The sequence below is a fragment of the Marmota flaviventris genome, chromosome 7 (assembly GCF_047511675.1).
Source record: "Marmota flaviventris isolate mMarFla1 chromosome 7, mMarFla1.hap1, whole genome shotgun sequence".
Taxonomy (NCBI): Eukaryota; Metazoa; Chordata; class Mammalia; order Rodentia; family Sciuridae; genus Marmota; species Marmota flaviventris.
Window position 1 is genome coordinate 94886072 of NC_092504.1, and position 576716 is coordinate 95462787.

The following is a 576716-nucleotide window of genomic DNA, read 5'->3' on the forward strand; positions in this document are numbered from 1 at the left end:
TGCTGGCAGTGTTGGAGTCAAATTATGTGTTTAGATGTATCAATTGATAGTAGGAAGGTTTGCGGCAACGTCTTTACTAGCTGTGGTGATTGTTATTGTTTGCTTGTTTTTTTTGGTGTGTGTAGAAATATAATACTAAATTTTATAACATCATAACCCTTTTATGACCCCCTAAAGTCTGAGAAGCAAGTAAACAGATTGTTGACAGCATCAGAACCTCCTTTCAATTGCTACAAGTTTGTTGAATTTTTGTGCCAATCTAGCAAATCCAGGAGAATTTGGCTACTGAAATCTTAAGATGTGTTACTGAACTTAGCATGTCTTTCTACATAACAAGACCTGAGATGATGGAAGCCTGCCTTCTACAAAGAGGGCTTCCATGTTCATCCTGAGGGTGTGTCTGCATTCAGTGATGCAGAGAGAGAGAGAGAGAGAGAGAGAGAGAGAGAGAGAGAGAAGTGAGGAGGGGCACATGATGGGAAATCCAGTCTGCGTGTCCAGGAAGAGCAATCTGTGAGGCCTCCCCTACTCCATCACCACTATAATTTATATTATGTAATAAATATTCAGTTTCACCATGTTATCTGGAGAAACCAAGAATGGAAAAGAACAAACTTACGAATGCTTCCCTTATCCCCAAATAGAGGTTTATCTTCGGAGGTATCAATACTGGTGTTGTGACTTCTAAATTCCTTTCAGCTCCAATGAAAGGGATTGCAAAATGTTCTTGGAGAGCAAATTAACTATCACAAAAGCTTTGCGTAAAGACAAACAAAAGGGGAAAGAGAGACTACTTGGTCAGGCGGGTTTGTAATATTCCCAGTTTTCAGATGCAGGTGCCCAGTTCATCTTATCTCAATTTTGTTGGAATAGTCATTGCCCCTTTACAATCTCACACATTTAACTATCCTCCCTGTTGGGAAGACAGGCAGCGGGATGGGTTATAGGGAAGAAGACCCGAGGATTTGTGATGGAAAGGAAGAAGGACTAGAGCTATGGGAAAGCAGAAAGCTCAGGCCCTGGTTCTCTGCGGGAATTTCATGGGTCCCCTGTTAGGAAGGGACTTGTCTGATTTCCATGAAATCACTGATGCCAGGCAGCCCCTCTCCTTCCCTGAACCTCTTCCTTAGGTTGAACAGTTTCACTCCCCTCCATGTCCACTGTGTAGGTTTATTTTAATTTTTACATCTGCCATAAAAATGAGCTCCTCATAAAAACTTATTACTTCATTGGTTTCCCCTTTTTGTGACCTTTCTCCCAGGGATGCCCTCTGCTACCTTCTGCAGAATGTCATGTGTATAATTTTCCTTTATTAAGAGACCATAAAATAGAAGACAAATAGTGCCCATCATTGTGGATTTATAACCATAAGCACAAGGAACTTGGTAAAACTTGTAATAAAATATATGTATTTGGAGAAATGTAACAAATTCTTAATAGCAAAATAGGGATGAGAAAATTACATATATTATTCCTTTCACATTTCCAACATTGCTATGAAACAGATATTATTATCCCATTTTTTTAATAGAAATGAAATATGAGGCATTAAGTGTTTAGTCATATTTCCAGGGTCTAATAGCTGCTATTGTAGGAAGGTTTTCAACTCAGTTTTTATTCCAAATCCTGTGAATTCAATCTTTATACCAGGTTACTTCATCCTGGGATTTATACTTTAAAACACTTCTCATTTGCTCTTAGCTACTACTTGAAAGTCTAAAACAGGAAATGGGGGTTGTTAGATCATAATGACTTCTTAAATTCATATCTGTGCATTGTATTGGACAAGGTGTTAGAAAAAATCCTGCCCCTAGCATCTCATGTTTGATCACATCAACACATCTTAGTATTTCTGGTGGCCTGCCTGCGTGTGCCACTTGAGTTTTATTTGGATGTAAGAGCTTGCATTTCACTACTGATGCCTGGCTTATCCTTTAAGATTTACTTTGAATTCCACAACTTCAAAGAGTCTTCTCTAGATTTCCTCAAAAGAAAGTGTCTTCCTTTCCTATACTCATAATATTTTGTCAACATTTTATATGTTCAATGGCGTTTTTTATATGTGACTTTTTTTCTATCATGTAAGGGTTTCTAGAAGGAAGGATCACATATTGGATATATTTTTGCACTTGACAATGCATGCCTGCGTAGAAGAGCCTTTACATGAGTGTGGTATGGACATTTGCTGAAAGGAGGTCAAACGTCTTTCCTTAGCTTGAATATAATACTTTTTAAGCTTTGACATTGAATGGAGAAAATTCTATTATGAATTATTGATTTTACTTCAACCTATCTTTATTTAAGAAATTCTAGAAAAGAAATAATTTTAAATAAAAGTGATAGGTAAGAAAGGAACTTGATTTATTAGGTAGCTTAGTCTTCTCAGACTTTTCCAAATTTGCTCTAAAACTTGTATCATCAACTTTTTTTGCTTTAATAGAGTGGGTGAGATATTTATTAAAATCGCAAATTGTACCATTTATGTTTTACCCATGTAAGAGATATAGGGACACACCACAGGCTTTGCATCCAGTGTTACTAAGAGCAGTGCATGATCACATTTTAAAAACTGAATTGCCTTGTATGAAAAATAAACTCCTGGGTTCAAAAGACATTGTGATAATTCATTTGGTTTATTTATTTGCTTCTTTGAAATCATTTTTAAAAAGTCCAGCTTCATTTCATAGACCTTGAGAAAGAAAGATTTCACATGTTGTAAACAATGATGAAAATATTGATCTTCACAATAATAGTGAGGTAAAAATGTAAAAAAACAACTTCTTTCTCTTGTTCTACAATTGGAATCAGTGTTTACTTGTTCATTAGTTAATTTTTTCCCCTTATGTGTCTTCTGCATTTTTGCTTTAAAGGAGCTTTGATTTTCTATGGTAGCTTGTTATGGTTAGATGTGAGGTGTCCCTGGAAAGCTCATGCATAGGATAATGCAAGAAAGTTGAGAGATGACGTGATTGGTTTATGAGAGCCTTAACCTAATCAGTGCATTCATTCTCTGATAGGGATTAACTGGTAACTGTAGGCAGGCAGGGTGTGGATGGAGTAGGTGCTTCCTTGGTAGTGTGCTTTTGGGTTTATAATTTGTGGTGGTGAGGAGAACTCTCTCTCTCTCTCTCTGCTTCCTGGTGTCATGTTCTGAACTGCTTTCCTCCATCACACTGTTCTGCTGTGATGTTCTATCTCACATCAGTCCCTGAGGAAAGGAATCAGCTGTCTATGGACCGAGACCTCTGAAATTGCCAGCACCAAATAAACTTTTCCTCTTCTAAAATTATTCTTTAAGGTCTTTTGTTCATAGCAATGAAAAAACTGATTAAAACATAGCTGCTCTTGAAATTGGCCAGAATCAGTTCAATGAATTAAGAAACAATTGATTTCTAGTCCACAGATTTTTTTAGTGATCATTTTTCCTTGAAGTAGTTCTTTTCTTTGAAAGGCTAACTGGACATTCTGTTTAAAGAAATCATTCTCATGGTTGTAATTCCAATAAATTATGCTATCTATAAAGCTATGATTATGTGGAACACTTAAGCTATCTTATGTTGTAAGTAGAATGACCATGAATTTGGACAATTACAACCATGCTAATTATCTTATTCTGTGATTAAAACGTGGTCATGTTTCCTAAGAGAAAGAGCTTGTGCTTAACTTACAGGATCTTGAGTCTTTCAGATTCCTACTTTTTCTAAGGTGTCTCTTATATTTCAAATGCAAAGCTTAATTTTGTTGTTATTGGGGCTGCTGACAGAACCATGGAGTTGGTAACCCAGTGTGTTGCATTGCTCTCTGACAAGCATCAAGGAAGTAGGAAGTCTAAAGTAGATAAAAAAATTTGACAGAAACCTTCAGTAGGGCAAATGAGGGTGACACAGGATATCAATTTTCTGGATAAGTATGTATGATATCAAATGATTTGTTGAAAATTACATACCTTCTATCTAAATTCCTTTGATACAGTATGAAGACAGTTTTTTTTTTTAAAAAAAACTATTCAAAGAAAGAAAAAGGACTTTATAGGTCTCATGGGAGAACTAAATGGTAAGGAATAAGAAATAATTAAATTAAAACTTAATCCTCATTTATAATGACACCTAGTCTACCTTATGAGAATGCATGCTCTTGTTTACCTCCCAGAAGTCTGAAAGGGAAACTCATGGGCACTTGGGGAGAATGCACCGAGTGGCCTTCTGTTGGTTTTCCCTCTCTCCTCTTCCCCGCTTACCTCTCCTTCCCCAGGGATGCCCTTTCTTCAGGGTGATGGGAAGGCTGGGGAGAGAAAGCAAGCCCAGCAGTGAGCTTCCAGATTGCTCTGAATCCCTGCTCAAAGCGAGAGGGAAGTTAGCATCTGTCTTCTCTCAGTGTGGGTTTCCTGAGCAGCTGGGAATTCCTTCCAAGCAATATGGACTTGATCAGATATGACATGGAGGATGGATGGATAATGATACAAGTTTTCAGCCACACTGATTCTGATGGCAGCAGGAGAAGCAACAGGGCCAGCAAGTTCTCTCTCAAAGTGATCGACTCAAGTTATCACATGTGAGTATAGTAGCTGTACATTCGGCCAATGTGACTTAGCGTCCAAACAATGAAATAGTTGAGAGTCACTAAACTACTGATGATTAAGCCAGGACAACAGGCTTAAACCAGGGCCATCCCAGGCAAATCAGGACATTATATATTATATAATGTTCTTTCTCATTTTAACACCATTCTATGTCTGGGCACAAATCCTTCCACTTTCTTTCTCAGATTTTTGCATCAGGACAGAACTAACTAGACCACATAATACTTGGGGCTTTTGACCGCCTGCTTTGTTTGGTTATGGCTCTTCTCATTATGCTGCCATTGGAAGATGCTGGATTTTGTACAGTTAGACAAACCAGAAGAGGAGTCTGCAGTGTAGCCTACTGAGACCTCTTACTCCATGGTCAGCTTCCTTCTGCCTTCCTTACTCACTGTTAAAGGAATACAAATTATTTCACAGTTCTTCAAGTTTGCTCTCTTCTTAGTATTTTTCTCCCACTCCAAATTTTGGCTGTCCAGCATAATAAGTTCACCTTAACTGACTAATTTAACTTTCTCTGTTACTTCCAAAGCTGACGCCTCTGCCCTTCCCTGAGAATGAAGATTTCCTTCTTCGATTAACACCCGTCATCCTGATTTTTCAGAGAAATGGTTGCTTAGTTCTTAGTTTTTCTATTTTATACAGAATGAATTTATCTGATTTTTCAGTATTTTAGTATGCTCACTAACAATTCAATAATATTTGAATTCCAAAAGACAGGTACTTAATTAGTATTTAGTGCACTTCTCTTTGGAACCAGAGTAATGTTTTAGGGAAAAAAAATCATACTTTTTAGAATGAAAGTAAAAAGTTCTTTAAAAATGTACTTCTTGTATACCATTTAAATATTTAGAAATTTAAGTATAGGAAATTGGTTGTTGCCTCAAATATGTAATAAGTTTGGATGAAATACAAATAATTTTAAAATCACTGTTGTATACTAGTAAAACAAAAGGTAAATGTTCTAAAGTCACAAAAATCAAAAGTTGGCTATTGCACTCTAGATTATGTATTTATCCATTTATTAATACAGATTTTTTAAAAATATTTTTTTAGTTGTAGTGGGATACAATACCTTTATTTTATTTATTTTTATGTGGTGCTGAGGATTGAACCCAGCATTCCACACGTACTAGGCGAGCGCTCCACCGCTGAGCCACAACCCCAGCCCTCCATATAGATTTTCGTCTTTGCTTTTATGCCTACTATTGAACCTAGGAAAATTATTTTATTTTGTCAATACTTTCAAATCATGAAGCTAATCATCATTGACATGACCATAAATAGAAAAAAAAATGAGAAATAAGAAAGAAGCACATCCAGAAAGATGGAGCAAGATCTCCAAGATCCAATTCCTCCACAACAGCAGCAAGAATACTGACCAGCCTTTTTATATCTCTGAAAATTAATTGAAGGCTGTGGAAGTCTGTGGAGTATTTATTCAAGCATGTATTGAGCTGAAACTTGGTAATAATAGTAAGCTTGGCAGATTTTTAATCTGTCCTATCTGTGCATCTTTTTCTGGCTTTCCGTTTATGAGGGCTGGTTTTTAACAATCCCAGAGAATTGTCACTGGACTTTTCTGCTAGCTTGCTTACCAGCTTGAGGTCCAGTGTTCACAACGTGTATTTGAATGACACGGAGCCTTGCTTTGATAAAGATGCAGACGGTAGTGCAGACAGATCCCACAGCTTCCCCATCGTGAGGCCAAAGGGTTTTACCTGTGGGAAGCTGCTCTTGCAAGGGAACGGTGCCAGTGCAGAAGTACAATTCCTAACTCCAGAGACTTCTACCTTGAAGGTATCTTCCTCCTTCCAAATAGAGTCAAGGCCCTGGTTGCACATTTCTCCCCAGAGGAATTGTCACTAGCTGAACTAACATTCCTTCCTTACCAAAGGAAAGGAAAAGATTTTAAACTTGAAAGCACCACAACATTAAAAACAAACAAGCCAACAATATAGATAAACAGATACATAGACCCGAGAGAGGAGTTAAATGAGCAAACAAAATCTTGTCAGAGAAATGGGGATTGTTCCAAATACTGTAGGTTGGCTCAGTCAGTTTTTGTGTTCAGGCAGATTTTGTCTTGCCTTCCTCTGCCATAGAGTCCAGGAAACTGAAAATCTACCATCAAAACACTGCTTTTTGGAGGTCAATCACCATCTAGCTACTATGAGGAAAAGGCAGTGGGAAGGAAAGACCTTGGCCTGACCATTCTGAACTACTGAACCAATGCCAGCAACCACTTCCAAACCTCTTGTTATTTGTGAAAAGTAAACAGGCTAATTTATTTAAGAAACTACTTAATCTGATTTTCTGTTACTCACAGGATAAGTCATTCCGAACTGATGCAGATAGGAAATTGGACATATGAAGCAGAAAAAGTCATTTATATAATTCAACTGGAAATACTTAGTATGAAAAATATGATGGCTTAACTAAAGATCTAAACAGAACGGTTCAGCAACAATGGATGTGATAAAACACAAATTAGAAAGCTGGAAGATGACATCCAGGATCTTTCCCAGAAGGAACCGGAAAAAGATAAAAATACAGACATTTAACAAAATTAAGAGTTATGAAAAAATGAAGTAGAAGCACCAATATCAGAATAAGAGGTATTTCTGATAGAAAAACAATGAAATAAAGTCATTGAAAAATAATGGCTAAGATTTTCTCAAATTAAGGAAACATATTCATGCATTTAATTGAAAGATTTTATGCAGTATAAAGCAAATAGATAAATGAGCTTACACCAATATATCTATGATGAAATATAAAAAAATCAAATGGCTTTGAGAAATTAAAAGCAGATTACCCCAATCTCTCAAGAGCTGTGTTATCAGATTGCTCAATGGCAATATTGGATAATAGATTACTATTTTTATTTTTGATATTGATGATTAAAGCCAGAGCCTCATACATGCTAAGCAAATGTTCTACCACAGTCACACCCTCTCTCCACCCCAGAAATACTATTTTTAGAGTGTTGAATAAAAGATATTTGATTATCACTTGAATGCATGAAAAACAAATTCTCACATGCATAATGCTTCAGAGGGCTTACCATGCAAAGCTTCTTTTTTTTTTTTTTTTAAAATACTCTAGAACAAAGATCAGAGATACAGACTGTGGGGCAAAGCTTGTCCATTTTGTACACAAAGCCTTACTGGAACACTGTTCTGTTAATTCATTTATATATTGTCCAAGACTCATTTCCTGCTGTAATGGCATAGTTGAGATGTGACAGATTATATATTCGACAAGCCTAAAATATTTACTGTTAGAGAAATGTTATCATTAGAGAAAAAGTTTGTTAACCTCTTAAGCAAGAAAATAAATAAATCTAGGACATTTTGAGATGAGGGAAGTTAGGATGAGTAAATAACTTAGTAAATGATAAAGGACCAACCCAAAATATATCCCAAAGAATCCAGAGCTGAAGTATTTTATATGATGACCACACAAGAGGGAAGACACCGTGAGAATGGAAATTTCTGGTAAAGCATTTGGCTTGTGCATGCAACACTGTGGGTCTTCAGGTTTATGCTGATCAAGAGCATCACATCTAAGGAGGTGCCATTCACATTATCCATAGGCACATCTTCAGGATATAATCGGAGCCTGAGTTCTGCCCACTCACATCATTGCCTTTCCGGGAAGGTGGTAGGGTTGAGGCATGAAACTGCATGTGTTTTCATGTATGATGTTTGAGCTGCTAAGAGGGTAGCAAATGTGGGCCTGTAGCTATGTAGGGCTCTGGAAAACCCTCTGAGATAATTTAAAATTATTTTTTCTTGAGGAAAGTTTCCCTTTTTCTAATTCATACAAAATTTTCCCCAGAGCTAACAGCTGCCATTTTAAAGAGGGGCAATTTTTCTATGATAGGTTTTTAAGTGATAGGGGAAGGTAAGTAGATGTGTGTTTGTCAATAAATTAGTGGCAACCACTGAGAGTATAAAAATAAAACCATCAGAAGAATGGTCTATTTCACCAATGGAAGACAGGAGAAGAGGGGGTGGGGAATAAGAAAACATGTTAAATAGAAATGCAAAATAGTCTGTCAGAAATAAATCCAAATGTAACAGCAATTATAATAAATATAAATGCATAAAACCAATTGATCCAAAAGCAGATGCTCAGATTAGATTTTAAAATGATGACAGTTAAGCAAGAGAATCAAATGACTGTATCTCCATGGAAACATAGACATGACATGGTAGTTGTCAAGTGATAGTTATTACTGTGTTTTTTTCTGTATTGTTAATTATTCAGAAAATAATTGAAATGTCTAATATCATGGAGTCAGAGGTGTGCATCCTAAAGTTTACCTTCCAATTAATGATCTATTCTGGCAGTGACTTTGCTTAGCAACATCTTAATATGGCTTAGTGAACAAAAGAAAGAACTTGCTTAGGATAATTTTCAAGAGGATTTAAAAATTTTCCCCTTTATGAAAAAATTCTGCTTTACTGAAAATAATACTTAAGAAACAATAGGAAATATCAATGATTTTGGAAATGAAAGTTTAACTTGTTTAGGACCAAATTTGTCATAAGGAGCTATCTGATGTGATAAGAAGACATTGAGGCTAGGTGCAGTCACAGAGAAATTCACAATGTCATTTAGTTTGGATATAAGTTGATCAGTTAATAGGATATAAGTTAATTATGATGAAAATAGAAAACATAATCCAATGACTTTCTTAAAAAACTGCTTATATAAAATATTGGTAATGTTCTTCCATAAACTTTATTATTTTCTATTTAACATTTTATCAATAGGTTGCAAACTACTGAATCCAATCTAGTTTTGAACCAGACAGCAAGAATGGAACACTTTCTTAATTTCTATGATTAACTTAGTTAATTTAATATGATTTTTATATTTAAAAAAGAATGAAAAAACACAATAGACATTATCATGGGGAACATACTAATTTCTACCCAATAAATACCTACTTCCAATAATGTATCTTGGTGTTAAAGAGTAAAGTAATAAAGAGCATATATTCTGTTTTATAGAGTTTATGAAACAAAAGCCATTCTATACAATATTTAAACAAATTGAGTACCACTTTGGTCCTTCACAGTGTTGTCTGAAAATGTTTATACTCCAGAATTTCAAAATTTCCTTCAGTTTTCTGTGCCTGTAATTGTAATGAAAGAGAAAAATAACACCTAGAGAATAGTCACATTATAGGAGCAATGGTTTCATTACCACATTCTTCTGTAAATGTTTTCCAAAATTAAATATTTAAACTCTAAATACTCTAATGTCATGAAAATGAATAACTCAGGAAATGGGAAACCTGGCTTTGAGACTTTACAAAGGATGTTTGACTAGAAAACAGGTCATTCTATTCCTATAGTCATTGGGTAACACAATACAAATGGCAAAAGAAAATACATTAGTTGTGAACTTCTTAAAAAAATTTTTGAAGCCAAATCTAGGTTAGAATCAGCTATGGAGTCAACATCTTGTGTCCATTAGTGAATTAGTTGAAGCCTGGGGAAGTGGAGGACAAGAGAGAGAAGTAGAAAGTTTGGCTGGCTAGGGAAAGCAGGGCTGTGTTAGGCCCGTGGAGGAGTGAAGAACAGAAACCATAAAGCCCTCTGCTACATGACTTTGTTTCCACTGATTACCACAGGAAGGGCAGGACGTCTTGGGATTATTAGTTAATACTGCAGAGGCTCATTTGAAAAGGGTAACTTTAAGATAACTTTCAGCTGAGGATAAATAGCTAAGAAATTCCTAATTTAGTGCTGGTTTCTTAGGATAAAGCTTTATGAATACATTGCTCTAGATGACAGTTTGTATCTCTCCCCCAAATTCACACATTAGAACATAACTTCCAATTATTAGGAGGTGAAGGCTTTGGGAAGTAATTAGATCATGAAGGCAGAACCCTCATGAATGAGATTAGGGCCCATATAAGAGAGATCCCAGAAAACTTCCTTGTCCCTCTATCACGTGAGGACACAGGGACAAGACTGCTGTCTATGAATCAGGAAATTGTTCTTCACCAGACATGAAATCTACCTGCACTTCAGTCTTGGACTTCCCAGTCTTTATAACTGTACAAAATAAATTCTGTTGTTTATAAGTCACCTAGGCTATGGCAATTTGTGATAGCAGCCCAAACAGATTGAGATACTCATTCTAGTAAACAATATCAGCATTTATTCTAGTTGAAAATAATTTGTGTGACTTCTGCACTTTTCTTCCTCCTCTTCTTCTTCCTCTTCAGAAATATATGTTACATGTGATATGTGGGTATAGAATAATATGGGAGCCCATAGGAACATTACTTGCCTCAATTTTGAAGATCAAGGAAGATTATCTGGAGAGAGTGCAATTTTTAACTGAGATTGGAAACCTGCATTCAATCTGATCAAGGTCATCACTAACTTTTACATTGCCAAGTACAGTAAAGAGTTCTGTTTTCTGGCTGACTTCTGCACCATACTCATTCTTTACCTGACTTCCAAGTTATCAGCCTTATGGCTTTCCCTCTATCTTACACACTGTGTCTGCTTAGAATCACAGTCTGGGTGTTCCTGTTTTTCTTGAACACTTCATGTTAGAGTGCCCAGGGTTTCAGTGCTTTGGCTTCTTCTTTTCAACATCTCTACTTAATTCCTTGATGACTTCATATACTCTTATGGATCTGAATGTCATTCATATACTGATAACTTTCTAATTTTTAGGCCTAAATATTGCAGATTTAATTATCTCCTCCACATTTCCCCTTAACAGTCTAACAAACATTTAAAAGTCAACATACATAAAATGGAAGTTCTGCTATGCCCATCTAAACCAGTTTATTTTGTGGCTCTCTTTGTTTCAGTTGATGTAAATTCCATCCTTCTAAGTTCTTAGGACAAAATCCTACAGTCACTTTTGAGCCCTTTCTTTTATTCATACCTCATATTTTTTCTTATTCATTTTCTTCTTCTTTTTTTTTTTGGTTCTGAGGGCTGAACCCATGAGAGGCTTCATACGTGTGAGGCAAACACTCTACCCTCAGCTACATGCCAAGCCTACCTCATATTCCTTCAGTCAGGAAATTCCATGGCTTTGTTTTTGACATATATACATAATTCATTTCTTCTCAACACCTCCATTGCTGTCGCCTTGTTCTGTTAACTATATTCAGGACTTCATGATCCAGACAATATTGCTGAAAATTGTTTTGCATTAAGGAACACCAGGCTTAGAAGTGTGGAATATAAAAGATGGAAGAACTGGTTATTCTTCATGGAAGCAAAGTCTTAATGCTTTTTTTGATATGCTTTATACATCTGACAGATTTCTGGACACATGTACTATAAAGTACAAACTTTCTTCAGTTCCAATTTTTGAAATGTTTCATCCTTTAAGAAGAAAGGAATCATTTGATTTTTAAAATGACAGCAGCATCTCATTGCTTTCTGTAACTGGCTAAATCCTGAAATGTTCTGGATATGTTTCTGGTCAAGGTAAATGCTGATATCTGTGGATTTTGATGAAATTCACTTCTCCCTTCACCAAACCAGATTAACACTTACCTTTGAGAGTTAGAATAAGAAACTGAGTAATAAATCTTAACAAATATCAATTCACAGTACTTTTATGCACTCTTGGTATATACCTCCCAGCTATCTGGATAATTCTTGATCAGAGTAATAACTTTAGGTTAAATGTGAGACACTGAAAAAAATTTTAATTACAGAGAAGGCTGCCTTAGATTTCACTATCAATTTGATCTCCTATGAAGATGAAAGTAAAAAGCAAAATTAGTAGACCAGGAAGAGATTATTTCAGGTCAAACTTTCTGCATAGTTGATAACATGATTTTTTGCATTGAACTGTATCTTGAGATTTTCTTTGCTACTGAAACATATGTATTTTCTAGTTATAGGTTTTGATTAAATTCTTTCTCCCAACTCTATTCTTCTGGAGATGCTTGTTTGAAACAAATATTCTAGGAAAAATTATCTTGCTGTTTCTTAACTTTTTTCACCAAGCTTTCTTCATGGTATAGTTTTAAGTAGATGCATTTGCAAATAATTGCTCTAGCATCTTGTACACTGAAACATCCCATACCAACCCTAGTTATCTCTTGGAATATTGATAAATTGGTGATTGCAGTTGTTTCCAATGATGATACTGAACAATTTTTGTCTCTTCTCCAAAGAGATCCATTAAAGGAAAAAAAATGTCTTGGATCTTCTGAAATAAAACACCATTTAGGCATCTTTTAAAAATAAAAATGAGCTCTAAATTTCCTTATTTGTGAAAAAGTGAAGTAGGGAATGTTATAATAATTTGGAAAATGATTTTGAAAGAATAATTAAATGGAGAGAAAAGTGACTCATGCATATCAACTAAGATTGCGAATTTCTAGATCCTATATGCATTAAGCATATACATTGAAGGACTCCCAGAGAAGGCAAGGATTACAATCTTTTTTCCTATGTTTATAAACACAGTGGCTATTCTATTCACTCAGCTTTGAATGCAACACCACAATTTCACTTGGGATCTGCTTCTCCATCTCAAGAACATCTTTGGGGGACCTGCTTGGAATCAGGGACAAAGCAATTGCTCAGCCAGTTTTGGTATTGCTACAAAATAGGTGAAAATAATTCCCCAGATATTCAGGTAAAGAGGAAGTTAGTATTTCTAAAAGAGACTTTCCATAGCTACTCTCAGCCCATATTTTAAAGCATCAAAGGTGCAGGTCCTGATTAAGCCCTGGGATGCATTACTCATGTACATGATGGTGGGGTGGACCTAGGGGCAACTATTTCATAGTGGTAATCGTGGTATTTCTGAAGCTTCATTATCTGAGCCCTAATTGTGCAACCTTGGATACATGAGATAACTTCTTTGTTTCTGAATTTCCTTATTTGTAATATGGAACTAATAATAGTGATAATTGTGATAATACCTGCCTGTAAGATTGTTGAGAGGATTATATTAGTACCCTCAAATAAATGGTGGCCATTATTGAGAGGAGGGGTTCCAATTTTAGTGACAAAAAAATTTAAATAAAGATATAAGCCAGATTATCTATTCCAAAATAAAATGAGACCATTTGAAACAGTCAATTTTAGTTCCCAGAGCTCTGAAGAATACTAGATTGAAGAAATTTTTATCAACACTTAAGAAAGTATATTGTGAGAAGGGACCTTGCTGATAAGAAACAGATGCTAAAGACCTTAGTGGAGAAGGCTCAGTGTTTTCACTGGAAAGGTAGACTCTGAATCATAAAGTACAGCAAAATTAGCTTTGCATAAGCTTATGTAACACCCATGTTTTTTGATCATGTGCTTTATTTGCTTCTGAGTTTCAGTGATGAAATTCTCTGAGAACTAAAGCAGGAAGACTTCTGCTTTCTCTGTTTTAGTTCTTAGAGAATGTCATCACCGAAACACAGAATCAGATAAAGTGGGTGAACAATGTTTTTCATTTCCATGAACCATCAAATAAGTAGATGACATTATGTTGAATTTGTACTCATTAAAAATATGTACCTAAAAGAGACTAGTGTATTTGTTACAAAACGTAACATTGTTCACAGATATAAAATCAACATATTGTTATGTCTTTTTAAAATATCATTCCCAGTAATTAAAAACTCCAAGTCCTTGGCTAAACTCCATGAGTTTCCCTAAATACTCAGTTTCTAGGTTACTCTCACCTCACTATCCTATAAGTATATGCTCAAGGAAAACAAACTGTAGTTCAGTTTGGTTCAATTTAGTTCAGGTCAAAAGATAAGCATCTATTATGTGCAAAGAACAGTACCAGATGGCAGCACTAAGAAGATAGTGTAGGGAAAGAAATAAAGAGGCAAACACAATCATTAGCAAATATTTGGTCAGAACTGACTGTATTCAAGAAACAGTCTATAACATGGCATTCTAGGTATTATAACAATAGATTGTATCTGACAGCCAATGGGATGGGTTATGAAGGATGAGAAAGGAAAATCTCAAAATAAAATGATATTTAAAGAGAGTTCTGAAGGAGATGAAAGAGGGAGCTTGACAGACCTTGCAAAAGAGATTTTCAGGCTGAAGGAAAAGGAAATGCAAGGACCCTTCAGTGAGATCCTGGTTCCTGTGCAAGCTGAGCAGTGATCAGGGGAAAGTGATGATCAGGGATTTGATGGAGGGAGGGTCTTATAGGCCACAGCCTGTAAGAGGTTGGCTTTGGTTCTGAATGAGAGAGTTGCTAGTAGAGGCTTTTACTCCAAGGGACAGAGAAAAGATTGCCCAGGTCAGAGGGCTTAGAGACTAGTTAGGAGGGATGGTGAAATTCCAGGACAATGGCTTGGACCAGGACAGCTATAGTGGAGGTAGCGAAAATTTTAAGACTCTGAGTATATTTTGAAGTATGAGCTAACAGAATTATTTAGGATCAGAAAAAGAAGGGATTAAGAGTGACTCCAAGATTATTGGCTAATAAATGAAAGAATGGAGTTTTGCTATGAAGGGAAAGAAGTAGAGGGTGGAAGCGGGGAGCATGTAGGATCAAGAGAACTTTTTGACAGATGGTATTTAGCATGTTTCTGTATTTATAAGAATGGAGGAGAAAAAATTGAAGATCTGAGAGAAAAAGGAAATAATTGTAGTAAGGATGTCTTGAATAGAACTTAAGGTAATGAATCCAGAAAAAAAGAGGTGTTGATTTAAAATAAGAGCATAGGCAATTCAATTAGAATGACAGAAGGGAAGGCAAAATATGTGTAGGTGAGGTAGAATATAACATATGAAGACAGATACAAGTGCAGGTAGGTTGGTGGATTTCATGGTGGAAACTTGTAGAAGTTTATTTTCTGATGGTTTCTAATTTCTTAATAACGTGAAAAGCAAGCCCATTATCTGAGCAAGAAGAAAATGAAAGTGGTATTAGAGATTTGAATACAAATAAAAAGGATAAAATTGTCACTGAGGACCATAGACAGTGTAATAAAAGGCAATATGATTGGATTGCTAGAAACATCTTTGAATTCACTTGTTATCTGTGGTCGAAAAGTTACAGTTAGACCAGTCACTATACCTGTGTTTTTGTCCAACCACACCAAGGTACAGGGGATGCGGAGAACTTGGATTTTTCCAGTGTTGGGATTTTGCTAGACGTTGACAAGGGAAGGTGAGAGGGATAGGAGAATATGGTATCTGCAGAAGAGTGATTAAGGTCTTGGGCCATGGCACTCTCTAGGTGGACATGGCAATGGGCAGTGAAACCTTGAGGAGGTGAATTTTGGGTTAAAGCTATTCCATGAAGTATCTATCAAAGTGGGCTCAGAGAATTCCTAAAGGATTAGTAGAGATAGTGGTATGCTTGAAATTGACATCATGAAGGGCTGAAGATGATGTTAAGGCCTTTGTATAACCAGGGAAGAGTAACTGAAAAGAGTTGAAGAACAAAGTATTTTGAGGAGGAAGGGAGTCCAAGGTACAGAGGATTGTCTGCCTCAGTCTTCCAATCCTGACTGCACATTCAAATTGTCTGAAGAGCTTTTTAAAAATATACCAAAGGCCAGGTTCCATCTCAGACAAATTAAACTAGACTTTCTAAATGTGGAACCTATGTACTGGTATTTAAAAAACTTCTTATGAGGTTCTATACAGGCAAGTTTGAGACCCATAGATAGACATATATAGACATAATTATAGGAAATAATTATGGAGGAAGAGAAAATGAGCCAGGAGATAAAACCTTTAAAGATTCAGGTGGAGGAAGTGGTGACCAGGATGTCTGCTCTGTACCTTTGTGAAATAGCAACATATAGATATGAAGCATTTTGATTCAGTTTACAAGAAGACTTAAAAAGCGTTTCAATTGCAAGGCCTTTGAAAATACCCAGATTTTGAAATGAAAAAAACCCAGCTAATCTTCTTGGTTCTGTTTTAGAGAATCTTCCTGGTGCTTTTGTACTTTCAGAAGGATAATCCATAACAGTTCTGCATTGTACTGAATTCTGCACTGTGGCATATAGAATAAAACTGGCTTTTAGCACCAAAGTTTTCTATAAAATATTGAATGAAGAAAAGAACAGTAAAAATCAAAGTAAGTACATATTTCTAATGGAGGATTCAAATGTTCTGGAAGGTTCTTGTTTCTAAAAACAAGCAAATAAACATAGAATCTTTTACATCGGAAACAAATCCAACCGTTAATGCACACCCCAAATATCCTAGATATTCTTCTTTAATTATTCAGAAATCTTTGCTTGTGTTATAGTCTGCTGGGGCAGAATCTTCTATAACTTTTATGTTAAAAGATGCAAAAGCCTTTACTGGGTTGAAATTGAAATTATATTTTGCCCTTGCATTCTCTCTTGAATAACTTTTGCAATTCTCAGCAAAGCCTAGTGTTTATTTCAGACCTGTTCATAAATTACCATTGTGGGTACTTTTTCCCAAGGGTGAACTTCCATCATTTGTTGAAAAGATAGAGTATAACCCTATCTCAGTTCTCATTAGGGTTAGGCATTATTATTGCATGTACATTTTTCAAGGTTGTTAATCTAAATCATGAATCTTTTTAAAAGGTCACGGAAGTAAATTTTTGATATATACAGATAAAACTGTGGTTGGCAGAGATTATTTCATTTGAGAAGCCTGAAAAGAATGACATAGTCCTATTTTTAATTCACAGCCTGGGGAAATTGGAAGATGGCCCTGCTGTGGTGTCCCATTCTTCCTGCTAAGGACAATACCGGAAGAGTCAGCTCCATGAACAGACAGGAAGGCAGAACACTATACCAGCAATGTTTCAGTCACATTTCTTGAGAGCTACATTTGGAGGTCTAATAAATTTGGGGTTTGCATTTTTTATTCTTTGAATGCTCCCACTTAAAATGTGGGAATCTATGTCATATAACTTTGAAGTGCTGAGTACTTCATTTAGCTAAGTGGAAAGATGTACAGAAGAAAGATAACAATCTATTTTTGGAAGGAGGTCAGAATGGATGGGTGATGCAGGAGGCAGGAAGATGGAAGAAAATCAAATAGGAGCACAGAAGATGAATATTGTAAGCCCTGTAATTATATTATAGTTTCTTCTTTAGCCAAACCTGCCCATTGGTCTGGTGGAAGTAGGAGGAAAGAGGAGGATGCAGGGGACCATATTTACTTATTAATTTGTGTGTGTGTGTGTTTGAGTGTGGGTGGTGGTATGGGGCCATGAGTTCATATAATAAACAAATTTCTACAAAGGAATATTTGATATAAGGATCTCAGTGAATCATCAAGAATTGAAATTAGTTTCTTTTTAATAAAATGTCAAGTGTAGGTGAAATTACCAAAGATGGAATGTTATAAGAATCTGAAACCTTTTTCAAAATCAATCTTTAATAAAATAGAATGTGGATAATGAATAAGGACTTCTCATTAGAAGCTATTTAACAATGAGACATCACAAAAGGTTGATAATAAAACTTTCCTGATAGTCATACTTCTGGAATTTGACTTTATTTCGTCACACTGTAGTGAGGTAAAAGAAAGAAAAATAAAGAAACAATGAGATCTTTTGACCTTAGTTCTAATTTAGTTGATTCACATTTGCAGAAATGCATCCTTGTGTCTACATTATTGTGATGGAAACACCACTCATTATTTTTATGTGTATTTGAGATTCTGGCATTCGTTTATTTCTTCAGAGTAAAATTTTAATTATGAATTATGAGTATGATATTTCAAAATAAAAAACTAGGACTTGATTTTACACGTGTACATATTCATGTGTATACATGCTACCCATATATATATGTATATATATAATATATTATATATATATATTCATGTGTATACCTACTACATGTACACTTAAACATAATATAAATATATGCCTATATATGCATATATATATGCCTAGTCTACACATACTATATATATATATATATATATAATACATGCATTATATACATATCTATCTATCTATATACACACACACATGCATATACACATATAATAGGGTGACTTGGTTGAGCTTAAAACTTAAGGGGAGATTAACCATGTGAGACCTTATAAATAATTACCCTCAAAGATAGTTATTTGAGTGAGTTGAATGAATAAGGACTTTTACTTGGCAGAGGAAGAGAAAGAATGCTGATGTGAAGGCAAATGAGACAGAGAAAATAGACAGGAAAAAAAAATATTTGTGGGCTAATGTGGTGGTTTCATATAGTACCAGTTTAGCTAAGCTAGATCTGTGGTTCCCAGAATTCCCTTACCATGTGGTTCAGAGTTAGGGTTGGTCAAATGAGGAAATTAAAAGAGATGTGGAAGCTGGTACTAAAGCAGTGGCCATCACATTCCAAAGGTAATGGGAGACCGGAGGTGCTGTTTTCATGTATTCTGTGGCTCATCTGCTGGGTCACCCTGGAGCATCTGCAGAGTCCATCTTTTTCTGACTCTTGAGGTGCCGTACCTTCATTTTCTCAAAGTCTTGAGTCAAATGCCCACGCATCTCAGAGATGAAAGATACCACCTCCTATAGAACACCAAAGCTATCAAGGATTGAGAGTGTCAGACACAGGACCTATTTGATCTTGTGTGTTCTTGTCATTATTCTTCCTCATTTAACATCCACCTCTGCCTACCAACTGCCAGCATGGCTTTCCCTTACAACCTAAGGCTCAACATCAGGTGTGGAAACCACTTTATTCGTGTGCTTAAAGGAAAAATTATTGGGATGAACAAGTGACTGCTCTCACAGATTGTTGAGGAAAAATAAAGAATATTGTTATGATTTATATATGAGGTACCCCCAAAACCTCACGTGTGAGACGATGCAAGAAATTTCAGAGGTGAATTATTGGGTTATAAGAGCCTATACATAATCAGTGCATTAATTCACGAATGGAGATTAACTGGCCAAGGAGCGTAGGCAGGTAGGTTGTGGACAGAGGAGATGGTCACTGGGGGCTTGTCTTTGGGACTTACATTTTGTCCCTGGTGACAGAGAGCTTTCTTTCTGCTTCCTTGGAACCATGTCCCGAGCTGCTTTCCTTGGCAATGATGTTCTGCCTCACTGTGGGTCCAGAACAATGGAGCTGGCTGCCTATGGACTGAGACCTCTGAAACTGAGTACCAGTTATGCTCTTCCTCCTTTAATTGTTCTTGTCAGGTTGTTTGGTCACAGTGATAAAAAAGCTGACTAAAACAAACATGATGAAATTAGTTGGTTGTTTTTAAGAGCACTGGAGATTGTGAAAAGAAAATGATGAGCTTAAGCTTTTAAATTCCCAGCTAAAGGATGGAAAATAGAATAGAAAACTTCAATGACCACTAAAATAAGGAGAAACTTAAAAAGAAATTTGCTGTGACTGTGGTATGTGTATTGAAGTGTGCCTGTCTGTTATGTGTATGGGAGGAGTGCACGACTCTTATAGCTGCATTGCTGAGTTTTCTGAGAACCAAGCCCAGAGTCTAATTTTAGGAGTGGTTTATTATAATGCAAATTGAATTCCCAATCTGGAAGGCTCTTTTTGTAAGAGTTAGGTAATTGTCTGAGAAAGAGTGGGATTCTTAAAATTGGGATAGAGGTGTATGGATAGATTCTGTTGAAATTGAAGACTTGAACCCGCATATATCAACAAGTTCCTTTTGTCCCTAGAGTCAGCCCTTGTTCCTCAGCTCAGCCAGGTTGTCGCCTCTTTCCTGAAGGACCTGTCACAGTCTCCTCTGAGACGGTGGCCTTATAAGATACTGCCAGTCGTCCTCAGGATTTTAGAACTATAACCAGACTTAAGTTACAGAAGAGCCCAGAAGGTGAGGTGCAAAGTGTGAGTCTTGAGCAGTTGTCAACACGTGGTAAAATTTTGCTCACTTGCAATGATAGAAACCTAGAGCACACCGATTCTCAGGAATTAGGACAGGCTGAGTTAATTGATATTAAAGATCTGAGCAGAGATTCTGTATTTAATAAGTTAATCTGAGTAGTTGAAACAAACTCTGACAGTTTTTTTTTTTAAATTAAATTTAGTTCAATGAAACTTGAACCCAAGATCACTAAATGAAATTATAATATCAGAATTTCCATGAAATGCCAGATAAATGTATGGTAAAGCTTTGGAAAAACTGGAATGTTAGAGTGGATTTACAATGTAAGACCTGCTCACTGCAGTCTCATTATGTCCCCATGCTCTAGAGGACACTGACTTCCAAGCTCATGAGGAAAAAAATCCATGAAGGGCACCTCACCACTATCATAGAAGGGCTTTTTGGTGTCTATACTCTGTAGGCCAAGACAGACAATGGTAATGATGCTATCAAAATGAATTCACCTGAACAGTGGGACAATGGGGCTCTCAAAAGTCGGGAACCAAGTGATGGCGCTGGCAGAGGGAATGTGTGTTTATTTGGTTATTATAAAAGAGAAAAGCAGCCAAAGCAGTTATCAGGAGAGTCTGATTTACAGATATTTTTGGCTTTCAGTTGATCATGCAACTGAAATACATAGCATTCTCCTCCACTTTCCTATAAAGTTCCCTTGACTTTTCAATTGACCATGTAAGGGCTTAGTGCAGTTACCAGAAATTTCAAAAAATTGTAATTTTGACTTGTGGCAGAGATTCTGCAGTGGTAAAATAGGTGGCATAGAATGTGAACTGGATCTTCTTCTGTTGCGTTATGATTTCAGTTGAGATCATAAACCTGAGAATTGTAGGTGGTAAGTACGCTCCTATTTTAAATAGAGATACTAAATACATCCATTACCGAATTATTTTTTTTCCATTACCAAATTATTAAAAGCAAAGCCTCTCTATCTATCCATCAATTTCTATATTATTTAAGAGACTTAAAAGAGTTATGAGAGGGTGGGGAGGGAGAAGAGAACTTAAAATAGTGTGTCCTTGAATTAATTAGGAGTACAGTACCATAGTATTTTCTCTTCCCTCTCATGGAAAGGAACAATCAGTTGCTGGCAGTCACCTCAAGGCAACTGATGGATCTCCAAGAGAATAAATCTTTAAAACTGGAGATGCCAGGATGTAGGAGGATTGGAGTATCATTTCCTGACTGGATATTTGTTTAGCTGTAGGAACTTTTAAGTTCACTTAATATTCTTACCAGAATGGATTCTGTTAGGAAAGCCTTTACACTTTATTAAGTCCCATACAGCAGAGATGTAGATGAACAAAAAACTGTTGCTTCCTACCTGTCTGTTTCTAGCCTGGAGAATTCTTAAGCCATGAAGCTGACTGGACCAACTTGTAAAAGCAAACTACTCAGAGAAGACAAGATCCTAACAAATGGTATTCCACCATTTGGTGGGGTATGAGTGTGCAAATATTCCATAGTCCAAGTGGCTGTCAAGAAAAGATAACACTGTCTCATTGAGCCCTTACACAAGAGGGAAATATGGTAAGAGAAGCCCCGAGCGTGAGATAGTAAGAGATACACCAAAGAAGGCAACAGGTCAACTGGAGATGCATAATTCATGTACAGGAAATCTGCAGGCTAGAGGTCCTTGAGGGCAATGACTAGGGAGCACCCAAATGTGTTCCATGAGAGAGACAGCATTTGGGCATCTGCTATTGTGATTAGATACAATATCCATAGTTGCTTAATCTCTTCTGTCTACTACTTTGACCATGGGGCACACTGTGGTGTAGACAGAGTAAGGAAGTTGGGAAACAACAAAGATCCTTTGTCATCACAGTTACTTGATACAAAGGTCAAGTTTGAGTCATGGGAAAGGTGAGTTGGAATAAGTTAGACTAACGTTCTAATTTAGATGGACATTTTTAGTATGTGAGATTGGATCACACTTAATGATAATTGTTCTTGTCTCTGAAAGAGAACAGAAAGACAAGGTATATGTCTTGACAGGAGAGGAAAGTAAGGAAGCTCACTTCTTTGAATAAAATGCAATATACACAAAAATGTGCCAAGAAATAGAGAATAATAATTGCATATGGCAGCAAGATGGTGTATTAGATGCAATACTAAATATATTTTGAAGCTAAGTTAATACTCAACATTAGAACAAAATTACTAGCAGCTGTCCTAAAGAGCAAACCAAAACAAAAACCTGAACCAAGCAACTAATCTGACCAAATGATATTTTTCATAGAAAAATATAAATTGGTTAATTATTTACTGACAATTTATAGCTTTCAGCTTTTCCAAAATTATATGTGCATTTAAAAATTTGATTTTTATTTTTTGCAATTATTTTTCAGATATAGATGGCATTTCTGATTTAAGATAAGTGAAAAAAAATTATATTCCATGCTATTTTTTTCTGACTTCAATTCATGACTCCAATGAAGAGGAGGCATTCATAGATACAAAAGCAAGAACACTGAAAGAATACTATACATGGTATTTTTCTGTTCATTTTATCTAATAGAAATGTTAAAATAAGTCTTTCATGTGACAGATTAGGTAACAGCAAGCTAGAAGATCTTTTTTTCACAGCTTGCTTTTACTGTGCCATTTCCTTTCGTTTCCTATAAATGTGTTTGGCCCACAGACCTCCCATTAGTTTCAAAGGGTTTCAGTGTCTAAATATACACCAGGACATGAAAATGTGTCCTAGTAAGACTTCTATTGTCTCATGCAATAGTACTTCAGGGGGAATCCTTCTAAAAGATTGGCCATTAATTCTACTTCCTGCCCTTGCCAATGATTAGATGAGGAAATAGCGTGACTTTAAAATGAAACAACCGCACAGAGGACATTCATTAAGCTGCCAACAGTAGGAAATAATAACAAAATGTTTTCTTCTTAAATCTGGGTATGGAAATTGAACTGCAGGAGGAGGCTTTGTGGTAATGCCAAGGTAGAGTCGAGTCAGTCTTTGAATAATGGGCAGTTTATATTGGTTAAAAATATGAATGTGCATATAAATTCAGTGAGTGTGTTTTGAGCCCCAGCTATTTGCCAGGAATTGCTGTAGAATTTGGGAATGTAACAATGAACCAAAGTGTTCAAAAATCCTATATTCATATAACTTACATTCTAGAATGCAAAGATAGTAAATACAATTTTTGTGTATGCATTGTGACATGTATGTATTACTCTATGACATGTATGTCATAGAGTAATATGCTTTGTGAAGCCCACAGAACCAAGGAAGTGGAGGGAAGGAAAAAATACAGCTATAAAATATTAAATAGGATGGTTCTGGACATCCTTATCATTTAAGCAACTCAGTAAATGTCTGAGGGAAGTGAGGAAGTTAGCAATTCCTGAAAGAAGTTTCTAGGTACAGGGCAAAACAAGCGCTCATTGTGTTTGGTAGGATAGAAAAGAGACCAGTGTGTCTGGTGGAGGGAAAGAAGGGAGTGGTGATAGATGAGAACAGAGAGGTTGCAGGAACTCAGATTATGTGGGACTTTATAGACTATGGTCAGGAAAGAGGCTTTTATGTGGAGTGGGATGAACATTATTGGAGGGTTTGAGTAGGTTCATAACATTAGCTCGACTATCATTTTGAAAGGATTGCTGTGTTTTCTGAGTTGAAGATAGATTGCCCACAGGATGGAAGAAGACTAGTTGGGTGACTATGGTACCAACCCAGATAAAGGATGAGGATCAGAGCAGCGCAGTAATGGTTGGGGCAGTAAGAAGTGAATATGAATTGAAAATAGATGCAATAAGATTTGCTAGAGCATTGGATATAGAATACGAGAAAAAAAAGACTCAAAGATGACTCCTAGTTTTTTGGTCTGAGGAGCTGGAAGGATGGAAAAAATGCTCTTGAAATGGGGCAGGCTGTGAGAGGGGAGCTTAAAAGGAAGCTCTGTCTAAGATGTGCTAAATTTAAGAAGTCCAGTAGAGCTAAGCATGGTGGCATATGCCGGTAATCCAAGCAGCTTGGGAAGCTGAGGCAGGAGGATGGTGAATTCAAAGCCAGCCTCAATAACTTAGTGAGGTCCTAAGCAACTTAGGGATACCTTGTCTCAAAATAAAAAAAAATACAACGAGCTGGGGAAGAGACTCAGTGTTCAATTGCTGGTACCCTCCCCGCCCCCCACCACCAAATGAAGTCCACTAGACTAGGGAGTTTGGTGTATGAATCTGATGTTCTAGAGAGAGATCTTGGGTACAAACATAAATGTGGGGTGTAGAAACACACTCACACACAAGCACACATACACACAACCTAAAAGGAGTTTTAAGTGGAGTGGTGATGGGCAGTGAAAGTCTTCTTACGTTACAGAGAATTCAAGGAAAAAAATGGGAATAATTTGGAGATAGCAAGTGTAGCAAAATTTTAAAGGAAATTTACAATATGGAGGAGAAGATAGATGCATGGGAGGAAACTGGAATGAGGAGTGAGTTCATCGAGAGGATTTCTTTTTCCCCGCATTTTTTAGATGGTAGAAATTATAGCAGTTTTGTTTGTACACTGATCGAAATGTCACAGCAGCAAGCAGAAAATTGATGATAGAAGAAAGAGAAAGGATTGCTGTGCTGATGTGATTGTGTAGGCGAGAGGCGTTGGTGTCTAGTGCCCGAGAGGGATTGCCTCTAGACAGAAGCAGGGATAATCCATCCGGAGTAATTGGTGGGGAGGGAGACCATGTGGGTGCAGAGGCTGGTATTTGAGTAAATGTGCTGTGGGGGCACCTTTGGAAATTCTTTTGGGGCTTTTCTCAGTGAAATAGCAAGCATGTTCTTCAGCTGAGAGAGAAGATAGGGGAAAAGATATTGGGAACCAAGAGAAGTGGGATGTAATTTTCTGGGAGGCTTCTAGAGAAATACAGGAGGATAATTGCACCCAGGTCTAGCCACTTGATTAATGTTCCTTAATCTATCATGGGGAAGACCTGTGTGTACCATTTCTCTTAGATAATTTAAAGTGAAGCCAATCAGCCTAGTTTTATGTTACATTAAGTACATGGGGGCAGGCACAATATGATAGATATATGTCATCCATCAGGTTTGAGGTTTTTCCCGGGGCGTATAATGAAGTGAGAGAGGAATGAGGGAGAGGGAAGTATAATCAAGGGAGGGCTATAATGATGGGTTATGAAATTTAAGAAAGGCAAGTAGGGAAGCAAGGACACGAAGGTTTTAGGGACATTTAAAATGTGTTTGATTCATGAATTTTAGATCTTGGGGAAGCCAAGAATTGTTGGAGTTGGAGCACTAGAAGAAAAATGGTCAAGAGTGTAACATTTAGCATTGGTCATGACAAAGACGAGACCCTAGGGCAGGAGAGTGGGAGAGAAGGGTGGGCTAGGATGATCTGACTGTAGTAGGAGATGAAGATGGAGGAACTGAGAGGAAGGCGGGCATCAGAAGGATAATGTACACTAATGTTGGAATCTCCAAAAACACAAGCTGAGTTGTTCTGGAGAAAGAAACAGTGAACCAGATGCTAAAATTTTTAAGGTCTTGGCTTCCCCCCCCCCATATTTTTAATTTAAAAAGTTTATTTCAGTTTTGAGGCACTGGGTATTGAATCCAGGGACTTGTGCACGTTAGCAAGCACTCTACCACTGAGCTACATCCCTAGTTCTTTTTATTTTTTGTTTTGAAACAGGATCTTTCTAAGTTGCTTAGGTTGACCTCAAATTTGTATTTGTTCTGACTTAGTTACCCAAGTAGTTGGTATCACAAGCATGTGCCAGTATTCATGTATTTATATATCCCAAAATGCTCAATGAAGTCTTGTCTCAAATAGAAAAGCAAAAGAATCCATTTAAATAACCTTCAATAAAAGGTTGACTTCATTATGGCATGTCTATATAATGGAATAATATAAAATAAGGCGAATTCATACACAGTGACTAGGATATATGTTACATATGTTTTTAAGTGAAGAGATTAGGTCACAAATCAATATAAAGAGTTAAATTTATTTAAAAATACATGATACTTACAGGGATCTGATGCTTCACGCATAAAGGATCATGTATCCAGCAGAAATTCTCAGGGTTTGGAGTTGGCAAAACTCTAAGGTAAAGTGACATTTCATTTCTTTTCATAGCCATATAAGTTTTGTTCTCCACACTTGTGAGACTACTACTTAGATGGAGAAATATGAAATTACCACTATTCCTTCATCCCCCAATGTGCTCTCTCCCACTCACTGTTCCTATACAAAATTAAAAATCATGCTGACTTTCATTGTTCCTACATCCTCGCTTTTTTTAGAGTTTACTACCTAAGCATGCATGTTTACACATTGTAGAACAACTCTGTGTGTACACTTTGGATAAATAGAATAATCCATTATGAATTCTATTATGGGGACTTCTTTTGTTCAATATTATGTGTATAAAATTCATTCATATTGCAAGGTATAGGGGTCTATTTTCATTTTTGTATAATACTCTCTATATATACTATATACCATACTTCATAATTCTGACTATTGATGGATGTTAGACTTATTCACAGTTTGAGGCTCTCATGATCTGCTATGAACATTCTTGTGCAAATATCTTGGTGCATCTGCATGTGTGTTTCTGTTGAGTATTCTAGCAATAAATTGTAAGTTATAGGGTATGTGTCACTTCAAGTTAAGTACTTGATGACAAACTTTTTACTCTCATTAGCAGTGTAGTCCCTTTTGCCTCAGAGTCTTTCCAATACTTGGTCTTGTCATTAATACTTTTAAAGCCATTTTAATGGGCATGTAAGGGCATTTCTTGTGGTTTTAATTTGTATTTCCATCATTATCAGTGAAGTTGTTCATTGGCTATTTGAGTAATCTGTTGGAAATTGTCTGTTCTAATACCAAGAACATTTTCCCCTATTGGATTTTTTGATCTGTGTTTTAGTCAGCTTTTTCAGTGCTGTGACTAAAACATTCAACCAGAACAACTTTAGAGGAGGAAAAGTTTATTTGAGGGCTCAAGGTTTCAGAAGTCTCAGTCCATTGACAGCTGGCTTTATTCCTCAGGTCTCCAGGTAAGGCAGAACAATATGGAGGAAGAATGTGGCAGAGGAAGAAGTTCATATGATGATTGGGAAGCAGAAAGATGCTCCACTTGCCAGATACAAATATGTACCCCAAAGGCATGCTCCCAATGCCACACACCTCCTCCAGCCACATCCTACCTGCCTTCAATCACGACTCAATTAATCCCATCAGGTGATTAATTCACTGATTGGTTAAGGCTCTCACAACCCAATCATTTTCTCTCTGAACCCTCTTGCAATGTCTCACATGTAAGCTTTGGGGGGACTCTTCACATCCAAACCATAACAATCTGGCTTTTTTTTTTTTTTAAAGAAATTTGTTTCTTTTCTTTTTTTTTTTTTTTGAAATTCAAGACATACACCTCTTTTGGCTCTGTATGTTGCAAATGCTTTCTCTCACTCTGTGTCTTGCTTTTTATATCCTGTTAATGGTGGTCTTTGACAAAAACTCCAATACAGTCATATTTATCAATATTTTCTTCGTGGTTCTGTGTGGTTTATGTGTCCTATTTGAGAAATCTTTCCCTATATTAAGGTTTAAAGAAAATACAAAGAAAACAAAGAAAATACAAAATACATCTTATTATAAAAATACATTTATAATAAGAGCTAACATTCAGTGGAACAAATTCTCCCACATATTTATTTTTCTTTAGGTTATAAAGCAATCAAATTTTCCCAATTTGATTGCTTTGTATTTCATATTTAGTTATATAATCTACCTGAAGTTGACTTTTTGTGTTTGGAATGAATAAGTTTCATTCTGTTCCTATCTGTATCCATAAAGATATTAAATTGTTTCAACACCATTTTTGGAAAAAGGCATTTCACCCCCCACTGTTCTGTAATGCCATATTTGCAGTAAATTGCATGCCATATGTGTATGAATTAGTTTCTAAGATTTTTAATATATGCTGTTGAGCTATTTTTTTCTACTCTTATGCTGTTGTTTTATATATTAAAGACTACACCTTTATAATAAGAGCTAACCTTCAGTGGAATAAATTCTCCCACATATTTATTTTTCTTTAAGAAAGTCTTAGCTAGGCATAGCCCTTTACATTTCTACATATATTTTGTAGTAGCTTATCAAGTTCACCTCACACACATTTACAATGTTGGAATTTTTATTAGGATCCTATAAAATTTTGGTATTTTCTCATTTAGTGAGGTCTTCTTTGATATTTTTCAATAATATTTATAGTTTTCTGTATTGAAAGCTTCCATACATTTTGTTAGAATTTTCATGTTAATGCACATTATCATCATAGTGGATGCCATGGCACAACCCCAGTCCTCCCATAGGACTGAAGCACTCACTTCCTAAGTGCTGGAAGGGCAAAGGGTTGGCAGTGCTCAGTTGAGTCTCTCCCTGGAATTTTACTCAGCAGAAGAGAGCCCCCTGGCCTAAAGCTGTGCTCCCTTCCAGGGAACATTCAATGCTTGTTTGATGAGAGGAAATAAATCCTTGTAGGTCTTTGCTAGAGTTTGTATATGGTTTGCATGTGTTGAAATTTAATTCCCACTAAGAGGTATTAAAGAGGATGGAAACTTAACCTAAGTTGTTTAGAGGTGGAGCCTTGGGAGGTGATTAGGATTATATAAAATTATTCAGGTAGAGCCTTCATGATTGAATGCAGGTAGATTTATAAAGAAATACACTAATACAATCCTCTTGTCTTTATTTGGGACAATTTTGAAAAGCCGTTTCAACTTCAAGAGTTCCCTGTGGTTCCACAGTCTAGCTATTGTGAATTGTGCTGCTATGAACATCGATGTAGCAGTGTCCCTGTAGCATGCTCTATTTAGGTCTTTAGGGAATAGACCAAGAAGGGGAATAGCTGGGTCAAATGGTGGCTCCATTCCCAGCTTTCCAAGAAATCTCCATACTGCTTTCCAAATTGGCTGCACCAATTTGCAGTCCCACCAGCAATGTACAAGTGTACCCTTTTCCCCACATCCTCGCCAGCACTTGTTGTTGTTTGACTTCATAATGGCTGCCAATCTAACTGGAGTGAGATGGTATCTTAGGGTGGTTTTGATTTGCATTTCTCTGACTGCTAGAGATGTTGAGCATTTTTTCATGTACTTGTTGATTGATTGTATGTCCTCCTCTGAGAAGTGTCTGTTCAGGTCCTTGGCCCATTTGTTGATTGGGTTGTTTGTTCTCTTATTGTCTAATTTTTTGAGTTCTTTGTATACTCTGGATATTAGGGCTCTATCTGAAGTGTGAGGAGTAAAGATTTGTTCCCAGGATGTAGGCTCTCTATTTACCTCTCTTATTGTATCTTTTGCTGAGAAAAAACTTTTTAGTTTGAGTAAGTCCCATTTGTTGATTCTAGTTATTAACTTTTGTGCTATGGGTGTCCTATTGAGGAATTTGGAGCCCGACCCCACAGTATGTAGATCGTAGCCAACTTTTTCTTCTATCAGACGGCGTGTCTCTGATTTGATATCAAGCTCCTTGATCCATTTTGAATTAACTTTTGTGCATGGCGAGAGAAAGGGATTCAGTTTCATTTTGTTGCATATGGATTTCCAGTTTTCCCAGCACCATTTGTTGAAGATGCTATCCTTCCTCCATTGCATGCTTTTAGACCCTTTATCAAATATAAGATAGTTGTAGTTTTGTGGATTGGTTTCTGTGTCCTCTATTCTGTACCATTGGTCCACCCGCCTGTTTTGGTACCAGTACCATGCTGTTTTTGTTACTATTGCTCTGTAATATAGTTTGAAGTCTGGTATCGCTATACCGCCTGATTCACACTTCCTGCTTAGCATTGTTTTTGCTATTCTGGGTCTTTTATTTTTCCATATGAATTTCATGATTGCTTTCTCTATTTCTACAAGAAATGCCGTTGGGATTTTGATTGGCATTGCATTAAACCTATAGAGAACTTTTGGTAATAGAACCAACCTAGATGCCCTTCAATGGATGAATGGATAAAAAAAATGTGGCATTTATACACAATGGAGTATTACTCTGCATTAAAAAATGACAAAAATCATAGAATTTACAGGGAAATGGATGGCATTAGAGCAGATTATGCTAAGTGAAGCTAGCCAATCCCTAAAAAACAAATGCCAAATGTCTTCTTTGATATAAGGAGAGTAACTAAGAACAGAGTAGGGTCGAAGAGCATGAGAAGAAGATTAACATTAAACAGGGATGAGAGGTGGGAGGGAAAGGGAGAGAGAAGGGAAAATGCATGGAAATGGAAGGAGACCCTCAGAGTTATACAAAAGTACATACAAGAGGAAGTGAGGGGAAGGGGAAAAATAATACAAGGGGGACAAACGAATGTCAGTAGAGGGGGCAGAGAGAGAAGAGGGGAGGGGAGGGGAGGGGAGGGGGGATAGTAGAGGATAGGAAAGGCAGCAGAATACAACAGACACTAGTATGGCAATATGTAAATCAATGGATGTGTAACTGATGTGATTCTGCAATCTGTATATGGGGTAAAAATGGGAGCTCATAACCCACTTGAATCAAATTGTGAAATATGATATATCAAGTACTATGTAATGTTTTGAACAGCCAACAATAAAAAATTAAAAAAAAAAAAAAAAAGAAAATTCTATCAAAAAAAAAAAAAAAGAGTTCCCTGTGGGATTAGCTGCATTGAAACAGTTGCCACAGGATTGAAATTCAGATTTTCCTTCACTCAAATCTTATTTTCCACAAGTATTGAGTTTGAGAATACTTTTCAATAATGTATAGGAATAACTATCTCAAAATCTGCAGTATTTTAATAAATTTTAAATTTTGATTGCTTTTTCCTTCAATGCAAATGAATTTTGTATAATGAGCTTATATTTATCAATGCTACCTAACATGTCTTCAAGTTTTACCTATATACAGTTTTGATTTTCTAGATATGCAAACATACCATGTGATCTTTTTTCTTTTTGAAAAAAATTGACAAATAATTGTATATATTCATAAAATACAATGTGAGTCTTGACAATTTCTTTTCTTCCTTTATAGTCATTATGTTTTATTTATTGATCTTTTCTTACTAGAGTTAGGATCTCTAGTACAATTTGGATAGATCTAACAATTATGGGATTCTTTGTCTCATTTTGAACTACAGGGAAAACTTTCAATAATGTCATCATTAAGTTATATTTAATATGGGTTTTATTTTTCATAATTGATTGTATTAAGTATCCTTAAAGAAAGATTATTTTCTTTTGTTCCTAGATTGTAAGAATGTTTTTTCATGAATAATGTTAAAAATGAAATATTTTTCCTTTTTATTTGAATAGATTACAACACTGCCCCCCCTTTATTTCTTAATGTAGCAAAATACCTGGTTGATTTTCAAATGTTAAAACAAACTTGTATTTCAGGGGAAACCCCCAAATAATGGTTTTTGCATGATCTTTTTTTTTAAATTTTTTATTGTTGGCTGTTCAAAACATTACATAGTTCTTGATATATCATATTTCACACTTTGATTCAAGTGGGTTATGAGCTCCCATTTTTACCCCATATACAGATTGCAGAATCACATCAGTTACACATCCATTGATTTACATAATGCCATACTAGTGTCTGTTGTGTTCTGCTGCCTTTCCTATCCTCTACTATCCCCCCTCCCCTCCCCTCTTCTCTCTCTGCCCCCTCTACTGACATTCATTTGTTCCCCTTGTATTATTTTTCCCTTTCCCCTCACTTGCATGATCTTTTTTTATGTAAGAATGGATTTGTTTTGTTAATTTTTTGCTTAACATTGTTTCATATATGTTCATGAGTGAGCCTGGCTTATAATTTTCTTTCTCATCACATGACTTGACTTTAGTATCAAGTTTATATGTTGGCCCCCAGATAAAATTGCAGATATTATTCTTATTAGTTATGCACTACGTGTAGCAAGTTGCTCCTAAAACTTTGTGTTTTAAAAGAACAAGATTTATTGGCTCGCAGTTTTTGTGGTCCAAGAAAACCTTAGATGGGTCCTCTGGCTGTCAGACTCCCATGAGTGTGCAGTCATCTCAGGCCTCGACTGGGAGAGATCCTTCTCGGGCTCCTTCCTGGGTTGTTGGCAAGACCTGGTTCTTCAGTGGTTGTTGAATTGAGACCTCAGTTTCTCATAAGCTGTTGGCACAGGGCCACCCTCTATTCCTTACCATGTGAGCCTCCCCTTTGGGCATCTCACAAGACAGCTGACTGCATCTAAGAGATTAGGGAGAAAATGCAAGAGAGAGCCTACTAGCAAGAGAGAATTCACTCTCTTTAATAAGCTTATCTTGTTACAAAGTCTCCAATGATATAAATATTTACATTTGATAGGAAAACTGAGGCTCAGCAAGTCTATGTAATTGGCTTAAACCCATAGAGTTGATAAGCAGAAGTGCCAGAATTTAAGTTTGGATTTTGTGATGGTAAAAACTATGCTGAAGCTTACTCTGAAATTTTTGACTGATAAAAATCCTCTAGGGATTGTTTTCTCCAAATTGATAAATATCTCTTTTTAAATTCTTATCCAAGTCTTTGATCAAATTTATAGACTTTCTTGGATCTTCCTGCCCTCCCCTGACCTGTGTAGCTTCTTTTTTCTATACATGGTCTTGAATAAACAAATCCAAATTTCTCCATAGTGACAATTACTGTCCCCATTATGAAAGTGACTCTGGACTTATTAGCTCTGAGTGAATGGAACTTGAGACTGCTGGCTGGGGCTGCAGCAGGCCGTTGTGAGGTGGAGTGAAGCATCCCAAGGGTTCACAACTGGATAAACTGCACTTGAGCCCACCAAACACACTTCATGGCCAGTCTCCTCCAAAAGAGATGCTGAAAATGTTTTAATAATGCACATTCTGTGGCAATTAGAATACAAGCAACAATTAGTGTTGGCAAGGATGTGGGGGAAAAGGCACACTCATCCATTGCTGGTGGGGCTGCAAATTGGTGCAACCACTCTGGAAAGCAGTATGGAGTTTTCTTAGAAAACTTGGAATGGATTCACCATTTGACCCAGTTATCCTACTCCTTGGTTTATAGCCAAAGCATACTACAGTGACACTGCCACATTAATGTTTATAGCAGCTCAATTCACAATAGCTTAACTACAGAATCAGCCTAGGTACTCTTCAACAGATGAATGGATAAAGAAAATGTTGTACATATACATGATGGAATATTACTCAGCCATAAAGAAGAATGATATGGCATTTTCCAGTAAATGGATGGAACTGGAGAATATCATGCTAAGTGAAATAAGCCAATCTCAAAAAACCAAAGGCTGAATGTTTTCTCTGATATGCAGATGCTAATTTCACAATAAGGGTGGGTGGTGGTTAGGGATAAATAGAAGTACTTTGGTTTAAGAAAAGGGGAATGAAGAGAAGGGAAGAGGAATGGGACTAGGAAAGATAGTAGAATGAATCAGACATTACTATCCTATGTGCATATATGACTACATGACAAATGTAATTCTACATCATGTACAGCAAATGTAATACTATAACATATACTCGATATATGTATATCAAATACATTCTACTAACATGTATAACTAATTAGAACAAATAAAAAATGCACATTGTGTAATAATTATACATCGCTGTTTAACCTTCATGTCTAAACAAACATGGTTCAATTTAGATAGTTGTTACATATGGTCAATCCATACTATTGAAAATTAGTACTGATGGTCAATATGCAGGGATGTGTACTGTCCACTGAAATTTATTCTTGAGTTTTGAGTTACATCAATGATTTGGGGATTTGATTTAATATCACAAGCAGTTAGCTTTATTGCTTTTAACAAAAGTTAGTCATATTATATGGTATCTGTTGTTATCTTTTGCTTTTCTTTGATAATTTGTCCAGGATAGGGCACTTCTTATGAAGCTTAATTATATAGACAATCTCTTGGGGGGAAAAAAAAAGCAAGAGGTAAGTTTGGAATATATGCATATTTCAGCACATATTATTGGTAACAGATGAAGTTGCAGTTTATTAAATTTTAAACCAGAGGGCAAGTTATGCAAATGCTAGTAGAACAGAGAAATTTTAACATAATTCTGATATTTGGAAAGCTCTTCAAGTATAGAGAGAAAATCTGGGAATATAAAATCAAAGGAATAATGTTTAAAATTTCTGTGGTTGGGCATGTCGATCAGTAGTAGAGTGCCTGGTTGGCATGCAAGGCCTGGGGTTCACACTAAGGAGAAAACAAAACAAAAACACAAACACAAATACTAACATGCTATTTGATTTTGCTTTTGCCTTCCCAAGACCTCTGTCCTAATTTGCCTTAGGTTTCTAATTACCTGGAGGGGAGGGGTAGATAGGTGGGCAGAGATTATAGGGTGGGAAATATCAAGAGTAAAAAAGGAGAATGTTCAGAGTTTGATAAGGTATCATAAGATCTTGAGAGAGAGTTTTCCTATTTTCTTGATTTCCTCTTGCACACCATAACTAAGTATAGAGGATTTAGGTTTTTTGTTTTGTTTTGTTTTTGTTTTGAGTTTAGCTGTGTCATGGAGAAGAGGTTTAACAACCTGTCATGAAGGATCCGATGGAGACCAGAGGGAACATCAATAAAGGAGGAAATAAAATTATACCACCTTTCTAGCCCCAGAAATAGGTGAGAAGAAAAAGGAGTTAAGAATTAACTTACTGGATACCTTCTCTGTTATGACTTATATATATTCGTCCATATACTCTTACATATAACTCACCCAATCCTTACAATGCTATGAGGTAAATTATTATTTCATTACCATTTTTCATTTGAGGAAATTGCAATACAGAGCCAATAAATAACTTAGATCTAAGATCATACTTTAATAAGTAGCAGAGCTGAATTGTGCTCTTCAGCTCCAGTAGCTCCAAAAGAGCTGGATAGGTGAAGACAATATGGAAGACCAGGTGGGCGCGCAGCTGTTCACCCTGCTACCCATCCAGGACCGAGAATTCACCGCACAGCCTCACCCTGGAACCTCAGGCACGGCCGTGGCCATGCAGCTACCCCGTGTGGTCAGAAGAGGGAGCTCTCACAGAGTGGCCTAAAGTGAAAAGCTAAATCCGGAGCCAGGGCTCAGCAGGGTGGGGATTGGTGGATGACCCGCCCCATGGACTGAAGGGAGGTTGTGGTTGTTTCGCAGAGATCCCAGGAAGTATGGGCAGGGGAGAGACAGGGTTAAATTAACCAGGATTTGGTGCTAACCTGAGCTCTATTGCCAGAATGACAGGAGGGCAAATAACACTAGGAGCCTGGGTTGCCATGGAGACTTGGGGAACCAGAGTACACTGCACCGAAAGCTCTGGATTTTTCCTTTCACACAGCGCTCCCAAGCCTTCCTCTGCACCCCCAACACAAAGCACCATGTGCCATCACAGGAGAGGCGCAAGGCTGGCTCAAGGACTAAATGATCTTTTAGGAGAGGCTGATTATTTCCTCAGATGAAGTCAGCACTATTGAATGAGATTGTTTCAGCTCAATTTAGTTAATTTGTTTTCCTGCTAACTAGTGTGGATGGGAGGAACACAGAAGGCCAGATGAAGTAGGGAATTGAAAAGAACTTTCCTTTTTTTTTGCCTTCAATCTGAGTTATGGTGGGAATTAAAGTTTCTAAACCTGTTTACAAAAAAAAAATGGCTAAGCAGGAAAAATAAAAAAATGAAAGAGGAAAAATTATGCTGTTGTCAACTGTATAGACAATGGAAAAGGTACATGTACAATAACCAGAAAAATAAAAGGGAGGAGAAGAAATTACTAAAAGAGTTCAATGGGATAATAATCTTATTGATGGCATCCAATGATATGAGAACCTCATTTAACAAAGAGGAATTTGCTAGACAGTTAATGTCAGTGCTCTCTAGCTGTTACAGAAATATATGTGGTTATAAAAAAGAAAAACAAAAACCTAAATACTATGTGTAGGATGGAAAAAAATGGAAATTACAGGGAGAGAATAACAATTTCAGTGTCTCAGTAGGTTGTTCCGGGGCCACCCACACCTTGATTTGTTAGTTTGTACCCTTTCCTCCCCAGTGCACTTCTGGGTCTGAGCTGGAGGGTGGTGGGTGGAGGAAGAATAGTCTATGGTTGCAACTTCCTCCACAGCTTTCTGCCCCACTTTGTCCAGGCCATCATTTGCTCTTACTTGGGCCAGAGTGAAAGCTTCCTAATTGATCTTGCCTCCTACAATCTCCCCCTCCTGTGGCCTATCTTATAAATCTTTGCTAGATTCATCATACTGAAACCTGGCTTTCATTGCATTACCCTCCTGCACATCACTTACAAAAATCTTTTCAAAGGGCTCTCATTGTGGGGACTGATTGGATAAAAACGTCTCTCTCTCAGATATGAAAGGTGCTTCAGGATAAGACCACAGCAACTCTTCTACGGAAGGTCCCAGTATGTATTTATTTATCGTGGGAGGAAGTTTTGTAGTTACTCTAGAGCTTTTATAGTTTTTGTAGTGTTGAAGTTCTATAATTTTTATCGTTATTATAGGCCCTAGAGGACCTATGGACTTGATCATTCAGTTATCATAGAGGTATAGATAATCAAATAAATAGGTGGGGGAGGAAAAACACATAAGAATGTAACCATGTGTGGAATCAAGTGGACCCTCAGAAGAAGAATTATATTATTAGAGAAGAGGGGTCTTCTCTAATTAGAGAAGAGAATTATATTATTAAAGAAGAGGCCTCGTCGAGAACTCCAGCTCATCTAGAAGCCCCGGTGTCCCAAGGGGTCTAGTCAAGTGAAGTGTACACCACTTGCATCATGTCTGGCAACACAAATAGAAATATTGGGTTGTGAGTAGAGAAAAGCAGACTCACATCTCCCACATCTCTGATATCCTTGGCCACCATTTTTTTAAAAAAATATATCAGTGAATGGCTGGCCAGCCTGTCTGACTTCCTTCCCTCCTTCCTTCCTTCCTTCCTTCCTTTCTTTTTCTCTGGTATCTCTTGTTAAGAGTTCTTGAAATATAATTTAGACACAATAAAATATATCAATATTAGGTGTACAGTTTGATGAGTATAATAAATGAATTCAACCATTTTATCATGATAGAATACTTCCATCTCCCCTAAACTGCCTCCTGCTTCTCTGCAGCTTAATTTTTGACCCCTCCCCTGCAAGTACTGATCTGCAGTATATCACTCTAGTTTTGCCTTTTCTGGAATTTATATACATAGAATATATATATATATATATATATATATATATATATATACACACACACACACACACACACACATACACACACACATATATACATACACACATATATGTGTATATATATTCTTTTACTTTGAGCTTCTGTAATTTAACATAATGCATTTCAGATGAGAACACATTTTTTACATAAGTTGATAGCAGCTAGGACTGGCGCTGTGAAAAACTAGGGGCTTTCTCTAGACTCAGTAAGCAGTGAATTTATTCTTAGATTTGACTCTGCTCTTTGTGTAGCTGTGGGCAAGTTAAGCAACTTCTTTGAGCATTGTTCACTTAACAATTAAAATAGGGGCAAAAAAATCAACTTCAGAAGGTAAAAGAGGATTAGTAAGTTAGAAACATTTCATTAAATAAGTAAGTAGAAAATAAAGTGATTACTACATACCTAACGCCTTTTTTGGCCTTCAAAAATGGTAAACCAGTATTATTAACAGTGTCAGAGACTACTTGAGGCTCCCCAGTGTCTGATCTCCACAGGGTCACCTTGTGTTACAATTTATAAGTGTTGTGCAATTTTTTTTTTTCAGTTTGAAAATTTTATTTCATTAACTTTAAAGGTGAACAAAATGGGTATTTCAAATCTTATAAAATATTTATCTGACATATACGTTTACATAGCGGACAAACAGGATTTCAAGTAACTTATCAGACAGTCTACTGTGCATTTAAAAATATTCTTTCTTCCACAAAACCTCTTCATTGAAAGACAAAACAAAACTTCCAAAGCAACAAAAATCTTGTCTTTTATACTGCATAAATACTTGATGCAAACTTCTGATTTATTTCTTATTGTCAACTCTGATGATGAAGATGGGAGGCATAAATGTTCCCAATTCAGTCCAATGATGCAAACAAAAAGCTCTTTCCCTCAGATACAAAGTCTCCACTCATGTCTCTTATAGTAGGACCACATACTTGATGCTCATACCAGATCACTTCTTTTTCTCTTTTTTACTTCCCTCTCCTTGCTGAAGACTTAGGTCACTACCTCCTGTTTTTTGTGGCCTTGTTTTTAGTTTAGGTATCATTTCTGCTGCATACATTACTGACTTAGGTGATAGGGACAAGTCAGAGGCTGCCATCTTCCTGTTTGAGTGGACCTGAACTCTGCCTCTGTATTGAACATTACAATTCCACTCTCCAGAGTACATTTTATTTTTCTCAACAAACATGTTAAGTCCAACTGCTGAGAATACATCTTGAATCTCTGTAGCTGTAGGATTGCTTACTAGGATCCCCCTACCCTCCACAATGGCCTTCTTATTATTTAATTAAGTAGAATAGGTACAAATAAGCCTGTCTTGGTCTGCATGGGAGTGTGTGGCAGCACAAGCCATTTCCACTCCACTCCACACAGAGATAGCATGGACCCCCCTGGCCCAAGTGTTGTCCTAATTATTAATGGTACACTCTTGTAATTTAGTAGTGTCTCAATTTGGAAGAAAAATGACAGACCCTAGCTTTCCCCTTCCTCGTCACTAATGGAATTCCCAGATTTCAACTGTGTATGGCCAACCAGAATAAAGAGTATTCTGTAACTTCCTTGTAGCCAGATGGTCATTTGACTAAATTTTTGGTCAATGAGATAGATATTAATGGAACTGATCAATAGGGAACTTTTGGGAAATGTTCTTACATTAAGAATGTCTTTCTCCTTGTTTTTTTACTTTTACTGGCAGGCATGGGGACATGGTAGCCAGCACTGGAGCAGCCATCTTGGACCGTATGATGAATTTGACATGGAATATATACCAGATGGTCCATAGATAGCAGGATTCTATTGAATTTTACTTGAGAAAGAAGCTTTAGTTTATTTAAAGTTAATATTTGCTTTAGTTAGCTAAAAGTCCCCATAAGAACAATTAGAGGAGGAAAAGTTTTCTTGGGCACTCAGAGTTTTAGAGTCCATAGATGACCAATCTGGTGTTCAGGATTTGAGGTGAGGCAGAACATCCTGGCAGAAGAGTGTGGTGGAGGAAAGCAGCTCCAGAGGAAGCATAGAGAGATCTCCACTCAACAAGGACAAAATATATACCCCAAAGGCATGCCCCTAGGAATCCACCTCCTCCAGACACACCCTACCTGCCCACTGTCACCACTCAGTTAATCTCTATCAGGAGATTAACACACTGATTAGGTTAAAACTCTCATAAGCCCAAAATTTAATCTCTAAACTTTCTTGCATTGCAGACATAAGCTTTTGGGGGATACCTCATATCTAAACTATAATAATATTATTTTGAATTATTTTGTCACTCATGGTCACATCTATATCTAACTAACACATTAATCCTTTCTTATATCCCACTCTCAAAATTTGAGGTCCTAACATGTCTTGGGAAAAGTGCTTTAAAATAAGTGCCACTAGAAGATGATTTCCCCTTTTGTTTTTTTGTGAAATTTAGTCAAAGATAAATATCTTATTTCCATTTCTCAAATAAAGGACATGTTTATGTTCTGTCGGAAAGGTAGAAGATTGAATTTTATGAATAGCTAAGGATGTGTCTAGCCTACTGAGTTTGTTATTTGAAGACTTGGGAAACTTGGTCATAAAGTAAGGCAAATTATCTATTATCTGTATAAGTGCTATCAAATCACATAGCTTTTTCCTTAGATCTTCAAACTTATGATTCTCTGTGTACTGTAAGATCCTGAAAGGACCCCATGGAAGCCATGTTTTTTGAAGGAGTATTTTTCAAATTTTTGATCAGCTGCTCTTTCACTGGGATATGGAGGGTCTTACATTTTGTTTGCTTGTTTATTTGTTTTAACTGGGTAGAAGTTTCTTCTTTTGGTAGTATTTGGATCCCCTCTCCAAATTTTTGATGTTCCTCAAGATCAAATAATAGCACAAATATTAAGACAATTAAAAGTGTGATTGATCTGCTTTACTGATTCTTGATTTGAAGTAGCCAATGGAGCTGTTTATGTGGTATTCTGCAAGCTACTTAACTCTGTTGCCTTCACCACTGGCCCTAATGGAAGGTTACCCCTCTGAGCACTACTTTCCTTTGTCTTAGCCCATTCACTGCATGTATCCTCTTTCATCCATAAAAGAGAAGTATGCACACAAATCTATTTAAACAATCACTTAGGAATCCCATAAATTCCTCTTGTTCCTTGAGTGTTTGATTATGTGGTTTGAACCTTAAACTTGTCTTTGGCTTATATGAACTTTGGCTTTTGACTGTCTCCTGATATTTAAACCCTTATTTGCCTTATGTAATTTTATGTGCTCTCAGCTTTACTCAATGCTTCATGTAAGAGATCTTTACAGTAGATTTGTCCTGTGGAGTAAAATCCTGCTCTTGGTGGGACAGGAGGCTATTGTTTTCGAAAAGAGTGAACCACATACAACTTGTAAATTATTGGAAGAATTTATTTGAGATATGTAGGCCCTTTCTTATTTCTAAATATACAGATTTTGCTCAGTTTCACGTCTGTAATACCAATTCAATCAAATCTGTAATATATATTGGTCTCCGTTGTTTTGCAAGTGCTCAATATCTAAATAATATCTTTCAATGTAAAGGGAGATTATGAAACTTTTCTGGAATAATAATGTCTTTGCATTTTTCTACAATAAAAATACAGACCAAATGACTTGTACACAACAGAAATTTATTTTTCACAGTTCTGGAGACAGAGAAGTCTAAGATTCATTGTATGGTCCTGCTTCCTGGTTCATGTCTTCTGGCTGTGTCCTTACTTTCAAGAAAAGGACAGGCAGCTCTCTGAGATCTCCTTTATAGAGATACTAAACCCATTCATTAGGCTCTACCCTCATGATTTACTTCCCAAAGGTCCCTGCAAATACATTAGGGGTTAGGTTTCAACCTATGAATTTGGGCAGGGGACTCTGAAAACTGTGACTTGTGCATTAGTTTTGCTCCCTCAAGCTCTTTTTCTTTGGATTCAGACATTCTTCCTGGAGGAACTTCATTTTATTTTGTATGTTTCCTTTCTGTGTCCATCATCCAAATTTCTACCTCTCTTTGAAGTTCATTGGATCTATTTAAATATTCTATGCTTGTTCTTATCCAGTTTTGTTCTTAGATGGCTTTTAGTACTTTTCAGGCCTTTCCATTTCTTATTTCAATTGAATTTGCATTATTTTTATAATTATCTATCCTTTATACTTTGTATTGCCAAGTAACTTCTTTTTCTGTTTTGGGCAAATTTATTCTTGTCTGTGGAACCCACCTGGCTGAATTAATAGGCACATTCCTCCAAATACCCTTCTGTCTTCTTTACCATGATTTGGAACAGCACAGAGAAATCATCAAAGGAAGAGATTAGGGTTGAATAGTGAGGGTTTTTCACAAAGCAAAGCCCTGAGCCTCTTTGTCATCTTTTATTTGCACATTTGCTGTTTTTTTTTTTTTTAATCTTTTGGCTGACCAGACATTCAGTTTGGTGGCCAAGGTTATTGTTTCTCAAACAAAAGGCAATTTTCCCTCTTCCCTTGGTATTTATGTGGTTATCAAAGGCTGTATTGTAAAGATCAGTATGTTTATTTAGATATTATTGGGCTTTAGACTTTTAGAGCTGGGAGGCATTTGGGCAATCATCTTTTAAAAGACACATTGCATACCTGTTTTAATTGTGTTTCCTACTTTTCCTATTTGTTATAGTGAAAGACTCTTCATCCCTGTAATAACTAGTCAGTTTGGCTCAAGGTGACTACAGGAAAAAACATTTTTTTCATTATAATTAAAGTATAATTCACGAGAAGTACATAGTAAGCAGAAAATATGCTGAAAGTGAAGGCTTAATTCTGAAGACATTTTATCAACATGCTCATCCGAAGTTGAGGATAAGTCAAGTATGCCTTGATAATTGGGGAGGTGCAGTGACTGAACACGGGTTTGTATTTAATTATAGAGGGAACATTAATCTCCATCAAATAAAGTATTTAAGCTTCATAAAAATGCAGAGAAAGAGACTCTTTCTCAATGGCCCATGACTTTTACCTTAAATATGTATGCCTGTATTACTCTATGTAGTCAGGTTCTCACTCTTTATAAAATATAGCAGTATTATTGAAAGATTGAAATAATAGAACAGAGACACAATTGCCTCTTAAGCATTTATATGTACACAAAGAAGTATAGAACTCCCTCACTCATTCATTTGTTCCTTCAATCAAATTTTGTTCATGGGGACATTGAATTTACTGATACTTTCCAGACTCAAAAAAAAAAGATACTCTCCCCACTTTCAAACCTGCCAGAGACTGAGGCTGAGAGTGAATCATGGCTAAAATTGAAAAACCTCTGGGATCTCATACTCAATGAACATGTTTTGAGAGAACTGGTTCAAAGGGGTTGATAAATTGGCAAAGGGGATGATGTAAGAAATCAACATTGTTCTGCATATTAACATGATGCACTGATTCTACTGTGACTGTGAGAATTTGTATTTCCCCTAATTATAGAGCCCTTAGAAATACAAATTAATTTCTAGCATCCTCATAATTTATTTATTCTTTCTCTCATAATTAATGCTTGTCTTTCAGACATGTGTGTGTACCTGTGCATATTTTAAAGGTTCTTGATTGTAAACCAGGAGAATAAGCAATCCTTACAACTCATGCTTCTGGAAGACCTTTCAGCAAAATATATTTAGAAGGCCCATATCAACCATAGACCACCATTTTGCAGGATTTGGAATGTCAAAGTTGTAAGCACATGGCACACAAATAATGAAGCGGGGAGACAGGAAGCAAACCTCAGATCAGCAAGCTTTTTTTATTCTGCAGTGAAGTCAGTCAGTCAGGCATGGGAGGGCTCATTTTCTGGTAGAGAAATGGCCCCACGGTTACAGATGGAGTCTGGGTTTTATAGTTTACAATGAGAGTGAATTAATCACTGGAAACTGCAGTCATGCTGTTTGGACAGCCAGGGATCTAGTTGTGCAGGTTAAAATTTTAACTCAGGAAGGCAGTTATAAAAAGTTTGCAATCATTGTCACTTGGGAAGAGCTCACAACTATCTTTCTCTGAGATCCATTGTTACCTAGAGCTTCTCTATTTGCTTTTCTCCTTTGGGACATCTGCAGTGGGAAAGGGTAAAAGTTCAGGGCTCAATATTTCAGTATTTGCCTCCTCCCTTCAGGACCCATTGTGGTTGGGAAGGAGTAAATGTTTGCTTTTGGTGGAGATGCTGGGGATGAAACCAGGAAGGAATGAAAGTTTGCTTTTTTCCCTTGGGGCCCATTGTTACTGGGAAAGGATGTACTGGGAGAGGTTTAATGTTTGGCTAATTTCCCCTCCCCCTTCCTGAGCTGTATTGTCTCTCCTTTGTTCTTGAGGAGCTGTCTTGTAGGAACATTATTTTCCATAACCTTTCAAAAAGGTCAAATTCTATTCTGATAAAGAATTCGGTTTTTCTACCCCCTTGGGTATTAATCTAGGCTGGGTGGGGGGGGGTGTCTTAAACTGGAGTATATGTGAGAATCACCTGTAAATCTTGTTGTAATGCAGATTGCTTGGATCTCACTCTGGGTAAGTCCCCAGGAAATACAGGTGCTGCTGCTCTGGAGATACAGGTGCACACTTGGAGAAACACTGTATGAATCACTTAAATCTGGAAAAATGACTTGCTGGAAAGAGAAAAAGCTATATTCTAGGAAAGACCCATACTTCTAGAAGGGGAAAACACTCCCTGAAAGATAGCTGGGTACTTTATAAATGTTAGGTTATTTAAGCAACAGGTCAATTGCACAGTTGAGTTTTCAGAGGGATGACAAGACTTTCTAGGTTATCCTAAGTAAATGTACAAAGGAAGTTGTTCTTTCTTGAAGGACAGGTCTTGAAAAGATGACCTTTAAATAATTCCGGATTCATGTGCTTGAATATGACAGAGGTCATGCAATATAAATCTTGTGGTAGTGTCAGAGACTTAAACACTGATTTGATCCGCACTATCAGATACATCCTTGTAAGATTTTATATATATATAAATGTGTGTGTGTGTGTGTGTGTGTGTGTACATAAGAGTTGAACATACTCAGATACTCAGAGGTTAAGGGTTATATACTTTCTCTCATATGCAGAAACAAGAAGAAAGAAAACAAAGGTGGGGGTGGATCTCCTAAAAATAAAAGGCAGTCATAGAGAAAAAGCCCAAAGAGTGGGAGGATGGGATGGTGGGGGAATGCTGGGGAATGATATTGGCCAAATTATATTGTTATATATCGTGTGCATGTACAAATATGTAGCAACAAATGCCATTAATTTGTACAACTATAATGCATCAATAAAACATGTGGGAAAAATAGTTGTACATTTTTGTGGGATACAGTGTGTTTCAATACTTATGTGCTACATTATTTATTGAAATGCCTGAGGCAGGCTATTTTATAAAGTAAAGAGGTTTATTATGGCTCGTGTTTCTGGAGGTCCACCTTTGAGGGGCTGGATTGGTGATGTCCTTCATACTGGCACAGTTGAGAGGTGGTACTGGACACCACATGGCAAGAGACAAAGAGCAGGTGTGTATGCATCTTGCTCCCTCTGTCCATCTGCCCTGCCTGCCTCCCTCCCTTCCTTATTATTATTATTATTTTTTGTGGTGCTGAGGATTATACCCAGGGCCTTCACTTTACCACTGACCAAAACTTCACCTTCTTTCTCTTCTTGTACAGGGTGTCCACCCTGATGACTTTATTTAATCCTGACCACCTCACAAAAGCCCCACCTCTAATCAACATAGTTGGATTAAGTTTCTACCCTCTTTTTTTGGGGGCGGGGGGTTGTGTACTGGGTATTGAACTCAGGGGTACTCAACCACTGAGACACATCCCCAGTCCTTTTTTGCATTTTATTTAGAGACAGGGTCTCAATGAGTTGCTTAGTGCCTTGCTTTTGCTGAGGCTGGCTTTGAACTCATGATCCTCCTGCCTCAGTCTCCTGAGCTGATGGGATTACAGGCATGCACTACCATGTGTGAAAAGTTTCTACCCTCTTAATCCCCACTATACAGATGAAATGTTAACACATTAATCCCTGGGGGACTTACTCAAACCATATCCACACTATAGCACACACAATTTGTAGTGATCAGATATTTGTATTTGGAGTATTCATCACCTCTAACACTTATTATTTGTGTGGGAATATTCAAAGTCTGATCTACTAGCTATCTTGAAATATCCAATTACTTGTTGTCAATCACAATTGTCCAGCTGTGCTACAGGACATCATAAGTTATTTCACTTATTCAGTTGCACCTCTGCACCCATTTAACCACACTTTCTCCATCCTCTTCTTTCCCTACTACCCTCCCAACCTCTATAGTATGGTCCCTACTTCCATGAGGTCAGGTTTGTTTGTTTGCTTGTTTTTTTTTGCCTCCACATGTAAGTTAGAACATGTAGTACTTGTCCTTCTGTTCCTGACTTATTTTGCAAAATTTCTTTCAGACTCACTATGTCGTTGCAAATGGAATTTCATGTTTTTAGTGGCTGAATAATATTCCATTGTGTGTGTATCACATTCCTTTGTCCATTCATCCATCTGTGGATGCCCAGAACTTTTTTTTTTTTTTTCGTTTTAAATAAAGACATTCTTTCTTGGTCCATTTAGGCTGCTATATGAAAATAATAAATACCGGGTAGCATATAAACAACAGAAATTGATGTCTCATAGATGTGGAGACTGAAAAGTCCAAGATTAAGGCACTAGAAGAGTTGGTGTCTAGGGAGGATCCACTTTTTGGTTCACAGATGGCGCCTTTCACCTGTTGCCTTTCACCTGTGACCTCACACAGTGGGAGGGGCAAAGGAGCTCTCTTGGATCTCTATTATAAGGGTACTAATCCCACTCATGGGGACTTTACCTTCACGACTTCATCACCTCCCAAAGCATCACTCCTAATATCATCACCTTGGAGTTAGAGTTTCCTCCTATGAATTTGTACACACACAGGAGGGTGGTAGACAAGTGTTTATTGTAGATAGCCAGGTTTTATTTCCAGATATTCTAAATTATTTTACTTGGAGTGGGGCCAGAAGTATCTATTTTTAAAGAAATCCCAGATGATTCTGATACAACCATAAAATACTATGTAAGTGTAGTCACCCACCCACAGTTTACCCAGGCTTCTCCAAATATCTATATGGGAAAAAATGCATTTTCTCTACAATCACCTGCTTTGTTATTTAAACAGCTGTAATGCACAAAAGTTTGTATTAAACTTTAACCTTAAACCAAATACTCTTAGACCAACTTTGGGTTCTAGTTCTGTTTAGCAAACAAATTCATGAATTAATCCTCATGGCAATTTTGTGCAGATTTTTCTAGATTTTTTTTCTGAAGATTACCTACCAATATTTTAATTAAATGTTCATTTAAAACATGATTTACATACCTTCAATGTTTATATATATTCCAGTTTGTTAAAGTTCCATTTTAGTACTTGGCTATCCGGAATTCAGAGTTGAAAATGGTAGTTCATATAAGTTCAGAAATGAAATATTCAATTGTTGTCAATCACAGTTGTTCAACTTGCTATAGGACATCATTGGGCATTTCTTAATCCCACTTCAGATTAAATTGGCTTTTATTTGTGTGTGTGTGTGTGTGTGTGTGTGTGTGTGGTATTAGAGATTAAACCTAGGGGCACTCTGCCACTGAACTACATTCTCAGCCCATTTTATTTTTATCTTGAGACATGGTCCCACTAAGTTTCCCAGGTTGGCCTTGATCTTGGGATCCTGCTGCTTTAGCCTCCTAAGTAGCTGGACAAAGGCATCTACCAAGGTACCCGTTCTGACTTTTGTATATACAAAATTTAAATTAATTTTTAAACTCGGGTGTGTGTATGTGTGTCTTTGTGTGTGTGTATATATGCATTTAATTTCCAAGCATGAGCACAAGGAAGTGGGTAACTTCAAGGCAGAATCATAATTTCATGTATCTATATAGGACTGGCAGGTCAAAAAATAACTGTGAATTAGGTTGGTTGTAAATAACTAGAAGTAGTAGAGTTATAGCAAGCTGAAGATATATTTTTCTAAGTTCTTTAAAATTAAAGGAATTAAGAGTACTATTTACCAAAATGGAGCACAAATTATGCCAAATAAAGACTCTACCAGTGGCCCAGATTTAGTCAAAATGAAGAAATTTTCAGCTCTTGCTCTTGAGGTAAAAAGTTGAGAGTTTTGGAATGTGATGTTTGCAATGTGGTTCTTAGGTTTTTGCTGATTTTTTTAAAAAGGCATTTATGATGGTGCTACTTTAGGATATCTACTTTGACATACCCAATTTTTCAAGACATGCTAACAGTTTTAGTTTTGCTATCCATAATCAGAATATGTTACAAAAGAATATCACCTGGCACTCATTTTTTCCCTCAATTTTGAAAATAATGTTGCCATATACAAATAAGAGAAGACATCTTCTAATGAGGCAGGATTAATTTAATTCCGGTTTCAATTGCTTTGCCTTCTTTGCCAATGATGGAGTCAAGAAGTTCTCTTGGATGCAAATCTCTTTATTCTGATCTACCTGAAATGACCTCTTTTTTAGTTATTGGCAACAAGCTGCCCCAATTTCCCTGGGAAAGGTGTGACAAGATTTGCTTCTTCTTTAACAAAATGGGGCATTTAGTCCCAAAATTTGGTATGTATAGCTCTGTGGAGAAATTAGAAAAATTTGCATGAAGACCAAGAAGCCACCTGGAGAACAAAAAGACAAAGATCTTAATCCTTTTCTTTTGTTTCTTAAAAATTTTTAAATTACCCAGTTGAAGAAATAGTTCTGACTGAGGTTCATTGATAAAAATAGTTGTTGAGAGTCTATAACGACATAGTAACCAACCTAGTTGCCAAATTCAAAGGTCAGTTCTCAGTACTATTTATGCCGCACTCATTTTACATACCTCCCCTGACTCAACTGGGCTCCCCTGGTCTCTCTGAGTCTTGCTGTTTTCTCAATGGAGAGCCACAGGCACTTGTGCTTCATGTTCTTTTCACTCACCGGATTTGGCATCACCTCCATTATGTCAACCATAGTGTGTGTATTTCCTGTGCACAATGTGGCCTGGATGGAACCAAAGAAGGTCTGCCTGCCTGAAGTGCTACATGTGAGTTCACATGTTAAATGGAACCAGGTAAAAATTAGAAAGTGCAGGGAAATTAATGTCCTTTGGACCAAACTTGACCAATGAGAGAGAGGAGTTAGGAAGACACATTCCTAGCATTTTTTTCTTTTTCTATACCAGAGGACTATTTGAAAGGTCCTGGTTCCATATGTTTTCTTAACAGACATGAAGTTCTGTTAGGCTCAGTAGTGCACCATTTTCCCTTGTTTTCTCTACTCCCCACTTACATTCCTTTCTCATTTCTGATGCCTTGTTATTGCAACTTTCAGTAAAGAATGTACCTCATAGCATGTTTTCTAGGAGCATGAACAAAGGTCAATATCATTTTACCAAGGTGATCCCTACTTTCTGAAACACATTCTGTGCTTGGCTTCCAAGCCCAACTCTCCATGTTTTTCTCCTCTCACTGATTTTCAGTCTCTGGTGCTAGTTCTTCTACATCAACCTGACTTTTCAACGTTAATAGAACCAAGGGTTCAAATCTTTGCCCTTTTCTATCTCTACATACCCCCATTTCATTGTTGTTTTCATCCAAATCAAACCTTAAATATCAACTGTTGGTTGAATTTCTCAAATCTACATCATCATACCAAATTTCATATCTAATTATCTATGTACCCTCTACATTGGTATTTTCTGAATTTAGGATCATCTATCTATCTATCTATCTATCTATCTATCTATCTATCTACCAATCAATCATTTATCTCTATTTTACAAGAGTTGGTTTTTTAAATGAAAAAAAAAAAAACAATGAAAGGAAAATATATCCCTAGGATATGTTTATACACAGAGTACCATGTACTTTACTAGTACCATGTGCTTTACTTAGTACCATGTGCTTTACTAAGGTGCAGTACCTATGGATTGGGCTCTAGAAGAAGGCAAGTCTTCTTGTAACTTGGTTACAATCCTCATCTGTGACCGTGAACTTAGTCAACAGGGAAGAGAATGATAAAGTGATTTTTGAGTGTTTGAAAGAATACTACTTTATATAAAAATAAATTTCATTCAGATTAAAACCTTAGTACTCATGAAGCACTAAGGGAAAATGTGAGGCCTGCTAACACAATAATGGTGGTGGACATTGAGTATGATGTGATGTTTTTTTCCTTCGGTTCTGTACCAAATAGACTCAATGAAGAAAATCTGACTTATTTGCTTGTCAGTATAAATTTGTGGTGTCTTATTCCCATGGGAAAATCTTTCACAAATGGAAATATATGGTGGATTAAAAAAAAAATCACGTACATGGAGTGTAAAAATGATCTGAATGACCATTTTGCCCAGCTTCAGTGTAGGCGGTGGAAGTCCAGGGTGTTGTCCAAGGCCAGAAAGCAGGGTCAAATTACTTGTAATTCTGTTACCAACAAAGTTTACTGAAAATCTTAGTGCCAGTTATCTCAATTATCCTTCATTACATCCTGCATGTTCATTTCCTGTGTTCCTTTCATACATCACTGTAGTTCAATGTGTGTTGTTCTTCTTTTCACATAGCATCACAATGAATTATCTCTTTTAGGGGCTCCTAAAGTAAACAATGACAGGTTATTCATTCTCTGTGTGAGTCACCTATTCTGCCCTTTTGTGGGCCTAATGTAGGTAGGTGGCTTAGAATTAGACAGTGGTATTATGTAAAAACAAGGAATCAAATAAACAAGGAAGGTATACACCATTTAGTCTTGTTAAAATGTTTTGTGCATTAATTTATAGAGGTAGCATTGTATGATGGAAAGAATGATGGTCCTGGAGTCAGAAACTGAGTTTTTTATAGTTTAACTTTGCATTTAATGGCTTGTGATGTTAGACAAGTTTCATTTCTTAGTTGCATTTGTTTTGATGCTTTCATTGTTGTGGAAATTAAATAAGTGAGAGTACTTAAGTGCTTGATATAAGATGGCACAGAATGCTATACAGTTATTGTTAAATTCATGCTACTACATATTTGTAAAGTCTTGCTCCTGTGTGGTTTCCTCAGTAGGCATTGGTCTAGAGTGTAATCTTAAATTAAGAGAATACATATACATAAGAATATACAAGTTTCTAGCCCTTATGTGCTTCTACTCATATGTATAGGTATTTTTCTCTTAATTCTCAACTCAAAATTGAAATTTTTCTTAGGAAAATGACTTTTATGTTCCGTTGCCATCTTCCCACAATATATCACCTAGTGTTGTATTACAGTCCCATTTATTATTTTCTGCTTACTGAATTCTGAAAAGATTTGTGAAATCTATGATGACAGTGATAAGTCTTACCAACTTTACATTAGAATAAAGATATTCCAACTCTGGAATTTTGCTTCAGTCTCTTTTCTGCTCTTGTCTACTCTTTCCTGTACATTTTTTTTTTTTAAATGTGACATTCTTGGGATAGATGACAGAGCATTAAAGAACTTCTTCTATGCTGTTTGTGCATGCTTTCCTAACTATGCCCATCTTCTTGCCTCATGACTTTGGTTCTTACTTTATTGTCTGCTATTTTTGGTGTCAAATTAGTCTTAAAAAGATTTCTGAGTGAAGTGTTAGTAAGGCTCTCAGTATTATTAACTTTTAATCTCTTTTAACCTTAACCTTTAACGTCAGGGTCTAATGGTAATTTCCAAGCTTATTAAACTATTAAATCCTTTACTAGAGCGTAAACCTCGATGGGCTAGTTGTTATAGCAACCATAGCTTTGTAAAATGCTTTTTCTTCTGCAAAGCAATTGTCTGTGGCAAAAGCATCTTTTGAAAGATTTCTTCTCCACACTTCTGATTTACTAATGACCATTCTGTATTTCTGCCTAAAATGTCCTGGGCTGCTCCTATTTGGTTAGAGTTTTACTGTTGGTGAAGTCTACAGTATTATATATGTGACGACAACAACAGCTACTCCAGATCCTTTGCAGAGAAATATGGAGCAACTTTAATTCAGGGGAAAAACAGAAGACTGTTACCAACCAGGAGGCATGGAGTTTAGATTAGCAGAGCTGTTGATGCAGTTTCTATCTCAGTTGTAGCAGTAATTACAGCAAGGCAGTCTTTGATTTAAGGCAAAGCAGTAATTCAAACCTTTCTTTTCTTTAGCTGTGAGTATCTGCAGGAGTTTATTTATTTATGTTGATACCTGCCGCAGAGGATTTGGGACTATATAGAGCTTGATGAGATCTGATTTTAAAACCTTAGAAAAACAAGGTAAAAGCAACCCGATGATTCTGTGTATGAGAAACCAGAAGAATAGCTTCATGCTGGGCTTTTTTTATTCTATTAATCAGTATAGTCATGGGAGCATGATAAGAAGCTTTCAAAACTCCCCACTCCCTAAGCCTCTCTGCACCCTTAAAAAAGGCGTAGTTATCTCAATTACTTGTTTTCATTGCAGTCAAGAAAAAAATTGAAATAATTTGAATCTTTTGGGGAAGTATCTTTTATTCTAGAATATTAGATCATGGAGTGAAAACTAAAGAGAGATGTGTGTAGTGTTTGTTGCCTAAAAATCATTTATAATTTATCCTGATTAAAATTGGAAAAGAGGTACTAGGAAATTCATCCTTCTTCATAATATTTAATCTATATGAAAATCCATGATTAATAACACTTGCAAAAGCTGTAATCATGTTTAACATAAACAAGTATAAAGAGACTCAAAAGGGTGGGAATTTATCTTGCACATTGCCCAGCTATGTGATCTTAGGAAAATTACTTACATCTTTATGTTTCAGGGCTTGGAATTATAAAGGTAATGAGCATTAACTTAGGTCATACCTACTACACTCCTCTGTAGAGATAGCTTTTGTATAAGGATATCATCAAAGGTGGATGCCCTGCTGAAAATAGGAGAGGGAGTAAAGACAGCATTTCAGGAACCCAGAAAGATCACTCAGTCCTCCAAACGTAAAGAGATATACTACACTGGACTGGTGAATAAAAATTGGATTGGTATGAGTAGGATTGCTGTTTATGACTAAAGGAGTGATTAGAAAGGATGTCACTCTCTTTCAGCAATTAATAGCCAAATTTAGCTATGATTTCAGTAGAATGTTATCAATTTGAAAGAAAGCTATGACTTCTCAGCCTGTATTTATGGTTTATTGGGATTGTATTCAGAGGATTAGACTATAGAAATACCACAACATTTAGAGACTATAGGACATTATTTCAACTATAAGTATTTAATTATTGACTGATCTCTTGCTGAGCCTAAATCAACCTATTCATGGATTTATTCAAGAACAGACATTACTGAGCACCTATTAGGGTTTTAGATTTTGAACCAAAGGGAATGTCTTTATTTTGCTGCTTCTCATAACTAGTTATATGCATCATATTTTCATTGGCAGATGTGTTTTTTTTTTTCTCCAAGACTCAATTTCAATTGTTAAACGTTTAATCCCTTCTTCCCACTGAGTTATGGTTTTTTTAATGGGCATCTTTGGAAAATTTTCTGATTCTTCCAGTATTTTTGGTTCCTAAATCTCAGTCCAGCTTCACAAGACCTATCTTGATTCAAACTTCTATACTTCCACTACTTTTAAAATTTGTTCTTATTAGTTATACATGACAGTAGAATGTATTTTGACATTATACATATAAGAAGTATAACTTCCAACTTTTTGGTTGTACATGATGTACAATTACATTGGTTGTGTATTCATATATGACATAGGAAAGTAATATCTGATTCATTCTACTATCTTTCTTATTCCCATTCCCCCTCCCTTCCCTTAACTCCCCTTTGTCTAATCCAAAGTACTTCTAGTCTTCCCTACACCTCCCACCTTATTGTGGTTTAGCACTTGAGTATCAGAGGTATCAGAGAAAACATTTGACTTTTGGTTTTTTGGGAATGGCCTATTTCACTTAGCATGATATTCTCCAGTTCCATCCATTTACCCGCAATGGCCATAATTTCATTTCTCTTTATGGCTGAGTAGTATTCTATTGTGTAAATGTATCTCATTTTCTTTATCCTTTCATCTGTTGAAGGGCACCTAGGCTGATTCCATAGTTTAGCTATTGTGAATTGAGCTGCTATGAACATTGATATGATAGTGTCACTATAGTATGCTGATTTTAAGGAGCGGGATAACTGGGTCAAACGGTGGTTCCATTTCAAGTTTTCTGAGGAACCTCCATATTGCTTTCCAGAGTAGTTGCACCAATTTCCAGTGCCACCACCAATGTATGAATGTACCTTTTCCCCTAAATCCTAGCCAGCTTTTATTGTTGCTTATATTTTGGATAATTGTCATTTTGACTGGAGTGAGAAGGAATCTCAGTGTAGTTTTAATTTGCATTTCTCTAACTGCTAGACTGATCATATTGCTTCTTCTATGATGTACTTCTACTGCTTCTAGACTTCCTTTATCTTGCTGGAGTGGGAAGAAGAGAGGCAACAGAGCAAGCATCTTTCCAGTTGGCAAACATCTCTTGTTTGGTTGATATAATCCTATGATCAGTACTCTTAAGCCTTGAGACCCTTGGTGGGGCACAGATTCAGAGTGACTTACTCAGGGGACAGATGTGGGCTTTTAGAGGATCCTGCAGGATCTTCACTATGTAGAGTTCTGGGCATGGGGGATTCAGTTCTGTCAACCTCTTTCACTTCCTTTTGACTTCTTAATTCAGTGGTGTTTCCACTAACTCTTTCTGATGAGTCTGTTCAATGCACAGGTTGACCTCTTGGGTAAAGCACCAGCTAAGACATCTTAAGCATTGCTATCTTTATAGAGTTGAGGTGCAGGCACGGGCTGCTCTGTTGCTACCTCTCTCCAATCATCTTTTCCTTTGCTTGGGCAGGTTCAGGGTTAGATCAGTGAGTCTTGTTGCCTTTGCAGCAGCCAAAAGAGGAATGAGATGATGGTTTTGCTTGAATGTATGCCTCATAATCTTTGCAACTTTGGCTTCATGAAAAAGATTGGGAGAAAGGAAGGGATTGTTACTTATTAGGCAACAAAACTTGTAGGCCTCTGAGGACCCCATGGTGCCTTCCCCTCTTTCTCAGCCCTCTGATATTACAGACTTGAGCATGGAGAGGTTAGGTGTTGGGTGATCATACTCAGTAGTCTGCTACCTTTGGAAAGCCCTGGGGAGGGATCCTTCACCCCCATTGTTAGTGCTTCTCTTCAGAATGTATACAGCATCCTATTTCCAATTCTAGGACATGGATTGTAATTCAAAGACAAAACAGAAAGTTCCAGTCAAAATGCTGCTACAATGCTTGTATTACAACAATCTGGCTGTATTTGGAGTGGGTGTCTTCACATATTTCATATTTGTAGTACAAAAAGATTATAACTCAGATTGTAATTTTAATTATCAAAAATGTGTGTTAGTATTTAGGAGGTGGAATTATTTGAGCAGATACAGTTAACTGAAAGTCTAAAAATTCTTCAAAAGGTTGGGCCCAATTGGTTTATCCCTTTTGTCATTGATACTCCATACAGCTTCAACAGATTGTTGAGTCTGGGGATCAACTGAGTAAGAAAAACTCTTAATTTTTCAGTAGTCCCATACTGAGCAGTAGGCAACACCTGACTTTCTGCTTAGATACTTTAAGTAAATAACCTTAAAGTTATTTTGCATCTTTGGGCACTATGTTACTTTAAAGATTTCCATAGCATATTCACAGAGCAGGAAAGAATACATGGTCAGTTAGTTAGAAATTTTTGTGTGTGTGAAATGAATATTATACCATAAATTTACATGATTATGAATGTTTAGAGGGAAACATTTAAAAATCACCCCAAACTCCATATCCCTTTCTCTGTTTTATTTTTTCCCTAAAATTATAATGATCAAGACTACTATATTTTTGTTTTTTATTGTTATATTTTTTTTTCTTCCCAACACCAGAATGTAAGCTTCACGAGGTCAGGGAACTTGTCTGTTTTGTCCACTGCTCTTTTTATACTTAAAGTTTGGCATGTAGGAAGAATTATATAAATATTTATAAGTAAATAAATAAATAAATAAATAACATTTAAAAAGTTACCCATACTTTTGAGGGTCAACAAATATACACATTTTTACTGTCAAATCCAAGCAGCACAACAGATCTCTTTAGCTGTGTTTTAGTCAGCTTTTTCGCTGCTGTGACTAAAAGATCTGACCAGAACAACTGTAGAGGAGGAAAAGTGAATTTGAGGGCTCACAGTTTCAGAGGTCTTAGTCTATAGCAGGCCGGCTCCATTGTTTGGGGCTGGAGGTGAGGCTGAACATCATGGCAAGAGAGTGTGGCAGAGGGAAGCAGCTCACATCTGGAAGCAGAGAAAGTGAGACTCCAGCTCCAGATACCAAATGTATACCCCATAGCCACGCCCCCAATTAACCACTTGGTCCAGCCATACCCACCTGCCTCTAGTTACCACTCAGTTACCATCTGGGATTAATTCACTGATCATCTTAAGACTCTCACAATCCAATCATTCTCCTCTGAAACTTCCTGCATTGTCTCAAATGTGAGCTTTTGGCGGACACCATATCCAAACCATAACACGGCATGTTACTACAGTCTGTATTGGGGTACTTTTAACATAAAATGTTATAGTTTGGGAAAATGTTTTTAAGCATGGTGATTTGCCATTTTTGTTTTTTTTTAAATAAACATAATCTGGGTCTTTCTCTTCTTCCTGAACTGAGGCAGAAATGAAATTTCTTGTTTTTCAGTTCTTAATAATGTTAATAGTCAAGAAAGAAAGAATGAGGCTATTCTATTAAAAAGTCTGTCTCCTTGGCATTTCCAGGGCCTGCACACAGAGGCAGCCTACAGAATTGTTGGTGAGGGGTCCAGTCCATTATTTTCTGTCACTTAGGAATCTGAGTTAAGAGACATGGAGAAAGACTCAATGTTAGCAGGGCTGCTCGGTGCAGCCATGACAGAGCAGATTCTGAAATGACCCAGGAGCCAGATAAGCAAGTGGGCACAGGAAGCTGACTACCAGTGAGAGAAGGCCAGGCAGAGGTGCAGCTAGAAGTGTCGGGACCATGGGTCAGGAATAGGTCCAGGTTTTGTGAAACTTGAAGCTGATTGACTCTAGATTATTTTTACACTCTGTATTAACAAAAGTGCTTAAGTAATACATGTTTCCTCTTTGTACTTTCTGATGGAGGAGGTTACCAGGACACCATCCCAGCATAGTGATTATGAGAGTACTTTTGGAGTTATAAATAGTTGCTTGAATTTGGACTGTGTCATTTAGGAGTTTTGTGTACCTGGCTAAACTGTTAATCTCTCTACCTATGATGCTTTATAAAATGGCAACACCATTTTAACCTGCCTTACATGTTTTTCTGAAGAATAATGAATTAATCCATATGGAGAACTGGGAATTGCTTTTGGTCAACAGGAAGCACTAAATATCAACAATTACTATCATCACTGCCTATCTCCTATGTTGCTAATACCATGCGATAGTCTTAGGAAAAAAGAGAGTATGGGTAGGAACAAAATCTTCCTTATATGGACTAGGAGCCATGATGACTTACCAGCATGAAGTACTTTAAACTAAATTTAAATCACCTGAAACTTTGTTCAGAATTATTCTATGTAAACTGAAAATATCTCCCAGTTTCTGTATTTGGATGAGAGAATTCATTTGACTTAATGGCATCTTTATTTTAAAAGATGGGAAGAATGATTGGTCTTAATAAATGATATTGATTGAAGATAATTATTACTACTACTACTACTGCTACTACTACTACTACCTCTTTTCTCCTCCTCCTCCTCCTCCTCCTCCTCTTTCTTCTTCTAAGTAATTGTTTGATCAAGGTAATTCTAAGTCCTGATGGTTAAAATGCTGGTAGCTATCACATGTATTTCTTGACTGGGTGATGTTGCCATTTCTACTTGTATGAATAGTTCTGAACACTGAAAGAATCTTTCTATACTCATAATAGATGATTAAGAAAAAATCTAGAGTAACAATTCAGAATTGACTGCTGGAGGTTATGTTGCATCAGCTTATTAATTGATTACGAAACTAAAATTTTGTAAGAGCTGCAGATTATATAGTCAAGAATGATAGTTGGTGGATGTTAAAATGCACTTGCTTTGTGAGTCATGATGACTCAAACACAGTGAGGAAGGATTTAACTTGGTAGAAGAGTAACTTTCCTCTATATTGCAGCTATTTTGAAAATACTTCTGAAAATTAAACATCAGAACACCAGCACATGTGAAAGAACACACCAATTTACCGACATAATTCCTCTTTCTCCAGTTCTATCACATTTTGCTTGCTTATTTCTCAGTTGTTGTGTTTATTACCTTCACTGATTTTCAGGTTCAAGTTGCTTAATATTTTCTTCCTGACTAAAGTCAGGAAGGTCCTCTCAATGCTGTTTTTCCTCTTCTCTCCTCCTCCTTAAACTTGCCCTCTGGCCAAAGTCACAGAAAAAGCCATTTAGGGCCTGGACTCCAGCTGATAACAGTTTATTGTCTTGTAAAGCAGAAGAGTTTTCTCTACTTGTTTTGTATTTGATTAGTTGTAGAATTAAGCTAAATAAGAAAAAAAATCAAATAAGAAATTCACTTTTATGCACAATACAATTAAATATCAATTAAATACTTTAAAAATCATTTTTTTTCCTGAAGTTTGCAGTGTGATGTGGTATATTGAATATGGATGTTGAGTTTAGGCAGAAGAATTTTTATATTAATTGCACATATTTATAGATGGATATAATGTATATGATCAAATAAGGGTATTTGGCATTTCCATTTCTTTAAATGTTTAAACATTTTTTTTTCGATTGATGTGTAATAATTGTACCTATTTATGAGGTATAGGGTGATATTTTAATACATGATATATACTGATAAAATAATGATAATTAATGTTTCTATGTCATTGTTACTTTGTGTTTGGAGACTTAAGCCCCTTTCTTCTAGTTACTCATAACATGTATAATAAGTTATTGTGAACTCTGGTCACCCCACTCTTCTACTTACTACTTCTATCTAAGTCTGTTTTGGTATCCATTATATGGTGCCCAACTCCTCTTCCACTCATCCTGGGCTCCAATAATCTTTCTTCCACCTTCAGATTGAGTTTTTATCATCCACTTATGAAGGAGAACATGTCTTTCTGTGTCTGACTTATTTCACTTAACGCTATGTCCTCTAGATTCATCCACTTTGCGAGGATATTTTTTTAATTAAATTTTTTGAGTTCCTTATGTATTTTGGATATCAATCCTTTATTAGATGAATAGTGTGCAATTTTTTCCCATTCTTTAATTCGTCTCTTCAGTCTGTTGATTGTTTACTTTGCTGTGCAGAAACTGAGTTTTAGTCTTCAATGCATTTCTTATTAGCTATCTAGGGGAATTCACTGTTCTAAGCCTAAAAGGTTCAGTTTCTTCAATTGAAAAATGAGCACTCTGGTTGGCTTAAAAGTATGAGCCCTAACCTTGGATCACCTCTGTTCACAGCCCAGCTTTGTCATGGGTAAGGAATTTAGTTATTTAGTTTTTCTGTGTCCCAGGTTTATCAGCTGTAAAATGGGATAATAGGACTGTATAGAGTTGTGAAAACTGAATAACCAATAAATGTCTTAATGACCATAAAGCTCTTAGAAAAGCCATATGGCACATAGCAAATTCTCATTAAATATTAGTAATTTGTGTGTGTGCATGTAGTATTGGGAATTGAACTCAGTGCCTAGTGCCTTCTAAGCACACACTCTACCACTGAGCTGCATCCCCAACCCAATCTTAGCTATTTTTACTCATAGACCTGATGCAAGGATTGGGTGGAATAGTTTGTATGAAATTTCTGAAGGTATTCAGCAGCCATCAAAACTGTCAGCATTTGTATTTTGGTGTGTACTCTATTCAGGATTGTTACAGGATGATAATATTCTTGCAGTAGTATTCCAAAGTTGGATGGTTGACTTTTGGTAGAAAATAAATGTTTCTTTTACTGCTCACTACATGGCATATACACTGTACTCTAAAGTATCCCAAGCAGTCTGTGCCCTAGGGAGCTTTCACATTATTTGAGGAGTTACCTGATTGAACAGTATTAACTAATCAAAATTCAGAAAGAAAGAGAAACTAGAAAATGAGTTAATTGGAAGACAGATGGAAAAGGGGGAAGGGAAAGGCTCAGAGAGGTGAAAATTTAGCTTAAGGATGGCCAATATGTGTTCATACTCCTTCTTCCAGGCCTTGGCAATCATTTCTGGTCCTGGATAGCCTTATAGTGCTTTTCACCCCAATTCTCGGTGAATCCACTATCATCACTTGGCATTCCAAGTTTCCATACAGGTGTCTGTTGGAGATAAAATGAGGTGATCAGTTTTGCTTATCCGGATGGGATGAACATCACCTTTGGGAACAATGATTGGCTAAGTGCCCTCAGTTCTTTTTGAACATGGGAACAGATTTATTCTCCTCCACCTCTACCCCCAATTTCAAAGATGGTCTTTTTTGAATTAGTAGCTCCTTTCCCCTAGGAAACTTTCAGAGTTTTTTTTTTTGCATGTGCAAAGGAATGACTTAGGCAAATGATACAATGATAAGAGTCAATAAAACCCATTATACCTGTTTGTTCTTTTGACAAAAAAATAAAAAAAGCTGTCCAACTATCTTATTTTTATTTTATTTAGAAATATATTATTTCATTATTTTCTGGTAATTCTATGTTTTAGAAACTCAAATTATGTAGCTCTAATGGCCTTCATGGAGAAATAAGTTTCTGTTTTATAACCTATCTCATTATTTTACCAAAGATTGGGTGAAAAGTCACATATAATGATTGAACTGTATTTTCAAGAGTTTTATTCTACTTTAATCCTTTTCCTAAGAATTTTTTCTAGGTTTGATGTCACTGCTATGTCAAGACTCCATAGGCAACTTGAAAATAAAAAAAAGGCAGATTGCTCTACTGACCACCAAGTATATACAGGACGTTCCTAGTTCTCGATGTCCCTTTTGCAGGATGCTTTCATCTACCAATTGCTTTTAGACAACAGTTTAGGTGGAACTGGCAGAGGATGAACACAAACAAAAGTAACGGGAGACCCACATCCAAATGCAGGAGCAGATTTGAGTACTGAGAAGCAAGGAATATCATGAGAGAGACTATTTCAGGCAAGTTTCAGAGTTAAGCAATTCATTCTCAGCACAAGTTCTGTCCGTACCCTTCAACCATGGGGCTATCTTGCCTTGCACTTTCTAACAGAAACTACTGATGGTCTAGTGTCAATAAAACTTCACTTTCAGAAGAACTGAGTTAAATTTTTCTTCAGGTTTGTCCTCCTTCTATAATTTACCCCCACCCCTTAACCCCACCACTCCTACCGTAACTACTCCCAACATTTCAGCAGGTGAATTTTTATAAGAGAAACTTGAAGCTGGGTATGGTGGCACATGCCTATAATCCCAGTGACTCTGGGGGATCACAAGTTTGAAGCCAGCTTCAGCATCTTATAGAGACCCTCAGCAACTAAGTGAGACCCTGTTTCAAAATAAAAAATCAAAAGGGCTGGGGATGTGGCTCAGTGATAAAGTGCCCCTGGGTTAGATCCCCAGAATCAAAACCAAAACCAAACAAACAAAAACAGAGAGAAGCTTGAGGAATTACCAAAAATAAAAAGTTAACCCAGCCTTCACAACCTACACCCACCACGTTCAGATTCCTCAGCATGGCTTGCTCTCAACTGCCTTGTACACCCCATGTCCTCTATCTATAGTTCAGTTTTCCTTTTGTTTACATTGCAAACTCTTAATCATCTTTCAAGACTAACTCATGGCACTTTCTTTAAGAAGCTTTCCCTGGGGACTGGGGATGTAGTTCACGGTGGAGAATTGCCTAGTGTATGGGAGGTCCTGGGTTCTATCCCCAGCACTAGGGGAAAAAATATTTCCCTTCATACTCCCTGGGAGAAATTCATTCTATAAAGCACCGTTCACATATTACCACTCTTTTCTGGTAGACAAGTCTACGTTCATTGCTAGGGTGCTAAGTCCCCGTTGCTAAGATGACAGGGTGGCTAGCACACACTTCTTCCTTAATAAATTTTGTTCAGTGGAGATCATGTACTGAACTGTCAACTCCATATGGACATGTGAGTGTGTTTCTTGAGACACAAGTGAGGCAGGGTTGTGCGGTTAAGTGGCAATCACAGATAAACTTGTCTTGGAAAACATCAAGCACTCTGCTTCATTCCAGGAATATCTTCTTCATAATTTGTCCTTTGTTTCCTAGCACAGTGCTCCTGGCATCAACGATGGCATAATGCTGCAGGCAGGTGTGGTTGGAAATGGATGGAATTGGATTTGGAGCTGTCTCAAAGATTTACTTTGGACTTGAGCTGATGTTCCAAGCTCTCGATTTTTGGCAAGCCTGTCATTTGCCACTTGTCAAATGGGTTGAGTCATTAGTCTGGCCTTGTCATCTGGGAGCCTCCACATGATTGATGTGGCCTTGCTACATTCTCCAGTGGGATAATTAAATGTCCACTCAGCTATATTTGCCTGGTTTCATAAAAAGTAAAGTAAAATAAAAACAGTCATACCATGACTGTTTTTACCTGTGAAAACAGAAAACTGGGAAAAATGTATTTGAACAAGTTGTTTTCTAATATTCAGTCCCTAAAGGACAAAATTCTTGTTGGCAAAACCAAATCTTTCAATTCTTGTCAGCCTAACAAAATAATTCCCTCCATTTGTCTACTTTGTGTAGTCATTTTGAATACGTTTTCTTTCCTTCGAACAACAACCCTGTAGAGCAGAAACACAAATATTATCATCCTCATTTTATAGGTAAATATCCTAAAACTCAGGACTTATTTTAAAGTCAGATTTAGCTCATATTCAGTTTCTTTATTAGATATCCTACTATACCAAAGGGTTGAGTGAATATCACATGTTCCTCTGTGATATTGTTCCACCAGAGTCTGATTTTGGGAAAAAAAATTAAAACCCGTAGAGAAGGGTTTGGACAAGTCTGGACCATCCCAACCCAGATATAGAGCTGGTCTCCAAGGTGTAGTACAATCAATAATCAACAATCTAAATCACAGGGTTGTCTAGAAAGTGATATCTCAATGATACAGTTGAGGAGGGATCTGTGAGACATTCCCTACTTGCCTACACAAATGGCTCCTTTCAAAGGCAAGGTGCTTATTGTCTCCAGTATAATGTGGCTCTTGGATGTCAGCCCATCAGTATTTGGCAAGGTGAACCCAGCCACAGTTTCCTGAGGTGCTGAATCAATAGGAAATAGCTTTGGAAAAACACAGCAACAGCAGCAGTAAATGGCTTTGAACTTTTCCATCCTAAAGTTGTATAAAGTGTACTGACAACAACTCCCATGGGGTCTCACTTTTCAAATGATAACATATGACTTTGAACTTTTACCTCTTGTATACAACATGGCCTTCATTCTTCAGACCTGATCAAAACAAAATCCTTTCTGAAAATGAACGTTTTGTTCTTGTAAAGACCTTTAGTTTTCTTGAGTCTTGTGAAACCAGGTCCCTCATCTCTATCATAGTGTTGGATTTTTGGCTTCTGTCCCATCATTACCTCGTCTCAGCCTATATATATATATATATATTTTAATATGTTTCTGTATTGAATATCAAGATAAATCTCAACAACTAGTTACCATGTCATTCTTCACTCATTCGGGCAGCCAGGCAGTCAGCCAGGAGGAGTGGGCAGGGGTGTCAGGAAGCTGAATGATTGATTGGACACACTAGAGTTGCAGAATGTAGGGGCGGTGGAGTGGGTGGTGGGAGCCAGAGAGAAGCACTGTGGACTCTGGGGTATTATTCTGGGAAAATCAATGGTAGGAGGTGGAAGGGGTCAATTATCATTGCTATCGGTTTCCTTTTTCATTTGTTTTGCCATTTCAGTTTTGAGGTGGTAATAGTTTTATCTGTGGCTATTTTATACTTGGGAATAAACTGAATTGGAAATAAAAGAGACAAGTCTTGGCAATGTGCTTGGATTGGCTTTCATGAACATATAAACTGATATGTCAAAATACAAGCTTTCTTCTTGTTTGGTGTGGCTTGGATACTTCTGGAAAATCCCCAAAAAGACTTCTAAGGCACAGAAAAAATTCTGATGACTTTTGGAACATCAAAGTTCTACTTTTGGAACATCAAAGTTGTATTGTCGGACAAATTAAGTAGGATAAACCAAGATCTCAATGCTCTTACACTTTCTTCCCCCTTCTAGTTCTCTTTCTACCAGCTACATGAATATGAGTATTTTAAACTCAGTGTATTCTCAACTAAATGTGAATGACATCAAAGTATCTCACCAGTCAAGGTCCACCCATATTTCCTTGGTGGTGATGGTGATGATAATGATGATGGTGGATATTCATCAAGCACTTACTATCTGGCAGGTGCGAAGGCCAATACATTAAATATATGCATTAACTACCTTATTTCATTTTCTGCTTTCAGTGATTTGGGGGATAATGATAACTCCCAATTTAAAGGTGACAACTTGAAGTTTAGGAAGATTAGTTTATCTAATGGTACACAGCAATGTAGCAGTGGAGATAGATTTGGACAGTAGTCTGTTACTCCAAGGTGTACAGTCTCACTATATATGCTTGATTATATGTGAAGTATTTTTGTTATTAATGTTTTCCTTTTTGTCTGAAGGGTATTGCCAGTAAAATCATATTCCACAAAAAGGAAAGTTATGAATGCATCAGGCAGCTTTATCCAAAGTCCAAGACTGTGAATCAAAAGTGTGCAAAGGAGGCCTTCTGGAGGGGTGGTTATGGTAATTTCCCAGACCAAAACTTAGGAAAGTACTCCAGTTACCCAATATTATGTTGGCTGACCTTTCCTTGTTATCTCAACCCACTACTGTACGTTTCAGCTGATTGGGGTGGGCATAATTGCCTGTATGTGATTGTTAGTATGTTTCCATTGCCCAATTTGATGACTTAGAAAACAAGGCCCAGAGGATCCATCATCACTTCTTGATATCTGAAGAATAAGAACAGACTCAAATATGGAGCATCTATTGTGTCAGACATTGCTCTAACTGCTATAGGTGCCGTCTCATCTTAATCACCACCAAGAAGCAGTACAGTAGGTACTATGATGTTAAGTTTACCCATAAAGAAAACAAGGCTCAGGAAAGTTGAGCAAAATAACATTTGAGCAAGTGGTGAAGTCAGGTTGAGAAGCCGATCACTTCACATAAGTCACTTAAGGTAAGTTCCACACACGTTCGTGAGCATCAGCTCTGTGCCACATGCATGGGTTTCAGTAGGGAACAAGGCAAATGTGGCCTCATAGAGCTAACAAGCCAGGGCAGTTTGAGTCCCATGTGTGCTGGACTCCTAGGGCACTGAGCAAAAATTACTATATATATTCATAGTTCATATTTCCATTTTTATGCCTATCACTTATATGCAGCATAATGGAAAAGGTACACGTAATAGGAAATACTATGTTCATGTAATTGCCGCTGAGCTCAGCATGGATAACTGACATAATTACGGACCCAATATGACAGTCCTTCTGGTAGAATACAACTTACTCTGGGTACGATACAATAGGGATGGGGTAGCTTTCCTTAAGAAAAACCACAAGAAAGCAAGCACAAAGATAAATTAAATCCAAACTCTCCTCAAAAATGCTTTCACGCCAGATGTAGTGGTGCAAGCCTGTGATCCCAGTAATTTGGGACGTTGAGACAGGAGGATTGCAAGTTTGAAGTCTGCCTCAGCAATTTAGTGAGGTTCTAAGCAACTAAATAAAAATAAATAAAAAAAAGGGCTGGGGATGTAGCTCAATGGTGAATCCTAGGAACAAAGAAAAAAAAAGTGCTTTCAAACTGCAAATCCCACCACACAACATTAGAAACAACTGATTGGCTAACTTATTCTTAGAAAGTATATTTCCCTTCGTTGAATGTTAATGGAAAAAGAGATCCTGAGTTTGGTGGTAACTGCTGTAACTTGGTCAGAAAATGCCCTGAGAATTCTACTTTGACCTTGCCTGAGGCTGTCCTTTGAAATTGCTGTCTTTGTTACTTACTTCTCCCATTTCTAAATTTAAGCTTGAATTCTGGGCTAAGAAAACACAGCTTTTATCACAGGAGGAAAAAAAATATGGTCTCTTTAAATCTTGAAAGAGGAGATTGAGAATTTCTGGTACTGTGAACATGGACATAACACTGCAAAATCTGGATTTTTTGTTTTGTTTCTCTCCCTATGGATGATTCTATTTCTCTATTCATCCTCCCTCCATTCTCCATTTTGTATGTTTTTTTTTCCTATAAGGGAGACCCCTATGGTTTGTTGTCATTGACTGAAACCAAAGTACACACAATTGTATGAAATTAAAAGGCGTAGACCTGATGAATGCACTTTCTTAAGGGTAATTTTAAGTAGGTCCCTGTGTTTATGGTAACTTCTGTAATTTAGGCCTTATGTAAATACTGATTATATGGCAGAGAAATACATTTAAATCCAAATTTGGCCATATTTTATGTCAGTATCAAAATAACTGCTATTTGCTATACATTGTCAATCACCCTGAGGAAATGATATGTTTTCTCACCACAACCTGTGCATGGTCTGTATTTGTGCCCGGTTTTACAGAAAAGAGGACTATCTTGACCAAGGTCACACGATTATTGTGTCAAAGTGAGGAGTCAGAGGCCGATCCAATTCTAAAACCTAAACTAGCCTTCTTCTATTAACATTCAGTATTCAGCAGCTACTTATTATTTTTCTTTTCTTTTCTCTTCTTTCTTTCTTTCTCTCTCCCTCCCCCCTCCCCCCTCTCTCTCTTTCCCTCCCTCCCTCCATCCCTCTCTCTCTCTCTCTCTCTCTCTCTCTCTCTCTCTCTCTTTCTTTCTTCTTTCTTTCTTGTACCAGGGATTTAACCCAGGGATGTTTAGCCACTGAGCCCCATCCCCAGCCCTTTTTATTTTTTATTTTGAGATAGGGTCTTGCTAAATTGCTGAGGCTGGCTTTGAACCTGCAATCTTCCTGCCTCAGCCTCCCAAACTGCTGAGATTACAGGTATGCAGTGTGCCACCACACCCAGCCGGCAGTTACTTATTGAGCACTTACTATGGATAAAATGTTGTGGAAGCATTGAGAGCAATAACTGTGGCTCTTAGGGCATACAGAATAGGTATCTGAGCAATGAGCACTATGCAAGGAGCTAGCCGAGGGAGCTATTACTGAGTAACTGAAAAGCTTGGCACATGGGGCATGGACAAGGGTTGGGAAAGACTGCCAGAACAGACTCACGGACACAAGAGAAGGACAGGTAGCTTGTGTGACTGGGGCTGGGCTGGGGAGGAACAACGAAAGCTAGCTCACAAAGGACTTTACCAGCTCTGCTCAAGAGAAGTTAGAACAACCTTGACATTGGGTAGAATTTCTCTGACTATAATGTAGTCTTTGTGTCTGCAATTTGTGGGGTCATTTGCATCATCAGAGCTCCTCACCCTCCCAATTACTAGAACTGCCCAAGCAGAAGGCTAATGCTCCCTCTGCCAGTTAAAAGCATTTACTCTCAGTTGCTGCCCTTTATTTCTGCCTCTTCCTTGCTCTACTCTTTTTAACCATTTACTACTCTTGGCTATTACCTTATTCACAAGGGCACAAATGGAGCAATTGGCCCTGAGAAATTTGAATGCCTAATATTTGTAATTTCTTGAATGTGAAAAGCAAAGTTAATAGAGATGTGAAATTTTGTCCTCCTGCACTTTTCAGGCTTTGCTTCTAGTCCTCTGCCACCACTCACTAATTGCACATTTTATAGAAACCCAGGAAGCATCACAAAATGCAGGCTGTTAAGGAAATCACCAAATAAGATTTAGCTGGGTTATATTGCTTAATTTCCATGCCTGGTGGTTATTCAAATAAGTCCAATTTTCTTCATGATGTTTACTTTTTAGCAGATGGGATCCACTTGTTTTGATACAATTTCTATTTTTAAGGGGCATACTCTATTTTCTCCTGGGGAAAATCTGCAAGAAGGAAAAAGTTAATTACTTAAAGCTTTTGCAGCATGTGGCTATAGGTAGAAATGGTCAAGTTTACCAATGACAGCAGAAAAAAATATTCTTGATCTTTCCATATTGATTACTTGTGGTGGTGTTCTTGCAAAACAGATGATAACTTTTTCATATGCAATCCATTTATCCCCAGAGAGCACTGGGAATTCTGCCAGATTTTTGTTCTACCACCATTTGTCTCATTTTTATAATAAGCATTTACATAGCACTTTATTCAACAATCTATTTAAGAGTTGTTGCCAGGAGGGCACGAACTGTTATTCCCATTTTACAGACAGGGAAATGAACAAAGGAAAATAACTTTTATTACTTTAGCAAGTTATTAGGCCTTAGGGTTTCCGGTTTGCTATTAAGCTCATTGAATTTTCCTATTGACTGAGTTGGGCTTTCTCTTTCTAAATAAACATCAAATTTCAGGAAGAGTAGTTTAGAGTATTGGTGACAATCTTTCTATCCACTTGGGCCATGTTGTGATATGTTTTAGGCTTGGGATGCAGTGAGGCAAGAGTTTTGAAGTGATAAATAAACTACTGTTTGATGAGCATGCTATTTGCTCAGGTAAGAGTGTTCCATTTCCTTTAATAAATCGATTTGTAGGAATTTCATGAAGCAAGCTCTTCACGGAGAAGATGGTATTTGAGCAAAGACCAGAAGAAAATAAAGATACATGGATATTTATTTTACAAAATCACTTCTGGAAAAGGGGAGAGCGGGTGTTAAGGCTTTACGGCAAAATGGATGTGTTATGGAATGGCGGGAGTCCAGTGTGGTCAGTCCGTACCAGAGTAGAATGAATAACTGACCCACAGGGAATATTTTCATATTCCCCGTCATGGATGAGGAAGGAACCTATTGCAAGGCTTTGAGGAAAAGAGCGACATGATCTTATTTAGATTTGAAAAGCATTGTAGTGATTATTGTGAGGAGAACAGATTGCATTTGAGCAGGTTTGGTGCTACTGCAATACATTAGGTGAGAGATGACATGATAGTCTCTGGGTGAGAATGAGAGTCATAAAAGTGGGTAGAATCAGTTTTATGTTGAAGACAAAGCAACTGGATCTTGGTGGTATGTTAAATGTGTGGGGTGAAAGAGGGGTTAAAGAAGCAACAAGAATTTTGGTCTGAGCTAGTGGAAGAGGGTAGTTGACATTTACTGGAAAGGGGAAGGCTCTGGGAGGAGCAGGTGTTTGGGGTGTAGATCAGAAATTTGATTTTAGAAACCTAATGTGGGGTGCGTTTGGATATATAAGTAGAGGGACCTTGTAGGATTCAGATATATGAATACGAAGCTCCAGGAGAGGTGGGAGGTAGAAACAAATTTGAAGTTTTGAACAAATAGGAGATATTTAACATGATGAGACTGGTAGATGGGGGAAATCTTAGGGGCTGAGCTTTAGGTTCTTCAGTGTTTAAATGATAGAAAGAAGAGGGGGAGCCAAGCAAAGAATAGGAAGAACATCCAAGGTAGTGGAAGGAAAGCTAGGAATGAGAATGATGTCTTGGAAATCAAGTGACATAATTGTTTCAAGGAGCAAAAAAAATGATAAACTTTGGCCAAATATGAGAATATGATGGATCTCTGACTTAGCATTGTGGAAGTAATTGGGGACCTTGAAAGGAGCAGTTTTGGTAGAGTATTGGGGGTGAAAATTTGATTGGAAGGAGTTCAAGAGAGGTAGAAAGAAGAGGATGGAAAGCAGGGAGTTTAGATCATGCGCTGGAGTTTTTCTGAAAATTGGTGCAGAGAAAAGGAGGGGTATTTGGAGTAGAAGAGGCATCTAGAAATGTTGTATGCTAATAGAGTGACTCAGTAGAGAGGGAATAAATTATGACGTTAGATGGAAAAAAAAACATTGAGTGATATCAATTCATCTCTTCCTCAGCATAATTCTGTTTGCTTGGGGTTGTGTTTCATGCACAATACACATGCACACACATGCCTGTAACCATTTTATATTTCTCTCTCACTTCTCTCTTAATTTTGAGATTGACTATCTCTTCCTCAGGTACATAACAGTTCTCTGGTGTTATATACTTTTCATATTTCCTTGTCTATTTTTAATATTGCCACCTTAGTTGTCTTTTGGTTCACATTTGCCAGAAATGTCTTCATTCATCTCTTCATTTTAAACTCTACTGTATTCTTTTACTTTTAAATGTCTTATAGACAACATATGGCTGATCTTTTTTTTTTTTTTAATGCAGGTCGAATGTTGCTATTTTCATTTGTGAAGTTTCTTTGCTTACATTAAATTTATTACATTTGTCTCTGATATCTTGTTTGATAATCACGTATTTATCATTTTTTCCCTTACTTTTCATTGAGTATTTGGGTTTTTCTTATACTAGTTGGAAGCCATATATTCTGTTTACTCATTTAGTGATTGTCCCTAAAGTATTAAAGATGATGGTCATGCTTAACTGTTTCCTTAAGGAGAGCAATGTTCTTGGCATCTGCTTCCTGGTATTTTTTCTGTTTTCATAGCCAGATAATGTTCTTAATATTGGTATCATTTAGACTTTGATTTTCTGGGTTTTATGGATATTTTTTCTTCATTTTTGTTTATGTTTTGGTCTTCTTGTTTGGTAATTGTTTACTGACAATCCCTAAAGATTTTAATTTGTTTCTCCACACATATTTTTAATGTCTTATAAAGTGTTTTTAGATTGTTCTCTCTCTCTCTTTTTTTTTTTAAGAGAGCTTCCTTTAAGAATCTTTTAAAAGTGAGTTCGTGTACAATTTTCTGAGGCCTTCTATATCTGAGTATCTTTCAACTTCAATTTCATTTTAAAGTTAATATTCTAACAGAATATATTGTAAGTTCAAACCTACCATCCTTTCACAGTGTGAAAAGCATTACTTCTTGTGCTCTTGTTTCCAACAGCCCGGATGAGGTGTGTGCTATCAATTTTATTATTGCTGTTTTAGGTTGTTTGCTCTTTCTCTCTAGCATTTGGCTCATGGAATTTTGTTATGATTTTGATGTTCTTGTAATTTATGATAATGTGTTTAGATGTGGGTTTTTAAAAAATTATTGATTCTTTTTGGCACTCTTTATTTTAGATATTGGAAAAATACAAGAAGTGGTTTGGCCACATGTACACAATGCTGAATATATTAACCTCCTTGAATGATTTTTCACATCTATTTACCATGCAGGAAATAATAATTACACACACACATACATTTATTTATCAAGGATATCTATCATTTATTGATTCTTCTTTCATTAGCCTCTGTGCAGAGTTTTGTATAAGTTATTTCTTTAGCCATTATTTCAACTTTATGAAATAAATACTATTTTTCTCCAGTTTTAGGAGATGAATCAGTTGAGGTTTAAAACGTGTTCATAACTTGACCAATATCACTGAGATAAGAAACAGTGGGGCTGAGACAGGATCTAACCCCAGGTTGTTCAACTCAAGTTCTTTTTCACATTTGTGCTGCTACCCTGTGTCTGTGCTTATATGTACACACACTGTGACAAATTTACTTAATTGATTATTACTCCAAACATAGATGCTTAGTTTAATAATTTATTATTTAGGAAGGAATTTTATTTCAACTAAAAAGAAATTACATAATTACTTATATTTATATCTGGTGGAGGAGAGAGAATTTTCATTTAAATTGCTTTGAGAATATTTTAATAATTTGGTACAATTGTGGTGATAACTACAGTGTCTGTTAGAGAGGAGAATGGCTGTCAAATGCAGTGATTTAGAAGCATTATTTGCCCATTACTTCTGTCTCTATAAGCTGTCATCATGTGGTTATTGTTGAAATAATCACATTATTAGTAAAACAAATATAAGATCCACATTTGGAAGAATAGTTAACTAGGAGCCACAGGCAGGGTTATAAGCCTCTTTTTCTTTGTCAATGGGAGTATACATTTGTCATCCACACATCTGTTGTTTTCCAGAATTGCTCCACAAGGTCTGGTTCTGAAACCAAGCTAGAAAAGCATGTTGTAGAATAAAAATCAAATGGATAAAAATGGTTAAGATTCTGGTGTGGTGGAGTGAAGCATTTGAGGCTTGATTTGAAAAATCATTGTCTTTTTGGATCCCTTCTCTGAGGCCAGATTCCACTCTCCAGAGATCACATATGATTTGGGCTTCCAACATAAACAAGTGCTGAGTCAAGTTTTTGAACATCCAGCAGTGTTCTGCATCTCTCTCTCATTCCTAATTCTGTAGTAAAATTGAGAGTGTATTAATTCAGGTAATAGGCTAGGGACAGAGTCCAGTCGTACAACTTTCTTCTTCCATGTGTGAGGCACTGAGTTCAATCTCTAGTACAAAGAAGGAGGAGGAGGAGGAGTTGGAGGAGGACAAAAGAAAAGAAGAAAATGTAGGCAAAAGGAATCCTGATCCTAACAAGTGAAACTTGTGGACAAGGGAGTTATTTCTTCTGTATTTCATTTTACTCTTCCATTTGTGAATATCCTAGTGACCTGGGACAAGACTTCAATTTATCAATAGATGTTCACTTATTGCAAAAGAGGTTCTCTCTCTTCTAAATGTAAAGCATGGCTTGATGGCATTCAAATGGTACTGGTATGGTACTATCTGCTGTGACTAATTCTTAGAATCATATGTATCATAATGACCTCAACTACCAATTATTGCTATGCACTAGGAATTTGAAACATGTTATTTATGGCCCTCTCAATAATCTATGTGGTGGATATTATCATTTTGCAGATGGGAAAATTAAAGCAAATTTTGCAAAGTCACTCATCTATCTACATCAGAGCTAGGAGTCCCATGGGCCAGCATTCAATGCACATAGCTCTCACATCACTACCTCTTCACCACCTCACCCTCAAAACAGTCTACTGTGGTTTTATCTTCCCAGTGCTGACTCATTGCCTTTATTGAAGAACCTTTGATCTTTCCTCCTTGGCATCATGTTATCAGTGCTTTGGTTATGAGTAATTTAAATGTTGAAATACTGGGTCCCAAAGCCCTGTTTGTATTTTCAGAGCACATTTAACATTCAAAACTTCTCTAAATAAAACAGTTATTTGTTCAATAACTTTGAACTAATTCAGAGTAGTATAAGTTTATTATTGGATTGGGGGGTGAGATGGCAGGAATTATCTACAGACATAAAGAAAGATTGTATTTACTTTTGAATGATTTAAGTTCTTTTATCTTGACATAGTTTAATCTAACAAAAAGAACTGTGCCCTTGATTTTATATGTCCCCACTGATGGATTGCTACCAGAAGACATATATAGATTTGACTCAGATAGGAGGCTGCCTCTGATCTAGCTGAACCATCAGACGTGCTTTCTCCCCTGACATTACACTGTACCTTGGAATAATTAGTTCCTTGGGATTCTTACAGTTCAAATGATAATTTACAGCAAAATCAAATAGTTACATTTATATCACTAGGGATGTCTATCCATTCCTGCACTGTTCAACATGGTAGTCATTTGCTAGTTACATTGAAATTTAAATTAGTTAATATTAAGAATCATTTCCTCTACCACAGTATCTCCATTTCAAGTGTTGAATAGCCACATATGGCAAGTGGCTACTGTACTGGACAGTAGAGCCAAAGAAAATTTCCATCATTGCAGAAATTCTGTTGGACATAAAGAAGATGTAAATAAATCATTCTTATTTTTAAGAGTGATTACAGCACAGGGCATAGTGGTTAGCATTGCCTGAGTTATGGGATAAAATAGCTCACGTGACAGTGTTACTATTTATTTGTCTTCCCAGGCCTCTTATTGGGATGAGGGGATTCTGTCCTTTTTTTTTCCTATTTGTCACAGAATGTAGTGATTGACTCTGAAAGGCTCAGTAAGTATTTTTTTCAATGTTACATGAACAATAATCAAGAAAATAAGATGAATAAAGGAGAATTCTTGCAGGCAATAGAATATAGTGAGTGTTGAGGTAGTATAAAGAAAACAACTATTTTCCTATGAAACAGTTAATCAAAGTGTTTCAAAAGAGATGACAGCTGTCCAGACTCCAAGGCCTAAAGCTTCCTGTCATCAGGAAAGACAAAAGAAGTCAGAGCTTAATAGCATTCGAGAGTTCTGTTGACACTCATTTGGAATGGGAGGGTCGAGTCATGGTAGAACATTTTGCTGCTTCTGGTTGAATGAGACTTTGGAAAAAAATAGTTCAAAGTATTTATATTTATTTTGCTTCTAGAGATAAGTCAAGAATGAAAGTGGAGAATGATTAGAAAGTCATTTAAAGAAGTTTTCATCTTTGGGTGATAAGAAAGACGAGAGCAGGGAATAACTTATGCCTATAAAACACAAAGACATGGTTTTAGTTACAGAAAAATATGGTATTGCTATATCTTTTCTATCTCAAATATTTAGTAAGCATGTTGGACATAAATAGGGAAGGTGTTGCAATAGTGATTACTGTAGTAAAACAAATTATCTTCTTTTTCTCTCCTTCTTTTCCTCTTTCTCCTTTTGTGGTAGGCAAAACTGGTGAGGTCTAGGGTAAGGAATAACAAGCTTCCTTATTGGTACCAGAGAAGACAGTTGAACTTGGGATTTTGTTGACAGTTCTCTTGCCTAGATTTTAAGACATGTTTATGATAGGCAATAATTCACATGGTCACTTAGAAAAAAGATTACTAAAAACTCTCATAACTAACCTCATAATGTAAGTAATTTTTGTTTTTGTATTGGATTGTATTCTCAGTGGCTAAGTCATTGCATGGTTATTCCAGCCCCTTTTCTCCTTGCCCAGAGGTGTATTTGCTAACCCATGTCTGTGTTCAAGCCCTAGAGTTGTTTTTCCACAGAGAATAGAGGGTTTCTTTGCATCCAATCATCTCCTCTTGTCTTTATTTATCCTGAGAAAGCATTATTTAAAAACTATTACAAAAATTTTAATATGAAAATGAATATGACCTCAATTTTGCATTGTAGTAAAACAGACCCTTTGGAGCTGTGGAATAGCTATTGTTTATACTTGTTCCAAGGCTTTGAATCATCATTCCGGTATTCTGCAGCCCACTAATTGCCATCTTCATGCACTTATCTATCACAAGATTCAAAAAGAATCAAATCCCCACAATATTCCTTGGACATGTCTGCCACCATTTGATTTTTGATTTGACTTCTTGTATACACATTTTTCTAGCTTTGTTCATGGTGTCAACTGGGTCCACTCAGCACTGCTTTAACCTGGACAAGCATCTCTGATTTATCAACCTATAGCTATAGAACAGAACGATAACATCTGCTCTGATCTCAGTATGACTTAGACTGGGTTTCCAATCTTGATTTCATTAACTGGATGCTTTTAACATTTGAGATATGAGAGGAATGGGTATTCAAGTTCATGACCTTAGGCTTTGACAGTGTCATTTTTGCTTGTGAGTGTGACCTGGGAGCATAACCTGAGATGGGAACACAGGTGGTATTGTTTTGGTGTGGTCTCCAACAATCCTGAATTAGATACCAAGTCTGGGAAAGTGTTGGCTCCAGGTTCCCTTAAATTATAGGCAGTTACCCCAAAGAGCACTACAGAAGAAAGAGAGACACAGAACGCTGAGGCAATTAATAATTTATTTTTTAGTTGTCAATGGACCTTTATTTTATTTACTTTATTACATGTGGTGCTGAGAATAGAACCCAGTGCCTGGAACATGCTAGGCAGGCGCTCTACCACTGAGCCACCACCCCAACCCCTGCTAATTACTCTTTTAAAAAACAACTTATGATTGTAATTTTTTTAGAAAAGTATCTAAGTAACTTGTCCTACATTTTCCTCCAATCTATATCTTATGGGATTTGGAGGGAATAAAGCCTTATATATTATAGGAAGAAAGTTTAATATCAAATTGATGGGAAGGAAGTGATTAGCTACTTATGATTAGATATGCTAGAATAGTAATACAGTATATATTGTATAGATTTATTCTTCCTTATTCTTTAATATACTTTTTCTCTTCTTTTATTAAAACAAAGTTTTTTCCTTGCAATTTTGCCTGACCTGCCAGTCATATGAAAAAGACTCCAACCAAATTCAGGTGTGTTGCAGTTAGGAGTAATAAAGAACTAGAATATGACTTGCTCCTCCATTCTACACAAGAAAGGGAATGTTCTGAGTTAGTATTCATAGGAGCCTGGATATAATCAAATGATGTATTATACCTTTACTTCGATAGCAGACAGTAGTAATCTTGAGTTGGAAGGAGTATATCAAGCCATTGAGCTATAAGAAAATTATAAGGGATACCTCTAGATTTCTGAACACAATATTAGAACACATTGGCTCCTTGCCTGACTAGGTATGACAGAGATGGGCAAGAGAGTTGTTTCCCTCCTGAACTTTCTGGCATCCCATAGTACACTCTCTTTCTACAGAGGCTGCATTATTAAGAGATCCAAGCACATCCTGAGGATGTTAGCTGAGATTGACTCTGGCAGATAGCCGCAAAGAACTTAGCTGGAAAACTGTCATTCAGAAGAGACCTTCAAGCACTTGTGACATGGCTAGAATATGTTAAATCCAGCACAGACATGGAGGTCGTGGGTAGTGACTGTTTAAAAACTTCACAGTCACATTTATAAGACACCCTTCTAGATCAATCTTGACAGAATTTAATTCTCCTGACAGGCTTAGGGGTATTGGCCACCCTCCGAGTAGCACTAATATCCTATTTCAGATCAGGGATCATTTAAAGACTCTTCTAAATTCAGCTTTGTGATTAGTTTTCTCCAATATATTTCAACCCATACATTCTGATAGCAAAAGAGTCTAAGATGCATGTGAAAAGAAACGTAGTGTAACAGGTTCATGACTCCAGCTCTGAGGTGCAAAATCAGCTGCTGTAGTTGGAGCCGTTGTAGTTTCAGCCTGCAGTCAACAATAGGAGCGACCTCTTTGGCAAAAGCAAATCACTTCTGCAATCACCAAAAGGATTTTTCAGGTACCTTGGTAAGTTTGGTCTTTTTTCCATATAGTGGCTAAGCTAATTTGGAAAAAAAAAAAACAGTGAATAAAAAATATTTGTTCCTTCCTCAAAATATTCTTCGAGCTCTGTCCACAGCTGAAAGCTTTCTTTAGTGAAGTTCTGAGAAATTTCTTCTAAGAATGCGTGGGAATCTATTCACTTTGAGCCCTCTCTTTAGTCTTGATTGTTGTCTGCATAGGAATGTTTAAATTGTGGTAACTTGGGGTCTGATTACTCATTGTTTATAGAACCAGCCATGTAAATGAGTCACACTCCTCTCTCACCAGGAAGAGATGGATTTTCCAACTCTGAAGGTGGATTTTCCGTATAACATTTAGGTTTCAGCTAAACTGATGCTGACATAATGAAGATTTTGATGATCTTTCTATCCAGTTTATCTTATTTCCCAGCATAGAGGTTGGGGAAAGAATTGGATAATATCTGGAAACATTTTGGGTTATCACAATATGGAGTACTACTGCCATTTAGTAGATAGCGGCTAGGGATGCTGCTAAAAAGGACAGCCCCCACTCAAAGAAATATCTGACAGAAAATGCCAATAGAGTCAAGGTTAGGAAATCTTGAGCGATTTCTCCAATAATGACAGACCATTTGGTCAATTCATTGAAGGCAGGGCCAACACAAGGTCATCAGGCAGCTCAAGAAGATTGTCCACTAGGGGAAGTGAACACTTAAAAAATCTGCTCTCCTGTGAAGACTTTTTGTATGAGTCTTGCTTCATGGTCTGGAGTGTTTCAGCCTTAGGAGAATGTGCCCAAAGATGGTGTGCTGTCTCTCCTACTACCTATGTCACTTATGGATAATACATGAGTGTTATCTATGCCTTAGTTTACTTTAAGAATTATTAACTATGTACTTTCTGTATTGTATTGCTACAAACTACTGACTGTTCAAGTCAGGCACGTGCTAAGTACATTATAGATGTTGGTTTATTTCACACCTACAGAATGAAGGATGCCATCTCAAACTCCATTGTGTATATGAAAAAAAAAAGTATGAAACAGGTCACATTGTCACTAACTGTTGAGGGAAGAATTGAAGTTGGGTCTAGGTTGGCATCAAAATGGTGTTACTGGACACACTGCTAAATTGGTGACTGTTTAACTGGTATTATGAAGAATAGTAAGACAAACACATTTACTTGATGATATTTTCCCATGCTTAACTAATAGTTGATATTTAGGCATAAGCACCATGGGAAAAGAACTAGACTTTTCTATGGTCACCTGGACCAAATGTCAGCAAAAGAACTGCTATGCAGTAATTATAGAACATAAATTCCATGAGAGCAAGAAATTTCTCTTTTAAAATACTTTATATTTTTGGGCTGGGGATGTGGCTCAAGTTGTAACGCGCTTGCCTGGCATGCGTGGTGTGCTGGGTTCGATCCTTAGCACCACATAAAAAATAAATAAATAAATAAAGATGTTGTGTCCACCGAAAACTGAAAAATAAATATTAAAAAATTCTCTCTCTTTCTCTCTCTCTCTCTTTTTGCTCTCTCTCTCTCTCTTTAAAAAAAACTTTATATTTTGTTTAGAATAGTTTTAGGTTTATGGTAATGTTAAATGTACAGAGAATTCCCATTTATACACTGTCCCTGCATATGCATAGCTTCCCCCATTATCAAGATTCTCTACCAGCGTGGTATGTTTGTTCATTAACTATAACAAACATATCATCCTGGTAGAGGATGTTGATAATGGGGGGAGGCTATGCATCCAAAAGTTCATTATTTACATTAGGATTCACTCTTGGTACTGTGAATTATATGGATTTGGATAAATGGATAATGACATCTATCCAGCATTGTAGTATTAAAATAGTTTTTTTTTATTGACATAAAAATCCTCTGTTTCCTCTGTGTTCTGCCTGTTCATTCTCTTTCCCTATGATCCCTGCCAACCTCTGACCCTTTTACTATCTCCCTAGTTTTACCTTTTTCAAGAGTATCCCATATGCTACCTGACCTTTCCAGATTGACTTCTTTCATTGAAAAATATCAAGATTCTTCCAAGTCTTTCATGATTTGAAAGCACTTCATTTTAGCACTAAATAGTCCTTTGTTTGATATACTATAGTTAATTCATTCAGGTACCTACTTAAGAACATTTTGTCTGTTTCCAAGTTTAAGCAGTTATGAATAAGGATGGTATAAACATGATATGCAGAATTTTGTGTGGACCTAGATGTCAAGCTCCTTTGAGTACATACCAAGGAGCACAATTGCTTGTTTTATGAAGAGTGAGTTTTTCAAGAAACTGCCAAGCTGTCTTTTGCAATAATAGTGCCTTTTTACATTCCCTCCAGCAATGAATGAATGAAAGCTCCAGTTGCTCTATATTCTTATGAATATTTTTTATTTTGGCCATTTTCAGTGTGTAGTAATATTTCATTGTTGTTTAATTTGCATTTCTGATTAAATAAAATGAGGAGCATCTCTTTATATATTTATTTACATTTTCCTATCTTCTTTGATGAAGTATCTATTAATGTCCTTGGTACAGATTTTAATTTGGCTGCTTGTTTTCTTATTGTCGAGTTTTAAGATTTCTTCATATACTTTGGATAACAGTGCTATATTAATTACATTAATTAAATGTATTAATTATATGTTTTGCAAATATTTTCTTCAAGAATGTGCTCTCTTATTCTCTCGACATTGTCTTTTGTAGGGCATATATTTTAAATTTTAATTTAGCACAGTTTATTAATTTTTTATTTGTTGATTATTCCTTTGGTGCTAAAACTAAAAAAATCATAGACCTAGCCAAGATCATCAAGATTTTTCTCCCATGTTATGTTCTAGGAGAATTATAGTTTTGTCTTTTACACTTAGGTCTATGATCCGCTTAGAGTTCATTTTTGTGAAGGGCAAAAGATCTGTTTTTTGCATGTGGATGTTCAGTGGTTCTAGTTTTGCATTTGTTGAAAATACTATATTTCCTCAATTGTATTGCCCTTGTTCCTTTGTCAAAGGTAAGTTGAACATATTTATTTATATTTGGGCTCTATTCTGTCTCATTGATCTAGGTGTCTTTTGTTTCACGAACACTAGTCTGTCTTAATTAGTGTAGTTTTATAGTAAGTCTTGTAGTCAGATATTTTCAGTTCAACTACTTTCTTCTGTTTCAATGTTGTTTGACTATTTGATTCTACATATAAAATGTAGAATGAATTTGCTTATATACACAAAATGACTTGCTGTAATTTTGATTGGAAGTACGTTGAACATCTTGACAATATTGAGTCTTCCTCTGATCCATGAACATGGAATTATTGATCTCTCCACTATTTAGCTCTTCTATGATTTCACTTATCAGGGTTTTATAGTTTTCCTCTTATGGATGTTGTAGAGTTATACCTAAGTATTTCATTTTTATGGGTGCTAATGTAAATAATGTTGTGTTTTTAATTTCAAATTCTTCTTGTTTATTGGTTGTATACAAAATTGGCTTTTGTATATTAACTTTGTATAATTGTAATCTTGCTATCATCATTTATTCCATATGTATCCTTGTTGATTATTTTGGATTTTATAACAGATGGCCATATCGTCTGTGGACAAAGATATTTTCTTTCTCTTCTCTCAATTTATATACTTTTTATTCATTTTCTTATTTTACTGAATTGAATAGAGATTCCAGGACAATGTTAAAGAGAAAAGGTGAGAGGGATATCCTTGCTTGGTTCCACATCTTGGTGGGAACACTTTGAGGTCTTCGCCATTGAAATTTTGGTTGTAGAGTTTTTATAGATGTGCTTTATCCAACTGAAGGAGTTCCCCTCTGTTCATATTTTACTGAGGGTTTTTATCATAGATATTCAGGTGCTGGATTTTGTCAAATGCATTTTTTTCATCTGTTGATATGACATGAAGCTTTTTCTTTTTACCTGTGAATGCGATAGACTGCTTTAATTGATATCTGAATGTTGGATCATCCTTCCCTACCTGGGATAATCTTGCCTGGTTATGGCACATAATTTTTACATATGTTGTTGGATAAAATATGCTAATATTTGGCTGGTGAGTTTTGCATCTCTGCTCTTGAAAGATAAATTTATCTGTAGTTTTCTTGTAATGTCATTGTCTATTTTTGATATTAGGATATATTAATTTCATAGAAGTATTTATTCTGTTTCTAACCTGTGAAGAGATTATTAAGAAGTGGTATATTTCTTCATTAAATATTAGCTAAAATTCATCAGTGAACCCACCTGGACCTGTTGCTTTCTGTTTTTATACATAAGAAATTATTAATTCCATTTATTTTGCAGTTAGGCCTATTTAGATTGTTTATTCCTTCTTGTGTAAATTTTGACAAACTTATACATCAAAGAATTGGTTCAAATCTTCTAACCTCTTATTTTGAACATTTTCTAAGAAAATTAGACAATTGATTTTAGATCCTTCTTGTTTTTCTGATATATACTTTCGATGCTTTAAATTATCTCTAAACTTTGCTTTTGCTGCATTCTACAAATTAAAAAAAAAATTGGTAGAATAAAAGACCAAGGTTTGCTGATACAGAAGAATTTTTTAGAACCAGAAAATAGCAAGTTCAGAGCCCCTGAGCTGGGAATATGCTTGTTTTAGTCAGCTTTTTCACTGCTGTGACTAAAGGATCTGACCAGAACAATTTTAGGAAGAAAAGTTTATTCAAGGGCTTACAGTTTCAGGGCTCTTAGTCCATAGAAGGCTGGCTCCATTCCTTGGGGCTGGAGGTGAGGCTGAACATCATGATAGTAGAGTGTGGCAGAGAGAAGCTGCTCACATCATAAGCAGAAAGCAGAGAGAGAGAGAGAGAGAGAGAGAGAGAGAGAGAGAGAGAGAGAGAGAGAGAGACTCCATGCTGTAGATACAGAATATATACCACATAGCCACACCCCAACTGAAATACTTCCTCTGGCCATACCTCACCTGCCTCCAGTTACCACTCAGTTAATCACATCAGGGATTAATTCACTGATTAGGTTGAGGGTATGATCCAATCATTTCTCCTCCGAAACTTCTTGCATTGTCTCACATGTGAGCTTTTTGGGTATAACTCACATCCAAACCATAACAATTGCTTGAGATGTTTGGTGAAATATCACACATACTTGAAATGGAGTAGGTAGGTACAGAGTATTAAAAAATTGTCATAAAATATTAAAAGCACAAGTCATCTTAAAAGCCATTATATAATAATAATAATAATAATAATAATAATAATAATAATAATAGCTATATATTTTAGAAGAAGGCAACACAAAGCAAATATCTGTGAAGACCTTCACCTGCTAGAGTGATAAAAGGTCCTCACACTTTAAAAGCTGGCTCTTAATAATACTGTGATGAGTTATAACAAGAATGAAAGAGAAATAGAGGAGAAAAGTCAGAAAAGGGAACATGTTTGGATTCATGGTAGAACAGACTTATCCGAACGCTGTAAGAAGTGACCTATTTCATTATTAGGAGAAATTCTCTCCTTAAACAGCAAAACTTTACTTAAATGCTAAACTCTAGGTGGAGAGTTAGAATCATGTCTTAAGGTCTTTAGCAAGGGAGGAAAAAATGTGTTTCCTTACTCGACAATGCTTCATAATTCTTCAGTGGGCGACTACAACTCTTCAACCCAATTTAGATTATAAAATCTGATTTTCCTTTTCCTTAGGTAGATCCAGTTTTCTCATCTATATTACTTTTTTTCTCTCTCTAGAAAACTTCTTTTAACATTTCATGGAAGGCAGATCTACTGACAACTTTCCTCAATTTTTGTTTTACTGAAAATTTCTCCATTACTCCATGCTTGAAGGATAATTTCCTAGGTATAGGATTCCAGTTCAGCGGTTTTGTTCTCTCAACACTTAATATTTTACTTCCCTCTCTTCTTGCTTGTATGTTTTCTGATGAAAAGGATATGATTCCATTTTTTTTCCTCAAAAGGTAAGGAATTTCCCTCAACCCCAGGACTTCTTTTATAATTTTTTCTCATGTTAATTTCCTGTGGTTTGACAGGACATGCCTCGGTGTGGTTCTTTGCATTTATTCTGGTTGGTATTCTCTGAGCTTTCTGGATCTGTGGTTTGGTGTCTAACAGTAATTCGGGAAATTTCTTGGTCATAATAATTTCAAGTATTTCTTCTGCTCTTTTCTCGCTTCTTTTTCTTGTATACTCAATACATGGATGCTCTGGCTTTCGTAGTTATCCCACACTTCATGGGTATTTTTGTGTATTTTTTCAGTCTTGGTTCTCTTTACAGTTTTTAATTTTTCTTTTTTTGTATGTTCTTTTTAGATATACATGACAGTTGAATATATTTTGACATATTATACATAAATGGGGTATAACTTATTCTAATTAGAATCTCATTCTTGTGGTTGTACATGATGTGGAGTTTCACTGGTCATGTATTCATGTATGTACATAGGAAATTTATGTATGATTAATTCTACTGTCTTGCTAATCCACCTCCTCCCTTCTAATCATTCCCTTTAGTCTAATCCATTGAATTTGTATTCTTCCTTCCTCCCTTATTGTGTAGTAGCATTCACATATCAGAGAAAACATCTGGCCTTTGGGTTTTGGGGATTGGCTTATTTCACTTAATAATGATAGCCTCCAGTTCCATCCATTTACTGGCAAATACCATAATTTCATTCTTCTTTATGGCTGAGTAATATTTCATTGTGTATATATACCATATTTTCTTTATCCATTCATCTGTTGAAAGGCCCCTAGGTTTGTTCCATAGTTTAGTTATTGTGAATTGAGGTGCCATAAACATTGATGTGGCTGTGTCACTGTAGTATCCTGATTTTAAGTCCTTTGGGTATAAACCAAGAAGTGGCATAACTGGGTCAAATGGTGGTTCCATTCCAAGTTTTCTGAGTTATCTCCATATTGCTTTCCTTAGTGGTTGCAAAAATTTGCAGTCCCATCAGCAATGTATATGTGTGTGCACCTTTTTCCTCACATCCTCACCAACATTTATTGTTGCTTGTTTTCTTGATAATTGCCATTCTGATTGGAATGAGATGGAAGCTCAGTGTAGCTTTAATTTGCATCTCCAGCACAAAACTCAACTTCAAGTGGATCGGGGACCTAGGCATTAGACCACTGACCCTGCATCTACTAGTAGAAAATGTAGGCCCAACTGTTTATCATGTTGTCTTAGGAACCGACTTCCTCAACAAGACTCCTAAAGCCTAAGAAATGAAATCAAGAATCAATAAGTGGGATGGTATCAAACTAAAAAGTTTCTTCACAGCAAAGGAAATGATCAGGAGCCTACAGAATGGGAGAAATCTTTACTACCTTGCACCTTGGATAGAGCATTAATCTCTAAGATATACAAAGACTCAAAAAACTTAATGCCAACCCCCCCAAATAACCCAATCAATAAGTGGGCAAGTGAACTGAACAGGCACTTTACAGAAGAAGAAATATGAATGGTCAACAACTATATGAAAAAATGTTCAACATCTCTAGCAATTAGAGAAATGTAAGTTTTGAAGTTTCTATTAGCATCCTTAAGTTCAGAGATTCTTCCCCCAGCAGTACCCAGTCTACGAATCAGTCTGTCAAAGGCATTCTTTATGTCTATTAAATATTTTTGATTTCTAGCATATCTTTAACCTAAGGATTTCTATCTCTTATATTGTGAATCATTAGCATAATAATTGTGTTTGTTTTAAATTCCTGGTGTGATAATTCCATTATTGTGCTCTCTGATTCTAATCTTCTGTCTCTTCAAATTGTGGTTTTTGTCTTTTGGGATGCCTTTTCTTTTTGCATGATAGTTGTCCATGATGTCCAAGGTAAAAGGATCTGCTTTTGTAGATACCCTTTAATATTGTGGTGGTAAGATGTGGAAGAAGGAGAAGCATCTAGTAGTTCTATGCTGAGTTCTCATCCTTTAGTGACGCATTCCTCTGACTGTGAACATCACACATGTTGCTCAGTTTATTTTCCCTCTTTGGGTGGAACAGGATAACTGGACTGGGCTAGAGTGGGGTATTTCCATTCTCTCATGTAAAAGGCTAGCACTGACAGAAGTTGGGTATTTCCCTTCCCCTAGATCAGTTAAGCTCTGATACTAGCCCTGCAGGTTAGAAAATTCTAAATTAATTTAAAAGGACCGCCTTGTTCAGAATAGTGTGCTCTGGCATATTTAGAAAAGGTTCCTTGTCCTCTTCCTTCAGCAGAAAGCAGGAGGGGAATTTTCTCTAATGTTTACTATGGGAACCTCCTAGAACTCCTGGAGGTAAAACTAACACAAGTTTGGGGACATACTATCATTGTGTTTCCCTGGAGTTTTTGAATCTCTGAGTTGTCCACCCTAACAACTTGTCAATTACAGGACAGGGGGTCTTTCCTCTGCACTGGCCCTCACCAGTCTCCTCTTGAGTCTCTGTTCTGGAGAACAGTTACTTCCTATATTTGCTGTCCCTTTCCAGTCTTGGCAACAGTGGGTTTTCCCTGTGTATTCTGTTTTCTTGGATCCAACAAATGTTTCTTTTTCAGTCTGTTGAGCTTTTTTACTTGTTGGGTTGGGGTGTCAGCTTCCAAGTTCCTTACATGCAGAACTGGAAACTGAAAGTCTCCCTGTCTGGTTTCTTCTATATCCTCAGACCTTGGAATAGTGCTTAATTTACATTGTTGAATCAATGAATGATACTGTGTAGTTAAATAAAGATTTGTGTGGTTTTTTCCATGGTGACACTATCTATTGCAACTTAGTTGCCTTGAATTGCTCCGATTTCTTTCAGAATATCTTAGATAAACACCAGTTCAATTAAAGCAAGGCTCCTATAGGAATTTATGGAAATCAGGAATTATTGAATTAATAAGGTTACAGCAAGAATTCAAGGTAATTCAAGGAGGTTCTTTTGACTCTTGTTCTGTGCTGCTGTCTCTCGGTTGAAGGGTCTAAACAGATCCCAGTGGGCTTCTGATGATCCATCAGTTGTCTTTGCTGGGTCAGGTGATAACTTGGTCCAATAAGATGTGACCATGGATGGGGCAGGGTCAGTATTGAAAGCCTGAATAATTTAAGCATCCATTGTCTGTGACAGAGCAACATTCAAAGGAGAAATGTGTGCAAGGATTGGGAATGCTGACATTGCTGCCTTGTGAATGTAATGATAATTCACCCAGCCTGATATTAATACTTCTCAACTTAGTGTACCCACAACAGGGCAACTGCTTTCATTAACTCTTGCTATCATTTCTGTATTAGGAACATGGTTTAGGGAAATTGTTGTCCAAAAAAGCACATTTTAAAAATAATTAGATATTTATACTGGATAATTGGCAAACATTCATTGTTGGCAGATAAAGTTGTTTTTAACTGATGTGTTTGCTCTCTGAATCAGATGGGCAAATTAGTGGCCTTAGGCTTCTCCTTCAATTTCAGTGAACTGAGTGCGTGATGTATGGAGTAAATTCTTATTTTCCATGTCTAAAGCCTATATTTTAATTAATTTGCAAATGAGAATCCTCAGTCACTGGAGAAGTATGTTATTTTAGTTTGTGTGATTTTAATGTTCTTACTGAAGCTCTCCACAACAGATGAGGCAAAAGGTTGATATGTTTATAGTTATATGCTTAGAAATCATAATCCAATTCTATTATACTAGTTCTATAGTTTGCAGAATTTGAATCAGTGGAAATTGATGATTTGGAAGATCTGAAATGTATTATATCAAGGTGCTCAACTGGGACAGCCCCTTAAATAGTTGTTGAACATAGTAAGGAATTTATCACATTAGTTTTAAAAATTATTTTTATTATGGTTAATATTGAAAGCTTTATATTGTCTTTTTAAGTACAATTGTCAATATGAATAATGACCTAAATTTTATGTACATTTATTTATTAAACTCTCTGCTGTTATTTCTGAAATTGTGCTACTATATATTGTATTCCAAAGGATATGTTTCTGCATGCTGCTTTTGACATAATTAAAAATATCCATAGTGTGTCAGTTATATAACATGATTTGCTGGGCCAAATAAACCCCAAACTTTGGTGTTTCACACAAGAGATATATATATTTTTTTTTGTCTAATTTTGGTTCTAGTTTTCCTCCTATAGAATAGGGCATATAAGTACAGAAATACACACATAAAAAATAAACAATTTTAAAAGGACCATAAATCTATACTAACACATAACTCTGGTTAATATTTTTGATATATATCTCTAGACATTTACATATGTATTTATACAACAAAAATTTTGTGAGCCCCAGATTTGGATATCTTTCCTTGTTTTATTTACCCTTCAATTATATCTTATGCTTCTCTTCTGGTTAAATGTCATCTATCTAATTTCATTTGACATCAACTTCCTGCCAATGTTTTGATATATTTTATTGACATTTTGCCCATTTCCTATTAAATTTAAGAGCAGGTGTTCACATTTTAAAGATCTTAAATCTCTCATTATGTTTCAAATATATTTTTTTGATTTTGTTATTTATAGTTTAATTTTGTTTCTAGAAATTTTTGCTTTTAATTTTTATATAGTTAAATTTATCATCTTTCATTTTCTTTCACTTTCATAAATATAGTCTTTGACAACATGATTTTGAAAAGTCTTTTCTATCTCATTATTGAAAGAAAGCTTATATTATTTTATTTTTTGAACATTGAACTCCAAGCTTTTTATTTGGGGTCAGAAATCAAATTTTCATTTTGAACTTTTTATTTTATGGATGCAAAGTAAATCCTTTCTTTGTGTATTATTTTCTGCCTTGAATTTTTAATTTTCCTGTTATTATCATTATAGTATCTAAAATTTTCTTTTTCATTTTTGTTCATTCTTTAATTTTAGCTTTTAAAGCTTGTTAAAAATGAACTTTTCAGTATAAGATTTATTTTTGTTTTTATTTTGAGCCAATTTAATGTCTTTGATATTAGGCTTTTTCACATTTTGACATTAATAATTATAAATATTCTGTCTTACCATTTTCATGTTGTTTTATGCTTTCTGGTTTTCTTTTTTGTGTTACCAATTTATATTTTGTATTTATCATTTTTTTTCCTGTACTTTATTCTTTATTAGTGTTGGACATGCATCCCTTATTTTTAATTCCATTGATGTAGAGGTTCCCGACTGATGGCCAACAGCTAAATCTGTTATGCAAACACATTTGGTTTGGATTCCACATATTGACTTTCAGAAAGCTTCAAAACATAGTCACCTTGATTGATTTTTGCATATAGAATTCAAATTTCTGGCTTCTCAAAAAGCTGTGATCGTGGAAAAAGTGGTCCTGTATCTTGCACATCAACAACCTGCAGGAGTTGGTCACATGCCCTGAGCCCTTTTTCAGGGACCACTGTCTTTCATGTTGTCTAGGTTTCAACAACTCTCTGTTGCCACTGAGGTTGAGTCAATTGCTAACAGTCATCAGGCTTGAAAGTGATTTTTCTTAGCTTATTTGGATTATTGTCCTTGCCCTTGGAGGAGTTTGAATTTATGATACCTGGGCTAGGGGTTAACTTTAAGTTCTCAATCTTGATTCCTCTGTTTGTCAGAGCCTAAATGAAATAATATCTTCTTCTGTCTAACTTTTGGGGACAAAATGTTTAATAGAAGCTATAATTTTTGGAGGAAGCAATTGTGATGGGAGGCACATACTCATCAGTTTCCCAACAGTTTTCCAGGAGGTTTTTTATTTGTTTTTCATATCAAGCGTTTAGGAATAATGCACACATAATGAAGTTTGTCCTTTTTAATTGTATAATTTGATGAGTACTGGGTTGATTTAGTGAGCTTTTTTGGTGCTGTGACTAAAACACCTGACAAGAACCACTTAGAGGAGGAAAAGTTTATTTTGGCTCAAGATATCAGAGGTCTCAGTTCACGGATGGCTGACTCCATTGCTCTGGGACCAAGGTGAGGCAGCACATCCATCGGGGAAAGGCTCAGCGGGGAAAGGCTCAGCAGAGGAAAGGTACACAGCTCAGGGAGAGGTCAGGAAACAGAGGCGGGGAGAAGAGACTGCAGCACATGGACTTCAGGGCATTCCGCCAGTAACCCACCTCCTCCAGGCATGTCCCACTTGCCCACAGCTACCTCCATATCATTGGAACTAGGATAGACTGATTAGGTCACAGCTCACATAATCTAATCATTTGTCAGAACATAAATACAGGAGCTTTCGTGTGGGGGGGTATCTCCTTATCCAAACCATAACACTGGTAAATCTATATAATCACATAACCATCACCATCAAGACATGGAATAATTCTACACCTAAGTGAACTCTCTCATGCCTCAATGAAGCCAATCTCTTCCTCTTACTCCCAGGAACTGGCAACAACTTGTATGGTTTCTATTCCTTTGTTTTGCTTTTTCTAGAAAGTTACCCAAATTCAATCATACAGCATATATTTTTGTTGCTACCTTTTTTTCAGTTAAGTTAGTACTTTAATGATTCATCTTTGTTTTTACATGTATGTCGACAGTTTCTTTTTATTGCTGAGTACTATTCCATTACACAGGACACCACTCTTAGCTTATCCATTCACCAGTGATGGACATTGGGTTGTTTTGAATTTTTGACAGGTAAGAATTAAACTGCTAGGAACATTCACATACCAATAATCTTTGTGAAGACATATGCCTTCATTTCTTTTGGATACATACATATCTAGAAATAAATTCATGAAGTCATTTTTAAGTATATGTTTAACTCATAAGGAAATTGCCAAACTTTAAAAAAAGGTAGCTTTTATCATTTTACATCCTCATCAGCAATGCACGAGATTTCTAATTGCTCTGGTATGAAATAGTGTTTCATTGCGATTCTCATTTGTATAACCCTGATGACTAATGATAATGAATATCTTTTATGTGTTATTGGTCATATGTATATCTGCTTAGGTGAAGAGTCTATTTAAACCCTTTGATCCTTTATTTAATTAGAATTTTCTTCTTCTTATTGAGTTCTAAGTATTCTTTATGTATTTGAGATAAAAATATATTCTCCCACTCAGCCTAAAGTATATGTTTCTATTTTTTAAGTCTTTTATTTTATTTTTGATTGAGTTTTTATTAGTGCATTATAGTTGTACATATTGATGGGGTTTGTTTTTACATATTGTACATGTACACAATATAAACATTACAATATAATTTGGCCAATGTCATTCCCCAGCACTTCCCCGTCTCTCCCCATCTCCCACCTTCTGGCCCCTTTCCTCTACTGATCTTCCTTTGATTTTCATGAGATCCTCTTTTCCTCTCCAGCTTCTGATAGAAAACATATGACCATTGACCTTCTGAGTTTGGCTTATTTCACTAAACATAATGGTCTCAAGTTCCATCCATTTTCCTGCAAGTGACCTAATTTCATTTTTCTTTGTAGCTGAATAAAACTCGATTGTGTTTTATTCAAAACATACCATGTTTTCTTGATATATTCATTCATTAGTGGACACCTAGACTGATTTCAGAATTTGGTTATTGTGAATTTTACTGTGATACATGGGTATGCATGTATCATTATAGTATGATGAAATTAATTCTTCAGGATAAATACTGAGGAGTAACCTAGATGGGTCATATGATGGTGCCACATCTAGTCTTTTGCAGAACCTTTATACTGATTTCCATAGTGGTTGTAGTAATTTACAATCCCACCAACAGTGTAAAAGTGTTCTTTTTTTCTTCACAACTTCTCCAACTTTTGTTATTGTTTGTATTTTCAACGACTGCCATTCTGACTGGTGTGAGATGAAATCTCCTTGTAATTTTGATTTACATTTCCCTAATTGATAATGATGTTGAACAGATTTTCATATATTTGTTGGCCATTTGCATTTCTTTTGAGAAGTGTCTGTTTAATTCATTTGTCCATTTTTTTGATGTTAAGTTTTTGAGTTGTTTATATATCCTAGATATTAATCCTCTGTCAGAAGAGTAGCTAGCAAAGTTTTTCTTCCATTATGTAACAAAGGTAATAAGATTCAGTGTAATTCCCATCAAAATACCAATGACATTTTTCACAGAGCTAGAGGAAACAATCCTAAAATTTATTTGGAAGAATAGAAGACCCAGAATAGTCAAAGCAATTCAAGCCAAAAAAAACAAAACAAACAACAAACGAACCCCAACAAAACAAAACACAATGTTGGAGGCATAACAATACCTGATTTCAAGTTATACTACAGAGCTATACCAACAAAAACTGCAAGGTATGGGCATAAAGCAGACACATAGACTACAGTACAGAATAGAAGACACAGAAAGAAACCCACACATCTTCAGTCATCTGATCCTTGACAAAGGTGCCAAAAACATATTGGAAAAAAAAACAATCTTTTTAACAAATGGTGCTGGAAAAACTCGTTATCCATATGTAGAAGAATGAAACTAGACCCTTATCTCTCATTCTGCGAAAAAAAAAAAATCAACTCAAAATGGATCAAAGACCTAGGAATTAGACCAGAAACTATGAAACTCCTAGAAGAGAATGCAGGATCAAAACACCATCATATAGATGCAGGCAATGACTTTCTCAATAGAACCCCTAAAGCTCAGGAATTAATAGTGTCTTTTAAAGAGAATTTCTATGAGGCCCTATTTATCACAGCTTTTCTTTTATAGTTTTTGCTTATGATGTCCAGAGAAATCTGAATTGATCAAAAATAATAAGATTTCCTTGTATGTTTTCTTCTAGAAATTTTGTAGTTTTAGCTTTATAAATAGGTCTGTGTTTTATCCTGTTACTGTTTGTGTGAGGTAGAGGTAAGAACTGAAGTGCCTTTTTATATGAATATCCAGTTGTTTTGAATCTTTGTTTAGAGAAAATGTCTTTTCTCTACTAAATGCTTGTTATCATTGTCAAAAACCAATTAACCTTATATGTGTTAGCCTATTTTTGGAATGTTTATTTTGTTTCATTGATTTATATCACTAATTTTAGGTCAATAACTCACTTTTTAAAAAATGTCTGAAGCTTTATAGTAAATCTGAAAATCAGATAGCATAAGGGCTGCCATTTTGTTCTGATTTTAAAATGTTTTGGATAGCCTAGATTCTTCACTTTTCTACATTAATTTTATATCCATTTTTAAATTTTTTTTAAAGCTTTGCTACTTTCTTGATGGGAATTGCTTTGAACCTGGGGAGAACTGACATGTTAACAATATTGAGTCTCTTGGCCATGAACATGGTATATAATTCCATTAAGGCAGGTCTTCCTTAATTTCTCTCAGCAAAAATTTGTAGCCTTCATTATTCTATTGCAGTTTCTTAGAGACTTTATTTTGTGCTTTCTTGAAGAGATCTAGTATTACTCTGTAATTACTGTCAATATTTTTGCAAATGAAACAAACTCTTGTTCTTCTAAATATTGCCATGTTTCATTTTATTTGGGCACAGTGTCAGAGTCTAGGCGGTAAAGAGAGGAAGGATGATTTAGAATATATTTTGAAAATAGTGCTGAGAAGTAAGTGATGAGTAGGCCATGAAATCTATAACATAGCAAATAAACTTTTTGTCCTAAGGAACTATGCAATTGTTGATACTATTGTTTTAGTTAGCTTTTTGATGCTGTGACTGAAAGACCTGACAAGAACAATTTAGGGGGAGAGATGTTTGTTTTGGCTCACAGTTTCAGAGGTCCAGTCCTTGGTCAGCCAACTCCATTGTTCTGGGCACAAGATGAGGAAGAACATCTGGCAGAAGGGTACCCCAGAGGGAGGCTGTTCAGTTCATGACAGCCAGGAAGCAGAAACAGAGCAAGGAACCAGGGATAATGTAATCCCAAAGGGCATACCCTCCCACGGCCCACTTCCTCCAGTCATGCTCCACCTGCCTACAGTTACCATCCATTTATTTATCCATTCAAACTATTAGTCCATCAAATGGAAAAATACACTGATTAGGATATAGCTCTCATAATGTAATTATTTCACCTCTTACATTTCTATATTGCCTCACTCATGAGCTTTTGGGGGTCGCTTTATATCCAAACCGTAAACAACTGTTTACTGAAATGAATGCCTTTCAGATATCTATCATTTTGATTGTGGTTACAGACAAGACTTTTCTAGCTATTTTTAAAAACATAAACTGTTTTGAAACAGGAATGTGGGTACTTGTGGGCTCTAGGCCAAGCTCTGATTGACTCTTCAAAACTCTCATGCCACAGCCAGGGAATCTACTGTCCCCTTTGCTGGTCTTCCTTTAGAATTTCTCTACTGTGGCTTGAAATGGAGGTGAGGAAATTTGCACAAGTATGAACTCCTGGAACATGCTGTGTCTACTAGATGTGCACCAGCAAAATGGTGACCTCTGCCACTGCTTCTTTCCTTGGGTAACGGCTCAATTCAGGAATTGTAGGAGGATATGTGAGTGTCATAACCTAAACACATCTAGAGCCTTATCTCAAGGCATTCTGGGAAAAGCAGCTTTAAACTTGCCAACATTTGCAGTACAGGCTGCCATTACTCCATCTTCAAAGAGGGATTTAGCTGAGCTCCAGGTTGGAGAACAGTCAGTGTGGGTAGAATTTCTTAAACTCCTTCACATCAACTTTGATATCTGCAAATTTCCTCACTGATATTTGAAGATGGAGAAAAGACATATGGGTTTATTTAATAACATTGTTTCTTGAAATTAAAATAAAAAGAAACCCAATTTTTTCTTTGAAGTATAAGTCCGCACTCTAACTACCTGTCATTACAGAAAGCTCTTTCGGATCAAGAAAATGAAGTTAAAATGGAGTCCCAGTTGGGAGTGGTTCATTTACTCAGCTTATGAGGTTTATCTTGCTAAGGGCAAAAGCCAGGGAAATTTCATCTCAGAAGCCTTTTGAAGGGCCTTGCAAGTGGGGGGAATCACATCTTTTCAAATATGAGCTATTTATTAATCTAAAACTGTCAGGACACTGGATTGTACAAATCACCATCAGAACAAACCCATTTCTTATTTATTCCTAAAATCACAAGAATTTTTTGTGCCTCCACCTGTCAAAATTATTGCTTTTCAAATAGACACAGTATTTTTCCCTATTATTTTAATTCTTTTGGATCTGCCATTGTTTATGTGTTTATTTTGGGAAAGTTATTTGATCTTTTTTTCTTTTTTTTTTAATGTTGTTTTGTTTTTCATAGAAGCAGTGCAGTCCATTTCACTGATATACTATATAAGTAACGTGCCCAATCAATTCTGTTTCCCATTCCTTTTTCTTTGCTACCACCATGTTTCTCTTTCTTCCTCTTCACCTTCCTTGTTTCTTTCCCTTTTCCCTCCTCTGTCTTCTATCAGTTTCTTTAGGCTTCCCATTTATCTGTCAGTGACACCTTTCTACTTTAGAATGAGATTTCTTATACAACTTCAGGCAGCACCTTCTCTTCCTTCTTAAAGGATCTGCTTCCTTCTATCTAATTTAAGATGTGGAGTTGCAAGAAACTCAAAAGAAGCAATTTGTATTTCTTATACTGCATTTTAGAGGTTGGAGAACACATCTATTTTTGTTCATTTGTAAAAGTAGGTAGGTCTCTGAAAAGATTGGGAAGTAGAGGTACTGTAGGCCTTAAAAAAGAAAACTCTCTCATTTCTGCTAGAGGAATTAAAATCTGATTTTAAAACTTAAAACAAGCTTCATATTTCTGTTCCTTTGGGGCTCATTCTGCATCTTTTGATGGCTCGAATGTGCAGTCTTAAAGTGAGTGTCACATTTGTCCCAGCTTTCCTGTTCCCTGCTTGCAGCTATCACGGGTACTGTGTGGGCTCATCTGTGGGCTGAAGTATTCCCAAGATGGGCACCGTCTGTGCCCTCAACTGCAGAAATACAAGTGGCACTCATGATGGAGCAGGCACTTGCTTTCTCTCTCTCCTCCTACCCTACCCTCCAATAAAAATTCATCTTCAGGGTTTATGGAATCGTGTGGGAGATTGATCATACTGTGGGTCCTTTCTTGGTGTTTATAAAGAAGAGTTCACATGGAAGTGAAGCAAGTGAATGATTTAGAGCCATGAATCACCCAGAGGAAGAAGGTGAGTGCTGTAGGCAAACCTGGAGTCAATTAAAACTCGATAAACAGCTCATAACCCACTTGAATCAAAGTGTGAAATATGATATATCAAGAACTATGTAATGTTTTGAACAGCCAACAATAAAAAATTAAAAAAAAAAAAAAAAAAAAAAAAACTCGATAAACAATTGCTAAGGATAAAAATGGGACTACCTCCAATGGTCTTTCCAAGAGTAAGTTTACAAGAGTGAGTCATTCTTAATGAAGAATTTATTTAATAATTATTTAGATCAAATTAATTATGAGCATTTGGGCATTACATACTTCTGAAGTCAAGTTATTTAGATTAAATTAACTTCTAAATGTGCACTATTAGATATGGAAAATAACACCCCCCTCCAAATAGTGAGACCTAGGAAAAGGGGAGTGAGAAAGAAAGCCATACACTGAGAGCATTGATCCTTTCCCAATACATTTATTCCTGGTGATAAAACAAACCCTGGGGAGGAGATGTCCATCAAATCTAGAAAAGTCTCTGGGAAAAGGCCAAAGCATTAAGCATTCCATAAGCAAATCCTTTCCAGATACCAACCACTGACTCCAGGCTCTCCATCCAGGCCAGTAAGATAAATCCCAGAAACTGACCACTGACCTCAGACTCCCTCCCATTTTGCCCAGTAAAACAGATCCAAATGCCTGTGTACCCAAGTTGACACACTCAATAATTAAGTCACCTCTCAGTAGAACCTATATAAGTCCAGTTCCCTCCTTTTCTCAGTGGCTCATTTCCACCAGGAGAGTGGGTCCGTCAGAACCATGACTCTATTCCTGAATAAAGGCTTTTGGCTGATCAGTGAAGTTTGCATCCGGCCTGGACTTTTTGTGCTAATATGCAATTTCCTCTCTCTCTAGGTACTGAAAAACACACAATATAGAAGTTTAGAATTATAACTACCCAGTATGAATACCTTTTCTTAAGTGAATACTTATTTTAAGATAATGCCTAAATATATAATAAGAGGCCTATTTGCTCTCTATGTGACTTCTGCATCAATGTCAAGAGAATATATTAAACTTTGAGAGAGACATGAAATAATGGATGCAGTAAGAAAGTTAAAAAAAAGAGGAAGATTCTATTTGAAATGATTTTTGGGAGAAGTAATAATTTTAAAAAATTTAAATTTGGAGATAGTATATGTTTTGGTTGAAGGGAGAGGTGGTGATTATTACTTTTTTGTCTCCATGGTCAACATTAATCTAAAATTTCTACCTATTATTTTGTCTACTGGCAAGATAAGCCAGAACATCATTGATCAAACTGTACTAAAATGCATATTATGTGTGTTAGCTGGCCTCAGTTCAGATCCTCCAGGGAGTGGACACTGAGAGAGGATCAGAGGTGCAGGACACTGGTGGAGGGAACACTTGTGAAAGATAAGGGGAGAGGTTGAGGAGCAGGCCATGAGAGTCTGTAGGTAGCCCTGCATGCCTGGCACCTGTGAAAAGAGAGGGAATGGGGAGGATCATCCAGTTGGAAGAGCTGAAGACTGCAGTGCCTCTCCCAGATAGTCTTAGTGAGGCTCAGAGTCTACCCAAAGCTAAAATTGATCATTGGAGGAATCCTACATTGGGCAGAAATATCCCTGGCGCAGTACCCTGTGGGAAGCTGTGGCCTCAGGGTGAATGCTGAGGTAGATTCCTAAGATGGGCTACCTGGAGCTGCCAGCTCACCCTAGTCTTTGCAAAGGGTGCTTTTTTGAAGGCCAATCTGAACAGTTCACCTCTATGCTACCATACTATTAAATGCTGACTACTATGTTAAGGCTACTGAAAGAAAATTCTATAATCTTGTTAGTTTACACACAACAGAAACTTACTTCTTATAGTTTGAGAGGATGAAAAGTCCAAGAATAAAGCAGATTCAGTGTCTATTGAGTCTTCCCATGGTAGAAGAGGCAAGAGGTGTCCTTGGGCCTCTTTTATAAGGACACCAGTCCCATTCACGAGAGACCCCACCTCCTGGTATGATCATCTTGAGACTTAGAATTTCAATGCTTGGAGATTGGAGGTGAGGGAAGGGCATGGACATTCTGCCCATTGAAAAATTTATTTGAACTCCCAACTTTGTTCTTTCTCATGCATTTTTGCCTCATGTCAGATTTCATGTTCCTATATTGAGGCCTGAGGGTTTTAGCACACATTTCATTAAAGTGCATTCATTCTTTGCTCTGTAATTGTCATGGATGCCCAAATTACTCTGCTCATTTAGGCTGTCTGATTCCATGACATGTGTGATTTAAAGAAAATTTGTCTCAGAATTGCAACTGATCTTTGTCACACAGCTGAGACTGTTCAAAATTCGTACCACTTCTGATATATTTTTTACTAGTGTATTTCTTCAGCCTTTTCCTCAATGTGTGTCATGCATTGTTTACTGAATGAGTCTATCCTCATCTCTAAGGTAAAGGACTGTTGTTAGGAAGTGTACCTACCTCTCTGAGCCCATTTGTAAGGACAGGTGGTGGGCAAGAGAGAGAATGAGAGACTATTGGCTCTCATTGGAATATTGGCTCTCAGTGGAAAGAAGATTGGTGGATTTTCCTACTCACAAGCCCAATTCTCTGCCTCAAGAGGATGACAGAATGTTCCAATTCTAATACAATCCCATTACAAAGTAGCATCTGAGGCTTCAGACTGCTCTAGATCCAAGCACACCCTCAGGCTCACATGCCTGAGGAGAATGCTCAGCCCACACCTACTGCATTTCAAAATGGCCACTCAGTAAACCTGGACAGCAGGGCAGTAACAAGTTGCTCTGACCCCCTGGGCTCTGCTCTCTTCCTCTTAAGACTCATCAGGGCAGAATATTTTCACTCTGAAAGGGGAGTACTGTGAAGAGGCATCAGGAAAATGGTGTTTAACATTGATATGCCACCTTTTCTAAGGATTTAAAAAATCTATAGGTTGTTTGAGAAAAAGGATTAATGAAATGGATTTTGAGATAAATGCTTTGAACAACCCCCCACCCCACTATTTAAAATTTAGTCTCACATCCATGCCCTCCGTTCTTTATCACAAGATCAGATCTGGATAGTCTCACTTGTGTAGACCCTTTCCTAAGGGTTTCCTCCAAATGATTTGGCTATTCCCTTCCACAGAGATAAGGGTACTTTCTGAATATGAGAGTACTTGGGTTAAAAATAAGTTAATGTGAACCTCAGGATAAGTGTGCTTAAAATTGGCATTGTTGGAGAGAGTACTGGTAATTAAAGAAGTAGCTTTGAGACTTGATTGCAAAAGACAAAAATTTTACTTTAAAATGCAGAATTATACAATTAGTTTCTATTACTACTAGTTTGTATCTGCATCATTCCTATATTAGGCTACTGCTAAGTCAATTAGGCAAGAATGGGACCTATTTTTCTCTTCACTACCTGAGAAAAATTGCTCATCAAAGAATTGTGTCAGGTTGGCACCCAGGGCCAATGTTTACTGTTGGAACAATTCTGTCAAAAACAAGTTTGGAGGCTCCTAATAGCACATTCACTGAAAAATTTCTTTTGGATATCTGCTCAACAGTCTGTGAGTATGGGTTTATGTATTAAGGTTAGTCTGACACTTGGCTATTAGAGGAAGAATCTGGACTTAGTGCTATTTGCATAAGGGACATGGAGAGTCCTTCTTCTGATTATGACCTCAGGCAGCCACTTAGCATGCGATTTAGTTGACCATCTGACATTAGAAATACAACATTTCTATTATTTAGCCAGGAAGATTCTGCAGTGGAAAAGTTTGAGGATTCTGGAACTCAATAGCTATGATAACACAAGTCTAATAATTGTGTTACTTGTTCAATGGATCTAGATAAACCTGTTATTTATTGGAAAATGTATTCCCTAACAGATTTAGTAAAATTAAATGGAGAAATTAAGTTGATTCTTTACAACAGGACATGTAAAAGTAGGTCTTCATTTTACTTTCTTACCAAATCTCTAAATCGAGGTCATGTTTTCTCTATTTAGTTTGCTAGTCTCCTTTTGGCACTTTGGTGGAATAGTACATATTTAAAGACTGGTATTTTGGAACTGTAAAAACCACATAAGTGTTTTTTTTTTTTCTAGGAGAAGTTATTTCTGTTAGTTGCCTTCTTTACTTGCAAGTTGACTATAAATTCCATGAAGTTTATGCCCTATATAAATTGCTTTAATTATATTGGGTTTATATAACATCTTCATGTTTCTATGGGATAAGGTGAATTTTTTTCTATGAACTCTAAAAGCTTATTGACTATCATAGTAAATAAATACAACCATATTTAAATGAAAGTGATCATTTTTGCTGGTTTTAGTCAAGTCTAGATCCCCAAGATCATTGTCTTTTTATGATGACACTTCATTTTAGTAATTAAGTGAGAAAGACAGGCCAGTGTCTTCATTAAACCAATGCCAGATGGCAAGTGTAATTCTTAGACTTCCAGTTTACCAACATAAGAATCCTTCCTCTCCTCTCCTCTGTCCTACAGAAACAAACATGGCCCAGATGCCGTGATAAATGTGTGGGATCCATCCTATATTCTTGCAGGAACATTTGTCATGGCCAACTCTAATTTAAGACCAAGAAATGCTTTCAGCTGTTTCTATCCAGTTGCTAAATCAAATGGCAGTACCAGAAAGAAATTCAAGGAATTTAAAAATGACTGAGGAGCTAATATATAATGTAAGTCCCAAGAAGAAAATTAAAATGCCAGCGTGTAAGTACCTATTCCACACCTTTTTGTTTGCCTGATATTCTACCTTCACGTTTGACTTTGTTGAATAAAATGTAGAAACCTGTAGGCAGTTTAAATATCTAAAAATTGCTTACTCTAACTACACTGATTGACATCTGGTCGGCTAGCCAGATAGTTGCACACAGTGTTTGAGCCCTTTCTGGATATTCTTCTCTTAGTTGATATCTCTATATGCTTTCTGTTTTAAATCTTCCCCATATTACCTGTCTAATTAGTTTATAATTCATCAAATATGGATAGAACTGAAAAAATACCATAACCTCATTTCCTTATTTCTATTCATTTCAGGGTTGTAATGTTGTCATAGTGAAAATCTAGATTCCCTAAGAACCTTGTATTATTATGTCCTATCTAATTCTTAGTTTGTCAAGAACTTGATTTGTTTGGGCAAATATAGAATATTCAGAAGATGGTTGATGATTAGAAAAATATCTTTTTCATGAGTAGATAGAAAGATGAAGTAAAGTGTTGAGATGAGAATGAGATAGAAGATATACAATTTCTTAGGCTATTTCCACCATGCACTGTGGCTCCTTTCATTTGTATGCTTATACATACTGACTGGGTTCTTAATTCTTCTGGAGGCTGGAAGGTTGAAGTCGAAGTGTTACCAGGGCATGCTGCCTCTGAACTTCATGGGGGAGAATCCTTCCTGGCTCTTCCCTTCCCCTTGTGGTGGCTTGTGGCAATCCTTGGCACTCCTTGGCTGGCAGCTGCAACTCTTCAGTAGTGTTTTTCACCCACATCTGTGTCCTCACATGAGTTATACTCCTTAAGGACTTGGAGCATATTGGATCACAAGCCCACACTTCTCCAGGATGACCACATTTTATCTCGATTACATCTGCAAAGACCTTATTTGCAAAAGTAAGGTCATGTTCACACGATCTTCGGGGGATCAAGACATCAGTGTATCTTTTGGTGGGGGACACAGTTTAACCCATAGCATACATTTTGATTTCTTCAGCTTAGGGTGTTAGTTACAACCACAGAAATAACCTTGGCTGTCTTAGCAGATGGAAATTTATTGTGAGGATATTTGAGAGTGACACAATAGCTGGGAGGCTGGTGAACCAAACTAGGAGAATGGACAGGAAGCAGGGGATGAGCTCTGGAGATGAGTAGGAAAAATTGCAGGCAAGGTCATGTCTTAGGAATAGTCTGACCTTCATCCTGCTCTTGTACCATCATTAATCTGTTCTCAACTATTGATTGGAAGCATCCCAGGAGTGAGTGTCTGATTGTCTGACTTTAAGAACCTGGCTGTGCTAAGGATGGGTGGAAGAAGAATCTGCCACCCTCAGCTTTTGAAGTGGGAGTGAATCAGCTAGAATTGCTTTCTTGTCAAACTTTATGGTCAATGGAGAGTTCTCTCAAAGGATAATGGCGGAACTGATAGGAAAAGGAAAGGGAGATTCAGAGACTGGATAGCCAGATATGACAAATGTCTGCTCTGGGGAGGTAAAATCCATGACACCAAATTAACAATGACCAATTCTCAGAATTACAAAAAAATCTTCAAGTTCATAAATAAGCTAGTGTTCGATGTTACTCATTGTCCATCAGTTACGGAAGAAAATTCAGTAATAAATTTTCAGAAACTTTTTCTTTATCTATAAAGCCTACAATTTAAGAGTGCTATAAGAATAAGAGGTTTTATATATAAAGTGACTTGCATAGTGCCTAGAAAAAAGACAAACCCACAAGTGATATTACTTAGTCATTGGACATTCCACTCTCCATAGAAGATTTTCATTTGCATAGGTTATTGAAATTCTCCAAAATGAATGGAAGAGAAAACCTGTTCTTAAAATATAAAATACAGGGATTATAATAAATGACCTTAACCAGAAATGAATGGTAGATGATTCCTGTAGAAAATTTCATTTTGAATAGGATTGATGTTTTGGGGTCCACCAGGAAATCTAGGTGTATCAGACAATCAGTTAAAAGAAGAAGTGAGGCAGGAGATATATCCGTAGTTACACAGGAAAATGAAATTCCAGAATTTTAGCCAAATCATCCACATCTGTGCTCTCACATGAGTTATGCTCCTTAAGGACTTGGGGCATATTGGACACAGGCCCATGCTATTCTGTATGCAGCTAGGAGACTCTTCCAGAAGATTGTATGAGCAATGCACTCTGAAAATTCCAGACCTTAAGTCTTCTTGCATCTCTAATAAATCAAGATCACTTTCAAATTTATAAGGAAACCATCAAGCTATCACTGATGAATTCCCAAGGAACAGGAACAAAGAGCTCCTGCTCTACTTTCCATCTTACTTTTTTTCTATTGTCCATCTTACTTCCTTTTTCTAATGGCAAAAATGAAGTAATAATAAAGAATTTTAAAATTAAAAAAATTTCTATAGTTTTACTACCTGAGCTACTACTTAAATTATTTTTTCTTCTTCTTTTTTTTCCCAATTCTTACTACCATGACTATAAATTTCTGTACCGTTGTTAAAGTGTTCAACATATAATGCTGTGTTCTATTTCATATGTATCACTAGCACTTTTCTATAAAGACCTCAGAATAATAAATTTGGGTTGAGTCCCCCATTCTGTCCCTCACCTTTCCAGATTTGTATCTTTTCATAGCATCTATTACTTCCTAGAATTATGGTCTATGCTAATTTTTTCATGACTATTCCTCCTACTAAAACAAATTCCACGTAGCAAGGCAGATAGAAGTGCTTAGCCCAGAATGAGAATTCAAAAAGCTTTTGTTGAACGAAAAACTTAGTACCTAAAACTCTGTTTTTAGATATTTAGATGGATTCTACTCTTCTGCTATGACAGTTAATGCACTAATAAATATCTTATTGCCTGTGAATTTTTACTTCTTTTAAATTTTTTTATGAATACACTGATAAAGGGGATGCTTATTTTTAATTTCCTATTTTTATTTAGCTATTAATTCGTGTAGTCATTTACTTACTGATTAACCAAATATTTAATTCTAGAGACAAAATTGTGAAAAAGATGGATAAAATTCTTGTCCTTGGGACAAGAATTCTCATGAGGAAAGCAAAATAATAAAGAAATAAAACAATAAAGTATACAATAGATAATGAGATAGTGATGTTTGCTGTGGAGAAAAATTAAAACAGGGAGGAAGAAAAGGTAGCTGTTTTAGATAGGGATGTCAGGGAGTGCCATTCTGAGAAGGTGAGTTTTGAGATGATTCTTAAATGAAGAGGTTGAGGCATCTGAATACAGGAAGTATAAAAATCTTGTTGCAGTATTATCTGTATTGCTATGTTATGTTCAAATGGAGTAGTATTGCCTCAATTTTATTTGCTCTTGATTAAAATTTTTATTTTTCTGTTAATTTATTGATTGCAAATTATATCCACATCAGGATAAATATTTGTTTCATGAACTTGTTCACCTCTTGCTTTTCTTCTTTGTTCCTATTCCTTGGAAATTTACCACTAATAATTTGATTTTTTTTATGAATTTGAAAGTTATCCTTATATGTTGAAGATGCAAATATTTCTCCCTGTGTGCCATTACTATTTAAATTTTGGTTCTGCCACTCTTCATTACGTAGGTTTTCTTTGTGATTTTGTATGCGTTTGAATTAGATAAACTGCCACTAAGAAGCTGCTCTGGTAGATTGATTTTGTTACGAGACCTCATTTTCCACCTTTCCCTGCACCCATATCCTTTGCCTTTTTATTCTCTCCCACAATGATGGGTCAACCATATGACTTCCAGTGACATGTAGTAAATGTGGCAATAATTGAACTTAGGAAAGTGTTTGTGCACTTGCTGTCACACTCTTGCTTGCTGCAGTTGTCATGAGACTGTGCCCGGGCTATGTTACTGTTAGATAAAAGATACATCATCATGCAGAAACAACTTGTAAAGTCCCAGTCCAGGTCATCCTCGATCAGCAAAATCAGCAGAGTTACCTTCATAACCCACAGAGAGCGCAGTCATAGCAGAAAACCCAGTCAAATGCTTGTCAGTTAAATAAGCGTTCAGAACACATACCATGAGGGATTTATGGTTGTTTTTAATGCAGCATGTTTGTGGAATAAATAATTTAGAGAGTGCCCATCCTTAAATTATCAGTCAGTATGCATTACTTATGTCTTGTGTAGTGACTCATGAAAATGGAATGAAAACACTTAAAAACATGTTAAAACCTAATGCCAATGTTGGTCAAATACTAAGTTTCCATTATTGCTTGCCCTAGCATGCGCTAGGAGGGTAAATTTGGTTGGGTAAAAGAATAATTCAATAAAGCATCCTATGATGGACTAGTTTAGTTCAGTGAGATGGGTTAACTTAAATAAGGGGAAGATCTATTGGGTTAGTAAATCTGGATGAGAGAAGGGATTGCTATCTGAACATAAAGTAGGCTTTAGATGTGTGTGTGTGTGTGTGTGTGTGTGTGTGTGTCTGTCTCTGTTTCTGGTTCCCAAGGGTGCTTAACCACTGAGCAACATCCCCAGCCCTTTTTAGTTTTTAACTTTGAGAAGGGATCTCACTAAGTGGCTTAGGCCCTTGCTAAGTGGCTGAGACTGGCTTTGAACTTGTGATCCTCCTGCCTCAGCCTCCTAAACTGCTGGCATCATAGGCATGTGCCAATGAGCCTGGTAACTTCAGATGTTATAAAGCAAATATTCAGTATATTTCCAATAAAGAATGATGAACACACTGTCCAATTTGATGTTGTTCCCTTTCTATACTCATAAGAAGTGGAGAAGAAAGATGTGCTCAGTGATTATTGGACGACTACTTCCATTTCAGAAAAAGCTTAATCCCATAGTCTATTGTTTCTTCATCAAACCCATAATAGTCTTTGCCCATAGGAAAAAAAAAACATGGTAAATAAAGTGGATTCAATTATATGTAGTTTCCTTTTTGGAGTGTTGCACTTCAACAGATGAGATTCTGCATGAGGTTCTAGTGGTGGTAGGAATATTCTTCTTCTCAGCCTCACAATCTAGGAAGGAAACTAGATCTGAGCAAATGTTATTAAGCAACTCAATCTGATGGTAGCCAACTGTTAGTATTAAATTCATCAACTTCCCCCCTTTGTATAAGCCCTGTACATTAAAACTGAGAAAGTTACAAGCCAGCAACAGGTCCAATAGATGTTTCACTTAGTGTCAGTTTTACTAAAGTTTATTTTTCTGCAATCTGAACCTCTAAATTATAGTATAAGTCGGGTTATTATGCTATCAACAATGGGGGTCCAAACATATTTAAAGAAGAAATAACAAACTCAACACAAGCTAAAAGTTTGTATGTCAAGAACAGAATGATAACCAAATAATTATCAATGAGTAATCTACTTGATTATAGATATGTGAAGTTATTACTTAATTTATAATTGAGTACATTTAGATTTTGATGAAAAATTAGTTTAATAAAGGTCATTTGATTTAGCTAAATATTCTTGAGAAATAACTTACTTTCACAATTAGGTAGTCAATGAATAAAGTTTTGACTACACCTTTGGTTATGTTGGCGTTTTAATTTCTCATTTAAGCTATAAGCTATCATGTGCTTGATTATGTAAAGTTCAAAATAATTCCAAATTGATTAGAAACATATGAGTAATTTGATGAGTATAGTATTAGATTAACTTGAAAGTTTAACTCATAGGGATAAGTTATTATTTTATAAAATCAGGTAACCGAGAAGATGACCTGATAACATTTATTCATTTAGCAAATATTAAGTAAGCACCTCCTCTGGTGAGAGTACCTGAAATGAGAACTGAGAATTGGAGTAAATAGGTGGAAATTTAGTTAACAAATATGCTACCAGATAAAGTCTAATTAGTGAAGATCTGAGTTAAATTTAGAACCTTGGTGTGACTCAGTGTATCAGTCACATTTTGATTTAGGAAACTGAAACCACTCTACTTTTTAATATAAAAGAGAATTAAATAGAGAGAACTAAGAGCTTATAAAGTCTGTTAGTGATCCTGAGGAATTGGTTCAAGTTAATACTACTGTGGTTAAAATGCAGAGGTCAGAAAGGCCTGAGGCCTAATGCTACCATTGATGCCACCACAGCTGACTCTGATGTATGAAGTTGTCATCAGTCAATTGAGTGTGGGTGCCATTGACCACAGACACCAATGGAGTCCCACCTAGCCAGATCCTGCTGAAAGGAGATTCTCTCCCATCCATCCACCTTCTGTAATTTCTACCATGAGACTGTCTCACTGGTAGAATGGATATCTCGCCCCTGCCTACAGGGAAGCCTGAGAAACGGATGTTTTCACCTTCCAGCCGCTTCAATACAAAGGGTTTCTTAGATGGCGATGAAAATGGACACTGAATTCATATGCTAAGCTTAGTCTATTTTGAAGAGCCATGATAGGCCTCTATCTGCTTTTTGGGGAGATAAATAATAATATCCTGAAACCTTCCTCAAACTATTCTTCATGCATAGGCAATTTCATAAATAGCTAAAATTTAACTTTGTTAGAATCTGATACAGGCTTCCCTGAATTAAAGGATTTTGGACATCCTATATGTCTAAAATTCACACTTAAATACAATTTTAGCTGCTGTATTTAGTACAAAGGGAAATATTAAGCCCAATTATAAAGTCCCTGATAACATTAATCTAGCTTTACTTGCTTGTTGTGTTTCAAAATGAGAACAGACTGACAAAGATGATGATAACTCGGTGTTTATTGGGCATTAACTAAATTTCAAGTGTTTCATAAGCATTGCTTAATTTCATCTTCACAGCTACTGTTATGGTTTGGATATGAGGTATCTCCCCAGAGCTCCTGTGTTAAGTAGGAATGCTCAGAGGTGAAACGATTGCTTTGTGAGAGCTGCAGCCTAATAAGACCATCTGAGCTTGAAGGAAACAATTGGGTGGTAACTGTAGGCAGGTGAGGCAAGGCTAGAGGAGGTGGGTCACTGGTGGTGTGACCTGGAAGGGTTTATCTTCCCGGTGGCTGGTTTCCCTCTCTCTCTCTGCTTCTTGGCTGCAGTGGATGATGGAGCAGCATCCCTCTGCCACATCCTTCTGCCATGATGTTCGACATCATCCTGAGCATGAAGTCAGCCTTCCACTGACTAAACCTTGGAAACTGTAAGCCAAAGTAACTTTTCTTCCTCTAAGAGTTGTCTTAGAGGAAGTTGGTCACAGTGAGGAAAGACTAACATATCCACCTAACAGAGTATCACTATTATTAGTTCATGAGGAAAACAGCCAGGTTGATTGACATGACATACAAACTTCCAAAATGTAATCCCTTGACTTCTCTATGTTAGTAAATAATAGGGTCATCTAAAATTCAGTAAAGTTAAGAAATGCAGGCATTGTCCATATTCATTTTTTCTACTCTTATAACAAAACCATTATAGCAAGTCCTACTGGTTCTATCATCAAAATATACTGAAAATATAGCCTCAAAGTGGCTGCTAATTTTGAGCCCAGAAGAGACCTGGGCCCACCCATTGAATCGCATCTTTTTATTACCTCAAAATCAACTGATTTGAGACCTTGATTACATCTAAAAAATCCTTTTTGACTTTGCCATAGTTTGTCATCTAGATGTAGGTCAAAGGTCCCACCCACACCCCATGCAGAAGAATTCCACACATGACCTGAACTTCCAGGGGCAGGAATTAGGATACCATCTTAGAATTTTGCTTTCCATATGACCAAACACTTAAAATTTTATATCACAGTCTTTTGAAAACAAGTTCCAAGTACCAGTGGGATGTTCCAGAAGAAGTTTACAGTCAACTGTGGAATGATCCTCTGTCTTGGGTATACTGCCTAAGACTGGGGTTAAACAACCTGGTACAGAGACAGAGGTACAGTAAGGCAGGGATGGAAATCAGAACAGATTTATTGCAAGGCAAGGGAAAGGCAAAAGAAAGGGAGATATACCCCAGAGACAGGGTGCCCAGATCCACGGGGGACCAAAATGAATGAAATGATTAGGTTTTTGGCTTTTTTTTCAGGATGCGGAGTTGGAATTTTTCATGGTGTGAAACCTTGGAGTGGCAGCTGGCCACTAGCATAGCTGTTGCCTGTTTGGGGAAAGTCTTTTGCCCACACTGGGTGAAAATTGCCCTTTCTGGTCTAGCACCACCAGTGAAAGGTCCTTTTACAGTCATCTGACCTCAGAGCATCATGTTAATATAGGTACCACTTTGGGAACATATGCGTGCCTGGAAATCTACAGGAGAGAGTCCTGGGTCTCTTTCTGGAATGTGGGAAACACTGGTAGTTCTGTGAAGTTTGGGCAACTTCCTAAGATGGGTTTCTTCCACAGCCTCATCCACATAGGGGTGGGGGAGTTTATGTCCTAATGGCATTGCATGATGGGAATCTAGTCCTCTGGGTCAACTGCTGCTCAGGGGCCTTTTTACAGTGGCCCCCTTCTCTCATTTCCTTCCTGTCCCATTCCTGTTCCTCTTTAGCTAAGCACTTATGCTAACACTTCCTGCATAGATCTTGTTTTTACATGTTAATAAGAACATTGTTAAAAGAAGATTTCCTTTTCTATATCTCCACAATGTAATTCTTCATGCTACTAACCAACAGATTCAATTCCTTATAGTAACCTACCAATAAGTGTGAATATCCTGCAATCCTTTGCTATTTTTCAGTAAATTGGGATATCTCTGGTATTTTCTGGTTCTATTTCCACCTGCATCTGCTTTTCCATTGTGTTTAGCCAAGTGGTTTTCTACAGCACCACAGCTCCTTTAGTATAGATGCACATTTGCCAATGAAAAGAAAGAAATGAGAACCAATAAATAACTGACTTGAATTATAAGCTCTGTATGATTTTCTCAGACTTAGCAAGTTTCTTTACATTTTCCAATTTTAAGTTCTTTTCAGAATTATTCAGATCATCAAGGAATCTCACACTGCTTGCAAAGATACTCAGAAAACAACCCAAATTCCAGCAAACCAGCATTTCAGCTTCTGATTTTTAATTCACTGATTACTTCCCTCATAATCAAAATGGAACTATAAATTCAATTTAATATTTGGATCCTATTTTTGTTAGAGCAGTCTAGTGGTGAAAATCTAAGAGCAAGATGAAACTAGATTAGAAGTTTCTCTTCCCCTCCCCTGTCTCCCTACATACATACATACACACACACACACACACACACACACACACACACACACATCTTCCTTTATTTCTTCTCATATTTCCATAGGTCTCCTTTTCTGTCTCTCTACAATCTATTATCTATTTTGCAATGTGAGGGATTTTTTTTTTCTGTTTAAAACTTTTAAATTGCTTCTCACTGTACTTCAAGTCAAATCCAAAATTTCTTACAGGCTGTTGCTCCTACTTACTACTCCAAATTCATTTATATTAATTGCTTTAGTTTGCTAGTGCCACTTTAATAATAATAAAATAACACAGACTGGGTGGCTCAAATAAGACATTTATTTTCTTATTATTTTGGAGATAAAAATACTTGCTGTTTTAAACCGTTTTTTCATTGGTGTGACTAAAAGACCTGACAAGAACAATTTTAAAGAGAAATAGTCTATTTGGGGACACATGGTTTTACAGGTCTCAGTCCATAGACAGCCAGCTCTATTCCTCAGAGCTCGAGGTGAGGCAGAAGGGTGTAGTGGAGGGAAGCGACTCACACAATAATCAGAAAACAGAGAGAGACCCCACACTCCAGACACAAAATATGTACCCCAAAGGCATGCCACCAATACCTACCTCCTCCAGCCACACCCTACCTGCCTTCAGTTACCACTCAGTTAATCCTCATCAAGGATTAATTCACTGATTGGGTTAAGGCTTTCCCAATCATTTTACCTCTGAATATTCTTGCATTGTCTCACACATGAGTTTTGGGGGCTTATCACATCCAAACCATAACACTGACGATGGTCTGTTCTGGTCTTTTTCCTTGGCTTAGTGATAGTCATCATCTGCCTATGTCTTTATATCACTCTACCTTTGTACACATCCACATCTTTCTAATAAGAATGACAAGTCATATGAAATTAGGTCCCCCCTGAAGGATGTCATCTTATATTACATATCTCTTGAAAGGCCCTATCTCTGAGTAACATCACATTTTGATATACTGGTGGTTATGACTTCAACATAACATTTTTTTGAGTGTGTGGGACACAATTCAGAAAATAAAACTGATCTTTCAGTTTGCCATTTTCCCACACTTGGATAATAAACTTGGCTAGATCATCTGTGACCAAAATCCAAGTGGAAAGGTATATAAATATCTCTGTCAAGGAAACACAGTTTATGGAAACTAGAGTAAAGAGAACAGATGGAGATCATAAATATTTTTTATGTCCTTCAATGTTATTGCTAATGGCAACTCACCTGCTAGAATTCCCCAAGTCAGCTGATGCGGAATATCTGGAGGTACTAAGCATGACTTGTCACATCTGAGTTATACAACACCTCATTTTACATTGTGACAAATGCCAATGTCTTGCAAGGGAGCTCAGGGCTCCTTGCATGACTGCAGATGCTTTCACTTCAGTGTCAGGCTTGCCTGCCAAAACAACATCAGTTGACACTTCCCTGAATCCTTTTTCTTTTGCTTGAACAAAGAAATGGAAAGTTCTAGGGGCAAAACTGTCCACCTTTATCTTCGTTGATATAATGTGTCTATTCCACCTTGAGAAATGAGACAATCCATCAGGAGTTGTTAGTTAATTTGCCAAGGGCTAATTTCTCTCTCTGAAGGTCACTATTGCTATTCCGAGCAAGGAGTAGGGGGGACAAAGCTCTCCCACTTAATCCCACAGACTCAGAAGCAGCTCCTGGTCTCCTGCATTTCAATGCACAGCATCTCTGAATGACTTAACACTAGTTTGAGTAGAACTGAGCTTAATGTTGACTTCAGGATAAACTAAACAGAATCTTAAACAGAAACTATCATGTTTATACAGAGACATGTTTACTAAGTCATTTGAAAACAGGTGATAGCTGTCAGTATAACTTTATTCAGTGAACCTTTTATTATTTTAAAAAATTCAGGACTTAATCTTCAATTTTATGACAAGTAGTTGCAAATCCTGAATGAAAAAATATGTATCACATGTGCCACCAATCCTCCCACACAACACTACAGCCGCGGCAGGCATCATTGCTGATCAGGACACTGTTTCCCACGGGACCAGGTTTCAGACTCCATCTCAACAGGTTCCAGGCATCCTGTAGGCAGTCTTTATTTTCCAATTCCATGGAAAATGAGGCCAAATTATGTATACATAAAATGTAAGCCAGTGTTCTCAAACAGTGAAGATTTCTGTATTGCAGGATTCATTTTCAATATTTTAATATATAGTGTGCTATTCTAAAATGGTATAAAACACAATAACACTTTCCAAACTTACTGGATCATTGAACCTCATTTTAGTCCAGGATACCCCATTCTTAGAACATAACTTAGAAAATGCTGCTATGGTATCTTTTCATTATGGATTTTTTTTCTCTATAGGCTTCTGATATCTATGATGATTGAGGATTATTCAAGCATTTGTAATCATTGTTTTAATTTTTTTATAATGATAAAGATTTGAATCACTTGCTATGAGGCTGTGCATAAGAACCATTCAGGACAATCCAGTCTAAAGGATCATGCAAAGTTCATATTTCATGGAAGACTGGTTTTTGAAAACTATCATGATTGACCATTTATTTACTGAGTGAAAATGTTCCAAGAACTTATATCTCATTTAGGTAAAGTGGTCATTACATACACATAGTTCATGCTCAAGATAGTCCTAGGTTATGCCTTATTTTCCATCTTAATCATTAACAGTATTCTGTTTTACTCATGAGTGTCTTCTTTGGGTGATAAATTAATTCAACAATCTCCCTATATTTAGTTCTCAGCATCTGCTAACATTATTATTGCTACCCTTATTTTATCAATGATGAAGCACACACACTATGGAAAATTGGACTTTATTTATATACCTAGGACATATCTGAGCCAAGGGTCAAACTAGATTGGTCTTACTTCAAAGCTAATGCTCTTAAATGCAGCATTTTGTATTGGCTGTGTAAGTACATGCTGTCATTTAATACCCATAAAATTACCTAAGAAGCTTTGTCATCTGCATTTTGAAGATGAGAGTTATTGAAGAAATGATACATTGTTATTTGTACATTTGAGGTCTGTTGTGTTAAGAGTTGTATGTACCTTTTGCTGTTTTTTGTGGTAGCCCTGCCTTTAAGAGTGGGCCTCACACATTAGGGCAGGTCAACAGTGTGCCTGGTCCACACAGCAACACAAAGGGCTGCAAGTGGGACTTCATACTAGATCTGTGCTAATCAGCTGAGACTCAGTAGGTCAGGCTTATGATGTAGAGCTCTCCCCTAAATATTTACTGATTCAGAAAAGCAATATGAAGTGAAAATGCAAATAAGTCCAAGTTATTAAAATTGGCCTCCTGAATATGGTTAGGTGAGCAAATAGTGTACAAGTAGGATGTAAAAATGACTCAAATTATAAGGATATTCTCATCATAAAATGCTGAGAACAGACTCATTTTCTAAAAATTAGAGGTTCCATTGATATAAAAATATTGATTTATAAAAATGTATGAGGGCTGGGGATGTGGCTCAAGTGGTAGCGCGCTCGCCTGACATGCGTGCGGCCCGGGTTCGATCCTCAGCACCACATACAAACAAAGATGTTGTGTCCGCCGAAAAACTAAAAATAAATATTAAAATTCTCTCTCTCTCTTTAAAAAAAATAAAAATATATGAGATTGATCCAGTGAGTACTTAATGATCCATTTAAGCTTAAGCCATATAAACTTCAAAATAAGGACATTCACTTATACCATCATATAGGTTCTCGCTTTCAACAACTCCATATAAAATTACTGTTTTTATTTTAACAACTGTGTTTCAAGTGTTCATCCTGTTTCACTTTATAGTCTAGATCAAGGTTTCTCAACCTCAGCACCAACTAATATTTTGGGCTGGATAATTCTTTGTGTATTATTGAAATTTTTATCAGCATCCCTGGTCTCCACACCCTAGATGCTAGGAGTACTGACTCTCTACTCATGATAATCAAAAGCGTCTCTAGATATTGTGACTCTTTGCATTTTTCTGTTATTATTGAAAAATAACTGGGTAGAAATGGAATTAATATTAAAACTCTTTTGATAGCATTCAGTACCAGTTCAAACATTTCTAGAAAGCAAGAGTGCTGGCAAATTTTTAAGAACCTTAGTCTAGAAAGCAAGAATGCTGGTAAATTTAAGAACCTGAGAACAGGGGCTTTGGAGATATGCCTTGAGAACAAAGCTGATTTGAAGAAGGGATGATGACAAGGTAAAGATACATTAGCAACTGGCTGCTCAGCTTCCAGGTTTAGTGCAAAGTCTTTAGAAGATCTCCTACAGTCCTTCCTTTTCTGGCAGTGACTTTTAGAAATATTCCAAATCACCAAGGAAAAGTCAAACTTTTCCATTCCACTTCCCTGCCATTTTCCCTGTTTTTTTTTTTTTTTTTTTTTTCCATTAGAAGGAGAAGCTGGTGTTATGTGATGAAATTTAGCAGATAGTATTCTATATGTTCTCTATCTATGAGCTTCATCTATGGGCCTCATCCTAGGAATGAAAAGACATTGCTTCCTTATGGAACATTTCAGTTAGGATTATTTCCACATTTGGATCATCCTTCCTCCCTGTTTGCATTTCTTTATTTCTCATCTCGTTCTTTTATGCAACAGGTGGGATAAAGACTTCTTCTGACTCCCCATTTCCAACCTTCTCTAACCTTCTTCCCAGCTCTGGCAAAGCCTAATGGGTCAGGAATGGGAGCCATGGTGAAAGAAGTATAGGGAGGATCTCCTTATTCCTAGGTTGATCTTTCTGTTTCTTTGTAATGAAAAAGGAGTACAATTCCAAGGGCCAGAATGTCTAGGGAAAGAGGCCATTAGAGAAGCTTTGACCATGGTGTTCATCTATGTTAGTTCAGTTCATAAGGGTAGCAGTTAGAGTTCTGGTTTTAGATTTCTATCTTTGTTAAAGAATTTAATAATCTACAGGTCTTATCTCCCACCTTCACCCCTATTTGAGTCTCAAGAAAGAAGTGCACTATTGTGATAAAAGTTACCAATTTAATCATCATCGAATTTCACATTTTTAAGGAGAATAAAGCCAATAGTGAAACTGCTGGCATTGGTCACAGGCCAATATGGAATTTCTTACTTGAGAAATGATATAATTATTTGAATTTTATGAATCTGGAAATTGTAGAAAAGCTATCAGTTTTCCATTGCTTATCCTAACTCTTGGCCATGACAGTTCACAGAAATTGAAGCTCAGTGCACAGCAGGGTATGCCATTTTAAAAAATCTTGGATGTGAAAATATGGGTTGAATTTCCAGAAGTTATTCAAAAGCAGCTTCTATTAGGGATTGATTAAGTTACTGCATTATTTTAAAAACTTGTGTTTATTTGAGGATGTTAATAGATATGAGAAACCATTGATAAATATCTTACAGAATTACTTTAAATAGATATTTGTTTGTATTCTACTATATGGATGTTATCTAGTGAAATTAGTTGATTTATTTTTTTTTAAAAAAACTGATAGATCTCCTTTAAACTCACAAGTGGAAAATTTTAGTAGTTCTTAATTTATTTTGAGAAATCAGACATATTTTTAAACATTCAATTTACTTGTGGCATTTATCAATTGAGATCACTATATGATAAAAACTACATTTTGCAGGCTTGGTGGTGCAGACATGTAATCCCAGAAACACTAGAGACTGAGGCAGGAGGATCACAAGTTCTAAGCCAGTCACAGCTATTTAGTGAGGCCCTAAGCAACCTAATTTAGCAAGACACCTTCTCAAGGAAAAAAAAGGAGGTGGGTAGGTGCTGGGAATGTAAGTCAGTGGTAGCTCAGTGATAAAGGGCCCCTGAGTTCAATCTCCAGTACCAGCTACAACCACAACCACAACCACAAAAAATTACATTTTATTCTAAGTAGCAAATTGTTTCTAAGAAATAGGTTGATGAAATTATAAAGACTTAATGATAGGTTTTATAAATGTGTATTATTTTGAGATACACAAAATTTTTCAAAAATATAATATTCTCAGGGATATAAGCAAAAAAACAAAAGAACTAACAAAAGGAAGGTTTCTTTAAACAGTGTAACAAAAGCAATTGTCTAGATGTGAGGACTCTCGACTTTAGACACGAAAAGCAAACATGTACTAAGTCGGTTTGTATTTTCACGGGAATAATCTATTATTATTAGTGCCATAAACAGGTTCAATAACTTTCTATGCAGCATTTAACTTCTCTGCTTTTGTTTTTCTTTACTTTTCAAAATGAGAACTAGCTTCTTAAGTGCAAAGTGCATTATAAAATGCAAGAATTTTCGTAATATGTTATTGGCCTATGATATTCTATTTTAACATTGATAACATCCATTTGGAGTAGGTATGACACTGATAAATTGTGGCAATAACAAATTCCCAAATTCAGAGCTTGCTTCCGCTTTCATGGTAAAGACTTGCCCTGAAGAGAGCAGACAATTCAAATGCAAGCTTGCTTCACTCAGAAAGCACAATGTCTGTACATTCTTGAGTTTTATTAACATAACCTGAAAATGAGATCACAGGAAATGTATTAGTGAATAATGGCACATCAAATGAAATTTATTAACTTGCATAAAATCACCCCTATACGTAAATCTTTATGAGGAACAATCACCTTTAGCTGGAAAAATACACGTTTATCCTTTTAGGAGAAGACAATGAAATATTTAAAGATTTCTGTTTCCTAGACAAATGATTCCTTCAGGTCCCTAACAAGTCTGCTTTAGGTTTTCTAAAAACATATAGCTAGTATTTTACCTTTTTTATTGATTTTTCCTGCAACAGACACCGAATTCCTTTTCAACTTGGAGTCGAGGAGGAAGCTGGAAAAACCAAACAACAAACAAACAAACAAAACAGAGCTAGCATCTCTCCATTTTAAGGCTGAATAAAGAAATACAATAAAGTCATGGTTGCCTTTCACAGCCATGGGGAAAACAGCTTTACAGAAGAAACTGGCAAGACAATCTCCATCTTAAAAGAAAATCAAAATCAAAATTACAAATTTCAAGTACATCAAAGCCAAAATTTTATTTTGATTTTGAGGGAAAATAACCTGAGCATTGGGAATTTGCTTTCTCTTTACTTTATCCAAAAATTTATTCTCAAAAAGATATGGCATGATTGTTTAGTACTTCAGATTTTTGTGGAAGAATCTTTGATTGACAAAGATATTCATAAACTCCTGGATTGTGGTACAATCCACAATTCTGCTGTAGATGAATGAGTCTATCTAATGAGTCTCTATAATATAGCTCTATAGTTCGTCGGTGGGCCATAAAATGATCCAAAAACACAAAAGCTTCCAACAGTTCTTCAGGGCAAATGATTTTTATGATTACTTATGATTTATTTGAAACAGAAGAGTGCTTAAAGGGTCACTAAAATTAAGAAAACTAAAATTGTTTCATTATGAGAGCTTACCAAGGACTCTAATTTTGAATTTTAGCAAGAAATCTGTCTGCTATATGACCTTTGGTAACAGTGTAAATTCTCTATATCACATATGTAGATAGTTGGAATAACATGAGTTTTACAAAGGAAAATTTGTGGTCAGGACATTATCAGTGTTGTTTTGAATTGGTCTCTGTTTTCAATTGCTGCTCTCCTTGCTTAGTGTTATTTTTAGCTTCTTGTTAGCAGTTTCTTTCCAATTAAGTTTATGATGTGAAGTAATGCACACTTGTATCAACAATATTTTTGGGCTGTATTTTCCCTATAAGTGGACTTTAAGTACTATCCATTCTGATGCAAATAGAATCATCATAATCCTATTGTTAAAACAGAGGCACTCATAATTCTTCTAAGATTTATTTTGTCTGTACATGTTGAGTTCAGTACACTTTGGCTTAAATGCTTTTTTCCCCTTTGAATTCTTTCTTTTTTTTCTCCAAATAATTTCCTTAAATTATGGCTCATATATTTTTTGTAGTCAAATGTTCACCTAACCTATTTGGTTCATATTTATTTCAAAGTACATATAACATAGAAAATTTTTTCAGGCCATGTTCTTTATCAAAAGAGAAATTCATCCTCCCCCTACATCCCCCTCCCCTTCCATCTTCCTTCTTTTATTTTTGCAGTACTGGAAATTGAATCCAGAGCCTCACACTTGCTACACAAGTGCTTTACCACTGAGCAATATATCCACATGTCTCTCTCTTTTTAAAATATTTTATAAAAATTAAATATAACCTACCTTATTGCTGAAGGGATTATTATACAACATATTTTCATTTGGGGAAGTGTTACCTAGAAATACAAACTCTGTTACTACCTCTATAGTCATTCGCATATATAATGGTTCACTTATTCAATACTTTAAAAACATGACATATACAAAGTCTAGGATATGGGTCAATAGAAAGATAAGTAAACAGATCAAAAGGGTGTATTGGAAAAGTCCCCTTGGCAAGTGTGCTATTACTTTCTCCTACTCACAGGGATTGACTTGGGTCAGATATGGCAGAGTTACTTCTCTTCAGAAATAATCTTTATAATAATACCTTTGAGGAACAATCTCCCTTTTTTCATACCTTCTTCATTTTCTTTTCACCATTCACCAGGATTGGCCAGTTGCAAAACATACTTGCTCCTTCTGTACACCTTTGACCTACACCATTGCTCCTCCTGGTTTCACCACATGGTTCCTATTTTCCATCCCAACTACAGGACTCAGTCTTATTCCTTCTCCATCCCACAGTCAGTGCTTTGGTTCAGGCTGTAGACAGTTGCCTCTGGATCATTCACCAGTTCTGTAACTGGTCGCTAGATCCTCTCTACCTTCCCAGTATTCAGCACACACTCCTGCCTCATCACATTCAAGTGAATTGCTCTCTCAAATGTTACTCAAATTTCATTTGCTCTATCAATAGTTTCATTTATCCACTGGCCTCCATTTCTGTAAATCATTATCAGTCTTTATAGACCATCTCTATGTACAATTCTTCCATTTTACATGTGAGAAAACAAGCCTGGAGAGCTGAAGTCACATGCCACAGGTAACAACTAGTAAGTTGTGAATAGCCAGGTCAGTCAGTCAATGCACATGCTTCTTTCACTCTATTACAATTCCTCTGCCATTGCTATTCTAGAATCACCTAACATTTATGTTGGACGTCAAGTTGTTTTACACATAAACGTAAAATCTATGTGAATGTTTACACTGACTTACCTAGTCATATTGGGTTTTCATTAATATTAAAACTGGTTTTAATGTAACTTCATTTTAGTCTTAGATTCTTCCATTAATAACAGACACTTACCACTGGGATGATGCACAATGGTGAGTTTATCTAGAAGAAAAAAGAAAAAAAAAAAAAAAAAAAAAACAACCACATTCTACTGAGTTTTGTTCAACATTTACCCCAAGGTCTTTTCTTTTTGTTGTCTGACAGTGGTGTGTCTTGGTGGCTATGAATCTCGCAGTCTGATTTAAAAAATTACTTACCCTAAATTTATCTCCCTTTGGTCACTAAGCATGAAACCATACCTTTCATTACTTTAATTTTTTTCTCTTCCAACACTTGTCCCAAGGTGTATATGGTTTTAGTTTTGTTTGACAATTAAAAGCTTGCTATTTAGTCTTGAAATTCCTTTAGCCTGAGCTATTCCATTCTTTTAAAACATCAATATTATTCAGGAATAATTACATATGGTACAATTTAAATATTTCTAAGTGTATACTTTGATGATTTTTGAAAAATCTGAAAATTCACCTACCCACCAAATCAATAGCATAGAGATAATTTCATCTGTAGAGAATATTCCCTCATACTCTCATGTCAATCTTCATTGAAATATTACTCATGATAGCCACCAATTTCTATCTCTGTAGATTAGAATTCCAGATAAATGGAATTATATAGCATGTATCATTTGTTTCTGATGATCTTTTACTTAGTATACTGATTGAGATTCATTTCTGTTATGTATAATAGTAAGTATCCCTTCTTACTTCTTGAGTAGTATCTTATCGTATAAATATAACATGATATAATTACCCATTTTTCCTGTTCAACTTTTGGATTATTTCCAACAGTTTATCTACTGTTCTTTTTTATTTTTAGCCTTAGAACACACTGTTTTCTAATTTATTTATATTCTTTTTCTCCCATCCTCCTTTAGTATGAACATTTTATTTGTAATACTCCTCAGCTAATTTATTTCTGCTTGTATAAAATTTTGCCTCCTTTCCCTACCCCTTTCTTGTTTATTAAATACACAAAATATTTACATAGTTCTGAAAGTCAGAAGTATACACAGAGAAGTATGGATTTTTTTTCTTTTTGAGCCAATTTAGGTAAGTTTTGTTTTTGAAGTAATTTGTTCTTTTTTAGCTAAGTGATAATAAATATGGTGGCAAAAGTTCTTATATTTTCTTAACATGTTTTTAATGCCTATAGGATCTGGTGTGATAACCCACTTTATTTAGTTTCTACTTTGGATAACTTGTTTTCCTTTTTTTTTCCTTGATAATTCCTCCACAACCTTATCAATTTTATTTATCACTTATGACTTATTTTTGGCTTTGTAAATTCTCCCTTTTGTTAATTTCTTTCCTTTTTTAAAATTAATTTCTGATATTATTTCTTTTTTTTAAAGAGAGAGAGAGAGAGAGAGAGAGAGAGAATTTTTTAATATTTATTTTTCAGTTCTCAGCGGACACAACATCTTTGTTTGTATGTGGTGCTGAGGATCGAACCCAGGCCGCATGCATGCCAGGCAAGCGCACTACCGCTTGAGCCACATCCCCAGCCCAGTGATATTATTTCTTTACTCTTGCCTATTTTTGAATTTTCTAAATGTAAACTTAAATCATTGATCTAAAACATTTTTGTTTTTTCTATCATAATTTTTATATTTACAAAATTTCCTCTATTAACCACATAACTATTGGAGTTGCATTCTACACATTTTGATACATTTCTTTCATTATCCTTTGAGTTGAAATATTTTCATTTCTTATTTGACCCATTGATTATTTTGAAATGTTATATTTAATTCCTAAAAAAATTTAGAGAGATTTTCTAGGTAACTAATTTGTTATTTTCTAATTTACTTCTACTGTGGCAAGACAATATGATATCAAAATCTTTCAGAACACATGTGAGGTCTCAATTCTTTTAAGTAAAATAATGTTTGATGGTTCAACAGATGGTCTATCTTGGTGGAAGTCCCATGCACACCTTTAACAAACATGAGTTTTTTGGATGCCTTGTTCTGTAAATGCCAATTTGATCAAGTTAGTTGAAGTATAGTTCTGGACTTTTGTATTTTCATTTATTTTTGTTTGTTTGTCCTATTAATTACTAAGAAAAAAGTAAGAATATCTCTGAGCACTGTCAGTTTGCTTCATGAGTTTTGAATTTTGGATTTAGGATAATTATATCTTCCTAGTTGAACTTCATTTTTGTCATTATGTAATATTATCTTTTATCTCTTGTAGTAATCTTTGAAGTTTATTTTGTCTTCTGCTAATGTGACCCTGCCAGATGTCCTATGCTTACTGTTGGTGTGGCAGATTCTTCACCATCTTTTACTTCCAAATTATCTATGTGTTATAGTTTAAATGTGTATCTTTCAGACAGTGGAAACTTAGGTATTGCTTTTTTACCCAGGCTGAAAATATCTGCCTTTTAAATGAGGTATTTAATCCATTTATATTTAACATAAATATTGAAATGGCTCAGTTTAATGCAACCATCTTATTCTTGGTTTTTCACTTATCTGTTTTGTTTAAGTTCCTCTTCTGTTGCTTTCTATTTTGTGAATCAAACAATTATTTTTTGTTAGAGCTTTATAGTTCTACATATGGTTGGTTCACCCTGAAAAACTCATACATGTGTGAAAACTGACTTCAGTTCAGGATCTCCTCTTTCCTTCAACTTTCCCCTCCTGTCTTTTCCCTCCTTTCCCATTCTCCTTCTTCTACTTCACTGAACTTCCTTTAGCTCATCTATTAATTTTTATTTGATTAGTTATTTTTTATCATATTCTTCCCTCTTTATTTCCTTTAGAGTACTATCTTCATTCCACATATGAGAGAAAACATTTGACATTTGAGTTTGTGAGTTTGGCTAATTTTACTTTGCATGATCTTCTTTATTTCTATCCATTTACTAGCAAATGCCATAATTTTATTCCTTTTTATGGTTGAGTAGAACTCCATTGTGTGTGTATGTGTGTGTATGTATGTACATATATCTCCCACAATTTCTTAATCCATTAATCTACTGGCAGGCATTTGGGTTGATTCATAATTTAGCTATTGGAATTATGCTGCTATGAACATTGAGATGGCTGTGTCAGTGTAGTATGATAATTTTAGGTCTTTTAGAAACACACAAAGGAGTGGAATAGCTAGGTCATATGGTGACTCCATCTCTAATTTTTTGAGGAATATCCATATTGCTTTCCAGAGTGTTTGTACTAGTTTGTAGTCCCACCAACAATGTACAAGTGTACATTTTCCTCAGAACCATGCCAGTATTTATTTTTATTGTTGTTTATATTCTTGATCTTTGCCATTCTGATTGGAGTGATATGAAATCTTAGTTCAGTTTTTATTTGCATTTCCCTGGTTGCTAGAGATGTTAAAACATTTTTTCAAGTGACCAACATTTTCCAACATACTTATTGGAAATTTGTGTTTCTTTTTTTGAGAAGTTTCTGTTTAATTCTTTTGCCCATTTATTGATTGGGATTTTTTTTTTGTGTGTGTATTTGTGTGCTTTGAGTTCTTTGTATATCCTAGAAATTAATGCCCTGAGGTGTAGGTGGCCAAGATTTATCTTATTCCATAAGGCTCTCTCTCTCTTCATGATTTTAATTATTTAATTTGCTGTACAGAGCTTTTAGTTTAATAGCATCCTACTTACTGATTTTATTTCTTATGCTTTGGGGATCTTGTTAAGGAAGATGGCACCAGCACCTATACGATGGAGTGTTGACTCTATGTTTTTTTTGTAGCAGTTAAAAAGTTTCTGGTCTATGATCCTAGGTCTTTGATCCATTGTGATTTAGGTTTTGTGCAGGTTGAGACAGAGAGAGAGGGATCTAGTTGCATTTTTCTACAATACCATTTGTTTAAAAAATGCTGTCTTGTATATTTTTTTTGCATCTTTGTCAAATATCAGACAGCTATAGGCATGTGGATTTATCTCTGTGTCTTCTATTCTGTTTCATTGGTCTTCAAGTCTGTTTTGATGCCAATACCATGCTGTTTTTGTTAGTACAACTCAGAAGCATAATTTCAGATCAGGTATTGTGATGCCTACTGCTTCACTTTTCTTGCCTAGTATTGCTTTGTCTATTCTGGATCAATTTTCTTTCAAATGAATTTAAGAATTTTAAAAATAATTCTGTGAAGAAGGTAATAGGGATTTGATGATGGTTACATTGAATCTGTATATTGCTTTGGTAGTATGGTCATTTTGACAATATTGATTCTCCTTATCCAAGAACATGGGATAACTTTCCATCTTCTAAGATCTTTTTCAATTTTTTTCCTCAGTATTTAAAGGGATAATTGACATGGAAGCAGACGTCTCTGTGATCTCAATAAGACATTGGCCAGAAGGATGGACTATACATATAGCTCCTGCTATTTAAAAGCTATTAGTCAGATTTCTAAGCCTGCTCAGATTACCCAGTTCTTCAGTGGAAAGATGAAGACAGCAAAACAGGACTTTTATAACCTTATGTCCTTCAAAGTTTGCCAGTAAATTTATGGGGTTGTGATATATTAAGCAATATGGGAGTTTTATTAATGAATCCTAATTTAGTGGTAACTTCTCAAATGCTTAATCAAGGATTTATCTCCACTAAAGAACTGGGGAAAGATCAACAGAGAAGGTGTGCACCTATACCACAGTCCCCTCAGCAAGGATGACGTGGGTTGGGATATTTACCTAATCAGCCTTTTTAATGAAGGCATTGATCTCTTCTTGGACCCAGAAAAAAGCAGAAAAATAAATCGGCTATCTGATGATCCTGTCTGAGTTGATCAACAGCCCCTCACAAGGGAAAAACTTTGAGTGGTTCATATATTAATTCAAGAACAGCTTCAAGCTGGTCACATTGAACCTAATTTTAGCCCATGCAATCACCTCAATTTTTGTAATAAAGAAAAAATCTAGTAAATGGAGATTGTTATAAGATCTCAAGCAATCAATTGGAATTAATGGGTGCTTTACAGCCTGTGCTTCCTTTTCCTGCAGTTATTCCTCTTGATCAGCAATTAATAGTAATAAATTTGAAAGATTGTTTTTTCACTATACCTTTGCATTCAACAGAGTATAAAAGATTTGCATTTAGCATCCCAGCTGTGAATTTCAAGGACCCTGTAAAAGGTTACTGCTGGAAAGTTTTGCCCCAAGAAGGTTCTACTCATCAAACATGGAGGACCTGGAGCCAAAGTTCAAATGACTAAAGATTGGACTGGATGTGTTGATCCTGACCCCAGCAGGAACCACAGGCTGAGGAGGAAGAGGAGGACTCTACAGACTCAGAAGGCCAACTTGCCAACATGGGCACAACTAAAGAACCCAACGTATCAGGTTGAGTGGATGATTGAACAAAGGGAGGTGCCCAGTCTCCAATCACAATATTTGTGGTTATGATGGCTTAATTGAGCTGCCAGGTAAGTGGAGTTCATGGGGAAACTTATTGGAACTCTTTTCCAGATCCACATTTAGTACACCTAGCGGTGTGGACTGGAGAATCCATCCTAGTATTTACAGATAAACACATGACACCTATTCATGTAACTGGATTTAGTTATACTGGCTACAGTGGGAATCTACTTATATGTTGGTTCTATGATAAACATGCTGGCTGTTTAAAAGTAAACTTTGAGGAAAAGCTGGCATATGGATGGCATAGATCAGCTAATCATACTGGCCCCTGGGACTTAAGATCATATGTCTGGACACTTATTAAAATGGGACTTTCTCAAAACAAGCCAGTCATTCTCATAGAACATCCACCAATACCTTACCACCCTAATCATTCTGTAATAGAATTTGGCACGTTTCCTAAATGGATGGAATGTGCAAATATCTTGCCAGTGCAACATAAAGTCTCTAGAAATGGTGGATATATTTTGTATTGGTCTCCAAGAATTGATAACAGACAGCTACATCAGGATTCCTTGACTCCTGGAGGATTTGTTGGTGATGTCCTGACTTTCAGTGATGGTGGCAAGCAAATGATCTGTGGCACTTAATAGTTGCCTCAGATTTTCTCCAGCACACAGAAGGCCCCAAGCTTGACTTTATAGACAGGAACTTCAAAGAGGGCTTTGCTATGGCCTGTGGGCCTGTGTTCAATCTCCTTATGCTTTAATTTCTGGAAACGTAAGAGTAAAAAGAAAAGGAGAAAAATATCATGTATGCTGTAATCTAACCAACTGTATCACCAGATATAATAGAAGGAAAGGAATAATCATTCTTTACCAACCCTCCTTTGTTTTACTTCTAGCTAACATTTCAGGGCCTTGTTAGGCTGATGTTGGAGTTCAAGTTTTAAAACAAATGCATGCCCTGCTAGGCAGACCCTGATTATGCTATTGGCTTTAGAGTTCTTAGAATAGTTGTTTTAATATTCTTTATAGCCTCTACTGTGAAAGTTTCTGTGTATTATCTCAAATCATTTAAAATGCTCATTTTCTTAATAATTTGGCTCAAAATGCTTCCAAGGCCCTACATTATCAGGTAAATATTGATGAAAAGATTGAGACTAAATTAAATTCTTTGGAAGCTACTGTCCAAAGAATTGGAAATATTGAAAATGAATGTTCTACTCCCAAATTTAATCAAAGGCTTTGTTGCCATGCTGGCTATAAGTATGTCTGCATTATTGCAGCCAAATATAATGTTTCCAAATGGAGTTGGGAAAAGGTAAAAAATCATTTAATGGGCATTTGGCACAGCAATAATAACAGTTTGGGTTTTTTGGAGTTACATCATCACATTCAGGATATTCAGAATAGCATGATTGATCCCCTGGATCCTGCATTTTTAGCTGAACAAATACTTCATGACTTAAATGGTTTTAATTCTGGAAATATGTTGAAACATTCCATGTGGTATATTTTTGGAATGATATGTTTGCTACTAATTCTCTTTTGTGTCATAATAATAGGTTGCTGTAACTTCAGAGAGGAGATCTGGGAACTTCAAGTTACTGCATTTAAAAAATAAAGAAGGGGGAGATGTTGAAAGCAGTTAATAAATCAATGCTTTGAATTATGCAAAACCTGGACAATGAGGCATTGCTTCTGGGAATCTTGTGGTGTGAAAGTGTCTGGGGGAATGTCCATTTGCAAAAATCATGGCTCCTGTTAATGGGAAGATTCTATGCTTGTCAAGGAATTTGCTAGTTTAAAAAGCCTTGGTTTCAAATCCCAGCTGCCCAGAGGTAAAAGAGATGGGCATAACCTGCTAAGCCTCAACCATATTGTTTTTCTCAAACTTCATCCTTATTGCCTCAAGAATTTTTTCGTAGTGAAGCCCTTTGGTGTTCCTATCTATAAAAATAAAATGCATATTCTAATTTTTTTTTGTTAGAGCCATTGTCCACCAGAGTTGGATCATCCCCCACTTTTCACTAATAATTGAGTCTTGTCTTATTTCTATAATTTTTAAGGAATTTTCTTAATCTAGCTCACTAATTGTGTTGGTTAACTGTTCACCCACTATCCTGGCTGCAGCAGATGACAAGTGTTCTATAATTTTCATTGTAGATCACTTTTATATCCTTAGTTAGATTAATTCCCAGGTATTCTCTTTTTTGAGGTTATTGTGAATGGGATGATTTCTCTGATTTCTTCCTCTGCTGAGTCACTGTTGGAGTATATTAAAGCTATTGATTTATGGACATTAACTTTATACACTTTGCTAAACTCATTTATAAGCTCTAGAAGTCTTCTGTTGGAGTTTTTGAGTCTTCTAAATATAGCATCATATTGTTCTCAAACAGAGATAGTTTGACTTCTTCTTTCCCTATTTGTATCCCTTTGATTCCCTTTTCTTGCTTAATCACTCTGGCTGGTGTTTCAAGGACTACATTGGATTGGAGTGCAAGAGTGAACAGCCTTGTCTCTTTCCTGATTTTAGAGGAAATGCCTCTAAAATAGTCTTTCTCCATTTAGTATGATGTTGGCTTTGAGTTTTTCAGAAATGATCTTTACAATGTTAAGGTAAATTCCTTCAATCCCTACCTTCTCCAGAATTTTTAACATGGGAATTAGATTTTCTAAAAGTCCTTTTCTGCATCTGTTGAGATAATTGTGTGATTTTTTTCCTTAATTCTGTTTAAGTGATCTTGTTGATTTGTTTCTCACACTTTCTTCTGGTTAGTTTGGCTAAAGTTTTGTCAATCTTATTCATTTTTTTCAAAGAATCAACGCTTTGTTGCTCTGATCCTATATATTGTTTTCCTATTCTCAATTTAATTGATTTCAGCTCTGATCTTATTTACTCCTTAGCTTCTACTGGTTTTGGCATTAGGTTGCTCTTTTTTAAGGTCTTGAGGTATAACACAAGTTTATTTATTTGAAATTTCTCTATTTTTTATGTAGGTACTTAGTGCTATAAATTTTCCTCTTAGAACCATTTCATACTCTCCCTCAGGTTTTGATGTTGTGTCTGTTCTCATTCCTTCCTAAGAATTTCTTGATTTTTATTCTCATTTCTTCTTTGATCCATTCTTCCTTTGAGAGAGTATTTTTCAATCTGCATGTGTTTATGTGGTGGTTTCTGTTATTTTTCTTGCTGTTGATTTCTAACTTCATCTCATTATGATCTTCAAACAATTATTTTAGTGCTCCATTAAATTGCCTTTTCTGTTTTCATAGATATACTTCTTTTTTATTTATTTTTAGTGGTTGCTTTCTGACTAAAATCAGTAATTTTAATTTATCAGATAGATAAATATCTATCCATTTATGTTTTATGCCTCATGTTTGACTCCTCATACTTCCTACTTTATCCCTTCCTCTTAACTTCATATTCTACAGCATACTTTATCATGTAAAACTTTTTCAAACACATAGTTTGTCTTATCTGCAACCTCTTTTCTTTTTGTGCTTATTTTAATCTTTTCTCTCTCTCACATGCTTTGATCTCTAAATTAAGTTTTAGTATTTGTTATTGTTTTTGAGATAGTTTATAAAAAGAAATAAAAGGTAATATTTTATATCAATCTGCTTTGTATAATTCTCAGCATTATTTTTCCCTTTAAGCTTCTTTTCTTTAATATGTCTTTCAACCTGTATGGCATTCTTTTGTGTTTATTTTATTGAAGTTTTACTATGAATTCTCTTATTTCATTTCTCTTCAGGTGCTTTGAAAAATTTTCTCTTATCTTGGCTTAAAGTAGTTTAACCACAAGTTGCTTAGTTGTCACTCTTTTAACAATTATGTTATTTGTGGGTTTTTAAAAAATTTCTTAGAAATCCATAAAGTGGTTTACATAAAATTTGAACATTAAGTTTTTGGACATTATTTCTTTCAAAATGTTTTGTCTTATTATGTGGCTCTACCTAATCACATGCATAATAAAGTGTTATATTATCTTAAATGTCCTTGGGAATTTATTCATTTTTGAAGTTCTTTTATCTCCCTGCTCATCATATTGGGTAATTTCTATTGCTTTATATGCATATTCACTAATTATTACTTTGCTATAGTCAATTTGCTGATGAGCTCATCTGATATCTTTTTCATTTTTATATTTATTATAATTTTATTTTCTACAATTTTTTACTTTTTCCTGTATGTAGTTTCAGTTGATATTTCCTATTTATTCACTTCCTCAAACCATTTGTTTTCATTAGTTAAGTATTTTTATAAGAGCTTCTTTAAAGTCTCCATCTGCTAAGGTCAACAATGGTGTCATCTCAGGTTCAGGTTCTGTTGATGGTTTTCTTTTTCTTCACTATAGATGCCTATATCTTTGTATGTCATATTTTTTCTTATTTTGAAAATTGAATCCTGCCAGTTATAATCTGTTGCATATTATGAATTTTATAATATTCCTCAGATGGCCTAGATTCTTTTTTTAGCAGAAGTTTCAAATTTTGACATGTGGTTGTGTAGGTTTGATTTTATTCTGTTGTTGATATTGATTTGTAGAAAGCCCAGGTGTTTTGTGAGCTTGGAAGGACCCAGCACACAAACCCTGTCTCTGATATGCATCTTGTAGGGATGAGCTTTAGGCTTTGTTGGGGTGCATCTAGGGGAGTTGTTACTCTAAGTCATGGTCCTTCCTCTGTACATCTTTTGAATGTCACAATAGGATTCTAGGTGTTTTAAGTAGGCAAGACAGAAACACAGCCTCAACAGGGCTTTTCTGTAGCTCTGCTCAACCTCTAGTGCTTCCGCTTGCTTTCAACGCCCTAGATGTTGCCCTCTTGTATGCCTTGAGTGGTTTAACTTTGCACTTACAGCTCATCTTTCAGCTTTACGCTTGAGGAGCCCCTCACATGGGTCTCTGAGGCCATTCCTCTTCAATGAACCACCACATACAATCCAGTAGCTTCAGCTTACCTGATCTACAATCTCTATAATATTCATCTGCCCATTGTATATTTTCTGAAATCAGAAGCTTCCTATCTTTGACTAATATTAACATTCTGTACAATGAGAGTTTATGTCTGGTAGTACTATTTGTTCCATTGTGGCTGAAAGGAGAACCAATTGATTCTTGGTTAAAATGCCAATGATTAAGAACACTGATTTTGAATTCAAACAGAAATGGGTGGTAGTTTCTTCATGTCCTTGGGTGTTTTTGTTTATTTTTTAGTCTTTCAAAGCCTGTTCCCTTATTTATAGATTAGGAATAAGGCCTCCATAATAGGGTTATTATAAGAAACAACAGTGTGTAGTACGTGCTCTGTAAATATTAGCTGCTGCTACTGCTACTACTACTACTACTACTATTACTACTACTAGTTCATGTTCCTTAGTAAAATTATCTGCAAAAGTTTTGATTTTACCTTATTCTACATTAGAACGAAGGTTTGTGGGGTTCAGATATCTATTAATCTGACCCATGTTTATGACCTTAATTAGTTTAGAAAATATATGTCTGTTTTAGAAAGCATTTCTGAAAGAGCGTAAAGAATTATCTAGGGGAACATAGAGTGCTCAATAATATGAAAAGAAATGAATTTCCACCTGGTGAATTTCAACATGAAGCACTAGCTAAAAGCTACACAATATTATTGAAAATGGAAGAGATGGAAGCTTTCAAGCCTTTTTAGTGGTTGTTAGTTTTTAATTATCTGTGCAAGAGGAGAGATTTGGTAAAAGAATGGTCAGATAGTGACAACATAATTTATTAGCAATTTTAGAGTGTGTTGTTCATCTTTGGAGAAGATTTACCATCTTAATAATGTTTGGTTTGTATTAACATTGAGTGCTGCCCCCCACCAGAACAACTGTTAATTATTAGTGTGGGGAATATGCATTGCCAAGAAATATATGAGTGCTAGGAAAAGTCAATCAGAGATTTATAATTTAAATTATTCACATGTGGATAATTGTGAGAATAGACTACGTTGAGAAAATTCTACCTTATTAAACATGTGACTCCTTAATTATTTGAGTCCCTGGGTAATGGCAAATAAAATAACTGGAGCAGAATTATCTTATTTGTAACTATCAAAAGTAAGAAATGGCATTGATCGAAGGTCCACTGTGGGATACAGAATAGAAATGTTAACTCACACAAGCATTCCCAGATATATATATAAATCACTGTTCTCCAGACAAGGAACCTGAGAACCAGAGTTTAAAACTCTTTCAGGGTCAGGCAGGTGGAAAGTGATGAGGTATAGTTATGAACTTAGGTCTATTTGACTACACAGTCCCTGTGTTTTCTATTCTATTTGTATTTTTGAGTCAAATTTCACTTACCATAGAAATGTTCTTCTTCTGGCCTTTTCCCAATAATGCTATCTCGGAGTTGACGTAGTTTTTCCTGAATGAGAACACAGGACATAGAATATAGAACCAGGACACAGAAGACAATGGTTAAAATTTTTTTCATGGATCAAAATGTAACATTGGCTACCATTATCAACACCATCACAACTCATTGGTATTAATGTGCTACTTAGGATGTCCCAATCACCATTTTTGGTACTTTTCATGTAGTTTCTTACTTAATTCTCAGCCCTTTATGGATTGGATGTAAAATATTCTCATTCCATTTCACAGACATAAAGACTAAGGTACAGAGATGTTAAGTAACTGTCCCAAATCAGACAGTAATAAGTGGTAGAGTCAGGTTTGTAACCATATCCTAATGCCTTCAGGATTTGTTTTCCCACCTTAACACACGTGGGGTCTACCACATTGGCTGCTTGGTGTCCATTATGGTTTGGATATGAGGTATTCCCCTTAAGGTCCTATGTTAATACGGGGATTTTCAGAGGTGAAATGATGGGAGTGTGAGAATTGTAACTTAGTCCATCCAAATTTAAATGGATGGACTCTTGGTGCCTGTAGGCAAGTGGAGCATTTCTGGAGGAGGTGATTCACTGGTGGCATAGCCTGGAATGCTGCATTTCATGTGGCCTGTTCTTTCTCTCTGCTTCCTGGCTGCAATAAGGGGAGCAGAGCTTCTCCACCAGACCCTTCCACCATGTGCTGCCTCATCTTGAGCCCAGAGCAATGGAGTCAGCCATCTATGGACTAGATATCTGAATCTATGAGCCCCAAATCAACTTTTCTCCTCTAACTTGTACTTGTCAGATATTTTGGTTGTAGCATGTGAAGCTGACCAACACAGTGTCCCAAAGCAGAAGAGCTACACAGTGATGGTTTACAATTGCCTGAGCCCATCTTGTCTCTGTAGGGTATTATTATTTCCTTGTGTTTTAGTTCTTAGAATTAGGTACTCAGGAGAAAATGATGTCTACCTAGATTCTCCTTCTTAGCACATTTGTGATCCTTTTTTGTTTTGTTGATATTCTATATTGAACATCTATTTTTTCACCAGAAAGAAAAAAAACAACAACCAGCGTTCATAAACCTATTTTTAGAAGACAACCTGAGATAGAACATTTTCCTTATGTGTTTCCCTAGAGTCGTAGAAACTATTTCCATTGCTTTACAGATCTTCGCCTCTGAGTGGAACCACACTCTTTAGGCCATGATGTGATGAGGAGTGAGAAGAGCAAAAGGCAAGGCATTCACTTTCTCCACTATCTCCTCTCCATTGCCATGGATCTTTATTATTCTGAAAACTCTTCTACCATTAATTCCATTTGTGTCATTTTCAATAAAAAATATAATTTCACAGTTACTGCTGATTAACTCATCCCCAGGAAAAAAAGACTACTTTTGCATCTGTAAGAGAATATTTAAAACTATGTGGAAAGGAATTTGTGTGTGTGAGAGTGTGTGTTGGGCAACAGGGAGAATATTCTTTTTAATTTTTTTTTTTTTTTGCTGTTTGGACCTTTGTTGAGGCCCCTCTATTGAGTACTAATTTCTCTAATAGTACTCAAACAGAGTCACTAAGTGTTGGGCTCTTATGAAAAGTAGTCTTAGTGTCTGGTGGCCTACATTTATAGATTAAACAAAAACCCTACATTTTTTTCATAGGTGCTTATTTATTATCTCATTATCCTTCTATGTCAAATTAGCCAGATCAGTTCCCATGTAGAGAGTATGGTTTACCTTAAATTCTCTCAAAAATAAGACTGGATATAAACATGCAGACAAAATACAAACAACAGGGAGTTTAATAAAACAACTAGTGAAATCATTTCCAAGAAATGAGATTACTCTAAACTGAAATCTTTATTAAAATGTTGAGGAAGATAAAGTATGCTTGACTTACTTCAGCAAAACCTGCAAAATGTAGCACTGCTAGGAAAATGTTTAGTAGGTTTGTATTAATGCAGATTTTGCCTTATTTCAGGACAAGGGGATATGATGGTGATGAGATTGGAAAGGGTGGAGAAGCAATGTTGTAACTCTGATCATGAGCAAAACCAGTTCCAGAATGTTGCGATGGGTGTTGTTTAGCATTTGCTTGGCAAAATAACTCTCTTTACTTAGCATTGCAAAATCTGGACAAGGTCCAGCAATCATTCCACCACCAGAACCGCCCTTAGAGATAGGTGGTTTCTGACAAGGTGCCATTTCAGATATATTTGGAAAGTCCCTTTGTCTATACTGTCTCTTGCCTCTATGCCATATTGTTTGAAATTTCATCACTGTGACTCATTTTTTTTTTATTGTTTAAAAAGTGTTCTCCTAAGCATTACCTTTAAAATAAAAATCATCTCCTGGTGAATGTAGCATATGAAACTATTATTATTTGTATTTTGGCCTAAATTCGCTTATTAAGCATGTTTAATCAAATAGCTACCTTAGAAGTGGCTTCTGAGGCAATAAGTTTTCCTGTGATGAGAAGAAAAAAATATGATAATATTTTTTTAGTGCCAAGGACTGTGTGAGAGAATGTGGTCCTGACACCCTTCACTGAGAGTTATAGTGATATATCTGGTTTTCATTCTTATCTCAATGACTCCTCCTCCAATCCTCTCTTAGTATATAAATTATATTTGCATAAGACATGGTTATCTCAGCTTAATATTTTTGGAAGTTTTCTATAAATTCTGCGTGATATATACATGTTTTTACCCACTCCTTGCAAAGACTAAGGAGAAAGAAAATAAAACATATTACATTTAGGGCAATTCCTTGATGTGACTTCTGTCATTTTCTTGCTTCTGTTAAGCCTGGTTTATATTCACTCTTTGGAATGAAGAGCACGTTTGTGTAAAGAGGCTTCACCTTAATTTCAACAATTAGATTCCAAAAAACATTCGCTGTAGTACAGATGGTTATTATAAGCTCATTTGCCATTCAGTTTGATACATTGGGTTCCAGGACTGAGTTTGAATAAATGAACTAGTAAATATGAAATTTGGATATTATTTTCAAATTTTTAATTGGTTGTTTGAAGCATAATTCAATGGCTAGTTAAAAACAAAAGAAGAGTTACCTGTATTTCTTGTGAAGACTAAACATTTACAAAGAGTTTAGGAGCTCCATAAGTGAGAGGATATTTCAGAAAAGATTGGGGTCAGTATTACCTGCTGAATTATTTCCAAGCCACTCTTTTCCATCTGCCAGTGCTTAAATTTCTCCAGAGCTTCATCCACAGATATTTTCCCTTTCTTGACTTTCTCCTGCAGGAGAATGAGCTCTTCCTGCCCAGAGGCCAGATAGCCGCTCGCAGTAGAAAAGGCTGGACTCTCCATCCGAGCTTTGTCTACAAAATGAGGGGAGGGTGTTTTAAAGGGCAGTCAACATATGGAAAATTGGGACAAAATACACTTTTAAAGGACACTCTTAAAATAAGCCATTGGTGTTTCTCATTCTTAACTGTGTACAAGTAGTTACCAAATAAACCAGTACAAACCAGTGCATTTTTTCCTAAGGATGGTGGGGCTTAGCTGGCATCTAGTGTTACAGGAAAAATAATGCATTTCAGCACTGAAAAATATAAAGGCACAGGAGAGAGAGAAAAGCTGAAACAAAAGTTCTGTGTTATTTGTAGGACATGTCATTTTCTTGTTCTACCCAAATTGAACCATGAAGACCCAGAAAACCTAAACAGATAAAAAAATGAGCAATGATGTTGAATCAATAATAAAAATTCTCCCAACAAAGCAAAGACCTGAATTAGATTGGCTCCCTGCTGAAGTCTACCAAACTTTTAAGGAAGAATTAATATCAATTATTCTTAAATCATTCCAAAAATTTTGAAATATAATGAATTTTTCCAAACTCATTCTTCAAGGTCATCATTATCCTTATTCTGAAACCAACAAGGACACAACAACAACAACAACAAACCTATATACCAATATCCCTGATCAACATAGATATAAAAATTCTTAACAAAATGCTAGCATTTCAGACCTGATTCTTAATGTTTTAATATTATGTCCCCCCCCCCCAAAAAAAAAGCTTATGTGTGAGACAATGCAAGAAACTTTAGAAGTGAAATGATGGAGTTATGATACCTTAACCTTATCAGTGCATTAATCCACTGATAGGGATTAACTATAGGCAGGTAAGGTGTGGCTGGAAAAGGTGGGTCATTAGAGGCATGCCTTTGGGATTTACATTCTGTCTCCAGCAAGAATACTTTCTCTCTCTGCTTCCTACTGCCATGTCCCTACCTGTTTCCTCTCCTACACTCTTCCACCATGATGTTCTGCCTCACCTCACACCCCAAGGAATGGAACCAGCTATCTATGTACTGAGACCTCTGAAACTATGAGCCCTCAAATAAACTTTTGTTCCCTTAAAATTGTTCTTGTTGGGTCTTTTAGTCACAACAGCAAAAAATCTGACTAAAACCCCAACAGTATATCAAAAGGATCATTCAGCATAATCAAATGGGATTTATCCTAGGGATAAATGTGCCATCAACAAAATGCAGGACAAAATCATATAATTTAAACAGATATAAAAAGAGCATCTGGAAAAATTCAACACCGTTTTATGGTAAAAACTGAATAGTTTAGGCATTGAAGGATTGTACCTAAACATAATAAATACTATGTACAATCAACTTATAACCAACATCATACTGAACAGGGAAAAGCTGAATGCATTTCCTCCAATATCTGAAATAAGACAGGAATGTTCAAGGCCACTGCTCTTATTCAACATTGTACCAGAAGTCTTTGACAGAGAAAGTAGGCAAGAAAAACAAATAAAAAGGTATACAGATAGGAAAGAAGGAACAAAGGAAGTCAAATTATCCTCATTTTCAGATGAGATGATTGTATGTATTGAAAAACCTAACAGCTGCACTGAAAACTATTGGAACTGATAAATTCAGCAAAACTGTATGATACTAATCAGCATACAAAAATCAGTAGCTTTTTCATACACAAATAATGAGATTACTAAGAAAGAAATCATGAAAGCAAAATCATAATAGTTATAAAAAGTAAAATACCTAGAAATCAATTTAACCAGGGAAGTTAAATACCTCTACAATGTAAATTACCAAATTCTAATAAAAAATTTAAAGAGGACACACAAAAAAGGGAAAGACTTCCCATGCTACCGGATCAGAGAATGAATATCGTAAAATGTTCAGTCGACCCAGAACAATCCACAGATTCAATGCAATCCCCATTAGAATATCAAAGGCATTCTTCATAAGACTAGAAAACACAGTACTAAAGTTCATATGAAGCACAAAGGATATCAAAGAACCAAGGCCATCTTGACCAAAAAGAACTAAGTTGGTCAGTACCACATTAGCTGACTTCGATGTATACTGAAAGTTATACAAATCAAAACACACAAAGACCAGCGTAACAGAGTAGAGTCAGAAGTAACCTTATATATTTAAAGTCAACTGATTCTTCACAAAGGTGCTAAAAGTGCACACAGGAGAAGGATGGCCTCTACAATGAATGATTCTGGGAAAACTGGATATTCACATGTAGAAGACTGAGACTTGCTCCCTCTCATCCTATAAAAAGGAAACTCAAAATGGATTAAATACCCGAATGAAAGACATGAGACTATGAAATTAGCAGAAGAAAACACAGAGGAAATGCTTTAAGATATTGGTATAGGTAGCAAGGTTTTTGGATAAAATAACAAAAGAAAAACTAACAAGTGGTATTATATCAAACTAAGAAATTTCTATACATCAACAGAACGAAGAAACAATCTACAGTTGGGAAAATTCTTTGCAAAGCATTCATCAAAGAACTAATATGCAGAATATATAAATAATTTAAAAAACCCAATAACAAAAACCAAATAATCCAATTAAAATGGCCACACAATATGAATGGGCACTTTCTCAAAAGAGGAAACACAATGGCAAACAAATGCATGAAAAAATGCCCAACTTCATTACCTTTCAGGAAAATAGCAAGTCAAAACCACAATGAGATAACAGCTCATCCCAGTTAGACTATTGTATAAAAGTTAAAAATAAAAATGCTGGCAAGGATGTGGAGCAGAGGGAACTCATATATACTGTTGGAGTGAATGTCAATGATCACATCCATTATGGTGGTTCTTAAATAATTAAAATAGAACTACCATATCATATAGCTATCCCACTTCTGAGTATACATACAAAGGAAATTATATCAGCACACCAAAGCCTGTTTATGGCTGCACTTTTCACAATAGCTAAGATATGGAATTAGCCTTGATGCACATTAATAATAGGTGAATGGAAAAGAAATGCTGTGTATACTCTCTCTCTCTCTCATACACACACACACACACACGCACACCCTCACACACACACAGAGTATGGAATATTATTCGGGTATTGAAAATGAATTATCTATCAGTTGCAGCAAAATGACTCGAACTGGAGGTTATTATGTTAAGTGAAATAAGCCAGACACAGAAGGTCAATTTCCACATATTCTCTTTCTTATGTGAAATGTTTAAAAAAGTTGACTGGAATATATGATATGGATTATTAGAGGCTGAGGAGGGTGGTGGAAAGTGGGAGAGTGGGAGGTTGGATAATGGATACTAAAACGCAGACAGAAGTAAAAAACTCTAGTGTTCTATAGAACCATGGAGGAACTATAGTCCACAATGAAACTATTATGTATTTTATGAACAAGTAAATGAGAAGAGCCTGAAGGTCCCAAACAAAACAGTGATAAGGAGATGGAAACTTTAATAATAATCTGGATTTTATTAGTGCATATTATATCTAATATCGAAAGTCACCCTGTAACCCATAAATTTGTTCAGTAAAAAAATCATATTGAAAAATAAAAGAAATTATGTGCATACACTTAGTCTAGGCCTGCCACATAGTAAGCTAAATAAATATTAATATTATTAATACTATTTGCTGAATAAATAATATCTTTGACTTTGCAAAAAGGAACCTCAACCAAAATCTAACTGTCATGAGAAACTGAGGATCATCTGAAATTTTATTCCTGAAAGATTTAAAATAAATCATTGGTCATTTTATAGTGAAATCCTTCCTTTTCAAAAGAGTTTATTTTGGAGCCTGCTGTGTTTTACCTGCTCAGTATGGTAAGAATATCAGATGGCCCAGTGTCACATGTGTGGCTGGAACACCAGAGCCTGGTAGGTTCCAGGGTCACAGATTGGCAGACAGTGGACAAAGTCCAGCATTTGTTTCATCAGTCCACAGTGGTATTTAAAGACAGAAGACGGTCTATGTTGCTTTTAGGGATGTTACGTGTTCTTTGTCTGGGCTATCTCAATTGTCACTGGAAAAACACACTGTGCTACCTGCCCAGCTGCAGAACTCACTTGAGTTTGTACCTTTTCATTTACAAATCCATGAAGTCCAACTGCTTGCTGTGGTATCCCAGGGGAGGCAGGGCAATGAAGCAGCAGCACATTTGTTAATATGCTCATGAAGCCAAGAAGGAGAGAATAACTAGTCCTGCCATGTGCCTAGGAAGCTGTCCCTGGAGAAATATGCTTGTTATGGGGAACTCTTCTTCAAGAAAGAAATAAACTGTGCGGCATCTAGACCATATTGACATGGAGTTGGGAGACAGGAAGAACATTCAAATTCTATAAAAATACAGATTTGTTAATAAAATTAGGATTGGTTTTTTCCTTAAGAAAATGTTTCAAGTATTTGACAGCATGTTTTTTTTTTTAAATTTTTTATTGTTGGCTGTTCAAAACATTACATAGTTCTTGATATATCATATTTCACACTTTGATTCAAGTGGGTTATGAGCTCCCATTTTTACCCCATATACAGATTGCAGAATTACATCAGTTACACATCCATTGATTTACATATTGCCATACTAGTGTCTGTTGTGTTCTGCTGCCTTTCCTATCCTCTACTACCCCCCCTCCCCTCCCCTCCCCTCTTCTCTCTCTGCCCCCTCTACTGACATTCATTTGTCCCCCTTGTATTATTTTTCCCTTTCCCCTCACTTCCTCTTGTATGTACTTTTGTATAACTCTGAGGGTCTCCTTCCATTTCCATGCAATTTCCCTTCTCTCTCCCTTTCCCTCCCACCTCTCATCCCTGTTTAATATTAATCTTCTTCTCATGCTCTTCGACCCTACTCTGTTCTTAGTTACTCTCCTTATATCAAAGAAGACATTTGGCATTTGTTTTTTAGGGATTGGCTAGCTTCACTTAGCATAATCTGCTCTAATGCCATCCATTTCCCTGTAAATTCTATGATTTTGTCATTTTTTAATGCAGAGTAATACTCCATTGTGTATAAATGCCACATTTTTTTTTATCCATTCGTCTATTGAAGGGCATCTAGGTTGGTTCCACAGTCTTGCTATTGTGAATTGTGCTGCTATGAACATCGATGTAGCAGTGTCCCTGTAGCATGCTCTTTTTAGGTCTTTAGGGAATAGACCGAGAAGGGGAATAGCTGGGTCAAATGGTGGCTCCATTCCCAGCTTTCCAAGAAATCTCCATACTGCTTTCCACTTTGGCTGCACCAATTTGCAGTCCCACCAGCAATGTACAAGTGTACCCTTTTCCCCACATCCTCGCCAGCACTTGTTGTTGTTTGACTTCATAATGGCTGCCAATCTAACTGGAGTGAGATGGTATCTTAGGGTGGTTTTGATTTGCATTTCTCTGACTGCTAGAGATGGTGAGCATTTTTTCATGTACTTGTTGATTGATTGTATGTCCTCCTCTGAGAAGTGTCTGTTCAGGTCCTTGGCCCATTTGTTGATTGGGTTGTTTGTTCTCTTATTGTCTAATTTTTTGAGTTCTTTGTATACTCTGGATATTAGGGCTCTATCTGAAGTGTGAGGAGTAAAGATTGACAGCATGTTTTAAGCATTTGTAGGGGACTCAAGCATCAGGGGTTTCCTGAAATGACCTTTAATGTCCCTCTCAGTTTTGAGCAGGATGGTAACAACAATTTTTGAAACAGGGTCACGGAGACAATTTCTTTTGGAAAGATTTACGTGCATATAAAACTGCTCTATGACCAGTCATTATGAATCCCATGGGAGATTTCCTGACTTGTCTTTTCTCTTCAGAAGTCTATTCCCCCAGAACTAACAAGATGTCAACAGATTCTATACTCTAGATCTTCCTTCAGGGATGAGGGAGCCTGAAAATCTCAGGGGAAGTAGAGAAGCACAAGTCGGCCAAATGGCTAACTAGTTCAGCGGCAAAAAAGCACAGATAACAATTGAGATCCTGCTTTCTTACACCATTTGCTTTTTATAGTCTTCTACACTCACATGCAATTCGTGAAATGCAGTTTACAGTAGCATTCTCTGTGCCATCACTGCCAGAATGTGTAGGTTTCGCATCGTCATTTAACAGCTATGCCATTTAACTATCACTTCACTTCCATCATCCACTGCTTAAGCATGAAGCCATTTTTATCTCAAGTAGCCTATGCTAGAATTTTCTACTTTTGCACAAGTTATTTCAAGCAAAGTATTCCCAGAAAAGCATACCAATTTCAATTTTGCTTTATGTACAGTTATAGCTGAATTAAAAATTATTGAATCCTTTTAAGAATACTCATTTCAATGACCTCTTCTTATTTCAAATTCTCACTATTCAAGTGTGAATAACATTTTTGGGAGAGTAAGGTGTTCACCTTTTATGACAGTGCAGAAGGAACAGTAGAAAAAAATTAGGAGCAGCAGAAGTCCCAGATATCAAGTCCTAAAAATGAATTGTTTACAAATAGATTATATGTCTATATCTATAGCTATATATATGCTTTTACTTTTTTTCACACTGGAAATATTAAAGCATTTTATCTTGATGAATTACTTATTAGGCATGACAAGTTGCAAGGAAAAATAATTTAGCCATTTTACCACTTTTTCTTTCATGGGGACAGACTAGTTAAACCAAAATGTGCAATCTGCAATTTTTGGTAAGGGTTTCAAGATTGCTATATTGCATTTAGATTACTATTTCGTGGAGGATGGAGGTTGGGGGGGAAAGATTTTCCTTCCTCCCCAATTTTATATATATTTTTAGTTTACTTTCAGAACAGTTAACATGAGCTTAAAAGTCTTTCACAGGCATCATAGCCTGCATTGCTGTTTATTTTGTTGTGATAGCTCTAAAAAGGTAGTTTTTGAGGATGAACAGTTTTCAAGCTTTGTATCCTTGCTGACATTCACCCTTCATGGAAGTGTGCTGACATCTACAGTCTCGTCAGCAGGATAAGTGCCTGCCGTGTGGCACTTTTGAGAATATTTTTCATTGCTTAATTAAAAAAAATAAAGGTTTTAATAATTTTATCATTGAAAACTTGCTATCATCGCTAGTGATTCTTTTGCCGATATAACATTAAGTGCTATAGCTTCAATTATTGCATAAGTACAGATTTTACTATCACACATGGTAAGTGGTTCTTCCTCTGTCCTCTGATTTTCCTAAATGAATGACTTTTTGCTCTTAACTATTCATCTTTTCTATAAATTTAAATGTTCTTCCAAACTGTTGTTTCTCTCCTTAAAGGGAGAAAAAAATCATTTCAAAATGATTGAGATTTCCTTAAATCTGTAAATCACTTTAGGAAGAATTCAGGGTATTTAATCTCTCCATGCAGGAAAACGGTGTTTCTCTCTCCCTCTCTCTCCCTTTTCCTTTTTGCTGTCTGAAAATTGAACCTAGGACCTTACGTGCTAGAAAAATTCTCTACCACTGAGCTACATTCCCAACCCTTTTCATTTTATCTTGAGACAGGTTTTTGCGAAGTTACCCAGGCTGGCCTTGAACTTGCAGTCCTCTTGCCTCAGCCTCCTGGTTAGTTGGGGATACAGGCGAGTCGTCTCCAGGGTTAAAGAAGTAGACGTGTATGTGTGACATGCTTTGTGGTTTTCCAGGCTTGTGCTGTAAGTAAGGGAGTTGCCCAGACAGTTGGAATTACAGTTATCTAGGAGGATAATAGAGGAGAGGATTGTAAACATTGGCCTCAGAGTAAGACTGGATTGGGTTCAAACTTCACCTCTACCACTGTTAGCTCTGCAACCTCAGTTGCAGACAACCAACCCATCTTGGAAAAGAATGCCTACTTCGTAAGTCAGCTGTGAGTTTTAATGAACAATGGTTATGTAAATATTTTACATGGTACCATTTATTCTCAATAAACGTTAGTGCTGTGTGAGGATGTTTTCTTGGGGCCACATCTATTGTCATAACTGCGGTTCTTATACAGGATCTCATTTTGTATAACCTTTTTTTTTTCTTTTTGACTTTACTCCTAGTTTTTGACTTTGGTTATAACAAAAACTACACATATATTTTATGTTTTTAATACATAACTATTATTCTTTATATGTATATTTAAGTGATTTGGAAGCACAGTTTTATTTTTTATAAAAGGACTACTTTTTAAAACTAGAGATTTTTAAAACTTTTTTTGATTAATAAAATGAATAAAAAGGCATTTTTAATTTTATTCTGATCCCTAGACATTTTTATACTATTTGGGCACTTGATCTAGATGATTGCTAAAAAATCATCATTGATTACATATTATTCTTAATTGCTAGTATTACATATTTTATAAACAATTTTACAATGATTACTTAAATTTAATTATTTAAATGGCTTCATTATTTGCTGAAAAATTTTAGTATCATAACTTTGATTCAAACTTTTCATTTTGCTTAATCTCTCATTAACTCAGAAAATATTTTGGGCAACACCTTCATGAGGAGATTGAAGTGTTACCTTATTAAATATCAAGAAATGATTATATTTGACTTTTTGTACATGAACAAAATACCTCATATAAACTTAAGTTGCAATCTTTTCCCAAATAAACCCAACAGTCTATCATCTCAATTTTTGGCTACCCAGATTTTCTGAGTTTTAAAACTGATTTTGATTCATTTTAGTATAAAACATAAAAGTCAAAATATTTCTTAAATACTTTAGGACTAATTCCTCATCCCTACAGTTAATAATAAGATTTGCTGTGCTGCTTTCAAATGTAGGTGATTTCCTTACTCTTTCCTGGAGTGCAGTGAACTCATTCCATCTGTGTTCCATTCTCCCATTCCCCTGCCCTGTAAAGTTTTGCTTAACTAGGTCATGGACTGAATTTTTTATTCTATTTTAAAAACACTTATCACACACGAGTTGGATTTCTGTTTTCTTTATCATCTTATTGTGTCTAGTGTTTCCTTGTACTGTGAACAAACACTTCCCCAATATATTCTCTACTTACTAAATTGATTGTACCCGACATCAGTCTTTCAGTTGTAACAAATGTGGATTTTAGTTTGCTATTGAAATGTTTAATGAAAAGTTTCTAGGTTATTTCTACTATACCTCTTCTTGTCGCTCAGTATCTTTTCTTCATAACACCTGTTTAATCTCGTCCTGTCGACACCCTAAAATGTTGTTCACCTGTTTCATTTTCATTTGTGCCTGATGTCGACCCCTGATGTTCTCCTGCTGTTGCCTTCAAACATTTTCTTAAAAATCAAAATACTTATCCAGAGTTTCAGATTTAAACAATTACAAATCATTAGTTGAAATATTCTTTTCCTGTGTGTGTGTGTGTGTGTATGTGCGCGTGTTTCCTATTATCCCCACATTGGTGCTCTGAAGGAAGATATAACTATCTTGAGTTTTCAGGAGGAAATTTTCTTTTTATACCCCAGAGTAGTTTTCAGAATGATCATAGTTTTTGTTCTCTTCTTCAATTCTTTTCAAAAGCAAAAACATCTACATGATCATTGTTCAGCTAGACATTTGGTGTTTATTTGTCCTTCTGGTTTTATTCTCAGTCTTAGGACTTTGATAAAAATCAGTTCACAATTCAAGATCCCAAGGTTTTGATCTAATAATGCTTTGCCACACAGAGATGGGACATGATTTCCATACACTATGTATATAAGTCCCTTCTTCCTTCTCCACAATGCCATCCCTCTATCACCAAGCTGTTCTTGAGGGTCTCAGGACTAGCAAGTACAACATTGACCTCTACCCTACTCCACTTTCAACAGGGAGGACAACTTTCTGCACTTACCTAGAAAGATCAAGGTTGAGAACCAGAACACTTATAAAAGCTGGTGGGGAAGGGAAGAATGGAATATCTTCCTATCTTCTTTTATGGGTAAAGGACTGCTTTTTTTCAAAAGCAGGGGTAGACTACTGATTTCTTTTTTGTCTCAGTCACCATTTTTTAAATTTAGAATTAATTGGAATTAGTCCCAGATTCTAGCAAGCTTCTTTTCCAGTTTCTGTTTTCACAATTATTAAGAATTTTATCTTATTTTTTTTAATGCTTTGCTTTTACTTTTGAAAGTGGCCACTCAGTGGATTGCTAATACATCACCATTTTAGGAAATAACTCCGCTATTACACAAATTTTTCCAGGTATGGCTTTTAAAAAAATCAAAAAAGGAAGAAAACTTTTGTGAGCAGCATGACAAATGGAAATGTAAGTTATACTGGAAAAGGGAGCTGAGGCCATTATTCTTTTATGGAGTACAAATGACCACATTTTGACAATTTTCCTTCTTTTCTATTTAATATATTTAGTACTGGCAAAAACAAAGCCTGTGAAAATACCTCAGAGATCAGTATTCTTTTTTCCCCATATAAGAGTAATACCTTTCACGTTTCCCCAGGTCTCCTTCTTATAGACAATTTTATTATTTAACATTTTTCAAACTGCCACAGCACTGGACACTTAGAGAACACATAAAAATATGTTCCCTGACTCTATCTTTCCCATGGGCCTGCATGTCCCTCAAAAAGGCTAGCTAATACTGACTTTGTAGTCTGCACCACAGAATTAGTAGGCAGGGATCATACCAGGGTCTGCAAAAGATAAAATTCACCATACAAAGACAGTTTAGTGCTGATTTTTTAACCCCTTAGAATAGTATTTATTATCATGAACAAATGTACTCTTAAATTTTTTTCTTGAAAACATGACTCTTGATATGACTTTTATTTTCCCACATTAGATAGAATCACAGCTTTAGAGAAATGAGTTTTCATTATAAGAAAACAACACAAAAAGAATGATAATAGCAAAAGTCATTGGGGGCAAATGATACATTTACATAATAAGGCCTGGTTGGAAATTTGAATTTTTACAAAAGACATAATCTTACATGCTAGCAAAAGAATTAAATTATATCGTATTGGTTATTTTTAACATGGAGGTAAATTTTATCATAATGTGGTTTCTGCAGCACAATTTCTTTTGGTGGGATTTTGGTTTTTTTATAGATTGTTTTTGAGATTACTGCTGATAAGTATTTTCATCTGTCTATTTTAGTCTGGGTCTAAGGTAGGGGTTCAGGCCACCAAAGTTCAGAAGCTCTACAAGAAATTCTTATTACTCCTCTAGAGTTAGGGGTGACTTGCATTGACAGTGGTTAGGGTGGACCTTCTTCTCCTAACTGCGTAATCCCATCCCCCAGAGAAATGGTTTGCCCCTGAGGGTGATGGCAAAAATGTATTTGATGAACTTCATGATCCAACTGTAGGTCAGAAGAGGTCTGTGCACTTGATCTACCATCACAGGGAGGCAGTTGGTTATGGGGGCTTGAACCTCCTCAGTTGCCACGGAGTCCTATCTGCAGTAAGACTGTGTTAATAAAATGGGGTTGATCTTGATGTGCATAGAAAAGGCCAGTCTTACCCCTAGACTCTGAGGCAGGGAAAATTAGCTACATGTTTTCATGTCTTTGAAGAAGGAACCCTACCTTCCTCTAGTATCCTTTGACTTGAACATGTTCATCTAGGAGTCTTCTGGTTACTAAATTTGTTTTATGCAAATTTTATAAACTTTAAATGAGCTCCTTATTATTTTTTTTTCTCAAAAGCATGACTCTTTGATTTGCCTTTTATTTTCCCACCTCAGATAGAATTGAACCGATACTTAGAAACCCTGGTTCCTTTACCATTCTCTCCTCCCCCTTAATATGATTCAGACTTCAAAACCCTGATCAGCTCCTAACACATAGACAGAATCTAGCAACAGCTTGTAACATTGAGAATATATCCTTGACTGTTAGGATCAATTTTGGAGTGGGGGGTGAAGGTCTGGTGGCACCATGTTCTGTGACTGCCTTCTTGGCATTTTCTCATTTAAAAACCAACTTGGGAAAATTAATTTTTAAAAATTATTTTAATGGAAAATTCTATCTGTGATTTGTAGTCCTTAGCACGTTTCCTTTTTTTTCCCCCCAAAATGTAAGAATTGAGTTGAAGAATTCTGTTAAGTTTCCATGGAAATGGTGCCAATTAATTTTTTTTTTCTGTTCCTCAGGAAAATTCCTTGGCTGAGCCATATTATTGCTTCCTGGCAATCCCTTGGCAATCTTGAACTGAAGGAATTGGAGGTGCTTATTCTTTCCAAGGGAAACTATCTGGCCCTCTTTATCCCTTTTTCTTCAAGCATACAATTGGAGAATTAAATAACCTTTTTGAGAGAACAGTGAGAAAATTTTGACTCTGACAAAATTTCAGAAAATTCCTCACTCCCTTTTTTTCCACTGAATAAAGAGGTTATCGTTGATGAAAGGATCTACTGCCTTTCTTATTATACCACAGAACTCAGGATATCATGAATCCAATAACAAGCAGATTTGATTGCCTAGTATGAACCATGGTCTAGATGATTATAATATCTAAACAGTTTAGGAAATATAGCTGGAATAAGGTACTTAGATAAGTTCATTTATTTCCCAATTATCCTTCTTTTTCTCATGCTAGATGCTGGTTTCCCTGCAGACTGCAGTCATCAGAAAGATTTTTTTTTAATGTTTCATAAGTTTTGATGTTATCTTGGTTCTTGTAAATTACTGATGCCCAAGATTAAAGGAATGTAGTGAAACCATCATACAGTGACAAATCAAAGAAGTTCAGTGGATTAGACAAAGGGGAATGCAGGGAAAGGAAGAAGGATAGGAAAAGGAAAGATGGTGGAATGAATCTAACATAACTTTCCTATGTGTATATATATATGAATATACCACAATGAATCTTACCATCATGTACATCCACAAGACTGGGGTCCTAATTAGAATAAGATATATTCCATGCTTATATAATTATAACAGAATGCATTCTACTGTTATGTATAACTAAAAAGAACCAGTTTTTAAAAAGAAGTGAATTTCTCTTAAAGTTTTAATCAGGCTTCTTATTTTGGTTTCTTATTTTTGAGGATTTTCTTGTTATTTTGGCTAAGTCAATCTTTCTCATATACTTAAAGAGTATATAATTTATTGCATAATAGTTACACATTTAAATTCTGGATGGTAAATTATCTTCAAATTATGAAATTTTCCTTTCTTCACAATTAGCACTTGCATCATATCTACTATGGCACAAATTTAAGGTTTGCATGATCTATAATGTATTTGTGTATATTTATGCATATATTTGTTGTTTTGTTACTTGTAAACTGAATCTTTTAAAAGAGGCTTGTAGTAGGCTTTGCATCTGAAAATTGTATCTGATCATCTTTGCCTTTTTTTAAAAATTTTTTATTGTTGGTTGTTCAAAACATTACATAGTTCTTGATATATCATATTTCACACTTTGATTCAAGTGGGTTATGAACTCCCATTTTTACCCCATATACAGATTGCAGAATTACATCAGTTACACATCCATTGATTTACATATTGCCATACTAGTGTCTGTTGTATTCTGCTGCCTTTCCTATCCTCTACTATCCCCCCTCCCCTCCCCTCCCCTCCCCTCTTCTCTCTCTACCCCCTCTACTGTCATTCATTTCTCCCCCTTGTATTATTTTTCCCTTTCCCCTCACTTCCTCTTGTATGTACTTTTGTATAACCCTGAGGGTCTCCTTCCATTTCCATGCAATTTCCCTTCTCTCTCCCTTTCCCTCCCACCTCTCATCCCTGTTTAATGTTAATCTTCTTCTCATGCTCTTCGTCCCTACTCTGTTCTTAGTTACTCTCCTTATATCAAAGAAGACATTTGGCATTTGTTTTTTAGGGATTGGCTAGCTTCACTTAGCATAATCTGCTCTAATGCCATCCATTTCCCTGCAAATTCTATGATTTTGTCATTTTTTAATGCAGAGTAATACTCCATTGTGTATAAATGCCACATTTTTTTTTATCCATTTGTCTATTGAAGGGCATCTAGGTTGGTTCCACAGTCTTGCTATTGTGAATTGTGCTGCTATGAACATCGATGTAGCAGTGTCCCTGTAGCATGCTCTTTTTAGGTCTTTAGGGAATAGACCGAGAAGGGGAATAGCTGGGTCAAATGGTGGCTCCATTCCCAGCTTTCCAAGAAATCTCCATACTGCTTTCCACTTTGGCTGCACCAATTTGCAGTCCCACCAGCAATGTACAAGTGTACCCTTTTCCCCACATCCTCGCCAGCACTTGTTGTTGTTTGACTTCATAATGGCTGCCAATCTTACTGGAGTGAGATGGTATCTTAGGGTGGTTTTGATTTGCATTTCTCTGACTGCTAGAGATGGTGAGCATTTTTTCATGTACTTGTTGATTGACTGTATGTCCTCCTCTGAGAAGTGTCTGTTCAGGTCCTTGGCCCATTTGTTGATTGGGTTGTTTGTTATCTTATTGTCTAATTTTTTGAGTTCTTTGTATACTCTGGATATTAGGGCTCTATCTGAAGTGTGAGGAGTAAAGATTTGTTCCCAGGATGTAGGCTCCCTATTTACCTCTCTTATTGTTTCTTTTGCTGAGAAAAAACTTTTTAGTTTGAGTAAGTCCCATTTGTTGATTCTAGTTATTAACTTTTGTGCTATGGGTGTCCTATTGAGGAATTTGGAGCCCGACCCCACAGTATGTAGATCGTAGCCAACTTTTTCTTCTATCAGACGGCATGTCTCTGATTTGATATCAAGCTCCTTGATCCATTTTGAATTCACTTTTGTGCATGGCGAGAGAAAGGGATTCAGTTTCATTTTGTTGCATATGGATTTCCAGTTTTCCCAGCACCATTTGTTGAAGATGCTATCCTTCCCCCATTGCATGCTTTTAGCCCCTTTATCAAATATAAGATAGTTGTAGTTTTGTGGATTGGTTTCTGTGTCCTCTATTCTGTACCATTGGTCCACCCGCCTGTTTTGGTACCAGTACCATGCTGTTTTTGTTACTATTGCTCTGTAGTATAGTTTGAAGTCTGGTATCGCTATACCGCCTGATTCACACTTCCTGCTTAGCATTGTTTTTGCTATTCTGGGTCTTTTATTTTTCCATATGAATTTCATGATTGCTTTCTCTATTTCTACAAGAAATGCCATTGGGATTTTGATTGGCATTGCATTAAACCTATAGAGAACTTTTGGTAATATCGCCATTTTGATGATGTTAGTTCTGCCTATCCATGAACAGGGTATATTTTTCCATCTTCTAAGATATTCTTCTATTTCTCTCTTTAGGGTTCTGTAGTTTTCATTGTATAAGTCTTTCACCTCTTTTGTTAGGTTGATTCTCAAGTATTTTATTTTTTTTGAAGATATTGTGAATGGAGTGGTTGTCCTCATTTCCATTTCAGAGGATTTGTCACTGATATACAGGAATGCCTTTGATTTATGCGTGTTGATTTTATATCCTGCCACTTTGCTGAATTCATTTATTAGCTCTAATAGTTTCTTTGTAGACCCTTTTGGGTCTGCTAGGTATAGAATCATGTCACTGCAAATAGTGATAATTTAAGTTCTTCTTTTCCTATTTTTATGCCTTTAATTTCTTTCGTCTTTCTAATTGCTCTGGCCAGTGTTTCGAGAACTATGTTGAACAGAAGTGGTGAGAGAGGGCATCCCTGTCTTGTTCCAGATTTTAGAGGGAATGCCTTCAATTTTTCTCCATTCAGAATGATGCTAGCCTGAGGCTTAGCATAGATTGCTTTTACAATATTGAGGTATGTTCCTGTTATCCCTAGTTTTTCTAGAGTTTTGAACATAAAGGGATGCTGTACTTTGTCGAATGCTTTTTCCGCATCTATCGAGATGATCATATGGTTCTTATTTTTAAGTCTATTGATGTGGTGAATAACATTTATTGATTTCCGTATATTGAACTAGCCTTGCATCCCAGGGATGAATCCTACTTTATCATGGTGCACAATTTTTTTGATATGTTTTTGAATCGGATTCGCCAGAATTTTATTGAGGATTTTTGCATCTAGGTTCATTAGAGATATTGGTCTGTAGTTTTCTTTCTTTGAAGTGTCTTTGTCTGGTTTAGGTATTAGGGTGATGTTGGCCTCGTAGAATGAATTTGGAAGTTCTCCCTCTTTTTCTATTTCCTGAAGTAGCTTGAAAAGTATTGGTATTATTTCCTCTTTAAAGGTTTTGTAAAACTCTGCTGTATACCCATCCGGTCCTGGGCTTTTCTTAGTTGGTAGTCTTTTTATGGTTTCTTCTATTTCCTCAATTGATATTGGTCTGTTTAGGTTGTCTATATCCTCCTGACTCAATCTGGGCAGATCATATGACTTAAGAAATTTATCGATGCCTTCACTATCTTCTAATTTATTGGAGTATAGGATTCAAAATAATTTTTGATTATCTTCTGTGTTTCTGAAGTGTCTGTTGTGATATTGCCTTTTTCATCCCGTATGCTAGTAATTTGAGTTCTCTCTCTTCTTCTCTTCGCTAGCATGGCTAAGGATCTGTCGATTTTGTTTATTTTTTCAAAGAACCAACTTTTAGTTTTGTCAATTTTTTCAATTGTTTCTTTTGTTTCGATTTCATTGATTTCAGCTCTGATTTTAATTATTTCTTGCCTTCTACTTCTTTTGCTGTTGTTTTGCTCCTCTTTTTCTAGGATTTTGAGATGAAGTATGAGATCATTTATTTGTTGGTTTTTTCTTTTTTTAAGGAATGAACTCCAAGCAATGAATTTTCCTCTTAGAACTGCTTTCAGTGTGTCCCATAAATTCCGATATGTTGTGTCTGTGTTTTCATTTATCTCTAAGAATTTTTTAATTTCCTCCTTGATGTCTTCTATAACCCATTGATCATTCAGTAACCTATTGTTCATTCTCCAAGTGATGTATGCTTTTTCCTTCCTTCTTTTATCGTTGATTTTCAGTTTCATTCCATTATGATCAGATAAGATGCATGGTATTATCTCTACTCCTTTATATTGTCTAAGAGTTGCCCTGTGACATAATATATGATCTATTTTTGAGAAGGATCCATGTGCTGCTGAGAAAAAAGTGTAACTGCTTGATGTTGGGTGGTATATTCTATATATGTCAATTAAGTCTAGGTTATTAATTGTGTAATTGAGTTCTATGGTTTTCTTATTCAACTTTTGTTTGGAAGATCTGTCCAGTGGCGAGAGAGGTGTGTTGAAGTCTCCCATGATTATTGTATGGTGGTCTATTAGACTCTTGAACTTGAGAAGAGTTTGTTTGATGAACATAGCTGCACCATTGTTTGGGGCATATATATTTATGATTGTTATGTCTTGTTGGTGTATGGTTCCCTTAAGCAGTATGTAGTGTCCCTCTTTATCCCTTTTGATTAACTTTGGCTTGAAATCTATTTTATTTGATATGAGTATGGACACTCCTGCTTGTTTCCGAAGTCCATATGAATGATATGATTTTTCCCAACCTTTCACCTTCAGCCTATGTATGTCTTTTCCTATCAAATGCGTCTCCTGTAGGCAGCATATTGTTGGGTCTTGTTTTGTGATCCATTCTACTAGCCTGTGTCTCTTAATTGGTGAGTTTAAGCCATTAACATTTAGGGTTATTATTGAGATATGGGTTGTTCTTCCAGCCATATTTGTTTATGTTACTAAACATGGTTTGTTTTCCTCTTTGATTATTTTCCCTCCCTTTACTGTCCTACCTCCCACTGTTGGTTTTCATTGTTATTTTCCATTTCCTCTTCCTGTAATGTTTTGCCGAGGATGTTTTGAAGAGATGGTTTTCTAGCTGCAAATTCTTTAAACTTTTGTTTATCGTGGAAGGTTTTAATTTCATCTTCCATCCTGAAGCTTAATTTCACTGGATATACAATTCTTGGTTGGAACCCATTTTCTTTCAGTGTTTGAAATATGTTATTCCAGGATCTTCTAGCTTTCAGAGTCTGTGTTGAAAGATCAGCTGTTATCCTGATTGGCTTACCCCTAAATGTAATCTGCTTCCTTTCTCTTGTAGCTTTTAAAATTCTCTCCTTATTCTGTATGTTGGGCATCTTCATTATAATGTGTCTAGGTGTGGATCTCTTATGATTTTGCACATTCAGCGTCCTGTAGGCATCTAGGATTTGGGATTCTGTCTCAGTCTTCAAGTCTGAGAAGTTTTCTCGTATTATTTCATTGAATTGATTGCTCATTCCTTTGGTTTGGAGCTCTATACCTTCCTGTATCCCAATGACTCTTAAGTTTGGTCTCTTTATGTTATCCCATATTTCTTGGATGTTCTGCTCATGGTTTCTTAACAGTCTTGCTGAGCTGTCTATGTTCAAGTTGAAATACTTTGTCTTCATTGTCTGATGTTCTATCTTCTAAGTGTTCTACTCTGCTGGTAGTATTCTCCATTGAGTTTTTAAGTTGGTTTATTGCTTCCTGCATTTCTAGGATTTCTGTTTGTTTGTTTTTTATAACCTCTATCTCCCTGTATAGTTGATCCTTTGCTTCCTGGATTTGTTTGTGTAATTCATTGTCGAAGTGATCTTTCATTGTCTGATTTTGCTGTCTAATGTCTTCCTTGATACTCCAGATCATCTGAAGCATGTATATCCTGAATTCTTTATCTGACATTCCATCTGCTGCAGCTGTTAACTCTTCTAAAGTTGACTTGACCTGCATTGCTTGTGGTCCTTTCATTCCTTGTCTTTTCATACTGCTTGCGTTTCTTTCTGCTTGGTGAAACTGTTGTGTTTTTGAAAAATTTTTCCCCCTATATATTTATATTGCTCTTGTATAGTTGAAAAGTCTCCCTTGCAGGGTCTGGTGGCGTTCTGCTTACCTTGCAGGCGCAGGCGGCGGCTCTGCTCTGCCCCTCCTCCAATTGGTGTGAGGTGTCTACCACGCCCGCGGACCCCTGGGCCTGTCTGCCGGTCGGTCGCAGGTCTGCCTATCTTGCAGGCGCGGGCGGCGGCTCTGCTCTGTCCTTACTCCAATTGGGGTGATGTGTCTACCACGCCGGCGGGTCGCTGGGCTTATTCTGGGCGCGGGAGGCGGCTCTGCTCTGCCCCTACTCCAATCGGGGTGACGTGTGTACCACGCCGGCAGGCCACCGGGCCTGATCTGCCGGTTAGTTGCAGGTCTGCCTACCCTGCAGGCGCGGGCGGCGGCTCTGCTCTGCCCCCCCTCCAATTGGTGTGACTTGTCTACCACACCCGCGGACCTCTGTGCCTGTTCCGGGCGCGGGCGAAGGCTCTGCTCTGCTCCTACTCCAATTGGGGTGATGTGCCTACCACCCCGGCGGGCCGCTGGGCCTGTTCCACCGGTCGCTCGCAGGTCTGCCTACCTTGTGGGCACAGGCAGCGGCTCTGCTCTGCCCCTACTCCAAATGGGGTGCCGTGTCTGTCGCACCGGCAGGCCACTGGGCCTGTCCCACTGGTCGGTCGCAGGTCTGCCCACCTTTCGGGCACAGATGGCTGCTCTGCTTTGCCCCCACTCCAATTGGGGTCACGTGACCACCACACTGGCGGGCCGCTGGGCCTGATCCGGGCGCGGGCGAAGGCTCTGCTCTGTCCCTACTCCAGTTGGGGTGACGTGTGTACCACACTGGCAGGCCGTTGGGCCTGATCCGCCGGTCTGTCGCAGGTCTGCTTACCTTGCAGGCGCGGGCAGCGGCTCTGCCCTGCCCCTCCTACCACGCCCGTGGACCACTGGGCCTGTTCTGTCGGTCGTTCGCAGGTCTGCCCACCTTGCGGGCACGGGTGGCGGCTCCGCTCCGCCCACTCTCCAATTGGGGTCACGCGACCACCACGCTGGCGAGCCGCTGGGCCTGCTCCGGGTGCGGGCAGTGGCCCAGCTCCTCCCCTCTGGCTCGATGACAAAGCGAGAGAGACTCGGGTGTCTGTGACTCACCCTCCCTACCAGGAGACCAACTGTTTCTGTCGCCGCTGGTATTGATGAAGTTCTCTCCTCCGCCACTTTCTGATGACATCAGATCTCTGCCATGTTCGTATCCTATGCGAATGGCAGCATTTCGTTCCCTTTGCCGGGTGACCAAAGCAACGGGTGAGTCCTGACCGGCCCTCACAGGCCCCGTCTCAGTCCTGTTGCCACTGCCCACGAAGGCTCGGTTGGTATTTACCTCCACATTACTCAGCAGGACTCGGACCGAGAAGCAGTTTCCACGGGCTCCTTAGCCCTGGGCCAGAGCAGTTCCAGGAGCCGGAACTCGGCCGCTCTGTGCTCGGTGTATGCTCTGATAAGAGCAGGCTCCAAGAAGCAGTTTCCGCGGGTTATTTAGCACTGAGCCTGAGTAATTTGTCTGCAAGCCGCAGGCGAATGGCAGCCTGAAATTACCTGTTCTATGGCTGAATGAGCTGCGATCAGTCGAAAACAGGGATGGTGACGTCAGCTCTCCAAGATGGTGGCCGCTGGCCTCCTCTGTGGTCTGACCAGTGTGGAGAACCGAATTGGACCGCTTCCTTCTCCCATCTCGAACCCAGAATTCAGCACTGAGTATGGTGCTTGTACGGCTGGCAGAAACTGCAGCGCTGTATCCCTGCATCGCTATCTCCTCGTTTCCCAGCGCACGCTGCAGACTCTAGCCGCGAGGCGATTTGCTGAATAAGCAGTGTGACCCTCCATGCGACAAATCTCTCGCATTTGAGCCCCCGTAGCCGATCCTCGTGCGATGGAAATCCTTCCTCCAGGTTCCGGAGCACCCCACTATTGCTGGAAATTCCTAACAAGACAGCCTTTAGCCGTCCTGACTCGTCATTCTCCCACACAGTGACTCGGCACACGGGGGCAATGCACTCCCCTCGCCGCCATATTCCCTCCTCCATCTTTGCCTTTTAATTGATGTTTTTATCTTTTCACATTTCCTGTAACTATTGACATGGTTGGATTTGAGTAAAAATTTGCTGGTAAATTAACAACAATCGTTCCTCCAAAAATTATGTACACACACACACACACACACACACACACACATATATATATATATATATATATATATATATATATACATCTATACTTACATATGTTTATTATTCAATTTACTTGTTTCATATGAACCTGGGAGACCTGATTATTTTACATGGAATATAATTTATAAATATTAAATTATAATAAGTTGTAAAATAAATTCAATATAGTAAATTTTTAAAAAAAATATTACCCATAAGTTGAATTTAAGAATCTAGAAAGAAGAAAGATGTCAGATAAAATATGATCAAAACATTCAGTATTGGGCTGGGGTTATGGCTCAGTGGTAGAGTGCTCGCCTAGCATGCACAAGGCACTGGGTTCGATCCTCAGCACCACATGGAATGTAAAATAAAGGTATTGTGTCCATCTAAAACTTAAGAATACATATTTAAAAAAAATCAGTATCCTAGTCTTTATAGAGTTCTAAAAATCTAGTGATAATTGACCTTGATGAAGCAAATTGGGTAATAAATTATGGACAGATAGACCCATAAAATATCGTATAATTAGAATCCTGTTTCTTTTCACCATTCTCTCCTCCCCTTTTGTCTGGGCACAGATGGAAACTACTTTTCTATCCACGTGGTGGAATAATAATCAGCTCTTCGAGGCTAAGTGGATACTAGACGCCTTCCTTTACATTGTTCTCTGTGGAACACCCAGAAGGATAATTGATAAGATCAAGCTTTTCATGAATCTCTTCATCACACTTGATACTTGTCACCCTTCTTCATCTCCCCTAATTCCAACTGAACTTAATTAAAAACACGATACTAGAATAATTTATAAGAAAAATGCTTTAGGGACATTTTATCCCAAAGAGCTCAAAGCATCTCCTCTCTTTATTCTTTCTAAAGTTCTGTGAGATGTGTGGGGGAGTCCAGATATAAATAATCTTATCTACTTTGTTTAATTCTTTAGGATCTGCTCTGATCTGAGTTGCACAAAAATCTTACATGAAGTTTTGCATTGATTTCTCGAGAGAGCTAAAGGCACGGTGGGAGGATAGCATAAGATTTTAGAAAGACCTCTCTCTCCACCAAATATGAAATTGCTAAAAATGGAAAATTGCCAGATAAAGAGAGTTTGGTACATGTAAATTTGGAAACAATCTCTCCTCGTGATTCATGGGAGAAGAGAAGTTCAGCCTCCTCATGTACTGCATTCAAACACCATGAACTTAATTGCAAGAACTATCTAAGTACAACCTGGTTGCCATGGGAAATGCTACTTGAAATGATGGGTGAAGAACACTCATTTAAAGACACAACTGTGTTTGAAGGACATTCCATAGTACCACAGGAGCAGGACTGTTGGGGTTCTATATTTAATAGTTCAGTGAGTGTTAGAAGTTGGTGCAATCTACACCTCACAATCTCTACAATAGTACAAAAGCTAGTATCCAACCACAGGACTGGTTAGTGACTGCTGTGAAATAATGTTCTGGTTTTGTTTTAATGTTTCTCTCAACAATTTCCTGGTACGAATTTCAAGATAACATGATTTAGGATTTACATTATTTCAAAGGTGGGTCTGCCAATGTTCATATCAGAGCCAGCTATTGTTACTCCCTACCTCTATCCCCTTTTATGTTTTTCATATTTGGACAATAAATCAGTCCTGATTGTCTTAAAAATGGTAATTAATAGTTTGCTAGAGTGTCTCTTTTCAAAAGGAGATAAGTATTTTAAAGGAAACTGGAGGTAGAAAATATTCCTACCCTGTGAGATATTTCTGTGGCTTCAGTTTTCAGCACTTGTCTGCATTACAATTATTCAAAATATGTTGAATCAAGGGCTGAAGGCAAAAGAGTACTGATAAAAGGGCACCACATAGAATTCCCATGCTTTGGGGGATCAAGCATTGGACCCTCCCGCCCTCTGAAGGTCTTGGAAAATGTGACCTCTGATGCACATTATAATTTGTCTTACTTAACCTTCCTGAATCCCTGGTAACAGCATCACCACAGGCATTCTGACAAGGCCATTTCCTGTCTTTGTTAATTAAAATAAATTTCTTGCATTGATTTTATTATGTCAAAATTATGTTTGGGCAAGACACTAACTTGAGAGTGAAATTAATCAAACACACAATCATTTACTTCTACCCTAGGGGGCTTTATTCAGTATTCATAAGATTTCTTTAAATGTTAAAGATTATTAACTAGACTGAAGTTAGTGTCAGTACCTGGTTTCTTAGGAAGACCATGGAACTTCTCATCATCAGATTGTCTTCTTGCTGCCTTTTGTTGGAACACTGTAAAAAATACAGAGCATATTATTTATTGGCTATAAACACTAAGAAAAACAACAACACCCTATCCAGTGCAAGTCCCCAGGAAGCTAGGATGCAATATATCATTTTCATTAGTAATAATTCCTGATTGGATTCTTTTTTGAGTAGGAGGATTATTAAATTTGCAATTTTCTCATTTGTGCAGTTTATCAGTCATTTCAGAAAGCATTTTCTTTGGGCAGAGTAGTATAATGCTGATGGAATGCCTCATTAAGCTAGTTAAATCAAGATATGATTCCATTTTGGTATCAGGTAAAGATAAAAGCTGCATTTTGTTAAAAGTGATAAATGTTAAAATCACATGAAAAATTCCATTTGCACGGAAATTACTCAAGCTGACTTTTCAGTGATAAGCAAGGATAATGACTGTTTTTTCTTAAACAGATGAAAAGACTGTTGTATTTCACAGATGTAATAATAAAAAAGGCACTTTATTCTTGCATCATCCATCCAGACTTCAGACCTATTAAAGCAGCTTATTTGAATTACTTCATTATCTGAAAAGTGCTTTGTTCTCATCTATTATTTCTCACACAAAATTCTGGGAGACAAGTCAGCATTACTCACCCCATTTTGCAGATGAAAGATAAAATTGATTGTTTCATATTTATTGAGCACCCACAAAGTTCCCGATAGCTTCTGGCATTTGTTAATGAAAAAGTCCAGACCATTTACAACTTTACTTTGGAAAATGAATATCCCAGAGTTACGGTCATGTTTTATTGGCAGTCTGAATTATAGGATTTGGGACCTGGAAGAGACCTGGGAGATTTAGTCCAAACTTGCATGTTTATAGATGAGGGAGGTGGAAGTAACTAGCTTGTAAAAGGGCTAAGTAATTTTGCAATGATCCCAGAGCTGTTGTTAGTGGAGAAGTGATTTAGATCCTTGAACTTCTGTGTGTTGCTTGGATCCTTACAGAACTGCTGCCTCTTCCATTCTGTCTTCCCTTTTAGAGGTAAGGCAGGAGGCAGAGGGAGCCGACCAAAATGAACCTGAGAGCATTTCTAACACATTTGGGTCTCAGTTCTACAGTACTTCCTGGCTTAATGGATTCCAGGCACTTTGGAGTGGCTGTGGTCCAGCAGGATGATGCTTGACCACTTTGGGAGAAACATCCCAGTGGTTCTCATGGATCACTGCCTTGGTTTTAACATCCTTTAAACCAATCTATATCAAGGTCATATCTGGGATTAATGCAAAAGACATATTTTGAATTTTTAAAAAGTGCCCCAAATCAAATCAAATTAACATTTATTTATTAAGCTTATAATTTGCTGGATGCCGTAAAGAGAAAGGGTATCTCTCTCTGCTGTCCTCAGGAGATACAAATGTATTTTCAAAGTATGAGGTGTTGAAGAAAAATTGCATGTATGAATCACATTTCTGCTTAAAAAAAATCACTTTTCTTCTTCGAGTTCTGGGTTTGTGGCTTACATTTTTCCTAAAATAAAATGTATTAAGGGATATATGGTTTGTGAGTATATTTTAGGATATGGAAAGAAATTTTTTTTAAGCAGTACTTGATTTTTTTTCTGCATTGGCTAGTTCTAAAAGTCTTGAAAAAATGCAACACTTTTGAAATTTTAATAACATGCAGACTCTTTGTGCTTTCTTGCCAATATTATTAAGATATAACTGAGAATGTCTTAAGACTAAAAAGCTGTAGTCTGGTTTTTTAATATGGGAAATGATTTGAATCCAAAGATAAATTCAGAAAATAAATTCTTCAGCTAAAAAGTACATTAACTGGTAAGTTTTAAGAATTCTGCTGAGGTTTGAATCTACAGACTATTTGGAAGTGGAATTATTTTTCCAGTTTTTTTGGTGTTAATTTGCTAAAAATCACTTTATGCCCTATATTTTATTGGAATATTTTCTGGTTACAACAAACACTTGGCTTGTGGGAAATACAGTAAGTGTGAAACAAATAAATGCTGTCATTGAGTCGCTAAGTTAAGAAGTTACAAGCAGAGCATTTATTTACCATTGAGAGTTCACCATAACCCAGGATGGGGGTGGAATATTGGGACGAAAAAGTCGGATGCTATGAGTGGGGTGATAATGCAAATGTTGATCACAGAATTCTATAAAAGCAGGATGTGAAGTAGGTCACAGCCCACAGTGCAAGGGTCCTTTCCACCTGTCTAACCTTCCTGGAAATTCACTCCTAACTCATTTCCAGCTGTACCCACCCCTCTTGATTACCTTTCTCCCTCCTGATAAGCTTCACTTCCTTATGGAAACCTAGTTATCAACTAACATTGCCAAACAGGTGTTTTTCTCATTGATATAAAGGCTAGGAGGTATTTTTAAAATATGAAGTAACCTTGGGAAGAAGACCCATTTTAACTTGTTTCCTGAAGAAAGATCTAGTCCATCAAAATTATTACTGAAGCAAATATGCATACTCCATCAGTCTTAGGAAAAGAATGGATATAAAATTCTAGAATTTTTTACTCTTTCTTTTTTCACATTTTTATTAGACAAAACATTTTAATGGTATCTCCCAGCAAAGTCTGTATCCTACAAAGCTTTATATACTTTGTGTTTACCAGGTTATCTCTTTTATAAGAGATAAATATATAATCCACAATGGAGTGAGACTTGTGCGCTGGATGATGATGATGTGTGTGTGTGTACATGCACATACAAATACCTAAATACGCAAGATTTGTTATGTGTTGAATCAGAGTCTATTTTCAATATATAGTAATTGAAAAAGTGTATTACAGAATTGTTACCAAATTGGCACAACTTAACATTAACATCATGCATAACATGGGAAAGGGCCTTTATTTTCTTGCCAATAAGATTAGGGCTTAGATGCATGGATTTTGAATGTCTCACTCGGTTCACACTATAAGATGCTGGCAACTCTGATACTCTGATTTCCGTGGCCATTTCAGGTTTAGTGGTGCTGGGGTACATTCTTAATGGAGTATGGATTCAAGTAGAATGCTGTATTTTGAGGAAAAGATCATTTGCAATCTGAGGGCTTAGACTAATACAAACTAGAAAGTTCAATGACAGAGCAACGTTAATTTTTTATAATATATTGAGATGTTTCTGGTCCTATGTGTTTGAATACTTGTAGGATATTATTTCAACTACATTTTACTTCATCGGTGTTCAAAGAATGCTATCAAGGCAATTATGTAATATGTCAACTTCGATGACTTTCTACCGTGTGAATGTTTTTCCTCTTGCCACTTAAAATTGGAATTTGAGAAAAAGGAAACATGAATACATGGTTTGTTCTTGTCACTACCTTTAAACATAAAAAAATTTCATAGAGGAGGAAAAACAAGTTTTGAGATTTAAAATAATCATAAGCAATATGAATGTCTCAAATAACAGCCTCATTTATTTTAAATATTGGTAGAATGACTTCTGTAGAAGTTTCTCTAGAATAGAAATGACATTGAATGGAAAAATTAACATAGTATTAAATATTCAAAATGTTAAGCACAGCAGAACTAGCAGAAAATCAGGAGGAGGAGGAGGTGAAATATAACAGACTCACTTCACTATTTGTCCTTTCAGGCTGCTTCTGCAAGAACATTCTTCATGTCAACCTCGTTTGTGGCCAATTGTAAGCAAAATGACTCTTCCAGAGCTTCCCTCCTTAGAAAATCTGATAAAATTGATTTTGAACTGTGTTCTAATGGCCAAGGTGATAGAAAGTCTGGGTAACAGCCAACAGCATTCATGACGATGTACAGTATAACCACAAACCCTTGATGTTCCATGCCCATCAGAAGTGAAAAGTGAAATATTGTTTAGAGATGTGCATCTGTCACTGATGATTATTCTCATAACTAGAGATTTGATATAAAATAAAATGTGCATATATGTATTGTGTTGTGAGCTCTCAGGGTGGCAGCAGTGGTGTTTATTATTCACTTAAAATCTGTCACCGGGTTACCAATGACATAGCCAAGTGCCATGCTGGGTCCTGAGGGTGCAAAGGCACTGAAGACACAGTCAAAGTTCCCACACTGCCCTCCATGTGTTCACTTGAATAAAGGCCAAATGTGCCCTTCGTGCCTAGAGAGGGGAGAGAACAGAGAGGAGGAACAACCAGAGATGGTCAAGATCAAGTCCTTGCAACCCCACTCTCCCAACCTCATTCTCCCAGTTTGTACATGTAAGAACTAACTGCAAAAAAGCAGAGTGAGGTAAAACAAAGCATTGTAAACAGACATAAGTAATCAGGAGTTGTGGCATTTGTCTTTAAGGACAATCTGTAAAGGATCAGTGACACACAAAGTCACTGATGTGGTGACACCTGACTCTTGAGACTGGCAGGGAGGGAAAGAGGGAAGCACATATCTGCCTGAAGGAAAACAGCATAGAAATCCCAAGTCCATGGCCATATCAAGAGATCCGTGCACTTCCCAAGGAGAAAATGTAATTTTCTTTCCCATTTGGAACAGAAACTAAGTCTGATAGATGTGTTCCCATAAAAATCCTTTCCCCAAACAGGAAATTTCACTATAAAATTTTCTTTTCTACTTCTGAACAGCTTAATTTTTTTGCCAGAATAGAAAACAAACTATTTTTATTTGCATATGTATTCTTTCTCCTACAAATAAGAATATTTCTATTCTAGAATTGTTTCTTATCTGAGAAGCTGGGACTTTCTAAAAGAAGGCAGTTTGCTTTGTGGAATTCTGTATAACGACAGCTTGAGGCCATTTCAATAAGTTTGTTAGCCAAACCTCGACTCACTACTGGGTCCATCTCCTCCTATAAGACTTCATTTGAGCTCATTGATTGAATTCTGATTTTGCCCATTTGTATTCAATAAGCAAACAATAGTATGAATGTAGACATTAGTAACATGCCATGAAATTTTGTTTCAAAAAGAAATTATTTGGGTAGTAAGGAAACTACTGGAAGACTCTTGAAACTGAGTTCACTTTTTAGGTCATGTTTGTGGATTACCCTAAAACTACTACTCTGCCCCTTCCCTCTCTGTGTCAGAAAATATTGCTCTCTTACAACGTGTCAATGGGATCTAGATTAATTTTCATTTTGTTGTATTTCTCAGGATGATAAAACTTGGCCCTTTAATTTTTTTCTCCCCTGAAATCAAGATAAGCTTTCCAATTATGCTCACTTTGAACAACCATTAATTACTCATACTGCTAATAAGATTCCACCTATAGAAATGAAGATTGACAATTTCAAAAGGACAGGGCTGTTCCCAGTCATTGTAGATGGTGTTCAATATTGGTAGTTAAAGAATATTTTGGAAAAGTCATGCAAGATGACATGTTGGCACATGAAACCCTGTGTAAACGGTAAGAAGCAAGAGAAAGACTGCCTGGGGAGATGAGGCAGGTCTTCCTCAGCTCTGTGTGTACAATGTTCCTTTGGTCACAGTGACTGACTGCCATCTTCCTCCCACTGCTCTGTGTTGCACATGGAACACATGTAGTTTCTAGTTCTCCTGAAAGCCCCAGGAAGCAGGTGTTTCCGTTGCTCAAAATAGAAACAAACAAACAAACAAACAAAAAATGAAGCAATGTTGTATAACTTGTACAAAGTTACACAACTTCAAGTGACAAAGTCATAAGTCAAATTCAGTTCCATTTGGTTTCACAGTCTTCATGAATTTACTACGGCATGCTGCTGGTTCCTTTAAGGAGACATCTCTCACCAGAGAATCTTATGTTTCTTTAATTGGTACCGACTTAGAGTTACATAGAGCACACATTAAAAGTCCTGGTGGAAAACATTGTGAATTCACACAATCTAAAGTGAGAAAAAAGAATGTGTGTGTGGATAGCTGTTTGACACAACTGTGATTTCTTCTTCCAGTGACCAGTCTCTAAAGAATTTAAATGTTCACTCGGGCTTTAAAATGGAAATCATTTAAAATCATTTAAGGTCAGAGTTTCTCAACAGGGGTGCTATTGACCTTTCAGACTGGATAATGTTTTTGTTGTAGAGACTGACCTATAAATTTTAAGACATTTAGTAGCATCCCTAGCCTCTACCTAGTAGATGCCACAAGTACTGTCCTAGTTTTGGCAACCAAAATCTCTCTAGATGTTACTAAATGTCTTCTGAAGGCAAATCACCAACAGTTAATAATTACTGGTCTAGGTCAATGAATCTTCATGCTAACCAAGTATTTAACAATGGGTTTAAGAGCATCATCAATTAATGGGAAAAAGAATAATTCACACTGTAACTGCTTGAGCACCTCTGTGCTTGGTAATATTATTTTCTCATGTAATGCAGATTCTTTAATATCAGTCAACACCATGGTTGATAACTGCCTCCTACCTATTTCCATAATATCGAGGAATTGAATGCTTGGAAGAGGAGGCTGAAAAGTTTACCATTACTATCCCAACACTCCAATTGATGGGCTGAAAACCCTTCTCAGATTTCATTCAGTCTATGAAGAAGCCAGGAGAAGTGAGAAGGTCAGAAAGAGCAAATTGACACACTTGTGTCATACAAACAGACTGCTTCCCTTCAAAGGACAGTAGGAGCTGATTTCACCTTTGCAGAGGTGTACCAGCACCTTTTCATGGAAAGAAGAGAGGCAGCAAGTCCCAGGGAAAGGCAGGAACATGGGACTTACAGACAGAATGATAAATATGACACTCTGTTCTGAAAGAGCATCTGTGATATAGATACTATGTCCTGAAGCTAAATAGTTTGGACAAGGTCACCTAGCCAGAGAGAATGACACACAGTACTTGATCTGAGGCCCAATTTAATCCACTTGACTCTGTTTCTTTACTAATGAGGACAGAGATCATTCTACTCTGTCACATTTACAATGATATGGATTAATTTCCCCAAGAGTTTCTACAAGGTCTTTTATTTATTTTTTATTTTTGCATTTCAGTTGCATTGTATGTGATCAATTTCAAGTAAAAGTGAATTGCAAGTGGAAATTTTCTGAGAGCAACTGAGTTGTACTTGACATTTTGGGGTCCCAGTAGCTGAGTAGCTCTCAAAAAGGTCATATACATCTTTGTTGCACTGCTAAATGCCAAGGGTAATGCAGCAGTAACTGAAAATTGAAAGGAAATTATATTCTACCCCAAATCAACCACATGGACTCTGAAGAAGGATCTTTGCCCTATTAATTGTGTGAGGGAGAAATGGAAAATTGTCCATTGATGTAGAAAAATTTTCCCCAATAGGCATTCATCTCTTTGCATGAAATATAGACAGAGTTTTACTACCAATCTATCTACGCTATGCCAAGTACTCATTTTCCTTCCTTGATTTGCCTTAAATCAAGAATAATGTCACTAAAGAAGATTGTAAATCCATGTTAATACTTCTATAGTCTTTCCTTTTAATGAATCAGATCTTTTCCAATATAACAGGTCGAAAAAGGTGGAGAGCATTGGTATCTGGAAACAGGCAGACGTCAAAAACCTTTTAAGAAAAAAGAGTAATTCTTGTTGTGGTTGCTAATGTAAGGTTAGGCTCAGTATGACAAAAATGAGACAAAAATCAGAAACATATCTTTGGATAAAATGAACCAACATGGGTTCAATTGTGCATTAATAAGTTACACTTTTGGAGGGTAGGGCCTGGTAATGGTGGTGGAAATAGAGCTTCTCTCATATATTCAGCTTCATGATAGCAGTTAGAAAGCTTAGCCATATATGAATATCATAGAGCTTTGTTTCATTCTGCATGGGCTCTGTCCTTCACATTAACTGTGCTTCAAATATTGGGTGTTTTAAAACAGGGAAAACTTAGGAATTAGTGAATATATGTATTCTTCAAATCATCTTCCAGTGTGGTAATGGCATCTTTTAGCCATATTGATAGGGATCTTGTCACTTCTATCACTGATGCATTCAGTTAAAATTTATCAAATATTCATATTCTCTACTATGAATTCAGTACTGAACTTGGCACTAGAGATATAATGGTGCACAAAACCAGATAAAGTTGGTCTCTTCCTTTATGAGTCTTATTGGTTATAAAGAAGAAATAAATATTAATAAATACATAGCAATAAATATATCAGTGAAGGAAATTTGTGGTGCCACGTGTACAGGCACGAAAGGCAGATTGATCTGGGTCCAAATCCTACCTTTTTCTAGTTTTATTATTTGGGCAGGACATTGAAACTCACTGTGTATTAGTTCCTGTACCTCTAAAATGAGACTATTAATGCTGACCAAGAAGAATTATTCCATGAATTAGAAATTATCACTAAATTGCCTAATAGTAATCCTAAGGAGCAGACTAAGCCAATTTGTCCCATCAGAGGCCAGGGTTTCTTTCCCCTACTCACTATCTATATTTCTTCACTTTGGACTCCACCAGAATTCAAGAAACATGGAGATACTTTTTCTCTACTAAAGTTAGTTTATCAAAGTCATCTTTTGTCCAGAAATTGAGTAAAGACAAATAAGACTTGTCTGAATTATAATGTATTGAGCATATCAAGCAAATGCTGGATTTTTTGCTAAATTTACTTTACTACAGATTATAAATCTATGAAGTAGATATTATTCTTTTTACCCCAATTTATCTTTGAGGAATTCAAATCTTGGATATCAGGTTATTTGCTTAGGTAGTATCAACTGTATTGGAAAACAGGTTTTTCGGTAAAGAAAACACGGTTTTCCTCTACATTTCTGGTTTTCCTCTGCCCATCTTTTTGCCAGTACTTTCTTGAGGTTCTGAAAGGTAAACTAGGATTCTGCATCCTGTATTGTTCTCCCATCCCCTGTTCCACATCCTTCTCTTTTGGCTATGTAATAGCATGGGTGTGCCAAAATTCGGCTACTGCTTCTATCCTCTGGCAAGAATTGGGGCAAATTAATGTTCTCCTAATTAAATGGATGGCTTTCTGGGAAATAGTGGCAATTCTATTTAATAGATCTGAGCTATGGGAAGAAAAGAAAAAGGAATTACGTGGTAAAAGATGTTTATTGTGTGGAATCCAAAGAACATCAAGAAAAAAAAAATGAATTGATGAGGCAATCTCCTATGCAAGTGCCCACACATAGGGCAACTTGTATCATCACCAGGTAAGGAATTTACATAATTAATATGCAGAAAGACTTTGTCATTAGTACTCAATAAATCTTTATGTAATCAATTAATAAATGAGCATGGAGGAAAACCATTCTAATTGACTTATTTAATGTGGGGATTGGTTGAAAGTCTAAAGCAGTCACAGACTCAAATTTCTTCTCCAATCTGTGAACAGAGCCAGTTAACCATAATGGGAGGTTATTCATTACAGATATTGAAAAGCAGTTGTGATGGGGTGGGAGTTTGAGGATTCAAAAATATGCTGAGTCTCAAAGAGAAGTACCCACAAACCTTTGGAATGCAGGAAAACTCTCAAGGCTGTTCGAATGTGAGACAAGCCACACAAGAGCAACGTAGCTTGTACCCTTGCCAACAAAAGTAACTGTATTCTATAGTAACAACCTATAGTGTATCCCCTTCTGCTGCCCTTCTACAGATACCAATAAACACCAAAGCAAGGGATTGTTACCTCTCATTCTTGAGCTGGACTGTATTCCCCCTTGAATGTATATTCCATGCCTTACCTCCCCAAATTCTCACTCTCTAGATAGCCCACATTCTCCCTCAAATGTCTCTGCTCTCCTATATAAAGCTCTGTCTTTGTCTCTGGTATGTGCAGAAATTCTTTTCTCTCACATATGTCAAGTATGCCACTTGTCCTGAGTCAAGGTACTGCCTCCAGGAGCTCCATAGATATCTTCTGGTGACAGTGGTATATGGGATATAAGGCACTACGAATGACAAGAGTTACACACTGGACTGGAAATAGAACAAATTAAGTTGTTCATTCTGGCTGAAATTTTCCAGTCTTCCTGTGCATTCCAATCTCAGTGTGCTGGCAACAAGATGTACAATTTCAGACTCAAGTTAGTTAGATTTTATTCTAGAAAAACTGAAAAAAAAAATAGGGGAACAGAGCTAGGTAAGTTTATATTTGGAAGTTACTCAGTGAAAAAAGCTGGTTACCTCCCTATCAGCCCATAATGCAGTTAACAATTAGAGATATTCATTCAGGATTTTAGAACTTCCTTCTTAAACAAGCAAGCATAGCCAAGAATAGCCATATTTGGTGGAAGTGTCAAGCATGATAGACAGAATAAATGAACAACAAATAAATACAATGGAGATGACATGAGAATAGAAGAAAAATAAAAATCTGAACAAAAAATTTAAAATCTCAAACGAATAAAACAAAAGCAGTAACAAAGATAGTAAATTATACTTCTCTTCCCTCTCCTACCTCCAAAAAGAAGAAGAAGAAGAAGAAGAAGAAGAAGAAGAAGAAGAAGAAGAAGAAGAAGAAGAAGAAGAAGGCATTAAAAAGAACAGAGAACAAAAAAGTGATTTTGGAAAACAAGAATATGATTGCCAAAAAAGGACAGGAAGGTAAAGACCCAAAAGGACAACAATAAAAAATGGGAGTCATTGTCTTGGGCAACATCCAAAGGACCGGACTACACAGGATAATGCAATTCTTCAAACATTTTGAAAATATGACTCAGTTATTGCATAAACTCATGTCTACTTTCTTTGCTTCATGTACATTTGTTGGAGTTTAGAAACTTTGTGAAAGAGATAGTGACATCCTGAGATTGCTATGATAGATAGTCTGAGAATTTCTAGTTAAATCTTTTTTCTTGTCTTCATCATCTAGATAATCATTCCAATTAACATTTTGTGTTTGTTGAAACACTTAATAATTTCAAAATTTGTTGCAGTTTTTTGATCATTATCACCAGTAGATCACTATTAAATAAGAATCTCTCAATATATTCTGCTTAAGAAGTAGAATGATTTCTTTTGAAAATATTAAACACAGACAACTAATTGTGTTTCTCTGAGGTGGATCTGGGGTATATATTTAAATATTTTTTGTGTTACACAGTTATTTGATTATCTGTAGAAGTTCAGCTTCCCTCTTGTAGAATTGTGAAAAAAAGTCTCAAATAGAATTTATCTATGTATTCTCTTGTTTCACATGCCTGGGGTGGTTTGTCAAAATTATCCTTCTTAATGAAGAATTAGAAAGAAGAACTCACACCATAATTTTTATTTTCTTTATTCATTATTTTTCTAAATTAAAAAAAATGACTCAATATCACTTACCTGTGCCTTTCAATTTTTTGAAGTAATTTTGGAGCACTAATCACATCACCTTGTACCACCCTTCCATGTGCAAAAGGAAGAAAAAAGTCTACAGATTAAAAAACAAACCAAAACATTACCTTGAGCTATGTAAGGTGTTGTTTCCTCCTTCGGAGGTACATTTGTGGGTCGAGGTGTAGGGGCAGGAGGTCTGTTTATAATGAAGGACCGACTTCCGGTTCTCTTCTTTACACTCATATTGGCCAGGATCTGGTCATATTCATTATCATCAATTTCAGCAAAAGTGTAAGGGTCTTCCTCCTCCTGTTTCTTTTCATCTTCTTTCTTTTCTTCTTCTACTTTGGGTTCATCTCTCTTTTCTTGTCTGGCACTAGGATAACTCCAGTTTTGACTCCTTTCTACTTGTCCTTCCGCGGTTCTCCCTGCTTATGAAATATTTAGACTGTGTTTATGCTTCTATTCTATGAAATGTTATTGGTGTCCATCCGACACAATTGGGTTTCCCAAAGTAGCTTAATCAAATGCCATAGGAAACAATATAAAGGAAGAGGTCCTGTTTCTAGAAAAATAATTATAAATAAATTCCAAAAGAAAAATGAACTGTGTAATTTGTGAACAGAACTTTCTGCAGTTTGTAGTTGCTAATTTTGTTAAGAAAACCACTTGGTTTAAGAAATGAATTTTTTGAAAACATAACTTTTTACCACCTTCTTTCTCCACCAGCCATACACTTTCGTGATTCTTGCACTGAATATTTTGCCTAGAGTTCATTTTCTCTGGGAATGATGGGAGAAAATAGCCAAAGGTATCACTACTCTATTTCCTCCTGGTTGGTTTCTGGCTATGACAAAACTGACCTTCAAAAGTGCAAGTCTAGATTTTTATAAGCCATTTAGATAAAGGACTCTGAAAAGAGCATTCAGGATACAAAAAAACAGCATCGACAACCAATGGCTTGAGTATTAATTCATATGAAAAGAATAAAAGTAGACATGTCAGAATCCTGTGGTTCCATATTCAGTAAAATCTATACATACTTTTATAGGAATATACTAAAATATTTTAGTAGCTCTTATTTAGAAGACAGATACATGAAATACTTTGGTGAATAAGTTGAAAAGAATTTGAATGTTATGGCTCTCTACCAGGTCAATGAGAGGTTTGTTTTTTGTTTTTTTGGCTTTTTAACCCCCATTTTTAAAAAACATTGCCAAATTGCCTTTGGAGGATGAGAATCAGATAATAATGTTAGGAAAACTAGGGATATCAGGAACATACCTCAACATTGTAAAGGCTATGTATGCTAAGCCCCAGGCCAACATCATTTGAAATGGAGAAAAATTGAAAGCGTTCCCTCTAAAAACTGGAAAAAGACAGGAATGCCCTCTTTTACCACTTCTATTTAATATAGTTCTCAAAACTCTAGCCAGATCAATAAGACCAGATGAAAGAAATTAAAGGTATATGGATAGGAAAAGAAGAACTCAAATTATCAATATTTGCAGATGATATGATTTAATACCCAGAAGACCCAAAACATTACACAAGAAATCTCCTAAAACTAATAAATGAATTCAGCAAAGTAGCTGGATATAAAATCAACAGCCATAAATAAATCAAAGGCATTTCTGTATATCAGTGACAAATCCTCTGAAAGAGAAATTAGGAAAACTACCCCATTTATAATAGCCTCAAAAACAAAAATAAAGAAATAAAAAACCTTGGGAATAAACTTAACAAAAGAAGCAAAAGACCTCTACAATGAAAACTACAGCACCATAAAGAAGGAAATTAAAGAAGACCTTAGAAGATGAAAAGATCTACCTAGTTCTTGGATAGGCAGAATTAATATTGTCAAAATGACCATACTACCAAAAGCACTATACAGATTCATGCAACCCCAATCAAAATCCCAATGACATTCCTCATAGAAATAGAAAAAGCAACCATTAAATTCATCTGGAAAAATAAGAGACCCAGAATAGCCAAAGCAATCCTTAGCAAGAAGAGTGAAACTGGTGGCATTACTATTCCACACTTAAACTATGCTACAGAGCAATAGTAACAAAAACAGCATCGTATTGGCACCAAAATAGAACTGTAGATCAATGTTACTGAATGGAGGACACAGAGACTAACCCAAATAACTACCATTACCTTATATTAGGCAAAGTTGACAAAAACGTGCATTGGAGAAAAGATAGCCTGTTCAACAAATGGTGCTGGGAAAACTGGAAATCCACATGTAACAAAATTAAATTAACCTCTATCTCTCACCATGCACAAAACTCAACTCAAAGTGGATCAAGGACCTAGGATTAAACCAGACACCTTAGGCCTAATGGAAGAAAAAGAAGACCCAAATCTCCATATGTTTTTCAGCCCCAACTTCCTTAATAAGACTCCTGTAGTGCAAGAATTAAAACCAAGAATCAATAAATGGGATGGATTCAAACTAAAACCCTTCTCAACAAAAGAAACAATCAGAGAGCCTACATAATGGGAGCAGATCTTTATCCCAAGCACATCAGATAGAGCACTATCTCTAGGATATATAAAACACTCAAAAACCTTAACACCAAAAAACTAAATAGCCAAATTAATAAAAGGGCCAAGGAACTGAACCGAAACTTCTCAGAAGAGGATATACAAGCAATCAACAAACATATGAAAAAATGGTGAACATTTCTAGCAATTAGAGAAATCAAATCAAAACTACTCTAATATTTCATCTCACTACAGTCAGAATGGCAGCTATTATGAAGACAAAGTGTTGGCAAGAACGTGGGGGGAAAGGCACACTCATACATTGCTGGTGGGACTGCAAATTGGTGCAGCCAATATGGAAAGCAGTATGGAGATTCCTTGGAAATCTGGGAATGGAACCTCCATTTGACCCAGCTATCCCTCTCCTCGGACTATACCTAAAGGATTTAAAAACAGCATACTACAGGGACACAGCCACATCAATGTTTATAGCAGCACAATTCATAATAGCTGAAGGGCTAAAATGCCCTTCAGTGGATGAATGGATAAAAAAATGTGGTATATATACACAATGGAATTTTACTCAGCAATAAAAGAGAATAAATTCATCATATTTGCAGGTAAATGAATGGAGTTGGAGAATATAATGCTAAGTGAATTAGGCCAATCCCAAAAAACCAAAGGTCAAATGTTTTCTTTGATATGAGAATGCTGACTCATAATGGTGATGGGGGGTGGAGCATGGGAGGAATGGAGGAACTTTAGATAGGGAAAAGAGGAGGGAGGGAAAGGGAAGGGGTTAGGGGGTAGAAATGATGGTGAAATGAGTTAGACATCATTACCCTAAGTACATGTATGCAGACACAAATGGTGTAAATTACTTTGTGTACAATCAGTGACTTGAACAATTGTGCTCTATATATGTAATATAAAATGAATTGCATTCTACCATCATGTATAACAAATTAGAATAAATATATAATTTAATAAAAATATTTTAAAAAATAATGATAATAAAGTAGTTTATTACTTATGTGCATTTTAGTGGAAAAACAGAATCTAAAAGGAAACATAAATAGTACAGAAGACAAGACTATTGTCATAAAAAGATTCAGCAATTGTTTTGGGTAGGTTTTTGTGGAGTGACCAACTTCATCTCACATAGGAGTCTTAAATGTCACTGCTCCCCTTAGTTTAATCCAAGAAGTACTAATTACCTATAAGCTTCACACTGAATTTAAAATCACTGTGACTTGCCTTTTCCTCTGTGAATAATATGGTTTGACTTCATGAGTTCTGTTTTATTGACAGCATCACAGGTGAACCCTGATGAAGTGTGTGGGAAACACTTTTACAGTGCTTCATTTTTAGCAAAATGTGTCAGCCATCTTACTTTTATGAACCGATTTCCTGAGCTGTTAACTTTTTTTGTTTCCCCACCCACCACTCTTCCTAACTTTTTAAAGTTAGATTTGCACTAGAAAGAATGCATTTTACTTTTTATTTTCCCAAGTATCAGATTATACTTCTTGTTAAAGAGTGGCTCATGTTCCACTCAATTCAGGTTATGCACTAACAAATAACTGTTGAAATGTGTCACTTCTGTAATTCCAACTTTTGTAATACTTGGAGTAAGAAGAAAAAAAGAGAAGAAAATAGAAGAACCTTAGAAGTCCAATAAACCTCTTCATGTAAGTATTTGATATATTCTAATCATAGGCTCTATGGTGTTGCATCTGAGTCAAAGAGGGATCATTCTGATAGTTACATTCTGGAATTATTGTGAAGACAAAGATCATATGTTCTTTATAAAGTGAAAAGGGATCCATAATGTTATATTTTAAGATTCTCAAAACAAATATGTCCACAAATCCATAGTGAGGAATTTGAGTCCTCGGCTATAGATGGACTGGTCTCTTTTTGCAATAACTGAAGGCAGATGAAATTTACACCTAAGCAATTCCTGAAATTATCACTAGCTAACGTGAAAGAACTTTGTGCATCTTTGTCTCTGGCAAAAATTAAGTGGAAATTTGTAGGCTTACTTGTAAAAGAACTAAATTAAGGAATTTTAAGAAAAAATGTTGGCTTTTATTTTCCATTTTCTTCCAATATCAACCCTATAAAAAGGCAAGTTGAAAAACATCACCACACATAAAATGTAAAAATAGGGTTTTAAAATAAAAGCAGCAAGTCTTTGTTTTATTTTGCTTTTTATATTTGGTAGTTTTCAGGAGATAAATTAGCCAATATTACTTTTCTAGTCTAGGTATCTGGTAAACACTGGAGTAGAGTAATTTTATACCTCCTATCCAACATATTATATATAGAAATTTACATTAGGAAAAACATAATTTAATATTAGCTCCTGCAAGAGATTTGACCTGACACAAGAAAATCTTTTCTTCTAAAGAATAGAGTATTACATCAAATTATTCGAATACCAAAAGTGAGAAAAACATGCCAGGATTTGGTTATCAGTGAATTAACCACCTATGTTTCCTTGCCCTACCGATTTTCATAATCTACTTCATTGATATAGGTCAATGAAGGGTCTACAAGGGCTTGGCACACAGTAGGTAAGCAATAAATGCCTGCTTATGAGGGACTGATTCAGAGGAGCTCCCATTAGGCTTTGGTACTTTCCACTGAGCAAAATTTTGCATCTATAAATGCAGTGCTTGACCTTAGGATGGCTTATGTTGACAAAATAGAGCTTCACAGGCAGAGCCTTCAAGGACACTAATGCTAAATTTCTTGGCTTCAAAATTCTCCTTTTTGAAATAATATTAATGTACTTAAGAGCTTTCTAGGACAAAACAACTAAAGGGCAGTGACAAATATATTATCTTAATGGGAACTTTTAAATCTTTGTTATTAAATTTGCTTCGTGAATTTGGAAAGCAAATATAAAATAATGTTCAATTTTAGTGGGATATCATTAGTGTCTATAGGAGATAACCTGGAGGTGGAAATTTTTCAGGTTGTTGAACACTGGAGGTAGAAAAGCCCAAGGTGGAAACTCCTCTTCATGCTCACTATAAGGTTTGTCCTCCACAGTATACTCCACACCCCCGCCTTACACACCCCAATTTTACCTCTGAGAACAAATGGCATGACAGCCATGGTGGCTGTTCTACTTTGGAGATATACAGATTATATATATCTTGTATTCTTAGACTTCAGTCTCAATGCATTGTGCAATAAACTCCTTACCACTTCATTCTTCCACAGCTACAAAGTGAGTGATGCCTAAGATCATTTGCAAGTCATCTGTAAATCATCTGTAAAACATTAGCCTTCCCCTCTTGCCAGAATACTAAGAGTATTTTTTAAAAGCAATGTTGTCATTTGCTTTTCCACAGGATACTTGAGGTTCATTTTATGTGCTGAACTACAGATTCCTTCCAAGTTTTATTGCTTTGCTTTCTTAAAGCTTTGTAATAAGATTTTTGTTCCAGAAAAAAGAAAGGATGGAAGGCGGGGGAGGGAAGGAAGGAAAGGGAAAAAGAGGAAGGGAGGGAGGGAGAAAGGGTGGTGGCAGGTATCTCTTGCTTCACTGCCTGGGCCCTACTTGTTAAGAGCAGGAAGAAAAGCTTCAAAAGGTTTCAAAAGCTGATCTTCTCTGTATGGATTTACCACTGCACTCATGCTATGTACGCCTGTCAAGAGCATTTCTTTTCTTTGAACTTTAAACTTACTTTGTAACGTGAAGTGAGGTTTTTCCAGTTGGAAGGCTGCAGACACAGGTCTTGGTGGGGGAAGAGGTGGTCTGCAGCACACGAGTGGCTCTTGTGAATTACTTTCTGGGTCATTTCCGGGAATGAACACATACAAGTCATCATACTGGTCCTCAGGACTTCCGCTGCCAGCCTCTGAGGGGCTGTGCCTCTCCTGGGTGCCTGATTCAGGCTCCTCTTCCTCCCTGGTCCCTTCAATTGCCTCGGCACCATCTGTACTCTGCCTGTAGGTCTTCCGGCTTTCATGATGCCATGCTGGGTACCGCGTGGCTATTTATGAGAAGAAAGATTGTATAATTTTATTTAAATGGACCATCTGGAGGCATTTCATATTTTGTAAATTTGTAGAGAAGTAGTAGTATTGCTAATAAAACTTTCATGGCCTGATATAGTGGAAAGCCATCAACTGCATAACTTTTACTGAATAGTCATTTCTGGGATTTAAAAGTATTTACTCAAAGAAGAGTCAAAGCTCCATTAAATCTTGTTACAACAATACCTGACACCTCCTGTATATAATGACATTCTGGTTCTCTAGAGTTATTGTAGAGTAGATTTATGTATTTAATATTATTATGAATTTTTATTAGAAAACAATGTAATTGACCAAGTGAAATAAGTAAAAAGAGATGGAAAAGTATAGAACAAGGAAAGGAAATAAAGGTTGACTTGCTTGTAAATAATGAATACAAATGAATCTATGACACTTATTTATTTATTATTTTAATACATTTATTATACATTAATTTTTATTATAAACATATAATGACTGGGGCTGGGGTTGAGGCCCAGCGGTTGAGTGCTTGCCTAGCACGTGTGAGGCCCTGGGTTTGATCCTCAGCACCACACACAAATAAAAAAAGATATTGTGTCCAACTACAACTAAAAAACAAATATTTTAAAAAAACATATAATGACTTTTATAATTTATTATACACACTATATTGATTTGTGAAAATATTGTTGAGGAAAACGTTCACATTTTTTGATGGAGAAGATATCCAAATCACTCACAGTGGGTACATCTTTCTGAGGCTTGGTTCGCTTACCTATAAAATGCATTTTATCTTGAAATTTAACCCAATAATCAGGTTAGATTCCCTTCACTCCAGGAACCATGCCATCATTTGTCTGTTTATGATGCATAATAAATGCTCTTTAACCACTCAGGAAGAACACAGAAAAATGTTACAATGTAATAACATATTAAAATACTTTTATTAAATTTTCTTTTTAAAACAATCTCTACAGAAAAGATTCAAAAAATTTAGGATAGACTTTTGGAAATTCCAAATAACTTTGGAATCTTTGTAACAGATTGTGAACATTTGAGTTGTCATTCTTCTCAATGTAATCAATTGTTTTAAAGGATTGCTGAACTTAAATATAACTAAAAAAGTCAGATAGCATAATTTAGAAAAATAAAACAACCTTTATTTTTAAATAAAGAGTTACACTGTATAAGTTCTTTCAGCTTAGTAAGGAAAAATTATATCCATGATGTTACCCCCTATTACTACATGTATTCTCATTTTTCTTTTATTTTATGTGAGAAAGAAGAAAATATAGCTTCCAGTATTAGAACTGAATCAAGATCCTAGTTCAGAGCAGAGGGAGACATTTTCAAATGATCTACCTGTACAGAAATCATTCATCTTTCTACTCCTAACACAAAAACACCAGCCTGAAATAAAGTAGTCCTTGAAAATGTTGATGGAATCGATGATAAAATGACTGGAAAAATTATTGCTCAGGCCAGCAAACATACTTCACTCTTTCTGTATGTGCAAATCAGTCATCAACTTAGAATTACATTCACGCTGTAGCAAATGACTCGGAGCCTCAGTTTTGTTTGTGTATTCAGTGTTTCTTGACACTAACTAAGTAATAGAGCTTCCCTTGTGCTTGTCAAATATGCCCAAACCTGGATTTCAGCCCTGGAGAGCTGGATTTAGTGCACCCGTGGGTTTTGGCATGCTCCAGAGCAATGGTGGTGCCAATGGAAATCTGCTGACTCATACAGTTTCATATATGAGAGAGTTTCTGGTTCCAAACTGTCTCTTTAGAACTGAAATCATGTTTTCTTATTCTAGGCTGTTCTGAGGATTCAGTATTATGATAAATATATGATCCGTATCAATGTTGGTCTTTATCATCACCTTTGCTATCATAAAAATGATAAAATATATAACCTTCAAACTTGGTGCATTAACTTCTTAGCTTAATTAACATTTGTGTATTTGTATTCTGCAATCAAAAAATGTTTGAAGGAGTTTACTGATTTTGCCGAAATAATGCTAAGTGCAATACAAAAAAATAGCAGGTACAGAGAAATAAAGAGTAAAGGAAGAAGACAGGAGTGATGATTTGAAGGAAGAAGTGATGAAGTGAGTTAAGGGGACACACAGAAGAAGAGTAGGTAGTGGGGGCAGATATTACAAATGCCCATCGGTAGAAGAAGCAAGCTTGATGTGTGAGATGTCACTGGCCATGAGCAAGTAAGACAGTGATCAGAGAGAGTTTTAAAAGATTATCTAGGACCCTGTAGGTGATAAGAAGGATTATAGGTAAAATGGGAAGGTTTTGGATGATTTGGGACAGAAACGTGATTAGTTCCTTCATGAAGCCTAAAGTGTGAGAGGTGAAAAATGGGGAAACTGCTTCAGGGTTTCTTGATAGCGGCACATTATTGACATGTTGGACTGATGTGAGGGGCTGTCTGGTACACTGTAGGATTTTTAGTAGCATTCCTGATGTCTCTACCCACTGAATGCCAGTAGCAACCCTTCATTTCCAATTCATGGCAATCAGAAAAATCTCCATTCATTGTCAAGTTGGCAATGTAGGGGACAGTCAATACCCCTCCACTGGGAATCACTGTACAATCTGGGGAAGAACTACTGACAGTGTTAACTTGGACGAATGGCAATGAGAAGAGTGAGAAAAGATTCAGTGTGGGCAATATTTTGAAAGTGGAGTCAATAAGATTATACAGTAGACTGGATACAGGGTAAAAGAGAAAGTAGAAAAGCAAAGGTGACTTCAAGGATGTTGAAGTAGCTTGAACAATGGAAACATGGCATTTCCATTTGCTGAGCTGGGGAAATCAGCAATGTAGACGCTTAGAAGTGGTAGAAATCAGGGTTTTCAGAAGTTGGGATGTAGATGCTGATAAGAAATGCTGAGGAAGATGTTGAACAAGTCATTGTGTGTTAATGACACAGGCCTAAAATGCAGGAACATTTTGAATCTGTCTTCAGACATTAGAACCTAGAACTTCATGTTGTTACTTCAGAGAGGACCTTAGAGAGTGTCCTGGTCCAAACTTCTTATTTCATAGCTGAGAAAAATAAGAACTGCAAAAAACGTGATTATGTTTGGGAAACAACAAACACTTGAAAAAACACAGTTGTCAAATAGAAAAAAAAATGTATACCAGTATAACTTGTGTATTTCTCCTGGGTAGGAAACCTAATATGTGATTATTAGACCTTGACCTTCTTAAATGTATCTACACTAGCAAATGTAGTGGCATTTCTACCATATTATAAAGTAAAAGTCATTCTGTTAATTAAAAACCTTTCTGAATTCTCTTCAGTCATATATTTCCAGCATATGTACTATAATATAAAAGTTACATATATACATAACATGTAAGAAAACTTACAGGGAGAATATGTAGAAAATGAGAAAATATCTTCTTCATAGTCATTTTCTTGATCATTATTTCTGCTCATTTCTTGGATCTGAAAAAAAATGAATGTAAATTTAATAATGTGCATTAATCTTAGTCTTCATTTGGCACCTGGTGAGACAAGAAATAGTTTTTAGATTTTTATTAAATGACTTAACTCTATTACACTATAAATATTGGTCTGGTCTCTGTTTAGACTCTGTGAAGAAGTCATAGAGTCTACAATTATGGAGCACACAAGTGCTCAATAACACAGGGCACTGAAAGTCAAGTGAGAAAATAGAACATTTATACCAAACAATAAGTTCAGTTAAAAGTGAAACTTATTGCAACTATTTTAAGACTTTAAGAAAGCAATAATCATGACATTTAGGTGCAATAAAAACATTCTGAATGAAATTTAACACAAGAATTTCGCTTAAAGATTTCTTCCAATTTCTTCCTTTTAACATTTCTGTATCATTTACCAATTGAAAAGGTGTTCTTTCCCCTTTCTTCCTTCCTACTTTTCTTTTCTTTCAGTGGTACAGTGGATTGAACATTTAACACAGGGGTACTTTACCACTGAGTTACATCCCCAGCCGCTTTTTATTTTTTATTTTTAGACAGGGTCTCACTAAGTTGCCTAGATTGACCTGAACTTTACAATCCTCCTATCTCAGCTTTGCCAGTTGATGGGATTACAGGTATGTGCCACCATGCTCAACATAAAATGATATCTTAATTTCATTAAACATTTCAATACAGCAAAAGAATGATATTTTTTATAAAGGTGTTTTTTTATTCATCTTTATTTTTTAAATTTTTAGTGCATTGTTGTTATACATAATGGGACTCATTTTGACACCTTCATAAATGCATACAGCATAGTTTTCTCCATTTTAATCCCAAGTACTACCTGCTTTCATTTCCTTCTCCCTCCCCTCAAACCTCTTATTCTTCACCCTAAAAAAAAAAAAAGAAAACAGACAAGCGTATTTCTGTTTGTCTTTTGAAATCAGTTCTGCTATATTTTATCCATTTACTTATTTAGTGGTTTTGAGGATTGACTCAGGGCCTCCTGCATGCTAAACTTGTGTTCTAATGCTGAGCAGTGCCTCCGGCTGTGGTTCCACTATACTTAGAGGGCAGAATTACTGAGAAAGAACAGAAACCTATTAGCTCTGGAATTGCTGGTCTTTGTTTACAATGTCTTAAGGAGTCATATTCTATAGTTATGGATCATAGAGGTGCTCACAGAGAAAGCCAAGTAATGCCAATGACAACTTTATTTGTGCAAAAGGATCAAAGAAAGGGATGGAATTTGGCTGCATTTGACATGGGTCACTTTTGTTACATGAACTCTATGTGATTATTATCATGTTTTTATTCAGAATCCAATTGATGAAAAAGATTAGGCCATTTTCTTTACATTAAAAAGTATTCATATCAATGCATTTATAAATTTATAGTAACCTTGGTATGCAAAGGTATAATAACTGAATACTGACTTCATCAGTTTATTATCCACTTTGGCTCATGTGAGCCCAAAAGAATTTATTCATTTTGTTTTGTTTTTGTTTTTAAAAATCTAATGCAATTCAGAGAAACAGCACAGTTCCTAATTTCTTGTGCATTCTTAAAATTCTCTAGGTATTTTTAGTTTTTTTTACTGAGTCTGATGCATCATTTTGTATGTCAATCATCCTTTCCCCCTTGTTTTAGAAATATTTACACTAAATATTTCTTTCTTGAGTTCCTTATACTTTTAATCATATACTAAAAGAAAAACATCCTAGATCTAGTGGTGCATTAACAACTTCAGTAAAACTAATGATGACTTCAGAGACATGTCTCATAGCAATCTGACATCTGACCACTTTCTAGTTGATTGTGTGGCATAGTGGAGAAAGTATGGACTATGAAGTCAATTAAATCACAAATCACATCACAACTTTATAATTTATTAACAGTGTGATATTGGGCAATATCTTTAACTCTAAACCTCAATATTCTATCTTATAAAATGTGGTTAGTAACATCTATGCCCTCAGACTATTGGTACTATTAAATTACAATAACGTAAACAAAACACAGATCTCATCTATCACATAGTAAGTGCTCTTTTTCTTGGGTTAAAGTCTGACTTTATTAATTTATTTGTCAATCGTCTAAGGCAGCCTACTATATGCTAAATACTCTCTTCTTATAAGTAAGTTAAAAACATTAAATAGGAGATATAATTCCCAGTGTCAAAAATATCATATATTTATTGGGAGGAAAGGGAAATAATAAAATTATTAGAACATAATATTTTACATATTTTACTACAACACACTTCTTACAGGCATAATAGAGAATTAAAAAGTGGTCAAACAAATATGGTAAAAGTTGTATTCATTTTCTTTTTGGAGAAGTTGGTTTAAAAATTACCTTGACTCTTGCATTAATTCCCACTTCTTTAGATGAAAGATCAAGTATAAGTGACAAAATCTATTAGCTAAACATATTTAATGTAGTAGTTCAGCCCACAGCCTCTGCAGCACATATTTAATGAATTTAAATATTCATTTATTATCAAAGATAAACTAGAAAGAGAACTTCTTGCTGACTGGGGTATATATGTAAAGCTCCACATGGCTATGGCATCTGGTCCTGTACAAATTGATCACAATATTCTGATTTTTTAGGGGATGAATAATAACAATCTTCACAAGGCAGTTGATTTTCAAAGTAGTTTATGAGACTCTGAAGATACTGTAATTGGCCAACTTGTCCAATTCTCCATGGTTTTGATTATAAATGATTTTTTTCAGCGTTTAAGGCACATATAGCCTGTGGAATGAGTATAAAAAGACAAATATGTATTTAAAGAGGAACAAAATGATCCTGTGATAATTTTATTCCCAATGAATTCACTAGGCTGGAGAATCTGAGCTAATACTGTAATGAAAAAATAAGGATTAATCTTACTGAATGGTAAGAATAATGACCAATGTGATGTAAAGCCTTGATAATAGCAAACATGGAGTCGCAAACATAAAATTTTAACGGCGCAGAATAGGAGTGTAAAATTTTAGCTCGGATTAAGCCTTTGAATGATTTTCCTTGAACCATATAGGAATATGGTCTAAATAAGATGCAGAACTTTCCAGGGATGTTTCCTTTGAGATTGCAGGAAATAGAAAGTTGGAAGAAAAAAAAAGCTAAATAGGAACCCTTTCCACGATTGGGAGAGGAATGAAGAATAATTAAATAGATTCTAAGCTCCTAAATTCAGGGGTAAAAAGTGGACATTTTCCTTAGTATGGGTGAAAATTTCATTAGAATAACCTGAGTGTGTATGTTCTGTTTACCAGAGAGAATATTATCATAGAAAATTAAAGTGATACTTGACCAGGTGAACAAAGTTCCATTCTGCACAATGAGAAGCTTTCTTTTTTTTTTTTAATTTTTAGTTATACTTAATTTTCGGGTGCAATGTGATATTTCAATACCTGCATACAGTGTGCACTCATCAAGTCGGGGTGATGAACAAATCCATCTCCTGTCACAGACCCAGGCACATTTTGCCCTCTGTAGCAGCCACAGACAGACAAGAACTTTTGCTGAAGACAAAGACTTCATTCACAAGGTGGCTGAGTGGTGGCCTGGGAGACCCACCAGGTGGCAAGGGTGGGAAACTTAATTTCCTAATTGGGACAACAAGGACAATTTAGTGAAGTGGGAAGAGCGGTGCTAAGAGGACAGGTGATGGTTTCATTCCCTCATTTGAAGAAAGGGAGAAAGAAACAGAGGCAAACTGAGCCCTGGTCCCTCCCACTCTGGCAAATAGAACTGAACCAGTTTAGCAGATTTGAGGGTGGGTCTTGGGGTGGCAGTCTCTGACTCTGATATATACTCACTTAATACTCCCCTCTCCCTGTGAGGCCACCTCCAGCATACCCACTGCAGTGTGGACCCATTATTCTATGCCCAAGATGCAGTCCCAACTACAGTCGTTAACTTCAGGGGCTTGGGTACCTCCCTTTAAAACTATATATATATAAAATTAATTCTCCAAGTGCGGCTGCCACCTATACTGCTACTGCCAAAGCTGCTGTGGCAGTAGCAGTATACGTTAAATTATTTTAAAAATAATTTTTAATTATCATTTTTTTAAAAAATTTGCCATAGCTTTGACTATATCTGTGAGGTACCAGCAAGTTTTCTGGGCTATACATTTGGTTTGACTTCACCCATTTCTGTCACTAAAATGGAAATGTTAAAATCTATTTCTTTGTTAGGGTTGTAATTGTTAATGTGAAAAAACAGCTAACTGCATTTAAAATGAGGATGTGGGGGAAAAGGCACACTCATACATTGCTGGTGGGGCTGAAATTTGGTGCAACCACTCTGGAAAGCAGTATGGAGAGTTCTTAGAAAACTAGAACTGGAACCATCATTTGACCCAGTTATACCATCCTCAGTATACACCTAAAAGACTTAAAATCAGTATATTACAGTGGGGCAGTCACATTCATGTTTATAATAGCTCAATTCATAATAGTTAAGCTATGGAATCAACCTCAGTGTCCCTCAACGGTGAATGGATAAAGAAAATGTGTTATAGAGCCTACATCCTGGGAACAAATCTTTACTCCTCACACTTCAGATAGAGCCCTAATATCCAGAGTATACAAAGAACTCAAAAAATTAGACAATAAGAGAACAAACAACCCAATCAACAAATGGGCCAAGGACCTGAACAGACACTTCTCAGAGGAGGACATACAATCAATCAACAAGTACATGAAAAAATGCTCACCATCTCTAGCAGTCAGAGAAATGCAAATCAAAACCACCCTAAGATACCATCTCACTCCAGTTAGATTGGCAGCCATTATGAAGTCAAACAACAACAAGTGCTGGCGAGGATGTGGGGAAAAGGGTACACTTGTACATTGCTGGTGGGACTGCAAATTGGTGCAGCCAAAGTGGAAAGCAGTATGGAGATTTCTTGGAAAGCTGGGAATGGAGCCACCATTTGACCCAGCTATTCCCCTTCTCGGTCTATTCCCTAAAGACCTAAAAAGAGCATGCTACAGGGACACTGCGACATCGATGTTCATAGCAGCACAATTCACAATAGCTAGACTGTGGAACCAACCTAGATGCCCTTCAATGGATGAATGGATAAAAAAAATGTGGCATTTATACACAATGGAGTATTACTCTGCATTAAAAAATGACAAAATCATAGAATTTACAGGGAAATGGATGGCATTAGAGCAGATTATGCTAAGTGAAGCTAGCCAATCCCTAAAAAACAAATGCCAAATGTCTTCTTTGATATAAGGAGAGTAACTAAGAACAGAGTAGGGTCGAAGAGCATGAGAAGAAGATTAACATTAAACAGGGATGAGAGGTGGGAGGGAAAGGGAGAGAGAAGGGAAAATGCATGGAAATGGAAGGAGACCCTCAGAGTTATTCAAAAGTACATACAAGAGGAAGTGAGGGGAAGGGGAAAAATAATACAAGGGGGACAAACGAATGTCAGTAGAGGGGGCAGAGAGAGAAGAGGGGAGGGGAGGGGAGGGGAGGGGGGATAGTAGAGGATAGGAAAGGCAGCAGAATACAACAGACACTAGTATGGCAATATGTAAATCAATGGATGTGTAACTGATGTGATTCTGCAATCTGTATATGGGGTAAAAATGGGAGCTCATAACCCACTTGAATCAAATTGTGAAATATGATATATCAAGAACTATGTAATGTTTTGAACAGCCAACAATAAAAAATTAAAAAAAAAAAAAGAAAATGTGTTATATATACACATTGAAATATTACTCAGCCATAAAAAAGAATGACTTTATGACTTTTTCCAGTAAATGAATGGCTCTGGAGACTATTATGTTAAACTAAATAAGCCAATCCCCCCAAACCAAAAGTGGAATGTTCTTTCGGCTACATGGATGCTAACACACAACAAGGGGTGGGGAGGGGAAGAATAGAAGTTCAGTGTATTAGACAAAGGGGAATGAAGGGAAGAGGGGTGGACAAAATAGGAAAGACAGATCCTTAGGAGAAGATGTACTTCATGTTTGTATAAATATGTCAAAATATACTCTATGGTCATGTATAACTAATGAGAACAAATTTTAAAAATGGTGGATTTCCAAGGAATCTATAGATAACTGTTTCTTCTGTTTTTCATATCCTGCTATAATATTAAAACAACATGTAATATTAAAAATGCAATAATTTGGTTCCATAATTTAGCTATTGTGAATTGTGCTCCTATAAACATTAATATGGCTGTGTCCCTGAAGTATGCTGTTTTTAAGTCCTTTGGGTATAGAGCAAGGAGAGAGATAGCTGGGTCAATTCACAGTAGCTAAACTGTGGAACCAACCTAGATGCCCTTCAATAGATGAATGGATAAAAAAAAATGTGGCATATATACACAATGGAATATTACTCAGCAACAAAAGAGAATAAAATCATGGCATTTGCGGGTAAATAGAAGATAATGCTAAGTGAAGTTAGCCAATCCCCCCCAAAACAAATGCCAAATGTTTTCTCTGATATAAGGAGGCTGATTCATAGTGGGGTAGGGAGAGGGATCATGGGAGGAATAGACGAACTCTAGATAGGACAGAGGGGTTGGAGGAGAAGGGAGGGGGCATGGGGGAATTAATGATGGTTGAATGTGATGATCATTATTATCCAAAGTACATGTATGAGGACATGAATTGGTGTGAGTATACTATGTATACAACCAGAGATATGAAAAATTGAGCTCTATATATGTAATAAGAATTGTGATGTATTCTGCTGTTTATATATATAAATTTATATATATATATATAAATTGTTATTACATATATAGAGCTCAATTTTATATAATTATATATATATATATATATATATATATATATATATATATATATATATATATATATATGTTTTTCCAAGCAATGTTTGTTTTTAAATGCAATCTATGGTCTACACAGCTAAATCCTCTTTGTAAATTTATGTTTCCTGTTTTTTTTTTTTTTTTTCCATCCTTGTTGCTCTTTTCTTTTCCCCTCCCAGAATGTATTCTTCCTGGGTGATCTTATCCACTAGATTGCCCTGTTGATTCACATTGGTATAGATAATGACCGACTCCTGGATGCCATTACTTCAAACTTTCCTGAGGTCAAGATTTTAGGATTCAGTAAAGGGTATAGAAGAAACAGTATAGGATCAAAGGGAAAAACCTGGAGAGAGAGAGAGAGAGAGAGAGAGAGAGAGAGAGAGAGAGAGAGAGAGAGAATGAATTAGGAGAGAGGGTTTCAAGTCATTCACAATGTTAGTTGCTTCACTAAGTGTTAAAAAGAATAATCCCCAAAAATAGTTCCAATCAGAGTTGCTGGTGAACCTGGTGAGGAGAATTACTATGGAACTGTGTGAGTTCATACTTAAAACATTAAATGGGGATGAAGAATTGAAGGCATCCTACAGTTTCCTTTCAGGAATGATAATGTGAGGAGGGGATATAGGGCAGCTGTACTCATGACTTATTTTTCAAAAAACTAGTTAAAGATACCAGTTTCAGAAAACTTGCCACACCGCAGGCAGAGTGGGCATCCAGAGCTGCGACACACCCACAAAACGGCACGAGGTAAGGATAATACATAAGTATGGAAGTGTGATGATCTCCAACCTCAAATATTTTATGATTAGTTGGGAAGACAAGTAGTGTAGATAGGCTAAATTAAACATGCTTTTAAAATGTAAATATACTTGCAAAATGCTGTAAGAGAGAAATGTGCAATCATTTCCGCTGAGTGGATGGAACAGAAAATTTCAAAGAGTAGGTGGTGTTCAAGCTGAGTCTAAAAGGATAAGTACAGTTTTAATCTGCAAAGAGAGGGAGGAAGCAAATTATTGGCTAATAGGTGAGCAAGATTGAAACAGTAGGAACACGTGGTGAGTGCTTTCAGGTGGTTTGATTAGGTTGCATGGAAGAATGCATTTGAATGTAAAGATATGGTGGTGCAATAGGTTTTATTTTATAAAGTTTTAAATGCTTTGGAGTATGTAATTATATCCTACAAAGTGATAAATAGTGTGATCCTGTCTGGATTAAAAAAAATAATTCTAATAACAGTGGATAAGATAGAGGAGGCTGTTTTAATAGTCTAAGTGAAGGGTAATGAGAGCTAACAAATTAAAATATTTATTGAAAAAGGGAGCTAAAAAGAAAATGATATGGACAAGAATTTTTAGAACTTTGAGGAAAGAAATAAAATATAACTGTGTAAGTTTCTGTTCACCTCAATATTCTGGTATCTGGTCCTAATGTTTACAATCATCTTTTCAGGACACTCCTCCAAAGAACTTTTCTCATTTTCTAATGTGGATAATAATTAACACATTTTCTATGCAATTTAAGATGAGAGTTTGGGGTCAAGATAGAAAGTTGATATCTTTGCTATTGTTTGAATTGAATCTTGGACACTTGAAAATATATTTGGAATGGGTATGTGACTATGAAATGGTGAGGCTTCCAATTAACTTATGAATTTAAGAAGTTTACTTAGAAAAATAAAAAGCCATTTTATGAAGGCCTGATAAACTAGTAATTTGATCAAAAAGATTTTTAACTATGAAAATAGGCTAATAGAAACATATTGAACAATAACAAAATAAAAATTAAGTTGTAAAGATAACAAGAGTGCTTAGATACAAGCAATTGAATATCAAACTATTAATTACATTTATTCAAATATTACTATATTCCTTTGTAAAAATAAAGAGTGTTAACAAGCTTCTAATAAAATTAAATGGATCAACTTGGTATTATGTACTTCTGAACAATACATGTGAAATAAAAGTCACATTGTTGTATCTATTATAAATGAAATTAATGAGGAGACAGTATAAAGAAGGGGTTTAGTAAAAAAGAGAATAAAAAAGGTAGAAAAATGTCAGAGATAGTCAGGAGGATATAATCACATAAGCCAGAGATCAAAGCTAGCAAGTAGAGAATCCTTCTTAATTAACCTCCCTTGATTTCAGAATGGTATTCAGAACTCAGATAAAACATTCTGAAAAAGAATGAGTTTCTGGTACAAACAATTTTACTAAAAACACACAACAACCAAGACCTGGGAAATCTTAGTATGCTATCTAACATTTTCAAACATGATTGTTGTCACCAACATGATGATAGGTTAATACTGAATCCATTAAACTAGTAGAAGTGAGGCAGGGCTCCTGGGTATGGTTATGCAGACTGTCCACTGCAATTCTCCTGGGGTACCCTTCCCTAAGCAACCTAAGAGCAGGATGTCGACAGCATGGTAGAATATCAAATTATTCTAAAAGGTATTTGATTTCCAAATGACTTGCATTTGATTTTAAGATGTTGATATTACAGGGACTTGTTTAGGTTAATTTTAGAACTAGTTTGCTTTCTTCCAGCATCAAATGATGTGCGGGAAGACAGGTGCTATACAGAAGGGCCTTTCATGCCAGGAATGCTGAAAGCAGGAAAAATGAAATTGGCCATGGCTGAGATAACAAAGTGAACATGTCAACAGTCAAGAATTGATTAAAGAACTTGGCTTAAGACATGCATCTATAATTGCTACATTTAGAAGCTAACTCTAGTTATCTATTCCCACAACAAGAACAAGAGTGCATACCAGAGTAGCATAAAGTCTGCTATGGAATATTCCCAAATCTTGACATTTGCTTTAATTTCAAAACTAAATAATAAATTAACAAAAGTCTGTAGAAAAATGTGAAATGCTACTATGTTAAACAATAAATAGTAATTCTGTTCCTAATATTCCAATCCACTCAGATTTTAAAAACATGCTTTAATTTGGAGGAAAACGAAATAGAAACTAAGTGAGAGATGGATTTGCACGTTTCCAAGTTGGCAGAGTGGAGCTGATGAAGAGAAAGAGCCAGGTTTACATTTGTTGACTCTTACTGGGAGCCAATTCTGTTTTTATTCTTTCTTCTGAGACTCTGATAATTTGAGTAAGGGTTAATCAGAACCAGATTGGAAAAATAAAAGTAGACAAGTAATATAAGGGTAGCATTGTCATCCTCACAGATTTCACACATTTCTTTTACCTAAAATCAGAGGTGCAAGTGATTGCTGAAATCCAAGCCAGAAGCAGACATAAAATACCACTTAGAGACCTAGCAATTTCATATAAAAATTATACTCTTCAGTTGTTAGATAATAAGTGTTATTTGAAAAATGAAACAAAAGACCTTTTAAATTTATATTATCACTAACAATAAGCAAATAAGTGTTATTTGATGAATTAAACAGAAAGATTCTTAAAGCTTATATTGTTGCAGACCTATTGGCCATAATTATTTATGTGGTTGGGATAATCCCCAGCTTCCAAATACAGGATTAGAAGAGTCGATTTTTATTGATCAAAGCATTTAAAACATGAAATATGGACAGGCAGAAAAAGTGAATCATAAATTCAATGAAGGCATGGTAGGAGAATAAATAACAATTCTAGCCTCAAGGCTTCAAATTGAAAACAGGTAACAATTCAGAAGAGGCTTTTCCTATGGGAAAAAGTCACAAGAGAGACAAATACTGCATACCACTATATCCCTGCTCCTACAAATGTACTTTTTAAGCTAGATTGGATGTTACTGTCTAATACAATGCAACACATTATAGTACCATAAATATTTGATCTCCTTTTATACTTTCACATTTAAATTCTGGAATTTGACTAGTAACAATATGAGTATCATTGAAGAGTAAAGAAGCATCTCATTAAAAAAAAAAAAAAGAAAGAAAACTGAGCGGCACACCCTCATACCCTAAATAAATATCTCTCTTATTAAAAAAAACATCATATTCACCCCATCTCAGTTGCCAGATTCCATTCAAATCAGCTGACAGGAGTCAGTTACTATTCCAATGCACTTGCATGACCACACAGGCCGTATACTCACTGACAGACCTTACATAAGTCCAAGGAACAAAACTTCTGGAAAAGATCAGTATTTTATGTACCAAAGCTAATAAGGGATAATAGAATAAATCAGCTAAGAGTAAATTTGCAGTGTGTAATACAGGTAAAATACATGGAAGTAAACATTAAATGTTATAATACAGGTAAAATACAATGGAAAATTTTGGGTAGAAGAGAGAACATTATTCTTAAATAAATACATCTCTCCCACATTTGCATGTAAAATGAAAATAGAAGAGGATCAGTAAAATCAATAAGATGGCTTTGGACGAAAAAAGTTATTATTAGACCAGACATCTGAAGGTTTTTAACTTGTAATATTGAAATAAATTTTATTTTTGGAGGTCTGTACCAAGGACACTAAAAGTATCACTATTTATACTTTATAGATACTGTAAAATGAGCCTCATAGTTCATTCTGTTGCTGAGAATTCCAAATCTACTTCTAAGATGGCAAATAAGCAATTTCAAACTTCAAGTGATTTACTAGACAGATTTTCATCCACTGAAAATTATTCCTAAACTTTATAGTCAGAGTATGATCAGGATTAGTCTAATGGAAATTGGAGTGTGTCTAATATCTATTTTTATCTGCAAGCAACTCCCATGGATGTATCGCCTTATAGAAGGTTCAATGAACTTGTCTAACGTGGTTTACCCTCAACTTAGGTCTGCCTACATTTTGAGAAGGATCGTCTTGGTTTTAAATGTAAACAGCTTCATTTACAGAAGGCAGGGCTATGTATTTGATGGAAGGATGGTTTCACAAAAGAACCAGTTTAAAACAGTCTCTTTAAATTAAAAACAAAATTAATACACAAGCTGAGGATTTAATGTTATTTATTTGTCTGAAAGTGCCTGGAAACTATTTGTATAAAACTATGGAAATTAACCATGGCATAGCACATTTACGACAGCATTGAAACAATGGGCCATCTACTTCCCAGCATTACATACTAACATTTTGTCTAGATATTTGAACAATTTAATATTGTTATGGAATTAAAACCATAACATAAAGATCATGCCTTATCTTTAATTTGCTTTTGTTAACAATTAAGCTAAGCAAATAAATTAAAAATGAAATGTTATGCCCTGTGTTTGAAGACCTTTTGAATTTCTCTAAAAGTTTATACCTTAGTTAAATGCTCCAAGTTCTATGCCTATATTGACTTATGAATTCTCAATACAATTTTATTAGATAGGTTTAATATTGTAATGGGCATCAAATAAATTTTAAGAAACAGGCATAGTGAGGCTAAACAACTTGTCCAAGGTGATAGAGCTACTCCTTATTATTGGAGGCCCCAAACAATAAGAAAAAGAAGTGATAGAGGAGGAATGTGCCAAGTCACTTACAGTACTACACATTTGAGTCATAACGATTCTTAGAGGGAGAGCTCACAAAAATTTGCAAGAAATAAAGCCTTGGTGGTAGCATTTGGCACATCTACAAAAGATGAAAAACATTTAAAAGCAGGAATAGATCCAGGGGCAGGATATCACAGACATTAAATAAAGTGTGAAGGTGCGAGACTACAGGTCATTTTTGGGAAACAATGAATCCTCTAACTTGGCTAGAGGGTAGGGGTGACAGATCTCTGTCCACAGGACATAGGGAAACCAGAGTTGTATAGTTCTTCTCATCTCCTCATCCCTTTCCAGCATTCAGGTGAGGCTGCCAGGACTCAGGCTGTCAATGTTATCTATAGAGCATACTTCAGATAAATACTCTATCAGTTATTGTCTGAGTTATATGGAAATAGAAGACCCACTCTCAATCCCCAAAGAAGAGATGGGCAAAAATAGCAATAATGGAATTTGAAAGCACAAGAAAGACATAATGAAATCATATAATATGGATGCCAATAGAGGCATGCTAATGGAAATGCTAGGGCCAGGGGCCAGAGAAAACAGATGAGCTTTAGCAGTGACAACTCCAGCCTTCCCTGTATGTGTTTTTCTGCTGTATCTGCTTGCATAAGAGCTCCATATTTTTGAGAAGCAAGAGACAGCTATGTTTTTACATTTGGCTCAGATACAAATACAGGAAAGTATCTTATGCTTCTTGTGTTCTGTGAAATAAAAAAAAAAAAACAGGGTGAATGGAGATATATTATAATCAGAGAATGTTGCTTTAGGCCTGGTCTTTTAAAAAATGTTTTATGATGAAAATGTTGCAAGAAAGAACATATGGGGTTCACAGTAATATAGTTTGATAACTTAATGGGTTTTATGTCCTTGGTAGCATTAGAGCTGAAGTATCTCTGGCGATTCCTTCTAAATCTACCTCAAGAAATATACACAATTACCTGACACAATACTCATATCACAAATGGGGTAACAGAGCCATAGAAGCTTTTTAAAATTTTTTTTATTTTTATTTTTGTTATTTATATATGACAGTGGAATGTATTACAAATCTTATTACACATATAGAGCACAATTTTTCCTCTCTGGTTTTATACAAAGTATATTCACACCAATTTGTGTCTTCATACCTGTACTTTGAATAATAATGATCTTCACATTCCACCATCATTAATAACCTCATGCCCTCTCCCCTTCCCCTTCAACTCCTCTGCCCTATCTAGAGTTCGTCTATTCCTCCCAAATCAATAAATGGGCCAAGGAACGACCTGTACAGACACTTTTCAGAAGATGATATACAATCAATCAACAAGTGTATGAGAAAATGTTCATCATCACTAGCAATTAGAGAAATGAAAATCAAAACCACTCTAAGATTTCATCTCACTCTAGTCATAATGGCAGCTATTATGAAGACTAACAACAATAAGTGTTTGCAAGGATGTGGGGAAAAAGGTACACTCATACATTGCTGGTGGGACTGCAAATTGGTGCAACCAATATGGAAAGTAGTATAGAGACTTCTTGGAAAATTGGAAATAGAACCACCATTTGACCCAGCTATCCCTCTCCTTGGTCTACACCCAAAGGACTTAAAAACAGCAAACTACAGGGACACAGCCACATCAATGTTTATAGCAGCACAATTCACAATAGCTAAAGTGTGGAACCAACCTAGATGCCCTTCATTAGAAGAATGGATTAAAAAATTGTGGCATATATACACAATGGAATATTCCTTAGCAATAAAAGAGAATAAAATCATGGCATTTTCTGGTAAATGGATAGAGTTAGAGAAGATAATGCTAAGTGAAGTTAGCCAATCCCCAAAAACCAAATGCCAAATGTTTTCTTTGACATAGAAGCTTTTTTAATGATTTGTTCATGGTCACTAGATGAAGTTTCTTGTAATCAGAACTTGATCCACAAATCCTTTCTGAGATACACATGATATGTAGCTAGAAGCTCTAATCTCTATCTTGCTGTCAAACAATGAGAGATATAGATTCATGAATCAAGAAGCTCTTGATTACATGTCTCTGTACTTAAAAAGCAATGAGTGGTTTTCAAAGCAATTTCACATTTATCATGATCCTCTTTTCAATCCTGCAAGACAGACAGAGGGAGTCCTACAGAAGATGATATTAAGAGGAAGAGTGGCTGGCTTATCAATAGGTCACATTGCGTACAGAGAATCAGATCCAGGATAACTCCAGGCATTGGGTTCATATGTGGTGGTTCCAAGTCCAGCCCTGCTAACACTACAACCTGATGCTTTCTTTCCCTGTCAAAACCCTCTTTACTGTGGAAAATGACTCAGAAAGTGATATAATAAAAGATAATAGATATTGAGAAATGAAACTTCATACTCAATGAAGAAATCATGTTTGACTACAGTGTAAAGTTCTACTCTATAAATGGAAATGAAAGTTTAAAAATTTATGATGCTGGTAAAATGAATCTGAAATTCATATCCTCTATCTTTGACTAATAATGTGATATTCTAAAGAATGTAAAAAAGTGAGAAACGTATGGAATTAATTTAACAAAATTTAGATTCATGTGATACAGTTCAGAATGAAGGGTGACTACTATGATTTTTAAATACATTAAGATTATTATGAATATTAGATTACTCAGTGTTTTTCTATTTGTTTACCAAAAGTTGAATTTTCTAGTAAATGTTTCCTTAGTCACAGGAAAGATTCTCATTAGGTAGGCTTTACCTATCTTTTGATAGATGGGATAAAAAAGAGAAAAGTAAAAGTCTATTCTTCATAGGCACATTTGTCTGAGCGTTGTGACAAGAAAAGTAATATTAATTTTGAATTATGCTTTCAGAACACCCTGTTTTCCTGGCCCTCATTACCAAAGAAAATTGCATTTTCATGTGTTCTTTCTTATTTTCTGAATCTTTAGCCAACATTTCAAAGATAGTCAAAGCACTTACCCATTTTGTACTGATTTGTCTCTGGAACACAATACCCACTACTGTATGATAGCTTCTGTAATCATTCTAAACTCTTCTCACACAAAGCCTATTGATGGCCTATTTATTGATTTAGCCTATTTGCTAAATCAGAGTTTTTGAATGCATGCTTGCTTCTTTTGATTATTTTTATTTGGTCAAATTACAGCTGTCCAGATATGTATTTCTACTTTGCCAAATACCTACACACTATGTTCCAGATGGTAGGCATTCTATCTTAGGGATTATATTTTTTCACCCTTAAGGTAATATTCTTTTTCAGACCTTCCTATTAGTTCAGTGTTTCCTTTTTTTCTTTTTTTCCTGTTTAAAAATTACACATAGAATACAGAGAGATGGATTTTTATATAGTAAGTTAATGAATTGTTATTGCGATCTACACTATAGCTTAGTTAGCTACAAGTGGCATAAGTTGGATGACTCCTGTGTTATAATTTTGTGGATGAGAGATTACTAGCTAAAAAGTGTGGACCAGATAAAACTATAATAAGAGGGCAGAAAATGAAATAGATAATATATTATGGAAAAATCATCTTCCCCAAAGATCAGAAAAACAAATGAACTTAAAATTGTGACATCCTGCCCAGAACCACCTAGTTATCTGTGGATAGGTAAAGGAATCCATTTCACATCTAATGTCCATGTCTTGTGTTTTAAACCCATGTAAGAAAGCACTTAAAGTTTCCAGTCCCTTCCTTTTCCTGCTCATACCTTACCTCATCCCCCAAAGAATAATCTAGACTACTGTGTTTTAGGAGGTTGAGATCAATGAAGACTTTAGGGTGGGAAACAGTACCAGAGAATGTGGTGGTTTTTCATCTAACGATATTAAATTCATGTGCAGAGTTTTTATAAACTACCTGTTTCCAGGCTCCACCAAAGATCAATTAAATAGAGTCTTTCAAGTGGGACACAGCTACTGGCAGTTATTAATGGCACTGTGGGGAATTCTCCTGCACTTAGGAGGCAGAATCACAGTGAGAGTGGTTACAAGATTTGGAATCAGGTGACTTAAATTCAAAGTGGCTATTAACTATCTGTAGGAATAAGTCATTTGGTTTTTCTCAGACTAATTTTCATCTTTAAACCAAGTATTTACTTCTTTGGGTTGTTTCAAGAACTACATAATCTAGTTGCTGATAATAATAATAATAATAGTGGCAGTAATGAACTCCTTTACTGATGTTTCAACTAAAGATATTTGTTTTCTGCGAATGGAAAAGTCTACGCTATGCCAACCTGTCCCTTCTTAGCTATTCTCCCACATCATATCCAGTAGAAATGAGAACAAAGAATAAAATTTTCAAAGACAAAGTTCATATCTCTGTTGTTTATCTGCCAGAATTTTTGGAAGGAATGAGTCAAAGTCATTACTGTTCTTAAAAATAGTCTTAAAGATCATGTCCTATTAATGGTTAACAAGTAGCACTTTTGTCCGTATATCTATTTTATAAATAGTTTTGATCATAGATGATGTGGTTATATGGAATTACAGACTAATATTAGTATTAGAAGAAAAATTAAGAGAATTTATAAATTATTGCTATGTTGCAGTTCTCTTACGAGAACTTCTTTTTTGGTCTTTCATAAAAATACATTTGATGACATCTTGAATATACAGATAGTGTTGAATATCACATTATAGCATTTAATATTCTTCTTCTGGCATCTGTGATCAAGATTTTGGGTTTTAAAAATGCTGTACTACAGAAACATTGTGTAATTCATGAATATTCTAGTTGTTTCTTGCCACTATAGCTGTTAGGGAGTGTTTCATCAGAACCAAATATCTGTGGAGATTACATGATAGTGTCAAGGAGTCGACTGGATATTCCACTTAGCATTTAATATAAGGTGTTTACACTAAAGCTGTGGAGGTGCTTGTCACAAGAGGTTCATTATAATATATCTCATATTGGACAGAAGGCACACAATACTGTTTTATTGCTTTTTATGCTTTGAGGGCTTTAATTTTTCTAAAGCCAAACAAGGTCTTTTTTCATCACTTTTACCTGACCCTTAATGTGCCAAATGATATTTGTGAGAAGCAACTTCCACGCTTTCTGAAATAAATGCCATGACAAGCTACTGACAACACCTCAGGGCAAAGCAGGAGACTTATTAACTATGATTTTATGAGGCGTCACGAATTCCATCTTAAGGAAGGCAAACACAATCCTTACATCTGGCGCTGCCTTTTTCTTAATACTTCACAGCTGCCAGCCGAAAATTACCTCTCCTGAAGCTTCTGGCTTGGCCATTGATGAAAGAGAAATAAAATGCAGACGAAAAGTGGCTATAGAAGTTACATTTTCCATGGATTGGAAATGCAGGTGTTAGGAGCATCGGTGACATTCTCCCTCTGTCATGTGTCAAGTGTGTTATACATGGCAGACAGTGCCACCGAGTATCACTATCACCATGTTTGATGTCTCAGCGTCAGCCTGAGAACCAGCAGAACTATGCTGGTGAATGTAGGGTCCCATAAATTGGAGGTTGTATCAATTCAAACATGCATTCTGGCGTATAACAAATAAATTGAACACCTACTATGTGTCAGGAAATGATCTAGGTAATAAGGATATAGCAGAAACAAAATATCATGAAGTTCCTGCCTCTGTGGAGCTTTGTTCCAGTGAAAGACAGATAATAAACTAATAAATATATAATAAGCCAGTGACTATAACTGTTGTTAAAAAATAGAGATAAGCTGTGCCAGAATAGGGTTACTTATTATATAGGTCAAATAGTTTTTATACATATATATGTATGTGCACATGTGAATATGAATATGAAATACATATTTGTATATAAAATATGCATATATAAATACAAAGTATATATATATATATCTGGTATAAAGTATGTAAATGCTTGCATATTCAAATATATGTGTATGCACACACACACACACACACATTTTCCAAGCCTCTGCATTTCCAATTCCACATGTTCTGCCTGAACCTTGCTACTTAGTACCAACAGAAATTGTTCATGTTCCCTCTTCCTGAAAAGGGGTGGATCTTGACCTGATTGCCTTGACTAAAGAATAAAGCAGAAGTGCCTCTGTGTGGCTTTTACAGCTAGGTCATAGAGTGGATACAACATCTGCCTGTCTCTCATGGGAACCCTGCTGCCATTGCTGTAAAGTATTCCAGGAAACATGGAGAGCCTCATTCCCATGGAGAGGAACACAGGCTCCCAGCTCATAGCCCCAGCTGAGCTCATCCCAGCCCTCCAACTGCCAGTCATGGGAATAATCCAATTTTGAAAGCATAACCTCCAACCTTCCTCTAAGCTGCCCCAAGTGAGGTCATCTGGAGCATAAACAAGCCTCCTCCACTGAGCCCTGCCCCAAACTGCAGATTTATAAAGAAATCAATCACTGTCATGTTTTTAATCCACTGAGTTTTATAATGGTGTTTTCCACAAAGACATGGAATGAGCACAGTGCATATACATATGCAGAACGGATTCGCTCAGAGGTATATGGAGCATGTTCCTTCCAGTTTTCAGGGGGAGATGGCAAATGAAATGTTTTAGTCAACTTTTTCTCTCTGTGATTAAAAGACTTAGCCATAACAATTGCAGAGGAGGAAAAGTTTATTTGGGGGCTCACGGTTTCAGAGATCTCAGTCCTTAGACAGCTGGCTCCATTCCTTAGGGCTCTTTGTGAGGCTGAACATCATGGCAGGAGAGTGTGGTGGAGGAAAGTGGCTCCATGATGATCAGGAAGCAGAGAGAGACTCCATTCACCAGATACAAAGTATATACCACAAAGGCCCCCCCCCCATGCCCACCTCCTCCAGTCATACCCTACCTGCCTTCAGTTACCACTCAGTTAATCCCATCAGGGAATTAATGCATTGATTAACACATTGGGTTAAGGGTCTCATAATCCAGTAATTTCTTCTCTAAACCTTCTTGCATTGTCTCACACATGAGCTTTTGGGGGATACCTCACCTCCAAACCATAACATGAAAAAACTTGAAACCATCTTGTTTAGGTGTGTTGAGAATGGGATCACTGAGTTTCCCCCCTGAGAAAACTCCAGCATGGACCCTGTTTTAGTAGCATCCTATCCTTGCATGGCTCTGTTAGGCTGCATTCTGAGAGAAGGTTTTCCCTGAATTGTTTTGAGTTCTATGTCCAGTTTTGTCCAGCGAGGTCCTGAACATAAGACCTATTGTGGATCGAAGCTCTGCAGGTTAGAGATGACTAACTTTGAACAGATCATTTTATTAAGAGTCTTTTGCATGTGGGTCAGGGTGTATGTGTGGTGTATGTGTGCATGCTTTCATATTACTGTCTATAACATAGGGTTGTGGTAACATGAGTAACATGAGTAAGATTTAGCAACATTAATAATATTAACAATTACTGATTTTTTTAGTACATTCCATGTGGTGGGCATTGTACTGTGTATTTTCTCACATCATCACTTTTTTCTTCAAAACTACTCAATTTGTTTGGTACTACTGTCATCTCTCTTTTTTTTTTCCCCCACAGGGGAAGAAATCGACTTCCAAAGAGATTAAGAAACTTGCCTAAGATCAAGCATCAAACTTTCAAATGGAATTTAAAAACTAAGTCCTTCCGCTGGCTGAACCAGGTCTCTTAACTACTTTGTAACATATCAAATGTGTGATGAATGTAAAGTGCAGAAAATACCCACATGAACAAAGCAGCAGGACAGGACTGCACAGGAACAAGGAACAGAAGGGCTCTAGGAAGTGAAAGGAGGGAGAGCTTTGGAAGGGCTGGAAGCTGCTGGCACTGCCCCTTCTACCCCATCACAGAGAGAAGGCAACAAAAATGGAGGAGCTGGGAGATAGGCAGCCCAGAGACAGTGCTCCTGTTCTGCGGAGCAGGGCTTCAGAGACTGCAGGACAAACATAAATAAAGGAAGCAGAGTCTCCTGTCTTGGCTTTATCACCCCACATAGATTATGCAGTTGACATTGTTGAATTTCTGAATATCTTTGCCAGGGCTTTGGACTGGACTCAGCCTCTGGCATTCTCCCCTTGTCTATCTAATTTCACGATGAATGCTGCCGTATTTTTATCCCTCCTGGCTCCTCCTTCCTGGTTTCTGAGCCCCTCTGGCCATGGATCGTCTGTTAATGGTTGTTACTCCTCATAGTCCAGCCTCACTGGAACCTCACAATGGTCATCAGCGGATGGCTTCCACCCTCGCTCTGATCTTTAATTCTTTCTCATTGCTGCAGTTTTGTGAAGCCTGTCCTCTCATCCTGTGACTCTGTATTACCAGATGCTTTGAGAGAAAAAAGTGACCAAAACCAAGCAAACAAAAACCAACCAAATCATCCCCCTAAAACTACAAACTCCATAAATAAATAAATCATTGTCAACTTAAGGAACTTCACTGCACAACATCCAAGATTTTGCTGAGATCTTGTGAACTCTCCTTTTTCTGTGCCTGGGAAATGGATATGCTGTCCTCATTCACACAGACTTCAGTGTTGTTCCTTTGACATTCAATAAATAGCATATGACCACACTCCTTCGCTCCTACTACATGCCATAATTTTGGCTTTGTGGTCCACAACTGGTGGAATTTTCTATTCTAGCAACTACTGCAGCCATCCTAGATCAGACCATTTAGGGTTCTATCTTACACTTGGAAAGAAAAATCCCAACTACCCTGGCCTTCAGAAACTGAACTTAAAACCCAGTGCTCATCACTTACAAGCAACACCCTCAGTGGCTGATTCATTATCTGTGCCATTCTACGGTTCAAATAATTTGCACAAGACAGAAACATGGACATTGTACATAGTGTTTGCAATTTTCACTACTAAATCCTTCAAAAACTTATTCAGCAAATTCTGCTGCTTACTTACTAAAAATCTTAGATTTCATCAACTTTTTGCCATTGCCATTACAATACTTCTAGTCCAGAGGCAACCTTGTTGTTTACCTAAATTATCACAACCCATGTGTCAATTTCCTTATCTTCATTCTTTTACTTTTGGCATACATTTTCCCCTAAATCACAAGTAACACGCCCCCCCCATACTACAGCAGGAGCAATCTTTATAAAATGAATATATATATATATATATATATATATATATATATATATATATATATATATGTCACCTTCTTACTTCAGATCCTTAGATCTTCAGATTAGAAGATCCCTCAGTGGGTCCTCGATATCTTTGGTTAGATCAAGAGGAGAATATTCACTTAGTTTATCAGTAGGGTGGTTGTAAGTCTTGACTTGCCTAGGAAAGTCCCTATGTATTTGTTGAAATTCCAATTTACTTATATTATTAGTATCATCTTTCACTTTCCAAAGTATACAGTTTTGGAGAGTTGCTTTTTTCTTTTTTGGCTGAGGATTGAACCTGTGGGTGCTCTACCACTGAGCTACATCCCCAGCCCATTTTACTTTTATTTTGCCCACTAAGTTGCTCAGATTGGCCTTGAACTTACCATCCTCCTGCCTCAGCCTCCTAAGTAGCTGGGATTACAGTTGTGTGCCACCATGCTTGGAGTGGTTAGTGCATTCGTTGGTCACCTAATTTATAAAGCTTTCATTATTTTTTACCTCTCTAGGCTCATCTCTATTTCTACTTGCTTAATCCTCAGATTATAAGAGTAATTTCCTTGAAACTGTGATTCCTGTTTCATTTCAGGTCTTTGCAAATGCTATTCCCTTTATCCAGATGGTGTTCCTGCTTTTTTTCTGGCTGTCTCCTGCTTATTTGTCTGGTGTCCCAAGACACTTATAACTCACTTTTCCCAAGACTGAGATATTTGCTCTTCACTGCATTCAGATGAAGCCATGCTCACTAATTGTACCCCAGTGCAGTCCCCAAGACATAGTAGGCTCTTGGAAAATATTTCCTAAATCACTGAGTGAAGAATAAATGAACAATCTAAATTCTAGTAGAGCAGAGATGTTTCTGAGGAGTAGATACACATCCAGAAATGTCGAAAGCTGTCTACTAATTCTTCAATGTTTTATTGACATCTATGCTCTCTGAGAGGGGAAGAGCTCACTCAAATTAGTAAGATTTTTGTTCCTTCTGAATCTTTAATACAATGTATTCACAGTCTTTTGCATTGACTTTATTAGTTTAGGGACATCCACCTGGTCAGGCCACTGCTGTGAATATTCTACATAGGAATCAGAGAGTTACAAGATTCTTTTTAATGAGGTGGTTCTTTTCAGTTGAAAAATGGAGTAGGGCTAGTTATTTTCTGTTTGTCAATGGAAGACAGTTAATCTATTTTGAGTTTCACTTTAGTTAGAATATAGAGAATGATTCAGATAAATTCTTGGAAGACTGTGATTTAAAACAAAATTGTGCAAACATCAAGAGATACATGTTTTAGTAAGACATCAAGAGCCTCTCCTTTTTGTGGAAGGAATTTTCTGCCATCAGATAAATATACTTATCAAAATATGAACAGCTTTGTTTCTATAGCATACATGAATCTCATCTGAAAAAGAGACTTTTGCTTAGCAAACTAGGAATAGAAAGAAATGGTCACAAACTTATAAATATATCAGCACTAACAAAAGTCCTATAGCAAACATTATACTTCTTGTTGAAACACAATGGCACAAAACAAGTTTTACTACAGCTGCTTCAACTCAAGATTATTCTAGTGATCTCAGCAAAAAGGGCAAGAAAAAGAAATAAATACTTAGGATTACTAAAAATGTTTAGAAATATTATTGGATATAAAATTGACATAATAATCAATTGCACATCTATATGATATCAGCAAAACATTAGAGAGTGAAAAAAAGAGTCAATATACTACCTAAATAGTATAAAAAACATTGACTCTTTAAGGACAGACCAAACAAAAGAAGTCCAAGAGCTCTATAGTAAAAATTTTCAATCTTTACTGAATGATATTATAAAAGATCTAAATAAACGTAGATGACATTCATATTTGCCATTACTTAATTACGCTAATGGTCCTGGTTCTTCACCTCATGCTACACTGATGCTCTTTGGTCACTTGATTCTGCAGTTCTTCTCATTATAGAGGTAAATTTGTATAGTTCTCACTGTAGAGGTCATTTCACTGCCAGTTAGTAGTGAGTTCAGGGATGTCATTTGTGTGGCTAGTAGTGTTTGTAAGTAGATTGATGGCTTCCCAATGATCTCCACATCCAATCGTCCAGAACTTTTGAATATGTTACCTTCTATGGCAAAAGGAACATTGTAGACATGGTTAAATTAAGGATCTTATCCTGGGTAATTTGGGTAGGCCTCATACAATCACAAAGATTCTTATGAAAGGAAGAAGGCTAGCCGAAGATAGAAGCAGAGTGAAAATGATAAGCTGCTGGCTTTGAAGATGGAGAAAGGAGCTTTGAACCAAGCAATGCAAAAGGGCAGGCAGCTTCTAAGAGCTGAGAAAGGCAAACGGACAAATTCTCCTCTTGAGCCTCCAGGAAAAATAAGTGAGCCCTGTTGACATCTTTTGGAATATAGCTTTATGGTAGCATCATTGATATTTAGAAATTGTTCATATTTAATATAGACGTCCTGATGAGTTTAAGCATTTCTAGTCAGTCACCTAGATAACCATACCACAACCAAGATACTAAACATATCCATCACCTCTAAACATAGTTTTGTGTTTATGTGTGTGTGTGTGTTTTGGTAAGAATACCTAACATGAGATCTCCCCTCTTAACATATGTTAAAATGCATAATACAGTATCACTAACTATAACAACTATGTTATAAAAAAGAGCTCTATAGACATTTCTCCAAAGAAGACCTATAAATGGCAGCAGAAGCCGGGTGTGATGGCGCACACCTGTAATACCAGCAGCTCTGGAGGCTGAAACAGGAGTATTGCAAGTTCAAAGCCAGCCTCAGCAACCGTGAGGTGCTAAGCAACTCAGTGAGACACTGTCTCTAAATAAAATGCAAAATAGGGTTGGGGATGTGGCTCAGTGGCGGAGTGCCCCTGTGTTCAATCCCTGGTACCCGAAAAAAAAATGGCAGCAGGTATATGTAAAGAGGCTCAACATCACTAACATGGAAATGTAGACCAAAACCACAATAGCCATCACCTCACACCTGTTACAATAGCTAATATAAAAAAGAATTAAGATGATTGCTAGCTAGGATGTAGGGAAATTAGAACCTTTGTACTGGGTTGATGGGAATGTACAATGGTACAGCTACAGTGGCAAACAGTATGAAGGTTCTTCAAAAATTAAAACTTAAACAATCATATGACTCAGCAAACCCACTATTAGGCACATTTCACAAAAGAATTTCAGTAAGTAGGTATCACTACCTTCATGTCCATTGCAACATATTCACAGGCATCAATATATAGAAATAACCCAAATGTCTATTGGCAGATGAATGAATAAAGAAAATGGAAAAGTTGCATTAGAAAAGAGAAAAATTCTATGATTTTTTTTTTTTATAATAGGGATGAATCTTCAGGTTGTTTTGCTAAGTGACGTAGGCCAAAAGGGAAATACTGCAGGATTCCACTTACATGAGGTGTCTAACATCATCAAATGCATAGAAACACAGAATAGAGTGGTAGAAAGAGAAGTAAGTGCGGAACAATTCTCAATATTATTATTTTTCTTATGCAATCTGCTTCTATCTTTACATTAGCCAAATGAATCTGTCTGCAGACTTCTGACATTTAGAACTATGAGAAAATAGATTTGTGTTGGTTCAAACCAGCAGGTTTGTGTTTATATTACAGCAGCCACAGGAAAACAATTCAGTGTATAAGCAGATTGACACATGCAGAGGCTTAAAAAGGACCCTGTGCATATAAACTTCTGCTATTATACTCTACCAGCTCTGTGAGATCAAGATCTGGTTAGCAGCTAGAGGGATTTAAAAAAGAATCAAATTAAAATTAAAAGTTGAAAATTGTTTTAAATATTCAATGAAAAAAAAAAAAAAGAATCATCAAAATGCCACCCCGCCTCACTGGAGTGTCCAGTAAAAGAGATGAATAAAGATCCAAACCACAGCATATCACAAGGGAAGAGAGAACAATGCCAGAAGCTAGAAAACAATGGAGCAATGCCTCAAAATTTCTAGATCAAAATAATTTCCAGGCTAGATTTTTATAACCTGCCAAATTATTGAGGATGAGTCCAGAATAAATGTATCTTCAACTCTATGATTCTTGATATATTTTTTGATCTTTGCATCCTTTATCAGGTTGTTACTGAAGAATGTGCTCTTCCAAATACAGAAGTGAAAGATGAAGCAGGAAGATTTGGGACTCAGGAAACAGAGAATTCAGAAGTGAGCGAGACAATGAGTGGCCAAAGAATAATGAAGCAGAAGATGCTAGCAGTTCCAGAAAGCTGTCATTGTGTAATAGGACAGATTGGCTCCTGGAGAAGACAAAGCTGATAGGTTATCTGAAGATTTTGAATGTGTTGTTGCACTGTGTCAAAGGTCTTGAGCTTGAATTACTGATGCAGGATATTAGTGATGCAGGATACTAATCAAACAACAATAAGAACTAGATTATAGGGTGGGCCTGTAGCCCAGTGGTAAAGTGCTTGCCTAGCATGTGTGAGGCACTGGGTTCGATCCTTAGCACCACATAAAAATAAGTAAAGATATTGTAAAAGAAAAAATAAAAAAGAACTAGATTTTTACTAACTCCATGGGAGGAAAACATTGAGAAAGGCAGGAATGCAATATCGTTCCCAAATGCCTCAGCTGTGCATACTATTTAAATAATTACAAAAAGTGAACACCAATTATTGATATAAATGAAATGACCCTGTCTCTAAATAAAATCTAAAAAAGGGCTGGGGATGTGGCTAAGGGGTTAAGCAGCTCTGGGTTTAATCCCTGATACTAAATAAATAAATAAATAAAACACCCCCAAAACTATTGAGAAATGGGGGGATGAAGTGGGAGAAAAGTTGTATTTGGATGAAGATGAGCATGAAAAGAGTTTAATCCTCATGTTGTATGGTGGGAAATTAATAGCTGATACCTAAAGCTAATGATCAAGAGCAAATAGTAGAAATGTTTATTTAAGAATGTGAAAGAAAATGTCAAAAAGAAGAGGTAAGAATTTGAATGCAGGTGACTCTAGGGCTTCATCATCATTATAAGCGATGGCAAGCAGATGACATCTTTTTTTTTTTTTTTTAATGGATGTAGTTAGAAACCTTGGAGAATACTTTGCTTTTCAATTGTGTCCACAAGAAGCAATCTTTTTTTTTTTTTTTGCAATTTAAAATAATTTTCTAAAGCTTTGCTGCTTCTAGCTTCACTCTCATTTTGAAATCAAAGGAATTTAGAAATATTAGAAGAAATGTAGTATGAATGAAAAAGGTACGATCTGCCTGTGATGTCACATAAACAAAGGAATCAGGGGATACAGGTTCACTGCTGAGTATTTTCCCCTCATCTACAAAATGAGGGAGTTGGACTAGTTGATCTCTCAGGTCTCTGTAGCCTCTAACATTCTGTTTTTCTGATTCCATTGTCACGAACCATGTAAAATTGTATGTAGTTCTCATCCTTTTGAATTTTTAACTGATGTAAAGCATTAAAAATTATAGATTCTATCAATTAGGAAAACAAATAATTGCTAACATTAGACAGATGGCGAAACTCTCACAAAATATAGCAGGCAAGAAAATGTACAACACTGTCTGAGAGCAAAAGCTTCTTTATGAGTGAATGCTGGCTTTTGCTGAAATCCTACAGATGTTTCTTTTCCTTCAGGAATAGTCCATGAACTGAAATAAGAATTTATGTAGCAAACATAGCTCCAGGGCTCTACATATTCTACGTGGCACACCAAAAGCTAAATCAAAACTTATTCTTTCTTTGGAATTTAACAAAACACATTTTTTTTTTCTTTTTGAAATCTTAATAATTTTTTTTCTTTCATTCTTATTTAAAATTTGAAACCAGGGGCATTCAACCATAGAGCCACATCCCTAGCCTGTTTTTTATACATTTTATTTTGAGAACTAAGTTGCTTAGGCCTTGGTAAATTGCTAAGGGTGGCTTTGAACTTGCAATACTCTTGCCTTAGCCTCCCGAGCCGCTGGGATTACAGGAGTGTGCCATATGCCTGGCTGTCCTCAAATTTTGACATGAACATGAACCATAAAATATTAAAGATGGAGGAGACCTACTCTACACTTTCCATCTCACTGATAAGGAACCTTGTGTGATGTGACCTATGCCCATAGTCACAGATGTTGAGATTGGTAGCACTGCCAGACTGACTGAGGGCCAGGCCTATAACTCTCTTACACCATGTTGGTGAAGACAGTAGTGCCTAGTACAGTCACTATGAGCTTGTTTTTAAAGTAATAAATCAGAAGTGACCAAGCAAATACAAAAATGGTAAGAAAAGCTTAAACTGCAGTTTTTGGTAGATCTTTTCGAAAATACAATATGGAAAGCATTTAACCAAAAGCTTTACATCATTCACTGTGTTGTGCCAGCTTTTTAATTAGGCAGAAATGAACAAATGTTCACTGTAATCAAACACCCTTCCTAAGGATTTGGGCTATAATAAATTAATGAAGTGAGTTTCTCCTCTCTGTTAGATTATCAGTGGCTACCATTTTCTAAGACAGAGATAATAAAATACCATAACATAAAATGCTGGATCAGCAGATGTTTCTTTATTGCCAAGTAATTATTAATGCTGGAAAAGAAATAAGCTTGGTCAGCTTTGGCAGTGTATTTAGAAAATGTCAGGCCCTTAAAGCCTGACAACCCCAGGTCCTCCTGTACCACACTTATTTCCTCAACAGTACTTACCTCTTCCTATTGCTTTCTGCAATGAGAGAATAAAGAAATTGCCTAAAAGAAACCATAATTGCAACTGCTGGTGAAAGCCTAACCAAGTGTATAAAAAATACATATTTTTTGCCCCAAGTGACTTAAGGTTCTTATCTATCCTGTTTCGGTTACTTCCTCATTCTTTCAAAACTAGAGCATGCACACATATATACTTATCTGTACTTAACTGGGTAGGTCCTTCACAAAATTAATATTTAGAGTCACAGTTAACAGATTTTATAAAATTGTGATCCAGAAAGATGGAAAATATTCTGCAGACTCTATGAGAACTGTCTGTGCCTTTGTGAGTAGTCCAGATTAGCTGTCTCAGAGTAATAACAGCCCTGAAAGAGGTGGTGAACTTATACCTCCTACAGATTTCAGCTGACTATGGGATGGTGAACCCGAGACTGCAGGTTTTAGAAAGTCCACAATCCTAAACAATTCTTCCGCTTCACGAAAATAGTCGGTTCCCTGTTGTGAAGGTGTTGTTTTCTTAAATACCTTTCTCAGATCTCCAAGTATTTGGGGGAAAATCATAAGATTACATGTTGACATAAAATAAAAACATGTGTTTGGATCTTCACTAATAGGTATTTACTTTCATAATCTGTTGATGTTGAACAGATCATATTGTATAGGTTTTGGACTTTGGAAAGGAAAATGTACCATCTTGCTTCTTATTTATTTGCAATTTAAATGTTTTACCAGAAGCCAGGTGGGAAGAAGTGATGTGCAGAATGAGTCATCCTCAAAAGAGATATGCAAAAAAACAAAACAAATCCTGAATAATGTTGCTATGATCTATTCTAATGCAGTTTCTATGAATTGCTAGGCCCAAGATACTTATGCCTTTAAACTCAAGCTCTATAAAAAGACTGATATGGCATAATAGTGAAATAAAATTTGAATTTAAAATTATGGAGTCTAAGATACTTTTGGCTGAATGAAAAAAATGTTTGTGTGCACATTTTTGATAGGGATGATGATTTATTTTTAAAAATTGGCATCATTTTTTACCCTTCTTTTTCAATTATAGTTGGTTTAGAGAATGCTCTTTGCATAGATAGGGTCACCAATATATGATTCTAAAGCTTCCCTGTTGCCTTGTGGATTTAATTTGCTGTTCTTTGGATATTCCCCATTGAACTAAAATGGCAACATGATTCAGTTTTTAAAAATGTGATTAGAATGATAAAAATCTAAGTTCAATTCTTAGCTTGATCATCTACTAGCCATATAAATTTTAACAAACTCCTATACATCCCTGAGCTTTCAGTATTTTTCATCTGTATATTGAAGGTTTTCAACAACATGGATTGAAACATATTGCTTATATCCTATGCGCCTATTTGAGCCAAAAGCAGTGGAAAAAGAACTTTGTTCATTTGTTCTCAAGCTTGAGAAAGAATTTCTCATGTTCATAGTGATTGTATTTCATGCATCTATTCTCTGCACATCTTTTAAAGGATAGGTCTACTAAAGAAAAAGAGATGACTCACCCAGATATTGCATGTGTGTGAGTGCATTTACACTACACACACACACACACAACAAAACAAACAAACAAATCACAAATGAATGCTCTTTTTTCATCTTTGAAAGGTAATACCTGGTGGTCCCCCTCTTCAGATGTACATGGAATTTGTTTGTGTAAAGCACACATGAAATGCTTGGAAGTGCTCATCCTGCCTTCCTTACAGCAGGCTGAAACTTGTATGAATTACAGTTCTATCTGGTCATTTGTCTGTGGGCCAATGAAGCCATTTACTGGGATCATTTATAACATCACACGATCAAAAATACGATGTTCCTGTGGAGTATATCCAAAGACACTTTCAGTTTCCCGCTGTCTCTTTTTAATCCTGAACCAATTAGATCTACAGAAGAACAATGTGAAAAATGAACAAACAAAACAAAAACAAAAAGCAATTTACCCACCCAGGAAAACAAAAAGTTAACTTGGAATAGTGTGTGGGGGCATGTCTGCTAAGAGTATATATCATGCAAGTCATTTGTATTCTGTCGTAAATCACTGAAGTTGCAAAAATGATTGCAATCACCTCTAGATTCATTTTATTTCAAAAGGTCAGTGAGAAGAGTTCTCAGAGACTCACAGACTAGGGAGTGCAGTCAGCACAGAGGTTAGGAAGATGGGCTTTAGAGTCTCAAGGGACAGGACTTGAATCTCAGCTCAGAACTTCATAGCTATAAGGGCCATACACAAAATGGGGATAACATTGTACACATAATGTTTATACCAATGATGAACAGCCTATTATATGAAAACTCCCAGCATAGTACTTTGTATTCAATGCTCAAATATAGAAATTTTATTAAATATGTACTATATGACCAGCATTGTATACACAGCTTACATGATTTTTTTTTCCTCTTTGTATTTGGTACTGGAAATTGAACCCAGGTATACTTTACAGTGAGCTACATATCCAGTCTTTTTAAAATTTTGAGACGAGGTCTTGCCAAGTTGCTAAGGGTCTCACTAAGTTGCCAAGGCTGATTTGAACTTGCAATCCTTCTTCCTTGGTCTCCCAAGTTTCTAGGATTATACCATACATTGCTCACTTTGCATAGTTATAATTCTATAACCTCACAAAAAATATGAGTTCAATATCACTGTCATCTTAATTTTATGAATGATAAAATGGAGGCAAAGACAAATAACTTATCTCAAACATTCTTCCATAAATGACTTATATTTTGATGATCTTAAGCGTTTCAAAATATGTTGCATTGTGTAGTCTACTACTTTGTGAAAAGTAATAGGGGCATAAGAGAAGCTTAAGAGTCATGACCAGTATTCAAACATGAGATATTGAGATGTTTGGATCTAGATGTTCCTTGTTTTACCTACATGTATACCATTTCTGAAGTTCCTGTATGAGTCTTCTAAGAGTAAGAAGTTTTGTGTGGAAAAAAATGTGTTCCCTCTTTTTCGTGTCAAAATTGAGTTTTCAAGTGATAACCGTTACTCTGGTAAGTTGGCAAACGAAAATGCTTACTCTGAGAGGAATACAGCCCCAGGAAGTTTTAACACAAGTGTGGAGAAAGTTAAGGAAGCAACCTGGGAACTCATGGGGAAACACTACACATTCATCAGTAATTACAGAGCACTCACAGGATGTAATACATTTTGAAGCATTTAAGAACATCAATATAGGAAGTCTTTATGTGAGAAAAATTTACAATATAAATTAATTCATGCTAATTCACTGTTAGAGCCAAAGAACACTGCTTTTGTTTGTTTTCTTTTTCTTTCTTTCTTTTGTTTTTCTTCTTTTTGGTGAGCTGAGCAGGAAAGATAATTAAAATTCCCTTGTAAATTCAAGTAATGCTTAGGATGCTTTGATTGTATGTGAATGTTTTCTAAAAGCATAGACAAACATTTTGCTTCTTGACTAATGCAGTCATTAGTTATTACAGTCTTGGGATGAAGAGTTTCAAAATAAATTGACTCCAGAAGTTTTTCTTAGGATGTAATTAAAAACAAGGATACAACTCTAGGAAAGTGGTAGATAGTGGTACCCTGTGTTTGGATGCTCTGCTGGTTCTGCCACTTTAAGCAATCACTTTGTGGATTGATGGCAGGTTTGGGATTGGCACTTAATCAATAGCCAATTATACTTAAATAATGATAATGACTTGGTTAATCATGTCTTTCTGCCCAGCTCTGCCATCCCTGATCCTCATTTAACAATTTGAAATTCCATCTCAAATAATATTCTCCTATCCTCTTTTAACATTTTTGTCTGTCTTGCCTGTACCTTAGTCTCATTTAAATATATAATTCCTCAATTGCTTTTTCCCTCCACCCATTTTATTGTCTTATGATGTTTAATTTGTAATCATCAAACAATTCAGACTCCACACAGCCAATTACTTCTGCTTGCTTTTTGCAGCACCCTCAAAGCAGATCTCTTTGTCTTTCCCTGTGCCTACTTGACAAACAGCAATTTACTGTCAATCTGATAACTGCCTTTTGCTAGCTTGTATAAGCCTACAGACAAAACTAGTTCTAAACTAGTTCTGGGGAAGTCATATGGTAGGGTTACCTGCCTCAGTTTCCAAAGTTATTCTATCAGAATCAAACTGAGATATATCTTATGCTACTTCTAATGCCTGAACAGATTGGGTTAGACACCTTTCTCTGGATTAGACTTGTGCCCCACCAATCACACGTAATTTTAACTGTGTTTTTCATTTTCTGATTAGATATTTGCATTTATCTGGGGCTCTGAGAAGCTAACTTTAGCTCATCTTTTTGGCTTCTTTGTCATCTTGATTCATGGACTAAAGTAATTTTGTTCCCACTAAATTAAAATAGGTTAGCCTTACACAGAATGACTTGCACTCTAAGGAAAATTACACAATCACGAGGCTTGGTGACTATGTACATGAAGGGGAACTAAGGCAGGCCTGAAGTCTTAATCTGCCAAGGAATGTTATGCTGACCTATGTTCATCCAGTCTCATGATTAAAAACTCAGAAATGTGCTGGGTTGTTTTACTGTAGCTGGTGGAATGCAGAAATGTAGCCAGTCTTCCCAAAGGTCAATCACAATGAGATGGAAGATTGAGCAAGATGTGATTTAAACTCCATGAAAAATATGGAAAAGATGAACTTTTGAACTGGTAGATACTTGGTCTGTGTTGATGGCTTTATCAGTGGTTTTTGTCCTTATGAGAATGTGGGGATTTGGGTACCATCTTATAGTCTTCTGTTTTTATGCAAATTTTGTATTTGTTTCTGTATCCACTTTTTAAAATTATATGGCTTCTAATTATGTATTCTGATATTTTTCTGCCCAGCACATTGCCATGGTATTTTGTGACAAGCACACAACACATTTTTTGGTCTTGAAACTCATAAGCTTCAGAATACTTTTTTTTCGCCTATTAATGTTTCCCTCTTCCACTACCACTACTGGCAGCTCCCCAATGACCCTAGCTCATTAATAGTATGAGTAACTAAAAACTAAACTAATTTTTAAAAATTATTTTGCTAATATAATCTGATGCAAACCACTCATATTTTGTCCAAGACCCAGCATCCTATCTTTAAACTGGACAGGAAGTTGAATTCACATGAGAACAGGGAGCTTGAACAAGATACTAAATATGAGAATATTAGGTAAAGCATCAAGGAGGAAGTAAATAAAATTTATTATTATTTTTTAAATGTTGAAGTCAAAACTCCTTTGTTTCATTGCCTTTTGAGCTTCAAATATTATATTGAAAGATTTTACTTAAATGAAATTATTTATAGGAAGGAGGTAGGCAACTTTTGTGCTCAAACTCTGCTCACCATCTTATTAATCAGGCAGAATGAGCCCCAAGCTCAGCATCTCATGTGGTGTTATTTGATGCAGTTTCTAACTCTTCTCTCTACCTCCCACTTCTTGCTCAGGCTGCTGTGTCCAAGAATGTTGTGGTCCCCATAGGCATTCTTTGTTATCATGCTTCATAGTTGCAAAGCTTGCAGCTTTTCCTCTTGTCACACTGTATTCTGGTTCCAGTCACCCTAAGAGCCATTAATTGCCCATTTTCTGAGAGGTGTGAGATCACTGCTCTGGCCTCTGTGAATCTTGGATGGAGCTCAGTCATACTCAAGTTATCCAAGTATAAAATCTGAATCCTTCATCCTGAACTGCCAAATGTGCATTGGATTCTAAGTGTTTCCGCTTTCAAGGTACTTTCCTTAAATTATTCAAGAACCGAAGACTGTGTTGAGAAAAAGCATGTGATGCTTTAGTAGGAAAAAGCAAAGCAGAGGAAAGGGATGTTTAAGTAAATAGAGGGAATTTATAGTAAATTTTGATGTTGCCCAGTGTAATTTTCTTCATTTAATTTTGATTGTTCATGAAGTAGCTAGAAAGAGATATAATTCCAGTTTTATTCTGAAAGCTTAAAAATTTCAGAACAGAATAGGATACAATCATTTCTTCTTTCTTTGCCATATGGCTGCTTCTGGAGCTGGAGTATATTTAGGACCAGAATTTTTAGAAGGTACTAAATGTGTTGTTAGGCCAAATTACCTAGGACAACTTTTAGACCTTATTCACATAAATCTTTCCTACAAAACCGAGTCTTTTATTCACAATAAATCATTATTCTGCAAAGAATAGAATAAGCAGAGAAAATAATACTGGGAGTCTACCAGCTTACTCAATAGTTCTCAAAATTTCCAGTATCACTATTTCACATTGTATTTGGAGAGAGGAAAATAAAAGAAAGGAGAGGGAGAAAAAGAAGGAGATAGGGAGAGAGAAGGAGAGGGCGCATATATGTACAATCACTAAAAAATATCTGTTAGAAGAAAAACAATTTTACAGTGGAGAAACCATGTTGACACCACATTCTTCATCAGACCAAAGTTAACATCAACAGTAATGATATGTAATGTATCATGTCTTGATACAGCACACAGAGAAAGGCACATCACTTCATTGGCTTCTTACCAGAAATACATAACCTGAATTTAGTCATGAGAAGAAAAATCACATAGACCCAATGGAGAGACTTTACGTAAATTAACTGTATTTTCAACAGTGTCAATCATGAAAGATAAACTGTCTCGTATTAGAGACTCAGGAGACATGACAACTAAATGCCTTCTGCCCAGGTTGAATCCTGGCCCAGAAAAGATGTTTTAATAGGAATAAACAAAATTGGAAAAGGTTACTTAAATAATTAATAGTGCTGCATCAAAAATACTTTCTTGGTTTTGAAATGTATAATGTTGTTTTATAACCCTTTGGGAAGCTAGGTATAAGGGAATTTCTTTGTATGACTTTTTTTTTAACTTTTTATAAGTCTGAAATGATTTCAAATTTAAAAAATTTAAAAAATAAGAAATAGAAACTTAAGACCACAGGGAATTTGACATGTTCTAAATCACACAGTGGTAAGTGGTCCTCCATTCAGGGTTCCACACCAGGCCTTTTCATCCCCAAGACATGTATTAAGAACACAGAAAAAAAGCAATTACATTGGATTTTAAACTTACGTTTTATATTCTATCCTACATAGGAACACCTACTTTATCATTTTATATAGAAGACATTATTAATAAAAAACACTAACCAAATACAGACAGTACTGAACTTACAATGATTTGATTCACAAACTTTTGGACTTTATAATGATGATGCAAAATGACAACATTAAATAGAAGCAGAATTGAATTTTGAACTTTTCCTAGGCTAGCAATAGACTGGATGATACCTTCAGATGATGCTGGACAGTGGTAGCCAGCCACAACTTCCAGGTGGCTGCAGGAATATATTTAGGACCAGAATTTTTAGAAGGTACTAACTGTGTTGTTAGGCCAAATTACCTAGGACAACTTTTAGACCTTATTCACATAAATCATTCCTACAAAACCAAGGGGTGAACAAGTGACACTGTGCCTTGTATGCTGTGGCCAACTACACTGTTGGGTAGGTCAGGTGGATTAAATGCATTTTTGACTTGCTATGTTTTCAGTTTATGTTTGTTTGTTTATTTATTTATTTATGGTACTAGGGATCAAACCCAGGGGCCCTCAACCACTAAGCTACATCTTCAACTCATTTGTTTTATATTTTGAGACAGGGTAACTAAGTTCCTAAGTCTGGTCTGGAACTTGCAATCCTCCTGCCTCAGACTCCTGAGTTGCTGGAATCACAGGCATGAGTCTGGCACTCAAGGTGGTTTATTAAGATGTAATTCTGTTAAAAGTCAGGGAGAATCCATATTTGAACTAACTCCTAAATTCAGGCTATAATTTTTGTGTAAGGGGGTGCGTTATGTGTGTGCACTTGAGAGAAAGAAAGAGAGAGAGGAAGAGAGGAGAGAGAGAGAGAGAGAGAGGAAAGAAAGAAAACATAGCTTTGAATTGTTTCTGCATAAGAAAACAAAAATAAAAAGTGGAAGAAACTTAAAAATAATTACTTAACACAACTTTCCCCCTAAATCATTCTTTTGTGAGGTAGCATAAATTACAAGGAAGACCATTCCCAAGGAGACAAATCCTCTTAACATTTTTCTTGACCTTCATGAGGATTTCAACTGTCAATGTGATGACCTCATAAATAGATTTGTATCAGTGCTCTTGAGTTGGAAATAACAAGGTAACTTGACTTACCTTGCTGAGTTTTATGTTTTTGAGTAAATACTAAAAATATGTTGCTTGATATAAAAAAGAGTAAAAACTGTACTAAACAGATTTTGTGTGACTCATATTTTTATTTCCACCTAGAATATATCATGTTTATTACTACAAATGGCCAAATATTAACTACTCTAGGGAAGCTGGAAAAACATTCTTTTCCTTGTGACTCTTAGGATGTTAAAAAAAAAAATAGTCCTGCAGAAGGGTGGGGGATACTGTGAAACAGCATTACAACTCACAATTTTTGAAAAAGACAAACTACCAAATCAAAACCATGATGACCATCACAAACTACTAAAGCCCATGCTTTTTGAATATCAGTTCATCTGAACATTTATATCCTAAAATAAATCTATACATAATTTCTCACAGACAGACTGGTATGTTCTAAAGGTAATACCACTACCTGTTCCAACACCCTCATCTGTACCTTTTGACCAATCTCTGTCAAGACTGTTCCCAATCCTTAAACATGTTCTTCCCTCACATTCTACCCTTTTGGGATGCTGGCCATACTGTCACTCAGGAGGCACAGTCTCTCTGGCTGCAACAGGTGATAACCCTAACTCTTGTCTGGAGATGTGTTGCTGGAGAGCTTTAGCTGGTGGGATCTGGCCACTGTGACTTTAGAGAGCAATCTTAACTAACAGTTTATTTTGTAATTTCAGGAGCCTGAAGGACTTCATTCCTTTGGTAAACAGTCAAGCACCCAGAGGAAAACAAGCACCTGCATTACACAAGAATTAGTATAAGAAGTTCTAATATTAGTTCTAATAAAAGCTCCCCACAAAATTCAAATATTTTGCCAGAATAGAGAATCACTGCTTTAGGGAGTTCACTTAACATTCTACTATAATGCTAATTGGAATGTTTATTGAATGCGAATCCATTCAACTACCCATCTGTTTAAAAACACCTATTCAGCAATGTAACTTAAAACATCATACTTTCAAAAAAGAGAAGAGAATTGAACATTTAAAATGTTCCCTGACTCAAGATAAATTTGGCAAAACCACAACCAACTCCTGAACTTACAATAGTAAAATCTCAACTTAGAGTGGCTTCTTCCTGGTGCAGAGGAGGTCTCTGAGAACTGGAAAGGCTGATCATTCCAGAAGACATAGCTGTTAAATACATGTGTACACAATAGAGCAGCAGGAAGCAGACACCCACCTAATAGATACATGGACTCTGGAGGCAAAGTGACATGATAAATGTGAGAAGTAGGTGGCCTTTCCCCCTTTCAGGATATTCTGGGACCCACTTCTATGATGACCTGACATATGTCCAGGGAAGGCAAGGAGCTCCAAACTGAGGGAGAGAGAGAGATGCTGCCTTAGAAAACCTCCTATAATGATCTTCAAAGCCAAATATCAATGCCTTTTGGATCAGTTCTGGTTTTTCATTTGTGGATAATGCTCTTTCATTCTGTGAGTTTGAATAATCAAGGCCTTGGCCAATGTAAGAATGAAATTCAAGAAGGATCCAAGAGAGAATGATTCAGACTGATGCAGCCCTTGGAAGAGTTTCCTAAGGTCTTGTCTTCCTATTGCTGTGACGAATATGCATATATTATCTGCCACATCAGTAGTCAACACTAGAATAATAATGGGAAGGATATGCTTCCATTGAATATTTCACCAAGAGTTAAGACATTTTTAAAAAATCTTTTGTTAGTGCACCCTTGGACCAGTAGTAAACAAAGAGAAGAGACAGTGAAAAAAATATTGATAGTGACTCAAAAACAATGATGAAAATAGAATATTGATGGTATTAATATATGTATACTCAGGAACAATTTCGTTTTTCAGGAAATATCTCTGCAAGTGAAGGCATTGGATATTTTAGTGCTAATTAGAACTTTAAGGCTGTTTTAACACCTAGCAAATGTTTTCATGCTTTATATTTATGGAAAACATATGTTGTAAAAACTCACAAGCATAAATTTTGAGTCAAACATCATCATGTAATTTGCTAACTATTCTAAAATTAAATTATTTTAGCTAAACTATAACAAGCTTAACTATATGAAGCTTAAAGTATCTCTAATAATAACTAAACATTAAAAGGGTCAGGATAAACTGGGCTTTGAGGGTAATCACGACACCTCAGGAGCTTAACTCAGGAAGGGTTTATTTCTTGCTCACTCTGTGAGTCATTTTGAGATGCCACAGCCTTTGCTCAACATGGTTAATCTGGGTCTGTGGCTGTATTCTCCATGTACCTCCTTGATCACCTCCACAGTGGGGTGAACCATGCACTGGCTCTTCATGCTTTCTGACAGGGTAAGGCATGACTGCTGTTCACCTTTCAATAATCAAAAGAACGCCAGCATCCATAGCAGTTTTCAGGGAGCAGATATTACAACACTTTCAAAGATCCAGAGAAAGGACTGCAGAAGAGCTTCTTTGCACTGAGCAAGTTGTGATAGCTACTTAGATAAGTGGCATGGACTGATTGTACAGAGGATCCTTCCAAGGTTGTAAAGGGTATAATTCTCAATGAGAGAAACTTCATTGGTATGGGATATTTTAGTATTTGTCCGCTTAAAGGAAAATTTAAGATAATATGAAAAATGAGAGGCAGTATACCAAGTGGTTAAAACCACAGAGGCAGAGTTTAAATTCTGGTTCTGCCACTCATCAGCAGTATGACCATGGGGAAATAACCTCTTTGTGACTCAACTTCCACATTTATAAGTGAGTGCATAATATTAATGCCAATCTCATTTTTGAGGTCTTTTGAGGACTGCAGAAGCACAAGCACACTTTGATACACACACACACACACACTCACACACATCACTTAGTAACTATTAGTAAATGCTATATATATTTGCAATAATCAGTTGGACTGATTATTCGTCTGATTCCTTAAAAAGGTTGGATAAGTGAAGAATTGAGGTTAAATTTTGTCTCTGAAGATAAACAGCCATGTTTCCTAAAGATGATGTCAGTTGAACTGAGCAACAGGGACGTCTGTCCCCAGCCTCGCTCCTGCCTTCACCTAGTGTGTGTCCTCCAGTAAATGACCCAGTTCTTTTCTTGGAATCTCCTTTCTTTCTTCTGTTCTTTCTAGGCTATGTGAGCTTAATTCAATGTAACATATACTTACCAGGAATCCTATGATGTACATAATTAGGAACCTTACAAGGTAGCAGAGAAATAAGCACATTAGAAGAATGGGTAAACTAGAAGTAAATTTGACATAAAGTCAGAGAGAATTTTATCAGGTAGTGTTGGGGATAGGCTATTCTAGTTCATAAAATATAGAATGATGATAACAATGGTAACTAACATTCATTAAATGCTCAATATGTTTCTGTTAGCCTGTTTTCACAGTTAAAAGTTTTTTATCTATATTTAAAAATATGGAAATTGAGACTCAGAGAGATTCATGTAATTTGAATCCTGTTTTGTCTGATTGCAGAAGTCAATGATTTAAAAAAATGATATTCCATGAAGATAAGGGAAACTAACTAGGAAAGTCAGAATAGGAAAGACAGAAGAATCAATCAGACATAACTTTTCTATGTTCATATATGAATACACCACCAGTGAAACTTCATATCATGTACAACCACAAGAATGGGATCTTAATTAGAGTAAGTTATACTCCATGTATACTATGTCAAAATACATTCTACTGACATGCATATCTAAAATGAACAAACAAAAAAGAATAGTGAACAACTGGATTTGCCTGGGCAATTTCATAAATTTAGAGTTAGCAGAGATGTAATTAGAAAGCTCTATATCATGTATTAAAATCATGTGTTCTGTTGTCCAAAATGCAAACTACATTATAACAGAATGTGCATCTCCAGTGCCTGACACATCTGTCTCAGGGGCCCATAGCACTTTACACACACATTTAATTTTGCACATACTTTAGCCTTTACACGTATATGATTGAGACATTTTAAGTCATTTGTTTATGGTTCTATAAGACAAAAAATTTAACTTTTGTAAGAGAAGAACTCTCATATCTCAAAGTTCCTGTCACAGTAATTGATAAACATTAAATATTTGCTGAATGAATGAGTGAATGAAGACATAAGTGGATTAATACCTTCAGATACGCTTTTTTATCCTTAAATGTTCTAAGAGAGAGGAATTGTACTCAGAGGATACATAAAAGCCCAAAGGACTTGATAAATAAAATTCCATAGCCAGTCACAGTATTTCCACTGTGTTAAATGACAGTCATTTAGTTGTGATTAATCAGTGAATGATAAGTGAAAGCACAGATACTTTCAGGTATACTGATATTTAGATATGAACCATCTAATCTAGTTGAACAGAGAATTTTACATGTAAAAAACTAAATTTTTATTAACCATACTTTTACCAAAATACTAGTGGGCTCTCTCAAGTCTTGAAATCTGACAAGATTTAAATCTCCAATTAATATATCAAATATAAACACTCATTTTGCTAGAGATAGACATCATTTATAATTAATGTGAAGACCTTGAAATCTCCTATTATATATTGAATATTATTTTTTACTTTTAAAAATTATGTCATTTTGTTTTCATACTGGAAAATATTTTTCATTGATCATAGATATTAATGGAAACATTATTTAATAGGATACTATGCTGACACCCAACAGTTTCAAAAATGCTTCTGAGGTATAAAATAAAGACAACTAAGATTTCATTGCCAAAACAGTAACATTAGCAAGTAGCACTCATTTCCAGATAACAAGATGAAACTTAACACTCTTAAGAATTTTCGCCATTATTGGGACTTCTTGCCATGAGAATTTAATAAATATTAACCTGTAATATATTTTGAAAAATAGAGAAAATATTGGATTATGTGAGGGTTAATTTGACTGGGCTAATGGGAGCCCAGATATTTGGTTCAATGTTAATTTGGGGTGTGTTTGTGAGGATGCTTCTAGATATGTTTAACATTTAAATTGGTAGACTGAGTAAAGTAGACTGCCCTTCTCAGAATGAGTGGGCCACATCAAATCTGTGGAAGGTTCAAATAAAATAAAAGGCTGAATAAGAAAGAATTTTTCCTCTCTACCTGTCTTTGAGTTAGGGTGTTGGCTTTTCTGAGTCTTTGGGCTTGGACTTAGACTAAAATTTGCCCCACTGTCTCTCCATTGTTTGTCATAGTACTAACCAGTAAGTTGATTCTTAGAAGTAATTGAAAGTCAGTTTCTTAAGAATTATTGTTATTCAATAAAAAAGTTCATGGAAGTAATAATAACTTTTTTTTTAGACTTTTATTTCAAAAATTACTTGGAATTTGAACATCAAATTATATGCTACATGTATGATAATGTTTGCAGGAAAGTATAAACTAAATATAGTCCTTGTTTCAGAGAGAAAATTTATCAAAGCCGGGAGCTTTCTCTGGTAAGAAGGTGGTCTTGAAGCTGAAACTAGTTATCTTCTATGCCCAGAGAACAACTGCTTAGTGTCATTTTCATAAAATCCCAACACAGGTACATGGAGAGGATAATACCTATACTGGCTTCTCCTTTTTAGGATAATTATCTTAAACCTTAATTTTCTTCCTAGGATCTCTTTTCTAAAGATAAAGCTTTTTTCTTCCTCTATTTAAGCTTTCTTAGGTCTTTTGTGTTCTTTTGGAAGTGTGACAACTTAAATCATACACAGTATTTTGGTAAAAGTATGGTTAAAAAATTTAGTTTCTTACAAATAAAATTCTCTGTTCACCTAGGTTAGATGCTTCATATATAAATACCAGGATATCTTGAAGTAGCTATGCTTCCACTTCTCATCCACTAATTAACCACAATTAAATGATTGTCAATTAACATAGTGGAAATATTATGACCAGCCATGGAATTTTATTTCTTAAATTCTTTGGGCTTTCATATTATCCTTGGGGTTTTATTCCTCTCTATTAGGCTTTTGCCAAAACATTAGTGCTGTCTAATATAATATTTGGTTTAGTTTTTGGTAAATGAATTAAAATAATATTGAGAGTGAATAAGCTACTTTGGGGAGGCTTTGAGAAACTGACAAATCTTCAAACTTCAAACGATTTCCTTCTGTATTAAACATCTAGAGATTTTTGTCCCCTTCTTCCAAAAATTCCCTCTGTGGTGGGAAGTCTTTAATCAGATACACTTATTTCCTTTAATCTCACGGTTACCTTTTAAAGATCTGGGAAGACTATGTCAGTCACACTTCAAATAGACCAGTAACTCATAATAGGGTCTTGTGCCAATAGGAAACCCTCTAATCATTGGAAAGGAAGGTCCTGAAATGGTAATAGCTGCCATTCTGTGCCAGGTTTGGTTGCAGGCAATTTATGCATATTAACCCACTTTTATTATCACAAAATTTTTTGAACAAATTGTGAAAGGTAATATTTTATGGATGAGAAAACTAAATAAATTAAAGATTTAAAAACTTGCCTAAAGTCATAATAGCCACTAAGTGTTAAAGAGATTAAATCCATGTAGTATGTCTTTAGGGTGTATTACTTTGCCAATCACTTCTAAGAATTTTCCCTACATTTTATTTAGTTTTCCTCTAACATCTAAGTAGTGGAATGCCAGTGCCATATTTGGGTGTAGTTGGCAAATATATATTTTAAAAATAAAAAAACATTATTATCTTCAGGTTATCATTATTACTTAGAAGATAAAATAAAAGCAAATCTTCAAAAATTACAATTAGAAAATTATCCAAAGACAAATGTTCATTATTTAAAGAAGTTAAATTTTAAAGAAACCCCTATAGTATGGTGAAATTCCATGGATACACATATGCAAAAAGTTAGATAGAGAATACTGAATAAATAAAATTTATTTAACATGTTACATTGGTTGAGCAGTGTTTTAAAATCATATTTTATGATTTTATTTTTTGACTATATTTGTCAACTGAATGAAATATAAGTCCGCTTCTCCTTAAAGAGTAATGATGTGTTCTTAAAATATTAGAAATAAAGCAGGTCAAGTAAAATATATGACAATACAAATGTGCAACAGAATCTCTATATTTTATGTATACTGTCGTAAGTAACTTTGTCAAAAGAATTGCTTTGAAAAGTTATTGATCACTCAAAGTTGTGTTAAGGTGAATATAGTGTTTAAATTGTTTTTGTTTATTGCAAAGTAAATGTGTACCTGTTTGGCTAAAATATACCATAGGTATTATAGATGGCACAACAAATGGAACAGCAGTTCTCTACTAGACTTGACAATAGCAGGAACTTCAGGTAACTAATAGATTAGTACCTTTTATTTCTACAAGAAGATTGACCAAATCAGAGTCACAGATCATCAATGCAAATTCACATGGGCTGTCAAAGTGTGATCATACCTGTGTAACTCATTTTTCCTGTCTCTTCTGGTGAACATCAAAAAGCATCAAGTAAAAAAAAAATAGTAAATCTTAGTGTTAATGAAACTCGGAGAAAACACCAAAAATACAAAAGATTGTTAAAAAGTACTGAGTTATTGCAGAAGACCACAGAATGAAGAAGAGACAAGCATAGAAGACACTCTTGTGGATCTAGTCCAGCTGCAGAGGTCCCTGGGAGAATAAGCACCAGTACATTTACTCAGGTGGAGGGGCCCATCCAGAAGGCCTAAAACCTTGCCTATAATAAGAGATGTTTAGAAGAACCAAGGGATTGCAGAACCCCAATTCCTACCTCCACCCTGTCATGTATTTTTGCTCAGAGAAGTAGAGGAGGGCAGGGTTACACCAAGAAATGCACAAAGCAGCTTTGTTTTTGGAAGTTGTCTTGTGGCTAGCTTGTAAAACTTTCTGGTCACTCTGCAGATGGATGTCTTATAGGAAAACCTGAGTCACTGAATGCCAAGTATTAACAAAAGAACTAGTATAATAGATGAGACAGAAGAAGAAAAAATGATGAAGAAAGCAGACCCATGAGGAAACTCTCTTTAAGAAGCCTTCTTCCAAGAATCAGGATAAGTATTTAAAGATATAATTTCAGTGTAACTAAAATGTGTCATAATAAATAAAAAGGAAGTATTTTAAACTTCAGTTGATCCACAGATATCAAAACTAACAATGATTTCAGAAAAAAAATCTATAGAAAATTTTTCTTCATGTATTCCATGTTATGGTACAATTTATCTAACTGAATTCATCAGCACATTAGAAGAAAAATATATGATGACCAAGGGAATTTGTTCCAGGAATACCAAAGGAGTTTGGTGTTATTAAATCTACTTGTTTATTTAATAATATTTTATTTAAAGAGAAAAAAATGCCTCCCTCTATTGATATTAAAAAAGGTCTTTGACAAAATTTAACATGTACTCATGATAGAACAGCCCCCCAAAAAGAATCAGTGAAAATTTATATAATCTGATAGAAATCTATTTTGGTCTCAATGACAATATCAGTCTCAATATGAAAATAATAGAGGCTGGCATCATATATAACAATAATCACCATTATTTTTTAACAATAATGTTACAACATACTGACAAGGCCTGATTTATAATAATAACCGACATATGCAGAACAGTAAATGCAACAAGAATTAACAAAGAAAAATGCAAAACTCTCCTTAGGAATGTGAAAGAAGGTGAGGAAGAATGACATGACATGCTGTGTATTTTGGAGAGGAAGACTTAACAAGGATGGAAACTGTTGCTTAAATTAATAAATGAAAGCAATCTTAATAAGTTTTATTTTTTAGAACCACATTAGCTTTTTCTCAGGATTGAATCTCAAGTAAACATAAATAAGAATATCCAAGGAAATTCTGAAAAAGAAGATCAATGAAAGGATGGGGATCTACCTTAGTAGATTAAAATACTACAATAATTCATGCATGTACAGAAGTAAAGGGCAATAGAACGGAACAACTCATAGGAAAGAAAGCTGTCCCAATACATATAGGATTTCACTGTGTGAATGATGCCATACTAAATCAATGAGGAAAAATGGACCAGCAATTTGTTGGGACAATTAGATATATTATGAAAAAAGAAAAAAGGACTCAATTCTTATTCATCAAACTAAGATAAATTCCACATGAATACATGATTTGAATGTTAAAAATGAAAACAATAGTTATGAAAGACACATGGCTTTATAATCATTTTTTGCTTTATAATCTTTTAAATCATTTTCTAAAATAAAAATTAAATTTTTAATAAATTTGGCAAAGCAAAAAATGATAAATTTCTTCACACTAGAAAAGCTTAGTGTAAGCAAACTTAGAATACAAATGAGAAACTGGGGGAAACAACAAAAATGAGGCAAAAATATTAGCAGTTTGTTTAAAGAAAATGTCATATAAATAGTTAAAAACATGAAAATATATTTAATATCATAATAAGAGAAGTAAAATACTACTTTTCCTCTGAAAATGGCAAATCCTAAAATTCTGATTATCCGTAGCAAGGAAACCAGGCAATCTTCCTCACCGATTTATGAGGTATGATCTGGTTCACCACCCATGGAGGGCAATTTGACAATTCCTATCAAAATATACACATTGATTTACACATTACCATAAATCTATTTGCTATATATATATGTATATGAAATTTATAAATTAGAAGCCCCTAAAAAATTATGAATTTCCTATTTTTATTTCTTTGGGTTTTATCTAAGCTTATACTATTTTTTGAAAACAACATATTCCTTAAAATTGCTATTAATTAACACTATGACAAGGAAATAATAACAGTGTGAGTCATTTGCAGCATTTCAATAAAAGCCAAGTATTTTTCCTACATAGAACAATAACTGGCTGTTTACTGTTCTTTCTTTATTCTGGATTATATCCATGACTTTATTACTTTCCTTTGAAATCATTTATACAAATTAATTTTGTATGGTCAAAAACCAACGCTATACAATTTTAAATGCTACCAGAGGCATTAGATTTTTTGTTTTGTTGTTATTAAGAAAGCTTTTTTCTGCAGTGAGATACAATAATGCTACTATTCTTTTCAGAAAACTGGATTTTACTTGGCTTCTACTATGCAAATATTTACTTACATTTACTCCTTCTTGTCTTATATCTCAGACATATTAGGTCTCCATACTATAAAAAATGCCTAGTATTTGCATCACTGCTTCTTTTGTATGTAACATTCTTTGATAATTTGTAAAAGAGATAAAATAATGCAGAAGTCATGTTATTTTAAACCTAATTATCAGCCAGCCACTTTACCAAATGACATCTACTAATTTTTCATGTAAGTAGGAAAACAAATTGTTAAAGGATATATCATTGATAAAAACAAATGTTACAGTGTTTCAATTTTGGAAATGTGGTGATATCTTAAGTGTGACAAATTTGGCATTTCCAAGAAATATATTGCATCCAAATCTATGAGTCAGTGGGAAAGATATTTTAAGCAACATTTTGTGTCATTAAATAAGAAAATTGACCAAAACTAATGATTTTTTATTGTGATCAATCCATTATCCTTTTTTAAAATTGGATAGAAATGAACTGACAAACTATGGTCTCTAATATCTAAGTTCTCTCAGCATATTGCAAAAACATAACCAAGAAAGCTTTCTAATTGCTTTGAAAACCTCCAAAGATCTGAAAGTATTTGATCAGGAGACTAATAAAGTTCTACATCAAGAATAGTTGGGAATTCAATGTTGGGAGAAAAGTTGCAATAGAAAACTATCTCTAAAAGATGATATGATAGTATCAATTGCTTATTGAGTACTTTATTTCAGGATCATCATGTATATCATAGTAATTCCTTTATCAGTTAAGGAATTTACAGTGTGATATCTTACCCTCTAGGATTTAATATTATGATGTCAGAGCTTTGTTTTTCCCTATTCTCCTGTGTTTTTCTCAGGTCTCCATTTTCTTATTTGTAAAATAATTAGGTTGAGTTGTCTGTTCTTTGAAGAACTGCTTTAAAATGCTCTGTTTAATAAAGTCTATTATTTTCTGATTGAGATTACAAAACTGAGTAAATGGGTCTACTAGAGTTTCCTTGTTTTACTTCAAAATTGCCTACATTTTTTTCTTGATAACTTTTAAAAATGAGAAATGTTTCGTTGTTACTGATTTTTAATATTGTACTTTCATTGAGATTTGTTGAAATTCGAGAAAAATGTCTGATTTTTGGAGAGAACATATTCATCTTTATGCACATTAGAGTAATCTATTTTTAAAATAGCAATTCTTTTAATAGTTCTTCCATTTTTCTGTAAGAACAATAGAGAAATAATAAAAGTGACTCATTTTTTTTTTTTTTTTTTTTTGCCAAGGGTAAGATTTTTGGCTGGAATGACCATAGGTCTGACTCAGTATGGTAATTCATGTGATCTTTTGATATAAGGTCAGGAAATACATGAAAGAAATTAGAGGAACTCAGCTACTTCACATGTCTAAAAATAATTGAATTCTTAAGAATTGCCTTTCTGCTTCTAAAATTAATTTAATAACCAACAGTCAGAAGAATGGGCCACATCACAGAATTGTCTTGATTGTATAAGTGTCAGCTGAGTTTATGATTAAAAGAATGCAAAGGAAGCAAACAAGGCACTTGAGGCCACAGCGACAGAAATAATTTGGGGGCTACTCTGTATTTTTAGGGCTTTTCGAGATATTTTATTGGTTCCCTTCTATACACGTCTTAAGATAGAGTTATACTTTATTTGGCAAACAACATTTCTTGTTCTTGACTATTTTGCTTCTGCCTTGATTAAATATACAAAATCCTGTTGATTTTCATGACACTGAAGTAACTTTATTTTCTGATTTATAGTAGGATTACTTTTGTTATAAAAGAAATTAATCAAATAATGTGTCCTGTAAAAACATCCTATCCTGAATATTTCAATGTGTAATGTTCAAATTGAATATAAAAACTATGATAATACTAAATGTTTTAAAATTTGCATCCATGAAAAATGCCTGTTTTGACTAAGTTTGAAGGTAATTTTATTTCCACCATAACTCTAAAGAATAAGCTTTTCAAAAGCATTACAATTCAATAATAACTTAGAAATTTCAAGATAGTCATGCTAAGCATATGGCATTATAGTGAGAATCAAATTAAATTTATAGCTGACAAATTACAATATGATGTTTATTTGGCCCATAAAGGGAGAAAACCTGGACTTCTTGTTAACCAAATTTTCCATTTTAAGTATATTAAAGCTCAAAGCAGCAAACTGCCAAATCACCACTTCATTCTGGCTAGAAAATTAAAGAAAATGTTAGGATGCCAAATCTACATACATTCACTAAATATTTTATTAAATGAATAAAATAAAAGATTTCAGCTTCATTTTATATATTATTTTTTCTATACTCTTTGCCAGCATTAATCGAAATTCTGGATAGTTCAATATTTTCCCGGTTCACTGTAAAGTCTCAGACTTAGAAGATTAGTTTAGAAAATGGAGAAATCTAACTCTTACTCCCAGCATCTTGTGTTATTACTATTGATTTTCCCTGTGGCATTGAAGTATAGATTCAGAGACAGCCAAGCTGTATTTATAATACTGAAAAGAGGCAGCAAAGAACAATATTCTCTAATTCACTGTTTGTAACCACAGATACTCTAGTTATTTGCACAAACTGAGAAACTGAGATGTTTCTTTAAGTGGCCTTCAGTGCTAGTTTATACAGATTCAAGGTGAGAAAAATTATTTACTAAATAAGTTAGTGTTAAGCAGCTTCTTGCCCTTGTTTGGGGAGGGTAAATTGTACAAAATGGTTTTTGGGAAAAGATCTTATGGAAAAAGGTCTTTGAGAAAAAAAAATGGCATATGTGAATAAGGGAAATGACAAAGAAAAAGCATAGATATTATCAAATAGCATTAGGGGTTAACATCTGTGATGGGTTTCACTCTTGTTATAACAAGGAGGGAACCTTCATTTACTCATTTAATAAATAGTGGTTGATCGTTTGCCATGTCCTAGACTTGTGCTCATTACTGAGAAGAAAGGGCAGACAAAACATCTTCGTGGAACTTTCAGCCCATCTGAAAACTCAGCAAATAAGACAAATTCTAACAGTTACAGGTAACATTGAAAGTGCTTTGCCAGCCACTAATCAAAGCACTTTTAATACATTAAACTTAGTCCTTGCAATCATTTTATAAAGCAAGCTCTATTATTAGCTCTTCCGTTTTACAGATGAGGAAACTGAGAGAGAGAGAGCTGTCGCTGGCAAATAACTAGCAAGAGGCAGAGCAGTCTGAACCACAGCACTCTGTCTACACGTCCCATGCTCTATTCACAGTGCTGTGGTCTTTCTAGTGAACTATAATGGCCACAGTATCCAAGGAAACACAGAGAACAGCCTGCTTTTACAATGGGCATACTTTGGACTGTCTGAACTTTCATGAAGAACTAATTTTTAATCTGAGTCCTGATGTAATTAGATATTTCATGTCACTTGCTGTCAATATGAATAAAAGGGAAGATAGTTGGCTAAACATTAAAGGACAAACAAAATGTCATCTTCAAAACTTTTTGTATAATATATTTAAAACATTGTAGACGGACATTTCTATTATTATTAAGTTACTGCTTGTGAAATCAGCACTTCCTTATAAGTGTTTTGGATAAATTTCCTATTGAAATTCCTGCAAGTGGAATTAGAATACAGCAGCTCCCCTCTCCCCCAGTGTCTAGTCTCTGTCTTTTGTTAGATGATTAAAGAGTCAAGTCATTTTGGGGGGCTCTAGGTTACTGATGAACACATTGCACCTAAATGTGTCCATTTTTAGAGAGCTATGGGCCCAAGATGAAGCTTTCACTGTGAAAATCAACAAAACTAGGAATAGAGCAGAAACTCAATAAGACATAATACAAAATCTACAGTTTCAAGTATGTTAGATTTAGGGTCATATAGCATTACTGGCAAAATCTGTTACTGTACAACAAACTAGCTAGTTTGCTGCCTCCGGTTCATTGTTAGCAACCTCACCTTCAAGGTCAGAAACCATTAATGTGATGAAATAAACTCACACAGAAACAGTGACCTGGCTCATGAAAGGTTAGGACATTTCTGAGCATTCCAGTCCACCTCCTGCTTCTAGTCCAATATGGTAAAAACTTGACACCATATGGATAGGCTGTTTAGAATATATGTATGCTTTTGAGAGAGAAATGTTTGAAAAGAAATGAAAGGCACTAACAGGTAATTCTGTCCACATGACAGATGAATAGAAGAGTGGAAAAATAGGTTATTTTAGTTAAATTCTCTCTGTTCAGGTAGTTCTTTTCACACAAGCAGGATTATTACAGGGAAATTAAACAGAGAACAAATTCAAATATTTCTGCACAGTTTATCTACTATCTATCTATCTATCTATCTATCTATCTATTGGTACTGGGGATTGAACCCAGGGATGCTTAAAACCTGAGCCCTTTTAAAAAATATTTTATTTAGAGATAGGATTTTAAAATGTTTTATTTAGACACAGGATCTTGCTAAGTTGCTAAGGTCTTCTCTAAGTTGTCGAAACTGGATTTGAACTCACAATTCTCCTGACTCAGTCTCCTGAGCCTCTGGCATTACAGGAATGGGGAATATTTATTCTTAGAATTTATTTAATATATATTCTCTTTCTCATTGGAACAATAAGCATTTATGGAATGCCTACTCTACACCAGACACCTAGTTTCTTATGGAAAGGATACTTGTTAGTTGAACAAGGAAATAAAGAGCTATGTTATTAAAACTTTTTGATGTTAAATAATTTGTAATAATTATAATAGACTACTGAACAAGACACTGGGCCTAAATGTAACATTAGGTTAGATTTATAGAAATTAATTAGGTTCCCTGTGACTCAATTCTGCCATCTTTAAAATAGATTTCATATGCCAATACTGTCTTTCTAGCTTACCATGTGAAAATGTTTTATATGCAAAAGATATTACTTGTGTTTCCACTTGTAAAAATCAATAGTATTTCATAACATCAACCACCCTGAAATGACCTAGATTATGTGCATCGTGGAGATTTTTGCATACTATGAAAAAGAGCAGAGCAAGTGAACTAAAGATCTTATGAAAGTAAAGTGTAGTGACTCTTTTGTGTAATGACTATTTTATACCACCAGAGGAGAATTTAGCATTTCCTGGAGTTACCACACCATGAACCAGATTATTTACTGATCCTCTATCCCTCTGAAAAGCAGGCAGGAGAAATTAATGACTAAGATAGTACAATTTAGTGGCTAAGGGAGCAAGCTCTAGACTCAGTCACATTCAAACTTCCAACATTATTGGCTATTGGACTTGGAGCAAGTTACTGAATAGAAGCTGAAGTTACCCACTGTGTCAAATGGAGATCATAATGAAACTAAAATTTTGAGAGTTAAGTATTTTTACAAATAAAATAAAGTCTCAGATAGTTTTGGATGAGAAGATACTAGCTAAATTGTTCTTATTGCTTTTCATAAACAGAATGATTTCTAGCTGGTTCTGGCATCTTATATGTCTCTGTTGCTTTCAGAACTTCCTGCAAAACATCTCAGTGATTATAAAATATTTTATCTGTTTTTGACATCCTGCTTAATAGAATGTTTGGAGGTACATGATTAAAAGACACAAAATATTTCTCTATCCCATGGAGTCTATAAAGACTTCAAGTTTTCACCCTCACTTATTTGATCGCTCTTGAGCATTATTTATTGCCCAGAGAGCGATGTCCTGCCTACTGAGCAAGACTGAGGTAATACCTTTAAGTTATGCTGTATTTATCCTCAATTCTTTTTTCTTAATTCCTAACACTGCACTAATGTTCCCTCTGTTCTACTTGGTCATTCAGTATCTAGCAGTGGGTCATCTAAGAAGTCTCACTAAGCGCTACATGCTGTGGAATACACGTGACAAACTGTGGACCAGTAACTTGTTTAGATGCTACTAAGTAGAAAACTTTTAAATATAGACAAAGGCTTAAGAAAATCGTATTTCCTCTCCTAACTCATTCTGGGTTAAAGCTAAGGAAGGAAAACCAGATTCTATGTTTTTTTTTTCTCTTACCAGCTGTTTGGTTTTCTCCAAGCAAACATTATCTCTGTGGAGCATGGTGGGGTAAGGAGGGAGCTCTCCAGTGGGGACTGTGGGGTCTGGCTGGAAGGCTGAGAGTGATGAGCTCACATTCCCCCCTGTCTTCCTCACCTTGTGATTAACAGGCAAATTGCCAAGTCAACAGGACTTGCTCAAAGTGAATTTTCATCTAAATTGATTGGGGATTACTCACTTCTGAAACTTTTTCATAGTTAACTTATTTTGTCTTTCTTAGTTCTGATTATTAAAGGTAATTCTCCACTATTTGAACCATATTTCACTACATGAAGGTCCTATGGAATAACTGCCTGACAGGCAACAGGAATTGTGAAGCAAGAATTGGAACTCAAATAATGTTTGGAGAGATGAAATAACTTTCCCAAAGTAAGCAATCTAGTAAAATCCTTTAAAACTCAGGACTTTCTGACTTAGAAGAATGGGATCACCATTCTTCCTCGTATTATGACAGTATATTCCTGAGCAATCCTATTTAAAATTGCCTTTAACTGTTCCTCTACTTGAGTTAGAGTACTGCAAGAGCAAAAGAGACACTTTATTGAAACCATTTTAGCATCTAAAACAATTATATACAAATAATAAGCCCTAAATACACATATCTTACAGGCAGACTTAATTGGAGAAATGAGGAAGAATTTTACTAATTTCCAATAGAATTTTATCTGGAAATTAGCATTAAGAGGATTTCCACATCATGTATAACCACAAGACTGGTATCCTAATTAGAATAAGATATACTCCATGTGTGTATAAATAATTCAAATTATACTCTACTGTCATGTATAACTAAAAAGAACAAGTATAAGTACATAAATAAAAAGAACATAAAGAAAGCAACCAGTATGAAAGCTTTTCAGTGCTTTTCAGCATGATCAGTATTCTCCAGCTGTGGCTGCAAAGAGAAGGTGCAGTGCCTTAGAGGAAAGTTCTTTACATGAATTCTACTCCAGGCAAAGTTACCATGGACAAAAAGAGCCAATAGTCTCCCTGAGGTCCCTGCCATTTCTCTCACCTGAAGTGAAGTCTCCACATTATGGTATTACATTGCACTAGAAATACATTTGAGATAGAATTGCAGATGTGGACTATTTGTTTTCTGCCCTGTAAAAACTATAGGGAATATGTTGCATCTATTTTATTTCAAGGAAGTTCTTTCTGCTGCTTTTTAACTTACGCTGCATTTTATAACTGGAAAAGAGATTCTCAACCGCATAGTGCTTATAGTAGGGTGATGAATGAAAGGGCTTGCTAGGCAGTAACTTGTGTCTTCAGTTGCTCCAACAAAGCCGATCGAAGGAGTACCATGACAATCTACAAGTAATACCCAAATTGTGTTGTAATCAATGGGAAAATATTGTTAAATATATGAGACTTCTCTTAATCATTCCCTTACAATTATTAGAGGCCTGCACCTGAAAAAGGATAAATAGTCACTGTTCAAAAATTGATTTCTTTTTTTTTTTTTTTTTTGCCAGAGGATATTTGTTTGGGACTAGTCCAGACTAGGACTTGCTTGCCTGGAGACACCAGTGAAAAGGCTGCTTATTCTGTGAAATTGTCCAGGTGGTTTCCAGTTATAGCATCTCTGAATAACTATAAGATTCAAAAATAATTTGAAACAAATGATGGATCATCAAAGATTATTCACAAGGAAGAAAATATTGGTAGGGAATTGTATGAATTAGCTGAGAATTTGATATACTTGTTCAGAACGAATCAATAAATATTTTATTATGAACAACAAAAAAAGAGGAATTCTGAAATGGTCTCTTACAACTTTGCAGGAGTGTGTATGTGTCTTAGTACACCATTAATCTCTCCCTCCTCACACCATGGGCTGATGAAGATTATTCTACCCATGTAACAAATGGGGGTGCTGACAGCATTCCAACCTGTAATTCTTTAGACTCCACCTACACTTGTACATTTAGCCCAAATACATTTTGGACTCCGAACTTAATGAGAAGGATAATTTCCTATTCAAACAACTATTTCCTTCAACAAAAAGTTTTTAGGAGGAAATCTTTTAGGATTTTTAAATATTTTACAGTACTTGAAATGGAATGCTGGTGCTGTTATAAAACTTGCTAACTTTTAGAAACCAGAATTTTCTTAGCTCATGTAGCGTTTATCAAGACACCTTTAGCTGCCTACATTAATCAAATAACATCTGAAACTTCAGTTTTATCAAAATTCTTTGCATTACGTCAACTTTTAAATTAATTCATAATTATTTATACAGGCATTTTATTAGCTACAGACACAATTCCCTACCAACTTTCTTATATTAAAAAATGACACAATAGAGACTCCATTTGTATTTCAGATGACTTAGCTTTCTAGTTTTTTTCTTTTAAAGATAACTGTGTCTTCATTTGTTCAAGGTCAAGTATAGAGAAGGATACAGTTCAGGACTTTGGTCTGACCTGTTCTCTCATTTTGATCTGATTCCCAGAGGAGGCGGACTATCCAATCTTTATCAAATACAGAAGCCCTAGGTCATACCTAAGTACACAGAGAACAGTCCGTGGTGGTTCTCCTTCAATGAGCTCAAATCTCAGACATTATCTCACAGCAGCTTTCTTTACTTCTTTTCAGACTCTTCAGTTCAGCATTCACAAACGTCTGGGAAGGGGCATGGTTTCTCATCTAGTGTGAATTACCCTCATCCCTTCAGGGTGTTCTCATTCTCAATAAAATTTTAGCCTTGTATAATTTCCAAATAATATTCTTTCATTGTTTTGAAATCAACTTTTCTTTGCCTTCTTGATCACTGAGATATCTTTATGGATTTTCTTCTCAGCCTCCTACATAGAAAATTCTCAACTTTTCTTTTTTTTTTTTTTTTTTGGATACTGTGAAGGATACATTCTGATTTTTATTTTTATTTGTAATCCCACGCAAGTTTTAAAACATTCTACTTCATCTTCTGATTGGCCTAATTTTCTTCTTCAGGTTGTGCCCTTTAAAGTCTGTTCCCTGGGGGCAGACGCCTCCCCATCCCTCTCTTACTTCCCTGGTCCTGTTTCTGCTACACTGGATATCTTATCATACTCCACCAGCCACCTGTGTGTCTTAAAGCTCATTCTACCCGTGGAGACACTGTATTCTACATGTGAGACCATGATTTAGCTATTAAATGAACAAACAAGCAAAAAAATCAAATTTTCTGTAGAATTCTATTTCACACCTGAATTTTTCTTCATAGCTTCATATCTATCTAAAGCCACATTCGGGGAGACTGTAACATTAGAATGCCATTTCAGCAGACAAATCGCAATGTTCTTTACGTTCTGTGCCTAAATTGAATATATTATCTTCACTCTGTGGCTGTTTAATGGCTTCTCTGCAAATGCCTCCCAGCAATTTTGCAGCTTCCTTATATGCTTATTTTAACATTTGTCATGTATCAGTCCATTCCCAAAGTTTAAACTCAATAATTGCTGCTGGCAAAGTGAGTTTAGGTAACTACATTATTTTGACATAGACCCAATGGCTTGCTGACAATGGCCTCTTACTCACATGGCCTTGTGGGAGCATTTCTTCTCACCACCTGTGCATCTTGCACTGAAAGAAATCACTGTTTTGCTTTTGTGTGTGCATTTTTTTCCTTCCTTCAGAGACTCATACTTTCCCTTGCTCACTAGAATATTTCGCTTCCTCCTACACCAAACCATGGTCATGGTCAACATGGCTTTTTTTTTTTTTTTTTTTGCTTCCTCTGTCCCTGCAGCGGGTTATTTGAAAACATTTTCCTTTTATGTTTTTTGAATCTTGTTTTGAGTCATCCTAAAAGTCCTGTTTCCACAAAGCTGTTTAATCTCAACTTCCCTCCTCCCAAACTCTTCTTTTTATTTCCCAGGTTACCTTTCACACTTCCTGCCTCAGTGTGGCCTTTCTCAGAAGCACATCAGAAGTGAGATAGGTTTCAATCCAAAAGAATCAGCACATAATAGTGGAATTCAGACAGTATGGGATGTGAAACCTGGATCTGCCATATATATGAGCTGTGTGACCTTAGAACTTTCAAAGCAACATCTTTTTTAGTAAAATAACAAAAGATAATTAGACGCCTATGAGTTTACCGAATTTAATGTAATTTCTTCTGTCTTTCAAATGCATTTATTTTTTCTGAAAGCCTATTCTATACACCCAATCCAATTTCATTATATCTGTCTCTCCCTTTTCTGTTTCTCAAGTTTTCTAGAATCACGTGGACACCAGTATATTATAATCATTTCTCCTGAGATATAACAGATTGTGATGTAAATTCTGGGGCATAAACTTGGGTATGAATCCTGGCTCTAAATTGTTTGGCACCCTTTGTAATTTCTTTGTCTCAGTTTTCTCATTTATTTAATGAGAATCATAATAGCATTAACATCCTCTATTTGAGAATAAATTATTTAATGCTTTCAAAGGACTTAAAATAGTAACTGCTTAGTACATTTTAACTGTCACCCCTGTGATGGCAACGTTTCAGCTTCACTCATTTATTTCTCCTTAGCTGTGAGCATATTACCACAAATACAAACAAGGGCTCAATTAATGTTTCCTGAATTGGACTAAACTGAGTAAAAGCTTCCAGAATGCTTTCTGGTTCATGCAAGGTGCTTGGCAAACATTTGTCTTCCTTGTGACAAGTTTCAATAACTTTCCCATAGGATGAGAGAGCACTGCCATCTGATTTAGAGAGAATTTGTCAAAGAAAAGCTGTGTGTATTCAGTAGCCCTATTACTTGTACTGAAACCAGGTGTTCTCAATGTTAGATTAGGTTACGCTGTTTATGGAGCTGACTGTGGGTCTAAGCCCACAGTTCCAACTCTCACATACTGGCAATAGTTAATATTTCTTATTTTTGAAAAAGTTTTCAGTGATTTATTCGGGCTTATGAACCAAAGCATGAGGTGGACTGTGGCTAGCAGCTGAAAGTGTGTCTGAGAGTAGAAAGAGTTTCCAATACATTTCTAAATCAAAGACCAATTAAATATCTTTGAATTAAAGGAAATAAGCCCTTGATGTACAGATGGCAAACTACTAATGATTATTTCTTTCCATGCTTTTAGAGGCTTGGAAAAACTCACAGAATTGCATTAACTGCTCTCCACATGTGTCCACTCTCCATGATGTGTCTGGTAGTCAGTCATAAATTAATATCATTATTGATAATCATTAAATTACACACAATAATGACTTTCTTAGATAACAAACTCTTGCCCTGCTTCCTGGCATTGAATGGAAAGTCTAAAAAAATTCTAAAACAAAAATCAAGTATTTATTTCAAAAGCTTTTAAAAATCTTAACATCTGCTGGGCATGGTGGTGCCTTTAATCCCAGAGCCCTGGGGCTCAGAAGAAGGATCTCAAGTTTGAGGCCAATCTCAGCAACTTAGAATCTGTCTCAAAATAAAAAATAGAAAGGACTGGGAGTATAAGTCAGTTGTAGAGCACCCCTGAATTCAATCTCTGGTTCCATCAAAAAAATAAATAAATAAAATATTGATATCTGCTTTATAAAAAAGAAGGTGAAAAAGATGGTTAGAAAAGGGACAGTAAACAGTTCAGGAAATGGTTACATGTATTCAGGTGCTGTGTTTATACAGCTTCCTTGAAGTGGTTTACTAAAAATAAATTTGCTTCTTGATTGATATCTTGTAACTTAGAAAAGTACCAGTTTTAACCTTATTGTCCTTCTAACAGAAGAACATAACAAACAGGTGATAAAAATAAAGTTATGATAGGAAAAAAAATCTCACAGTAAAACAAATCTCATGGTATTTTGTGTTGACAACTTCATGTGGGTTTGACTAAGTAGCAAGCCACGAAGTGAACATTGACCTTTGAGACCAGAGGGCTACTAAGCATTCCTAAACATCTGAAGTCTAGGGATTCGTTGAAAGTGCATTGTTCAGAATGTCTTGCACTCTTTAAAAATGAAAAAAAAAAAAAGTTTGAAGGAAGATTCTATCAGTACAACTGGGAATTATTGGAACTTACATGACATACTGGCAAATAATCAGACAAGTCAGTGGATGCCTAACTATCCAGGCCTATCCCCATGAGTGTACAACTATTTGAGGAGCTGTGGTTTCTGCTGAGAAGTTCCACAATGCTGTGGTATTATAGGCACCACTCACTGAGACTTGGGGGTTGTGTGCCATAAGAGAGCTACTTTACAGGCCCTGGATGTGGCATCATAGAGAAACATGCCTCTTTTTTTTCAGTGTGTTGGCCAGGAGACTGTTTCAAAGGACTAATAAGTTGTCACAAATAAAACCACCTTGAAATCTTTAAATCTTAAAACAATGAAAACCACAACAAACCTTCTATTCTAAAGATAGTGTACTCTTTACTTAAGAAGATGCAAGATTTACCAGCATGCAGGGCTTATTAAACTGCTTGTCACATTTGTTTGAGTCCCAGACCTAGTGGTTTATAAACTTTGTGGCACTGCTTTTTATTTGGATGGTTAAGAATGTAGAAACATTACAAAGGAGAGTGGCAAAAGCTATTCAGTTCCTTCTGAATTTCAAAGAGCCTGTCATTTCAGACAGAAAAGTCATTCCTTCAGTTTCTGAGTTAAAGTACAGATTAAAATGTAGATGACATTTGAATAATATACAAAGAATAGGTCAGTATTTTGTGTATCTATTCTATCATGAAAATACATCTCTTTCTCTTATTTTAACTTATTCTCATCTATAATGGAAAAAAATTGTTGAGATTCTCTATCCCTAAGGAAGAGGAAAAAATTATTTCAGTAAAGAAGTAATTGAATGCAAAAGCTTTATGAAAAATGATACCCTATTATAGCTTTTAATATAAATGGATTTTGTAAGTTTCATAATTGAACTCCAAGGGACATTCTAGTTAAGAATGCAATATAAAATAACATTATGTACCTATAAAATAGAAAATTAAATTATAAAAATAAAATGGACATTTTTTCCCCAAAGCAGAACATTCTAACAGCCCGAAGAGAAAGCAATTATAGCCCCAGTTCTATAGATCAGTTAAGATTTTTCAGAATTTTATTGTATCCATGGTCTGTGTGATACATTTTTAAAGCAAAGTGGAAGTATTATTCATCAGGAACAAATTAAATAGTTGTCTTTATAAGCACATAAGAACCTGTGTTCTGTTGACCTCATCATCTAATTACTCTCTCAGTGATGGATTGCCAATCAAACTAGTTTACCTATGACTAATGGTAAAGCAACTGGGATAAACAGAAAAGAGAATGCCCCAGCTAAGAGTCTAGGTTCCAGACACTTGACGTATGTGATTGACTAACAACATATTTATCGAGCTCTCCAACATAGCTGCAATAGATGCTGTGGAAACACAAAGATGGTAAAATGACAGTCCCTTCCTCCAACTCAGAGTACAACCATCAATGTCAAATAATTTGTACAAAGAAAGTGCGATGGGAGCTATCAGTGTGAGAGGAGGAGTCTGAGGAGAAGAAACTGAAATAAAGCCAAAGGAATGAGAAAAAGATTTTTTGAAAAGATAGAAATTGAAGGCTGGCCAGATGGCTGGGAGACCGAAAGGCAGAGGGAAGGCAGGGCCTCAGCAGGTAGACAGAGAGGCTGGGCTTGGGAGAGTCAATCCAGCACAGGGAAGAGAACAGGACTAGGATGAACGACTTGGTGGAAGATTTGTTTCTTTTTTTTTTTTTTTAAATGTTGATGTTATGTTTATGACTTGAAAATTATTGTATCTTAAAATAAATTAAAGTAACACAGAAATCTTGTGATGAAAAATATAGAAGCCTGAGAGAGTTAAAGAATAAAATGAGAGTCTTGTTGGGTGAGCCGGGTTGTTAATGATCCACACCTGCTAAACCAGCAACACGAAAGAAAGCTTACATCTTACATAATATAATAAGTAATATCCAGTCAGAAGACAAGATAAAAATTGTATTTGTGTAAATGACAATATTGATAGAGAAGACTATAATAATAGGAGTACAAGGCCTAAATGAAGGCCATTATAAATGTCATCAAAAGATGTTAAGATAAATTAAATAACGGAACAGATAAAAACTTTGCTTCTGAATGGAACCATTCAATATTGTAATGATGGCTGAAAGTATATGAGTTTACAAGATAGAATTTAAAAATCTGAAATGCAGAAAGTCTTGTAATCTTTAGATATGCTAAGATTTTATCAAGAGAATGAAAGTGTGAGAATAACCATGGGGTATTTGGAAACAAAGACTAATATGGGGGATACCCCCAAGCAGACATTGAAATGCTATGCATCTTAGTATATAGGATTGTATGACACTCAGGAGAATCTTGGTAAAGATAAAAAATACATAGTAAGCAACCAAAATAAAAAAGACCAACATATACACTGGAACACAGTGAAGTAGAATTTTAGATCTCTAGAGAAAGAATGAATAATATATGCACTTATGGAACAAGGGAAAATCTATACATTTTGAAGGTGATTTTGACAGTTTATTCTTGTAGTTTAACTGTTTATACCTTTAGATTCAACAACTCCACATAGACATATTAATGACTTAATTGTAGCATTGCTTTCAGTAAAAAAGTTTGGGAACAATCTAAATATAGAGCTAAACATAGAGATAAAGGAGATTATGGAGTCATCTCCATAAAGATGAGTGTTAAATTGGAGCAGGAAGGTTTCCAGGAGCAGAAAGAAACAGAAAAAGAAATATTATCCAAAGGCAAAACATTTGACACTGCCAGTGTTTAGGCAATGAGAAAGGTGCAGAGAGTAAGAAATCACAAGCAAAGTAGGAATACTCGAGTATGTGTGATGTCATGGGGCTAAGGAGGGTGATCCACGTCACATACTACGGAAAGATGTCCACTAGAAGGAGACCTGAACAAAAGTGACTGATGCTCAAGGTATAATTAAATTTTGAGAGAACACTCTAGGGGGCTGTCTGATAAGAGAGGAAAGATTGCAGGAGAATAGGTGGTAGCATCCCAATTATATACTTGACTTAAATCCTCACTTGCTTTGTAACTTTTCTAATTATTTCATCAGGTAGGAACCAGGAAATGAACTGGAATTAAGAGAACGAAATAGCAATGACAGTAAAATTATTCCTGGTGACTGAACTTACATAAGCAAGCAGTTGGCTTATAAAAATTTTCAAATTTGCTCAGTGGAGATTTCAATATAACACTTAGCAGGGTAAATTGCTTCTGTTCTTAAGGGACCCAACTGGATAAAGCTGAGATGTGGGGGGCAAGGCAGAGGATGAAAATATTTTAAATAGCACTTCAGGGGCTGTACTTACTTATGTTCTTTAGTAAAGATCATAAATGGTATGAATCACATTTCTCTAATCTATCCACAATCTTTAGTTTCCTTCTTCACCTGAAGTAAGCTGACTTTTAAAAGGGTTATTTATTTACTTTAGATTTTCCTCAAAATTAGGTACTTCAATTTAATGTTTAACACTAAACCCAACGTGATCACAAAAAAAGCAAGGAAACTGACAAAGAAGGGGATTAAGAAGATTCTAAGGAGAGAATTTTTGTTGTTGTTATTGTTGTTGTTGTTAAATGAAAGGAAAGGGACCAAAACAAATATGGTTTTACTCATCAGGGAAACGAATCTGTGAATCCTCTCCAGGTTGACAACTTAACGCCAGTGGCCCTTCCCATGGGAGAATACCTTGGGGGCTGAATAAGTTAATAAGAATATTGTCATCATAACAGGGAGAGTGGGCAACAGCACAGTGTGGATGTGGCTGACAACTCTTCCTTCTGACAAGAGAGATGTCACTGTCACCATTTTATTAAACGTGCGTATACCTAGTCAAAACTTCATCAGATATTGTGTATTGATGATAGAAATCTCACTGTGATTCTGTTGATAAAATGAAGATTTTAGCTTCATTTCTGGGTATCTTACATTCAATGCTTTTATTTGCATTTATCAACCATTATTTCTTTCATATAATCCTAAAATAGTGATAAAAATTAGGCAAAGGATAGTGGAAGGAATATCTCCTTCATGTATTTTCAACACTAGACCCATGTTAACTCTTTTCCTTTTTCTTCTCAAGTCAGAAAGATAGAAATAAGATGAATTTTTAAAAGACTGTAGTGATCCTTTAGTTAATTCTTTTCATTTGTAGAGAAAGAAACTGTCACTGAGAGATAAATTACCTGGGGTCAAATAGTTTGCTACTGGAAGGGGCAGAGACAACAATCCTTCTCTTTACTCTCTGTCCTTGATCTTTGCATATATGATCAATTGAACAGGTACTTAACATTGTTGGTGGCTTCATGGCACAAAATAGTGCTTCTAAAATGACTTTTGATTCACAAAATTTGGGTATGTTTGATCAAAGTCAGACAGAACTATAAAGGAAGGCTTAGAAGAGATGAGAAAGGCAGAATCTACCCACCATCTCTATCTTCTCTCACCACAAGTAGAAGTAATTTCCTCTGATTGACCCCAGTCATTTCTCCATTGTATGTTGTTTTAGTCAGCTTTTTCACTGCTGTGACTAAATGACCCGACCAGCACAATTGTAGAGGAGGAAAAGTTTATTTGAGGGCTCACAGTTTTACAGGTCCCAATCCATAGACACCAGGCTCCATTACTCAGGGCTCCAGGTGAGACAGGAACAATATGGCGGAAGAGTGTGACATAGGGAAGTGGCTTACATGGTAATCAGAAAGCAGAGAGAGGTTCCACTCGCCAGAAACAAATATATAACCCAATTCCCACCTCCTCCAGCCACACCTTAGCAATTCAGTTATCACTCAGTTAGTTAATCCTGATCAGAGGATTAAGTCACTGATGGGGTTAAGACTCATAAAACTGAATCATTTCTCCTCTGAAGCTTCTTGCATTATCTTACACATGAGCGCACATCCAAACCATAGCACAAGTCCCCTCAGATTGTTGCCTCCTCCTCAGGCCTTGCAGGTTCTCCCCTGCTCACTAAATCTTCATCTGTATAATTGTCGTATACTACACTTGTGAATCACACATAGATATGGAGCGCAATGTGACTTTTAGCATTCTTGACCAGATGACACAAAGCACTAGATGATCATTAGTTCTTATGGTTTAGGGTCTTCGATCTTACCTTATCAATTTGTTTTTTCTTGTACATGGCTTTGTAAATCATCTGTGTGTATCCTTGAGTACAAAATAAGATCCCTAACCGAAGAATCAGTATGATCCAACTTTTTTCATTCATTATCCTTTCAAGTCTGCTTAGGGCTCTGCACCGAGAAGTCCCGTAATTTCACCTGTATTTTTAGACTATGGTGATTTGAATGATTTATTTTTAAAAAAGTGTCTTCTTTTTTTCTTTTATAAAAGGAATGATGATAGAAGTTTTAATACTCATCTGCCCCAAATCACTCATCAGGACTTCAAAGATTTTATCCATAAAGTGAGGGGGTGCACTTGCTCATGCATAAGGTCCTTTCCTAGACTAGTGTAAATAGTCAGTGTCAGAATTCTTGCTCTTGAGGATGAGCTCAGGCAAAATAGTGACCACATTTTCTAAAAATGATGCTCACCATTACTATGGGAGGAAGAATACTGACCCTTAAAATCTCTGACAACTTAGACCATAATTCATTTGTTATTTTTAAAAATTGCACAGTAGTTTAGCCATATAAGATTTTTCTTGTCAAGTTAGCTCATGATGGATAGATTTCTGCTCCGCCAGCCTTGATCATAGAAACTGTGTGGGAACAAGCATTATTTTCATTTTGGTCGACTGACTGACTGAGACTGCCTTTCCAGTTAATGCTAAGGGTGTTTGCAGACAACAAGCGGGGCATACTGGACAAACGCCTTATGTTATCTTGATCATCTTTTTATGGGTATTGCCACTACTCATGACTGTTTAGCATTGCCTTGACATGGTGGGAATTTTCATGTTACGGTTGATTTTTTTCAAATTCCAAACAAGTTCTGTCTCAACGTTCCTTATCTCTTATAAATCAGAGCTGTCTGTAAATCTACAGTCTAAGAAGCAGAACAATCATTGCTTTTAGTATTTTAGAGGGTAAACACCTCTAGCTGGACATAAGGTTTCCCTGCTGTATAGTGTCTGCCTTCAAGTCTCTGTGCTGTGATCATGAATTCACAGCAGACAGTTGATTTTATGAGACAATCTGTGAGTTTTACACATCAAAGTTAAATTATCAATACACCAAAAGCTTTCACATTGTCTGTTCAAGGACTCTTGATGGTATATGTTCTCAGCTAGTTGAGATATAACAGTTTCCCAAAATACCTGCACCGCCGCTCAGTCTACCACCAGAGTTCTGGAAGGAAGCCATTGTGCTAGCAGTGAAGCAAGTGCTTGCTGTACCAAGAACTCTGTGGAGCTGAGCATGTGCACAGGATGGATGTCACTATCCATTACCCTCAACATTGCTTGGGGTTCCTCAGACATTCTTGTGATCCTGTGCTCAGCTCATCAAAATTCAGTCTGCAGAAAGGTGACCGTAGTGGAATGACCATTGCAGTGCACAGGATGAGAAACCCTTTAAAGAAATGTTAAAGTGTATCTCTGAAGAGAAAAAGCAGTCCTGTGAAATTCTAGAAAAAATAGCACCAGATGGGCCAACCTGGCATATCACTATCAGTAACAGCAAGAGATATTTTAAGCAATGAAAGCACTGGGGCAGTCTGCAACACAAAGAGAAAAAGACAGTGTTTTTTGTTCTTTTTTAACTTGGCTTAGTGTCTTAGCCTGTTTCATGCTGTTATAATAGAATACCACAGGCTGGGTAATTTATAAACAAGAGAAGTTTATTCACCTTACAGTTCTGGGGGCTGGGAAGTCCAAGAGCACAGTACCAGCATCTGGTGAGAACCTTCATGCTGAGTCAATAACATGGCTAAAGCCAGCTTGTGAGAGTCACTGGGCAGAAACTGAATGGCACTCACCCTTTTTGTCAGGCACCCACTCCCACAATAACAGTATTAATCTATTCATGGCCTAAATGCCTCTTAAAGGTCCTACCTATTGACAAAGGCAATTAAACTTCAACCTAAGTTTTGGAGGGGACTTGAAACCATAGCCCTAAGCAAAATGGCTATGGATTTTAATCTTAGACTTGTTTTTAAATTCCAACTATTTAATTCGTTAGCTTATGTTGGAAAAGTCCTTAGCAACTTTGAACCTCAATTTTTAAAACTTTGTAAGATAGAAAAGAGAGTGTTTTGTTTGTAGAATCATTGTAATGATTTAGCACTAGCCTAATGTCCAGCATGTACCACATAAGAAATAAATGGTCAAGAAATAAATATCAATGTCTAAACCACAAATATAAGGATGGTTTTCATGTACATACAGTGGAGGAAGAAACTTGGCTTCAAAGTTTGTGTTTTCAGTTATGCTTATAACATCAGGATCTTTAAACAGAAGACTAAAATAATTGAGTAAAATATAAAAAGTTTTTCTCACTTGAAGTGGAAAATTGAAACTTTCAGGTTTTCCACACAATCTTGCAATGCTTAGAATGTGGAAAGACAGTGTCCCAGGAGTTTTCCTGTATAAATTTCCAGGGTGAGTACATCTCGTGTTTTCTTGGTGCTGAGTAAACATGTCAATGAGTCTTGGCTGACTCAGGAGCTAGACCTCAGTTGAGAGAGGGCCACACATTGCATGATTGCAGAGGGCAGTATCTGGTAGGCCTCAATTCATCACAGCAGTGTATGTTACTTCTTAGAAGAATAAACCTGCTTCAAGGAAGGTAACAAGACCCAGGGATGAAGAGATACAGCTCAGTTTGAAGCAGTAATCCTCCCAGTCCAGGGAATCCTGACTCAGGAGGGAAAGGGTGAATAGAAGCCACACTATGTAACATAAAAGAAGTAAAACTGTGAGATGCAACTTATTAGATTAGTTATATTAGTAAATGTTAAGTTACACTGTCAAAGACATTCCTTGCTTTGAGCAAAATAAAACAAGTCTAAAGAAGAGTAGAAGATTTGTATTTATCTTCTCATTAGGAAATGTATTTTTTGGTGCAATGAAGCTTACTGCTGGGTAGAGGGAATGGACGTGATGGCCACAAAAATATTATTAATCTATTCATGGCCTACATACCTCTTAAAAGTCATACCTATTGATGGTGTAACAAAGGCAATTAAACCTCAACCTAAGTTTTGGAGGGGACTTGAAACCATAGCCCTAAGCAAAATGGTTATGAATTTTAATCTTAGACTTGAAAATGGCTATGGGACCTCAGAAGGAGATGATGAGCAAGACTCTTTTGGATTGAGTAACAGTGGCAATTAGGAAAGACCAAGCTATGAATACTGAGAACTGGATTCTTGTGAGGACCCCATCTTTAAATGATCTGACCTTGAGAAATGCTGTGGCATCCCTTATAATTGTCAACTTTCCATCTGTACTATGTGGACTTTGAGGTTTCTTCCTGCTATTTAATTCTGCTCCCAGGAAGGGAACAGACAAACACACAAAAATGAGTGATCAGTTTCCCCCCGAAACTTCAGGTGGGCACTTAAAAAAAAATTCTTTTTGTTCACCATGGTCCATGAACAGGACAAGAGTGGGACCGAGAGGCAGCAGAGTGCTGACATGATGGGGTGTCCTCTCAGGTAGGCAGGGAACTTGAGCTTCTGAGCTGGCCCTGCCCTTCTCCAGGTCTGCGTATCATCTTCCAGGTCTGTCACCAACTCAATGGGTGGCCAGTGGTTGGATTATTATGCTGATCACCTGAACTGCTGAGGACAGGGGACATCTAGGACATTGGGTGAGTGAGGATCATTTATTTCAGCCCTCCATTCTGAGTTTTCAAACTATAATTAAAAACAACACGAACTAAACAGAAAATGAAGTCATTTTACAATCGCCTGAATAGTTAAGAGTGCTCTGAGGGTACAGATGACAGACAGAAACAAAATGATAGGTCCAGTTTCCATGGCAATTCAGAGTAGAGCCACGAGGAAAAGGGAAAGTCATTTAGTTCCATCTCCTGCCTACGTGGGGCTCCTAAGGTGGCCAACCTGTCTTGGTTTAAACATTCCAGTGACAAGGGACATACTCAAGGAGCACATTTTCTTGTTTTGAGTTTCAAATTATATTTTGCTATAGTCCCAAATTCCCATACAGAAAATTATATTTTAAAATGTTTCATTTTATTCATAATGAAATGAGTAGTAGCGTTTAAAAAATTCCATAGGATTGTTTTGGCAGTATTTATTTTGGGAACAGTTTATTTTTCTTTTGGGTTTGTCGGTTATTGAGCACTCACTATATGGATACTGTGTTCAACATATCACCTCAATCCCATTTAACCCTCACAACAAGCTATGTAAAAGGGGTTGTTATATTTATTTTATGAATGAGTGCTTTGCCCCAAGAAACACCTATGGTTGACTGATGGAATGAGTTAGAAACAAAGAGTTGTAATTGCAAAGTTATCATGAAACAATGTTCCAGTTTATTTTTAACTATAGATACTTACAATGTCAGTTTTGTGGGAAGGATTTTGTTACTCAAATATGTCAGTAATCTTACATCACTTTAACCAAGGGAAAGACCAGTACTTACACAATTTTCTACTGAATCTGAGTTCCAAATTCCTGTTACATAAGCATGCTGCTTATCTTTTAAGAAGTCCATGGTAGAGTAATATACAGAGCACCATGTGTCTTATTTCATATGATAGGATACGAACTCAAGGGGTAGAATGTGTGGTGTAAGAAAGGAAAGAAACAATGACAGTTCTGGCTATGTGAAGGAATTACCGATAGGAAGAAGGGCATGTGAATTGCACTAGGAAAATCAAGTTGATGTCAGCAACACCAAGACACAGGAAGAGATGCAGTCCTAGACTTTATAAAATTTCCTTTATCCTTATGTAACTTTAGCATGAATCCTTGAAGGATGTACTTGAATGTGTGGTAGCCAGGAAATACAATGGCTGTGCTAACACTATTGTCTCTCTTAGTAATGATTTTATGGCTGTTCCTGGCTGCTTGTTTGCTCTGATGTGCTCTCCCTTGCTGCATCATTGCCTGCGTGTGGAATAACTAATCCGTCACCCCCTCTCCTTAGCACCTGTCACTGCAGCTTTTAAGAGCTGTAAATGAGGACTGCACAGCTTATGCCCACACGGCTAAAATATTATTACAATCATTCAAGAAGAAAGGTTACTTTTCATTAATTTAATGTATGCCTACCTATCACTGACCTATATTTCTTGAGGTTGGCTCTACAAACCATATTTTGATATCAGGGGAAAACAAAGAAAATTTTAGAGAATGTTCCTCTGGTGCCCAAAACTGCTGTCTCATCTAGCAGTAGTTGTTTCTTTATGGTGAAACACAAGAATCCCTTCTTTTGAGATTTTGATGTGTGTGTGTGTGGCATTATAGGAAACATTTCTATTATATAACATCATTACGTTATGGAATATATGTTGCATCTGATTTTTAAAAAAAAAAATTAAAAATTCTGCTCAGAAAACTGGCCATGTTTGGGGGACTGTGATGACATTTAATTAACTGATTTATAAAATAAGCAAAACTCCCAGGTCTCTTTTGCCTCTTATCATCTCGGTATTTCCTTTGACGACATGCCAGACCTTCAAGTACTGTTCAGGGCTCCTTGCACCCTCAATCCAGTCACCTCCTTGGCAGTTTGGTAAAAGAGTTTCTGTCTGACAGGGTTCACCTCCTTTGTCCCAGGCATAATGATGTTTATCAAGGGCTTTGGTTGGACTTAACCTTCTCACTGTGTGTGGAAGTGCAAAGATGAAGACTCCACAAACGAACACCAGATTTGTCCTAATGTAAAAGTACCTTGGTTATTTCTCCTGAGGTTTCATGAAGAACATGCTATGAGTTAACTATATTTCCCTCAATGGTACACTGAGGTTCTGATTCTTGGTACCTGTGAATACGACCTTATGTGGACACAGGGTCACTGAGTGTGACTTAGTGAAGAAGAGGTCATTCTGGATGAGAAGGTGCTTTACATGTATTGATCAATGTCCTTTTCATGAGGTCTTCTGAAGACACAGAGCCAAAGAGATATGCTGCAAGATGACAGAGGTGATGTAGCTGTAAGCCAAGGGACACCAAGAACTGCTGGCAACCATCAGAAGGAAGAAGAGAGAGAGAGAGAGAGAGAGAGCGAGCGAGCAGATCTGCCCTCAGAGGCTCCAGAAAGAACAAACTCCCATAGCACTTTGACTTCTTCTGGCCTCCATAAGTGTCAGAGAATAAATTTCTGTTGTTTAAGCCACCTCATTTGTGGTAATTTGTTACAATATCTATAGGAAACAAATACCAAAGGCAACAGGTACAAGATAATCAGAGGTATAAGAAACACTATGGTCAATGTATTTATCTCTCACAAAACCAATCAATAACAATGACTGGCAACTCAAGGCAAAATGTGGTATTATTAAATGACCACTAACCATGAGATTTCCAGAAGACAACCTCTACAATTTCAAAGGAATCACACCTCACAAATTCATGTAAAACTTGAAGTATCAGAGAAGTGGGCATCAACAGTCTGGGAAGAAAAGGAAATGAAAGAGATATGAATGGGAGAAGAAGAGTTCAAACTATTTTTGTGTGAACAACATGTTCTTGTATTTAGCAGACCAAAAATACTCCACTGGAAGACTTCTAGAGCTCAGAAATTCAGTAAAGTAGCAGGATTAAAAACTCAACATCTATAAATCGTGTTCCTATACTCCAAAGATGAATTGACTGAAAAAACAATTAGAAAAATTACCTCGTTCACAATAACCTCAAAAAAATACTTGGGACTCAATCTAACAAAATAGGTGGAGGACTTCTATAATGAAAACTATAGAACCTAAAGAAAGAAATTGAAGAAGACCTTAGAAGATGGAAAGACCTTCCATGTTCATGGATAAGCAGAATTAATATTGCCATGCTACCAAAAGTGCTATAGATTCAATGCAATTTCCATCAAAATTCCAATGACATTTTTCACAGAGATATAAAAAACAGTCATGGAATTCATTTGGAAGAATGAGACACCCAGAATAGCTAAAGCAATTCTTAGCAATAAAAATTAAGCAGGAGTCAGGTGCTGTGGCACACAGCTGTAATCTCAGCGGCTTGGGAGGCTGAGACAGGAGGATCGAGAGTTGAAAGCCAGCCTCAGCAACAGCAAGGCATTAAGTAACTCAGTGAGACCCTGTCTCTAGGTAAAATACAAAAAATAGGGCTGAGGAATGTGGTTCAGTGGTTGAGTGCCCCTGAGTTCAATCTCTGTTACCCCTCCCACCAAAAAAGCGAAGTAGGAGGCATCACAATACTGGACCTCAAAGTATAATATGGACCTATAATAACAAAAACAGCATGAAACTGGCACCAAAACATGCATGAAGACCAGTGGAACAAAAGACACAGAGACAAACCCACAAAAATACAGTTATCTCATACTAGACAAAAATGCCAAAAACATAGGTTGGAGGAAAGATGGCCTCTTTAACAAATGGTGCTGGGGAAAACTATGTATAGTAAAAAGAAATTTAACACCTAATTCTCACCATACACAAAACTCAACTCAAAAAATCTAGGAATTAGTCCAGAAATCCTGCACCTGCAAGAAGAAAATGTAGGTCTCACACTCTCACAGGTCAGGATCTAATTTCCTTAATAAGACTCATAAAGTGCAAGAAATAAAATATCAATAAATGGAATGACATCAAATTAAAAAGCTTCTGCACAGCAAAGGAAACAAGAGCATGAAGGGAGAACCAAGATAATGGGAGAAAATTAATGCCACCTGCTCCTCTAAATAGGGCATGAATATCCATAAGACATGGATATCCACAACAACTCAAAAAACTTAACACCAAAAAAAAAAAAAAAAAAACACAAAAAACTGAAAACAAAAACAAATAACCCTATCAATAAATGGGCAAAGGATCTAAACAGTCATTTCTCAAAATGAGAAATACAGATGGTTAACAAATTTATGAAAAAACATTCAATATCTCTAGCAATTGAGAAATGCTAGAGATTTTATCTCACTCCAGTTAGAATGGTTAACTATCAAGAATACAAGTAACAATGAATGTTGGTGAGGATATGGGGGGAAAGTGACACTCATATATTGTTGGTGGGTCTTGCAACCACTGTGGAAAGCAGTATGGAGATTCCCCCCAAAATAAGGAATGGAACCACCATCTAACCCAGCTATCCCACCCCTCAGTATATATCCTAAAGATTTAAAATCAGCATACTGAAGTAATGCAGCCACATCAATGTTAGTAGCAGCCAATTCAGAATAGCCAAGCCATGTCAATTGTGAACAAACCTAAATGCTCTTCAACAGATGCATAGATAAAGAGAATGTGGTATATTTACACAATGGAGTATTACTCAGCCATAAAAAGAATGAATATCTGGCATTTGCCAGTAAATGGAAAGAACTGGAGACTATCATGCCAAGTGAAATAAGCCAGTCCTCAAATCAAAGATGGAGTGTTTTCTCTGATATGCAGAAAACAATATAAAATAAGTGGGGAGAGTAAAAAAAGTAGAAGAATAGAAGAAAGATCAGTGGAGTAGACAAAGAAGAATAAAAGGAATAGAGGAAGGATGGGATAGGGAAAGACAGTGGAATGAATCTGACCTACTTTTCCTATGTACATATGTGAATATACCACAGGGACTCTCATCATGTACATCCACAAGACACTAAAAACAAAAACTCTGTAAGTAAATAAAAGAAAGACCAGTAGAACAGAGGAAAGGGAACGGGAGTTGGAGAAGGGGAGGGAAAGGGGAAGTACTGGCGACTGAATTAGAACCAATTATATTCCATGCTTTTATAATCATGTCACAACGAACTCTAATGTACAACTAAAAAGAATCAATTAAAAAAAAAAGTCCAGGGAAAGATTGGTTGTACAAGGAAGGTAGTCAGTGGCATGCTTTATGTGCTCTACTTGAGAACACTTTATTCTTTTAGCTACATGGATCCAGAAAAAAAAATTAATTCATGATACAAGGTCGATTACAAAATTTATTCTACCAATTTCTTCTCATCCACTTATTGTCTTGATAGAATGCTGCCATATTGTGGTCCTGACATTGACTGAGCAAGAACAGACACGCCTCAGTTGTGAGAAGGTTGTTCATTGTTTATTACAGTTTCAAGATTAACTGTTCAGCACAAGGCATTACCTATAAATATGACAAGAAATGGAAAAAGACAGATGGGAGCATTTTAATCCCTGCTTACCTATTATTTATGCCACCTTTGTTCTCAGACAAATAACATCAAGTTTATGGATCAAAGCGCACTGTTGTATCACCCCCAGGGTTCTTGCACATAGCAAAGTTTCAGGTAATGCAATTTCTTGTTTCATTTCTTTTCCATCGTCTCAGCCTTGGAGTCAGCATTAACTTTGACTCACCTCCAACCTTGCCATTCCACCTGTTTAAATAGGAGTAGGGTGCCCTCTATTGGTGCAGATGAGGGCACAAAATCATGCCTCGTTACTCTCATTAAAATTAAATATTAGTCCAAGAACTTTTTTTTTTCCATTGTTGGTCATTTCATTTAAAAAAGGTTAATAATGCCTCAATTTCTGATTTAATTTTATAAAAAACTCTCCCAGCATGAATGGGATATAACAGGCAGGAGTGTGGAAAGAGCATCAAGTCTTGGATTTGAAAATCAACTTAGCTATTTCTTAATTGTGAGAAAGTTTATTGACAGCTCTTAACTCCTCTTTTGCTAATAAGTACTATAAAGAATTCCTGCCTTGTAGATTTGCTGTAACTAAGGATTGACATTCTTTTATCTGACAAATATTTATTGAGTAACTATTTTGTGCCAATGTTTCATATAAAACTCTGTCTTCATGGAGTCTACAATACAGTGGATATGTCACCAAATCATACTCATATGCCAGGCACTCAATTAATGATATTTATTTTATTGTTATTACTATTTTCATTATAACTACTATATAGAACTAATAAATGTAAAGTCCCGCTGAAATTTCACTTCTCTTCTTGAACAAAATCTTCTGCATGCACAAGATAGTTCTTGACCTCTGGAAACTTCACTCTTAAATACAGGTAGTCACAGTAGTTAGAATATCACTAGTGCAATACAATGACTTGCACACTTAAATATAATATACTCTAACATTTGGGGAAATGTAATTACTTCTTAAAATTCAATTCAATTAAAATTAATAGTTAAGAGCCATGAATATATGGCCTAGCAGCAAGACAGTTATTTAAAAGCATTCATTAGATATCTACTTTGTTCTACAATGAAATATACTAATAGTGTGTGGTATCACTGGCCATAGATTACCTCTGAAATAAAAAGAGAAGTTCCACATTTTTTTGTTTATGAGCAGGCATTCATAAGGTTTTATTTTATAAATGTGCAAGGGATCTAAGCATAAAAACTGAAAAATACAAGACAAAATTCTTTATAATTCTTTATATTGACATTAACTTAATTTTGTCTAGATTACAGAAGAAAAACTTGCCAAAATATCAATAGGGTTTTTTATTCTATTATTTCCTATGCAATTTAATTATCATCCTTAGTTTCCACATGCAAAAAGTAGAGTAACAATATTTTCTTCTACATGAGGCTATCAGAGCATAAACAACTTTTTGAAAAAATTCAGACAGCATCTTTGTTTGATTCCTCTCTATAATCCATAAATGTCTGTATTATATAAGGGAGTAAATCTAAAAATTTTTTTCTTACAAAGAGCTTTTTCACTCCTGTGACCCCCCAAAACACTAATAAGAACAGAGGAGGAAAAGTTTAAACTTATATACTTGAATTGAAAATTATAAAAATGTTTTAGACTTTGTTCAAGGAACTGTAGAATAAAAGTGTTCATAAAGTACTTCAACTTGAGATGCTAACCAGTAAAGCAAATGTCATTGTTATCTCTCATATTTTCTTGTTAACTGGAGTTTGGGCTAAAGTTTATAAAAATAGTCTATGATGAATAGAAAAATAATGTTATTATTAAGTATAAAATTGCTTTTATTTTTATAAAAACATGTTTCTTCTATTTTTTTAAAAAACAACTATTTGTTCATAACCAAATTGTAAGATAAATAGATTTTTAAAATAATGTTTTCATTTTATCACATCTTTAGATGTACAGAAAAGTTGTAAAGATCCTGCAAAGGGTTCCCATATACCTCATACCCAGTGTCCCTGTTATTAATACCTAAGACAATAGGGCACCTTAGTCATGATAAACAAATCATCATTGATACATTCTATTAACTAATGTACACATTTTGTTCATATTTTCTTTCTTTCCACTTAACGTCTTCTCTCTGTTTCAAAGTTCTAAGGTACTACACTGCATTTAATTGTCATGTCTCCCTTAGTTCCTCTTACCCATGACAGTTTGTTATGATTTAGATGAGGTGTCCCCCAAAGCTCATGTATGAGACAATGCAAGAAGGCTTTGAGGTGAAATGATTGGGTTACGAGAACCTCAACATAATCAATGCATTAATCCTCTGATAGGGATTAACTGGGTGGTAACCATAGGCTGATAGGATGTGGCTGGAGGAGGTGGTTCTTGGGGATGTGTTTCTGGGGTTTATATTTTGTCCTTGTTAAACAGAACTCTCTCTCTCTCTCTCTCTCTCTCTCTCTCTCTCTCTCTCTCTCTCTCTCCTTCCTGCTGCTGTATCCTGAGTTGCTTTCCTCCACCACACTCTTCCTACAAGATATTCTGCCTTACCTGGAGCCCAGAGCAATGGAGCTGGCCCTTCATGCACTGAGACCTCTGAAATTGTGAGCCCCAAGTAAATAAACTTTTCCTCCTCTGTTCTTATTAGTGTTTTGGGGGGTCACAGGAGTGAAAAAGCTCACTAAGACAGTTTCTCAGATTTCCCTCTCTTTGGTGACTTTATGCTCAGTTATTTTGTAGAAGGTTCCTCAAGAGGGAGTGGTCTAATATATGAGAGGTGAAGGTCATGGAGGTGGACCACCATTCACGTCACTTCATGCCATATCAATGTTACATCCAATCATTGCTGATGTTGTCTTTGATCACCACACCAAGGCAGTGCTTTTCAGGTTTCTCCACAGTAAAGGTACTCCTCGCCACCTCTTCATACTGTACTCTTTAGAAGGAAATCATTGTGTGCAATTCAACTTTAAGGGTTTAAAATTTTTTAAAAAGGTTTAAATTTGACGTGATATTTTTCTAATATGAAGCTATAATAAAATTTAGAAATATTGGATTTTCAAAGAAAAAGCATTAAGAAATTCATGCACAGAAGAGCGGTCTCCTTCCTTACCAAAGCACTCAGCTGGAAGTGATGATCCAAATGACAACAGGACTCATTAGACAATGCCCATCCCCAGGAATTGTGTCAATTTAGATCCCAGTTTCTCATAAAGTCTTCAGAATCCCAGGAATTCATATAGAGTGTTCATATACATTTGTTACTTCTTACTCTACTGTCCAAACATTTACCTACAGTGTATATTATAAGATTATTTTCCTGAAACTTAATAGTAATCGCATGTCTTGAGAGGCTCATATATTTTGGAATTACTACTGCAAGAAACGAGAACAGCATAATGATGGAAAATCTCCACCAACATTCATTTTCTTCAACACTTTACCAGTCCCCTCATTCAGAGGCAAGGAGCATGGCAATCTGAGAAATTCCAGAAATTATATTCTTAGAAACTTACCTGTGTAGCACACATGAGTACACTCACACACAAAAACACACACACACACACATACACACTTGGCTTACTTCCTTGAACTAATTTAGTTCACAGGTATTCTTGATCATGGTTAAATTGGTAAGATGCTTTTGAGACAATGTGATCTCAGATATGTTAAGACTTCTCTGTGGAATGTTTCATCCCTTATTTTATACCAGAACTTTATTTTGATAAATCCTATGTACTTCTTGATAAAGAAATTCTGGCTCAATATCAAATAATATTGAGTGATCGTGTAATAAGAGGCACTCTGAAGCACACGTTCCTCTATCCTACACTTTTAAATCTACATACTGATCTTGTATATTTATTACATCTATTATTTAGACAAAAAAAATGGAGACAGAGTGTATTCTTTTGCTCATATCAAGGAATAGCCCTGTTCTCTACTGTCCAAAATGCTAATTCAGAGTTTAACATGTATTCAAACAAATGATAAAATAATAGTTTTATTGAAAGTTTACCACATACCAGGAACTGCATTCACGGCTTCACATGTAATATCTCACTCAGTTCCCCAAGAATGTTATGCAATAGGTTCTACTAAAATTCTTAATATTATGTTTGAGGAAATCAAAGCTGAGGGAGAATGTTAGATTGAGCTCTAATTTAATTCCCTCCCTCTATCCATGTTTTCTGCCTTCTTACTTGTGAGTCTGCAGTCCCTTCCCATACTGAATCTGTCCTCATAACTTGAATAGGCTAAGGATGAGTGGTAAGCTTGACACAAGCAGAAGCTTGAAAAAGTTTGCCTGTCTGTGTTCATCAAGAGAACATGCCCAGCTTGGTGTGGTGGCACACATCTACGATCTCAGCTACCCAGGAAACTGAGGTAGGAGGAGTTTTGCAAGTCTGAGGCCCAGCCTGGGCAAGACTCTGTCTCAAAATAAAATTAAAAGAACACTAGATACGTAGCTCAACGGCAGAGTGCTTGTGTAGCATGTGGGAGGCCCTGAGTTCAATGTAGCACCATAGACAGGAAAGTAAAGAAAAGAAAGAAAAGAAAACATGAGCAGGTCAGTCTGAGAATACAGGTGGGATGGTCCCCTGGGAAGATGCAGGAGACATGTGCAGTATCAAAGATGACATGGAGCAGAGAAAACCATCCTAGTGAAGACCATCCTCGAAAAGCCAGCTCCCAGTTCACTTGTCAGCTGACCATAGAGAAAAGGGTAAGCTGCAGACTCCAGGGATAGGGACAGGACAAGGGTGAGGAAAGAAAGGCATTGGCATTGGGTGCAAAGCTTAAGGAGGCTCAAAAAAGCTCCTGTGAAATAGGAACAAGTAATATTTAAGAAGAACATTATATTTATGTAAATAAATATTTGGTGCAATAATTTAAAAAATCAAAATTGATATAAAATTCCACAGTGATTATTAAAGTGTTATTAAAGGGAGAAGTACTGATATTTCCTTTTGCCTCAGGTATATACAGCCTGGCACAGCAATGTTCAGCAGGACCACTCATCCAACCCAAGAGCTCAAGGAAAATAACAAATGATTTTTCATTTAAGCCACTATCATTTAGAGAATGTTTCCTACACATTGATACTAAACGGATTGAGAGGGATTAATTCTAAGGTCTCACAGGTAATACGAAGGGAAAAACATTTGGCTCTAAGACTACTCTACCCCTAGTGCCACTAGCAACATTCACTGTGCCTCCATGATAGTGAAATGCCATTTCAGACAGAAGTAGAGGGTGCGGAGAGTATTAAGAATGAAGTTTTGCAGCAGAGACAATTTCCTAATATGATTGCTTTGATTTGGGGTTTATGTTGAATTTACTAGAGTATAATAAAACACTCCCTGCCATATTCTCTGGATTGAGAGCACTGTAAAGAAGATAAAATCTAAATCGAATATTTTATTAGCACAACTGAGTATCATTTATGAAGTTTGCATCCTGTTGCATGATAACATATCCCTCTGAGCAAGGATTCCCATGTTCAGGGAAGTTCTGCTGAGGGAGGTGCACAGGCCAAGGAAGCAGTATCTGGTTGGGACACTAATAGCACTCACTTTGTGAATTCTGGAAACTTTGGGTGTCAATCTGGTAGTAGTCCCTTAAGTTACAACAGTTTACAATTTTTGGTATCAGTCTCTTTTGGGTACCAGGGATTGAACCCAGGGATGCTCGCACCCCCTCCCCCCAACTTTTCTGAGACAGGGTCTTGCTAAGTTGCTTAGGTTGACCTTGAACTTGTGATCCTCTCACCTCAGGCTCCTGAGACTGGGATTACAGGCATGTGCTACTACATCTGGTGGTATCAATCTTTTTTATAAAGCTACTCTCATAATCAGCTCTTTTCAAAGTATTGGTAGCAGAAATGCTTAAAATTGAGTATGCTTATTCAAGTAATAAATAATACACAGTGTTTTATTTAATGTGCCAAAATGCAATGTGAAAATTAATAATAGAGTTAAACCAGTAATGATCATCCCTCGTATCTAGAATACATTAAACAATAGATTAATTTTTAAAAATAAATGAATAATCCTGCAAAGGAAGGAACTGTTACTTGAAAATGTATCGGCCGTGAATTTACATCCATTCTGGGAAATTTCCAATGACTGACAGGCAGGTAGAAATAAGTTCTTCAAAATATTTTATGTTTTTTTTATCATAGATTCTTTTGATATACTGGAAGAGAATGATGAGCAAATGGGAGAAACTTTGGAATTCTTATATCACTGTCATATTAGTTGGTATGAGGTGAATAAAAATGATGTAGTACATTAATTTTAGTAGAATTTTTCCAAAGAATATATATTAAGCATGATTATTTATATTTGGGGGTATTCAAGGATTTAATGTGAAAATTTACATTTTCTTGGTTTATGGGCTGAATTAATGAATTCTAAGGGACAAATTTGCAAACTCTAAATCTGAAATGTACATTGAAAGATAATATAAAATTATGCCACCTGGAGCTTTAATAAATCAAACTTCAAGCATCTATGCTTCTCCTTGAACTATCAGGCATATTTAATGAATTCAATTAAATGATGTATTCTTCTGTTAAGTTCTCACACATTGATCAATTTTTTACAAGATAGAAGATGTCATTCCTGAATCTGGTGAAAGATTTGATAAATATATACTTATAGCTCCCTTACCCTCTACACTCTCCCACTGTCCCTGAAACTGGCTGTTACTTTTTGTAGTTTTCTCATTCCTACACATTTGAGAGAATGTTAAAACACTAGTAAATATTCAGAAGTTACCAAGATCCTAAATTCAGGACAGATTACTCTAACAGCAAATATTCATCAAACTGAGACCATATTGGAGGACCACTTAGTCCTTAGGTGGGGTATGGTATCTCAAATCAGCGCCAAACAGGGTTGTGTAAATTTTTCCTTTATTTCCCTGAAAAAGCATCTGAAAAAGAGTTATTAAGTTATCACTTAGGTAATTCAACACACTTCTTTATCTTGTGTAAAGTGTAACCATGGAAATACATCTCCAATTTATAGAATCACTACTAAATTGGACCAAAAAATTAATTCATATTTCTGAGAGTTTTGAGAGTAACTTTTTTTTTTTGTACCAAGGATTAGATGCAGAGGTGCTAACCCACTGAGCTGTATCTCCAGCCCTTTTTATGTTTTATTTTGAGACAGGGGTTTGGCAAGTTGCTTTGAGCCTCATTAAGTTGCTGAGGCGGCTTTGAACTTGCAATCCTTTTGTCTCAGCTTCCAGAGATGCTGAGATTACAGGAATGTGTCACCTTGTCTAGTATCAGTAAATGCTTTCCCCTTCTAAATGTTCATAAATAACATGGCCCTCTAGACTTTCAGTGCAAATTGATATTACATTTGTTTATTCTCTAAGTTCAAGGCTAAACCTGTCTTCATTTTTGCAACTTGACATCTTTCAAATTTCCATAATTTCTCAAAGGTCACCAAGAGTAATCCCTTTGTTTTAAAGACCTCAGTAATATGACTGAGCTTGAAAAAATTAGACTCATTTGAAGAGTGGGATGGTCTTTAATCCATCTAGGTTTTCAAAACTTTCATGCTGTTGTGAGCTTTTTAGTCTGAATGTGCTTTATATCACAAGGGTTGGAAACAAATATTCTGTGCACTGTGTACCTGCTAGTATCAGAGCACCTACTCCTTCATGAAGGATCCGTGGCCTTTCTTTATTATTCCAATTCCATTTCTTTGTTTGTATTAATTTTTTTCCAAATAGGCTTAATTAATGTAATTTTTAATATATAATATTACAATTTGTAAAACTCATGTTGTATACATTCTAAGGATTATGACCATCAGACTCTTCCTTATTTTCTGTGCAAAAGCACTGAGGGTCTTCTCTATTATCAGTGTTTATTATGAGAAATAAACCTGACACACGAAAGGCCCCATGCCATACCTAGATGGCAGTTTGGCAGGACATGGGTATTAGCCAAATAGAAGAGAAGCAGCCAAGGTGGAGAGCTATGAGAAAGGTAAAGGAGACAAAGATGAGGAAGCCTCCTGATTTGATTGAATTGCTATATTCTTGCCCAGAACATTCAAGCCCTGAAACATCCAGAAACTGCAGCTCTCTAAACTCTCCAAACGTTTACTGTTTAACTTCCTCGTTTTCCTTTCTCCACAAATGTCAGAGTACAGCAGTTCTGAGTTGGCACTGGGTATATTGGCTGGAAGTACTTTTCCCTTAGTGTTCATGAGGTAGGCACCTCCTCTCTTTCCAGCAGCTGAGCATTATGCTATCCTACAGCAAGCCAAGAAAACTGCGGTCTGTTCTTTGCACGATTTCATGTATTTAGCTGTTCAGTTTTCATATATGTCTTATTTACTTTCCAAAGTCAAAAACTTCAAGTAGAAGTGGAGATAAAAATAAAACATGGACACAGAAGGTACTAAGCTATTGACATGAAGTCATCTTTTGAGTGGAATAAGAACATGTAGCTCATGCAAGTCACTCTGGTACGACATTTTTTTTGTTTTTTTTCTAGTGACTTATGGATTCTCTTGATTCATGGTCTACCAAATAATTTTTTATTTAAAAGGATTAATCTCTCCAATATAAATGCTATATCATTTAAGTAAATGATAAGTAAAAGTGTTAGTTCTATTTGTACAAATGAGATAATGACGCCTCATTAGGTTGTTTTCAACAGAAAATAATTGGTATATACATGGTGCATGGCATAGCCCTGGGCATAACAGGGTGCTACAAGAAATATTGCCCTATCACCCCGGAATAAATAAAATTTGTGATAACAACCTGAACAATAGCAGAGGAAATAAAATAAAGGTAACCAATGCCACATAAGACTTTCCTAGTGTTAATTCAAGTTAAATCCATTTAGTCATAATAAAGATCATTTTTAATCATAAATGACAAAGGCAAACCTATTCATAATCATTCCTGTATTATATTTATTTAATTTTCCCAAAGTAGTATCTTTTGATTTAATTATACTGAAAAATGTTCCTTGTACATATATCAACAGCAGAGCAGTCCAATCTCAAAAGATACAGGGTGGCATAATGAAGCAGTCTTCTGTATACTCAGAACAGCTTCTTTCCATCTGCAAGTGTGCCCCACCCTCATAAAACCAAAGCACCTGAGTACCAAGTCCTGAGTACTGCTACCAGTTTGACTTTTTTTCATTTTCTTCACCCACCTGTTTTTGTTTGGTAACACACAGGGAAATTCTAGCATCAGAGCTTCTGGAATGCACTGTCACTCCATTGGTGAGGCTTTGGTCACTACTGGGGTACTTTGTGATCTCATTCTCCAAAGGGTCACAGAATGGTATTCAGCTCTTCAGCACACTGATCAGCATCCACTGGAATTTTAGCTCTCCCAAATTGCTTACCTTAATCCATTCTCATCAATTCTCCAATCTCTGGAAAACTTGCCTAACTTTATAAACATATATACATTATATTTATATAAACATTTATGTATATAAATAATATATTTATATAATATATAACATTACATATAATTCATATGTATTTAATTTATATAATACATATATGAGGTAGGAGATTTTATATGATTATATGTATCTCCTTCCCAAGACTCCATTTTTTTACTTTCTTGGGCTTCCTGTTTCCACAGATTTCTGTTCTTTTTCTAAATTAATTAAATACCTATAAGTAACTAAAGCACTTTTAAGGAATACAAGGTGATATGAGAAATATAATAGAGGACCTAGTAATTTAGAGGCAGAAAAAATGATACCTAAGCTGATATTTGGACGGCAGAAGTTGGCCAAGTGCAAAGCTGGGTAGAAACCTTAGGTTCAAAAATCCTGGTGCCCTAACACAAAGAAAGGGAGATCACAGCAATGGTATTGGAGGAGCCAAAGGAATTTCAAATGGCTGAAGCTGGTGAAAGAGAGAGAACAGCTTATTAGCCACTATTTGACATAGTCTTTTTGAAACTCTGTAAATAGAGAATTTCCTGGAAAGTATTGTATCTTATGCTCCTCACATGACTTTTTACCTATATGCCATAACTAAAATTTCTTGGTTGGCACATTATTATTATAATGAAATTGATTTATTGAGAAGTGCCAAATCAGTCAGTGAACACACACACATTTACTGGTTACCCACAAATACTAAACATTTTGGGCAAATTTCACATACTAATTAATTTAATCCTCTTAACTATCATTCTTATTTTAAAGAGGACATTAAGGTTTGGATGTGAGATGTCTCCCAAAACTCACATGTGAGACAATGCCGGAAGGTTCAGAGGAGAAATGATTGGGCTGTGAGAGTCAACCCAATTAGCGGATTAATCCCCTGATTGGGATTAACTGAGTGGTCACTGAAGAGGTAGGGTGTGGCTGGAGGAGGTGGGTCTTTGTAGGCGTGGCATTGACTTATATATTTGTGTCTGGCAAGTGGAGTCTCTCTCTCTCTCTCTCTCTCTGCTTCTTGATCACCATGATGTGAGCTGTTTCCCTCCACCATGTTGTTCAGTCTTACCTTGAACCCTGAGAAATGGAGCCAGCCTTCTATGGATTAAGACCTCTGAAATCGTGAGCCCTCAAATAAACTTCTTTAAAATTGCTCTGGTCAGATCTTTTAGTCACAGCAGCAAAAAAGCTGACTAAAACAAGGTCTTCAGAAGTTAAGTAGCTTTCTCAGGAACAAAAACCATCAAATAGTAAGAAAGCCAGTTTACTATTGCTGCCGAGCTTGAGCATGAGATCACTATAAGAATGAAGAATTATGAAATATTTTGTCTTTTTTAATCCATTGTTTTAAACTGCACTCTGTTAAGACCACACTTCCATTACTACCACCTCCATTATCTCCACTATATCACCATCTTCAGTCTTGATTTTTAGTCTCAAATCTAGACATAGGTTTAAAACTGCTTACTTGCATCTAAATTTGCATATACAATAAACACTTCAATTCAACCTGACCCAAATTGAGGTCACATTTCCTCCTGAAACCTCCCCTCTGTGTTCATTCACTCTATCAGTTAACGTTCTCCACCATTTAGGTGCCCAGGAACTTGAGCTGGAAACCTCTGCCCCTTCAATCCCCATGTCACTTCATCTGTTGTTCTGTCACCTTGATACCTCCCTCGTTGGACCATTCTGTCTTTCTCCTCTCACAGTCTTAGCTCAGCTCTTCCTCATAGGCCATCCAATGAGACTCTTTGCATTTGATGTTCTCTTAGAAAATTCTCTGTCCTGTGGCCAGAATGTTCTTTCTAATTCTTGATTATTACCCTGTCACTCTGCTATAAAAACCCCATTGGTATTCTCCATTGTCCTGAGGACAAAGTATTAATTTGTTAATATGACTTCAAACTTACTTCTCTGACTTTATTTCGTGTAGGTTTTTTCATTATATGCCAACTATTTATTTTAATGCTATTCAAAGTATTTGAATTTTTCATACTGGCTTCCTTAGACCTAGAATGTTCATTCCTTACCTCTTCTCTTAGATAAAATGTCTTTTGTTTCATGGAATCTCAGTTTAGAAGTTGGGTGGAGCTTCTGAGTTTTGGGTATTTTTTATTAGCAATATTTATCACACTTCTTACAGTCATACTAAATTGTCATATCCTTGGCTATAGTCTATTTCATTAATGTGTGCATACTAAAGGCATGAGACAGTATCTGGCACCCTAATCAATATTTAATAAATTTTCATTGAACCATAGAATTTATTTTATTGAATAGACATTCTTAAATGCTTCAAAATTATACTGTTCTTTTTTTTCTCTCTCATTTACCTCCTAGCACAAGTCTGTGAATGGAATTAGCTGTCAAGTCTGATTTTTAGATTAACACCCTAAATTATGATATTATAAACATGAGAAATGTAAATTCTTTAGGACTCCTTTTAAAAAAAGGACAATTTAAAAACAAATTTGTAAAGTGATCTAACTTTGAAATGTATCACAATCTTAGGATTCCTTTTAGCTTACACATTTATTTATTTTCCATAAGAGACCAATGCCAAACCATGTGCACCACTGTTTAACTTTTTTATGTTACTTCTCAATTCCAATTTTCTAGTTCATCCCTAAACATATAACACTCTATATAGAAATTTGGTCCTCTAGAGTTTTCTCTGAGATAAAGCAGGTTCAAAATGCCTGCCATGGGCTCTGCAGTCTCTTGTGATTCATTAGAAGTGTTTTCCACCTTGGTGATGAAGAAGTTTGTCTGGTGGCACAGAACTTTCTGCATGCATTAAAAACAGGCTCTGAGGCTGTGGAGTGAGAGAAATTTTATGAAGTGACTTTGGAAGATGCAGCTGCAGAATCAATTAAGGTTGAATAGAATCTCTGGTTGCCAGTTTTAGTAATAGCAGAAAAATGAAAATGCTGAGTCTGGTAGTCACCCAGATGTTTTAGCCCTGCTGACGGGCACATCAGTGTTCATTCTTCTTGATCTCTCTTTGGTTCTTGGGTTTACCTCCTGATAAAAATAACTATGGCTCCTGCTCTCTTCCATGAAGTCCAATTACAAGAAGCGCTAAAAATACTCCAGTGGAAAACATATTCTATGCTTTCATTTTTATGGCTAAGGAATCTCAGTTATCCCATACAGGTCAGTAACAATAATGAAAACATAAGGAAGAAAAACACCTCCAAAGAAACACTGCAGAAGTAATAGTGATACTAATTCAATAATCAAAACGAAAAAATGTCGTATGAAATTCAAACTTTCCAACTTAATTGTTATTCTTATTTAGTGGTAATGTATCCACATTGGTTCATTAATGGGGGCAAATGTACTTCAGAAGCCTAAGATGTTAATCACAGAAACAACTGGACCAGAGGCACATGTTAACTCTGGCACTATCTTCCAAACTTTTCTGTTGTCCTAGTAACCCACTAATAATAGATTTTGTCAAATCTACTCTAAAATGGTATATTTGTTTTAAAGATATATTGAATAAAACGACGTTCATATCTGTCTTTTTTTTTCTTATTAGGAAAAGTGAAGGGAAAAGTCCCTGCTATTGAAGTACTTAATATACAAAGCATTAATCATTCTAATTGCATTCATTTATCTGGAGATAAGTAAATATCTCAAAATCATGTCCAGGGGAGGGAATCTTTTAAAAGGACACATCTCTTAGGAACAATAATTAAAGAAATTAATTAGAGCAAGCTGACAACAGATGAATGAGCTCTATGCACTTTGGTTTATAGATACATCAAATGGTCAATAGGGAAGCTAGGAGATGAATCTGCTCTTGTTCAAGTTAATGTTGTTATTTAGAAAATATCTGAGTAGAACCAAAGAAGTTAACTTGTCGAGGAATATTTGTTTCAGTGATTTTAGTATTATATCTGAAAATTACTTTCTTTTTAAATTTTTTTTTTAGTTGTAGATGGACACAATACCTTTAATTATTTATTTTTATGTGGTGCTGAGGATCAAACCCAGTGCCTCACATGTGCTAGGCAAGCACTCTAACACTGAGCCACAACCCTAGTCCCTGAAAATTACTTTCTTATTGATGTATTTTACTTTACCTTTGCTTATGCCTTCACAATATATGGACACATTTAAATGAAGTATTATTAAAATTATGTCAGCAATGCAGTTTTATTTATCACATCAGCTCCCATAAAGTGATAATAAAAATCATGTGTGACAGGGATGGTTCTCACTATGTGTTCCACAACATTGTTCAGAATTCTCTGTAGTAGGATTGGGGTCATGTGATCAGTTTAGATCAATGATTTGTGAGAGGTGATGCTATTCTGTAGTTCTGGGAAAAGGCAGTTGAAAGTTTGGGTCTCTAAACCTTCTTCTCTCTATTCCCTTACCCTTGCAGTCTCAGAAGGCAAGTTTGGAGACATTGCTGTTTTAAGGTGTGAAGCATTTGCCAGTCTAGTTACTGCGTGGGGCAGACCCAACTCCTCAAACTCTGTCAAACTATGTTGAACATGTAATATGTATGTCATACTGCATGATGTCCTAAGACACTGTAACTTGCCTGTTGCTATATTTAGTGATAATCACTTTGCAACTAGCAAGGAAAATTGCACATATTTTAAGAAACTAAAATTGTATTTTAGGATGTCTTGTTAGAGGAAGTCAGAAGTAGAGTAGCTTTATGAAATAACTATAAGGTATGCTTGACACAGACCCCAAATCACAGAATTTTAACCCATAGAGGGTTTTATAAAATTATCTAATTTAGAAAAGAGCAGGTGTAGAAGTTATGACTGGGAACAGAGGCCCTTGGAGAACCCACTTGGGAAAGAAAATGACTGTTATCAAATCAGGAAAAATGAAATAAATTCAAAATATTGAAAGAATGGTGCTATGATCAGTAGATTAATTTCATTGGCTAGTATTTCAGGCAAGGATATGCTCAGGTAGAGAGGGTGGTAAGAGATACATCTTGGTCTATGACTTTCAGGAATATGGGATAAGGAAACCACAGTGTTTGCAAGGTAGGCCGAGTTATTATTGCTGCAGGCAAAGAGAGATGGATGTGAAGTAAATGTAAAGTATTTTGGGGACTGTGTATAAGGCACTGCACATAGCATATTTTTAATAAAACATGGGGAATGAATAGGGAACACCTGCATGCAAAGGTCTTAAAGACCAATTTTGGAACGCAGTGTCATTAGTCTTTATCATGACAGCGAAAGAGTTTTATGGCCTCAGATTTCCCAAGAGCTATCTGCCATTCATGTAATCATGGCTGATATATGTGATGTCAGGGTTTTTTTCCCTGTTAATTAAACTTAATAGGAATGCAGTGAAAGGCTTTGTTCCATAATTTGTAGATTCTCTAAGGCCCCCCTAAACTGATTACTTGGGGAAAAGATGGCAGGTTCTATCAATCATGACATTACATATAAACAAGATTTTCAATAGCATTTGATGATACATTAGGTAATAACTATGACTTATTGAATTCAAAGAATATCTCTTTTCCTTCCACCCTTTTTATCTTCATTGGCAATTTCAAAAATTAAAATAAATATGTTCTCAAAAAGTAGACTATGGGCCTTGGGTTAAGGCGTAAATGGTGTATTTCTCTCCAATCAACTAATGAGTAGTCCCAGTGGCCCACTGATGAGCAATATATATATATATTTCATAAAATTAGCAGCCCACAGAAAGATTTACATTTCAATTTATGTCCACAAGGCAATTTTCTGACACAGCTATTTTCCTGACTGACTTCTTAAGAATTTGTCTTACAACTTTCAGAAAAGCAATGTGGATGTTCAATTCTACTATGTTCATTTCCGTTGATGGGTTTCTTCAAACTTGAAAAGATTTTGAATTCAAAAACAAAACAAAACAATGATCCTTGTCCTCATGGTGCTTACATTCTAGGGTTGGAGTGAAGTGGGGTGTAAGTAGACAATAAATGCTACCATGTATGTTCTGAAAAGTGATAAGTTCAATGGCAAAGAGAAAAAGCAAGACAGGAGGTAACTGGATTTCTAGGTGAAGAGGGTGTCAGGATTAGTAATTTTAATTATAGTGGTCAGAGTAGACCTCATAGAGACGATGGTATTTCAGCAAGGAGTTAGCCACCGTCTTGATAGGAAAAGTGTAGCTAAATGTTGTTCATAAAATACGTGTACAATAAATTGTGGCTTTGGTCAACATATATGAAATTTGAAAGAATTTCCTAGAGAAGCTGTTTTAAAATGGCCTTAGAGTGTCAGTATGGTCACAGTAGTTGTGCTGTATAGGGAATTTTAATTTATAAATTATTTTAATAGTTTGTTGTAAGTTAGTAAAGTTTTAACTTGTTTCAGGATTTTGTTTTTTAAGTGATGGTCATGAAGTCAATTGTTATATCAATCAGGAAAGCTTATTAATTTTTGATTGTCTTTCTTTCTTTTTGTGGTAATGGAGATAGAATCCAGGGCCTTTTGCATGCCAGGCAAGTGCTCTACCATTGAACTACTCTGCCGCCATGATTGTCTTGACAGAAATGACTAATAAATACCTCTCCAAAACCCTATGAAAAAGGAGTCATCTGGATTATATAATTCACTTGTGCTGCATGTGATGACAATTTTCTTTCATTTCCATCAAAGGAATCAAGAGTTTCCCCTTCAATGGTGACAATCATCATTTCCCCTTTATTCCTCTCAGCTACTTCCCAGTGTAGCTTCTTAGCCAGTCATACAACTCATTCTACCCTTCCATTTACCTAACTTCACAGAAGAAAGATATTGAAAGAGTCTTTCAAACAAGCACAGCGATGGACCACAATCTCCTTTTTTTGAATACAGAGCTGATTAAAGAAGTTCTGTATACCTTAGGGCTGCTAATAAAGGTTTTAATAATCCACTGTGTTTCACATCAGTTATTGCTAACACATGTTTGACTGTCTTTGAGGTAGTAAGAGATCTCATTCAAAGGGCTTGTGGCTTTACCCTTGGCTCTTAGTTTCATACCCTGGGATCTTGGGGGTGACTTCCAGGCCCCAAGCAGAGGCCACCACAACATTTATGGTTGTTGGAGTGAATCATGCTTTCAGACACCAGTATTTTTTTTTTAGCAGCAAACTGGAATGGATTAAAAGATTTAAATCACTCTAAATAAACCAGAAATAATTATAAGGGAACCTGACCATGGAATGATGGTGTCTCACAGAACTTACTAAACAGTCCATGGTCGTAGCACTATCAGTTTGGTGTCCTTTAAGCACTGCTATGATGAGGTCTGAATAGAATTTCCTTCCCTGACCAGCTTCTGCTAGACTGGGAGACAGAATTCTTACACTTTCACTGTATATTTGACCATCTGTTGCTATGAACTTGATGCTACTTCCTTGGTCCTGTCTCCATATTACATTGTGCTAGCTGGCTTAACATTCTCCTTGACAGTCATTACTATGACATTATACATAATAACTTGTATTTAAAATTCATATGGAGCAAAATTTGTCGATATGATTTGCTTGTAAAGAGATTGCTAACACAGCAGTAAGAACTGCCATCCAGGGGAATTCACCTTGGCTACCGATATAACAAAACTTTTGTAAGGAAGATGGTGCCAACAGAACAGCCATATAAAACCTTGTACCCCTTTAATATGTGTTTCTTCCACTGACTTGTTTTCCTGGAAAAGAAATTACTCCCAGTGGTGGTGAATACTGTTGTATAATTTACAATTCTGTAGGAGAGATAGTAAATTGATACCCACATATATTAGTATATCCTATCAACTCTGATATAATCTCATCAAATTTATAGTCTGATAAAGGAAAGAATATCTAGACTTGAATTTACTAATATATTTATTGTATTGGTACATGCCATGAAGATGCCTTGAAAAGCAGGGAAAACTATACTGCCTGGAAGTTTTACTTATATCACCACATGATATTAGCTATATGTTGCTAAATGTAACTTCTGGTATTTTCATGATGGAAACTTGAATTTTTCTTGGACTCAGAGACTCCATTGACTTAATAAGTAGAAGACAGACCAAAATAAAATAGTAAACATATTCATTTTCCAGGCTAAGGGAATGTTATAGTTTAACCTACTTAAGGGGAAATCTGATGAATATTGTCCCCTGCATTTATTATAGGAGACATATCCTAAATCAGAATAAAAAAATATGAAATATTCATGAGTAATATAATTGGTTTTTAATTAGAAGATCAAGTGTTAATAATTCACTCATAAACTGATTAAAATATTAAAATATGTTTGCAAGGAAGTTTAAAAGTGATAATGATAACACTACAAACTTTGCTAGGGCTTTACCAATTCCAAAGACCTTCTATATGTATAATATGAACCTTAAACAATCTGGTGTTCATGATATAGATTTAGAAAGGAATAAAAATATAGGGTTTCCTTTTTCATTTCTTCCTTCTCTAACAATTCCTACCACATCAGACACAGCACAAGCGCTGGCTTTGTACTTGGGGATGATTATAACACAATGATGAGGCCAACATTCCATTCAGTGGTGTTGTATGGATATAAGGTTTGAATGCCAAGGAGAGAACAGAACAGATTAGAAGTGAGAACCTGGCTTACTCAGGAAGCATTTAAAAAAATAAAATTTAGATCACTGACTCCTTTTGTCCCCATACAAAATTCATTCTCTTTCTGTTTTACTCTTATAGACTAGGTAAAATTGGAAAGAATCATCCTAATAATTAAGGAATTCATGAAGTGATACCATAAAATTAATAGGCTTTTATTATTACAAATCACTAACTTTTTGGAGGCCATTTGATACTTTTATAGTTCAACTATCTAACTTGCAAATCTCAGTTTTCTGAAATGTACACAAAGTAGAAATTACCGAATAAGGTGGAAAGGAATAAATTTTCCAAACTAACCTAACATATAATGGGTCCTCAACAAAATTTTCACCTCCCAGTGCTTCTCACTCTTACAGTGCAATTGAATTGAGCTGTTGGCCTGTTCAGCAATGTAGTCCAATACTGCAGTAATGAACCAGATTGCTTGGATAATTGGCATTCTTTCCTCCAAATGCAAGATTGATAGGTTCAATATAAGTCTATGCAGTTACCCATTCTTGTAATAGAGAGTTCTCATTAAGGAAATGGATTAATTGGCTTACTGATGTTTTACTGAGAGCCAGATTTGAATAAGTGGACTCAGCAGTACAGAGAAAAGAAAATTAAACAGTAATAAGGGGAGAAATGTGCTTGTTTAGGCTGAAATCTCAGCCACAGGCTCGAATGAAGAATCTCAGTTTAAGATTTGTCACTATGAATGGACATTATTGTCTGACAGATAAAAATGCTGTGCTCCCCGCTCCCCGCAGTTCACTTTCTCTCCATGACACTCGTGCCAGTTAGAGGATGGATGTTGTCCTCTCCTGCAAAAGATTTTCATGAGGAATTCCAATCCATGCATCAGGAAACATGCATCTGAAATAGAACCATGCTTCCCTCTTGTTTCCACAAACATCTAAAAAGACATGTTGGGGACAAACTAAATTAAAGTAAAATATTTATCAGCATTTTCTCCAAAGTATCACAGAACTCATATTTCATTACAGGATTTGATATTTCCCTCTCTTTTCTTTCAACGAATCACGATTCCCTCTTTTCAATATTTGGAAAGTCTTATTATGATGATTAATTTTAAGGAGTTGTCTACAATATGCAAATACAAATATCCAAATACATATTGCTAAATCCAAAAGTTGATTCTCTTTCTTATTTGGTTGCTCTGTCAGGAAAATTTGACACAGCTGACCACTATGTCATCTGTGAAAATCATTTATTTTTCTTTCCTTCCAGGTCAATAGATGTATTGATGTTTTCCTTTTCTGCAAAGACTCTCTATTACCTCAACTTCTAAACATTGGAATTTCTAGTAGGCATTTCAAATTCAAGATTTCTGAAGCTAATCTACTGGTATCTCTCAACAAAAGGGTTCTTCAGACAGAATCATCCCAGTAAGCAGCAATTAATCACTGTCTTTGCTTCCTCCAACATCCTTGGAACTATCAACAATTATTTACTTTCTTTCACACCTACAGAATCAAAACATCCACGAACCTTCTTGATTCTAGTGTAAAATACTGCTTCTGTCTTTGCTGCTGTCATTCTAGTCTAAACTACTACCATTTTATCACCAACATCTGGATTATTGGAGTAGTCTGTAATCAGGTCTCATTCCTCCTGTCCTTTCCCATTAATCTGTTGTCGATGGTTGAACTCAAGTCTAGTTAACTGAAATGAGAACATATCATGTCTCTCCTCAGCAATCTCTATGGCTTTCTTTCTATAAAATCCTGAATCCTCACCATTGATTGTGTATTAATCAGCTTTTCACTCCCGTGACCAAAATCCCGGGTAAGAAGAACTTCGAGGAGGAAAAGTTTATTTTGAGCTCACAGTTTCAGAGGTCTGAGTCCCTGGTTGGCTGACTCCATTGCTCTGAGTTTGAGGCGGAGCAGAACATGGCAGAAGGATGTGGTAAAGGAAAGCTGCTCAACTCTTGGCAGTTTAGAAGCATAGAAAGAGAGCCACAGCAAGGCACTAGGGACAGATATAAACTCCAGTCACACCCATGGTGACCTACTGCCTCCATCATCCCCATCTTCCTAGAGATACCTCCCAGATAGTCTGTTCAAATTATTAATCCACCTGGTGGATTAATCCACAGAGGAGGTTACAGCTCTCAGAATCTAATCATTCCATCACTGAATATTCCCACTTTAAAACAGTAGCTTTTATGGGATACCTTATATCCAAATCATGACAGCTGGGGAGGTTCTACAGATTCTGCTTCCAGACACCTTTCTGACTCCATTTATTACTCTTCCCTCTCTCTAGTTTACCATGGCTTCAGTGACATTGGCCTACTTCCTCTTTTCTAGACGTGCACGCTGGGGCCTTTACACTTGCTGCACTGTTTTCTGTTCTTGGAATACTTTCTCCTCAGACACCTGTATGACTTTCTGCTTTGTAGCTTTCAGGTTGTTACTAAGAGGCTTCCTCAGTGAGCACTTCCCTGACTACTCATTTTTAAATTGCTCCTCCCTCCCAGCCCTTCCCACACACTACTTTGCACAAGGTGATGACTTCTATTTCTTCCTGTCCTAAAATACCAGTGGTCTTTAGATATATTCTATGTCTTATTTATTTGTGTATAGTCTTTTTTCCCACTAGGGCAGGAATTTTAATCATTTTGAATTTCCAGGGCTTGGAAAAAAAATGCTTGGTACCTAATATCTACTGAGTAAATATTTCTTTAATCAATCAATAAATTGATCAGCTCAACTAAAATTAGGGAGACTATTTATTTTCAGGCTCATATAAGAACTGGGTTCAAATTTTAGCCTTCACTGAAACCATCTATTTTACTTTCATACTATATTTCATTGAAGCAAAATAAATCAATCATAATCTTTAATTTTCACATTATATATATTTCAAGGAAGGTATTGCTGCACAAGAAAAGTTGAAAAAATAATATTTCTCAGGTTCAGAGCTATATTTGATGAATATTCATTTCTTTTTAATATACAAATCTATGTGTTTTTTTTCATTTGGCCTCAAATCCTGAAGAGACCTTTATATACATTTAAAAATAGGACCATGGCATGATACTTGTAGACAAGTACATACTTATTTGCATTGAATTATATGAAATAAGTTTTTCTATCTTCAAATGTAAAGAATGACTAAAATTTAAGCACAATTAAAAGAGAATTTTTAAGAACCATATTTTCCTAATAAAATTTTAATTATTTGCTTTGTATACTTTCCTTCTCACAGGAAAATGAGATTGTGTTTATTTCATGAGGTCCGCTTTCTAAAGCTATGGTGTCAATACCGATTGCTTTAATTAGCATTTGTGATTAATTTTGCACCCTGGAATTGCATTTCTTTTTGACCAGCAGGCATGTAGGTGATAACTCTCAGTTCTACACAGCTAATTGGTTAGAAAGAAACCAGAAAAAACAAAGGAACACAAATTTAGAAGGTTTCTAAGAAATTATAAGTCTCAGAATAATAAAAAATGTGGTGCTCTAAGGGTCTTAAAAGACCATTTAGCTACCATATGCAGGGATGTGACCCTCAGTAAATGCTGAGGTCATGAGCTTCTGTAGTAAATATGTCAAAGAAAAGGAATTACCTGTTGAGAATGAGATACCGTTTCAACCTTGAAAAAATATGTTAATGGTGTATTAATGATCTCTATTGGAGATGAACTGTAAACACATGTACATTATTTCCTGCTGTTACTTTCATGAATTGCCTTGTTACCTGTGGGTATTCAATTAATTTTAATGTAATGAGTATAAAAATCACTACCTACTGAGCCAATAGGCAATCAAAATCATATTGTCACTTGTCCTCATTTACCAAGGGTGCAATCCCAGCAGCTAAGGCACTTGACACACTGAAGATCAGAGATAATATAAATTCTTCTGAAATATGCATTTGCTATGGCTGAGATGTCACCCCAGCTGTTTTGCATGCCCTCTGCAAGAGGAGAGTGGGTACATAGGGTTTAAATCATCCCTGAGGGACTTACTTGGGGCCTACAGAAAATTTTCCCTAATGTGAAGATTAACATTCAAATATATATCAGAGGATAAATCTCATTTTGGAACAAATTCATGACATCTCCTCAGAAGGCTAATATTTTCCTTTGCCAAGGATAACTCGAGATGTGGCTCCTCATCTCAGCTGTTTCTTGTTCAAACTGCCAACAGAGTCATTAAACTTAGAATAATTTTTTAACAGTAAATTACTTTTTAAAATACTGATCATACAATTCAGGGAAATTATACAGTAAAGAAGTAAAGAGAGCTTGACATGAGAAATATAGTAGACACCTATGCTATGAGAAACATAAATGTATTTTTAAATAAGATAGAATTTTTAGTGTAAAATAACAAAACAAAAGCTCCTGAATGCTGGATTTAATATATTTCTTAGATACAGGTCCATTCAAGAAACTGGAAGCACAAAACATATACTATATGTGCATCATAAAACCTCTTGTTTGTTGGAGTTGAGGACTAATTTTGTTTGTTATGATATAAATTGATAATGAAATAATGTGTTTACACGTGTGCATTGGAAATCACTCAAGGTCTTTTCAGATATGTAACTCATCTTGCTTTTCCCCGCTGAGGTTTGTTTCCATTTTCCTCTGGAAGGACTGCACTATCATGGAGATTAGCTGCATGCTGTCCTGATCTTGCTTTCACTTCCTCCTGTGTGGAAGCAGACTGATGGACATGATGGATATGAACCCAGGAATTTTTTTTTTTTAGGATTTCATTCTGTATGTAAGTAAAGTTGCATTTGTCCCAAGAAGACAAACTTTATATGTGCTCTACCTTCTTCCTACATTCAGAATCCATTCTTTTCACACAGATGTATTGTTCATATTTCCCATTAAATTATTCTTATTTAAAATCTAATTTATAATTTATTTATCTTCTGCTTCACACAAATTCCACACGATTTCAGTAGTTCCAGTTATGATTCTTCCTTCCATTGTGTAGAAGTTTTGGACATTTGTGTTCATCTGTTTCATCACCTGCTGGGGCATGAGCTATCACTCTATTTGTTTTTAACAAGTTCAGCTCCAGTGAGACTTTGTTTTGCCTAAAGTACTTTGCTCATTGAGTACATTGCTACCAAGGGGCTTGATTAAATTAAACTTTGAAGTTTAATTTCCTTGTCTGTAAAATGAAAGAAAAAATATCTAATTCAAACATATTTAGTATAAGAATATAATGTGAACATGCCTGGCATAAACAATAATAACATATATGTGTAATGTAATAATAGAATATATGTATATGTAAAGCAAGTATATATATATATATATATATATATATATATATATATATATATATATATATTTTATATGTACACACACACACACACACACACACATGCTCACATTAAAGATGTTTGTTAATGGAAGAGTCCATATAATGGGATGCATGATGCAAAAGAGAGGGTTTGATCCTTGATGGCCTAAACTTGGAATGAATAACAATCAATTGAAAGAAAATAAGGAAAATGCATATCACTTTTTGTGAATCTTCTATATACTTAATGCTTTCATATTAATTTCATCAAATTGTAAAACATCCTATAAAGAATTACTTTTTTCCCAAGGATGTAAACTTGGGTTTTGATGAAATTAGGCTTAAAATTCAGACCTGGCTGAGTCCCAAGGTTCTGTGTGTGAGATGAAATGAAAAATTAGAGAAAGAAGAAAAGAGAGTTAAGAGAGTTTAGATAGGACTTTTAGAGTGCAGAGTAAGGACATCAAAACTTGAGACTCTGGGAAAGAGAACAATTCGATAAGAGCCACTATGGTGCATTTAAAGGGATTTTAGAAAGAAATCGCTAAGTAGCTTCAAAAGCACAACTGAGATATGAATTCATAATGTGTGCAGTCAAGTGCAGTTATGAGTCTTAATCCAGTTTCCTCAGTTCTATCAGAACATCAATATTGAGTAAAAGCTGGAATTCTAAAATTCATTGTAGTCTAGCCTGTTAAAAAATTTATGCTGAAAACAGTAATCTATGAATTCCCAAATAACAGTCTTTTAAAAACCTAAATATATTGAGAATATGACCAGTGTGAAATCTAGTCAGGGATACCTTTGCATAAGTGAGAGCAAACAAGTCTTTAAACTGAACACTTGCTTTATTTCCCATCACAGAGTAAATGCATGTCAGGCACCTTCTGATCACCTGACGGCAAGAGAGGTGGGTAGCCTATTAGCCATTGGGAACATCTAGATTTATAAGAGAGAAGAAACTACAAATGCAAAGCAGGTTGTACTACCATTTAAAATCAATTACATAATAATAATATCTATTAATGCAATGAAACAATCTACTTGAAAACAAAAACACTAGGTAGAATGTACTAAGTGAACAATGCCAAGAAAAAGAGAATGTTCACTGACCAAAACACAAGATTAATTAACTTCTGGAACAAGAGGTTTTCAATGTGAGTCAGTTATTGCTTTATATCAGGGATACTGTGAATACTTTAATATCAACTCTGCCATATTTTCATTCCAACCCTTGACCATTTGGAAAATATCAGGATCTTTCAATCAGACACCAGAGGGCCACAGAATATTTGCACACACACACATACTGGAGCCCACTGTCCACAGGGGCAAAGAAAACTGTAGAGATGGTTCATGAGAACAGGATGTCCCAGGAATGCTACAGATGTGAGTAATAGAAAGGTTCCCAATCAAGAGTGTTCCTAAAAAGTCAGCTAGTGAAAGTATACAGAAAACTAATTTTCCTATTTTTTAAAATTTTCCTGAAGAATCTCTATGATTAAGATCTTATTACTATTGACCCAAAACCATATGAATGAATATTGTAGAGAAAGAAAAAAGGTATTTTTTAAAAATTGAACCTAAGGTAAATGACTGTTGGTTCTTCAGTTCCACCACCAGCTGACAGAGGAAGACATATTTTCCTTCTCTATTTACACATTGGTGCAATCATTTTGTTAGGGTTTAAATTGATGGGGATGGAAAGGGTGATATACTTGAGACAAAACAAGAAAAAATTACTTATATCATTTTGCTTAAAATACACACTCATATTTGTTGTATGCTTTATCTTAAATCTCAAAGTGCCTTTCTGTGTATGTATATGTTTGTGTGTGTGTGTGTGTGTGTGTGTGTGTGTGTGTGCAGTACTGAGAATTGAACCCAGGGCTTCACACATGCAAGGCAAGCCCTGTACCAACTAAGCCACATCCCCAGCCTGTCAAAAATGTTTCTTGATCTAAGGCTAGGTTCCAGTTTACATTCAATTTTCCATATATTTTAAACTTACAAGGTATGTTTTTAAGTGAATTATATATTCATCAATATTGACACTTGTTATTTGAAATTGTCTGGGTTTTCCTCAAGAATTCTGTTAGCAAATAGTGGTTCATACTTAGTTGTGGATTGAAATACCAAATCTTTTGACCTTTGTTCATCTATGTTTCATATTAATTTTATAGAAGACATTGCCAGAAACTGAAAAATGAGTAAACATTTGAAAGATTTTATAGATTGTAGAAATACATAGTTTTAACATCCAGTAATAGCTGAAAATAATAAAGAAGCACATTTCATCTCACCCCAGTTATAATGGCAATTTTCGAGAATATAAGTAATAATAAGTGTTGGCAAGGATGTGGGGAAAAGTACTCTCATATATTGTTGGTGGGACTGTAAGTTTGTGTAACCACTCTGGAAAGCAGTGTGGAGATTTCTCAAAAACCTAGAAATGGAACCACCATATGATTCAGCTATCTCACTCCTCAGTATATATAAAAAAGATCTAAAATCATCATATGTTAGGGATACAGCCACATCAATGTTCATAGCAGTACAATTCATGATAGCCAAGCTATGGAACCAACCAAGGTATTCTTCAACAGATGAATGAATAAAAATTGTGTTATGAGTGCACATTGGAGTATTACTCAACCATAGTAAAGAATGAAATTATGGAATTTCCTGGTAAATTGATGGAAGTAGAGACTATCATGCTAAGTGAAATAAGCCAGGCTCAGAAAGCTAAAGATCAAATGTTTTCTCTAATTTATGAAAGCTAGTTCAAAATAAGGAGAAAAAGAGAGAAAGAAAAAGAGTCAAAGGGAAGAGGGGAGGAATTCCAACAAAATAGAACAAAGATCAGCAGAGGGACGGAGGTGGAGAAAGAAGGGATGGAATAAAGGAAGAACAGCAGAATGAATCTGACCTAATTTTCCTACGAATGTATATGAACGGTGAATTTCACCATCATTCACAAGACACTAACTATAAAAATGTCTAAAAGTAAATAGCACAAAGATCAGTATAATAAAGAGAAGGGAACAGGGAGAGGGAGGAGGAGATGAAAAGGGCAAGTACTGGGAATGAATTACAGAAAATTATATTCCATGCTTTTATAATTATGTCAAAATGTACCCTAATGTTAAGTATAACTAAAAGAACCAATAACAAAAGAAGTGTAGGTGTTAGCTAGATAACTTTATCAAACCTTGAAAGCAATTCACAAGAGGCTCTGTTCATAAATTATGAATAAATAATTAACTTCTCAAAAAAGATGTCATAAAATAATTTAAGAATTATGATTTTAGACATACTCTCCTTTCTCCCCACAACTCTTTCTTCTCCTTTACATAGCTAACACTAAAATATGAATGTCACTTGGTTTATGAATACATTATTTTCTGTATTTTTCTAAAAGCAAAATGGCTTCTTCTTTTTACTCACTTTATTAAGTTATGACCCAACTCACTGTATTGTGACTCCCTGTGAGATTCTAAAATGAACATTACATTGATAGGGGATTAGGAAGAATTCAACAGATAAGCAAATCCATCAGAGGCAAAATGTATTTCAATTAAAAATAGATTTTTTTAAAAATAAAAAGGTATGGTCCATTGGTGGTTGGTAAATGTGCAACTTGAAAGATATCTGCCTTTTCAGCTCCTCAGAAATAATAGTTCATAGAAAATTTGAATGCACTTGAGAAAATCTTTGATTCATCAGAGTGTGTTTATAAAACTAAAGCAATGCAAATATTATTAAAATATAATATTTTAATAGCAAAATGAGATCCCACAGTTTTCCTTTATTAGGTTTAGATATTTTTTTAGACATAGCTATCATAACTTAGAATAGTGTCAATATCTAGTTATCTGGCATACTTTAAGAAGATAAGACTACTTCCAGATTTATGAGGTAAATAAACCAACATGAAACTATTTTTGTATGTGTTTCACAGCCTAACACTCATGTTTTCATTTTTTAACCACACATTTATAAATAAGGCCTTTGATAGGTTTTTAAATTATTACACTTAAAATTATCTATAGTCATTAAAATGTACTTGTGGAACTGTTGATCCTTGGAGCATCTTTCTCACTGCACAGCATTCATAGATTGATATCTATCTGATCTACAATGTCTACTAAAAACATTCTGGTAAAATATTACAAGTCATGAAGACAGAATATATAAAAATCATTTCACAAATCCCATAGGCTAATGATCAATCAGAACTCTGCAAAAGGGTGAATAGTCACCTAGAGAGAATGATAGTGATCATTTCATATCAGTACTATTATTATAGGAACAAAGATATAAATACCCAGAGGATGTAAGAGAAGAAAATATTTCCCACATCTGTAAATTCCCATCTTCTACCCCCCGCATCTTCATGATTATCTAGTATTTTATCACTTATAGAGCACGTGAAGCTTGCATGGGCTACATCTGTCAAAAGGCAGTCTTCACTGAGAACAGGAACTGAAGCATCACTCTTTGAAAATTAGGGTTTATCTGAGAAAATAATTCTAGCTGCTGAAACTTCTAGAAAAACTTTTAACCTATGTCCATCAATGGCTAAAAATTAGAGGATAGATAAAGAGTTGGATATACTGAATAACAGTATCATGGGAAAATATCCAAGGCCAAATTCACTCCTTGACTTACCTCAGATAGATGCCATGTTGCTCTGGTCAATGACTACACACAGTAATTTTTAAATTTTCTTTTCATTGCTAGGGATTGGATTCAAAGGTACTTTACCACTGAGCTACATCATCAGCCTTTTTTGTTTCCTTAATTTTAAAATTTGAAATAGGGTCTTGCTAAGTTACTGATATTGGCTTCAAGTTTGTGGTACTCTAGCCTCCGTCTTCAGGGTAATTAGAATTGCAAATTTGTTCTACCATGGTTGGTTATAGTAGATAATTGTTAAAATGAATGTACCCATCAGATAAACTAGAAGAACTAACTAAATGTTGGCATTTTTGAGAATCACTAAAATCTTTCCAGAAGCGAAAATAATGCACTTTTCTAGTTTGAAGGACATGGACTAAAAAATCAGAATTTTTATTAATTTTATTACATTTATTATAAAGATGGCACGAAGATCATTCTAGAGAGTGGATAATATCCATGCTCACTTGTTAACTATTTTGCCATGTTTTACAATTGGAAAAAAGGCCATTGTTTGTCATTTCACTCTCTGGAAATTAAAAATGCCAGTGATTTTTTTAGAAGTCAATATTATATTGACTTAATCTGATAATTGTAAAAAATGCTGAAATGACCTGAATCTGTCTACAGTTTTTCAATGCTCTATATTAACTGCTCATTGACAATAAAATTATATCTGTTTTGTGGCTCCAAAGATAAATTTTGATGTATTCACCAGCATAATTTTTGTCCTATTATATTTTCCCAAGAGCCATTAGAACTTTAATTCACTTTCTGCAGCAAAATGTGCATACTTTTGTTACATACAGAAAAAAAATGGTTTCTAAACTTGATTATGGATACACAAAGTGTATTTTATTTACTGAGATAAAATTTTCTCTTGGCTTTATTTTTATAAAACTAGCATTCATTAAAGAGTGTTCTGAAATTTGGGATTTCAACATAAATAATAAGATAAATAAATTTCAGCAACATAAGTTAACTTCTTATTGTGTAGGCTTTTTGAACTATTATCAAAATGCATTCATTTAACATAAAACTGACCTGTTTTCGTGTGTCTAAAACTACCTTGATTTTAGAAGAAGACTAAAAGTAATAAATTGATTTCTTTTCAATATCAAACAGGCTATATAGAAGTCAGATAAAGCAGGTTTCAAAAATTATGTTTAAAATTGGGAATCAAAGTTGGTTCATGGCAATGCTAGAACAAGTTGACTAATCTTGCAAAATGCTTCTTAAGATGATGGATAGATCAGAACCAACAGATACTACAGATTAGCCGCACTACAATAATATTCTCAAAAAAGCAATGTACATGTGCAAATGCATGCACACAATTACTTCATAAAAGAGTTTTAGAGGTATAATAAGAAAAAACCTTACTGAGAAATCTTCGAAGATTTTCTTGAGTTCTTTGTGACCACACCTTTCAGCAATCTGTGCTGGGTCTGAACCATCCATATTTTTCATCTTACATGCCCAGATTGCTCCTGAACATTGAAGCAGATGAATAGCCAGGTTCTTTAAACCAAATTTTGCTGCACAGTGGAGAATAGTTGGTAGTTGTTTGACATGAGTATCTGAAACCATAGTAAATAATAGGATTTAATATGTTTTTATTATATCTCCCATTCCATAAAAAAGTAAAACACAAACCTTTCCCTAAAAGTATTGCCTGCAAAGCAAGCAAATGTTAAGTATCTAAGAATGTATCAGCGGTTTTAGCAGTGTAGCATCCTTCTCCTTTTTCTGTTCCTCATCTTAACGTAAATACAAACTACTATTCCCATCAGCATAATGTGGCAATCTTATTCATAGGATAAATTTAATTTAGAAAGCCACATCAACCTCCTAAATGTAAAACAAAACAAAACAAAAACATTACGGTTTAATAACTCCTTCTGAATGTACTATGAAATAAGGCAAACATTAAATAACAAAATTCTATAAATTCATCTAAAAACTCATTTTGTGTTTTCTACTGCCATGTCTAGTTTGTTTCCTTCTGAATTTGAAATGAACATGAAATTCCTAGAGGTGTTATATAAGACTTCTACAAACTTTTCTTTAAAAAATTAAATGCAACAGGAAATACAGGTGAACACTTTTGTAAGTAACCTCAGTATATAATTTTCCATCAGGATTTTGACTTTCATATTCACGTTTAGACTGAATTTCACAATTACTTGTAACTGTCAAGACATGTATTAATTGTGTATAACTATAAAAGAATGAATATAAACAGCCATCTTATGGAATGTTCATGTATGAATATGCTACAATGAATCTTATTTATATATACAATTATAATGTACAATTGAAAAAAAATAATAATGATAGGAAGATCAGTAGAGTAGAGCAAATGGATCAGGGGAGAGACAAGAGAGAAGGGAATGGAAAATGAAGGTACTAGGGAATGAGATTGATCAAATTATGTTATGTGCATGTATGAATATGGCATAATAAATTAAACTATTATGTATTATTATAATGAACCAATAAACATACCAAAATTTAAAACTAAAATTAAAAACATAAACTGATGAATGACTTTTCTACACTTTTAGTAGATGATGTAGGTAAAACTATAGTTATATTTTAACCATTAATTACTTGCTCTTCCTTATATGTTGCGCAATGGGTCAAAATGAGTGAAAATTATATTACATGGGGTACATACCCACATTTCAAGTTGAAAATAATGTATTTTCTTGAAAATAAATAATTATTAATTAATAATGAGTTATTATTTACTTAACAATTATTTGCACCACAATGCATTATAGACATAAAGTTTTCTGCTATAGTTACACCAGGTCAGAGTTAATAAAGAAAAGCTATAACATAATGTCAGATTTTTACATGCTTGATTACCTAACTCTTTGCTATATTATATAATATATTAAACAATAAAAAACTTCCTTAATTATATGTTTTTATAGACCCCAAACAGTAACAAGCATTAATGAGTAGTCCAGGTGTTTCTTAAAAAAACGCTTACTGGGGAGTCTGCCCCTATGTCCTGGGCATTCACTCATCATCAAACAATGGATGCTGCTCAGGTAATACTCTATGTGTGACTCTGGAGTAATACATTCTTTTCCTTGATATTCATTAGACTTTAACTCTGGATCACATGATCATTAATATTTTTGCTTAAAGACATTAATGTCCCTATTGGCTTTTGAAATATTTATAAAATATAATTTACATTTAAAAGTGTACTAATGAATGATGAGTTAGATGAGGTCTGATAACTGTATGCAGCCATGTTACCTATACTCAAAATAAGTTAAATAAAGCATTTTATCATCACTGAAAGTGCACTTATGCTCCATTCTAGTCAATTCCTCACTTCGAGTCAACTGCTTTGTAAATTTTATGAACATAGATAGTTTTATTTTCTTTTTAATATTTTTTTTAGGAGTAGATGGACACAACACAATGTTTTTATTTTTTATGTGGTGCTGAGAATCAAACCCGGGTCCCGCCGGTGCTAGGTGAACGTTCTACCACTGAGCCACAATCCCAGCCCAAGATAGTTTTATTTTGTCTTGAGTTTCATGTAGATAGGATTATACAGTACATGCTCTTGTGTTCTATTGTCTTGTGGCCTATTTCTAGTGAGAAGTGTCATTTTTATGATTGCTGTCCTGCATGGAATGTGTTTTCTCCAACATCCACTCAAGTTACTACACCTAGATACTTCTGTAATTTCCTTTTTTGTCTTTGATTTTGGCATGGCTAGGTGTAAATTTTTGTATTTACTCTACTTGGGGTTTGCAAGGTTTATTAAATCTGTGAGTTGATACCCTTCATTAATTTTGAATAATTTTCAGCCACTATTTCCTCAAATATTTCTTTTTACTTCTTGCTCACCTTAGTCAGGAAATTCAGTTACATATATTCTAGATAAATTTAATATTATCATATATAGCTTGAATCAGAGTTGAGCTCAATTAATATAAAGACAAGTTAAGCTTAGTCTATCATATGACTTTAGTTTCAGAGTATTTTTCCTTTTTCAGTTCAATTTTTTTTTACTTCTCTTCAAATTCACTGATTACCTTAGTCTTCTGTTATTTCTGTTATTAAGCCCATCTAATTTAATTTTTTTGATACTGCAATTTCTAATATTTCTTATTATAATTTTAATTTCACTGATGAAATTATTCTTTTCATACTGGTTGCTTAACTTTTGCAACAGATTGTACAGAATATTCATCATAGTTTTTTTAACATTCTCATCTGATGATTTCAACATCCGGAGGGAGCATTTCTGATTCTGCTTCTATTGACTATTTCTTTTCTTGACTGTAAATCTCCTTTTTTTCCTTCTTCATGTATCTTGTAATTTCTTATCATATGTTTTGCTTTGTGTTAAAGGATTAAAATAACATTTATCCTCACAAAAAGGCACACCATTTATTCAGTCAAGTTAATCTATAGCTGAGCTTTTGTGACTTTACTTTTTTGCTCTCTTTTGTGACTTGACTTAGATTCACTTGACCATTGACTTCAGATATTTTGAGGGCAGGATCATACTTCCTACTCAGTACAGATTGGGATCTGATTCCTGGTAAAATCTGTATTGCTTTACATTCTAGCTGCCAGATTTTCTTTGGATCTGTCTTTAAATTCATTCCCCTCAAAGTATCTCTCAGGTTCTGCAGGGTGTCTGCGATACACTGAACTATGGCAGACTCCTCACATTCCAATAGCACAAAGGTATTTCTTGCAGCTTTCATTCCTCTCTGTGCTTAGAACCCAGCTGCTGGGCTTTCCATAACATGAAAGCTTTGGGGAGAATTGTTAGTAATGCTGTCCCACTCCTACTCTTCAGCAGCCATTGGCTGGCCTTCAGGAAAGCCAGTGTTTAAGGATCTCTCTCAAACTTTCCTGATTTACCTCCAGCCATTGAGTTAATGACTTTTCACTCACAACATTTTAAATAAGGGATTAAATAAGAGACCTGTTAAGTAGTTCAGTCCTGCTCTGTAGCTGGGGCTCTTTGGGATTTTTGTTCATCACACATAGTCTAAATGTATATGTTAAAAGTTGATCAAATGTTGAGCTGATTTCTCTTTGCTTCTTATCTGTAGTGTGTTTTCTTTGTCTTGTTCCATCAGGGATGAAAGCACTCAGGAATTTTTTTTTTTTTTTTTAGTTTTGTGTGGGCCTTGTCACTTCCTGGAATTAGTTTATTCATGCTTCTTTTGTCACCAAATTTCTCTTGGATTAAAAAAAGAAACTGTAATTTTGAAGATCATCTTATGTGTTCCTGTTATAGTAGGAAAAATAGTCACTTGTGATGTTGTACATCCTAATCAGGAATAGAAGGCCTAGTGGTCTTAGCTCATATACTATTTCCTTATTTTCTTAAACTCTGTACAGTTTATAATCTAACTTGTTAGATTAAAACAATATACTTCTTTAAAAGATACAAGAATCTTTTAGAATATAACTAATATTCAATCTATATTTCATGGGACTTTTCATATCATTAAATGTATATCTGTGTTTTACTAAAAATTTAAAGATTGCATTTGTTTTTATGATCAAGGTATAAACAGGAAAACCATAATTCATACTAAGGTGTGGCAAATTTGCTTTTTATTTTTTTGGACAAAATAAAATTTTATTTTATGTTTTTTAGCCAATATTTGTCAAATGGTGATTTTAGAAAAACAGAATAAAATGTCTATGGGGAATTTATCAAGGAAAGTTTGATTTTATCACTCAAAATAATAAATAGAGGAGCTGGCAGATAGTAAAGAAATTCATTCATATACTTCTTGTTGGATAGCTGTCTCTAAATCATTCAGGGTAATAATCCCTTAAAAATATGTTCAAAAACTAGATAAAGTAGCCAAACCAAAGCTTTCAAAAAATTCAAGTATTGCAATAGAGTGATAAAATGGGAATATATGCAAGTGTAGAATACAAGAAATAAAAAGTTAATAGTAAGATGAATATGAGAGCTGAAAGTTCATGACTGCAAAATCCGTTTCTTCTAACAAATTACTATCTGGCATGTTAAATATTTATGCACTCAGAGTAGGATGATCAGGTGGTCACTTTGGACAAAACCATGAAGTATAAAATAAAGAGACTGAAAATCAGGACATCTGAATTTTAATCCCAGCTTAGGAACTAAGTCTGGCCCCAAAGAAAGTTCCTTCATCTTCTTGTCCCTCAGTTTCTTCACTTACAAAAGAAGAGGATTGGAGTCCGAATTGTAGGACTTCTGGTGTTCTTCTGGGCTACATGCCACATCACAGATGTTTTATGCTAACAGACTCTCCAAGGGAAGTTTCCCTGGGTGTTATTCAAAAACCAATTAAAGGAGTAGGGTCAGCATATGCAAAGGTTGAACAAAGGTAATGATTTTCATTCCTTTCACAGTGTGATTTTGAGATATGATAAGATGTTAGTATTTCTATGGATTCATAACAGAAAAGCATGGCTGGGTTTATGACTGTTTTGCTCTGTGACAGAAAGACCAATATGCAACATGTGAGGTGTCACTCTTCTCATTCAGTCAAAACACTAAAGACATACAATACTATTTGGAACTTCAAGCAACAAAAATAAACACCCAAGGTCATTATATTCCCCAAACCTTGGTAATATAATCAAAATGCACAAGGGAAGTAACTGTTCATAAAAACCCTGGATTGCAGTTTTGTTCTCCCTTATATTATATAAACTGTGGAGTAAAAGTGCACAAGAACATATATGCTTTACTACTCATCTTAATTTTCTAATTACCTAATTAATTTTTTACAGTTGAAGTCTTGTTACTAGAATATTCTTTTAAATGTTTAAGAGAAGAGTTAAGTTATATGCCCTTGTCTCTGTCTTATTCAAGAACATTCTACAAGATATTCTTTCTTTCAACTTTTTTAGTTGAGAAAGTAAAATATATATTCTGCATTATATTCGTTACATTATTAAATACATAATTATACTAATAGCTTCTTAATAAACAAACTCAAAAAACACCTCTTATTACTTTAAATCCTAAAATTCTAGAACAGTAATTATTTCTTATGAAAGGCAATAGTGTGGTGCTTAAACATTCTGGCTTTAAAATCAGATTGTATTAAATCTCAACTGTAGCATTTACTAATGGTGTAATTTGAATAAGCTACTTGGACTTCCCGTGCCTCAATTTTCTCAACCATGACTTGAGGGTAATATTATCTATTCAATTAGATATTAACCCAGTTCCAATGTATTCTTCCATTACTTACTTGTTCTGTTCCTGCACATTATCTGAAGATTCTGTTTTTGAAAATTCATTTACTCATTAAAATTTATTTGTAACCCCCAACATCAATACTTAAGGTTCTTTCTTGATCAATTGCAGCTACATGCAGAGCAATGAAAAATTTTAAGTCCCCCAAAGCACAGGTTCTCAGTAGAGAATGAACAAAGCTTTCTTATTTTAGCTCATATAATGTAAAGGAGTGTCCATTTTGTGGTCTAGTTAGTGCTCCATATTTTTACAGTTTCTGTGGGTTTTGTTGGTGATTTAGATGTTTATAATGGTCCTCCAATACAGTGCTGAAGGGCGGTCTAAAGTCCCCAAGTATAAGAAAGATATGATAACCTTCTTTCAGGCATAAATAATAGTACTATTGATAAATTCATTTTCAATCAATAGTATGCATTAAATAAGGTGCCATAAACGGAAACACACATAGAACAAGGTTCTGTATTGACTGATTGATGAAAATATTGTGACCAGAAGCTTGCAGAAACCAAACCCTATATCTTTCCAAGGAACAATGGTTCAATATTCATTTATTTAATAGATTTATAGAAAGAAACTACTGTGAAACATGAGAATAACCTGCATTTTAAAACAATCTGGAGGCGCCCCTTCTGTCCTTGATAGGGAGTTTAGAACTGGTTTCTCACGAATTGGTGTGACTATACTATGTATCCAAACAGAGATATGAAAAATTGTGCTCTATATATGTAATAAGAATTATAATGCATTCTGCTGTCATATATAAATAAAAAAGTGTTAAATAACAACCAAAAATGATAATAAAAAATGTAAACTGATGGAAGAAAAAAAAGAGAATTGGTTTCTCACTGCAGCATGGCCAGTCATTTTTAGAAGTACAGTGCTTTTTTTTTTTTTTTTTTTTTTTCCTTTCTGCTACATGCAGCCAAGGAGGCTCTGAGAGCAGCTACAGCTCCTTAGAGTGGGACCAGAAAGGGTACAGGTCTAGAAGAAGAAGCTGTGAGCGCTCAAGTTCATGATTTCCATGGACTTCTCTCTGGATGCCTCTGTGATCAGGGTGTACTCAATTAAAATCTAAACTATACATAGTTAGAACCCATTTCTCCAACTTACTGCAAGTAGAAAGAACAGTCATAGAGCCTTGACACTCTTGCTTCTTTCACCTGTTAAACAACAGGAAAAGGTCTCAGATGAAGGCAAATCCTTATTCTTTTGTTCTCAGTTTAACTTTCTTAAGGGACTGTGTGTATCTTTTTAATTCAGGCAAAAATCCTGTATTTTGTTGTAGCAGTATGTTTAAGATTTGAAAGTTTTGTAAAAGGGTAAAAACAGAGTTCTGAAAGACTGATATTGTGGCATGCAAGCACCTTAATGGTAAGTTCATACAAAGAGCCAGAGCTGAATGGAGCATGTGAATTCAAATCCAGAAGGGGCTTATTGCTCATTGAACACTCCAGTGGTTGGAATTCATCCTAAAATTAGTGGCAGTCATAACAGGAGAAGGAGAAAAAGGAAGGACAAAGAGGAGAAGAAAGGGAAAGGGGAAAAATGTGATAGCTAATAAATAGAGGTAGGAATTTTAGGCAGCCCGTGCTGGAAGGAGTGAGTATAAGAGCAGAACATGCACTGGAGGGCTGGTAGGAAGCGCTCTGATCCCAGAAGGGGAGTCTCTGGGAACACAGTGTGAAAAGCTTTACCATTTTCTTTTTGTATTTTTGTGGACCTAGGGATCAAACCCAGGGCCTCAGGTACACTAGGCAAGTGCTCTGCCACTGAGCTATATCCCCAGACCAAGAGCCCTTGTATCTAGGGCTGTCCACCAGGAATGGCCAAAGGGAAGTCAGGCAATGTGCAGAACAATCTTGCAGCAGGGCAAGAGGCCACAGCGAATGCCTGGCAATTCAGAGTCCTTGTCTGGAAGGAATTCTAGGAAACAAAGGGGCATGTAAAGTTCTTATTAGCAGTTCTTGGAATGTGGATCAACTAAAATTAAATCTCAGAGCCTTTGAATATATGTGTGTATTAGCTACTCTTCACTATCAAATCCAGAGAGTGGTGAGACAATAAGTGTTGGACTGCTTCCTATTTAACCAGTTCACCCTGTTTGTACCTTTAAACTCTTTCTTTCTTTCTTTCAGCAGGCATTGAACTCTTACTCTCTCTCTGTCTCTCTCTCTTTCTTTCTTTCGGCATTGAAATCAGAGGTACTTAATCTTTGAGCCATATCCCTAGCCATTTTTATATTTTAATTAGAGACAGGGTCTCACTGAGTTGCTTAGGACCTTGCTAAATTGCTGAGGCTAGCTTTAAACTCATGATCCTCCTGCCTCAGCTTCCCAAGCCTCTGGAATTTTACAAACTTTATTTATAAATATCTTATATTCTTTTCTTCTGTGTTCATTAAAAAAAATGTTCTTTTGAAAATTTCAACTTTGTCTCTACTGTCTCCTGAGAGCAAAGGAATCAAAAGCTTAGAAAGTGCCTGGAAAACAGGGAACAAAGTGTGCAAAACCAGATGGGCTGGGTTTGGATCAGATGGTGCTACACTACCATGGGCCATGCCCCACAGGGGCAGAGGCACTCATTGCCATTTACATGGCTCTCACATGAAAGTCCAATGAATGTGTGCCACCATGTACTAAATCAACCTTATAGGCAAGGACACTTAATTTCATTAGTGAGAAGTACTTAGCTTTTCTTTTAGAACTTCCTGTTTTCTGGAGTGCCTGATTAATTTTTTTAAACATATTAAGTAATTTTAATAATAAAAATGAAAATCTCTAGGAGAAAAATCTGGGCAGTCCTCAGATCAATAAAGGGACTTGGTAGAACTTTAGATGTCTTTGGGGAGCACTATCCTATATAATATAGGAACAAAATGAACAAGGAATATTACAATGATTTGGGAAACACCCAAGTGCTAGCCTGTCTAGCAGACTTCACACTTGCCAATATTTCTCTCATAGGTATATTTATTTATTAATATCTAGTAAACATACATATATCTTATGTATTTCTATCTTAAATATGTATTATATATGAATACATAATATATATGAATATATAATATATATTTCAAATATGTATATACATACCCTATATATTTTATAGAGATTTATTCTATGTAATATTTATCAGTCTATATATCTATGTGTGCACATTCTAGTGGTTCTGTTTCTCTGTAGAATCCTGACCATGACAGTGAAGAAAATGACTATGGTGGCCTTGACAAACCATAATCTATAGGAACAAGTTATAAAAAGAAGTTCTACAACTTTGTGTTCCTTTCCTTCTTAGAATAATGCTGTATTTGTCTTTAAACCTGCAGATGATTCGTAAGCATAGGGTAATGGCAGAATCCAGAGAGTAAATAAATCCTTTCAGCAGTGAAGGGAGGTGTTAGGGAGATGGATTGGTAATAAGGTTGAAGAGAGAAGTTTCTGAGCTTGTCAGGACTTTCAAAGGATAGACATTCAGGTTTAAGGGTCGTTATTGTACAACAACTGCAAAAGTAAGAGGAAGTTCCTTAAGTACTAACTTATGCAAGACATTAATAAAAAAGCCTATTTACATTGTGTGTGCTTGCTTATGTATGACTAATTGAAGCTAACCTGTGCATGCATTTCCTTATTAAAATGAATGGATGTTAGAGAGCCTATTTCCTATTAACAATTACTAATAGTATTTATATTTCTTTTCCTAACCCTTATGATGTAATTATAAAGGGTTAGGCTGTAGACCCTGAAAAACCTACAATTTCTGTGTTGGCTCAGGGAGGAAGAACATATGTGCCTTGGTTATTTGAGCACAGACAGTTCAGTGCAGCATATTCAGAAGGCACACATGCCAATTTCTCATTCTGCTAATGGCAGATGCCATGGATAAGGGGAAGAAAAGAAAATGAAATATAAAATTACAACAATCAAAATAGCTGCCTTATTCCAACAAAGAACTATTTCTGTCTATACCTATCAAAGACCTGGGTTTTCATTTAGTTTGTGGTCAACTTGGTTGCCATTAATAAAGTAGTAAATATGAATCAAGTACTAGAAACTTTGAGGCACTGGGAATAAACCTGGGAACAAAATAGGGCTTCTTCCTAAAGGGCAGTATTTGCCCATAAAGATGAAATTAGTGATGTGAAGGCAATCATGCATTATGAAATAAAAATCCCTATTTTTCTAGGATTACAGAAAATAATAAAAAGAATATTTGAAGTTATTTAAAACTTACCTTCATAAATTATTCATTAAAACAGTATTTCATATGATTAGCAGAAAGACTTGTTGTAACTTTTCTTCTAAATTTCAGATCATTTTCTCTGATTGCCCCCATCCCCTGTGCTCCCACGACGCCCTGGAGCCACCTCCTGGATTGCATAGGTCCACAGTGGCTCAGTGGCCACAGTGTGATCACTGGAGCTAGTCTTCCTGAATATCACTTACCCGCTGGGTAAGGCATGCAACTTCCCAAACGAAAACGGTACTGACCTCAGGATTGTTGTAAGGAACTAGATGAGTTTTAACTGAGAAGTGCTTCAGCTTGTATTTAATACAGAATAAGTAAATTCAAGTGTTAGCTACTATTAATATAGCAAACATTATATTAATAGCATTTAGCATTTAGTTTTGTGAATTATTTTTTCTCTTTCCTTGGCCTGTGTGTCCTCTGGGACTATAATTTGTAGATCCTACATTCCTCCACCTTCTCTCAGTATCTAAAAGAGTACCTATGAAGGAGCAAAGCACATTAAACTTTTTGTAACAATTCATGCAGTTATTTTCTTAAAATAATGGTACACAAAATAAACACTTTTTTTTTTTAAAGATAAACAGTCAATCTAAAACTACTTTATTCTGCATTCATGATTTTGATCCAGGATAGAGAGTCATGGAATAAAATAAATTCTGCTATTTCAACTTTAATATTACTTATGGCAATTTTACTTATGGACATAACAATGATGCCACCTATACTGTTGTGTTTACTTGGTGATTCACAGACCAATAGAATCAACATCATCTAAGAGTTTGTGAGTAATGTATATTTTTATGCCTCCTCAGACCTACTGTATTTGCAATCTGCAGATGGGGCCCAACAATATGAGTTTTAAATAAATCCTCCAAATGATCCTGATGCCTGTTAAGGTTTGAGTATCACAATAATAAATATAAGAAAAATAAGGCTTAGTTCTCATAATTAGACAAGAGTGAATAGCCAAGAAAATTGAGTTTAACATCATAAGGAGTAATATAAATCTGCAAAGTATAAATGGCATGTCAAGGGTAAACTTTTTCTATGCATAACTTCTGTAAGAATTTATTTTATCCATCATGGTTTACATATTTTTAAAATTTTGTTCATTTATTAATTTTTTGTGGTGCTGGGGATGGAACCCAGTGGTTTTTTTCTTTGCTTTTTTAAAATTTATTTTTCCTTTTTGCAATGGTTTACATGTTTCAACATATGTTCTCAATGTAATTGATGGAAAAGACTCTAACAGAAGTAAAAATGGCATGCTAAATAATATTTATGTTAGTTTGTTTCTTGGAAAATATACAATCTTAGAGCAACTTTAATAAATACAATATTGTTAGAAACAATAGTTCAAATGTCACACTTGACATTCTTTTTCTTGTTGGGGAGGATACAGGGGATTGAACCCAGGGGTGCTTAAACACAGAGCCACATCCCTAGCTCTTTTTAAATTTTTTATTTTTTATTTTGAGACAGGGTCTTGCTAAGTTACTTAGGTCCTACCTAAGTTGCTGAAGCTGGCTTCAAACTTGCAATCATCCTGCCTCAGCCTCCAGAGTCTCTGGGACTGAGATGCACAGAGATGTACCACCCGGCCTGGCCACACACTGAATTTTTACAGAACTTTTATTTGGATTTTCTAGATAATGGAAACAATGAATATAGTCAATTTGGGATGGGCACAAGAATAAAATCCTCACAAATTTTTAGACAGATGTTTCTAGTCAATCAGATACAGGTAAAGGTCATGCACATTTCTCATATTTTCATTTCTGTAAAAAAATTTCTGTATGATTGAGCTCTCCCTGTTCCTGCATACCTTTCCGGCCTCCAAGAAGTCAGGAACTGACTCTCAGTAAGAGTAATAGTATGAAAGTAGCTACAGACAATATGGCCAACTGCTTCAGTTTTCGAGTCTTGCTAATTCTTTATTATGTACCTATTGACCCAGCTGTTCCATCCACTTTGGATTCTCATCTACTCTCCTATCCCTTGTTGTTGACATAAGCCTGTTTATAATGTGTTCTATAAGCTTTACATCAGACATTTCCTAATATCTATGTATTTCAACGCAGTTTTCTTTATCTGATAGCTTATATTCCAAATTCAGAAAAAAATAAAATAATAGAAGGTTATTTGACAAATGAAATTAAAGTTCACTACATTAGACAATGAAAGCAAGGTCATTTAATCGAAACTTTATATAGTCCTCTTCTGTTTTTCTCTGGATAGGGCTTTTGTCTTGTATTAACATCTTGCATTGTCTGAATCAGTCTGCATGCCCATCTACTTCTAGATATTATGAGATTTTTATAGGTTTTGTTGGGGGTATAGTTAATCAAAACTATAATTATTTCATCTTTCTCTATTTTCTGTATGTATTGAAAACAAGTTTCAAGAGAAACCAAAAGAGCTACATGATATTCTTGGTGTAAAAATTGAGGGTAACTGGATTCAAGGGGGCACACTTTTGACATTTGAATGGCTCTGTAAGTCACAAGTTATTTTGTGACCTTTTCCCACTCCTACTCTCCTGAGTATGGTGTGACATGATAGATGACTTCCTTCTCTTAGAAACGTTATCTTTACTTGGCTTTGAAACACCTTTTTCCTATTTCAGCAGCTGTTCCCTCTCAGTATCTTTTATAGAAACTTCTCTTCCAGATCTCTAAATATTGCAGTGTCCAGGACCTAGACACTTCCTGTGATACACTCTCAACAGAAGGATCTTATCCAGGCCATAGTTCTGAATTTCACTTCCAACCTCCTTCCTGGGCTTTTGACTCATGTTTAACACTACCTTCAAATTTGCAAGTGCAAACTAGAATTTTATATCACATTCTCAAAACTATGTCATTACAAAAACTGCTCTTGCCTTGGAACCTACATTTTGGTCAACAGCGTTGATGTTTATTTGTTTATTTTTAGCTACATTTCTTCAGTTACTTATGCCAGATAGATTGCTTTACCAGCAATCAGGAAGTCCTGCCACCACCTTTACTTTCAAATACCTACAGGGGACTATCAAATGTATTAGGCATGTAACATTGTGTATTTCACTAAAAAAAAAAAAGGTAATATAAATTTCGCATGCAATTTTTACTTCTATTATAGTTTTTACCCTTGTTTCTATGGAGAAGATGTTTTTAAAATATGACAGGGAAGGGAAATTCACATGCCCAAGTTGTATCACCTCCTCTGCTATCACCCAGGTGATAGCCACTAACACTCCCTGACACTATAGCCTGGCCTCCTATCCAATGTCCCTGCTTCCATTTTCACACTCATATAATCTATTCTGCACAGAACAGCAAGAGTAATATTTTTAAAGTATAAAATAGATAATGAGTCACATTTAAAATCCTTGCATGACCTCTCATCACCTGCCAACTATCTATTCTTAGTTTTATAGTTTTCATAATTCATATAAGTATTTGCAATAACATTGCTTACTTGGTTGCTGCTGGATAGTTAACTCTGTTACCTTCACTGGAACAAAAGCTCCATGAAGACAGATTTTTCTGTATCAGCCACCTGTCTCTGGAGCACCTAGAAGAGTGCTTTGCAATTACTTTGTCCTTGTTATATAAATGAATGAATAAGATTGCTTAATAGAATCTTATTTTAGATCAAGGTTCTCTTAACTGGAATAAAATGTTATTTTTGCAGGCTCATCTATAATTACAAAGCCCTCGCTTATTACAGAATGCATGCTGGGATGGCAACGGACATGGGCTCAATCAGGGAATTACAAATGTTGTTAAAAGGCGAAGGACTGATGATTGGTAAATAGCTGTCCCTTCATATCTGGAGAAATAGGGTCTTTGAAGAACCATTGTAAAACTAAACAACAGTCGTGTAATTCTGAAGAAATCTTTCTCATTACTCAAGTGAAAAACCACTTTGAAAGATTCAGAGGGGCTGTTTTATTTTATTATTTGATCCAAATTGAACCACCAGTTCATGAAATTACCTTGAGAATATGTTAAAATTATCATTGGTAAGAGATGTGAAAATTCTGTTCTTGTGGGTTGTGTCTTCAAAAAATGAAGTGGAAAAAAATCTATAATTTTACAGTCAATTTACATGCCAAATCTCCAATTTATTCAATTGCTACAAGTTTGGATGCTGCGCTATGTGTAAATTTGTCCCTAATTTAGTATATTTACTTCACAGTAATGTGTTTGTTTCTAATTTGAAGTGAGTTTATATAATCATCTTTTCTCCTTCCTCCTTTTACTTCTAAGGCTGGAATAAGAAATGATCTTGCCTGTATTTTTCTTTTTATGTTGATTTCTTCATGACTTCTGATTTTTTCCTTCAGGTAATAAAAAGTGCAAACTATAAATGTTCATACAACTTCATGCTTTGCAATACTCATCTTGACAAAAAAATTTTCTTAATGCTGATTCTTTCTTTTCTGATCCTATTTTTCCTACTTATTCAGGAATAAGATTAGTTTATTCCTCATTTGTTAAAATTTATGTGTATAAAACTGTGATATAAGATACTTGGGTGCCCCTGATAGGAATCAGGGAAGAGAGAAACCACAAATAACTTTATTTATTTATTTATTTTTAATATTTCTTTTTTTTAGCTATAGGTGAACGCAATATCTTTATTTTACATTTACGTGGTGCTAAGGATCGAAACCCAGTGCCTCACATATGTGAGGCGAGTGCTCCACCTCTGAATCATATCCCCAGCCTACAAATAACTTTAAAATATGATTTTTAAATACGATTTTTTTGATATTAATAAGACCATACAATAAATAAGAATAAATCTAACAAGTTTTGAAGGTAATTGCATTGCTTTAGAAATTATTATGCATATGCATAAGAATTCATATGCAGTAATATATATTATTATAGCATTAATTGCAATGATAAAAGTTTAGAAACAATGTTAATATCTATTAGTAGAGCAGAAACAATGTGGTGTAATTAAACAATATAATGCTATAGAGTATATACACATAAATAGATCTACATGTGCGAATATAAAAATACTGGCAAAAATAAATTAAGGAAATGTTATGATACCATTTTCATAAGATTTACAAATTATGTGATGTTATATATTAATTGTAGGAACATCATATATGGTAAAAGGATGGAGAACTGTGAGAAAAAATCATCATTAATAAATGTAATTAGAGTAACAGTTACTTTTCACGTAAGTGAAAACACAGAGACAGAAATTCAGCTAAATCTGTAATATTTTCTTCCTTTTTTTTTTCTTTTTGTTACTGGGGATTAAACCCAGGGGTGCTTTACCACTGAGATACATTCCCATTTCTTTTTATTTTGAGACAGGGTTTCACTCGGTCTCTGAGGGTCTTGCTAAATTGCTGAGACTAGCTTGGAACTTGCAATCCTCCTGCCTCAGCCTCCTGACTTGCTGGGATTACAAGTGTGTGCCACTGTGTTCAGGTAATATTTCTTAAAAGAAAGGTCCCAAGAAAATATAGTAAAATGTTAAGACTCAACAAATATAAATGTTAGGTATAGGGTATTTTAAAATTTATTCTCTTTATTTTTAGCACTTTTAAATTATTTGATAATGTTAAAAAGACAACCCAATAAACATCTTAGTCTCCTCCACTAAGCAAATGTGAACCCAAAGGTATTTTAAATCCAAGACAAATTGTATCACCACAGTAACCACTAAGCATTTATTGAATACCAGTTATAGCTATACATTTTTATTAACTAGTAAATAACATCCTGAGTTAATTGTTTCAGATGTCACTGTTGATCATATGCTATCTTCTTTCAGACTAAAATATTACTAATCTTTGTAAATGAATATGTGCTTTGACATGATGTTTTAGAAATTGGCATGGGTTTAAATTGGCCAGTTCTGCTTTCTGGGGGAAGATAGTTAATCTGGGCAAAATAATTTACTTTCCCTTTTCCTAAATTAACTGCCATATATGGTAATTAAACCAGAAACCTTCTTAAAAATAAGCTAAATATATATTACAAATATTAAAAATATATATTAAAAATAAGCTAAACTATATATTTTCTCCTGTCTACGGTGGGAGATTCTCTGCATTACCCAGGCTTTGGAAAGGCTTCTAAGAGAAATGAAGAAAATTAATGGATCTGTTGTACCAAGATTTATGAGACCCTGCAGAAGGTTTGAAACAGAATAGGAGGAGCTACAGAGGGGCTAAAGCAATTGTGTTGGCTGAGTATTCTGTTCTGTCTCATATCAAGTCAAAGGCATTCTAACTTGTTGATGGTGGTTCAGACCATGTGTGCTAACATTAAAACCTACAACTAAAATAGAAATTACTTAAAATGGTCCTCTTATTTTAAGTGATACACTCTGATATTTTCTATTCTAATATCATATATATCAGTGACCAAAAAGGCCTACATAATCCCCTTTATTGATTTCACAATCCCCAAAGATTCGTAAATCAGCAAGTTGTTCATAAATTCTTTGTGATTCTTGTGCTCAAAAGTCCTGGGTTACATTAATATACCAAACTTACTTAGAAATCTTATATTACTCTATGCCTAGAGAACTTTTTTCCTACAGAAAATTCCTGTCAATGGAAAATATTATTTTTAAATCATTAATAAAACATCACCAAGTAAGAGAACATTAAAACACATTTTTATTACTTAAATATTTCATCTTTTCCTATCCCCAGGTTTACCTTACTCTGGTAAGACAGGAAAACACATGTCAAATGGCGATGTTTGCTATCTAGAAAAGAGTAAAAATGACTAAGACACAATGTCATGGGAAATATTTTACTTATAAATGGAGTAACAAGGGACTAAATCCAGAATATTTTAAAAGAACTTTGAAAAGAAGAGAGGATGGGGCAATAAGAAGATAAACATTTTTGATCGATAAAGCTCTTAGCTTCATACTTTCAAAGAACCATAGATAGATCTGTAGGTAATTCATTGCTCATCCTTAGAGAAGGCAAAATAGTCAAACTATACTTTATTGATTCCTTATGGCTAAAGTTCCCTCACAATATCCCAGCCTCCAATTTATTTTAGCTAAAATATAGAGAAATAAATGGTGAATATTTAATAAATAAATATTTCACCAAATAACTCAAGCCCTGCCACTGAGCAGATACCCGGGGCTATACCTGATACATTATTTGCTGAACTTACTTCTCTGAATATATCCAGTGGATTCCAATGATTTAGCATTTAACCAAATTCTCACAATTATTTTATGTATAAAAAATCTCAATCCTTATCTGTGATTCAACTTGAACATTATGAGACATAGGTACAAGGTCCTAAAGATCAGATATTCTGAAGTTGACACTGATTCAAGAACACAGGGTTAAGGGGGTAAGCAAAACATGAACAGAGTTATAATCATACCTATCTTACATACTTTTATTATGTAGATTGTGTTATTTTACCTCAATCAAAATTATAGCCTAATGTTATGATCATTGTGTGGTTCTATTACAGGTTTAATAGCATCGGCAATAGAACAATACAAAGCAATCAGGTTTCTGGATGAATTATTACATTGAACTTTTCATTGTTTAAAAATGTGATTGTGTTTTATAAAATTTTTTGCCAAATACAGAATTATCATTCAGTTCTATTAATGGTTCAAAACTCTCCTTGGCTACCAATGTTCTAACTTTTAAAAAGACACATTAATATTTTCTCTGGCTCAAAAATCAATATGAGGATGAATTATTTTTCTGGTCTGTAATATATTGATGAAGTTTGAGTCTGGTAAACTTGACTGTTCATTGGAATCACCTGAGAAACTTTAAAAATTACAACCTGTTACCTACCCCCAGATCTTATTAATTAGTACAGGAAATGGCTTAGGGTGGGGTCTTTCAAAAGCTCTGCAGTTAAGTTTAATAAACACTGATCTAAACTCTAGATATTCAATGAGAGGTCTGAGAATCAGGAGGGAACACTTCACCTGGGAACTTGTTAGAAAGGCAGATGCTTTAAATGTTCTCCAGCCCTACTCTATGAGATCCATCTTTTCAGGGTCTCTGATTTAACCAACCTAGAATCCTTTATATATATATTTATAAAATTCATGAATATATATGTTTATATTAATGCATTATATATGTATATGTATATATGTGTATATTGGAAGATTTATTTTGTATCATCGTTTGGACAAGTCAGTCCATGTTTGGTTGACTCCATTGGTTTGGATCTGTGTTGAGACAGTACATTATGGTAGGAGTGCATGTGGGGGAAATCCTATTAACCTCATGGCCAGGAGAGAGAAAAAGAGAGAGAAAGAGAAAGAGAAAGGAGAGAGAGAGAGAGAGAGAGAGAGAGAGAGAGAGAGAGAGAGAGAGAGAGAGAGAAGGGAAAGAGGAAGAGAAAGAGGAGGGGAGGAGGTGGGATGACACAATCCCTTCCCGCTGCCTAGAATTTCCTTTTCCTTTTTCCTTTCTCATTGGGACTCTTTCCATCACTTAAGACTTAGGCAAAATATCACTGTCTTTTCTGAAGCATGTCCAAGAAACAATGCATCTCTACTTTAAAATTCTATTGTCATTATAATCACTTCCACAAAATTTATCACATTGCTTGTTTCTATTAATACACATATAGTATCTCTCCCCCAACTAAATTATAAGGATTTTAAATGAGGAATTATGCCATGTTCCTTTTCTATCCTAATCTAATACTTTAAGTGAATTACATATTGTTTAAATGTATACGGTAAACAAAAATAAATCTTCATCAATCTCACAAGATTACTTATTTGAAACTAGCCCATCATTAACTTTTCCCCACAATGGACCCTCATCATTATTCACCTCACACATTTAGGGAGTCACAATCAGCTGTGCCTATTTTATTACTGCTGCCCTATCAGGCTAATGATAAAACCACTTAAAATAGCATAGAAACCCTACAGAAGAAAATCCTGCTTATTAGTCCTTATTAGTCCTAGACTTCTCATTCTCACATTCTTTAGTTCCAAGCCTGTCTTATTTACTATTACATCTTAGTGTTTCACACATGCTGCCCTTATAAATGAATTATAAATAGTATTTCAACAAGCTATGAAAGAACAAAATGTTCTAAAGTATACTATAAGCTCATGATAACATTTGGAAATATGATTTTTCATGAGTAGTTCCTATATATACTTTCTTGATATTTTTATATTTTGACATCATACAAATAATGCATAGTCATTGTAGAAAATACAGGTTCAGTAAAACGAAAAATATATGCATCTGAAATCCCTAAAATGGCTTAACCTAAGCATAACTACTGTGAACAATAGTTGCATGTCTGTTCAGATAATCAATTTAAATATATAAACATATATGCTAAGTATATAGATTTTTAAGCAAAGATCACACTCTACGGCTACATGGCCTACTTTTATTCAGTTAAGTATATATGAAAACATAACTTCAACCAGCAAATAAATTGATAAAAAATTAATTTCTGTGCCAGGTGTGGCAGTGCACACCTGTAATCCCAGTGGTTTGGGAGGCTGAGACAGGAGGATGGCGAGTTCAAAGCCAGCCTCAGGAATGGCAAGGTGATTAGCAACTTAGTGAGACCCTGACTCTAATAAAATACAAGACAGGGCTGGGGATAAGGCTCAGTGGTTGAGTGCACCTGAGTTAAATCTCTAGTACCAAAAAAAAAAAAAAAGAATTAATTTCTGATGGTTGCATGAATGATATCAAATTTATATAATCACCTATCTTTGGATGAGAAAACTATTTCCATTTGGGGGTAATTACAAACAATGACATAATGAATATTACCCATCATAAATATATTTTTTCTAACAGTTCTTTAATAAAAATCAGGAAGTAGGATTGCTCATTTCAAAATTTATACATATTTTTAGGGCCTGTGATTTTAAAAATGGGCCTTTAGAAGTTTTCACTTTATAGCCTTTCACTAGGCATTGAGTTGTCTAAAATTTAATCATTTAATCAACTAGCTATATTATGTATGTATAACATTTTTTACAATCATGAACAAGTAGTATATAATATAATGAATAATTGATGCATTTGGAAAATACTCACATTCTTTTTGAGGACAAGTTTCATTTTGAAGAGACCGGAATTCATAATATGATATCTCATGTTTGAATATGGATGTAAGAATGCCATCAAGCTCTTCGATGTCATTCTGTTTTCAAATGAAAAAGAAATTTTTCATTAGTTGAATTATATACACAGAATCTCAGCACAATATAGTTAAAATTTATTAGCTAGCATAAATAGTGAGTAGTGATAACAGTAATATATTACAGTAATTTAGTAACAGTGATAACTTGAAAACTGATTAAAAAATAATGTGAAACATGGCTTGCCTAAAAAGCAATTCTTAATGTAATAGGAAAGCTGATATAGGAAATAAAAGTGTTTGCTTTTGGATAAGACACTATATTTAGATACGAATTTTGAAACAGCATTACAACAGGTCAACAATAGCATTGAAATTTTTCCAATAATAAATTCTGATAAAATATATTTTTCATTAAATAGTAAAATGATGAGTCTTATTAAACTTAAGGATCAGACATGGGATGGTCTTACTAGAGTATATTATTTCTGTGTCTAGGTAAGTTACAACATTCATCTCTGACTTCTTGCTTGCCATGAGTAACTACCTATTTGGTAGAAGTTATGCAGTATTCGGGTGTTCTGCTACCAATGAAATAACCTGTTACGAAGACCAGCATTCTTTTAAAATTGGGTCGTATCACAAATGAATGTGAAATATCTCATGTGCATGTATTATAAATGAAGAAGTGGATAAAGGTAATTGAAAAACAGAAAGCTAACATTTCTATACTTCACCAAAAGGGCTAAAATGAGGATACCAGGCGTCTATGGTAAATTATGCTATATAATACTGACAGCAACTACTAAAAAAGATGTACCAAAAGTACCAGTGATGAATTAAAATGGAGTAGGTATTTTTTTAAGTTTAAGTAGCATACAAGAAGGAAAGAAAACGGAGACATTAATACAAAGGGAAAAATAAAATAAACAAAATAGTAACTAAAACTCTAATATATCATTTTTACATTAAATGTAAATGGTCTGCATAGATGAAGAAAAAACCCAGAGTGATAGAGTAGATTAAAAACCATGACCTAAATATATTATTTTTTTTAAGAAACTCACTTTACATTAGCAAGGCAGAAATGTTGAAAATAAAAAGATTTCCAAAAATATATATTGTGCAAGTATTACAAAGGAAAGCAAAAGTGGCTGTTTTAACGTGAAGTAAAGTAGATATCAGAGCAAAGAAATTTATAGGAGACAGAAAGGGACATAATACAATAATAAGACATTCAATCCATCTAGAAAAACGTAATACAAGTAGGTGGCAAAGAACAAAACTACGAATTATGTGCAGACAAATTGAAAGGACCGAGAAGAGAAACAGTCAAATTTAAAATGACAAGCTGGAAACTTGAATACTCCTCTTTCAATGACTGATAAATTAGACAGAAAATTATCAAGAACATGAAAAATCTCCAATACACACCTAATGATCTAACCAATCAGCATCTAATTAACATACATTGACAACTGTCCAACAACTGCAGAATACCTCAATCATTTCAAGGGCCCATGAAACTAATACCACCTTGGAGCATATCCTAGGACATAACACAAACACTAACAAATTTTAAATGATTTAAATCATAGTGTACTTTCTTAGCACATGAAAGAAAATTAGAAACCCATAACAGAAAGATACTAGGAAAGTTTCCATATATTTATAAAATAAAGAACAGATTCATAGTAATCTATAAGTCAAAGATGAAGTCCGAACTGGATGATTTTGTATCCTGCTACATTGCTGAATTTGTTTATCAGATATGGAAGTCTTCTGGTGGAGTCAATAGGGAAGTCTAAGTACAAGATCCATATCATCTACCAATAGAGATGATTTAACTTCTTCCTTTCGTATTTGCATGTCTTTTATTTCTCATCTTGCCTAATTGTTCTCACTACAATTTCAAGCACTATGTTAAATAGCAATGACGAGAGTAGATATTCTTGTCTTGTTCCTGAGTTTCGAGGACATGCTTTCAGTTTTTCCTCATTTAGTATGATATTAGCTTTCGTTTGCCACACACAGCCTTTATATTGCAGTCAGTTCCTCCTATTCCTACAATCTTGAGGGGTTCTATCATGAAGTATTGTTGAAGTCTGTCAAAGGCTTTTTCTGTATTTATTGAGACAATCATGTGATTTTTGTCCTTGACTCTATTTATGTCCAAAAATCAATAGTTGGACAAATGAATTGTGAATGTTGAACTATACTTGCATCTAGGGATGGAATCAACTTGATTATGATGGATAATATTTTTAATGTGTCCCTGAATTCAATTTCCAAGTACTTTGTTAAAGATTTTTGCATGTACACTCACAATAGCCTCAAAAAAAAAATGAAGTGCCTTGGTATAAATCGAACAAAGGAGGTAAAAGATTCCTACAAGGAAAGTTACAGAACACTGAAGAAGGAAATGGAAGAAAACACTAGGAGATGGAAAGATCTCCATGTACATGGATAGGCAAAGGATATATAGTTAAAATGGCCATAATAACAAAAGCAATCTACAGATTCAATGCAATTCCCATCCAAATACCAATGACGTTCTTCAGAAACAATTCTAGAGACAAAACAATCCTAAAATTTATGTGGAATAACAAAGACCCAGAGTAGCTGAAACAATTCTGAACAAAAGGAGCAATGCTGGGGACAACCCAATGCTCAATTTCAAAAATGGGGCCATAGTAACAAAAGCAGCAGAGACTGGCATAAAAACACATGTACACCAGTGGAAGGGAAGTAAAGACTCAGACACAAACCACATAGATACAGCAATACGATTCTTGATAAAGGTGCCAAGACCAAAAACTTTGGATAAAATACAATGTCTTCAACAAATGTTATATACGGATATCTCTATATAGAAGAATGCGGCTAGATCTCTATTTCACTCTGCAGGAAAATCAACTCAAAATGGATGAAAGACCTAGGAATTGGTCCAGAAATCTTGAAACTTCTAGAAGAAAACATGGTTAGCATTCCAACCTGTAGGCACAGGCAACCCCTTCCTCAATAGGACTGCTAAAACACTGAACTAATACCAATAATTAATGAATGGGATGACATCAAATTTAAAAAGCTTCAAGCAAAGGAAACAATTAACTGTGAGAAAAGAGAGCCTACAGAATTGGAGAAAATGTTTGCCAGATACTTTCCCAAAGAAGGATTAGTATTCAGAATATTTAAAGAACCCACCAAACTCAACATCAAAGAGTAAATAACAATCAATAGTTGGACAAATGAATTGAAATTCTATCTCACTTCAGTCAGAATGACAGTCATCAAGAATAAAATAACAGTAAATGCTGGTAATGATGGACTGGAGAAAGGAACACCTATCCACTGTTGTAAGGATGTAAATCATTACAACCACTGTGGAAACCAGAATGTCTCTGAAAATATGAAAAAATGATATTATTGTATAATCCATTCATACCATTCCTCCGTATTTATCTAAAGGAATTAAAACCAGAATACTTTAGGAGCATACATATCCATGTTTGTCACAGCATAATTCACAATATCCAAGTAATGGAACAAATCCAGGTGACTGTCAGCAGATGAATGCATAAATACAATGTGATATGCTTGTGCAATGGAGTTTAATTCAGCCATAAAGAAGAACAAAATTATGTCATTTCCAGAAAAATGAATAGAACTGGAGAACAGCAAGTTAAGTGAAATGGCCAGACCCAGTGTCATATATTTTCTCTGATATGTGGAAGCCAGTGGTAGAAAAAAAAAGTAGTGTGTGTCTCATAGAAGTAAAAGGGAATCCATTAGGGTAAAGGAAGAGGGCCAGGGGTGGAAGGAGCAGAGAGTAAGGGAAAGTACTGAGCAGTTAAAATGATTAAATTATGTTACACTTATGTATTAATATGCCACAATGAAACCCACTATTCAGTATAATTAATATGCACCAGTAAAAATCTAAATAACAGAACCACTGAATGAAAGTCAAGAAACTGAAAGTATAAAACAATAGAGAAAAATCAATGTAACAAAGAAATGATTCTTTTAAAAGATCAACAAAATTGACAAACATCTAGCAAGACTGACAAATAAGGGCTGGGGATATAGCTCAGTTGGTAGAGTGCTTGCCTCACATGCACAAGGCCATGGGTTCAATCCCCAGCACCACTCCCACCCCCCCAAAAAAAATGACAAAGAAAAAAATACATATGACGAATTTCACAAATGAAACATAAGCTATCACTACAGACCCTACATATATCAAAAGCACAATAGGGGAATCCTAAAAACAATCCTACATTCATAAATTTTGACAATACTCATGAAATGAACGAAATTCTTTAAAAACACAAGCAATAATAACATATAATTCTTCTCTTTCAACTATCTGTGAATGTATAATTGTCTAAAAATTGAAAATTCAATTAAGTACAAATAATCCCCCAAAATATTAATTATAAAGAAGCTGAATTCCTTGAGATGAATAGATTTATATTTATGAACAGATGAATAGATGTATAGAGCAGTAGCCCTTCAAACTCAAGATCATTCTTTTTTTGAAAGAGGGATAGCAACATAGTTTGGGATGACAGCACTGAGAGACTATTGGGAAGAGGACATTATGGCAACACCATACACTGTGCACAATGAGGGTGTTTTGATCATTGACATGGTGTGAAAGGTCACATGGCATTAGCTTTTTGATAAGTCTATGCAACAAAGAGAGGCAGAATGTTTGAGTAGTAGCAATAATTGCCATGTGTTGAGCATTAATAATATGCTAGGCTTTTTATGATTTATCTCTAATTTGTGTAACATTATGCAAGGTAGAACACTTTTAAATGTCTACTTTTATAGATGTGAAAATCAGGAGACCAAAAAAATTTTGGTCACACCCAAAATTATAGAGCAAATAAATGGAAGAATAAGGATTTCTAACTTAGGACTTTACCCTCTAAACACATTATATTTGATATACTACATTTAAACCATGGGGAAAGAGTGAATATGAAATATTATTTGAGTAAAGAATAAATCACAGTCCTCTGGTATTAAGATGATCACTGTAGTTCCAAATATCATATTCATGTTAAGCCAGAAAGAGAGGAAGGTGGCATGGTGGGGGGACATCTTGGTGGGGGGTTACTGCCAAGCAGATCTATTCATTCTCTTCTTTAAATCAGAAAAGCAAAAGCTCCGAATATATCCCTGGTGTCTCTCTCTCTCTTTCTTTTTTTAAAGATCTCACATGATTACATCTAGTTGCAAGGATGTTTAAAAAACGTTGAAATCTGATCTTTACAGCTTCAATAATGGTAGGAGGCAAGGAAAAGAGGTTTTAGGTATTGATGTTGGATGAAGAAAACTATGAGGTCGACCACAAGATACGAAGAAAATGGAAAAAATATGGACAGGAAAGAGTAATAATAAGAGCCCTGGCTAATAAGAGAAAACCTGTCCATGAAATCACCACGGGAGAGTTGTGCAATATTCACAATAGGAGACACAACCATTTCAATATTTGTAATGACGCAGGATGTAGGGTTAAAAGTTGGTGATAGTGGATGGAAAGGCATTATATATTCTATGCTTAAAGTAAATGGCAGGGATAAGAGTATAGAGTTAAATTTTAAGTTGGAGATGTTTAAAAGAAAATCAGTGCACACTTTATATTTAAAATGAATGAGGAAAAGGACTCCTGGATCTATTCAAAACACACAAGAAGACATTAAACCAATGGGAGTAGGTCTGACCACAGCTCCTTAATTGAGAATAACGGGAAACAGGGACCCTCATTTAAATGAATCACTGGGGGGATACTTGCACAATTTTAAGTACTTTTTGAACCATGTGCAAACATAACTGACTTTGTACAAATTAACACAGGTGCAATGAGAGATTGCCCCATAGCTTATGAATTTGCTAATTTCTGGCCCCAAAACATACATATGCTGCTCAGCCCTGAACCTCTTGCTATTCTGTGTATGGAGTAGCCACTTTGCTACATGAAGCAATGGAATATATAATTCTTTCTAAACCCTCTGTTTGTTAGCCATGTGATTTCCATCCTGGAGGATGGGCTGAGACAGTCACAGTAGCATTTTACTCTTTACCTTCAGATATCTAAAAGGAAATTTCGTGGTTGGGCTGGAAACAGCCTGGTTCTTCTTCTTATAACAAATGGCTGTACTTGTTTAAATTTCACTAGTAAAAGAAAGAACAGTCACCTGGTTTGTTCCATTGTTCGTAATGTGTGCTGTGAAAGAGAGCCAAAATAGCCATTTAAAGTGGAATTTGATAAATAGTTTACATAACATATTTTAAACAAAATTTCCTACTGCAGCTTGTAAAGGAAATGATAGATTAAAGAGCAAAGCAAATATTTTCTAGGGTTAGGGTAAGGCATTCTTTCTTTTTCTTTCTCTCTTGGGTGCTTTGTAAATATTCAAATCCAAGATGTTATTAAATTAATTTAAAGAATAATTTAAGTGAATAAGTCTACAATAAGAAAAATATTTTCTTTGGCTAACTTAATTATTTTAAGTTTGAATGGATCATTTCTTAGAATTGCAACATTTGTGACCACCAATGCAGAAATACAAAATTTAAACCCAAGACAAGACTTATTTCAAATGATTTTATATGTTTTGTTAATTAGGTATTTATATAGTTATAGTATCTCATTCAATGGCATGAAACTGATATTTTAACATAAAGAAAATCTGTTTTTGATATTCAAGAGACTTGTGTTTTGGGCTGGGGATGTGGCTCAAGTGATAGCGCGCTCACCTGGCATGCTTGGGGTGCTGGGTTCGATCCTTAGCACCACATAAAAATAAAATAAAGATGTTGTGTCCACCAAAAACTGAAAAATAAATATTTAAAAATTCTCTCTCTCTCTCTCTCTCTCTCTCTCTCTCTCTCTCTCTCTCTTTTTAAAAAAAAGAGACTTGTGTTTAAATGCCTGCTCCAGGACTTAGTAGCCATGGATTTTAATAATAATTCTTATGAGGCAGATTATTTAGGAGTTAAAATAAGTAACTACGTAAAATATCCAGTAAATATTAATTCCCTTTTCTCTAAATACTATAATATTAGGTCTCAGATATAACAGCTCATGAAGTGTAATCCTTGTGATCTAGAGAAAAGCATAGATACGGTATCACTGAAGAGACTTGGCTTCCCACACTGGCTTTTCCACTGATTAAAAAAAAAAATCTATTTTTTATCTCTAAAATATTAAATTAAATAACACATAGCTTTTAAATTGTTTAGAATGTAGGTTCTGCTAGGGCAATTCAGAGACCCAAAGTGACAGTGCCTTAAACAAGGGAGGAGCCTGTTTCTCTTTACCATAAAGGAATCTGTCAGTTTAGGGCTGATGCAGTAGCTCCCTGGATTGAGGGATCCATGTTCCTTTTACCCTGTTTCATTGCTGTTGTGTCATCTTTATGGTCCAGGATGGTTCATGTATCACATTTATCACTGGAATTTTGTTAAAATTTCAGCCAATCGAAAGAAAAGTCAGGGAGGAGGAGAACATAACTCCACACGTTGATAATGAACAAGCTGGTAAATCTACACATATTGCTTGCACGGCCATGCCATATGGCATTGGGCCTTAGACATACAGCTAGAGCAGATGCAAGGGACGAAGTGCAACATTTACCTGGTTAGCCATGTGCCCAGACATAAGCCGTATGATCACGTAAGAGCAAAAAAAGAAAAATTGCAGAATGACTAACAATTTTTGCATCTCCATCAATCACGCCAAGTGCACAAACACCATAATTTATGTGAAGGCAATTTGATAAATTTTTTTTACTTAAATGCTTTTCTGGAGTATTGATTGAAGCTTTATTGTGCTGAATTTTTCAAGTTGACGTCCTTCTTATTACATTGTTAATTCATAATGTCAGAAACTCTCAAAGCTTTAATTTGGTCCAACTTGAACAGACACATTAGTGGAGGTATTTAATGATATTAATGGTGAAATAGACTAAAAACTCAAAGCTTTTTTTTCATTATGATAAGTACAAATGAAGTATAAGAACCATGACTTTTCTCAAGCTCACCTTTCAGTAGCAATCACTTCTTAGAAAGTTATATTAAATATATAATAAGAGTCAGAAAATTTAAAAGAAATATAACATTGGAATATTCTAAGAAATATCCTTCAAAGCAGCTTCTATGAATAATGCCATAATTTCATAAAATAATTTTGGAATTATTCTTTTGTTTTGTTTGGGGAGCAAATTTCCAAGCTATGTAACAGAATGTTTCACTATTTATATTAATGGATTATTTCCTTGGGTTCTTTCATTGCTTTGCTCTTTCTCCTTCTTAACCACAATTTAAGGAGAAGCACAATTTAAGGTAGAAGCAACAATGATTCAGTCAACAGTTCAAGGAAAGGACTTCTTAAAAAGACTTTAGTCAAAAGTCCACCTTAAAAAAAGTGTGTGTGTGAGGGGGACGCTATGCTTGTGAGCCAGTAGCTGTTGCAACAAATTGGTGGGTCATTTGAGATTGGGTGAGAAATTTAATGTATAAAATTCTTCCACCCTTTCATTCCTTTACCTAATGAATTATTTATTATGCTTTCATATGCATATGAATATAGAACAATTAAACCCACCATTCAGTATAAATAATAGGCATCAATAAAAGAAAGTTTAAGAAAGCAGCTATGTATTTGTCAGTGTCTTGGTTTTAGATATAAAATACAGAGCCAAATAGATAGTATCTTTGCCCTTATTGACTCTGAATCTAATGAGAAGAAGATAGTTTGAGAAATAGCACTCATATAGATGTCAACTCAGAACGTAATTAGTATTATGAAGAATAGATCAGGAAAGACTTCACTAAGGTAGAGACACTGGGATTAAAATTTGGAGAATTATTTAGAATTAACTAGGTAAAAACAGTGAGGGAGTAGGGGAGATTAGAAAGTGTTGTCATTAAAGAAAGGAACATGCACAAAGGCCCTGTGGTAGACTACATTAGAGAGCACAGGAAATAAAAATCCAGTGTACCTGGAATGCACAGGGAGAGGAATGAGGTTAATCTGGAAATAAAAGGGTCAGTATTCACACTGCTATATTGTTCTTGTTAAACATTCTTTTATTTAAATTGATACAATAATTGGAATCAAGTGAAGTGTAGGAGTGAGAGAATTACATGCTCAGATCTTTCTTTTTAGAAGAATTTCTCAGACTGTGAATTTGAGATAGTAGGAAGTGTGGAAGAACTGAAAATTAGGCTAACCACAATTTAAGCAAGAGAAAAATGCAGTGGAATAAAGTGTTAGAGCCACAGAGATAAGGAAACTGACGTGCAATATTTAGTAACGGACAAAGACACAGCTTATGAGGGGGTGAATTTGGAGGGTGAGGGTAAAAAAGGCATTGGGACTCCTGTTTGTGATTTGCTACCAAAGGCAATAACATTCTTGAGACTAAAGGCTGATCTCTGGGGAGAAAATTTTAGGAAGTTAAATTTTCCTTTCCAAAGATTTCTTTTACATATTCCCCATATCTTGATTTGGTTTACTGTAAAGACAATTCAGATTTCCCAAATTATATATCTATTGTCTTTCTGTATTTTATTATTGATTCTATAAGTGTTTTCAGTACAGAATCTCAGAAAACTGCACGGTAACTTTTAGAAAATGCAAACAAACATATTTTTGCCACAAGAAATTTTCAGTCTTCCAAAATGTTATTGATGATTTGAGTTTTGTTCCTATCAGAAACAGATTTGCTAATTTTCTTTAATTATCTTATGAATAATATCCTTGAAGGACCATAATTAACTCTGTGGGACTTATGCTCTGTTTTTCCCAAGTGCTGTGGTATGTTCCATGTGGTTAATGATATCAACCTGGAGAACTAGGTGGTAAGAGCAGATCCTCATGTTGGTGGGGTCTGTCGTGGGTGGCACCCACACCATCACATAGTCATTCTCTGAAAGACTAACCGGTGGGAAAGAGTGATGATGTAAGAAGCAGGGAGAACCAGAAGAATTCTGGAACTCATGACTCAATTCAGCAAAGTAGCAGGGTACTGAGTCAACACCCATAAATCAATCATGTTCCTGTGCTTCAATGAGGAATCCACTGAAAGAGAAATTAGGAAACCATCCCATTCATAATAGTCTCAATTAAATAAATAAATAAATAAGAGACTTGGGAATCAACCTAACAAAAAGGGTGAAAGACCTCTATAATAAAAACCATAGCTCACTCAAGAAAGAAATTGAAGAAGAACTTAGGAGATGGAAAGACCTCCCATGTTCTTGGATAGGAAGAATTAATATTGTCAAAATGGCTGTACTATCCAAAGTGGTATATAGATTCAATGCAATTTCCATCAAAATTCCAAAGACGTTCTTCACAGAAAGAGAAAAGGCAGTTGTGAAATTCATTTGGAAAAAATAAGAGGCCTAGAATAGCCAAAGCAATCCTTAATGAGAAAAGCAAAGCGGGAGGCAACCCAACCTCAAATCATACTGGACTTCAAATCATACTACAGAGCTGCAGTTACAGAGATGCATGGCACCAAAACAGGCATGAAGACTAATGGAATCAAATAGAAGACACACAGATAACTCTACATGAATACAGTTATCGCATACTAGAAAAAGGTACAAAATAGGCTTTTTAATACATAGTGCTGAGGAAATCCATCTGTAGAAGTCTGAAAGTTAAGCCCTCTCACCCTGCACCAAACTCATTCAAGGTGGATCAAAGTCCTAGGAATTAGACCAGCAACCCTGTACCTGCTAGAAGAAAATGTAGATTCAAACTGTGACATGTTTGCTCAGGAACTGACTTCCTCCACAAGACTCCTAAACTGCAAGAAGTAAAATTTAAAAATCAATAAATGGAAAGGAATCAAGGTAAAAAGCCTCTTCACAGCAAAGGGAACAAGAGTGTGAAGAGAAAGCTGAGAAAATATTTGCCACCTGCCTCTCAGCTATGGGATTAAAGTCCAGGATATACAAAGAACTCAAAAAGTTTAACACTAATAGACAAAAAACAGTCAATAACCAAAGAACTGAGAAGACACTTCTCAAAAGGAGAAATATACAAATGGCCAATGGACATATGAAAAATGCTCAACATCTCTAGTCATTAGAGAAATGCAAACTAAAACTACAGTGAGATGTCATCTCACTCCGATCAGAACGGCAATCGTCAATACAAATAACACGCATTTTGGTGAGCATGTGGGGTAAAAGATGCACTCATACGTTGTTGATGGGACTACAGATTAGTGCAACCACTCTGGAAAGCAGTATGGAGATTCCTCAGAAAACTAGGAATGGACCCACCATATGACCCAGCTTTGCTGCTCCTTACTCTATACCCAAAGGACTTCCAATGAGCATACTATAGTGACACAACCACATCAACGTTTAAAGCAGCTCAATTTACAAGAACCAAGCCATGGAAACAACCTAAGTGCCCTTCAAGGAAATTTGGTGTGTTTACACAATGGAGTATTAACCAGCCATAGAAAGGAATGACTTTGTGGCATTTGCCAGTAAATAGTTGGAACTGGAGACAATCATGCTAAGTGAAATAAGCCAGCCCCCAAACATCAAAGGTCAAATGTTTTCTCTGATATGCAGAAACTAATCTAAAATAAGTGGAGAATATTTTTAAAAAGAATAGAGAAAAGATCAGTGGAGTAGACAAAGGGGAATGAAGGGAAGGGAGGAGAGATGGGATAGGGAAAGACAATGGGATGAGTCTGACCTGATTTTCCTATGTACCTATGTGAGTATACCACAGGGACTCTCACCATCATGCACATCCACAAGACACTAATTAAAAAATCAGAAAGTAAATAACAGAAAGAGCAGTAGAGCAGAGGAAAGGGGAACAGGGGGAGGGAGAGGGCAAGTACTGGGGACTGGAGAGGAACAAATTATCTTCCTCCTCAGCCACCCGCACCACTGAGATTACAGACAGGCACCACTGCATCCACCCATGCTTTCATAATTATGTCAAAATGAACCCTGTTGTCATGTATGACTAAATAAGAACTCCAAAAAGGAAAGAAATACATTGATGCTGAGTGTGGGATTAATAAAAATGAAGTATTTATTTCCAATTAGTTAGCAGAGACTGTACGTTAAGAAGTCATCAATAAAATGATGAACCCAGCCTAATTTGATTTTAAGATTGGGAGCCATCTCGTCACAAAGTCATAAAAAGTTAATTTCTGTTTTACTGTAAATTACTGTGATTTCTAAACTTGTTTGGAATTCCTGCCCGTGCTCTGAACTCACCCATGCCTGGCTTTCCCTGACCAGGTAACAACCCTCACTGAAACCTCAGAGGTGCCTCATAAATTCTGGTGTTGAGATCTGAATTTACTCCCTACCTTGAAATATCATGCCATGTGGATCATTAACCTACGATCTGCCTTTGTATTATACTTGTCAAAATTCTGTTAGCTGTAAGTTCTCAAGATACCCCTCTTTGCAACTTTTTGTGCTATAAAACCTTATTTTTGGAGAGCTGGAGGCTGGTCTCTAGCCCTCGTTAGAGGAGACAGCCGCTGATCAGTCTCTTTGTGTACACAAATACAAGCTTGCTTTAATTTGATTTAAAATTGGAGTTGGTGGTCTTTTCTTTGTGTCGGGGTTCAACAAAAATATATGCTGAAAATATAAGCTAGAACATGGGGCAATAACCATGCAGACAGATTCTAAGATAATAATCTATAAAGAACCAACAACCCAACTCTATGGCTAGGCAACTGAACTCAGAAATATTCATTTTCTCCTCATATGAGCTGCTATATCAGCTATTTGTAAATAAACAATTGAGGTACTAAGTGGCATGCACCTGTTTGATTGAATTATTTGAAACCAAGGTATTATTCTTCAGACTGAACTACCCTAATCAGGCATCATTAACTATCCTTATCTGTTTTGACAGATAGCACAAAAGCACAAAATGTTACGAATTTTATTAGTAAAATGTAAGTCTCGATAGTATTTGAAGTCTTTTATTAGTCCATCCTAATAAGGGAAAAAATATGAAAAGATGAATCTAGAAAAAAATCTTCAAATTTCATTTCTTTTGACTGTTCTTATGCTACTCATTTCAAGTCTTTCATCAGAAATATGAAACAAGCAATAAAACAGATGGAGGACATATGAAATTCAAATGACTTCTGCATTCTCTAAAAGAGAGTTATTAACACAAAGAAGAGTGAAAAAAAGGACACATAGATACAGAGTTACAGCAGCCCAAACAGCATGGTGCTGGCATAAAAATAATCTTTAAGGGAACTGTTAATAGAAAGAAACACACTGGGAAATTTCTCACTGTGTTGAGTTCTCTAAGTTCCAACCCCCTTTGAGTTCACAGGGCATTAAGTACTTGCAGGCAGCAAATCAAAGACTGAATAATACACATGACTTACTAAAAAATGAAGATGGAAATAGTATTTAAATATGTATAAAGTAAAACATGCACTATGACAAACAGATACCACACAATGGTTTTGCTTGACTCAAAAGAAATATAACTAAAAAGAATTATTTGTTATTTGTTAAAAACTTTGAATGAATGAGATCCTAATATTTTGATTAATAATTGCAGTGTTCTTTTAGCATTTTGACCTAATTTTGTTTTATATTGTATCTAGTTGTTCCTATATAAAGTTAACTTTATTGTTGCCCCAAGACAATTTTGTAAACAGGATGAAAATCTCAAAGGCTTTAATTATCTCAGTTAAATAGGAGTCCCTATTAGTTACTGGTGTTAGTTACTTCTAACACCAGTCTTTTAATTCTAATTATCATCCCAAATTGGGATTTCAGATTTTTTTTCATTTGTATCTCTTATATTCTCTATGTTAAGTGATGATCTGGAAATGTCACCTTTATAGGCTTGGTGATAGGATTTAGTAATTATTAAAAAAAAGATTTAAGAAGCAGTAAGAAAATTAAGCTGGCTTAGGTAAATGTTCTAAAACCTGATGGACATCATTAAAAATAAAATAAATACAGATTTCTCATTATCATTGCTTTTGTCCAATTCACAGACTGGTCATTTTACTATATGTCCAATAGCTTTTAAATGATAATAGTTAAGTCTCTCCTTCTAAACTCTAGAAATACTAAAGAATAAACTTTGCAGATTCATCATTATTAATTCTCTCCTCAAATTCACACAATATTAATGTTATCATAGGCCCAATGGCTTTTCAAATGATTACAAAAAAGCCCTTGTTACTAATTTGAAAATTACTGAAATCACATTCACCATTAAAATTTACTGGAAAACTCAGGGTAGTTTTTAAAATATACTATCTCACCTAAATAGGTAAATGTTGAAAAATCTCAAATTTGCTAGTATATGTTCTTACAAATATACAATAACTATAGTAAATAAAAGTATAATGTATGTTGTATTTTGAAAGGAGATGCTCAGTAGATCATATACAAAATATCCAATTTTCCCAACTTAATGACAGGGTAGCACAGGAAAGAAACAATTACTGCAATGTTCTGTACTAAAAAAGGAAAGCACAGCTTCTTACACATTCTTTAAATATAATCTACGTGAGAGCAAAGCCAAATGATAAAAGGAAAAAAACAAGAGTCAACAAGGAGAAACACATGAAGGCTAGGACATCTCTTTAAGGTCCCCCTGATGATAGCAGCAAAGCCTCCAGCCCTGTGTTCAGTTATATACATTATATGTCATATTCATGTATGGCATATAATACATATAACTATGTCCCTCATGCTTGCTGGAGGGGAGAAAATCTAATATGTAGCCATAATCTTTTCTACCTCTCATTTCTGACAGTGAGGGTAAAAATAAAACAGGAAATTTTCTAGTTATCTATAAAATGTAAAATGTGCAAAAAAAAAAAGTTCATGTTTGCTTCAAGCTGTAGAAGAAATCATGACTTGCATGTTATTGCATTCTGTAAAATTGTTCAGGAGTCATAAATTACATTTAATTTTCACTACATACAAAACTTGCCCCCCCCCGCGCCCCCTCCAAAAAAAGCAACACAAAAGATGTATTCTGGGATTACTTTACTTCCACACTGACTGAATACTGATAACACAGTATATTACCTTTATTAATCTTTATGTTATGAATAGAATTTTTAAGTAGAAGACAAGGTAGATTTGTCACAAGAAAATTAAAAAAATCGGTATTTCAAGCTATTACTTTTGTACTTGCTTTGCAATTACAATATAGACATTTTGTCAAATGTCCTCAAGACTCTCCAGTTTGACAAATGGTATTTCTCTCCCTGTCCTTTTCTAAGACATTTTTACATTTTCCATTGTTCTAAAATATGTTGTTCATAAAGGAGAACTCTAATAGGGAAAAAATGTGTCACAGGAAATATATAACAAAGCCTCCCATTCCAAACTAGCTTAAACATACAAAACTTCATGACAACCTGTCAACCTCACTGTCATGAACAGCTTTGTTACAAATCTTATAGGGTATTTTATGGTAAATTTGTGATCAGGAACATCACGTTGTTCAACCCAATTGCCTGTTTCTTCACTTTGATTCCCTTATGCCTCCCCTTCCAGCAAGGCAATTAAGCAAAATTAAAATTCTAATTATCAACTAGCTAGAAAAGAGAAATGACTTTTTCACTCTGAAAATCTGATGCAATAATCACACCAAGGATAAAAGTTTTACATTAAGCCAGCTTCCTTGTAAAAGTAGGTCAAGTAACAAAAAATAAAATGCAGAAGTTAAGCTAATGGTTTCAGATTCCTCAAGATGTGATTATTACATTGTAACATCCACGAGGGCCAGGCATTTGCAGAAAAAAAGTCTCTAACAGGGGCCCTTAAAGGAAATTAGGAATGCTTCACGAAATTATCATTGGAGAATAATACTTTGTTACATGAGAGAAACAAACCTGAGCTTGGAGATACTTCTTTGCATCGCTCCTAGGAAATTTTAAACTTTCTAGAATTCCTAATAAACACTAATCACATAAAACAAAAATTTTCACTCTTAGATACAGTAGTAAATGAAATTAGGAAAAATATACTGAGCTTGGAAATGACCATATGGAAACAATTTCTAGGTTAACACAACATGCTCTTTTTCTGGTGGTATTTTGGTTTGTCTGAGTCCTTCACCTCCGTCAGATAGATGATCTGATTTATCTGTGTTGTCCAGATCTGAATAAAGATGAAATTCATTTCCTTAGAGTTCTCTCTGATCCCCCTTTCTTTCTTATCTGCTCTGCAACAGAACCTATCACAATAGCCATGTGGTAATGGACATCAACTCTCTCTCATTGCCATTATCTGGAATGACTTGAACTGTAGGCAAAGTAATTTCCTGAATCTCTATACTTGGAGGTTCACATCTTCCCTTTGTGTTGATCAGCAATTAATTCTTATTTAATCAACATTCAAATTTTGTACCAAAGCAGGAATCTTCTTATCCGGCATTAGCTTAGCTTATGATTAACTTCATGGAAAGGCTCACTTACCTTGTACAAACCCTCTCCTGGATCTGCTGCTCTGTGGGTGTCTTCCATCGCCTTTGCTGGTGCATAGTATTTAATCTCTGCTGTAGCCTTAATGATACCATCACAGTAGACACTGACGTTGACTGAACCAGCAGGAAAATCTTATCAAAACACAAATAAGATTTAGGAGCTGGGATATATAATACATATTTCATAGCATTCTATATTTTAAAGAACATAAAGTAAGGCTTTAAGAATTCACTAACAATTTTACTAATGTCTATCACTTAAATTTTCTTATCCTTAGTATTTAGAAATCATAAAATAGAATTTAATTGTTTTTTAATGTAAAAGAACATATTAAAACATGCTAAAGTTATAATAAAAGCAAAACATTAAATCCTTTCTTCCTACTTACTCATTTTTTTGGGGTAGGGATCTATAATCATCATTACATAATTTTTTAGAATTTATAAAAGTGCAGTCATTCATTAAAAGCTAGGTGTTTAGGTGTTTGTTACCAATCTTATGAAGAAAATTCTAATTAATTATAGGCAAGCTTCTCAAAATCGTGTTTGGAAAGAGCAGCATTGATTGAAATTACAGAATTTGTATTCAATTGATCAGAATGAAATACCTTGGGGAAAGCAAGACCTAATGCTCTGATACTTAAGCATGCCCTGTATATACACAATACATTCATCCAAAGCTTTTAGTAACAAATTATTCAAGGTAGAATTCCCTGTGAATTCTGCGGTATCATACCAACATAATTAAAGTTATGCAAAAATCAGAGGCTCTCCATGAAAGAATAACAATGTATAATCATTAAAATAGAGATATTTCTGTTTTACTGTAACATAAGTAAACAAAATTTAGCTCTTTAAATTTATTTGTAGGACAGTTCTTAAAAAGCTTTCACTTTGTTGCAGAGATATTTCTCAAATTCTCCTGGAAAATTGTCACTCAAAACGTGTGGGTTTGGGATAAGTCATTAATTATAAAATCAACAGCCTTGAACAGACTTGAATATTTAAAATTTCTTAAGGCTCAAGCATTAATTTTACTTTATCTCATGAAAAAAAGTTAATGGAGCTCTTATAATTTTGTTCAGGGAAATTTAAAGGCAACAAAAGCATTCTCAAGCTTAACTAGGTCAAGGAGCTGTTCTGTCCTCATTCCATATTCTTGACAAGATACTGACTTGCAGTACAAAAGAAGAATCACTGTCTTCCTGAAGAAGTACTCACCCAACAGAGGACATAAGAGAAACCTGAACCCAAACTCAAAGTTGGGAAACACATCGCCTGTGCTAAGGTGGTGATGGTAAAGAGGGGTCCAGAATCCCTGGAGCCAATAAAATGAGTTTCTATAGACTTCCAGAAGATGCTTTTTCAAAAATTTTATTTTTTTGTAGTAAATCATGAAAATAGTTTTGAAGAAGATATTGATTTCATGTACTGGGAAAAAGATTAGTAGATTTATCCTACTGAAAGTATGACAGGCAATGAATGAAAGATGCCTAGTGAGAAGATCTGTTTGGCTGGATCTGGTGGCACTTATCTGTAATTCCAGTGGCTCGGGAGGCTGAGGCAGGAGGATCGTGAGTTTAAAGTCAGCCTCAGCAAAAGCAAGGTGCTAAGCAACTCAGTGAGACCCTGTCTCTAAATAAAATACAAAATAGGGCTGGGAATGTGGCTCACTGGTTGAGTGTGGTAGTTCTTTGCTATAGAACACTTAAAACTCTCTAATTTCTTTAGAGTTCAACATGAAAATGAATGGGTTTGCTTTTGATATATAGTCACTACTTAGCTTACAACTTTACCAGGGTATCTAATGATGTTCTTGTTAGTGCAATATTTCAAAGAAATGCCCTCCAAAGTATCATGTTTGCTGCATATATTTTCATATCTGTTGAGTGGCAGTTACTAAATTCAAACATAATTACTGCTTCCACCCATATATTAGAAAATAACTACTTATGAAATCATTTGGTTGGGAGGCCCCCTTTATCATGGTATCATTACATCAGTTTCTTTATGAACACATCAATTTGTTTTTTTCATGAACTGTACCTGAACTGCTTGAGCATAATTTCACTTTAACATGGGTTCACTATGACTACATTTTATAGCTTTTCAAAAAATGAAGGAAAAAAAAAAACCGGGCCTGGAGTTGTAGCTCAGTGGTAGAGTGCTTGCCTAGAATGTGTGAGGCATTGGGTTTAATCCTCAGCACCACATATAAATAAATAAATAAATAAATAAATAAATAGTTATGTGTCGACTTAAAATCAAATAAAAAAAGAAAGAAAGAAGAAGAAATAGAAACCAAATAATTTAAAGACTTAAATAGAAAAGAGTAAAAGTAAATCCTGCTGTTTACCATCTAGACTGAGATAACAAGTAATATCTAACTCTGGAAGTGCACACAAATAGAGGTCAAGATCATCAAACAAAGCAAGCATGTGAGAGCCAGCAGTGAAAAGGTAAAAAGACCCACAATGGAAGGAAAACATGGAACCCCTTCCCTCCATCAGATATAAACACATACAGAGAAGCAATGAAAAAGGAATGCTATTTAAATTTCAAATCTCAAACTCTAGGCCATTTAATGTCATTGTCTCTTTAAAGATATTAATTTTCTATTTCCAGACTAAAGATGGTAATCAAATCTATTTGCTTCTAATTTTTACTATCTGAGTGATAAATCACGTCACAAAAAATACTTCAATAACTTTCTCTTTCTCCATGGTTCAACTGGTCATTTCTTCCACATTAAGCATAAACTGATGCAATTTAGGGAAAATACAATCCCAAGGTATTTTTGAATAGTAAAAATATTTTACTTATTCCATAATAGTATCTATTTCACAAACCCAGTAAGAGCTCTTTTACTGGTGTTATTTTCATTATCTGAGAAACCATCTGACTTTGAGAGCCAATTTTAGTCCTAACCTTCAATGGTAGATGAACTCAACTAATATTTCCACGAGATCTGGTTTGACTCTTAGGATTAAATAAAGATGGTTTCAAAACCTTGGTCCTGCCTAAAAATTAATCTCAATTTAAAATGTTCAAATCACAAATTGATCATAGAAATCTGTTTGTCAATGTTGCTTTTTCCCTAAGTATGTTTGGCATATCCTGCAGTGTTTTCAAGCTCTTTTAATGAAATAAAATTTATAATTCATATTACCTAGAATGGAGTTTCCTAATTAATAAAGGGAATCTATGTTTTCAGATATATTATGCATTCCTTTCAAACTTTAATTAGTTGTCCCCCTGCTGTGCTGTTTTTTTATTTTTTATTTTTTTCCTGGCTATGCTACAAATACCAAAGGAATACCCTCTTCCTTCTGCACAGCAATTAGTTAATATTTAAAGTTGTAATGCTTCACATAGGTTTTTTATACATTTAGACATAAGCTAGAACCATAGTAACTTCAAATTGCTTTAGTCAAAAGTCCTTGTCAGAGATAAACCTACGGATACCATCAGAAAGGTATGTTTCTTGAAAAATAAAGTTATTTCAATTTTATCAAGTTATGGAGCTGAATGGAAAGGGGAGGTGATAAAAAAAAAAAAAAACTAGAGGATACGTTCTCAAATGAAAAAAAAAACAGGTTAAAATGTGGAAGTGGGTCAAAGGTACAGAGGCAGCAAAGAAACAAGTATCTTTTAAGATTTCCTGACTAGTCAGCATCATTGTACATGAACATAAGAGTTATTTTATTCTGCACTGTTACCACATGAAAATGGCCCTGCATTAGCTTTTATGGAAGGTAGAAAATTAATATTCGATTTATTTAAGATACAGATCAATCCAGAACATCCATTTCTTAAGTGAGTTTTGGTAGCTTATGTCTTCCAAGGAATTAGCCCATTGGTCTAAGTTATCAAATTCTTACTCTTACAGTGTTCACAGTACCCCTTGTTATCACTGAAATGCTCAAGGATTAGTGGTAATGACGCCTGATATTGTATTTCAGATGTAGGAAATTGTTGTCTTCTCTCTTTCTTTCTTGGTTAGCCAGGCTAGAATTTGATCAATTTTATTGATCTTTAAAAGAACTCTCTTTGAAGTTTGTTGATTTTACCTCTTATATTCCTCTTTTATTATTTTTTGTTTTAATTTTTATAATTTATTTCCTTCTGCTTGCTTTATTCCTAAATTGCTAATTTCCTCTGTTTTCTTAAGGTATAGGCATCTTTTATTGATCTCAGATCTTTTAGTGATCTTCTTCTTTTCTATTATAGATATCTATGAGAAATTGTCCTGTCATCTTTTCTATGCATCTCACAAACTTGGGTAAGTTATATTTTCATGTATTTGAAATCATTTTTTATCTTGCTTTTTAAAACTTGTTTTTAAACCTTTGAATATTTAGGAAAGTTTTAAATTATCCTGTTATTGATTTTTATTTCATTTCCATTGAGGGAAATTTGTGGTTTCTATTTGTTTACATTGATCAAAGTGATTTTTATAAAGACCAGCATGAGATTTATCTTGGTGAATGCCTCTTGTGAATTTCAGAAGAATGAACATCCTATTACTGTTGGATGTAGTATTGTATGAATGTCAATTAAATCAAGTTGATTAATAATACAGTTCAGCTCAACTATATACTTACTGATATTATGTCCTCTATCAATTACTGAAAAAAAAGGTGTCCAAATCTTCACCTAGAATAGCATACCTTTTTTTTATCTCCTTCCAGTTCAATTTTCTTTTGCTTTATATGTTTTATGTTCTTTTTTAATATTTAGTTTTTAGTTGGAAGTGGACACAATTACCTTTATTTTATTTTTTGTGGTGCTAAGGATCAAACCCAGTGGCTTATGCATGCTAGGAGAGTACTCTGCCTCTGAGTCACAACCCTAGCCCTGATCCTCTGTTGTTAAGTGCATATATATTTGGGATTGTTCTATCTTCTTGGAGATTGTACCTATATTGTAACATAATGGCCCTCTTTATTCATGATAATTATCCTTATTTGAAAGTTTCTTTGTCTATAATCAACACAGTAGTCCAGCATTTGTTGATTTGTGTTAATATGGTATATCTTTTTCCATCCCTTTATTGTTTATTTAACTGTGTCTTATATTGAAAGTGAGTTTTCTTATGTAAACATATAGATGAGTCTTGCTTTTTTATTCACTCTGGCAATCTGTCTTTTAATTGGTATACTTTGAGTATTCATACTTCAGTAGTGAACACCAGGCTTTAGTCATAGTTGGGTTACTACTCAGTGTATTTGTAACAATCTTATTCACTGAATTTTTTCTACTTTCCTCCTCCAAACTTCAACTTTTTCTGTTCTTTCAGTTTTAATTGAGAATTTTAGAAATCCCATTTTAAGTTTTAGTTATATCTTTAAATTTTTTAATGATTGTCCTAGAGTTTTGAATACATATCTAACAAACTTAGTTCCACCCTCAAATAATACAATGACACTTTATAGATGGTGCAGTTATCTTGTAAAAGAATATTCCCAATTCTTTCCTCCCATTCCTTATAATATTGCTGTTGATCAGTTCACTCATCCATATGCTGTAATCACATAATACATTGTTACTATTTTTAGTTCAGAGATATAACACCTTTCTACCCCTATGCATATTTATTTTTAAGTAAGTCATTAAAATTAATGCTAAAGTACTTCTACCAATTTATGGGTTCAGTGAATTATACTCCAGGTAAACAGATCTCAAAGGTCACTCTCTTGATACCACTCTTAGAGATTTTGGTTAAAAATCTCTTTGGGTCAAAAACACAGCACCCCAGATTATGATGCCTTAGTGTGCTGAGTACTTTGAACTGGAGGAGACTTGAAGGGCCTCAGAACTAAGGACTATCTGACAATCCTACCACCTCCCACCCCTTTTTCTTACTTGAAGAGAGTCACAAAACAGAATTTGCTTTTCCAAGGTAGTTCCAACAACTAGAATGTCTCCTTTCAAAAGCAAGCCTTAATACTTCAAAAGGTCACACTCTTTCTTCTCCCTTGGAGGCCCTCATTGCAGAGGTTCTTAGCCCACACCTGGAAGAAGAAATGCTACACAGAGAGGCCAAGGAGAATCTGGACCCTCAGGCTTGGCTGGGTGGCCTTTCTCAGTTGGTTATCATTAGATATCTTTGGTCCTTTTACAATTCTATACACTGTCCGTTCCTTATTGAAACTAAACATAAAAATAGTTTTCTCTGGGTCTTTGGGTCTTTTTTTAAATTTTTATTTATTTATTTATTTTAGGTGTTGATGGACACAACACAATGCCTTTATTTTTATGTGGTGCTGAGGTTCAAACCCGGGTCCCGCCCCTGCCAGGTGAGCACTCTACCGCTGAGCCACAATCCCAGCCCTTTGGGTCTTCTTTCTGAGGCTTCCAGCATCATATAAAACTTTTACTAAATGAATTTGCTATGCTATTCACATGTCAGTCTGTCTTTGTTTTGGACATGTCAACTATGGCCCCTTTGATGGATAAGCAGAGATATAACAATTTTCTACCCCTATGTGACTTATTTCTCATATGGGTTCAAGGGTACTCCAATTTTAGTTTGCTCAGCTTTATCTTATGAAATGGGAGTGACATTGTCTAAGCTCTCTGCTTGATGAGGCTGAAACCATTAGTATGATATTGCTTTTAAAACTTTGGTTTTGAACAGTTACCTATGTATGACTGGCTCATGGTATAAAATGAAGTTCTTACTAGGGTTCAAAATATTTCAAAACCAGAGAAAGTAAGATTCTGACCTCTTCTGCTGAGACATTTTCTGTCTATAGTTCCACACAGATTCATATGAACATTTTGTATATTGTGGCATAGCAACAAGCACTTTGAAAGAAAATCTCTCATTAATTTCTATATACCAGTAGAAAGAACAACTTGTAGAAATTTAATTAGGATAGTAAATAGTGGTTTATTTATTGATTGATGACATATTTGTTATTTTACAATGTAGACAATATTATGATCGTATATATCTTTAGAGAGAAGGAAAGTTAGTTTCCTACTTTTCTGATAAGCAATTTGAACTTTGGCATCTTTTTATCTTCTCTTTTTATGTTAAATAGATATAATATTTTCACTTACTTATAGAGCATGGCATTATAATTCAATAGATGTATTCAATGTGTAATGATCAAATAAGAGTAATTATCTTTTCTATGAGAAATACATTATAATTTCTATGAGAAACCCTTCTCTAGTTATTTTGAAATATATAATTAATTGTGTGGACTTGAGCTGCTCTGTTTTACTAAAGTACATCAAAACTACTTTTCCTCACTTAAGTGCATTTTGGTATCCATTATCTACCCTTTCTCCATCCCACCTCCTCCCCACACTTCCTATCCTCTATTGACCTCTATTCTACTCTATATTGCTATGTGCTCAACTTTTTTTAGTTTTTACAAATGAGCTATAACATGTGGTATTTGTCATTTTCACTTGCTTATTTCACTTATCATAACGTTCTCCAGGTCCATTCTTGTTAAAAGGACAGTGTTTCAATTTTTTAATGAATAAACAATATTTCATTGCATACACACACATACAAATGTGCGCATGCATACCCAAGTTGATTCCATATCCTGACTATTGTGAACAGTGCTGTAGGAGCCATGTTAGTGTAGGTATCTCTTTGACATAATGATTTCACTTCCTTTGGAAATATACACAGTAGTGGAATTGCTAGATCATGTAGTATTCTACCTTCAGTTTCTTGAAGAACCATTATTTTGTTTTGCATAATGGTTGTACAAAGTTTCATTCCCATGAATAGTAATGAATTCCCATTTCTCCATATCCTTGCCAGCGTTGGTTGGTTATCTTTTGTCTTTTTGATAATAGACATTCTAACTAGGGTGAGATGATAGGTCATAGTTTGATTTGCATTTCCCTGATGATGTAATGTTGAAAACTTTTCATATACTTATTGGTAACATCTTTTAAAAATTGCAAACTCATATCATCTCCTTCCCCTGCCCCTGCTTCATTCATATTCATTCATATATATATATATATATATATATATATATATATATATATATATATATATATATATATATATTGTGGGGGGGGGGGGGGTCTGGGGATTGAACCCAGGGCTTCATGCATGCTAGGCATAGCACTCTACCACTGAGCCAAATCCCTAGCTCCATTTCTTCAGTTTTTAATAGGATTACTTTTGTTGTTGTTTGAGTTCCTTATATATTCTAGATCTTATTCCCTTCTCAGATATATATCTTAGAAATACTTTCTCCCATTCTTTAGGTTGTTTCTTTACTCTATTTGCTGTGAAGAAGCTTCCTGGGTTAATAAAATCCCATTTTTCTAGTTTTGCTTTTGTTGCCTGTGTTTTGGGATCTTATCCAAATAATCTTTACATATCCCGATATCTTGAAGTATTTCCCTTATGGTTCCATCTGGTAATTTCATGATTTCAGGAACTTTGGCACATTTTACTCTTTACACTACTCTTAGCCAATAGGTACACTGTGCAAAAAACTTAAGTCATGTGAATAATTTTATTTGACATCTTGATCTCTTACTTGGGAAATATTTAAGTACTTCTTAATTTACAATATTGACTTTTTTCCTGCAATAACTTATTCTAACTAAATTTAATTTAAACTCTAAAAGTAATTAGTTAAAAATTACTATTCATAAATCAGTTAAGAATATGATATAAGGCGAAGCACAGTGGAACATGCCTGTGTCTTGAGAGGCAGAGACAGGAGGATCACAAGTTCAAGATGAGCCTTAGCAATTTAATGAGGATCTAAGCAACTTAGTGAGAATCTGTCTCAAAAAAAAAAAGTTAAAGGGCTAGGAATGTGGCTCAGTGGTTACGCACCCCTGGGTTCAATTGCCAGTCCCCATCCCCTAAAAAAGAATGAGACTTAAAGAAGTAGGGGCATTGTGACAAGAAAGAAAGAAAAAAGGGTTCTTTCTAATCACACTTGTAAGTATATTTGTCCATGAAAAGAAGCAGTGTCTAAAATGTTTATGAAGTCCTAGTATAAAGTCCTTCCTTCTAATAATCCAACTCCAACCCAAGTTGTACAAGGAAATCCACAGAGGGGACACATTTTTGCCTAAAACACATAAAGGTCTGTAAATGCTCTATAAATGTTCCGTATAAAAGTGACATTCTAGAAGGGGAAAAAAGAGGAGCTCAAGATATGTTTGACATACATTTTGACTTTAAATATTTCTATCACAATTCCAAATTCATAAGGTGAAGCATATTTTCATTGCAAAATATTTTGTGAAGTAATTTTATTCTTTGATTATGAAAGGATATAGTAAAATAAAAACAAGTAGTCTTAACATAACAAAACATACAAAATTATATATTATATATTTTATTTTAGTTACAATTGTTGTGGCAAGTATGGTTATTCTGTCTGGAATTTTATATCTAATACAATTAATCATGCTGTATGCAAAGCTGGGTAATCAAATGATTTTTAGCTTCATAAATGAAATAAAGAAATGATGGACAGATTATATGTAGAAATCATGATTAGAATATACTGAAAAAGAATTATGCTTTCCAGAAAACCAAAAATATATTCAGAGACTTGCAGTGATAGGGGGTATGCAAAAAGGAAAAGAAAACAGAATATTTATTTTAATAAACCCAAATATCTGCTAATCTGAGTGTTACAATAAAATAAATAATTTTTGTTCTAAATTTATTAGCTGATGTACATTAAAGTGCTCTCTGTTACTGGCTGTCATTTTACTACATGGTACACAATCACATTTCTCATAATTTACACATTCTTACTTTTGCAAATCCAGATTAATAATAACAACCTTGGGTATGTGAAACTAAACACAGGAAACACCTGCAGAAAAATATTAGTTTCTGTAGGGAAGCAAAACCATTTATCATAAATTTAATGAAAGGAACTCAAAGTGATGTTTTATATTTCTTAAAGCATAAAAATTCTTACCTAAAGCTTTCATATACCAGACTTTCTTATTCCAAAGGGCCGGCTGTGCTCTAATGTGCATATTGTTTGATGTAAATTCAACTTCCACAGTTTCAGCAATTACTTCATCTCTCAAAAGAATGAATATATCCCCAGGATTCTATAAAGTAAAAATATAACACAGTTCAGTTTACCTTAACAAAGAATCCATTACATTTATCAGTGATAAAGGTTATACCCTATCATTGAGCAAGTCTTCAATCCTATTTGTATTTCCAGTCATATTCAGACATGAAATATGTAAATGTGATGTTCACTACCCTTTAAGTTTATCAGTTTGATATCTATCCAATACTCATTTTTCCTCTCACCTCTTCCTACTATGGCATACTATCCTTGAGTAAAAGCATCTTTTCACAGACCAGCATGGGACTATCATTCAACTTTTAACCTAATCCCTTCAACTTTCTAGAACTTGGTTTCTTTATCTGTAAATGAGAAAGTGTTAAGTTTAACCTTAAGACCTCTTATCATTTACATGTAATGAAAATTTTTAATGTCTAGTAATTTTATTATATAGCAAGCATTCTCTGATTATTATTTATTTATATGAAGATCTGTGAAAATTTCTGAGTTTACCAAAGGTTATAAATCCACAAATTTTGAGATTTAATTAAGTTGGAAAAAGTACATTTATGTATATGAAGTTAAAGTGTTATTGAAAGATTTATTTTTGGACAAAAATATCCAGAAAATTACTAACAATGAGAAATACTGAAGTTAATACTGACAAAAAGGAAAGAATAAAAATGTATCAAATGTCTGTTTTAAATCTCTTTTAATCATAACTGAAACTACACACACACACACACACACACACACAACCAAAATAGTTACTTTTTTCTTTCAGGAAGAGAGCAACAAATATGTATAGTTGCATTCTGAAGATTAATCTGTACTATCTCACTTCTAGATCCACACTTTTTTTCACACTATGCTAACCTTTTGAAAAAATAAAATATTCCTTTCATAATAATGAAATATCTCAGATAATACCTTTCAAAGACTTTCTTCCAAGTCATACTAAATTTCAGCCTTACACTAAATAAAACAGAAACCTCATTTATGTACTCTTGTAAATCATGTTTATCAAAAAGTCCTTGATTTCAAAATTCTCTTATTTAAATGTTTCTCCCTAAGTATTAATCACACATCAGTGAAACTTACATCTTAATAGTAATAGTTTCTACAAATAGTATGTTGATGATACAAATAATTTCAGCTGACACACAAATACACTTCAGACATTTTTTACCAAAGTCTACTCCCAATGTTTGTCTGTAGGATATTTCAAACTAAATTTCCCCTCATCAACTATACTGCACATGGAGAAAAGGGTCCATCTCAGAGGAAGGAGCACCATTCCATGATTCCACCTGTTGCTCTTGCCCACTTGCATCAGGGCAGGTTGGGAATGTTAGCCTTCATTCCTCACATCTGCAACCTCCTTCCCTCAGGGACTCCCTTCTAGATAAGCCCTTAGTTCCTTTTGTTTTTCTTGTCACTTCACCTTGAATCTTTAGTCACATAATTACTCCCTATTTGGTAGGTCTGTTTTCTCAAGAATTCAGCTTCACAGCTCTTCAGAGCTGTTTTCTGTGCTTAAGTCGCTCCTTGTTTTAACTTTGCTCTTTTCAAAGCTGGTAAGTCCAGGTGTACCCGCCAAATGTTTTATTCACCCAACCAACTCATTCTCATTCCTGAGTATCCACACAGGCTACTTCTTATGCAACAGATTCCCTCCTTAATAGAGGGCAGGGCTCCGCCTTTGACAATTTCCAGAGCAAAATTCTAAACAAAAGACAAGCATACTGACCTCTCCAAATGAGGGATTTACATCTTCATTTGTACCCAGGGCTGGCTTCATGGGCTTATGACCTATACAATCACAGGGCCCCACACTTAGAAGGCCCTGCCCTTGGCTTAATGTTCTGTTGTCACTCTTCTAAAATATTCAATAACTTGAACAAAGATCTTGCATTTTCATTTTGCTCTACAAATTAGGTAGCTCATCCTGTTTGTGTTATTTAGTTCCTTTTCTCCCTCTATTACCCTGTCTGTAGGTTCCTTTTCAAGGTCCAACTCAGGTTTTACCAGGTCTATGAAATTCTCCCTGTGATTTCAGCCCACAAAGAATTTTAAAGCATTCAAGGCACAATGACAAATGCCTGTAATCCCAGACACTCTCGAGGCTGAGGCAGGAGGATTGCAAGTTCAAGTTTAGCCTGAGTAATTCAGTGAGACCAGTCTCAAAATAAAAATTAAAGAGGACTGGGAATGTATCTCAGTGCTAAGGATCCCTGGGTTCAATCCCCATTACCAAAAACAACAACAACAACAACAAAAGAGGTGAAAGGATATTAGAGCATTTCATGTTCATGCCCTGCATCTGGCCATTGCTAAATCCTAATCTCCAGTCTTTGTTCTTCATATCTGTGTCATGGCTTCCCAGCTAGATTATAAATGTTCTGAGGGTGTTTTTATTTTCGCATACCATTGTATAATCTTGTAAGACTTAAGCAGATTAGAGATATTCTGTATATATTTCTTTGAGATGGAATAAATCTGTAAAAACATGACATTTTAAAACTGTTCCTTACCACCCTAGTATTCAGCTATATCTAATCCTTCTGGAGGGCTTGACCTTGATTACATGGATACATTGAACTCAATGGAGAAAGTATTAGGACTTTCATATGACCTTTAAGTTAATTTTATCAGTTATGAAGTTGCTGTTTTGCTATTGTTCTTTCTGATACCTCTGCATGTGTCTTATTTGGGTCTGAGATTCAGAGAGAATGGGTGAAGTTTGGCTGCATGGGTCACAAACCTTGAATGTTACTCCAAGATAAGTGCAATGGGATATCTTAAGCTAGAGCTGTATAGGCTTCTGCAGCTGGGATGGATCTTGTCTGTGACAGCAGAGTAGAAATTGATTATGGCAATGGTTTCAAATTTGACTGCTAATGCTCACCTTCAGAATCACTTGGAAAACATTTTAAAACTCTCAGTGCACAGGATGTAACTGAATATTTATATCTAGATCAATCCCTGGAAGTAGGAAATGGGCATTATTATTTTTAAAAACTTCCCCTTGTAGCTGGGCAAAGTGGTGCACGCCTGTAACACAAACGGCTCCAGAGGCTGAGGCAGGAGGATTGCAAGTTCAAAGACAGCCTCAGCAATTTAGCAAGGCCCTAAGCAACTCACTGAGACTCTGTCTCTAAATAAAAAATAAAAAAGGCTGGAGATGTGGCTCAGTGATTAAGTGGGTTCTGTACAAAAAACAAAACAAACAAAACCCTCCCCTTGTATTCTCTAAAAGCCTTTCAGTAGTTTAAGAGCCATTTGATTAAAAGAAAGAGAAGTCCTTGACTTCTGTAAATATTCCCCTCCCAAAGGCAGCATGTTACAAAAGAGACATTTTAGGCATTAACGTACATGATCAGTTTGTTTTGCCTTTACAGTTCTTTTAAATTAAATCAAAGGATCAGGATTTAAGTTAGGGTTGGTTACCACAAATGGTTTTGTGATTTGCTGTCAGAATTAAGTGGGTGATGCTGATAGCTTCTGTATATTATTTTAAATTGAATTTGAGGCCAATGAGTGAACTGGAAGGAGATCTCTGATACTCTTAAGGTCCTTGAGAGTCTCATTCTTTCACAGGGTCTTCTGACATTTCAACAGGTGTTAATTATGCAGTCTGTGATCTTCCCTGTGGGTTTAGAAACTCATTATGGTTTCAGCCACAGAGGTGTGTCAGTGAACAGGTCCTCTAAATGAAGGCCTTCATTAGGGAAAATACCATGTTCTAGGATGCAGACAGAAAAACAATTTAATGAAATTAGTATAGATAAAATGTTAAGAAAGCCACTTAAAGGGCTTTCTGTGATTGTGCTATGACTTTAAGAACTCAATTTGTTCAAGACATCAATGAGTGACTGAATTGGTTTTAAAAATGTTTCAGTTTTATCATCAGGATAGCCGAAGTGGGAGAATAAGATATTAAAGGAGCATCAGTGGATTCTACTAAAGGAAGTAAAAGATTTGGGGGCAGAAAAGCCAAGATTGCAATGGGCAGTTTCTTCTAAAAGGAAGGGAAAATGACCTATTAAAGCGCTACTTACAGATCAAACAAGATAAAAAGATAAGCTCACCCTTGTCTCTCATTAGGATGGTGCCATTTCAGAAAAGATATAAGGGTCATTACCAAGTCTGTGATGGGAGTTCACCGAAATGATAAGAGAAGTGAAGCTTCAGGGAGCAAATGGCAGTACTTCTGAGAGGGGTGCCCAACAGCGAATCCCCCTTACAGCCCTGGGTAAAACTATAAAAAGAAGTGACTGGGATCTCTTTAAAGACCAGGCAGTGCAAACAAGTGACTATAGGACATCTGGACTGATTCCTGAGAAGTCTCTGACAGGAGCACTGAACTCTTGATGCCATGGTGGGAAAGTTTGAGGGTGATTCACTTATGACAAGAAGGTGGATACATTTCCTATACTCAAGACAGGATTTAACTTTAGTTGAGCAGTATCAGATGGACATTTTTAGACCAGAAAACCCATTGTCATCAGACTGTTCTGTGCATTGTAGAATGTTTTATAGCATTCTAGTTGTGCCCATTAGAAGCCAGTAGCAATTCCCCAACTTGTGACAACAAAAAAGCTAAGAGAAGTTAGCCAGTCCCCCAAAAACAAATGCCGGCTGTTTTCTCTGATATAAGGGGGATGACTCTGAAAGGTTAAGAATGTAAAAGTTAAGTTTTGTTTTCTTAGTTGAGTCTAAGTTCTGTTTTCCTGAAACCTGTTTTCCTGAAATCTGAAATTTATGTAGATGTCAAAACAACTCCTGGAAATGTATGTTGAGAAATCTCTCCTGACCATCTGGTTGCTCTGTAAAAACAACCCCTCCCAGAAACCATGCAGCTCAGCACGTACACCCCTCAGGACTTAAACCAATCAGTTCAAATGTATACCCTTTTCTTGTACTGACCAATCCCCCTTACCCAACTTGTTCCCGCCAGTAAATGTGCTAATCATGGTTTAGAGTTGTTATTTGATTTTCCCGCAGCGTGTGATGATTTGCTAAGGGATGCTATGATGTATGTGAAGTCCCTGCCCTCCCCTAAAGAATGTATATAAGCTCTGCTTAAGCTGTTCTCAGGGCTCTTTGCTCCTCTCAAGTGAGCTCTGAGCCCCAGCATGCTGGACCCCCAATAAACCCTCTGCTGTTGCATGAGACAGTCTCTTGGTGGTCTCTTCCTCCGAAGCTCGCTCGACCTTAACAACTCAAAGTGGGGTAAAGAAGGGGAGAATGGGTGGAAAATTACCTCTAGATAGGGAATAGGGGTGGGAGGGAAAGAGAGAGAGAACGGGAATAGCTAGGATGATGGAAGGAGACAGTCATCATTATACAAAATACATGTATGAAGATGTGAATTTGGTGTCAACATACCTTATATACAAACAGAGATATGATAAATGGTGGTATAAAGGTGTATTAAGAATTGTATGCAAAAAAAATAAGAGAGCTCATATATAATGGCATAATTTGGTGTGAACATACTCTATATGCAGAGTTACAAAAAATTGTGATGTGAATGGATAATTATTAATGTAATGCACTCCACTATTGTCATGCATGTAAGAAATAAATTTTAAAAAAAAAGAAAAAAAAAGCCTACAGATTTGCCACATGTCCCTTGGGTATAAGGAGGGCAAAATTACCCCCCAGTTGAGAATGGCTACTCTGAGGGAATTTTCCTGAAATAATTATGGAATCCTGACTTTGGAATAACAGCATAAATAAGAGGAGCTACCAAATATGAGGTCCAGTTGTGACTTAAATGTTGTTCCAAATGGAGAAGGCTTCCCAGGTGGCTTTTTGATCAAGGAGATAGAATTGCAAGAATTGCATGAGAACTGTTTTAACAGTGGATGTATTTGGCAGACCTAGAACTCATTAGTTTTATATCACTCACGATCTGTTACCCTACAAGACAAAAGTCAAGAGAAATATGCTAGAAAAACAAATATTCAGGCTAATAAACAAAGAAAACATTTTTAAAAAATAGTAAAATAGAACAAAGTGTGACAATTCTAGATAAAGTTTAAAAAGAGGCCGGGTTAAAAAGATTTAAACCTAAATCTAAAATTTAAACTTAGGGAGTTCTCAAAGAGGCCAAGAATAACATACATAAATAGAATACTAGGGGCATATCTTCACTAGTGTGTGGAAAAAACATTGAGGAGACTGAAAAAAAATTGTTTTTCTGCTGTTTTGAAAGATTTTTCAAAGGCTAGGAAAAATTTTAAACTCTGTGGAAAGGAAGAGCATTGGGGAAAGTAAAAGGGTACCCAGGGCTACAGCAGCAGTATCATCCAGTACTTCAGTTAACAATCCACCAAAGCTGGTCTCCAGAACATGAGGGGACAGGGAGCAGAACTTCTCCAGGAGGCAAATCCATAGTGCAATTCCACAGCCAGAAACAGCAGTGGGAGGAAATTAAACTCCCTTCCAACTCAATGTGAAGATTAGGCCCCTGGGGAGGATTCATGTTCAAGTCAGCATGCTGGAAACACAACTACAAAGGGAAATAAATAGGTTTTGAAGAACCTGGGTGTGCATGAGGCACATCTCACATAAAACTTGGTGACAGGCAGGAGCAGTATTTTAATTTTTTGGAGATTGGGATGGCAATGAAACCTCAAGTATTGCTTCCTTGGTGAAGAGAAGTGGTCTTTATTCATCGACTAATTGGAAGACTTCTTAGAAATGATTTGAAGTTCAAGGGTTGAGCTTTCAGACAATTGGCATAGACAGAGCATTATCCCAGCAAACCCCAAACCTGATTTTACTCAGTTGGGTGCAAATGGTCTTTTCTGCTGGGCTTGGCAACAGTCAAATGGATTCAGATTTTATCAAGATATATGTCCTTGTTGCATACAAGATTTTGCCTGGGATAACTGTTTTTGGTAAAAAAAAAAAAAAAGAAATAGATTGTTTTGAAATTTTAGGGGATGGGCTCATGTTAAAATGACCTTGCATGACATTTCAGATTTAGGATTTTTTAAAAAGTGGAGTAACAAAGAGACATTTGATATTGCATTTAACTTCAGAGGGTCTTAAAGAATGCCAATTAAAGAAGGGCCCATGACTCTGCTGTTGAACAACCCCTGTCCTCACCAGCTTTCTGCATTAGACACCTCTGCCTGAGGACTGTGAGGCTTGATTTTTGGACTTCACTTTCTTTGTGACTTTAGTAATAGGAGGATTTTATAGTGCTCAGATTTTACTTTTGCAGATATTTTTAAAAGCAGCGATTTAGACTTACTGCCTAACTCCTGGTGAGTTATTTTTAGTCTCAGAGTTGTTGTTTTTTTTTTTTTTTTGCTTTGATTTCATCTACTTGAGAGTAGTTCACATTTCTCTTTTATTATAGTTCTTTTCTGCTTCTTCCATTATTTCCAACTCAATGGGAGCTAGTTTAGATTATTTTGCCTCATCTCCCTTCCTTAAGTTCCTGAGTCATTTTAAATGTGGTGTAATTTCTCTTTGCCTGATTATCTGTGTCAGTTCCCTTAAACATGTATAGTTGAAATTCCTGGGGTCTCTAAAATAATGTCAAATCAATTTCTGTTCCTCTAGAACTTATAGCAAACTACCTTAAAACAGTAATTCTTCTTCTCAGGCCTGCATGGTGGGTGGAATTGAGGGAACTGAGCTTCAACCAACTCCACAGGATGCTTAGCTTCCCTCACTGCAGGATCAGGAACCCACTCAAAGCCATTAGCAAGCCACTGCCCTCAGGTCCTGAGCATCCACCAGCTTCAGTCAGAAGGACTCTTTCCTGCGGCTCCTGTAAGCCTCCCCCAGGGTCTCTGGCTCTTTCCTCTCAGAGACACTGTAAACTCTGAGGTCCAGCATTTTTCGTTTTGTCAGCAGATTACACAGCAGAGATTCAGTTCCAGCTTTACAAGTCGTTTATTTTCTTGGTTCATTCCAAGGAAGATTTAGGAGAAAGAAATGTCAGGAATATATTTTCATATAGGGATCTTTCCAGAAATCCTTCCCCAACCTTAGTCATTCCCTGGAGGACCAGAACTTAGCTCTTTCGGCATTTCTACTTAATGATGCTGGCCTTTCCTACACCTTTATGATGGAAAATTTATGTTTCTAAAGATAAGTATTTTAAAATTGGGTTCAAGGGTATGAAGAGTATGTTTCCCTTTGGGAAAAGAAAATCCAGTTTTCTTTTAAGCAGCTTGATATGTGTTTGTGTATGTTCATGTAAAGTTATGTATCTATCTTTTTGTAAAATATCAAGTAACAATGGAAAAAATTCAGCTTTCATATATTTTCCAATGTCCAACTAGTCAATAAATGTATGTCAAATGCCTTGTAATTCCAAGATATTGTTCAAGGTTCTGGGGACACAGTCATGAGCAAGGTAGACTAAAATGTTATAGCTTACAGTCTAGAGAAATGTGGTATTTATTAAAACAGTAGGCCACTTAAATAAGACACACTTACTGACCTCACAAGGAATTTCAGCAGGGAGCACTACTGCCAGTGGTATGGTGCTTCTTGAAGTTTCTGATGAATCTTCTTCATCCTTTCTCTGACTTATTTCCCCAGAATGCATGACTCCTATGTCCGCTGGAACGTTGACCTCAAGGTAGTCTTCAGAATCTAAAGAAATTTTTGCAAAATTAGATTATATTATTTCATCCATTATTATAAAGACTAATTGCCGACCATTAAATTTCATGCATACATGGGAAAGCAGAACTGAGTTTAAGACAGTTGAAATAATTAAGCATATATCAATAATTAAATAATGTTCTCAATTTAACTAATATTGCAACATTTATGACCAGAGTAGATCTACTATATAATAATATGCTCATCTACTAGTTGTGTTTTAAAAAGACTTCAATAACTATTTATATTTTTTCTTAATAGTAAAGCAATAAATCCAAAAAGCATTAGATAATTTCTTTTTTCATGATTGTGATAAAAATCATTTTAAATTAAAAAATTTAAATCAGAACAATTATTAAACTTTAATTATATTTCTAATTTAATAAGCAAAACTATACTTCAATAAAATATTAGTTTAATATTGAAATACTAGTGTTCATCAAAATGTTAATCTGTTCTATGAAAATAAGTGTTCTATATACAAAAATTGTTTTTTTTAATGTATATTTCCAAGGATACTGAATACACTAAAAGTGAATTTAGTTCTCAAAAAAGGGTAGAGTAGTTATTGTTTTAACATTTAATAATTTTACTTTTAGTGTCAATCATTAAAACATTGTTCTCTGTTGAAAAAATATGTAGCAAGTAATGAGACAAATTTTAAAAATTTGTTTAAAATTTTTCTTTGGGGCATAGAACTAACTTGTCTAAAATCAAGACACTCAAAATGCAACTCTCTTCATTGCAACAACATGTGTAAACTCTTAGGCCCATCCAAAATTATCCCTCAAATTCCCAAACAAGAAAACTGTAAAATGAAAAGCAGGGATCAGTTTCTGACCCATAAAACTGGCCTGAGGCATAAGAATGCTTTGGTTTTCCACAAGCCCACTTTGAACTCACAGGTAGGCCCTGGTGAGTTCCTATCGAACATCAATATCTTCTCAGTACCTGACAAAGACATGTGATGGATAGAGAGTCAAGATCACTCTGCAAAAACAGGATTACCCAGATCACACAAAGGCCAGACAGACATCTGGCTGCTGCATCTTTACCAATGGAACTTTAGCTTCTTTTCATTTCTGCTGCTTTCTAGATAGGGTGAGCCTCTCTGCCCAGTTTGTCTGGGATTTTTCTGGTATAGGTGATAAAAATACCATGTCCCAGGAATCCTCTCTGTCCAAGAAAACTGGAATAGTTGACCCTCCTTGTAAATAGAGTCATTATTATATCAAATCATAAAATTACCCCACTTCTTGAGAGCAAGAAAACTATAGTGAAGCCCTCTTTTCTTTTTTCTTTTTTTTTTGACTTGCGCTCAAGCCCAATTCAATGTTTATTAGTTTGCAAGGTAACTAATGGGTGTGCTGTTTCAGAAAGGGTACAAAAAAGGAGCTGTATTAGAGTTGACAAATGATGCTTATACAGTCAGCTAATTTTTAAAAAAAGTATGAAAATTTGTGGTTAAACTTCAAAGGTCCCAAAAGATGGAGTCCACACCCATTTTTGAGAAGGAAGTCTGTGAAATGACAGGATATCATCAAGAGTGTCTCAGGCCGAGGGAAAACACTTCTTAGAAGAAAATAACCAGAGGCAGGAGTGTGGCCAGTAGTAGGAATAGCAAAGTTTCACCTCCAAATTACCTGAGGGCTAATAACAAAAGAGCACAAATGTCAGGAAGCCTGCTGGGGCAGGCTGAATTTTGAGCTGTCCAAAGCCAGTGGCTTTTCTCAAAGGTACACAAATCTGTCCATTTCTGAGTTTTGGGACAAGTTTTTTTTTTTTTTTTTTTAATTGGTTGCTCAAGACAATACAATGATCTTGACATATCATACATTTGATTCAAATGGGGTATGAATTCTTATTTTTCCATGTGTACAGATTGCAGGATCACATTGGTTATACAGCCACATTTATACATACAGCAATACTAGTGTCTGTTGTATTCTGCTGCCCTTCCTATCACCCCCTCCTTCCCCTCCCATCACCTCTCTCTTCCCAATCTACTGTGACACATTTCTCTCTCTCTTTTTTTCCTTCCCCCTCACACCATCATATATGTAATTTTGTATAACAATGAGGGTCTCCTTCTATCTTCCGTGCCTTCTTTTCTTGACAACCTCCCTCAAATCACATAACACCAGCCTAAATCCTATAATCTTTTGTAATACTCTTTCACTGAGACATCCTGTGGTTCCCCACAGAGTGTCTTTTCTTCGTTGCAACAAACAAAACTCCAAACAGTTCGAGTTCAAGTATGTTCCTGGTGGTCCTTGACTAAAGAGCATTGGCAATATAAAGGAAGAAGAGTCAAAGTCAATAAAGTCAGACAGAGCTAGACAAAAGTCTAACTTATTGTATCTAAATGAATAAAACACGCCAGTTCTCTACAGGTAAGTTATCAAGAAAAGCAAAGCATCATAAAAGACAATTGTTTGATATATCTGTCTCCTCGCTTCATCTAAGAAGGAAAGTCATTAGTTGTTGTTTTGCATTATTTTATTTCTGTTTTGTGATTGTTGCAGAATTAAGGCACCAAAGCACCTGCAATTCCCAGATTTTCCCCAATACAAGTGTTGTTTTAAAAGAAATGAAAATCAGCCTTTAGTGCTTTAACAGTTTAAAATGTTTTAAGAATTCTCATTCTCTCTCTCTTCTGCATATATTCTCACACACCCAAATCATAACGGTGGACAGTTATATAAAACTAGCTTAATGATTTTGTGAATTGATAAAATAACTAGGAAATTGATTTAATATTCCTTAAAGCAAAAAGAGGTAAGTCATTCAATGTGGCAGTATCTAAGATTTTGTGCAAGACCTCTGCAATATAAGGTTAAGAAGAGTAATTTTATTTACCCTGGGGACATAATTATGGATGTATAAAAATATTTGTCTCCATGAATGTTCACAGAAGCACTGTTTATAATGCAGAAAATTGGAAGCAATCTAAGCAATAAGAGAACAGATAAAAATATTCTATGTGATAAAAGATGTTACTAGTAAAAATTCCATCAGAGAATATTTACCATCTAAGAGCAAGTTTACAACTCAAAAAAGGTCAAGTTAAAATATTGTCAATTTAATAGGTTTCTGCTTTAATAAAATAAGTGTATACAGAAATATGTGGTACAAATTCAAGACATAATCTTGAATAAATAAGAATAGACTAGCCATATATATACCCAAAATATCTAGTTATTTCTAGCCTGTGGGGTATAAGTAACTTTATTATATACATGTATATAAAATATTAATAGTATAGTACACGTAAGATCTATGCTGATTTTTTTCATAATAAAAATGTATTTATTTTAGAAGGTAAACTATAAATATTTCAAGTAGAGAAAGAATTTATTGAGTCTGCAAACTAAATACCTATATCTATTCCTTATATGACATGTGAATGACATAAGAGTAAAAGTTACTTTAAAAATAATAAATATATTAGTACATTGAAAATTGATAAATGGTATTATTATATAAGAACAAATTTAAAAGAGTCCCTGAAAGAGCAAAGTAAATCTGGAACTAGATGAGCAGGTACCAGAGCAGAAATAATAGCTTAAAACAGAACTGTAAAATGCAATTTCAAATATAATATTAAGTTTTTAAAACTAATTTCCAAAATTAAAGGATACCAAACTCAAAATTCAAGAGGAGAAATGGTTCTTAAGACAAAGTTCAAGGTAATAAGTTAAAATCTCATTTACAACAACCAGAATAATTGGAAATTTCCTAACTGTTCCTGCTACTGAGCAAGAAGCAATTTGCTTTTGCCCTAAGAATAAAACTCTAGACTCTAAACACTAGAAGCTAGGACTAGGACTGGCTAAAGCAGCAGAATTGAGACTGATGTATTTCTCAACATTGTCAAAGTCAGCAGAGAAAGGAAAAATGATACAATGTGACTTCAGCACTTTTTAATGGGTTAGATTCCTAAGCACTGGCTCTGGAGTGTGAGGATTATCTTGAGCAGGACACTCACAGGAGGAGCCACATGAAAACTGACACAATTAACTGATGGTGATTTTCTATTAAAAATATAAACTGTCATCCAAGACAGTCACTCTTTTTAACAACAATCTGTCACATGAAAGAGACATATGAAAATCAACAAAGAGAAAAAACATTGAAAAAAAATTGTTTAGTCAAACAACTCAGAAAAAAATGTACTGGCTATTGTGTTAGTCAGCTTTCCGTTACTGTGACACAATATTCTGAGATATACAAGGAAGACAGATTCATTTTGGATCAGGGTTTCAGAGGTTTCAGTCCACAGCCACTTAGCTCTGTGAGCCTGTGGTGACTCAGAACATCATGGCAGGGGGGCTGATCAACTTATAGCAACCAGAAAACAAAAAGACAGGGAAAGGGGTGGGGTCCCCATATCCCCTTTGAAGGCACAGCCCAATGACCTTCCACTACACTCCACCTCATCAAGGTTCCACTACCTCCCAGCCGTGCCATGGGCTGGTGACCAAGCCTTTAAAACAGGAGCCTTTGAAGGATATTCCAGATCCAAACTATAACAGCTAAGAAGGAACAGGTTACAGTGATAAAGTAGGAGGAGAATAATAAGAAGGAAGAAAGTAGGAAAGGGTGTGTGTTTGGGGCATGGGTGAGTGGAGGCACTAAATTGGAATCTACCTGCATGGATTCACTACCTAACCCCTAACCGCATGGTACTCAGTGTACCGTGAACAGTGAAACATGGGAGACTGGTCTCAGTTCTGAGCCAGCTGATTCATCCACCTTCTTCCAGTCTCATTACAAACATTTCTTTTTGTGTCATGACCCAAAAAATGGGTAGGAAACACTACTTTGCAGATAGTATATGAAATAAATCACATTATCACAAATAATCCTTATATTAAGGTGATCTAAGCAACACTAAATAATGATATCAGAAACAAAGGTGAATCTTCTCTTTTCAACTGAATATTAGGGGTGGGAAAGCTACCTGAATTTTTCTCATTTTCTTAATAAATATAATTGCATTGTAAACTTATTAAAAATGCAAAACATTAGAAAACAGGCACAAGAAAATAAAATTCCCCTTATGGATTAAAACACACAGTATGTCTTTAATTTTTAAAGCTACCCCTATTGCCTTTCAAAACACAGATTTTTTAATGCTACCTATTTTTTCTAAAGTCATTTTTAGTGTGGATTTTTAATATTTTATGCTTAATTCTTTGCCAACTAATTAAACCCATGTGGAAGTAAAGAAAGATTTTCTGAAAATTGACAAAAACTCAGGAATTTTGGGAAAAAAGTGGATTCTTTTATTTTTATCATATATAGGCTTATTTTGTTATTTGATTTAAAAAAAAATAAGTCATTCTTTAATGTACAATGACTAAAATTCTAACAGTTGTCAACAGGAAAATAAAATGTTCCATTTTCTTCACGAATTAATATGAGTGTGTTTTGGGGAGGGTTGGGACCTGGGGAAAGAATCACTTAAGAAAAAAAAAATATGCCTACTGCTAAGAAAACAAAAAACAGAAGAACACTTGTCTTGACTTTGAGAAAAGTACCCAGCACTAAGCTTCAATTTCCTTAGTTATGTGGTCTAATAAATAGTATCTTCCTTGTTGGATTATTTTGATTACAAGTGGTCCCCAAATTATTGTTCAACTTATGCTCTTTCAATTTTATGGTACGCATTCATTGTAAACTGTCATTTTCGATTTTGATCTCTTCCTGGGCTAGCAACATACCATAAAATACTTTGGAAATTCTGGATAGTGGCAGCGAATCGCAGCTCCCATTCAGACACAGGGTCACATGACTGATATTCTTATGTATACTGTGTAACAAGTTTATTTGGTTATAAAACAGGTTCTGTGTTAAACTCAAGTGTGAACTAATGTATGTGTTCTGAGCATGTTTAAGGTGAACCAGGCTAAGTTATGATGATGAGTAGGTTAGACATATTAAATGCATTTTCAATTTACATTTTTCACTCATACGTTTGTCAAATTGTAATGCCCTTGAAAGTCAAGGAGCATTTGTTATATCAATTAATACATCTATTGTGCAGGGTGCAAGATAGGGATGAAGTTTCATTCTTCTATATATGGATCTCCAGTTTTCCTAGCACCAATTGTTGAAAAGGATATCTTTTCTTCAATGTGTTTTTGGCACCTTTATCTATTACCAGATAAAAATAGTTATGTGGACGTGTGCCTCTGTCTTCTATTTTATTCCATTGCTCTTCAGGTCTGTTCTGGTGGCAGTACCATGCTGTTTTTATTATCGTAGCTCTGTAGTATAATTTCAGGCCTGGATTGTGATGCCTCCATCACCACTCTTTTTTTGCTCAGGATTGCTTTGGCTATTCTGGTATCTTATTTTTCCAAATGACGTTTTGAATTGCTTTTTCTAGTTCTGTGAAGAATGTCGTTGGCATATTGATGAGGATTGCATCAAATCTGTATAATGCTTTTGGTAGTATGGCCATTTTATCTATATTAAATCTGCCTATCCAAGTTCACGGGAGATCTTTCCATCTTCTAAGGTCTTCTTCAATTTCTTTCTTCAGTGTTCTATAGTTTTCATTGCGTAAGTCCTTCACCTCCTTTGTTAGATTAATTCCCAAGTACTTTGTTGTTGTTGTTGAGGTTAAAGTCAATGGGATAGTTTTCCTAATTTCTTTTTTATAATATTCATTACTGGAATAGCAAAAAGGAATTCATTGATGTATGTCAATCTTATATCTTTCTACTCACTACATTTGTTTACCAAATGTTTACCAGCTCTAGAAGTCTTCTGGGGGAAGTTTTCTGGGTCTTTTAAATATAGAATCATGTCATCAGCAAACAGAGGTAAATTGAGCTCTTCTTTTCTTATTTATATCCCTTCAATTTCCTTTTCATGCCTGTTGCTCTGGCTAGAGTTTCGAGGACTAAATTGAATAGGAGTAGTGGGAGTGGGCATCTTGTCTTGTTCCTGTTTTTAGAAGAAATGCTTTACTATTTCTCCACTCAGTATGATGTTGGCCTTGGGCTTTTCATATAGTCTTGACAATGTTGAGGTCAGTCCCTTTTATCACTAGTTTTTGTGCTGTTTTAAACATATGTGGTTTGTCAAGTACTTTTTCTACATCTTTGATATAATTATGTGATTCTTGTTCTTAACTCTATTGGATCAAAAACCAGAAACTCTGCAACTGCTAGAAGAAAATGTAGGCTCAACCCACCAACATGTTGACACAGGAACCATCTTCCTTAATGAGACTCCTAAAGCACAAGAAATAAAACTGAAAATGGATAAGTGGGATGGCATCAACTTAAAAAGCTTCTGCACAGTCAACAATTAAGAGCATGAAAAGAGAGCCTACAGAATGGGAGAAGATCTTTGCCACCTGCTCCTCAAATAGGACATCAATATCCAGAATCTAAAAATACTCAATAATTGGGCAAAAGAAGTATATAGAGACTCCTCGAAAGGAAAAATTCAAATGGCCAACAATATATGAAAATAAAATGTTCAACATCTCTAGTAATTAAGGAAATTAAAATCAAAACTACATTGAGATTTTGTCTCACTCCAGAATGCCAATTATCAAGAATAGAAATAATAATAAGTGTTGGTGAGGATGTGGGGAAAAGGTACACTCATACCTTGCTGGTGGAACTGCAAATTAATGCAACACTCTGGAAAGCAGAATGGAGATTTCTCAAAAAATTGGGACTGGAATCACCATATCCAAAAGAACTAAAATCAGCGTACTGCAGTGATGCAGCCACATCAATGTTTATAGCAGTACAATTCATAGTAGCCAAGCTATGGGAACAATCTAGGTGCCTTTAAGCTGATGAATGGGTAAAGAGAATATGGTATATATATATATATACATAATGGAATATTACTCAGTCAAAAAGAAGAATAACAATATGTCATTTGCCGGTAAATGGATTTAATTGGAGACTGTCATACTAAAAGAAATAAGCCAGACCCAAACAGCAAAGGTTGAAGGTTCTCTCTGATATACCTAAGGTAGTCCAAAATGAGAAAAGAGAGAGAGAGAGAGAGAGAGAGAGAGAGAGAGAGAGAGAGGAATAAAAGCAGGAAAACAGGAGGTGGGATTCTATCAAAATAGGAGAAAGATCATTGCAGTAGATGAACAGGAATAAAGGGAAGGGAGGAGACTCGGATAAGGCAAGACAGTGAAATGAATCTGACCTAACTTTCCTATATACATATATGAATATACCACAGGGACTTTCACCATCGTGTATATCAACAAGACACTAATTTAAAAAGACTATAAGTAAACAGCAGAAAGACTATAGAGGGAAGGGAACAGGGAGAAGAAGGAGGGGAGGGAAAGATAAAATACTGGGAACTGAAGTAGAACAAATTATAGTCCATGCCTTTATATTTATGTCAAAATGAATCCTAATGTTACATATAAGTAAAAAGAACCCACAAAAAGAAAAAAAAACACTAATAATACTAATAATGTGCTGTTTAGAGGATATTCAACATCAATTTCACTCTTTTATATCTGATATCAAAATTATTAAAACAATGGGTTTTATTTCAAAATATTCTAAAAAAGTCTTTTTCATTTTGTATCTCTATAAAATTCTATAAAAACAATTCTCCTGATTGTTCCTGAACAGTACTGATCTTAGCATGCTTTTCTGATGCTTTAAGGTCATATCAAAGGCCACAACACACTCCCCATCTCTCAGGTAAGCACATAGCTCTGTCTCGAAAAGTAAACTTATGTCCTGAAGAAAGAAATGTAATTTGTACCAACTATCGGTCTAGGCACGAGCATTCTTTTTATTTTTTATTATTTTGTGGTACTGGGGATTGGACCCACAGACACTGTACTACCAAGCTACCTCCACAGCCTGGCCTTGAAATTCTGATCCTCCCTGAATCAGTGGGATTGCAAGGTGGGCCACCATGTCCAGCCACACTGGCATTCCAAACATCCTTGGCTTATGCAGTTTATATGGGGGACACAGAATCACTCGTATTTTATTTAAGCCAACCTCCAAAACAGTAATAATCATTACGGCAATAAAACTTCTTACCCACTAAATAAATATAGACAAACATATTCGGCATAGAATAGCAAACATTAGCTTTACAGGTAAGATGATGAATCTACATTGTTTTAAACTACACTCACTCGACCAGCTAAAGTTCTATAAAATTTTAGCATAAATAGAGAGTTATTCTTCACTCTTGGTACTTTTGCCTACTATTTTTGGTTTCTATCAGGTAGTGACAGTTCCAAAGCAAAGGCAAGGTGTGTGTGAGGAGTCGCTGGCTTTGGTGGCCTCCGTTTCCCTTTCTTTTCTGCATTTCCATACTGTTCTGTTTACTGTGGTTTCTCTTTTGGCTGACGCTTCCCCTCTCCTTTTACCTTATAACCCGTAAAGAACTCACTCTCCATGAAGGTACCTTTCCTTACCCAGCCCATAGTTATTAAAGCTGCCACACAGAAATGTTAGAATATTGTGCGATCAAGACTGTGATCCATGAAAACTGCAGTATTCAGGCCTCTACCCCAGACCAACTGAGGCAGGATCTGCATTTTCAAAGGATCCTCAGAGATTTGAACATATATAGATGTTGGAGAAGCAGTGTGTACTAACTATATTTACACCTTAGTGTGATATCTTTCCATAACATTAACATAATATTGTTATTAACGGAAATTATATATTTACCTGTGTCCTTATTTCCTGTCCATCTTATTTAAAATGCAAGCTTTTGAGGTTAGGGACTTTGTGTGTTTTTTTTTATTTTTTCCACCTCTATATCTCCAGTGCATACAATAGTACCTGTCACATCATAGAGGCTTAAAAGTATTTGTTTCCTAGTTTAATAATTAAATATATTTATTAAATATATTTATATGAGGCTAATTTGGGGAGGGGGAGTAGAGAGGGAAGATGGCTTATATCTCAAAGGCAGTAACTTATTCTATGTACCACATTCATTGTCTGACTGTCTTAATGAAGTACAACTTTACTTCAATCAGTGTAACCCTAAAAACAGGAAGTGAACAAAGGTAGAAAAAGCCATCATAGCTGAGGCAGGGCTAAGCATGCTAGTTGATGTCCTACATGTTTTCATTTTGAACTCTTTTTGTGAGTTGCTAAAGTGGTCCAGTATTAGCATTACCATGTTTTTAGCAGTCAGCATCTCTTGCAACTGGTTACACATATGAAGCACTGAGCTAAGGCACCCAGTTAATGAAACAAACCAAAGTATATTCTCTCAAGAACGTTCAATACCTATCAGTAACAATCCCTTTAGGTAGCTTCCCCACGATGAAATATAGGCAAGATCTTTCGAATAGCCTTTCAAACAAAAAGGGAGCATCAGGCTTTCAATTATTCTCTTTAATGAATACTATAAAGTTTGTATTCATTTTGGTTGCAATTTTTTTATTAAATTGAGGTTACAGAAAAAACTTTGGGTATGCACTGATCATTCTAACTCTCAGTCTTAAATTATACATGGGCCATATAATTTATGAAGAGAACAATGACTTTTCTATTTGTCATCTTGTGAAATATTCCACTGAAAAATACCTCTGCCATAATAAGGCACACTCAACCCAGACACTCAACAACTTAACAGTTTCTTTTTGTTATTCTTTCTTTATAACTCAGAAAGAAAAAGCACAGACTGATCTGGATAAAGATTAATAAAATAGGGCTGGGGATGTGGCTCAAGCGGTAACGCGCTCGCCTGACATGCGCAGGGCACTGGGTTCGAGCCTCAGCACCACATAAAAATAAAATAAAGATGTTGTGTCCACTGAAAAATAAAGATTAAAAAATTCTCTCTCTCTCTCTATCTCTCTCTCTCTCTAAGAAAAAATTAATAAAATAAACAGTTTGAGACAGGTACATATGAAGTTGTAATTGCATGAGACAATTTCTTAATAATTTTAGCTGAATAAAAAGTAGACAGTAAGTAGCATGTATATACATATAAGTATATACATATATGTGTGTGTGTGTGTACATGTACAAAAGCAAGTGTATATGTGTATAAAATATTTTATATTATGTATTAGAATTAACTTAGCAGTTATTATTTCTGAGAGGTGGGAGTAACATTTAAAATTTTTTCTTTATTATTTCCAATTTATATTAGATTTTCAATAGTCCATAATATCACTTTTCTAATCAGATAAAACTATCAAAAGTTATTCATTTTTGTTGGATGAGAAGACAGAAACAATCCCATTTTCATAATTAAATTTGCTCTTTACATAAGTAAGATTTTCAATATGTACATAAAACACACACATAAAGAAAAAGAAAAAGAAAAAGAAAAATCACTCCTATCTCCTAGAGAATGACCATTACCTTCTTGATATAATGCTTCTAGTCTTTGCTTGAAGCATGCAAATGCACAATTTTTGAAAACTAAAATGGGATAATATTCTATGCATTTATGATATTAGGTACAACAATAATTCTTCATACTCTAGTGATGTTTATATTTTATCAAGATTTCCACATACATTTAATTTTACTTTGAACACACATAAAACTATAATAAATATTAGTTCAATGCTGCATTATTGAATTTCTGTCAACCATTCAAAATTATTTGTAGGCAGTTTTTAAATTTTGTGAGTCAGAAACTGGTTCTCACCCATAAATTATTCAAATAGAATCTTTTCTACCTCTTCTAACACTTTCAAAAACATGAAAAGAATACAATACTTTGTATCCATCAGGATTCAATTTTTTTAAAAAAAGAAAATACAATTAATCTAGGAATAAGGTGATATAGCCATAATAAAGTAGTAAATTCAACTGGAAAATCTTACAATTTTCAAAGTAAATAAATAATGAGGGCCTTCTGTCACTTGGATAGAAAATAAAACTTCAGTATTATTTAGAAAATGGTTGAGGTTTAATGTAGTTTAGAGAACAGTTAGATACTAATCCCATGAAGACATGTGTGTGTATACACACAAATTATATGTAGTGATTTGTGTATGTTTGGTTGTATACAAACCATGTATTTATGCAAATCATTTGTCTCCATTTCCTGGGGATATGAGCTCAAGCCCATCATATATATATATATATATATATATATATATATATATATATATATATATTAAAAATACTGTGCTTATTGTCTAAGGATATCAGTACTAATATACACTTACACATATTTATCAAATATACATGTTTTACAATATATGTTATATATTATGTATATATGTAAATTCAAATATTTGTATATCATGTATGTATGTATATGTATATATATGATCATTCACATATTTATATATCTTCATGTACTAACTAAAAACACTGTTTCCACCTGTTAGATGTTAAAGTAACGGCATATGGATTAGGCATTCAGGTTGGCCTCCTCCGAAGCGGTTCTTGATACATAAAATGGTGAAGAGGAGAGAACTTTCTCGTCATTAGAACTTTGATTTCATCATTACTTTCTCCAGTCTCCATCAGACTGAGTAATTGCCTATACTGCTCATTGTGGAACATAATAGGCATTCAATAATGATTTGTAAAATTAATAAACTATTATATTTCAGTTGGAAATACATTGAGAAGGTGAAGTAAAAATAAGTGGATTGAGTGGAAAAGTGTCCAACCTGTCTTTGGGAAGGGCTTGTTCATAATTGTCATAAGACTCAGGGAAATAATAGCAATTTCAATGTTTCCATTTGTGGTATTGCCTTCAGCACACGACAGATCTTTACATGTAATTATGGATGCTAGTGTGACAGTATTCAGGAGGATACAAGGGATCATGTGCAGGATATAAGAGCAAGGCAAATAGGTTCAAATCTGCCTCCGTGGCTCAGCAGAGACCAGCTAGAACTCAGGGAGTGACCCAGTTATGGAGAGAGAAAGGAGGGAACATCTAGGAGGACATGAAAAAGACTATAAAGGCAGACTAAAAAGAGAGTGGAAGGCAATATTGCCCATATCGCATAAAATTAGAGACCTTGCCCTTGGAATGAATAAGAAGGAGAGGTTGCACATTGAATTGACCTAGTAAGTGTCAATGGAATTTCTTTGTGTTATTTTTACTACCACCATTAAATTATTTTAAAAAATGAAGTCATGATAGAAGTCAACAAAATAATCTTTCCCTTCACTTTAAATTTCATGCCCTTGACACTGGACTTGAGTCTCTCTTACACCCTCAGTGAATAACTATTATCTTAGCAGGTGGCTCAGGCATGTGATCTCTTCCCTCTGTGTCAGTCTTACCTTAGTGCTAGGAAGCTGGGACGTTTTAGTGATGAAAACTTCCAGCTTAGCAAGTGAAAGGAAAACCATAATCAATTCATTATCTAAAAGGAAAAGAATCTTCAATAGGGATTGGATCGAAAATGAATACCCATGATTTTATAAACCAATTTCCTCAGGAATGCTAATTACAACTATTAAACATTTATTATATACCAAATAGTATTCTTAGTGATTTGCATATATTAACACATTTAATACTCTACCAAATCTATAAGGTAGGTAACTATATTATCCTCATTATATAGATTAATTTATTTATTCTTTGAAGATCAGCAAACTATGTACCAGATGTTGCTATTCAGGATGTTAAGGATAGGACAGTGAGCCTTCCTTCAGAGAATTTGCAATCAAATGGGTGGGAGTGGGCAGTAGGAAAAACAACCAATGTGACTAAAAATATGGTATGTTGGAGACGTTGGTGAGCGTTAGGAAGAAAATCAAAGATCGGAAGACTGATAAGAAGTGTGAGGAAAGGTGTTGGGGTTGCTGATTTAAATGAGGAAAGTAAGGTTCTGCGAAGTAAATTAACTCTTCCAAGGCCACAGCTGGTTACTGCAGGAGTCAAAAGAGGACCTAGAGAGACTTCAGATGAGTTTGGTCAGTAGACTATATTGTTTCCCAACCACAGTTGTATCCATGCACATAACAAGACAATTTACCATAGAAATGATCTGATAGAATCAAAGACACAAACTTTTCAGAGCTGTTAAAAACAACATATGGATAAAACCTTCAGAGAAAATGTCTACAGCATTAATTATTACCATAACATAAGATTATACCCTGTGTGACATTAAATTGGTGTTCTGGTTATATTACTAATTTACATAGGAATGGCAGGTTATATGTGAACATGTATACCAGTTCTTGTTCTCACTGAATTATCTCACAAGAATGTTTTATTTTACAAAGAATTCCAGGTTGGGGGCATGTTGTATGGTGTCTGATTGGTTCTCACTGCCAAAATAAATGACTCCTTTTTATAGTGACAAATGTGGAATCATTATCAATTGGTAATGATGATCCTTCTTAGTTCTTATAACAGTGCTTGGCTCATGAGACTCATTAATGAATGTAAGAAAGTAAATCTTGTTTAAAAATATGAGAATAAAGGAATATCTCGATCATGAACAAACAAGGGAAGAGAATTGAAGTGCTTTCCTGTGTAAGTACTAGCACTACTCAAGAGCTGGACTTTGGAATGGAGAAGCCAGTGATTCTAGTTAGCTGGATTTTCCTAGATATCCCCACTTCCAAACCATGGTCTCTACACAAATAAAGTAATATCTGGGAGGGTGGTTTCCCAATTTCACCCTCTGTCAAATAAAGACATTGGAGAAAACATGTGAGACTACTTTTAACTCCAGAATTAGTGTATAATTTATTTAAAAGAAGCATTTTCCACATTTCTTCATAGGAAGTACTAGAAAAGTCCTCATAAAAATTCTTCCTTTTTTCATAATAGTTCATCTGTTTTCAGCTTATCTCTGACACACTTGATTGCCCTAAGTCAGTATACTGCACATTTGAGTATAATTAAGGTCATTATTACCACTTGAATCTATGCTTCCATATGTTAGTAGTTGGTTTCATTATTTGAACTATTTGTTCCAGACTGGGATCTTTTATTAAAATGCAACATTGATATTGAGATTTTCATTTTCTCATGAAACAGTTGTTAATATATTATTCCTTAGCCAAAGGCAAAATCTGACATCCTGGCCTATCATTTCAGATTTTTAAAAAAATGTTAAAAAATTATTCCCATATTTGTTGAAATACAGTCTATACTCATCACTGTGCTTTGCTTTTTCTCTAACATAAACTATGGTTTTGCTTTTAAATGATTCTGTGTACATATTTGGCAGGTACTTCCTCAACTTTCAAATAGCTTACATTCTATACTATAATAATTTAGCTATGGAATGAAATGTGTCAAAATACCAACAGTGTTTGTTTTTCAGTATTATTCTAAGTGACATTTCCCCCCTTCTTTTATATTTTTGTACTATTCAGATTGTTAGACAGGCATTATTTTTATAATGACAAAAAACAGAAAGTCTTCAATATTTTCATTTGAATTATAAAAGTTGTTGTCCATTATTCAAAGTTAGCATATATTTTTGAGATCAAATACAGAAAAAGTTAAACATTAGAAACTAAATAATATTTATCTTAAAAGAGGGTTGACAAAATGCAATTGTATCACTTGTTTTTCCTAACTTCTAAGAAGCTTTGAAAGACTAAGCAACAATTACACATTAGCCATAAACCATACCATCTCACATTCTGAAAGAATTTCAATGAGTTTTAAAGAACTTGGACAGTTCAAAAGAAAAAAATATTGTATATAGTACTAATCATTGTGAGTAATGTTTTGAGACATATCTCTTTTTCTTAAGAAGCTTTCAGTTTAGTGAAAGCAATGCCAGAACATTTGTTAAGGTGTCAGATAGCATTCAAGTAGGGCTAGAAAATATATGTTCCCAATATTGATAGTGTTAAAGAAACCCTGAATTCTTGTGAGGTGCTTGCATAAAAAGTAATGTTAAATAAGTATCCTCATATGTAAAACTATTAAAGTTTCACTTACATCCCTACAAATATGCTTTATATTACTGTGAAACAATCAACACTACAAAAAAAGTACAAATATAGGGTGAGCTTAAGACAAGGATTTGTGTTGAATTCCATCTCTTCTAAAATACCTATTACAGTCCAAAGGTTATGTAAAAGGAGACAACCACAAAAAATTTAATGCATACATATAATTCCTGGCAAATTATGTCATTCCAAATCTACTATTATATAATTTGCAAATAAAATTTTTTAAAAATTTCAGCACTCCCAAAAGATAGTAATTTTAAGGTAGTAGTAAAAAATAATTTTAAATAACAATAGCTCAGGAAAATTTACAGTTAAAAATACATAGCCAGGAATGGTGGTAAATGCCTGTAATCCCAGCAGGTCAGGTGGCTGGTGCAGGAGGATCCCAAATTCAAAGCCAGCCTCAGCAAAAGCAAGGCACTAAGCAACTCAACAAGAACCTGTCTCTAAATAAAATACAAAATAGGGTTGGGGATGTGGCTCAGTGGTCAAGTGCCCCTGATTTCAATCCCTGGTACCAAATACATACATACATATATAGATAGATAGATATAGATATAGATAGATATAGATATAGATAGATATAGATATATAGATAGATATAAATAGATAGATAGATAGATCCTCAGCATATGCGCATAAGTGAATTTCCATTTAGTGGTATCATAAAATGTCTGACTTTTAAAATATTCATTTCTCAATCTAATTTAAACTGCTTATTGTTTTTCTTAGTGAAGAATAAAGTTAAAATATGCAGCCTCTCAGTCTATTCCCTATGTGATATATAAAAATATGGTGAAGTGATATTGGTGCATTCTCTGTTAGCTGTTAGCTGCTGTGATATGATCCTTTATTTTATAAGTGGATAAATATAAGTGTGGAGGAGAAAAGGTTGTTACTAATACTAAGAAAATAAAGTTTAAAGTGTCTGTTAGGAAAATAGTTAATGAGACTAGTAAATAGATGATCATTGGTTAGGGCAAGGCACATTCAAGCCAAAACTGGTAAAATTCCCTCCAGTGGCTCAATCATCCCTTAAGGGCAGAGTTCCTCAGATCTTGAATGACAATTCTGTGGACTTCAGAATATCAAGTGTTTTGGTACAGATTTCAGAGTCAGATATTTTATTCAATATAAGACTGTAAAATTGTGCTTTGTCACAGGCTTATACAGTTGGCCTTCTGTATCTTCAATTTTCTGCATCCATGGGTTCAGTCCAAAGGAAATGTAAAAGGGGACAATAGATCAAAAATATTTTTTAATTGTGTTTGTATTGAACACATATGGAACATTCTCCTCATCATTACTCCCTAAACAATACAACATAAAAACCATTTACATGGCATTTACATTCTACTACATATTAGAAATAACCTAGAGATGATTAAATTCTATGAGAGGATATGTACAACTTATATGCAAATCCTACATCATTTTATAAAAGGGTTTTCAGTATCTTTGTAGTTTGGTCCTGAAGGTCCTAGATCTAACACACTACAGATATCAAGCAACTGCACCATGGAATTTCTTCTCCAATACTAGAGTCTTGGAATGGTGCTATTAACGCAGCAGATAATGTATTGTTTAGGGAGAATGATGAGGAGAATGTTCCGTATGTGTTCAGTACAAACACAATTAAAAATTTTGAATGTGAAATTGAAATGTTAAAAAGAAATCTCAGTTTTGACAAAAATGAAGAGAAAATTATCTAAAAGGAGGTAAGTTGTTTGGAATAGTTGAGAATATCTCAGCTAGCAACTAAGCAGTTAATGGCACAATGCTCCTGAGTAATGCAAGAGAAATGGTAGAAATCCAGAAAAGAGGGCACCACTTTCATAATTTTAATATGATTAAAAGCTGCTGAGAGTAAAAAATGCTGTTGCCAACACAACTAAAAATATCCTGAACAATTGCCATACTTGTATTTTATTAGGAAGAAATAAATCACAGTTTTATTCCAGTGTCTAGGACTGATGAACTACTATTAACAATTTGGAGTTTAAGTTTCATTCTTATATATACTAACCAAAGAATGTAGAAAAAATCAAAATACAAATAAGGAAAAATAGAATTTAAAAAGACAAATTTATTAAAATATATTCTTCAAAAAAAGTTAAATATGTATCATAAATTGAGGGCAAGAACTTGAAACTTTAGTCTTTATAGCCTCAGAAATAATTTGAGCTGCTTTATTAAATTATACAAACCACAGAAGTTCTTTGGGGCAAAATAGAACCCTTGTGTGAAGTATCAAATACCTGAACTCACATTCATAATTCAGACTTTTTGAGTAATGTACTTTTCACACAATCCATCATTTTAATTGGAATTCTGAAGTTATAATGAACTAATAGTTTCTTAGAGAAAGTTTAAAAAGCAGATATTCAATCCCTGATGTTAAAGTTGGCAGCTAATAATTTTTGAACTTTAATAAATTTTCGAAGTACAAAAACAATTCTACTGGTCTTTGTCCTAAATATATTAAGTTATCATTACCCTTCTTTGTTAGAATCAATTCATTATTATCTTTATTAGTGAACAATCATTGGAGAGTCTTTAATCCTTCTGCAAATTTTAAAAATCCTTTACATGATATTTGATTATGAGAAGACTTTTCTGCTGCTCTATGGTGTTCTGATTTTATTCTCTTGGAAGTGTAGAACTCTCTAAGCTAGTATATGTTTTAGAAGAGTAGAGAAGAAAGAAGCAGGTTGCCAGTTGGAATAGTCTGTCAGTAACCTATGAAAGAACAGATGAAGACCTCAGTAATGGGTGGAGAAAGTAGAAACATTTCTAAGGCAGAGAAATTAATTGCATCGGGAGAGGGGAAGAGTTCTGTGATAGTTCTGCAGACGTGGGGGTGGTAGTGATGCCTTTAACTAAAATATGGAATGTATAACTAGGGCTGCATTTTTCTATGGAGGCAAAGAAGAAAACTGATTTAGCAAATCTGGAGGTGGGAAATAAACAATGTGAAGTCAAGAGGAAAAACTGCAGACTAGAACAGTGATTGATGGGGTCCATGAGGTTGAAACAATTTTCACACTATATGAAGATATAATTTGTGTATTATGGTGCAAAAGTAATGAAGAGTAAAACAGTTGTCACCTCACTATGAATAAAGGCAGTGGCATCAAATTGTGCTATTAACCATCATGCAAATATGGTTAAAGTAGATGTAAAGTTCATAAAAGATTTTCCCTGATGAAGCACTAAAAATAATTTTTTTAAATTTCTAGCCTGAAATTTTTACAAGTTCATGTATGTTTAAACTGCATATGTTTACATGTATAATTTGATGACTAGAGAGAATTCCCAAACTTCCAGAAGTGAAATGATTTTATTGTGAGAGTTGTAACCTAATCAGTGGATCAGCCATTGATATGGATTAACTAGGTGGTAACTGTAGGCAGTTGGGGAGTAACTAGAGGAGGTGTTCACTGGGGGTGTGCCTTTGGGATTTATACTTTGTCCTGGTAAACAGAGCTCTCTGCATCTTGGTGGCCATGCCCTGAGCTGCTTTCTTTGACCATGCTCTTCCACCATGACATTCTGCCTCACCTTGGACCCAGAGCTTGGAGGAGTCAGGTGTTTATGGGCTGAGACCTCTGAAGCAGTAAGCTAAAATAAATGTTTCCTCTTTTATATTCTCATCAGGTCTTTTGGTCACAGCAAAGAACAGCTGACTAAAACAATATCCATCACCATAATTAAAATAATGAAAATATCCATCACGCCCCCAAATTTCCTCAAGCTTGGGTCTAGCTTGCTCCTTCCCCTTTGCACCATATACTGAACACCCCAGCAAACACTAATGTGTTTTCTGTCACTATATATACCTCTGTATTTTCTGGAATCATACAGCATGTTCTCTCTTTTATACTCAGCTCATTTTTTTGGGGGGGGAGGGGAGGTCCATCCATATTGGTATTCAGATAGACATTCTTTGTTATTGCTGAGTAATATTTCACTTAACAGACATTTCACAAATTGTTTATACATTTATCTGAATATTTGGGTTGTTCCCAGTTTGTGCCTATTACAAGAAAAGCTTCTATGAATATTTGTGTAGTCATATGTGTTCATTTGTCTTGGGTATATAGTAATGAAATAACTGGATCACAATGATTTGTGTTCGCTTAGCTTTTTAAGAAACTATAAAACTTTTTCTAAAATGCTTGTACCATTTACATTCCTATCAAGAGTGTTGTCTGATCCAGTTATTGAACACCTCTGCCATTCTAGTGGTTGTATATCATATAGTAGTTTAAATTTGTATAGCATGTTAAATTTATATAGTAACTTAAATTTTATAGTAGTTTAAATTTGTATTTCCTAATGACTAATGTCATTGAGAATGTTCTCATGTACTTTCTTGTATTCTGGATATCTTAGTTGCTGAAACATCCGACCAAAGGCCAGTGCATAGAGCAAGGGCAGTTAGACATCCCACCAAAGGGTGTTTATTACTGGGAATATGGAGCACTACAGTTTTAGTTATAATAACCTCTCCATAAAGGTAACCCTAAGGTGGTAATTTGCAGGAGAACCAGAATACTAATGTTGCAATTTAATTAATATGCCATACTCCACGTATTTCTAATTTGCTCTTATTGCACACATAAATCAGCATGTTTTGTTATACAAGTTTCACTGCTGAAAAATTAGTCTTTCTTTGACATGACTTTGAACACGACTACCTAAAGCAGAGAACATGAGTGTCAACAAAATATGAAAACTAATTAAAATGAGATTACATGTTATCTTTGATAACTCACAGATAATGGGAAAAGTCAAGCATGGTAATAATATATCTGAAAAATCTTTAAAGATCCATAGAGGGTTTATTTTGAAAAAGTGATTAAGCCTCACTTCTCCTAAGAAATTTCTTTCTTATAGAAATTGAAGTATGACTTCTTATTTGATTAAAAATTTTAAAAAGATACATTTTTTTTTCTTTTGCAGCATTTAAGAATCACTTAAAGGTCTGGGTATATAGCTCAGTGGTAGAGTGCTTGCCTCGCATGAACAAGGCCCTGGATTCAATTCCCAGCACCAAACACACACACAAAAAAATCACTTAAAAATCTTGTTAAGACAATGGAATATACAAATTTCACACTGTTAATCCACTAAGCATTGTAGGATGTTGAAGTTCAGAAGTGGATTATGACAATAAAACTGAAGCATATGAATATAAAACAAAGCAAATAGGCAGTTTTTTGTTATTTTACCCAAAGAATCTTGAAAGCCTTGTCCAATAATGTATGCCCAGACTTTCAAGTAGCTGAAATTTCTAATGGCTTCAAGTCCATGTTATACTCCTGACAACAATTTGATTCTCAGTTTTAAAAAGTGTTTCTACTAATCTCTTTGTTCTACATAACAATGTAAACATAAAATGTTTCTAACATAACAGAGCAGAAATTCAGAATTATCAGTCCTTTTATATCAAACCTAAAACACTACAGATAATCACATTAATAATAATAATCATTCATTCATCAATGATCTGAATGTAAAGAAAGAGAACTTCTCAGAGGCCAAAACAACAAATAAGTGCAAATTCATATTGTTCAGGGATTGCAATGGGGCCCACATCTGCTCTGAACTAATATGATGATCCCCATCGTATTTGCTGGTGCTAGGTGGTACTGGGTTGTGAAGAGTTCCATAACCATTGGACAGAAGAGTCAGAGCCTGAGCAAAGGGAAAGGTTGGACTAGAGGCCTTCCTATAAATCAGGGACACCCAAACTTGCAAAGAGAATTTTTTTTCTTGGTTCTCAGTAGAAAAGAAAAGTAGAAAAATCATCTCTTAAGGTTTCCAAACTAAGAGTATTAATGAGGGTTTAGGACCTGAAGATTTACTGGGGGGGGGGACCCAAAACTCCAAGTCAAAAATTTAGCTTAAAGTGATCCCAGATGGAAATTCAACTTCCCAGCCCAAAAAACATCAAATCCAAATCTTCTCTTTAGCAAATGTATTAAAATCAGGCCTCAAAGTATTCCCATAGATAAATGTCCATGTTATATCCCTCAGAGAATCAGGCCAGCAATAAACAAATTACTATTTTCAGGGGGATAAAAGATTAAGCTAATAAAAAATAAAACTGGAAAACAAGATTGTGAAGGAATCAGAATATGAAATGGGTCAGGCTTTGATAAACCTCTAAATGGAACTATTGGAAATGAAAAATGTTACAGCACATAATAACCAGAATAAGAAACTCAATCATTTTCAACAGCAGAATGAGAAATAGCAGAAAAATCTGTTATCTGAAATATAGATATGAAGAAATTAAATACAATGAAGCAAGAGGGATTGAGGAATAGCAGGTATGAAGGGATGGGCAAGGGGTACAGAAAAGAGAGGAAGGGGGAGAAAAGTTGTACATGGACATGACTAAATGGAAGGAGAGGAAAACTATGGAAAGTGTAATGGCTCAGCATTTTTCAGATTATCAAAATACATGGAATTGTAGTTGTAAGAAACATGAGCAGTTACACATCAGATAAATTTAAAAATTAAGTAGCTAGACACCCAAAGACAACATGGACATCTTAATAGCAGTGAATGAGAAAACAGACTGCATACAGAGAAACAGTTGTCAACAGGCTTTTCAATGATAACAACAGAAGTGAGAAAATAGAAAAATATTTTCAAGGACTCAGAAAAAATACCCAGACTTCCCTTATCAGAGAAGCTACTTTTCAATAAAGATGCAAATTATGACATTTTTGCCTAAGTCAAAACTGAATTTAACAGAGTTCACAAAAGAGAATTTCTAATGATAAACTTCATGGAGAAAAAGACATTCTAAAAGGAGTGTTTGAGATGCAAGAGAGAACAGTACACAGAAAAATTGTAAATAATGTTATTTAAGGTAAACAAATATTGATTCTATAAAAATCAAAAACATTATAAAAGATGGAATAATTATCCTATAAAATCACAAAAGAAATAATAAGTTATAGCATTATAAAGCCTTTCAACTTTTCAGAAGAAAAGAAAACCAGTAGATGTAATATTGATCATTTTTTTCATGTTTTCATACATGGTAATATTGATAATTTAACTTTGAAATTATATATTCTTCTTAAAATTTCCAGGCTCCTGAAAGAATAAAATAGAATTTAAATAGAATAAATAGGAGGATCAACCCAGAGAGACAAAAAAATAAAATTAAGGAAAAATATGGAATGTATGGAAAACAGTAAGATTGTATAATGAAATACATATATGTCAGGTATCTCAGACAATACAACTTGATTAAATCATATATCTGATTACATATCTAAAAGACTACCATTGTGAGACTGAATTTTTAAAACTAGGATATGTGTCATTTGTAAGATACACCTAATATTTAAAGATAGAGCACATGTATAAAGGTAGTTCAATATAAAAGAAGGTAAAAAATTTACATTATGAATAACAAGTTTAATCTAATGGCCATAAAAAAACATACACACTAAATGTGAAGACTAAATATTTCTTTCAAGAATGTATTGAACATTTTTAAAGTGATGTAAAAAAACCCAAAAAAATCAGGCCACAAGAGCAATGTCATAAATTCAAAATACCTGAATAACAAAGACCATATTCTGTGATCATAAAATTAAATTTAGAAGTCAATGACAAAAAATAAATAAAACCCCATGCTCTCTTTATTGAAAATTTCTACAGAAGAAATCACAATAAGTTTAGAAAATATTAGAATTGAAATTAAAGAATTGGAATAAATTTGGGGGGTGTTGATGAAGAAGTACTTTAAAGAAATTATAGCCATAAGTATCTATTGTAAAAGGAAAACATAAAAGCCTACGTGTCTAAGAGGTAAGCATTTTAAAAATCCAAAGGAAATATAAATAAAAAATATTAAATATATTATCAAAAATTTAGGAAAATATAAAAGTATATAATAGAAAATATCTTTCAAAAATTCATAAGATTGTCCTGGGGGGGAGGGGAAGCAAATAAAATTGACAAACTTTTGAGATTAATTATTTGAAAAGGAAACTAATAGATGACCTTAGAAATAAAAAGGGGTACAAAACTGCATGCAGCACAGAAATATAAAAGAAAATTATAAACAATTTCATGCTAATAAATTTAAAGACAAGGAAAATTAACAAATTCCAAGGAAACTAAGTAACACAAATGAACTCAAATACAAAATGTGAATGATTCCAAAACCTTTAAATGTATTCAAGTGAAACATTCAAAACAGGTAATTCACAATATTAAAGATAATCTGGAGTCCAGCCTCACATTACTCCCAAAATAAATTGCAGATGGATGTCATCTGACAGGCCATGGGGGCTCACTGACCAGTTCTGAGCAGACCCAGCCAACCAGAGCTCTTCCAGCAACCACTGCCCCAAGTGAGAGCAAGGAAACAATGCTTCTATGGTATGTTTTGTTGTATTGATTGTGCATGACTGGTTTTTGTTTTGTCTCTCCAGTAACTCTTCTGCATTGCTACAACTACTCTTCATTTTAGGCTTCTTCTTTGCGATTTAATAAAACTAATAAACTAAATTCCTTGGTTCTGTACTATGAAAACAAAATAAAAATAACTTCTTCATGAAAAACATTAGTACTTATTTTTACCCCCTCTCATTTGATGTTGAAGAAAATATAAGAAAAATCTGCCTTGTACAGAGCTGTTGGCAAAGATAATCAAGGTGTGCACACAACAAGGCAAGGAGCTGAGTCATTCAGAAGTAAAGGTGACAGATGAAGAACAAAATCAAGGAAGCTCAGAGGCCCAGGAATGTGCCCGCATCACAGACAATGTTAACATTTTTCTATTAAATGGAGGATGAAAGTTCACAATGCTAATATCAAAACTGCTAGTTGATTTTATATAATGTTGAATTCAGATATTTAAATTACATGTAAACAATGCTGTGTGAATCCCACAAGGTGGAAAGACTACAAGGAGAATATTAGGTAAGAAAACAAAAATAAATAAGAAAATACCGACACCCCCCCCCCAAAAAAAAAAGAAGAAATAGTATCAAAGAGGTTGTAAAACATGCAGAAAAGTGGAAAAACGTTTGATGTTTATGACTGTCAATTTGAGAATTAGGTAAACAGAAAGTGAACTGTTCTTAATTCTTTAAAAGGAAATAAAATACTCCGATGAAACATGAATTTCTCTTTAACTTTTTTAATATTAAAACTTTTCTCTGGAGTCTTAATTATAAAACATCTTTCTCCTTCATTAAGTTTTATAAAATTTCCTCTGATTTTCCTTTGTCTGTGTGAATATATTAAACAGTTAATTATTTTTATGACTTTCCTGGAATTTTTGTTATTCTCTTTATCACAGCATGTTCCTGCATAAAAGGTTTCCTTTATTCATTGTATAATTTCTCTATGTGATGGAAAAAAGTGGAAAAGGGACAGTAAAAATTGAATTCCACATCTTTTGTTCCATTTCATCCACTTTTATACTTTTCTCAATTTTGAAAACCAGACTCTATATAATCATCATGAATAACAATAAGAAACATAAAATAATGTAGCAGACGACTTAGGCAGTTTATTAAAGCAAATTTATTGTTGCATAGACAACAACAATTAGAACAAGTTTTGTCCAGGAACACAATCCACATGTAAAAGTTATATAATCTATATTTAGAAATTGCTTATAGACTTCTATATTGATTGCATTCTTGTATCTCAGGCAAATACGTCATATTTGAACATCTTTTTGCACATGAAATGGTCATATTTTCCATTTGGTTAATCTGTTACTCTAAAAAAAATTAGAGCCCTAAACTTGAATGTTAATAATATCTTCAAAAATAGTACTGTGTTGTCTATAAAATGTGAATTTTTCTCTCATCAAATATGAAAAATATTATCATTTGAAGATATAGCAGAATATCACTTATATAGATCCCAAAGGTATTCATCACAAAACAATTAAAGAACAAAAATATATTCAATATTATACTGATATAATAATTTAAATGGCCAAAACAAACTGAATTCTTCAAAACTCAGAAATTATGAGGGTGAACAATCACTTAAAATTTGGCTATCCATCTCGGTGCTCTTTTGTCTTGAGAAATATGTGGCAGTCAATTACTTGTACTTTACATGCACTTTTTTTGTAATTTTTTCATAATTTTTCAATTGTAACTATTTTTCTCTTCAAACAAAATTAAAAAGCTTAATATATTTGAATAATACTAAAAACAGATAAACAGAAGCAGAGAGCAGGGGAGAGAGAAAAAAACAAAATAAAACAACTCAATGGCACATCAGACCACAAGTTAAAAGCATGTTGCGGGATTAGACAAGATGGCAGATGAAAGATGAAATTCCCAGCAGTTTCTTAGCACCTGTTTTAGTCAACTATTTCACTGCTGTGAGTAAAGGACCCAATCAGCACAATTATATAGGGAGGAAAAGTTTATTTGTGGGCTCACAATTTCAGAGGTCTCACTCCATGGACAGCTGGCTCCATTCCTTGGGTTCAAGATGAGGCAAGACATCATGGTGGAAGAGGGAACCAGCTCACATGGTGATCAGAAAGCAGAGAAATTTCCCCACTTGCCAGATACAAATATATACCCCAAAGCTGCACCCCAATCCCCACCTCCTCTCCAGCCACACCCTACCACTTCAGTTACCACTCAGTTAATCCCTATGAGGGGATTAATTCACTGATTGGGTTAAGACTCAGAACCCAATCATTTCTTCTCTGAACCTTCTTGCATTGTCTCACATGTGAGCTTTTGGGGACACCTCACATGTAATCCTTTACAGTACCACAAGTAAAAAGTGGAATGACTAATCCTCAGTGAGGTGAGTAACTAAAGGAACTCACAGAAATTCAATACTGGACAGCAAAAGAAAGCATAGAGACACAGAAAGTTGGAAACTTTGAACATAATAGATGAAATAATATGTTAGAGATGTGGCAGGTTGGCTGGCAGCAGTATGGCAGTCACAACTGCTGAAGAGCAGGCAATGAGAGAGTGGCTTTGGGAACCTGTAGAATAGAGAGAGAGAGAGAGATCTTAGTGTACTTGGAGTCAGTATGGGAAGCTGTTGAGTGAAAGGCAACCAAAATCACTTGTCCCACAGGTGGACAGTCTTGTGGGAACCAGGATCACTAGGAGTCAATTAAAAGCTCAAGCAGAGGCTGAGTTAGCAAACTCATAAAAGAGGTTTCCAGTGTATCCAGCAGTTGCCTATTATAGGCTGTATGGTGTGCTTGGACTCGTGTGACTAAAATAAATGCAAAAAAAAAAATTGTGCTCAGGACATTCAGGGTAAGGATACTAAGGATAGAGATAGAGTTCCTTTATTGCTGGAATTCCATAAGAGCTATTGGAAAGATGCCAATAATGGCCACATAGGAGCATCTGTACTCCAAGGCTAATACTGGGAAATTCTCATCCATAGCAGTGAATGTAAATCCTATGGAGTTTTTGACTCTGCACCTTAAAAGTGGAATTTATGAGAGATAACTGAGACCCAGATGTCCATCAGAGATTTGTTATCTCCCAAGAATCCAAGAGTGTGGATCAAGGCTCAAATACCTACTGACAGAGTTCCAACAGTCACCCAAAACCAAATATCAGCTACTGAAACTCTGCACCACCTCTGCTATAGGAACAAATAATTCTTTAGCACTCCTCCAACTATTCTACCATAAACTGAGACATAGGATGCTGAGAGCTACTACAACTAACTTTGGCTCCTAACCACCATGACTGACAGCTAACTGAGGAACACAAAAATGTCCGATGTCACGGCCTCCAGTTCTTTACCCAAGGGTTGCAGAGTAAAAAAATAAAAATATGAAGAATGAAAATCCAACTTTTTCTATAATTGTGATCATTACCTCAACAAAGATAAGCCCTTTATTTCTCATTAAGGATTTTTAGCTTTCTTTCTTTCCCCCACGCAATACTCAACCCCATATTTTTACCTTTTTTAATTTATAATTTTTTTCAAACATTATTTCATTATATTTTATAACTGTTTTACTTTCTTGTGTGTGTTCTCATTATGGGAATAGGTTAGGAAATTTATATATATATATATATATATATATATATATATATATATATATATATATATATATATATATGTCACGAGCTGTCTGTAGGCTGTGTGTGGACTTTGTCAGCATTGCAGCCTAGTCAATAGGAACATCTGATGTCTGGGAACTTCCAGTGGACGTTTTCTATGTATAAGACTGCCCAGAAACATTGTGAATTCCTATTTTTCTCTTCCATGTCACACATAGCACCTGGGATGGGTGTGACCTGCCAAGATTCCAATAAACCTGCTGATTGTACATCACAAAGCAAGACTCCACCCTTGAAACCTTCCTGTCTTTGATGTACTCCCTTAAATAAACCACTGGAGCCATTTTCTTTTGTCTAATTCTAGCTCTTGTGTGGACTGGGTATATCAGGGGCTGTGTTTTTGAAAATATATTTCTGACTCTTTGTTTTTTGTTCTTCACTAATTACTCTAGACTCTAATTTCTCAGGTGGTTTACACCCTCCTTGGCAGGAAGAAGAACCCATTAATGAGATGCTGGCCATCATCCCATAAATTCATATATATATATATATATATATATATATATATATATATATATATATATATATTTCATTCTTCACTTGATTTGACTTAGGTGGGGTATAATTATAAGTGAATTTGAGCTGTTTTGTTCTTACATTTGGTTGTTTGTTTGTACCTTGTGTTTTGTCTCTCTTATTGCCCCTACATCACTCTTTCTCCAAATAATAAGCAAATTTTATTTTTTCCTCTTCTTTTCTTTATTAATTTGTTATTTTTATTCCTACTTTATAACCATCATCTGCTACCTATCTCCTGCCTTTCCTTTGTTAACTTTTTTAATATTTCAAAATTTCTTTTGCTCCTACCCTATCTTCTCTTCATTAAGAAACTGCAATCCTGGAGATTGGAGATCTGGGGAAAAGCCTGCCCTCACACCGCAGCCTGGAGAACCAGAGAAAGGCCCTATTCATCAAAATAAACCATCAGAGAGCCTACAGAATGGGAGCAGATCTTTACCACAAGCACATCAGACAGAGCACTAATCTCTAGGATATATAAGACACTCAAAAATCCTAACACCAAAAACCCAAATAACCCAATCAGTAAAGGGGCCAAGGAACTGAACCAACTCTTCTCAGAAGAGGATATACAATCAGTCAACAAACATGAAAAAATGGTCAACATTTCTAGCAATTAGAGAAATGCAAACCAAAACTACTCTAAGATTTCATCTCACTCCAGTCAGAATTGCAGCTATCAAGAATACAAACAATTATAAGAGTTGGCGAGAATGTGGGGGAAAAGGCACACTCATACATTGCTGGTGGGACTGCAAACTGGTGCAGCCCATATGGAAAGCAGTATGGAGATTCCTTGGAAAACTTGGAATGGAACCACCATTTGACCCAGCTATTCCACTCCTCGGTTTATTCCTAAAGGACTTAAAAACAGCATACTACAGGAATGATAGCTAAATTGTAGAACCATCCCTGATGCCCTTCAGTAGAAGAATGGATAGGGAAAGTTTGGTATATGTACACAATGGAACATTACTCAGCATTAAAAGAGAACAAAATCATGGCATTTGCAGTGCCTATATAGCACTGAGTGCCTATATTAAATAAATAGAGAAATCTCAAATATGCTTTCTCCACTTGAAGTCCTCATAAAAATAAGAACAAACTAATTCCAAAATCAGTAAAGGACAGAAAATAATTAAGATTGAAACCAAAATGAATGAAATTGAGAATAACAAAAGTACATAAAAACAAAGCAAGTTGGTTCTTTGAGAAGATAAATAAGATTGATAAGCCCTTAACCCAACTAACCAACAGAAAGAAAGAAAAAACCCAAATCAACAAAATTATAAATGACAAAGGAGATATCACCACAGACACTTCTGAAATCCAGAGGATCATAGACATGATTTTGAAAATTTGTACTCCAATAAATTGGAAAATCTAAAAGACACTGACAAATTTGGGGGCACATATTATCTGTCCAAATTGAACCAAAAAGATGTACAAAATCTAAACAGACAAATATTCAGGTAATGAAATTAAAACATCAATTAAAAGCATTTCAAGAAAGAAAAGCCTAAAATTTGACGGATTCTCAGCTTAGTTCTACCAAACCTTAAAGAAAAACTAACACAGTTCTTTCTTGTTGTTGTTCTTTTTAAAAAATCATATATGACAGTGGGATGTATTTTGACATAATGTACATACATGGAGTATAACTTCCCATTCTTGTGATTGTACATGATGTGGAGTTACACTGGCCACATATTCATATATGAACATAGAAAAGTTATATCCATTTAATTCTACTGTCTTTCCCACTCCAATCTCCCTCTTCCCTCAGTATCCTATGTTCAATCCAGGGAGCTTCTTCTCTTCCCTCCCTTCCACCTATTGTGAGTCAGCATCAGCATATCAGAGAGAGCATTTAGCCTTTGTTTTGGGGGGGATTGGCTTATTTCACATACCATGATCGTCTCCAGTTTTATCCATTTACTGGTGAATGCCATAACTTTATTATTCTTTATGGCTGAACAATATTCCATCATGTATATGTACCACATTTTCTTTCGCAGGACACCTGAGCTATTTCTCTAGCTTGGTTATTGTGAATTAAGCTGCTATGAACATACTGTTAAATAAATTTGGCTTCTGTTTTTCTACTTTTTATCCTAGCATCAGATTTTCATTGGTTTAAAAATAAAACTTTAAATTTGTAAAGTATAAAAAATAGACAAAATAAAATCAAAACCAACAAATAGAGAGGATTTGGCAACACTACCTCTGAATATGATTTGCTTGATGATAGAAATGTAGTCTTCAGGCTCCTGCTCTGTTGAGATTTCCCATGGGCTTCCAGAGATATTTAATAATTTATATAGCTGACTTGAGCTCTTCATTCCACAAAGCAGGGTAACAACACTTTCTGGTGAGTCAAGAACTTCTTCTAGAAACTGACGCTTCTTTGAAGTTAGGTCTTTAAGCAGGTCATTGGATAATATCAAAAGTTTACATTTGTAAGAGTTTAAGCTTAGCAATTCCAAATGCTGAAGAGAGAAACTGTCTAAGCAATATAACAGGATTGCTTCTCTTTTCACAACATGGAAAAATACTTCTCTCAAGTACACAGCCCATTCCTTAGCATCTTCTTCATATATTATCATGATGTCTTTTGCATTTCCTAGAAACAGAGAAAATAACATATTATCTTTTAAAAATGCTAATAGCAGTCTATATTTGATTTATTTTTATAATCTGCCAATATATTCTTTAGGCAATATGATAATGTGCTTGTCCCTGAGTTTAATCCCTGGTACTCCCCCCAAAAAAATATAGAATGTGGAAAATGATTTTGGGTAAACAAAATAACAATATCACCCTTCACAGAATTTAGACTTTTTATAAAGCCAAAAGTTGAAATGTAATTTTAAAAATGACCTCATTCTCTCAATATTTCTTGTGTCATCATTTCTTCCTAAGCAATAATAAATAAGCTAAAAAATACTTGGAATGAAGACATTTTTATCAGAAAAGTAACATTTCCATCAATTTTACTCAACAATAATTTTTCATTTGCAAGTAACACGAAGAGTATGATCTTATTTTTAATTAAAAATCGTTCCCTTCTCTCTTTTCCAACTGGAACCACGGAGGGTGCCAAAGAGAAGGAAAAGGAGGTTCGTGCTGTGTCAGAAACCCTTAGGAAAAAGCGAAGGAGTTAAAGAAGTTTGCCCAAAATCTGATTCAAAAGGCAAGGAGGAAGCTTATGTATGAAAAAAGCCAAGCATTACCAGAAGGAACATAGGCAGATGTACAGAGTGGAGATTTGAATGGTTAGGGTAACAAGAACATCTGGCAACTTCTATGTACCTGCAGAACCCAAATCGGCATTGGTCATCAGAATCAACGATATCAATGGTGTGAGCCCAAAGGTTCATTAGGTGTTACAACTCCTTTACCTTTGACAGATCTTCAATGGCACCTTTGTTAAGCTCAACAAGACTTCAATTAACATGCTCAGGATTGTGGAATCTTATGCTGCATGGGGGTACCCAAACCTGAAGTTGGTGACTGCTCTAATCTATAAGCGTGGATATGGCAAAATCAATAAGAAACAAATTGCCTTGACAGAGAATGCTTTGATTGCTTGATCTCTTGGTAAATATAGCATCATCTGAGGGGAGGATCTGATTCATGAGATCTACATTGTTAGAAGATGCTTCAAAGAAGCAAATAACTTCTGTGTCCCTTCAAATTATCTTCTCTAGGACATGGAATGAAGAAAAAGACCACCCATTTTGTAGAAGGTGGAAATGCTGGCCATAGGGGAAGACCAGATTCACAGGCTTATTAGAAGGATGATATAAGGTATTTTTGTAATCTGGTCAGTTAATAAAACAATACCTGCTCTCAAAAATAAATAAATAAATAAAAAGCATTTCCTGACTATCTACCCAAAGTAATTTCTAATTTCCTTAGTTGTTAGCAATGGTTGTTTATGAGGGTGATGTAAGATTAAGATAGATTCTCAAGAAAATTACACAGGTAGTCTTTTTCAATACCCTAAAGCCACTTTTACTTATGTTGAAAATTGAGCCTTCTTTATACATTTATATTTGATTTATATTTTGTCAATGATCTCTATCTGGATATTGTTTATATTTTTAATAATGAATGTGTATCATTTTGCAAAACAAAATGATCATCTTTAAATGTCAGTTTGTATGGTATCAAAAGGATGGAAAACAAGGTACTAAAAGTCTTGTAATCCACAATCCTGCTTTTCTCTGGGATTCAGGATGTGTGTTCAGCACAACTGAGGCAGGGCAGTGAGCAGCTAATGATCTTGAGAACTTTTAAATTGTTGTTGACTTTATGTATTTTTTTTGTCTTTTCTCATCCTATAAGTATTTATCCAAAGGCAGATTATCTTTCAATTTATTGCTTCCTACTTATTCCTACCATAATTTTATGAACAAATATTCAATAATTGTTTGAATACATTTATATGTAAAACATTAGAAAATAAACATCTGGCAAAAATTTGTGGAAGAATCATATGCAAGTTGTGTGTGAATCATCAGTAAAATTCTGTCACTGTGTAGTCTCTCAGTTTGGAGGATAAATAGTCACTTGTTGAACAAACACAAATATCATGTCATAATTCAGTATTTTTATGTTTGAGTAAGAGTGGAGGAAAAGTTTTCTTTATATTAAATATAACCAGGATAAACAGCTCCTCTATGGTTGTAAAATTATCAGAGCAAAATTAAACTAGCAATAATAAAAATACTGAGCACACTTAAACTAGGTCTATATGTGTTTTGTATATTCTACTTCACTTAAGCCTCAAAATTACCTACTAAGTAGATACTAATATATTTCCCATTTTACAGATGGGAAAACTGACATCCTTCTACGATCAGAATTCCAGAGCAGTCTGGCTGCTCCACTGTCTATAATTCTATCAGCCAAGGACAAGGTAACATTATTTAAAAGATTAAGATAGATTCTTTGTAGCGATATGGGTTAGACACTCTTAAGCTGGTGATGGGGTGATCTTAAGGTATGTAAATTGTGTGAAGGTTACTGGGAGTCTGGTTTCCTGTCCAGGAAAAAGAGGAAGGAAAAGGAACATATGCCGCACCTGAAGGGTATAGTTATCTAAGAACTCACAGAATTTACTTCTTGACTCTAACACTCAAATCAATAAAACATAAGCTTTGAGGACAAATTAAAGTACAGAATGAGCACTCCTATTACTGGGTTAGGTATTGCAATAGGCTGATAAATATAAGAAATCCATTCTAGAGACCATCACAAACTGCCTCCAAAGCTTCTCAAGAAAATTACAAGTCTTTTTCAATACCCTAAAGCCACTTTTACTGATGTTGAAAATTGAGCCTTCTTGATACATTTGTATTTGATTTATACTTTGTCAATAATCTCTATCTGGAAATTTTCAAAAGCCTCAAGATTGTCATTGAATGTCATTCCTTTCTTCTCTATAACTGAAATCATTTCAGTATATTCATCTTCAATTTTCTGAATTACTATTAACTAATAATTCACATGTTGCTAAGCAGTTAATGTGTACTATCTCATTCATCCTCACAAATATGTATGGAGTTGGTCTTGGTATCCTTGATGTATTAGTGGTTACAACAACCATCAGAGAAGTTAAGTAACTGTCACAGCCACAGAAGTAATCATTGATCTTCATGCCCCCTTCCATTCTTTTCATATGAAACCAAGTCCAGTCAAGATACAAAAGTTTAATACATAAACACCCCTCCCACCATTTTTTGTTTCAGTCCTGGGGATTGATCCCAGGATCTCTATCAGTGGCCTACATACCAAAACTTTTTTAAATTTTGAGACAGAGTCTTGCTAAATTGTCCAAGTTGGTCTCAAACTTGAAATCCTCCTGCATCAGCCTCCCCCAAAATCTGGGATTACAGGTATGCACCACCATGCCTGGCCTAGGGGCCCTTTCATATACGTTGTTTTCTTTTACCTTGGCCTAGGAAATAGAAACTTGTACTTGAGTAATATCTAGCCTATAGACCCACAAGTAGTTATGTATGAATTTTCAAAAGTAGCCTGTAGACTTGTAGTGCACTTTGTTTTATGCACTGAAGTAAATGAAGTCTAAATCACCATTCTTCTCTTTTACTATCATTAAGACTCACCAACTTTTATAAATGGTGAAAGAAAACAATAAATAATGAACCTGAAACATAGAAATACAAGATCTTCATTCCTGGAAAGCTACAGTATGATATTACAGTATGATAAAAGTACATTGTTCTTGAAGATTCAATTACGCTCAGCAAATAAATTATTAAAATGTAGATCTTTGGTCCAGCAACATAAAGTAAATGATGGCATTATATGATGGTTTTACAGGAACAGAATAGAGCAGTATTAATTTTTACATATTTACCATAAAGTGTTCTTTGAGATTCAATAGTATCTTATTTATTTATCTAACAAAATATTACAATGAATTTTTCTACTTGAAGGGAACTTGTATTAATAATCTATGTTAATAATTGCTTTTACATAGAAAATAGATTATACCACATATCATTGTCAAAAGAATGAGGCTAAGCATAAACTAAAATCCTTCCTATTTTACATGCATAGCTTCAAATGGCAGATTTTCTTCTTCTTGAAAAAGATCCAATCTCATATCCACATTTTGATTGCATATAATGGGAAAAGATTGCATGAAGCATCTTTTCAATATTACATTTTTTCTACTGGTGACCAACATAGAGAAGAAGAAAAAGTAAAAAATTATAAAAAATAAGTTATAGTAATAATGGAGTCTATAGTGACTACATGAACATTAATCTTGATAAAGTCGCACACATATATCATTACTTAAATCACACAGTAAATATAGTTAAATTGGTTTTAGATCCCAAATTTGTAATATCATTTCTAGTGCAACAGGAGAACAAAAATGGAGATTTTCTAAAAATGTTAAGACAGAGAAACACACTTTAACTCACATTTCTTCTCCAGGAAAGCTGATTAATTTCATTTATTCATAGTGACAAAAAGTGTCAAGCCCTTCTTGTATGCTCTGTATGTATCTGTGTAGTGGGTGCTGCTGATGCGTATCCCACGTCTTCATGGACCGCCAGCTACAACAACTTACCAAGCAGTTATCAAGGTCAGTTACCAAGCACGCTATTCACATCTGCCCTCTGCTTAGCTGCCTTAGACTTTCTCTGATGCAGAGAGCTTCTTCAGCCTGTGCACCTGCCCAGCTGCTCAGAAATGCTGGGAACTGAATGCACTGAGGGGTGACAGGTGACTCCAACTAATGAGGAATAGAAGCAAATGGGTAAATGACTGACCTTCTCCATTCTGTCATGGAACAGGTTTGTTCTACAGGTAACAGTGGTCACAATGATATGGCATTATAATTGCTCATTGCATTATTCTGCTTATGAATAAACTCATCACTGGCTTTTGTGTGTGAGGAATTGTCTCACAGTCCTCATTAGTGTATCATAGGCTTCCCTCTAAATAAATTACCTAAACTCAAGTCCATTTCTCAGACTCTTTTCATTAGAGTTCTCTGCACACATCATTTAGTTCTTCCTTTCAAATATAGATAGCTGTAAAACATAATTTTGAGATTATGCTTTTCAGCCATGGTGAGGAATGACCAGCAAAAATAATTTTTATATAAATTCAGGACTCTCCCTTTTCTCGTTCTTTTTAAAATGCAAACACTCCTAGGCCTTATAGGGCAATCAGTCCATCTAGCTCAGTCAACTCTCCTCCTGCCCTTCTAAGCCACTTACTAGTAAATTTGCCCACTTGCCAGCATACTAACCCACTTACCAGTAACTCGTTTAGCCTAAACTATTCAAACTCTTCATGTTATGATGTGATTATTTTAATGGAACTATAACTGAACCAAGAGCTCACTCTCCAGAATATAGACCAGTCAAATCCCTTTTCTTCTCCATATTTCTTTGGGTGCTGTCACTGTTATTTAAACACTAATTCAAAAACAGTGGAACTAACCTTTATGCCCTTCAATAGATGAATGGATAAAGAAACTGTGGTACAGATACACAATGGAATATTACTCAGCATTAAAAGAGAATAAAATTATGGCATTTGCAGGTAAATTGATGGAGTTGGAGAATATCATGCTAAGTGAAGTAAGCCAACCCCAAAACACCAGGGGAAATTTTTTTCTCTGATGGATACTAATCCATAATGGGGGTGGCATAGGATGAGTGGAAGGACTTTGGATGGAGCAAAGGGGAGCAGGGGGTAAGGGGGTAGGAAAGATGGTGGAATGAGATGGACATCATTACCATAGGTACATGTATGATTGCATGAATGATGTGATTCTACTTCATATAAAACCAGAGAAGTACAAAATTCTGCTCTATTTGTGTAAAATGAATCCAAGAGCTTTCTACTGTCATGTATAACTGACTAGACCTAATAAACAAAACAGTGGAGTAGAATATTGAGGCTCCAGCTGGTACTAATTGTTAATAGACTATTTTAAAAAATTATAAACATAAGAGACTCTAGATGTGTGTGGAGGTTTACATGTTTCAAACTTACCTAGTGCAAGTTTGAAGAATTCTATTCCTGCAATATCCATATCCTTCCCTTCCTTTTACTGCTATTACTGTATAGATTATGGATTCTAAAAAACAGATTATAAAACAGCTTATTATTTTATGCTTTAAGAAAAGAATACCGTGATAAACTACAATAAACTAAAAATTTTAAGATGAATTCTAATTTTAGAGAATTTATATAGCAAGAATTTAAATAGCTCATGCCTATAATCCCAGAGGCTAGGGAGGCTGAGGCAGGAGAGTGATGAGTTCAAAGCCAGCCTCCGCCAAAATGAGGCACTAAGCAACTCAGGGAGACCCTGTCTCTAAATAAAATACAAAATGGGGCTGGGAATATGGCTCAGTGGTCAAGTCCCCTTGAGTTCAATTGCCAGTACCCGCCCCCAAAAAAATAAATAGCAAAACTAAACAAAATCAGAAACACAGTCAGAATCAAATTTAATAGGATCACTATTTCACACAGTGTTAAGTACTTCTCATTTCACCCACTCACCCTAAGAATGCTGTCCTCAGGGCCTGGTTACTTTCTGTGATCTCTCCAGATTGCTCCTGCCCCATAGATTACAGTACACAGGCTCCATGGCTTCCCCCACAGAAAGCAATACAGTGAATGTGAGAAGAAGGAATGGTGGGGGCGATTTCTTGGCCTTCCCACTCACTCCCTTATTCTGGTTTTGGCAGTGTCTCCTTTCTTGTGTGGCCCCTTCTCTGAAGCTTTTCTTCTGTGCTCCGGTTTTCATGCAGCTCCAGTCACATCTTCTCCCCTCTTCCCTCAGGAGCCTAATAAAGGATTCCTACTGTTGTTAATCTGAATGCTTCATTATCCTTCCTTGGATTCTCCAAACCTGCATATCTCAATAAATAATCCTTTTATTATATTTTTCAGTTAACATCTTTAATGGTGCCATCTGTTTTCTGTCAGGATCCTGATAAATAGAGGTCCAAAGAGTGCCCAAAGGAAACAGGCTCTACCAGATGGATTTTGGAACTGGGTTGCTTTCGTAATTGTGCAGTATTCAAGGAACCCCTTGCCAGGGAAAACTGGTACACCAGCAATTTATGGCATGTGGAGGCACCATGAGGATTTAGATTTTCACTAGTGATTATTTGGGATGGGGTTCCAGTGGAGGGAAGTTTTAGGAGATCAAATGACAGTGGAATTTAGTTAGTATGTGCAAAAGGGCTTACAGAAATGTGGATGGGAGGGAGGAGTATGGCTGCCCAGACAGTTTAGACAGGATGTGCATGCGAAAGAAAGCTACTACTAACCCTTCTAGGATTCATAAAACCTTTGTAAGAGCACTGTTTAGACAACTGGGGAATCCTAAGACTTGAGACCAGAAGATTGAGGCAGAGATAAGAATGGGAACTTAGAAATTCCAAATACCCTGGAATCTTTCTTTAACAGAGGAAATCAGCATTTCCCTATAAAATCAACAAACAAACAAAAAAACCAAAACTAAAAATAAATGTTTTCAAAAACTTCTCTTGAAATAATTGCCTCAATCCTGAGGTCAACTCTTCTCAGTACCTATGAGAGCCTACAATTAATGACTAAAATTAAATCCCACAAGGGAAAGGACGAGGATTCTACATAAACTATTTCATATTCAGAAACTGTTCCTGGATCTTGCCGATATGTACCATCATGAGTCTGAGAAGTATGCATGGAATGAATTTTAAGGGTTGTGAGACTGAAGAAGGCAAGGTAAAAAGTTGAATCTGACTGAACTTATCAACATGATTATATTCTTACAGGATTCATGATTTAATGTGCTATCTCAACACCTATGGAGTTACCTTAGAATAGTTAACTAAAACTTGGATTCCTTGTGGCCTACGGTCATGCAGTTGCAATGCCAGAACTTCCTTGCTAGGAATTGGCTCGCAAACTATCCCTAAAAAACCAGATAGCAAATACTTGAGGCTTTGTGGACTACATAGGCTGTCTTCCTCTTTCTCTCCCTCTCCTTTTCCATCCCTCCTACTCCTCTTTCTTCTACTTCTTCTTTTAAAACACTCTAAAAGTATAAAAACCATTCTTAGCTCACAAGGGCACCCAAACAGGACACTGGCTGATTTTGTCTTTGGTCATATTTTGCTGACCTGCTCTCTGAAGTGTTTTGACATTCCCTTTACTAAGAATTAAGAAACTTCATCCTGAAAAGCACTGTGTGTGTTGTCTGTCCTCTGCAGCAGGGAGAACATGAAGAGGATTAAACCTTTGAATTAAACTTTGGACATCAATGGGGAAGTCTGGATTGGAGGATTACAAATGTTAGCACTTAATCCTTAGAATCAAAAGAGTTTTTTACTTTATGACTTTATGGATGGTGGTGGTAATTGATCTGGAATACTTAGAATGAAATATGTGTGTAGACTATATAGGGTCTACTTCATTTTTGTAACCAAAGGAATTCTAGATCTGAGTGTAGAAACTGACTTGAGTTGTTGTATTAAACTATTAGTTCAATAGTTTAAATAGTTTATAGGTTCAGAGACTTTGGCTGAAGAGAGGTCAGGTCTTTTTGGCAAAGTATTTTCTATGCTGCTAAACGTGGATACCATATACATTCTTTAAGCCTTCCACAGGCTGACTGGCATCCACATATGGACTAGAAAAAAAAAATACCCAGGAGTGTCCTGTAGTGATAACTAGTTAATGATCACATCTGACACAAATTCCTGAAGACTCAAAATGCAACCACAAGAGAATACAGAAGTCAGGTGTATTGATAAATGACACCTTGCCATGCATGTATATTAAATAATAATTCCAGTGAGCCCTTGGAGATATCTTATGGGTATATTTAGAGCCAAGAATGCATAGTAATAACATACCTACATAGTAAATATCAGAATCCTTATAGATGATGATGAATATTATGATTAAAAGGGCAAAATATAAGTCTTTGGAATTGTTGTACATTATTCCCCCAGTAAACTACAAAACAAAATAGAACAGAAACCTATATACCTGGGAGAATTAAAAATATTAGTGCTACCCATAAGGAAATGAAAGATGTGATGGTAATTATTTCTTCACAACTCTTTTCGTGCACCAGTTTACTAGAGCAAAAGCCATAGTTTCTTGTAAAATAACTGCTGATTTTCACAAACATTATGAAGGTGTTGTTATTAACTGTTGTTCTATGATGTCTTTATTGGAGCAAATCAACCAGCCTATGGAAACTATAAACAGATATTGATCAAGTAAGTACTTTCTAATTTACTTCTTTCTAAAGATAATAAGAAGCAATTTGCAGTCATTTGGCTGAAGTAGGAGTAACCTATCATTGACTTACCTCAAGACTATGCCTCCTGTCAAAAGAAGATCTATAGATTTATTGACCATATTGATATAAAAATAATACCATGTATCATTTTATGCAAAATATAAAGCATGGAATTGATGAAATTAAATGTACTTGCTCATAAGGAAAGAGCAAATGCCCTAGATGTCATATTATAATATATTTATATCAGAGTGTGAATGTAAACATCTTGAAACTCAGGGCCCTACAACACTGGCAAACTTTCTAGACATCCAATGGTTTGAGGCATATCACGACACCCTTATATACTAAAAGACAAATTACTCTGTCTCATCCATCATTTTATGGGCCTCTTCATTTTGAAGAAATTTGCACATTGGAGTATTCTGACCCATTGAGAAGGTAGCCAGTAATAAAAACTGTTTTTAGTACAACCCAGAATAAGAAGGGGGTCTACTACATAATGAGGCTGCAGCACACCCTACACTGTCATTGGAGCTTTTTTAATAATGCTTCATAGATTTTTTTGGCAACTCTCATTAGGTGATACACAACACAGACACCTAAGATTTTTAAGGAAGATTAACCTTTTTTTTAATATCTCCTTTCTTTTGAAAACTAACTTGTGAGTTATTATTGGGTCTTGATAGAGATTACTGTTTGCTTGCAGGATACTAAGTGTTTATGTAATCTAGTTGGCCATTAATACACTAATGTTCTATAACACACCACATTAGAAATCTGGCTATGAGTAATCAGATTCCCTTAGAAAATGGATACTTTATATTAGAAAACCAGAGTAGGGCAGTTCTAGGTGGGACAAGCAATTTCCACGAGCATGTGGTTCAAACTCCCTTGACACTAAACCTTCCAGCTTCGCACCTCTCCCGCAGTACACATCTACAGATTTGTGGGGGATTGCCAAATCTCTTAGCAGAGAAAAAGAAGTATGACATTGGCTTCTGGATGAATTTGACAATATTGCTGTCAACAGGCCCCAGTGAATGACTGCTGAACTGTAGCTCCACTCATGGATGTCCCTAAAAGGAAAAAAGTAGCAGGAAACTCTTTCTAGTTGACAAAAACTTGGGAAATACATATGGTGTTTACTTTGGTTTGAAGAAAAGAAGGCTGAGCTAGGGATCTACATTGAACAGAAGAAGAAGAAAGAGTGGAAAAGAATGTGCTTATTTCACTTCAGAGTTGAGTACACAAAACTGGGTTACTAAATAAGAAAAAAAAATATCTAGGAAACATGACCCTATAAATTTTGTTCTTCCTTATAATGATTTTGTTATTTTTTTTTGTGGCTTATATACAGGCAAATTAGATTTGAACTCCTGTGTCCCACTTTTCCTTTGTGAGTAATTGAATTTGTATAATAAGCCTTCGGCCACATTGGTGATCAACAAAGTATACTGAAAATTTGCCACAGTTATAATTGAGGCTGCAAAGGGATCAAAGTTTTATAGGTTTTATATAGTTATAGGAAAATTCATCTTGGAAAGGCTTTGTCCTGTGGCAAAGCACTTTCCACAAACACAGAGTTCATTTCAAGGAAGAACATGTAATTACAGAAAGGTTAGGGCTGTAATTGTAGATAATCTGAAGATAGAATATTGATATTATCCTTGAGCAGGCAGGTCTGTTATTAGACTACATTTACATGGTTGAATTGGTTTGTCAAATGTATACATTTCTAAAAATTTTTTAAATGTATACTCTAAAAGTGAATTTTACTTAGTTGTATTATTCAACATTCTTGACTACGTAAAGCAATAGTCTGATAAAAATCAATACAATTTTTAATATTTGCAAAAAAGCATGTCCAGAGATCCAACAGCAACTTCCTAACACTGTAACCAAAGAATAAAATAAATCTTTAAACTCTCTTTATGTTTAAATACCCATATTTCCTAACTCTACAAATGCATTAAGTCAGAATTTGATACAAACTACCACATCAGTCAGTAGTAATTTCAGTACATCTATAATCTAAACTTGAATCTTCTTTAAATGACTTAGTAGATGTTAATTAGTATAATTGAAAATCAAGATTATTTCCTGAAGAAATCACAACTGACATTGTCATTAATGATAAATGCAGGCTTTAGTATTTATACCTCAAAATGAAGTATGTGAAGGTCCTGGGTGACATAATTCCAATTAATTTTGTAGTATATCAGTAGTAGATTCTACTTTTCAAATTTTTATGTTTCAAATTTTATCATTTCAGTATAAAACATACACTATGAGCCAAGATCAAAAGAAGCTTGTAATCAGCATTCCAATTCTTACCTATAGTGCTTCATGAAATTTCCACAGCACACAAGGACATATGTTCTTGACAGCTCTTGACCTGTGGTCCAAGGCCTTTCATACAGAGAGGGTATAACTGTCTGTGAGATTTCATATTACAAACTTTACTTTCTCACAAATATAAGCCATATTAGCCAATATCAACTTATTCAGCAATTAAGGCAATATTTGATTTCCCTCTCTGCCTTGTTTCTTTTTTTGTTATTTCTTAATATTCAAACATTGAAGAAGGTTCTTTTTTTGCTCCATCCTCTCTCCTACCCTCAACACAATTCCTTAAGTTATTCCTACTGAAAAATGTTTAATACTTGATTATGAAACTGTTCCACATTGCAAGTAACGTACACTGAAATTCCCCTCAATAGTAATAATATGGAAATTACTTGCACAATTATATTACATTGTGTTTTTATACTTCTCGTGATATTATAGTTTTTTTAAAAAAGTAATTTCATTCAAAAGTATAATTTTAAACTTAAGAAGACACAAACTAGAAAGTTTGAGAAAACTGCCCAGGACCATACCAATATTAGACCATAAAACTGAACTTAAATCCACACCTATTGCCAAACTACTGTTTGAGTATCAAACTATACTGCAAACAATATTATTGACAAAATGAAATAAATCTGCGTTTCCTTCCTTAGGGTTCCCAATGAATAACAGTATGTAAAAATTTGTTCAGATTAAAAAAGAGTAATTTCAGTTCCTCTGGCAAATCTAATTTTGTTGTCCTAGTTCTGAGCAAGAGAAATCTGTGTTCACCTTCTCTTGTTTCTTGAGTCTTCTTCAGTCCCCAGTGGAACCTCTTTTTCCCAAATCACAAGATGGTAGCAGTGGCAGAAAAAACTGAGAGGCTGAATAATCATTACTTGAGGGCAAGAATTAAAATAGTTTGTTTTTCCTTTCTGAATTCCTTTCATGAACTTTAGGAAGATCTAACTGTGTAAATGGATTCTGTGTTACTAAAGTATACAAATCAAGGACATAGTGAATACATTCCATGTCCTTTAACTCCCAGAGCATCTTACAATTTACACTGGCAAGAATTTGATTATTTATATGACAGTAATATCTTCCTGGAGTTACTTTACATGCAGAATTATGTATGACACCATCTAATGAATATAGAACTGATTAAAAACATACCATTAGCAAAACCCTAGGCAGAAATTTCACTCAAAATTTACATTCAATTATGGAGAATATGGTATATATATATTGGAAATAATTATGTACTAGAAAATCTGTACATATTATAAAAAAGAATACAATAAATATCTATGTGGTGAGCCGCTTCTGCTGTTTCTGCAGACTATGGTCGCCATTAGTAGATGGCGCTGGCTTCCACTGTGGTCTGTGACAAACAACTCCTTATCTAGGAGAGTTGGCACATGATTTTTCACCACCCTGTGAGAAAGCTCCACGCGGCAGCTTTGCATTGGGGCTTGGGATGCTTTATTAAGGCTGGGAGGGGCATCCGAGAGTTAGAAGAAGAAATATCAAGGACCTGAATAAACTGCTGAAAGAAGATTCCTGAGTTGCGTCTTCCTTGCGGGCAAGGGGTCGCGACATATCTACTCATCAGATATAAGCAAAACCAGTAAAAGAGCAACACCCTGACATCTGCACTGTTGGTAGCCATTCTTGACCATAAGGGAAATAGCAGATCTTCTGTCACCTTTGGAAGTTCTCCAAGGCTTCCTGGAACCTCTGCTCACCATGAGCAAGACTTCTGGGGAGAGTTCAAAAGATAGCAAGTGATCAAAACATTAGATAACTCTAAAACATTCCTCAACTTTGTAACAATTGATAAGAACTACATTGTTCCCTTATGAACTCCCTTTTCAAAATGTGGGCAAGGGTGCCAATACCATGCTGTTTTTGTTACTATTACTCTGTAGTATAGTTTAAGGTCTGGTACAGTGATGCCACCTGCTACAACTCTTCTTACTAAGGAATGCTTTCGCTATTCTGGGTCTCTTATTTTTCCAGGTGAATTTCATTACCCTAAGTACATGTATGAAGACACAGATGGTGTGACTCTACTTTGTGTTCAACCAGACATGAAAAATTGTGCTCTATATGTGTACTATGAATTGAAATGCATTCTTCTGTCCTATATAACAAATTAGAATAAATAAATAAATAAATATGGTCAAGGGCCTCTCTGAGTCAGAAGCACCTTTTGAAGCTTGATAGAATCAGAATATTCCAGAATGAGGGCCCAGGAAAGACTCATCATGCAACTAAGCACTCCAGTGATCCTTAAGTTCACACAAGTTTGAGAAGCACTGTAGGGTTTTTGTTTTTAATACTGACAGTGTTTCTAGATCAATAGTTGATGATCACAGCCAAGGTTCTTAATTTCTGAAACTTTACTGCTATATATGAATATATAAAGAAAATTAAGATTTTTGTCTTTTGTATGAGGAAAAAATATATAGCTTATATTATTTAATGAATTGAATGCCTGTATGTGATTTATATAATTCACTAAAACCATTAACTTGTTCAAATTTTGTTTATGAAATGAGGGACAAATTACCCACTTATAAACAAAGGATACAATGTTTGAAATTATGTACCTAAAATATGGATTGTAATTCTGAAAGGAATATTGTATTTATGATGGTTATCCAAAATTATAAAAAGTAATATAGATGGTGATTTGGTGAAGATTTTATAATTTAATCAAGTTGTGATTAATACTATTTTTAAATATTCCCTTTCATATTAACTTTTACAAAGATTGTCATTTTATGATTAAATTCCAACACTCCAAGTAGATGTCTTATTAGTAATATTACAACAGCACAGAACAGTTAAAATTCCTAAGTAAAAAAATTAATGTTCACATTTGGGGGCTGATATTTTGTACAAGATTGAGTACTAAACTTTTAGGAGCAGAAATAGTGAAGCATTGAAAATTCCTGATGGGCTTGTTTTCATTAATATTTGACACTTGGAAGTATATAATAAGATCTATACAAATTTTTGTGAATTTCCAGACAAAGAAATAAGATTTTACAATATGAAGCACCAGAAAGATATACCATGATTATCTATGGTTTTCTTCTTTCCTTTTGAAATGAGCAGGATACTGTCCATCATGAACTGAAGTGCCACACTATTATATAAGTTTTAAAGATAAAGCTATGCCAAAAATATATAAAAACAAATGTTTGAAATTTATTCTGAAATAATTTTAGTAATTCACTTTAGTTATTGAATCTGATTTTTAATTATCACACTTAAAAACAATATAGAAAAACAGCTTTCCAAATGCAATATAAATTTTTTTCCTAAAAATAATATTTTTTAATTTAAAAGTAAAATTTACCACTTGAACCTATATTTATGTAGTTAAATATATTCAGAAATCCTTAATACTTTCAGACAGTCATATTTAACCAAATAACCTTCCTTTCTACCTTTCTGTAACTCTCATTCTCACTACTCTAATATTTTATAGTTCTCAGCCATCACTTGGATTTTCAGATCATGTATTTTGAAATTCAACAGGAGAATTTACCACAATCACCCATAAGTATTATAATGTTGCTACAAATACCTTTATCAGTTCCATTCACATCTTTGTTTACACATTTATTTAATAATCTTTTAATGATTATTATAAAAAACTATCATTCAGACTTTAAGGGATTAAAAAGATTATAAAGCATAATTCCTGCCCTGAAAGGGACTTACATATTATAAAAAGGAAATGGATTAGTATAAACCGCTTTACCACAGGTAGATTATTTTAATATCTCAGCAAGATCTATGGCTGAGGAATCTTCTCATCTATATTTATCATAGGGTCAGTGTAAAAATATTGTCTTGTAAATTAACTATTAATAAAACCTTATGCATCATAAAATGCAGAATTGAATAATTTACAAATCAAAAATATCTAAATTTTTTAAAAGGTCACTGTTTGACAAATGTTCTTGTGTTTTTACAGTTTGATATTTAAAAACTGAAAATGTATCATGAATTAATGTATAAACTATAATGAAATTGTACGACTATAAAAACAGTATGAGCTCTTTTATGCAAATACATACAAACTCATAGAATTCAGCACAAATATTATCAATATTTATTTCTGGACAGAGCACTGTGTTGTATTCTTAGAATATTGTCTATTCTTCAAATGTTCTACAATGCAACTTACTTTCTTTCTATAAGAAAATAACCTAAAAAAATGAGCTTTATGATTCCATGCCTGATGAACCAGCTCTACTCCTACCAAAATTTTATCATTAGGAGAAAATAGTATCAAAATAGCTTCCTACCAGGGTTAAAAATGGTTTATGTCCTCAGATATTAAAACAAAGTGGGACCATAAAATGTTACTACTGAGCTTTTGAAATAATTGGAATAATACTTTTACATCTAAATCAGTTGTCTCTCTCAGAATATATTTGTCTTTGAGGGGTTGGTATGGAATAGGACTTTATTTAATGGAAGCAAACAGCATCTAGCACTAAAACAATTCTGGAACAATGCTGAGTTCATCATTTAAAAACCCTTTAACATTGGTTAAGTGACTTCTTATACTCAGAGGTTCAGTTTCCTTATCTGAAAAATAATTGTAGATACTGATACCTAATTTCTAGTGATAAAATATGAAATCTACATGCCTGGTTTAGTTAAAGCACCCAGCAGTCATTGATAGCACAGAAGGGATGATGGTGAAAATAATAATAATAATAATAATAGAGGCTAACAAAACAGTAAGCCCTAACATGTGCCAGTGACTGTTATGGTGTTTCACAGCATCAGTGTGTTTTACCCTTGTATTAACCCTCTATTCTTCTTCTTCTTCTTTGGTCATTTTGCACTCCTTACAAACAAGGAAGTGAAAAACATATATTCCTTACTAAAGTTCACATTTGTACTCGTAAGAATTGTAATAGCAGCAGTAGCCAGTAGCAGTATCAAAGAGGATAATTAAACTGACAAAACCATTGATTGCAACTACATAACAATAGAAATTTTCTTTTTTGTTTGGCTTCTAAAACTACATGGATTCCAGGATGATGTTCCAATAATGAATGAGTATTTATCTTACTAAAGATGACGACCTAAGGGTAACATTGATATGTTCTTCATATTTTATAAAAGCTTATTTTTTCATGGGTATATCGGGTTCTTCAGCTTGAGTGGTGTGGGAACACCTGTTGGCTAGGGTCCTATCTGTAGTGGTCACCCTACCCTTCCCTTTCCTCAGCCACATGTGTTTAATTGCTTATTACTGCTGTAAACATTACTAGAATTTCTATGGATTTTAAAGCAACATAAGCCACGCACAGTGGTTCAGACCTGTAATCTCAGTGACTCAGGAGACTGAAGCAGGAGGATCACAAGTTCAAAGCCAGCCTCAGCAACTAAGCAACGACCTAAGACCCCGTCTCAAAATAAAAAATAAAAAGGACTTGGGATGTTGCTCAGTGGTTAAGCACCCCTAGGTTCAATATTCAATACCAATAATAATGATAATAATAATAAATCAACACAAATCTATTATCTTAACATTTCTGGACACTGGTAACAAGGGTCACACTAGGCTAAAATAGAAATATTGGCAGGGTTCATTTTGGAGGCTATAGGGAACAATCTGTTTAATTGCATTCTTCATTTTTTAGAAGGTATGGAGGTCCATGATTTGTGGCCCCATTCCTCCATATTCAAGCCAGAAATACTGGCCCAAGTCTTTCACATCATGCCACTTCTCTGCTTTTCCATCTTCTGCTTCCCTCTAAGGACTCTGAGATAATACTAATATAGACAATTCATGATAATCTTCCATCAGCTACTTAGCAATTTCTGTGTGTGTGTTTTATTTGTTCTAATTAATTATATGTAGAATGCATTTTTACACATCATACATACATGGAGTATAACTTCTCATTTTTTTGGTTGTATATGATGTAGAATCACACCACTCATATAGTTATGTACATATGGTAATCATGTCTGATTCTACCTGCATACCTGCCCTCCCTTCCCTCCCCTCTGCCTAATCCAAAGTACCTCTATTTTTCCCTAGCATCTCCCTTATTGTAAGTTAGCATCTGCATATCAGAGAAAATACTCAGCCTTTGGCTTTCTGGGATTGACTTATTTTGTTTAGTATGATATTCTCTAGCACCATCCATTTACTGGCAAATGCCATAACTTCATTCTTCTTTAAGGCTGAGTAATATTCCATTGTATATATACCACATTTTTCTTATCCATTTACCTGTTGAAGGGCAGCCATGTTGGTTCCATAACTTAGCTATTATGAGTTGAGCTGCTATAAACATTGATGTGGCTGCATTATTGTAGTATTCTGATTTTAATTCTTTTGGATATAAACTGAGGTGTGGGATAGCTGGGTCAAATGGTGGTTCCATTCCACATTTTACTGCTTTCCATAATGGTTGCACCAATTTTCCATACCACCAGCAGTGTATGAGTGTGCCTTTTCCCCCACAGGAGTGTACCTTTTCCCCCACATCCTTGCCAACATTTATTGTTGCCTGTATTCTTGATGATTGCCATTCTGACTGGAGTGAGATGAAATCTTAGCTTTGATTTGCATTTCTCTAGCTAATTAGCGATCTTAATCCCATCCAGAACCCTAATTTCCCTTTGCTATCTAACCTGACACATTCATGGGTTCAGGAATTAGGATACAGAAGTTTCTGAAGAATTCTGTTGACCACAACATCTGAACACTGCTTCCAGCTCTAGCTCTTCTCTCTTCATCCCAAAGCCCTCTGATGTAAAACAGACAGATGTGCATGGCGTTTTCTGTTTCGCTTCACACTGTGTTCTTGGGATCATCCTAATTAAATAGCTTAAATAATCATTGCTTAGATTTTCTATCAAGTCAAAGACAACGATGCATCAAAAGAATTTTCTAAGTCAATTAATGAGGGTTTGAAGATTCCTCTGAGGATGCAAAACATTATGCATGGGTAAGTTAGTAGCACTGAATTCTTAACTTTTTATTACTAACATTTTAGAGTATATTTTAGTCACATCTACATTACAGCTTTCGTGATTTTAAATATCTTATTGGAGTCATTAAAGACACAGTGTTTCTAGCATTATATTTTAGATATTTCACTTCCTGTTTCTTCATTCACCTCCATGAACCTTGAAATAGCAAAATTTTCTTTTTTTCTATGATGGTTTGGAAACTGTGCTTGTCTGTTCTAGTAAAGAATGCACAGATAACAAAATAGTCTTTTATGCTGTACCTTTTTCTAATAAAACAATTCCTATTGTATTTATTAGAAAAAATAGAAATGAACACGTGGACAGAATAACTTCCTGGTATGGGTGTATACACACATTTGTGGGAGAACGAAATGAGTTTATTTCAGAGAGACATACAGGGGTTACTGGGACAGGTTTTGGATTCAGTCTGTCCTGGGTTCAAACTCCAGCTGCATTATTCATTAGTTTCATGGCCTGAAAGGAATAATTCTCTTCTCTGTGCCCACGTTCCTTACTTATAACACATGGGTAACACCTCCAGTGAAATTGGCTGCTGTGAGAATTAAGGGTGATAAAAGTTTGGAGAGAATTTGCCATTGTGACTGACATCTGTATGCACTAAGTGAAAGTTCATTCAACCTGGGGAAACTGAAATCCACATTTTCTAGTGGGTGGGGTGCAAATTCTTGGAGACACAGCAATAGGGAGTCAAGGAGGGAGAAAGTCAGTCCCCTTAGAATATCTCTCCATCAAAGACACTGTTGGAGCTCTTGCAACTCCATGAACTTCAGCACCACCAAAGGAGAGTAAGCTAATATGCTTGGAGCCCACCCATAGTCATAATTTTTTTCAACACAATTTTACTTTCAATCTGTATATCTGTATGGTCACCTTCCATTTATGGCATGTGGTAACAGTTTCTCACTTATGGTAGTGATATAAAATATTCTTTTAAAATATATTTAAGGTAAAAAAAATCAGTCAAAAATTTTTTTTAAACAAGAGAATAGGCAAAAGAGTAAAAACAATTCAGGGAAGGTCTTTTGAGAATGACCAAAACTTCCAAAGCACATCTCAGGGGACTCTATTTATAGTGCTTTCTGAAAATGAATGGTGACTTTCTGGAAGAGAGGTTATGCATCGGGACTCTCCCCCAGTTAGACACTCAGCTGTTGCCTTCCCCTGCTAATTATGACTATGACTCCACTATTCACACCTCTGCGAGTTTAGGGTTTTTGAGTCATCTGAGGTTAAGCGGAAGATAAAATGAAATAGGGTTGCTAAGCTTGTCCCATCCCTAGTTCACTTAAATAAGGTACATGAAGGCTACACCCACTTTTTTGTGTATTCTTGAACCCAGCACAGGAGAAGAATAAATATTTGAAGAATAAATGAATGCAGCATGAGTACCCTTGAATAGAATTATAGGGGCTTTAGTCCACCCTTTCTCAAGAATATCCTCAGTGCAAATGTCTAGTGAAAATTATTATCATTTCAACAGTGTTCTTCTTTTAAGATAAGAAATATTAACTGAATCACTAACATGAATCAAGTATGCTCACAAGTAATGAATGTGATCCTCGGTATACACAATGCCTGCTAGGCATCGGCAGGGTTGCACAGCTTGAAGAATGTTAAGGTCAGTTAGTGACAGAGTCAAAATTTGATTTTGTGTTTAACTGATTTTGAATCCAGAGTCACAAAAATTTATTTCCATACTACTAAAACATATTCAGTCTTTCTTTTGTCATACTTTCATACAGAAGATGACCTATTCTTCAATTGAATGAATCATTATGAATTTTGCATTTTTGAATGACACTTTACCAAAAAGCCACACAAATTATGTAGAAAATACATAAATATCAAATATATTAAAGCTACAAAGTGAATAAGTAAAACTATGGAATGTAAGCATAGAAAAACTAAAAACAAAAACAAAAAACCTATATTACTTATGCTTTTTTGTCATTACATATTTCAATTATTTCATGTTTTATCATAGAAAAAAATAAAATATATTAATCTTTTAGATACACATAGAGGTTTTTAGTTTAATTTGCTTTTAGATTCTAATCATCCTTTTCATCTTTATTTACCCTGGAAGATGTCCCAACTTGGTACACATTCTAAGTTCCATTAAAAGTTTGTAGATATCTTAGTAAAAACAACAGATCTCTTTGTTATCTGATTAAAAGTTAATATCAATAAATGCTTTTAACTTATCTTTGTGGAAAAGACTCCATGAGTTCTTAAGGGTTTTTTTTTTTCATAATCAAAATAAGCTTTTCTGCCATCCAAACACATTAAAAAAGACTAGCAAAACTAGGGTTTTAATCCAAAAGTAGACATAAGAACTTTAAGGATGTCCAGAAACGTAGCATTCAGCCTACTCCAGAAGTGAGACATTCGGAAATAGCAATAACTATCCATTTTCATAAACATAATTAGCTACCCTAATGTCACTCTGTGGTAGCTCATCAGCCAGTATCCATCAATGTACTTTTCTCTATTGAATTGATGTCAGGGTTTACCCCTTCCTTTAAAGAGCATCCAACCTATTTGCATAATAAGAGACATTGTCATATTAAGGTTGTTTCTACATGTTAAGCTAGTTACCCTACAAAATGTAAAACTTACTAAGTTACTTGCATTTATATATTTGTTATTGTTTTCAGTAGAAAAATATTCCAACGAAAATTTGCTTAACAGTCTTAACAGACTCTTAACAGTCCATATATTTGTGTCATGTATGTGTTTTACTGACAAACATTTCTAACAGTCACTCTAGTAAAATTATCCTAAATTTTGGAATGTTCTAATGAATAAAATATCAATAATTAAACAATGAAATGTCTCATAACTTATATGATCGTTGACATACTGGCAGGTTCACATAGTCTAATAGAAAAACTCCTACAAAATCATTTGATCAGTTCAGATGCCTGTGCTATTTAAATATCAACCACATAAATATACACACCCCAAATATTCTTATACTTAGAATTCATTACACACACGCTTTACTAGTTGCATTTCACACATGTTATTTCTTTAATAGGTAGTGACCTTGGGATTTTCCTCACATCTTCTTTAGGCCACCCCACAGTCATCCTACCTAAATAGTTGGAAACAATCAGAAATGAACTAGAGAGTATGGCATGCAGCCTATTCAGCCTAACAATGACATTTTCCATACTCTATCACCCCTCCAGTTTCTATTCTTACTTCCTTCTGTCTCACCCAATCAAAACAGGGCCATCAAGAACAGACCAGCACTTTATTTATTTATATTATTTTATGCACAGCACTAAGGAAAGCACAGCTAAAATGGGTGCTACCAATCTTTGACTAAAACAACCATCCTCCAAAGAACAGTCTATCATTTAATAGGGATGACCATTCAGTGAAAAAAGAAATTATTTCTCTGCCAGTGATGAGGTAACAATGCATCCATGGTTAAGTCTGCTGTGAAACAATATGTTAGAGGAAATTGCTGATGCATGGTTAGTTGCAGAATTTCTTAGATCACCTGAATATCCTAATATGCCTATTCAAAAACTTATTACACCACAGAAAACTTTTTCTAAGGAACATGTATGCCACATGTTCCACATACAGTTTGGAGAACAGAGTACTAAAGGAATAAAGCCCTCCCAGAAGCACACGTTCAAGTTCTTCGGGTATTGACCATAAGGTAAGAAAAGCAGGGGTCTCCCTTTGTCTTGTCTCACATGGAGACTCACCTACTCACCTGGCAACAGCAATTACAAAGCCCCAAGTCTGTTGCACATTTTACTGGATCTTTCATCATTTGCTGATGTAAACACATAAGGTATAGAGAGATCTTGTAACAAAGTTAGCAAAAGTACTACAACTATTAAGGGATGCATCTATTTTTTATTTGTTTTAATTAGTTACACATTACAGTAGAATGCATTTATGTACTTTGATATATCATATATAGATGGGATATAATTTCTCATTTTTCTGAGTATTTATGTTGCAGAATCATATTGGTCATGTAGTCACATATATACATACAATAATAATGTGTGTTTCATTTTACTATATTTCCTATCCCCACATCCCCTCTCTTTCCCTCCCATCTCCTCCCCCTACCTAATCTAAGGTAACACTATTCTTCCCTAGTGCCCCAACCCACTGATAATTGTGAATTTGCATCTGGATATTAGAGAAAACATTCAGCCATTGGTTTTGTGGAATTGGCTTATTTCTCTCAGGATGATATTCTTCAACTCCAACCATTTACTGGCATCTATTTTATGCACCAGATTAGATTCTGAGGATCATAAGGTAATAAAATACTACAAATAAACACAACGAACATTTTAATGACTTCTATATTCTCCAAGGAAAAGTAGAAAAACAATACGTTTTAATTGGTAACTTCTCTGTAGACTGGTCCTCATAAAAGACACAGAAAAGCTGTCCCTTTTTTCTTTTCATAATTATAATTCTTCCTAATTGCACATGTTACTTAAAACTAGAAAGTTCCTGGAGGGAACCATAGTATTCTGTTGGCCTTCAAAGTTCTAGGTGGGGTATTTTATGCCCTATAGATTTATACCTTAAGTATAAATTCTGGCATTATTTAAACAGTTTTGAATATATTAGTAGAGCTTTACCTGTTCAACTCTATCAAATATTACTTTCACCTCTATGATGATATTAGAAATGCCTTTGTCACAAAGTTCACTAAGAGACTCTGAGTCAACTCTGCTAGTGTCCAATCCCTTTGTATGTGATGTCATTTGTTTTGTTATAGGGGGAAAATATGATACAGCTATGGACTGTATTGCCTTCAAAAATAAAGAGATGGAAAAATCCACAGTTTTATTTAAAAATTATTTTTAAACCGAATTATATTATCAAAATGAGAAACTTTCCTTAAATATTAACTATTTTCCCTGGAGACAACTCATAATTTCACATATAATACCTTATAATTTGTTTTTATAGCAGATCATAGGTTCAATTTGTAGCCAAGATACATGTTTGAAAAATTATGGTGTTCCACATAGTGATGAGAAAATTAATCAGGAAAATATGAAAGACTATTTATGTGAAGATCTCAGTCCAAATATTTATATATACATGACACAGAAGTACAAAGAATGAGCTATGTAAACACAGTCCTTCTAATAAACAGGAGAGTTGAATACCACCTCATGGTTAAGGTAGTAATATTTACTGTTTCTAAGTACCTGCTATGTGTTCTCCAGACAATTTACATACATAATTACATTTTTTAAAAGAGAGAGTGAGAGAGATAGAGAGAGAGAGAGAATTTTAATATTTATTTTTTAGTTATCGGCGGACACAACATCTTTGTTTTGTATGTGGTGCTGAGGATTGAACCCGGGCCGCACGCATGCCAGGCAAGCGTGCTACCGCTTGAGCCAAATCCCCAGCCCACAGAATTACATTGTATCAACAATGGACCTATAAAGTATGTGGTAACCATTTCAGATATAAAGAAATCAAATTTTAGAATAAGTAATTTTCTCAAAGTCATACAAATCACAGATCCCCTAAAGAATCTAGATAACAGTATAACCAGCCCACAAATGTGAATACAAGTTAGGGCTTTAGATACCTTTTAAAATTAAATTAGTTATCTTAAAAAAAAAAAAAAAAAACATAGTAAGGCAGGGGGAAACTAGTAGATTAATTTGACTATTCTGGAATACAAAGGATAATCTTGACATAATTGACACTGCAGTTCTATATACCTATCCAAAGATACATTTTTAAGGTTCCTCAAAAAAGGCACCAGATTTTTTTTAGTGCCTTATACAATTTATATTAACTAATAAAAATTAGGTATTTTCCCTCTCATGGTTTCAAAACAGAGAAAATTTCCAGTGAGTGATAAAATGGGATGAATTTTGGGATAAAATATAACATTAAAAAGACATTTTAAATATAGAAAGCAATATCTTGTTACATTTGTTCACAGAACCACATTGGAAAAGTTCAACCTTCGTGTGATTGCAACATGAGTAAGTGGAAAGTCACCAACTCTCATTTGATTTAAATAAACCAGGTTACTATATTATTTCTTCTGAGAATTATCACCTTTCATAGACATAATTTTCTGCCCAAATTAATTCAATATAAGATTTACTGGCATATCAAAATTAATTCTCCCCAAATTAAAATAAACATATGCAATGAAATAAAATACATCTTATTTCTTTCTTTTCTTTTCTTTTTTTTTTTTTTTGTACAATAGGAGTGGCTGAGGAGCCAGACATTCCGGGGGGGGGGGGGGGATTTGACACCAGTATGTTCCTGGTGTCAACAGCTGGTTCCCTTACTTCCTGTTGGTGATTTAATTAGATCCCCTAGTGGGTTAGTTAGCAAAATAGTTCCTGGTAGCCCAGCAAAGAGATTGTTCCCAAATCCTTTACATCAACCATATAAAAACCTAATTCCCTATATTAAATTTATTTCTGCTTAAAATCAATCACTGCTTTCTATTAAATGTCTCTAAAACATGTGTTATACATCTCAATTGTTTCATTGGAGGGATTAGATAAAATAATCTTTTGTACATAAGTGGAAGAATAGAGGAATAAATGGTAGCCAAGACAATTATGAAAGATTGCTTGAAAGAACTTCCCTTAGCAGATACTGGCTTAGGAATAAGCAAATACACTAGTAGAACATCAAAAGAATAGAAAATCCAGGATATATTAAACATTCCTGCATATCAAAGGTAGTATTTTAAATCATTGGGAAGAGTGTGATTCACTTAATAAATGCTGATTTTTTAACTAACTTCCTTTATTTAAAAAAAAATTAAGTTGGATTCCTGTTTCATGCTATGTACATAAGAAATTCTAGGCACATTAGCTACTCAACTGTAAAAATTAAAATCTCAAGGAAAAAATGTAGAAAACTACATGTGTGACACAGGGGTTACAAACTCCTTTAGTAAAGACAAGAAATAGAAACTATGAAAAAAAGAATAAGCATATTTAACACAGTGAGTGTTTAAAAGTGTTCAATAGCAAGAAATATGACAATCACAGTCATTTATGATAAATTAAGAAAAATATTTATAGTACATAAGATAATGTAATTATTCAACATGTTATCTTACAAATGTTTAAAACAAAATCATAATTTAAATATGATTAAATGATATGAATATATAATACACAAAAGATCAAACCAAATGACAAAGAAACATAACAATACTCAGTTTCATGAGGAAAATGCTAATTAAAATAATAGTGAAACATCATTTGAAAATACCTGATTGGAATTTTTTAATTTATTCATTTATTTAATCTAATCGGTTATATGTGATAGGAGAATACTCTTCAATTCATTGAACACACATGGAGCGTAATTTTTTGTTTCTCTGGTTGTACACATAGTAGGGTCATACCATTTGTGCAATCATACATGTACCTAGGGTAATGATGTCCATCTCATTCCACCATCTTTTCTATCCCCCACTCCCCTTTGGCCAACTCTAATTGGAATTATGAATGGACCAGTAGTTTTTTCTAAACTGCTGGAATAATTGTTAATTTTGCTAGCATTTTTATGAGAATAATCTGATAATATATATTCAATAATGCATCATTAGAGAGGAGAAAATTTCTAATCTATTTCACTAGAATATTTTTCTGAAAGTTGAGGGCCGTGCTATCCAATAGAAATATAATTCAAATAATAAATGCAAACAAAATATGTAATTTACATTTCTAGCAACCATACTGCACTGCAACACTAAACTATTTAAAATCAATTTAATTACGCTTATGTATTATAATCCAACAAAGTTAATATGATAACATTTCAACATGTTATCATGATACATATTATTGGGAGATTTTACATTCTATTTTTTGTTTAGAGGTTTTGCCCATCAGCAGATAGAAAACATATATAATCATAGAAAAATCTGCTTTCTACATCCTTAATATGGAATATGATTTGAGCTCACAATCCTTTATTGTTAAATTTTTATATAAACAATTAATATGTAATAACAATTGCCTAAATTTGTAATATAACCTACTTGAATGTAGTTTTATTTGGCAATACTCAGTCTCTTGTATTCAGACAGTTGTATAGATTTATTTATGGTTGGAGGTTTTTTTTTTTTTTTTGGTGGGAGAGGCTACCAGGGATTGAACTCAGAGGCACTCGACCACTGAGCCACATCCCCAGCCCTATTTTATATCTTACTTAGAGACAGGGTCTCACTTGTTGTTTAGTGAGTTGTTTAATGCCTCCCTATTGCTGAGGCTGACTTTGAATTGGAGATCCTCCTTTCTTTGCTTCCCAAGCTGCTGGGATTACAGGCATGGTGAGCATGACTGGAGTTGTAATTAAGTGATTATGATGGAAAAAAGAGATAGATCAGGGAGTCAAAGTATATGTAGGGGTGGGATTGTAAAGATGCACGGATTCCAACTTGATAAAAAAGAAGGGAGGCTCTATAGCATGTAAAGCTAAGTAATAATTTTACACGGTGACAATTCAATATTTTCACAAAAAGAAATATCAGTTATTTAGTTTTCATTAAGATACATACCTCTCCCCTGTTTAAGAGAGAGAGAGAGAGAGAGAGAGAGAGAGAGAGAGAGAGAGAGAGAGACAGAGAGAAAAGGAAGAAGAGTTCCAGGAACATAGAAGAAAAAAATAGAAAAGGAGAGAGAAAAATGCAATAGAAATATGTAAACACACCAGAAAAAAACACACATAAAATGGATTCTTAATGGAGTTTATGGAAGTCTTCTCTGAAAGTTTTCATAAGGGGAAAAAAATCCCCTTTGCTATGATCTCATAAGCTTTTGAGTACAATTAAATTACAGTAGTACTACTGATGTTGAAAATAAAAATGAAAAAAATTTTGTCAAAGCCAGTTTTCCTCCATCTGCTTCTGTGACAGCTACGTGACCAAATGTGTCTACAGCGTGTATACATCCTCCTCTACCTTGACTCTTTGCTTTATTCTCATCTGGCTAATCCCCTCTGCAGAACTACTTACTTCTCTCCCTAAGGTCATCTCTAAATTTCAGGATGCCAAATCTACTGACAAAACTTCAGTCCTCGATTTGCTTGACCTTCTTCTGCCCAGTTTACAACGTTTACCTTCCTGAAACATTCTATTTCTGATTTCTTGCTCTCATACTGGTGTTTTCCTTCATTTTAACCTGTATTAGTCATACCGTGAAACTAACATTTAAATGCTTACTCCCCAGGCACAGTGGGACATGACTGTTATCCCAGTAGCTGGAGAGGCTGAGTCAGGGGAATTTGGAGTTCAAAGCCAGCCTCAGCAATTTAGCCAGATGCTAAGCAACTTTGCTAGACCCTGTCTCTAAGTAAAATATAAAAAGATCTAGGGCCAGGCACGGTGGTACACACCTGTAATCCCAGCTATTCGGAAGGCTGAGTCAGTAGAATCATGAGTTCAAAGCCAGCCTCAGCAACCATAGGCACTAAGCAACTCAGTGAGATCCTGTCTCTAAGTAAAATACAAAATTGGGCTGGGGATGTGACTCAGTGGTCCAGTGCCCCTGAGTTCAATCCCTGGTACCAAAGGAGGGAAAAAAAAAGAGGTCTGGGGACCTGGCTCAGAGGTTAAGAACCCCATACAATAAATAAATAAAAATTAAAAAATAAAGTTTATTTTCTGCAGGTCTCTATCCTGAGTCATCTTTTCTTTCTACTATAAATTTTCTCTGAATTATTCAGTTGCAGTTTCAAATGCTATATTTCCCCCAATGTTGTATCTATAGCCTAAATTGCCTTTCTGATATCCCAAGCCCTAACATCAAACCCTTTACTTGACATCTCAACTGAAATACTTCTCAGGCTCCTCAAATGTAACTTCTGAAATTGGAATCTTGATCTTTTTTCATGACCTCCCAGTTCCTTCCTGATCTGTCAATCCTTTCCACTGGAATGAATGACAACTGCACCATCCTTCTGCTTTTCTGTGCCATAAGCATAATAGTTCCTCTTCCCATCTCTTTCCTCCCCAGGTCTCAGATCTACTGTGTCACAAAAGTTACGTAGGTAATAGGTTTTAATAAGTCATCCACTTCTTGCTCTCTTTGGTCAGTAAACTTCTAATTGATTACCATCTTCCACTGCAGCACTCTTCATTATGACAATAGCAGCTGATGTGCTCTTCTAAGAACAAAAAGCTAATCAAGGCCTCCCTCTGCTTAAAACTCAAGATCTACCCATTATATAGAGGAAACTTTCAACACAGGTCTATGCAATTTAGCTTTTTTCTGCAAATCTTCCTCTCATCATTGTAACACTGTGAGTTTAACTTTGACATATTATAACCTTGGTTTTGTCACTCTGAGCCTCATTTCTTTACCCCCTTCATTGGTCATACCTGAACTTATTAATTTATTTGTATCTCTACAGTTTAGCAAAAATCAAACTGAATTCTGATTTGCTTTATAAGGTGATCACAAATCCTTTTATGAAAATATTGTTACTTAATAAGGATACTATACTTTCTATTACAGAAAAAAAATTGCTGGTAAAGGACTAAATCTCTGAAGTAAAATACTTAAATCACTTCAGACTGATATTAACCCACTGGCATTGTATGTAAAGTCTTCATAATGGCCTGTCAGTGATGCCATTTTTCTTCATATGCCAAGAGGAATGAGATAATTTCTAGCAAATTATGTTACATTTATATCTCCTCTTCCTCTTTTGCTATGATAAATGTCTCAACCATTCTTTCACTCCATATACTGAAATCTAAACAGGCTTTAAAAATTTGCCATCAGGACATAATACATTTTTCAAACAAAGAAAACCATCCTGTTAAAAATGGAAAATGTTATACTATTGTTATAACTTTATAACTGCACAATTCAGAACTCTAAGCATCTGATGACTCACAATATTAACCTTTACATAGATGTATACCTTGTCAACTCTAGGCACTTAAGTTTCAAGGCTTAAAAATAACTGCATGGATTTTCTTCAAACTCCAGTAATAAAGCCAGGAAACTCCAAATATTCTTACCTGGAGGATCACTGGACTGACTTACACTGTATCCTTAATACACTAAAGGAAAAAACTTAATTCTCACATTGCTTAATTTTCAGTGGAAGACACATGGAGGACATCATTTTATCAAAGACAACAACTTTCTAAAAAGAAGACACCAGTGGGAAGAGAAGTGTCAGTTTTTTTGATAAATAAAGATATTCTAGCTCCAATATTCCTCCCACCCCTTCAAAGAGAAGGAAATTGAAGGTAGTTTCATGGCCAAAAAAAAAAAAAAAAAAAACCAAGTGCATCTGGGTCTTACATAGTCTGGCATTAGAACATCAAAAATTCCCTATTCCCTCCTTCTTTCAGACCTCCTCAATCCTTCCATCACAGCTTCTAATTATAACCATCTTTCATATAAGGCAACTGGCTGTCAGATCAAATGTTGATCTTCTACCAACAACAACCTTATTACCCTTTTCTTCTTCGTCTTTTTAAAATATGCAGCTTTATTGCAGTAAAAATGACATATAATCACTAGCAAATATTGAAAGCGTACAATTTGCTAAGCGTTGACAGATGTATGTCTGTGAAGCCATCATCATAATGAGGCTAATAAATATTTATCACCACTAAATTTCCTTGTGTCCTTTGATATTCCCTTACCCTCTTCTTTTAAAAGAAAGAAGAGTTTCATTGAGGCCAAGGAATCTACGGAAGAACAACTACACATCATTGGCCATTAAGCAGTCAGTGGCCTGGTTGTCTCTGAATCAACCATCTATTCTCGGCCTCCAAGCCGATTTCTGGGAATCTGAATGATTTAACATTCTTTTTGGGTGTGGAATGACAGGACGTGGTAAAGGAACAATTTCTAAGTTACAGATAAATGCCCAGAATGTGAAAGTTCTAAGCATGTATTGAAAAATGGTAAGAGAGAATTAATGAAATATCTCATTAAATTAAAACCAAAGTAAATGTTTGCCTCAATTTTACCTCACTTTTTCCATAGTTACCTAATAATGAATTTATCTCCTAAGATTATAAACTGTACTTAAGCCCAAATAAAATGAATAAACCTTGTAGATTCTTCACACATTAACAAGACATATTCTATAGTTGTCACTCCTGTGATTTTGCAGAATTAAAACCTTTGTGTTTCTTCATTGTGTCCTAAAAAAAAAAACATGGTGACTTAGAAGTTTCAACTTCACCAGTCTGAAAACTTTCATAGGTGAAAGAACACAATAAATTATTAAATATTTTCATATAATTATACTGAAAAATGAATTTCTTTTTTTAATATATATTTTTTTGGTTGTAATTGGACACAATACCTTTATTTTAATATTGTGCTGAGGATTGAACCCAGGGCCTCACACGTGCTATGCAATCACTCTACTACTGAGCCACAACCTGAGCCCCCAGAAAAATGAATTTTTTATACTGAATAGAAACTACTCTTCTGATGTTCACCCTTATCAAGGTAACATGATGTTCGTTCACATAAAGTAAAAACACAATAAATAATCACTATTAAAAGAAGGTCAGAATTTCAAGTGGCCTTGACACTATTTTGTTCCTCTGAATAAAGACACATCTATGGCTAAAAAGAAATGGGAATATTGATTTTGACCTCTGTTCTCAGGTCTGTTAGATCAAAAGAAAAAGAAGTTGGTGGAGAAGGAGGAAGAGGAACAGGAGGAGGAAAAGAAAGAGGAGAAGCAGGAGGGGAGAAGGAGAACATGGAGAAAAATGAGAAGGAATAAAGTAAAAGGAATTTTAAGCCAGGAACTGTTCTTGTATTTTGTGATATGGCCTTATAATCTGCAGCACATATACAAATTAGGCAATGGAAATTGCTAATATGGAGAAATGGCAGAGCAGCTTAAAAGAAAGGAAAATATGACATACCACATAATAAAACATAACTTATTTTAATAAAATTGATACAAAGAAAATTTTATAAATGACTACAAGTCATTGAGGAATTACTTATCGTGATTACAAAGGGAAACTATCTTTCTGAATTACTCCAATGCAGAAAACTTGGAAATGACAAAGAAATTTCTAAAAAGCTCATTATTTTCCTCTAAGTGACAAACAAACCCAGGAGGGAAATAATTCCACACAATATCTGATATTTTTCACCGCCTGGGCTCTCTTAATGTCTGTAGTAAAACTTGTATTCCATTCTTACTATTTAATAGAGACAGAATTACAAGGCAAATAATAGTAATTCTAAATAATAACCTCTGTAAATGCTTGCCCTTCCTAATCCTATTTCATATTTGTCACCAAAATCACTGTAAGATATTTTGTAAATTGTGAAAATAAAGGTAATAAAATATCGACTGTAACATAGGTCATTAGGTAAAAGCCATTATTATTATTATTATTATTATTATTATTATTATTATTATTTTACTAGGAATTGAACCTAGGGGTACTTTACAACTGAAGTACATCCCCAGCTCCTTTTATTCTTTTATTTTGAGTCAGGATCTCACTAAATTTCTGATAGTCTTGCTAAATTTCTGAGTCTGTCCTTGAACTTGCAAGCTTCCTGTGTCAGCCTGCCAAGTCACTGGGACTACAGGTGTGTGCCACCAAGGCCAGCTTTAACAGCCATTAAATCTTTAAAAACTTGATTTCTATTTGACAGGAATAATGCTCCTTACTTTAGAGTGCAATATTTTTTTTAATCCAGTGGTAGATATCTTGGTAAAATAGATTCTTCATATCATACTATGAAGTATCCTATAATTTTTGTTTAATACTTATTTTTTTTCACAAATATTTATATATTATCTAAATTGAATTACACTAATACTCTTTGATATGGGAAAATAGATCCTGACCTCATTTTGTCCTATTACATTCCTGTTTTATTCTTTCCTGAAAATGCTCTTTAATTGAAGAAGCTTAAATCCTCCAATATTTAATCGTATCACTCTATCGTTCGTTTTTCTCATTGAGGATTCCTTTTCTTCTCAGAACTGTACACATTCCCCCAAGGATATGACAGTGTCTTTATACAGGAAGTCACACCCCCTACAATGCTTTGATGTGGGAGCTTGATTGCTTCATTCATTAAGTTGTCTCGGCCAATATTAGGAAGTTTCTTGGTAAGAACATTACCTTTAATATGTAGTATGACACTATTGACCAATGACTTAAGAATTAAAATAATAATATGTGTGAAGCAATGACTTTTTATGATGGCACCCTGAAAAGGACTTCACCTATATTTTCTCTTTTAATCCTTAAAAAAATGCAAATATATGCTATTGATCACCCAGATTTTTGCTTTTTAATAAACAACAGGGATGGTGACAGATGTAGTTATTTACCTAAGATCATAGAGTGGATAAGCACTGAAGCTGGACCTGGGCCAGGCTGGTCACATCTGGAGCCCACCATTAGCTGGGGCCAAATCACTGTGATATCTCCTCAGACCCATGCAGTAAAATTCCCTCTGTTAACTCAAGTTAACACCAGATATGCTGAGGTTTAAGCCTGAAATTTTTAGCAATTATATTTCTGAATTGTTCCATCTTAAAGTGCAAATACTCTATAATCTCTCTCTATTTTTAAAATGTCAGCAGAAATGACCTAGTCAGAACCTTCTAGGCTAACCAAAGGAAAGAACATTTTTGCCAGCCACCAGAGGGTAAGTGGAGTATTTCCTCAGTAGGGCTAGTCTATGATCTTGGCTATGTTGGAAGATTGGAAGTAAAAACAAAAAGCCTCAAATCTTCAAGGACGTCAAGATGGAGAGGAGAGACCTAGACAAACCACATTCCTCAAAAGCTAGGTATAAACATCCAATACACAGTAAGACAGAATATATATTAGTTCTACTCCATGCTTTTTGTTTTTAAAATGTTACCATTTATTTTACTTTTATCTGAGGCATCAAATAATACCAATAAAAATATAAAAAGATTGGGGTAGGGAATAATCTGCACTTTACTAATAATACATTAACTCCTACGCCTCATAAAGGTAGCACCTAAAATTAATGTTTAAAAAATCATTGGTTTTGCAATGAAACAGAGGAAGAATCTCTCTTTTTAGTGGACAGTATCTAATTAAACATAAGCCAGGAAATACATTCTAATCAGAGTTTTCATCCATTGTACCTCACCTTTAGTGTGTTTTAATATTGCCTATTGTATCTTTGCAGTACAAATTGATAGAGCTCTCTGATGGCAGTTCACACAGATGTGGTCACTAGGAGTCAGCCACTTACTGCTCTAAATATGGTTTCAAAGGCATGAAACTATGTTTCCCACTTTACACTTTCATTACTACTCTTGTGATGAGATAAAAGGTAAAGTTTTAAGTTGTTACTCCTTGTGAGAAAATCCTATCTGGATCTCAGTTTTATTTTCTCTAAAATGAGGTCAGTGGACTAACTGACCCCTGATTGCCACATGAGACTTAAGTCTACACTGAGAGGAAGAGTTCTCCCAGAAGAATTCTCCCTTAAAAGGGGAGGGGGAATTATTAGGAACTAGTTGTCTTAGAAGACTGCACATTTAAATAAGGTAGGTATTGGTTAGTGTCAAAAGGCTACTCATTACAAGAAAAGTGTCATTCCCCCTAACCAAATAAGGAAGTAACTGAAACAAGTGATAAATATCAATTGAGAAGGAACAAAGGAGATGGGGAAAAGGAAGAAGAATAATCAGTAGAATATAAAAGTTCTCAAGCTATTCTAAATAGCAAGTGTCTAGAAGGGTTACTTGAGTATCAGGTGAAATGAAAGCCCTTTTCTAGAAAAACTGCTCAATTTAGAACAAATTGTGCCATCTTCTAACTGACCAAATTGTTAAACTGAAATTACAAAAGAGGTAACCTACTCAGGGTTCAAAAGAGTGGTCGGTTTATTTATAGAGGCTAAGCAAAGCTTGCTCTACTGAAGTTCATGTTAACCACAGTACTCAAGAACATCAATATCCAGTGTTTAAAATATTAAAATTTTCAGGTTTCATGGGCTCTAATTCCTTTTGTGTCATTTTTCATTTCCACAAATATATTTTCCATTTTAACTGAAAAGCAAACTTTCAAATGTATTAAAATATACAGTAGCAAAAAGAAGAAGCAGTTAAAGCCAAAGTTACATTACTTAAAAATGTGAGTAAATGATAAGGAATTTAATCCTGTTCAACAAATTAACAGAATTTCATTCAGAGGCTGCATTTCTCACTCTGAACATCTCCAATAATTAACACCCTAGTGAATTTTTTTTAGTCTTTCGATATTGAGCACTTTTTATAATCAATGTACACTTTGCGAAAGCATTAGAAAATATTTCAGAAAGGAATACAATTGCTGAACATCCATTTGAAAATGTAAATCCATTTATATAGTCAACCAAATTGACTGTCTTTTACCCAGTTAGTAGCCCGCACAGTGGTGGTAGAAGTTCTATGTACAAGGACCTGAGAGCCAAGTCACAGGGCATCTTGGCAATTTACCTGGCTGGAATTTATAAGGTACTGTAGGTAAATGGGCGATGCTACAAACGTGAGGTTTTGCTGATCATAGAATTTTAAGATGGCATGGCATGGAACTTTAACACACGTGGCAAAGAGATTTTAGAAATTCCAGGACACTGTCCAGGACGCTCTGCAAAGTTTCAGCTCCTCAGAAGTTGCAGATGCCAGTGGTTGCCCGCAGGGCAGAACAGGAAGCGCGCTCCCACCTGCTGGGTGCAGACTCCCCAACTGAGAAGCCAGAGGACACAAGAACCTCTCCTGGCTGCCCGGTAACGGGAGGAACGGGGAACGTTCTCAGTGGCCCGAGGGCAGTTATTGTCTAAGGGTGCCCCTTAGTCTCTGCAAAGTACCCAAAGTCGTCCCGGACGCTCCCCCATCCAGCCCCTCCGAACGCGAGAGCACCCACCTGGGGGCACCAGGCCGGGGGCGGGCGGGTCCCGGCTCCCGCCCCCCTGGCCGGACACTGCAGGCAGCATTGATGCCGACGAAGCCAGAGATCTGGGGATCGCAGCCTGCACGGCCCGGTTTGGACTCTCCAAGCCAGAGAGACACTCTCTGCGAGCTCAGGTCTCGCTTCGCGCCCCTCCCCTGCCCGCTGCCCACCCGCAGCGGCAGTAGCCCAGGTCCCCGGAAACGCAGCCAGGGCTCAGGCCACAGGCCAGGGCTGGGCTTTGCTGGGTGCCCTGAGGAAGTGAAACCGTTCAGGGGCTTGCTCTTTCATCCCGTTTTCAGAAGACTGCCTTGGTTTCTCATGATACTCCTGGGCCAATTTTTCTTACCTTTTTTTTTTTTTCACCTAAGGACTCTTGAGGCTCATGTTACCTGTGTTATCTGTGACTGTAGCTCTAGCTCTTCTTGTGCATTGGAGAACTTCCATATTATTACCTCCACTTCTGGAAGAAATGAGGGATGCATAAGGTGGACATTTGTTGGAAAGGGGGAATAGAGAAATACGTGTAATTTTAAAAAATATTTTATTCAGACTTTCTGGATTAGGTTCATATGTTGTAAAGTGAAGTAAATTCCATATATAAAACTTATTTCCTATCCCTTGCTCCAATTCAGAAATGGGCCCAGTGGAAAATCTGTCATGGATCTAAATAGTGGTGTTTTTAGGGTAGGGCAGGGATATAACCCAGTGGTAGAGTGCTTGCCTGGCAAGCCATGATCTCCAGCACCCCTGGCCCTACATCCCAAAGATCGAAAAATATCAAAGTAGTTGTCTTCGGAGTCTGAAAATAAATACCTCTTCTATCAAGGAATACAAAATTAGGAATTTGCCTTTTGAAGTGGAAGATCAATTTGAAGATTGGATAATAGAACATGGTTGCAATGTCTCTCTTTCCCTTCTCATAAAAGAAACCTAAAGGAAGGCTGGCTCAGCAACTATTTCTCTTACAAAAGTCTTTTTTTAGGAATATTATAAATATCAAGTATCAAGAAAAAAAAAAGACTGTTCACTTTTCCCACATAGATGAACATGTTACCAGAACTTTATAACATAATGTAGAAAACTTGGAAAAACATGTGAAAAGTCAGGAAATTTTGAAAACTATTATATATTTACTTCCTATCTAGTAGTTCTGCTAGCTTCATTATTAATTTTATTTTTGTGAATTTGAAATAATAGAGCAAAAAACTATGAAATATTATGATATCGGCAAGTTTATTGTCTTCTACATATGATTGTTTACCCAGAAACTTCAGTAAAATAAAAACAAAGTTTGAGTTGCAGACCACATGTAAACTTTTGGTCTGTAGTTTATGAATTTAAATTCTTAGCATAGTCTTCTTAAATGAACTCATTGGGGGAAAGAATATGGTAATTGGTATATTTCCAAGTGTACATAATTCTAACAATAGCAACTTTGTCATATACTTTTTCTTTTCTTTTCTTTTCTTTCTTTCTTTTTTTTTTCCTGTGGTATTGGAAAGTGAACTCAGGACCTTGAATATGCTAGGCAAGTGCTCTATTGCTGAGCTACATCCCCACAACAGTAGCTACTTTGACTGCTATAAACACATATGGTGCAACTCTACATCGTGTACAACCAGAGAAATGAAAAGTTGTGCTCCATTTGTGTACAGTGAATCAAAATGCATTCTGCTGTCATGTATAACTAATTAAAACAACAACAATAACAAAAAAAACTCCAGCTGATGTTCCTCAAAGAAGTATTCAAATCTTTGAAGGTTTTCATCAGTGTACACGAAAGTTTATTAATAAATAAAGTCTTCAGATGTCAAATTGTATCTGTCACATGTATGGAACAGCCTTCTTGGAATGGCAGTTAGGGGCTACCCTGACTCTAAATTATTTATTATCTGGGCTACTAGAGAAATTCTTAGCATTTCCAATCCTTACATATCTCATCTAAATGAGGAAATTCCAATAGTGATATTCGAGACTCTGCCAGCTATAAAATTTTATGACACTGTCTCCTATAACACATATAGGAAATAAGATTTACAATGCATAGGAAAACCAAGTACATTTTCATATGCTCATTTTTACTGCTTATATGAATATGATCTTGATAAAAGAAAAAAAACATGAAAGTTTAAATATGTTTAAAATTATGAGCTGGTTTTTTAAAACAAATCTACGTCATAAGATTTTGTTATAAAATCTTAAAAATCTTCCACTTAAAGTTTAAAAATTATTCCTGCTTTATTTATTTATTTATTTATTTTTACTTGAGAACTGAATGACAACACAATTCTTGTTCAAAAGTTATAAGGTAACATGTAGCCCATTGACTTATTTATTTTTTATTACTATTGCTGTTAAGAGCTACTCTGCTTTTTTTTTTTTAAGAAAAATATTTCACTTGCCAAATCACTATGTAAGAGTTTCACAATGTTCATGACATTGGGTTCTCAAAACAATGTGGTTTTAACCATATTTCAAAAATGAGGAATCTGGGTTTTAAGAGTTATAAGTGACAAAACTGGAAATCAATCCTAGAATTAAATCCAAAGCCTGCTCTCTTACTTGTAACCCTTCCTTTATTTTAGTCATATAAGGTCATTGCCAGTGATTTTGTAGACATCATAGGCAAGGTTATACATATGCATATACAGTGGGTACCCCCTCCCTTATCCTTGGAAGGTGAGTTCCAAGATATCTAATAGAAACCACAAATAGACCAAACCCTATATATATGGTTTTGTCCTATATATGCAACCTATGATAAAGTGTAATTGATAAGTGAGTCATAGTGAGAAATTAAAAAAAAATAAGTAATGTTAAAATAAAACAACTACAATAATATAATACAAGTTATGTGAATGTGAAATCTTTCTTATTTCTGGAATTTTTTTTATATTTTCAGATTATGGTTGTTCAGGTGAAACTGAAACCATGGAACATAAAACTGTGGATAAGTACAGACTACTGCATTGAAAAATTGCTTTGGTTTTCCACAGAGCTATAATTCTATAGAATGAAATATCAGTTGCCTTAAAAATGGGCATGCATGGCACTCATAATGTATGATAATTTTGGCACTATTTGGTTGAGACTATAGACAATCTCTCTCTCTCTCTCTCTCTCTCTCACACACACACACACACACACACACACACACTGTGGTAATCTAATTTTTGCATTCCAACTTTCCCAATGCATTCTTGAAAATATATTTTAGAAAAAATTTCACTCATTTTGGGTCTTGTTTCTTAGTGTTAAGCACATCGTTAACCAAAGTTGACTTTTATTTTTCTCCCTTAAGTAGATGATACTGTGTGAAATGTTGGGTTATTGCTTGGTTCACATTTATTCTCAGGGAAGAGGCACTTAGTAATTCTCACAGTGAGAAGCTTTTTCAGTCGCAATGCCACCAACAGCGTGTAATCGCAAGTTTCTGATTTTACCTCTGTTACAGAATGACCAAAAAAAAAAACCAGTGCTAGCCGCAGTTGGTTTCTTGTGTCTCGATATATCAAACTCTTGGAACCACTGACTTCTTCTCTTGCATTCTTTTTTCTAGCAGCACATTGACTGCCCCCGTATTATTACTCCACTCTGTGGAGATTATAAGGGCCTCACCCTGACTCTATGTTCCAATAATGGGAGAGCTGCTGCCCTGTTGCAGTTGCCGTGGCTGATTTCCTGTGCCCTTTATAGATTCGATGCTTTCGCTCCTGCTCTTGGCTGTATTTATGCTTTTAGATCCTGAAATGCATTTAAAACAAAACTGATTCTTTCCTAAAGCAATGATCTATTGTAAAAGTGAAATGGTTTGTAACTTCATAGCCCATTTATGAATCAGAAAACTTTCTTCCTGATAAACATATCTAGATCTTAGACACGAAGTCATATTATTTCTCTAGGGTGTTATACTTCTTATTCACTAGTTCAAAACTGTAACAAATGCCAGGGACATTTGAAAAAAAAAATTCCCAACTATAATACTGTTTTTGTAAAAATAATTTTTGGTCATCACTGGGAAGCTATGTTTCTTTTCTTAGTCTTCCTAACATTTAGATGAATTCTGTAACACTAAATCTGCATCATGCCCCTGTCTCTCACAAAGATGCCCACATCCTAATTTCCTGAACCTGGCTGGGTATACAACAACTTTGATAGAAGGTGAAATTAAGTTAAGGATCTTGAGAAAGGAAGAATAGCCCGAATTACCCAGGTGGACCTTGTATAATAAATCATAAAGGTGCTTAGAAGATGGAGGTAGGAAGGTCAGAGTGAGGAAGGAGATGGAGTGAGATAGTAAAAATTGGAGTAAGGATCTTTGAAATAAGGAGGGAAGCATACAAGACAGGTAATGCAGGTGGCCTCTAGGAGCTGAAAAGGGCAAAGAAATGTCAAACCCTGCTGACACCATGACTGTTAGCCCATGGAGACTGATTTTAGACCTCTGACCTACAGAACTGTGAATCTTCACAATTTTTATAAATTTGTGTTGTTTTAAGCTGTAGTAATTTGTCATAGCAGCAATAGGAAACTAACATGTTCATCATAATAAATTGTTTGGAGAGATTCCTTAGAAGAAAAATCTTTTTACATTCTTCTTCTAAATAAACATATATTAAAGAATACTTAATTTCCTTTAGCATTAATTTGCTAAGTGCCTGTGGAGCAGGATCTCATTTCTATTCAGTGGTTGCTGTAGCTCTTTGATATTCCTTCCTGCGGTGCTGTTTGCCTTATGTACTTGCATCTGTTCTCTAGTGACTGAATAGACGTTTAATCTCTTTTCAATTAGAATGAGAATGACACATAACAGTAACCAAGTTTCTGCTTTTACTGTGGCCTACACCACCACCACCCCTCCACCCACACCCCTGACTGTGCTAAAAAGTGAAACTGAGTTTGCTCTAAAGAAGCTTGCTTAATATAAATGGGTTTTAACAACCTATACTATAAACATTTTGATGCTAAGAAATCTAAAATTCTCCATTTCTCTTTTTGGTGTTTTGGCTTTCTTTGTGAGCTATGATAATTAGCTTCGATTTCTATCCCATAATTATTGATTCAATTAGAGTTTCAGCAGTATTCCTTACTCCCAATGGAATGTTTTCCTTAGCATCTAATTCACCATAGATTTCTCAGTACTTGTTAGCTTCATCTCTCTGTGAGATTAATAAGTGAACATTGTTCTTAGGTTTTTATTATCCTTCCTTATAAAGAGCTCAGTAAAAAGAATTTAGTTTAGCCTGCACTGCCAGGTGGCAGATACAGAGCTGGTCAGTGAGCACACAGTCATGAAAAGATATGGGCCTTACTTTTAAATTCAGTCTACCTTTTCAGCATTTTATTTCAGTTTTTGTGGAGAGCTACATGTGATAAAATGATACCAAATGGTTCTATGGTATTAAAATACTTTTGGACCATTAGAAGATTCAAGAGTATTCTCGTAAGTAATGTTATTATGGGGGCAGATTCCATTATGCATAATTCATAGTAAAGAGACATATTGAAATTGAGAGTGTTTTGAGCCAGAAGGCAATAACAGGAAGTGGTTGGAGAAAAATTTCAACAGGAAGAAAAGCAAAGATAATGTGTTTCAGTCAGTGGTGTAACTCTATTACCATGCTTAGGGCAGTTCCAAGAACTGTGCCCCTTGATACAATCCAAGAATTGGAAGGGAATATAAAAAGTATTTTCCACATCGACCATAATATTTCATAGAGTAGTGAGTAGGCTGTTAACAATTTAGAAGAAAATGTAGACATTTATTTGAGGCTATAAAGTTAGTTTCAAAAGTCCAAATCATTTTGGACTATGACCTGGAAAGTAACAAGTCTTTGCAGTTGATACTTCACTGATTCAGAAAAGAAAAAGAAGTTAGAATAGACTCTTTCAAAAGAGCTCAAAAGAGTGAGGAGTTGGGGGTAGGTGGAGGCGGTAAGAGCAGAAAATGGAGTTTTGTGGTGAACATTCTTACCAAAAATTGAGTTTTAATTTTCTAAATGTAAATAACAGAAATGTTTAAAACATGACACCAATGCTAAGAGAATAGCACCTCTGGCAGGTCTTCTGAAGTTCCTTTTGCTCTTTCTTAACACTTCTTAGAATATATTCCCTACCCTCACAAGGAACAGCATTGTAAAACCAATTAATCTTTTGAAGAGGATGCATATAAAACTCCTGCTGCCCCATGTACCATCCATGAGGAGAAGGCTCCATATTAGTCATTTTTCATTGCTATAATGAAATCCCTGAGGCATGGTACTTTATGAACAAAAGAGGTTTGTTTGGCCCACAGTTTTAGAGACTAGAAATCCAAATAGTATTGCACTAGTTCTAGCATTGGTGCTCCTGGCTGCATCACTTCATGCAAATATGGAAAACATTATGACAGGAATGTGAATGAGTTAGAGATTACATGATGAAATAGGAAACCAAAGCACTAGACCAGGATCTATATGGAGTCCCAAGAGAACTATAATAATCCCTTCTGAAGGCATAGGCCCAATGATTAAGAGTCTCCCTTAAAGGTCCCACTATCTCTTTATATTCCCCCACTGAAAACCAAACTTCCTACACAGTAACTCTGGGATCACATTCAAACCACAGTCAAATCATGGCAGTCTGTCCAGGGCTTGGGCTCTGCCTTCTGTTGAAAGAACTCATGTATGGTCAGGAGACTCTTTATAACACAGAAGGAAAACTAGGTCCTCATTATTGGGAAAAATGAAAAGTATTTCTTCATGAAAATCTGAAATCCAAAATATCACATATGTCACATATGTTTCTGAAGAAAAGAGAAGATATTATTTAGAAGTAATTTCTCTGAGTCTAGATCAGACACACATAAGAGAGAGATGATTAAAATTATATTGAAAAATAAATAAGCAATTAATTTATAGGTCTAACTACTGTCTGAAACAGACATAAAATCAAAGAAGTAAAATATAATGAATTTGTCTAAAAGCTGGAGATGTGAGTGGGAGATCATTTTGAAAAATGTTGCCAAGCCATCAGAAGATGTACTTAATTCCGTGAGTGCCGCGGGAAATATCATGTGCAAATTTTGCTAAGCTTGTTTCCTACTGACAAAATTTGGGAAAGTGCTAAAAAATATTAAATATAATAGAAAAGAAACTTAGAAATTGAATATTTAGAAATAAAAGTTATTTTTTAGTTTATGTTTAATGAGTATCTCCTATGTATAATATTTTAACATAAAAGATGAAAATTTCATGTAATAAAACATATAATTCATAAAGATATCTTAATAATGAAATAATGAGTTGATACAGTTTTAAAAATTCAACTTAAACATAAGTACATCTTGATTTGTCAATACAATGAATACATTACTTTTACAAATAATAGTAATTTTTAACAAAGTGATTATAATGAAATATTCCAATATTGTACTAGAAAAGGGAATTAATTGATATAAAATCTGTAGTCTAAATTCAGAGAAAAACAAGTTCCAGTTGGTACATTGACACTGTTGATTCACTTGATACCAATTTTACAAGTGAATTCCAATAAACACACACACACACACACACACACACACACAGATAACAAATCAGTAAAGGTATTGTAAGAGCATTGATGCCACTTTATTTTTTAATATTTAATATAATTTTACTATTATAATATCATTAGCCAGTAGTAATTTTTTTTTTCAATTTTCTTCCCTTGAACTCAGTAGACTGCACAGAAACAAACTTTGTCAAAAAATTATTTTTATACATTTCATTCTTAATAACACAGGATCTGCTTTTAGTGACTAACTAATAGATTGCAATTTTTATCTTTCTAGCCATTTTTGTTAGCAGAAATAGTACCTTGAAGAAGAAAGAAAGAAGCTACATGTAAGAAGAATGTGTAATATTTTTCATGATTTGCATATGTACCTATTACTTCATAGCTCCTCGCACACAAGCATAACCAGTGAGAATGGTCCAATCGTGGTCTGTAAGCTCCTAGGATGATTTTTCCTCCAAAAGGAGGCCTAGCTACTTCATTTCCATTTAAACAGAAAGGAAAAAAGTGATCCCACTGTCTGGTAGATGTCAGATTAATCAAGAATCAAAGTATAAATTAGTTTGAGGCTTGTGGACGCTTGTGAATCTGAAATGAGCTAGTTAGTAAACTGTTAGTAAATGAGCTAGTTAGTAAAAAGTGGATTAACTCTGATTTAAATATTATATACATTTTTTAGAAGCTAAAAAGTATTCCCTCTTAAGGCTTAACTGTTTGCCTTTAGGTCTAAGAGTCTATGATCTGAATAGAATTGACATTTTTCTTCTGACTTTCCTGTCCCCTGTCCTTATTCTTATTTTTGACATAGCACACTTATATAGTTTATTCTTATTTAATTAATATAGTCTTCCTGTAATAAAGTAAAAAGCCTTATATGAAATGAGTGACTAATATGTAAAAAGTAATAAATGTTCATTGAATTAATTACTGTAAGAACTCTAGGAAACATAAAGTTGGGCAAGAAAAATCCCAGGTCTCAAAAAACTGTCTCATAAAGATAAATATGTAAATTTAAGATAACTTAATTTACAAGAAAAAAAAAATCTTAAACAAAGGGAAGAGGCCTTCAATATCTTAGTGAATTTTCTCAGTAGATTTTGAATTTTGCTATTTCCACAGGCAGATTATTTCCATAAAGAGACAAGGGAGATGGAATGAGGGATCAGTGTGCGATATTTTGGGGCTTTAGTTAAATAACTTCACTGGTTATAGGGTTGTTTAAGGTTTTATTTGAAGTCGTGTGTTAATCTAAACTCTTTTGTATGCACATAATAGAAACTCAGTTCAAAGTCGCTCATGTAAAATGGGGTATTTTAAGGGATCACATAACTATGGTACAGGGAATAAGAACTAAACTTGGAAATAGAGGACTGGCTCACTCTCTCTGCTTATTTTTCTCTTCCCCTAAAACAACTCCCTCAAAAAGTTGAAAATATGCTAAGTTGAGGCAAACCAAGAAAGATTTTGAGTTGTTCTTTCTCAGATCAAGTTTTAAAAATTATGAGGCAGAAATAATCAGCTGCATTATTTAAATCGTTGAAAATGTCCATGACATGAGAAATAGGTAAATGTCCAACTCAAATGTTCATCATGGTATAACCATACAGTAAAATATTCCAAAATACAAAAAGAAAGAAGTGTTGATACATGCTACAAGATGGAAATATTATCTAAATTTAAGGAAGCCAGCCATTTAAAATCATGTATTCTATGATTCCATTTACATGAAATGTTTGAAATAGACAAATCTTAAAAAAGTAGGTATGTGATAGCCAAGGGTTTGGTGTTATGGATAGGCAGAGAGTGACTGCTAATGAGTATGTAGTTTATTTGGAGGGGGGGGTGTCAATAAAAATGGTCTCAAATTAAATGGTAGTGATGATTGCAGGACCTTGTGAACGTACTAATAACCACAGAATTTAACAACATAAAAGGATGAATTTTATGGGATGTGAGCAATGTCTGAAAAATGCTATAAAATTGATAAAAAAGGCTTTGATTGACTTAGATTAATTTAAAAACCAATCTTCTCAGGGAAGTAGAATGTGGAGCATCCTAATTTATCTGGCTGGGTTAAAGTGCTTATTTGGGGGCCAATCGATAATGGCTACCAGGAGGACACAAATTCAGAGCACATAGCTAGGAGAAAACAATTTCCTAGGAAAAAGTGATCATTATTCCCAGAAGGAAGAGAGAAGAGGTGTTGGTAGATTATAAAGTAGATGCTACTGTAAGAGATCAGGTAGAAGAGCCCAGATCTGATACCATGGTACCGTCACAGGTAGTGCACACTATGGCATATTGCACAGCCACCACTTCAGGGATGTGGCACTAAGCTATAGCTATTGGGGATGTAGCTACTTGGGTAGGGACATGCTACCGTAGTGTTCTCTCCAGGAACTGCCTTAGTTAAAAAGAGGTCCCCTCGCTCAAGTGTACTCACCCTTCTTACAAGGCATCCTACACCCAGGGAGATATTAATGTGTGAATACAACTGCCAAGTCCCTACTCAACTGAGACAAATCTGAATGGTCAGCCAGTTAAAGCCCCTCCTCAGGGTCTGAAGTATGGCCTGAAGTCTCTGTTGCAACTGCTTCGTGGTTCAAATTCCCCCTCCTACAATTGTTGTTCCTGAGAATATTTCTCAACTAATTTCCTGCATGAAGATATCAGGATATGTTTCCCAGAAAATTTGCAATGGTTGATGCCAAAGGTATTCCTAGGAAGCATCCTCTATCATAAGACTGAGCAGCATCATGCTCCCTTCTCCTGGGATTCAAGACATCAGCACTATCATTGATAGCTACTGTCATTAGGGTTTCAATATAATTAACAAATTGTACTGAACTGGGTTGGAATGTCAGTGAGAAGGAATGAACTGACAGGTACAATTGCTTAGGCATATGAGAATTTGGGGGGACAGCAATGATATGGACTATTGAACTGGATGGCTATGATGAGAGCTATTGATTCACTGGGGAAGGAAAACAAATTGCTAATGGTGATTAATCACTAACATAAAACACTGAAAGACAGAGGCCTCCTCGGCAGCATAAAGCATACAGTGCCAGCATAAAACATAAAGGAACAGATGTTAAGTCCTTGAGAGTAGGGGCCTTTGTTGTTTTTGTTTTTCATTTTTGCAGATTTACACTTTAGCATTAGGTGTTAGTGCTAATACACTTTCGTGTTACTGATGTACACACAGCAGGATGTGTTAGCTATGACACATACTTCTCTTCAAGGTAGTTTAGAGCCATGTAGTTATTTAAGAGCACCTTTGCCAGGAGGTTTGGTGAGTCTGGTTATTGCTGCATCAGGTATTAATCATAGTTTCTATGGTTAGTGATAAATTTTGCAGCTGAGTCTCCAGAGCATGGACACCTATCCTGGTTATGAGAGTGTGCACTATGGAATGGAACCAACCGTTTGATTGGGCCCTATGAAGGTAGACCTGCAGGATATCCAGTGTGTAATTAAGGTGGGCCCTGTTCATGAACAGGCTTTATTGTGCACAAACACCAGGGGTTCCCAGACTTCAAAACAACAGGCCTCCTTTTCTGGGAGCAAGTACTCCTTAGTCAACATTCTCCACAAAAGAACACATAGCCAAGAAGAGCTCATGTTACCCTGATGAAATACCAGTTGTTATAAATAATACTAACCCAGTTGTAGAGTACTTACATGACATTCATCCATGGGTGGGTGGGCATTGAAAAGTTATATGAAATGTTGATCTTCCCAGTTTTTCAGCAGTGTTTCACATCTTCTTTGGCATTGATGTTCTGACTCAGAAAGGTACTGAAATATGGGATACTGGATGGTTATTGAATTTGGATGCATAGCAGGGCCTTCACACATAGATCTAAGCCATTGATAGAAAGGAGATGCCAATAAGGTTGACAATTCACCATCCAGGACAACATGAGGCTTGGCCAACACTCTCTGGCTCACATATGACAAACCCCCAAACTGACAGAAAGCTATGGGGAGCCACTGTCCTGATAGTATTAACCATTGAATTGTCTGGAGGTGAGTCACATATAATATTTTGTCTTATTGCCATCTCATATAGTTATCTCTTCCTGGGAATTTAGTTACTTTCATTTTACTTATTTATTTTTGTCATATAAGAGATGATAATGCCGCATTATCATTAGCTCTGGGCAGTGGTTTTATGAAAGATTTCTTGGAAGTATATGAGGAATTCGGCTCCTTGGCTCTATTCCCATTCCAATGACCAAGCTACTAAACTTTGAAAATCAGTGCATTAACTTGAATCATAGACATACAGCCAGCAGGAATTTTAGTGCATAGTACTCTATTTATGAGATCAATATTGACTTTCAGAGTCAGCTCATAACAGGAAAGAGTGTAGAGGTATGGTCAATAGTTTAGACCACACCATGTAGACTTTTTTATTTCTAATTAATGTTTTCTAACTATGATTGAAATATAGCTTTGTATATATATTTATAAATATGTGTGTATGTATATATATGTGTGTGTATGCATATAATTGAAATGTGGTAGAGTGACTCAATAAAAATTACTAAAATTTATAGGTAAAAAAGTCACATGATTTTATTTCTTGACATCTGAATACTTCTAACTTGTGAGAAAGCTTTTTTTTACACTTGGCAGCATTCTTCAATTTTTATAAGTCTGTGCATCTGAATGTGTGTTTAGTATTGTCATCTCCCCCACTATATTAAAACCACTTGAAGGAGCTTATCCTCTGTTTTTGTCACTCTATTATCATGTTCAAAAGAAAGCCTGTATTGTTCTCTAACAAAACCTTGTTTCTCATTCAGATTTACTTGTTTCAGAGAACTGAACTCTCATGAACATCATTGTCTTGACTAAAAACTGAGTCATTTTGATTTTTTTCTCTCACAAAACACATTTGATTCATCATAAACACTGTTACCTCTCTGTCAAAATTCAGCATGTCCAATGAGACTGGGAACATAGAAAAACTTAATTTTTACAACATATGAGTTAGATTTTTCAACAATACAGTCAATAGTGTTTCCTTCCACTTCTAAAGTATTCTGCAGGTGAAACATTTATTTAAAGTCATGAATACAATGACTAATTTGGAAAAAAAAATAGAATAAAAATTATCGTTTCCTCTATGTTTGCAGTTATTTTTAAATCTATGCATGTCATGTATATATTCATACCGTTCCATATCCATTGGTATCATGTAAGCATAAGCCTGGATTACTACAAAAGACTTGTAAATGTTCTTCCTGCTTCTAATTTATCACTTACAATTCATTCTCCACATATCAGCAAAACCTAAACCAATTCTGTCACCTTTTTGCTTAAAACAAAACAAAAGCAAAAACAACAAAATATCAATGAAAAGCCCAAATTCCAATGATTTTCATTCCACTGGCAGTAAAATCCATGATAATTCCATGGCCTTCCTACAAGGCACTCTATAATTTGAGACCTGCCTGACCATCACTTAAATATTTCACCCTGCTTTCTTCTTCGCTCACTCGCCATAAACAACCTCCTTTCTTCACCTCAGGCATGCCAAGCTGTTGCATCCGGAGCCTTTATACTTGTTCTTCTTTAAGCATCTGTAAGCTTTCATTTTCTCCTCAACTATGTTTCAAATCTAATGTCACATTTGCAGAAAGTTATTTTTTCTCCATCTTATCTAATGTTCACAGTCCTGTCACTCTCTGTAATAGTTCATCATAGGCCAACTGTCCTGACACCCAAGAGCACCCAATGGATCAGAATTCCATTATAAAATAAAAGTTTAAAATACACAGCTGTGAGACAACATGTTACATGATAGACCCTTGGGAACTGAAAGCTTCCCACTTTGCTGTGGTTTGAATGACTCCCCAAATTCATGTGTTAGAAGCATAATCCCAATGCAACAGTGTGGAGAGGTGGGACCTTCAAGAGGTGATTTGGTCATAAGGAGGCTGCCCTAATGAATAAATTAATGCCATTATCATGGATTCCTTTTATAAAAGGATGAGTCCCACCCCTTCTCTGCCATGCAGTGAGACCCTCCACCATGTAAATAACACAGCAAGAATGACCTAACCAGATGCTGTTCCTTCAGTCTCAGAGACACATAAACCATGTTTAGCTTTTGCTTGCCTCAGCTAACTCCTGAGGTAAGAGATAAAGGCAGCACACAATAGGCATTACTGGTCCCCTGACCACCATAATATTCAGTAGTCCCATAAGCTGAGGTCCCCTAAAACTAAATTCTATATGCACTAATCAAATATCAAAAAAATTAAAATATTTATATTCTAGAAACAAAGATATCTCTTTTTATCGAGAAACTAATTCATCCATATTTCTAATATTTGCAGATATTTTCCCAACTTGGTAAGAACTCTCTTATATTGAGACATGTTTCACTGGAAGGTTTGGAATTGAGCCGTTCGTGTAGTTTAAACAGCATTGGACAGAGAATTGAGAGATCTGGGATTGATTTTTATTTTACTACTTATATGAGGGTTGATCTTGGCCGTGGGAATATTGTTTTATTTTAGCCAGAATTTCACTTTGTGTAAAACGAGATGCTTGGATCAGAAGTATTCTACCTTCATTTGTACTCTTACAATCTATAACTAAAATGCAGAGCAGATGTCCAATTTGAAGGTGGTGATGAAAAGTTAATAGTTCCATCTCCTCCAGTTGTACATTAGCCAATTCATGCATCAAGAAGAGCAAGAAGCAGACAAAAACTCAGCTTTGGTTTGGAAAAAAAGGTAGAGGGAAGATGTTGGTGGAAGTTGGTCATCAACAAACTAGAAGATATTTTTAAGGTTAAAGTATACATTGAACATATTTTTCATTTGCAACTGTAGGATGTAAGAGTATAGTTTAAAATAAACATTTTTCTGCCATGAATAGGTCTGAAAAACACAGCACATAGGTTCAAATATGGAGTTATTTAGGGAAACCACATTAAGAAAAAAATAGTCTATTTGGGAGAAGGGAGAAATAAGACATACACAATATGAAAAGTTTTACCTAAATATCTCCTTTGTATTGGTTTGTGAGAGATGAAAGTTAACTCTGCATCACTTAGAAAATGATCATTTATCAATATCAGAGCCCATGCCATTTCTCTAGTGAATTTCCTCAAATATCTGAACAAAATAAAAATCACTTCATATAAAGGTGAGGACATACCAAATGATGAAAAATGGAAGAAAGAAACAGAAAAGAGATGGTAAAAATTCACTAGAAAAATACTGTTATGAAACAAATAAAAATTGAAACCATGAATCTTGCCACTTTTATTCCAGAAATTAACATAGCAACTTCCCCTATGTATTTAGAGTACAAAGCATGAATACAAACCCTTAGGAAAAAGATATTAAAGAATAAGGAAAAACACAATACTAATTTTTATGCTAATTAAAGAGAAAGCAAATCATAATCAAAATAAAAATAAAATTAGAAGCAATACAACACAGAACAAACTGCTAATAATAACAAAGGGTCAAACAGTACAGAAATAAGAAAAACAAACTCAACAGAATCAGAATGAAGAATTAAAATATAAAAGAAAATACTTAGCTAGAGAAGATGTAGGGAAAATACTTAAATATAAACATAAGTGGAGTTCCAGAGAAGAAAATCCCTCATACTTCATTTTATTTTTCATGACATTAATCATTAGCTGTTTACTATGTATTTACCTATGAATCTGATTGCTGACTATAATTATCACTATTATAAGTAAACAAATACATATTTAAAATACCACTCAAAAATTTTTTCTAGTTTTCAAAGTTTGGAGCTACATGTTAAAATGGATACCATGTCTTAGAATAATCAACATTAATCATTCTACAACAAATTTTTTAAAATTCAAGGTCGAAAAATTATTCTGTTGAAATACATATAAAAAGGGATGGGGAATTCCAGGAGGCCCTCACACTTTCCCCCTTCACAATATTAATCACAAGAAAACAACAAAACTTTTCATTTGACCCAAGAAAGACACACATTGTCAAACTGCAGCAAATAAATCTCTTTCAAAATAAAAGAACTTGGTACTACTGCTCCATTGAATCCTTCTTGAAGAAATTAGTTGTGGATCAACTCCAGATAAATAAGTGATAGCTTAAAATATTAAAGTAGTAGGCACTGATCCCATTTAGCTGTAGGTCAAACACTAAAACAAAAATAAATGACATGCCTGACAATCAAGAAATGACAAAAACAATGGAAGTTTAGAGGTGAAGGAAGTAAGTTCTAAATTGAATTCACCAAGAAGTAGACGCTGGGGTAAGGATTAGCGGTCATGTAACTTTTTAGATGGAAATGACCCAGAACGCATTGGTAGAAAATGAGGATGTGAGATAGGTAAAGGAAATTGTGGTTTAAGGGGCATCACTGAATGGTGGGAAACTGGGGCTCAATCCAGTGGGCCTGCTCTGGAATAAAGTGTAGAAAGAGCACAGAGCATGCATTAGTTTACACTAGTCAGGGACAAAGTAAGGGACTTGGTGTGTTTATATACCAACGTTTTTTCTGGATTGGTTGGGGAGTATTAGTTTCTCAGCCCTGCTGCTAACCAGCCTTCACAACAAATCAGAAAGAGCCTTTGTGCAAAGAGTAACAAGAGTGTACCATTGACATATAGGTACAGGATAAGCACAAAGCAGATATGGTCATGGTGGAAGGGTGTACATGTGTGAATTGAATTGTGTGTGTTTGTGTGTACTTGTAACTATTTCTTAATTTGTGCTACCCAGAAGTCAAGTAATATTATCTATTGTTGATTTAAAATGTATACTCAATATTTTAAATGTTGCCAAAACGAAAAGTGAAATAATCATCTGAATTTAGTAGATTAAGAGAGAAGAGAAATAAAAAAAAAGGGGGACATGGAAATTATACCCTTGACAATGGTCTAGAGGTAGTGCAATCTACATACAGAGAGTATAAAGGTATAAAAATGTAAAAATATTACATCTTCCAATTTTCAAGGTACACTCATACGATTGACTACAATGTGAATTTTTTTTTTCAGAAACAAAGTTATATAAATAGAAACCATAGAATAAAAATAAAAAAATATGGTGGAATTAAAGTCAAGTCTTTCTATTAATAAATGTAAATGACCTAAACATATTTATTTAAGGTAAACTATTGGAATGCAATAAAAAATAAGCTTTGTGTACAAGAGACAAATTGAAAAGAAAGTGATTTGCAAAGGTTGAAGATTGAACCAGATTAAAAAGAAAATGGGGTATTTTGCATTTCTCTAATTTCTAGAGAAGTTGAACCCTTTTTCATATATTTGTTGGCCATTATTATTTCTTATTCTGTGAAGTGCATGTTCAGTTCTTTTGCCCATTTATTGACTGGGTTATTTGTTTGTTTGTTTGTTTTAGTGTTGTTATTTGAGCTGTTTGTATATCTGGAGATGAATGCTCTATGTGAGGTACAGGTGGCAAAGGCTCCGTCCTATTCTATAGGCTCTCCTCTCACATACTTGATTGTTTCATCTGCTATGAATAAGCTTTTTAGTTTGATACCATTCCATTTATTGACTCTTGATTTTATTTCTTGTCCTTTAAAAATACAAGTAATGATGAATGTTGGCGAGGATGTAGGGGATAAGGTACACTTATACATTGCTGGTGGGACTGCAAATTGGTGCAACCACTCTGGAAAACAGTATGGTGATTACTTAGAATACTTGGAATGGAACCACTATTTGTCTCAGTTACCCCATTCCTCAGTTTATATCCAAAGGACTTAAAAGCAGCATACTGTGGTGACACAGCCACATCAATGTTTATAACAGCTCAATTCACAATAGCTAAGCTATAGAATCAACCTAGGTGCCCTTCAACAGATGAATGGATAAAGAAAATGTTGTACATGTATACAATGGAATATCACTTCACCATAAAAAAGAATGACTTTATGATTTGTCAGTAAATGGATAGATCTGGAGACTAATGTGCTAAGTAAAATAAGCCAATCCTCAAAAAACAAAAGGCCAAATATTCTCTCTGACATGTGGATGCTAACAAAACACAATAAGTGGGGAAGGAAGAACAGAAGTTTAGTGGAATAGACAAAGAGGAATGAAGGGAAGGGATGAGGGATGAGAATAGTAAAGACAATAGAGTGAATCGGACATAACTTTCTTACATTCATATATGAATACATGACAGTGTAACTCCAAATCATGTACAACCACAAGAATGGGATCCTTATTAGAATAAGTTATACTCCATGTATGTATAATATGTCAAAATACACTCTACTGTTATATATATCTAAAGAGGACAAACCATTTTTTTAAAAAAGTGCATTAGAGAAGCTGGGGATGTGGCTCAAGTGGTAACACGCTCACCTCCATGTGCGGGGCGCTGGGTTCCATCCTCAGCACCACATAAAAATAAAATAAAGATGTTGTGTCCACTGAAAACTAAAAAAATAAATATTAAAAAATTATCTCTCTATCTCTCTCTCTCTTTAAAAAAAAAGTGCATTAGAAAGGAAGCATCCTCCTTTAAAATAACAGCAAATTAAATTCAAAGAACATATCAGAAAGGAAACAATGATGATAATAACAGAAGTCAATTAATGTTAAAAAAATCACAAGAGAAAAACTTCACCAAACTGAAGTTAAGTTCTTCTAAAAACTTGTAAAAAATATAGACTTCTTAGCATAAGAGATGAAGAAAACGATCATAGAACATAAATTACATAGTTCTGGACCTAAACAAGAATATCATTAGAGATTCTACCAGTATTGAAATGAAAATTTGAATATATTAGAAAGAAAATTTTATCAAGAAATAACAGCAGATAAATAATAGAGACAAATTCCTTAATCAACATTGGCATGTGGTGGTAAGGCGGTGGGGATTTAAACGGTAAGGGAAGATGACCCACAGAACAAGTAAAGGTTGAATGAGTCCAGACAGCTCTTCTGAGAAAGGAGGAAAAGTAAGAATAAGAAATAGAAACATTTGAGAAAAAATAAAAAAATAAAAAACAACCTTTGCATAGGAGGGAATGAAGTTGAGGGAGCTGATTTCTGAAGTCTGTTTCGTCTGTAAGAGGGAAGGCAGGATAATGATGAATGGGTAGAAAAACCTTGAAATAAGATATAAAGATTTAGGAAAGGCCAGGAAGGTCATAGATTTGGGAGCAGGAGAGGATGGTGGTGCTCTGGTTGGCATGGGGGATAGCATGCTAATATGCAATGCACAGCAGCACGCAACACACACACCTTTTAAACAAAGGATGCGGTTGAATTTCAGTGATTTATCCTTAGCAAACAAACAGAAATAGTTCTGTTCTATAGATATTTTTGTATACCTTAAAGCATATCCTTACGGAAAAATATAATGCCATAAATAATGGATACTTATGAACATTGAAAGATGTTTGGAATTTCTGATAAACAAAGAAAAAAATGACAAACTAGAAACAATTTGAAATTGTATTCCTATATACATTTATATATATGCACATGTATGTATGTAGTGTGATAGAAAAGAATAAAATGCACCAAAAATTGTAACAGTGCTTATGAAAGTTATTACAGAGATTTCTGCCAATCTTTGTACTTTTTAGTATTTTCCAAATTTTCTGATTGGAGCACATGTTATTTTTATTAAACAACTCAATATAAGTTATGATAATGTTGAAGAAAGAACTGTCACAAATTTTGAACATAACGATATTTTTAAAAAGAACTTTTTCCCTAGGAAATTTCAAAGAGCTTACTCACTCTCTGATCCCTATGGAAAAATAAATAAATAAATGAAAAATAAAAGTTGTTCATGAAAATCCTGTATTTCCTTGAGTATCGTTTGGGGCCTTTTCAATATCAGGAGTAATTTATTGACTGGTTCAATATGACAAAAAATAATTAATGAAACTTGTGCTTGCTTAATGATAGAGATACATTTCGAGAAATGGGTTTCTAGGTGATTTATTTACTCATTGTGTAGACATTGAAGCTTGCACATGCACAAACCTAGATGGTGTCATATACATAGCAAGGCTATATGGACTAGTTATTGCTACAAACTGGACACATTTTACTGTTCTGAGTATGGCAAGTGATTGCAACACAAAGCATGCCTAAAAATACAGTACCAAAGATTAAAAAAAATAGTACATTTGTATAGGGTACTTAACATGAATGCAATTTACAGGATTGGGAGTTGCTCTGGGTGAATTTTTGAGTGGTGGGTGAACGTGAAGGCTGAGGACATTACTGAACACTACTTGAGCTTTTACAAACACTACACTTAGGCTACACTAAATTTATGGAAATTTTTTTCTTTCTTCAATAATAAATTAACCATAGCTTACAAAACCATTTTTACTTCATAAAAATTTAAATTAAAATAATTTTTGAGTTTTTCATAATTACGTGTAGCTTAAAACACAAACTGTACTGTTGTGCAAAGACATTTTTTCTTGATATCCTTTTTTATAAACTTTTTCTGTTTTTCAAATCCTTTTTATCTTTTTAAAGCTTTTTGTGAAAAGTTTAGACATAAGCTCACACATTAGCTTAGGTCGACACAGGGTCAGGAGCATTGTTTCCCTGTCTTTCTCCTCTACACCATGTCCCACTGCAAGGTTTTCAGGGGCAATAACAGATATGTTGCTGTCATATATGATAACAGTACCTTCCTCTGGAATACCGGATGCCTCCTGAAGTAATTGTCTGAGGCTATTACAGTTAACTTCTTTTTTTTTTAATAAGTAGAATGAATACACTCTGAAATAATGAAAAATTATAGTATAACAAATATATAAAGAAGTAGCAGTCATTTATTACCGTTATCAAGTATGATGATACTTTTACTGTACATATTTGTATGTGCTATCTTAATGTGACTGGCAAGGCAGTAGATTTGTTTACATCAGCATCACCACAAAGTTGATAATATGTTGTGCTGTGCCATTATGGTGGTGACAACATCACCAAAGGATAGGAGTTTTTCAACTCCATTATAGTCTTATGGGACCACTATTGGATATGCGGTTCATCATTGAATGAAATGCTGTTCTTGGTGATGAATGTATTTCTCTTGTATTTTATTTGAACCAATGATAAATATCTACATAACTGGCTGAATATTTCCATTTTGAATTAGATGATTGGTGTTGCACAGACAGTGTTTAAAAAGAGCTTCCTACTGGAAGTGTCTCAATCCAAATAAGGCTTCCTCTTAACTTTGTAAGAGAGATGTAATGTGCTTATTATAACACTTTCTGAAATGACACTGTTCAATGACCTTTTAAAGATAGTTACAATAATTGCAAAAGATACAACATTTTACTAATTTCTATTTAAGAACTAAAGATATTTTGAATTTCTTCTTGTTCTTATTATTGATCTTAAGAATTCCAACTATATCATAGGTAGAAAGACCTGAAACAGGCTGACTCTTGTTTCTTTCAAGGATGTACCTTCAGTGCCTAGAAGAGTAACATTCCAAAGTAGGGCTAAATAATTGTTGAGCAAATGGAGTAATTTCAATCATATAAATATTAGTACCTGTTTATGTTCTTCCCTCTCAGCATCCTTTTTCTACCCTTTTCCCACAGTTTTCCATTTTATATTTGCTCAGAACTTCAATAACCCTTTCTAATATAATTAAGGAGTTTCACTGAGAATAGAAATTAATAACAATGTTGCATGGTTGTTGTTTAAAAGAAACATAGGTTATTGAAGAGCCTGACAGACACTCTGTGTATTGAAAAAAGTGGGTAAAAATATTTTACATTTTAAGTGATAGTGAATAAAACGTAAATTGAATTTTTATAGAACGTTCTGTTAAAACATTGCTTACAAGTGTACAGTGCACTTGGGTAATCATATTATTCTTCTCTGAAAAAAGATAAGGTAGCAAAATACATTTAAAAAAAAACCTTCATTCTTTCTTGATTTAATTTTTTTCTAGCTGCAAATTGACCCATTAAACACTGTCTTACCTTAAAAAAAAAAAAAACTTAAACATTAAGAATCAGCTTCAATCCTCAGCACCACATAAAATAAATAAATAAAGGTATTTTGTCCATCTACAACTAATTTTTTTTTAAAAATCAGCCTCAATGACAGTTGAGTCCAGATCATTTACTTGCTGGCAATTTTCAGTGTGCAGGGCATACACACAATCTGGAAGAAAATAGCATACTTATTTTCTTTACATGATAACATCTAAATGTATTTTTTACTGAAAACTAACTTCAAGTAAAATAAGATGAATATTCTGTCTGAATATATAATGCATGAATGACTCTTTGAAAGAAATATATCAATAATAGATCATCTCTCAGATATTGCTGCCATGTATTATTAATTAAAATATAAAGATCAGATCCATACTGAAAAATACATCATGGTATCTAGGCTGCTATGTATCTTCACAGTGGGGATTAAATTGTTTAGGCAATGAAGTGGTCGTTATCATATTCGTGATGGAAGAAGGCCTATGAATATTCCATTTCTCTTTAGGAATACATGTATCTTTTTAAAGATTGGTCTCAAAACTCACTTTTTCTGATAACATTTATCTCACTCTTGATGATATCTTTCTTGGACTGTCTTTCCCAAATTTAATCACAGTATCTAAGTTACAAGATATCAAAGAAACGATTGAATACCACCACCCAAGGATTCTGCCTTCCTTCTGGGGAAAACAAGTACTGTTTTCAAAGGAATGGAAACATTTTTTAAAAATCATAGGACCTGCAAAAGTACCTGGGAATCATAATTAGTGGACATCACACAGTTTGCCATTAGAAATGAAGAAATCTGAGTGCCTGCCAAAAAGTGCCACTCTTTTTTTTTAAGTTATTAGCTTTAATGTGGGCCTATAAAATATATTGAAGATTAAATATATAAAATGAATGCATTATCTTAGGATGAGACTACAAATGATAGTAAAACATTCCTTAAAGTTTTTTAAAAATTTTTATGTGTTATATACCACAACAGAATGCATTACAATTCATATTACACACATATAGAGTACAATTTTTCATATCTCTCATTATACACAAAGTAGAGTCACATCCTTCATGTCTTCTTACATGTACTTAGGGTAATGATGACCATCACATTCTACCATCTTTCCTACTCCTATCCCAACTCCCTTCCCCTTTCTCCTTTACCCTATCTAGAGTCTATTTAATCCTCCCATCCCTACCCCTCAACAGCATATTATGGATCAGCATCCTTCAATCAGATAAATCATTCAGCATTTGGATTTTTGGGATTGGCTAATTTCACTTAGCATTATATTCTCCAGCTTCATCCATTTAGCTGCATTTGCCATGATTTTATTCTCTTTTAATGCTGGATAATATTCCATTTGTATGTATGTGTATATATATATAATATATGTATATAATATATATATGATATATCATATATATATGATGAATGGATAAAGAAAATGTGATATATATATATATATATATATATATATCACATTTTCTTTATCCATTCATCTACTGAAGGGCATCTAGGTTGGTTCCACAGTGCCATTCTTGATCCCTTGTGAACTGTGTGATCACTTTGCAGTTCATCCTCCTCTATCCTTGAATATAACAAGCACCCTATGCATTGGTTTCCTTCACAGAAATTTCAGGATGTATCTCCTGGTACAAACCCCTGTTTGACTTTTGAAACTGCTTGCTCAGAACTTTCATCTCAGCCATGAATTCTGCGCTTCTTTCTTCTTCTGGACTCTTTGCCTATTTTTTTTCTTGAATGTGAATTTTTGCTTCCATTCTCTTTTATTCCACCTCCATCAGGTGTGAATTAATTCCATTGTAGATGTATCATGTTGCAGATGAACAGACAGACTTACTTTCCAGATTCTAGCCACTGGAACGGGGGTAGGTGTCCCTCCTGCTTAGAGGCTGTTCTTTGAAGTATCCAGAGATCATTTTACTCCCCTACCCCAAGTCAGTGCCTCTTTCCTCTTGTCCTTTAGTAAACAGTAACACCCAAAAGACAATGAAATAGAATGATAAATAGTTCTACACATTTAATTGTTACCTTGAGCCAATTAAAATATATATTTACTTTTTGAAAATGATGAGCCAGTTGTTTAACCCTGTATTTGAAATAGTGAATAAAATACATCCAGTGGACCTAAAAACTCTCTCTAAAATTTGTTTTTCAGAATGAGATTAAAATCATTTGTATAAATCAAATAATATTTTAATGGTGAAGATAAGTAAGTATAGAACTATAATGAAATATTAGAAGACCAATGATTCTATACATGAAATTCACTGGAGACACCAATTCTACATAATGGGGAATAGTTAAATACGCTTTGAAAGAGAATCAAGATTTTTCTGGGTAGTGATGGTGCTCAGAACATTTCAGAGGGAATGCCGCATTTAAAGGCACAGAGATATGGAAGTGTCCATGCAGGAAATGATTTTTTTCAGAGTAAGATGTTTCATTTGGGACAGGACATTTTGGTTAGGATTTGACTAAGAAAAGTCACCTGCTGTAGAGAATTTAGATTTTATCATATAGTTGATATGAGACCAAAGAAGGTATCAATACAAAAAAAATTTGTGATTTAGAACATTAATATATGACTAGCAGAGGGAAAGATGAACTAGGAAGTTACTGCAATGATTCAGATGAGAGATGGTGAGCCAGTATTTACCCAGTTTCCCCAAACAGAAACATGATTTATTCTGAATTTCTTCCTCTCCTTCATTAAAACGAACACCGTGTTATGTCAAATCAACCTCTTAAAGCAAACTTCAGTCCATCCTCTCCTTTTCATTCCCTTTACCATGTCACTGAAATATGGTGAAAAGCCAGAATTAACTCCTGCTTAAGAATCCAAAGCATGCTGAAAAATTGGGACAGGAACTAATTTTGGATCCTATTTTCATCCTGGCAGGAGCTGGTGATCCCTCATGACTGTAGGCTAAATCCAGTATGATCTGAAGGCACTATTTTGTGCTGTAGCAACACGTGGGAAGGGCCTTGTACTAGGGTAAGAGAAAGCAATGAAGAAAGAGATGTTTGTGGAGCATTAGTGGAGATGATATGTGACTACTGAAGCAGTCATGAAGACAGTGACATACAGGATATGTGACAGGAAAGAGAAGCCTCAGAGGGTGTTTGGAGAAAGCAAGACAGAACCAGATTTTGACAATAATTGGACACAAGCAGATTAATAAAGTCCAGAATCATACACTGGAGAAATATGGTTGTATACAGCTGGGATGTTATTTGAAGTCATTATCACAGAACTAAGGTAGTCCTATTGGTGAACTAGAAGACAAAGTCATAATGAAATAGGAAAATTTCCTCTGAAATTACTGAATCTTGGGTAAAAGCACTTTAAGTGCCTACCAATGAAGATTAAGGCAGGAACAAGCATTGAGTGCTTAGGAAAAAGACATGGGAAAAGAAAATCATGGAAACTTCTCAATGCCTACGAATACGACATAATGGAACAACTTTATGAAGAGCATAAACCTCCAGGGAATAGTCCTTACATTTCTAGAATACAGAAGATGATAAAGGGAAGAGGTTTTGTAGTTCTTGTCTTTAACCATCTGATATGTGTAAAATGCCACTAATATTATGTTGATTCAATGTACTTTCTTTTTAATGAATATAAATAATATTCAAAAATTCTAAAAACTTTCATTCTGAATGCCTATGTTTTACTGTTACTTTTTTCCTTCTAAATTCTTAATTTTCAACTATGTGTTTTCCTACTGTGAGATATTGTTAAGGATCTGATCATTCCAATTAAAGAAGAAGTAACTATACTTTCAACCAGCATCACTGTCATCCGAAGTCAGCTTCATTTAAGATTGTTTATCTGTGGTAACTGTTATTTTCAACTCTTTGTTTTCCAAGTAAAACTTTTAATAGTATTTCTCCAAAGAACAAAGAGAAAGGGAGTGAATTCAGTCACTAATGGCAAGAAAATTAGATAAGAAAGTAAACAGATAGGAAAGAGCCTGGTCCAAAGCTGGAAATTCAGTAATCAAAACAGAAGCAAGGCCCAGCACATGGGCAAACACAGATTCTGTGTGTGGGGGGAAATGATTAAGAAGGTATAGATATCCAGTTTGAGTTGATTTTGTGCAGCTTAAGAAGTAGGCTAGAAACAGGAAAATTGTTAAAAGAAAACACAGGGTCAACACTAAAGTATTGGCACAAATACTGATTCCTTAATAAGAAACAAAGTTCAAGAAATAAAATCAAGGGTCAATAAGAAGCACGTCATTAAACTAAAAAGGTAAAAATGAATGGTGTAAAGAGAAAGCCTACAGAATGGGAGAAAATATTTGGAAACTACTCTTCAACAAGGAGAATAATAACTAAAATATATAATATTAAAAAATAAAATCAAACAAATGACCCTGTCACTACATGGGCAAAAATAGAATATTTTTTTTAAAAAAACAATTTGTCAAAAAAAAAAAAACATAAATGGGACTAGGGTTGTAACTCAGTGGTAGAATTCTTGCTGAGCATATGTGAGGCACTGGGTTTGATTCTCAGCACCACATATAAATAAAGGTCCATTGATAACTAAAAAATATTTTTTAAAAACCATCCACAAATGGCTGACAAATATATGAAAAAAAAAGAGTTCAGCATCATTAGCAATTAAAGAGATGCAAATCAAAACTGCATTGATATTTCGTTTCACCCCAGTTAGAATGGCAATCATCAAGAAAACAAATAACAATAATTACTAGTGAGGATGTCTAGAAAAAAGGTATACATTGTTGGTGGGACTGAAAATTAGGAAAATCACTTTGGAAAGTAATATGGAGATCCCTCAAAAGACTGGAAATGGAAATACCATATGACCAACCTATTTCACTTCCCCATATTTACCCAAAAGAAGTAAAATTAGCATACTACAGTGATACATGCATGTATACCAATGTTTATAGCAGTGCAATTCACAATATCCAAATTGTGAAACCAGCCAAGGTGCTCCTCAATAGACAAATAGATAAAGAAAACATGATATTCATACACAATGGAGTTCCACTCAGCCATAATGACGAATGAAATTATGTCATTTTCTGGTAAATGATTGGAACTGCAGAATATCATGCTAAAATAATCCAGACTCAGAAAGTCAAGGTTCAAATGTATTCTCTCAGATGCAGAAAGTAGAGAAAAAGGGATAAAATAAGGGAATCTCTCAAAAATAGAAGGTCAGTCAGTAGAACAAATACAAGGAACTAAGAGAGGGGAGGAGAGAAGGGAGATGGGAAAACCTGCAGAAAAAAGTTGAGCAAATTATGCTATGTGCATGTATGAATATATCAAAATAGATTCCAAGTTTTTATATAACTACAATACACAAATTTAAAATATACAGAAGGAAGACCAATAGATTAGAGAAAGGGGATCAGAAGGAGGGAGGAGAAGGGGAGGGAAGTAGTACTGGGGATTGAAGTGGAGCAAACCATGCTATATGCATTTATAAATATGTCAAAATGAACCCTATTGTTATATATAAATATAATATACTAATAAAAATATTAAAATGGTATAGATACCATTTGCCTGGCTTTACTGATACCTTATTTATTACAATTTTAAACATATTATTTCATATCTAAAATACATGAAAAAATGACTTATTAGCCTCTAAAAATTTCTCGGTGAAGGTTTGAGAAATATAAAATTTCATTCAAAAGATGATTAAAAGCAGTTAAAATCAGAATAACAATAATTTTAGGGAGAAATGCACCATTTGTTAAGTTATAGATTTTTTAATGTATTACTTCATTAAGTCTGAAATGAAATGTTTGTTGAAATTGTTAATGGTTTTTCTAATTTACAAGAAGAAAATATTCCTTACAGATTTAATATTGTGCAAATCTGAATTAGGCAATTAAGGTTTTCATCTACGTAATATGATGTAATTATTTGTTAAGCTCTGCAAAAAAAACAATCAAAATTCTGTTCACATGGACAGAAAGTTACCAAGACTCTTTCTTGTTCATTACATGCTAATTCTCAATATAGTATTCTACACTCAGAAGAGAAGTCTATAAATATGTTAACTCTTCATTAGTGGCAAAATGAATTAACTGCCTGATTTTTGAGACCCCTCAAATTATAGATTATCATAATATACCATAAAATTATGCATCTATTACAAAGCCAGAAAAATAAAAAATTTAAAATAAACTTTTAATGATATGTGCCTACTTTGTAAATATGTCAAACTGGAAGAAATTCAATATAAATTTTATGTTAGTAATCTAACAGTTAATTAGGAGGTATATGCCTTTGAGATAGAGCTTCATGTGATAGTATGGGTTAATGTTTTTAATCAACATCAATTTAGAGGGAACACTGGGACAAGAACAAGAAGGACAATCAAGTGTAATTTTGAATACAATTTCTCCAAATATGTAATGCGTCTTTATTGTCCACTTCTCATATGAAATACTATATAAAATCTGAGAGATATGAAATATGGCTCAACTCACTAGAACTTCACAATTTACAACAACTATTTTTCCTAACATCAAGAATCGGTAACTCATCGTTTGTATTATTCCATGTGTTCTCTCAAAAAAGCATGGCTGATCACTAAAGGTGAGGAATGGAAGCAACTGAACCATCCTCTTGGGGCAGTGGCTTTAGGATCAAAAAATCCTGTCTTGAAGGCCGCTTTATAAATGAGATTTCTTAGACACAAGATAGAATATCTTAAATCTTCTATTTCTCACCCATAAAATAGGTATCACAGAGTTTCTCACCTAACACCTATGTCTTTGATCCACTTTAAGCTGAGTTTTGTGCAGAGTGAGAGAGAGGCATTAAATTTAATTCTACTACATATGGATTTCCAGTTTTCCCAGCACCATTTGTTGAAGAGGTTATCTAATGTATGTTGTTCATGCTTTTGTCTAGTACAAGGTAACTGTATTTGTTTTAAGTTTGTCTCTTTGTCTTCTATTGTGTTCCATTGGTCTTCATGCCTGTTTTGGTGCCAATGCTATGCTGCTTTTGTTACTATAGTTCTGTAATAAAATTTAAGGTCTGGTATTGTGATGCCTCTTGCTTCGCTTTTCTCGCTAAGGATTGCTTTGGCTATTTTTATACTTATTTTTTCCAAATGAGTTTCATTGACTGCTTTTTCTATTTCCATGAGGAACACCATTGTAATTTTGATGGAAACTGCATTATGTCTATGTAGCACTTTTGGTATTATGGCCATTTTTTATAATATTAATTCTGAATATCCAAGAACATGGGAGATCATTCCATCTTCTTAGGTCTTCCTCAATTTCTTTCTTTAGTTATTACAATATAGTGAATATAGAGATGCAAGAAAAGAATGAGGTACAAATGTACTTAAATCAATTAGCATAGTACCTATATCAAGTAGCCTGCGTGTACATCCTAGTTATTATGATTTATGAAAATCAGGATACAGTTGCTCCTAAATGATGATAATTTAACAGAGATTTTTAATAGACTAATAGGGATTTTTTTCCTATAAGTATGATAACACTTTTATAAATCATAATATCTTCTAATGCTTGGAGTGTTCTTTCTCCAAATTTTGGGGTTGAAGATTCATGAGCTGACCCTGTTTTTATTCAGGGGTACTTCCTAAAATCTCTCTTAAATTTTTCTCATATTCCTATTGTATTAAAAATTCTTTTAGAACTAGTATGCCTCAAGTCCATAATAAAGCATATCTGAAACTCTCAGTATCTATTCAAGGAATAGAATGAAGTATGAGATAATTTGATAGATATTGTTAATTCTTTTGTTTTTTAATCTAACATGTAAATAATGCTATTATATGCAATTTGTCAAATAAATTTATTGGGGCATAATTTGCACACAATTAAATGAATTCAGTGTAAGTACAAAGTTTGACCAGCTTTGACAAACTTGTACACTCATGTAGACAAGACCAAAATCATCCTAAAAGATTTCATGCGCCCTTTGCTAGTCAATACCCTCTTCTGGAATCAGAAAACCATTGATATGGTGAAGTTTCATATAAATTGAAATATACTGTCAGTATTAATTTCTTGAGATTGTCCATGTTTTTGTGTGTATCAGTAATTTCTCTTTGTTTGCTTGAATAATATTAATATTAATTAACTAATTAATTAATTGTTTATCTACCCACTTGATAAACATGTAAGTCTCTTCTAGCTCTTAACTATAGGAATAAGGTAGCTATGAACATTCATGTAAAATCTTTACATGGAGATATACCTTAATTTCTATTGGGTACAACCTAGGAGTAGCATGGTGGAGTCATTTGGTATCTTTGCAGGTGACTACCAAACTGCATCCAAACAAGCTGTTCCATTTTACATTACAATTGGTCAACATCTTCAAGAAAACCTGGTACTATAGATTTGAATTTAGTTGTTCTAATGAATTGGAGTGGCCTCTCACTTTGGTTTTAATTTTCATTTACTTGAATAATGATATTACAATCTTTTTCATATTTAATGGCCAGTCATATATTTCTTTTTAAATTATTCAATAAATATATTATTTATTATTTAACAATTGTTAAAACAACTGGAGTTAATTTAAAATTTGAATGTAATCAAATTTTAGTATATAACATAATAATTTTAAAATTAAGGTTTATAAACTTTAAAAACTTGAATATAGAATATTTGATAATACCTGTTTAAGATAAAGAATCACATGATTCACTAAAATCATCTGTATTTGTTCCACCATAAAATTAGTAAGCTATTTAGTGATTTCAGGAACATTCAGTGCATTCTTTAAAAGTAAAGTTGATAAAATTCCCATTTTCAATATGAACCACAAGTAACTGAAGAAAATACAAATCAAGATCATCCAAAGTTTTCTGGAAAAGTGACAGAAATTTAAAAAAGACTTAGTTACTATTCAGTACCAAAGCAATTCCTCATGGCACTTAGAATAATCACATCTTGGAATATGTGAACAGTGGTCCCCTAACGGCTGTCCTTGTCACAGCCCACAGCAGGAAGTACAAAAGATTTTAAAACACACAGTCTTCATGAATTATAGGTAGTAACTTATTCTGAATCGTATACCCTGATCAATAGTCTGTGTCCAACACCCACTTGGAAAATAAATGTGGTTTAAGAACAAGCCTTGTAATGACTTGTAATCTTTATTGAAAGACATCATGTCAGCATTTGTATGAATTCTAGTAAATAGCATTTCAGTATTTTATATTATTTTTCAATGCTTTCTAAGTTCTGGGGAGTTTAAAAGTCATGTGTCATGTACAATTTTGAAGAATTTAAGTTCTTAGTATAAAATTTATATCTCTAACTTGTTCTGTATACAGCCTCATGATAAATGTATGCTGCTGTCTACAGCTCTGCTAACAAGAAAGGATAGATTAGGATAATATACAATTAATGGATTCTGAAGAGTTATGATCATGGACATAAAATGGCAGATAATCTTTTATACCGGATGACTTTTAAGATAGTTTTTTGAAGAGCATACAAAAAAGAACTAATGTCTCTTGAAAGAGCTAAGTACTTTTATATATGATGTCATTTAGTCATAGTGGTCTAGGATATAGACCCTTTAAACAATATTTTTATAAGTGAAGAGGCTCCCAGAGGCTATCCATCTAGGGTGATTCAGATAGAATGGTGTAAAACTGGACGATAAGCCCAGGTAGATTCACTCCAGTGCCAGTGTGCTTTGCACTGCCTCTTGACTTCCCACTAGAGAAAGTTAAGTCACATTACAAGACAATGTTCTCCTAGCTAATATATTTGAGAAAGTGAATTCAGAAGTCAATATCAATTATTTCAGACAATTACTTGGATACCAGAGTCATTCACTGTATGCTTATTTTTATCAGAGCACTTACCCCATTTTGTGTTACCATGTCTTTCTTTTCATTTGTTATTGCCACAAAACTGGAAGTTTTTTGAATGCAAAGACCATTCTTTTTTTCCCCTTCTAACTATAGGATATAGCGCATACATTGTGTTCATAAGTATTTATAAAGTTCCTATTAAATGCTAGGAATTATATAAAGTATTTGGTCTTCAGGAAGAAGCAAGAAAGGCTTGTTTCCTATGAGGTAGGAGAGAGTCTACTTGAATCGTTGCTTTAAGAATATTTCAGAAAAAAACATACCTGCAAGGTCCCATTATTCTTGCATCTGTTTACAGGATTTCTAGTTGTCTCATATCAAGAAAGGTGATGATAAAGGTTAATTAAAAACACAGGCATCAGAATGCCTAGTATCTAGTAATGTTTTTCACCACATGTACCTTAGATATGCCACTTAATCCCTTCAAACTTTATTGTCTTGTTTCCAATAAGTCAAAAATATCTTTGGAAATATGTGAAAAGCAAAGATTTTACTGTCCCTAAAACATAAATAACTCCTGTAAACACATCAGGAAAACAAGTGAATTTATGAAAAGATAAGACTGAAAAAATACGGGAAATTATTAGCAACCTAAACTTTAAAATAAAAATAAATTGCCTGTAAAAAAATAATGTCAGCATTATTAAAGAAGATAAAGATTAAAATTAATAAAATTATCTTTAATTAATTTCCAAATGTTAAAAGAAGTAATCATTTCTATATTAGGAAATAAATAAAAATATACCAAGCACTATGAGAACTTTTTTTTTACTGTTTTTCTGAGGACAAGTTGACAATGTACATACTAATATTAAACATGCTATTTGGCTTAACAAATGTGTGATATTCTGAAGAAAGAATGAACAAGCACATAAAGATGTAGGTATTAAAACATTTGTTTGCAATTACACTTCTTTAAATGAAATAAAACTTATAAAAAGAATCAAACACCCTTCATTAGGGATTGGTTAAGCAAATTCAAGTTTATAATACTATAAACTATACTATAATACTAAGTAAGCACCTATTAAGAAAGTTGAGTAAAATAATATTAACAGAAAAGATGTTGATTAAGGGTGTTTGTATTACATGTAATTACATGCATTTGGCTTCACCTGTGAAAAATGGATAGACATTTGCACAGAATCTAACTAGTAGCTTCTGTGGTATCTCTGATCAGTGTTGTTTGACTTCTTAGGTTTCTGTGTTGTTTAAACATTGTAAAATAATGAGCACATATTGAAATATAGTTGCTAATTCATAACTATCTCTAGATACCATGGTAGAAATCAAATAAAATATAATTTATGAAACACAGGGTAATACCAAAGGCAAAGCATTGATATATAAGCTAGTACATAAGCCAAATATTTTTTAAACTTGGGTTTCACTAAAATGGAGCATATAATAAGCTCAGATAACCAGTTTGTGTTCAATAGGGAAAGCTAAACAGCTCTAATTAATAGAACTCTCACTTTGTTGGCGAAAAGAAGGAAGAACATGTATTTCTTTTTTGTCATAATTTCAATATCACCTTCAGAGATTTCCAGTCAATGGCAGCCTTATTTCATGATGGAGGCTCTCTCCTTTTCAACAAATAGATTTAAATCACCCTCGGATTTGTCTCTATCCAATATAATCAGAAAGGAAAAGAACATGGACAAACACACATGGGAGGTTATTATAGGCCAAGCCAGCAGGTGGCATGAGTGACTTCTGTTCACATTTGTGGGTGGGAACTTAGTCACATGGCTACCTAACCAGGGATTCTAGGAAGGGTCAAATAGAAGAAGATAGGGGGAGAGGGGAGGTCAGTGAAAAGGTAGTGACCTTTGCCAGAGCTCTAACCAATGTAATCCATGGGTGCTTTTCTTCCATTATTTAGAATAGATTTACACTGTCTTGAAGGGAGACAGAAGAGAATTGCCTCCAGCCAGATATTCAGGTCACTGTATAACATTTACTACAGCCCAGCAGGTCCAGGCATGGATTCTTGGCCTGGTAATTATGGAGTTTGAGGATGATAAATACACAGAAGTTTTCCAAAGGAAGAATGAACCATATGCATCAATCTCATCCCCATACACCTGGCTGAGTAGGTATTGTGAAGACTCCCTGCTCAGTCCCACACAATCACTTGGCAGAAATGTTGACATGAAGGCTCTGCCATTTGCATTTGATGGCTTTTAGAGTTATCTGGTTATTGGCACCACTGTCTTCCAGAGGGAAGAAGGAACATGGAGAAGAGGATATGGAGAGGACATATGGGCCAGGCTTAGAGCCTGTGTATGTTAGTTCTGCTCATGCCATAGGAGCTAGAGTTTAAATATATGGCCATAACTGACTATTAGGAAAGCTAGCAACTTCAGCCTAGCTGAAAGGAGAGCAGAAATAAAAGAAAGCATGGTTTTGGTGTTAAGTTGCATCTCTGCTACAATAATCATCAGATGAGAACACTTAAAGTCTACTCTCTTAGCAATATTCAACCATATAATGCATTATTATTAACTATAGTTACCATGTTGTTCCATAGATCTCTTGAACCTGTTCCTTCTGAAATTTTATATACTTTAACTAACATCTCCCAATTCCTCCCTCCACTAGTCCTTGGTAGCCATCTTTTTACTATTTCTGTGAGTTGGACTATTTTAACTTCTGCATATTTGAGGTCATAAAGTGTTTTTGAACTTTCTTTTGAAAGTATTTTTTGAACTTAGCTTACTATAGCCAAGATATAAAATCAATCTAAATATTCACCAACATAAAAATATATACATATACATTATGAAAAACTATTTTGCTTTTAGAGAAATCCTGTCATTTTTCAACAACACGAATGAGTTTGGAGAATACAATAAAAAAATCTACTTTCTCTTTACCTTCCCAAATAATTTTCAAGATATTTTCTATCATATCATATAACAGAAAGCATAGCTTTAGATTCTAAATATGAAGAAAACCCATAATTTTTATAATTTACGCTCTTATATTTTTGTTGAATTTAACATTTGACACAGGAATTTTATACACTAAATAACTTTGAAAATAAAAACCAACAAAATAGTGTACCAGCCACCTGTTTGATACAAATTCCAGAAGTTCCTTATGACATATAATTTAAAATATTTGAAAAATAAACTATAAATTATATACAGTGGATTATGTCTTTTCTTAGTTTACAAATATTTTTAAAATCGTTTCCCTTTATCCAAGATTAAAGAGCATTACATGCAGCATTGGCAATAATGGAACTTTTTTAGAATTTTTCCCATTTTATTCACTGAAACATAAATATTTTTAAGCTGTGTCCTAGAGACCACAGTGTCCCCCTTAGGATATTAAAATATTAAAAAATAGCCAATGGCAAAATGGGTCTATGGCCAAATAAATCTGAAAAAATATCTTTATACTATGGCTGTTCTTAAGAGACAATGTTCATTAGCATACTGAAGTCGCAATATATTTTTCTAAACTCTAAGGGCAAATATAAATTTTGAAATCTCTTGAAGAGCAAGTTGGCATTATCTTTTGACTTGCTATGAAATTTTTTAAATTTCAAAGGAATATTATCACATGGACACTTTTGCCATCATCTAAAAATAATGATGTTTACTAAGAGGGCAATCACATGTAAGCTCAGCTGCAACATCAGACAACTGAAGCATGGAGGTCCATTTGTGCACTGAACAGTGATGCAAAGCTGGATGGGTGGCAATATGAACCAAGGAGAATTTGCCATCTGGAGAGGTAAATACCAGAATGACATAGATTATATAGATGAAATACTCTAGTTGAGTGTTTGCTACAATGCTCATTATCATTTCTTTTGATTTTATCTTGATTAAAAAGTCCTTTTGATCTCTTCCTGAGAAAAAAAATAGAACTATGATTTAAATCACACAGGATATGTAATTGACTCCAGTATTTGTACTTGATTTTGATAGTTTCAGTATTGAGTTGCAAATAACTATGGAAGATGTAGGGTTCTCCAGAGGAACAGGACAGAAGAGGGATTTATAAGATTGGCTTACATGATTAGAGGTTGGATGGTCCCTCCTCAATGGCTGTCTGCAGGCTCAAGAGCCAAGGAAACCTGTAGCTGCTCAGTGCAAGGAGTTGGGTGTTCAGAACAAGAGCAACCAACAAAGTAAACCCAAGCTAAGGCAGAAGGCTTGGAAAATTCTTGGAGAGCTGATGATAAATAACAAAAAACAAAAAAACAAACAAACAAACAAACAACAACAAAAAACACCTGCTTAGGAAGAGTTCAGCATGTGTCTATTGGAAACCCTGCCTTCTTCCCCTGTTTGTGCCAACAGGCCCCGAGCTTACTGGGTAGTGCTCCACATGTTCAGGATGGTTCTTCCCCCCTCAGTTTGCTGACCCACATGTCAATCATCTCCTGAAACACCTTCAGGGATTCAATGAGAAGTGTGCTTTACCAATTTTCTAGGGTCCAGAGATTAACCATCACAAGACAGTAATGTTCATCATTTCTAATGAAAAAATAATTTATTGACTATATTAGGAGCTAACCATATTGAAACATGGAAAAATGTAAGTCAGAAAAGTGAATTTGGAGTATATGTGCAAGCACTGTGCAAACAGCAGGGCACTCTGGCTCAAGAATTTGTCAGTGTGCCTTAACCAGAGACACAGTTCTACTATGAGGTAGATGCAGCTCTTCCTGTCTTACACCAGAACTTCTAATCCTCAGCACCACTGACATTTTTAATAGGGCAATTCCTTGTTGATGGAGCTGTCCTGTACGTTGTTAGAAGTTTAACAGCACTGTTATGGTTTGGACGTGTGAGACAATGTAAGAAAGTTCAGAGAAGAAATGATTGGGTTGTGAGAGTCTTAACCTAATCAGTGAATTAATCCCCTGATAGGGATTAATTGAGCGGGAACTGAAGTGGTAGGGTGTGGTTGGAGGGGATGGGAATTGGGATGTGGCTTTGGGGTACATATTTGTGTCTGGCAAGTGAAGACTCCCTCTGCTTCCTAATTGCAGTGTGAGGTGGTTCCCTCTGCCAACTTTTCTGACATGATGTCCTGCCTCACCTCGAGCTCCGAGGAAGGAAGCCTGCTGTCTATGGATTAAGACCTGAAACCATGAGCCCTTCAAATAAGTTTTTCTCCTTCACAGTTGTTCTGGTCAGGTCTTTTAGTCACAGTGGTAAAAGAGCTGACTAAAACAAGCACCTCAGGCTTCTAGTTACTATATACCAGCAAAAAATTCATTTTCCAACATCCAAAATACTTTTTGATGTTGGCAAATATCCCCTGGGGGTGGGGTGGGGCTATCTCTCCCAGTTGAGAACTATGAGCTTATACCAGTCACTAAAGAATTGAATCAAGTATTGAACCAATGGTTTGCTCTTGTGCTCATGAAGCCATCCACTGAGAGTAGATGAAGAGTGGGAAGGACCCAACAACCTAGACTCACAGCCTACTTGGTCCATTTGGTAGCTATAGCCCTGGTCAAGTTTCTTGACATGTGCTTGCTTTAGCTTCCTTATTTCTAAAATGCAAGAATGGTAACATCTATATCACAGGATTGTAGAAAAAACAGATATGATTTTGGTAGAGCACCACAGTTAACCCCTGGCAAATAATATTTGATTAATAATTTGTAATTGAAAATAATATCATTATTAAATTTACTTTTTCATGTTGTCTGCTAGACCAATGGTTCTTTCCAGTCTGCTTGACAATTATGTTTATTGTTTATTAATTAATACATTGACAGTCAGCTTTCCAAGTGAATCTTCTGTGATTTTGATGGGTGTAATCCAGAAGTCTTGGATTTAGTCAACTATTTGACACTTGCAGTGCTCACATTCTGTAAAGCTCAGAAAACTCTGTATTGCCCTTGACTTATTAAAGAAAGTATTTCAGATATGAAAAAGGTTTTTGATAGCCATTTTTTCAGATTTTCCTGATGATGACTAGTGTTTCCCTTGTTTAATTCCAACAAGTTATTTTTAAATTCCACATGATACTATTTATAGTAAGAGCAACCACCACTCTCTCCTCCTGCATAGTTACCTGGTAATATGCATACAATTCACCTTCACCTGCAAAGTGAGAGTGTAGAGCTAAAGTGTGTCGAAGCTCCCTCAACCAAAATGTAATCATGAATATTAATATTCATTAATAATTTTATCAACAGGTTAACTAGTCTATATTAGTAGACTAGTTCTATTAATATAAACTGGTTCTGGGAATTGAGAAGAGATAAAAGTCCATTCTGATTGAATGGAAAATAAACCTGAGAAGGGATTTGCAATAGAGACACAGCATTAGGACCATAGGAAACTGAAAAAGAAAAAAAAAACTTAAAATTCAGAACTTCATGCAGGGCTTCCTCTGTTCACAAATATCTCTCCAAGCCACTCAGGTTAGAGAAAGAGCCACACCCTTTCTACTGATGTCACAACTTATTGACATTTAAAATTTGAAGAAACACTCTTGCTGAAAGACAGGTGAAGGGTAAGCTTTCATTGTCTAAGGAAGCTGATAGTGTTGGAGTCACCTTCTGAACTGACAGCTTAGTTTGAGTTAAAAGGTTGCAAGTATCTTTCTCTCTCCACCCTATGATGTGTTGACTGCTGCTCTGCACATCTTCAGGAAAAGGTAGAAGAATCTGTTTGTACTGTCCTAGTTCAATTGAGGTTCCTTCCCTGGTAAGAACACTCCCTCCTGGCTTTCTTTTGCAGCCTTGATTATGTCACTTCCACCAGAGCCCCAGTTGCACGGCAGCAATGCACTTTTCATAATCCCATACTACCATAAAATTTTAAAAGAAGTTAACAGATAAACAAGTAATGCCATTGTAAAAGAAATGTGTTTTAAGAAACTATGCATATTTTCCTTCATAACAGTAAAAATAATCCTTTGTTTTTCATTTGGGGTGACTCCAGTCTTGGGGAGCAAAAGGCATTGAAAAATGCGAATAATAAATACAGAAATTATTGGAAACATTGATTCCATCTGGGCATTATAAAGTTAGCATTAAAAGGAATATCTGTCTTCCACATATACCATCTGTTTTCATCAATGTATGGAAGGAAGCATGAACCGGCTCTACTGTGTAATAAAATTGATTTTAGTTTTTGGACCAGGAAGCCTTGTTTGATCTAGGATTAAAGCTGCACTTGATGGATTTGGTCTTTTCAATTTTTAACTATATCTTAAATTTTTGTTCTTACAAGTGACTTTAAAATAAAATGTAGGTTTTTAAATTTTTGAGACTCAATGTTCGCCACTTGTTGAGAATAATTACATATTATATTTGCCTTTTATTTTCTAAATGGAAGTAGGAGGTTTAAATTTCCATGGGTGCCTACCAGTTTCCAGATAAAAAGTATTAATTATTAGTGTTAGTTTGTGCAAATGAAAAGCTTCTCTTTTTCTTTCCTTTTAGTCTCCGAGGGGACCAGAAGTTCCTTCAGACAAGCATTGTGGTGGGAAGTATCAGAGAGGACTTGGTCTAAAATATCTTCAACATTCAATTTTACTCCCTTGGATTAAATGTGTTTAGTCATGAAAGAAGCAATGAAGTCTAACCTGCTCTCAAATGGAAAACAGATTTTTTTAATACACTTTGACACATTACTGGCACCTAGTATTTGTTCATATGCTCATACTATTTGTGATTAATAATTGATGGAATAACCTGGGATTTCTCTTTTATTAAATTCATCTGTCTTCATTTTATATAGAAAGGAAAAAATGATTCCAACCTTTGATAGACTGCATTCAGAAAACAATAGTACAAAAGAAAGAAAGAGAAAAGAAAACAATAGGACACAAACACAGGAAAACTTAATAATCTAGTATCCATACATTAAAAATTGCTATATGGGTCTCCTGTGGCTGCCCAATAATGGCAAATGTCTCAACACAGTTTCTCTGTTGAGGCCTCTAAACTCTCTATATAATATTGCATGAGGACAATCTGTTGTAATCTGTTTCCTGAAAACACTTTAATGAATGACTTACCCTTAATTAAGGTGGAAATTCAACCTGTATTGGGACAGCAGGAGCAAGCATATATGGAAGAGAGAATTCTGAAGGATTGTGAAATTATGAAGCGCGTGACAGTAAAGTTACAAGCTGGGTGAGGGTACATACAAATTGGTGATAGAATGAGAATAGAGTTCACATTGTAGAGAATTACAGAAGCTGAGTGGAAGAGCTTGAACTTGATTCCATATCAAATAAAGTGTTGTTGGTCATATTTGAGCAGGGAATGTTCTTCCCAAGTCCCTGTGTTCTTTATAAACACATCCACTATTACCATAGAGTACACAAGATTAGTAGTTCTCTTATAGTATGGAGTTACACAGGTGGTCCGGAGTGGGTGGATTTCTGTGATGTGTCTTATTCAAACAAAACTGAGAATGTGTTTAAAAAACAGGAGGCTGAAACAGGAGGATTGTGAGATCAAAGCCAGCCTCAGCAACTTATTGAGGCTCTAAGAAACTCAGTGAGACTCGCTTTCAAAATAAAATATACAAAAGGCTGGAGATGTGGCTCAGCAGTTAAGCACCCCTGGATTCAATATCCAGTACCAAAAACTTTTTTTAAATAAATAAAATAAAATTATTAAAAAATGAGCTTAATTTTATAATATGCAATTTATTATCTAATACAGCTTTTTCACTTGAGAGTGAAATGTAAAGAAATTCTTAAAATTGACCATCACTTAGGGGAAAAAAGTAGGAACATGTACAATGAAATGCTCTTAGAAAAAGAGAAAAGTTAAATTTCATGGTTAAATGGTCCTTAGCTGGACTTGAAAATCTCACGTTTGGAGATTAAAAAAAAAAAATGCTTCCAGTATTTTCCTCTCATGAAGTCTAAAAGGAAAGTTTTTTTAAAAAAATGTGATGAGGGGCTGGGGATGTGGCTGAAGCGGTAACACTGCTCGCCTGGCATTCGGGGGGCACTGGGTTTGATCCTTAATACCACATAAAAATAAAATAAAGATGTTGTGTCCACTGAAAACTAAAAAATAAATATTAAAAAAAAAATTCTCTCTCTCTATTTAAAAAAAAAGATGTGATGCATAGTAAATTCTCCCTTTATTTTCTTTATTCTTTTTCCTGAATTAAAATATTTAATTTAATGTTTATTAAAATGTTTTTCAGACTCATTAACATATCATTATGCCAGATTCAAAAAGTTTCTAATTGTATAGTTTATGTTAATTTTCAAAACCTGTCACATATCAAATTCTGTCAAGTCTTGCCTTTCACGTTTCCTTCCAGGTAGTATAGGATGCTGAGTTATTTTGTTATTTTTGAATTAGTTAGAATTCACCTGGCTTCAAAAAAAAAAAAAGACCCAAGAAAATACTTAAACATAGCAGCATAATATAGCATAAACATAACCAGAAGTCGAGAGAGTAAAGCAATTGAAGGATTTATTAATGCAATGATTCCGCAGTATCATTGTTTGCCCTCACTGCTCTGACATCTTGAACTGAATAGCTAATTTTTTTGTGGTTGCAAGAAAGCGGCAGCAATTTGAGGCATCAGTTCCTTGCATAATATTTTCTCAAGGCCAGTAGGCAGAGAATATTTTTCTTTAGTTCTTTTTAAGAGTAAAGAAAACCTCCCAAAAGCCTCTGAGCAAACTTCTCTTTACATTTCACTGGGTGGAAGTGCATTCCATTCACTTCCTTATTCCTAAACCCTTCACTTGAAAAGAGAAAAGGATTCCTGTAGAACAGTTATGATTGTTAAACCAATCCACATCCCAGCCTCCCCTGAAGGACACAGTCCTATGATATACAAGCAAAATAGGGATTCTTTGTGAAAGGCAGATGGAGTTCAAAGGCACAGAGGATTCCATTTGTACAATGAAGGGGCTAGAAAATGACAAGGTCCATATCAATGTGTGTATATTATGCACACACTGGAGTGTTTTCCACAATTATCAAGATTCTACTTATCAAATGTGAAAAGGTTCTCAAGTTTGGACTATTTGAAGAAATTAACATTATAGGCTTGAAAGGAAACACTGGGATTTATAATACTAACTTCTATGTCTTTATTTATTCATTTTTAAATTTTTATTGGTACTGGGGATTGAACCTAGGGGTGCTTAACCACTGAGCCACATCCCCAGCTCTTTTTAAAAATATTTTATTTGGAGAAAAAATAAGTTGCTCAGGGCCTCGCTAAGTTGATAAGGCTGGCTTTGAATTCACAATCCTGTTGCCTCAGCTTCTGGAGCTAGTGGGATTACAAGTGTGTGCCACAGCACCAGGCTATTTATTTTTTGTAAATTGGCCTTTCAAACAGTTGGTTTCAAACTCTGCTTCCACAAAGGTTCAGAGATATATAATGTCAAATTTGAGCTCCAAATGTGGTTGAAAAAAAATCAGTGTCACTTTCCTAGGTCCTCATTTGAAACAGTTTTTGAATTGTTTAAAAGCAAAAGCAAAGTGGAAAAAAAATCAATTTTGGTAGTACTCCTTTTTTCTTAAAGGTATATGGCATGATTTTTCCCATACTTTTATTGTTGTATTATATTTATACATAATGGTGGGATTTATTGCTATATATTCATGTATGCACATAACATAGCAATATAATTTGGCCAATATCATTCCCCGGTATTATTTATTTTGGAACAAAAATCAGTAGTAATGATTTCAGATTTTATAAATGTATTGTAAATGTATCATTCAAAAGAAACAAAGCAAAACTTAGCTACATTTATGTAGAGGGGCAGACTTAACAAATTTATTACAAAATAAAAGTAGAATTGGGGTCAGAATGGCACAGAGCATGAATCTGGTGAATGAAGTGGGAGAGTATAGGCAATTGACATCACTGATATCATCAATATCTGAGGGGCTCAAGCTCTGTAAAATAAAATAATTAAACCCAAGTTTTAAAAATTTTCAAATGCTTTCCAATAAGAGCATCTTACACTATGAAAATGTAAATGAAAATAATTTTTTGAATAAGCAACCAAGGAAAGATTTTTTCCCACAGAACTGAATTGGGACCATCTTAAATATTGAAATCTACTAAATGCTGATGTATGTAAACCTTTCCAAGGCAATGAACATGCTAGGCTGGATCCCAAGCATAACTGATTAAAAATAATCATTAGCTGTGAATTATGAAATAGAATCCAATAAGTAATTTATTCTTTGTAGTCAGAATTTTTAGAAAAAAAATCTCCAGAGAAATAAATGGATATATACTTGTATAGTATTTTTTACATGATATACACAGATAGTACAGTTTCTACATATTTACTCACTTTATTTTCACAATATAAGGTGAGCATTATCTATCTTCCAATTGAAGAATTGGGGCACAGAGGGTAATTAAATTGCCCAAGGTCAAAATGTTAGTAAGCAACAGAGCCAGGAAAATTCCATAACCAAGTTTTTTCATTTAATTATCTTGATGTCTGTTTCACAAATAGCTTATCTTGATGCACAATTCAGGATATAGAATTGTTCAAATCTAGTTATAATAATGCTTTATAGAAATGTTGTTTATTTCTGAGATAAATGCATTGTAATAATGCCTTACCATGTGATCAAACTAAAAGTATTTTGGCAAATTTTGTTTACAAAGTAGTCTGGATATTTTAAAAGTTCTTTTAAAAGATGAACATTTTAAAATTTATTATTGAATACACAAGGAATAAACAGTCATATTCATAAGCTGCAAGGGAAGATTCATGCTTGTAATAATGCAGAGATGTTGTTTCGAACTAACCTTCTCACTGCATTTTTAAACATATTAAAATATGTATTTCAGAATATATGTAATGTATTATATAGAAAATACTCTTTTTAGGAGGCCACTTCAATAAATGTGGAAGGGGAAAGCTGGATCAGAAGAGCACAGATTTATTGTCTCAGGGAGTCAAAAGACTGTGTTCAGAATTATCCAAATTAATACAATAGAAAGGAGTGGGGAAGGTTTGAGACAAATAAGTCACAGAAAAATAAGACATAAAGTAATCTTCATCTATCCTTTCAAAAAGTTCTTTGTCTTGACACCTAATATGTACCTTAGAAGGATGAGTAGAATCTAGGCATTATAGGAAAACGCACCAGCTAGAAGACAAAAGCACTGAGAAGGTATTTTTTTTTCCTGCTGTTTTGTACAGAAGAGGTAAATTTTGGATTGCTACCTGCTAGTGAAAATCAAACAAAATCCTGAAAGATAATAAAATCAACCACCTCAATAACATATCATCCCCAATTTCTAGAATATCAGTTTAATGTTTTTTAGAGAAATGTAGATAAAATAGAAAACGAGTACACAGTGAAGATAAAACCTGTCATTACAAAACCACTCAGAGAGAATCCAGCTTTCAGAATTAGCATCTACTATATGTTGAAAAATATTTTCATGATGAAAAGAACAAACAAGGAACATTAGCAGTTGATGAAAACTACAAAAAAATGTTTAAATTGAAATCCAAAAATAAAATGTACAATGATGAAATAAAAAATACAATGGATGATTTACTGATAGATTGAGAATAACTTAATAAATCATCAGAAGAAAAAAAATAGTAATTATTGAATCTGAAGGATAGAGAGAAAAATATTAAAACCTAAATTAATATATATTCAAAGACATATAGGTATTATAAAGTGTCTAATATATGTTTAACTGGAGTCTAAGGAGAAAAAAGAGAAAAATGGGGTAGAAGAAACATTGCAGCAGGAGCTGGGGATGTGGCTCAGTGGTAGAGTGCTTGCTTAGCATGTGTGAGGCCCAAGTTCAATTCTCAGCACTGCGTACAAATAAATAAAATAAAGGTCCACCGACACCTAAAAATATATATATTTTTTTAAAATTGCAGGAATAATGACTCAAATTCCCCAAATTTGATAAAAAAATATACTAAATACCTGAGAAATAAAGTGAGCTCCAAGATGGATAACTATGAAGATAACTGTATGTGGGTACATCACAAATAAAATGCTGAAAACCAAACAAAAAGATCATCTCGATAGTAGCCAGCAAATAATGACACATTTCATAAATAGAAACAGAGATAAGAATAGAGAATTTTAACATGCTTAAAAAACTTGTTTATTTAAAATTATTATCTAACATGTCCTTCAAAAATGCTGGGCTGAACAATGAAATTTTTAGATAATCAAAACTTGGAAGAATTAATGGCTAGTTGATCTCTATGCTAAAGAGAATTTTTTAGGCTGAAAGAAAATAAAGAAAAATGGATAGTTGAGTTCATAAGAAAGAATAAAGAGCACAGGAAATGGTGTCTGAGAAAATACAGGGGATTTCACTATTATTTTCTTCTCATTATTCATTAGAACACATGCTACGTTAAAACAAAAACTATGAGATTTATTTGCATTTTTAAAACACAAAGATGTACGTATATGACCACAGTGCACAAAAGACAGAGGTAAATGGTACTGTATTGCTAAGTCCTATATGTCATGCAAAGTGGCATTATTAACTCTAGTTAGACTGTGATCTAGTATAAATTTATAGTAACCTAAACCATGTGTTACTAGAGTAGGAACAGAAACATAGATCAATTAAACAGGAAAGCTCAGAGATAGACCTTCTCTCATATGGTTAATTGAATATTGATAAATAACAAAAATAACTGAATGAAAAATCTTTTCAATAATTGTTACTAGTACAACTGGATATGCATGTATTTTAAAAGATATACTTCAATGCCTAAGTTACAACTACATAAAAAAATAATTTGAATGGGTCATTTATTAAAAGTTAATCTGTAGATCTACTAGAAGATAAAAATCTGAGAATATATTAAAAATGCTAATATAAGCTCAAGTATATTACAAAGGACAAAGAAAGCAATTATAATAAAAGAAGAAAATAGTGAAATAAATTTCATTAAAATTAAATTTTAAAGCTTCTGTCAATCAAAAAAAAATTTAAAAAAACTTCCCATAACTCACAAATCAAAAAGAAACAATAATCAAAATCAAAAGTTGGAAAGACATTTGAATAGACACTTTACACACACATAGCAAGGTATTATAAATTCAGTAATAAGCAAAGGAAAAAGCACTCAACATTATAAGTCTGAAGAGAAATGCAGCTAAACCACAAAGAAACAATAGTATATTTTACTAAAATGGTTAAAATTAAAGATTGACAACTCCAAGTACTGATGAAGATATGTAATAGCTGAAACTCTAAATCGTTAACAGAGAGTGTGCAATGGTACAGTCTCTTTGAGGAAAAAATTCAGGGTTCTTTTTTTTTATTATTATTAAGTTAAAGATTTAAAGTTATACTTTCCTTAGAATTCATTGACTCTACTCCTAGATATTGGCACAAGAGAAATGAATGGTATGTGTCTATAAATATTAGCATGACAATGGTCACAGAAATTTTATCCAAAGTAGCTGGAAATTAAAAATAACTTAAATGTGTATCATCATGAGAATAGATAAATTGTAGCATATTCTTATGGGAAAAATTACTCATGAATTTAAACAAATTACTGATGCAACAAGATATATGAATCTCAAAACATTATACTGAATGAAAGAAACCATATTATATGCATTCTTTTATATGGAAAATAGGATACATTGGCCATATATTGGCCATAATATATAAATATATAAATATTATATATATGCATATATATTCTGTAAAGCTATTTTGTAATGACTGTAACCTAGAATCCTAGAATTGCATGCTATTTTGTTTGTGTTCTTATTTTTGCAGTACCAGGGATCTAACCCAGGGCCTTATACATGCTAGGCAAGCACTCTACCTCTGAACTATATTCCCAACCTTTAAAATTATATATGCAGTAAAACTGGCATTTAGAATAAGAGAAATATAAAGAATTTTTATTGAAGTGGTATCTATTCTGTGTTTGGGGAGAATTAAATGAAATTTTGAAGGTAAAATGCTTAGCACAGTGTCTGACATCAACGAATCATCATTATCAATTTCATTATAACTATTATGTTCTTATGTACAAATATTTATCTTCCTTGACAGTTTTTATTTCCTAAAAAGTTAAATCAGTTTATTTCTTGCTCCTTGGCAAAATAAGCAGCAAATCTCAAAGCTAAAGAGCTAAAGTTTACAATTATAATTACAATAAAACCTAAATTATCCAAATGTCCTGTATTCAAAATGCCTATCTGAATAAAAAATCTCTCAAGCGTGAAGGCATGGAATTTCTTTGAGCAGCCAATATTGATGCAAGTGAATCCATGCAATAACTCATGCTGTCGAAAGAGAATCTCTTCCATCTTCTTTCACACCCTCTCAACCCATTTTGTATGGTATGTAAAAGGTGGCTATTGATGTCTCATCTCATAGGAGCTACAGGCAGACTCGCATGATAGTAGTAAAAAGTGAGAAAACAACCCCATGGCATACAAAAAAAAAAAATCCACAAAAATTCAGCATTCTGAGACAACAGAGGCACGGACAAAACGTGTAACCTACTTCATTAATCTCTGCACATGTTGCTGAATCACATAATTACAGGTTTTTTTAATGTTTAGTGTTGTCCAAATAGTTCATCTATTCCATTTTATAAAGTTTGACATCTAAATGGGTTAAATTTTAAAATTATCATTTAAAGGGTTAAACTTTACTTATGAGAAAATCAATTAGTAGAAACTCACATGTTTAAGTTATCTTAAATAAAATAGTCTAGCATGTTCAAGTGCATTTGATAGTACTTCACAGGAAAGTCCAAATAATCACCTATCTTCTTTGTGCCATCTATAAAGGCTCTCCTCGCATGTATGATTCTTATAATCTATACATATAAAAAAATAATAAGGTAGCTTCCAGGTCTGACGTTTGTGGGTATCTGAAGAGAGATGTGTAAATATGCATTTTGCACATAAAAAAAATGGCCCTTGATTCATGATGTAAGTTTAACTTTCAATTTTTTTGGGGGGGTACTGGGGATTGACCTCAAGGACACTCAACCACTAAGCCACGTCCTCAGCCTTATTTTTTATTTCGTTTAGAGACAGGGTCTCACTGAGTTGCTTAAGGCCTCACTAAGTTGATTAGGCTGGCTTTGAACTTGTAATCCTCCTACATCAGCCTCCTGAGTGCTATGATTACAGCATGCACCACCACGCCAGGCTCAATTTTCAATTTTTTGACTTTATGATGGTGAAAAATCTATATGTACTCATTAGAAACTTTTCTAATTTGAATCTTTTGCAGAGCTAGTGGTACACAGTCATATACTTGGGATCATAAGGGTGATCTACAGTATATGCTCTTGCTATGCTGTGATAGTTGGAAGCTTGGTATTTTCCACTTACAATATTTTCAACTTAAAATGGGCTTACTATATCACAACCCTATTATAAGTTGAAGAGCATCTATATATGTACATAAAGAAATAAGTAGTCTTAAAACCACAGTGCCGCACTGTATCTCAACAAAAAGTCATTTAGTTCATAGTCTGCACTCAAACATTTGTTACATGAGCAGTACAAGGATAGCATCTTATTTTGCATTTTCTGAATATTACAATTTTGCTCAAGTCTTTTTTTTTTCAATTTGTTTAAAATTTCTTTGGAAGAGAACCAAACTTGGGATGAATTACATGAAGGGCACAAGCCATTCACTCTTTGAGATTCCTAAAATACATCTCTATGCTAAACCTGTTACATAGACTGCAGTTGTTTTTTATCCCTCTATTCCCAGTACTGTTCAGCAATAAGCATTGCTTTTGCCTTTCCATCCACAGAAACATGTTTGCTGAATTACTCCTTGAAATAAAGTAAGGAGCCTATTTAGAAACACTACTATAAAGTGCTTGTCCTGGCATCTATTTTAAGGGTACCATTGAGGATACTGCTTATTACTTCCCACAATGTCCTCTTTATGAAGAACCTCAAGAGAAATCTTTGCCTGCTCTCAGAACCAAGAACAGATATTCAGTACTGACCCTGAGCAAACATTGTTTTGAGTTACTAACAAGGTTTCCTTTTACATGCACACTTCAGGAAGTTAGTTTAATTTGGTGCCTATATTTGGGTTGTATGTAGGCTCTTGAAGTTTTCCTTGCACCCTTCTTCCTGGTTTCTGTTATCCTACATGCCAGTGTGCATCTGTTGGTTTGGTTGTTTTGTTAACCTTTCACTCAGTTCCAGTATATGCTCTTCATTCAAATTCTATGAATCACTCTGATGTACCATCCTGTCTTTGAAGAAAGTTGGCAATAAGTAAATATTTTCTCTTTTTAATACTATTGTTACCTAAACAAATATTTCATGATTACCCAGTTTGTTCCAGGGATCCCATTTCAGTCCCTGCAATAATGTTGCAATTTGGGTATCATATATTTTTAAAGTGAAGAAAAAATGCCAGAGATACTTGCCTGTGGATCAGAATCATGCTTTGGGTGGGCAGAATCACAAAGTCCAGTCTCCTTGTCACTAAACCTACACCTGGTTTTGGAATTGATTCAAATTCATTTCACATATGCATGATAAAAATCAGGCAAATCACAGAAATAGTTTACTAATGTTTTGAAATTCTCCTAGATCATGAGTGAATTGGCATCTATTACTCTGGCATCTTAGTCACAGTGATCGCCCGGGATGCTTGATATCTTCTTGAACACTATTAATTAATGTGACTATAATAACATGTAGTCTATGTTTTAGTATTCAACCTGTTTTATGTGAATTGTTCCACATTTTCTCCACATTTCCTTGAACAAAGACAAACAGGTATTATCTTACCAGACAGTCCCTAATTTAAAAGGATGGTCTCTATAAAAATCCAATTTAATCTATACCAACTGTCCCTGTGTCACAAGGCTGCAAAGTCAAAACCCAGAGTGAACTCACTAATGCAGTGAATCTGAACCTTGGTTGCTCTTTTAATCAGCAGACCTATCATGTTATTCATTTATGTCTATTGTGCAGATAAGAATTAGAAAATTTGGTTTATCTATTTTTTTCATACAAGATGACATTTCTGAACATAATTCACATTTAACATAAATAGCAGGTGGCCACCATCTGTTAGCATTGTAAATCAAATCATCACATCTTATGTATTTGCTGATTAAATAATGCTAAATGTAAAATAAAAGTTAATCTTTACAGCATCTTTAAATTTGGACATATTTTAAATTGGCCTTTTGCTATTTGTATTTCATATGGTAACACCATAAAGTCTGAAGGTAGTGTTTCAATGTCCAAGTTAAACTGAAAAACAGTCAAATGTGAAATTTAAGGATTCCACTAAAATAGGAGCAAATCATTATATGTACTCTAAAACTAAGCCCAGATTGAGGACAATCTGAATATGCAAGTCGGCTTCTCTGCAAGCATATGCTGAGTTGCTAAGATTTGTCTTCAGGAAGTTTACTGCAAAGTGCTGTGAAGAAGCAATTGAAGTAGAATTGAACAAAAGGAGACAATAGGCCAAAATGAAGATGCCTTAAATTTCAACTCCTCAAATTTTAATGCTAAAATCTTTGTCATATTTAGGAAAAATACCATCATCCTTCCTTATCCATGGAGAATTGGTTCCAGGACCCCCACATGATATGAAAATCCAAGATCCATGATGCTCAAGTTTCTTATATAAAATGGCATTAGTATTTGCATAATTCACATATAACCTATGCACATCCTTCCATATATTTGAAATCATCTCCAGATTATTTATATTTAATAAAATGAAATGCTACATAAATAGATGCTATATTATTTAAGGACTAAGACAAGGAAAGAGTTTATGCATATTTAGTACAAATAATTTTTTTAATTTTCAATCCATGGTTAGTTGATTATGAGGATGAAGAAGCTGTGACTATCAAGGATTGTCAGTATATAGGTTTCTTTTTTTCTTTCTTTCTTTCCTTTTTTTTTTCCCACTAGGTATTAAACCTGGAGTGCTTAAACACTGAGCCACATCCACAGCCCTATAGGTATTTTTAAGGCTTAGATTTGGGTAAGATAACATGATTTTAAGTATTTTGTCACAAAAGTTAGGGTTAATACTAAAATAATGAAGTCAGCATGTACAATTTGTCCCTCAATAGAAGGGAAATAAACAGAATAAAGAAAAAATATGGCAAACAAAAAGCATTAAATAATATTGCAGAATCAGAGTGGTGATCATCAAGATTACAAGTAACAATTTTAAATGATGGGAAGAATGTTGGGAAATGTACACTTATACATTGTTGGTGAGACTGCAAATTAGTACAATTACTTTTTGAAGCAGTATGAAGATTTCTTGAAAGATTAGAAGTGGAATCACCATAAGACCCAGCCATCCTACTCCTTGGTAGTCATCCAAAAGAACTAAAACCAGCTTACCTAGTTAGTGATACATGCATATCAACGTTCATAGCAGCACAATCCACAATAAATAGATTATGGAGCCAGGCTAGGTGCTTGTCAACAGATGAATGGATTGAGAAAATGTGGCATATATACACAATGGAGTTTTACCCAATCATTTACTCATTTGCTGGCAAATGGGTGTAACTGGAGACCATTGTGCTAAATGGAAGTCAAGGGTTGAATAGGGAGAGAGAAAAAAAAAACAAGGAATAAAAAAATTGCAAAGATAAGCCTCCCCGTATAGCAAATGATAGTATTAGATGAACAGTGCTTAAGTTCCCTAACTTAAAAAAATGGAAATTTTGGGCTGGGATTGTGACTCAGTGGTAGAGCGCTCACCTAGCACAGGCAGGACCTGGGTTCGATTCTCAGCACCACATAAAAAAAATAAAGGCATTGTGTTGTGTCTATCTACAAAACAAGATTCTCTCTCTCTATCTCTGTCTCTCTCTCTCTTTTAAAAAAATGGAAATTTTAAGGCTAAATAAAAAAGATCAAATCAGCTGTGGCTATTTGTAGGTGACAAACATGGGCTATATAATTTTTTTAAAGATATAAAAATATCTGAATTTCCATAGCAATAGAATCATAAAATGTATGGTCCCTGAATCAGGTCTCTACCACTTAGCATATTGTTTTCAAGGTTAATCCATGCTGGAGCACTGGATAGCATTTCAATGTATGGGTATGCCACATTTTAATTATTCACTATCAGTTTGTGGTAACTTGGACTGTTTTCACTTTTTGACTTTAATGAATAAAACTCTTAAGAATGTTCATGAAGAGGTTTTTGTTAGACACATTATTTTCATTCCTTCTGGGTTTCCTTCCTTCCTTCCTTCCTTTTTATTTTGATGGGGATCAAATCCAAGTCCTGTGCATGCTAGGCACACACTACCACTGAGCTACATCTCCAAAATCTCCAGCCAACACCACTCCTATTTTTTTTTTCAGTGCTGGGAATTGTATCCAGTGGTGTTCTATCACTGAGCTACATCCCCAGCCCTTTTTATTTTTTATTTTGAGACAGGGTCTTGCTAAGTTGCCTAGGCTGACCTCAAACTTGGGATCCTCTTGCCTCAGCCTCCTGAGCAGCTGGGATTACAAGTGTTCATTACTGTGTGCCCTCCTTGGGTTTACAGTTTTTAACTGAGTGTCTAATTCCTGTATTTCAGTCTTACTGTTTGCCTAGTAATTATTTCTTGTAAACACTTTTGTAGGTGGCAATCTAAACTTATAATATGTGATGTGTTCATTATTATTCACTCCCTAATATTTTCTATTTAAGCTATCACTTTTGTTTTTCATCCTGGACACAAGGAATTGAATTTCTCAATCCTTGAAATGAGGTGTAGATAAGTAACTTGCTTTAGTAAGTAAAATGTGAGCAGAATGGTCTCTGTCACTACAAGTAGCTGCTGTTAGAGCAAGCGGGTGACTCCCTATCTGTATTGCTCTTTGCCACAGAGATCAGCACTGTTGCAAACTAGTTGCCCCCTCCTCATCCTGGGTCTCAGAGAAAGTAATACAGAGCATAGCCCTCATTTGCCCACAGTAGTAATATAGCTTGAGTGAGAAACATAATTTTCCTGTTTTAAGCCAGTAAAATTTCAGAGTTACTTGTGAATACATGGTAAGTAGGCTATCGGTCACAAGGAATATGCATACTGCAAAGGAGGATGCAATTAACAATAATTGTTAGTATCAGTATACTTAGAAAATCTAAATAAGTTAAAATGACAATAAAAAATAGAATGCTAAAGAATTTTATGATACAAGTACATATAAATACATTTATAAAGAGTTGTAGTTCTCTAATCTTTCAACAATTTGTCAACAAAAAGTAAATAAATAAAGATCACTTCCATAATATTAACAAGATATTAAATACATTCAAGTCTCTTCAAATTTATTTATCAAGAAAATATGTAATTTATTGAGGACATAAAGCATGAAATATAAATCCTTTCACTAGATAGGAAGACATGATCACAAAAACATCCAAAATTCAGAAAAAGTAATATATGTACAGTATGCACACACAATTGTTTTCAAAAAATTCTACATTTTTATGAGTCAAAATTAACTTACATTCAGAAATATATATGAATCTCAAGAAAATTTCAGAAAGGAACTGAGAAGAACTTTCTGTATTATATTTTTAAAAACCTTCGGAAGCTATCCTAATGAATAGATTATTAGAAACTAATAAATAATTGTCCCAGAGTGGGGATGTATTATTTCATATATTTAATATGCTGATTTATTGACAGCATTGGATCATTCCATATATGTTACTGGGGCAGGTCAGTAATTAATTAGAAGATTGGAAGAAGTTAAACCTTCACTTTATGCTGTTTTACAAATGAAATCTTTATACAATATAAAAAAATAAATTCCAGATAAATTAAAGGTTTAAATTTATAAAATGAAATTTAAAATATACTTCAATGGAGTAAAGTAGAATAGTTATATAACATCTATGTAGAGATGACTTTCCCAAATAGAAGAGGAAATCCACATGCTTTCAAGAAAAAAAGAACTAGATTTGATCATGTCAGTCATAAGAAAGTGAGCAAAGAACAACATAAAAAATATTAAGAGGCAGAGGAACATCTATGGGAATGTTATTTCACAAAAGATGTGGAAGTGTTGATATTTGTACTCTCAAAAGACTTCTTCAAATTGATAAGAAAAAAATGAAATGAAAGGAGAACTTTCTGCAGAAGAAAACCAAAAATTTAAGAAGGAGCAAGAGGAAGAACTGGAGTAGAGGCAGAAAAAAAAAAAAAAGAAATAGAGAAAGAGAAAGAAGGAAAATGTGGTCTGCTAGAGTAATAATGAAAATGCAAAGATCAATAAGGTTGAGAAATCTTTTTCCACTTATCAGATTGGCAAAGGATAAAAAGTTTCATAACATCAAGTTCTGGCAGGATGGCAGACCCTCTAAGACACTATTTGTGAGAATGTGTTGATGGTAGGGGCTTTTGAAGTATATTTTATATTAACTTTAAAATTTTAAATATCCTTTAAACAGTTTTCCTTCTATACATCTATTGTAATCATTAGTGAGAGAGATATTTAGGGGTATTTACACAGTATATTTTTTTCATCTGTTGGCGAACAATAAATTATTATAAAAGTTCAATATTGGAATGCTACATAGTCATTCCAATTACAAAACCCAGATTACACAAATTGTGTGCTAAGCTGGAAAGATGATCATAACATACTAGCAACTCAAAGAGGTAAATGGAGAAGTCATACTTACTTTCATAAATATGTGTGTGTATATGTGTATGTGTGTTTATGTGTGTGTGTGTGTGTGTGTGTGTGTGTATCAGAGGTATGTATTGAGTAACTATGGAGAAACTAAAAAGCTAGCCTCAAAACTCCTGTAAGTAATTACTGTGATTGGGTAGCACTGGATAATATGGAAACAGAAGGTCTTTTTTACAGCTTTGTATTTATTTAGCTACGTTATTGAGTTATGATTGACATATGATTTAGTGTATGCTGCTTGATCAGTTTGGAGACAAGTATATATATGTATATGATACCACCAACCATACTATTCTATGCCACAAGCCTATGACCTTCAGAAGTTTCCACCCTATTTTTATTGTCATTATCATTATTATTATTACTGTTATTATGTGGTCTTGTTAATTTGTTAAAATGCTGTTAAGATTATGGGTGCTTTTCACTTTATGTTTGTAGAGAGATATTATTCATTTTCAAACATTAGAAATTTTTGAAAACAAAAGTACAGAGTTCTGGAGAAGGACATTTTGGGTAGGAATGTAATTTGCTAGTGGAAAAGAGGAAACAGAGGATACTTTAGAATCTGTAGTAACAATAATGAAAGCTGTATAAATCCAAAACCTGTCTAAGTTCTCCAGTTAACTGTCTTTTAGAACTCAGATTTTTTTTTCTTATTCTATAAAGGTAATAAGGTGTGTCTACCTCAGAGGCCCTAAGTGAAGTTTGGGCCAGTACCCCAAAGTGACATATGTCTATATTTATGCAATAGCAGCAACAACAACAAAAGAATGTGACTATTCACCTGAGATAAGTAAGGGTGAAATATAGACTGACATCAGTTTAGTTTTGCTCCAAAGCCATTTTCCAGAAAATTATTTAGGTTTTTTTAGGGTCAATTTATTTTAATTTTTGTAAAAGGAATAGTTTTTCATTTGCTTTGTTTTTGGTAAAAAAACAACAAACAAAAATAAAACAAAACAAAAAACCATGTTGTTTAAAATAAAGAAAATAAAGAAATTTAAAATAAAGAATAAAAGGCAAGAAATGAGAGAAATGAAAAGAATAGAAAATGGGAAGGAAACGGGGAGGAGAGAAGAGGGAGCAAGAAAGAAGAGAGCAGGGGACTACACAGTGAAGAAAAAGAATGTGGGGTGGGCAGTGAGGAGAGCAAGGAGAGTCTGGAACCATGGGCGTCTGTGTGTGCAATGTCACTGTCACCCTTTGGAAGTAAAATGTGGCCTCAAATTGGGAAATAGCCTTCATTAGTGTAGAGCACTCTTTGAGAGACCTTGCAAAATGAAAGAGAAACACCATAAACTTAAGTTAGACACAACCATTAGGATATCTGCAGTGATGTACATGTGAGATTATCACACACAGAACTAAGGCAGGGGAATTGGAAGTAGAGAGGCAATAGTGAATTTGCACAATTTTATCACATGCTTTACGATATTAACTTATTAAAGTGATATTGTCATGTTCCTTAATAATTCTGAGTTATGATGAAACTAATAATATTTTCTGATGTTGCGATGGCTCAATTTCAATATTGCTTGCCACTTTCTCATCTTTAATTAGCCTCTGAGCTGAGGACAACTATGCCCAGGAGGCTTGTGGGCAACTCACTCACACCTACGCATCCCAGCGGATGCCACTCACAGATGGCCAATTTCCCTCACAAATGTGATTATGTCAATCATCTGTGATTTAAACCCAGAGATTTTTTTTGGTGAAACTTTTGTCCTGAAATGACTTGCTCAGGAACACACACTAAGTGCAAGATCTTTAATGGAAACTTCAGCTCTTGGGTCAGGACACCTCTTTCATACTAAATGAAAATGAGAACAATGGGAAACTCTCCAACATAATGCACCAAGTTCTACAAGTGTAATATTTTATCAAAATTACTTTAAAAATATTTTACTTTGTCTAGGCATGCAATCTCACCTTTTTAAAGAGGTCTCTTTTCAGTCAACAATGTAAAAGCAAATCAATACTGCACAGCTATCGTTCATTAAGAAGTCTCTAAGAACTGAAAAGACAATTGCACATGGAAATAGATATCTACTGCACATTAGGTAGATAAACTGAGCTATACATACAAAAATAATAATTAGAACTGACCACTGAAAGTGTTCTAAATTCATCTTCTGAGTCAATATTGCTTTGAGAGGTGACTTGGTATTTAACGATGTTTTGGAAAAAGATTAGAAACTGATTAAACAACCCAAAGGGAGGAAAGGGCAATGCAGACAACACTTCATCAATTACTCATTCTTTTATAGTCTAAGTATTTCCAGATCTCTGAAATTTTTTGCAAATTTTTTTCTGCATTGCTGAAAACCAGAAAAAGTTTGACAAAGTCCTGGCTACAAATAACATTTGCATTCAATCATAACATTATTATTTCCTTAGTTTAAGTCAATATTTAAGAACTACATAAGATAGTTTGGTATTTGTGTTTGAAGTTTTTGAGTAAAGAAATGAATACATTTATTGAATAAGAGTGGACTAGACAGAAGCCATGATGTTTTCAATGTGCCTTTAGATAGTTTCACCACTTAAACTCCTACATATTTAAATTCACTGGGGATCTTACAAAACCATTCTAATTTCATATGTTCTATCTCAAAATGTTATAAAGGTTGAAGTAGTGAATTAATAAGCAGTTTGCTGAGAATTGAAATTTTGCTGTAATTTGAACTGAAGGCCCAAGGCCTTCTTCCCTTCTTTTCAGGTTTTCTCAATGTCTTTGTTAGGAAATGTCATCATAGTGTGTCATATTCACAGTCACCATTACAAAGGTACCTTGAAGTTGTTCAAAAAGAGATAATTAGGAAAAACTCTAGTTGCAAGGTACAAAATTGTCTTGAACTTGCTCTCGTGAAAAAGAAAGAATTTATAAAATCAGAAGTTTCATGACAACTTATTACAGAAATGACTAGAAAATGTGAACACGTAATCCATCAAATGCTTTCTACTTTTTCTCTAAATTGCTCTCAACACTTTGTCCTTTCCTTTTAGCAGGAATTTTTTTCCTGACTTTTCATTCCATGTGACAGAGGATGAACAAGACACAGTTCTTAAGATTAGACTACCCCTCAAAACAATACTGAGCTAGAGTTTGTTATGCCAAATTCAAAAAAATGTGCACGGGCTAAGGCAATAGCTCAGTGGTAGAGCATGTGCTTTCCATGAACAAGGCCCTGAATTTGAACTTCAGAGTTACAAATAAATAAGTAAAACCATGGGGTATAATTTAATTGGCCCAAGTCAAGTATCCAACCTTTATCCAATAAGCCATTAGTCCAAAAGGAATTGCTGTGAGAAACACACCACCATGGATGGAAAGTGAGGGAGAAGAAACTCACTAAGAACATCATTTAACATATACTCCATGAGGTGTCAATTCAAGCATCTTCCTAGATCTTCCACAGGCAAACAGCCTCTTTCCCATACATGAAGTTCCAAGGATGCCTTCTCTTAATGTTGTAAGCAGATGCTCAAGATGGTCTGCAAAGTTCCTGGTACTTACACTCTTATATAGTCCTTCTCCTTGAATGTAGGCTGAACCTTGTGACTTGTTTCTGACCCATTGACTATGACAAAGGTGATAGTATGTGGCTACCATGCTGAGATTACAAAATTTAGTGATTTCCATCTTGCCAAAAGATCCTCTATTGCTGTCTTGATTTACACATTTTACTGAAGCAAGTTGCTATATTGTAGAAGCCTACGTGGCAAGAAACTAAGGATAAGCCACTGCTAAAACCCAGCAAAAAACTCAATCCAATGACACAAGAGAAACTGAGTCTTCCAATGATCCTATGATCTTAGAAGTCAATCCTCCCTCAGTCAAGCCTTGAGATGAATACATTCCAGCCAATATCTTGACTGTAGCCTATGAAAGTCTGAGAGAGACCCAGCTAAGCTGTGTTCAAATTCCTAACTCACAGGAGTTATAATAATTGTGTGTTGTTTTAAGTGGCCAAGTTTTGGATCCACTTATTATGTTGCAATGTATCTATTGCTAAGATAACTGCTAAGGCAGTGAACAATGTATCTATGACATCTAAACTGCAATGTGCTCCTGCCCATTCTCATAAAGTGATTGTCTAGAGTCGTGAACTGATTCTTCATAAAAAAGCAGTATCTTTGAGCCACTTTGCCCCTTTTGTGTGACTTCTGGATGACATCCATTCTTCCACTGATTTGATCTCTACTTAGTCCAGAGTGACTTCTCTTAAAATGATGAACAATTCACTCAACAGACCTTTGTTAAGAACCTAATACTTGACAAGCATTGTACTCAGCATCTTCAGTATATCAGTGGAAAAAAGTCCAAAGATTTTTGCCATTGTGAATTTACATTCTGGCATAAAGAGATGGATTTTAAAAACGGGACATAATAAATATGCATTTAATTAAGTTGCAAATGGAACTTTTATTTTTTACATTTTTAACATCCATAAAATGTAGGTACATCTAATAATTGATGGCATATCACGAACTGAAAACTTTTTTTCTTTCTTAGTTGTGCAAAAAACAAAAGTACATCTTACACTCTTGACAGATTTGTTGAAATAGTATCACTAAATTATATGGTATATTGAAGGACATATGTGGCATAAAAAAATGGTAAGCAAGGTAAGGGAGATTAGGAGTAGGGGATAGACAGGAGAAGGTAGATTGCAAGTGTTAAATAGGTTGGTCTGGATAGTGCTTACCCTGACTTATTTAAAAGCTGCAAAACTTCAAAGATGTGAGGGGGGTAGCCAAGCAGATTCCTGGGGGGGAGAATGATAGCCAGAGATAGCAGTGGGGGAAATGCCCTCAAGCAGAAGCACAGGTGGCATTTTCAAGAAACCAACAAACCTTCCAATTGACTGTAGTACATTAAGCAAAATGGAGAAGAGGGGAAGGCAGAGCAGTAATGGGACACCAATTAGGTGGAAAGTGGTAGATGGATAGAAGGATCTGAGGTTTTTACTCTGGTTAAAGCCAGAAGATCCATTAAAAGACCTTAGAAGAGGAGTAAAAGTATCTGACTTCATTTTAAAAGAAGCACCCTGGTTAAAGGGTTGAGATTAGGCCTAACTGAAGTAAGGGTTCTGCTATTACTTTATGATTTGCATTAAAACCTAAAAATATTGAAAGATGAGTTCCTCTTTCTTTTGGTTCATCTCACTCTAATGTTGGTGGGAAATTTTTAAAAAGTCACATTTCCTGTTCATAGTTAAGGTAAATATGCCTTAATTTTATTTTGATTTTTCATAGAGTTAAAAAGGAATTAAAAATATTGAGGTTTAATATGTTTATGCATTTATTGAAGATCCATCTTCAATAATAAAACAGATAAAAGATAAAAAACCTTTATCTTTTCTTTCCTTAGTATTTTTATTGTGAATAAAAGAATTATGTAACATTTTAATTCTTCATGAATTGCAGACTAACAAACCCTGTTTGGCTGTATGCCATCTGTATACAGTATTACCTGAAATCCTATATGAAAGCCTAAAATCTAATGAGTTCATTCCTGTTAGATTCTGGTCTTCATTCTTCTTTGTACATTTCTCATGATTTCTGCAGTTAAACTCATGGTTTTTACCACCATTTTAAATGCTGAGTACTCACTAAAATGTCCTAAATTCATATTTACATTTCAAGTATCTTCCAAACATATCTACCAGTAAGTTTCATGGAAATCACAAGCATGCTCTGGTTAGAAGCTAATTTAACATTGTCCACTCCAAAACCTACTCCACTTTTATCCTCAGTTTTGTCAATCTCCTTTCTGTCTTCTATTCCTAATTGACAGATTACTTGCTAGATTCTAGTAATGACTGTAAACTTCTTCTCCATCTCCCCTATTATTACTTAGTTTATATTATCAACTTTCCATAAGAGGACACATTTATCAGCCCTCTCAAAGAGATCTGAGCATGAGTCCATTTAAATTTCAAAAATATAAAACAAATCTTTGACCTGGTTCTTCATCAGAGATAAATATCAACATTGTAAATATTTTATGAAAGTAACTATTATTGTGCTTTCTGCCAGGTAAGAGCTGAACAAATAGCTGCTATGATAGTATTATCATTAATTATGCTTAAAAGTAAATTTGATGCACGCCTGTAATTCCAGTGACTCAGGACGTTGAGGCAGAAGGATTGAGAGTTCAGTCAGCCTCAGCAAAAGCAAGGCACTAAGAATCTCAGTGAGACTCTGTCTCTTGATAAAATGCAAAAAAGTGTTGGGTATATGCCTCAATAGTTGAGTGCCCCTGAGTTCAATCCCTAGTACACCTCCCCCAAAGAGATGAGATAGCTATCTTTAGATTATAGAAGTAGAAATATTTTTTAACTTTATAAAATGAAGTTGTTTCACATGTTCAGTGAAAAATTAAAATAAACTTTTAAAAGTTCTAATTAAATCACTGCTGGCCTTCACTTTTATTAACATTAAAAGTTCTTAATCACAGGAGAAAGAATGAGTGACTAGCAAAATACTCATTTCCTTAATAATCCCTATATTAAACATTCTCCATTAAGTGTTAAGCATAATAATTTTTCTCCCCAAATATATCTATTGACATAAATTGTAACCAAAATGGTCAGCCATTTACAAAAATACTTAGAATCACACAATTTCTGCTCCTCTGTAGGAGGATCATTGAATGCATTTGTGTTTTTGCCTTTCCAGATGGTCTCTCGACTTACATTGGGCACTGGAGCTGTCATAAGGAACACCACTCTCAATGACATGTGTGGTAAAAAAGCTCAGAGAACATAGATCAGTATAGTGGAGACACAGAGAGTAGAGACCCCTGAGTTAAACTCTCTAGCTTAAAAATCAGATTTACCACTTTCCTACTGGGCAACCCAAGGAAGGTTAACCCCTGTGTCTGCAATGACACAACTTGATGATAGAACTTTTGTGAATATGAACTAACACTCTTAAAATCTTTAGCACAGGACCTCATACTTAATAATCAGCCAACAAACATTACATTTGTTTTTATCACACTTGGCAGAAACAGGACATTAGTAAAGATTGGTATTTCTACAATAATTTATATATTATTTAAATAATTAGACATATAAATTATTAAAATTATAATCTATTATTTACAAATAAAATGTGTAATTATAATTTTTATTTGTACTTATATAAGTAAGCATAATTTAATTTACATTTATATGTTATATTGTAAATTTACTGGAGAATACCTCAGTGAACAAATTGCTTCATTACCCTTTTCAATAATACTTTTTAAGCATGCCAAATAATTGGTGTTCCTGGGATTAAAATGTAAAAGTAGCTCTGTAAAAAGCACAAGAAAGGCTGAATATTGAATCCTACCATTGCTACTTATATTTGTTTCACTTTGCAAGTTGAATTTTTCTTATTTGTTGGCTCTTAGTAAATACAGTAGCTCAAAGAACTGATTGATTTCAAAGCATGCTACATAGCAGCAGTTCGTACATGTTCTTTCCTTCCACCTTTCCTGCCCTCCTTCACTCTTCAAGAGACATTCAAGGAGGAATAACCAATTTGCAAGACTGGCGAGAAAGGGATTCAGGCATTCAGCTTCCAACTCCGACATGCTGTGAACCTAGGATTCTAATTCCAGAAGTGAGTGGGTGGGGGAGATGGGCCCACAGGCCCTCACACCAGATGCTAACTAGTGCTGGAGATTATGTGCAAACCTAGCTTATGACAAAAAAAAATGTTGAAGTCAGGAGGTTTTGATAACCACTATTTCCTATCTTGCTGAGTGCATCTTGCACTCTAATAACCTTGAGAGGAGAGAGAGGATCCTCCTACTTCTTGGCCTGAGGATAGTCATGGCTGGAAGCTATAGATAAGTAAACCTGTATGTAGACAAATATTCCTTTCTGGCTCCTTGAATGTTTCTTTTTCCACAAGGATAGAGCTCCAGCCCCTTAAAGGAAATAACACTTGAGACAAGTCCTAGTATCTCTATCCTGGCTCCTGTGCATTCCTTCAGGTTTCTCTTTTGTTACTCATTTGCTAGCCCATCTTTTCTTCACAGTTGGAAGATTCAGAATGCCCTTCTAAGATATACAAAGATATCCATTTGAAGAAATTTGGTTTTAGATTAAAACATCTCTGTCAAAGCAAAAAAAAGTTCACACATGGTTCAGCCCAGCTTCTTAGGAAATTAAACTGATTTGAATAAGGTCCTATCTAGCAAGGGAGTGGTAGCTGTTACTTCTGTGCACAGGTTTCAATTTTTGGAAGTTTACAGAATGAATGTAACTAGTCAAGGATAGGAATGGGAGAGAGAGTCTGTATCTCAGGATCTGTGTTCCTCTCTAGATTTCTAGTAGACTTTTACTGAAAGAAAGGAGTCCTGGGAGTATGTAACATTGTCTACTAATGACAATATGTGGCTCCACTGAGAACAGTGCTGGCTTGTTGCCTCAATTCAGGAAACTGAAGTCAACAATACAAAAAAAATGGACGAATTGCTGATCGAATTTCAGAATTCATTGGTTTAATTCTCAAGCTAGATTTGCATTTTCCTGAACTGGTTGGGATGCCAGCTTTATAGTGAGATATCTGTCTAACACAAGGCTTTAGAGAACAGATGCAAAAGAGATTAGATTTTGCCTTAAAACAACTTGCCATTTGCATTTGGGGATTGAAAGGGGGAGGATTAAACTGTGGTATTGGCCTGTATAATACCCATTTGGTTTCTCTTGAGATTTTTACTTATTTCCATTTATTCTCTCTAGTACAGTGCTATCCTTGCTTTTTAATAAATGGTTAATCTTATTCTCTATTAGAATGAGTCCTGTTGGAAGCACACAGCAGTGCATCTCCCGACAATAATGCTTAATACAAACGTTGGCTTTTATCATTATAAAGCCCTCCAATGGGTAGAAGTGCATGAAATGGGTGCTATCTATACTTGTGCAGATTCATTATGATAACTAATGGTCTATAGTTTTAATGAAGACTCAGTGGAATTATTACAGTTGTCCAAATTCATATGTACAAAACTAAAATAAGAACAACATCACCAAATAAATTGGTTCTTATACCCGGTTATTATTTTATAACCAAAATACTGAAAAGTTAAACTTCAGTTTAAGAAAGGGGGTATCTTGAGCAAACAAGTAAATATGCTACATGAATAATATAACTTCTTGAAAAAACTATAAGTAGTTTATGGTAACATAATTACACTTCTATTAATTTAATAGGGAAGATTTTTATCTTAATCTATTTTTTAATATTATATATATAAATTGAACATATTAATGATGTTCAATATGATATTTACATATGTACAGAGAGTATGCACTAATCAAACACAACCTCTATTTTTTTTCAGCCCCTGCTCAAATCACTAGTAATCACCATTCTACTTCCTGGTCATCTTTTAGCTTCCACATATGAGAGAGAACATTTGCCACTTGTATTGCTGTGTCTGGCTTATTTCACTTCATGTCCTCCAATTCCATCCATTTTGCAGTAAATGACAGAATTTCATTCTTCTTTATGGCTGAATAATACTCATTTGTAGATATATGAATAAACACACGCACACACATACACACACACTCTACATCTCTACATTCTCTTTATCCAATCATCTTTGATGGGCACCTAAGTAGATTTTATCTTAGTGAACAGTATAGCAATAAACATGGACATACAGGTGTCTCTTTCACATGCTGGTTTCATTTTCTTTAGATACATAACCAGAAGCAGGATAGCTGGATTATATGGCAGCTCTATTTTTAGTTTTTTGAGAAATCTCCATATGTTTTTCCTAATGGCCATACTAATTTACATTATCACCAGTATTTGCTAGTTGTTCTTTTTCTTTTTTCTCCTTCTTCTCTTCCTTTTCTTCCTCCTCAGCCTCCTCTCCTCCTCCTCCTCCTCCTCCTTCTTCTTCTTCTTCTTTTTTTTTTTTTTGATAACAGCTATTCTAATTGGGGTGAGATAAAATCTCACTCTAGTATTGATTTGCATTTCTCTTTAGGCCAACCTTGAAAATGTCACTTAATACTATTGGGCCTCGTTTTTCTTTTTCTGTAAAATGAGGAATTGTTTTAGGCCATTCACAAGGGCCCTTTCCGGTGTATAACTGTGACTCTCCATGTTCATATTCTGTTATGAATGGATACAAAATATAGTTTTTATGAATAGCTATAATTAGCATTACTTTATGAGTACTCTAGATTAAATGTTTATCTTCAGTGTTTATTTTCTAGAATTTGCAATTACTATGAACATCCATAACTAATCATTATTACCATCCTCACACTAACATTGCCTCATGTCAAAATGGCCTCCACCTCTGATGACAAAAAGCAAAAAAGGAGCCGCAAACGTTGGACTCATAGACCAGAACTGGTCATAGTGAAATGCCTCCTGCTCCCATCAATTTGCCCACCAACTCACTCACAGGCCTTTGTTCACACAGTCCTTCCTTCAAGGGTCACTCCTAAGGTTTCTGCCAGCCATGCCCTGTGTCCCCTCCCTTATTCTTGCCCTTCTAGCTAGCTCTAACTCATGCTCCATGACTCATTTCAAGTTGGCTGGGATAGCACTCTAAATTTATCCCTATCATTGTACAACACATTGTAAACACCTCTTATGTGTTTGCTTCCCATCACACTGTCAATTTCAGGAGGGATTGCATCAAATTGTCTTTTCTGTCCTTATGCCTACTAATGCTCATCACAGTGCCTGAAGCAAGATCCTAGTCAGAAAATGCTGCTAGATGTCTGGCAAAGAAAGACCAGAAACAAGAGGGGTGTGGGGAGTATACTGGAGCACAGGGAGAGATAAAGAGACAGAGAAGGGCAAGGTCAGTTTGAAACATGTAAAGACCACAGGCTGTTATATTCCTATATCTACCAGTTCCTGGGAAATGTGCAATAAACAATCCTATATGAGGTTTATCATTCCCTGGGAAGTAGTTTCTGCATCAGGAGGAGGGTGGAGCTCAGAGAACATAACTCACCCTTGTCTAGCTTCAAAGGAACAAAAACAAAAGCACTTAGAGGCTGCTTTCTCTCACAAACCACCCGAACATTTGTATCTTCAAAGTTCAGAAGGGAAGGTGGGAGGGAGGGAGGAGTAAATATTTATTTGGGTGCCTATAGTTTGCCAGCCTCTGAAAAAATATTTTCAGAAGTGCTATCTTTTTAAAATGTAGATAATCCATTTTCTCATCATCTCCCTGACACATTAATGGTGTCAAAGAATCCTGTATAGAACCAGTGACAAAACAGCTAGTGAAGTGGAATTTTTCTGGAAATGAAAAGATAAGGTTTATATTAAGGCAAATTCCCTGGGGGAAGTTGTATTGTATGGTATGAATATGTGACAACCAAAGTGTGAATGTTCCTGTTTCATTAGGGCAGAAGAGTTGGCAGCTGGTATTCTAAGAGAGTGAATGTGCTACAAATGAGTTAAAGCAGGAATAAAATGGACAAATATTAACTCCTTCATGGTTTTAACAAGAATTGCTGGTTTATCTAAATACCCATCTGTGAAAAAACAAATAGAGGCTTGGCAAATATATAACCCCTCCCCCAGACTGTGTATGCACACCTATTAATAGGAACAAAGAAAGAGAGAAGGAAGATAAGGATACTGGAATAGACTTCTGCCTTGCAAGTAGCCACCTGCCCGTGGAGAACAGCCACTCCTGCTTAGTGATAACTGGAGAAGGCTGATCTCATTCGTTTTTAATCCTGTCTGCCTATGGCTATTTGAGACATATATATTAAAAAATCTTGACTGCTTACGGCTGAAAATAGTAATTTGTTTCCCAAGAAGACACTGCCGTTGACAACTATGTGTTCATTTCACATGTCTGGTATGTCTTCTTGGGTGTCTCAAGTGTTCTTCTAAGGATCTGACAGTACAAGCTGTGTTATCATCTGGTCAGTTAACTTTAATTAATTTAAAACTAAGCAAAGCAAGTTTTAAATGAATGAGTCTAGTATAGTAATATGCTGGGAGCCATTAGCCAAGTAGGTATGACAATTTCCTTGCCAGCGTACCCCATGTTGCTTAGTGGAAGGACTCGTGGAAATAGGACATTTTGCAGTGACATTGCAGTTAGGTGACCTTGCTCAAGGACCAGGGCGGATCCGGGATTAGGGTGTTCCCGGTTTAGGATAATCGGGTTTAGGGCGTTCCAGGTTTAAGATTATTCCTGCTGGGAATAGGGCGTATCCTGCTGCCTGAGTTCCCCTTGAGTTCTCAGGGGATTCAGACAGTATATTTTGGGAGATAGAAGCCCAGTGGAGGTGGATTTGGGCAGAGAACGTGGATTCCCCCAGAACGTGATTGTAGATGGCTGGTGTGAGTTCGGGAATAAAGAGTTGCTGTTTGAATCTACAAGCTGTGTGGTGGCTCGTGATTGTGTGCCCAGCCAGACTGCGGCATTTGTGCCCAGCCAGACTGCGGCAGTAATATAAATATGCCAATGTATAATTGTATAGCATGTTCATAATCTTATGGCATTTACTTTGATACCGGAAGTGCAAGCACAAGTTTATGGGGAAGAGTATTCCTTCATCATGCCAGTGAATGGGTTACCTTACTGAGCATGGTTTGTTGAGATAGGCTATACTGTAAGATATACTTAAGTAATATTGCAAGGACTAAATGCTCACCATCTTTCTCAGTAATTCAGTAATATGAATTGCAGAACTTCTAATCGAAATATTTCACAGCAAGTATCCTAGTCTACCACTGGAAGTTTGACAAACCATGAACATTTAAAGCAGTGCTCAGGGAAATTACTATTTTCTTCAACTTCTTTCTAGAACTCAGGCCATTTTCAGAATGATAGGGTGAAAAAAAGAAAAAAAAGTGACAAAGAAATTAACAGTGATTCTTTAAACTATATCCCATAGTGACCTCTATATGCTGAACGAAACTGAGTTACAGTTGAGGTCACTTTCTAGCAACAATTGCCTCAAAAGTAATTTTCAAACTTGGAAAGTGCTTTGGGCATTTTACATTATAGATATTCAGGTGGCACAGGTAACGAAATAAAGAGTAAAATTATGAGGGAAATAAGGGAAGATTCAAGTCCATAAATGTGCAAAGTTTGGCTGATGCAGAGCAAACTGGGAGTATAATAACTGGTTATATTTAATAAAAAGCTGAAATAGGGAAGAAATGAATTATTTAGCTTGGTTCAAGGGAATAGAGCTAAATATGAAATTCAGAAAAGAAAATTTTGACTGTCAGGAGAGATATCCCAAAGAGACTAAATAAATAAATAAATAAAAAGAGTTAGTAGTTGAGTTACTCTATTCCAGTTAAGTCTTTAAAAAGAAGTCATTCAAATCCCATGCTCCAGGACAACAGAAAAACGATAACATTAAAAGCAATTTTAGAGTAAGTCATACTATCCCAAAATAGGTTTGAAGGCTTACTTTATTCCAGCCTCTGTTAGGATTATCTAGCTTGCATAAACTACAATAATAAAATTTTATAGAACAGAAAAAAATGCAAATGTAATTTATTCTATAAGATGTACAAAGAGAAAGTAAATAATAAAAGGCAGGGTTTTTATTCTTAAAAACAAAATTAACAGGCTTGTGAAAATATTTGAAGCATATTTTCTGAATGTGTTGAAGTAGTAAACAGTCTGATTAATGTAATAGAAGCATCCCCTGTTAGAGCCTAATATGACTGGTGCATTTGTTATGGTTCGGTTATGAAGGGTCCCCAAAAGCTCCTATGTGAATGCAAGAATGTTCAGAGGTGAAATGATTAGATTATGAGAGTGTTAACTATTCGCATCATCCTAGTTTGAATGGACTGAATGGGTGGTCACTGTTGGTAGGTGGCTGGAGGAGAGAAGTCAAAGGGGGTGTTCCCTGGAAGGGGGCATCTTCCGTGAGTGTCCTCCTTCCTCCTCTCTCTGCTTCCTGGTCCCCATGAAAGGAAGAGTGCTCTTCCCCCATGATTTTCCATCATGAAGTTGGGCCTCACCTTGGTCCCAGAGCAACAGGGTTATCACAACATAGACTTAGTCTCTGAGCCAAAATAAACTTTTCCTCCTCCAAGTTGTTCTTGTCAGGTATTTTGGTCACAGTGACAGAAAGTTGACTAAAACAGCACTCTATTTGAAAACATGGTTAGGCCAGATGTCCCTCAAGGCTGACAACTGCATGTTTGAAACTGAAGTAAAACCTGGGTAAATCCTCTAGACATAGAGTGCATATTTGTTTTCAGTTAAAAAACATCAAATTCATAGATCATATAGGTAAGGAATATATTATTAGTCTCCAGTAGCTTTGATAGAGATAACACCTTCTGATGTATGAATCATGAGGGTATAGATTGCCTAAGTTGTTTTTCAGGCACTTTGAGGACTCTTATCTAGCTCAAACCAGATGAAACTACCAACCCTTCAGTTGGGCCTGTGCAGATGTCTTATGGGTGATCTTTGGATGTCAAGAAACAAACTCCATCCATTTACCCGCAAATGCCATGATTTTATTCTCTTTTATTGTTGAGTAGGATTCCATTGTGTATATATGCAACTTTTTTTTTATTCATTCATCTATTGAAGGGCATCTAGGTTGGTTCTACAGTTTAAATGGATGGAGTTATAGAAGATAATTCTAAGTAAGATGGCCAATCCCCCAAAAAACAAATGCCAAGTATTTTCTTTGATATAAGGAGGCTGATTCATAGTGGGATAGGATAGGGAACATAGGAGGAATAGATGAACTCTAGATAGGGCAGAGGGGTTGGAGGGGAAGGGAGGGGGCATGGGGTTATAAATAATGGTGGAATGTGATGATCATTATTATCCAAAGTACATGTTTGAAGACACAAATTGGTGTGAATATACTTTGTATACAACCAGAAATATGAAAAATTGTGCTCTATACATTTAATAAGAATTGTAATGCATTCTGCTGTCATATATAAATTTTAAAAAAGTAAAAAAAAAGAAAGAAAGAAAAGAAACAAACTCCACCTTTAGAGCATTCTAACACCATCATTTTATGACATTTGACCTATGAAAAGCCACAAGGTTTGAGTGTGCTTGTTCAGGCCACTATTTACCTCTCTTTTCCCCTCCAATCTTGGCTTTATGCTTTAGATCATGCTGCTTCTTTGTTGCATTAAATAAAACCAAAACAAAAAAACCCTAAACCCCTATTCTAGGGAGGTGAATTTGAGACTCGTTCTCTTATCTGCAAGCTGGGGCCTTCGTGAAAAAATTACCTTTTTCAAAACTTATTTCAGTGAATTATTTGAATTGATAATAGATTAATCATTTCAACAAGTCCCTTAAGCACCTCTGAGAATCTTTCAGGAATCATAGGGCCTCTTGGTCTATTTGAGAGGGTCTTCATTTATTCTGTTGCCTCATTAAACAGTAGATAGTAGAGGTCCCAAGCCAGATCTCTATATGATCTGAGGACAAGGTAAATCTGTATATTTGGTTTAATTGTTTCTTACTTTCTGCTAAGTATAGTAATATGATTTCTGATAACAGAGGAACTATCAACAACAGGTTAAATTATATTAGCCAGTGTGTTTTAAATGCCTACAGTACATTCTCTTCAATTTTCCTAATGATGTTATTTGCCCAAATTTACCAGTCAGGAACTTGATTGTAAGCTCAGGAAAATTCTTCTCTTTTCTTTTTCTTTTTTGTTTCACTTTTTTAAAATTTGTTGGTTTGTTCACTTTTTTTTTTGACTGCACTTAAACAGTCTAAGACTAAAACAATATTCAAACATGGCTGGGAATTACTCTACATCATTTACTTATACTTCTAAAGGTTATTCTATGGTACTCAAGGTGTTCCTTGAATCTGATCTCAAATGTGGTTTTACTGTCTTAAATGCTCTCTACTATGTTTTCCATGTGAAATAAAATGATGCACTTACTGTTATACTTATATTTTCTGTACTTTTCCATATTTGCTTCTTTATGCATACTAATCTTCTCCAACTTATTCCCCTGTCAACTACTAATTGTTCTTTAATATATAACTAAAATACTTCTTGTCCTTATTGTATCTTATCCCCTACCCAGAAACATCTTCTTTCGCTATTCTGTACATATAATATTTCCTCTTCTTTTGTATCTACTAATTTGTCTCTACTAATGGTAGTATCCAGGTCTGATTTAATTTAGGTTTCCATAAAGTATCAGTGATGGAAGTACTTTTGTTGAGTGACTTAAGTAATAAGTAAAACCAAAATAATCAATTTTGAAGTGAGTCTTGAACTTCTCCTTCATCATCAGCATCATTGCAAAGGTGGTATGTGCAACATGATTCTCTTGAGTAAAAAATACATTGTAGATGATCAGATAGATCTCAAACATCATTAAAGTATTTTCTTTTTGGAAAATTCCACAAGTTTCTTAGTTTGAAATAGCACCACATCTTAAGATAGTCAAGGAGTTAGAAACTGTCAGTAACAGTGACATCTGGTGGTCTAATGGGGTTGTTCTGTGAAGGTGGTTGGCAAGAAACCATAGTCTACAATATACAGGAGTCAGAGATTAAAATCTCTCACACACACAGATTTGGGAGTGCTATTTATCCTACTCAGCTGAGTATACTTCCAATGACTCTCCATGGTTAAGAAAATAAAATACTCCAAGTAGTGGGTACAAATAAAGAGTATGAAAAGTGACAGGATATTTAGATAGTTTAAAATACTTAAAAGTACATAATAATTTAAAAAGGGAAATTATAATTTTACAGTTTTTTAAAAAAGGAGAATACCATATTATAACAATGAGAAAATTTCTCTGTGTGTTTCCTTATGTGATATGTTGAGAAGGATATAGCAGCCCATATAGCAATTCTGAAAAAAATCACCTTTCCAGATTTGGTTACATGAACAAGGAAAACCGAGGAACACTCTACAGAACAGAAATACTCTGCTCCTCAGAAATGTCAACATCATGAAGGATTAAGGAAGACCAAGAGAAATTAAAGAAGACAAAAGAAAAATAGAAACTAAGAGGAAACGAGTGATCCTGAAAATTATTAGGTAAACAATACAATTAGAGTAGAGTCCGAAAACTAGATGATAATATGTGTCAATATTATGAAAAATATGTTATGAAAAATAGAGAAACTACAGATGGCAAAAGACCCCTCTTATTTTGAAAATTTCCTTAATAGAAAACGGAACCAACAAAAAAATAATTAAAATAGTGATAATACTAACAATGATAGATATGTATTGACTTCAACTTTGCATTTCTTAATGTATTTATCTTCACAGAAGACTGTAAATTAGTTATCTGTATTATTCCAATTGGGGATGAGAAAATTAGAATTTGCCCCAAACCACAGGGAATAAATTGAAGAACAGTGCTTTGTGTTCAGGCATTTGAATCCTAAGTCATTGGTTTATTTACATTTGCGGTAGCTTTCAACTGAAGACACAAAACTTGTACCATTGGTTCAACATTCAACCACTTAAGGTGTAAAATAAAATAATGCAAAAGAACATGTTTTCTATATTATTCTAGAATGGTCTCTTAAAGTGGCTAGAATGGTTTTCATTGATCCTTGAATTGCAAGTGCACCAGAATATCCTGCAGCTAGGTCTACAAAAACAACATTTGTTGACTCAGTCAAAAAGCAACCATGCTTCTATATTCTTATTCCGTGGGTTTTCTTTGATGGTAGTATTTGCAGTTCCTTATTGAGGATTCTTCAGAAATTAATGCAATGTTAAAGCTTAAAGATGCACATTTTTCCATATAGACTCTTTATTTCACAGGTTAGGCAACTAAGAAACAGAAATTTGCCACAGATTATAACTCTATGCTTCCACATAAATATATTTAAACTTCAAGAAACATATAAAGTAAGATGAAAAATTCAAATTGCATATAGGAAACATTGGTGAAATTCAGAACTCCAGGTAAAGTATGTCAATCAGTACAGATTTGGCTTCCTGCACCAAAAAGCCAGCTGCCTACTTTCTCTTTGGAAGTCACTGCCTGCACACTTTGTGTCAATCATGCCTTTGCTGACTCATGATATCGGCCTTTATTATGGTTAGTAAGTTGACAGAAAGATTTGAGATGCTCATTAGATAAAAATTACGTTATCAGTATTATGCATTCAATAATTCAATGTAGGTATAAAATCCAAAATGAAAATCCACTGTTAAAATGTGAAACATAGATTTTGATACATAACTAAAGCAAGATGTGTAGATACATGAAAGGAACTAAACTCAAAATAAATCTCAGAATTTCCAAAGAACAGAAGAAGATGGAGACCAAGACTAGCCATCATGCATGTATGTGGTCTCCATAACTTGGGCTCTTATGCCTGCCTGAGAGCACAAAAATAGTGCTGATGGACAGAATCTATGTCAGTTTATTTGTCACATAATCCTGGACAGAAGTAGTGAGAATCCCTGGCTCTCACTGGGCAGATGACAAGCCAAGTGTGCACCTTTGCTATCAATTTCACAGCTGTAGCAATTTATCTCTTCCCTTGATAGGATGAGAATATTAGAGAAAAGAAGAACCGAAAATCATAGGGAGAGCAACTCTTCCAGGACTGGCCTAGGGCATTTGCTTTTATACGATTCCAAGATGGAATGTTGGGCACATGAGCTCACCAGTTCCATAGGAAATTGTGTTGAAATTGTGACCTACAGGTGACTGAATGTGGCTATTCTGAGGAGTTTCTGGAGAATCTCAAGTGTCTCTCTTCCTGGATTTTCTAAATGTTGTTTTCTTTACCTGGAACACACTTTCTTTTCCCATTTTTCCCCCTCCACTGGCTTCACCTCATCTAATTCACCACTTAGATCTTAGTTCCTGTATCCTTGATTCTATAAAGCAGGGTTAAATCACCTATCCCGGGGAGTCCACAGCACCCTGAAGTTGCCTCAGATGTAGCATGTATTACACTGCCTTTTGGTTGTTGATTGCCTTCATTCTCTGAACAAATATTATTTCAGCATCTGTGACATGAAAGACATTATTTGACTAGGTAGGAAGGATACAACAATGAGCAGAAGGGTAACATGGAGAGGAACAGAAAATAAACCAGATGTATAAAATTGAAGAATATGTAAAGTGCCACGGAACGAAAATTACAGGGCATAATGGACCCTTAGGGATGGTTTCCCTTGTTGCTAAGATTTGATAGATAAATAGGAATTTTTAGATATAAGAACAGAAACAATGCACACAGAGCTTTATAATTCTAGGTATAAGAGAAGCAGGGAGAGCAGGAAAGTATCAGGAGAAGAAGGAACATATGAACAGGCTCTGTCTAAGACAGGGCAGAAAACAGCACTTTCCAGGACACGAAGGAGCCCATAGAGTCCAGCATGTCTATTGTGTTCAATGTTTTACTCCCAAGTAAAGCCATAGTGAGCATTTAATACACAGTTCTTACACGGACACACAAATGAAAGAGTGCACAAATGAGCTGGGAAGAGTGTGCCTAAAAAAGAAGAAGAAGAAGAAGAGGCAGTATCTATATCAATGTTTCCATTGACAGCAGAAGGAACAGATTATTTTATGGTTCTATTGTCCCTGATGTCCTGCAACTAGAATGCCCTCAGCCATGGCAAATCTATGATAATACTATTGCATTCTATTATAGATTTTTGTTTATGAAACTTTTTTCATCTTCCCTGTGTGCTTTTTAAAATATAAAAGCTGTTCTTAATTATCTTTGTATTGTCACTAACTCACACCTGGCACATGTAGGGCTCAAGCCCTACTGATCATGCATCGTGTGAGGGCGGAGATGACTCCCCTTTTGAGTACCATAGTACTTTGAATAGTTCCTTGTATTTAGTAGACTACTAATAATGATTGGTAGAATTAAATTGTAGAAGTTCATTGAAACACTCGATTTTACTGTATCTTATAAATTCTTATACCTTGCCTCTCCTCATAGAGTGATATAAAACCTCAGATTAATGTGAAGAACCCATACCTTGACTCTCTCAAATCTTACCTTTCGAGGGACCATTTCCTCCATTGATTTAAAAACATGCTAAGTGATTCAGCTAACCAATCCAAAGCATCTGTTCCCAGTGAGATCTTGGGTTTTCTCCGATTGTTAGTTGTATTCTTGGAGATTTTCATGAAGTTAAACATAATTTTCTCATTTTATACCCAGATTCATTTAATAGAGAACCCACCATATCATGGTAACATAGAAGGTGTTACATGTAATGTGAACCAAGACTTTTTTCTAAGTCTCCACATACTTCCATCAATGATATTATTATAATCATATATTATACACTAATATATATATATATATATATATATTAGTGTATAATATATATATATATGTATATATGTATATATATATATATATATATATATATATATACATCATATATTATAATATACCATTCCTGTGCCTCAATAAAGCATCATAATATATGAAAAAAATAAATGGTTAAACAGTGGTAACAAAGCATATGTGTAATCAGGCATTTAAGTGCAAAGGCCAAAGCTTTATCTGTTCTATAACAATGTGAAAAATTCTCAATGTTTTAATATAGAAACTGATTACCTTACATTAGTGAGTGGTCTTAATTAAAAGAGTCAGAAATGAACTGATGAGTATAGGACAGGAGGAGCATGAGATGACCTTCCAAAACCATTTGCATGGCTAGAGAATCCAGCTTGTGGGACATGTGACAAACGAAAGGTGAGCCACAGCTAGGGAACAACCTGGGGAGGACTCTTTGCCCACTGCTATCATTGGAAGCTCCACCCTCACCATGCTGAACCTGTCAATAAATTTCTTCTAGCATTGAAGATGAAGAAGTTTCCAACATTTCTAAGTAATTCAAATACCGAGCATCCAAATGTCTGTAAGACAGCACACAGTGAAAATTAATGTCCACTCCACTTGTAACTACAAACTTATATCAGTCTCCACAAACAAAATTTTAGTTAAGGTTTGTTCCAATGCTAATCCCAGTTTGGGAATAATATAACATATAATAATAGAATTAATAAATGAAATAAGTAATTATTATGCTTTAGCAAAAAATAATAATAGGAAATACTTTCGTATATGGAGACCTTATCACAGAACAAAATATTACAATATACAGAAAGCAAATTTAAATACATCAAGTTGAGCAAACAGGATGATCTAGATTTCAATTTGTTTAACTGGCGAATTTTTTAAAAATTAAACTAATGTTATTTGAATTCTTGGAGTATTTTAGGATATGGATAAGTCTTCTTAATATAAAATACTTCCCTTCAGTTGCTGTCTGTTCATCTGCATCTTAATTGTTCTGTTGTTTTTAAAATACTTATATTTTTAACCACCTCCTACTAGCCAGGGTAGTATAAGTTTTGCTGCAACTCTAAACAACCTCAAATATTAGTACTGCTATTTTAAAAGTTTTTTTTTTCACTGACTTCTGTGCAGACCTGGGTAACCCATGGGTCTTTGCTGTGTTGGTTTTGAACTCGGGGTTACATCATCCTCATAGTAGGGGCAGATCATCCTGCATTTCTGTGCACCATGCAGGTGAAGGCAGGACCAGAACAGGGGCAAGCAAATGCCTTTTTCTAGAAGTGACTCATATCTTTCCTGTTTACATTTCACAGGCCAAAGCAAGTCACCATAACTTGTGTAAATTTAAAAACGTAGAAAAGCAAAGTTTTCCAATGCTAGGAAATAAAAGAGAAATCCATTTTAGTGATTGCCTACAACATTATTAAATACTGAATAGTCAAGGTGGTTGTTTTACTAAAAATTGTACAAAATGCAATTTTTTAAAAAAATGGGGCATTACTAAACTTGCCTGTATTAAAAAAAACTTTCAAATATTTTGTTTTTAAAAATATTTCTTGAGCTGGGGTTCTATTCAACAGCACCAAACACCCACACACACACAAAAAAATCATTGATTACATATACTAAACAAAAACTCAGGAACTTTCTTATTCACAATTACACTTTTATGAAAATTGTACTGGTTACTCTTAAATTAATTGGTTTACTTATCTCTTTTACTCATAAATGTTGGTATCTGGTACTATTGCTTTTGTAACAAATACCCACAGAATTCTTCCTACATGTTAAATTCTATGACCACTAAACTAATCAAGACAGAAACAAACAGACCAAAAAATACCACATGCCTATATTTTAGGTTACCCATATAATTTATTTAAATATTAGAAACATAGGAGTATTTGGAATCCATTGTTTTTAACACATTAAATAGATTTAGTTCCATAATTCAGCACATTTTACTGTGTACTTATTACACAATTTTTTAATGAATATCTAGTTTTTGCAATAGGAGTTTTAGGATGTGAAAAACATACTGTTTTGCATTACAGAAAGGTGAAAAAAAATCAATTCTATACAGTTTCAATAGTAGTAACACTTTAACTCAAGGTGAAAAAAATTGTGTGTGTTTGTGTGTGTGTGTGTATACCTGTATTGCAGAAATAAAGTGATTACTTAGCATCCATGAGAAATCAAGGGAATTCAAAAGAAGAAGCCCCAATCTATGAGATTTAAATATCTGCTTTATAAAGTGATTTATTTTTTAATATATAAAAAGAAATGCATAAGCTCAGATTTAAATTGGCAAGGACTTTTTCCTTTCAAATTACATGTTACTCTGTATCTGAAAAATAAGCTTAGTATAATATATCTAAAATTGGTGTAAAATATTTTAAAATAATTTTTAGGCTATTTTTGAAACTATATATCTAACAAAAATGAAGTAAAATCTTTCTCCAGAGGAAAAACTGAAGCAGCATCCTAAATCTAGAGAGGAAAGCCACCTCTACAGCTAGCAGTTGCAATGGGGCATCTGCCCATTTCCAACAGCATGGAGTTTTATTTAAAAAAAAAATTAAGTAATATCATTATCAATATGAATCAATATTTTAAAATGCTTCCATAATAAAAACAGCAGGCTCAAATGGCTTTTACAAATGCATTCTATCACACATTCAAGAAAGAAATATTCTAATTTTACACCAATAATTGTTGGAACTAGAAATAAAGGAAAACCACCCCACTTGTTTGTTTAGACTACCATAACTGATTCAAAAACTGGAAGGCAAAATAAGAAAGAAAAACTATAAAGCAATATTGCAAACACATCAGCAAAACAACCCCCACAGCACATATAATAAAACAATACAAAAAAATTCTTTAGGCATGAAAGATAGGGTCAACTTTAGAAAATATCTATTAATGTAATCCATCACATGAAAAAAGAGAAAAACAATGAAACTATATCTACTGTTATAGAAAAAAACTATTAATAAAATTTATCAACTATGTAGGGACTAGATGAGAGCTTTCTAAATCTGACAAAAATGCAAAAATAAAAAGTATATAGCAAACATCATATAAATGGTGAAATATTAAATTATTTCATTTAAATGTATGCATTAAATTTAAATTTATGAATTAAATTTATGAATGAAGTCAGTATTATGCTGGAGTTTCCCTTGAAAATGATAAAGAATAGAAAAAAAATGAACATCATGAATATTGTAAAGGATTTTAAAACAATGATTCCTGAATCCCAGAGAACATAAATTTTCATTCAGAAAAACTTAATTATACAGATAAGTTATTAGAGGTAATATAACTTTTGGCAAGACTGTTGTATAAAAGATCAGTTATATAAAACTCAGATGCATTTTTTGTGCAACAGCTATAGACATTTAGAAATGCAATTTTTAAAAGATAACCTTGCAAAATCATGACACAACAATATAAGGTAACTAGGAATATAGGGGAGGGGGGTAAAGCAGTGAATTTATTTATTTATTTATTTATTGGAATTGTTTGATAGGTAAGAGCTTCATGTAAATTATAGTACTTTATGATGTGGTATTAAATAAAATCCAAATGAAACACAAAAATTATTATTCTTCTGGATGATGAAAAAATGTCACAAAATTGTCAATTATTTCCAAATTTATAAATCCAATGTGAATGTGGGTTTTTGAGAAATTTGATAAGCTTATTCTAAAATTCATATGGAAAATAAAGCATAAAATAAGGCTAAAACTTCCTGAAATAGGAAGAAAGAAGGATTTTTCCCTACCAGATAATAAGACTTAATTAAAACAAACTATAGGAATTAAATTAATGTGATATTTGCATGGTATAGACAATATTCTATGGAAACATAATAACATTGTAAGTTTACAGAGGACATATGAAAAATTTGTGCTAAGACAATTGTTGTATCTGTGTTTAAAAAATAGAGTCCCTTTTCTTGCATGCAAAAACCAATTCTAGATTGTTAATAAACTTATAAGTATATATAATTGAATAACTAAATAAACTTGGGGCATAAAAGATGTTTGTGAAGAATATGCAAAAACCATACTTATGACTTTGGAAGGATTTCTGAAATTAGATTTAAACAAGACACAAAATATATATTCCCAAAAGGAAAAGTATGATAAATTCAATCATATTAAATTAAGAACTTCTGTCCATTCGTTCTTAGTCTGCTGTTGCTGTAATAATGCAGTACAATAAAACTGAATGACTTAAAAACAGCATTAGTTTTCTTGCTAATGGATCTGAGGGTTGGCTCTTCTTTATGCTCCAGGTCAGCTGGGTTTAGTTTCAGGCTTGGGATTGGATTGAGGCTGCTCCATTGCCCTCCTTGGATCACTGGCTAACCAGGGCATGTTCTTGTTGGCAAGGGCAGGCACACAGAATGTCAAGATAAACCTCCAGAGCACATCTGACACCTCTCTTTGATGCATCTGCTTATATCTCATATCTCACCAAAGCAAGATAATTAACCAAGTCTAGAAATGAGATATTAGTTACACGTCAAGGGGTGTGAATGTGCCAGTTTATTTATTACAGAGGAGTGAAGAATTGGCACCACTATTGCTATCAACCATACGTACTTGAAACCACATGTAGAGCAAGCCAAAATTTTAATGAAGACAGTTACTACATATAACAATGGATTTGTCTTCCAAATACATAAACTTAGCTTACAAACTGATAAGAAAACAAACAATATAATTTTAAAAGATCAAAAGAGAGAGAGAAAATTTATAGAAAAAAAATCTCTCAACTGTTTTTTAAAGAAACCAAAATAAGAAAACATGTTATACCTTCAAATTTGGAAGACTTAGAGTCTCACAATCCTAAGTGTTGATAAAAATTTGAAGCAACTGGAAATTTTATATGCTATTCGTAGGAGTAGTTTTTAGTATTTTCACAATGGAAAACAATTGACATTATCTTAAAGTATCTTTAAATTCTATTAATTATAGTTAAATGTGTCTCAAACCACAGGCCCTATGTTATGCTCTAATTTTGCAAGATCATTTCCAAAGTTCCTTAGTTAAATTGTTTATATTCTTTGACTCAGCAGTTCCACAGGAAAAACTCTTCCTCGTGTGCTCCAAAAGACATACATTGCAGCATCTTTGTGAAAACAAACATCTGGAAACATCTATATGTCCACCAAATGGTGTCCAGATAAATAGGAAGTGTGTTTGTCATAAAACAAAATATTTACAAAAGTTATAATGAATGAACTATATTTCTACATATCCACATGGATGGATTTAAAACCATAACTTTGATTTTTTAGTAAAAGTGAATCTTGGAAAACTATATAGAACAGATCCTATTATATAAAGTTCTAAAATACAATCAAATAATTATGTCACTCATAGGTTATTAAGATATTATAAAATGGGCTGGGGATGTGGCTCAAGCGGTAGCGCGCTCGCCTGGCATGCGTGCGGCCAGGGTTCGATCCTCAGCACCACATACAAACAAAGATGTTGTGTCTGCCGAAAACTAAAAAATAAATATTAAAATTCTCTCTCTCCTCTCTCCTCTCTCCTCTCTCTCTCTCTTAAAAAAAAGATATTATAAAATTATAAAGAAAAGCAACAAAATTATAAGCACAAGATTCAATGAAGATCACAAAAGGAATCTTTAAAAAAGTGCTATGTTTAATTTTTAAAAACTGTATTATGAGTAGATGGGTGCTTTTATCAGTCTTTTTACCTTATATATACCAAGAAATTCCCCCCAGTTGCTAATATTGAAAGATCATACTGTTTCTCAGAGAAAATTTAGAATACTTGATATCAGTTTCTTGTGATTGAGGAATTCAAATGAACTTTCTAATTGAGAAGTAGCTATGGGCTAAACCTCAACTAAGGTTTCAAAAGTCACCACAGTGGGCCTCCCTCAAGTCACCATAGAAAAAAAATCCTAGGTAAGTTGTTCCATCCTGGACTACATGTCTCCACAATATATAGAATTATCTGAACTAGCCAATTTCTTTGAGAACCCTCAACTCTAGGAGTGATATTAGGACCACATAAATGGAACTCTTTAGCACATTATAAAGATTAATGGAAATAGGGGCTGGGTTGTGGTTCAGTGGCAGAATGCTTGCCTCACAAGGCACTGGGTTCAATCCTTAGCACCACATAAATAAACAAAATAAAGATCTTTTTTTCTATCTATAACTAAAAAATATTTTTAAAAAACATTAATGGAAATAATTCCTGGAATTTTCCTGCGCTTTCTATTTCATTTTCCTATCTCTGACATCACATTTCTTAACCTCACTCATGATCCAACAACTCATGCCTAGGAATGATGATAAAACAATGTAACAAACTTCCCCCCAACTGGATGCACAGGTAAATTATCTCACCATCATCTCTTCTCAATGGCCTCTCAGCAAGTTCCATAATGGTACAATTGTAAAATCCTATAAATCTCCATGATATTCTCAACCCAGGACCAGTATTAAGTCATACATAAATTACTTGCATGTTTTGAAATAGCAGAAATCTTGTCAGGTGCAAATATCCAATGCTAAACTCATTGTTAAACCCATTGCATTTTAATTTGTTTAGCAAATATCTATAAAGTATTAAATAGGCATTTTTATTAAAACAAACTAAAACTATTTATCAAAGCCAAAATATCATTCTTCTGGTTTTCAAGCAAAACTTTTCTTGAAAGAGAAGAATTAAGAGGAAAACTTTGGTTAACATTGCTGTGTTTGCAAATATTGTGCTCTATTGTCTAAGACACTATTATGTTTGCAACCCATGAATTATAAAACAGATTCCTGGCATTTCTGTCTGCCTGACCTAATAAACACCAATATTTCCATTTTTAAACTCTTTAGGGACAACATTAACAGAGTTATCACTGAGTCTAGCTGTCTGAACCCATTTTCTTAATCCTAGTTAACTCATCTATTATATGATTAAGGTCCCAATGGGAAAAAACAAAAGTTGAGAAGACTTTCTCTGTAATGGATTAATTTCTGAATACATTATAGCTGAGGACTCCTCTTTCCACTAATTAATAACATTAGAGTTTTCCTTGTTTGTCAGGTGGGTTCCCTAGAAAAAACTCCACATTAAACCTCACCCTGGTTTAAAGAAACATCATTAACCAAGCAAATGTTTCCACTTTGCTGAATAATTAAATCTGTCACATTGCAACTGACATTTTCAAACATACTGGAAGATGCTATTCAGTAGAAATTCATTCTATGAACTCTTGGCATACATCTCCTGAGTCTTCTTTGAAAAGCAGAATCTAAGTACCTGTAGCACTAATGGGTCTGTAATAGCAGTCATTTCAAGGAAAGGGCAGAACAGCATTACATTACTTGAAATAGTTTTCAACTAAGGCATCCCTAGGGGCTTGTAGGAAGAATAAGAAGCTATCGCAATCGCAAATTTGACTTTTACAAGATCTCTGCTAGTCACTTGCCCACGTACCATGTGTTGTGTAGTTAGAACACTGTGGTAATTGATATTCCTATTTTTTGCTCTGGTAAATTCACATTTTCAGGATATCATATATTTATGCAAGCATTCTGATAGAATACAACCAGTATATCTTAGAAGCAAACATTTGTACTAAATAAATTTTTATTAAAGTTTATTAAATCTATTTCAAATCATTTTAACTCTGAGCACTTGGATGAGTAAGCACAAGTTAATTTTATCTCTGAAAGGTGTTCAGAAATAAAGTCAATTTTTAAGAATAGTGGGCTATTAGCTACAATTGATGCTGGATCAGGGAAGAAGGATAGAAGGATCTGTGATTGTTTATGTTTGTTTTATGTTGTCTCCAAGTGGGCAGAAACCTGAAAGGAAAATTGACATCAAAGTCAGATCTTGTGGCTTTTATGTCTTCACCTGAACATTAAGTAAGCAGTTCAGTAAGTACCTTAATGTGTGGGTTAAGATCCAGTGACAAATGTTCCATGTAATCCAAGGGGTAAACTAGAAAGCCCCCTCTTATAGAATTGTCCATGCCCAAAATGTCCACAGATAGGCTAAAGGGAAAAACACATACAGGGTTTGAGTGTTCTTTTGCATTTTTAAAAGGATAAAATTTTCATTGCTAGATGGAAGTGCTATAATTTCTAGGTACATGTTCACTCTAAGAGCTCATAGCCTTACCTTTAGAAATCCAGATATCAATACTGTTGTCAAAGTGAAGGACTGTCAAGAAACAAGGCTCAACATAGCTTAGGATAAGCTCACTTTTGAGTGCTCACAGTACCCGAAACCTGAAAGTCTGTGGGGAATCTGAGTAGAGGGAAAACCAAGCCCACTGGTCCCAAGAGGGAGACAGGGAGTATGCTTTTTGTTTTTGAGGAAGGACAAGGAAGCCTGTGTCACTGGTATAGAGGAGGCAAAGGGAAAACCGCAGGAGGGATTTGTAGGCTGTGGTGAAAGCATAAACTTTATTCAGGGAAGAAGAGCAAGTCATCAGAGGCTTTCAAGAACAGTAAAATGATTTGAATTAAAATGTACAAAATATAACAAATGTTCAAAACAATGATCAATTATTAGCTACTGAGTAAAAAGAGTCTAAGCTTTCTTCCCATGCAGGCTGCTTACCACTAAAAATTAAATATTGATGTTTGGAGAATTACTGAAATTCAAGTGAAGAGCAAATTTCAGGTCACACAAATTCTGTAGAAGCAGAATAATGAAAGCCTGGATCCTAGGGGTCATCTTGTGCTCCAGATCAACCCAGTCCTAGCATATGAGAACTGGCACCAGGGGATGGTGAGATAAAGAAAGAGGCATACAGATCCAGGATTGGGGACATATGTGCAGAAACACGTTCCTGGGCTGGGGATGTGGCTCAAGCAGTAACGCGCTGGCCTGGCATGTGCAGGGTGCTGGGTTCGATCCTCAGCACCACATAAAAATAAAATAAAGATGTTGTATCCACTGAAAACTTGAAAATAAATATTAAAAAAATTCTCTCTCTCTCTCTCTCTCTCTCTCCCTCCCTCCCTCGCTCCCTCCCTCCTCTCTCTCTCTTTTGCAGAAGCAATACCAGGTAAATCCCTACAATTTGCATCTTCCTATCCAATTAGTTCTTAAGGCATAGAGTCCCCTATGATGCTTTCACAAGCTTTAAATTTGGATGCCACTTGAATTTGAATTTGGCTGTTGTTTTTTATGTTTATCTTCAAAGATTACTTGACATGAAGATCTAAAACTGTTTACCCTCTTGGTAAAGGAACGTGAAGGTTAGGCACAAGTAATATCAGAAAGGGATCCAAGGGAGAAACCCAGAATGAAGCCAGCATCAGTATCTCTGTGAGAAATCCTAGTCTCCAGACCAAATTTCTTTTATTGAAAAAGAAAACTACATATATTTATAGTAAGCAAGGTTAGAATACAATAGAACATCTTGCTTACATCTTTGTCCTAATTCTCTATGTGGTGTTAGGCAGTTTATGTGTCTCATACTCCCACCTGGAAAAGAGGATACTTGTTCTCATCTGCTTCCCTGAGATGCTTGTAGAACTGCAGTAATTCATGGTTGAAGTATTTTGAAGATGGAATGTACAGAATAAATGCTATGCATTAGCAGGGATTGCACATTATTGTAACAAATAACAAAAATCTGTACCATGGCATTTCACTGTTATCTCCTTTTGTAAGACATTAAACTGGATTTAAAGTAATAATGCGTAATTATTCAAATAGAAATAAGTTGTTAGGTACTTATATGAGTTATCAGTTGTTACAAAGGCTTATTTCTGCTAAACTAGGTGATATACCTCCAACGAGCTGGAGTAGTTTCAATGCATTATTATTGATAAAATAATAATGTTTAAGTACCAGTGTCAGAAATAATAGTTTAGTTCTATACTTATCTCAATTCTTTTTCTTATAATTTTATGTTTTCCATTACAGGAAATGAGAAAAACTACTTTATGGTATAAGACGTCATTGCAGTACATTTCAGTACCCTAGAGAATTAAATAGTTCTTATTTAAAGAAAAATAGCTTTTTATTTAGGCTAATACCCTGGTGGCTGCTTTCAGCATTGAATGAATGAAGAAATAAATAAATAAATAGACTTTCATGAATTGTCTTAAAGGAGAGCACAGAACGACGAAAGTGTGTGGGGAAAAGAGAGATGATAAAATGACAAAGAGCCAAGAAGAACACAGGAAGGGTAAGTAAAGCAGGAGTGAGGGTGTTACAACAAACACTTGCAAAGAAAATATGCTTAGTAACAAAGAAGCTGTGGTCATAGAATGCCTTAGTAGTAGAAAGCTCTGTAGACTCTTTGAAGAAAAATAGTATATTTTAAGTTGTTTTCTCGGCCATGTGACAGTAGATGACTTCTTCAATAGCAAATATCCTGTCACTTCTCCTGTCTTATGTCCAAAAACAAAACAAACACAAACATACTACAGTACTACAAGCTGTGTCTCCTGTATACCTTGGGTATTACAAAGATGGACTTGGGTTCTATGTTTGGGCTGACCCTCAGAGGACTCAGCTACAATCTAGGCTTTTGGCCATGTTGAATCCCACCAGTGTCATAAAATAAAAACTTCCATGTGTATAACCCCACAATTAAGTGTGATCATGGGCTGAAGAGTCATTGGTCCATCAAGATGTCTTCTTTAAGGGAAACAAGTGGGCAAACTGAAGTCTACTCCCTGAAGAACCAACCAGATGATAGGCGTACTTTTACTTAAAAAGCTCCAAAGTTTATGGGCCTCGAGGCAGAAAAGGGACACTTCCTGACCAGGTTGTTGATTTCTCAAAGCTTGGTAGTAACTTAGCGCTATAAAAGGTGATAAACATGATGCAGAGAATTAATCTGACTTAATGTGCTGTGTATGATTAGTAATGGTAAATCATGTGCTGATAAAAGATTTAATGTACTGAATAATATTTGTATGGCTGATTCATTATATGGATAAATAATTCAATGTGTTATGTGCTCGAAATGATTTAATATGTATGCATATATGCATGAAGACCATATTTAATGTGCAGTTCAACATTTATCAAGCATATATAGTACTAGCACATTATAAATGGGCAAAGTCATATGATGCCCAATGTACACAGGGTGTTTCAATTTTGTGTTTACTTTTTTAATACTGATATAGTACCTAAAAATGATTTATTTATCTCAAGTATAAAAAGGGAAGGGTATTTTAAGTAGAATTCTAGTTTTGGATAATGGTGGTGGAGTAAAAGCCATCCTTATTGAGTAAAAGCTATCCTTATTGACTACGCTGAAAAGAAATACTCCTTTTTTTGTTGTTGTTGTTGTTGTTTTTTTTTTTGGGTTTACAAGACCAAAATTACAAGGAGTCTTTGCATAAGAAATTTATTCTTTTTTTTTTCTTGGTGGTCCTGCACATTGAACCCAGGGCCCAGTGTGTGTGAGGCAAGCACTCTACCAACTAAGCTATATCCCCAATCCCAAGAAGTTTATTCTTGATGAAGTTTGTAAATGGTATTAATATGAAAAAATGTTGGATGGACAATATTTGTCCAGTAGTAAAAAAAAGGGTGTTTTACTGGTTAACTTCAACTCATGTGTGTGCAAGGCCAAAAATTAGGATTCAGAATAAGCACTAGTTTAGTAGTCAGAGTATTATGTTTCAATATTTAGATAAGTATTAGAATAGCTAAAATTATGTTTGAAAATATAAGAGCTAAAATATCTCCTAGTAAAATTTTTTAGGAACAGATCACAATATTATGTAGGCAAATAGGAATTATTTTTCTGTTTTGATATGTGGTGGGATATTAAGAGGGTTTGCTGGAATATTGTTTTGGGGCTCTCCTAAAAGTTAGAAGAGAATAAGACTAAAGTCAGCAGAAGAAATGCTAAGAAAAGAAAGTCCTAGAATATCTTTAATTGTGTGTAATGGAGAAATGGGATGTTGTCTGAACCAGATGAGATTCCTTATGGATGAATTCCTTTTTCATAGAGTAATGGGAGATATATAATAACTAAGACTGAAAGAATGAATCATAAGATAAAGTGGAAGTAGAAAATGAAAAAATTGGGTGTGGCTTTGTCAATTAAAAATCCCTCTCATATTCATTCTACTAGGTTAGCAATTGTACATGGAATGCCTGATACTAAGTACATAATCACTGTTGCTACTCAGAAAGATGTTTGTCTTCATGAACGACATATAGCCCAGTAACACTATAGCTATTACTATGAATAGTAAGATAATAAAATGTTTCAGGTTTCTATAAAGATATACAATGCAACATACAGGCTTCAGTCCATGGAAGAAGGCAGAGGAAAAATATTGGGGGAGAGGAGAAAGATGTTAGAGTAGAGGAAAGATGCATCCCAAGCTCTGCTGTGGCTCAGGACCAAAGCAGTGGTGTACAGCTTTTCAGTGAGGTGAGTGAAAGAGGAATTTCACTAAAATTCAACATTGGACACTCAGGGTAGCTTAGGGATTCAGAAATTTGGATGCAATAAACTATGAAGAAAGAATACATTGCAGCCTATTAGGCTGCCACACCAGCACCACCAGGGTGGATTCACCACAAACAAGAGAGCACAGTCTTGGTACAGAGAAACCCAAGATCAAAAATGCTACCTAATCTTAGCTGATTCTGAGGTTGCACTGTGTGCAGCTGGTGCTCAAAAAGCATGCTCTCTCAACTGGTTGTAGAAAGTTGAGGCAAAAGTCATCTTAGGGTGAGCACACTTCAGTGGTGACTGCAGGGCAGGGAAATAAAAAACAAAAACAAAAACAAAGAAAATCCCTGCCACAAAAATATCCTGGCAGGCACCTATAATGTGGTTGAGGCTTTGCCTGGCGAAACATAAGCGAAATAAGCGTGAAGTAGACTTACCAAGAGGAATTTGAATTGAAATATGTTTCTGATGCTCACAAGAACAAATAAAGCAGGCCAGGAGTTTGAGCAGACAGGTGTAAATACACTCAGGGACTAAGCCCAGGAAGTTTGTGCTTGTGGACAGCAATGAGTGGAGGATTTCTTAGGAGACTCCTAAGAACCAGACTTGCAGATAACAGATAACAGAGATCAGCTGTTATCAAGCCCTAGGGGCAGGTCAGTCTAAATTCTCCAAAGCAAACACCACTCAGCAAAGCCCCTGAGGCTTAATTAGACCTAAGCTCCACCTATTGAAACTCCCCTTACAGAATGCTGGAGAAGCTATATCCTGGAAGTGCTCTGAACTGGTCCAAAGGAACAAAATGCCAACTGACAGTGCTTCCACCTCATACTTGTGGAAAGGGAAACTGAGTCTTACATCAAATGGCTTCAATCTTCAAGAGTGTCCATTCTCATCACTCCTATTTAATATAGTCCTCAAACATTAGCCAGAGTGATCGGTCAAGAAAAGGAAATGAAAGGGATACAAACAGATCAAGAAGAGGCTAAACTATCTCTGTTTACTGACAATATGATCTTATATCTAGAAGATCCAAAAAACTTCAGCAGAAGACTTCAAGAGCTTATAAATTAGTTTAGCAAGGAGCAGAATACAAGATCAACCCCCATAAACCAATGTTTTTTTTCTATAATCCAGTAGATCCAGCTGAGGAAGAAATCAGTAAAACCATCCCATTCAAAAAAACCTCAACAACAACAAAATAAAAATAAAAATAAAACAAAATAAGATAAAATGCTTGGGAATTAATCTAATCAAGGAGATAAAGAAGCTCTACATGAAAATTTTAAAACACTGAAGAAAGAATTTGAAGAAGACCCTAGAAGATGGAAAGACATACCATGTTCTTGGATAGGCAGAATTAATATTTTCAAAATGGCTGTTCTACCAAAAGAAATATACAAATTCATTGCAATTACCATCAGAATACCTATGGAATTCTTCACAGAATTAGAAAATACAATTCTTAAATTCATATGGAAGAATAAGAGATACAGAATAGTCAAAGCAATTCTAGGCAAGAAGAGCAAAGCAGGAGGCATCAAAATACCTGATCTGAAATTATACTACAGAGCCATAGTAATAAAAATATCAAGGTATTGGCACTGAGTAGACATGAAGACCAATCAAACAGAACAGAAGACACAGAGACACATTCACATACCTACACTGGTCTAATATTTGACAAAGTGGCCAAAAATATATCTTGGAGAAAAGACAGCCTTTTAAACACATGATCCTGGGAAAACTGGAGAGCTATATGTAGAAAAGTGAAATTAGACTCCTATCTCTCATCATGCACAAAATCCATGTCAAAATGGATCAAATACTTAGATATTAAACCAGTAACTTTACATCTATTACAAGAAACCATAGGGTCAACACTCCATCACATAGGTGCTGGCACTGACTTCCTTAACAAGATCTCCAAAGCACAAGAAATAAACCAAGAATCAATAAGTGAGATGTCATTATACTAAAGAGTTTCTGCACAGCTAAGGAAATGAGTAAAGAACAAGAAGAGAGAGCCTACAGAATGGAAGAAAATCTTGGCCAACTTCCCCTTAGAAAGGGTATTCATACCCAGAATATACAAAGAACTGAAAAAAACTTACCACCAAAAAAAATCAAATAACCCAATCAATAAATGGGCACAAGAACTATACAGAAACTTCTCAAAAGAAGAGACACAAATAACCAAAAAATATATGAAAAAATGTTCAATGTCTGTAGCAATCAGGAAAAGGCAAATCAAAAGTACACTAAATGCCATAATTTTATTCTTTTTATGGTAGTCATAAAAAAGAATAAAATTATGGCATTTTTCAGTAAATGGATGGAAATGAAAAATATTATGCTAAGTGAAAGAAACCATACTACATATTACAAATCATTACAGGGCTTTTTATAGCCATAGGACTACATGTTATGGTAGTCATAAAAAAGAATAAAATTATGACCTTGTCAGTAAATGTATGGAAATGAAAAATATTATGCTAAGTGAAATAAACCATACTCAGAAACTCAAAGGTCAAATGTTTTTTCTCATATGTAGAAGCTAGAATATAATAAAGGAAAGGTGGAAGGAAGGCCAGGATAACATAAAGAACCAATGTAATATAAATTAATAGATAAGCAAAAAGAAGTGCAGTAGAGTAGAGGAAGGAGAATGGGAGAGTAGGGAAAAGGGGGAAAAAAAGGGGAAATCATGAACTAAAATCGATTTCCATGCATGTATGAGTTTGTTGGGATAGACTCAACTACTATGTATAACTATAAAATTCTAATAAAAATTAAAAAATTTGTTCCATTATTAACATAAAAATATCAAAACAATACAATAGCTTATGTCTTGGCAGATATGCATGACAGAGTATACAATAACTCTGCAGATATAATACTACAGAGTTATTGTATCTAATATGTAGACCTATGGCTAGAAAAAGCCCTGTAATGATTTGTAGGACTAGGCAAATTCCTAGTAGTGAAGCAAAATTTTATCATGGTGAAATGTTCAATTGGGCTGGTACAGCAGTGCACAAATTATTGATAATTTTGATTAAGAGGTGGAATTTTAATATTTGTCAGTAAAGTTCTCATAATTGAATTATAATGATGAATTTTCGTATCATCAGTAATGATTATATTTTATTTGAGAATTAGGACATATATTGTATTTCTATTATCATTGTTGCAGATTTTATAGAATTTGTTCAAAGCCTTTGCCTATATATGGTGGTTTAGGGTTAGGGTTAATTATTAGTGATGGTGTTGACTGTGGCATTGTAATTTATTTTGGTGCCTCCTCTTTGGAGCTAATAGTGTTTTTAATTTATTTAGGAGAGGTGGGTGATATTTGGATATGTCACAGAAATAGCTACTAAAGAATACCCTGAAATTCTAGTGTTTGTGTTTGTGGTATTTTATTATTGGGTTTTTCAAAAAATTATTTATTATGATGTGAACAATAAGTTTTGATGATGTGACAATTATTATTGATTTGAAAATTTTAGATATTTGGGTATTTTTGAGGGTAGAGAGTGGTGTTCATGAAGATAGATGTAATGGCATAATAGATTACAGAAGCTGATTAATGATTGTGACTTGTTGGTCTCTATTTGTTGGTATTTTTGTTTTTGAGGTTACTTGAGGTAGTAGATTGCTAGAAGTATAGCTAGTATTAGTCAAATAAAGAAAGAAAAGAAATACAATTTCATTAGGTCTTTTTGATGTGAGGTGCTCATTGAAACTATGATTTGAAAGTGAGGAATGTTTTGGGAGTATTACTTTTCCAACCAAGCTAACTCTGGTAAAAAGTTATGGTGTTTTAGTTTCTTGAAAGGTTTATATATGGCAATAATCAGTAAGCAATTTTAGGAAGAAACTTGGACACTAATATTAAATTTAAATATGTAGGTGAAGGTTTCAAGTTGGAGATTGTGTGTCATTAGGTCGAGTTCAGCTGCTATATGAAGCCTAATTACAATGAAAGTCTTAGGTAAAATGTTTTGGAATTGTTTTCAAAGTAATATTTTTGAAAATTTTTAAAAAGTCTAGAAACAATACTACTATTTGCCATACATTTAATTACATTAATTAGGAAAGTATTGTTTTTATTGAAAATTGAGATTGTCTTAGAAGTATGAGAAAATAATTCAAGAAAATTAAGATTGTCCTAGAAGTATGAGAAAATAATTCAAGAACTACAGATGGCAGATAGGGAGATGGTGATAAATGTAACTAAGAGGACGCAGGCATTGGTATAGAATGTGCTTTTGGATCTCATTATTAAATCTAGAACACTGAAAAGAAAGCCATGACTCTTAGTGTAAGCCTTCTGATAATGTGAAGAAGTAGTGAAGGGTATAACTTTAAAAAGGCCTCTTAGTTTTCAAACGTACTGTTTGTCATTACTCTTGTAGATAATAGATCCCGAGCATATAAATAATATAGCTTTTAAAAAATTGTATATTGCAGATGTGAAGAAACGCTAGGTATAGTTGCTCAATGCCAACAGTAACTATTACAAGAATTTATTATGAAGTGTAAAATACAATGATGTTTTTGATGTCAAATTTATGTTAGGGCACAGATTGCTGTGAATAGCACTTGGACATACTGTTAGTGTTTCATTGCATTCTACTAGGGGGTAATAGCAGGTTACTAGGAAAGTTCCCACTACAACTATTGCACTACAGTAAAGCAAAGCTGAGACTGCCGTAGGGCCCTCAACAGCTGATGGTGATGATAGGTGAAGCCCTAATTGGGTGGATTTACCAGTTCCTGCCAGTAGAAATCTGAATAGTGGAAGCTCATCAGGGAGGTGGTTAGGTGTGAAAGTTTATCAAAATTCTAATGTGTCTGAATCTAATAAAAAACCGTGTCCTTGGTTTTGCAAATCCAGTGTCTGCAATTCAATTATATAAAATGCACTGGAGAGTTGTTGTATTTGTATATGTTCAGCCATATAATGAGCAGTTGATTAAAAATGATATTATTCCTACTCCTTATCACTGATGAAGGGTTGGAAAAAACAGTTAATGTTTGGGTCTGAACACATATATCATATTGAAAATTCTATCACTCATTTAATGAAAAGTGCTATTGGCACAAATGTTATTGAGATCATCTAAAGCCAAGTGTCTGTTTTAAGGTTTGAATGAATATTCAGTGCCAATTTGAAATAATTATTCCTTAGCCTGAATGGATAAATATTATGGTTGGACTTAGGCTGACAGGAAAAACATGAGATAAAAGCTTTTATATAGTGAGACTAGATAGTATATTTGTCATTATTAGTATAGGTTATGGTATTTGGTATTTGATAGGATTAAGATGATGAGTGAAAATATGATAGAGGAAAGAAATAAATTACTTTTATTTGAAGTTGCACTTTTTTTTCTCCTAAAACCAACAAATTTCTTCTATCCTTTCAAAATTGAGAAAGCCATATTATTATATATGGGGCACAAGTTAAATTTTGTATACAATCTCAGGGAATAAGGAGTCTTAAGCTTCTATTATTAGAGTTCCATGTCATCTTTCATTTAATATATACATGCTTAGGCATATGAGTCCTAGAATAATTTTGGAGTTAAACAACAGATGTAGACATGCAAATATTATATTTTCAGGTGTGGTATGGATTGATGCTGTGAATATTATATATAAATTCTCATTTTTTGACAATCGATATATATATATAGAGAGGACATGATTATAATAAGTATAGTAAGTCTTCTTAGAATAATAGTAAAACTAGTTCATGAAAATGAACTATAATTGCAAATGGTACTCCAAGTAGGTTAATTGTTGGTGATAAGGCCAGATCTATTAGGCTAGGCAGCACTATCATTCTGCTATAAAGAAAAAACTGTTTGTAGTCTGTGAGCTTATAATATAGTTCAGTCATGAATTCATTCATACTTGATTTTTTGAGACAGAATAATATTGATGATATGAGGCTATGGGCAATTATTATAACTATAGCTCCTATTAATCCTGATATTTGTATAGAATGGTTATAATTACTGTTGTTGTGTGACTCATAGATGAATTTGCAATAAGTGACTTTGTTGTAAACAAATACAGCTTATTATAGCTATTATTCATAGGGATAATATAATAAATGAATAAACTATATAGCCAGTTACTGGACTTAAAACATCAAATAATTTGTCTAAACAATACTCTCCTAATTTTAGTAATATGGCTGAAAGAATATGAATCCAGCAACCCGGGCTTCTCCACGTGCTTTTGGTAATCAGAGGTAGAGGATGTACAGAGGCACTTTTACTAAGAATTATATTATGCATGCTAATCATATGAGGACATTTGATCAGAAGTATGATAGTATTTGAATTCAGTAGTAGGTTATTAAAAAGTTTAATGAGCTTGTGGAGTTTGGAATATAAATGCTACAAGTAGAGATAATGAGCCAATCAGTGTATAGAATAGGAAGTAAAGTCCTGCATTTAATCATCCTGCTTGATTTCCTCATCAGGTAATAACAGAGGGGATTAATATTGCTTCAAATAGAGTATATAATAGGATAAGTTCTATGGTGCTAATTGTTAAGAATATTTGTAGAAAAATTAATATTGAGATATATCATTTTTGTGTACATTTGATTCTTTGGAGAGGTAATGTTGGCTTACTGTAATTATTAGAGAAAGTAGTCAGGTCATTAGTATTTAAAGGGGGTTGATAGAAGGTCAGAGAAAAAAGCCAGTGAGAAATTTAGGATATTTTTACTAAATTGATTCAATAGAAACAGGTTGATGAAACTAGAATTGGTATAGTTGTATTAATTCAGATTGCTGAGCTTTCAGAGTATCATTTTACAAATACAAGAATAATTGTGGGTGTAATCATTTTTAGCTTTGGAGGAGGTTTAAGGTTTGCCTATAGTCCAGGCCATATGTATTAGATACCATTACTAGTCATAATATGCTTTTAATGACTGGTATTATGGTGAATACATTTAAAGTAGGTATTTAAAAGTATAAGTGTTCCTAGAATAAGTAATGATAATATTATGCCTCCTAAACACAGTAATGAAAACATTTGATGTGATTGTATAATAATAATCCTATTACAGATGTAATATAGGCAAGAATAATGTTAATATAAATTTAAGTCATTGACAGTTATAAAATATTATGATTTAATGAGTCAGAATCATTTGTTTTAATTTAACATGATTACCATATTCAATTCATTCTAATTCTTTTTTGATTAATTCATAGGCTAAGCCTAGGACTCAGATTATGATCAAAATCAATGCTATAGTGAATGTGTTTTAGGTTGTTTATTTGAGACACTTATGATAATGGTAGGAGGGCAATTTTTAGATCAAAACACATGATAGCTACTAGGAAAAATTTTATGGTGAATGGCAAATGGTAAGATTCTATGGGATAAAATCCATAATCATATGGACTTAATTTTTCCTGTATAAATATTTAGTTATGGTAATCATAATACAATACTCTCAAGTAGAAGTACTAGTGATATATTAATTATTAAGGTTAGTAGAAGGTTAATTTTTTGGGGGGGAGGCTAATACTGAAGTTGATTGTATTGATTAAAGAACAGATTCACATCAATCAATAATGACATGCAGGAATTTCAGACAATATCAACAAATATCAGTATCAGGCAGTGGTTTCCCAACTGAACTGGTGGCTCCATGTGAAGTGAAATCTAGTGAACGCAAGAACCAAATGATAAAGAAGGAGGAACTGTCATTAAATGTAGTACATGGAAGTGTGCTGCTGTGAAGAATGTGGAACCATAAACAGTTGGAAATGCTAAAGGATGTTTCAAAAATTTTGAGACTCCTAGTAATGTAAAATAAATGCTTAGTAAGATTATGATAAAGATGGTTCAAGGTACATGTTTGCTGTTATCTTCTATTAGGCTGTGCTGGGCTCAGGTAATTGATACTCCTGAGGCCTGTAGTACTCAATGTGTTATTAAACAGTGCTACTTCTAAAGTGTTAAGTGAATGAATATAGGTTCATGGTCAGCAGCCTCCTAAGTCTAGGGTGGGGGCTGGGCTTGAATGATAAAAGGCTCAGAGCAAAACCTGAAAGGGAGAAAAAAAAATTGAACAAAGAATTATTCCAGAATGTGGAGTTTTATTTATTTATAATTTAGTTATTATTTTAACAATTGATGTGAGCTAGCCTTGAATATACCTTCTTAGATCACATAGTGTCATTACTGATGTTATTAACGTATTATTGAATAGGCCTGATGATAGTAAAGCAATTGAATGAAAGTGGAATCCTATCACTAAACTGGATGTTATGAGCAGGCTTGATAATGGTCCCATAAGTGGTCTGGGGCTCAGACCAACTATGTAGTAGGCAAGAATCTGGTGGGTCATTAAGTATTATCATGTAGGTAGTCCGACCAAAGTGTATGACAATAAGCTTGACAGTAGCATTATAACATAGAGGCTATTGTGTTTTCAAGTACAATCTGAAGAAACCTATGATTTGACTCACATATTTTTCAGTATTGTCCATACTACAGAGTTAGTCACATGTATGTTAGGATTGCTTGACTTAAACATCCTGGAATAGCAAAGTGTATGTGAAGACATATACTTGATTTTTCTTAGGGAGTGTATACCTGGGATTGAATTTGGAAATTCAACCACTGAGTCACATTCCCAGCCCTATTTTATATTTTATTTAGAGACAGGGTCTCACTGAGTTGCTTAGCACCTTGCTTTTGCTGAGGGTGGCTTTGAACTCTCAATCCTCCTGCTTTGCCTCTCAAGCTGCTGAGATTATAGGCATGCAACACAATGCCTGGCTGAAGACATACTCTTGATGAGGGCTAGGCATATTCACGTTAGTGAGTGAGACTAAGATACTAAATGTGATTAAGGCCATTGCAGAGTTGATGAATATAAAACTAATGTAGATTCACCAATTAAATTTATAAAGTACATGGCCAATTATAATATTGGCTGTTAATCATATATCTAGGGCCATGGGTTTAATAAAAAGCTAAAAGTCTCTATAATTATGGAGAAGAGTGGAACAGGTATTCTTTGTGGTAGCAAGTGGCCTAATGATCCTATTGGTTTGTGGCAGAAGCCACTAATTAATGTTTCTGCTCATAAAGGAATAATCATACCTAAGTTTATTGATATTTGGGTAGTTGATATAAACGAGTGGATAATAATCACAATAAATTTATTGAACTAATAAATGATTAATGAAATTAACACAACCGACCAAGTTTGTCCTCTGATAGTATATAATATTATTTGTTTTAATATGTTTTGCACTAGTTATTGAATAAAAGTTAATCAATTATTAATTCAGCTTTGGGGAGTGGAAATAGGATGTTTGGGAATAAAATGATTAAAATAATAAGTAGGGGCTGGGGTTGTAGCACTTTCCTAGCATGTATGAGGCCTTGGGTTCAATCCTCAGCATCACATAAAAAACAAATAAATAAAATAAAAGTATTGTGTTCATCTACAGCTAAAATTTTTTTAAAATAGTTCACTATTGGAGTGGTAATAACAGAGGTGAATAAATTTTTAGTCATTTTTTCTTCTCAAGAGAATTCATGTTTTAATGCTTCAATATTCTTTGGTAATAAACTTAAAAAATAGGTATATTTTAAGTTTTTTTTTTAATTTACAATAAGAAAATTAGTGCTAGGATCATTGAGATAATAGTAATAGATTATGTTGATGTATCTAGTTGTGGCATTTCAGGGAGATGTTATTACTCTCAGTCTTAAAACATTAGTGCTGTTAAGCTTGACAATAGCATTATAACATAGATGCTATTATGTTTTCAAGGTGTTTCAGTGGAACTAATTCAAGTATAATATGTACAAAGCTGTGATTTGACTCACATATTTTTCAGTATTGTCTATACTACAAAGTTAGTCACATGTATGTTAAGATTGCTTGACTTAAACATCCTGGAATAGCATTTGTGTTTACGTCTAAAGATGAAAGTGCTCACTAAGTGTAAAACATCTTTGGATGAGATTATACGTGAGTTGGTGTTTTTATACATCTCTCTACACAATTATCAGTTTCTAGTAGTCGTAGTTCTTCTAGGTTAAGGTCTGTTCATAGGAATAGTATAGGAATCAACATTTGGGTCTTTGCAACCTGTATATTCATAACTCTGATATCTTTGATAATCTGCATTTTTGCAGCTAGGGAAGAGTTAATTTTATCCATCATATTAGGATCTGTAAAGAGAGAAAAGCAATTAAGATTAAAATAATAGCAGATGAAATAGTTCATATTGTTTCTACTTCCTAGATACTTGTAGTACTTGTATAGGTTAATTTAGTTGTTGGTATTAATAAAATAACATAAAGGATTCAAGAGCTAATTAAAATATACAATTATCAAAGTGTGATGATGGAAGGGTGAAAGTTCTTGTATAATAGGTGATGATGAATTTGGAAATCCTAATTGGATTGAAGTGCCATAAAGAGATAAAGAATTTAAAACTGTAATTAATTTTGACAAAGTTGTGTTGTTATTATCTCACTTGTTGAGAAAGTTATGATGGTTATGAAACTGGCTTGAAACCTGGAATAGGGATTCATGTCCTTTTTTTATCAACTTAAACTTTTATGTCAATGGGTTCTTTAAATGAATGATATGGTTATGTGCAGAAGTGAAGTCATTAAAGATTTGTGGTTGAAAGTTCTACTGAGGCTCTTTCCTTTTAAGCAAAGACTTGGCAGATTATTACTTGGCAGAAATAGTGAGTCTATAGATGAGATGGTATTCCATGTGGTATATGCATTAGGATAGTCAGAATATAAATAATAAAATATAAATATAAAAAACATAATATAAATCCAGAACATACTGTGGAAAGAAAGTTAACACCTATAAATATAATTGTAAAATAAATTTTTGCTCAGATTGAGTTGAATGTATAACCAGAAAATTATGGGAATCAATAAAGGAATCTTCCTATAATGGAGAAGACTGCTCCTTTAGATAGAACACAGTGAAAATGTGCTACAACATTTATTCCTGCCATAAACATCAGCCAAAAAAAGGCCAATTGCTGTTATGACTCACATTATTCCTATATAACCAAATGGTTCTGTTCCAGAATTATAGGTTAGAATGTGTGAGATAACCACAAATCAGAGTACGGTGAGAAAATATACTTCCGGATAGCAAAAAAAAAAAAAAAAAAGAAGAAGAATAATTAGGTCTCTTCATCCAGCTGACTTGAAAAATGTAGTATTAATATTACAGTTTGTTCCCATTTTCTTGGATAGGGAGAATTAATATTGTTAAAATGGCCATAATATCAAAAGTAATTTACATATTCAACACAATACCCATCAGAATACCAGTAATATTCTTCTCAGGACTAGAAAAATAAGTCCTAAAATTCATACAAAAGAATAAAATACCCAGAGTAGCCAAAGCAATAACAGCAACACTAGACACATCATGACACCCGACTCTAAATTATACTACAGAGCTATAAAAACAAAAATAACATGGTACCCACATAGGAATTGACACAGAGACCAATGGAATAAAAGACACAGATACAAACACACATAGATATAGTCATCTGACCCTTGACAAAGGTGCAAAAACATATGTTGGAGAAAAGATAGCTGTATTAACAAATGGTGCTTGGAAAACTGGATATCAATATGTAGAAGAATGAAATTAGTTCCCTCTCATCCTGCACAAAAAAAATCAACTCAAAGCAGATTAAATATAAGGAATTAGACCAGAAACTCTGCATCTTCCAGGAGAAAATGTAGGGTTCACATTCTAAGATATAAGCTGAGGCAACAGCTTACTCAATAAAATTCTGAAAACTCAGGAAATAAAACCAAGAATTAATAAATGAAATAGCATCAAATTAAAAAGCTTCTTCAGAATGAAGGAAACAATTAAGAGTGTGAAGAAAAACCTAGATAATGGGATAAAATCTTTGCCAGCTACTCCTTCAACAGGGGATTGATATCCCAAGATAATAAAGAATGAAAAATAAATAAATAACCCAATTGGTAAATGGGAAAATGCACTAATCAGACATTTCTCAAAAGAATGCAAATGCCAATAAATATGTGAAAAATGCTCATTGTCTTTAGAATTAATGAGAATGCAAATCAAAATTATATTGAGGTATTTATTTCACTCCAGTTAGAACAGCAATCATAAGAACACAAACACTACAAAATACTGTCAAGGACAGGGGAGCACATACATGATGTTGTGGGATTATAAATTAGTTTAACTACTTTGGAAATCAATGCAAAGCTTCCTCAAAAGACTAGGAATGGAAACACCACATGATCCAGTTATATGCCTCAGTATTTATCCAAAAGAATTAAAGTCATCATACTATAGCTACGTATGCATGCCAATATTAATAGCAACACAATTCACAATAGCCAAGTTATGGAACTAAACTTGATGTCCATCAAAAAGATGAGTGGATAAAAAAATGTGGTATGTATTCACAATGGAGTTTCATTCAGCCATAAAGAAAAATAGAATTGTATTATTTTCAAGAAAGTAGATGAACCTGGACAACATCATGCCACGTGAAATAAGCCAGACTCAGAAAGTCAAGGTCCTGTGTTTTCTCTCATGTGGAAACCAGAGATAAAAAGGATAAAACAAAGTGATCTCATGAAAATAGAAGGGAGTCCAGTAAACTCAAGGATGGGAAGTAGGGAGAGGGAGGAGAGGAGAAATAGGGGAAATATGCAGATAAAAATAATACCTAAATATGCAATGTGGAGGCACCAATTTATCTCAATGAAGCCCATTATTGTGTATGATTATAATTAACTAATAACAAATTTTTAAAAAGGTTGTAGTCGTTGATACTGTGGTGATGTCAGATGCTAGTACTAGAAGAGATGATAATAAAAGTACAGCTATAATTAATATTGATTTAAGAGAGGTGTTTGGGATTAAGATATGGCTGCTGATTTCATGTTAATAGTTGTTATCATAAAATTGATAGGCTTATAAAATTGAAGAAACACCAGCTAAATATAACAAGGAAATGGTCAGATCCACATAAGTTTCTAGTTAAAGGTGGGTAAATGGTTCATCTACTATAGTACCAACTATCATTGAGGAGGCAAGTAGAGGTAAAAATGATAATGGAAAGAGTCAGAAACTTATACCGAATATCTGTGGTGTCAATCATTAATGGAATTAACCAGTTGCCAAATCCTTCAGTTTTAATTTGTATAATTATAAAACACTATTATAAATGTAGAGGCACTGGGCTGGTGATATAGCTCAGCTGGTAGAATGCTTGTCTCCCATGTATAAAGCCCTGGGTTTAATCCCTAGCTCTACAAAAAAAAGTAAAAATAAAAATAAAACAATAAATGTATGGCCAGTGACGATGACATGATAAACTTGATCATTACCTAATAAGGACCTTGGTTGATCTAAGTTTGCTTAGATTAAAAGATGTAGAGCCATAGAGCAATACTTACTATTCTGGGTATAACACCAAATAGTATGTATCAATATCTTTATGGTTTGTTGAGAATAATCAAAGGTTAATGAACCTGAATAGAAGGGTTAATGGGCTGAATAAGCATCATACTGTACATGTAAAGACAGAAATGGAGCCCTTTCAATCAACACAAGCCTCAGAAGATTATGCTGGTCAAATTGTGGGAGAAATTGTGAATTGGAATGAGGTGCACAAATCCCTGAAAATATCCACAAATCATAGAAAAGATACTGTCCTTCCTAATCAATGATGGATTAGGACCATGAATCATAGTTGTGCAAACTTTAAAGAATACGTTGACTCCCACAATGCTGGTTCAACCTACTTAAAGAACTCTACTACCTATAAGTGATAGAAATTATTTTGAAATCACAATTTCTAGTTGAAATTATATGCGAAATAAATATTATTTATGCAAATAGATACTAAACATTCAAAATCTCACTAGAAATATCTCTCACTTTTATTCTACTAGATTTATTTCTTGAAGTACAAGCTATTTCTGGTAGTTTTTTTCTTTAAAATTTTGAAATTCAAGAGCTACCTTATTTGAATCTTATTTGGCCTGAATTTATTATTTCCTTAATTCTTAATTTTCATTTCCATAATCAGACTCAATAGCTGAAAAAAATGGCTAGCCCAAATGCTCCATCAGCTTTCCAGGGTGTATTAATTTGTCTCCAAAACTGTAGGGGCCAATCCTTTGCTACAAATGTTATTAGATGAGTAGAAAGGGAAGACATCTCAAGCAGGCAGATAATTGGAATGTTTTATCTACCCCCATTTGCACAAGTTATTCATTAGGTGACTAAGTGTCACATAGCAGTGGAGAGTTTAGATTCTTGGCCCACAACTCTTTCATGGTGTAGAATGTTTCATGGTGGTAGAAGCACACTTCCTCCACCTCTGTATTTCCCTAAGGACAGCAGGCCTCAGGAGGCCGTGCACCGTGCTCTGATCACTTACATAACACAGTGCCTGTTTTGCTTCAAAGTTGTACTTGTGCACAAAGTGCTTGAGCTGGTATTCTGAAAATTGGTATTTCAAAGAGGCATAAGTCTCTAAGTTTAATTAAATAATGCCAAGTAGGCCAGATATATGACTTTTGTTTAAAGATTCCATTTCATTGGATTAAACACAGGAATATAGAATTTGCAATTATTGAATCAATCTTTGTAAATGACCTATATATACACACCATAATATGATTCAGTCAAATTATCTACCCATCTATGTAACCAGACTCCATGTGGTCCCCACTAATCTGTGTGTGTTAATCAGCTTGCAGTAGCTGTGACAAAACACCTAAGAGGAAAGTTTTATTTTTTGCTCATGGTGGTTTTCAGGGGTTTCAGTCCATGATTGCTTGGTCTCCTTGCTATTTTAAGTATAACTTGATTCCTTTTCCCCTCTGAAATCTCCCTTGAACAATCCAACACTTACAGACAGCTCTTTCCTCTTATAAAGAAATAACAATCTGTGACACTAACATAATGCTTTCATTTGTCATGCCTATCTCCACAAAACATGAGCAATGTTTAGAGGCAACGGAAATCCTACCAGTAACACATTGTTATGTCTTCTATAAAGTTCCCAGTACAATACCATATATTTAGTTTTTTATTTTTTTATTGTGGCACTGGAGATTGAACCCTAGGCCTCACACATGTTAGGTAAGCACTCTACCCTTGAGCTATATCTCCAACCCCCAATTCCATATATTTAGTAGCCATGTGATAAATATTGGCTGATTGACTTGTACAAAATTTCTTATTATAAAATTAGATATGCTCACTATGGACAGTTTTGAAAAGTCAATAGACAAAAACAATCAGTTCATCATTCACTCACTATTTTTGGTGATATATTCTTTTCTTGCATATATACATGCATGCTTATATGCGAAAGCACACGCGTGCACATACATATACTTGTTTGGCAAGAAAGAAAATTTACTCACAAAATTTCACATTTGTGAAGCTGGAGTCAATACTTGGGATCTAATTTCTTTGGTGTAGCTCTGTATTAATACAAGGTGCTCTTTTGCCTGTGAAAGCAATATTTCATTTGTTTTAGTTCCATCATGGGATATTCTATCAAAGGTGCCATTATGATTTGGGGCAATATTCTCAGTTGGGTGGATTAATGTCATATCATAAGCCATGCCATCTGGTGCAACTATTGAAATATTTCAGTGGCATTTAAGTAACACAAATAATAAAATCAATTGGCAACCTAATAGCCACATGGTTTACTATCTAGTTTTCCAATACTGACCAAGAGAAGGGCTGCTGCTGTCACCAAAGCTATTAGCTTTCCTTTTGTCATGCTTAGAAACAGCTCTGAAAAAGAAACAGCTTCTCCCTCTCTTCTAATTTCCCTTAATTTTCTCTCTGCTTTTCTATGGTTAAGAAATCATAGTCAGTGATTTAATTATTCAATTAAAAAAAATCTATGTATTGGGAATAATAATGGTATTTACCAGTGCTGTCAATCTAAGAAGTTAATGGGAAAAGCATTTAAAATAATGCCTGGCACATTTACCATGATACTACATGGTACATTTGTCTTGTTTTCTCATTCGGTATCCACACTCATGACTGCATATGTGCCACATACAAACTCACCTTCTTTAACCAAGAAACACAGCACTTTCAGGTTCCTTCATGTTCAGATCCTCTCTGGTCTCATTCTTGGATTATTTCAAATTAGGACCAGTTAGATAATTAATTAAATTCTTCCCTGTTGTGAGCCATCCATGGGCTGTGTGGATGAGCATTGCACATTGGAGTGTATGAGGGGACTGGTCTGGCATTCATACTAACTGGACTGTATGCGACACAAGTGTGCTTTTCCTCTTGCTCTGCCTGGGAGCCCACACAGCACCTGAGATGGGTGTGACTTGCCAAGATGTCAGTCAATCTGTTGACCGCAAGACATTACTAAGCAAGACTCCACCCTTTGAAACCCTATCCCTTGCCTTATTTGGGTGGAATAATCTATCAAATGTCTTCTCCCCAATAAATGGAGAGTTTGGGGTGTGCTCACTCTCCTTCCTCTTGCCTCCCTTGCTCCTCTTGCCCTCCAGCACGCAGGAGCTGACCCCTGAGGTCACAGAGCCCTCTTTGATCCCCCAAAAAGGTGTTTTGTCTTTGTGTGGTCTTTTTGTTGTCAGCCCAATTCACACAGAGTGACTCTGACTCCATTGCCCGTGTGGGACATGGCTGACACAAGTGGAGCCATGAGATTATTCCTGTTCAGTAATAAAATGTTCTCTTTTCTGAGAATGTACAGATGATTGATTACTATAAGGAAGCAATCTGGGTTGGCTAAACATTAATATATAGTCAAAAAGTTGAAATTAATCAAGAAAAGTATCAGATTATTTTATGTTATTGGCAGAGAAAACTACAAACTATAGATTCATAATCTATAGTAGAAAACCATATTAAAAGCCCTGACACTGATCTTCATATTCTCCCAATACTCCCCTAGTACCTGTTAAAAGGTGCCACAATCCAGACCCATGTATTCTGACTACTAAATCCCAGTGAAATCCTCCTCAAGTCCTAATCCTTAAATAGACTCACTGATGGCTCAGGAATCCAAGGATCATAAGGCAGCTTGGATATTAGTCTCCTCACCCTCAATCACTGCTGCAGTCAAACGTTAATCTCCAATCACATTTTCAACTGGATACTGTGCAGCAACTTTACCGGTCCTGTTAGTGGTCCTGGTTACAACTCAGTCATGATGCCTATTCTCAGAGAGCAGCGTGAGCACTGGGCAAAACTTTGGAAGTAGCAATTTGGTCGACTTTCTTCGTACCTTTCTTTCTTCAACCTGTCTCAAATCCACTTCCACCTAGAGAATCCTCATGCTTTCTTTCTTGTCCCTTCACAAAACCTAATCTTTACAAAGTATCCGGCAAGCACATTGACTCTAATGTACAAGTGACCAAGAATCCTGGAAATATTGTTTATCCAGATAACTGCAATCACTTTGGGCCAAGTTCTAAACAGTGGAACATATCTATGAAAACCAAAATTAAAGTATCACTTTTAATTATTTTAATTTGCAGGGCCAAAATTTTGATATCTCATTACATAACACCTTAAATAGGTCTCTTGCTGGGCAATATTGAATTTGAGAGTGTAGTGACACATACCTGGTATTCTGTCTTCTGTGAACTGAACAACCCTAATGTTCACAGTGACTAGATGTTCACAGTGACTAATGTTCACTAGAGAGAAGATATAAGAAGAACTGTAAACTGCAGGTAAAGTTATAAAGAAGATAGTATTTCAAAAATAAATTCACCTACCCAACTGGTTTTTAAGAACTCATTTTACAAATCAATATCAAAGAAAAATGAAATAATCTCATCACCTCTACCACTTTAATAATCATTATTTCTTCTTTGTGTGCATTAAGAGTTTACTCATCAATTTTTATTGAGAACCTTCTACATCCAAGTCACTTGCCATGTTCCCTTCTAATATTTATCTTATCCATGCAGACTGTTACATAATTTTAATCTAATACAAATAAAATTCTATTTTTGCTTTCACTTAACATATCATAAACATTTCCATGCACTACTATTTAGACATCTTTCCAGAAAATAAAAAAATAAATGAGCCAAGTGAGAAGTGACTGAGAGGTAATCCTTTCCTGGAATTCAGGGGAGGCATTATTGATGCCCTGAGAGCCCTTCCCATAATTCCAAACTATTTACCTGGAAATTTTCCAAGGAACATCATCATTTGTGCCCAGTAGAAGAATGAGGCAGTTTTTATTGGATTGGAAAGAAGCTAATAGCCCTCTGAGAATTTATTAGGTATAATTTATTTACATATTAGACATCAGTATGTGCTCACAGTTGTTTTTCCAACTTCTCTTCATAAAATGGCAAAGACTCTAGTGAGAAGCCGGGTTTTGTTTCCAGTAAAGCATCTGGGACTTGCACTCCCCCGCAACCAGGTTCTGGGGAGTTTTAGAAACCAAAGAGAGTGATGCATTTCGCAGGCCAAGGCCTCCTCTGTGTAGTCAGGAGCTGCTCAGGGCTGAGCTGCAATGTCTATTTTGTCTTCACATGAAAGCAGGCTGCGTAAAAACACAGGACTTCACGGCACTGTGAAGTGATCAGAAGGGCAGGCAGACAGAAAGAGGGGATGCTGAAGTCTAGACTGTCTTCCTATGTGTCTGAAATAAATACGACTTGAGCAGGAAGGTGGTAAAGTAGCACTGAAGCCCTCTTCTGGCATTCTTAACAATGTGGGTGAAGACAGCTAGAATTTCCTAACTCAAAGAAAAAAGTACTGTGCTGGGGCAAGGTGAAGGTGAAAAGCAGCCTGGTCTACCAGCAAGAGTCCTCTGCAACATGCAGAGAAACCTTCCACATGAAATCTTCGTTGTGTTTAAGAAATTTGGCAAGAAGTTAAAAGAATTGAAACCCAAGAGTGACGTGGATTCTGTGTGATGTGGTGAAGTGTGACATAGCGAAAAGAGAACTGTGTGTAAGGATGAAAGGGGTTTTTGTCTCTTCTCTTTTTCTTTCTTTTTCTCTTCTTTTTCACAGATGGCTTTGTGTGTGTGTGTGTATGTGTGTGTGATTTAAGTCCATCAGTGATAAATTCTACTTTCTCCATTACTTTGCCTAGTGCAGCTCTGAGCATATACCCACCTTTATCTTTGCACAGCTCTGACTTGTGCTTCTGCTTTTGTCTGTTATAATAAGGAGGACCATAGGTGGTACCCAGGACTCTAAATGTAGAGCCCTTATTTTCTAGTCCTCTTCTTGACCCCTGCTCCTACTATGCAAGAATGGGTCTTAGAATAGTGGCCTGGATAAACTGTTAAAAACACATCAACAGTAGTTATTTATTGAAAGGTTTTTATAGACAGTGTCAGGAGCATCCAACTCCAAAAGCCCTGTTCTTGCTATTGAATCATATCCACCATTATAGGTATAGTTATCTTTAAAAATAAAAGAAGGCATTAGAAAATTAAAAAGTTTCCTGTATCCATGGACTGCTCAGATATATAAACTCTTTTATGCATATTTCCTCATTAGCAAAGGAAATTTGTGAAGAGGATGCCCCCAAATTCCTGGGCCATGCTCTATTTCTCTTTTCCCTCTTCTCTCCTCCCTTCTTTTCTCCATCTTTCTTCCAGGCACTGTCAGCTCTAACTACTTAGACAGCACGCCAAATATTTTTTAAACATAAACATGATCTATATACATAAAACCTAAAAAACTATGCAAAACATTCTCAGGGCCTATCTTTGATGCTCTCTTAATGAACTGAAACCAATTCTTAAGTCTTTAAAGGTCTTACAGAACAAAAGGATATCCTTAAAAGAAAAATGACCAGTGGTTTTCTCATGTGGCAAAAATAGATTAAATAGCTATAATTAGAATGAAGCAACAATTGAATAAGTAAATAAAGATACAAACATGTACCTTGGAGTATTACAAACTTATGTTAATTTCAAGGGAGATTTCACTGTTGCTTGGCAAATTTTCCTTCCTTGGGATGTTATAACCCATTTTCCTGAGCACTGGCCCCAGTCCATCTCTCCTACCCGACTCCAACCTCAGCAGGTGACTTGACTGGAGAACACCCAACCCAACCCAGACCCCCTCCTTCACCACTCACTCCTACACTCTCTCATTCTACTGCACCTGCTCCTCCTTAATTGGGAAATTCCAGCACCCTTGTTTTAGGCTTTCTCTCTAGATTCTTCAGTCTTCCCTGGTCTGCATGCTTCTGTGCTTCCTGCCTTTAATGGAGTTACACTTTCTTCCCACAACCCTCTTGTCTCACTGCTGGGAAAAATATATCAAAGCTGAAATTATAATCTAAGAAATATCTATCTGCCTAAAGCATCCACCCAAATTATGTTGTTTGTTTATTTTTAGTAGTGGCTGGCCTGGGCTTCTGTGTAGTATAGATATCCACTGCCGGTGGAAAAAAGATTAAAATGTAATAGGCCTTTCTACAAATGTATTGCAAAATTTAAGTCTCACTTCAGAAAGTGAATTGTATATAAAATTAAGGGCCTAATTGAAGGCTTTTTACCTTAGAATGGAAAGGAGAATCTTATCCCAGCTCCATGTGATTGCTTTCTTTGGGGGAAAAGGATGTTGCCTCAGTGTAGCCACCATGTAACATATTATCTCCATTTTGTACTTAAACATGTGACTTGGAGAAAAAAAAATAATGTTACTTAAGTTACAAAGATAAGGTTCTCATAGCTCAAAAAAAAATTGTTTTTGAGAGACTCTGTTAGCTCTTGCAACTCCAGGAACACATCTACTCTGAAGACACAAAGCCTTTGTCCCAACTTCTGTTCTGCTGTAAACTCACAAGGATCCCTGAAACTTAGGTTGCTTCATCACATGGCAAACACCTGCCATGTGTTTAGTGCTAAGTAAATATTTACTAAATTTAATGAAAACTCAAACCCAGATGATGCAGGGACATTATGTTTGAACTAAAATAATCCACAAAGGCCATGCATCAGATGCTTGAATCTGTCTTGCATGATACTTAATCATGGGAAATTTAGATACATGTTAGTCCCTGGCCAAGATATACAAGGAAGAAAAATTTAAATAAGGTCTTATAATTTGAGATGTACCACTGCGTTATCACTGAAATTTTTCATGAACAAGATCACCCAAAATCCATATATATTTATCTGCCTGGAAACATCAATCCACAGCAATAAATTAGGAAGTAATATCTCCATAGAAAATGGTCACTATTTTATTTTTTGGTTACAATTGCTAATGATAATAATGAGTCTGCTTCAAGGAACATGAATTAAGAATATGTTATGTAGCCATAGAATCCACTTGGACAAGTGTTGATGTGATTGACATCTTTTATTCTCATTTGATTATGTCTGTTGCACAAAATTGGTTTTCTTATAGTAGAGCCACGTCAGGCCTACATACTAGATACTACATACTATATCTGTACTCCATATCCAGAACTATTAGAGGTTCTAAAATGTTCTAAATTTCCAGAATACAACAAAATCCTGGTAAATTCTCAGATATAAATTTTAGTTTTACCTTCACAGTGAGTTGAGAAATTTCCATCCTGGCTATCTGGAACTATGACTAGGCTTAAAGTGGTTTTTAAGTAAAATATCACACGAGCTAAAATAATATTTCTAAGATCCACTTACCATTTGTTCAGAAAACAAATGTAATAAACCTTAAGGAGATTATTTGAGCTTCCATCTAATCCCTCACAATTTATTGGTACAGAGTCTTTTTCATGTCCACTGAGACAGAACCTCTCTGCAGGGGAATTGTTTCTGCTGTTTGTAGAACTTGGAAAGTCAGGATTCTGAGCTAATCAGCTGCCTTGGCATTATTAGGGGGAGAAAAAAAAAAAAACAGTGTTTGTGCTGGTCTCCCATTTTAAATTCACAGCCTATGAGTTCTTTTGGAGGGACTGTGTTCTACTCTCAAAAAGAATCCCTTTGCATAGTTATTTCCATACACTAATGAAATTGAATTGTGTATAAAATTAAGGGCCTAATTGAAGGCTTTTTTATGTTAGAATGGAAAGGAGAATCTCATCCCAGCTCCATGTGATTCCTTTTTTGGGGGAAAAGGAATCTCATGAAAGTATTCGGTATGCTAGTTCACATAGATGAAATGTTTAAATTTCTAAATAATAATGGCTGGTTCCTTATCAGAAAACTCTATTGAAGCAATAATAATTCATATAATTGGAAAAACATGAAAATGAGTTACCATATTCTCATGCATCTTCAAAGTAGTACAGCAAAGAACCTTATCTATAAACTTCATAGAGAGTTTTTTGACATAGAAATTTTTTTAATGCTTTATCAGACAATGATAGGAGGCAAAATGATGGGGCAAAAGAATTATAAATAAAACAATTCCAGGCCAGTACAGGTAAATGCAATATCTCCAGAGGTCAAATTACTTCATTTTAAAATTCATTTTTTAAAAATTCACTGTTTTTTAAATTAATTTCATAACTCTACAGTTGCAGATCAAGGCTAACTGGGAAAACAGGTAACTAGTATCTTCTTCCAAAGTTCAAACTTCTTGGAAAGCTCAAAGCATAAATGACAAATATTGCCTAGAGGCTGAATTCAAAATATGATACATTTTCCTTATGGTGCAAAACATTAAAGCTATCCCTTCTTATTTGTCCCCATCTATTTTTTTATTTTATTTTTTTAAATTTTAGTGTAGATGGACACCATACTTTAATTTATTTATTTTAATGTGGTGCTGAGGATCAAATCTAGTGCCTCACTTGTGCCAGGCAAGTGTTCTAACCACTGAGCCACAATCCCAGCTTCTCATCCATTTTAAATCGAACAGAGTCAACATGGACAATTTCCCCATCAAATCTGTTTTGCTTGACAGTGACAGTGACATGATGCAATCAGGCCCAGACATCACCAGGAGCAAAAGCCTTCCAGGAGGAGCACAGTTTGCCCTCAGAAAAGCACAGTCTCCACAAGTCTAGGATATGAATGCAGTCTTTTCTGTTAAGAGGTTTCTGGAACTAGAGCATGTCACAAAACACCCTGACACTCTACCCAAGAAGCCAGCTCTCAAACAGCATTTCTTTATTACAGGTGTTGAAAAGCACTACTCCCCAAACAGTAAACAGCAGTGATTCATTAGCAAGATGGTGCAGAAAAACACGACTGTGCGAATGGATTCTTCTACTGCTGGAAGTTGTGGTCATGAATCATCGTTTCTCCCCACACTCCTCCCTTCTTCTCATTTTGGGTAGCTTCCCTTCTTGAAGGAAGACATGACAGGAAAGACTTTTTAAACCAGAATTGTGAAATGATGCCCTTTGGCCCTGACTCAGAAATGTATCTCAGGAATTTCAACTACCCACACTACTATTTCACAGTTGAGTTCAGCCTTTTCACTAACTTTGAGCAATCTGGTTTTATTCTAATTCACTTTTACACAAAATATAAAAAACTAAAATTTCACAAACAGTTAAGCTTAGCATGATTGGAGGTCTTGTTCATAAAGCATTGTCTCTTTAAAAATATATTTTGTTCCAAAATCCAAAGATAAATTTTTGAATATCAAAATTCTCTTTTCTAAATACAGGGATAGGGAATTCTCATAATTAATTGAACTAGACTAGAGAATTTTCCCTGAACAGTGATTTTTTTTAAACTCTTTTTTTAGTTGTAGATGGACACACAATGTCTTTATTTATTTTTATATGGTGCTGAGGATCGAACCCAGTGCTTCACACATACAAGGCAAGCACTTTGCCACTGAGCCCCAGCCCCAACCCCCTGAACAGTAATTTTAAAGCATGCTTATACCAAGACAAGGAAATGAAAAGAGTCAAGGGTCTGCAAGAAGTTGAAAGCTTGGTCCTTGTCCCCAATGCCAATTAATGTCAATTTAATAATGAAGACATAGTTTTGAGAAAAAGTTATTTTACTGCTTTGTTAGCAAAGAAGAAACACAGGGGGCTCCTGTCCCTGAGGCTGGGATTCTGCCCATCAGGAGAAACAGGGGGATGTTAAAGGAGCTATTCAAAGGCTACATTCCAGGTGTGCCCTGAGAGGGGGTCTCTGGGCATCCTGATGGTGTATTAGTATTCACTTGTTAATTTGGTAAATATTCACTTCCTAGATCCTCAGGCAGACAGCTCCTTCCTGCGGAGCACAGATAACTCAAGGTAATCTTGTTCTTCCCTTCATGTTAGGAAGGGGGAGAATCTTGTTCCTCCCTGCAGGTTAGGAAGGGGGAAAGGGAGAAGAGAAAAAGGAAAACATGTCCTTTTTTAAAAATAAGCCTTAGGGCTGGGGATATAGCTCAGTTGGTAGAGTGCATGCCTTATATGCACAAAGCCCTGGGTTCGATCCCCAGGACCCCCCCACCAACACACACACAAAATATCCTTAGAGCTATATTCAAAAGGTGAAGTGGATACTTTTATAAAGGGATCATACCAGGAAGAGGAAAGAACTAAACTACCCAACACTTTCTCAGGACTACAGCAAACACCTGTATTTGCATACTTAATCTATCTAACTTAATTTTATAGGTTTTGGAAGGGCAGCTGCTAGCTCTAACTTCAAGACCTAGGTCTCAACTTGGGCTCTTATCCAGTAGGCAATGGCATGAAGAGAGAAGGAAAGAATGGGAAAGTTTATTTTGCCTGAATGAAACAGAGTTTTATATTTTGGTCTGTTTTGTTTTAACAGAAAACTGTGTACCTAAAGGAAATCTGAGGGTAGGATGTCAGCTGCAGAGCCAGCACAGAGACAGCAGGGGGTTAGAGGGAATCGTATTGCCTTGAGAGTCAGGAGGGCATGGGTCTTGACCTCAGTTCTGCCACCAGCTAGCCATGCAACCTTGGTGAAGTCTCTTACAGGTCTAATCCTTGATTTCTAATCCCTAAGCTGAAGGGGTCTCTATAAATGAACTAATTCCAAATTCCTCATAATATGTAAATTTCCAGCCAAAGAAGACAAGCTGAGATGAGAACACAACATGGCCTCTCACTTGTCTTCCAAGGTAAAGGAGCCAAGAAATTTGTGTCAGGAAAAAACAGCCCTAGGGTTTGGCACCTTTAATAGCATCATTAGATTCCACAAGGCTTCTTACACTTGGGAAAGAAGCAAGAGGAAAGCTGTAAAGTTGACTCGAGTATGTCCTCTGTTAGTCACAAACACAGACACCTAAGTGTGGTGAGAGAAAGCAGGTTAGAGTCAAAGGTGATAAATGACAATGTTGATAATGTAATTTGATGACAGATGATTATTTTGAGAGAGTCTCAAATTTTCTCATATTCTTTAAAAGCTTCATAAGAAAAAAAAATGTTTTTAAGTGCAACTGTGAACAAAATATCCAATAGCTACTATCACAATATCCAACGTTTTGAAATCATTATTTATGTTTCTGAAATTTGAGATGAATTCTATTTTTTTTCATGGTAGTCACTATATAAATATCAAATAGGTAATATTATTTTTATCCTTCAGATGAGGAACAAGTTTCAAAAGCAGGAGGGATTTCTCTGAGGTTGCACAGTCATGGAGAGAGCTGGCACTGAACTATGCCACCACCTGTCCTTTTAAGAAGCTCTGCTCCTCTGCACCTCTGCCTGTGTTCAGCTCATTTAATATAGTTCTACTTTTCATGATTTAGTTCTATTTTTTTCAAATGAAAAACATACTCATTCTTGATTTGTGGAAAATCATGTCTAGAATATAAGCCTAATTCATTAGCTTTTCAAAATCACCCCACCCAGAAGCAGTTACCTTAGGTAAATACCACAATTTAATTTGCAAGGGAATCACAAATTTTATAAGATAAAAGATGATAAAACTATCAGTTTTCAAAATATTTCATCAAATCTGGAGAGCTAACTTTCATTAATTTTCTATAAGATAGCAGAAATAACTGTTCAGAAAAATTAAAGAAAGGGGTTAAATATTACTTTCATTTATTGCTGCCTGCTTACGATTTATATTAAAATTCATAATGTTGTGTTTAGTGTCTATACTCTAAGAAGCTTGCCCCATGTATGTAAGCACAGAGACTTAGATTTATCACAAATTTTATTTATGAAACATTAGTTCTTACCACTCTTTTGATAATCCCCTCAGAAAATAATTTCTGTAATATGCATACCTGTCTCAACTTATTGAAGGTCAATTGCAGTCATTACAATTTCAAACAGTCATCTCTATCTAGACAGGCTCCTGCCCACATGAATGATACTAAAGCGTCCAAACAAAGCACATGTCTAAAATATAGAGGATTTAAAATTATTTTGGCCCTAAGATTTGTTGTGCAAATCTATGGTCTATGCAATGCAAAGTTATTGGTTGAGGAAATAATATTTGAGCATTCCATATTTGTATTCCTTGGTGTGTATAAAAATCAGAAATGAAATTACAAGAAACTCTGTAGGTTCAATCAATCAGATTAAAGTAAACAAACATCACTAATATGAAAGTGAATTCAATTCCCCAAACAAGAAAATGAAAGTAAAACAGTGTTTGAATTCATAATATACTAATTCTAAAGAGAAAGTATAATGGGATAAAAGAACTTGACCTTTGCAATAGCAGAATAACACAGGTCCAGTTGGAGTTTTAAAATATCCTGACCTAAAACTCTGCTAGATTGTATCTCAAAATACTTAACCTTTCCAAGGTTTCACTTCTGCATCTTAAAATAAAATTCTAACCTTCAGAAATTTATAGAAATTAGAAATATTACACATAAAACAAGAGCTAATTTAGTCACTTGTCTATTTCCTTACCAGTGTAATGCCTATTTAAAATAAAGATGGTTAATATCAAATGACAGAGTTTGTTATGGATCAACTTTGTAAATCCTCAGCTGCTGGCAGAAATACTCTGTGATGGTCCTTGGTGGGCATTTCTAGCTGCTTTTACGTTAGACATATAGTGAAGTGCTAAATGTATGGCTTGTACCCTTTCGTGATCCAAGATTTTTCTTTCATTTCACATTTTGAAAATTTCCTAATTTCCAAAATATGTGAATCTTTGATAACTAACACCATTATTTTCCCCTATAAGAAGGTGAATTTTCTCTTCTACGAGAAAATTAAAATTTCTATGAGTAAGACAGTGAAAAATATGTAATGCATGTGCAAGTTGGCTGTCTAAAATGCACTCCAGAATGAGAAAGACATGCCAACCCAGACACGCCAGTACTGGTCCTAACCAAACCTTTTCACCTGCAGGGCTACACCATAAAATAAACAGGATGAGGCTGAGGCTGTTGCTCAGCGGAAGTGCACATACCTGGCATATATGAGGCACTGGGTTCTCACTAAGAACTTGCACTATAGCAATGAGTAGGAAGAAAGGACATCAAGTGATCTCCTCATGCTTAGTTACTATATCCATAGACACTTACTATATAAAATCTTGTTTTTCTTTCCCACTTCCTTTTACCTCTTGAGCATTGTGTCACTCACTCCATAGTAAGTGTACATTCAATTTTTCCTTAATATTTCATATTAGCAGTTTTCTTACATGAATTTGGAAAAGAGTATCTTTTTCTAAAACCACCCCTAATATCTAGAACCTGTTCTTTCCCAACGGCAGAGGGAATTGTCTCCTCCCTACTGTAACCCTAAGCACTCCTTGAACTATATTTTCCTTGTTCATATTTTAATTTGCACTCTTTAACATCCTCTTTCCTGGGAAAACCCATTCCCTAACCACCATTATTTCTCTTTCTTGAATGCATTGTCTATATCTGTACATATGGCTTTCTTTTCTTCAGCTCTCCATTTTTTTATGTGTTCCATGCTCTCTAAATGAAGCTATTCTCTTAAGGCCAAGAATGACTTTCTTCTTGCCAAATCTAAAATTCTTTTCCCATTGTATTTTCTTCTGCTTCTCCTTAAAACAACTGGTGTTTGATATTGATCCTCCATTTCCTCTTGCACCCTGAAACCTTGCCATCTGACCACCTTCTTCCGTATTATATTGGTGAAAAACATCACCCACTTTGACATGTTGAATGATGCCTAATTCTCAATTTTATATCTTGAACTCTGATTTCTTTACCAGCTTAGAGCCTTTTCCCTGCCATCTACCTCACATTTTGAGTGCTCCAAACCATGTACTCTGTCTAAATTGAGTTCACAGACCTGACCCCATTCTCAATCCACACACTGCACTGCTCAGCTCAGCTCACGAACTACTTTCAAACATCTTAGATTTATCTTTGATTCTTATCTTCTTTTCATTTCTTATAACCAGTCATCATACCCAGTAAACAGATCCATCAAAATGTCTAAGATGTGTCCTTTCACTTCAATTCAAATGCTCACAGCTTCCTTCCTGAGTTATTGCAATGACTTTCTCACTACTCCATCTAATTTCAGTCCCTTTCATCCATAGCTCAGTTTAGGTTTTTAATGCATAATAGTCTTATTTCCAGCACTTATAAAGTCAAATCAAAAAAAAATTTTATCCTGGCTTTCGAGTCTATAAAAAAGTGGTTCACTTACTTCAAACTTCTATTATTTTGAAATAAAATTGTCCAGGTATGTTTTCGCACCACTTTTTCAATTTTTGACTAATATTCCCCTGCCACTTGAAATATAAACAAGCTTTAACTTAGTTCAAGTTTTTTTCCTAATTGTTTTCTTCAGGCTAAAATTAAATATCCATATCCCACCCAAGAAACCATTTTTACCCCTAGTGCTTCAGTCTCTTTCTATACTAACAATTGCTTATGATATCATACACTGTAATACCCATATTAGGGATAAATAACACCTGAAAGAAATAGAACTATGATATTTGTTGGCTTAAAATATTCAGATCATTATCCACTTAATTTACCATATTTCCTCTTTAATTTTTTATATTAGCTATTCATATTTAATTATGAAAATTGCCACATCTAAGCACATTAGTATTTATTCATCTCTGTTAATTTGTATATGCTAAAGCATTGTGATTATATTAATTATAATGACAGTGACTGGATAGAAAGAGAATAAAACGAAAACTAAAACAGTAAACAATAACACCTTGAATAATCAATCACAGAATCAATAGGGCTGCATTTAAATACATAACATAATCAAATTTCAAAGATAGAAGAGAAAGCAATTCGGTAGGAATTTCTTGAGCTTTTAAAATGACTGGTAGTTTAAAACCTTCAGTGTGAAGAGTTCTTCACTTTGTGGGGCTCATAGTCAAATAAGGGAACCTATATCTTTTGGAATGACACATCATTGATCTTTTTCAAAGTATTTAAAACTTAAACTAAATCAAATTTAGGATAACATTTCCTTTCGATGTCATACTGCAACATTATTTTAAGCTGTAACTAAAGATTATTTAATATTATTTAAATTTAATGTACCTTTATTTAACTTGCTATTTATAGGTGAATATAAAAAATCAGTCATTGTGAAGTTGCAAGATTTCTGTTCAGTGGAAAGATAACAACAAATGATACAGTTTTATTTTCCTATAGGACACTATTTATTTTTATAGCTAACCTAGCTATCTTCTTTTAATTCAAATTTCTTTAACTGCTTATAAATACTCCAATCCTTAAATACTCTTGTATGAGTTATTCCAATGAATAGAACAGACATGTGTTTGTTCTATATCTTTGTGTCAGCAAGAACTAAAATTGCTCTTTCATTGAACACTACAAGGATGAGGCGTGCTTTTCTGTTTCTACGTCAAACATGGAAATCAGTTAAGATTTCAGCTTAATGAAATACATACTTCAATGAAATAAGACTGTAAGCCAATGAAGAGTATCTTATTAAGACTAATAATATGTTTATTAAGATTGCTTTAAGACTCTTGCTTCCATAAGCTCACCAAGCCCAAACTATTATATATTATAATATATAAACATTTCCCAGTCCCTGTTAGAAATTTCATCCTAAAATCACCCATCCCAGGACTTAAAACCCTAAATATACCCTTACTTAATGTTTTAGTTAGCTTTTGAATCTCTGTGAATACCTGACAAGAACAACTAAGAGTAGGAAATGTCTATTGGGAGCTCATGGTTTCAGAGGTCTCATGAATTCATAGATGGGCTGACTCCATTTTGCTCTGGCCTAAAGTGAGGGAGCACATCATGGGAGAAAGGTGTGGTGGAGGGAAGCTGCTCTCCTTATGGCAGTGAGAAAGGAGAGAGAGAGAGAGAGAGAGAGAGAGAGAGAGAGAGAGAGAGAGAGAGAGAGAGAGAGAGAGAGAGAGGCGCCACAGAAAAAACAACTCTTCCAGGGCATACTGCCAGTGATCCACCTCCTCCAGCTACGCCCCACCTGCTGGCTGTTAGTTCCCTATTAATCCACTCTAAGTAAAAAGGGTGGATGAGGTTTCATCTCTCATAACTCAGTCATTTCACCTCCAAACATCCCTGAATTAATATAAGAATTTTGGGATAATGCCTCATATCTAAACCATAACTCTTCATTTATCTATTTTGAAACACCACTGTTGAATTTTCTAAAACATCATTTTAAAAAGCAAAGCTTATTTGAACTTATTACACTAAGGCAGAATACCATGCTAGCAGTGTCTCAGAAGAGGGCAGCTCTGGGGAGGTATTTTCACTTTCGCAGTGAAGTAAGGGTCTTAAGATGACACTTCATAAGTAAACAGGTGAGCTGTTTGACAAGATGAGCTGCTCAGAAAAAAAAAAATTATTTACATGAATTATCTGAAGCAATTATTAGAAATTTCATTGTGTATAGTCTTAAATTTCTTGAGTAAATTTTACCTGGCCCAAAGTCATATTGACCCCAGGTCATCTCAAATCATCACATGCATTGGAAAAAAACAACAACTTTATAGCATTTTATTATGAAGGGTGGCCAAATATGCCACCCCAAAATATGCCACTAGGGTATAAGGATTATTTTGAACTGAAGACAATAAAGAAGAAACAAATATAAGAAAAACTTTCTGCCCTCCTAAGAGCAGGACATACATTTACAAAGTGGTTCCCTTTCCAACTCTATGAGAAAAGAGAACAGTTAATCACCAGAGACAATTTCAGACCCTTATCAGCCCCAAGGTGGCACCAGAGAAATCTGTGCAATGAAATTTACTACCAACCTTTATCTACCATGACTTTCCACATATTTACCTTCCTACAATTTACCACCCCTGGGACTCAACATCCTTTTGTTTTGTCATTCTTCTAAACATTTATTTTCCTTTGCTAAGATGCTACATGAGCCCAAATTCTAACCAAATCCTAGAGTTCCTCATCTCTGAGTATGCACAATGCATACACTAATAAACTTCTTTTGTTTATTTTTTCTTTTTCATCCATATTTTTTATTGCTTACTTTGATATATAGTGCCCCAGCCAAAGAACTCAGAAGGGTAGCAGGTAAAAGAATTTTTAACTCTTCTGTAAGTATAAATTCTTATAATAAAAATAATCAAGGTATTATAGTTTCAGTTAATCAACACTCCATAATCATTTCTACTGATCCACAAAAAAAATTTAAGATAAAATTAGAATTGTAGCTTCCAGTGATTATTCCCTAGAACACCCAAAGAAGTAGGAATTTTTAACCTCCTTCAAAAAATTACTTCAGATTTTAGAGATGCTAAAGCATTGATAACTTTGTAACATTGCCTGAGTATAGATTTATAAAATACTACAAATGAGATTCTTTGCATTATGTATAAGAAAGATAATGAAGTTTGTTATTAAAAATAATTTCATGAAAAATCACAAGTAATTCCTTTCATTCTGAATTTGAGAACTGTTTTTTTAGAAAGGGTTCAAATTCTCATGATGAGCAAGAATGATAAATTGGACTCAAGAAGAAGAGGATGAAAATAATCAACAGGGGGAAATGAAACAGAGACATCTACACAAAGCAGGAGGCAAATCTTTGGGCCTTTAGCACACTGTCTGTACCAAAGTAAGATTTTTGAGTTGAGATTACCAACATCTTTGCAGATACCTTTTAATAACTGTGGATAGCATTGCTACCCATCTCTCTAAAGGACCTGTGCCTTGTCTTTCCAAGAACGCAGTCATGTACAGCACAAACAGCATAGGAACTTGCTTATTTCCACACACCTGCAAGAAACTACATGTAAAAAGAGGAAGAGAAAACACACACATACACACCACACAGAATTTCCCATTATATATTTAGCCTAATAAGGGTAAATATAAATGAATATGTACTATGAATATAAAATATAAAGTGCATAGACAAAGAAAAAGAATCAAAATTTTGAAATGATTCTTGTTTCATATCATATACATGAATTGTGGGATATAGACCTATTTCTAGCTTGAGAGCCTGAAAACATCCACTGATTTTTTTTTTTTAAATCCAGTTGTTTGGTTTAGTTTTGCTTTTGTCTTTTCCATTAGAATTAGTCTGAAATGTGACTAGAAGCGGAGAATATTTTTCAGAAATTCTGGCTGAAATTTTTCAAAAGGGCACATAAGCACTTCAGGTACGACTCATGGTCAACCGTTCATCAGAAAGGAAGCTTCTCCTCATTCCCCTAGGTAAGCTTCAAACTCTGGCCTCTGATTTCTTGCCTGTGAAGAAATGTGGAAGGCAAGACCCACAAAGGCAGCAAAGGATTTAGTACTTTTTACTGGGACATGAATCACTTTAGTATGTCCTTTAAAACAATGGACCAACTGCATTATGGGAATACTGTATCAAATCAGGCTTTGAAATATTAAGTTGAGCAGAAAGATGATAAGGAGCTGCATAAATTTGAAGTGGCTAAAAGAAGATGGTTACAACAGAGACTTTCTGTATGTAGCAACATCTTTGTTTCTTCCTTGCACCACCATCTGAGATGGAGTTTTAGAACAGGAAATGGTCAGTACCAATGGCACTTGGTAGAAAATTATTCCATCTTACTCCAGAACCTTGCAGCCAGAGACTTTCTTAAAATTATCTCCAAAAAGAGAACTGCATTCTCTTCACTAATTGTGAGATGTGCGTGAGCTAGTGCATATCTAAATCCATGATGCCTAAAAGCCACAGGATTTGGAAGAAATACAATTCAAAAATAATCATTGTTGAGTTTGTGTTTAATGTTTGTATATCACACAATGAAAATACACTTATCTTGCATAGAGATAAGATTTTATAAATAAGCAAATATTACAAATTATTTTTGAGTAAGGTTTGAACTTTTCTTCACAATTTTAGTTGAAAATACTTCTAAAATGATTATTTCCTGTCTTACTAAACAAATAAACTGGGCAAATCTTTTCCAAGTGGCAAAAGCAGCAGTTATAACAGTACTAGAAACTAAAACTACCTTTGGTCCTACCAAGGAGGGCAGAATCACCACCCCTGAGCTGGTCTCAGCTGATGTAGGTTTGTTTATTGTGATATTTCAATAATTTTTAATTATATTCTCTTTAATCAGTGAACTCTTTCCCCTCTGTTAGTTCAGTCCCCTTGCATTTTCTCTATCTGAGCAGTGCCCTTATAATCTTCTGCCAGTTAAAGCTGTTACAATGTTGTCTGAAGTAAAAACTAGTTAATTAAAAAATAAAAAAATTTAAAGAGTTATGAAGGAAGGACTAAAAGGTTCCTCTATGAATAAAGTCATAAAGTCCATGAACTTAAGTCCAAGAACTGTACCCCATACAGTTCTTTTTCTTTTTCTGGTTTTTCATCTGTGTTCATTAGGTAAGTGAGATTCCAGATAATAGATCATATATCTGAAATATATTCATTATCTCTATTTTTGTAAAGGCAGAATCTGACATATTCATTTCATTCTAAATCAGCATGTATATTCTTATGGCAGATTAAATCTCTCATTTAAAAAAATCAATAAACAGATATCTTTTATCAGAAAAAAAATAATTTTGCCTGCTATATAGTTGGTTTCCATAAATATTTACTAAAGGAATATATAATATGTTGATATTTTGTGTATATATATCTATCTGTGTATGTTTATATATATATCATATATATATGATATATATATATATATTCTTAATATGTTTGGAGAATTTTAATTAGATTATAATCAGATTAATTCCTTATTATTATTAACATATCATTATGGCATTCATATTAATTAAAATGTATAACTAGGATTTTCTCTATTCAATATCTTATGGACAAAGAAGAGTTTTTTTGTTACTTTTTCTGAATTCTCATCTCTATTTTGTCTCTAATAATAGAGTTTTCTTACCAAATGTTCCTTGCAATTAAGCATGCACACACCCACATTCCCCAAACCTTAAAATGGGATGGCTGTTGTCATGTAGGCCCCTAGACACTCCATGTGGTCACTCAAGGGAATGAACAATTCCTTCCTTCTGCCCCAGTACCCTGACCTACAAATACCCAGGAGGCCAAAAGTAATAACCTCAGTGTAGGTGGTAGTGTTTATGAAGACATCACAAGGAGGCAGATGGCCACAACCTAATCTCTGATGACTCCTCAGTGTGGCCTTGTCATCACCAGCTACATAGTTTCATTAATCTTACTTTGTGTACCAACTGTGCAGCATCCAATTTCTGGGACATTCATATATTCAGTGAATTTCTCAGAATAAAATCACAATTATACTCAGCCAATAATGGGTGCTTGAGAAAATCTGAAATTTAGAGATTCCTGTGTTTTAAGAATTGACAGAAATTATCCCATAGTTATTATTCATTGGTCATACACCAGTCATGCCTACTTAAACAGGTGTATGCATAATATTCCTCAGGATGAGGGTAAAAGAAGAATGCATATTCTCATATTTGGAGATATTAAATCTTACTTAGTTTTTCTCTTGTCCCTTATCAAAGAAAACCAACTAACTGACCTCCAGGAAGTAACCATAAATATTTATTGAATGAATGAATGATATGCTGATATTTAATCAAAATTTTAAGCTGCTGTTTATTCAACTAGGCAATGCTAAAGAACTGTTAACCACCAAAGGCTAAGACCCCAGTGCTATTAACTAAAAGGTAGGGACCTGGGGCTCTGGCATTGCGGTCCTAGGGTTTAGTTCTATCATGAAATAGACCATCACCAGCATCATTTATAGAGTAGAGCCCATTTATCTTAATTGGCTTTTCTTTATCAACTCTTTAATCTCCATTTACATAGTCTTAAATGTATTCTTTACAAATTCTGGTGGGGTTAGGATGCTGTGATAAGAATTCTCTCTCTCCCAAAAAGCAGCTGTCCACACTCAGTAACTTTCACTCAGCCAATGCTCTGAGGAGTGAAAATACAGGGAAACTCAGGGGAGTGCTGAACTCAGTCTTTCCCTCCCAAATATATGTGAACCATTGACTACAGCACAACTGAAAACTAAGTTAATAGATTCCATCTTTGTTCTTCAAAATCTTGATGTTCTGAAGTAAGTCTCTCTCTCCTAGCACATACTCCTTTCATCCTTTACTTGGCTTCTGACTGCAAGGATTGATTCTCATTTTCTTTGGCTCCCCACATTTTAGGCAAGAGGAAGAACACAGGGCAACTGAATCCATTCCCTTCCTTCTAACTTGAGGATCCTGTTCTTCCTTAGTACTTTGCTTGAATTTTAAACTTTAAAGCCCACTTTGCTATTCATATGGAAAGGAATAGTGCCTCAAATAATAACCCTCTTGGATGCCACAGGGAACTGCCATCTACCCATTTCCTGTCACTTCATTGTTGCTTTGGAAACCAGCAGCAATAACTAGCCTCAGGATTCACTCAAGTCACAAGAAGAATAGCCTCACCACATCAGGAACTCTGAAGCCAGAAGCTCTGGCCGGGGGATACTCCAGGAGACTTTTATCCTTGGAATCTCCCAGAGGTAGATAGTGGGTGAAGTTCATTCTTCCACAGCAAAAACATTTTGCTTCTCTATTTTTATTTGGAATGTGGAATTACAGAATGTTATTTTCAGGAAGGACCTGACAGTTTGTTCAGTCCAACTCATTTATTTTGGTATAAAATTGTTTATTTTTAATATTCAAGTAATATATGGTAGAAAGACTGGAAATGTCAGTAAACAAAAAGAAAAAAATGCAAACTTACCCTAAATTACAAGCCTTAGAGGCATTTCTTTTTAAGAACCATCTTCAGTGTGTGTTTATTAATGTATAAAATACATAGTTGGCTCTCCTTACCTGTGGATTCAATCAACTATGAATAGAAAATATTGGGGAGGGGAAACAATTCTGTATTGAACATGAACAAACTTATTTCTTTTCTTTGTTCCCTAAACAATATAAAAGATTATTTATATAGCATCACAATGTACCAGATATTATAAATAATCTAGAAGTGACTTAAAGTACGCATAAGGAAGTGCACATTTTTATGTGCAAATCTCATGCCCTTTTACATAAGGAATTTGAGAATCCATGGATTTAGGTACTTGTGGAGAACCTGGAACCATTCCTTGGTGGATTCTGTGTACATTATAAAATATGCTGATTTATATTACGTGTGTATTATAAAATATTTTTTTCCAAAAATGGGATCATAATATATGTCTATTGTATTATATGATATATGCTAATATGTATTATAACACATATTAAACATTATTAACTTTTAATTCACTAATCTCAGTTAAGTGAACTAAACTAACCACTCACCACTGAGTCAAGTTACCTAATTACTCTGTCTTAATTTCTTTCTCTACAAAATTGCAATTAAATATAGTCTTTATCTGACATACTTTTATACAATTTAAAAGGGGTTCATGTTTGTGAAGTGCTTAAAACAGTACTCAATAACTGAGTTATTATTATACTATACTTTATTAAACATATTATTTGTCATAAATATTGTAACCAATCAATCCCTTCATTATGTAGATGAAAAATTTGAAACCCAGAATGACAATCGCCTAGCTAATGTGACAGTGATACTGCAATGCCAGGACTTCCCCAGCAGTGTCACTTCATGCCACCAACAGTATAGCTGGTAACAAGAGCTGACATGCAGACTGCTAGTAGATACAAGATCCGGTGCTGGGAAGCTTGCATCCATCAATTCACAGAATCCTGTATACAAACTTAAAAAGGCAATTGATGTTACCTTTCTAATATTATCCATGAAAAATCTAGGACACATGTAAGTTCCAAGTTTCCAAACTTGCCCAAAATTTCACAATGTATGTCAGATAAAGACTATATTTAATTGCAATTTTGTAGATGAAGAAATCAAGACAGAGTAATTGGTAACTTGACTCAGATAGTGGTGAGTGGTTAGTTTAGTTCATTTAACTGGGATTAGTGAATTAAAAATTAATAATGTTTAATATGTGTTATAATATACAATAGCAGCAAGCTCTAAAGCCACATTCAAATTCAGCTATTTCTGATTCCAAAGTCCTTGCCTCAAATGTTATCCTATGCCTTATCACTGGAGGATTTCCTCATGCTAATGGTAATGTACCAGTAAATCTCTAAAAGTCATTAAGATTCTAAAGGTCATTAAGATAGTATATTAAAAAAAGACAATATGTTTCCCTAATGATTCAATTTATTATAAAGGGACTTAGGAATTACAAAAACCCCAGTAGGCTGACATTAAAAAATGTGACTCAATTCACCAAAGGAACTTGTATGTCTTTCTACTCTCTGCCTCTTAGTGTCTCAGGCGTATCTGCTGCATGAAAACTCCCTCTGAGCCCATGAGCCCATATCTCACTCAGTATATATTCTGTCTTCCTTCTAAAAAAAAAATCCAGTTGCTTTCAACTGGGTTTTACAAATGCTTCAGTAACAGAAGTGCAATTTTGAGACCTCAGGTTCTTCTCAAATGGTCACAGAGGGATTAGGGTATTTGTCACACCTAAGCTTCCTTCATTCTCCTGAGGCTATGGAAGACATTTTCAGCATGTAGGAAAGAGAAGCCATGCTGAAAAATGTTGAATAGATTTGTTTATGAGCCAGGACAGAAGGTCATATTTCCCCCTTTGAATAGGAAAGAATCCTAGGCAATCTTTTACGCTGAAATACAAAATTATTCTGGCCTTTCAATTCTTTGCTGCTTTCATGTATTGCTCACTGGTGTCTCATAGTGAGTCATGCCTGCAGCAATCTAAGTCTTGTCTTGCTTCATTGTAAACACCTGCTTTCTCATCAACTCAATTCATGAAAACTTCACTACAATATGTGTCTTACTGATTTTTTTTTTTACCTCCAGACAGAAACCATCACATGAACATCAGAAAACTACAGCCACATATTTTACTCATAGACACATACACAGGAAACCCGAATGACTCAATACTCAAGGGGAAAACTGTCCACTTAAGTCTAGAATTCTACATGTTTATCTCATAGACGAGTTACATAAAGTACACAGACTAGATTATCTCTATATATAGACAGCTGCTTCCCTTATTTAACCAACTATGTGTTTTTGCCAAAGCCAAGCTCCTGACAAAAGATGCAAATATTCTATATAACACTTTGGGTAATGTGATGGTTAATTTTATGTCAATTTGCCTGAGCTAAAAGATGCCCAGATAGGAGTTAAATGTTATTTCTGGATGTATCTTTGAGGGTATTTCCAGAAGAAATTAGATTGAGTAAAGACGATAACCCTTCCCAGTGTAGATGGACAACATCCAATCTATTCAAGGCTCAGCTAAAATAAAAAGAGGAAAGAGAAGTGAATATGCTCTCTCTGTCTGAGCTGGGACATCTACCTTCTCTTACCCAAGTACATCAGCACTTTGCATTTTCAGGCCTTTGAATTTTGTCCTTGATTTACAACCATTTAAAACCATGGTTTTCAGAACAGTGTTTTGGACTGGAATTACACTACTGGCTTTCCTGGGCGTCCAGCTCACAATGAGCAGATTGTGGGACTTTCTTCATAATCAGGTGAACCAACCCTTTATAATACATCTTTTTCTGTTGATAACATTTTGGTTCTGTTTCTCTGGAGACCTCTGACTAATGTAAGTAAATAATTGTGTAAGTAGGAAGAAGCAAGTAAAATTATAAAAATGTATAAAATAAACAAAGCAACTATCATCCAGCATCTGGATCCATCAAATTGACTGCAGAATCAATCAATGTAAGTCTAAGAATTAAAAGGATAAGAGCATTCCAGAGTGGAGTAGGAAGATAGGTCAGACAAGTTGGAGCCAGGTAATATTATTTCTGCAAACTGTGAATACTAGATAAATGCAACTGTGTATGTAAACACAGGTATGGAATGTAAATGATGCATAAACATAATTTACAATCTTGAACAAAAAATGACCAACAAAATATAATGATCTTTCACATTTCCTTTAACTGTTGGAGATTCACAAATTTCTTCATAAATATGGTCAAAGGTGTAGATATTCTCCAGATAACATACACAGAATTATTTACATCTCAAAATACTACCACTGAAGTATGCTAGGAGACCCAGACCTCCTAACCCCATCTGAACAGTATAAGAAGCTTTAATGTCCACAGACAAGGAGTAAGGAACAAAGAACCCCCTTTAGGAAGCCTTCCTCCAACAACTGCTAATCTTTCTATAACTCTATTATAGGAATTAATATTATTATTCCACATTACAACCTTTCCCTATGGCCTGTAAATTTTTAGAAACACAAAAATGTGCTACCATAAAAAGGTGCTACAGTACATTTTAGAATAGCTTCTGTGGTTCAATTAAAGTCAATAAATATCTATTTTGCAAATCACGAAGAAAATCATAATGTAGATTTTTTCAACTTCTCCTAGTGCTGTGAGTCCAGGAAGCTGAGAATACACAGTTCCTATTTTGCTTTTATTTTTACATATATTTTCAAATGTGTCTTTCTGTTGTTAGATATTTTGTGTCATAACTTTTCTACCATTCATTTAAGAATTGAGCTGTTCAGAAGTAAGATCTATTTTATAGCTCTCTTTTATCATTAGATCCAATACATCAGATGAGATTTAAAAACATGAATAAGCTTTAAAAAACATGAATAAGGACTGCAATTTTCACTAGAGACTATACATACCTTAGTACTCACAGAAAGTCAACTTGGGACTATTCAACTCTGAAAAGATCTAAAATTGCATACAAAAAAAAAAAAAAATCCCAACAGGTTTGTTTAGGATTTACCATTGTTAGGAGGAGAAACCAGGTTTTAGACTCCAATATATGGTTGAGATCCTAAGGTAAGTCTTGCAACTGCAGGGGTATCTTATAATTTTGGATAATTAGAAAATTCTAAGTAGCTAAGAATCAAGTGGCTAATTTGATCAACTAAGACTGTAACTAATTGTGTGAGGATATGTAAATCATTTAGCCTCTCTAAACATCTATTCTCAAACTGAGAAAGTTTTAAAAGAGGTCTCCATTTCCTTTTACCACAAATAGTGATTACTTTATGCAAGTAGCTCAGTGATTGATTGGAAGAAATAAGCTGATAGCTTCAAATGTACACTATTTGCCTCTTCTTGGATTATACCAATGATGGACTGGTAAACTCACAAGGAGAGAACTCTGACTTGTGGCACTTGCCAATTCCCATGGTATAAATATTTCCACCATTGCCAATTTCAGGCTGCCAATTTAATGTCACTAAACACAAAGTTCTGAAGAAATGTACATATTTAGGTCTCAGGTACTGATATAAACAGGCTATAGGACACCTCTGATTCCATTTTCTAGATCTAAGGTTTAGTTTCAAACTACAGTTGAAAAACATTCTCTATCACTTTAAATGATGTCTTAAAAATGTTCAATATCTCTAGCAATTAGAGAAATAAAAATCAAAACTACTCTAAGATTTCATCTCAATCCTTTCAGAATAGTAATCATCAACAATACAGGCAACGATAAATGTTGGCGAGGATGTGATGAAAAAGGTACATGCATACATTGCTGGTGGGACTGCAAATTGGTACAACCACTATGGAAAGCAGTATGGAGATTCCTCACAAAATTGGGAACGGAACCACCATTTGACTCAGCTATCCTACTCCTTGGTTTATACCCAAAGGACTTTAAATCAGCATACTATAGTGACACAGCAACATCAATATTTACAGCAACTCAATTCATAATAACTAGTCTATTGAACCAACCTATGTCTCTCAATAGATGAATGGATAAAGAAAATGTGGTATATATATATTCAATGGAATATTACCCAGCCTTAAAGAAGACTAAAATTAAGGCATTTGCCAGTAAATGGTTGAAGGTGGAGAATATCATGCTAAGCAAAATAAACCAATCCCACAAAACCAAAGGCCGAATGTTTTCTCTAAGATGCAGATGCTAATTCACAATAAGGCACTAGGAAAGAATAGTGTTACCTTAGATTAGGTAGAGGAAAGTGATGGGAGGAGAGGGGATGTGGGGATAGGAAAGATAGTAGAATGAAACGGACATTATATATATATATATATATATATATATATATATATATATATATATATATATATATCCCCAATATAATTCTGCAGCATGTACACTCAGAAAAATGAGAAATTATATCCCATCTATGTATATCAAAGTGCATAAATGTATTCTACTGTCATATATAACTAATTAAAACAAATTAATTAAAAAAAAATGATGTCTTAATAACAAGCCAAACTAAAACTTTGCTGAGGAACATTTTCATATTTGGTAGAAAAGATACTCAGTACCCATTTGTTTTGGCCTTGGGGAAATAAAAGTGCAAACTAATATCCCTAAATGAAATGCACAAAACATCACAGTTTCACTTCCCACTAAAGTAGGTTGCAAGTTTGCAAATTCTCATTCAATATAAGAACTCAAGTGAGTACTTTCACTCAGATGGGCTAGAAATATTTCTCTTAACATCATGATAGATTTATATAAAATAAGTTTGTGGAGCAGCCTAAAGTTGGAAAAGTTTCAAATGAATAATTCAATTGAACACATAGAGAAATCTACAGAAGACGGATCTTTCCCTGAAATGCATCACTCAAATTTTTTTTCTGTACTGAAAGATATTATCAGACCTTTACCATTTATAGTATCAGCCATATTTAGAGTATAAAAAAACTTTGAAGAAAATATATATAATTTTTTTTACCCTAACTACACAGCAGCAAACAGACCCTTAGAAAAAAAGGATAATATATAGACAGTTTTTTTTCCCAAACATGATCCTAGGAAACAGAAGTAGGAGATCGGAAAGAATGTCACACTGAAGAAAGGAAAATCAATATAGGGGAATGTTACCAAGCTGGTTAATGCTGTGGGACACTGAACTCCAAACACTCAGTCTATAGAATGTGCTTAGAACGTTCTGCCCTATAAGATCTTCAAAATACAAATAATAATAAATTCTGGCAAGGATGTGAGGGGAAAGGAAAAGTTATACATTGTTAGTAGGATTGTAAGAACAACCACTATAAAAATCAGTATGGAGATTCCTCAAAAGACTAGAAATGGAAATACTATATGACCCAATTATTCCACTCCTTGGTGTTTATCCAAAGTATCGCAGTCAGCATACTATAGTGATACATGCACACCCATATTTATAGTAGCACAATTCACAATAGTTAAGTTATGAAACCAGCCTAGGTGTTTGTCAGTAGATGCATGGATTAAAAAGAATGTGGTGTACATACACAATAGACTTTTGTTCAGCCACAAAGAATAAACTTATATGTCAATTGTAGGAAAATGAATGGAACTTGAATGTATTATGTTAAGCAAAATAAGCCAGACTCAGAAAATCAATGGTTATACGTTTTCACTCATATGTGGAAGCTAGAGAGAAGAAAAAAATGAAAAAAGTGTGTGTGTGGGGGGGAAATCTCATGAAAACAGAAGAGAGTATAGAGGGACTGGGGGAAGGGAGGAGGGGAAGGAAAGGAGAAGTACTAGGGAATGAAACTGATGAAATCATGTTTGGTTGGTTGTAGCTTATTTTGAAGCATTTTTAAGTAAAAATATCTCTCCTGAGATATATACATACCTGTATATGTCATAAGGAATCCCACTATAATGTCCAATTATAATGAGCCAATAGAGAATAGAAAAAGGTTTTCTTGCCTATGGTTGAAATGGGGAGCACTTATTTACCATCTTTTCTACTACATTGGTGGAGAGTTACACTGTGGAACTTTTAAAAAATTTACTGAGATATAATTTACACACTATGTCCTGAAGCAGATTTAATAGGTATTATCTGATACGCATACCCATGAACTGTCACCGCAATAACAATTTCAAACAATTCCATCACCCCCCAGATTTCCTCACGCTGTTCTTTAATTCCTCCTCCCTTTACTCACATCACCAGGCAGCCACTGGCCAAATGTAGGGCAATACAGTTTTTCTATGGATGTGAGCTGCCATATAACAAAGCATGGATTTGGCTGTCCAACTAATTGCTCATCTTCTTTAACCTGAGAGATTTTTAGCCCCCAAGAACAATAAAATCATAGGTTAACATCTGTCTTTTACCTTTAAAACTATTTTAAGGGCAGTGTTACATGCTGCTGGTTAAATTTATTGCACTTTTTATGTTGCTTACACTCTGAGGCAGTTTCATAAAATGGTGGAATAATAAAAAATAAATATGTTTGGTTGGTTGAAGCTTATTTTGAAGCATTTTTTAAGTAAAAATAACCACCCTGAAGGAATATCTCTCCTGAGATATTAGTAGAAAATCCGACATAGGCCAAATATTTAATTAATTTTAAGAATAGTTCTTTAAAGAGAAGGTTATTCTGTACACATGAGGATAAAGATCTTGCTCAAAGTTAAAAAATAAAATAGAAAGATATCAAGTTAAAGCTATTCCAGTTAAGTCTGAAATTTCAGTTGAGGCTATTATGGTTTGGACATAAGGTGTTCCCCAAAATCTCATGTGTGAGACAATGCAAGAAGGTTCAGAAGAAAAATGATTAGGTTATGAGAGCCTTAACCCAATCAGTGAATTAACCACATGATGGGATTAATTGATTAATAACTGAAGGCAGGAGGTTGGTCTGGATGAAGTGGGGCACTAGGGATGTGGCTTTAGGTTTCTATTTGTATTTGGCAAGTGGAATCTTTCTCAAACTGCTTCCTGTTCAACCTGTGAGCTTTTTCCCTCCACCACACTCTTCAAACCATGATGTCCTGCCTTACCTTGAGTCCAGAGGGACAGAGTCTGCTGTCTATGGACCGAGATCTCTGAAACTGTGAGCCCCCGAATAAAATTTTCCTCCCTAAAATTGTTCTGGCCAGATCTTTAAGTTACTGCAGCCAAAAAGCTGATTAAAGCAGGATGAATCAATATTCATAATCTTACAGTCCTTTGTAGGTTAAGAAGTAGAATGTGCATGATCTCATTTGATATGTTCTATATTTAACTGTTTTACAACTAAGAAGGATTTCTGAGGCTGATATTTGAGACACTATAAATATTTACTAAAACTTCTCAACCACCAATGTATACTTAGATGTTTGTGTTTGACATGTTCATGTATATCGGAACTAAACATCTTGCCCCTAAAAACTCATCTGTTTCCACATCAAGGAAACTCACTGCAGGGTATTTTAGGAATAAAGGTCTAAAACAGAAGTATGAAAGTGGGTGCATTTGGATAAGGTAGAAAATAAGAATGAAAAGATAATTCATTAATTTAACCAATATGTGTCATGTCAACATATCCTCTCTCTTCCAATTAATAATCCAGAGGCTTGGGCTGGGGTTGTGGCTCAGTGGTAGAGCACTCACTTAGCACACGTGAGGCCCTGATTTCGATCCTCAGCACCACATACAAATAAATAAATGAATAAATAAAATAAAGGTATTGTGTCCAACTACAATTGAAAAATAAATGTTAAAAAAACTAATCCAGGGGTTTGAATTAGAACTTTAAAAATTTTAGTATACTTCAAGAAACTTTAAAATAAAGTTTTTTCAAGATATGTTTATGCTATGTATCATCAAAAGAAGAATCATGACTTATTTATCATAAAAAAGAACTGCTTCATAATCAGATTTCGTCAAAATTCTACAGTGTAAAAACTGCTTCCCATACAGCTTGGCTTTCTTGGTAGACTTTCTTGGAACATTTTGTAAAAAAAATAAACATTGAGTAGCAGATAAATGCAAAATGCTGAATGAGGTATTTGTTTCCTTTTTAAAAATTATTTTATTACAATTTATACATAGAATCATATATTAATCTATTAAAACTTCACCAAATAAAACAAATACCCAGTGAAAAATGCAAAATAGTTTTATCATTTATGTTGATTATTTTCTTTTAGTAATCTTATCCTTCTATTTATTTATGTATTTGTTTATTTTTTAGCCTTTTATTATTGCAATATAGTTGTATATAATAATGGGGTTCATTTTGATGATGCCTGGGTTTTATGTCCTTTCATCTTCTTGGAGATAGACAATTCAGAATTCAGAATACACAAAGCACTACAAAATTGTTGCCTTATGAAGAAATGGAACTGTAAACCAATTGCATATATGGCATTGTATAGAGACAATCTTTGAAAGGAGCTGTAACTAGATTTGAATCCCGCTTTTATTTTCTCCTTTCTGTGGGACAATGGCAAGATTTCTTAACTCCCCTAAGCCTCCATTTCCACATATGGGTAGGGTTAATAAGGATAATAATGTCTTTCTTACAGGGTTGCTATGATATTCCATAGAAGACCTGGCACAAGAAGGTAACATATGGGGAGAGAGTATTGGTGATTGGTATTTTGCTACTGTTTCTATTATTTCTCATAGTTATACTAAAACCCTTCCACTTAATGGAGGGGGGAGTTAATTTAGTAGATGAAAAAATATTTGAAATTAAAACCCTCAAGGGATTTTTATCAAGGTTATTATGTGAAAAGCACATGGCACCATCTAGTACTTTAAGATGGTCTATCTTTGGCACCCTGAGACAGCTGAGCCAGCTCCTCCCACACAGTGTCTTCCCTTATCTTTGCCTGCTTGTTCTTGATACTTGCCGACATCCATCCATATGTCATCCTTCATCATAAACTTCCTACTCACTGCTGGGATTACACCCTTTTCTTTATTCATAGGCTTTCAAAATTCATGAAAACCCTCAAATCACTGTCAGAAGATGCAGGAAATCTATCTTTTAGTCTGTTTGCTGCAAAAGTGGTAGGGATTTTTTTTTTGTAAGAAAATCTTTAAGAACTTGCAACTTTCAATATGTATTTCTAAGAAGAAACGTGTTAATTTATTTTGTCAACATCTTTATGAGGTAGATAAATATTGTGAGACTATTATCCAGAAGACCAAGAATGAACCTAGGGATACAAATACTTTGCCAAGGTAAAATGGCTTTTCTTTTTCTCATTGACCATCTACCACAGGCTTGTCCTTAGGCACTTCAGGGGCAGGCAAATCACAAACTTGTAGGTGGTTTCATCCAGGTGAACTTGTTAAGGACCCTTAAAAGATGATTAAAAACCAAAAAGCAAAATGCAATATCTTCTTATTTTCTAAATATTTGTTCATTGGGTGATTTTATTCATGAGAGTTTCTCAAAATTCTTTCTTAAGACCCCCTTTTCTATGTCCTCACTGTTTCAATAATACCACTCATGTATTATTGTCTAATAATAGCAAAAAGAGTAATAATATGATTATTAGGTGCCTCCTCTTACCAAGCTAAGTGCTAGATACAGACTGCATGTTAATGCCTTTGCAAGAAAAAGAAACTCTACTAAGGAGGCTAGGGCAGGAGAATCACTCAAGCCCAGGAGTTTGAGGCCAGCCTAGGAAACAAAGTGAGAATCCATCTCAAAGAGAAAAGAGGCAGGAAAGGAGGAAGGGGGAAGGCAGGAAGGAAGGGGAAATGGAATGCAAGGTAAGTCATTTGCTCAATGTTTACATGTTAAGGAACAAGGAAGGGTTGAAGATAACCAGTACATAGGGAATTTTTATGCTATGTTCATTTTAGTTTAATAAAATTCATTTGTTCATCATAGGTTTAAACAAAATACTCCTTCATGATCCTTTTACACATGACATAACATAGTTGGGGAGAAAAGACATTATATTTCAAAAGAGACAGAAGGGTTGAACAACTTGTTCAAGTTGGATTAGAACTCAGATTTGTCCAAGTATGAGGTTATTCACTTTCCACTGCACTAATCTGACGAAATAATGAAAGTCCATTAGTCCATCATTTATATATGATTATGATTGACAGTAGTGATTCTGACAAATATTTTCTTTAAGCCTTTTTTTTCTAACTTTCTTAAAGGCAAAGAAGAGATTGTCAATCAAAGCAAATCCCAGGAAATGTAGAAATATTTCCTTTCATTACAGATACTCAAGCCTACACCAGTGCTACCTTGAAGACTGAGACTCATTAAAATATCTGAAATTGCAAACCCAAAAGTCAAATCCTTTTGCCTGCAGACTTAGAATAGTTCTGTGGGCCTCCTTATCACATACAGTTTTGTACCCGGTCAGGAAGATGTGTGGGAGGCAAACAAAGGGATAAGTAAAGCATCCACTAAAAGATCCTATCCTAAACTGCAAGGAAACTAATGTGTTTTTTTTTTCTTTGGTTTTGGTTTGTTTTGCTTAGGCTTTTGCTGAGAAAAGACAGGGAGATCTTGAATGTTTATTTGCATATCCACATCAGAGACAACTTTCTGTTTCTTGAAAAACAAAATGAAAAAAAAATCATTGGGAACCTTTCAATGAAATAGATTTTGTGCTCTAGAATATTCACTGAAAATATAAATATTTTTTAATATTTAAAAGATGACATCAAAAGACTATAGTTTCCCTTCCACTCTAAGCAGCAGCACTTGGATGGAAAGTAAAATCTAAACATAAAAATATGGCAACACTACAATAAAATAGATAATTGGGTACCAGTCATGGTCTCGGCAGAAGACAGATGTTATCTTCCAGAGGGTTTAAGCTGTAAAAAAATAAATGAGGGGAGCATGTGTGGAGGTGTAGTCAGGATTAAAGTAATCAATAAGGGAGGGTGAGTCACCCAGGGGCAGGCAGCAGGGGAAGCCTGGAGGATAAAGATAGGGAACCACTCCACCAGGCATGGTTGAGAACTTAAACTTTCTTAAAAATAAACTTGTCAACACTGAGTCAGCTTTGTCAAAATTAAACATAGTTTAGTCCTTTCAGATTCCCTGCTGCAGGGACTATAAACGGAGATCTCAGATATTTCCAATTTTACCATAGCGATTCATCTATCTTCATCTCCATTTATCATCTTTCACATTCTAGCACACCAACCATTTTGCTTGCCTTCTTTTTCCCCTTCATGGACAAAAAAAATCAAACCCATTATCCTTCAGACATACTTAGATTTCTTTGTAACTGTTGGATTTACTAGAGTCTCAGCCACTGATATTAATTCCCACTCTTAACTTAAGTTACTAACTTCTGTCACAGGCCAGGAAGGCACAGGGAGTAAACAGAATTGTCTGTGACATACAAACAGGGAAGCTGAGTGCCTTCTACACCTTCACCCATGGAGGATTAAATGATGGTTTCTGGTTCTTCACTTCTTTGTTGTAGTATTTGGTTTTCACAAGCTTGTCATGGCCTCGTGGTGAGCTAGTATGTCTTTATTTCTTGACTTGGGTTTGGCCACATGCTTGGCCATGACCACTGATAAGTTAGTGTATGTGAGATGATCAGAGGCTAAAAATGTTCTTTCATGGTTGGGTGTGCCCGTCACACTCCAGTGATCTGCCATGAGTAAAACATGCCCTAAGTAGCCTAGGCCCTTTCAGTCTACACCCCAGAGCAAATTCACTTAGACATAGAGCCTGGAGCCTGGGGTCTGAGTCCCAGAGCTGGGAGTCCAGCCTAGTTCAGCTAATGTGCATGGAAATACACATTTACTCTTTTAACCCACTTAAAATAAGAGCAGTTACAGATGCAGCATTATTATTGTAATACCTGAGTGAATCATGATACTGTCATATATATGGCTTTTACATTTGTGAAAGTTACAGATTAACATCAACAATTACATAAGTTGTTCTATATATTTTTCAATTAAATACCTGATGACTACTTTTCTATTCTATAAAGTTATGTGTGCTTAGAATAATAGTCCTAAGATTTTTAGCATAATAAGAAGTTTAAATAATCAAACATTTTTTAAAAAAATACTGTTTCTATAATGTAGTCTATTGTTTATTTAAATTTTATCCAAATATTTGGTGGAAACTGACAAATGATTTGACCTTTGAAATGAGTTTAGAAAAACAAGAATTTCAGAAAAATTAACCTGTTATGTGAAAATAAAATTTTCTTACTGAATTGACACTAATAAATAAAATATAACACATATTAACTTTCTTCACACTATGATAAAATCAGGGAAATGAGTTATATTATTTAAAATAAAAATTATCAAAGCAGTATGAATTTTCTAAGGATAGAAATAATTGGATACTGGATAAAAATATTGTCTAATTACTTTATACATTTATATACTAAGTATATTCTTAAAATACCTATAGCCTAATTAGAAGTACTCATGTTTTTAGCTTAGTTTTGGATTCTTTGTTTTCTCTCTTCTGATATTAGAATGTCTAGAGGAACAGAACAAGTGGAATGTATGTGTAATTATAAGAGGGACGCATTAGGTTGGCTTACAGAAGCTGGATGGTGCTATCATGGTCTGTAGATTAGTGAACCAGTGAAACCAGTAGCTCTCAGTCCAAGAAGCTGGAAGCCTCAGAACAAGAGGGACCAATGATATAGCTCACAGTCCAAGGCTTGGAAAGTCTAGAAAGTCCCCTGCAGCTGCTGGTGTGAGTTCTGGTTCAAACTATGGTATGTTGTCCATGGATTATGGCAGCAGCAAAAAATATACCTACTCAGAAAGACTCAAGCTTGCTTGTATGGGAACTTCCCCGTTCTTCAGCTTTTTGTTCTATCTGGGTCCCCAGCCTATTGGACAATGCTGCTCACATTCAGGGTGGATCTTCTCTTCCTCAGTTTGCTGACCCACATGCCTGTCGTCCATAGAAGCACCCTCACAGACATACCCAGAAATGTGCTTTACTAATTTTCTAGGCATCTCTCAATCCAGTCAAGTTGATCATCAAGTTTAATCATTTCAGTTGCATACTGTGCTTCTTTTTACCTAGCAATCAAGGTCATTATTGGAAAGTTATCTGTTTTCCTTTGTGCTATAGTGCAGAGAGTATTTACAGTTTTTTTTATCCTATTCTTGGAAGTTCAAAAATTCTTTCATCCTAAACTTACATAAGTCTTATTAGTCTTAATAGACCAAAACATGAGCAATATTAAATTTAAGTGACTTTATAATCTAATTCATAAATTAGTCCTTGGAGATACTTTATTTTATATCATTCTGCTTCTTTGCACAGTAGTTCATATTACACATGGAATATTGTTATCATTCCCAGACATGCAGGGGGTTATTTTACAATTTATAATTTTATTTCTTCCTCATCAATTTGGTTTTGTTTTGTATAACACTTGTTCTGTTAGAGTGGGGGTCAGGCTGGTGGCAAAATTTAAAGTTTACTGACACTTTTTGTTGGCATAAGAAGATTTCCCTCACATCTAGACTTGAGTCAGTTTTATATTTCTATTAGCTTTTTTACTTGTAAGAAAGGAGAGAGAAATGACAAATTTTCAGAAACCACAGGTTTCTAAGAGACTGGTGAGGCTACAGAGAAGTTATCAGTTATCTTTGTCAATCCCAAACTACTTAGGATTAATCTTTAACTTTATACATAAAATAAGCAAAATCCTCTTTCAGAAACTGTCTTTTTAAGCTCATGAAAATACCACTTCCCACACATTAAAACAGCTAAAATTAAGAAGACTGGCAACACACAAATATATTTTCTCAAGTGGATCAACTGAAAATGCTCTTAAATTTCTAGTGTGGGTATGAAATGGTATAACCACTTTGGAAAACAGTGGCATGTTCTTCTAAAGAAGATCTGCCTACACATTAATTTAGTAAATCTACTTTAAAATATTTGTAAAATTAATGTTAGAATCTATATGCAAAAACCTATATGTGGAAAAGGTCATGTAATTTTTAGTTTTAATAATCCCAAACTGGAAATAGCCTAGGAATCTATCAACATAAAAATGCATGAAAAAAAAACAACTGTGGTATAGTTATGTACCAGAATATTGCTCAGGAATGAAAAGGAAACTCCTCCCAGCTGGCTAGGCTGACAAGATGAGCTGGCTCAAAGTAGCTGGTTGCAACAATAAACTAAGAAAATGGCAAAGAAACTATGCAACATATGAATGCGATCTTTGAATATGGGATTGCTCTGTGACTCCAAGGTCAGCTCTACACTGGATAACACTGGAAGGTGCAAAAGCACACCAGGAACCCCTTTATTTATTGGGGAAAAGACATTTGATAAAATATTCCACCCAAATAAGGCAAGGGATAGGGTTTTGTAAAGGTGGAGTCGTGCTTGGTGATGTCTTGTGGTCAGCAGATTGATTGACATCTTGGCAAGTCACATCCATCTCAGGTGCTGTGTGGGATCACAGGCAGAGCAAGAGGAAAGGCACACTTGCATCGCACAGCCCAATCAGTACACAACTAGACCAGTCCCCTCATATGCTCATATGCTCAAATGCTCATAGCTCACACACACAGCCCATGGATGGCTCACGACAGGAAGTGAAGTACTAATGCAACATGGATGAATCACAAAGGAACTCACACACCCCACACACATACACACAAAAGCCCTATAAGTTCATTGCTAAAAAAATAAGAACAGAAAAAACTAACCTATGGATATGAGAATCAGAGAGTGGAAAACTGTGGTTGCTATTGTAGGTGGAGAGGAAATTCTTTTGAGTAATGAAATCATGCTTTATCTTACTTACATACATACATTTATTTGTCAAAATGTATCATATTAGGATCTATGAATTTTACAAAATGTAAATGCTCAACTTAAAAATTCCATTATGAAAAATACAAAATTGAGAATATGGTTTGCCTATGGGAGAGGCAGAAGTATGGGATAGAGAAGGACCACTCAGTGTCAATAGTGCTGGGGCTTTTTATGGTTTCAAATAAAGTGATATGTTCATAGGTGTTTATTTTATTACTGTGTTCTATAAAATACACAACATTTTTCTTCATAATTTAAGTAGAAGTGTTTTGTTTTTGGCATAATCCAATAATATATTAGCTCTTCTCCTAAATGAATTATTGTAATCATTATTAACATAAAATCAATAAAGTTAGATTATATTAAAAGTTTTTAAAAAATATTAAATATGAACAGAAAAATTCTATTGGAAATTTAATCCCCATAAGAAAATGAATAGAGCTTCTTTTCAAATTTCTTATGTATTTGTTTGAATATATGCTATTTATTGCTAGAATGATTTATATATATATATTCTTATATATATATATAACAAGAAAAATGGTTTACATACATTAGTTGATGAAAATGGAAGACTTTGTTGTAGCAATGTCACTTCATTTGTTGAATACTTTCAGAGTTATGTATTATAAAACATGTAGACAGCATTCAACAAGGATACTTTTAATAATTTACCAGAGAGCAAGTCATTCTTTCTTGTTTTAAAGTAAACACCATCTTAGTCACCAAAGGATTTCTTACATAGTCATTGTGAATCATATACTTTCTCAATTTATGGGAAATACAAAAAAAAAACAACCCACAAACACACACTCACATACACACATACAAACACTTCACCAAGATAAGACTAAGCAAATTACTACAATTTCTACTTACAACTCTTTTTCTATAATGACCGCATTAGCATGATATGTTCAGAAAAGTTTGGAAATATCAAAGTATTGTTATATAAAATTTACAGTTCATTATGTTTTAAGTAATTATTTGACTTGCAACTTAAAGCTGTTTTTCAAAAATGTCAAATTGTAGATTAAGCTCACCAAATTTCTAAAAATTTGTTGTAAATATAATATGTAAAGCCAATCCTCTTTATCAATGAAACTTACTTTCAGTCAAATAAAGCTTGGCTTCATTTTTTTTTCAAGTAAAATAAACATTTTAATACATATCTCCATGAAAATCTGTCACTTCTGATTCCAACTCTAAGAAACATTATCAGGAAGAGGAACTAGGATTAGATGCCTGGGCATAACACTTGTCTATGCTTCTGCTTAGCTCTCTCAGATTTCTCTTCCCCAGAATGCAGGTGAAAGAAAGGCATATTTTCTTGTATAAAGTGAAGGAAGGGGAGTATATGTAATGAAATATGAGAAAGAACAATTAGCAAGACTGACCAAATTTAGAGATATTGGTTTTAGAAATAGGAAGATTTTCAGAAAAAAAAATACATATGTCAATAAAGAGTTTGAAGGAATGCAGAGATCAGGGAGTTTATTTCTTTAAAACTAGGGTGAATGTTATTTATTAGTCAATCCAGGACACTTTGATAGTAAAAAGGAGGTGACAGTGATAATTGATCAGAAATGGCAGGCTTAAACAAGGATGGTGCTGGGCAATGAGGATATATTGAGGATATATCTGGTCCCCTCCCTTGAAACTCTCTGTGCCCAGGCTGCCTATAGAAAGTGCTCATGTGTCTAGGGATAGTGTCATGACACATGTTTTATAATAGTCCATATAACAAGACTCTATAAGTAGTTTTATCATACTATTTTACAGATGAAGAAAATGAAACATAGCAAGATAATGAAATGAGTCCAAACCTTTATAGCTAGTAAATGACTTGAACCTAAGTATGTCAATCAGCAGAGTTCTAAGATTGTGCCCTTTTAAATTCCACCATGAGGCATGTAAGTGGTATCAGCAAATATGGCATGAAGTAAAGAAACTTGGCCCTTTGTCAGTTTTCATTACAAAATAATTATTTTTTGGATTCATTCTTCTATTTAGATTTTGTACTTTTTATTCTATTTGGTTTATGTACTAAGACCTGTTGTTACATTGGAACTTCTTCAAAAACTGCTTCAGTTCATGCTTACCACTGTGTTGAGCCATCAGTCTAACCCTCCATGAGCAAACAAACTCAGAAAAGGGAAATAATGTAATCAGGGTCACCAGCTAGAATGTGAGAAGGGCTAGCTTTAACCTACTTCTTTTGATTGCAACTTCCCAGAAATGTGTAGCACCAATGCAGAAGTAAAAATAAAATGTAGATGATATTCTAGCAATGCTATATGCTTTCCAATAAGCCTGAAGCAAAATAATTTCATGTTCCCAAGATATTCACACTATAATAAAATCTATAATATCATTAAAACATTTTTCCTAACTCACCTTGACCATGAATAATGATAAATAAGACTTAAATAAATGCTCATCTCAACCACAGAAGAACTGCTAGTGTTTTGGGCCATAGAATGCTATTATTTGCACTTCTCAGTATTTTGATTGCCAGGAGCCCAAAAGCTCAGAGCAGCAATTTAATATTTGAAAACCAACTACAGTAGATTAAAGAATTAATGTTCCTTTTCATAACAGTATCTCCAGAAAACATTTATAAAGAAAGTCCTCTGGGTTGAGTTTCTGATATGTTTATGAATATAGCTGTTAATCACCACCTGTGAAAGAATAATCTTTTGAATCTAACTCCAAATTTTAATGCAATTAGATTTGCTAAGTCATTTAGCAAGCTCTTCTCTTTGCATTTCCATTGAAATACATCTTAAAAATAAAATTCTGAAGCTCAGTTATATATACAGTTATGGAATGTATAGAATGGATATGAAGGATTGGTTATACTGGTTTCCTCAAATGTGAAATTCTGTTCTTTATAGCATTATATATCTCTGGATAAATTTTTAGAATAAATAGTGAGGCATTTTCACACACAGAGGGTATTTGAAAATCTCACATTATGCACTATAAATACCTAATGTTTTGTATACCTTAACTTTTTTCATTGAGACACAACACAAGGTGTCCATCCTCAAATCATTACCAAAATATTACACTGTAGCAAGATGCAAATGAATTCATAATACTTTATGAAAAGATTATTGTTGAACATAAAATATTGATCTTTTTCCTCTTTGAAATTCCTTTCCCTGAATTGATCCAAACTAGTTACCTGAAAGTTAAGATCAATTAATTTGAGGTGATGCAATCGATGCTGTTTATTTTACTGAAATTTTAAGAGTGCCAAATCAAATCCCACTGATTGCCAGATTAATCTTCCTGAAATACCACTGTATTATATTCTTTTTTTCTTAAAAACTTGTTTTCTTACTTTCCATTACATATGAGTTATTTCCAAACTCCTTTTTTAAATCCCAATTGTTGTATGCAGACAACAGTTTTATCATTATCCAATGTTTATTCTCAGATATCTTTTCCATTAAATATAAGCCAATGTTTTATCAAATATAAGCTATTAAATAAAGCCAATATTCTGAAGACCTTGAATTTCCTACCAAACACCTACCATGACCACAGACACTCTCTCAACAAACTTGTTTGGTTGGTAAACAGGAATGACAGGAAAAGTCACATTCTATGACCAACTATTTGGGTCTAACCCCATAGCTTCCTGCTGAGGTGGCCTAGACCACACATATATCATGAGGACTCTTCTAAGACAGAAAATAAGGAGTGGAAAGGGGGAGGGAGATTCTTTTTAACCACACACATACACACAAAAAAGCACAGAATCCTTTAAGCTTAGAATACCAAAGATAAATGAGCTGAATACAAAAAAACCCTTGCCACCTATGTGTTATACTTTACCATCCTTTTTAAAGTCACATCAAAAGATCTGCGTCTCCTACTATGGCCCAGTTTTCTTTCTTCTATGGTAGAAAAGCAATCACCTTGAACAACCTCAAGAAGGTACATATGAACAATTCCTACCTTCCCCTTCAAGGCAAATAAATGAAATGCAACCACATTTGATGGTAGCCCTTCCTTCATTTGTTCATTTTCAGTGAATTTTCATTGAGTGCTAGGAACTTTTGCAAGCAAGATGCCTTGCTCTAGATGTTTTGGATTCTGTAGTGTAGAAATAAACAAGGACCAACAAAATGAAAAAGAAAAAAGTTATTTATGCTGATGTTCCTATAGCAAAGAGCAATCACTATCACTTTACGCTTTGGAAGAGACTCAAAGGCAGGCAAAGAGTGGGAAAGTTTAACAGTGAAGACGCAGGAAGGTTTCAGGTGGGCTCTGGTTAGAGGGTACTGGCTTGGGAAAGTTGTAAGTGAGCTATAGAAGTTAGGCATCTATATGATTGATTTGGGGTACATATTTGGCTTTCCCTGCTTGCTTTTAAGTTGGAAGTGTTAGGTAGCTACCCAGCCATGTATGGGTGTGCAAGGAAAAAGAAAATAAAGGCCCAGTAAAAGCCACAGAGTACCTTATCTTCCAGATAAACATCTGAAAGATTAGTGCCCACCCCCATGTTTAAACCTCCCTTAGCCATAGTTGCATCCCTTTTTCCATTCTTGAAATAGAAAAACTATTCTTTCAAGATCATGTCACATCTTACTAGTTAGCCTGGACCTCTTCTTATCAGGAAAACTGTCACAACCCCCAATCACCTTGATAGCTCAAACATCAAGACCCTCATAAAACTTGATGGGGGCTATTTAATGGGTGAAAGATCAGGAAATTGAGGCAAAAACAAAGCACATTGGTGACAATGGAATTGAGAGGATGGGAAATTGGGATAAAGCAGGAGACTCCATTTCCTTAACACCAACTCTGAGCACTAAACCATTCTCTCTTGGAGGGGGTCCATGCAGTTCTTACACTACCAGCTGGAAGTCGGAATTGGACTTGAATAGGACCCTAGAAACTTCCCTGGGAGTCCCAACAAAACTGGGGGCAGGAGCGACACACTATAACTCCTCTCTGAGGAACCCAACTCTACCTTGAGAGTGTTCCCTTTCCATTCTAATAAACTCATGCCTGTAATTCTGAGCAACATGTTTGAAATATCTCTGACTTGATCACAAAAACTTGAGGCTTGAAGAGTGGGGCTGGGGGTATTAGCACTGCCTCAGTGTCCCAGAAGGCTTCAGCATAGTAACAGAGCAGGGATAAAAATTAGAGGAGCCGTTAGTTATTAATCAAGTCCTGGCCATTTGGGGCTGATTGCTGCAGAATGTTACTGTTTAACTTTCTGAGTAATCACTAGAGATAACCATCAGACTTCCAGCAAGTCTGACATATAGCAGGTTGACTTCCTGAGTTGTTCACAGAAGATATATTTTATTTTCCTGGGCAGATTGTGTGCCAGTGTTATCTTTTCATATATGGTCTATCCATTGTGTTCCTATGGTCAATCTTAGTGGTGGACAACAGCAAATCTGTCCTTGTAGAGTTTATATTCTACAAAGCATCTCACATTGACTTCTCCTTTCTCTAGATAGTTTTCCCATGTATTCTCACACAGTAAATGACATTGGGTCCTTTTCTTTAATTATTGTCACTTGAGACTTTATTATAACCACACATGTTCTTTAAAAGATTCATTCACTTATTTAAAATAGTGATAATCTATTATGTGCCAAGAACTGTTATAGGAAGTGAAAATTTAATACTGAACAAAGTTACACTCTCATTGATCTTTTTATCTGGTTAGAGGTACACAAATAATAATTATAATTGACAAAATAATCTTTGATTTGTAACATGGTGATAAATGCTATGAAAAAAGAAAGAAAGAAAGAAAGAGAGAGAGAGAGAAAGAAAGAAAGAATGAGCCAAGGAGAAAGCACTCCTTTCAATTGTAAGTAGCTATAAATAGGGTAGTCAGGGTAGACCTCTAGCAGATAATGACATTTGAACAAAGGCATGAAGGTAAAGGCCACATGGATATAGGAATGAGAATACTATAAAAAAGGAATAGGCAACACGGTATCTTTAAGTGGCAATATTTCTAGTGTTTTCTTGAAAGAGTAAGCAAGCCAGGGTAACTGGGAGAGAGTGAATGATGGTGAATCTGATAGTCAGATTTTCATCATTGTGACAAAATACTAGAGGAAAACAACCAGTAGCACATATCTTTTTTTTTCTTTTTCTTTCAGTTGGTGTGTTATAGTTGTACAGAATAATGGGATTTGTTGTTACATATTTGTTCATGCACAAAATAAAGCAACATAATTTAACCAATATCACTACCCAGCACTTTCCAACTCCTTCCCTCCTCCCAGCCCCTGGTCCTTTTCCTCTACTGATTTTCATGAGATCCCCACCCTACCTTTCCTTTATTTTCTTTTCCTCTCTACTTTTGCATATATGAGAAAACATACAACCCGTGGTCTTTTGAGATTGACCTATTTCACTTAATATAATGGTCTCTAGTTCCAATCATTTTACTTCAAATGACCTAATTTCATTCTTCTTTATGACTGAATAAAACTCCATTGTGAATATAAATCACATTTTCCTTACCCATTCTTCCATTGATAGACAACTAGGCTGATTCCATAGTTTAGCTATTGTGACCAGTGCTGCTATAAACATGGGTATGCCTGCATCACTGTAGTATGATCTCTTTAATGCTTCAGGATAAATACCTAAAAGTGATATAACTGGGTCATATGGTGGTCCTGTGCCTAGACTTGACTCACGGTTTCAGAGGTCTCATTAGATGGTTGCTGACTCCAATGGTCTTGGGCCTCTAGTGAACCAGTATATGATGGTAGAAGGGCATGGTGGAGAAAAGCTATTCATCTCATGGTGGCCAGAAAGCCAAGAAAGTGGCCAAAGATAAGATATACACTTTCAAGGATGCTTTACATCCCCCAGTGAAGCTCCACCTTTTATATTTCCACCACCTTATAGTAATGCTATCAAATCATGAATCCATCAGTGGGTTAATCCACTGAGGCAATCATAATAATCTAATCATACTAGTGATCCAATCATTTTCTCAAAGACCCTAATTACAATCATTGTTTCATTGGGGAACAAATCTTCAACACATGAACCTTTATGGGGCATTGATATCCAAACCATAATACAGAGAAAAGCTCAGAGATAACCCAAAAGCAGAACATTTATGTTCTTATATAGATCACTGTAGCTCCTCCAGTTTATTACAAAGCTTAAAATGGAGAGTCACTGGGTATTTTGAGTAGAGGAGTGGCATGATATGTCCCACAAGTTATTATTATCTTTCTGTTTTCTATATAGAGAAGACAGTAGGGTCAGGGAATGAGGGCAAGGGTAGAAAAAAAGGAGATAAGATTTTTGCAGAAGTCTAGGAGAAACATAAGGGTGACTTAGTTATAAGAGCAATGAAGGCAAAAAAAATGTGATAAGTGTCTACACATGTTCTAATAAATATCTGTTAAGAGATCAAATTATTAGGGCAAGTCACTATAGAATTATTTAAATATAGATATTGGAAAGTATCAAGGGAGATCAATAGCTCCCATTGTTATGCATGCAATATTCATCTTCTTAAAAAGTTAGTAGTAATGATGTCTGTTAACTGTGTTTAGGTTCTAAGATCATAATTGAACCAGAATCTTAATTTTCAGTTCACAATAAAAAAAAATCCATTCAAAGACATTATTAACACATTGAAAATAAATCGTGTCCTGTTAGGCATTGAAGCATAAACTTGGGGGAGTAAGAATCTGCCTTTTTATTAGTACTTTAAGTTTCCTTTAATGACCAGAAGAATAAGTCTATCCCTTTCACAGAAGATCTCTGAACAGATTAAGGAAAAGTTCTCTGGACTCCTTGAGTAAATTCCTGGAGCAAAAAAAATAACTTTAAATAATTAACACTACAGTTGGTCTCTACTTACAAATGGGAAAATGAGGCCTGCAATTATGGATATTTCTGGGATATATCATGGCCACTTCAGGATACCCAAGGTTCTGTGTCCCTGTACTATTTAGTCTAAAGGTTTTCCTCAGTAGTTGCCCAACAATAATGATAAAAGCTTTTCTCCACTGAAACCAATTTTAATTAAAAATAAAAGCTCTTCTCTACATAAGCCTCATTAAGACTTGATAGAGATGATAAGGAGATGGAAATGTTAATTGCCCTAATGTAACCAATGTACCTTATATACATGTATCAAGATATTACACTGTACCTCACAAATATATACAATTATTAAGTATTAATCAAATTAAATTATTATGGAGATGGAAATTTTTGCTACCTTGAACATTACACATTGTAGCTATCTATCAAATTATCACTTTGTATCCCATAATTTTGTATAATTATAATAATTAACACTATGATTGGGTTAATTAATAAATAATGTTTTAAAAGTCACCTATCTTTTCTTTTTCAGTCACATTAACTTCTAATCTTCCTAATGGTGTCTATTTGTTAATTACTTATTTATTTTATTGGTTCTCCTTAGTTGCCGCAGTCTGGCTGGGCACAAATCAGGAGCCATTGAAGAAGGAACAAACTTTATTTTTGAACTCCACCAGCAACTCCTCCCGAACGCCACGCTGCTGGTCCAGGAACCAGCCACCGGAAATATCTCCTCCGGAAATCCCTCCTCCTGTACTTCCCCAACCAATGGGAACTCTCGGGGAATCCCCATGAGAACTCTAAAGTAATGCTAGAACTCATAAGTAGCAGCCGAGTCAGATAGTAATGCCTCGCCTGTCAACCAATACTGTTGGCAAAATGCCAGGGGCCATACCAACTTGGCTGTGGCTCTCAGCACTTAGTTATACATAACATTATGATTTATTTTATTTACTTATTTTTATAAAAGCATGGGATAGAGCTTACTCTAATTCAGTCCCCAGTACTAACCCTTTAGCTTCCTTCCTCCCTCCCCCTTACCTTACTCTGCTGATCTTTCTGCTATTTACTTACATTTTTTAAAATTATTTTCTTGTGGATGAATGTAATGGTGAGATTCACTGTTTTTTATATATATATATATATATATATATATATATATATATATATATATATATATAACATCAACTTCGGAAATCATCTGAAATCTGAATTAGTTTGTCTCCAAATGTGACTTGCTATATATATATATATATATATATATATATGTACAGAAAAGTTAGGTAAGACTTATTTCATTATTCTTCCCTTATCCCATCCCTAATCCCTCTCCCTCAGTCCTTCCTCTACTCCACTGATCTTTCTTCTATTTTAACAGAATCCCCCCATTTTGTCTTTTTTAAAATATTTTTTTATTTGCAGATGGACACAATAACTTTATTTTTATGTGGTGCTGAGGATCAAACCCAGTGCCTTACACATGAGAGGTGGGCACTCTACCACTGAGTTACAGCCCCAGCCTCCTTTTGTCTTCATATTTTTTTCTTAGTTTTGACTAAGCTTCTACATATCTTTGATCTTTAACTTTCTGGGTCTGGCTTATTTCACTTAGCATGATAGTCTCCAGTTCCATCCATTTATCCCAAATTCCATAGTTAATTCTTCTGTTTGGCTAAGTAATACTTCATTGTGTTTATATATCACAGTTCTAAAATCCATTCATCTGCTGAAGGGTACCTATCTATGTTGGTTCCAAAGTTTGGCTAGTATGAATTGTGCTGCTATAAACATTGATATAGCTGCATCTGTATAGTATACTGATCTTAGATATTTGGAGTGTATACCAAGGAGTGGGATAGCTGGGTCATATGGTGGTTCCATTCCTGATTTGGTGGGGAAGCTCCATAGTGCTTTCCAGAATGGTTGTACTAATTTGTAATTCCTACCACAATGTTTGGGGCATAAATATTTACAATCATTATATCTTATTGTTGAAGGATTCACTTAACCAGAATAAAGTGACTTTCTTTTTCTCTTATGATTAATTTTTGTTTGAAGTCCACTTTGCTACATAAAACAGCTACATCTACTTGTTCATGGCTATCATTTATATGGTATATCTTTTCCCATCCTTTCACCCTCACTCTGTGGATTTTTTTGTCTGTAAGGTGATTCTCTTGTAAACAAGGGTTGTTGGGTCTTGTCTTTTTAATCCAATCTATCTAACCCAATCCAACTTATGTCCTTTGGTTGATGAATTTAGATCATTTACTGCTATAGAAATATGATTTTTATGTTCTATCATTTTGATTTATTTCTAATGTTTAATTTAGACTTGATTCTTCTTTAATTACCTATTCTTCCAGTGCAATTCATCCCTATACTGGTTTTTATTTTTTATTTTCATCTTCATGAAATACTTCATCAAGTATGTTTTGTAGTATAGGCTTTGGAATTATAAATTTTTATAGATTCTGCTTATCATGGAAGGTTTTTATTTCATCTTTCATTCTGAAGGATAATTTTATTGGGTATAATAATAATCTTAGTTGGCCCCTCTCTTCTTCCAGAGCTTGATATGTATTATTCCAAGCCCTCCTGGCTTTTAGGGTCTAAGTTGAGAAATCATCTGAAATCTGAATCAGTTTGTCTCCAAATGTGACTTGCTTTTTTTTTCTCTTGCAGCTTGTAAAAGTCTATAATTATTCTATATATTAGGCATTTCCATTATATTGTGTCTTGGAAAAAGATCTATTCTGATTCTATTTGGAATTCTATATATTTATTTTATTTGAATCTCCATTTATTTCTAAGATTTGAAAATCTTTCTACTACTATTTAATTGAAAATATTTTGCATTCCTTTAGTTCATATTTTAGTGCTTTCATTTACCTCAATGATTCTTGAATTTGGTCCCATGACATTCCTAGATATCTTCAATGTTCTGGTCATGGTCTCTTTACATTTTTATTTATGATCATCTTTACTTTCAAGATTATATACTTTGTCTTCACAGCCTGAAAACCTATACTCAAACTGGTCTAATCTATTATGATGTTTTCCATTGAATTTTTTATATTTATTTTTTTGTCATAGTTGGACACAATATCTCTATGTTATTTTATTTTTATGTGGTGCTGAGGGTCGAATGCAGTGCCTCTTGCATGCTACGCAAGTGTTCCACCCCTGAGCCACAACTCCAACCCCTCCATTAAAACTTTAATTTGCCTTTATTGAGTCTTTCATTTCTAGGATTTCTGTTTCCTTTTAAGAATCTATATCTCTTTACCAAAATGATCTTTTACTTCCTGTATTTTCACTCTAATTTCATTTGTTACATCTTCTTTTAGCTCATTGAACATTTTAACTTCAAGCTCTTGAAATTCATTCTCTGACATTTCCTCCACTGTGGTGTTGAAGTGTTATGTGCTGTTTGGGGTGTTTTTTTTTTCCTTTTCTTTTCATATTGCTTGTATCTCTATCCATCTGTTGGGATGGTTCTTAACTTCTTTTAGCAAGGGACTGCTATCTAAAGTTTTTTTTTAATAAAAGTGTCCAGGTATTGATACTTTGACTCAATGTGTGGCCTCTGCTGATCCCAATGTAAGCATAACTTGAGAGAAGCCACTGAACCATATTTACTACAACCACTTCATAACCAAACCATGTACTATTAAGCCTCATGAAAAGTGAGAAACTTGCTGATACTGTTTTCCATAGTTCCTATAGCCCAGATATAAACTTATAGTAAAATTTTGGAAAAGGTAAAAAACATTAGTTATTAAATATAGTAAAATTTTTATAACATTATATTGGGACTAAAAGTAGAAACATTGTTCAAAAGAGAGAAAAAGAAAAAAATAATACATGCCAAGGTAAAAGAAGAAAAAGATGGATGGGGGGAATTGAGTTGGTAGCAGATAATATAAGAGGGAGAATGAAGGAGGGTGGGGGTTGGTAACAGGAACATGTATAAACCAGGGCTAGGAAATCATAGATAGAGTGATTCCAAATAATGCTTTAAAACATTAGAAGACACACATTCAAATTAGTTGAGGGTACAGTGTTGGCTATTAGTGTAATGGCTATTCATTAAGATAAAGAGTAATATATATGATCGAAGTTGTTGTTAAAGTTATTTAGAATAAACCTTGCCAAGATGAAGAAATTTCTTATTAAATCTTAGTCTGAATTTCATTAGAATTTGGTGCTTTAGAAAATGTCCATCATTCTTTGGCTCTGGATTTCTCCAAAGGTGCTGGGACACAGGAGCCACTCCTCAGTTGCTGTGGACTTCCCACCATTCCATTCTGGTCTGGTAGCTGACTGTTCTGGGATATAGTGTTGTGTCTATTGGTTGTTTCTATTGTGTGTAGAAGTTCAGGATGTAGGGCTCTGGATCATTGCCTTAAGTCACTATATACCCACTCTTCTCTAAAGGATGTTTCTCAACGTGACATAGAGCCTGGTCCTGTGGTTGTGAATTCTCTGTGGGTGATCTGTGGTGCAGAAGCATTCCCCCATGGAAACTGACAAACCCCCAAAATAGTGAGACCTAGAAAAAGGGGAGTGAGAAAGAAAGCCATACATTGAGAGCAGTGATCCTTTCCCAATACTTTCTTTCCTGATAATAAAACAAACCCTGGGGAGGAGATGTCCATCAAACCTAGAAAGGCAGTCTCTGGAAAGAGGCCAAAGCATTGATCCTTCCCTAAACAAATACTTTCCCAGATACCAATCAATGACCCCAGGCTCTCCATCTGAGTCAGTAAGATAAATCCCAGACCTACCACAGACCACTGACCCCAGACTCCCTCCCATTTCGTCCAGTAAAACAGACCCTAAATGCCTGAGTGCACAAGCTGACATGCTCAGTAATTAAGTCACCTCTCAGTATAACCTGTACAAATCCAGTCTCTTCTTTTGTTCAGTGGCTCATTTTCCACGAGGAGAGTGGGTTCATCAGAACCATGACTCCATTCCTGAATAAAGGCTTTTGGCTAAGTCATGAAGTTTTCACGTGGCCCATTCCTTTTGTGATAACACCCTAGATGATGCAGCTCGCTATGTTATTGTCCTTACTACTGAGTAAAGAGACTTAACTTGCTCACCCATATTCTAACATACACTGCCCCAGAATGTGAATGGCAAGCACTTCTTCTCACTGCTGTCCTTGACTGTGGCAATATCTAACCTGTGTCCAAACAGTGCCTAAATTCTTACCAGCTGTGGCCAGGGTCAGATGGGATGCATTTGTCTCCATTTTCTGGGCCAGGCAGCTTCCCTCCTAGATGGGCCGCACCTAAACTGCAACTGAGATCAGGGAGAAAGTCCCTCTATGCTTCCTGGTCTCAGACAACTCCCACTATAAGGTTCCTTTTACCAGCCTCAGTGGCAACTGTGACCTAGCATCTTCCCTTTCCCCTGCTCAGGACCAAAACTTGGATCTGAGTTCTTACTTTCTGCTGCAAAGAAATGTGAGGGTCCACTCCATCTTTGCTGGGGCTCCCACATTGGCTGTGTGAAAAGCTGGATTTGGTAAGCACTTCCTGGGCAGGCTGCTCCACCCCACTGGTATTGTTGGCAGTGAGGGGGAGGGGCCACAGCAACTTTCAGCTAGTAGCAATCCCTCTTTTGTGTTCTTTGTAGATCTTAAGAGATCCCACTGTAGTGGGGCTCCCTTTGATTTAATTTGTTGTTATCTGGAGGTGGGAAGATGCAGTGTTGATTTAAAGGGTGAGCTGTGAACACCACACAAAATGGCTTCAGAATCTGGCATGGCTTTCTATTCATGATTGGGTTTTAAACTGCTTGATCTGCTTCAAGAACACCACTGCCCCCATCACACTTTAATTTGGTCCTTTTTATTTTTTCCAGCTGTTGTTAAGGTTGTGGTCTTTTGTGGGTTGTTTCCCCCCTACCCTTTCTCTCTCTGTTGCTCCTCCTCACTTTCTCTAGTCTGGTCTGAGTTCAAGGTGGCAACTTCACACTTATTTTCTACTCCAGTAACTAGTCTTCAAGTCTTTGCAGATCTCAGATCTCTGCCCGCCTTTGTGTGTTGTAGGAAGAAAAGGAATCACTGCCCAGCTCTGTTCGGTTATTTTCTCATCTCTAACATCCATAGTGTCTTCATGTGAATTCCAGTCCTTCTTAGAGAAACTGTTTCCATTAATCTACTCTCTACTAGATATCTACATTTATTGCTTATTGTGTGGTTTTGTGTAAAATTTCCATCTTTTTCTGCCAATTCCTCCATGTAAGCAATACAGATTGTGAGTTCCTTTGGACAGACATGGCATATTCACTCTGTAAACAGTTTTTGGTGGTGGTGGTGTTGGGGGTTTGTTGTTTTTTTTACTGGAGATTGAGTTCTCAGGAGCACCTCATGGAGCCACATCCCCATATCTTTTTTGTATTTTATTTAGAGACAGGGTCTCACTGAATTGCTTAAGGCCTCACTAAATGGCTGAGGCTGGCTTTGAATTCACAATCCTTCTGCCTCAGCCTCCAAAGTTGCTGGGATTGCAGGCATGAGCCACCACATCTAGCTTTATATTAACTCTGTAAACATTTATTGAGTCTAAAATATTCCAGTCACATTGGTAAAACCCAAAGGAACATAAATGAATAAGAAATGTCTTCCCTAGAGGAACATACAGTCTGATAGCTATCATCACTTTCATGTCTGCATTCCTAACACCCTGGTATGCATAATGGAAGTGGGTAGAAATGGAGACAGAACAAAGAAGCGAATGATCTAATATTTGGCATGCGCTAGACAGTTTATTTATTAACACTAAGGTTCACAATCTTCTGCTATTCTTATTTCTTTAATGATGGTTTTGAGAATTAGAAAAAGTAGATTATTTAGGCTCCAAAGCTAATAAAAAGTAAAACTGACATTCACAGTCAAGTCTGATTCCAAAATCAATGATTTTTCCACTAATTAATATGGACTTCATATGCGGACTTTAAAAAATTGAAAGAGTAAAAACAAAGTATGTTTCAGTGACCCATTATTTATTTATCTGAGAACTGATATTTGTTATAAATCATCCACTTTATTCGTGTCAATCTCTGATTTGTCATTCTTGGTCATTGTGATCTTTACCATCTTCTTTATCAGTCCAACAGCTAGGTTCTCATAAATGCATTCTATCAAAACTCTATTTCAATGTTAACCTGAGCATAAATATTTGGGAAGCTTAAATCGAATTAAATTTAATAGTTCACTGAACATCAGTCCTGAAGAATTTTCTACTTCTCAAAAAATATGAATATTTGGCATGTTCTATGGTGCAAGGATAAGTACTAGAGTATACATTAGTAACCTAAAAATCTTTAAAAGTAAATAAAATGTTTTCTCCAATAGTACAATAATTTGTTTCGGGCTGAGTTTGACACACATGAGAATGGGAAGTAGCAAAGGAGACTGAGGTGATATATACAGGGGGAAAATGGAAGATCAGCCTTGGGAAAAGACAAAGAAAAACCCAACACACTGCCACAGCACATTTAAAAATCTCTAATCCCCTCTTTCCTTCAGTTCCTAACACTGGATTACTGGTGTTTTACCTGCCCCCGTGATGAAGGCTCTATTCTTCACTGTGCAGAGAGCAGCTTGAGGCATAAAGCAAGGCAAAATCACCATTGCAAAACTAAGACCAAGACCCATTTCACTAACTTTTACTCTAAAGCCATTTTCTACCATATCTCAGAGCCTCCCTGGATAGTTTTATTAAACTAATTATCATTACAGCTCTTCATGCTGGCTGACTTCATATTTTAAATATAGAGAAACTTTAATAATAAGGGTGAATGGTTTAATTACCAAACACAAACCCTCAGAGTATTGTGCTGGCAAAAGAACGCTTCACAACATCTTGATCTGCAAGAAAGTAGGAACAATTGCTTCCTTTTTATCCCACTATTAGAACTTCACACACCACTTTCCAGAAGTTCTGAGTTGACAATATTGATTTTGTCAGAATGGACCTTCTTATAGGTTTTCTTTGCTAAAACTACCCTGTGGACTCTACAACTTATTTTTTGTTAAAATGAATATGTGCTTAGTGTCAGCTGCTGAAACATAGGGGTAAACATTATTCAAATTCAACTCAGATCATGTAGCCCAAAAAGCAAAACCTTCTTTAGATTGGTCGTTTTCTGAGCATTACAATAAGAATATCTTTTAACAATCTCTTAAAGAAGTATGAATGTGAGCTTGGTGTCTGTCAGTAGGATTTATCTGTACATTTTATATTTAAGGGAAATCTTATCTTTAGTAAGAAAACCATTTACCTTCCTAAAAATTAGAAGACATTCTTTCTCAATATTGGTTTGTTTCAAAAGAATTGATGAAACAGTTCCTTTCCTAAACATAGAAAATGATGAGGGATTGCTTCCCAAGTTTAACTTAATTGGTGGAGTTAGTTATGTTTTAATATACTTAAAACTGGTTAACATTGGTAAATGAAAAAAAAAGTATCATTGAAGAAGTATATTTCAAAAAAATGATTTATAGCAATACAGCAATGTAGCAAAACTACTGGGAAATTTGACTCCATTAAAACCAAAGTTACTGGTGCAAGAGCAACATAGTCAAAAAAGGAGAAAAACTGCTCACTTTTATACTGGTCCAAAATAGGTTTTAGTTTTTTGTTTTGTATCATGTATGCTTTTTAGAGTTTAGTGGTTTACTTATGTGTTTAAATATTTTTTTATTCTAACCTTCTTCTCTTTTCATAATAAATATTTGTTAACATGCCTTCTTGGTCTCTGTCATTGTATACCACCTTAAGTTGTAGGGTATTTGAAAGAGGGTTCTAGTTATACTCAGCAAGAGGCAAACTAAAGCTACCACTTGCTAAACTTACATTTTCTGTCTCACTTTCCCCATCCCTTTTTCATTTTGGGATAGAAATTGGACCAACTTTATAGGTGGTGGTGAAGATTCAACAAATGTGACACATCAATCCTGAATAAACACAGTTAGCACTCAATAAAAATTGTCAGTTATTAGTGCCACCAAACTCACTCTCTGACATTTCTCTACTCCTATTCTACCTTCTTCTTCAGGTTTTATAAAGCCTTTAGAGAAGCTCATAAGAATCTTTTTTTCCCCCAGAAAACTAATGGTTATTTTAACATTTTCTAATTTTGTCCTGACTCTTCAAGAAAAAGGAGGCAACTGGAAGTCACAGATTTTCTTCTGATTTCAATTAACCCTTGTGGGGCTTGGACACATCAGTCAGCACAAATCAAACTGCAGAGCTTAAAGTCTCTGCCCTAGAAGCAGAATCAGTCTGCTACTTCAAAACACTCTAACAAACCTCTTTGATATTCAGGACTCCACAGGCTCTGTCAGTATGACCTAGTCCCCACCTTACAAGAGACAGTTTATTGGCCCCAGAAAGTCAAGAGTCCCTATTTTCCCCAGGCATTTTGCTGATTTTTCTCAACATTTGCCTTTGGAGTAGGGTCCGGTTTTGTTTGTTTGTTTGTTTGTTTGTTTTTGTTTTAGGTTTTTTGCAAAACCAGAATTCTACTAAATTAATTTTCTTCAAACAAAAGAGTTATTTTCCTAAATGTTGAATTCTGCCAACAGTCTTGGTACAATAGGCACAGCCTATAGGCCAAGTTCAAACGGCACATTTCTGATCCTGATATAATAAGACAGGAATTTGTACAGTAAAGAAGCTGCAAGAAGCTCGTAGTCAATTGGACCATGTGCTTTGGAAATGTGACATCTGCATTATGACATGACAGGTATGCACAGCTCAGTCACACATGTCTGGAGAGTATACACAGTTAGCACTCAATAAAAGGTGTCAGTTATTAGTGCCACCAAACCCACTCTCTGACATTTCTCTACTCCAACTCACTGTGCAAGCTACTTAACACAGGGAGAAGACAGACTGCCGTGGTGAAATGGGTTGGGGAGGCAGGTAAGGGTCAGATGGTAAAAGGCCTTAAATGTCATAATAAGGAATTCAGACTTTGTCCAAGAAAAATGTCCTTCCAAACCAGACTGCTGTCAAAACCACCCGAGAAGCTTTATTTTTTTTTCTTTAAATTGAATTTCCCAAGTCCCTTTCCAGAACTACTAAATCAAGATCTTCACAGGGAATGCTACAAACATTTTGAAAAACATATTTCAAAACAATTAATTAATTAATTTTGAAAATTCTGTAATGGAATTTCAGAATGAAAGCATAATGTGTAAACAGCTCTGCACAGGTGTCCAATTAGGGGTATATAATGCTATCAGCACTTAGCTATAGAATGAAATTATTTTCTATTTCTTTGAATGCTTTTCATATCAAGTCACTATCAAGAGTTTATATCACATATACATATGAATGCATATGCAAAAGAAAGCTTATGCTTCCTGTTGGCAAAAAGACTGTTATAAAATAGAGTTTTGGGTAAAAAAGGCTGATACAGAGAATGAAGACCAATATAAAATATAGAATACAACCAAGTATTATAACATTTCCACGGGTATCTCATGGCCCATGACAATGAATGTGTAAGACTCCCATGGTCTTTATGATATGCTACTAGAGAAAATTCTTAAGAGAAAGATCCGACAATCCAAACATTCTCTAGAATTCACTTTCACCTTAAAGGGATGAAGCTAATCCTAGATGATTAAACTGGTTGAGACTGAAATTTACAGTACATGCAAAAGCTCATAAACAAGTCACATGTAAAACTTCTCATCCCTCTTCTGAGCTCTGTACATTCCATCTTTTTAAAGTCCCAATAATTTGTCTCCTAAGTGTCTTTGTCAGGCTCACCTGAATTCTACACCCAATGCAGTTTTCATTTTATCTTGCTTAGACAGGAGCAAGTGTTCTCACCAGGCACATTGACTTCAGCCTCTTCCTACTCCATTTGTCCTCCCATTATAATGGCATCTGGAAAGGTAGATGCAGAGATGATCTCCAAAGTTTAAGGCAGCATAGTGTTTTGTGCTTAAAAATTTTAAACCACTTCAAATTAGTTTTTAGGTCAAGTCCAAATTCATTTACCTGGTCTAGAAGGCAGAGTTAGGCCAGGACTAGACTTTCTTTCACCCTGATGATGCAACGAGGAGTGGAAACCTGAAGACCATAATCAGGCTTCTTCTAGGATTTCTTTACGTAGAAGCAAATGAATCCTTGTGTGGTTTCTTCCCTGACCCGGTGTTATGAAAGCTAGCAGCCACCACAATTTCTCTGCTATTTTGGGCATCAGTTTTGGCTATGTCTGGGACAAAAGGATGGTTACTCACTTGTATCCTCATCTCATGTAGACTTCATATAATTTATTTGCTATTCAGGTAGTAAAATTGAAGTAAAGGAAATTCGAACACGATCTAAGTACTGATTTTCATCAATCATAAAACCCAGACAAGTCCTTCCTAGTCTGATCAAGGATCTTTATGACCCAGACCCTACTTACATTTATAGCTTCTCTCCCTTCGAGGTCCTTAGCACCGCCCTTCAGGCGCTCAAAGCACTGACAGTTCTCCCAAACCCAATGGGTATGCAAACCTCCTGCTCTGTTCTGACACTCTCCTCCTTCATCTAAATATAAATCAGCTCTAAGCTCAACTCAGGCAACATCTTTCCATGAACACCCCACAAGTCCTGCCCTCTGGCTCTAGGTTGGAACAGACATGTTTCCCTCTGCTTCCACAGCATCACAAAATAGTGCTCATCACATGCTGTTGAAATATTTTCCTCACTGCAATCCCTCGCTACCCTCTAATATCCTTGAAAGTGGGGTATTTTCTTACTTTCCCCTACCCATGCCTAATAGTATGCCTCACATATTGTCATGCTTAATGATTGCTTATTGCACTGAATTATAAACAATTGTTTTAAATTTGAGTGAAAGCAATTACAAGGCCAGATATAGTGTTCCCTATTAAGTTATATACACATTCACAATTTTCCCCAGAAAAAAATACTGCTATAAAAAAGGAGGGAAAGAAAACCTACTTTTATTCACATTTTGCTCTGGCTATCAACAAAATCTCTACAGAGGGTTCATAATATAATGATGACGATGACAACAGCTACAACTACTATTTACTGAGGACCTCTTATATCAAGACTGGGGATTTTACATCTTTTTTTTTAAAGCTCATTGCAATATAAGCAAGTGCTGTTATTACCCCCATTCTGCATGTGTAAAGCACAGAAAGATTATTTGTCCCCAAACACAGCTACCACATTCACAAAATGTACTCTAGACATCTGTCAGAGCATTTTCCAAAGCATTTACTATGGTGGAGATTGCAAAGCTGACTACAAAGTAGTTCTTTAAGTCACATTTAGACTTTAGTGGAGAAACATTAAAGTATGTGGTGCCTGTGCTATCCCAAAGCCCCATGGCATACTATAGCAGAAGGTTTTATTTGTGACTACCCCCAGTACTCCTTGAAGACAGAAAGCACCAATGATTTTGGCTTCCATTGGATTTAATACAATTGTGAACACAGAGATCATTAAGATAAACTTATTGCCTAATTGCTCATTTGAAGATTTTTAGTGAAGGTTTCAGACATATCAGTTATATCTCTCCTGGTGGAGGTGCCCATATTACATATATTAATGGATGAAGGCAGCACATTTTTCTCTTCCAATTTTTTACTCACTCTTCAGTCTTCCATACTGTTCCCTTGGCATGTGGAACAGGCACAATGACTAGATGTTCCATCTATCTCTTGCATTTTGGCTCAAATAGCATATTTCTCTCAGAGAAGAGTGGATTTTTCCAATTAAGGTTTGGACAAATTACCAATACGTAAGCCTCTAAAATTGTCATACTTAGCTGTTTCCGGCTACGTTGGTTCTGGATAAATTTCACAATACTGCAAAATATTTCTTCTTCTTCCCAATTTTCTAACCAAGTAGTTTCTATCCTATAGAGCTGACACCTAAAAACTATGTAGCCCTGAAGCTGTGCTAACAACTTATGTAGGTCTCAGAAATATTTGAAGCTTAAAATAATAATAGTGAAAAATTTTTAGTCTTTTTCTTTAATGAAGCATGTTCTTATTTAATTTCAAGCTGTGAAATATTTCAAGTACCCTCCTTCCTCCTCCTTCACAAGTGGCTAACATTGTACTTAATTGCAGACAGTAAAGAACATCCAAGTCCTGTGAATCTTGTTATAGTCCCAAGTAAATAGTGTTCATTTACTATGTATTACAAGAGGGACCTATGGTAATTTTTTTCTCATATTGTGTTCTGAAAGAAAATGACTTTTGCATGTTGGATGTATAATTTCTGATGTCTGCCTCCATTCATATGAGAATAAATATAATGAGAGTCTGATCTAATTTTCCTAAACAATAAAACCAAATTGTGTTTTTTCTAAGATACAGAGTTATGTTGACCAGAAGACACACTATAATCCAAACCTATCGATGAATGATTTCATCTATCATAATTTATTTAAACAATGTATGTAAAATAAACTTTGTATTTTACATTGGGATTTAGAGAAAAGCAAAATTTAACCTTTAGTCCTTTCTTACATTTATTAGACATCTCACTCCAGATAACTAGGACAAATTGTAACTTTTACTAAATAATTTGCATGTAACACTATTAAGCTACTATAATTAAATGGATTTATTGTGTGACAATTGGCAGGTTAACTCACATCTCTGTGCTCCAGTATTTTCATGTATAAAATCATGTAATGAATTAATCTATATAAGTAATATTCTAGTGATTTCAGTAAGAATTCAAAAGCAAATGGATATTTGGGATGTTAAAAGCAGGCTCTCAAATAGCAAAATTACCTTTGAAGAAGCAGTGCTCTATAATGGAAAGAACATATATATTTTGTTATGTGAAATTGATTCCCAAAGTTTAAATTTAATAATTATAGGATCTTGATCTCACTCATAAAATAAGGAAATGAATGATGTATCCTGCCAAGATGTCATAAGATTTTAAAAGCCGGATGTAGAAAGTACTGGCATGAAGTAGACATTCAGTAATTGTAGTTTCTTTGTGTATGACGAGGTGCTCTTTGCCTTTACGTCTTCATTCTTTCACATCTTCTTCCATGATAGCAAAGTGTGTTTTTTACATAGTAGTTCATAGATGGCGTGGAAAGAGAAGTGACAGTTACAGTAAGAGAACAGTGCATTTCTATTGTGTTATGATGTGAATGAAAGATGTCTCCCTAAAGCTCATGTGAGACATCACAAGAATTTTCAGAAGTGAAATGATTAGATTATTAGAGTTTCGACCTAATCAGTGGATTAATCACTGATATGGACTAACTGGGCAGTAACTTATAGATAGGTAGGGTGTGGTAGAAGAAAAGTAGGTCACAGGGGTTGTGCTTTGGGGGTTTATATTTTGTCCATGGTGAGTGGAACATACTGTCTCTCTCTCTCTGTCTCTCTCTGTCTCTCTCTCTGCTTCTTGGATGCCATGTCCTGAGGTCTTTTCTCCTCTGAGCCCTCTGCCATGATGTTTTGCCCCACCTCAGGCCAAGAGCTATGGAGTCAGCCGACTAGGGAGTGAACCTCTGAAACCTTGAGCCAAAATCAACTTTTCCTCCTCTACGTTGTTCCTGTCAGGTCTTTTGGTCATAGCAACAAAGAGCTGACTAAAACATCTCTAGATGTCTCTCTTGTGAATTCCAAACAGTCCAAGCAAACTCTTGCTAACCATTCTTAACCACAACTCAAGGTATTAAAGATTGAGTCGGAATCCAATCTTCTGGCTGTGACCTCCCAGGCCAGCTTTGACCTCTTGACCTTAACTGTTTACAGTTAAGATGCAAAATGCAGGGGAAAAAAATGAAAAGAAGAGAATTCTAACAAAGGTAAGGAACCTCTGGGACCTCATCTTAGGCCGCTTTTGTTGGATTAATATGTGAGCTGCTAGAAATGATTACAGTAACATTTTACATCACCCTCATGTATTTGTGAGATTTACTACTAATGAGATTATGCTTTTTCTCAACTGGATGGGCCAACAGAACTTTCTCAGCTTGGACAGTAACCTGTCACTAAGGGGAGAAACAAAAAGAATGGTTTTATCTGTGATCTTAGCTTCTGTACTGACATAAACCATTGGAAAATGAGTCAAGAATTTTTCATGCAGAGAGATATGAAAAAAGGCCTATCTTTCTTATAAGTTTGCACTACATGTTCCTTTGCTTTATATTTATCTGTTCATCAACTGTTTTCGCTTTAATTCTAAATAGCCAATTTGGCAAAATCACTTAAAAACTTAGCTATCAACTCAGATTCTCCATGACCCAAAGAGAACCACTTTTCTTCACCAAACCTGGGCTAACATTAGTCCTTCCCCATTCATAACTCAAGGGGAAAAAACCCACATAATTATCTCTTATTGCTCTATTTCTTTCACACCTACATTCAACTCAACAGGAGCCTGGTTAACCCAATTTCTATGGTGTATCTCAAATTTTGAACATCTCTCTGCCACACTATTTCCAATGTTTTTCAAACTACCATACCCTGGCATTACTTCACATCCAGGTCTTATTCTGTTTTGTACTGCTATAATAGAATGTCACATAGTAGAAAAAACTATTCAACCATTCTGAAAGTTGGAAAATCCATTATCAAGGTCCCAGTATCTGACAAGAGCCTTTTTGATGCATTATCACATGATGGAAGGACAAGAGAGAGACCAAGAAGGGGTAAAATTTACCCTTTCATAATATCATTAATTCCACCTGTGAGGACAGCACCTTCATGGCTTGATTACTTCTTGAATGTCCCACTTCTTAATACTGTTACAATGACAATTTAATTTCAACATGAGTTTTGGACAGGACAAACTTTTAAAACATACAACTCCACATGAGAGTTTTCTTTTAAAAATATAAATCAGATCATGCTGCTCCTATTTTAGTACAATTCCCTTAGATACCCATCCAAATTAAAATAAAAATGCAATTTATAACCTTGAGCTACAAAGCTTTATCTTCTTCTCTCTCCTTCCTGCTGACCACAATCACTCTCCTCTTTACCCACCATGCTTCAATCACTCTTTCTCATTCTCAAAAGTGCCACGTTCACTTCTCCTCCACAGTAGAAGTTCTTGACGTGCCTGCAAATGCAGCTTTAACAATGCATGACCAGAAAATCACAGAGAAGACCCTGGATCAGAAGGAACCCATGCTTGTTTTAATGCTCTGCTCTTGCCATCTGGAAATTTGAGTAACTTTATTTCTTAACTTCTGTTTTGTAAATGAAGTCTGCTGGAATAAAGGAGCACATGGGTGAGCACAGGAAATACATGTAAGATTTCCATCATTTCTTACCTTCTTTTGCATATGGCATTGCAATGACCCATAAGCTCAGGATTCTGGTGTACCTACCATATGTGGAAGTTCACCATGACTCAATGTAAGTATGAGGTCAGCCTAGATGTGTGTAAGCAGGGGCACTGACATCTCTGAGAGGTCACACTTCTGTTTAAAAAAAAAGACGTTGCTTCAAAGCAGAAAGGAAGCAATTGTTTTCTGGGGGAAAAAAATCAATAACCAAAAAATTCTATCATGACCTTTCTCACTCACTCACCAGATTTCCTATTATTAAATAACCACCTCCACTGAAAATGAGGACATAGAAAGAAAGAGAAAGATAGAGAAATCTATACTTCATTTTAATCGTTTATTGTTTTTTCCTTAGCCAAAGCAGAGAGTTAGATAGAATGAGTGGGAAGGGAAATAAAAACAGTTGAGTCAATTTTGTTCAATTTTTCCACTGTCCTGGTAAGAATTAAACTTATTTATATGCACCAGGTACCGAATTAAAAATTGTATAATTTTAATCATGCCTTATATGAGTTAATGGATTTTATGTTTGCATTTAAATTTAGTACCACACGAACACCATAAGGAGTTCAAAGAAAGACAATACACTAAAGGGAAAAGCTTTATATTGTAGTCACCTTACTACTTTTTCTTCTTTTTCTGCTTTTGGAACAGGAAGCCAAGCTTTCCATTTTGCATTTGGCCCTGCAAATTATGTGGCCAGCTCTGCTTACAAGGAATGCTCTTCCCCTGCACCCACTTCACAATTATATATAATGTATAATTATATTATAATGGTATTATATCAATTACCACCTTTGCAGAGAAGCCACCAATCTAAATTAGTCATCGCATACTCTCCAGTAAACCATCCTTTATCGAAAGTCTGCATAATGTTGTGTGGGAAGGTTTACCCATGAACTTATGGCTACTGATCTATGTCTTTCATCTGTGAATTAGGACTTTATTCTCATCATTTAGCGCTGAGAGCAGTGGATGATATTTATTAGGCACTCAGTTAATATTTGCAGAATGTGTAAATTAACATACAAAATGATTACCATAGTATTCTATAAAATAAAACTTTTAGGTACTATATAATTTTAAAAACCCAGTACTTTCCTCATTTAAAAAATTGGAAGGGAAAAAAACTATTGATTTTGAAACACAGAAAACAACAGTTTAATTTGGAAGGCAACAATATTCAATTTTCAGCATAATTTTATACATTGTTTGTTATAATTTGGATCCAAAATGTTCCCCAAAAGCACACGTTAGTTTCATTCCCAGCTTGGTACTATTGGAAGGTGGGGGAAACCTTTAAGAGATGGGGTCTATGGTAGGCGAATGCCAATAGTCCCAGAGACTCAGGATTCTGAAGCAGGAGGATTGCATGTCAAAGTCCAGTTTCAATAGCTTTGTAAGAATTTTACCTACTTAGAGAGACTCTGTCTCAAAATTAATAACTAAATAAAACTTGGATCTAGCTCAGTAACAAAGTACCTATGGGTCCAATCCTCAGGACCAAAGAAGAGGGAGAGAAAGAAAGAGATGGGACCTAGTGGGAAGTTTTAGGTTATTGTAGGCAGCTCTCAAAGAGTACTGGGGGATGCCAGTCTCTTCCTCTCTCTCTCTTTCTCATTCTAAGCCATGAGGTGAACACTTTGCTTTATCATTCAGTCCTCAGTTTGTTATACTTCTTCACCCTAAACGTGAAAGCAAAGGATCTGCCTGTCCATGGACTGAAATCTTCAAAACTGTGAGCCCAAATGCACCTTTATTCTTTACATGTTGATTATCTCAGATGTTTTGTTACTGTGGTACAAGGCTGGCTGACTGACATGATGTAGATGTAAAAATAATGGTTGCTGTAATATTTTTCTGCCGTGAATGTATTATATACTTTTAAATAATGTCATATCTTAATATAATATAATGCAATTTCCAATAATCTTTTAAAAATACTTCCTGTGAATGGTCAGCTATAAGTTTCAGTTGGAAACTATGCCATATATTTTATTTTATTTTGTAACAATTTTCCCATAATACGTCCAGTATGGACAAGCTTGAGGGCTTCATATTTTATATTACCTTGCTAGCTAGGAATGTTAAAAAGAATAACAATATTTTACCTTACTTCCTGGGAAGGATTTTCCTGGCTGATTAATGGTGGCTCCAGCGGATGCAGAGATGGGGAGTTGGAACCTGAATGACATGTATCGCCATCTTGAGATGTTCAACAAGAATTCTGGCTTTTCTGGTATAGAATAAAAGTGTGCAATCTTGTGCTACCAAGGCACCAATTTTGCCTTTGGCAATGCTGAAAATAACTTTAAACAATAATAAGAAATGAGGTTTCTGCAGAACATAAAATCATGTCACTCTATGATTTGTTATGAAATAAAATTTCTGTATAGTCAAAACATATAGCTACACTTAATCATTTTACAACTACATATACTTTCTTTTTCAATAATGTGGGATATAGGGCTGGGGTTGTAGTTAAGTGGTAGAGTGCTTGCCTCGCACACATAGGCCCTGAGTTAGATCCTAAGCACCACATAAAAATAAATAAATAAATAAAATAAAGATATTGTGTTCATCTACAACTAAAAAAATATATGTAAAAATAATAATGTGGGATATGACTTTTGAAGTGGTGTAATTAAGTTTATCTACTTGGGATATTTAGTATGTCAAGGCATAAACTAATATAAACTATATATTATAAAAATAATCTTATTGTGTTTTGTATAAAGGATTCAAATGCAACATAGTGAAATTCTTTATACAATGTGTCTTGCTGTCAGGATTTGTAACAATTTCTTACCAGATCTGATTATATCATCTATATCAAAGATAGTATAAAATAACTTTTCAATTTCCTAATCATCATTTAGTGTTCCATGACAACTATATAATTATCACATAAACCATATTTCAGTAACTCTAAGGGAATATTTATGATAAAATAATATATTCTAGTACAAAGTAAAAAAATCATCAATAATTCTATAAAATAAGAAAATACTACAAGCAACTCCACACAGATCAATAAAATGTAGTGAGTCAATTCCTCAAAACTCAAATTTGGTATAATACTTAAAATTTTAAAATTAAGCAATTTTTATTCTCTACCACATTAATGGCTAATGAATAAAAACTACACAACCGTACAATTTAGTGCAGAAAAGGCATTTTTAAAAAATTGTGACAAAGGAGAAGGCAAGTTTTTGTGATTCAGATACACCATTTATGATTTAAAAAATAAAACTTTTTCCCAAACTAGGAATTAAGGGGGATTTACTCTGTAAGTTCATGAAGAAGGCAAGGATTCCACTCTTATCACTGTTACTCAACAAACTGCAAGATCTAACTAATGACAAAAAGAAACAAAGGACGTACATAATGAAAAATGGCTGTCCATATTTCCAGATGAAATGGAAATCCCAGGACATCAACAACAACAAAAACTCCTAAAAACAACAAATTAGTTTCGCAAGTCACAGGATAAAACATCACCACCCAAAAATTAAGTATATTTCTATAATCTAGCAATGTAGAAGCAAAATTAGAAATACAAAGCCACTTACTATTCAAAAGATTACTTAAGTGAAGCCTAACAGAACACATAAAAAACATAAATACTGAAAACTACAAGTATTGATGTAAAGAAATCAAAGCAGGTCTATATAAAGAATTTTATCTCATTCATGGATTGAAAGACTGGACATGGTAGAGAGTTCAATTCTTTCCGAAACTGATATACAGATCTAATGCAATTTCTATCAATATCTTAGGAAAGATTGTTTTTAAAAGAATTTTTTGAAATTTATAAAAAAGCAAATAAAATAGAATAACTAAAGTAATTTTAAAATCAATATTTCAAAGATAATTAGAAGAATGAAGTAGGAGGAACCCATCAACTGGATTTCAAATTAGCTTTCTATATATTGCTAGAGTAATCAAGACTGTGTGGTACTGGCAAAGAATAAACACATAGGTCAATGAAATGGAATAGAGAACCCAGAAATAGACTCACAAAAGCACAGGTGTAGCAGTCAGAAAATTATCTGGATATCCATGGATTAGAAATCCATGTCTTATCCCTGGGGTCATGTTACTGTAAGGTTACACAGCTTTGTAACAGGGATTTTAAAAGTATGATTAAATTAATGATCTTTAAAGAACAAAATTATCCTGATTTGTCTGAGGAGGCCAATGTAATCACAAGTGTTCTTACAAGTAAAAGAGGGAAGCAGAAGTATCAGTGTCTGAGGAAATTTTGAAAATGGTATGCAATCACTTCTTTTAAATAGTGAAATTTACCAGCTGAGAAATGAAAAGTTTCAAATAGAGCCAGTAGATTTCATTTCTAAGCCAATAAGTAAGAATACTAGAAAGAATTCAGTCTTAAAAATTAAATCAAATGTAAAAAGTTGCAAATCCTTCTTTAATTCATGAGAAGAATCTGTCTTTTTGCATTATTAGGGAAAATAGCACATTTAAAAGACATATAGCATTAGTCTCTGCACAGCATGTTTACTCTTGATTTATCCCCTTTGCACACTAATTACAAACTAAAATGTAAAGAACATTTCCTTAGTAAATGTTTATTGACAAAAAGACAAAATTTTCTGAATGACTTGTCATATTACGGTCTCCTAGGCTTGTTAAAATGATGAAACCAATTGACTTCTAAAGTGACAAGCAGGGGCAGGTTATCATAATATTTTGGTTTTTTTTAATAAAATTAATTTATTTATTCTAATTAGGTATATATGACAGCAGAATACATTTTGATTCATTTTTTTTTAATTTTTTATTGTTGGCTGTTCAAAACATTACATAGTTCTTGATATATCATATTTCACACTTTGATTCAAGTGGGTTATGAGCTCCCATTTTTACCCCATATACAGATTGCAGAATTACATCAGTTACACATCCATTGATTTACATATTGCCATACTAGTGTCTGTTGTGTTCTGCTGCCTTTCCTATCCTCTACTACCCCCCCTCCCCTCCCCTCTTCTCTCTCTGCCCCCTCTACTGACATTCATTTGTCCCCCTTGTATTATTTTTCCCTTTCCCCTCACTTCCTCTTGTATATCATAATATTTTGAATCACAATTCAACATAGGGATACTCCCTCACTCCCATCCAAAGGCACATTAGAATTTGGGAGGTGGTTGTTATATTGAAGAAACCCTAACCAGGAGATTCTAATTATTCTTCTTGAAGTGGTGAAATTAAGTTTATCTACTTATTTAGAATATGCCTTGAAATAATCTCTTAATTTTCTTCTGGTTATCAAATTTAAGAAATGAATAACTCTTCTAATCACTCAGTGCACGAGTCCATAAATTTCCCTGATGCATTTTTAATTTGGAGGCTCAGAAAAACTGTAGACCTTTGGGTTCCACTCCCAGATAGTTTGAATCCCTTGTCTTGGAGAACCTACATTTTACAAAGCACTGATTATCTGTCCCAATGGCTTCAGTGCAGATGGTCTAAAGAACACATTTTGATAACCACCAATCACTAAATGGTCACTTCTAAGCATGGGAGATCATCAGAATTATCCAGGGTACTTTTAGGAACACACATTCTTGTTGTTGTTGTTGTTGTTGTTCTCTATCCTTAAAGTTTAAATTCTGTCAACAAGATTGAGTGCAGGGATTGTGTGGCTGTTACTTCTATTTTTCACAAATTTGCCATAGCACTTTTGACATGAAACCAAGTTTGAGAACCAATGTCTAGAATAGCTCATGAATTTCATCAGGACATATTTTAGTCCTACTTTAGCCTCTCCATTGTCTTTTGTAATAAATTTACTTGAAGAATATTTATTGATCACCTATCAGTGCCAGTCAGAGTTAGTGGGATACAGAGTAGCCCTGGAGACACTCAAGAGTGTAGACCAGTAGCCATTCTCAAATGAAAAATTATAATACAAAGTGGTATGGTGCTTACTTAAATGGAGGTATTACAGAAACTACTAAATATAGTGGCCCTCTATGATTAAAGACTTATGAAATATGAACAATGTAACTATTTAGAAAATCACTTCCTCCTTAACAAGGATGATAAAAAAAAAGAAAAGGAATCATTATTGACTTTCCACCATATGGTATAAATTATATTAGGTGCTTTTCTTATCCCATTTAATCCCCAACATCCCTGGAGATGGATATTATCATTCCCTCCTTTACCAATGAAGAGATTGAAGCTCATAATGATACAACCCAGATTTTCATCTAGAAAGTGTATTCTAGCCAGCATCTAGCTCTGAATCTGTCAGAATCCAAAGCCCATGCACTTTCCTCTTTACCAGACTAATGCACACAACGGGAAGGTTAATCTGGTGTATGCTGTTTATAGACAGGTATTTGTTCTTGTTTCCCTTCCCTGATTAACTGATAGGATGTGCAAATTGATTTCTTGCTTCCAACAGAAAAGTTGGAAATATTTCTTAGAGTTATTTTAATATTCTAAAAATGCCAAAAAACTATTGCTCATAGTGAGATTGTGAAACGGCTATAAATCTCACTATGTTATACCTATCTTTGAACTGTTTCCCATCTCTACTCCTAAGTATATTCATATACTTTCACTGGGATAGAAGATGGGCTTCTCCATGAGCTAAATTTAATGGTACAGTTGTAGTGAATATAATACATAACTGTGTGTGTGTGCACAGAATTTAAGGGATTGTACCATTTTCTCATTTAATTAGCATTCTATAACACAAGGATAAATTTATGATCAAGACAGATATGTCTCCTACTATGTTTGTAGTCTGGAGACTAATAAAGAAAAAAATGAATAAAAATGAAGATTGGTAGGTATACACATATGCACACAAAGGAACAGAACAACAAAAGATTTGATAGTTTGAAAAAGGAGACTTACTAATTTTTACAAAAGTTATGTTGGTATTGGGGGCTGCCATTATGTTTAATCAACTCTAGTATAAAGTAAAACACTCAGCTCTGGCTGTGTAGCAAATACATTGCATTTCATGTCTTTCCAAGTTAGTCACAAAATAGTGTAAAAGGTCTAAATAAGATATTGATTTATTTGAAAGCAAAAATGTTCCATGTCATTCAGCATGGTAATGTTCTGAAACACATAGGGAAAAATTATAGTTCCTGGGGCTCTCTTGGAAATAAAATGTAGTTCAGCAAAACAGAGTTAATTACATATTTGATTCTCCTATTGCCAGAGAAGGCATTCCATTTCATTCTCATCCTGGCAAACTTACTTCCTATATTTTTTCTTATGATCATGTATGAAATCTTTATATTCATTTAATATCTGAAAGAAAGAGCCTGAAGGAAAAATTGCCTAACAGAAAAAAATGACTTTTTTTTATTTTTGTTAAATTTTATTTTATGTCATCCCAGTGGCTCAGGAGGCTGAGACAGGAGGATCATGAGTTCAAAGCCCATCTCAGCAAAAGCGAGACCCTGTCTCTAAATAAAACACAAAATAGGTCTGGGGATGTGGCTTTGTGCTCAAATGCCCCTGAAGTTAATCCTGGTACCCCCCACCCCCCAAAAAAAAGTATATTATGATTAAATGTAGTAGCTGGGTTCATCCAAACAAAATCATACATGCAAGGAATCTGACCCACTCTATTTCAGTCCCAATATATTAACTGTCCCTCCCTCCACTCATTCTCCACTCCACTGATCCTCCCCTTGCTCATCCATTCTGCATCCATGATTGATGCTTTCCACCCACACATAAAGTTGAAAGTCCCACTGATATTTTTATATATGCACATAATGAGATGTTGTTAAATTCATTCTGTATTTCTGCCCTTCCCATCTCTCCTCCCTCCTATGTCCTTCTTCTATAGATAAAGATATGATCTTCCCAGATTTTTATGATCACTGGCCTTGCCTCCTTTTCCCCTTATTGATCTGTAGCTTCCACATATGAGAGAAAATATCTGATCCCTGAATGACTGGGTGTCTGGCTTTTTTCACTTAGCATGATGTTCTTCATTCCTACCAATTTACCTGCAAATGCCATAATTTCATTTTTCTTTCAAGCTGAGTTAAACACCATTGTGTATGTATACCACATATTTATCTATTGACAGGCATCTGGGCTGAATCCATAAATGGGCTATTGTGAATTATGCTATTGTAAATATTGAAGCTGCTGTAGAGTATGCTGATTTTAGTTCTTTTGGATAAACAGCAAAGAATGGGATAGCTGGGCCATAAGGTGTTTTCATTCCTAGTTTTTTGAGGAATCTCTGTTACTGCTTTCAGAGTGGTTGTACTAATTTGCAGTCCCATGAGCAATGCATATGTATACCTTTTCCCAACACCCTTGACAGCATTTATTTCATCCTGACTGAAGTGAGATGATATCTTTGTGCAGTTTTTATTTGTATTTCCCTGATCACTAGAGATGTGGAACGTTTTTTCATATATTTGTTGGCCATTTGTGTTTATTTATTCATCTTTTTGAGAAATGTCTAGTTAGTTCTTTTGCCCATTTATTTATTTAATTTATTTATATATTTATTTTTAGCTGTAGGTGAACATGGTACCTTTGTTTCATTTATTTATTTATATGTGGTACTGAGGATCAAACCCAGTGCCTCACATATGCTAAGTAAGTGCTCTGAGCTACAGCACCAGCCTCTGCCCATTTATAGATTGGATTTTTGCTTATTTGATGTTAAGTTCTTGTTGTTGTTGTTTGTTTGTTACCAGGGGTTGAATTTAGGGGCACTCAGCCACTGAGCCACATTCCCAGCCCTATTTTGTATTTTATAAGGGAAAGTGTCTCACTGAATTGCTTAGCGCCTCTCAAAATTGCTGAAGCTGGCTTTGAACTTGCCATCCTCCTGCCTCCACCTCCCAAACCACTAGGATTACAGGCATGTGCCACTGTGCCTGGCCTCACGTTAAGTTTTTTGAGCTCTTTATATATTCTAGATATTAATCCCCTGCTAGAGGAATGGCTGTCATAGATTCTCTCCTATCATGTAGGCTCTCTTCTCACACTCTTTGATCATTTTCTTTACACTGCAGAAACTTTTTAATTTGATGTCTTCCCACTTATTAATTCTTGGTTTTATTTCTTGAGCTTTAGAAGTTTTATTAGAAAGTCAGTTCCTGCATCAGTATGATGGATGTTGGCCCTATGCTTTATTGTAGCAATTACAAGGTTTCTGAACAAATTCTAAATCTTTGTTCCACTTTGATTAAATTTTTGTGCAAGGTGGAAGATAGGGATCTACTTTCATTCTTTTATGTATGGATATCCATTTTTTCATGAACCATTTGATAAAAAAAACCATTGTTTCTCCAACATATATTTTTGGCACCATATCAAGTATCATATATGACTGAAGTGTGTGAGTTTGTCTGTATGTCTTCTTTTCCTTTGGACTTCATTATTATTTTGATGCCAATACCATGCTGTTATTGTTATTATGGCTCTGTAATAAATTTGAGATTTGAGTATAAATTGTGATGTCTCCTCTTCTTGCTCAGAACTGTTTTGGCTATTCTGGGTCTCTTAGTGATCCAAATGAATTTTGGTCTGTTAATTTCTAGTTCTTTGAAGAGTGTCTTTGGTATTGTGATGGCAACTGCATTGAATCTATATTTTGCTTTGATAACATGTCCATTTTGACAATATAAATTCTGTCTACCCAATAACATGGGAGGTATTTTCATCTTTTAAGATTTTCAATTTCATTTTTCAGAGTTCTATAATTTTGTTGTAGCGATTCTTCACCTCCTTGGTTAGATTAATTCCCAACTGTTTTGTTTTATTTTATTTTTGTTTAAGTTACTGTGAATGGAATGATTTTTCTGATTTTTTTCTCAGCAGAATCACTGTTGGAATATAGGAAAGCTATCTATTTATGACTGTTGATTTTGATCTTGTGTCCTTTTACTTTGCTGAATTCATTTATCATCTCTAGAAGTCTTATGGTGGAGGTTTTTGGATCTTCTAGATATTGGACCATGTTGTCAGCAGAGATAGTTTGACTTCTTCTTTTCCTATTTATATTTCTTTAATTCACTTCTCTTGTCTGATTGCTCTGACTAGAGTTTTGAAAACTATATTGAATGTAAGGTTAAAGGGGATGTCTTTGTCTTGTTCATAATTTTAAAGGAAATGATTTCAGTTTTTCTCCAATCAGTATACTGTTGAGTTTGAGTTTGTCACACACAGCCTTTATAACATTAAGGTAAGTTCTTTCTATCCCTAGTTTCTCCAGCATTTTTTAACATGCATGGGGGCTGGATGACTCTTCTGCATCTCTTGAGACGATCATAAGAGTTTTGTCCTTAATTCTACTTATGTAGTGATTTACATTTTTTTGATTTGCATATGTTGAACCAATCTTGCATCCTTGGGATGAAATTCAATCATGGTGTATTATTTTCCTGATGTGTTTTTAAATGTGGCTTGCTAATATTTTATTAAAGATTTTTCATCTATGTTTTTAGGGATTTTGATCTTTATTTTTTTTTCCTTAATGTGTCTTTGTCTACTTTTGTTTTCAGGGTAAAACTGGATCATAAAACGTTTTTGAGAGTGTTCTCTCCCTTTCAATTTCATGGAATAATTTGAGAAAGATTTGTGTTGGTTCTTCTTTAAAGATTTGATAGATCTCAGCTGAGGATCCATCTGGTCCTAGGCTTCTCTCTCCTGGAAGACTTTTAATTGCTATTTCAATTTTATTATCTGATATTGGTCTCTTTAGGTTTCTATATCTTCCTACTTAAATTTGTGCGGGTTATATGTATCTAGAAATTTGTCACTGTCTTCAAGATTTTCCAGTTTATTGTAGTATAAATTTTTTCAATGGCTTCTAGTGATCCTCTGGATTTCAGAGTGTCTGTGGTGATATTTCTTTTTTCTTCTCTACTTTTGATAAATTGGTTTTTTTCTTTCTTACTTTTGGTTAGTTTTGTTAAAGGCCTATCAATCCTATTTCTCTTTTCAAAGAACCAACACTTCATTGCATTGATCCTGTGTATTTGTGTTTTGTTCTCAGTTTCATTGATTTGGCTCTTCATTATTTCCTGTCTTCTTTTGATTTTGGAATTTGTTCTTCCTGTATAAGAGATGGAGCCTGTTTATTTATTTGGAGATCTATGTTTATAATGTAGGCAGTCAAGAGTATAAAATTTCCTCTTAGTACTGCTTTCATACTGTCCAGAGATTTTGATATGTTGTATCTCTCATTTGTTTCTAAGAATTTCTTGATTTATCTTCTCATTTATGCTATGATTCGTTCTTCATTTAAAGAGCTTTGTTAAATCTTCATGTGTGTTTATGTGTTTTTTTTTTCTTTCCCTTGCTGTTGATTTCTAGTTTCATTCCATTGTGTTCTGGTAAGATGCACAGGATTATTTCTCTCTCTCTCTCTCTCTCTCTCTCTCTTGTATTTTCTAAGACATTATTGTGACTAAGAATATAGTGTATTTTGAAAAATAAAGCTACTGAGAATGTACATTTTTGGTGTTTGGGGGTGAAATATTATGAAGTTTTCTATTAGGTACATTTCATTTGTAGTATTATTTAACTCAGAAATATCATTACTGATTTTTTTGTTTGGATGACCTATTTGTGATAAATGCGTGTTGAAATTACCCAATATTATTATATTGGGGTCTATCTGAGATTCAATATCAAGAAGTATATGTTAAGTAATCAGATGCACTGACATTGGAACATATATATTTATTATTATTATATCTTGTTTGATTGTTTCCTTTATCCTGATGTAGTGGCCTTCTTTGTCACTTTGATAAATTTTTGCTTAAAATCTCCTTTGTCAGATATGAGAATAGCTTCTCCTGGTTCTTTTTTGTCTCCATTAGCATGGAATATTTAATTTATTTTTTGTTTGTTTGTTTTTACTTTAAGCCCATGGATGTCTTTGCCAAAGAATTGAGTCCCTTGCAAATAACACATGGTTGGGCCTTGTTTTTTGATTCATTCCATTAATCTATGTCTTTTTATTGAGGCATGGAGATAATTTATATTCAGTATTATTATGGATATGTGTAGTTTCCTACCATTTTGGTTCATTTGCCATAGTTAATTCTGTCTTGATTTCCATTTAATTGTTTGTTATTCTAGAGATCATCTTCTATTTAGGAAACTTGGAGTTTGTTTTGGGGTTCCTTTGTGTGCAGTAGATCTCTGAATATTCTTTGTTGTGCTGGTTTAGTGATCATGAATTCTTTTAATTCATCCTTGACATGGAAATTTTGAATTTCTAGATCAATTTTGAAAGAGAACTTTGCTGAATATAGAAATCATGACTGGCATTTGTTTTCTTTTAAGGCATGGATTATCTCATTCCAAACATTCCTTGATTTTAAGGTCTGAGTTGAAAAGTCAGAAGTGAGCTTTATTGTTTTGTCTGTAAATGTGACCTGACATTTTTCTCTCACAACTTTTAACATTTTTTCATTATTTTCTATGTTTGACATTTTGTGTCGTGGGGAAGTTCTGGTCTGATCTTGTCCATTTGGGGATCCAATATGAATCCTATATGTAGGTGTCTACCTTATTTCTAATATAGAGTAATTTTTCTTTTGCTATCTCACTAAAGATGTGCTTAATTCCTTTAGCCTGAGTCTCCATGTTCTCTTCCATCCCAATGAATCTCAAATTTGTTCTCTTGATGCAACTATTTCAGCCACTCTGG

General features: G+C 35.0%; 1 protein-coding gene and 2 pseudogenes across 4 annotated transcripts; 1 reads left to right on the forward strand and 2 right to left on the reverse strand.

The window, feature by feature from the left end:
- Nucleotides 1-38744: 38744 nt before the first annotated feature.
- Nucleotides 38745-39013, reverse strand: LOC114092777 (signal recognition particle 19 kDa protein pseudogene; annotated as a pseudogene).
- A 71469-nt stretch (nucleotides 39014-110482) lies between these two features.
- On the reverse strand, nucleotides 110483-401316 carry Bank1 (B cell scaffold protein with ankyrin repeats 1). 4 transcript variants are annotated; one of them, XM_071614504.1, is made up of 18 exons: nucleotides 401101-401316; nucleotides 365229-365627; nucleotides 334295-334449; nucleotides 325717-325855; nucleotides 315768-315907; nucleotides 299232-299337; nucleotides 279055-279251; nucleotides 177090-177168; nucleotides 173384-173692; nucleotides 167315-167617; nucleotides 155943-156011; nucleotides 140396-140569; nucleotides 132761-132939; nucleotides 129564-129627; nucleotides 117906-117935; nucleotides 116840-116892; nucleotides 115399-115463; nucleotides 110483-115145 (listed from the first exon to the last, which is right to left on the reverse strand). In XM_071614504.1, the coding sequence occupies exons 1-17, from the start codon at nucleotides 401168-401170 to the stop codon at nucleotides 115404-115406; spliced, it is 2526 nt and encodes an 841-aa protein (XP_071470605.1). In that variant the 5' UTR covers nucleotides 401171-401316; the 3' UTR covers nucleotides 110483-115145; nucleotides 115399-115403. The 4 variants fall into 4 exon arrangements, with proteins under 4 accessions (XP_071470605.1, XP_071470603.1, XP_071470606.1 ...); XM_071614502.1 differs by having other exon boundaries at nucleotides 167315-167620; nucleotides 401101-401315; XM_071614505.1 differs by lacking the exon at nucleotides 140396-140569 and having other exon boundaries at nucleotides 167315-167620; nucleotides 401101-401313.
- LOC114092809 (large ribosomal subunit protein uL30-like) lies at nucleotides 366040-366813 on the forward strand (annotated as a pseudogene).
- Nucleotides 401317-576716: the final 175400 nt, after the last annotated feature.

Excerpts from the sequence above, each read along its gene's own strand:
- Bank1 (XM_071614502.1), bottom strand. The coding sequence starts at position 401,170 with ATGCTGCCTGCAGTGTCCGGCCAGGGGGGCGGGAGCCGGGACCCGCCC. Across the intron at positions 132,940-140,395 it reads CAAGTTCAAGGCCAGCCTGG|ACAAAGCTCGGATGGAGAGT; the intron begins GTAACTTCGCAA and ends CTCATTTTGTAG. Across the intron at positions 129,628-132,760 it reads GCTTGGAAATAATTCAGCAG|GAAAAACTACGTCAACTCCG; the intron begins GTAATACTGACC and ends GTTCTCATTCAG.